The 569,795-nt window shown below is 46.8% G+C and overlaps 11 protein-coding genes across 31 annotated transcripts; 5 read left to right on the top strand and 6 right to left on the bottom strand.

Moving 5' to 3' along the window:
• Positions 1-2,678: 2,678 nt before the first annotated feature.
• On the top strand, positions 2,679-49,894 carry NCOA6 (nuclear receptor coactivator 6). 6 transcript variants are annotated; one of them, XM_074920529.1, is made up of 16 exons: positions 2,679-2,802; positions 9,973-10,075; positions 15,465-15,617; positions 15,721-15,995; positions 19,018-19,173; positions 19,732-19,854; positions 21,274-21,402; positions 23,085-23,900; positions 26,764-26,910; positions 27,866-28,985; positions 35,669-35,790; positions 36,687-39,671; positions 41,276-41,344; positions 43,270-43,306; positions 45,936-46,084; positions 49,256-49,893. In XM_074920529.1, the coding sequence occupies exons 4-16, from the start codon at positions 15,740-15,742 to the stop codon at positions 49,300-49,302; spliced, it is 6,156 nt and encodes a 2,051-aa protein (XP_074776630.1). In that variant the 5' UTR covers positions 2,679-2,802; positions 9,973-10,075; positions 15,465-15,617; positions 15,721-15,739; the 3' UTR covers positions 49,303-49,893. The 6 variants fall into 6 exon arrangements, with proteins under 6 accessions (XP_074776630.1, XP_074776631.1, XP_074776633.1 ...); XM_074920530.1 differs by lacking the exon at positions 21,274-21,402 and having other exon boundaries at positions 49,256-49,894; XM_074920532.1 differs by lacking the exon at positions 23,085-23,900 and having other exon boundaries at positions 49,256-49,892.
• Positions 49,895-52,794: 2,900 nt separating this feature from the next.
• TP53INP2 (tumor protein p53 inducible nuclear protein 2) lies at positions 52,795-76,421 on the bottom strand. Of its 2 annotated transcripts, none has more exons than XM_074919857.1 (4): positions 76,286-76,421; positions 66,431-66,769; positions 62,722-63,025; positions 52,795-61,248 (listed from the first exon to the last, which is right to left on the bottom strand). In XM_074919857.1, exons 2-4 carry the CDS (start codon positions 66,552-66,554, stop codon positions 60,996-60,998), a joined length of 681 nt encoding a protein of 226 aa, XP_074775958.1. In that variant the 5' UTR covers positions 66,555-66,769; positions 76,286-76,421; the 3' UTR covers positions 52,795-60,995. The 2 variants fall into 2 exon arrangements, with proteins under 2 accessions (XP_074775958.1, XP_074775959.1); XM_074919858.1 differs by having other exon boundaries at positions 62,722-62,851.
• Positions 76,422-110,385: 33,964 nt separating this feature from the next.
• Positions 110,386-130,413, top strand: PIGU (phosphatidylinositol glycan anchor biosynthesis class U). Of its 3 annotated transcripts, none has more exons than XM_074920015.1 (12): positions 110,386-110,560; positions 112,242-112,306; positions 113,596-113,655; positions 114,600-114,662; positions 116,032-116,141; positions 117,824-117,924; positions 119,826-119,923; positions 122,139-122,293; positions 122,791-122,934; positions 123,756-123,880; positions 125,778-125,920; positions 128,688-130,413. In XM_074920015.1, the coding sequence occupies exons 1-12, from the start codon at positions 110,431-110,433 to the stop codon at positions 128,799-128,801; spliced, it is 1,308 nt and encodes a 435-aa protein (XP_074776116.1). In that variant the 5' UTR covers positions 110,386-110,430; the 3' UTR covers positions 128,802-130,413. The 3 variants fall into 3 exon arrangements, with proteins under 3 accessions (XP_074776116.1, XP_074776117.1, XP_074776118.1); XM_074920016.1 differs by lacking the exon at positions 110,386-110,560 and adding an exon at positions 110,653-111,277; XM_074920017.1 differs by lacking the exons at positions 110,386-110,560; positions 112,242-112,306 and adding an exon at positions 112,384-112,482.
• A 2,732-nt stretch (positions 130,414-133,145) lies between these two features.
• Positions 133,146-136,136, top strand: TLDC2 (TBC/LysM-associated domain containing 2). Its single transcript, XM_074920593.1, is given in 8 exon segments — positions 133,146-133,169; positions 133,172-133,291; positions 133,293-133,331; positions 133,895-134,062; positions 134,604-134,756; positions 134,873-134,968; positions 135,505-135,578; positions 136,001-136,136. Coding segments are annotated over 8 exon segments (810 nt in total).
• Positions 136,137-140,918: 4,782 nt separating this feature from the next.
• Positions 140,919-169,652, bottom strand: SAMHD1 (SAM and HD domain containing deoxynucleoside triphosphate triphosphohydrolase 1). Its single transcript, XM_074920322.1, has 16 exons — positions 169,459-169,652; positions 169,276-169,342; positions 162,264-162,336; positions 160,935-161,095; positions 159,104-159,219; positions 158,412-158,482; positions 157,239-157,394; positions 155,112-155,212; positions 154,895-155,003; positions 154,229-154,320; positions 152,762-152,877; positions 149,717-149,856; positions 146,817-146,906; positions 145,506-145,610; positions 145,011-145,148; positions 140,919-142,925 (listed from the first exon to the last, which is right to left on the bottom strand). Exons 1-16 carry the CDS (start codon positions 169,649-169,651, stop codon positions 142,803-142,805), a joined length of 1,851 nt encoding a protein of 616 aa, XP_074776423.1. The 5' UTR covers position 169,652; the 3' UTR covers positions 140,919-142,802.
• A 6,277-nt stretch (positions 169,653-175,929) lies between these two features.
• On the bottom strand, positions 175,930-202,597 carry RBL1 (RB transcriptional corepressor like 1). 5 transcript variants are annotated; one of them, XM_074920176.1, is made up of 22 exons: positions 202,422-202,597; positions 202,061-202,194; positions 200,899-201,099; positions 199,641-199,705; positions 199,420-199,548; positions 199,142-199,302; positions 198,362-198,411; positions 196,455-196,641; positions 193,801-193,967; positions 191,419-191,531; positions 190,762-190,865; positions 190,068-190,205; positions 188,271-188,435; positions 187,962-188,097; positions 186,087-186,353; positions 184,993-185,165; positions 182,828-183,004; positions 181,309-181,380; positions 181,036-181,124; positions 179,168-179,312; positions 178,574-178,754; positions 175,930-178,266 (listed from the first exon to the last, which is right to left on the bottom strand). In XM_074920176.1, the coding sequence occupies exons 1-22, from the start codon at positions 202,557-202,559 to the stop codon at positions 178,154-178,156; spliced, it is 3,105 nt and encodes a 1,034-aa protein (XP_074776277.1). In that variant the 5' UTR covers positions 202,560-202,597; the 3' UTR covers positions 175,930-178,153. The 5 variants fall into 5 exon arrangements, with proteins under 5 accessions (XP_074776277.1, XP_074776276.1, XP_074776273.1 ...); XM_074920175.1 differs by having other exon boundaries at positions 175,930-178,324; positions 178,590-178,754; XM_074920172.1 differs by having other exon boundaries at positions 175,930-178,324; positions 178,590-178,792; positions 179,164-179,334; positions 181,040-181,124.
• Positions 202,598-205,253: 2,656 nt separating this feature from the next.
• On the bottom strand, positions 205,254-297,563 carry CHD6 (chromodomain helicase DNA binding protein 6). Of its 4 annotated transcripts, none has more exons than XM_074920484.1 (38): positions 297,464-297,563; positions 265,361-265,416; positions 253,772-254,277; positions 249,484-249,622; positions 248,782-248,931; positions 245,913-245,978; positions 245,355-245,413; positions 244,877-244,994; positions 243,343-243,429; positions 242,919-243,068; positions 242,494-242,615; positions 241,634-241,877; positions 241,020-241,196; positions 239,204-239,347; positions 238,171-238,426; positions 237,465-237,675; positions 236,754-236,949; positions 236,051-236,215; positions 235,468-235,647; positions 234,155-234,265; positions 230,632-230,834; positions 230,010-230,209; positions 226,614-226,773; positions 226,117-226,206; positions 225,040-225,143; positions 224,234-224,363; positions 223,888-223,948; positions 223,135-223,192; positions 222,241-222,460; positions 220,008-220,216; positions 217,294-218,859; positions 216,547-216,695; positions 216,069-216,275; positions 214,965-215,411; positions 214,119-214,310; positions 212,225-212,344; positions 211,062-211,166; positions 205,254-209,026 (listed from the first exon to the last, which is right to left on the bottom strand). In XM_074920484.1, exons 2-38 carry the CDS (start codon positions 265,391-265,393, stop codon positions 208,136-208,138), a joined length of 8,226 nt encoding a protein of 2,741 aa, XP_074776585.1. In that variant the 5' UTR covers positions 265,394-265,416; positions 297,464-297,563; the 3' UTR covers positions 205,254-208,135. The 4 variants fall into 4 exon arrangements, with proteins under 4 accessions (XP_074776585.1, XP_074776586.1, XP_074776587.1 ...); XM_074920485.1 differs by having other exon boundaries at positions 205,255-209,026; positions 242,934-243,068; XM_074920486.1 differs by lacking the exon at positions 211,062-211,166 and having other exon boundaries at positions 205,255-209,026; positions 216,078-216,275.
• Positions 297,564-322,501: 24,938 nt separating this feature from the next.
• On the bottom strand, positions 322,502-389,074 carry RALGAPB (Ral GTPase activating protein non-catalytic subunit beta). Of its 4 annotated transcripts, none has more exons than XM_074920086.1 (31): positions 388,945-389,074; positions 381,940-382,152; positions 381,065-381,267; positions 377,000-377,163; positions 376,186-376,372; positions 372,958-373,089; positions 371,629-371,807; positions 368,253-368,401; positions 367,920-368,136; positions 362,871-362,906; positions 360,845-361,046; positions 359,290-359,457; positions 358,117-358,231; positions 357,744-357,891; positions 354,981-355,045; positions 354,649-354,781; positions 352,523-352,656; positions 349,877-350,059; positions 347,106-347,257; positions 345,241-345,428; positions 343,028-343,134; positions 341,257-341,409; positions 340,419-340,628; positions 339,273-339,431; positions 336,337-336,502; positions 333,122-333,244; positions 332,281-332,417; positions 331,396-331,504; positions 329,108-329,186; positions 328,403-328,551; positions 322,502-326,690 (listed from the first exon to the last, which is right to left on the bottom strand). In XM_074920086.1, exons 2-31 carry the CDS (start codon positions 382,120-382,122, stop codon positions 326,497-326,499), a joined length of 4,524 nt encoding a protein of 1,507 aa, XP_074776187.1. In that variant the 5' UTR covers positions 382,123-382,152; positions 388,945-389,074; the 3' UTR covers positions 322,502-326,496. The 4 variants fall into 4 exon arrangements, with proteins under 4 accessions (XP_074776187.1, XP_074776188.1, XP_074776189.1 ...); XM_074920087.1 differs by having other exon boundaries at positions 352,523-352,644; XM_074920088.1 differs by lacking the exon at positions 362,871-362,906.
• Positions 389,075-407,771: 18,697 nt separating this feature from the next.
• On the top strand, positions 407,772-470,739 carry NDRG3 (NDRG family member 3). Of its 2 annotated transcripts, XM_074920495.1 has the most exons (17): positions 407,772-407,883; positions 436,422-436,527; positions 440,621-440,656; positions 456,895-457,000; positions 457,685-457,805; positions 458,332-458,394; positions 458,694-458,754; positions 460,457-460,543; positions 461,108-461,164; positions 462,346-462,449; positions 462,845-462,910; positions 464,538-464,589; positions 465,988-466,035; positions 466,682-466,717; positions 466,805-466,856; positions 468,653-468,691; positions 469,197-470,739. In XM_074920495.1, the coding sequence occupies exons 2-17, from the start codon at positions 436,471-436,473 to the stop codon at positions 469,373-469,375; spliced, it is 1,164 nt and encodes a 387-aa protein (XP_074776596.1). In that variant the 5' UTR covers positions 407,772-407,883; positions 436,422-436,470; the 3' UTR covers positions 469,376-470,739. The 2 variants fall into 2 exon arrangements, with proteins under 2 accessions (XP_074776596.1, XP_074776597.1); XM_074920496.1 differs by lacking the exon at positions 468,653-468,691.
• Positions 470,740-473,858: 3,119 nt separating this feature from the next.
• On the top strand, positions 473,859-476,658 carry SLA2 (Src like adaptor 2). Its single transcript, XM_074920433.1, has 8 exons — positions 473,859-473,924; positions 474,404-474,558; positions 474,664-474,783; positions 474,924-475,010; positions 475,270-475,373; positions 475,977-476,126; positions 476,286-476,412; positions 476,514-476,658. Exons 2-8 carry the CDS (start codon positions 474,497-474,499, stop codon positions 476,656-476,658), a joined length of 795 nt encoding a protein of 264 aa, XP_074776534.1. The 5' UTR covers positions 473,859-473,924; positions 474,404-474,496.
• Positions 476,659-481,270: 4,612 nt separating this feature from the next.
• Positions 481,271-556,545, bottom strand: PHF20 (PHD finger protein 20). Of its 2 annotated transcripts, XM_074919861.1 has the most exons (23): positions 556,436-556,545; positions 554,047-554,093; positions 551,743-551,787; positions 548,763-548,817; positions 547,001-547,129; positions 541,326-541,440; positions 534,464-534,635; positions 534,164-534,248; positions 533,348-533,427; positions 529,164-529,551; positions 528,679-528,786; positions 527,479-527,655; positions 526,006-526,173; positions 516,275-516,553; positions 507,205-507,378; positions 503,812-503,910; positions 501,780-501,941; positions 499,390-499,559; positions 493,922-494,021; positions 490,501-490,696; positions 487,253-487,652; positions 485,655-485,838; positions 481,271-484,040 (listed from the first exon to the last, which is right to left on the bottom strand). In XM_074919861.1, exons 6-23 carry the CDS (start codon positions 541,406-541,408, stop codon positions 483,898-483,900), a joined length of 3,168 nt encoding a protein of 1,055 aa, XP_074775962.1. In that variant the 5' UTR covers positions 541,409-541,440; positions 547,001-547,129; positions 548,763-548,817; positions 551,743-551,787; positions 554,047-554,093; positions 556,436-556,545; the 3' UTR covers positions 481,271-483,897. The 2 variants fall into 2 exon arrangements, with proteins under 2 accessions (XP_074775962.1, XP_074775963.1); XM_074919862.1 differs by lacking the exons at positions 541,326-541,440; positions 547,001-547,129; positions 548,763-548,817; ... (1 more) ...; positions 554,047-554,093; positions 556,436-556,545 and adding an exon at positions 540,359-540,451.
• Positions 556,546-569,795: the final 13,250 nt, after the last annotated feature.

The raw sequence follows: 569,795 nt of genomic DNA, 5'->3' as shown, positions 1-569,795 counted from the left end.
GAGACACGCGGGCGTGTGCAGGCAGCAGGATGCCAGGGTGGGTAATGCTTGAGCTGTCCCATATTTCTTCCTCCTTGCAGTCCTCCACATCATGTTACCCCCTTCTCACCACTGCCCGGTGCCAGTCAGCCTCCTGCCGCATGCATGAGCAGCCACATGCCTTTCACTAACTACAATATGCAGGAGGACAAACCCGCTCTGTGGTCCTCCAGCTGCTGGCCTTAAGCAGAGATGCCTCAGAGGGCCCTCGGTCCTGTCCTGTCACACCAGTGTCCCTTCAGCTATACCTTCCCTTTGCTTCCTTACATTTGCAGCAAAGCAAGGGATTAATTTTTGAGATACCTCAATATTGTGCTTCCAGAAAACTCATGTTTTGAAAAATAGTGTTTTGCTTGCTCTTGTTTGCCATGGTATACAAGATGTGCCCAGTATTAATGTAGGTAACACATACAAAACCAAGCAAACAAAAAACCATGAAGGACATGCAAGACATGCAAGACAAGCACAGCAGGATTGGTGGGAAGTGTGGGGATTCTTTAGAAGCAGCACCATGATCAAACTGTGCCAGAGTGGGAAATGCATCAGCCTTTTGGGGAAGATCAGGCTGGACAAGGAAGAAGTTGAATGCAACTGGGTTGAGAAATGTCTCCTGAAATAGAGGAAGGCATGAAGACATGCAGGGAAGAAGGGTGATTCTTGGGTACTGAAGAAGTCTTCTTTCAGTTTCCTCATGTTTCTAGCCTGTCTCAAAAGACAAGAGTAGAGTAAGGCAAAGCATGGGAAACATTCACACTCATGCAAACGGAAACTCCCTGAGAGACAATCAGGTGTAAGGAACGTTCCTCATTACCACCCCTGTGACTGACACCCCATCTCCTCTTCTGACACCTCTGAGGGTCTCCCGGGGCTGGGGGAAGGGCTTTCGCTCCTTTGTGGCACACTGGAGAGATGCTGGAGGTGGGGTCCCTATCCCAGAAGCTGGGATAAAGACATAAATAGAAAAAGACATGAGCAGAACAATCCTTTAGGAAGGAATTAGTCAATGCCTATCTGCCGGCAGGGAGCTTTAGACATGCAAACATGAAGGAAAAAAGCAATCTGCTTGAAGCTTTCCACACATCAACAATATTTAATTATTGAGATAAGTCATACACTAACCATGATGTTCATTATTGTGGTTTTTTTTTTTTTTTTATGGAATACATTTATACGTTAATTTAAAAAAGATTATTTTTCTGTGTTGCAAGCTATAGTGGTGAATGAGATGTGGGACCATTGTATTAAATAATAAAATAATTAAATAAAGGTTTTACAAAATTAAACCCTATTTTACTCTTTTCACGTCACTCACCCTGCAGTAATCTGCATAAAGACAGTGTCAGGGGGTCTGCAAGGCTGGCTCCAGCTGTGCAGCTCTGCGGGCCTGCACCCACCCCCCCCCCGAAGCCAGAAGAACCTACTCAAGTTACTGATGTTAATCATATGTATTTTTGCAGGACCAAAGTCTTTATTTTTCCCACACAGCGCTTTTGGTTACTTTACTAGCCTGAAATAGTAATTGCCACATGGTTTTTTTGCTCTGCCACCGCCAGGTAGTAGCTTTCTGCTGAAAGCAATGACTGGCAGGGAGAAAAAGAGACATTTCTGCGGTGCCACTTTCTATATTGCTCGGTTCTCGTATTAATAAAGGTTTGTATGAAGGGACAAAGTGGAGGCTGGGTATCCTGCAGGCTGTTTGGGGGGTCACCCCCCACACTGAGGTGTCTTTAGGGAGCGAGCTGGGGACTGCAGGACCGTGGACCTGTTCATTAACCAGAAAAACAGCCTTTTAAATAAAATTCAGCATTGTGGCCTGCGCTGCATCTGTATGGGGTCACTCTCTGGCTTCTTTTCCATCTCCCCAGTGGTAAATCTAAATAAAGTGTAACATTGATATTTATAAAGTCTGAAACCTGCAGATGAAAAGTTCCTCTGAGTGAAGAGCCTCGTTTCCTGGTGGTTTCCAACAGAGGCCTTAATTATTATTTTTTCTTAAACTTCATCCAGGAAATCCCTCTGTAAACACATTTACAGAAGCGGACGCCAACCCCCGGCCCCCCCCGCCCCCCGGGCAGGCACAGGCCTTCTCCCCGCCGCACACGGGCTCCTCCCGCGGGGGCTGCGCGGGACCCCTCGGCCAGGCCGCGCCAAGGGGCTGCCCCCGCCGGCGGGGACCCCTTCCCCGCGCCGCGCTCAGCGGAGGAGCCACGACGTCCCGCGGCGGGAGGGGCCCGTGCTCCGGGGCGGGGGTACGGGGGTACGGCCCTTCCCGCCCCCGCCGGGGACCAGGCGCACCCCGGCGGGGGGTCTGCGGGCGGTGTCCGTGTGTCGGCCCGTGTGTCGGCCCGTGTGTCCGTGTGCCGGTCCGTGTGTCCGTGTGTCCGTGGTGTGCCGGTCCGTGTGTCCGTGCCCCGGCGCAGGGGGGACACACGCTCCGCCTCCCCCGCCCGGCTCCGCGCGCTCGGACGCAGGCGCGCGCGGGCGGCGGGGCGGGCCGGGTCACGTGCCGCGGCGGCGGAGGGAGGCGGCGGCGGAGCGGCGCCGGCCTGCGCTGGGTGTCCCGGGCGTCCCCGGGTCGAGCGCGACACCCCACACCCCCCCCCCTCCCTCCTTCCCCCTTCCCCCCCCCGCCCCGCCCGCCCCCCGGCCCCGCGCGCGCTCCTCTCGCCGAGGCGGCCCCCGCCCTCCTGCGCGCGCTCGCGGCGGCGGTGGCGGAGGCAGCGGCGTCGCCACCGCAGCCGCCACCAGCGGCGGCAGCGCCAGGTGAGGGCGGGGCGGGCCCTCGGCGGGGCCTCTCGGCCGTCGGCGGGGGGCGCGGGGACCCGGCGGCGGCGGCGGGCATGACAAGAGGCGGTGGGGCGGAAGCGGCGCCCCGGCGGTGTCAGGGCCGGCGGCGGCTGGGGCGGGGAGCAGGCCGGGCGCGGGGCGGCGGGCGCGGGCCGCGGGCGGGCGGCGCGGCAGGAAGGGGCAGCGGGGCCTGGCGGGGCGCGGGCCCGGCCCGCCGCCGGCGGAGCGCCCCGTGGGGCCGGGCCGGGATGCCCAGGCCGGGGTTTGCCGGGGGCTGCCGGGGGCTGCCGGCCGCTTCCCCCCCCCGCTCTGCGGGAGCCTGTCAGCGCGCTGCGGGGGGCCGCGGCCTGGGGCCCCCGCGCCGGGTGAGCCCGCTCGGCCGCGGCCTGCAGCCTACCCCTGCCCCGGCCGGGGTGGCCGTTGAACCGGCCCCTTCTCTCCCGGCACTCAAATCTCGACTTTTTTCGCACAACCTGTTAAACCCTGAAATCAGCCCTGCGCCCCCGGTCGCGGCCCGAGACCGAGAGGTGGGCGCTGGGGTCTGCAGCGCTGACCCTTGGCTTTCCCGGCGGAGGAAAAAGCGATTCTGAGCCAGGTGTGGGCAGCAGTCCGGGTGCTGTCAGCCACGGGAACTTCTGTTCGACTTAGGACGTTGTTTCTGATTTTAGTTTCTCAGCCCTGACCTCATGCGGGCGTTGACGTCTTTGTAAGATGTCACCGAGGATGTATTGACGTTTCTTTGAACCCAAGCTTTTGTTTCAATTCCTCGGTAACTAATACAGTTAGACGGGTTTTGTAACTTATTCCCTCCGTTTGGTTTCTGCCTTTCTCTAAATTTCATCTACTTTTAGAACATCTCAGAAAGCACAGGGTTCCACTTCCTTCAGACTTCTTTGGGGAATGGGAAGCAGAGAGCTTTGCTGTCGCTCACCTTGGGGTGGTTTTGAAAGCTGGACGCAAATTGTAGCATTACGAGCTTTGTGTCTTCATAACCCCTCAGCTTCTGGACAGGCACATTTGTGCTCATTCCCCCCAAACCGTTCTCATTCGAATTTTATTAGAGGAAAGACGCTGCCTGTTGTTGGCATTTATAATTGTGCATTGTATTCATTCTGACTGGTTCTTTAGCTAAAATATCCTTTAGTATTTCCCATATGAGAACACGGAACAAATTTAGCATTTCAGAAAAGGAGCAGCTTTGATTTAGCAGCTCTTTTTCAGTCATAGCAAACATTCCCAGCTTTTCTGTGCATCTTGTGGAGAGAGAAACAAAGGTCTCAAGGCACGTATCCAAAATGGCCAGCCTCTGGTCTAAACCTTACAGCAAGACATCAAGGTGTTTGCTAGAAGTTCGTATGCTCTTCAAATATTCACTGAGCCACGTGGTTTCCTTTGAAAATTAACTGGGTTTATCAGGAAATTTGTCACAGTAATACTGTATCCTGACTCTCCTATGAGGAAAAAATATAACAGAGGAGGCTGCACACTGATCTATTGAGAAATGATGTTTTTTGGTATTTTAAACCTACAGAAGGGTATTCTGTTAGGCTTCAGATTTTGGCTGGAAAAACTCCCAGCAGTGCTCTCCAGCAAGCCTGTTTGTTCTATAGGACTTGGAGGGAGGAGTTGTTTACAACAGGCTTCCAACTGAGTAATTTCACACTATTCTAGTAAAAAAATAGGTGCCTCCTTAAAATAAAAAAACCTCTGTGTAGAGAAATCCAGGCCCCCTCTGTGCATCCCTAAACTAAGTGATACCATTTTCACTTTTCAGTGGCTTGAATACTTGAAAATATGGGGGTGTAGAGATGAATTCTGTTGAATGATCGTAATGCCACTCTTTGTTCTGTTTAAGTATGATGCTATCAAAGATTGCGTGCCTTTGTAGTAGATGTTAAATATTTCAAACTGATAACTAAATAGATTTGCAGTGGCAACCGGTTTGCTACTGAAGATATCAAAGAGTTAACGTGTCCGTAACAGTTTGATTGCATTGGGAATAGTGACATTTTATAGGTCACTAGTGTACCTCTGAAGGGCAGAAGGCATGATGGTGGTGTCTGTTTCAAAATCATGCGGTCTCTATTGAGAAATACAAACGCTGTGGCCTAGAGAGAATACGAGTGAGCAGGATGCCTGTTAGCGTGTAGACTGTTGAACAGCAAGACTTAAACCTGTGTATTGTAAAAACTGTGTTCGACCAAACTTGTGCCTTAATGCTGGGCTGGAGCAGAAGTAATGGCAGAGAATGCATAGGATTGGTAGAAGTTAAGGAGCAGAAGTGGAAGAAAAGTCCTAAATGACATGGACCTGAGGTAGGGAAGATGCATCGTCAAACGGTGGTGAGATCTGTTAGCCAGATGACCAACTCATCTTTGCTCTGCTGAAGCCATGGATATTTTGTGTTTTGTCTTGGTGCTGCTATGAACTCTGGAGCCCCCTCCAGAGCAGATCATTGCTTCAGCAGGAACTACCAGTTGCAGCTGACTGAGCATTTCAACCACATAGTTCCTTAGTTTGTATGTGTTGATAGCTGAAGGTTTGGCTCAAGGTAGTGTGTGAAACTCAGTTTGTCTAGTGTCCTGGCTAATTAGAAGGAAGGCAGGAAAGAAGGCTTTTCAGTGATGCTGCTGGAGTTGAAAGTTCATCTAAGCTTTGGATTACACAGAAGGATAGTAGTGGAAGTTTTCCAGTGGTCCAGGAGCCTGGGGTTTTTCTCAGTCCGTTGGGGGTCATTTTCCATCTAGTGTGTGTTCTGTCATTAGTTGATGCTATTAACAAGCATCCCACCTGCACTCCGAATAGCACATCAAAAATTGCTACTACCATAATTAAAAATACAAACAAGAAGTGAATTCTGTCATATATATGTTGCAGTCTTGAGGTTGCGTTACAGTAAATAACCCTTTATTTATTTGGAAAAAAAGAAAGGCGACCGCTGTGTGTCACAGTGTAGCTGGTTTGGGAGCTGGGGCGGAGGGGGGAGGTGCACATGGGACTCCACAGCTCGTGAGAGCCATCATCTTTTTGGAACTGAGAGGACAGTTGCGTGCTTCTCCAGCTTCAGTGAGTAGTCTTGAAGAATAACCTTAAACAGGTGTTTGGATCGGATTTGTATGAAAATTGAAAGATGAATGAAGTGTTGTCTAAATTCATTTGTCTTCGTGTAAACCAGTAACTTGGGGCAGGAAGTTGCTTATACTGAGTTGCATATGTGGGAGCCTGAGCATTAGGTTTGATGTATAAAAGGGACCAATCGAGTTATTTCCACCAAAAGATGCATGCTATTAAATTCTCCACATCCTGTGCATATCAGTTTTATAATTTTTGTTCTTTTAAAAATCAAATGACCTATCAAGACTGTGCAGCTGGTATGAGATGGCGTTTTCTCATCGCGGTTTCTGGGAGTACTTACGGAGACTGAATTAGATGCAAGCCTCTGTTCCGCATACATGTGCGCAGGCACGCTCTCACAAGCCTCCCTCCTTGCTGGATGATACAAAGAAAATGTGAGGAGTTATTTCTGTCTTGCTTCCTGATAAATTGGAAGCTTTAGCGTCTGTAACAAGATCGTTTTTGCCATCAGTGACTGGGGAGCACATGAGAGATGAGATACAAGGCTCAGACTGGTGATTCTGATGGGTCTCTTTCCCAGAGAAGTTGAGGCGTTAGCAGTTGCAGTCTTGGGGTTATGGCTGTAGGAGCTGAACCTCCCAAGACAAAAACATTACCCTTTTTTTTAGCGAGACTCAATTAAGAATAATACTGGACAAGAAATAGTGTCTCATTGTTTGGTTGCAGCATAGGAACGTGTTCCTTCTAAGGCTATTTTGGGGCGCTCTTCCCATCCCAACAAGAATGTGTTGCTGTCTAGTTCTGCAGCATCCTAGTTTTACTGGAAGGTGCAGAGTTGACCAGCGTTTACATGGTTCTTAAAAGCAGTAGTGACAATAAATAACACTTGAAACTTGATTCATCCAAAAGCCCAGAGCAGCACAAAGTAAGTTGCGGGTTTTTATACAACCAAGAAACTCTGAACAATCCTGATTTTAACGAAAGCTGTACCTGCTTCTGTTAATATGAAGATGGGGTTTTTTTGGTCAGGGAAAACAGTCTCTGTGTTACTGAGTGCCTCATATCAAAGGAATACTTTAAGCTGATTTAGCTTAAATCGTTTCTTCATACTTTATAACATTTCATAATTTTAAAAACTTTAGTGAAATTTCCTAGACTTTTATTACCTGTAAAAAGGAAGAATTGTGTAACAGCAAAGAGGTGCAGTTTTCAGTCAAACCTTAGTTCAGAACTGTTTATCACAAGAGTACCTGGACTGGTTATATCGGCGTTTATGAAGCTTAGTGAGAATTTGGTGATAAAGGAGTACCTGGGGGCATGTCAGCCCAGAAGGGCTTGCTAGTGGTTAAACTCAACTCTAAATAAAAAGCTTGTTGCAACATAAACAATAGATAGATTGCTACTTGAAAAAGAATTTTCTCATAGCCTTTGGAAAGCAAGATGAAATACAGTTTCTTGTCAAGATGCATCTGATTTAAACAGCATCTTATTGTACTTGTTTGCTGATTACATCGATGAATCTTTGTGAAAAGTTACATGCTGCAAAGCTCTGTCATAGGATTAATCTGTTAGAAGCTGTGGTGTATTTCTTCCAAATGAGAATATCTTTAACGTGAAATTAATAATTCAGCTAATGAGAGGTGATTGCTCAAATAGTATACTGTATAGACTACAGCTTCCAAGAAAATTGCTGATTCTGAGTTAACTTGTGACTTAGGAAGAAGACTGGCAGCCTTCTTGTGTTGGTATCTCAGCTGCTGAAAGTGGGAATTACTGCGTGGCTAACTTAGCTGCAGTTGAAACTCGTTCTGGAGTTACCATCTTGCTTTTTAAAGCGACCCTGATGATCTCGTCAGTCAAATTCTGTTGAAATTAGTGGATTATTTGAGATGTGCCTGTTGCAGCTTGGCATGAGTTGTGGGGTGTCAACAAACTTTATGAAACTTTAACAAACCAATGTTCCGCTAAACCTGCTGTCAAAATACATCAAGATATCACTGCAAAAGGTCATATGTGTTATAACAAGTTGTAATTTTCTCCTTGTCGGAAACACTTGGGTTTAGGTGTTTTATGCTTGAGGGCTGTGGGAGTGCAGCAGAACAGTGTGAGGAGTGGTGAGTAGTTCTGTATCAGAATGAGTGAATGAAGCCTGCCTTCCTGTAGACTTAGTTGTTTAGTTTTCTTGACATTTGGGAAGGTACAAGCTTTAGCCAGAACTTTCTGTGTAGATGGAACGCTTTGCAGGGCTGCTTTCAGGGATTCCTCGGTGTCCGCTAAGGTATGAGTTCAGTCTCTAGGCATTTCCAAAGTCTCTCTCAGATAACTTACTGTAATGAGAGCTGGAGTTAATGAACCAATGTTGATTAGTTATTTTCTTTAACCAGATTTCATGTGTACAACAGGGATGGAGACAGCAGCAGTTAATTCTCACAGCCTGGGATGCCCATCTTCAGTTTCTTGCTGGAAGCTTGCTAGGGCAGCCTGTCGTTCCCAGTCCTCTCTTCTCTGGAGCAGTTGCGTGTCTGCAGACCATCTCATACCCGTGCTGAGGGAGGGTCACCCTTTCCCTCAGAGGGAGAATTGGAGGAACAAAAAGCCCCTCAGTTCCTTGCAGCAAGGAGTTCAGATGATTTTCCCTCCAGTTCACCACCCTTCAGCCAAATGCCGACTCTTGCCCCTGCCTTGCCAAGGCACGGACAGCTTGAATGGGGGCTGTCAGCTTTGAGGCCTTATTAAAAGCAGATTTTACTAGGCAAGTAAGGACTGTCTCTTCACATGAACTCTTAGCGTGGCTTTGGAGATAACAAGCCAGTTTACGTGACTCAATTTTAGGCCATCTAAAATAATCTGCGAAACATCCTTTAATAAAAAAGGTGAAAAAACAGAGCTAATGCAGTATCTGCTGTAGAACATGGAAAGCTTTTTTAGTTTTGGCTTACACTTAATAAACGATATTAAAATTTTGTATTTCAGATTTTGGTTTTGCTTGTCAGTTTGGTGTCTGGTCATGGTATTTAGGCAAGCTTGCATATAGCTGGAAACAGCAAAGTTACTGCTTATGATTTAACCACTTAGGTCTTCTACTTGGTACTATACCCCTTCTTGAATTACAGTGCTTATTTAGAAATAAGCTGCCACAGGGTGAAAAGTGTCAGATGACTATTAGAAGTGCTACAAGCCATACATGATCTGATTTAATGTGAATACTCTTTCCTTCCCTTTGAGTTGTTGGGCTGGCAGAAGTGCAAAGGCTATGGCACAACACTAAGGCTTTTAAAGCAATTTTACTTTGTTGTCTAGATAGAAGATAGCAAATTTCTGCTTTGTCTTTCTGAGTCTTCTTACCTCTTCTGCTTCTCCAGTTTGTTGCTGGGTAGTCCCCTTCCCCACTGATGAGCAGGCTGGCATATAAGCAGAAAATCTGCTTGAACAGCAGCCCTGGGATGTTAATATAAAGCATTTTGATTTGGGGGGGTGATAGTGTTTTGTTTTTGCTGAAGCCATTAGCTTTGCTGCATTTTCATTATCCTGAGAGGTTTGAGTGCAACCTGATGAGACCGGGAACAGGAGCAGGTTCTGGGGATGGATTCACCTCACTTTGTTGGCTACCTGCAAGAAAAATGTTGTCTGAGGTGGTCATGTGAGCTCATAATGCGTTTTTGGAACAAGCGTAACCTGGGCTGGTTTAGGCACCTGCTCAGGATGAGCTGAAGTGCATCCTAGTTGTGCCAGTTTCTTTTTTCTGAAGATAAACTCTTCTAGATTAAATTCATCTTAAGACTTAAATAAATAGATTATTTTAGATAAAACTTGCAGTCTTTAGAAGAATAAAATTATATTTCCAGGCAAAGGGAGTATTCAGTTTTTTGGCTGTAATGAAAGATTGAATTTTCCAGATCCTCAGGTTTTGCTGTTAATATTTGAATATAGTAACATGTGCTTTTTCCATTACTAAGAAGAGAGTTGGATTTGGTGCAAAGCTGCATACTAAAAATCAAGGTATTCACAGTTGTATTCAGTATTTTATTTACTTGCTTCATTATGTGATGAAACATGGTGCTTTTCTTTCAGGATTACATTTTTGGGAATTGCTGTTTAACCATGTTTGCCAGTCTGGAATTACCTGAAGACCTGTCACCTGCCACAGAATACTGAAGTTGTGGAATTTGTTTTGGTAGGTAAAATAAGCATATGATGCACTTGAATATCTCTCATTCTTACCTATTTTCCTCTGAACTGTCCCACTAATAGGTCCTTGCCTCTAATATCTGTGTGTGTTTGAGGGGCTGGGTTGTCTCCAGAGTGGACTTTTCACTCTGCCATAGAGTCTATGGGCATTTGCCATCAGCTTTGTAGCTGTTCTCAGACTTAGCTCCAAAAGAGAACCGTTGAGACACTTTCATGGTGTTACCCATCTTTAATGCTGAAGTTTGAAGTTCAAAATTACTGGAACTACTCCTAGCTAAGTTTTTTAGAGGAAATTTTACTGCGTGTTTAGTTTTAGGTATTCTTTTGTATTACAACAGCAATTCCTAGCTTTATTTAATCTCCTTGTGTAACAATATGACTCTTATCTAGAATTTAAGTATTTTTTGTGGTTTTTTTGCCAAAACCAGTTATGTCACTTTAATCTTGTATCATAGAATGGTTGTGTATATATATAGTTTTATTCATTGGTCAGATTTAACAAGCTCCAGGATCACTTTGCTGGGCAGCAAAATGGTTGAGACAGCTGTAGGAGTGTAGTACACTGTTAATAAATTTGCAATAAAGACAGTGTTATGATCAGAGTGTTTCTGGATTTTAGAGGTGGTACGCTTTAAAAGTGTGCCTGTGTGAGTGTGTGTGCGTATGTGTTACGTACTAAAAGAAAGGCGTCTTCTCAGCAGTAGTCTGAGAATGCTAAACCTCCATCCCCATCCTGAAAAACTGAATAAATACCTTTACATATTTTCTCACTGGCACCTAAAACACAGGAAGCAAGAAAACATTCAAGTATATTATTTAGGACATGCTTTTTGCTGATTTCCTTTTTTTTTTTTTCCTGTTAAGTTGCTTGAAAATAATTTTTCAATGAAGGCAGAAGCAAGGAGCGTTCTGTATCCTTCAGAAATTATGTTGCTACTACTGGTAGACTTTTTCTTCTCACTCTCAGTTCTGGATTCCCCTGAGAACTTCATTGCAGTCTCAATTCTGGACTGATTTTACTTTGTCTTCCCTGTTGCAGCTTTAAATAATGGTCAGTGTGAGGGTGAAGATCCTGCTCAGTGCTGACTTCTGCCATCTGCTAGTGAAGGCCAGCAGGCCATCCTTCCTTCTGCTCTCACCCTTTTCAAACTTTTGTGTAATTTGGAAGAGTACTTTTCCAGGCATAGAACAGGATTTTAGTACTTTTTATTTAATTGGGCTCCTTGCATATTTGTTTTGAGAGGGTGCATGTTCTGGTGTGACATCAATTGTGAAAGTGTTTATTCTGAGTTGCCTGAAATGTATAAACAGCTTGTAAATCAATAGACTGTGGTAGAAAACCTCAGACAAGTTACCAGACAAAGCCTTGTTTTGGTTTACTTGCTTTGTGTAGTGCAATGGTTAGAAGAAAGCAACACAAGAGGTTTCAAGTTCTGTTTAAGAAACAAACTGACATAACCTTAAATTTGGATCAGTTGAGTGGATTTTAGGATGAGGATACCAAGATACGTTTTTTTCCCCCTTTTTGCTTTTTTAAGCCCTGAGACCAGCAGTTCCATCTGGTGGTGCTGGCACCCCAGAGCCTGCTGGCTTTCCGGTGTTCAGCTGCTCCCCAGTTAGTGACAACTGGCTGTTTCAGATTTTGCTCTAATCCCATCTCTCCCAGGGACTGGATGGGATTTTCTAAGTATTTCCCAATCACGTGGCACTGGGTTTGTCGTGCAGGCTTCCTTTTACTATCAGGGCTGTTGGTGGGGAACAACACATGGCATGACATACTGCCTTCTGGGTTCCCTGTGGTGTGCAGTGGGACCCAGCTGTCCATCAGCCCAGAACCAGGCTGTGGCATCGCTGTTCCCTACATGAATTCTTCCTCTGGAGAATCTCCGTCTTGCACATGTTAGTCAGCCAATTGTTTCATCCATGTGCTAAGGGTACCTGGGAGCTGCAGCCTCCAGCAGCCCGGGGCGTGCCCTGTGTCATTCAGTTTGGACACTCTTCATGGGCTCTCCCCTGCCACCCCCTACCCCTGTACAATAGTGCAGGTGCATTTTGGTTATTAGTCTTTTATCAGTCTGTTTATCCCCACCTCTCTTACTTCAGTTAACATATTTTTAATAATTAGACTATACTGAAGAAGACCAACTTTATAATAAACAAACGTACACTTTTTATGCTGTTTAACCTGTCCCAGGCCAGGTTCATGGGTAGATAGTTGCCATGTGGTAGCACTGGACTTGCTCTGAGTTTCTTGAAACAATTGTGTAATGGGAAATATTAAATTGGAAATTCTAAAACAACAGGGTGCAGTGGCAGGAAGGAGGCCATGCGTGTTCTTTGAGTGGAGAATGATATTAGGAGACCTTTTTGTGCTGCTGTGTGAGCATGAATGCTCAGGTTCACAAAACGTGCTGTGGTTATGCAGATCAATTCAGGTATGGTTCTTACTCATCAAAGATACTCTGTAACCTACTGGGAGTTCATCTCCTTTACAGAAATTGTTGAATGACCAGAGTTTTACCTGTGTGTGCTTACAGGAAGAGCTTTTTGTGTTTATGTGGAAGAGTGTTGAGTGAAGGTACATGCTAATTATGGTCATATGCTGGCTTGCGATTTATGGAAGTCAACCCTATAACCAGGAGATTACAGAATTTGTTAGGACGAGAGATGCAGCTGGGATTCATTTAGTTTGAGATGGACGGCGTGCTGTGCTCTGCCTAAGGAGGAAGATTTTGCAAATCATTACTTCCTCCTGTCATACTTGAGATAAATTATACCTGAATATAGGAATGGACTAAACTGTGTGTGTTTGGAGAGAGAGGGAAGATGGATATAGCAGAGATCCTTGAGGAGCATAACGTGGAAAAAAAAAATATGAAGGGAGCTGTAGCTACATGTTCTTATCCAGAAAGTAAAATTTAAAGCTCAGTCTTGTTGAGGTTTTTTTTCTTAATTTAAGCTTTCCCTGCAGTCCTATGATTTTCTGAGTCAAATAAAGCAAAGGCCTGTGCTGCTTCAGGATTCAGCAAACTGTGTTTTAATACTGTTCGTGAAGGGCTATAAATTCAACAAATCCTGTCAGATTTTGGCACATTGAGGTGAGGTTGGTGAAATCTGGTCTAATCTGCAGCATTTTCCTGAAGTCTTTAAAACCATGGTTTAAGCAATCTAGGAGTCTTCTGTTCTTTCACAGAGAAGAAGATGGATGCTTCAGACACTTCCATTCAAAAAAAGATTTAAAATGTTTGTGTTCTTGCAAAGCAATTTTTATTTCCTTATTGTCGGGGATTGTCAGAAATACTGTGTTTCTCACTGCATGTGGAACACCCCATCCCCCCAAGCAATTATGCTTTTTCATCACATGAGAGCCTGTGTATTGAGCTGAGATATCTCTCCCTGAAAAAGATACTCACGATTTTCGGATAAATAATTTTTATGTAATCTTCAAAATACAGTGCTTATATTTCATAGGATGCTTGCCTCAGTGCACAGCGTGACTGTGCTTTGTCATTATAAAGATTGTTTGTGTAGGCTCCCAGCTCCTTTCTCCCTGAAGTCAGTGTATGTGTCATGAGTGATTTAGGGATACAGAAGGAGAAGGAATTCTCTCCTGGTTGGTGTGAAGCCAGCTCTCGTAAGGACATTCCCTGTCCAAGAAATATGTGTGAAAACCAGTTAAAACAGCTTTTCACAGATGCCTATTAATTCTCATTTTCTGGGCACCTGACTTTAAACTGTGTAGTTTTATCTTAAGGGAGGTGCCAAACACTCAGACCTGTAATTTAGATACAGAGCTGAGCAGCAATACCTCTGGGGAGAAAAACCCAAGATTTAATTGTCTCCATGTTCACCTGCTAATGAATTTTTGTATCTATTCCCCATCTTTAAAATTTCCATAGTAATAATAAGTAGTTTATGAAAGCACTATGAAAATAGATCAGTGACTGTGAAACATTTTTACTTACTTTCTGTTGCAGAACTGCAGAAGAGCTTGTGAGACAAAATTAGCTTTGTTTTTGATCAGAGATTTGAGTCATGTTTGAGAATGAAGGCCTGGTGCTGCAGTATGAAGAAGACAGTAACTAAATGTAAAATAACTAATTATTCATGAATGCCATTTAGCCTGCCTAGCGTGGTATAGGATTGCAAGGGAGAAAAAAAAAACCTATTTTGTAAAATCACAATAAGTGTGTGCATAGAGACCTGACCAAAAGCTGAGGGTATTTTCTGAGTCCTTGTTTTTTCATTTGTAATCGTGTCCCTTCATCAACATTGTGCAAGTGTGCAAACAGCATAGAGGTGAATCTAAGCTTGTCTAACGTAGTTACTTTTTTTTTTTATTAGAAAAGGCTGTTTTCTGGCCAGCATCTGCAGCTCACCTTTAATCTCAGAGTTGTGGTTTTAATTTGTGTTGAGATCTTGAACCTTTGCCAGAACCCCAATCTGTATCCTATTGAAGGGTGCATTGTCCTGAACTAAACGTTTTGGGTGGGTTGTGCTGAATACTGACAGCTTTGGAGTTACGAGGTCTTGACAGTTCTGGCTGTTGAATTGATTTGTTTTTGACAGTGGTGGTCAAGAACAGGTCCCTTTTTTGGTTTTGACATCAGCTTTGGCTGTTGGTGTAGATGGTTTTAATCCTTTAGCAATACTTGCAAAGTGTTGAGTGTGAAAATGGCCTCGCCTGCAGGAGTTAGTGCTGTAGCCCTTGTAATGGCTTGTGTTGGAGCAGAAAAGTGTGGATCTTAACTGAACATTGGTATTGCTCACCGTAGATGTAGGGATAACTTTTCTCATGGGTTGTACTTCTGTACACATAACAGCTTAGATTACTGTCATAATGTCAAGTAAAATTTATTGCAAAGTCTAGACATTTTATAAAGTAAAAGCCATCAGGCATGTGACTTGATTTACTGCGTTCATTCTCACTCAAGCTCAGTAGGGGCATGGTGGGGGAGTTGTGGGCTAGCACAGGAGGAGCAAATTTCAGGTGCATAAGCAGCTAAAAAACCCTAAATCTTTACAAACTTTTAGAAAGAAGGTATAGTATGCCTGAGATTTCCCTGGATGTGAGTAAAATATTTGTCAGATGCTAAGTTTGTCCTGGGAAAAATGTGCTGTGGCTTTTCTACTGCTTTGTTGGACAAAGGAGTGCCTATTGCATCTGCAGTACCTAAAACTAAATTTGGTGGGTTTTCCAATCTTTCTATAACTAAAATATTGCTGTGAGTCGTATAATTTCTTGGCAGTCAGGCACTGCAGAATTGGTACTGGGTGCTTGCTTGTCCTGTGTACGATATGGAGATGAATGTAATTGATTTTTTTTTTTTTTCTTTTTCCTCCTCTACCTTCCTTTCTACCTGACTGTCATTCAGGTCAACTGGAATACTTCTCAAGTCACGTGCAGCAGGTTTCTGTCAGGAAACCACTCTTGTTTGTTGTGGTGGATGAACAGCTTGGATACTGCAATGGCCACTGTTTTCAAAGTCTCACAGTTTGTCTCGCAGACCCTAGCACTGGGTCACCCGGTAGGTTTTTCTGTCAGTGATCTTATGTAACATTGAAAGCAGGTGTTAATGTCTTTACACACGTATTGTTATACTTACTACAATTCATTTTTTCCCTTCTAAGCATCGTCTTAACGTCTGACATGCTCCCGTTGTTGGAAACAATGGTTTTGGATGATCTTCCTAACTTAAAAGATACATATGCCTCCTTGTACTCCTCAGCTATGGAAGACTTAGAGGTGGATTTTGATTCAGGACTGGAGGAAGATGAACTGAAACAGGAGGCTGCTCCTGAGGATTCTACAATCTTTGTAGCTTTTAAAGGAAATATAGGTGACAGAGACTTTGAGCAGAAACTAGATACCATACTGGAGAATGTGCCTGGCCTTTTACACATGGGTAATGTACCTTCTTGTCATTTTTTAACTGTCCTTAAAAATATCCTTATTTACCTAGTCAGGGTACTTGTACAAAGAAATAATTTTTTCGAGTTACTTAGTTTGTAGTAAGATTTGTTGGGTTATTCTTAGTAAATGTGGGAGCTGTTCTTCTCAGAGACACAGAGTACAAGTTTCTGCAATTATTTTATTGTTTAAAACTGATTTCATTAGTGAATTAATTTGCTTCTATTCAGTTCCGGTGTTTTACTTGGTTTTTTTTCTCTTTCATTGCCCTCCATTATACATTGTTGTGTTACATGAAAGTGAAACCAGACTTGTCCACACAGATGTCTTTTACTGCCAAAACCATCCAATTTAAACTACTCCAGTTCATCTGAGAATTGGTTCACTCTTAAGTAACTTTGTCAGTTGAAGCTGTTACTGCCCCTTTACAGCTACATCAACCTACACTACCTTTTTTTTTTTTTTTTTTCTGATGGGGGACATAGAGTGCTTTCACTTACCCCTGTATGCCTATTGAGCTCTTGGGACAGCTGTGTAGCTAGTGAGTGATAAGAGGCTTTTGGGACAATAACATGTTTTACCAGCACATCTAGATCTGGGAAAAAACATCTCTCCACTGTCTGAGGATCTTTGCAAAGGGTCTTCTGATGATAACTTATAGCCGCTCAGTTATTTAGTCTTGCTTTTACAAGTACAGTCTGTCTTAACAGACAGCTCTCCCTTGGTAAGGGTGCAGTGTTCGTGGTGTTTTGGATCAATGATATGCTCCCTCCCCACCACCAGTTTCCCCAGCAGTGCCCCTCATCTGATATTACTTGAACAGTCAGGTTAATGGCTTAATTTCTTGCCATTGGTACAGTTTGCTATAGAAACAGATAAAGCCAGGCAGGTTGCCTTAAGTGCAGTGACAGGAACATACAACCAGAAGAGCCTTAGAGACTACGACCACAGCAGCACTGATCTGACTTGGCATGATGTCATATAACTGCAGTCTAAAAGCCACGTAACTGCCCATACACTCTCTCTCCCCGCCCTTTCTGCTGTTTGTGAACCACGCTTTTCCTGATAACTATAGGTGCCATCCCAGCATGCTGCTCTTCTGTTGCATGGTCTTTTGAAATCATACCATACAATGAAGAATCCACTTTTCTTCTTCAGGCAGGCAGTCTTTGTGTTTAAACAAAACTAATTTTCTAGACTAATGTTCATTGCATTGTTTGTTTTTTCAATAATGTAAAATACCTTTTCAGAAAAACAACCTATAACTTCTGAATAACCAGACTGAATTTCTTTGTCACTTTGTTCTTTTCTTTCCATTTTGTCCAGCTGTAGTCAGTTGGGTCTGGTGTCAGTTGTTGAGGTCCTTGCTGTTGTCTCTCGGGGAGGTAAAAAAGCTGGGCTAAAACAAAAATACTCTGAAGAAATACTACTGGTTTGGGCTGTATCTTATAAACAGTTGAAAGTAGACATAAAACTAATAGATAGTTACTGATGTAAAAGGATATGTGTTAATACCATAGATGAATTGCATAGTTTTTGAATGGAAAGAAATCTGTAGCTCTATGGAGTTGCTTTTGTTATATGGAAGCATCTGCATGCTGGGTTTGTTATAAATATTAATGGCAAGATTAATAAATGTGATTCAGACCACAGCTGAGAAATCAAAAAGCAAATTTTAAAAATCAGTGTCAAATTAATGTGAAAATTATCCATGTGACAAGTTACTTAAACCGATTCACAGCAAAATAGGATATTCAGAGTATCGAGTTAATAAATAACACTGGTTTAGACTTAGGAGATGTAGTGTTTGAAAAACAAGAAACTCTGGTACTAATATCTAGAAATACTGAAACTGATAATGCATTTTTTGTATGTAAAATACTGGAACATTAATAACAGTAAATACAGGACTGTTCAAACCTCCACAAAAGGAGGTTTTTAAACTACTCGTGTCATGTTTCCGCCAAAAATGTGCTTATAGTTAAGAAGAGGATGAATTTAATAATACCATTACTGTAGTAGCAGAAGGGACTTGATGAATTAGTTATGCACAAGTGATTCCTATACAGGAATAAATTATTGGCATTCTTAAATGACATGTTCTTCAGAATCAAAAAGTTAGCGAACTTCTTCTAGTAAATCTGATGTTAGAGTGGAAGAACTGTCTGTTTAAAATTTGGGCCAGTGTTTACTGTTGTCAAAGGGACTTCCTTTTCACAAAGCTAGAAACTAGAAGATTATAAACCTGTATTAGGAATATATTTTTTCATTATCCTTAAATGCATTTTGTAGCAATAATTTAGTTAGGTACCACTTCAGATTAATATATCCAATGTGACCCACCCTACCTTTTTGCTAATTCCCACTTGTTACTTTTAAAACAACTGATCTACATAGAAACACTCATGTAGAATAGGTTTTCAGAAGACCTGCAACTAAATATTTTGCATGACTTTAATATGCTTTTTTGCAGTGGATTGAATATATCTGCTCACAAAAAGTAAATAATATGGTAGAAGTTAATGAAATACTGCTAGGACACTGTTGGCACTGGCCTTCTAAAAGAAAAGATGGTTTTACAAGCACTTGTAGAGCAATTTTTCAAGAATGAGTGTTTCATTCTTGTAGTAGGTTTTTTTTCACACATCTGTCTGGTTGAGTAACAGACCTAGTAAATCTGTTTTAGTGGATATTGTCGTGTCTTTCCAAAGTAGTTTATCCACAGAATGTTTCAATTTTTGAGTAATATTATCAAGTGATTGTGTGGGCTATTGCATTGCTTATCAATTGGGTAGGGTTTATGTTGCTAATTTTTGGAAAATACCCCAAGTATTTTGGCAGTACCTGTCACTGTACTGATACTGATGGAGAAATATCCTGTACCTGCATCTAACCACTGATAATTTTCAAAGCCAAATAATGGTTTCATTTTTTTCAGCTGTGTTTTTTTTACCAAGTTATTTCATCATATGTATTTGAAAACTACCTTTGGACTGACTGACCATTTTTGTTTTAAGAATCCAACAAGTTAAAACTGCAGAAGATAGAGCCTTGGAACAGTGTCCGTGTTACCTTCAATATACCCCGTGAAGCTGCAGAGCGGCTGCGAATACTGGCTCAGAATAATAACCAACAGCTTCGCGACCTGGGAATTCTCTCAGTTCAAATTGAAGGTATTACACACCTAATTTGACTCCAAAGTCATTAAGCTGGAAGTTAAGCATACTCAATAAACAATTCTGTGTACTTGGTTAATGTTGCAAAACTTCTAATTTAGTAATTTGAAGAATGACTTCAGTGAAAAGGTACCTCAAGACTTTTATTCTTTCAAGAATAGGTTTAATAATAAAATGATAGCTGAAAATCCTTGAGCATCAGGAAACCTCCTGAAAAAAATGTGTTTGAGTGTTAGATAGAAAAATGTGCCCTGATTTTTTTCCCCTAATTATTTCATATAAGGCTTTCTTAAAAATAAGTTTTCAGAAGATTTCGCAGTAAAAATATCCATTCTGGACAGTTGTCCAAGAGCACACTTGGGATGAAACCAAAGGCATTTTGTCCTTGCCATGGTGTTTGTTCTTCTTAAAATTGAAGTCGAGAAGATAAGGATAGTACAATGCATAACTGTCCTTCTGAAGTCCATGACATCTTTTAACTGTCCTTTTGAAAATATCTGTATTCTGCTTTTCTGTGTATCATTCAGTTCACCCAAATGGTGCATTACTTTTTAGGGGAAGGTGCTATCAATTTAGCTCTAGCTCAAAACAGAAGTCAAGATGTCCGAATCAATGGGCCCCTGGGGGCAAGCAACTCAGTGCGAATGGAAACAGGGTTTCCCATGCAAGGGGGACAAGGTAATTCCTTTGGTTTTTATTTGTTTAGCTTTATACACTTTGAAATTTGTTACTAAGCTAATAATAAAATTCTACTGATTATAGCAGCTATTGTTTGCAGAATTATAATTGCCATTTTAAATATTGTGTGTTCTTGTTACTGTACTGTCAAACCATGTCCCACATTCTGTAAAGTAAATAGTTGACTGCATTTTGTCCTACAAACATCGGAGTGATTTGGGTGGAGCAGATTGGTTTGTTTGGGGCTTTTTTGAGTGTTTGGTGGTTTGGTGTCTGGGGGTTTGTTGGTTTCTTTTTACACATAAAGACAGTTAAAGCTGTTGAGTCTAGTATAGTGAATTCACTTTGAAATACGCACAAGTGATCACAGTTTTCTGTTTGTCTATGAAAATGAGCCTAAGCCTTTATTCAGTGTACAATAATAAACTATTTTAGGTTAAATCCATTTTAATTATGGAAAGACAGGACACTGTCATTATTAGTTTCTCTATTTTCTCATAAACTTTTGAGATCTTATCATAATTAATTTTCACTGGGAGGTGTGGTTTTACTAAACTCCATTTTAGAGCATTGTATATGCATGATAAGTAATTTTTAACTACAGATTTTATGAAGAATTAAAGTTACTATGTAATTTATTTTAATAGCTGAATCATAAGGCAAAATAAACTAATTAGTATCTTAGTAAATAGGATTTAAAGCAATTAAGAAAACCGGGAGCATTTTTTGTTAGACTTAATGTAAGAGGCATGTGTGGCAGTTGATGAGAAGGAATAGAACATTTCACCTCTGTAGAACCTGATTTAACAGTAGTTAAGTCATTGTGCTTAACAAGGAATCTAAAACATTTAAAGAAAGGTTTACTTTGAAAGTGGCTGCTCTAATCTTCACTGTGATGATCATGAGCTTCCTGCCTGCAGGTCAAGAATATAAATGTGAATAATTTAAATATAACCAACAGGTCAACAATATAAACTGTTTTGCAACACAGCAGCCTGTGGAAGTGAAACATTGACATTTTTTTCTCTTACAACACCTCAGTTACTTTCTAGTATGTGATTTTGCAAAAATCTTACTACATGTATTAAGTTCATGTATTAATCTTGTCACTTCGTGACTTCAGTGGCAAGTCAGGCTCAAATAATTCATGAGTCAGTGGTATTTTCTTCTATAGCTTTTTTGAAGATTTGGTGCTAAAGGAAAAGCTGCAGCATGATGTTAACTTGTTTGTTTTATACCAGGGAATCTAACCTTTCACACACAGATATGTGTCCTCGGGTTATTTTGAACAAACAATTCTAAAAGTCTAAAGAAATGTTTTATTAACAAATACAATTTTTTCTTGTAAAAAGAATAATCTGAAGTTCTTATCTATGTAAAAACTGCAACACTTGATAATTTTTATGTTTATTTTTTAAGGTTTAATAAGAATGAGCAATGCTGCAGCTGTTATGATGTCCCAGAGTGGAAATGTGCCTTCCTCTATGGTGGCAAGTGGTGCTAGTGCTGAGCTGCAGCCAAGAACACCTCGGCCTTCCTCACAGCCAGGTGGTAAAATTTACTCCCAGTAGTGACCTGAAAATGTTCTTGAATTTTCACTCTTCAGCACACGGGCTTGAGTGTGTACTCATACAAGCACTCCAGAATTGTCCTGGAGTATTTCCCCTGCCCTTTCTGGGAGTTAGTCTTTCTGTGCAACCTTCCCTGCTTCCATTAACCTGCTAAAACTTCTCAAATAATTTGGGTGCCTCATAAGTCACTTAACTTGTTTGGTATTTTGATCAAATGCATTGAGCAGTGGCAGTGGTATTTTTGCAGTAGAACTGTTGTGACTGAGCTTTATGTTTAGGTAAAGGTAAGAGAAGGATTGATTGAATGAGGCAGATGTCTCTGGTAGGAAGCAAATGCACCAGACTGAGCACAAGTGCTTTTCAGGAGGGGTAGGTAGACTGGAAGTTTAAGGATTTGAAATCTGGGAGGTGTGTATGTTTAGGGTTTATTCTTCACAGTTCTGCTAATACAAGTTACTTGCATTTTGGGACTACAGAAAAAGAGAGGGGTTTATTACTTGTCCCTCCATAAAATGATGGCAGTACTTGCCAACTTCTGTAGATCTCTGCAGTAATTATTCTGACAGACAGCATTTTTCATAAATATTTTAAATATTCTGGGAAATTAGTTTATGATACTACCTTAATTCCTCATTATGCTATTCTTTTTAACTGGTAGAGGTAATAGCCAAAACAAATGGGTTACACGTACAAATGTGAGGATGAGAGGCTGGAGAGCAGCCCCACGGAAAGAGATCTGGGGGTTTGGGTTGATGTTGAGTAAGAGTCAGCAGTGAGCCCTGGCAGCCAGAAGCCCCAGCCCTGTCCTGGGGTGCATCAAGCACAGCGTCACTGGCCGGTCAAGGGAGGTGTCTGTCCCACTCCACACTGCACGGGCACAGCCCCACCTTGAGCACAGGGAACTGCCAGAGGGTGTCCAGAGGAGGGCGACCAGGATGGTGAAAGGTCTCGAGGGCAAGACTTAGGAGCGGCTGAGGTCACTGGGCTTGTTCAGCCTGGAGAGGAGAAGGCTGAGGGGTGCCCTCATCCCAGTCTACAACTTCCTCGAGGAGGGCAGCGGAGGGGGAGGTGCTGATCTCCTCTCTCTGGTGACCGGCGGTAGGACACGAGGAAATGGAACGAAGCTGCGTCAGGGAAAGTTCAGATGGGACATTAGGAAAAGGTTCTTCCCTGCGAGGGTGGTGGGTCCCTGGAACGATTCCCCAGGGAAGTGGTCACAGCACCGAGCCTGTCAGAGTTCAAGGCATGCCTGGATGATGCTCTCAGTCATGTGGTTTAGTTTTAGGTAGTCCTGCGAGGAGCAGGGAGTTGAGCTCGATTATCCTTATGTGTCACTGCCAACTTGAGATACTCTCTGATTCTGTGATTCTGAGTATTAGCAGGTGTACATTAATCTGTAGCGACAAGCACTGCGGAGCTTTCGTGCTTTATTGTAGAGGTTATAAATTGATAAGACCTGGTTTCTCAGGATTCCCAAACATTTTGAAAACTTTTAGAGCATTGCCTGTTCTGTCTGTTGGAGAAATTGGACCACTGGAACATGAATTTTCATGCAGAGTAAGCAAATGCAAGCAAGCAATTTACCCTTTCTTGTTTTGGGGTCAATTTTGTCTACAGTAGGTTATTTTTTTTTTTTACTTTTCTTTGCTATTTTAATAGATGCAATGGACCCACTCTTATCTGGGCTAAATATCCAGCAGCAAAATCATCCATCTGGATCTTTAGCTCCCCAGCTCCATTCAATGCAGTCAGTTCCTGTAAACAGGCAGATGAACTCAGCCAACTTTCAGCAGCTCCAGCAGCAGACGCAGTTGCAGGCACGTCCTCCCCAGCCACATCAGCAGCCACAGCAGGGTATTCGACCTTCATTTACTTCACCAGCACAGGTTCCAGTTCCCCCTGGCTGGAACCAGCTTCCTTCTGGAGCACTTCAGCCTCCTCCAACCCAGGGAGCATTGGGTACCTTGACAGTAAACCAGGGTTGGAAAAAGGCCCCGTTGCCTGGACAAATGCAGCAGCAACTTCAAGCAAGACCATCTCTAGCAACAGTACAAACTCCTACTCACCCTCCACCTCCATATCCTTTTGGAAGCCAGCAAGCTTCCCAGGCTCACTCAAACTTTCCCCAAATGAGCAATCCTGGCCAGTTTACTGCTCCTCAAATGAAAAGCCTTCAGGGAGGGCCCTCACGGGTTCCTACGCCACTGCAACAACCCCACCTGACCAACAAGTCTCCTGCTTCCTCTCCTTCCTCCTTCCAGCAGGGATCTCCTGCATCATCTCCAACAGTTAACCAGACGCAGCAGCAGATGGGACCAAGGCCTCCCCAGAGTAGCACGCTTCCCCAGGGATTTCAGCAGTCTGTCAGTTCTCCTAGTCGTAATCCTATGGTGCAACAGGGGAATGTACCCCCCAACTTCATGGTGATGCAGCAGCAAAACCAAGGTCCACAAGGTTTACACCCTGGTTTAGGAGGTAAGAAGTACTGAGACCTTCTTTTATTTTTAAGAAGAAAAGAAACATAAAATGGCTAGAACTAATGTTGCTGTTACTTTTGAAAAGGTCCTTTGAAAGACAGATCAAAGGCATAGATTGAGTGTAATCTGTGAGTATAGTGGGCATGCGTGAATTGGCACCAGCATCACTTCATTTCTACCACCTATCTCTGTCCAGCAGTGTCATGGTGATAACCTAAGGGTAGTCTCTGGGCCACTCCAGAAAGAAACTGCTGTATATGGTTGCTGGTTATGACTGCCAGTCGTCCTCTTGACAGTTCTTCTGTTGCCTTTAAGCAAGTTCAGGATATTCAGAGATGGTGTGGGGTTTCTGTTTTGTTTGGGGTTGTTCTTTTTGGGGGGGATTTTTTTTTTTGAGAAAGAGTGTATTAAGAACAAATGAACATTTTCTTTCTCTCTTCAGCTTCCTCTGTCACCATTTACATTTGCTACTACAGAAGTGAGGCATTATTTTGCATCTTCCTTTCTAAGTTGTGGATGTCTCTTCTTGACTCTGTCTTTATTTGTCATCAGTTTCTTCCCATATAAAAGAGAAAAGAGCTATTATTGCAGTGCTGTTGTACTCCCTATTCTAAAATTAAGAGGTCAAGGGATGTTTTAAATTCCCCTTTGGCTGTGTTGTCTTTAGTTTTCTCCTCAGACCTCTGCACTCACATCTTTTACTTACTAGAATTCTTCTCTAACAGAGGAGGAATTTGGTTTGTCAGTCCCAAGATCTCTTTTGTGTCCTTGGTGTTTTTTTTCCCCCTTGAGCTTTTTGAACTTCTGTGCCAGACTTCTGGCACTTCTCTCTGCTCACTCATTTGTTCTTCTTTCTCTTGAATGGCTGCTCTCAGAAACCCATACACAAGCTCTTGCTTAAACCTTTGAAATATTTTCTTTCTGTACTTACAAATTATAAGCCGTATTCTTTGTCCACCTACACACACACACACATATATTAGTTTCTTGCATTCTCACATTGTACATCTGAAGTCTGTCTAAAATCTGTCCTTACAGCTGTAAGGAATGCCCATTTCTTGGTCTGCTGATCTGGACAAGCTTCTTGTTTTTACTCTTTGTACCATGGGTCTCATCCGAATTGTCTCAGTTTCAAGGTTCTCCTCTTCCAGACTGTTCTTGGGATCTGCCAGTGCCCTATAGTTGGTATAATCTTGTCTCCATCTGGAAGCAGTTATTTATTATTTATTACAGTCACATTTCCCTACGGTTTTGCCTCGCCAGCCATATGTCCCCACCAGGAATCATTTTCTCCAGGTAGCATATCTGTGACCTCTAGATAGCACAACCCCTGTATTCTTCTTCCTTTCTAAGTAAGCCTACTACAAACAAATCCCTATTATTTTTTAGTTAAAAATGATACCCAAAAGAAACTATCAAAATACGTTATTTGGACTCACTGTAGACCTGATTGCTAAAATCCGTAATCCTGCAGTGAGCTTTATCCTCAGCTGATTTAAAAAAACGGGATTTTGTTGGTTTCAGCAAAGCTGTGTTGTTCCACTTGCTGAGATTTTTGCCTGGCTTCTGTGTGTGCTCATTCCTTGCTGCAATTTATATGTTAATTAAGTTGTAATTATGGACCTTTCCATTTTTAAACCATCTTACATTGTGTTAACAGTTGTAATTACGGATTTTTCAGTTTTTCAGCCATCTTGCATTTAAAGGTTTGGTGTAAATGAATACATTGAAATGCTTCCCATTTCACCTAAATCGAAATTTGTATTAGATTTGGGACTAGGTCAAGTTTCTCAGTTGAAGCATTCCTACATGTAAAACTTGCCTGAAAGTTTAGCAGAGCTAAAATTAAAGTCTGGTAATGTGACGTTTCAAGAAGTCTGTGTTCCATATTTGCAGATGCACCTTATTGTTTGACCTGTAAACCGTAATCTTGAAATATTGATCACAAACCTAAGACCAGATTAATTAACACAAGCAGTACAATTGCGCATGCGAGAAAGATGTAACTGTAGAAGGAACTAAAGTCAAATTTTGTCTGTCCGTGTATCGTGAGGTCAGAAAAATAGAGGAAAGAATTGCTTCTGGGTCTGTGGCATTGTTGATTTGACAGAGAGTTAAAAAGAAGTGGGTTCTGTTAAATCCATTTATGCTGCTGCTCACATAGGTAGAGGAAAGGTTTTGCTCTCTGTCCTAGGGCAGCAGTGATGTTTTGATATGTCAAAGTGTGGGAGTTGTGCCAGGTAGGGGCCTGATAGAATTACTTGCTTTCACAGTAAGGAATAGCAGGGTTACTTCAGTGAGCAGCCGCTTTGTACTCTGGACCTGCTGCCTCATGAGGTCACTCGGCCCAGTTTGGGTTGAGAAGTTATTCTGAGTGTGCGTACACACTGCAACAGTGAAAGGAGCGCTCAGGAGCATCTACCTGGCGTGTTAGGGTGAGAGTTGTTGAGAGGAGCACATCACTGTAACAAAAATGCAATTGTGTTTGCATACATGGAGTAAGTTAAGGCCTGATTAGAGTTGAGATGCACTAGGCAAGAAAACAGCAAACTGTTACTTTAATTTTTAGTTTCTAAAAAGTCAAACATGGACGTTTCGCCTTCTCTGTGGGGTAAGTTTTTGTACTTAAATTACAGTTTGAACTGGGTCATAGTAGCTTGTTACGGGGAATCATTGCACAGATAAGAACTATAAATGTCTTTAGTGGGTTTTGTATATTGGCAAAAACCTCTTTCTGCCTAAACCTGCAGTGCGCCAGTACAGACTCAAAGGTGTTCTTCCTGTCATGCTCCAATTAGAGATTTTGTCCTTTCTTTGTTCCTGTTTTCCATACTTACTAATAAGAAAATTCTTGTGTTCAGGAATGCCCAAGCGCCTTCCCCCGGGGTTCCCTGCAGGCCAGGCCAACCAGAACTTCATGCAAGGTCAGGTGCCTTCCACGGCTCCAGGAGCACCAGTGAACAGCGGAGCGCCGCAGCTGCAAACTAGCCAAAACGTGCAGCACACAGGTCTGTTTGGAATGTGGTGTTGCTCAGCTTTTTCATTTTTGTGGAAAATTACACCTTTACTTATGTAAGACAGATACCAAAACGTTAAACCCTTGTCATTAATAGGGAGTTAGCTGGCTGGAGCTGCAGGGGCATTCTGTGTGTATTGCTGAATGAGGAAAAGAAGAGCAGGAGGCTGGTCATGTTTTTCAAACAACCCAACTGTTATTGATGAGGACTGTGGTACTAGGATCCAGAAGTGTCTGTTAAGAAATTGTGTGGAAGTAGCACTGAAATTTAGAAGTTAGAGGTAATAAAGATACAACACAAAAGGAACTTTTTGTCCAGGAAAAAACAAACAGCAAAGGAGTGTTATTATCTTAAAAGCAGAAAATAAAATAATCTTGTTCTGCTTTGAAAAGGTTATTTATTAGTTCCTTTGAAAGTTTTGGAAGTCTACTTACAGTTAGTCCTGTAAAAATTAAATCTTTAGTTCACAAATGACTCCATTTAACAGTTCAATTATTAGTCCTTTATCTGGATTGTGGCTACCCTGATAATGTCATTTCATCAGTACTCTGTGTATTTATGTTTTAATCCATTATAAAATAACCTCAAGTTTTGAAGCTTATTTTGGTTCGGAATTATTCTGTTGAGTTAGGTGATATTGTGGAAGATTTTCAAACTTACATACAGATAACAACTGAAATTAAATTTCTGTTACTGTCTTCTGCAGTGGAGTACATGGAAAGTACCAGTCTAAGTGTTTATTTTGAGAAGTATGATGTGCTGTTTTGACAACTAACGTGTATCTGTAGCATCACATCTTGCATCACAGGACTGCAAATATATCAGATATTCCGGTTTGTTGGAAAAGGGAGGAAAACAATTTTGGAGTACTTACTCAACATCAAAAGTTGTGAAAACTCTTACACCACTCCAATCAGATTCTTACTGGCACTTTTGTTTTTTTAAGGTGGCCAGGGATCTGGACCTCCTCAAAATCAGATGCAAGCACCACATGGGCCACCAAATATGATGCAGACCAATCTAATGGGACTTCATGGAAATATGAACAACCAGCAGGCTGGTGCTAGTGGGGTGCCACAAGTTAATATGGGCAACATACAGGGACAGCCTCAGCAAGGACCACAGTCTCAGCTTATGGGAATGCATCAGCAAATTGTATCTTCTCAAGGACAGATGGTAAACATTCAGGCTCAGGGATCGCTGAACCCTCAAAACCAGATGATACTTTCTCGAACTCAGCTCATGCCACAAGGCCAAATGATGGTGACACCACAAAACCAAAATCTTGGTCCTTCTCCCCAAAGGATGACCCCACCCAAACAGATGATCCCTCAGCAGGGACAACAGATGATGTCTACACACAATCAGATGATGGGACCTCAGGGCCAGGTCTTGTTGCAGCAAAACTCGATGATGGAGCAGATGATGACCACTCAGATGCAAGGAAATAAACAGCCTTTTAGTACTCAAAACCAGTCCAATGTTATGACGGGGCCAGCTCAACTGATGAGAGGACCAACCCCAAACATGCAAGGAAACATGGTGCAGTTCACTGGGCAGATGATGGCACAGCAAGGCCCTGTGAATGGTAATCCTTCTCAGGTTATGGGAATTCAAGGGCAAGTTTTAAGACCCACTGGACCTGGTCCTCACATATCTCAGCAACTTGGGGATACTACTGCTACAGCAAATAATGATGTGAACTTGACACAGATGTTACCTGATGTTCCTGTGCAGCAGCCAAACATGGTGCCTTCTCATATGCAAGCAATGCAAGGAAACAACAATGCTTCAGGGAGTCATTTCTCTGGCCATGGGCTGCCTTTCAATACAGGGTTTAGTGGAACACCAAATGGGAATCAGATTTCCTGTGGGCAGAATCCTGTTTTTCCTGTCAATAAAGATGTTACGCTCACAAGTCCACTCTTGGTTAACCTTCTTCAAAGCGATATATCAGCAGGACACTTTGGTGTGAACAACAAACAAAATAATCAGAATGCCAACAAGCCAAAGAAGAAGAAACCTCCGAGGAAGAAGAAAAATAATCAACAACTAGAACAAACAACGTAGGTTTAATATTGCATTGCTTTTATAAGGGGCATGGGGAAGCTCCACAGGCAACTTGTCAATAGTTTTTTCAGCAAGTATGTGAAAGGACCTGTGTTATTTCATATTCTAGCTATTTCTCTCAAGAGTTAAATGATAACCCACTGGCAAGTCTGCCACTGAAAAGTTCATTCATGATTAAAAAAAATCCATGCAAACATCCCAGCTCAGCTATAAACCCAATTATAACAACACCATTCTTTACATTTACTGGGTAGGGGAAGTGCAGAATGTGGCAGATGGTGCCACAGCCCTTGGAAGAGGAGGCTGCTTTTTTTAAGCAGTCTGACAGCCACGATCAAAGGTTGTGAAGTAGTTTCAGAAGAATTAGAAGACCTCGTATAACATGTGTGGTAGAGATTTTGAGGGAGTTTTCTGAATTATATGTATATCCCGACATGTTTCTGTCTGAAACTGAGCTGGATTTCTCTCTTAGTTGAAGCTGCAGCTAGAATTTAGAGGGAGGAGTCTGGTACTTTCTGGGTATGAGGATAAAAAGCCCAAGCAGTGCTGGTCTTTGTGGCATAGGAGAGATTGGGAAGAAAAAAACTCTTGAGAGGGAAGAGGCAAAAAGATAATACTGAGAGATAATGAATGAATGTATGTGTTGAGTGGAAATACGAGATTTCTGAATCTCTTCATTCCTCTTTGACCAGCATATTCTTCATTGGCCAGCTGTTCCCTAACCTTTTGCTCTTGACAGTCTACTAATACCAGCACAGAGTGGTAGACTACTGGTGCTGTACCATTATTCAGCTAAAATGGTAAAGGCAGATATGCTGTATCTGATTATTCTGATGGTGCAGATGAGCCACAGGGGCATGTACTGGAATCCTCCTGATAGAACTTCTGGGGATTGTTTCCAGTTTGCTTTAGAAAAAAATGGAGGAACTTTGCACAGAACTTAGAACACAGGAATATCCAGATTTTAAAGTTAAAAACAAACAAAGTAGCAATGGCATGTTAAGGTACTGGTGTGGCTCTGCTTCCACCAGTCCCACTCCACTGAATAGTTGTTATAAGTCTTTAACCTGAAGTTTATACCTTTTCCCAGAGGCAGAGATCCGGTTCAGTGCAAAGAGTGGATGGCATTCAAGTACTAAGTACTGTTCAATATTTTGGTTTTTTTCCTTGGTTATTCAGTGTGTAGCCCCAACCTGCATTTTCTGCACAATGTCAAGATTCCTTCCTTGAAGGTGGAATTTATTTCCTCATGAACATTTTGGTTCTGACTGAAACTGCTAACATCATCTGTAGCAAGTGGTCTTTTGTGACAATGGTTAATTGGCTTAACTAGTATCAAAGTAAAATGCAGGAGCTGTTATGTGCATTTTACAGCTGCAGAAATGCTGCATAGCCAAGGTAAAGCAAAGCAAGCTAATTTAAGAGGCCTTGAAAAAGGTCTTTTAACTACCTGCTATATAATTATATGTAGTCTTGGTGTGGCCCATCGTCTCAACACTGCTGCAAAACAGGCCATGTGATTTCAGATTAAATCTGAAGGAGTGCACAGTCTCAGGCCAGCTGTGAAAAGTACTCAGCTAGAACCAAGTGGTCAACATGTGGATAGACTACAACTTCAGGGTGCCTTGGAAACCATAACTGAGATACCAGCTCGTCTCTTGCGGTGCCTGTCTCCTTATGCCTCGTCAGCTTCTGAAATGCGTAGGACAGGGCTCATGCGTGCCCAGGCGGGTGGTCACGGATACCACGGCCCATCCTGCTGCGGGGCTGCTGCAAGGACCAGGGCAGGCCTGTAGGTGATTTGTCCCAAGCTTTCTAGCTGTGATAGTCTTTGGCTACGTTGAAGGAGAGGTATGCGGGGGCACGTAGGTGTCTTCATTTTGCCATTCCAGAAATTCTAAGTGCAAGTAATTTGTGAAGGTGGATTGTAACAGTATGTTGCGCGAGGTAGTGTCATGTGGTCTGGTTGTAAAGAATAGCAGCAGCATCACTGTAGGACATGAGTCTTCCTGATTTTGATACATTAGATCCTGCAAAGACCCTCAAATAAATAGCAAGCAGATATTTTCCTGTTGTTCACCCCATATTCAAAGCTATCCAGATGTCTTTCAAACAGTAATGTCTTATTTTTCTTTGTATCAAAAACATTCATGTTGAATAGCCATTATCCAACACCACTTTGTTTAGTACCACTAGGCACTGCTGATCATTTGCAGTAAAGTAAAATGTGCAAACCTTGTGTCACTGTTAGTCATCTGCATCTTTCATGGAAAGTTGGGAGGGTTTTTTGCCCCAGATCAAAGACAAAAATGGTCTTGTATTTCTAGGTAGGAAAACTCTGGTGATATGTGTGAAAAATAAAATGCTTCAATTCTAAATAGATTCCAATAAAATAATAGTAATCACTACTGTAGCAAGCTGTCTTGGCACGGAAATGACAGAGGACTCGGAGGGAGTAGATGAGTTGGCACTCTCTTATGAAAAGAAAAATCCGTTAATCGTTAAATAAAAGCCTTGTTGGTCTTACTGATGATCACCCAGCTTCAGTGTGGCCCAGGAATATCAGTAAATGGCTATATAACGCTCTCCTCAGAGCTTACAAAGTCTCACAAGATTATTTGCTTGGTAAAAAGTTTTCACAATAAAAGAAGCCTAAATTACAGCTTTTCTATGGAGCTGTGACAATTCAAAAGAATTCTTAGCTCTTAAATAAGGCCTTTAATCAGATTTCAGTGTGATTAACAAAGGAAATACCACTTTGTACTTACTCTATCACTTTAATTTTCAGTAAATGTTCTCTTGCCATTGCTACCTGCAGAATTCTGCTTTGGCAGCTGATATGGATTAGTATTTTGTTTCTTAATGGGCTATATATTAATCACTTTATCCTTGCAGGAGCATTAAGAAGGGAGCTATACTTATAAATGTTTTTGAGATTATTCTCCAGCAAAAGGAGGGCAACTGCAATGAAAGCTGGCTGTAATACTTTCCTGCCTTATTCGTTCTTGGCTTCCCTAGCATCATTAGGCAAGCTCAGCATTTTCCTGTCTTGGAATTGCTGATTCTTTTAAATCTGATTTGGATCGCTTTCTTTTACGTCAGAAGCAAATAGGATGCTTTTCATCTTGGCTTCTTCTCTGTCATTCTTCCTCAGAAATTTTAGAATTCAGAGCAGCAGACTTTGTGTGGAAATGCAGCTAGTTTGATAAACATGCTAAAAATGATTCTGATTTTTTTTCCTTAGAAATAATTTCTGAGATGTAATAATATGGTAACAAAAGTACATTAATAATATGGTTTGTAGACTGAGCCATATTGGAATCTAAATAGGATAAGTGAGCTATGCAAGGGTTTTATTCAGCTGACTCTCAAATAGTTTTAAGGGTTTGCTTAATTGAGCAACGCAGCATTGGAACGAAAACCAAGACGTTACGGAAAAGTAGGTTGTTTAAAAGTAATTGCATCTGTCTTCTGAACTTGAAGACTGTAGGTAATGGGATGTAAACTGAGGAAGAAGATGCTAGATGAAATGTGTTTGTAGATAAAGCATGTTAGTTCTATTAAATACATGCACAAACAAACAGTAGTTTATGTTCCCTTGTGCACAGACTGTGAACATCATGTACACTGGTAGAACAGAAATAATACAGTCAGTAAAATGACTGCTCGCATTCAGATTTGCAGTATCTGGTGTGAAGGGTGATGTGCAGATGGTGAATAGCACTGCAGGAGAAAGAAGTTTTCTTCAATCAGATTCAGGGAGCTTTTACTGTGTAGGCCTGGAGGTGACAGTCCCCCTGTACACATGGGGAATGAAGCTCATTTAGCATCAGAGGACAAGTGTCTTTCTATAAAAGCAGAAGTTACTGCAGAGCTTTGTACCATGTCAGCAGGGCTAGTTCTGCTTGCATCTGGAGTGTAATTTTATTTTTGCACATCTTATTTCAGCATCTGCAGCCCTTTTTTGTTTTGTTTTTGTTGTTGTTGAGTTTTGGGGGTTTTTTTGCCTTCTGGACTTCTCTCTCCACTCTGACAAAGGATTTGTATCTGAAGATTCTGCCTGAGAATGCAGCTGGTGGAACAAAGGGTTCATTTATGACAATGCATGCTGTACCTAGTTGTGCAGTTGTTGGTTTGTTTTTTTACGTCCAGAGCAATAGGAAAGAACAAATATGGAATATTTGTCCCTTCACACAAACGTCTTGTTATTTGTATTCAGAACCTGGATTTTTTGATCAGTGATGGTTGCTAAATATGCCCAGTGAATTTCAGCTACATTCAAAATTCAAGTTAGGTTTAAATTTTCCAGCAATTACAGTAGCAGTCCTACAATAACTGCTATTCTTTACTAGCAAATAAAAATCATGTCTGTTGTGAGGTTTGTACAGCTTGCCCGATTAAACCCATCTGGCAGGAGATATTTTCTAAGAATTGATTTTGCACCATGATTGTTTTCTAGGTTAAACCTGTTTGTGCTTTGATGCTCTGCATTGGCTTTTATCTAATCTTTAACTGTAGCATTTTTCATCTTCCACCATTATAAAAAAACATAAGTGGCAAAATTACAAATTTAAGATTGTATTCACAACTTTAGGCAGTTATTCCAGTTCATGTTGCTGGCACCTACATCAAAGGCTGCAGCTCCTCTGGGTGATTTTGCTGCCAGAATTTTTGTTTATTTGTGGTTGCTAATATAATGGTTCTGGAGCATGTGTATGCGTTTTGCCAGTTTTCATCAGATTTATTGGTGGAGGGTACCTACAACTGCATCACAAAAATTGGTGGTGTGCTGGATTAGACAAAAGGTTTAGCTCCAGATGCTTTCCTTGACAATACTCGTCTGCTCAGCAGCAGTGCTTGGAATGATTCTGTGTTTGCCCCATTTCTTACCTTTCTTCTCTCTTGGTTTATGTTTTCCCCAGTTCTGACCTGTGAAAGTTCAGGGACTTTCAAGTCACACACTGGTTTTTGAACATCGGTTAGGTATTTAATAGGACATTAGGACAGGCCTGGGTCTCTCCATCTCAGCTGTACAGATGCCAGAAACTGTTACTCTCATGTAGAATTAGATAAGATAGATCTTTGCCTTTATATACTTCAGATTCATATTTTACTGAAAATTTCTTTTGTCCTTGGCATTTCTGCATGATTCTGCCTCTCTTTGTTGTCAGTGGGCTTATTCTGATGTCTTTTAATGTTAACTCAGAGCTTTTATTACGTAGCTCTCCCTACAGCCTTCATATATTTGTGAAGCCAATAAGCTGTTAAGGTCTTTTCATCTCTCTGTCTTACGTCTTCTGACCACATATAACGATAACTGTAGAAACTTGCTTTTTTTCTGAGTCTGCAAAAGCAGTCTTGATTCAGTGGAAGTATTGGGTGTTGAATCTGAACAATTTTAAATTGTTCTAGAGAGTCTCCTGGAGCATCAAGTACCCTTAGAGAATGACCTGAGGGTACTGGTGGATGAAAAACTGACTGTGAGCCAGCAATGTGCATTCAGCCCAGAAATCCACCCGTGTCCTGGGCTGCACCCAGAGCAGTGTGGGCAGCAGGGAGAGTGGCAGGGGGGAATCTCTCCCTCTGCTCCACTCTTGTGAGACCCCCCTGCAGTGCTGGGTCCAGCTCTGGGGGCATCAACAGCAGAAGGACACGGACCTGCTTGAGTGGGGCCAGAGGAGACCACAAAGGTGCTCGGGGGGCTGGAGCACCCCCTGTGAGGGCAGGCTGAGAGAGTTGGGGGTGTTCAGCTGGAGAAGAGAAGGCTCCGGGAAGAACTTAGAGCGGCCTCCCAGGGCTGAAATGGGCTACAGGAAAGGGGGGAGGGATTCTTGATCAGGGGTGTAGGGGTAGGATGAGGGGTAGTGGTTTTAAACTGACAGAGTAGATTTAAATTAGATACCTTGAAGGAAGAAATTCTTCCCTGTGAGGGTGGTGAGGCCCTGGCACAGGTTGCCCAGAGATGTGGCTACCCCCTCCCCTGAAGGGTTCAAGGCCAGGTTGGATGGGGCTTTGGGCAACCTGGGCTAGTGGAAGGTGTCCCTGCCTGTGGCAGGGAAGTTGACTAGATGATCCTTAAGGTCTTTTCCAATCCAAACCATTTTATGATCACTCACAGAGTCTCAGTATCCCACAAAGATCTGTGCTCTGGCAAGTGACATATCTGAATACGTCAGTGCATTTTTGCTGTGATGTTAACAGAGGTCTCTGATACCCTGATGTAGTCACTTCTGGATATGATCCTGGAAGAAATGGTGTTACTATTAAAATAAATTTCTATGCATCTAACTATGATACTTGTCTACACTGATGTCACAGCAGTATTAGAGGGAAGCCTGTTTAGTTTAAATACATATAACTGTATCATTTGAAATAGTCATTGGCACTCAGTTATAAAACTCAGATTCAGGGTAGAAACAAAAGAAATGTTTAAGTTCAATACAGCACCAGGCAGTTTGTTTCCTTTTAGGCAGTATTTAAGGCACAGGAGTGACTGTCAGCAGACCTGGGCTCTCTGTTCAAATTTGTCATGTTATACCAGAGGTAGTGCATTTGAGTGAGTTACTTGCAGGTCTGTGAAAGGTGCTGGGAGTTACTTACTTGAGTACTTAGCTATGGAAGCAGAAGTCAAAACACTGATGTGAGGGCTGGATCTTAATTGCATTTATTTTTCTTTCAGTTCTTCAGAACCACGTCCAGCTGGCCTGGAGGAGGGTGATCAGTCATCAATGTCCGGAGAACAAGGAATGAATTTAGATAATTCAGGCCCTAAACTTTCAGATTTTGCAAGTAGGCCACCAGGTAGTAGGATTTTTCTTTGGATTATCTGAATGTAATAACTATAAAAGAGCTTTAACTGCTCTTTGTGACAGTTATATTTTATTTGTGTTATCACACATTCAAGTCCAAAGCTTTTTTTCCTCCTACTAACTAATTGGTACCATTATTTGTTTTCTGAATTAGCTTAAAACGAAGTGGCCACATTCACATGTATTACCCTGCAGGTATCAAATTGAGCACTGTAGAATTATTCAGCAGTGACATCACTGATAAAAAATTCTGTATTTCTAGCTGTAGCACAGACCTTAAAAATTTAGCATTAATCGATAGCTTTTTCAGAATTAAGAAATAGAAGTTGCAGTTTGAATTATCCTTTGCATGTAGGGAGTATTAAATCCTAAGTCTGCAGAGGAATTTATATTATAAGTCACACAGATATTTTTTAGCATCGTTTTTGGCCTAGTAATACACAGCAGATTCTACTTTGTACACCAGAAAATGTGTAGCAGGTATGCTAGTCCATGTCCCACAGGGCCTGTCAAACTCTTAAGTTTGTTTTAAGGAGTATTAATTAGTGAAAGTCCAGTTCTGCATTTGTAAGTGAAAGCAAGCCCATGGGACAGTTGCAGAGGCTTTTCAGGTGGCATGAATCTGGAGGAATAGCTAGTAGCTGATGCAGTACACGAAGAGATCTCCAATTAAATGGCATGAAAGCCATTGATACATTAAACAAAAATATTTTTAAGAATTAAGTAAAATCTTTGTCCTTACTTGTAAAGCCTGTTGCATTAATGTGGCTCTCACATTAGATAAATGGGCTCCTGGCTGTACTTCCTATCTGATCCTGCTCATTACGGAAGTTCTGCTTGCTATGATCTTTTTTTGGTTTTGATGAATGTCTCATCGTGTCACCTCAGGTTATCCATCTCAGCCAGTGGAACAAAGACCACTTCAGCAGATGCCACCTCAGCTCATGGCGCATACGCAGCAGGCGCAGGCGCAGCAGCCGCCCCAGCCACCCCCACAGCCCGGCCAGGCACCACCGCAGACACCGCAGCAGCAGCAGCAGCAGATGATGATGATGCTCATGATGCAGCAGGATCCCAAGTCAGTCAGGCTTCCTGTACCACAAGGGGTTCACCCACCCAGAGGGCCCCTGAATCCAGATGCTCAACGAATGCCAATGCAGCAGAGCGGTAACATGCCAGTGATGGTTAACCTCCAAGGTCCTGGATCAGTGCCTCCATCTCCTGATAAACAAAGAATTTCCTTGCCAGGCAATCCTTCTCTGGGAAATAATGCAAGAAAAATGGTTTATCAAGATAATGTACAGAATCCTTCCAGCTCACCCCTCGGAGAGGTTTCATCGGTATCCTCCCTTCCAGAAGCAGGTGGAGCTGAATGCCCCCCAGCATCAGGAGCTCAGAATAATTTGACATCTCATTTAGTAGTTTCACAGAACCAACTAATGATGACAGGACCCAAACCTGGACCATCCCCACTTTCAACTGCCCAAGGTGCAAGTCCCCAGCAGCAGTCTAATTCTCTGCCTAATGCTCTTACACACCATTTTCCAAATGTTGCAACCCCATCACAAACTTCAAGGCCTAAAACCCCAAACAGAGCAAGCCCAAGGCCATACTATCCTCAGACTCCTAATAACCGTCCACCTAGCACAGAACCATCAGAAATTAGCTTATCTCCAGAGAGACTCAATGCTTCTATAGCTGGTCTGTTTCCTCCCCAGATTAATATTCCTTTACCTCCCAGGCCTAATCTCAATAGAGGATTTGATCAGCAGGGTCTTAATCCCACTACTTTGAAGGCCATTGGACAAGCCCCATCAAATCTCACACTTAACAATCAGTCTAGTTTTGCTGCTCCACAGTCACACAAATTGGAAGGTGTGGTCATTAATTCAGGAAAACAAACAAACACTGGAGGAACAAAGAGAGCAAGTCCAAGCAATAGTCGAAGGTCCAGTCCTGGATCCAGTAGGAAAACTACACCGAGCCCAGGCAGGCAGAATTCAAAAGCAGCTAAATTATCATTGACAACTCAGCAGAATCCATCTCTCTTGCAGAATATGGAATTACAAAGAAATATGATGGCAGGTCCCTCTTCTTTACCAACACCTGTAACTACAAGTTTTCAAAATAGTAACATGCTAAGTAACCAGAGTCCTGCAATTTCTGTACCTGCTATGACTGGCATTCCTGAAGACAATAAAGAGAGTCTTAGTGTGCCTCAAGATAATGAGTGTCAAAATGCACAGGGTGTCCAAGGTAGCAAAGACCAGCCCAGTATTGAACTAAAAGGTATCCCTACTCCAGAAATGAAAATGTTGGTTCCAGAAGAACAGTCAAAGAAAGACGGGCCAGCCTTAGACACCACTAAGCTTCCAGTCTTGGAGGAAAGTAAAACCATGGTATCTCCAGCTATGAGGGAAGCACCAACTTCTTTAAGTCAACTTCTTGATAATTCTGGAGCTCCTAATGTAACCATTAAGCCCCCTGGGCTGACTGGTCTTGAAATGTCACCGATAGTCACCACTGGTGAGGAGATGAAGAAGATAGCTGTCATTCCTCCACTGCAAGAATCATCCTCGAGCAAAGAGCCATCTAATTCCCTTAGCTTACCTCAGAACAATGAGCCCTGTTCAAATCCAGGGCACCAGGAGCTAGGAGAAATAAACTCAAACGTTGCACAGAGTGTGCCTCCAGTAATGCAAAGGCCTGTCAGCTCTTCTTCTATTTCAGGTCCTTTACCCCCTAACCAGATAACAGTTTTTGTAACTTCAAACCCTATTACATCTTCTGCTAATACATCAGCACCGTTGCCATCTCACTTGCAACCTGCGTTAGTGTCGACTGTTGTCACAATGCCCAACGTAGGGAGCAAAGTTATGGTTTCTGAGGGACAGTCAGCAGTTCAGTCTAATGCCAGGCCACAGTTCATTACACCTGTTTTTATAAACTCATCATCAATAATTCAGGTTATGAAGGGCTCTCAGTCAAGTACAATTCCAGCAGCCCCAATGACTTCTAACTCTAGTCTGATGCCTCAGTCAGTCGCGGTCGTTGGACCTTTGCACATACCACAGAATATTAAGTTCTCCTCTGGGCCTGCTCCTCCCAGCACATCATCCAGCAGTCCTGTTTCTAGTATTCCCACCAGCAGGTCACTGGTTCTTAATCCCTTGGCACCTCCTATTCAGCTGCCTTCTTCCGCTACAACTTCTTCCAGTGTTCCTTCACATCTTCCTACTCAGCGAGTCAAAGACTTCAGCCCAGAGGAGACTTCTCAAAGTGGTGGGTCGAGTGAGCAGTGCTCTGTTACAGCAACACAGTCTGGACCTGTTGTTTCACCTCTTCTTACGAGTAGTCCAGGATCTGGGAACAGACGTAGTCCTGTTTCGTCAAGTAAGGGAAAAGGAAAAGTAGACAAGATTGGCCAACTCTTGCTTACTAAAGCATGCAAGAAAGTCACTGGCTCCCTTGAGAAAGGGGAAGAGCAGTATGCTTTGGATGGAGAAACAGAAGGTCAGGGACTAGAAACATCAGTCCCGAATAGTTTGGGGCCAGAGCAATCACCAGCAGAACTAGATAATAAAACTGTGACACCTCCAGCACCCAGTCTTATAAAACAGAGCACTTCTGGGCCTGGCAGCTCGAGTGTCAGCACTGCAACTGCTGCTCCTGCCTCCTTGTCTCCAGGCGCACCCACAAGCACTCCTCCCGCAAGTGTACTGTCAGTTGTACCCGCTCCCATAGTCCCCGACCCCGCGCCTGCAGCGCCAAGCACTAATGGTGGTAACCACGGTGGTTTGCCAGCTGAGCAAACCGGGGTTGGTGTGGTGGAGGAGAAAGCAGGAGCACATCAGGAACTGCTACAAAGTGCAGGTAAGTCCAGTGCTACCCTGTGTAAATGGAAGAAATGAGATTGCGTTTGTAAACTTCTTAGGTGCTTTTTGCCATGAACATAACAAAATGTAGACGCTGTAGCCAAGACTGACAACTGCTTTTTTGTTTCTAATATCTGAGTGATACAAAGGCTTGTGCTTCACTAACATTCACGTTTCAGATGTTTTATTTCAGTTTCCATTTACAGTTTAAATGGAGTATTTGTCATGAGCACACGGCGCAGTAATAGAGGAGGGACTTCACTTAACTGTTAGAAGTGGGGAGAAAAAGCAGATGTATCAGTAATGACAAAAGAAGTATTAAGGTGCCTTTGATACTGGTGGATATACTGATACTCTGCTTCAGTCTTGCCAGAGACTCTTTATAACTGATTCCAATTTTTTGACTTAATTATGATATTTTGGGTTAATCCAAATAATACTAGATCCCTCTTTAAATAGCCTTAACCCTCTAGGGAAATAATGAATAACCTCCATAAGAAAAAAACCAAACCCTTTATGTCTAGGAAAAAATTAAAATGCTCATTTTGGAGAAACAGCTGAAAAAGCCATTATAAGTGAATTGCAGCCAATTCAAAAACATGAAGTACCTTCACGTCTGAACTGTGTTCTCCTTTACTATTTTAATTTGAGCATCTGACAACTTTATGACATTGCTGCTATTTCTTGATGCCATTTATAATCCATTGAAAATGGTGTGGAAATAAGCCATCACTCTTGAAGTAAGCTGTCTGAATATCCATTGTGCTTTACATCATAAATATAGATACAGAAGATAAGATCATGGAAGATAAAATCCACAGAAGTCAGTGGAACTGGAACCTGCAGCTTGAATGTGACTTTCCCTGTGGCTGTTAGATGTATGGTGTAGCTGTATGCCACTAGAAAATGAAAACGTTTACTTTGAACTTCACAGAAGGAATTCTGGTTTGTTAGGAGAAAAAATGGAAGTGGATATTCTTTATTTAAACAGGAATATTTAACTTTTTGTCTTCATGTTCTTTGTAAGTTCGTTATCACGTGTAAGAGAAGATTAGAAAGCATTAGCCCAACAACAATTGTTTTTCCATCTCTTTTTTTAACTTGGCAACCTAAGAAATGTTAAGTCACATCACATTATTGCCAAAAGACTTCAAGGGAGCCTCTGGAGTGTATTTTGCACTCTTGCAGTTTAATTGAAAGAGTGAGCACATTGATTCATTACAAATATGCTATTTTTCCCCAGAACTTCTGTTGAAAGGAGCACTGAACTGAGAGAGACTAAACTTTTTTATTTCTAGGACTTTCTTTAATTTCTCAATCTGCTGAAAACCTGTTACCTTTAAAAATACGTTTTATGATATGGTTATTCTAGTTCAAGTAAACTCTCTTGGGATAGTTTTGCCAAAGTTTTTTTAAAACTGGGGAGGTGTGTGTGGTGGTGGGGTAAGTAGAGAGTAGGTTAAAAAAAAAAGCATCTGTGAAATAAAAAAATGCAGTAAACGGGAAGATGCAGCATTTTGTAAAAGCAGCCCAATTGCACAACAGAAAACTCTTGTGACTCTCTTGGAAAATAATGCTTTTTTCCTTCCACTTTTATTCTAGCATCCTCTCAACATTTAACACAGAAAAAAAGTTCAGTTGCAACATCAGAAAGTACTGTTCAAAGAACAGGTAAATCTTACTTTGGAAAAGCAGAATATAGGTGAACTAAACTATGTTATGTTTGTAACTGAAAATACATTTATTTTAATGCATATTTTAATGGTCACTAATATGCTTGGCAGTTTGGGGACTGGGGTTGGGTTTTTTATTATTTCTGCTTTTGGGATTGCTTTTGATTGTTAGACACATTGTTCTTTAGAATTTACTAAAGCCTTGGAGATTCAGTATGGGGTCAAGTAAAACAAATGAAAAAATCACCAAGGCAGTTTTTAGATATTCAGTCATAAGTTGGAGGGACTGGATTTGTACTGATATGTTGTGTTTGAGTTTTGAAGTTTTAAGGGCAAATAGGAGTTTTTCAATTCTGAAAATATTTTCAAAAGCCATGCTGGAAATGTAAGTTTTAGATTTGTAATCCCTTTTTTTTTTTTATGATCAGCTTTTAATGAACCCTTGGCAGCGTTTCAAAGGTGGAGCCCTGGCAGATGACTTTATGTTGTTGCCATCTATTATTATGGTGTTTCACCATTAATTCTGTGCTGTTTTGAAAAGTATTTTCCAAAATGAGTAGGGGAAATGGACAGATGTGGGCTTGCGCATGGAAAGTGCCACTCTCCATCACTTTGCCATCTCTAATGTGATTAGAAGCAGAGCTTTCAGAAAGTAAAAATTGTACTAAATTGCTTTCTTTGACCTTCCAATTAAACAAAGACATCCATGCACCCTGTCAGTTCGCATCCGACTCATTGCCCCAGTGCTGATGTGGCTGCATTAGGGAGTTCCTGCTGGGGGGAAGCGCTGACATTACCAATTTTTACTATTGGATAGTCTCCCAGTTCAAATTTTGGGTAGGAAGAAAAGTAACTCTTTCCTTGTGTCGCATAGTCTATTTTTCTTTTGTTACCAAGACATCTGTTTTTTCCCAGATGGTGCTATGTACACTTACACTGAAGAGTCTGATGTTCCAACAGTACAAATTGTAAGGGGTATTTATCATAAGGGGACAGATATTATCTGTTTTCTTTTTTTTTTTTTTTTTTTTTACACCTTTAATCCTTGTGCACACTCTAGCAAACTTTGGCTATTTAATTGATCGTAAAGGCAGAGCCACAGTGTGCGCCACTGTCCCAGAGCCTGTAGGGTGTTTGAGGGTGAGATGGAGTAACACTATAGGCAACGTGGCAAACGAACAGTGAGCTCATACACCTCATCCCCAAACCAGTGGCAGTGTCTTACGAGAGTTGCTGGTTTTTACGTATAGATACTGCCCCTTAACAAAGGATCTGATGGATATGGGGAGAATTAAAAGATGGACAACAAAAAGATGAGAAATTTTATGAGAGCTGTTTATTGTAGTGAAGACTCAAAAGGAGACCTGATCTGTATGTATAAAATCACTGTGAGAGAGAGAAAAAAGGCAGGTCAGCCTACATCACCTCTTGAGAGTTTTTTTTTCCAATCCAGTAGAAGTATAATTAGGCTTCAGAAAATTGTCTTCCTTTGCATTAGAAGATACTGCTCTGAGAGGTGGTTGGGTTCAGGCAAAATTTTTCATGCATAATAGATCCAGATTAGTATTTTTAAGGTTTAAAGCTAATAAAACCTAGAAGTTTTAGAAGCAGTAAACTGTCTAAAATGGAAGTTTAAAAAGGGAGAGGATTGCAGCTCTTGTCAGGAAGTTTCGCTACAGTTTTCTTCTTCAGAGTTTCTTTTAACTTTTCTCTGCCTTGGCTGGTGCAGGCCATAATCAGGAGGAGCACTTGGCTGATGTGGTGCTTTGGTATGTGAGTTTGCTTTGCTCTGGGAGAAACCATAGATGAGAGAAGTTTATTCTTCAGACCTAATCCATAATGAGAAAAATGTGAGATAGTCATGCCTTGTTGGTGGGTACATACTTCTACAGCAGACTTTAAAATTATCTTTTTCTCTTGTAGAGCTTGAAACAAATGCTCCAGTAGTTGCTGGTCAAAGGTAAGGAGATAGTTTGTGTAGATTCAGAACAGATATAGCTTTCGTGGGAGGAAGTTTCTTCTCTCTTTGCTTCAATTGCACAACTCTTGCTACTGCTTTTCATTTTCCTGTCCATACTCTTTCTGTCCTGCTAAGAAATTGGGCTACTTGAATGTTTCAAAACATTGCTGAAATGCAAAATGTAAAGTAACTATTTCCCAAGGCTGACTTTGTGCTTTGGGCAGTATTTCCTCTTATCCCTTCAGGCCTGAGTGTTTCATGTCCTGGAAGGGTCTTGATGGTTCCACTCTTCGATATTTTCTGAAAACAAATCGAAACTAAAACCTCCAAAGCCTGCAGCCTAGCTGTCATGTAAATTTTTTCTTCCTAAAGTTTGTTCTTTTGCCTTTGTGACTGTTTTTTCCAGACTTCCTCTGTGTTTGCTGACACTTTGCTGAAGCCTGATAGGAAAGCCCTTGTCCCTGTTAAGACATTCAGTAATTAAAAGATCAAATTTGAAATGGTTGTGTTCTGTCAGAAGAAAATAGGGTTTCCAAGATCTATTTCTGTTACTAGATTCAAAACCCACCAGGCTCTTAAATTAAATCTAGGCAGCTGTAATGACAGACCTTCGTAAGGTTTTTGGATAACTGTGCTGCTACAACTGGCTAGGTTTTTGATGCTGCCCTCATCAGTGGAGTGAGTGATCCCCTGAGGCAGGGCAAGAGGTGCAGTTCACTCCCTTGGTTCATCAGGAAATAAGGCACCGTGTCTTTTGTAAGGGAGGTAACACAGTGCACTTTCTCAGATCAGGAATGACTCTGAATTGAATATTTAACTAAAATTACCTTCACATGGATTGGGATCTTTCTAGTTGTATCAAAGATTAACTGAAATTTCATGACAAGTTTTCTTTAGGGTAGAATTTTTCTAAAAAGCTGAAGGTGCGACACTTGGCAGATGAGTGGATTTTCCAAGTGAAGTGTCCTTGGATGACTGTTCTCCAGAGTCATTCAGCACATCAAATTACCAGAAGTGTATTCTTCTGGGCTGATGCTCTTCTGAGCAAGACTGGAAAAGAAGGAAAGTTTTCAGGCAAACTGTGAATCTAGTAATGGCTGGTCCTTGCAGCAGTCAGCTTTGAGCTCCTGGAGTTAAACGCCATACAGACAAACCTTGGAGGAACCTTGCAACCTACTGGAAATATTTTTAGTTGGGCCCTCTTCATTTCCTCCTACAAAAGAAGTGATGTGTTGGTTCCCATGAGACAATCCAAGCTATGAATTAGGCATTAGAATCGGTAAAGATTATCTGTAATAACTGAGCTTCAGCAGATGATGCCTGTTTGCTTACCTCCAGGTATCCTCTGAAGTAGGTGACTGTTATTTCAGCAGCCCAGGTTACTTAGCAGAAAACCAGGTGGTGACCGCTTTGAGGGATTCGGTTTATAGATTGCCCATAGTACTGATTTATGAGGAAATAGATTTCAATATGTATTTTGAGACAATCCACATACTTCCATATTCCCCTCTACTGTGTGTTTCCTTGCTTGAGAATGTTTGTCTCCTTTCATTGACAAACTGTGTTTTATTTTAGATATCTGTTACTTAAAACTATAAGTCTTTGTAGTAGTTTTTCCTCTCAAAGCAGGACTTCCTCTGACACAGTGAACTGGAACCTGTGTAACACACAGGTCTGCTCTGGGTGGTTTTAGTCAGTTCTCTGATTAAGGCAGCCTTTCTTGAAATCTTGAAAGTATCACCCAAAGGGCATGAAATAAGTTTTCTTTCTCATTTTCCATTGTCAGCAGAATAATTTATTTGATTAATTACTTACCTTTGAATTCACAGGAGAGAAGTTTAGCTTAATCTTCAGAAACTGCTTAGTCATCAGAAATTCCCTGGCATTAATGGATTAAGGAGAAAACACCCAAACCTCAGGATGAGTTTACAGGGTTAAGAGTGATAAAATAAAGGAGTTTAATTACAAAATACAGCGCTCCATTTGTTGTCCCAGTGACAAGAAACACAGATTTCCACACTACCTAAAATTACTTTTTTATAGCAGAAAATTTTCTGTTATAAAAAACCAACCAAACAAACAACTTCAAGCCTTAAAGCTTGAAGAAAATTTTAAATAAACCCTAAGCTTTTTTAATATGTGAGGAAATCACTTGGATCAATGGAGTGAGTCTTTCTAGTAAAAACAAAAGCCGGCATACTCACTGAGAGTTTATAATTCCTCCTTGTGTTCATCTGCAATTTCAACTCTGTATTCCCATATCGTAGCAGTCTCTAATGTAACTTGTTTGCTTTTCCTAGACTTCAGTAATGGTGGCACCTGTGGAAAACAGAGCAGACAATTTATAATGCATCTAATTTCTTGGTCTTCTAATGTTGAAAATATTCTCTTTGAGGACTTCTCAATTCTGTATCCTCTGATAATTTTTAATAGAAATGGACTATACTCTGGCTTACTCAGGTCATTCTTCATCTGATAAAACTTCTGGTATCTCTAGCATTTCATATCTTCAGTGCTAATAGTCCGGAACTGGTACCTGTGTCGGTCCATACTCCAGCTTGTCTGAGTTGCATAGAAAAACATAATTCTTCTTACACTTCATCAGAAATATTTTGTCCCACTTTATTAGTAATGAGACAAAAGAGAATTGTGAAAAGTCTAAAACTCCAAGTAGAAGAAATTCAAGAACAGAGGATTCTGCCACTTCACAGGAAACTGTAGAGAATGGGCAGCGCAAGAGGTCCTCCAGACCAGCATCTGCATCCAGCACTGCAAAAGGTAAAATGCACAGCCATCATTTCTCTGGAGAGGGCAGGAACTAACGTACTTCCCCTTTCAATAACTGGCTCATAACGATGGTTTACAGCTTGTCAGTGTTGTGTGCTTTAACTCGAGTTTCAATGATTTAGACACAGGTTGGTGTTGAAGTATTTACCAACATCTGTACTGGCAGTAAATCTTGTATGAATTTCCCATTGTTAAATTTGTGGAACTTGTTTTCTGCAGTACTCATCAACGTAGTGTTCAGCAAGCTTGCCTAGTTGAAGTTGAATTCTCTTGGCAGAAACATATTGCCATTAAAAGGACTGTACTCAAGTAAAAAGTGACACTTTTTTTTTTTTTTCCTGAAGACTGAAAGACACGAGACAAATGCTTAAGTCTTCCCAAGTGCATGGTCAGCTCTTGCGAAGCCAAATGCTGTGGTTCAGGCACGCTCAGAACGCTGCCTGGATGGCAGCCTGCAGCATCGAGGAGTGCTGTGTGCTAGTGCACGGAGCCTCAGCTGTTCTTCCCAAGAATACGTGAAATCCTAAAGTTACAGATATTAACCCACGGCATTAGCAGTTGATGACGTGCCTTATTTCTACACAGGTTATAATCTTTAACAAAGTATGCAGCATTTGTGTGATACACATGGTCATTGCTGGAATGCACAGTCCACAGTGCCATTCTGCATTTCTGAAGCTGTGTCAGCTCCTTATGTTTAAGGGTCAGAAAAATTCTGGTGGACAAAAGTTGTGTGAGAGGGTAGTGAGAGACTGTCAAGAGCCAACATTCGACCAATATTTTAAAGATAACATACAGAGCAAAGAGGTATTAATATAAAATTATTATAAAAGGAAGTCAAGTTGAATTCAGCAACCATTTTCCATACTGAAGATACTAAAGTTTGATGGTAAGAATATTTGCGTTTTAAGAGTTTCAGAGAAGACTTCCAGCTATATGTGATTGTGCAATGACTCTCAAAGATTACATGGAGGGACCTATGTGTTCTGCACTTTTGTGGCTGCTGAATTTAATTAAATTTACTTCTTGTGGCAGGATTGTGCAGAAGAATCTGAGTCTGTATTGTAAAAATAAATTAACTTTCATGATTGTGAAGAAAAGTTTGAAAAATGTGAAGGCAATGTAAAATCGATTTGGTGATACCTTCCTGAGTTTGAGGGGATCTGAAACGTATGACCTGCCCCCCATGCTGTAATGAATAAACCTAAAGATGACAACCAGTGGCACGTCAAATTCTGAAAATGTGGGAACATGAAAGTGCATCAAATTTAAATAATACCAGAACTCACTTAGGGGTTTTGTACTGACTGTATTATTTGTTTACCTCTGTAAGTAAAGTCATTGTTTTTAAAACATGCATCTGAAACTGCCGCAGTATCTAAGAGTTTTGCTTGTAAACATAGGTCCAGCTTACTGTGTAGTACCCTGGGCTTTGATTACCTTATCCCCGTGCAAGCAACTGCCTACTTCCAAGTTGTAGAGAAAATGAGCAAAACAAGACTCTCTTGTGGAAGAGGGCAGGCTGGAGGATTAGTGAGGTAGCTGAAGAAGTGTAATGAGGTTTGCCACTTGTGCCTACTCTGTTATACATTTTTGTTAGTGAAGCATAGCTTAAGAAAGCAATTTGCATGCTCCTGGCCTCCTCCTGGACATCTGTGGTGACGTTATCTGTGTCCTGAGAAACTCGCTAATCCATGTTAAAGAGAACGAGATGCTGGGAGAAACTAGCCTTTGAGATAGAGGCTGATTAAGGTCATTATAAAAATGGTAATTAGGAAAAACTTATATATAGCATGGAGAGAGAAGTAGGCTTTGACCAGCTTGTGTAGGAATTGCCTTTGTGAGCATCAGGAGGGAGGAGGCAGAAGGATAACTAAGGGAAGAGGGCATGCGGCAGGTCAGTCCCCATCCGTGTGGCTGCGGCGTGCGGGTCTTGAGTGGGAGCAGGCGAGGGAGAGCTGGGGATGCTGGTGAGGGGCTGGGGCCTGGGACAGCTGCTGACCGCTGCTGACCCCTGCCCCTTTGTTCTCCCAAACCTCAGCGGCAGCAGGGAGCTACAGCCAGTGCTGCTGCTGGCCATGCTACTTAGAAGTAGCATTCCTGCTCGGAGGGAGCTCTGGTGAGGGGAAGTTAAGATGTTTCACTTCTGAAAACTGGTACTGTATTAGTATTTTCACTTTTTGGAGTACCTTTCCAGCAAGGGCTGTTTCAGCATTTACTGTAGCTTCAAGTGTGTTGAATTTTGAAATGTTGAATTTTTTTTTAATACAACATTTAACAGCTACAGAGTTGTATTGTTGCTTTTCTAGTTTTAGATGTCTTGGAAATTTTTTCCCTTTTGACTCTTAAAACACACACAGCTCTACTAGCTTTTGAAAAATATTGTAAAGAGCCAAAGATACATTGCCAACATTTAAAATCATGTTTTTAAAAAAATCTAAAGATGCAAATACCTTTGGTCCTTACTCTTTTTTTGTTTTGAAATGGAAACTTAGTGCCTTGGTAAGTGCACTGAAAATTTCAGACGCTTTCACTGTAGCTTTTACAAGTGCTTCTGGTTGTTCTCCTGCAGTGCTTTATGTATCTTTCTGCATAAGCTTTACTCTGTGAATCATAATGTACGCTGAACAGACTTGTTTTCTAATGACATGACTTTCCAAGGACTCAAACAACTAGATTCTTAATTTCTGTGGCAGGCTCCAAAATATTTTTTTTTTTTTATAACACCATCTCTGTGATGCTGGGGTCTGATTGATGCAGTTTGTGCCCGATGCTGTACTGCTGTTTCATGGAGACCTCCTTCTGTGGTACGGCCCAGCAAACTGCGGCACGTGGGGAACTAAATGTTAAAGAACGGTTAAAAATATATGACTTTTATTTTTGAGGCCATTATATTAGGACTTCAGAAATGTTAAATTCGCAGCACTCTGCAATAGTGGCCTAACAGAAGCTCGGGGGAAGGTTGTGTTGTGTGGCTGCTGACAGCTGTTGTCAGGGGAAAGGGTCCATTTGTGTTACATCTTGTGAAGAGTCAATCCTGGTTCTGTGAAAATCTTGGTCTTCAGGTGTGATTTTTTTGAAAAATAAAAGGGCAATCTGTGCACCTCTGGTGAATGGCTTACCGACTCCATATCCATGCTTTTTTTCTTCTCTTAATTTCAGAAACGAGTGCCAGTGCAATGCAGTCAAAAAGAAGAAAATCCAAGTAAAATACTGCATGGAAACATGAAACTTGTAAATGAGTGTGAATTTACCAATAGCAATTTTGAGCTGTGATTTTTCTTTTTTAAATAAAATTCTGTACAGTAAGTCATTTTAATATTATACTGTTCCCAATAAATGTTTTTTTTTTCCTAAAAACCAGATAAATAGATATAAAAACTGGGTTATTCTAAAACCCCCCTGGATTTACGAAGTGAAGTCCAGGGTTAGCACATTAGGTTAATGTGTTTGTACGAAATGGAAGGGGAGGGGAAGACAATTGTAAATTTATTTGTTTCCACTTTTCATAAACAAATTAGAATACAGGGTTGTCATTTTTAGGTATTAATGTATTGTGCTGTTGTTTAAGTACTGTATGTGAATAGCAGTAAGGGGGTTTATGAACGAACCCCATCTTGTTTGGAAATGTAAATAATTTTATTATATAGTAGATCTGATGTATTTGTTGTAGAAATGGACCAGTGAAACAAAAAAATAAATTTAAGGGTTTGTATAATGTGGAATCCCTCATGCTCTAAATAAATGTTATTGTCCTATAATTTGGGTTGTATTATTATTAGCAGCAGCAACAGCAGCATTCCAAACAGGAAGATTGAAGGGATTATTTAGAGCTCTAGGCCTGCAAGCTCCTTATATGGAGCTTTAGAAAGGAATTTGTTTAACCACAAATGAATTAACTGATGCAGCTGTTCTTGCAAAGCAAGAAAAAAACAGAAAGGCCCCCCTCCCACCCTGGGGATGTGTGCAGTGAATACCCAGAGAGACCCAGAAGACTGCTCCCGCCACTAAAGCTTCTCAGCAGGAAGACATGGCAGAGAAAAATGCCCTATTAAATGGTTTCAGAACTTTTTGAAACATGGTAGCCTGAAGTCTGTTCTCTGGCTGTCCTGCCCTCAGTGGCCGCGGGCGGGTGTGTGCTGCCGTGGAAAGTAGGTCAGCAGCTTTGTTCTGGGAAGCTCTCACGGTGAGGAGCTGAGACACCATCCTTTGCTTGTTGCTTTGGGCACAGATAGATACTTCTACCGTTTTGCTTTTGGTAGGGAATTTAAAAAATATATTTACACATATCAAAAAGCTGATTAAATTGTCATTAAGTATAAACTGTCACCTTTTATAATGACAGAAATTATCTATTTGTGCACAAGGTAGCAGACACTGAGTGAAGCTCAGTGTCAGAATTTGGGTATCTGTGTCTTTTGCACAGGAAAGGGGGGTGTTGGTATGGGAATGCACCCCAAGAGCCCCTGTTCTCTGCAGCCCCTGCTCTTCCCCAGGCTCACAGTTCTCACCCCCCACCCTGTAAAGTGTATTATGAAGTTGGTTTCTGCAGAAAGTATCTACTCCCTTAGGATTATAGATCCATGCATGCACATTTATATATGCATGGATGTATTTCTATAGGCACCCACACACATGAATACAGGCAATAGGAAACAGTTTCTGAAATGGCCCATTTTTACTACTTCCACCCTCCACCTTGGGTTTCTTAACCCTCGTCTTTAGTTGGCCAGTTCACAAAGTTGGTTTCATTCCACGTACCAGTTTGTGGTAAGGACAAGGCAGGATTGCCCCACACCCGTCAGAAGCCTTTGGTGGGGTGGGAGAGACCCTGTGGTGATGGTGGTGGTGGTTGATGTCTGCCCGAAACACGAGGGGTAAGTATGCGGGTAGCCTGGCGTTCATCCTGCTCTGGGGGTCAGATGGAAAGTTTCGGAGAATGAGGAGCTGGACTAAGTCCACAAAACTGGAAGGCTGTCTTCACAGGCACAGTGCACATACCAACAGAGCAGGGGAGGAGAGGGGATGCACTCAGGTTTGTGGAAAATACTGTATTGGGTGAAGCAGCTGAGCTTGAGGACAGGGTCACCGTTTACAGGGGTGTGGACCTTGGAAAAGGACAAATGCAAGATTCTACACCTGCAAAGGAGCCTAGAAAGGAGCCAAGGACCCTTGTACTGGTGCCCACTGATGTGCTTGGCAGTGACTGGCTGGGGAGCAGCTTTGCAGTCAGAGCCTGTTAGGAGAGCAAGCTAAGCCGGGCTTAAAGCAGTGAGGAGGGCTGCTGTACCAGGCTGTGCTAGCAGAAGCGTAGCCAGTGGGTCAGGGAAGTGATCGTTTCCCTTGTCACTTGTTAGACCACATGTGGAATATTATCACCTGGCTTCCGTCCACCCCCCCACACCCCCTCCCCAAAGAAAGATGTTGATAATGTAGAGGGGACACAATAGAACCAAGGGCTGGGAACACGTGGCCGAAGAGGAGAGATTGAGGGAGATGGGCTTCCTCATCCTTTCGGGTACTGGAGAGGATGGAGCCAGGCTCTTATGGAGGTGGGTGCTGGGAGGAGGGATCACCACCAGAATAAATAGAAAGAAGGTTCTGTCTGGATAGAACAAAAATTCTGCCTGGGGACAGCTGAGTGCCGGACCAGAGCTCAGAGAGGGGGTGGGATCTCTCTTTGGTGATTTTCAAGAATCGGCCGGCCAAAGCCTGGTACAACATGGTCTGAACTTGGTATTTACCCTGCTGTGGGCAGGAGCTTGGACTGAAGACCTGAGGTCTACCCCAGCCTGAATGGCCCTGTGCTTTGTCTCCCACTGCTGAATTTGGTTTTCCCATTAGAAGGTTTATCAAAGCTCACTCTTACCTATTTTTTTCATTCCTGGTATCTAACCTAACAGTTCCCTGAAGTGCTTCTCCCAGCAGCTGGGGGGTTGCAGCCCGTGGCTTTGCTCTGCTGGAGGAGCTGGTGCAGCTGCCGTGCTGCCCGGCTCGGCAGGCCCCGGCCAGCCCTGCCCAAAGCCCGCTCATGCAGCTTGGGCACCTCCTCAATTCAGTGGGCAACCTGTTCCTGTGGCCAAACACCCTTGCAATAAAAAAGTGTTTTCTTACGTCTTCATGGAATTTCTGTCCTTTTTTTACTTCAATTTGTGCCTCTTATCCTGCCCCTGAGCCCAGAAGAGTCCAGCTCTGTCTTCTCCCCTCGTCGGGTCTCTGCACACAGGGAGGGGATCCCCTGAGCCTCCTCCTCCAGGCTGAGCAGTCCCAGCTCTCAGCTTCTCCTCATCTGACGGATGCACCAAGCCCTTAATTATCTCAGAGGCATCTCTCTGCCGCTCAGTATAAGGTGGGTGGTAAGAACATATCAAGCTGTTGTGTATGTGCTTGGAGCAGCAGCTGATGCTGTCGAGATCAGCTGATCTGGGACTCGTCTTTCTCAGGGCAACCAGCATCCGCTTTAGCCCTTGCAATCATCTACTGAGTTTTAGGGTTTGGTAACAGGGAGGGAAAAAAAATCCTCTCAAACAGCTCAGCCTGTACTATCCCCTTCCCTGTGCATCCTTGTCTTCAAAGGGGACTTTTTTCTACTGACATCTCTCATAGTTATAGCACTGACTTTTAAAAACTTACTTTGAAAACCAAAGCTTTTTGAAAACAGGTTTACTTGAATGCTTTAAAGGAATACACATAAAATAGAGCTTAATTTATTTTTTTTTATTATTTCTTGTGGTTTTTCTTTATATTAGATTTTTTTTCAAAAGACAGCATTACAACCTAACAACCAAAAACCAGGTTACATACACACAGGCACACTACATAATGTATTCCAGGCAGTCATGTCCTTCGGTCTGTTGACACACGGCAAATGTTTAAACAACGTCCTACAAGAAGTAGACACCCTTTCCCTACTAACCTGCTTACACTGATTTAACATGTAACACACAAAATGGACGTATTTTGTTAGCTTTGAGTTCCAGACAAGGTTTCAGTCCTACAGCATAGGTGATGTAGAAAAACATGGGGCTTTTTTTTTTTTTTCCTCTTCTTAAAATCCCAGTGTGGAAGTTGTCCCGCTGTTGTAAGGCATTCAGCAGAGCACAGCTGGTGGGAACTGCTGCATGGGCATCTGCTTGGCGGTGTGGGCCCCCGCGACACCCAGCCAGGTCACCCTGGGAGGGGCTGGCTGCAGGGCTGGCGGCTGGGCACGGTAACATTCTCCGGCGCATTTTAGGGAAGGCTTAAGGCAACCTTTTCTGACCAAATAGCACTTTCTTCTCCTTTCTCTTGAAAGGAAACGCTATTGAACGTGCCATCCATCCTGGCCAAGCACTGTTGCTCATTCTGCTGCCACTGCTCGCTCTCCACGCACAAACTGGTGAGGAACTGGGGGTTTAGGCTGGGCTTTTCAAAGCTGCCTAAGAGATTTAACCATCCAAAATGCTAAATAGTTTTTAGATTAAAAAAAAAAAAAAAAAGCAAAATGCCTTTTAGGACATTAATTCTGTCAGGCTTCTCTGAAAATGCCAGCGTCTACTTTTAAAACAACATAGAAACACAGAAATATCGAAAACTGACTCCCCAGTCATCCCTTGCATAGGACTTTTAACTATAGTTCACTGACTTCTTCAAGTTCTGTAGTTGCGTTAAAAAAAAGATGACACACCATGAAAAAGGGTGGAAGGCACATATACAGTCAGTCCAGCGTGGAGATGGATAATGCACGTGGATGAGTTTTGCAAGCAGAATACCTACGGTTGATACATACAAATAAAATATTGCAGTGCTCAGTGGCTCTGTACCGATATATTTATAATACCAGAGAAAATATTACTATTTTACTGTTATGCCTTGTGCTGTTCTCTCATCCCTAGATTTCCCAAAGCATAATATGTCAATATAAAGCTGAGGATAAGATTTCAGGGAGACTTGGACACAGCTGCTCCCAGCTTCCCTGACATGGGTATGTGAGGTGAATGTGAAAGAGTGGAGAAAGTTTGGGCTCCCCTGTGCAACCCGTTTTTAAGCTACACTTACAATTTACTGTGCTGGTTTCCCCCTCCATTTGCAAGGAATAAAATTTTCCCCACACACAGGTGATAAAATACCATCAGAGTGGAAGGCAGGGAGAGCCTCATGGTTATCTGTAACAGAGCCGAAGCCTCACACAGCGTTGTCCTGTCCCAGGACATGCAGTAGCATCCCCCTAACAGAGCTCTGCACTTGCTCTGGGTATGGGACTGGCAAAGCAATGCACCCAGCCAGCCCAGGAGGTATTAGCTCAGAGCAAGTGTAAGGGGGGGACACCTCTGTGTCACCTCTCTGTAAAAAGAATTTTAAAAAGGACTAGACGTAAGAGCCATCCTTGTTATTAAAGGGAGCTGTTCATCTTCGTCACCCTCATCCTTATAAGGAAAGACCTGTGGGTTTAGTTAATGACACAGATCTCTCAAGAAGCAAAAAGAGAGGCTGATGCTGATGCATCAATGAACAGCACGAAACGGGAGACCTCCTGCCCAAGCTGTGTCTGCATGTCCAGAGCTGATGAGTCCCACCACTGGCATCCTGGAGTGGGGCGAAGGAGAAGGCAGCAGCCCCGGCAGGGCTGAGGACACCTCTCACGGAAAGAGGGACTTGCCAACCACACAAAGCCTCTCCCACCACTTCATCCAGCTTCTGCAGCCACAGTCATGCAACCATGGCAGCCACTCTGGTCACGGTACGGGAGAGAACTGAGCCCTTGAGGGTGCTAGGCAACTATTCCTGACTTTTCATTCATTGTATTGAGCAGATCTGAAAGAAATAGGTGGAGATGGAAAGCTCCACCTTGAAGAAGACAAGCCCTGAGGCGATCAACCCAGTTTAAGGCCCTTTAATGTTCCCGGCTGGTCTAACAGTGGAAACACCCTGGGATGGAGAGGCTGCAAGTGTGGTGGGTGTCTGTCCTTGGGATCTGATCCCTGCAAGCAGCCATGCTGAGGAGTTCACCAGACACAGTCCTGTGGTGGGGGAGGACTTGGGGGGAAGCTCTGAGGACTTGGGAGGATGCTGGAGTGCTGGCGTGTCCCTCCCACCACCAGCAGCTATTTCTGACTGCAGGGAGCAAAGAAGGTGCAGCAAACTGGAGGCACATCTGTGCCACCAGTGGAAACGGTGACTGCTGAAAATCCTGAGCGGCCAGAGAGTCACCGTGGCACCAGCTGAACACGGGTGACCTCTTGTTTTAAACCTGGACACTCAGGGAAGACTCGAGGACTGCCATCACCCCATCCCCAGCACAGGGGAGCAGGACTTGGTGCTGCCTTCTGGCAGGCAGCAACAGGCAGATTCTGAGAACCATTTTTCTTGACTTCAGGTGTTTTATCGCTTCTAACTGGATGTTTTCTAATTATGATATGGTTTAATATTTGGGCACTCGTTTGTTTTTCAATAAATTCACTTGAAATTTAATTTCCACTTTATGCAGGGCACTGGAACTGATATTTATCCTCCATGGGAGTGATTGCAAAGCTATGTGTTTCAAGTCTAGAACCTCGCTGGAGTATTTTTTTTTTTTTTTTTTTTGTTCTGACTGGCATGACAAGACATCTAGTGTGGGTTGGTTTTTTTTCTCCCCAGTGAGGCTGGATGGAAGAGGAAAAAGTATCAGTAAGATGTAAATGTAAACCTACCTATTGATTAGAAACATGCCTAAAGGAAGAGTGAAGATTCCCACAGTGGTGATCTTTGGGATGAGCCATGTGTTTATGCTATCCATGATGAAAAAGAAACACTGACTCCCATGGAAAGAATAGTTTTCCTTCCAGATTGAGCTTTTACAGCATTTTTTTGGAAAGCGCATCTGTGAGTGCAAGTTTCAGAGCATTGGGTGACGAGGACTTTTGCCCCACTTTTGTCCCTGGCAGCTCCCCCCAGCCTTGCAGTGCAGGCAGGAACCGAAATTCGGTGAAAGGGCTTTGTTGTGGCTGATGTGGTTGCCAGCAAGGTGCCCTGCATGTGCCATGGCCCCTAGCCTGCCTTTGCAGTGTAGCACGCAGAGCCACGGCAGAGTTGCCCTGGGAGGTGGGCTGTACAGGAGCACATGGGTTTAGACATGTCCTGGTGTGATCTGGTTTTCATCTCAAGAGGTGACACTTCTCCAGGAGGGCTGCCTCTCGTGGTCTTGTCCTGAGGGCTGGGGGAGCCTTGCCACTCGCTTCAGGGGCCTTGCCATCGCACCGGTACGGAGCCAGGCTGTGCTGCCCCGTGCCAGAAGGCGGCAACTGGGATGCCAATCTCTCATTCCTTGCCCGGAGATCCCCTGCACCACAGGCCTTTGAGTGGAATCTGATGCCTCTGCTGCTGCCTGCCCACAGTGTCCCGATGCCCCCAGGCTTGCCCATCCATGCCTGCTCCTCATGCAATGCCAGCGCGGGGCTGGGAAGCTGCTGCTGGGGCCAGAGCATCATCACCCATCCGAGCCCCAGCAGCCATGGCTGCAGCACTGACACGCACCGGGGAATTTTTCCTTTTTTCTTTCATTGCAAGAAAATACAAATATTTCCTCCAACAAATCTGCCTGTCACCTGCATCAGCACTTCTCCACGTGATTGCTTCAACGGTTTCTCCCATCCTGGCTGCCTGCTGATCCCAGGGATGTCGTGGGATCCAGGCCAGCTGTGACTTCACTTCCCAAATCCTCAGGGGCTCAGTGTTTAAATCTGTACCTGATTGTCCACAAACAAGCCTAAGGAAGGACCAGCCACATTCTAGCAGCTGTAAGGTGAATTTTCTGGACATAGGCAAACAAAGAGGGGCTGCTGCTCAGGGATGGTCTCACCGCAAGTGGCCACAGCTCCTTTTCCATGTCGGTTTCGTGTCGGAGCATCAAACCCTGCAGCTCTTCCAAAGCACAGCAGCCTGTGCAGCCTTTCACTGACACGTGCTGCCAAAGGCTCCGGCCACATCCCCGCAGCATCCCTCAGGATCACGCAACCAAAGGCCTCCCAAACCCCACATCTGAACAGAGAAGCATGGAAAAAAACACATTTTTGAAGACCCTGGCATATTTGTTTGTCCCTGAGTCCATACTGTAGTTTCCCCCTATGCAAGTAAAGAAAAGAAAGACTCGTCCTAGGCATTCAAGCAGGACACCTGCCCCCCTACCAGCCAGCACTGTGTTTGCTTCACCTTCCCGTTGGGAACATCGCACAGCTAGTCACAAATTAAAAATACTGGGTCCAAAAAAAAATCTCAACAACAAACCCTTAAAAAACTAAAACCCACACCCCAAAACAACCTACCGAACACCCACGCCATGTTGTGAAGTATCTACACATGCACACGTGCACACAGAAAAAGTTCTCAGTTTCTAAGCACCTTTCATTTGTTTCAAGATTCGTGGAGATTTGTAACCTCAGTTTTCTTGCTCAGTTTTGTAACCTCAAGGGGTGTACTTGCTCTGGCAACACTGGGCAGGAGATTTGGTATCAAGCCGGGTCTTGTGCTTGCTGTTGGGCAGGAGAGGAGCATTGCAGGGCTTCTGCAAAGCACAGTTTGAACACGCCTTTGCCGCAGCGTAAGAAGGGTCGTCACACGGGTGGATCAACAGTCACATCGCAGGAGGTTAGTAGGTGATTATTAGATGTTAATAGATGAGCAAGTGTGCAAACAACGGAGGGGGCATGGCAGGAGCCTGAATATGCTGTGGTAAGTGCGCTCCATTGACACGCAGGATGCTAGGACTCTGGATTAGCCTCTTCATGAAAACATCATTAATAATTTATTGAGCCAAACATATTCTTGATATGAAGTGTGATAATAGTTCTGCTTCATGTCCTGTGCTGGCTGGGCACAGCGTTAATGAAAGATGTCTCAGACTGGCACAGAGAGAAAAAAGGAAAACAGTTTGCATTCACTTCTGAAAACCAGGAAGGAGTAACAGCATCAGCCATTTGAAATGGGTGCTGGGTGCCGGCTGTTGGCAGCCATGACTGCGCTGAGCCCCCGGGGAGCACGGCCAAGGGTTTCTGCCTCGCGATGGATGAGCAGGACGCAGGGGTTTTCAATGAGGGTTTTCTCCTACTGGGGGCTGTTTGCAAGCAGACTGGTGGGCATGGGAAGGCCTGGCTGGCAAGCCATGGCAGGATCCGCCCCAGGACACCATCCCTGGCCAGTTTGCTGCCTCCCCGTCACCCCCAGGGAGCTGCAGAGGGGTGATGCTGTCACAGCCAGCCTCCGATTTCAGGAAGGATGGGCAGCATTGCGGAAGCACGGGAGAATTTACAATGAAGAACAGGCTGGGAGGCAGGACGTTGCTTGGCTTGTCCACTTCTTGATGTATATTTGGGCTAGAGAGAAGATGCTTCCTTTACTGCTGCTGCCCGGTGGCCACAGAGCTTATCACCCAGCGACATGGGCGAGAGAACATGGGGAAGGCAGCGCCTCATCGGACATCCTGAGAGCAGAACACCTGAGAGCTCGGGCTCAGCCCCTGCTTGTCGTCACATGCACCTGTGCCAGCAGCCCTACAGATGCTCCCAGTTCACACCAGGCATCACTTCAGAGGGAAACAAAATTAATGGGAAGCCCAGGAAGCCAAAGGATGTAAACATTCCCCTCCAGTCAAGGAGTTGTCAGCCTCATCACCAAGAGGACACCAGAGATGAAACTGGGTGATCTCCAGTATGATTTTAAGTTTGGTGGCAAGGCCCGAGGAGTGGCAGGAGATGCCAAGGGCCGGGGCGTAACGCCCAGTCCCCCAGCTTGCTCTTTGTTGGCTGATAAACCACCAACCATGAAAAAATCAGCTCCAGTGCCAGCGTGCTTACCAGAAAGGCTGAAAAAGCAGCAGACCAAACCGGTGTGGCGAGTGCAGAATAGGGCCCAGCACCTCAACAGCGCCACGCTCGCCACAGCAGGCACCAGCTGCTGCAGCCAGAGGGGCAGGAGGCATCACATCACTCATGTGATGAGGGCACTGGGTCTCAGGAGGACTTGAAACAAGAAACTGGCCTGGAAGAATTGAAAGGGAAAGGCTGAAAAGAGAGATTTGAAAGCGTTTTTTCATTTTTTCTGTGCTTTTGGGAATGCCATGTCATCGGAGTGAAAGATAAACAGTGCAGGTTAGCATCATCAGCCAGCTCTCCCACGGTCCAGGCTCCCAGGCATAGAGCTGGGGGCTGGTGCTCATAAGAGGGTTAATTTTTTTTTAAAATCTCATTAAAACAATTAATAAATAGCAGCTGTCTGAGGTTAGGCTTACCACAATTCCTTCAACCTAGGTCCCAAGCTGATATTAAGGGATGTAACATGGTGAATGGAAGAAACTCCTGTGAAATCAGCATTCTGGGTGTGCGTGAGAGGGTATTTCTTGTCTCAGAGGGTGGGAATCCAGGCTGTGAGCTGGCCACGAGCAGGATGTGATGGCCAGACCTTCTGGGGGGCACAGGGTGTAAAACCAGTCCCTAAAGGGAGGGAGCTGGGAGGAATCTCCAAATTTCTGCTGGGTTTGGAGCCATCTCAGCTGGTGCTGGAGCCAGTGAAAAGTCTGGACCGTGTCTTTTGAAAGGCAGAATGAGTCCGTCACAGGGAGGGGAGGGATTTGCATTAAGAATCAGCATTGCCCACAACAGAATTTGGCCCTTCACAGGAAAGGATGTAATTTTTCGTGGGGGAAGAAGGCATTCCCATTATAGCTCCACTGCAGCGATCCTCTTGTCCAGCCCTCCTGCTCAGGCTTGCCCCATCCTGTCCCTTTGCAGCCACTCCCAGGTCCATTTTTGCCCTTACTTTGACCTCTTCCCTCCAGCCTCCTCTTCAGCATCCCTTCGCCACCAGCTTTGACGTGCTTTTGCCACCTCAGGGAAGCTCTGCAGGTCTCTGCCTCTGCTCCCCTCCCAGGGATTAACACCGGGCAGCCAACACTCCTTGGCTTAAACGGTGCCTCTTAAAAATATATAGGTATTTGGAGAAATATCTCCACACACACATACATGTACATAGGTGTGGCTTGGGCAGATGAGTGCCTCCAGGAGGAGGGGGCTCGCTCAGATGAGGCAGCAGCTCGGCGGGACCATCAGTCACAGCGATGCTACTGCCGGCCACGGGCTGGCCACCTCCTCCCAGTGCGGTGGCCACGGCTCCGGCGAGGTGCTGGGACAGTGCTTTGTTTCCTGAGATCACTTTTAAAGTCGTCTTTAAAAAAACACCACGAGGCACCGCAAGCTGCCTGGCTGACCCTGCCATGAAGATTTCTACCAGCTCTTGCCCATGGCAAGCCCTTTTGGGATCGGCAGTGGGGTTTTTGTCTTATCATGGTAAAATGTAGTTAAGAAATGAAGGGGGGGGGAGGGTGTTTGCTGGTTTGGGGGTGAGGAAGCATTATTTAGTGTTATTGATGAGATTTTCCTAAAAATCCCAAATCTTGTTGCTTTGTTACCCTTTTCACTTGCGCTTGGTGCCTCTGCTTATGACATCCCAGTCTGGCTATGCCTGGAGTCATGACATTATGAAGAAAGGCACTGATGTCACAGGCTTGTCAGGACAAACAGGCTTCACCGTGGATTTCAGAAACGGGTGATTTCACCAGGAATACCGATTGCCCAGGTGAAGGCTGGCGTGGCTGCGAGAGTGGAGGGGGTGGCACAGCCCTCCGTGCTGGCGGTGCCGGGGGCTGCTGGCCCGGCTGGTGCTGGGGGCCAAGGGCAAGGGGAGCAGCAGAGGGTGGGGGGAGGAAGACGAGGAGTGGGGGGGCCGGGCGTGCAGGCCTGTGGGGGTGAGTGGAGTGAAACCACAGCCTGGCGTCACTGGTGTTCCTTGGGGCCGACGCTCCCCAGGGCGGCTGGTGTCGGGCGGGGTGTGAAGTCTCCTTCCACCGGGGGAGGCGGTGGCAGGGAGCGGCGGCGCGGGTGTCCCGGCGAGGTCAGTAGTTGCAGTGGCGCTGGCAGGGCTGGTGGACGAAGGTCCCGGCATGCTGCTTGGCCCGGCGCAGTGGGCGCTGGCGGGCCCGGTTCTGCCGCTGCAGTGCCTTCTGGCTGAGCCAGGGCTTCTCCGCCAGCTGCTTGGCCCGCTGCACCCGCCGGGCCTGCCCGACCTTCTCCAGGATGGCGGCCTTCACCGAGAGGGACCTGCTGTGGTGTGGCATGTGCCGCTCCAGCCGCGGCTCCGGCACCTCCCTGCAGAGAAAGGAGCCATCAGTGGCTGCTGGCTCCTGGCCCTCACCCACCCTGGCAAGAAGGGGACAGGGGTCTCCAACACCCTCACCATCACACTGTGCCCCCAGGATGGACCCGGCCCCCTCCCACCCTGGTGTCCTGCCGAGGGCTGGGGAGGCTCCAGCACGGGTGGGCTCTAGGTCACCAGGGATAAATCCAGACACCACCAGGAATGGGGCCGTCCCACAGTTTTTCACAGTGGCTAAATGCCTTGCGCCCAGTGGAGGGAAGTCAAGCCCAGCCCCATTTCCATCCTGCTTATGACTCATTTGGTTTCCTGGCCCATTTCTAGCTCCCTTTGGCGCCCTTTCTGCACCCCCCAGCGCTGAGGTTCCTCTGAAGCTCTAGAGATCAATCTGTGGCCCTCAGGGACACTCCACGAAGAGAGAAGTCCTGGAGGACCAGTGTCCCCTAGCCTGGGTGGATGTTCACCCAAAATTTTCCTCCTCCCCTGCTCCAGTGAGAGGCTTATGGGGGAGATGCTGGAGCGCTGGGACCAGGGGGCAGTGGGGACCCCCTGGCATAGTGGGACCCAGGGGCTGGCCAGCAGTGGCAGGGCTGAGTGTGTACATGGTCAGGGCTTTCCCGGTGCTGCAGGGCAGTGGAGGGCAGCCATGGGGAGAGGGCAGAGCGCCCCAGGAGCTGCAGCGAGGCTGTGGCCCTGGGGAAGGAGGACAGGGGGCTTCAGCCCACAGCTCCTGGGGGAGGACAGTGGGGCCATTTGGCGCAGTTCTGTTTAGCCTTCCCCCCCCCCCCCAGCTAAGCTGGACTTTGGGGCAGGGAGCAATGTCTGCATCCATGGCTGGTGGTGTCCTGCTCCCCCATGGCTGCACTGGCCAGTACAGAGCCAGGAGGGTGATCGGGGGACTGCAGCAATCTCCTGCCTGGGGGAGCCGGGAGTCTTGGGGGGTGACCACTGTGCCCAAAGGCCATCTTATCCTGTTGGGTTTGCTTTGCTTGTGCCATATCTGTGCAAAACCCCGTGGTTAAGCTTAGCCTGGCAAACCCCCCTGGATGGGCAGTGGGGTGACAGGTGGCATCGGCACAGGCGGCCACACCAGCAGATTCTGCTTGTGGCAGGGGAGGGGGACGCAGCCCTCTCCCACTGCAACCCACCAGCAAGCTCACGGTCCTGCACCCACACCCATCTCAGCATGGCACTGGGATCCCCTTAGCAGAGTATTTTGGGACACAGAGGCTCCCATCTTTGCACAGCACCAGTTGGGGCACCCCACCAGGTGTGCAGGGTGCTCTCTTGAGGTGGGACGTGGAGACACTGAGGACCCCCCAGCCCCGCTCCACCTGTGAGCAGTGGGAGTGAAATGCTCCCAGCACACACAGTGATTTGGGGTGTTGGGACTGACCGTCCACCCCCGTGCCCCAGCGCGTGGTGAGGCCGGCAGCCCCCAGTGAGCACCCCCGAGCCGCACTCACCCAGCAGCATCATCCTCGGGGCCCTCCCCGTCCACCTCGAGGGTGCTGGTGACGTAGACGGACATGCTGGGGTGCTCGATGAGCAGGTCCTCCATGGGGCTGCTCCCCACGCCGCCGGGGCCAGGCTCCTCTGCAGTAAAACAGGGGGGAGGGGTGACAAACCAACTCTCGTCCATCAAGCAGGGACCGGCCGGAGCCGGGGAAGCGGCCGGCGGCGGCCCGGGGGGTGTCGGGCGGGATCGCGCCGAGCGCCCGGTACCGCCAGCACCCACTCGGCGGGCGGCGCCGGGGCGGGCACGGCTGCCTGGGGGTGGCGGGGGTGCAGAGCCATGCGGGGCGCAGCGGGGACACACACACATACCATGTACAGTGGGGAGGGGAGGGGGGAGAGAAAGGGGCATCGTTAGTGCAAGAGACCCCACACCATCACCACTACAGCCGGGCACAGCGTCGACAGGACCTCGGGGGAGGGCGAGGCCAGCGCTGCCCCGCACCCCCACCAGCACCCCCCGCTCCGGGGCGGCTGCCGGTGCTGTGGGTCTGGCTTTGCTAAGCCAGCGAGCGAGGGAAATGGTTCTGGTTAGGCAGTTTAATCAAAAACTGGGGGAAACCAGCAGAGTTTACCACAGCACTTTTTTTTTTTTTTTTTTTTTTCCCTTCGCAAGATGAAGGAAGAAATTCAGTGGGCAAGAAATGCTGCTTTTGCCTGTTCTGAGGCACCTGAGCCATGCCACGCCGCTCCTGAGGAACGCCAGCCACGCGGCACTTTGCAAACATTGAAACCAAGCACACACAGAGGAAAAAAAAACAGTTCACACCTTTTTTTCTGGAAGAAACCAGGGGAATAAATTCTTCAGCAAAGGTTTTCACTGCGCCTTCAGCTTCAGTCCGTTAGAGGCCAGGTTTTGGGTGGTTGATCCAGGGGCTGGCCCCTACACCCCTCTGTCACCCCAACCTTCCTCTCCTTCCCTTCCTCACCTGGCAAAAGCACTTGAGCTGGTGCTTTTCTGGGCTCCCTGTGCTCAGAATTACTTGTGTTGTGGGAAGGGAGCCTGTGCCTAATGTTGGGCTCATCTGGATACCCAGACCTGTTCCCAGCCTCATCGGGGGACTTGAGGGAACTGGTCTCAGGGGGGATCCAAGTGCAGTATCTGTATGGACACATGTGGCCCTGCAGCTGGGTGAGGGTGCAGGAGAAATCAGAGGTGAATGTGTTCTTGTGGTAGAGAAATACAGCACATGAAGTGAATGGGGCCAGCATTCACCACCCGTATGTCCCCTGCTCCTCCCGCAGACGATGCCTCAGCCCGGGGCTTAGGGCAGGCCACAATTAGCCTTGTGAACATGACAGCGCCTTTCTTCAGGTCAGTGGATATCAAGCTATTAATAGTTGTTGATGTGCCGGGCTGCAGACTGTCAGCCTGGAGACAGCCACTGAGCCTGGCTGGAGCGTTCCCACTCTGCAGCACTCCCGCAATGGTGGGACCACGGGTGTGGGGAGCAGGGGACACTAGACCCATCCATGGCTACCTGTCCCCATCCTTTACCAAGGTGGGTTTTAATGTCACAAGGAATATTTCAGGATCCCCAAATCCCTGAGTGACTTGCAGCTGTATCGCTAAGCACTGGGAAATGCCCTTTGCTCTCTCCCCAAGTGCTGAGCAGAGCCACGCTGGGCCTTGGGGCAAGAGGGGCATCTGAAACGCTCCTGGGAGATCTGGCTAACTCAGGTGCTTTTTGCAACACATGGGTCAAAGATCTGGCTGAGAGGGAATGAATTCAGAGGCTCATTAGGCTGCCCCACTACTGGGAGGGAGCCAGGCTGTGTGAGATGCTTGCTGGCCGCTGCGGCTCAGAGGTGAAGGATGGGGGCTGGAGCCAGCAGGTTTAGTTTTTAAAGTGCTTTGCATAACTCCAGCCTCAAAAATAGGGTTGAAATAAATCAGTCCCTCACTGGCTGAGGAATGCAACAGGAAAAGGCAGCAATAGGGCTGGTGGGATTAGCAGTGGGGTGACAGGTCCCAGGCAAACACACTGCTGAAAGCTGGCTCTGCACCAAGAGCCTGGCTGCTTGATTGGAAAAAAAATGGGAGCCTTTTGTACCAAAGTCATCCTTGGATCCTTGCTGAGCCATTTGCAGTCTCGGACCCAGGGGATCAGGGCATAGTCCAGATCTGGCGAAACTCCTGGCTCCTTCTGACATGTTTTGGGCATGCTACAGCCCTTGCCAGCTGGCCCAGACATGTGGTAGCTGTGTGCCTGTTGCCCCAGGGACCTCCTTGCAATCAGCCCCATCCTGTGTCACTGCTGTGACCCCCCTGGGACAGTCACCAGAGAGCCCAGAGGACAGGGAACCCTCCATGGCCACCCATGCCCACACTACCCATAGCGCTGCCACCAGGCACGGGGCTGTCCCTGTTCCTGATCCCCATCCCAGGCTTATCCACCCTCCGGTCCCCTCTCCAGCTCACCACTCAGGGAAAAAAACCTGAACAAGTGACTTGCATCACGAAAACAAACTCTGCTCAGTGCATGGGGGACAGGCAGGAACAATCTGATGTTTGTAAGAGGAAAGACAAAACCTTCCTCCTAAACCTGCAGCATACATTTGTGGTCCCCTGGGCTGGGGCACCACAACTAAAGAAAGGCTCCACAAGCGGGCCATGGCCATTGAGGATTTCCCGTACAGACAGGCTTGTTTGTCTAAGTCCTCTGCTCAATTTGCAAGCAAAAGGTCATAAAATTATCATTGCAATTGGTTGAGTCATCGAGCCTACAATAGAAACACCAAGGTCTTAACGGAGCTGTGGAAGCTCTCAGCACACAAGGAATTTGATCCGCCTGGTTGGTGTCAAAGGGGACTCTGGGGTGTTGTCACCATCCCTGGGAACAGGGACCCCCTGAGGTCTTTCTGGGTATGTGGACCTTGGACCAAACATCTGTCTGAGTGCTGTTGGCATGGGGACTGGGCATGATTTGGGAAGATAAACCCTTTGGAGATGAGATTTGAAGGACTCAGATGACCCAAAAATGGCCAGATCGCTGGCAGCAGGTCCTGAGATGGGACAAGCAGGCACCACTGTCGCCTGCCCTCGCGTGGCAAAAGCCCCAGCCCCCCACTACTGTCCAAGGGCTGGGGTTTCCCCCAGGGGAACAGGTCCCCAATTTTCTTTCAGCAGGGGCGTCACAGGCAGCGGCCAAGCCCGGCTACTCCTGGCAAAGTGCTGCCCACAGCACAGCTTAGCCAAGGCCACAGCATCGCCACAGCTCACAGGCAAACAGCCTGCGCGGGTTGATGTCCCCCACCCCACCAAGTCCCTGGGGTGCAAGATCACGCCCAAACCCTGGGTGACCTCCCCAGCCTGGTGCCGTGTCAGGGTCCCATCCTGGCACAGAGGCACCTGGAGGCTCCCAGGCAGCAGCAGCCCCGGCTGGAGACACTGCGGCTGCTGCTCCCACACTGGCAGAAAGCTGGGAACCACCACCAGGAGAGGAGAGGGGAAAAGGAGGAGCAGGCTGGGGGCTGCTGTGGTGACCACAGGGCTGGGTGCTATGGGCAGGGCAGGGGGACCAGGGGAAGAGGGATGAAGGGCAGAGCTGACCACACATGGCGGAAGCTCATCTGCTGTCATCTCAAAGGGTGTGCCCTGCCCTGAGAGACAAGGTGCAGCAGAGGTTGTGGAAAACCAGTCCCCCCTGCCTTTCTCACCTGCAAGATCAATTATGAGCCAGCCATCCTCCTCCTCCTCCTCCTCGACGAAGGGTTTGGGCTCCTCTAAGCCTTCCGGTGTGTTGCTGTCACTGAAGAAGAGGCTGGTAAGACGCTGAAACATGGTGGAGAGTGGTCCAGCAGGATGGATGGTGAGTTAGAGCTACTGCTGAGCACCGGCTTCCAGGTGTGGAGACAGAATCAATGGGCACAGAGGAGTAAAAACAGCAATCAGGATCCCAGTGGTGTGGAGATGCTTTGCTGCTAGCAAAATTGTAGCTGAGTTGAATGATGTGTAGTGCAATTCTGAGGTTCTTCACTTGGCTTCAGTGCAAAGGCCTGTAAAAGGGAAAGGAAAAAGAATAAAGTTTGGACTCATTGGCAGCATGGCCTTCCTGCATCCTGGGGGCTCAGATGGGCTGGAGGGGCCAGTGAAAAGGTGGCTCTGGCACTGATCTGTGCTGTGGCCTGTCCCAGCTGCTGGCAACTCCAAGGGCATCACACACCGTGTCTGAAAGCAGCAGTGAAGGGCTCAGTGCCCACGCCCTGCAGCCCCCCACCTGCACCAAGTCCCAAACTGTGTCCCCCTCCTCATCTGCCGGAGCTGGCAGGGGCAGAGACAAGCACAGTCCCAAAGTCAGGCTGGGACCTGCCTCCCCTGGCACTGAACAGGCACTGAGCATGGCTGGTGGCACTGAACTTTGCTGTTAGGGCAGGGCAAAGGGTGCGATGCTGCTGTCCTGTCTGAGGGCTGAGCCACCCTTAAAATCCACCAACAACCCACTGACAGCTACCCCAGCGTGGCCGCCCTCTCCTCCTCAGGCTGGGTCCCACGAAGCCCTTGCTGGCATTTTGCTCAAGCCCTGCCTGTGCAGATACCTGCTCGAGGCTGGTTTAGTTTTGAAATTACTGTTATTGTTGCTGTCTGTGTCTATCTGCAAGGATGCTCTTCTGATGCAGTTGCATTTCATTGCCACCCTCCAGCTCCAAAAGATGACACCATGTCATCACTGCTCCTTTACAAGAACTTTATAAGGAGCCACAGGACAAAGCACTTGGCTATGGGCTGTGTCTCCTCGCCCAGTGCCCAGGCAGGAGCGTACAGGAGCAAGCAGCAGCAGCGTGCCACCACTCTTGCAGCAGGGCAGGGCAATGACAGCGGTGTCCCAGCTCGGGGTGAGGCTGCTCCATCTACACTCATCAGCGTTTTACCCCTGGGGAAACACATTCCCCCCAGCTCAGGGGGAGGTTAGGACTCACTAAGTTTATTAATGACTTCAAAGCTCTCTCTGGGAGAGGCACAGACAGACAGCAGCCACAAGGTGCACTTTATTTGTGTGGAGAAAATGGGTTTTGGTCCAGAGACATTAAAGGGCATTAAAATGCCATCAAGAGCTAGATTTGGGGAGAGAGGACAGCTGTGTGCTGCCTTGCTTGGCACATTGCCGTGGGTGCATTTAGAGGGCAAATTGCCATGGGTGCATTTAGAGGGCAAACCCCCAGTTCATGGTTCTGCCGACCAAGGTGACGCAGAGCCTGCAAACTGGTCCTGGACCCTGGGGAAGCCCCATCTGTTCTCAGCAACACGGGATGAGAAGGGTGTGGGGAGGCACGACGTGTCTGAGCACCGTTCCATACCCACACCAGTCCTCCAACAGCTCACGTTCCAGCTCAGCTGCCCCTGCAGTGGAGTGGCCTCTCCAGCCTCAGCGTTCTGGGAAGGGCAGCTGGTCTGGGTGCTTGCTGAGGTTCTGGGGCTCAGGTCCTGTTTATCCGCTGTGGGACCACTATGCCTTTTGCCTTCTCTTAGGTGCCTCGGGAGGTACTTCTGCTCCACAAGGCAGAAAATAAAAAATCAAGGGGACCCTTTCCCCATGGGTGGGATACCCTGGGCTTTGGGGGCTCACCCTGATCTCTGCCAATCCCAGGTGCAGAAGGGAGTGAGGGAGCATGAAGCAGCCCTGTGACACCCAGCTCTTCCTTCCCAGCATGGCTGGGGCAGCAGCGTGACACTACCTGTCCCTTTGAGCAGCTCTCAAGCCCCTGGTGACTTCAGGTGCCCCGGAGGTGCAGGGCAGACCACGCAGCTGCAACAGTGTCTGGCTCCAGATCCCAGTGTTCGAGGGTCCAGCCCCCCCCAGCACCACGTGCTTCCCACTCCCCCTGAGATAGCAGCCCCCCCCACCCCGTGGTTCACCCCTTCCACTCGCACCCTGCACCCAGATCCATCTGCGGGGAGAGGCTGCAGCTAAACAAGCTGGGCTCCAGCTGGGATGGCACGTTCAGAAGGGGCTTGGTTAAGACTCATGGAGCCTCTCGCCACGATGATCAGCAATGATTGCCTGCTCCGTGTCCTAAGATGGTTCCTGGCTTCCCCTGGAAGCACTGAGAGGAGGGTTTTGGGGCACTGAGACACAACAGAATCATTTCCTCCAACTGCCGTAAGTGCTGCAGGCTCAGCTAAGGCAGCTCTCCCCTCCTAGCCCCCCATCACCACCACAATGGTGGCAAAGCCACAGCCTTTCTGATCCTCCAGTGTGCTCATGATTAAATTATCCAGACACCCCCCTTTCCTGGAGCATTAAAGCGTAATAATAAAAGGTAGGGAAACAACAGGAGGAAGCGCTGATATCCAGCTGGGCAATGAAAGGAAACTGGCCCATCGGGCTCTCTTGTGGGCTTCATGCTGAGCACAGTGGGGATTTCTCTCCCATGGGACCCATGTGTGCATCCATCCTCCCCCAGGCCAGGCTGGCAAAGGGCACCCAGCACAGCCCTGAAGGCTGCAGTACACAGCCCATTCTCACTGCCCGCAGTCTGAAATCCGGCATCTGCCTGGAGCACTTGCCTAGTTAGTAAATATCCTTTAATAGAATATCGATTATTTCATAAATTTATTAAATACCTAATTGCAGCAGAAACCTCATTGCTCCCAGGTACCTGCTGGAGATATCTCAGAGCTTTCTGCTGTTTGCTCTTCCCCAGGTCCCCAGGCAGGAGGGAGCAGGGCAGGAAGCACCCAGCAGGCACAGGGGGCTCCAGTCCCCCAATGCCACCATGGCCCTGGCTGGGTGCAAGGCCAGGAGCAGATTCATGAGATTTTTGAGCTGGGGCAGTTCTGCCTGTGCCATTCCCAGGCTGGCAGAAGTGCTGAGCCAAAGCTGACACCAGCGTCACCACGCAGCTCCTCAGGGTGACACACAAGGGCTGACGGGGGCGAGGGACAGCAGGGTCCCTGTGCATACACCCCACCTCGCTGGGGAGGACACTGGAAATGCTCTTGGCCTGCCGTGGTCAGGGGTCTACATGCAAATTTCAGTCTCTTTTTTCCTCCCCACAACGTTAATGCCACACAACAGCAGAGACCTGGGGACAAGAGCCAGCACACAGAGGACAGGGGGAGTGGTGGCCCCAGTCCAGCTGCAAGGGGAAGGTCACCCAGGAAAGCACCCAAGCAGCTACAGCAGGCCAAGGTCTGAGCCAGGCAGAGGTTTTTCCCTGTTGCCTCAGCAAAGCGAGTCTAGAACAAGCTCGGCACGCACAGTCCTGCCAAAGCTCCTTGCCCGGGTGGCACTGGAGGGCTCTCTCCACTGCAAGCTTGGCTTGGAGAGCCCCCAGCAAGGAGTTCATCTCCAAATGATAAATTACACAGTCAAAACAGAGAGCAGAAAACTTCATTTTGTTTAAATTTGACAGCAGCTTTCAACAGACAGTAAGCAAACCTGATCTCCCCCTCCGCTCCACCCTGGGAGCAGGGCTTATTCCCCCCAGCACCCACCTGCTCAGAGACTAGTACCCCAAAAAAATCACAGGGTGCATCAACAGGAGAGTCAGGACCTGAAGTGTCTGGACTCCAGAGGTGCCTACCCTAACCCGAAGATAACTTTCCTTTCCCAAAGACACAGCAGATAGTCCTAGTTTCAATTGCCCCCTCTCCCAAATTTAACTTAATTTTCCTTATTTCTTAAGGCCCTGGGATGACCACACTAACATCACACACAGCCAACGCCATAATAACTGGCTGTCAGGGGCCATCCTGCTCCAAAGCAAACCCCCGGCACACCGGCAGGGCTGGGGCAAAGGGGAAGGGGCTCTCAGGCAGCTGTGACAGCTCCAGGGGCAGCAGGGAAGAGTTAAAAGCTCCCCCAAGACCAAAATTTGAGATGGATCATTTTAAAGGCTCATTCCCCAGAGAATTTGAATAAGTCACCAGTTATCCCCAGGTCCCTGCCAGGGAGCATGGGGTGGCCCTGAACCACCCACTGCTGCCCGGGTGGGCCACACAGGCAGGTCTGAGCTTGCAGAATGAGCCCCTTGGATAAAACAAGCCCCACAAGCTCCTGCTGCCTGGGGACACTGTGATCCTAAACAGGAGAGATCGATTCACTGGTAAAACCTGTGAGAGCAGCCATGGGTTGGTGGGAGCACGGACAGAGCAGGTGAAGGCAGGGTGCTGCGCAGTGTGTGGGATGGCTGCCCGGGGCTGCTTGGCCAGACCCTGCCTGACCTGGCCAGAGCAAGAGCTGGGCAGAGGGACAGACAGGCCTCATGGGAAGAGAGCAAAGGCTTCCCAAGAGTCAGAGCAGCCCTGCCAGGGCTGGCCCCAGCGGCGCTCAGGGAGCTGTGGGGGAGCTCCTGCCAGCACAGCTGGCAAAGCCTTCGGGATCCAACCTGCAGGGTGGAGGCAGGAGCTAGATCCTGGCAAGCAAGGAACAAAATGAGCTTTAATCCTCATCCTCACTTTATCCTGTCTGCTCTGAAATCCTTTGCAACACTGGGTTAAAGAGGCAGGATCAGGCAGGCTCTTTATCTGAGATGCACCCTCAGCAAGTTTGCGAACGACACCAAGCTGAGGGTGCAGCTGATCCCCCCAGAGGGAAGGGATCCATCCGGAGGGGCCTTGGCAGGCTGGAGAGGTGGGCTCATGTGAACCTCGTGAAGTTCAGCCAGGCCAAGTGCGAGGTCCTGCACCTGGGCTGGGGCAGTGCCCAGTGCCAGCACAGCCTGGGGGGTGGATGGGTTGAGCGCAGGCCAGCGGAGAAGGATTTGGGGATACTGGTGGGTGACAAACTGGATGTAAGCCAGCAACGTGTGCTCACAGCCCAGAAAGCCAACCGTGTCCTGGGCGGCATCACAGGCAGCATGGCCAGCAGGGTGAGGGAGAGGATTCTCCCCTTCTGCTCCACCCTCGTGAGGCCCCACTTGGAGCCCTGTGTCCAGCTCTGGGGTCCCAGTGCAAGACAGACATGGATCTGTTGGAGTGGGTCCAGAGGAGGCCACGGAAATGGTCAGAGGGCTGGAGCACCTCCCCTGTGGAGAAAGGCTGAGAGAGTTTGGATTGTTCAGCCTGGAGAAAGACCCAGGGAGACCTTATTGTGGCCTTTCAGCTATATAAAGAAGGCTTATAAGAAAGACAAAGGCTTTTTATCAGGGCCTGTAGTGCCAGGACAACAGGCAACAGTTTTAAACTGAAAGATGGGAGGATTAGATTGGACATGGAAGAAATAGAAGAAAGTAGACTGGACAGAAGAAATATTTAATGATGAGGGTGGTGATACTGTGGACCAGGCTGTCCAGAGAAGCTGTGGCTGCCCCCTGCCTGGAAGGGTTCAAGGCCAGGTTGGACGGGGCTTTGGGCAACCTGGGCTAGTGGGAGGTGTCCTTGCCCACGGCAGGGGTATGGGGCTAGATGGTCTTTAAAGGTCCGTTCTCACCCAAACCATTATGTGAGTATATGATGTCCCATCCACCCTAGAAGGGAGCAGCTCCTGGCCAATATGATCAGCGCATCATCCAGACCCACCCTGTAAGCCACCAAGAACATCAGCTCTTCAATGTCACCATCATAGAGGGTTGGGGGTGACTTTCTCAGCCCTTTGTGAGGCAAAAAGCTCCTCAAGCAGCTGCTACCAACAGCACCCAGATGGCAAGATGACCACATGCCACCTCAGTCCCTGTGGTTTTCACCAAGCCCTTCTCTGGCTGGAACAGCCCACGGCCATCGGCAGATCAAACTCCAAAGTTTTTCCAGGTTTTTGGAAAGACTCCACTTTCCCTGTGGAAAATATTTGTTCCATTTACACCAGTGGAACTTGGGCCAGCAGCCTGATGGGAACTGCAGTGCGGGAGGAACCCAAATGTGTCCCTGCCAGGAGATCTGAGACACTGCTGCCCCAGTAGTGCCTTGTCACCAGGCAGAGATGGTGGCCACAGAAGCAGTTTGGGCCAAGAGGTGGCTTCTCTGCCCCTCTGGTGACCAGGGGTGGTCAGAGCTCCAGCCCACCCATACCTGCCAGACATCTGTGGAGGAGGTACGGCCAGTGCTGGGGCACAAAGGGACTCTCCATGCACCACGTCCTTGAGGCTGAGCTGCCCCAGAAACCACACGCCCATCCTCTGTCCTCTGCCAGAGCTGGGGTCACCACTGCGGGACAGCTGCCATCCTGCCCAGGCTCCCACAAGCCCCTTTACTTGGCATGTCAACCCCACCCCAGGCCACTGCCAGAACCAATGGACAGCCCACTGGTGACACTTGGGGACAGACGAGTTTCTTAATGAAGTTTATCAGAATCCTTCCAGAAAGTACAACATCCTTTTAAAACTAGCCAGAGGATATTAAATATTAAAAGTTAAAGTACAAGTAAGGAAACCATAATGGATCGAGGGGGTTTTTTCCCCCCTTCAGAAACCTTGACACAATAATTAGTTTTCTGAGTCACTGTCACTGCAAATAACCCCAGGAGCTAAGAATAGGCAAAAGGATCGGCAGCAAAGCCTCAGGATGCGCCAGGAGCTCACCAGGGCGGGAGCCGCAGCTTCACAGGACTGGCAGCTCCCGAAAGTCACAGACTGCAATAACAACAGCAACTCTGCTTGGAAATGGCAACAGGCTCCCTGAAACTTTCCATAAATACTCAGCAGTGGGAGGGATGCTGCTGACAAGCGGCAGAAGCGGTCCTTCCTCAGCAGAGCTAAGAATACCCCGCGCAGTCATCACAGCAGGCGTTGGAGGTATAAATCAGGTGCCTTCCTCCAACCCACTTGGGAAGTGTTATTTTCAACTCATTTTGCCTAAATTAGACAAGGGTTTCACAGGCTGCTCTCGCTGTGCTGTATGTACCAAAATCCTAAGCCTGGTACAGAAACACAAGTGAAGGAGAAGGGAGTGCAGAAGCTGGGCAACCTGGGGGGACGGGGAGGGAGGCTGCTCATCACCCCAAAAACAACCAGTGAAGCACCCCTACACTGTCCTCTATTTATCCCCATCAAGGAAGGGACCAGAGCTGGCAGGGGCTTGCCCAGGACAGTTTGAGAGGGCTGGATTAAAGCATCTGGTCACTCATCAACTGCACTACAGCTCCTGTTCATCCCTTTGCTTCGCCAGCAGCTTTGTTTATGGGTTCACCTTGGGGAGCACTGGCTGCGCAGGCAGAGTTGGGTCCCAATGCCAGCATGGACAGATTGACTCCAACAAACCAGAGGCTGATTCACAGCCAGAGCCTCTTCCACTGCAGAGCAGGGGAGTGGAGACTTAGAAAAATCCCCCCCAAATCTCTTTATCATAAGACTCTTATTACTAATGGCAGAGCAAGCCAGCACCTGGCAGGGCTTTCCTCACCCAGCCCAGGAGCTCAGTGTGGACTGGCATTCCCACGTACTCCTCCATATCCCACCTGAAGGAGAAAGGGGGGTGTTTTTCCTGGAGCTGGTGTCACCAGCTGCGCAGGCTCCCTTGTATAACTGCTGCAGGAAGGGCCTTGCCCCAAGGACAAACCCGACCTTCTGATATTTGATGTCATCGCACAGAGCCTTAGAAAACCTAGCAGTGGCCAGCAGAGTCTGAGCAACCAGGAAACTTCTAGATTTGCCATGAGCTGTCCTATGAAATTTTAGGTTTCCTCTCTGGGATGCATTAGGTGAAACATCTCTGGGAGCGTGTGTATTGAGAGGGGAGCAGCCCCAGTGTTTCACCCTCCATAAATTGTAGGAGCCTGAATACTAACTGCCAAGTTGGACTTTGATATCGCAGGAGCCTGGAGTTCCCCACGAGCTCCTCCTGAGCCTGCCTGGGGCCACATGTGTGCTGGGGCAAGACTTGCCTGTGCAAGGCACACTACGATTAGTGCTAAAAAGCTCTTAGATAAGAGTTCACATTTTTGGATTTTTCCAGTCTTGCCACGAGCAGGTGTTATCAGTTTATTCTTGAACAGAAAAACTTCCATTATGTTTTTCCTTTTGTGTTCAGCCAGATAAGCACCAATTTCATGCAATGGGTTCCTAATGGTGACAGTGAGCTACAGCAGAAAGCTTTTGTCTTTTTTTTTTAAGGGGGTGGGGGGGAATAATAAAAGGAGAAGAAACATTATTTTAGAGCAAAAAAAATTTTTCTTGGCAGTCTTTAGACTAAGCCAGGTGGGAAAGAAGGTACAGCACAGTCCTGTACGAGAGTCCAGCACCTATTTTGGGGATGGTTTCCTACCCCAGCAAAGCCCTGGCCAAATTCATGATGGCACTTGGCAGCTGCCCAGCTCAGCTTTGCTGAGTGGGTGTTGCTGGTCCCAAGAGAGGCACTTTAAGCTTGGGACTCCAGGGTGCCAGTGCATTTGCGCAGGCTCTCTAAGCAGGGCTGGAGCTCCCCTGCACACAAGAGACATAAATGTATATAGATATATGTATTAAGAAATTACAAAAGTAATAATGTCCTTTTTCACATGTTTCTACGGTTGTACTCTATGGAGTCCCAGTTTTTCATCTGATGACCCCCTCAGATGGGAGCAGGTTTAGTGCCCAGAGCCTTCCAGGCTCAGCCAAGCTACTGAGGTCCTGACGCTAGAGGCGTGAAATCCCTAAGAAAGTTGACCTTTTGGGACTTAGCCGTTCCAAAGCAGGTGCACTTACAGCAGTAGTAAGAAAAGTAGCTGTTACGTGTGGTACCCAACGTACTGGTGGGCTCAGTGTCCCGGGGGATGGTGGTGCCACAGTGGTGGCATGGCAGGATGCCACAGCACAGAGCTCAGCCCGGCACTGCCAGCATCCTTCACCCGCTACACATGGGTCCTCCCCGGGCATCACAGTTAAACTCAGTAAAAATATCCAAGCACACACCCAAATCTTAAAAGTACTGGGCTTTACAAAGTAAATCACGATCGAAAGATGAAGGTTTTCAACAGCATCAAGTATTTGATTGGAGGCAGACAAATAGAAAATACAGACTTAGCTATTTCTAGACCGCGTCTATTTCTATATTACACATTCCCTCTTCAGACAGCCCCGTTTTTCACCCAAAAAGCCTCTAATAAACACTGGAAGACACATCCACGCTTGCACCTTGCCCGGGGAAAGCCACAGCAGAGCCCCGCGGGGCAACACCGGCCGAACGGCGGAGGGGGGCGGGGGACACGGGAGGGGCGGCCACGCAGCTCCTGACCCCCCCACGGACCATCGAACCCTCCCCGGGCATCGCGGGGCTACGGCAGCCGGAGGAGAAATTGCGCTCCGCGGGGTCACGGCAGGACAAGGCGCGCCCGGAACGCGGGGGGGTGGGGGGGGAGGGAGCGGGAGGGGCATCTTGTGACGTCTCAAAGTCATATGCAAATGAGGCAACGTCATTAGAGCGGAGCCAATGGGAGCGCGGAGCAGCCTCGAAGCTTAATCCGGTGATGAAGAAACAAACAACAGGCGCGGGGGGGGAAGGGGGTGCCCGACGGCGAGGGGGGCCCTTCGGGGCCCCGTCGCCGTTGGAGAGCCGCCCCCCCCGCGGGAGAGCCCCATGGCCATGATCGCCAGCTCAAGCCCCAGCCCCGCCCGCCGCCCCCCCCGCACCGCACCGCACAACGCCCGGTGCGCGGGACTCACCGTGCCGTCGGGGCGGTGTGAAGGGGAGCGGCGGGAGGCGCCGAGGTACCGCCGGTCCCGGTGCCGCTGTCGCGGTTCTGCCGAGCGCCCGCCGCTCCCCCGCACAAATCGGGCCCTTCCGACAGCTGATCGTGACGTCACAAAGCGACCCGCCCGCCGCCGGGGCAAACGGCCAATGGGAAGCGGCGTCCGGAGGGCGGGGTCGGTAGGGGGCGGGACGGCACCGCCCACGGGGTCCCGCGTTTCGGGGGCTGCGGTGCCCCGAGGGGGCGGGGGGGGTCGGTGCGGAGCCGTTGCCCCGCGCACCCCCGGGGCAGAGCAGCGGGCAGGGGGTCCCGCTCCGCTCCCTGTGACCCGGCGAGACGCGGCGGGCGGTCCGGCGGGGCTGCGAGTCCCCGAGGCGGGGCCAGCCCGGACCCTTCCTTGCCCCGAGGGACGCGGCGGCAGCCCCGCGGGGAGGGGCAGGGCCGCAGCCCCGGGAGGGCGGCGAGAGGCTGGGAAACGCCGGGGTGTGCTGGGGGGGAAGCGGAGCCCCGGAGCCGGGACGCAACGGGAGGGAGGAAACGCCTGAAAAAAGAAAGAAAGGATGAAGAAATGGAGCCCGTGGCGCTGCGGACGGGTCTGGCCGCTATCGGGGCACAGCAGCGCCCCGAGGAAGCGGGGGGAGGCAGGAAGGGTGCGGGCCAGGAGATGCGCTGGACCGGCGGCCAAAGGAAAGGCGGGGGACGGGGGGGCAGAGGCCTGGCGGCTTCCTGGGCTGCGGCCCGGTGCCGGACACCCGTGTCCTGTTGTGCCGGCGAGGCCTCGTTCAGAGAGAAACTTGGGTGGGGCACAAATGAGGGGGCTGGGCCTAAGCGCCCGGCCTTTCCCCGACCCTCGGAAGGAGCTGGGCTCACGGGGACAGCCGCTACCCGCGGCCGGAACCGGGAGCATCCCCTGGGCGTTGCAGCCCCCAAGACACTCAGCAGCACCAGGTTCACCTTCATCCTCATCATGAGCTGACCATGGGACCAAACTCTGGTTTGGCATCATGCTAAGCTTGTCACACGGCAGGAAATTGTCCATATAAAGCGAGAACATTTATTAAAACACTCATTAACAGATCAGTTCAAGTGTCTGAGTCATGCATGGTACAGTTAGGACTCATCCAGCATCACAGGTGAGAATTCCCCATCGCAAATTCACAAGAGGCAGAATTTAATTGAGTCTTATTCAACTCACATTCACAAATTAAATAACATTCAGTCTCCTGTAATTGAAGGATCTTGCAGAAGGGTGTAAACCATCTTGGGAGGAGATCTGCCATCCAGCAGAGCTCTTACCCTGCTTTGCCAGGAGGGGAGCAGAAGCCATGAAGCTTAAAATACTTCTAAGCAGAAAATCCACTCATTTGGAATGTCTGCGGAGGGCATTTCCAGCTGGCAACAGCGGTTTCAATTAATGCCACAAAGAGTTGGAGGTGCCCAGCACCACTGGGCGTAGCAGTGGAGGCATCTGCAGGAGATACCCAGAAATTACGGCATAACTCAAGCTTGACCCCCACTCTGGTCCCTGCCTGAAGACAGCTCATGCTGCCAGTGAGGTTTCATTCTGCTGCTTTTACTAGCATTTGTTTTGCACGGAGTGATTACAACACGGCTCTTACTGGCTGCAGCAGGAGAGCAGAAATTAAGCTTTAATCCTGCTGCTGTACGGGAGTAAGTAGAAATAAATGCATCAGAACAAATCTTGCTAGGGTTAAATTTATCCCAGGGTAAATTGTTCCATTTGCACTGGCATGTCTCTGGACAGGTTAGTTTAATGGGAACACTCTCCCCATTGGGATGGGAAACGCTTCGGTCTCTGCTGCACCCTACCCTGGTCTTTTACTGTGGAAAAAAAGGGAGGCAACCCCCCCTCCAAGGGCAGTTTTAGCTACGGTGATTTACTGCTGGGGGAAAGGTGCTGCAAAAGTGACAAAGCAGAGGAGTGATCTCTGCACCAGCCTGCAGCAGTCTGCAGGGGTTGCTGGTAGCTCCCGGGCCCGGCCCTGGGTGCTGCAGTTGGTGGGCTCAAGACATAGTTGACAGTCGTGTCTGTGTGGCAGCGGGAAATGACTTCAGCCTTGCCAGGACCAGCGGCCAGGAGGCCGTGGCTGCCCAGCCCTTGTGTGCCTACGAGCCTGTGGTGACCGAGCTGCCACCCTGAGCTGGGGTCCATTCAGCCTGCCTCTGGCTGTGCTACAGGGCTAGCCAGGAGAGCCTGCGGGTGTTGGGGGGCCCCCCTCTTTGGTCCCTGTGGACAACACTGTCTGTTGACACTGAATAAGGGGAAGAAAACCCATGTGACTTCTCTGTGGCATCCTGGTTTAGGATGCAGGGACACCATCCTAACAAAGGGAATGAATGACCTGGCTTTGGCTCCTGCATGGCCCTGGCCATCAGGTTGCTGAGGAAAGTCACGCTGCAGTGAGTTGACTCACAAGGCTGGAGATGGCTGTGCCTGGAGAGTGCAAGCGGGCAGCTGACTGCACATCACCTGCCTGCAGGTCATGGAGAGTTAGCTGGGGCCTTGGTATGTTATGGCATGAGTCTACACCAGCAGGCGCCTTGGGCTCTGCTGCTCCCGTGCGTAACCAGTGGCAGTCTGTGTATTTGGGTGACTGTTGAAAATAGGATGGTGATTACGCTGGCTTCTGCCTCACTCAGAAGGTTTTGGGAAGCAGTGCTGATAGCTCCTTGGCAAGGTGCAGGCCCAGAATGTAACACATGTGCTTTGCTTCACCCAACAAATGGCATGCAAATCAATCAGGCTTCTCATTATTTACCTGTCCTTTACAAAAAGAAAAAAAAAAAAAAGATGCTCCCTCCAGCTACCCAAAACTTCTAAAAATTATCAGATCAGGAAATGATAGTATGACTGGATCTTTGCAAAGCCCTCCAAAAACATGTATCCAGCATTTGGGATGGACTGAGCAAGGGTGTCCCAGGGCAGCTGTCTGCTCCAGTTTCCCTGCAGGTCCCCAGGGTCACCTCACTGCATCCTGAGCAGGTGCTGGTCCTGGCATCCCTGGCATGAGTTTTTCCCTAAGCCCGGGAGCACTGGGCCAGTCATTTCTCCTGCTGATGCCAGGGTCATGCAGGTAACTGCTGAGCACCATCAAGAAGCATTTCACATCTGTGGCCCTGTATGTCCTGGGGGTATGGGTCAAAGCAGGCTGAAGTCCTCACAGCTCCTAGGGCCTGCAGGCCACAGTCCGTTTGAGCCATGTGGCTCACTGCCATTTTGTGAGTTTTGTGCTCATCACTTGGGGCTGGGAAGAGCAGTTAATGAAGAAGTATGTGTGCAATGTACAGAGACAGTCATTAAACACACTCTCTGTGTGAAACAATAGAAAACAAGAAAATTAAATGAGCAGAAGGTGCTCTTTCTCCTTCCCCAGAAGGACACCCTATCCCTGCCCACCCCCATTCCACTGCAAGCCCTCAGGGTGCTGACTCCAGGACCTGGGGAAACTCTGACACCTGTCCAGCCCCTGGGAGGTGCCACCAATAACCCACAGCTCTGGTGTTTGGGTGTCTGCCATCCTTCAGCTCCTCAGGCTGCTATTTTCATGCTGCCTGTCCCTTGGGATGGATTTGCCTGGGAGCTCCTGCCTGAAGTTAGTTTTCTGCGTTCTAGATCAAGAAAAGGCAACACACACCGTTTTACATAATTAAAAATCCTGATTGCTCTCCTGTGGCCCTTTGAGCAGTGGCACTGGGAACAGGAGGTGTGCCTGTGGGTGTCAGATCTGCCTCTACTCACTCTTCTCAAAATTCACTTAAACTGGGTAAAACTACCAGCCCCTGAGAAATCTCAGTGGAGTCTTGCTGGGGTTTGGTGACCAGAGGAAGGTCCATCAGTAATGGGCCCAGCATGGTGTCTCCCACCGCCCTGCTCCCCCAGAGATGCCCAAGCCCTGTCTGGCTCAGGTGGGCTCCGTCCCAGGTCCACAGGGCTCCTCTCTGCTGGCACCAGAGGGGTGCTGGCAGGGAAACCCAGATATGTCCAGCCAGACATGCACACAGGTGAAGGGTTCCATGCAGTCCCTGTGGGAGCCAGGACTGTATGGACGTGATGTGGCTCGGGTGCTCATTAAATTGGAGTTGTTACGACCTTTGGTCATTTGTTGCCTGGTGACCAGGACCCCACTGCTCCCAGCATGGGATTTTGCAGCCTCCTCCTGCCCTTACTCTGCTGCCGGCATCAGCTCCCAGCCCCCCATGGGCACAGAGAGCTCTGCCCACCCACCCAGGCCATGCTGGAGAAGAGCTAGGAGGCTCCTAGAGCTCTGTGAGCAGCCAGGCACGCAGGGAACCTATGGTTATTTGAAGGCTGGGGACAGATCCTCCCTTGGGAGGATCCTCATATGCTGTGGGACAGGGATGGCTGTTCTCTGCAGTGGGCAGGAGGTGCTTTGTGCGGCTGGGGCTGGACAAGAGATGCCAGTCTGAGCGAGGTTCAGATGGCATGGGTGCTGATCACACCTACGGGACAACCACAGCCCTCCAGCCCCAGGAAACCTTCACCAACAGACATCCAAGAGGGTGTGGGGGAGGGACGGGGCTGGCTCACCAGCCTTCCCCAGCTTCTCTGCCTGAGGAGCAAGTAGCAGGCAGGATTCCCGCTGCGCTTACATCCCGGCGGAACTGCCCGTCACCAGAGATGGGGATGGTCCATCACATGGAGAGCTGCAGCCCCAGGCCTGGGATTTGCTGGAGGCTCTGAGCGTGGCTTTCCAGCAGTGAAGGAGCACGGAGGAGTTTACCTAGAGCAAATAACCATGAGAGCACTCCGAGAATGACCACAGTCAGGAGATGACCTCACTTGAAAGAAATCTGGGTGTTATATTTACACTTCTCTGACAAAAAAGACCAATTTGCCCAAAGATGAATGTGGTATGGATGTTTTGCATTCATTACAAAAAATGGACTTGCTTCTATATTTAGAATTCGGGTCACCAGCAGCTTTCTGCCAGGAGACACCAAAACATCTTCTGAAAGCAGGGTTGCAAACTGGCTTTCAGCCAGACAGCGGTGTCCTGTTGGGAAGGCTGCCCAGGGAGGCAGATACTCTGAGGGAGTCATCAGGGGAGAAGTTGGCCATCTTCCGCAGCAGCGCCCGGCCGGGATGGGGTGTCCAACCCGGCTGGGGACACTGCAGAGAGCTCATTGCCATGGGCAGCCCTGCATGACCCGAGCCCAGGAGCTCTGACTCAGTGCACCCTTTGACTGACACGTTCTTGTTTTCTACAAGCTTCTTGCTTGGCTTTGGGACAGAAGGAAATAGCAGCTGGTGAGATGAGCCCAGTAATTTGACCCAGGGCGATTTTAGGGTGTGTGTCTCAGCATGGAGTAACCTTGCCGGCCGGGATGCAGCAGCCTGGGTCACTGCTCATGCAACGAGAGGCTGGCACGGGACTGGGCATGGCAGCACCCCGTCACCTCCTGCCACTGCCACCTCTCCGGCAGCCTCAGCACCTCAGCCAGAGTCCGGCGCAGGGAGCAGGCAGCTTTCATGGGCAAGGAGAGCAGGCAGGGGTTTGCCCTCTCCCTGCCTGTGCTACAGAAAAAGGGAGAGGGTAACCCAGCTGCTGCCCCATTACCCACCGCTGGCCATGGCTCATCTCCTCCTTAGTGGTATCTCCATGATGGGGCCCCTCAGACGTGCTTGATACCTAGCTCCCACATTCGCCAGGGGCTGGGAGAAGGAGCCTGCCCACCCTGCTGACCTGCACCCCCCCGCGGCCAGGGCATGGCCAGTCCTTCCTCCTGCAGCATCCGTTCAGTCTTTGCACCCCCCGGGGCTCGCCCTTCCCTGCACAGGCTGTGTTGGTGGTTTCCAGCAGCAGCAGTGGCCTCCCAGGCCCCCCCAGTCTCACCCCAAAAAGGGCTCATGCAACAAGCCATAGGGGTGGGTGTTCTCCATAGGGGTGAGGTGTGCTCCATAGGGGTGAGGTGTTCTCCATAGGGGTGGGTGTTCTCCCTAGGGGTGAGGTGTTCTCCATAGGGGTGGGTGTTCTCCCTAGGGGTGAGGTGTTCTCCATAGGGGTGGGTGTTCTCCCTAGGGGTGGGGTGTTCTCCATAGGGGTGGGTGTTCTCCCTAGGGGTGAGGTGTTCTCCATAGGGGTGGGTGTTCTCCCTAGGGGTGAGGTGTTCTCCATAGGGGTGAGGTGTTCTCCCTAGGGGTGAGGTGTTCTCCATAGGGGTGGGTGTTCTCCATAGGGGTGGGTGTTCTCCCTAGGGGTGAGGTGTTCTCCATAGGGGTGGGTGTTCTCCATAGGGGTGGGTGTTCTCCCTAGGGGTGAGGTGTTCTCCATAGGGGTGGGTGTTCTCCCTAGGGGTGAGGTGTTCTCCATAGGGGTGGGTGTTCTCCATAGGGGTGGGGTGTTCTCCATAGGGGTGGGTGTTCTCCCTAGGGGTGAGGTGTTCTCCATAGGGGTGGGTGTTCTCCATAGGGGTGGGGTGTTCTCCATAGGGGAGGGGTGTTCTCCATAGGGGTGGGTGTTCTCCATAGGGGTGAGGTGTTCTCCATAGGGGTGAGGTGTGCTCCATAGGGGTGGGGTGTTCTCCATAGGGGTGGGGTGTTCTCCATAGGGGTGAGGTGTTCTCCATAGGGGTGAGGTGTGCTCCATAGGGGTGGGTGTTCTCCATAGGGGTGGGGTGTTCTCCATAGGGGTGGGTGTTCTCCATAGGGGTGAGGTGTTCTCCATAGGGGTGGGTGTTCTCCCTAGGGGTGAGGTGTTCTCCATAGGGGTGGGGTGTTCTCCATAGGGGAGGGGTGTTCTCCATAGGGGTGGGTGTTCTCCATAGGGGTGAGGTGTGCTCCATAGGAGTGGGGTGTTCTCCATAGCAATGGGGTATAGTCCCCATAGCAGTGGTGTGTTTTCCACAGGGGTGGTGTGTTCTCTGTAGCAGGTGGGTTGTGATCCATAGGGGTAGGGTGTCCTCCATAGGGGGTGGTGTGTTCTCCACAGGGGTGGGATGTGCTCCATAGGGGTGTGCTCCGCGGGGGCTGGGGTGTTCTCCATGGCTGGGGCACTCAGCATAGGGGGTGGGTGTTCTCCATAGAGGGGAGTGTGTGCTCCACAGGGTGAGCATGCACTGGGGGGCTGCCGAGGGGGCACATCGTGGTGCGGAGGTGAGGAATGGACGCCGCCTCAAGACTTGCTCTTCTTATGGCCCTACTGATGCCAGCCAGCCTGGACAAGGACCCTGGATGCCCTTGGGTGCCTCAGGACTATGGAGTCTCCCCAGACCTCCCCAGATCCCCTGAGTAGCTTCAGCAATGGCCTGGGCTTGCAGCTTTTATAAATAAGGGCAATTGGATTTTCCAGGTGTTGGAACATGCATGTTTCTGGCTCTTCTGCCTGCTCCTGGGTTGGAAGTGACTCCCTTCAGATAGGTGTCATGAGGTAGCCAGTGCTCTGCCCAGTGATGCTTTACCCAGGGTTGCTCCCGGGTTGCTCTCAAGTCCTCAAGCTCAGCCATGTATCCCAAAAGGAGGATGGGCATTTGAATCAGCACTCAGGGCCTCTTTAAGGTCAGGGTTAAATCCTGTTTAAGCTGACCCCAGGCCAGAGAAAGTTCAAGCCTGGCCATGGCTTCATCACCAGAGGTGCTGCAGCCCACTGGGTCAGGGCAGGCCATGCTGGGATGCTGCTGGGGCCCTCTGTGTGTCCAGCCTGGGTGAACCTGGCAACCTGCAAGCTGTCAGCTCTCACACAGAGGGTTTCTGGCTCTTTTGACTTCTGCCACATATATGTCTTGTGCACGATGAGGTCTTGGCTGTCAGTCCTGCTGGAGAACAGCACTGAGCCATGAGGATCCACCCAGGCAGAGGAGGCTCAGCCCTCCCATGGCAAGGGTAAAGAATAATGCTGGGCTGCAGCTGAATAAAAGAGCAACCCCTCGATCACCTGGCCAGGCTGCTCCACAATTCAGTATGGATTTACTTACTACTTGCCTCTTCTAGCTGGAGCCCTTGGAGTGCACATGCTTAAATGTGAACCCCATCTGGGCTGAGGCACACAGCAGTGGTGATCATGGAGGACATACCATGCCAGCAGGACCCTCACATGCTCACAGCCCACAGCAGGCAGAGGCGGCATGTTGGCCTTTACCCTGGATCGGCTTAATTTATTTGTATTAATTTATTTCAAATCACTCCCTTAGAACAAGAGGCAGGAACTTCCTACACTCAAATTCAAGCCAGGAAAATTATAAGAAAGTAAAATGAAGCCTAGGTCTTCCATTTCAGGGGATGGGAAAATTATAGGGGACAAAATTATTCTTCCATGAGTGCCCAGCCTTGCTCGCTTGGCTAAAGTTAGTCAGGGTGGTATGTGCCAGGCAGACTGGCCCTCCTGCACTTTGCTGGTGTCATCCACACATACCCCTTCCCTTTGGTCCCTGTACCTCGTGATACAGGGCCACACCACACCTTCCTCAGCATCTGGTGTCCGCAGGGGACACTGCTGCTGTCCACCCCCATGGTGGCATAGTGACATGGTGATGTGGTCTGGTTCTGGCGCAGAGACAAAGCTGCTCCCTCAGGCTTTCCTCCAGATGCCCATGCTCCCATCCAAACTACACAGTCAAAGCCTCATCACGGGCATCCTCATCCCAGAAGGTCTGAATAAAGTGAGAAAAAGTGAACCCATCACCCTCTCCGGAGGAGTTTTCTGTCCTGCAGTTTGGTTTTGTCCTGATGTGAAGAGAAAGGGCTCCCCAGAGCATCCCAGGAAGGAGATGGGAGCTTTATGTCGGCAGCAGCTGGCTGGAGCAGCTTTGGGATGGTCCCGCTGCTATCAGCTGCCCTGGCCAGGTCACCAGCGCCAACTCCACTGTACTTTCTCTTTAGTGAGTTTTCTGCACTCCAAGGCGTTCGTGCTGGAGTACAATCCCTGGGACAAGGGTGGGTTTATCCAGCTCTCAGGGTGACCCTTAGCCTTAAGTAACAGTCTTGGAGGATCTGTTCCAGGCAGTGCCTCAGCTGTGCTGACAGCTGTTGTTGCAGTGAGTCACCCCAACTCTTTTTACGGTGTCTTCAGACATGCTGGCCAGGAGAGAGGGAGAGGGCAGCCTCCACCACAGTGTCTCAGCCCTCCAACTCCTTTTCCCCAGGGGGTTAGAGGGCAGCCAGGCAGGGGCCTGGTCTCTGCAGCTGCCCCAGGGAAAGAAGGGACCTTGCTGCTGCTGCAGCCCTGAGCTCTGGCCTGGCTCTCCCTGGGGAACAGAGACTGGCTGCCTGAAGTTTTTCCCAAGTGCTACCCATGAGCTGGTCCAGGATGCTGGGAGGGTTCCTGCCCCTCCGGGATCCTCCTGCCTATTTGGCACTTTGGCTCTGAGTCTCTCCCTGGAGACTCCCTTGCTCTCAGGACACTGTTGAGCAGCTCTTTATCTCCTTCTTGAAGCAAGATTGTAAAGCCAGGTGTGAAAAACGATGAGGAGGGACCTGAGGAGCTGATAGAGATTCTGGAACAAGTTCAACAGTTTGCACATGGCATCTCTGCAAAGGAGGGATTTTCCTCCTTGTCAGGCTCCGGTGGCCGTGGTAAAGGCTACGGTCAGACTGACTCAAAACCTTTGGAGGGAGTCTTATGGCACAGATACCAACAGAAGCAGCATGACACTAGGCCAAGAGACCTCCCCCGCCTGCTGCTCACAGAGAAATGGGGTGACAGCGAGGAGCGTGAGGTGGGTGCTGCAGGTGCCCAGCACCACGGGTATGCCCCCCCCTTTGCACAATGCTGGCTCCAGACCACAGGGACCTGGGGGCTGTGCAGCATGTGCAGGGCAGGGAGACCCTGCACTCCCCTCTCAGCTGCCTACAGCAGCACCAAGGCACGCTCCAAGGTGTCACCCAGGCATGAAGCGCAAGAGAGTTCCCAATAAGGGAGGGCAGATATAAATGTCCTGCCTCGTGCAGGTTTCACTATATTGAGGGGAGGAAGGGAACACTAAAGTCTTCTCTTAATCCGCAGTCTGGTTTTGTGCTGAGCCGATAGGAACAGATCCCCTGTTATCACAGCCAGGGTTCCTCCCACGAGTTTTAGTGTCTGTGCAGATGCCTGTGTGCACACATCCTTGCACATACCATGCGCCTAGCACACCCCTACCCTGTCCTCCCCACTACCCACACCAATGACCTGAAAAATATAACACCGCCGAGGTTAAAATTAGCTTCAGGCTATTTTCAGCCAGGTCAGCAACACTGCTTGGTGGCAACACCAGTGGCATGGCCAGCTGAGCCACGGCTGTGGCCCCAGCTCGGAGGAGGAGTACAGCCCCCACGTGGGAGCAGTGTGAAATTTGGGACCACATCTCCAGACAGCCGGGCATGAGACGGGCACCTGGAGAGAGGGGCTGCAAACCTGGCTGCCAACATCCATGCTCCGTTTTCTGTGCTCCTGGGGACGTTCAGAGTTTCTGGTTAGTGCCTTGGGCTGAGCTATGGACACATACATGGGAACATGAGCCATGGCCATGGGCATGGACTGGGGGGGACAGCACATCCACATCAGGGCCATGGTGGAGACACTTCCCACCCACCACTGTCCATCTGGTGCCTGATCAGAGGTGGGTTGATAGGCACTGGGCTGCGGTGCCCATAGGGCCCACAGCATCAGAACTGGGATGAGTGAAGGACATTCAGGGCCAGCAGAAGGGCTGATTCCCGGTCTGGTCATGGCTCTGGTTCTCCTCCTGCTGCACCTCTCCCATGGTCAGACTGTGCGCAGGCACCAAACCACCACCACCTTGCAGCCATGCTGCCGTCTGCATGGCCGGGAGCGAGCCCCCTGCACACAGCCGTGCTTCATGAGCAGCAGACCCCTAAAAGCCTGAGGACAAGTCACCCCCACTTGCCTGCAGTCATGTATTAGCAGAGTTAATGGCCACGTTTGTTTCAGGTGCTGCCAAGCATCTGGTCACGCTGGCAGGGCACCCTTCGGCAGCCCAGCACAGGGCACAGGGCCCAGGTCCCGCTGTGGTTGGGTGCTGGGTGAGCTGGGCTCTGCCAGTGCTGGTTGGGTGCTGCAGGCTGGGACCGAGGTCACCCCCAAGCCAGGCAAGAGGCAGCGGCTCTGCCCTTCCCTGAGACCTGGGCTGACATCAGCTGCGTGCAGCCAGTGTCACAGCGCACAGGCTGATGTGGTGATAAACACTGCAGAGCTCAGTGACAGAGCACTGAAAGCCTTCAAGTACTCTGTGGCATTTCAAAAATCCTCCCCCAGATGACTGATACAGGGCAGAGTCTTGCCATAGGTACCTTGGCACCTAGCTGAAGGACAGTGTCACCCTCCCTGGGAGATGGGAGAGGAGGTGGGATCACAGCGACATTGGAGATGGGACTCCAAATTTGAGGAGAGGACAAGGGGAAAGTTTTTCCTTTGCTCTTTGGGCACCATCCCAAGACCTTTGCACATACAGGAGTTTTAAAATACATACAAGCCTCTGGGTCGCACCCTCTGGGTCCTGGTTGCAGAGAAGCAGAGAGCGTGGTGGGGGACACAGCGGTACGTGGCTCTGCAGTGTCTGCCCTTCCCACATCAGGCTCGGTGTTGGGACTCATCTGGTTTGCACTGCAGGAGCGCTGCTCTGGCTGTGCCCAACCCCTCATCAAAGCCTGGTGACTCTGCTCCTCACAACCTCAGGAACCATAGCTGCTTTTTGAAACTTTAGAGAGCACATAACATAAACATAATGGGGTGAGCACAGCAATCTCTCAAGGAGGTGAAGCTCCCCCAGCACTCGGGTCAATGCCGCTCTGTCCCGTCACAGGAGCAGGCAAGGGGACCCATCACAGCGGCACAGGGCTGCTGGGGACATGTGTGCCTGTCAGTTTACTCCTTGGACAGTGGCCTGCCCAAGCGTGGTACTATCCAAGGAGCTGACCTTAAAAAGACCAAAGCATGGGCTGCTTTGAAGGTTTCTCCTCTCAGGCATTTCCATTGGGTCTTGGCAGGCGCCCTGGTCCTGCTGAACAAGCTGTCCCACCGGGACGGCAGCTCTCACCGAAATCAGCCACAGCAGCCTTATAAGGACCCATCACTGAAACTGCTCTCGGACCCCTCTGATCTTTCCGTGATGCACATGGAGATGAAACCTTCCAAACTCGCCCTGGCACCTTCTCCCCTTCTCCGAAACACACGAAGCCCAGGTTTCTATTCTTCTGAAGGTCTCACTGGAAGGAGAGAGAGGTGACAAAGGCCTATCATGGTTTCCAGAATTAGCTGCTCTATCTAATTGCTTAAAAAAATAACTTTCCCACCTTTTTGTGAATAGTAATAAAAAAGGCAAAAAGTCCATTTGCCTGCCTTCTCTTTAAACCCAAACATTTGGCTATCTGAGGATACCAAAAATGGAAAGGCTTTGAACCTGTGATACAGCTGAAAACAAGAGCAAAAAGAGGCCCTAAGTCAGCACATGGCCCAAAAATAGAACAAGAGGGTTATCTGAAAAATGCACTAAATATAGACAAAAAAGTTTTGACGCCCAGCTGCAGCGCTGGCCAGCCCAGCACATAGCTAAGTGTCACTTGCAGACAGACAGACTTTTAAAAGATCCACCTCCATTCCAGCTTATGTACTCAGAGCGGGTTCATGTCATACCTTGGCTGGATATAGCCCCACGTCACTTCACTCTGCCATGGCTGTCAGGGCACTCAGAGTGGGCCACCGAGATCATTGTCCCTGCAGATGCTCCCAGGGGGAGCATCCTGCCTGCAGAGGAGAGGCAGCGAGCCCGGGATCTGTACAACCCCAGTCACAGGGCAACATGCTCCCCGTGCAAGAGATCTCCATAGCGGATCTGCACTGGGTTTTTGAAGGCATAGGCACTAGATGATCCTGATGGGAGTGGAATCACAGAATCATCAAGGTTGGAAAAGACCTTGAAGTCATCTAGTCCAACCATTAACCTAACATCAACCAGGCTCCACTGCTGTCACTGCAGTGTGACAGCAATTTGCACAAAAATCATCTTCCCTAGCCACCAGATTGTCCAAATCACCCTGAAATTCAGAAATGGCTTTGCTGTTTGTTTAACCCAGAGGGGATGGTACAGGTAGGGGGTCCTTTCATCTGAGGCAGGTCATTCAGCTCTGTTTACAACACAGAGTGGGAAGCTTTCCAGTTTTCCAGCACTTTACATCCCTCTAAAAGCCTAACCCTGCCCTCTGCACTTCACAGTGTGAAACGGTGACTTGCTGCACAAGCTTTTGGGGCAGGGAGGTCCAGGCAGCCCAGCAGCACCCCTCAGTCTGAGCAGGCACTGCTGCCTTCAGCACTTTGCAGCTGAGTTGTCCCCAGTGGGTCTCTGCTTGCCCAGGTTGGGGCTTTAAAGCCATGTCCAGGGTGGGCTTTTTAATCCTGCAGCCTGCCAGACCCCTGCCAACATCCTGGCCTGATAAATACACCTCTTTCTCATCTCCTGGCACACTGAGGTGCAGGAGTGGCCAAGCCATCTGGGCACATAAGTTGCCAAGGAGAACAGGCACGGCTGGGGGGAGAAGAGGTGAACACCAGTGGGCAGGAGGGGAGGAATGGAGTTTCGCCCTTGCAGGCAGTCCCCAGGCACTGGAGGACTGCTCTCCCAGGAGAAGATCTCCAGAGTTCCGGGCAGACATCAAAGCGGATCCAGCAGTTCTGCATGTTTCTGAGATTTGGTGATTTTTACTCATTAAAGATTATAGATTTTTAGGGATTAAAATAAAAGGTCCTCAGAGCATGAGGACTGAGACAAAGGCAGAAGGAAGCTCATAAAACGTGTGTGACAGGGCCAAGCCTTGCTATCTTTTTGAAATGAGATAGGAAAGTCTCTTTGTAAAAGGTCCCAGAACCTTTGAAGTCCTTACGGCTCATTAACTGCAGCCTGAGCCCTGGCAGCCTGGCACCTTCCTCCACCAGTGCCAGCAGCAGATCCAAGCTGCCAGGAAACAGCCTCACCTGCGGCAGGAGGTTCCTCTTTCAGGAACAAAGTCACACTTGGAGCACGAGGCTCCCTTCATCAGCTGATGCTTGCAGATGCACTTTATTCATGGATTTTTAGGTAAATACACACTATGCCACTACATGTGACACAGCCGGCTCAGCACACGGGGAAGAGGCAGCACTCCCCACAGTGTTGCCCTCAGGAGCTAAGATGCTTCCCTGGCATTTCTGCTCCCAGCTCACATCAGCCCTTACTGACCTCCAGCCGCAGCAGCCTGGTTTCAGCCACCAAGGAAGCTGGTTTTGCAACACCAGAAACACAAACACGCCTTCAAGATCTGTGACCAGACCTTCGCCTATGCTCCAGACCTTCTTAATTACTTCTTTCATAAAAATTGTGTCATGGTATGGCACCGATAAGCTCTTACAAACAGTGTCAGGCATTCTCATCCTCACCCATCCTTCACGGGACCATGACACCCCATCATTACAGCTGAGACCAAGAAAAGGCTGGAGAGGCGAGGTCAGCACAGGGAATCATCCCACAGCTGTCTGGGGCACGTTGGTGGCTAAGGAGAACCCACAACACAGAGGAGGAATGGGATAGGGAACTGCTGCAGTCACACGAGTCGGTAACCACAGGGGCTCGTGGCCCCTGTGAGCCTTCTCCCTTCCGCCCCCCAGAGCAGGGTCACCCACTGCTGGAAGTGCAGTTGGAGATGGACCAAGGACAAATCCCAGCACTTTGTGGGATTCAGGGGCTGAGCTGACAGTGCTTCAGCAGGCACAGACAGCTCTGCCCACCCTGCCTGCTAGCTGAGACCTGGGCAGGAAGAGGGACCAAAGACCAGAGCCCAGAGCTCTGCCTCCTCCTTGAGCCATCCACTTCTCAAAGTCATGGGGCCTGATTCAGCCCTACTGAGGGCACCATGACCCCCGTCCAGCAAAGCACATGCACAGCTGGTGTTTGGAGCCAGCGGGGTCGAAGCCAGGTGGCACTGGGAATAACCCGGCACTGCTTCTCTCCTGCGCTGCCACCCAGGCAGCCGCACTAGTGTGGGATTGTGCCTGTGGGCCCAGGGTGAGGTTAACCTTAGGCAAACACTCCCCTGATCAAGGACAGACACCAGTGAGGTTGTTAGGGGCTGATCCATAACAGAGGGAATCAAAGCATGGGTGCAGTGGGAAAAATCACCCCCATATCCTCCACCCCAGCTCCTGTCCCTGCATCAACAACCCCAAGTCCCTGCAATACCCCCCTTGGCAGCTCAGCAGCATCCCTTCCCAGGTGGGCTGCAGACAGGAATTTTATTTCAATAAGCTCTTTCCCTGGTCTCATCCAAATGAAAGCAATGATGCTAGGGCAGAGCAGAATGAGCACATTTAGGAGCACCACTGCTTTTCTGGATACTAACCTCTACACCTCTGAACTATCACACACATAGATAAAAGGTTCCTGCAGAACTGCTGCTCCTACAAACCCCATTTTACCCCAGTTGGATAATTGGGGTGTGTTTATAACTCAGGTTGTTAATAAAAATCCTTTTTACTTCCTGCTCTTCTCCAGCTGAAGGCCACCGGCGAGGTGATGCAAGAGCCAGCTGCGACTGCAGCCAGGGTAGGCACGGTGCTGGTGCCAGCTCCATTCTCCTGCCCCAGGTACACAGGGTGTTGTGCAACGGGAGATTTACTGAACTGGTGTGAAGGTAAAGCTGGAGACAGAGCCAGCTGCCAGGCCTGGCCTCCCCCATGGTGAGGGGAGGATGTAGAAATGTAACAGGGAGGACAGAAATCATGCTTTTGGTTGGGATAAAGTATATCCAATGTGCCCGGTTCATCATCCCAAACACTGCAATGGGGACGGAGACAGAATATTGTGATTCCATCACTGGGGCTGGCATCAGCAGGAACAGTTCAAGAGGCTGCCATTAGAGAGAAGTATTCATGGATGTGTTCCTTTTTAGGAAAATATTTCTAAAGTTAGTGGGATTCCACCAGCTCATGTGCCACCCTATAATCAGGAAGATAGAGGTGGTGTTTTCATCGCCACCTTCAGTGATCTGAAGAAATAAAGCTGGAGCAGAATGAAGATGAATTCATTTGACCAACATGCCAAGGAGGGCAGTGCACTCCCTGCCCTGCTTCCCTGAGGTCTAGTGGCAGCAGCAGTGAATGAGCAGGTCAGTGCCCGAGCCAGGATCCCCCCCGCGCCCACCCACTGCGGGCAAGGTGGGGTGGCACCGCCACGGCGTGGCTGGGGCTGTGCCAGGGGCCACGCAGCAGTGAGGACCGTGTCCAGCAGACCTCCCCGCTGCCTCCTGCCACAGTGAAGGCAGGAAGCTGAGCCAGGGCAGGCCGTGGCCAAAAAACCAGGGAACACCCTGGAGACAAAAACTCAAGAGCCACCTGAGCAATCTGGCCAGGCGAGTAGAGCCAGAGGTGGCCAGAAGCTGGAGAGACAGGTTTGGGAGGGGGACAGCACCTCCTCAGAGCTTCCTCCAAACACTCTGCGCAGCCCAGGCTGGTCCCTCCGTGGCTACATCACCCAGACATGAGGCTATCAAACCCACCAGTGCCTTGCGACTGGCTGTGGGGAGCAGTAAAGCAAGAGGTGCAGTGTGGGGTGATCAAAGTAGGGGACACCCAGGGTCTGTCCTCCAGGTCATGTCACAGCCCTGACCTGCTGTTTGCAGCAGGTAGGAAGAGTATGTCGGTGGGCAAGCAGGAGGACATGTGGGTGCTGGGCTGGTGGGGACAGTGCCTATCTTGTGCTCACCCTCCTTTGGCCCCCTACAAATCACCATGGTTACTTGGCAGACATGGAGTGATCTCTGGAGCATGGTACAATGTGCCTGGCACGTGGGCAGGAGCAGTGCTGGGGTGGCACTGGCACAGTCTGGAACGCCCCCTGCCCCGGGGAGGGCTGCGAGCCCCGGCCCTGTGGGGGCTGATGCTCCACTCCCCCCTGTGTCCTGGAGTCGCTCCCCGTGAGGACAGGAATAGCCATCACGGGTAGAGGCAGGGAGTGGGTGCACCCCAATGGGACAGGGTCCATCCCAGAGGGACATGATGCACCCGAGAAGTACAGGGTGCACCCCAATGGGACAAGGTGCACCTCAAGAGGACAGGGTGCACCCCAGTGCTCCCATCCTTCACCAGGCAGGACACAGAGTGGGGGTTTGGCCAGAGCAGGGCTGGGAGGCAGGGCCGGGCTGGGGCACAGCAGCTCTGGGTGCAGGGATGTCTGGTGTGGCAGCAACGGATGGTTTTCCAAATGTTGGCCAGAAATGCTACATTGCTTCCCCAGAGCTCACAGCTCAGGGGTGGGGAGCCCCCAACATGGTCAGAGACTCCCAACACTCCCTTTCCCCAGCACACAACAGCAGGGGCTTGCCCTCAGTGTCATCAACCTCCTCCTGAGAGGCAACAGCAAAACCTTCTGCCCTGCTGAGCCCCCCAGGCCCTGTGCCCACCACCCAGTCACAGGGTGGGCAGAGTATGTGGCTGTGGTCAGCAGCTCAGGCAACACGTGATGAGCATGAGGGAAGGGTCCCCAGGGTGGCCGGCAGCTGAGTCACACACGACAGGACAGGCTGGGTGTGAACTTCAAATAGCCAGGGCCCATGGGACAAAACAACCTGGGGGTGACTCCTCTCAGAGAGCCAGTCACAAGGCTGAGCACCCAGCAGCCATGCTGAGCATCCGGAACGGTGACAGAGTCACAGGCCAGGCAAGTTATGCATCACAAAGGCTTCATGCATGACCACGAATGGCCCCAGGTTCAGGCCTGGGGAGGCAGGAGGACCAGAAGTCACTGGCTGAGTCACCAGTAGGTCTGAGCACCACGCTCGTCAGCACCAGCCACCAGCTCCCCACCAGCCCTGCTTCCCAAAGTGGGGGAAGCTGCCCCTGCCAACGCTGTCCCAGCTTGACCAAACTTCTGCCCTCTCCCTGGGTATGCCTGTCCCCCTCCTTTTCATCCTGACACCCTCCATCTGTGACAGGAGGCTCCATCCCCGTTGCACTGGTGCCATGGGGAGGCCTTCAGGAATGCCCAGGGATCGGGGGACCTGTGCCCGGGCAGGATCCCCCTCAGCCCTGCAAGAAGCCAGCCCTCAGCACTCGCCTGGCACCAGGAGAGGGAGCTGGGAGGTCTCTGCTCAGAGGGCACACCTCACCCACACTGCTGCCTCCCTGTCCCAGCCCACCCATGTCCCAGCAGGCACACGCAGCCATGGCAGGGCTGGCAGGAAACACTACGGTGCCAGCACCTCCTGACGCTGAGCCAGCACCGTGGGCTATGCTGGGCAAAACAACCCAGGTGGTTCTGGTTTGCTCATGGTCAACACTTTGCACCAGGGCTGGAGGAGGGAAGAGATCTTGTTTTTTAACCCTAAAATCCTGGGACCATCTGAACGAGGCCTTGGGTTGAGGAAGGAACATCCTGAGCTGCATCTGCTGACGGGTAAGAAAACAGAAGCATGTGGCTCTGGCCCTGCCCGAAGGCTCTGGTGGCAGTTGTTACACGAGATGGATGTTTGTCCCTCCAGCAGTTGTGCAGTCACCCGGGGAAGCCTGGCTGATGCAACCCACACCAGCAGGAAGGGAGATCCTGTGCACAGACCACAGTCCCAATGCCCCTGGGATCACCCATCACCGGGAGGAGCTGGGGCCACCGGGGGCTCTGACATGTCAGGGTGCCATGGGCAGAGGTACAGACATCCCAGCCATAGCCTGGCCTGCACACTTTTCTAATTAAAAAATTCAGCATTTTTTCAAGCTGGGGGCAGCCCCTTCAGAAGGGAGGAGGCAATGTGGGCTAAGGAAAAGTTGACTCCTGAGAAGTGTCTTCAAGTGAAGGATTATTTATGTGGGAACATAGTTCTGGAGAGAGTCCTTTGCTCCTCATCCGCAGAGAGGACAGAAACGGGGTGGAGAGTGGGGGTAGCTGCAGCTGTGGGCAGCAGAGTTTTTGTGCAGGTTGGCAGCAAGATGACAGTGCCTGGGGGAGTCTCAAAGAGCCAATGCAGCTCAGGAGTCCGTGTGTCCATGCAGTGCCCCAACTGATGGCCCCAGTAGTTGGACATGCTGCACCCATCTGGGGGTCAGGCTGCTACACCCCCACCACAGAGGCAGCTCTCAGCCCCTGCTCAACTCCTGCAAACCCCAGCTTTTGCACCAAGAGGAATTAATTAATTCAAACGTAAAGCACATGTTTGGTTTGCAGCCTTGTGGAAGGAAAGCAGAACCCACAAGAAGGTGTCACCGTGGGCGAGCGAGCTCCAGCCCCAGCCAGGTGGAACAAGCCTGTCCTCATCATCTCCACTATCCCTGGCACTGTGGTGTATCCCACATGGAAAGCACTGCTGTACCTCAGGTCCTGAGAGAGAACAAAGAAACCCCTATTTTACAGAATCACAGAATCATCTCGGTTGGAAAAGACCTCGAAGCTCCTCCAGTCCAACCATGAACCTCACACTGACCGTTCCCAACTCCACCAGATCCCTCAGCGCTGGGTCAGCCCGACTCTTCAACCCCTCCAGTGATGGGGACTCCCCCCCTGCCCTGGGCAGCCCATTCCAACGCCCAACAGCCCCTTCTGCACAGAAATCCTTCCTCAGAGCCAGCCTGACCCTGCCCTGGGCAGCTTGAGGCCATTCCCTCTTGGCCTGGTGCTGGTTCCTTGGCTCAAGAGACTCATCCCCCCTCTCTGCACCCTCCTGTCAGGGAGTTGTAGAGGGTGATGAGGTCTCCCCTCAGCCTCCTCTTCTCCAGACTAAACCCCCCCAGTTCCCTCAGCTGCTCCCCAGCAGACCTGTGCTCCAGACCCTGCCCCAGCTCCGTTGCCCTTCTCTGGACACGCTCGAGTCATTCAATGGCCTTTTTGGGGTGAGGGGCGCAAAACTGAACCCACCCATTGAGGGGCAGCCTCACCAGTGCCGAGCACAGGGCTCAGATCCCTTCCCTGTACCTGCTGGCCACGCCAGTGCTGACACAAGCCAGGATGCCATTGGCCTTCTTGGCCACCTGGGCACACTGCTGGCTCATTATGACCCCCCCCCAAGTCCCTCTCTGACTGGCAGCTCTCCAGCCATTCCTCCCCAAGCCTGTAGCGCTGCTGGGGGTTGTTGTGGCCCAAGGGCAGCCCCCGGCATTTGCCCTCAGTGAAACTCCCCCAGTTGGGCTCAGCCCATGGCTCCAGCCTGTCCAGGTCTCTCTGCAGCCTCCCTACCCTCGAGCAGATCAACACTCCCACCCAGCTGGGTGTCCTCTGCAAACTGACTGAGGGTGCACTCGATCCCCTTGTCGAGATCATCAATAAAGATGTTAAACAGGAGTGGCCCCAACACCCAGCCCTGGGGGACACCACTCATGACCGGCCACCAACCAGATTTAACTCCGTTCACCACAACTCTCTGGGCCCGGCCATCCAGACAGTTTTTTACCCACCAAAGTGTGTGCCCATCCAAGCCTCGAGCAGCCAGTTTTGCCAGGAGAATGCTGTGGGAAATGGTGTCAAAGGCCTTACTGAAGTCAAGGTAAACAACATCCACAGCCTTTCCCTCACCCAATAAGCAGGTCACCCTGTCACAGAAGGAGATCAGGTTTGTCAAGCAGGACCTGCCTTTCACAAACCCTCTGACTGGGCCTGAGCATCTGGTTGTCCCACACGTGTTGCATGATGGGGTTTAGGTTGAGCTGCTCCATCAGCTTCCCGGGCACCGAAGTCAAGCTGACAGGCCTGTAATTTTCTGGATCATCCTTCCGACCCTCCTTACAGATGGGCGTCACATTGCCAATCTCCAATCAGTTGGGACCTCCCCGGTCAGCCAGGACTGCTGGGAAATGATGGAAAGCAGCTTGGCGAGCACCCCAGCCAGCTCCTTCAGCACCCTCGGGTGTATCCCATCTGGTCCCACAGACCTGTGTGTATCTGTGTGGTGTAGCAGGTCACTGTCTCCTCCTGGATTGAGGGGGAGTCGTTCTCCCAGACTCTGTCTTCTGGCTGAGGAGGCTGGATTCCCTCAGTACAACTGGTCTTGCTGTTAAAAGACTGAGGCAAAGAAGTCATTAAACACCTCAGCCTTCTCCTCATCACTTGTTACCGTGTTTCTTCCTGTGTCTAGCAGGGGATGGAGACTCTCCCTGGTCTTTCTTTTGCTGCTCACATACTTATAGAAACATTTCTTGCTGTCCTTGATTGCTGAAGCCAGATTAACTTCCAGCTGGGCTTTGGACCTCCTGATTTCCACCCTGCACAGCCTCACAGCCTCTCTGTAATCACTGTGAGTGCCTAGCCCTTTCTTCCAAAGGCTGTAAACTCTCCTTTTCTCCCTGAGTTGCAGTCAAAGCTCCCAGTTCAGCCAGGGTGATCTTCTCTGTCGCTGGCTTCTCTTAGAGCACCTGGGGACCACCTGCTCCTGAGCCACTAACACTTCCTTCTTAAAGACGCTTTAGCCTGGCTTTTGTGCACCAAAGCCCAACAGTCACAGAGAGCATCTTGTCAAGAGCCAACCAGACCTGGGGGACCACATCCCTCACACCTGGTAGTGTTTGCTATAGCCAGGCTTTTTGCAGTAATAGGTATGCAAATAAAAAACAATTAGTGGTTTGAAAAGCCCATCTTAAACTGTTTGCTAGTAGGACACATGTACTTGGGCTTCAGAATAAATATATTAGATATATAGAATGAATATACAGAATTAATAACTTCAATATATGGGAGAGATGTACAGTCTATCTTGGCCCATAAAATAAGATGTATTAAGTGTTGTGACAGGCACATAACCAGTGGGAATTTCAGCAAATACATATGAAAGCAGGAGCGGTGGTGTTTGGTAATGCATTTGTTGAAGTGGAAAAAAACAGGCTTTGGGCCCTCTGAGACTTCCTCAAGTCTGAAAAAAAAAAAAAAGAGGTATGTATCTTTAAGGCTAAAAAAATCTGTGAATCAACGATTTAATGTTGAAAATAAGCTGTCTGATGGTTAGGCAGAGATGCCACTCTTTGTAAGAGATCAACATCTCTCCTTGATCTGGTTTCTCCTACAGGAGAGTGATGTCTGCCAGGACAAAGAACTGCTGGGGATCTGGATTTGCTATAAACCTCACCTGATGTGAGGAAACGGGTGGAAACAGCAGTTTCTTCTGGGCAAATGCAGGGGTTTCCCCGGAATAACGTCAGCAGCTTTCCTGTGGCTGCTCAGAAGGAGGGACACAACCAAAAAGTAGGTGTTAGAGCAGGTGGTGGCTACCCGGCAGTGCCTGCCCACACCACCTGTCAGCTGACAGACTGAAACTGAGCTTCTGTAACCCCTGTTTTTAATGCTGGAAAATGTCCCTGAGGGCAGCCTGCCCGCTGTTGCAGACAGACCTCGGCAGTGTCCTGCCTGAGTCGGCGGGGCTTGGCAGCCAGTGGGATCGGCCCCCTGCCCACTGCCTGTCCTGGCGGGCTGAGAAAAGTTCTTTATCTCGTGTAACAGTGGATATGCTCATCATCCACACATGCGTGACGTCTCTCTCGTGAAGGGCTCAGGACACCCTTTGCTCTGGGCATGTCCTCCTGATTCACACCAGGAGGGAAAGCTCCAGGAAGGAGCTGCCATGGCCGAAACCCTGGGGCTCAGGAGGGGCTGGCACCATGTGGGGAGGACATCTGCTATCCTGCACTCTGCACATTTCTCCCTTTCTCCAGCTGAAGCCCCGCTGTGAGATGCAGGTTGCTCCATGCTGAGTGCACCAACAGCTGCTGGCAGGGCTCGGGGCTCTCCTTTTCCAGTAATAGGCATGATTCAGTCACCCTGTTTTGACTGGATGGCCTTTCCTTTCCTATGACACTTTTCCACTCATCTCTCCAGCCTCCCAGAAAATGACACTTGTTTTTAATTACCGGGTCCCAAGCAGAGGGAAGCAGGAACTGAGACTGTGGACCTGAGCTCATGGTCTGAAGATTTGCTTCCAGATGACTTGGGGTAAGCAGCTTCACCTCTCTCTACTATGGTTTGCCATTTGGGAAAGAAAACCAGATCCTTCCTCTTGCCTGTTTCAACAGAATCACTCATCTCGGTTGGAAAAGACCTTGAAGATCATCCAGTCCAACCATTAACCTCGCACTGACCATTCTCAACTCCACCAGATCCCTCAGTGCTATGTAAGCACCTCCAGGGATGGGGACTCACCACAGGAGTGTGTTAGTGCAACCCCTAATAGTGCTAAGGATTACTATATTCATAAAATAACAAAACCTGTATGAAATGCTGGCTCAGACCCTGTAGTGCCCGCTGAGGGGGAATGGTGTTAGTAGGCCATTTGGGTTACCTTCAGTTGTAAGATTTGGCTAGGAAGGGCATGTCATTCCCCCGTGGCTCCTTTCAGAATTAGATACTCAGAATGGTTTGGGCTGGAAGGGACCTCTGAAGGCCATCTAGTTCCAATCCCCCTGCCGTGGGCAGGGACATCTTTCACTAGACCAGGTTGCTCAAAGCACCATCCAACCTGATCTTGAACACTTCCAATGATGGGGCATCAACAGCTTCTCTAGGCAACATGATCCAGTGTCTCACCACTCTCAAGATAACAAAATCCTTATTGCAACAAGAGAAGTGCCTTCCCTGGGGGCCTCTCGTTGCATGTGTGATGTGTCTCTGCCCTGTGGAGCTGCCAGCGGAGCAGAGGGTGGGTGGATGTTACAGCCCTTGCTTCCCTGCACAGAGCAGTGAGACAGGCACAGAGGTGTGGGGGCCCTTCCGATCCCGCCCATGCCCACCCACCTCCAACTCACAGATGATCAGTCCCTGCCACACACATCCAACTGCCCCCTCTGCTGCAGCCTTGTGGCCCCTCCATCAGTTCAACCCAGTGGTTGAACAGGAAAACACAACTGTAGAGTAAATGACGCTTTAATTTTCCTTTAATCTGGTTTTACACATTGCCCTCTTTGTTCCTCATGCTGGACTTACTCCCTGCAATTGCAGCTGAAAGCCCAGGTGGCAATATGGTACTTTCCAGCGATCAGCCCTTAAATTGCCTTTCTATGGGGAACTCCCAGGAACTAAGTGTTTCTTCAGTACAAATTAATATCCACAGAATGGATTAGGAAGAGGAGTACCTAGATGTTATCCATGGTTACCAAATGATGGAAGTGACAAGCCTGCACTTCCTGGGGCTGTTGTTGGTTTTGCTGCATTGGTTTAGACTAGGATCAAGCTGTCCCCAGGTTTGGTTGATGTTTTGTGGAGGAGGTTGCAACTCACCCGACTTTAAAAATTTATGTTGTCATTTAGCCTGTTCCCTCCTGCCCCTTCTAAGGATTAGCTGGAAAAAAATATAAGACTCTTACCTGGTTTCAGCTTAACATTGGCTTTCCAAGTGAACACTCCCTGCTCTAAGAACAGCACTGCTGTCTTGGTACACAGCAGGGACGGACAGAAAACTTGTCACCGGATGAGTTTGCAATTCCATGACTTTAAACCAAGAAATGTGTTCACTATAACTAAAACTGCATACAACAAGGTGGATTCTGTATTCCTGTCACCTTTATTTCCATGGAATACAGAATCTAAATCCATACTTCAGTAGTTTAAAACAGCACTGAGCTTCTACAGTGCAGAAATATTGGCAAGAATCTGCTTCCACATGGCCCTGCAGCCACCTCGATCTGTAACAGCCCAGCTAAAGGGAAACCTCTGTGGCATCTATAGTGTATAGCACTATACAACACGACATTCCTTTTTTCCACATTCCTGGTGAAAGATAAGGGCAAAGACAGGACAAACCCTCAGACACCTCCACTGCAGTGCCCCAGGGCTGGATTGGGTGCAGAATGGCTGATGCCAGGAGAGGGACAGGTCTGTGGGTGGACCTGATGATCCAGGAAAGCTCAGCAGCTAGGAGGGGCTGCTGGGGTACTGGGGTACTCAGCAGGACCAATACACAACCCTCTGCACAAAACCCTCCCCAGGCTGAGGTCCCAGTTGGCAGGGGTGGGTGGTGGGAGGATCATAGGTTGTTTTTTCATCCCTTCACTGGAAACTTCGGTGTGCAAGCTGGTTACTGAGCCTGGAGGAAGTTTAGTCCAGTAACAGCGCCTGAGTGGTGAAGGGTGTGCAGCGTGGGGATTTGTTGCTCAGGGGTGGAGTGGAAATGGGTTCCCAGTGCCTGGGTCCAAGCAGGGCTGCTTATAAGGCTTCTCTGCATCTGTTTTTTGCCTGAAAACCCACACTTGCCTTGAAAACAAATAAATCTAATTAAATGGCTAAGAAAACCCCCCTGCTCTAGCAGTCCCCACAGCACACAAAGGCATGGCACAGTTCAGCAGCTGCCAGCCAAAAAGCAGTTCTGTTTTCTTGAAACACACTGATGTAACACACAAGGAGAAGGAGCACCCATCATGCAAACCAACTGCTTTATCACACTGGCAACAAAGGCTGAAGCAAAAGGAATGAGCCACGTGTGTCAAAACAACAGTGTGTGATACCACCACCAGTGCCTGTCGGCAAGAATTGTGCGAGGGCCGGAGAGGGCTGTGGGACCTGCCTGCGGAAGGCACCGTGCCGAGCAGCAGCACCTCCTGCACCCACGGTCCTGCTCCCAAAGGCAGTGGGTGATCAGCAGTTCCCAGGTGGCTGGAAGGAGCCTGCCCAAGGAGACATGTGCTTTGTTTTCCTCCACTTTTCTTGTCTGGCTCTCACCAGTGGCTCTTCCTCGGCTGGGACAGTGCTGAGATCCTCGCTGCTCTTGGAAAGGTTGGGTAAGGCAGATCCAGTCTGAACTCACAGATCTGTTTTCCTTTGAGACTGTGTTGTCACACTGGCTTCCCATAGAGGAAAACATGGACAATAAAAGAGAGTGTGATATACAGAGCTGCTTTTCATAACCCACTTTGCCTTTCCAGTCTCTCCTTGCTCCAGCTGTTACAGACCTGCCTGGTTTTCTTTTGCTTGAAAAGGAGGAAGGAAATTGAGCTGCCGGCTGTGAATGCTCAGCCTGTGTCTTCAGGATCCTGGATCTGACCCAACCTTTTCATATAATGGATTTGAAACTCAATATTCTACTTGAATCAGAAAAAACCCCATGTGTTTGCTATAAATGAGTGAATCTAGAAGATCCACAAGTCTATTCAGTTGCAAAAATATTGTCCAGAATACTGCAGATCTGGCTGTAAATTTGCTGCCCCATTAGAATTTATATTAGGCTCTCTGATGTATTAAAATTACAGAGATATGCAGAAGCAAAAGTGCTGAATTTACTCAGCAGAGCAAAGACAAAGTGATTGTCCTCAGCAAGGAGAGGGCAGGGGTTCAATAGCACCATGTTTTATTACCCAGGTTAATCTGCCACCAGGATGCAACCGACGTGTTGTGCAAATGTCCAATCCTATTGTCTGGGAAAGCAATTGACAGTTGCAGGGCTTATCTAGATACAACAGTTAGAGCAGCAACCTAAAAAAATGCCGGTGACAGTTAATCATTAAATTTGTGAACCCCAGAGAGCTCTCGAAAGGTCACTTTCTAATCGAGATTGGCTCAGTTGCTGCGGCGCTGCTGGCTCCCAGAGTGAGGGAGCTCTAGTGATGGCAAAGGGCAGGGATTGCACTGACCCCCCCCACTGCTTTGCTGAAAAGCTTTTCCAACACTTCCAACACCCACATTGCTGGCTCCCACAGTCACCAACATCCACAGCAGTCATGCTCCTTTTATTCCTTTTAAATTTTTTTTTTTTTTTTAGATGTTGTATATCTTGAGGCAACTCAGCTCCTTGCTTCTGTCTGAATGGGCAGTTCTAGCCAGAATTCATCTTAAATCTTAAATCTTGAAAGAAAGGTTTTGAGCTGTCTTTGACTAGATTTGCTCTGAATTTCAAGCTCCTGATGGCATGTGGTGGTTGCATTTGGACTAATCCCTCTATATTGAGTGCTTCAGTCAGCCAGAGCTCCAGGTTATTACGGCAATGACATATTAACCAAGCCTTGTTCTAAATACAGCTTTATCAAGACTGGATCACAAAATTCAAGTAGCTTTTATTTTTGTCTACAGTCCGAGAATTTGCTGAGCTTGAGACTGGTCTTTGAAGGACTAATCAGTGAAGGTGGTTCTGATCTGATGACCTGGACTTACATCAGTAACTGGCGGGCAGCTGGAGGTAGAAAAGCTTCATACCACCTTTATTAGCTTCTTAGTCGGTGTCTCCATGCAAAGAAGGTGAGACAGAAATAATTCCATTTCACAGACGGGTTTCTCACTGCTAACCATACTCCCCAAGCCTGGACAGTATTGAAAATGTGTTACTTTTGCCTACTAAAATTCTGCACTAGAGAAGTATCCATCGTTTTTCCTGAATCACAGGGTTCAGTGGGGAATGCTCAGTAGCCCCACTGCTGTTTTAGGAGCTCTGCTCTGCCCCTGCGACCTTCCTCTACACTTCAAGATTGAGGCTGAGGTTAAATGAAGGATTTGAGTGGTGCTATGTAGAATGGGCCCCTGCATAGTGAGACCTTTGCTAGCTAAAGTAGACAAAAGAGATGAGCTTTGTGGACTTAGTACTTTTACACTGGTTGTTTAAAAGAAAATGTTTAATTCCTGGGATTGCTGTGCAAATGTAATGTTTGAATGCCTCTGCTTCAGTCACACAACCTCTGGAGCAGCAGTCACATAGACTGTATCTAGACCAGTTACCCATTGCTAAAGGCCTTGGATGGCTCTGCACAGAACAGAGGATGTGAGACTGCTCCAGACATGCAGCCTGGGAGCCAAGAGCCAGCTGCTCTGGACTGACTCCAACACACTGCTTTCTGTAACGGCTCACATGTAGTCACTTGCCTCTGTGACAGGTCACCGCTGAAGTACATGGTTCTTGGGCAGTTTTCCATGAAAACACCTCTCTAGGAAGTCAGAGCTTCAGTGTCACTGGCCCCAGCCTCACCCGTTAACGTTGCAGACACCACATTGCAACAAACAGCCAAATTTTAAAACTTGCATTCTCTTTCCCAACACCTAACAGTTTCTTTCCGGCTGGACTGTTCCCAAAGCTGAAAAGAGATAGAACTACATATAATTCACCCACACCTTGCTGACAGCAGCAAACCCCCTGCCTGTGATTCCCTGCTGCAGTGGGGATGTTTGTACTCCAGCACGACTGCAGTTGGAAAAGGTGAACTAGGTACTATGGCACGGGTCTGGCAGGGGAAAAGACACTGCTCCTGCTCCTAGCAACACACCCTGGACATGATCAAGTGAGAACAGAAGAGAAATACAGCAGAGGGTAGAGGGGAGTGACCTGGGCAAGGGTTGGTTTGCAAAGAGTCTTGGTAATGCACAGATAGATCCCTTTTCACTTCTTTCCCATTTGATTGTACAGCAGATCCCAGATGGAGGTAAAAAAGTTGGATTAGGTCTAACTGGGAAAAGCTAACAAGCTTCCAGGTGCACAGCAGGTTCTCTGAGTTCCCTCATTCCTCCTGTCAAGGGAATAAGGCAAAGGAAAAAGCACATCTAGTTTTAACAACTGCTTTTCCATCCATCATACCCTGACGGCTTCAATTCTTTCACCTAGTTCCTCACAAATTAAGAAAATCATGTTGTTCTGGAAATCTGTATTGTCAGCTTGGCAGTGAACACATCCCCTGTGTTCCCTCCTGTACTCCTTTCTGCTTCTCCTTTCCTTTAGCCCCACTGGTGGATGTACTTCGACAACAGTGGGGGTCTCTGCACATGGGTGTGTTGCCTTGGTAAGCACAGGACATGTAACAGATCATAAGGCAGGTTGTCGCAAATTGTATGTAGCCCTGAGCTGCTTGGCCAGTGGGTGTTGCAGACTGTTCGAAAACCCTCCGAATGAGTACTGAGAAGAAAAGCACTGCTGAAATACTGGTATAGAAGTACTCCAAACTGTTAAACCAGGGATCTATGAACTCATCATGGCTGAAGTGCTTCTCATTGTATTAAAAAAGACCTAAAACGCCCACTGGTCTGCAAGACCATATTTACCCTCTGGTCCTTCCTCAGACTTGCCAGAAAGGTGCAAAGCAGATGGCTCTGTCAGGCAGCTACTAGGTTGAGAAGTGAAACCAACAACCAAATCTATAAACCTTCACAAATCTAATAACAACAACCATGCCTACAACCCAGCAGGGGATTTTAACCATGGACCTTCTCAGAAGGGTGACAGGTCCATCACAATGTTATTACTGGGAGCTGATCACATGCCCAGGTGGTACAGCCCCGAGTAAGCTGAGTGGAATGATGGCAAAGTCAACGCCAGCTGATAAGACAGCCCATTTTTTAAGATGTTGCTGTCAAAATGAGTAGTTTGTAACACTCTGTTTAGCCAATGCCCAAAAGCTGAACAATGCTGTTTGTTAGACCCTTTAGATTCATCTTGCCTAACTTAAGATTCAGTTCACGGAATTGGCTTGGCCCTTCCCTGCCTAGGAGAGATCTCTGAAGTAAGTTTTTAGCTCTCTGGACAAGCCCATCTCTCACTTGTGTAGATGACAAGCTTACACTAGATGATTAGTTGGTTGAAATTAGCTGGCAGGAATTACAGCTTTCCTCTTCGGGCATTTTTTTTTTTATGTTGCCATTTAAAACTCACTCTGGAAAATGTTCAATGTGGCACCAGAAATATAATCCTTCTGGGGGCTGAGAAAAGCTTATTTTCTTTTTTACAGAGATCTGTCTTTCATGTAAAGGAAGTTCGTGGCATATGAAGCCACTCAGAGAAATCTGAAGTGCAATTTATCTACCCCTCTCTCTGAAGCCAAAGAACAGCTGATAACTCAGACTCCATTTTTGACACAGACTGCTGCTAACCTTCATATAAGACCATAAAGCGGATACTGTCTTCAGTCAGCAGCAGAAAGATTAATATTTCAGCCTGCTAGGAAAATCTGTTTTTTTCCACACTAGTAAATAAAAGGCAAACACCTTTCTCCTAGTGATTTATTTCAATTTTACAGCAGTCTTTACCCAAGAATGCTGAATGAAAGAAGTAATGAGAACTCATGTAGCCCACACAAATTAAATGCATATGAACTGGGAGGTGGGTATTTTTTTATTGGCAAAACCAGAAAGTGGCAGGTGCTCTAGTCAGTTAACTCCAACAGGAGACAACATGGAGAAGAGGCAAAAGCAACTGAAGTGTTTTATAAATAAAGGATCCTGGTATGTAAGATAGACTATGTAGAAGTGGACTTCACAAGAAAACCAAAACCACTGAGGAACAGTAATGACTACATTGCAACTATTGCTGTGTAAGGTCAGCGGTAGGAAAGGCAGAAGTATATTCAGTGTATCACTGAAGTGGCTGACTGTAAGAAAATAAAACATAGTGTGGCCAAAATAAATGGTGGGTGAAAATTATCCCTTTGGGACATGGGGGGTGTGGTGGAATAGATCCTACAGGAAGAGGAAGAATCTCTGAATTATGAACACCATTGCACAGGGCCTCAATGAGATCTCAGAATAATACATATAGTTGTGGCCTCCCAAGTGAAAAAAAAAGATTGAATTAGATTGAAAGAGCTGCCAGGAAGGACTGTAGGGTGCCTAAGGAATCAGAACACCTATTTTTGTACAGTGAAGCTAGAAAAGGAGTGGCTTGTTTACCCAGAAAAATGTCATCATTGCATAATTCCAACAGGGCACACAAAAAGTGCCCAAACCAGCATCTGTTTGCAGGAACAAAGATGAATCATCCCTGAACTGGCTCAGTCTTAAACAGAGTGTTTTATGAAAGTTCTCTGATGCAACATCACCAGGTTGTATTCATGACCTAAATTATCAGTGTGGGTGCCCCATGTAGGCAATTAAATCAATGAAGCGAAGAAGCTTCCAGCAGCAGCTCTCAGTTGCCATTTTGGCTCCACTTTTTTGTTAAGCAACAAAAGCTGGAGGCTTCAGGGTAGGCAGTGAGAGTAAGTCCCCTTCAGAGCTGCATTGGCCGCTGCCTGTGGGAATCACTTCACCGTCCCCCTGCAGTACCACTGCTGGTACCCACAGTAGAAGATATGCAAACATCAGGTGATTAATCTGCTCCCATGCTTCAGTATACCAAGCCCTCTGTGCATGTTAGTACTAGTTCACTTGCACAGCAAAGGAATTTCAGGAAAAAAGGATAGCATGTAAAACCCCCAATGCTGCTAAAACTACCATCAGTTTGGGATAAACACCAGGACACAGGAGATCAGGTTTACGCCTCTGCTGAGAAAACCCAAACTGTTGCATGAACCAAGCAAAACCTTATTTCTCAGAGTTTTCTGGTTTGTATTCTCACAGCTCTTTGCTGCGAGTCTCTGTTCAACTCTCAGTATCAGTCTCTGATAACCCCTGAGATCTGTTCCTTATTGCTTCTATCATCCCTCCCTGCCTCTGCACTGCTGCCTGGGAAAGCGGCCATCTATGCTGTGCTGGCCTTGAGCTACACAGCACTGCTTGGCTGCACAGCACAGGCTGCCTGGTGATCTCAGGCTATGGCCTTTCCCAAACCCACCTCAGTCGGGGTCTCTTTAACCTCTTCCTGATTTTCACAATGTTTGTAGGAACCCCAAGGTTTTTAGAGGTCCCCTCCTGTGTCTCATTTGGCTAAAAGTGGGTTCAAAAGTTACTGCCAGACAAAAGGCAGCACCACACAGTGTGTGTGCTTACCGCAAATCCTTAAAGACCAGGTCTAACCCTCCAAATTAGTGTCAGTCTGTAGACAGATACCAAGATTCTAGCACATAACCCATCAAATTTGCCTTACATATTTGATGCTTGAGGGGGCTGAGCATGTGAACTTAGCTTATGAACTTCACTCCATTGCTAGCCCCAGGATCTCCTACCGGAGAAACATTTGAGCAAACCTCTGCTCCAGAAATAATTATTCCTTTGTTTTTAGTTGGCTTTTGCACTCCAGTTAAACACAGAACAAGTGTAGTGGAATGATTTCACATCTGAATCCTGGTGCCCTTGGAGGTTATCTGAATTTCCCCAGGGCTTCCATTTCCCTGTGCTGCATCAGATGGTGCTGGAAGGCATATGTCACAGATCAGACTAGCAAAATCAGCATCTCGGAGCAGTGCAGCTTTAACCACACAACTGTATTCCAATTATTCGCAAAGTAGGACTCTCAGGCAACTGCTATCAACTACATTAGATCAGAACTATCACTTGGACAGCAATCAGTGCTGGAAAAAATGCATTTCTGATCAGAAAACTCAAGAGAGCACTGCTAACAGCTGCAAAGAAGAAGAATCAGCATTTCTGGCTTCTTATTTACAGATGCCTGCACAAATAAACTAACAAATCCCCTCTGATTAATCAGAGGATGTGTCCTGGGGCCATCAAGTCCCATGACCATGCTAATAGGAAATCAGTTTTACCACCACAACCAACACCTTCATGCCAGCAGCCTGAGAGCAGAAGAGTTGCCACATGATGGACTGAATGTTGAAGCTCCCTTTATTGCTTCAGGACCAGATCTGTTGTCCTGTGGCAGTGGCTAGGACCATGTCTGAAGACAGCCCTGCAAAGGTAGCAGCTGAACAGATATACTGCCTTACCCCAGCAAGGGAGTGAACACAGGAGGACCATCTGAAGCTGGCTTTGTAGCATGAAGGGATTAATACTGTTCTAAGTAGTTATGGTCTTGGTCCAGAGAGTACACGTGATTTACCATCTAAATTCATCAGTCTCTCCAGTCCTGGGGAGAGTATATGCTGTGGCATCTGGGTCTTTAGGGACCACGTGCCAGAGGCATTCAGCTTTTCTCCAGTTCTGCAGGTGGGTGCAAATCTACACTATGGCTCTGAAGGTGCAGAAATCCAATGTAAATGTTGTGACTTGGCCATTATTTAGCTCTTTTAAATGGCAACCCCAGTACAGTCAGTAAATCCCATCAGTTTCTTACATGAAAATAAGCGTTGTCTGCACATACCATATGACATGTGTGTTTTCATCCTGTCCCTCAATATTTTAAGAAACTACCAGGTCTTCCTTCCATTTGTCCCCACTCCAGGGGAAGTGTTGTAAAGGCTGCTTTTGTGAGAGTTTGTGTGAATAGCCTGTATAGGTACCTATGGATGTGGATGGAGAAACAGTTATCAGAAAACAGCAGGAAAGCATTTGCTGTGAAGGTAGCATGTCGCTCCCAAGAACTCAGAAGCTCTGGATACTGATGATATTGTTAAAACCACACAGACAGACGATTTCAGTCCACCAAGAGCCTGCTGAAAACGTACAAGGCCACTAGCACTCATGGCCATCAACAGTTGCGTAACTCTGACCACAGCCAAAAGGGTGGTGGCAGCTATATACAGGGGTGTCTATATACCTGATGAAATAAAGGACAGTCTGGGGGACTTTCCAAAGAGCTGCCCAAAAGTCACTGATCCTCCCCTTCTGAGCGCAGAGCCAGGCTCAGCCTGCCAGCCTCTCTCCACCTGGGCAACCTGGAGAGGGAAGAGGCGAATGCAGGGTGCGAGCAGCTCACGCTGGGGGTGAGAGCTGCTGTCCTGAGGCACCGCACCTCCACCGGCTGCGTAAACGGGCCAAGAGGAACCAGAAGAAACTCAAGAAGGACACGTGCAGCGTCCTGCAGCTGAGCAGGAGGAATCCCTTGCAGCAGTCCTGCCCGTGTTCAGCACCAGGCTGCCACGATGCTGAGGTGCTGGCGCACCAGCTGCGAGGACAGGGCGAGGCGCCGGGGCCTGCGCCCTGCAGGACACAAGATGGCTCCGGGGGCAGCACAGCCGCCCGCGGGCAGGTCAGCGGGGCGAGGGAGCCAGGCTCGCCCCAGGGGCGGGCGGAGAGGGGCGATGGGTGGGAGGCGGAGGGCCCGGACCCGACCGACGGCTGGGACCGGCCCCGTGCACACTCTGCTCGCGCAGGCGGCACCGGCCGGGGGGAGCAAAGCTGACGGGAAGGGGCTGCTCGGGGGGCGGGCAGCGGGACACCCGCCCCGCAGCGCCGCTCTCCCCGCCCGTGTCTCCCCCCCGCAGTCGGGCGCCCCGCCGCTGCCGCCCCGGGCACGCAGCCTCCGCGCTCCGGCGCGGTTGGTCCCTCCGCGCTGGCCGTAGCTCCTGAGCGGTGCCGGGAAGCGGCGGCGCGGCGCCTGCCGGGACATGTAGTGCTGGCGGCCGGGCCGCTGCATTGGCGCCGTGCGCTCCGGCGCGCCCGGGAACTACCGCCGGCGGCGGCCGCTGCCTGCCCGCGAGGATGGCGGCTCCCTTGGTGCTGGTGGTGCTGGTGGCCGTGACGGTCCGGGCCGTGCTCTACCGCTCCAGCCTCGCCACCTTCATCTCCGAGCGGGTCGAGGTGGCGTCCCCGTTAAACGCCTGGAAGCGAGGTGAGGCCCGGCGGGCCCGGCCCGCGGCGCCGCTCCCCCGGCGCGGCAGAATGGGCCGAGGCCCGCGGGGGTGGCGGCCGCCCGGGGCTGGGGACGCCCGGGGCCGGGAGCGCGGCTGCAGGCGGGCAGGGACCTGTCCCGCGCTCGGGGCACGGCCCCGCGGGGAGGGCCGCGCTGCAATCCCGGCGCTGGGGCCGGGCCTCTCCTCTCCCGGGCCAGCGAAAAGCTGCACCGAAACGGTCCGCGGCGGCTGTCCCCGAGGGAAGAGTGAGGGCTCGGCGGCTGCGAGGGGACGGGACGGGGCGGGGCGAGGGGCCGAAGCGGGGCCGCTGGCCTGGGTGCGCTTCCACGGACGGTTGGCGTCAGGCTGGCCGCAGAATGGAAGGGTGACAGAATCTGGCCCGGAAGGTGTAGTTTCCGCAGTCTTGATTGAGTCGCTTTCGTTAGGCTGTAACTACACAAGCACTGTTTCGTGGTGTGAACGCGACTGCGTGGTTCCCAGTTGGTGCAGAGATATTCACCGTTTCATCTTCCTTGTGCAGTTTGTGGCCCCACACCTTGTTACCAACATGATTCAAGTTCTCTTCTGAAGTCCGAGGTGCAGATTAATCAAGGCTTTTCGGTGGCATTCATCTCTGTAGCACCTGAGCCCATTAGGAACCTTAATTTATTTTAAAGACAGCCTTTTGGGAAAAATAATATCCAGTTATTATGCAGGTAAAATTATTTACAGTTTTAAGGTGGAAAATGGTGACCCAGAGTAATTAAGGTCGAAAGCATGAATGACCTGAGGCCTGTGCTCCAGTGTGTAGCACTTCACACATCATAGTTTCAAAATATAGCTCCCAAGAATTCCTTTGCAGCAATGGATACTTTCTAAATCTTACCTTAGAGCATCGAGGTAGGCATCTAGATAGTAAGGAGCACAATTAGGATCACCTTGAAAAGTCTGGGCTGTCATCATGTGAGAACTTCTCAGCAGAGACAGAATCTACTTCTCCAGCATACACCTGGACTGAGAACCTCTTGTTGCCTCCTGCAGTCTCCTGCCTCGTTTACCTCTGAAAAAAAGGGACCCGTGTCCCATAGCTTCTTTCACTGTGTATGCTGCTCAGTCCCCAGGGAACCTTTGTGCTCAGTAAGGTGGAGATCCTCTGGAAAAATGTGTGTACACTGCAGTGCAAGCTGTAATTACATGATTGCAAAGGATCTGAATTAAGGCTGCAAAATGTCAGGAAGTTTCAACAATGGATAAAACTTTTAGCTTTGCTTGGTAATACGTATTCATTTCTGCTCTTTTATTGTGGTTTTGGACCTTTCAGGTCCCTCTGCTTAGTTCAAATTCTGTATTATGTCATGATCTGTCCTCCTACAATTAAGTATTTCTTAAGCATAGATATCATGTATCGCATAGTAGGTGACTTAAAATCAGTATCATACACGTGATTTATATACAGCTAAGTAGAAAACATTTCAGCTGTGAAGTTTTTAGCTGAAACAAATAAATAGACTACAACTGACCGTTCAAGTACTAAAGGAATTTGCATGGTAGAAGTTAGGAAGCAGTCAATTCTATCTAGTTGTTGGCCTTGTGAGATTTTGTGTCACCCATTCAGATGGTGATTCAGTGTTTCTGTTCCCACATTACAGGATTCTAATGCCTGTGTTTTCTGTGTTTCAGTGGTTGAAGGATTAGCTCTGCTGGATTTAGGTGTCTCGCCATATTCTGGAGCTATTTTTCATGAGGTTGGTATGCATGCTTCATTTTAAATGTGACGTTTAAGTGGCATGTTTCTTTGTCTTACTGTTTGTCTTATTGGCAAAGGCTGGGGACTTGTCTTGTCCCAGAGACTTCAGAGAACTTGCAGTCGTGTAGTTGACTGTGCAACAGTTGTATATGCAGTGACTAGCACAATGAGCAGGTAAGAGTTCATCACAGAATAACTTGTTGCTGTGCAAATGATAGACATCGTAATATTTGTTACTGCATAAGGAGAGTCTGAAATAGGGGAAATCTGTAATAAGTAAAATACTCTGTTCACATCCAGATGTCTCTGTCAGCAGAAGCCAGACCAGGGAGGGACAGTGTCATTGTGAGTCTGAACATAATTTTACGGGTTAGCAGCATCTTCGGTTCCTGCATTTGCAGAAATACTAACATTAGCACAAGCATGCAGTACATTTATTCCTCATTTTGAAAACACCTCCTTCCTCCAGCCTTAAGCACCTGTAGGGGTTTGTGCCCTTGGAGTGGTCTTGTTGATACAAAGGTACACTCACACATAGTCGCACCTGGGGGTGAGGCAGATAATTCGTATACCACTGAAACTTGTTTCTCTTCAATAAATTCTCCTTCTTTAAACACTTTTTTTCCAAGACTGTGAATATTTTCCTATGCTTATTGATACTGTCACATTATTTTAAAAGTATTTCAAAATAAATATATTTGCTCGCAGTGAAGACTGAATTTACACCATGTAAATACAGTACTCCCAGATTAAGCTTTTCTGTCATAGGAATAATTCAGAAACATACTCTTCCTCTTACCCTAGAAGGGAAAAACCATGGGAGTAAGAGGATGATAGGACTGTAGTCCTAGTGCTTATTGTTTTTAACATGCTTTTGTTTTATAAAAGACTCACCTAAACAAGAGGCTAAGCAGTGAAACCAGCTTGGTAGTAAATACTTTCAGAAGTACCTGTAAACAACCTGAAAAAAATATTTTCTAAGGCTGATCTTTATATGGTTTCTAGTGTAACTCTACCACTATAGTAGTAGAATTGAAAAGTTGGAATAGAATATAATTTTCAAAGTTGATGGGATCTTTTATAAAGTGTATTGAGAACTTTGCAAGGAGAAAGACCAGTAAGTGTGTCTTGATTAATCACTTTACTCTGAAATAACAGCGTTGTAGAAGAGGCTAAGGAAAATGAGCTTTTGTAGTTTCTCATAGTACTACTTCATTTTTCTCATCGAATTGCCAGTTGTTTATCTGGACAGTGTTTGACATGGGTTTTGCTTCTGCTCTCTTTTAGACCCCACTGATAATATATCTCTTTCACTTCCTGATTGAATACGCAGAATTTGTGTTCATGGTAAGCACTCCTGGAAAGCTCCTCTTGAAAGGTCCCATTCTGTGAAATGCTGAGTATGACTTTCCTTTTATTCCTGCAAGAATCAGGGATCTTCATCCTCCTTGTCGTTCAGATTCCTGCTGAGCTCAGAGTTTAACTAGAAACACAGCTTTGCCTGTGCAAACCCACATTGTACATATTCCCTTTTTTTGAGTTCTTGGCTAGGTAAGTATCCCCACAGAAGGATGGGAAGTTGGCATTTGCTTTCAAATTTCAAAGGTTACCTCTTACAGATCAGGATATTTTGTCCTCCCAGCCTAATCCCGACATTGTTTTTCACTAAAACCCATTGCCAAACCCCAGGCCTGCAAAGAGAGCAAAAACGGGTTAGTCCTCCAAATGTCTCTTGCAAACTATTATCTGAGTTCTGCATAATTCAGAGGGATGGAAATCATACAGCTGGCTGCACATGCCACCTGGTGGAGCCTCCCTCCCCAGATCCCTGCTGGGCCTGTCTCCCCCTGCATCGCTTGTGCTAGTTGTGCAGATGACTGTACTGCTGCCTGGTACGTTTGGGACAGCTTAAGGCACTGTCATGCTGGATTAATGGCCAGGTGGGCTTAGCCAGCTGGGCACCGCCCCAGTGTTGCCTGTGCTTGAATTAGAACACTGATTCTATTACCCTCACATACTTCTTTCCATTAAAAATTTCTTTCCCCTTAATTCCCCATTCTCTTGCTTTGTAAATATTAATATCATTGATACAGCTCACGGCTTCAAGGTTAAGTGGTGATGTGTGAGCACAGTGTACAAATCAGCAATCTAGTGTTTTTAAAGCTTGTTTTTTCTTCTTGTGAGCCAAGTCAGATCAGAATCCTTATTCAGCATTTCAGTGCTGTCCAATATCTTTCTCTCCATTTGTTTATTTTACTTAGAGTCAGTCTGTCTGTGCCTTGGTTTTTTAGATAACTGATGTGCTAACTGCTGTTGCCCTTTACTTGGCCATCCGGGACTTCAACAAAGTTGTGGTAAGCTGGCTTGTTAGTGTTGCCTGGTCCTCGTCTCCCAGCAACTATAATTATCTTGTACCAAAGACAAACACCTGCCTGAGGGTGTAGTATCAACCAGTCCTTGTTGCAGTAGATCTGATCATATCTGGGTGATCAGTAAACATGGGCACTTAACGTGGTAAATGACTGAAGTATTTTAAGTTTTGTTGTAGCTGTAATACAGTATGAAATTAGTGTCTGTAGCTGCCACACTGCACTTGAACAATGATCACAGCGGTAGATACATTGATCTAAAAGGAGTATAGAGAATTTAAGATATTTGTGAGAGTGCAATAGCCAGTGAAATGCAGACAAGTCTAGGGTCACATACTCAAGAGGAGATGTGAGATTTTGGAACATGTACTGAAAACCCACCTTCAGTTGTGGCAGTTGTCAGCAGGCAGAATTTAATTACTGGACTATGGATTTGGCAAGACTTGAGCATGCTTTGCTCACCTCTGCTCCTGCTGCAATCTTCTGTACATTTTGTAGCTAGAGCCTGGAATGTTATAGCTTGAACAGCGTCTGTGTTTGCACACAGCATGAGTTAATACACAGATTGGAAATGTATAAAGGAAGGAATAAAACCTTTGAAGGATGCTGACGTGACATTCTGGTGATCAGGGTGAAAGTCTGACAGCAGATATTACTTGTTCCTTTCGAATTATAAGCACATGTATTTGGAGGTGAGTGATTCCTCCCAGCTCTGTATTATCAGTAGCTCAGAGAACTGCAGATGTGTAAAAACCTGCATGTGAGTTACTTTGCTCGTTGAGAATTTATTACCAGGATCTCTCTCCTTCTGCCTCATCATGACATAATTCAGTAGGTTAATAATTTAGATTTCTCTTTTGTTTCCATAGAGAGCATCATAGAATAAGATAGATTAAAGAGAGAGATTTTGGGTCCCTAAAGGAGATTTGGCATAGAGGTATTCCATCTTCAAAATAACAAAGACTGCATACTTCTGTGACTTGGTTTCTCAGGGGCTTGTATGTTGAACAATGAATTTATAAAGTCAGCTAAAGCCAGACAGGCTTTAGGAAGATTGGACGTATTAAACTCTAGTGTGGTGAATTCACTGGCAGCTGTGTCAAGAGCTAAACACTGGGAATTAAGGAAGTTCAAGTAAGTAGAGATTATCTGCTTTCTTCTGACTTCCACTTCCGTCGTTAAGTGCTTAGGAAAAGAGAGTGGGGGTTTTCTGTTGTTTGTACAACACCTCACATAACATGAGTTTTGCCTCATGTCCGGGGTTCATATATGTCTTACAGTAATGGAAATTCTGAGTAATAAGAAATAATGACTTTCCTCATCTGACAGTCTTTGGTCATTCTCCCTTGTTCAGTTCAAAAAGCAAAAGTTCCTAATAGAACTGGATAAGTATGCACCAGATGTGGCTGAACTCATCCAGACACCCATGGAAATGCACTACATCCCCCTCAAGGTAGCACTATTGTAAGTATTGCTTCTTGTAGGCTGCAGTATGCTGCTTTGGTTCCTCAGCTACCTCTGGGTTTTGTTTGTCTGATTTGGGGCTTCAACATTTGTGGACGGTTACGGTTTTTTTTCCCCCAAAAAAATTCTGAATTTCCTGTTATACATAAAAATCCCCCTAGCCCTGAATACCTAGTTTGAAAGTGAAAAACAGATGCTTTTCCAGATGTTTGTTGCCAAGACATAAATTCACTCAGGCTCTCTAAGACACGCTCAACAGCATAAGGTATTATTCATTAATTTGGTAGCAAGAATGTTGTATCCGCACGGATCACGTTCTCATTTATTTGCCTGTATGCTAATGTTATCAAAATTGATTCTATGCCTCCCAAAAGTCTCAGGTGTCTTTTCAGAAAAGTTAGGAGGATTTTTGAGCAGCTGGACAAAATGTTTGCTGAATATCACAACTTCAAGCATTGCTTATAACAATTCAAAGATATTTGTCTTCTTAAGTTGTCATCTTAATAATGTCATGTCTTGGTGTTCCTCTGTATACTAAACATTTTTTTTATTTTAGCAAACTTCAGCTAAAATAAATAGTATGCAAGCAAGGTACTTAATGTCAAAGAATTATTTTTTCATTGAGATTTTTTTCTTTGACATATATTATTATCTTAATTATTCTGTGTCAGAGAGAGATTAGTTGTTATTTTTTCTTATTTTTGTATGAATTTTGTAAAATGGTAAGAAAGGTAGAGTTGTTAAATTGCAGACTGTTTTGTATTTAACATTGTTGCCCATTACCACAGGAAAGTTGGCTTAAATTGTACCTACCCTGCTGTAGGCTGTCTCTCTGGAAACACAGAAAAAGGCGGACTGGGACTCAAAGAAGTAGGAAAAATGTGAAGAGATAACTAGGAAATCATCAACCCTGTCTACTCACTCTGATGATTGATCTAGTTATTAGCAAAGTTGATTGATACATTATCTTGCTTACTGTATTGGTAATCCTTCCAAATGTTTTTCTGTCCTTTGAATTTAATTAAATGAGATTATTATAATTCTCCTGGCATCCTTACTAACAAAGTGTAGCTGTATTCTGGAAGGTAAAATTATTCAGAGTTTGCTGTCTTTCCACAATTCCAATTAAAATATGCAAGATTTTCATAACTGGAAGGTTTTGTGCTTAGATCATGCCGTGGTGAACATAAATGATTGCTCTGCCATAGCAGGAGTGTGCAGGTGCAGTTGGGTTGGGGGAAACTGCTAATGTCTCAGGATTTGTTTCCATCTTGCTGTCTTCTTGATTGTAATACTTCTTCAGAGCCAGTAGATGCAAGTAGCAGAAAGAGTTTACTTTGGACTCAATAATCCTAGGTCTGACTGAGTAAATGCGCAGTGTTTCTGCAAAGCAAGAAACTGTTTTGGTAGTAATTTTCTAGGATAGAACTTTCATTTTAGACATCTTCCAAACTGTCTTCTTTTCTCCCATGTGCTCCCTGTGGGCACGGTGTCCCAGGCTACAATTCAAAGATCTGGTTTTTGCTCCAGACTGAGAACTGAGTTAATTTGATCATGAGAGGATCCCATCAAGTGTAAATAAACAAAAAGAAATGGGAAAGTGCATCTGTTTTTTCCTTTGAACATCTCTTTAATTAGATGCTCTGTCTTTCCAATGTAACTTGAGCTTTTCTTTTTTTCAGCTATCTGTTAAACCCATACACTGTGATGTCTTGTGTGGCAAAGTCCACCTGCGCCATCAACAATACTGTCATTGCATTCTTCATTTTAGCTACAATAAAAGGTAATGAATGAAGAAAAAATGGTACTTTATGAATTTATAGAAAGACTAGAAAAGTGGCAGAAATTAAATCAAGGTGGAACTTATATGATTGCTACAAAGATCTCTGTGAAACACAGCAGAAATGGGACTGGAACAAAGTTCTACCTGAAATCATAAGATCAAGAGACTTTATAGTCAAATCAAAACTTACTTTCACCTCAGTGTACCTAGAAGTTTTATCTCTAAAAATTGACTCCATTTCCTGGATGACTTAAAATAGTTTTCTGTTTATGAAAATGCATGTCTGTGTGTAGGAGGATGTTATGCTCTGCTGCTCTTATTTTTTTGTACATAAATATGCACTTAAAGTGTTGTAGGCAATTTATTTTCAAAGTGTGTCTTTGAACTTTATTCAAAAGCGAGCAGTTGCCTGCAGCTGTTATTTGGATTTCATTCACAGTTGTAAGTTTGGTTTGAAATTGGCTAATTGAGCTTTGGGGAAGCAGAAACAGTAACCAAAGACTCATACTGGCACAGTTGATTATGACAGAATAGCTGTTTCATTCATTTTGTGCATAATACCAGGTTTCTGTTTCTTTTATGACTCCCCAGTACTAAAGTCTCTTAGCATATGTGATTTGTACTGTCACAGAAGTTTTAGGAGTTCTCTGCTGCATCAGGGGAAAGGTCAGTCTGATCTCTCGTCTCCAGCGGTGCCCAGACCCAGACATCACAAAGAAAGCTGATATAGATTGGTTTTGTTAGTGTTTCCAGAAAAAGGTTTTCCTCCAATTACCAATTAATTGAGGCAGGAGGGGTTTTGGTTTAAAAGCAAATGTGTGGGATCCGTTTAGTTAAACTGTCCAGTCATAGACAAAACTGTAGTGACTGTCCCCTGTGTTTTCTCCCTCATTGGGAGTGTGGCAGCCTCTAGTTTTAAAGTGGGCAAAGAATGGATATCAGATTATGACTGATTTCTGGGTACCAATTGTTTAGATCTTGATAAAATAGAGGATAGGGAGGTTTCTGTCTAGGAGAGTGTAGTTGAAGAATGGAGAAGGTTCATCACCAGGTAATCCTATATTTTCCCCTTTCAGAAGGTGAAAGCAAAAGTTTACTGAGTGGTGTCAGTAGGCTGACAGTGTGATGCACTGAGTCAGGATTCTTGCTGTCTGAGCTGTGTTTTCATAGATGACTTCCATCAAGCAACATAAACCAAAGCTGTAACCAGGCTGCTTACTGCACTGGGTGCATGTATTTTTATTATTTAACCTGGGACCTCTTGGACTTGATTTCTGGTGTTGGTAGTTGGGCAATGTCAGTAGTCAGCACTTAGCTCAACCTGAGACACCTCAGATAAATGCCTTCTTCAGTAAAGGCATTCATATTTTTAAGACCACTTGAAAAAACTGTGCTAATCCTTTCTATGCCTCAGTATTGGTATCTGTAATGTAGGGCTAATGCTACTTCATTCCTTTAGCTGCTCTCTTTCACAGAGCTTTGCTGAGGACCCTGACACATTCTGGTGACGAGGTTATCCAGCATGCTCAGTGTAACAGTTGTTTCATGTGGATATGACTTCAGTGAATGCATTCCCATGCATAAACAGCAGTCTGTACATAGACTGATTTACACCAGTCTCTTTCTGTATGTGAATGGTAGGAGATATAAACCAGTCAGTGGTTCTTGGTTCTTTCTTGTGAGAGAATTACCTTGGTATGAGTCATTCTCTATTCAAAATGTAGTTAAGAAAAGGACACTCGAGGACACATTCTGCTAAAAACACCTTTAAGTGGTGTTTGGATAGTTGCAAAGCCCCTGCAGAGGGTTATGCATTTTTTCCCATTTGGATTTCCTGTCTGTAAGAATGTTTATATTAAATGTTCCTTACAAATGAACTTTTTTTTTTTTTCTCTTTGCAGGTAGTGCCTTCCTCAGTGCTGTGTTCCTGGCCTTAGCAACATACCAGTCACTCTACCCTCTCACATTGTTTGCTCCAGCACTCCTTTACCTTCTACAGGTATATGATTTCTAACTGTTGGTACCTGTCATCTTGTAGCTGTGCAGAGAAGTCATTAGCTATTGAGAGGGTAGTTGGGCAAGTCCTGAGTTTCAGAAAAAGTGACTCTCCTCAAGCCATGGAAAGTTTGAAGCCTTAATGGGGATGCCTGTGCATAGAGAGAAGGGAGAGAAAGTCATCTGCAGAACTGGCTGATGTTTAGGTTGCCTGAAGTAAGTGCTGTTCTTTGTGTTGTGTGAATAGCAGTGAGGATTTTAGACCTGGAGAATTTCCTTTGCACTGACATGGATCAGTGAGCTGTGTTTGAATGAGGAGCTTTATGTCTGAACCACTCAAACTTGGAAAAGCTGATTTGGAGTTTAATGGCAAAAGACATGTGCTTGTGAAAGTGGCTGGTTGTCCTTGGCCTTCATCCCTCCACATTAACTATACCTCTGAATGCCAGCAGGGCTGACCGTGATCGTTCATGGGTACACAGTGCCTCAACAGACAGACACTGCTCTGGGCAGAATAGACCAGCAGTAGGCTGGTAGGCACAGCTGCAGGCAGGGGTAGGGTTTAAAGCTGAGGCAGCTGTTTGACAGTGAGTGGATTCATCCCTGGTTTGACTGCACACTTCCCACTGGTCCCTCTCTTAGCTCTTGTGCTGATGTAAACAGTGTAAGTAAACACTGTAAACAGTAACTTAACTGAGAGTCCAAATTATAATACACTTAATGATCATTTGCTAGTCTTATTCTGATAGGGGAGCAAGGTGAGGCTGTGACCACTAGCCAAAGACTCTTACCCCAATTCACTTGGTGATCGTTTTCATTATTTTGCCATTCTGAAAGTCCTGCTGTTGGGTGTTGCACTAGTCTTTCTTGACTGCTTCTATCCTGTCTCCCTCACGATTTTTATAGCTAATCTTTGTTTCATTAGAGTCTATTCTCAAATCTCTGAGCTTCAAAAGAGAACAGAGAGTAGTTCTAGTCCATTTTCTTTCCCTGACTATCTGACATGAATGTCTTTTTTTTTTTTTTTTTTTTCCCCAGAAATGTTGGTATTATTATTACTCTTTGCAAGACAAGAACTTCTGCAGATTTGGTGTTGCTTTTTCAATTTGATAATTTTTAGGAGCATTTACTTCACATACTTTATATTTTGGTCTCCTTTGTTCTCTTTTAACTTTAGTCAAAATAAAGTGGCAGTCAAGTACAAGCATTATATCCACAAGCAACAAGTGCTTTGATATGTGAATGCCTAATTTGCAACTTGTAGGGGAGATTGTGCTAGTGTGTGTTCTTTTATCCAGATTTATAAATGAACTTTTCTGCATTCTTTGTGTAGAATTAAATAACTTTTCTCCAGCAGTTTCCAATCAGTCCTGCCAAAAATCCTTGGTAAACTTGCTTACATTGTTCCAGCAAGTAGCATTAAACACATTATGAGAAAACAGAGCATGCTTTACACAGACAGAGCCCTCATCAGTTAGAGCTGGCTCTCTGTACATCTGCCAGTGTAAACCCTAGCACCAAATGGAAAGGCTACATCACTGACTGGGAGCTGCAGAACTCTGAGCAATTCCTAAAGGTGTTTGGCCCTGTGTGTATATTAGTCTTTACAAATGCAGTTAGGGAACCTCTTGGAGTGAGATACCCATATGTCGTGTTATGTGAGCAGGGCTTGTGGCTGACCTGTCAGTACATGTGGTAGTGGCAGGACAGCAGCAGTTGTCTTTGAGGAGACAGCCTTTTAGAGGGGCTTCTTTGTGCTTAGGAACCCACTGGATGTCCTCTTTCCCTGATTTCAGCAGAGCATGAGTGCCAGGCCGTGTGGTGGAGACCTGGCATCACAGAGTGGCGGGTCATGGAGCAGGGCTCCGGGTCCCTCAGCGATGTGGGTGCACGCAGCAGTACAGTAGTGCAGACATCTAAGATACAAGTGCAGCTGTGAGGATGTGTGTGTAAATCTTACACTGATCACATGAGACGACTCGCTGCAAGCAGAAATGACCAGCTTAGCTACTGTAGTTCTGGAAATATGTGCAATGTGTATTACTTAATTGGCCAGAGTGAAGAACATCAAGCAAATCGTGCTCGAAAGCTATTTTCAGTGCCATAGTGCCAGTGTTTGCTTTCTTTCATCAATTTAAAATTATGTTCTGAACACTTAAAACTTTATTGGGACTTTCCAACTGATGAGGAATATCTGCCTTCTTGTATTTCATTTTCAGCGTGAATTCATACCAATAAAACTGAAAAGTAAAAGCTTCTGGCTCTACACCATGCAGTATACAGCCCTGTACCTGTGCAGCCTGGTGGTCATCATCTGCCTCTCCTTCTTCCTCCTCAATTCCTGGGATTTTATCCCATCTGTTTACGGGTTTATGTAAGTATAAGGATTTTTACTGTTTTTTTCTGTCTAGCCCCACCATGTTGTTTCTTGTGCATCACACACAGCTGCCCCACTCCCTGTCCTAAGGAGCATGTGATCTGTGATTTTACTGGCAATGCAAGAAAAGAAATGGTGTGTGAAGGAGAGCAGTCATTAGCCAACTTCTGTTAATTAAGTAACAGCAAGAATTAGAGAGGACAGGAAATGTTTTCCACTGAGTTGATTGGAAATGGATTTGATTGTTGAGCTACCATGGCTGTGAAATTTTCATCTCTGGATAAATGTCTGCTTGGGAACAGTTTAAATCCTTCAGGGGCATAGGATGAGTCAATTTTCTCTTGAGGTTTTCACCCCTTTGGTTTCTCTTCCACATATTTAAAATACAGATCCTCCATCCAGTAGCACACAATGGTTGATTAATGTAACAGAAGAAGGGCAGTGAAAAACAACCGTTTAAAAAAGTTACCTTGACTTTTCTTTTCAAATTTCAGCCTTTCTGTTCCAGATCTGACACCCAATATTGGCCTTTTCTGGTACTTCTTTGCAGAGATGTTCGAACACTTTAGTCTTTTCTTCATATGCGTATTTCAAATCAATGTGTTCTTCTACACCATTCCCTTGGCAATAAAGCTAAAGTAAGTATGTTTCTCTGATAGTGTTTTTACTCTCAGTTGTCTGGTGGAAGCTTGTAAGGCTGGTGTCAGATGCCTGGATCTATAAGCCTGAAAAAGATAGGTTTTTCAACAGGGCCTATCCTCCTCATTTCCCGAAGTTTCAATCTCTGTTCCTTTTAAGCAGAGTGAGTTGGGCTCTGCTGTGCAACAGATGTGTTACAGGCATCAAAAGAGAGAGCAGGAATTTAGCCTATAGAGGTGCCTGCTACCTGCCAGCATAAGCCAGTGTAGTCAGAAAGCAAGAACTCTTGGCTGGAACTTCAGGTTCTTTATTGTCAGAAAAAAAGTGAAAACTTGGGGACATTCTTAGCAAACTGCACTGATGTTACCCTTCTTTCTTGTGAAAAAACCCATTAACATGCTTGGATTCTCAGTGAGCTTATCCTGATGACTTGGAATGGGTACAGATACCATGACATACCAGAGGGATAACTATGGGCTGCTCCAAATAACCCTCAGAGAGGAGGTGCTGATGGCTTTTCAGTGAATGACAGAGCCCAGATGACCAACTGTTTAAATGTATGTTGAGTTGAGGCACAAAGTTCCTGTGTGAGAGCAGTGAGCAGATGCGCACCCCCTTACACTGCTGCTCTGCAGAGCAGCTCAGTCTACCCCACCCAGTGGCTCGTTTGGAGAGAAAAGGGGTGCGAGAGCCTCTTTGAGCCTATCCTATAGTACATTTGTGTCCTTGCTGATATTTTCCATTCTATGCTTCTATTTATTTCCAGTTTCCAGAAGCCCTACTGCATCCTCTTATCCTTTGTGTCTTTTCCCTTCTATAGAGAACACCCTGTGTTCTTCATGTTTGTCCAGATCGCAATAATTTCTATCTTCAAGTCCTATCCCACTGTGGGAGACATTGCGCTGTACATGGCCTTCCTTCCAGTCTGGAGCCACCTTTACAGATGTAAGTTCTTTGTGTTTGATTATTGCTTATCTGGAATGGACAAGGGCCTGTCCAATAATTGTCACCACTAAACCAAACTAGGCCCATGTCCGCAGGCTCTTGTGGCCTCCTTGGGGTGTGTGGAAGGAGGCTTGATTTTTCTGGTGATCGCTAATGTGTCTTTAGGACTAGAGCTGAAATTAGTTGAGGGGGGAAGTTTCACTTGTACCTTCCCCTTCACTCCAAGTTGTTCTGAAGATTAACTTTTTTGTAAGAACCTTTTACAGTCCTGCACAAGGGATGTGGCTTATTTAAAGTACATTGATTCTTCGAATGCTTCACTCCCGTTTAAGGCTGTGTAATTTGAACACTGCACCTTGTAGTGGTTAGTTGGTTTGCATCTGCTTGTTTGCTTAGAGCGAAAGTAACTGAATTACTCCAAGCAGTGGTCCATTTTTTTCTTAAATGCTTCATAAAGAACCTCTTTAGCTCTTTAAATCACCAGAGAGCTTCCTGATGATTTTCAAACTCAGTCTCTAGAACCTGCTACACTGGGGATATTTGGAAGTGCTGTGTTTTTCCTGGTGTTTCTTGCCTAAACCAGCTGCATTGACCAACCCCGCCAGGTTGTCTGGGCCTTTTACTGCAGTCTTCTCTGACCCAGGCCAAGTGTGTGGGCAGCTCGCCTGCCTGATGTCAGGACTCAAGAGATTTGAAGACCTGTTAGTTTCTAGGCTATATTAGGCTCTATTAGTTCCAGACTAAAGAAAGCTAAGGCCAAAGCAGCTGTGATGAAATAGGTCAGGAAGCCCCAGGCTAGCTGCGAGCATGCTGCAGCCGTAGCAGATGACGTACTTCTGAGAAACCCCGCTCCAGCATAGATCAGCTGCACGTTCCAAGCAGGCAGATAAGGGCACTGTCACCAGTGAGGGGGGTAGTCATGTGTCATGTGTTCCCACCCCACGGTGAGTGAACAGAAGTTTAAAAAGATAGCTGTGAACAGGTTTGGATGTGACCATGCTCTTGAAATGTCAGATAGCTCCCTTCAGCTGCAGAATGAGTGGGACTCTCGCTTACCTTCAGAGACACTGGCTGATCTATAGACAAGCACAGCAACACAAGAGCTGGGATGAATTATAATACTGCTGCCAAAGGACAAGCATAAATAGTTCACAGAAAACAAAATCTTTTCTGGCCTAACTCTTTTAGACAAATTTGTGCTTGGTTTTTGTCCATCTGACACATACTCACACAGACTAATGGATTCTGGCCACACTTGTACCTCCCAAGGTCCTGTGTTTGTCAACGCATTTGGCCTATACGAGTTTCTTCTTTTATGGTGCTTTCATTTCCTTACCACCTCCTGAGAAAGTATCTCTTTTCCTATGGCCCACAAGTTCATTTTTCTCCTTTGTCATCAGCTTGGCAAGACTAGGGAATGGCATACTCTGCTCTCTGAATCATGATGCTGATGGAAAGGCCCTTCTCCAAACTGCCAGTTACTGTAGTGTAGACACCAACAAGCCAAAGTCCTCCAAGAAAGAGTGTTTGGAAGTAGGACCTAGAAGGAAAGAGCTACACATGAGGATTTGACGCTCAAGCAAAAGAAGAACTATTTATTTTAAAGGGAAATATAGTGGATTTCTTCTAAAATAAATTGATTAATTCTTACTAAAAAGTTAATTCTTCTAAAGAGTTAACTCTGAATTCTTATAATAATTATAATTAATTATTATAAAAATATTGATTAATTATTATAAAATGAAATTATTAAAGCAGGCTGTGAAAGGTTATTGGAGGGAAGTATGCATTGGCAAGCACCTCTCCCCCACCCCACATACCCTAAACACCGTTGCTGGTTGCGTGAGCACGGCTGCTCAGTAAAGCATCATTTTAACAGCTTGGTTTTCTTTTGCAGTCCTCCGGAACATCTTCATCCTCTCATGTGTGCTTGTTGTCTGCTCCCTCCTGTTCCCCGTTCTGTGGCATCTGTGGATTTATGCAGGAAGTGCCAACTCGAATTTTTATTACGCCATCACGTTGGCTTTCAACATAGGGCAGGTTAGTGGTGTGAGGCAAACCGGGCTGCGCTGTGGGTGGGTCACTGCCTCAGGGGTCCTGTCAGCAGCAGTGAATTCTGCAGGATGTGTCTGGCACTTTGCAGCCTCTGTAGTCCTATACAGCAGCCTCCTGCCTCTCCTTGCTCCAGCTGAACTCTGCCTAGTCGTTACCTTCTGGCACACTAATGGGAAAGAGTTCTTGTAGTATTTGAGCTGTAGCTTAACAATCCAGCCAGACTGTACTGCAGGGTTACGCAGTCTGTGACTTGATAGCAGAGGAAAAACATCTCGGTATGGCAGGACTAGGAGCACCCATGAATAGAGAAGGTGAGCTAAGAGGGGAAGTGGAAAAAAACATGGGGCAGCAGCAGTGGGGCCAGACGACAACCAAATGAGAACTGCCTGTACATGGGGTTGTGGCACCAATATTTCTGAGCATTATACCTCACTGAAACATGGTGTTACGGACATGTGCAGGGTCCCAGTCTTGCCAGGGCTTGCTCTCGAGGCCATTCTAGATACATGACTTTTCACTAGCCTTAGGGAGAACAGAGCCTTGCACCCCTGGAGGACTGGATTTGATGTACACGGTTGTTACAACCTTTTCTAAGTCCTTCCTCTACTCTCTGCTGTTATGTGCCTAAGCCCCGGGGCAGTTTCACATGTGGGTGAGCAGAATGTTCATTTCATGTTAAAGTTGCTTTTATTTTGAATGTGCCCCAGCCATTTATGTTTGTCTTCTAAAACTAGAGGAGCAGTTTTGCCAGGGGCTGAAAATCACCTGCTTGTACATCCCCCCACGCCCTTGATAGATGGAGATAAACACCCATTTCTGTACAAGCAGAAAGACTCCATGCAGTGTGGCATGACGGATTAGAGATACACTACTGAGAAGGTCTTAAAGGAAATTGAGAGTGGTTCACTAGCTCTCTAACTACATGTCTTGCTATGGAATGAAAGGAATAGTAAAACTTTAATTAGAGGTGACAGGTGTGGATATTCTAAGAGGATTTTATTTTCTACCTGAGAAAGTCGTAGCAGATCCTGCAAGGTCTTGTGCTATTTGTAAACGCAGGCAAAGCAAAAATCTACTTTCTGATTTCTGTGTGAGACAGAACTAGCCCTCATCCCTACTAACCTCAGCTCTTTCTTTTCCCATTAAGACCTCTTCAGAGAAGTTCAGTTAAAAGTAAAATCAACCATATTGATACAGCATGTTAGTAGTCGGCCATGGTGTTCAGCAAAACAAGCAAAGAGAATAAGTGTGGATGTTTTCACTCTCCCTGGGCAGATCTACCTTTTTGTATCTGTTCTTTGCACTTTGACCTCAGCAGTCTGCATCCCTGTTTCTCTGCCCCTCAGTCTCCATGCAGTCCTCCATATCCTCCCACCTTGCCACTGAACCTTCCCCACAGCAGGTGTATTTAACAGTAACCCAAGCAGGCTCTGGCTGGTGGCCTGACCCCTTCCCTCCATCCCCTTAAGCACTGCAGCACTGCAGGTGAGGCAGTGTGCCGGAACTGTGCATTAAACGGGCGCCTGGACATTAGCACAGTAACTCTGAGCTTGATCTAGCACTTTCCACTCTGTGAGCTGTTTCCAGACAGAGGAGGTCAGCATTCCTGGGGAAGGGTGGCACTACAAGGGGCTAAATCACAAATGGCACTGCTGAGCCTGCTCTTAGAGCAGCCGGGCCTGCCCCCACAGAGAGAGCTTGCCCAAGGTGACTGCTTTAGAGAAACCACTGAGACCCACTCTTGAGTCCTTGGTGCTTTTAGTCAGGGGAGCAGTCACACTGTGACACCTCAGTACAACCAAAGTGGGACTGAGGAGGGGAGGGACCTTGTGATTTCCATGTTGGGTTTCCATGTTCACTGCAGTTTTCTGGAAGTCACTTCAGTTGTGATTTCACACTACAACGTGCCGGTGGCAATACCAGCCTAAGGTCTGCTCATCTCCTGAGAGACTTGGGACAGTGCCAGCGTCTCTGTGCATGGCAGCATGCCCTGACCTGCATCAGGGGAGGATGGGGGGATAGCCAGCTCTGTGCACCACTTAAAGGGAGACAGTGTGCAAATGTACACAGAGTGGGCAATGACAGCACAGGGGCAGGAAGGAGATGCAGAAGTGGTGGGGGTGAAAGAAGTGCTTTTACCTGGTGTTGCTCCCGGACATTGTACTCTGAAGCCACAGCCTTAACATTTCAGCTCTTCACCCCTTAGCCTAGTAAGCATTATTTTATTAAACTGCTGAAGCTTCTGTTTGCTAAAGCTGACCTGGGGAGCTGTGGTATTTCCTCTCCTTCTTACCTTTTCTGAGCAGAAATGGCAGTTGAAAACCGATCACAATTGAAAAGTGCTCAATAGCATTCAGCAGCAGGAGACTTTCAGCATCTGGGTTGAGCTGCGTGATGGTGCTTGCATGGAAGAAGTCCTGTGTGTGGGGCTGAGATGGTCTGTAAAGCTGTGGCACAGACAGACCTGCTGTTGTCATGTATTTTGGCCAGTTTATAAAGCCACTGTCTCCTTAGCAGAGGGGTCTGTGAGAACACAGTGGTTGTGCAACAAGTAGATTAGTTTAAGTCTCCCTTAGCTTAATACTGCAAGTCAGTGGACAAGGAGTGTTCACAGGATCAGTGTCTCCTCTCACAAAGTGTAATGAACAGCCTAAGAACTTCTTAAACCCTTTCAGCATCTGTCACAAACACGTGTCTTTTTATTCCTTGTTCTGAAGCATCACTGATGTGTCTGAACATCTCACTTCTGCAGATCCTGCTCATCTCAGATTATTTCTATGCCTTCCTCCGGCGGGAGTACTACCTCACTCATGGACTCCATTTGACAAGGCAGGATGGGACAGAGGCCATGCTTGTTTTGAAATAAGGATTGTGCCCACCATTCCCTGGGACATGGACCACTCTGAGGAACATGCAAAGCTTGGGGTATGTGGGGTGGGTGGGGAAGGCTCCCTGAATAAGGTCTGACTTTGGGAATGATACCTACTGAAAGAAAGGGCTGAGATTCTTCTGGGAATACCCTCCTGAACCTCTGTGTGCTCAGTGCAGAGACTGTAAGAGCTACAAGTAGAGCTGCAGTGCCTCCGTTGGAGGATCTGCCTTCTTCCCTCAGCTCTGCTTTTCACTGCGACCTCAGCCACCAACTCTGGGCAGTCCAGCAGGAGCTGGAGAGAGTCTCTGAGATAAACCAGGGCTGAATCTCTGGCTCAGAAAGAGCTCAGACCATAAACTACTATCACTGCTTCTTGGAGATGTTTGCTTCTCCTGGAAATTTCCCTTCACTGCTTTGACCAGTAATGCTCCTGCCTGTCACAAGGCAATCTCTGGGTACCTGGTGCCTAAGCTCTGGCTGCAGGTGACATTTCTTGGTTCTACTGTTGTGGGATTTGGAACAATCACATGTGCTCAGGCGCCGTGGGTGCTTGTGAAACCAGTGGCTGACCAAGGATGAATGACCTGTTGGAAGGAGGACGGCTGGTGCTGCTGCCACAGGTAATACATGATCTTGGCACTCAAACACTAGTAAGAACTGGAACTCGAGTGAAAGCAGGAGCAGAGTGGTACTGGGTAGCCACTGTGTCCATTGAAGCAACACAGTAACTTTGATGTCAGGAGCTGCACAGCGGCATTACAGGGTCTCAGGAGAAGGAACACTGCTGTGAAGATCGACTCCTGCTACTCCTTGTTTTGGTGGGGTAGCAAAGCTGGGCAGGGATTACATGTACCATTGTGATTGCTTGGGACAGCAGCCTGGACCTAGAATGACCAAGCTGCCTGCCTGAGCCAGGGATGAGGAGGTGTCAAAATCTCCCCTTTAAAGCTTCGGACCAAATCCAGGAGGATGCTCATCCACCACTGTTGCAGAGTTGGTGGGCTCTGGCTGTTCCACAGCTACTTAACACTACGGGATGTGCACTTCCCCATGTTACCCCCTTGCAAGTAGTGATGGTGTCCTGTGGCTGTGTGTGGGGGGCTCTGCTGGAGCACGGCCCCTTGGTGCCCCCGTGGCTCCCTCTGTGCTCAGACCTGCTCACCCAGGGGCTGCTGCTGCCCCTGTGAATGTGACCCACTGGGGCGAGCCCACCGCTCTGGCTTCCTGCTCTGCTGGTTGCCTGGTGGCACAGAGAAGTTGTAATTGCAGTGTGAAAGCCCTCCCGCTAGTGTCGGGGCAGCAGGCAGCCAGCTTCCCCCCTCATCCCAAGAGAAACCCGAAGGGCTGGGAATGTGACAACATCGAAACCAAACTGCACCTGGTACAGAGCAACTGAGAGACCGATGTGCCCAGGCAGTTGTGTGAACAGCTCTTCTTTCTTTCTGCACAATTAAAACTTTTGCCTTATTGCACTGCTATTAGCGCTTTGGGGGGGGGTTGCTAATCCGAGCCCAGCTCAGCCCCCCACTCCGGCAGCCCTGGGCCTCCAGCCACTGTGGGGGCACGCAGGCAGGGCTGCTCTGCCTGCTGGCTGTGTGGCATGTCAAGGAGCATAATAAACCGTGCAAGTTCTGAACAACTCATGTGCTCAGGGTTTGGGAGGGGCAGTGAAGATAGGGGGGTGACTCGAGCGAGTGGGACCTCTGGGAGGCACCAATAGGCACATGGAGGGGTTGTGAGGGGACTCTAAAGCAAACACTGGGGTCAGGAGGGAAAACAAGTGGCCCTGGGGCATCCCAAAAGGCAAACAAGACATCTCTGGGGCATGCTGAAACCCACTCCAGTTTTAGGCAGTGCAATTCAACCCCACAGCAGTGTGGAAGAAATTAAGAGGGTGAACAGCTGGGGATATCTGTGTGCTTTCCATTTTACAGGCCCCCTATTCCCACAGTGTAGAAAATAATTCAGCCAGCAGGAGGGAGACGATGCTGACAGGGGGTGGCAGGACTGAGCTGGCTCCATCCTCTGTCTCCAGCTGCAGAAATTGCTCCTGTGACTGTGCCCAGGGCCCCACTCTGCCCCCCACCAGCCCCCGTGCTGGCTCCATCCAGCTCTCCCAGGGAGCAGGTCCCAAAGTTGGACTCAAAAATTGGTCCTGAGAAGTAACGGTGCGAGCACTGAGGAGTGGAGGAAGAGCAAGGGGCAGAGTTGTGTGTACAGGTATGAACAGGGCCAGGGCAGGAGCAGGGACAGGGGGTGAGGCAGGGGCAGGGACAGGAATGGGCAAGGGGCAGTGAAGGGATAAAGAAAGGATCATGGCAGGGTCAAGGGAGAAGGGTCAGGGGCAATGCCGGGACAGTGCAGTGGTGATGACAGGGACAGGGGCTGTGTAAAGGACACGGATGGAGGCACTGGCAGGGTATGGAAAGGGCAGGACCAGGGATGGATGTTGAGGCAGCAGCAGGAACTGGGCAGGGGCAGGGATGGGGCAGAGGAAGGGATGGCTGCCCTACGGCAGCTCAGGGTGCCCCACCCTGTCTCCTGAGCAGGGGGTGGGTCCCAGGGGAGGCTTCTGGGGGCTCCTGGCCCATCCAGGGCCCTGCCAGAGGCCAAGTGCCAGCCGTGCTGGGCACCAGGATCCCCTACCCTCCCGCTGCCATCCTGGGGCCACCGCTGCCATCAAGGCCTGGTGGGGACAGTGGAGCTGGCACCCACCCACGGGGGCAGCCAGGGCCAACGGGGCTGCAACAGGCCCTGCCATGGAGGGGAGGAGAAACCCCCGAAATGCCTGCAGTGGGGCCAGGGCCTGGGACAGGTCACTGTGGCTGTTGTGCCACCATGCAGAGCACAGGGAAATGCCTACATTGGCATAAATAGGACATTGTTACGGTTGGGCCCACAGGCTCATGGCCATACTGGGGGGGCATCAGTGGGAAGGGGACACACTGGGGCACTGCAGCCTCTCCCTGGTTTGCAGGAGCTTCTCTATCGGCGTCTGAGGTGGGGGAAAGGGGGCGGGTCTTGGCCAGGGCTTCTCTCTTCTGCAGCCACCAAATCCCTTCTTGGTTTGAGTTCAGAGGGAAACTGAGCTCCACGCAACCACTTGCTCACCTCCCCCACCCCCACCCCCCCTCAGGACTGGGAAGGAGAAAAATGAAGTAAAAGGCCTGAAACTGAGAAAAGGTAGAGAGGGATGATTCACCCTTTATGGTCATGGGCAAAAGACAGACTCCTTAGGGGAAGAAAAAGAACAATTTAACTCAAACACTAACAACAACAGAGAGAGTAGGACAGTGCGAAGCATTGCCACATCTTAAAAACACCTTCCCCCCTACTCTCCTTTCTTCCTGGGCTCAGCTTTGCTCCTGATTTCTCTACTTCCTCCTCCTCCCTAGCAGTGCAGGGGATGGAATGAGGGGGTGAAGTCAGTCCCACAGCTCCTTACCCCTCAGGGTGGGGGAACTCCTTGCATTTCCCTGCCGCAGCGTGGTGTCCCTCTCATGGGACAGTCCTCCGTGAACTTTCTCTGCTGTGAGTCCTTCCCATGGGCTGCGGCTGTTCCCATGCTGCTTTGGCGTGGGTCACCCCCGCGTGCTGCAGCCCTCCCAGTGCTGAAACACAACAGCGGGGGCTGCTTCTTCCTACAGGGTCCCTGGCTGCTTCGGGCACAGCCCCTGCTCCAGCGTGGGGTCCTCCACGGGCTGCAGGTCAGCCTCTGCTCCACCGCAGATTTCCATGGGTGGCAGGGGTGGGACAGCCCTGCCCTCTCACCACCTTCTCCTCCTTCCTTCCACTGCCCTCCGTGTTCACACAGGTGTCCTCCTCACAACTCCCACTCTTGCTCCCAGATTCCACTTAAATACATTGCCACAGAGGCTCAGCCTTGGCCAGAGGTGGGTCCAACTTGTAGCTGGGGGATGTTCAAGAAGCTTCTCACTGGTGTAGCCCCTGTCCTCTGGTACCAACACCCTGCCAGACCCAGAACAAGCCCTCCCAGGGGCCCCAGCTCACCCCACTGCAGGCCACTGGCCCAGGCTGGCTCTGCTAGAGGGGGCACATGCCATCGCGTCCGCCAGGCAGATGTTGGCACTGGCTACACCTATTGCAACAGTCATGTTGCAAAGAGCAACACAAGCACGACCTGCCCGTTGATCCCTAAACAAGGGCTCCCCCGTGGCCTCGGGGGCCCCCCCTTGGCTATCCAGAGCCCCACCCAGGCAGCAGTCAGGGTGCAAAGGAGGTGACAGCCTCCCCGTGCCTGGCTGGAAGGGGACACCTGCCCAGCATCCCAGCACCACACAGGACCTGGCTCTGCAGGGGGACACATCCTGGGCCCCCATGGCCAGGGCAGGCTGCCAGCATCCCCACCCACCCGTGTCATGAGCTGGGTGGCCAGGGAGGGGCCAGTGCAGGTGAACATTAACCCGGGGCGGTGCCGAGAACTCCCCAGCAGTACGGCTCCCAGCACCGCAGCAGCACCCACACGCCATGATGAGGGGGCTCCGTGCCCAATACCACCTCCTGGTAAGTGCAGTGTGTCAGGGTCCCACATGGCAGCATGGGCACGGCCAGACGAACGCAGGCATCCTGGGGAAAGTGGGGGGCTGGGGAGGTGTGGAGGGTGATGGGCCACCCTGAGCATGTGGGTGGCTGAGACACTTGTCACCAGCTGCTGCCGGGACCAAGACACATCCCTGACCCCATGCTCACTGGGGAGCCAGCCCAGCCATGGGCAAGGGGAGGGGGAGGCCAGGCTTTGCCCCTTCTGTGGGGGAAGAGGTTGGGCTGAAGCTAAGGAAGTCTCCCCTGCCTCCTTTTCCTCTTCACCCTTGCCCTTGGGCAGCCCCACACCCTTGAACTTCTGTACATGGTAGTGGCATGGCCCGTCAGGGTGCCAGGGCAGGGCATGGCATAGCCCAGCCAGGCTGGTGGGGCAGCCAGGATCAGTGCTGGAGGCTCAGCCAGGTGCCCATCCCTGCAGTCTTTGGGCTCCTTTGCCCACAGGATGGCAGACACCCCACACAGGGCAGGTCTGGGGACAAGCTCCCTTGGGGCCTGCAGGGATGCTCACCTCCACCTGCCCCCAGCCCGACCAGGACAAGGAGCTGCCCACGGGATGCAGGGAGCCAGTCAGAGAGAGAGAGAGACCACCAGGCTGGGAGGGAGCCCCAGCAGTAGCCCCGGCCCTGGAAGAGCCGTGCAGGCTGATGCTGAGCATGCCGAGCAGTGTCCTGCGGGACGAGCAGATCCAGGAGGTAAGGGACCTTCCTGCCAGCATGGGGACACCACCCTCATGCTCACCTTCCCCCATGCCGTGCAGCCATGGCCACTGTCCCACCAGGAACTCGCCCAGCGCAAGGCCAGATGGGTGACATTCCCCTGTCCCCAGGGAAGGCCACTTCAGCAGTGCCTCTTCAGGGTGCTGGGGGAGGATGCTCAGGGAGACACCTCAGAAGGGTTCTCTTGGGAGAAGCATCCTGGGAGGTTGCTGGGTGGGCCGGGAGCTTGAGACCCCTTAGGAGCATTGCTTGGGGGAGGGGGCGCGCTTGGGGACACCTTTTGGGAGGTTGCTCAGGTGGGAGGACGTCTCTTGAGAAGATGCTTAGAGGGGGAGGGTGCTTGGGGAGACGTCTCAGGAGGATGCTTGGGGGGAGGATTTTTGGGACGACATCTTGGGAGCATGCTGGGCAGGGGGAGGATGCCTGGGGGGCGGTGGGGAGACGAGGGTGCTTGGGGAGATCTGCAAGGATGCTCCGGAGCAGCCTGCCTGCCCCAGCTCAGCCCACTCTGCCCCAGCTGGGCCCCCACCTGCCCCCCCGGCTGACGCAGCAGCCCTGGCACCTGCTGTACTGCACCGGCCGGGACGGCTACAGCCTGCGCAGCCTGTACCAGCGCGGGGCCCGGCCGGGCTCCCCTACGCTGCTGCTCATCAGGGACACAGAGGCACAGGTACGGCCGGGGCCTCCCCAGCCCAGCTGCCCCCGGCAGGCTGAGGAGTGTGTTCTGGTGTTGGGGAGCCCCACCAAGCACCGTGGCATGGGACTCCCCCTCTCTGTTCCCCCCAGGCCTTTGGTGCCTTCTCTGCCAGCACCCTTCAACGCAGCAATGGCTTCTACGGGACGGGGGAGACCTTCCTCTTCTCCTTCTCCCCGGAGCTGAAGGTGGGGGGCTGCAGGCTGCGAGACATGGGTATGGGAGGGCTGGCAATGCCCCTGGGATCCAGCCATCCGAGGGGCTCCCTAAGGTGTTGGGGGGGGGTGAAATGACTGCACTTGACCAGACGTGGGTGAAGCAGCTGGGGGACCCCACCGGCTGTGGTCCCCCAGGTTTGTCCAGGGCTGGGGAAGGAGAAGGCACAATCCAGCCAGCCCTGCGGGGAGTGGGGGGCTCAGGGAAGGGGACCCTGCCCAGCCAGGTGTCACTGGGCACCCTCCACATGCCAGCACAGGCACAGCCCGACATCGCGGGGATGTGGAGGCAGCTCAGCCATGGCTTCCTGTGCCAGCAGGGCTTGTGTATGTCACTGACACTGCTGGTGGCATCAGTGGGTGGCAGCTGTGACCCGGGGGGTGGCCCTGAGCTACTGGCTGGGGCGGGCCATCACCAGGACACTGCCCAGTTGTCCCTCACAGCACAGGGACAGGGTGGGGATGCTGCAGCCCAGCCCATGATACCGCTGACTGCTGTCCCCACACAGGTGTTCAGGTGGACTGGAAGGAACAACTTTTTCCTGAAAGGGGATGTGGACCTGCTGATGATCGGTGGGGGCAGGTAGGAGCCATGATGGCAGTCTCAGCAGCTCACGGGGTCCCCAGCCCCAATAGCTGTAGGAGCATTGATCTGAGCCCAAGCTGCCCTGTGGAGTTGGGTCCAGGCACACGCCAGCGCTTTGAACCCAAAAATACCCGTGGAGGTTGTCCAGCAGCACCAGCCATTTATTTCATCCCCCCCCAACCTTGCTGCTGGCAGGCCTGCCTGCTCCTGTCTGCAGGGCGGCAGCCCCAAGGGTGGCTGCTTGTTCTGTCTTGTCCCCATTTTGCCAGTCCCTTGTGCCTGGCATCCTCAGCAAGGGGGTACCTGGGAGTGGGAACAGGGATGTGGCTGATCTCCCCAGAGGTGGCTGGGGAGATCTCCAGGGACAGAGCGGCAGGAGGGGGGACCCTCGGCTGACTGTGCCATTGGCACCTTCCCAGTGGGCGGTTTGGGCTGTGGCTGGACGGAGACCTGAACCATGGGGGCAGCCACCCCTGTGAGACCTTCGACAACGAGACCCTCTCATGCCGGGAAGAGTTCTGTGTCCAGGACCTGGAAGTGTGGGGCCTGGCCTGACCCCGCCACCCACACTTGGGACAAAGGTGGCATCAGGGGAGGTGATGCTTTGGGACCAATGCCTCATGCACAGCTGGTCCCGGCTGGGACAGGGCACAGCTTCAACTCTGCCTCCCTCCACCCTGTCCCCACCAACATCCCCTTTTCATATACCAGCAGCTGGTGGGGGCAGCGTGATGGGGACAGGCTGCTGTGGCGTGTCAGCCCCCCCCTGTAATGCTGCTGCCACCATGACAGAGTCCCCAGGGTGGCTGCAGGACCATCCCTCACCATGGCACCCAGCACCCTGCCTGGCCAGGACGATGCAGAGCCCCGGGAGGAGGGCGCATGGCAGGGCTGAGCACCACAGGGTCCCCGGATGGAGGAGCCAGTGTCGAGAGCAGCGTGATGCCAGCAGGACCCAGCGAGCCCAGGCAGCCTCTGCCCCACCAGCCACTGCCCCCGGGGATGATGCTGCCAGGGCTGGAAGGCCACACAGTCACCACTCATCAATAACCAGCAGTGCTGCATGCCCGGCCTTGTCCTGCCCTGGAAGCAACACCGGTGCTGTGAGGTTGCAAAGCAAGTGGTGCTGAGCAGGGCAGGAGCCGGGAGAGCACCGGCCATGCTGCAGGAGACTTGTAACTCCCCAAAATGAGGACTGAGAGAAGCAGCCTCGGGGAAGCATAAACAATGTTGAGAGACAAAACTTAGTCTAGATAAGGGAGGAGGGTGGGCAGAGACCCTCTGAGCACTTTTTTGAGGAATGTCTCAAACACTCAAAAATACCCTAAAACAAAACTATAGTCACAGGATGGATAACATGGAGGCTGGGTAATGCAGGCTTTGTGCTCAATGAGCTGATAAGGTTGACCCTTGCTCATCTCTTGTGGGACCCATTGTAGGAGAAAACTCTCCTGGGTAGCACAGGATGAGCTGGAGGAGGGGGCCCTGTGGAGACAGGACGGTTCTGCTCCGGTGCATCTTGTAAAGTTTCAGGGGCCATTCTGTCCCGTGAATGACCTTTGCTTCATTATCCACAAAATGCATATTAAAAGTTGATATCCCTGTGTATGCTAATGAAGATTAACAAGATTAACAAAATCTTATGAAGCACCTTACTCCTCCCCATACCTCTGATACATCAACATGTAGGTGGATCTGGGGGAGGGACCCAAGGAAAGTGTGTAATTGAGGAGGGGCAGGGATAGCAGTAGTGAAGAAGACAGATGCATCCCTGAACCCTCACTGGTGGGACCAACTCAGGAACCTGGACAGGTGATCTCTATCCCCACCTCTGTCTCTCTTCTTCTCTTTTCCCCCTTGTTATCATTAAGTGATGCAAGACCTATCATACTGCTTGCCATAATTTCTTATATACTTATATATTATCGTGTATCTAATTAATACACTGCAGGAAATTAAAGTATGTTTATGTATGGACTTTGAGACTTGTCTCACCGTTGTCCACTCCACTGGGTATTTATGAATGTAAGTCACTTGTCTCCCTCCTCTGAGCAGGACGTGGCAATGCCCTGTCCCCGCCCAGGGCTGTGTGCCCACAGCAAGCTCTGGGGGTCAGCCCGGGGTGCTGCGGGGTCCTGTCCCCCCTCTGGCAGAGTCCACACTCTCTGTCCACCCTGTCACCTCCTGAGGACCAGGGCTTCCTCCTTGGGGGTGTTCAGGCTACGCTGGGCATCTCATCCTGACCTGCTCCCAGTGGGGAGGGGACAACAGATCGGATCGAGACAGAATGACACACACCTCCCCCATGGACCCAGTTTGGGGGATGATACAGCCACTCATCCCACCCCCAGCAGCTGGCACCGGGACTCCCACCTGCCCCAGCAGCTGACCCCACAGGCCAGGGGTGCCTACAGCCTTGCTCTGACTCCAGGTGCTGGCCCCAAACCCACCCCTGCCAGCCTCTCCAGCAGCTGGCACCCAGCCCTTGCAGCACCCAGCCACACAGGCTAAGAAGGGATTTAAGATGAGGACAGAAGATGAGACAGATCATGTGCAAGACTCAGGCAGACAATGCACTGACCAGCCTTGTTTTCACATGCAACCCTTCATACCGCTTTTCTGCCTCTTGCCTCTTCATTCCTCCCTCCTTCACCACTTGCAGAGTCCCACCAACCCCCTCCAATGTCCTAGGCCCCAAGGTTACAGCCCAACCAGCTGCAAAGTCCTGGCTGCATGTAGCTTCTTGAGAGCCCATCAGTTAGCGGGACTGAGGTTTGTCTCCCTTTCAGCTCCCCAGCTGAAAAAATGACCATTCTCCTGCTCCCCACAGCCTTCCCGGGAGTGCCATCACCTCCCTTGTCCCATGACTGTGAGGGTGGGCTTGCTGGGGTGTTCACAGCTCCTCTGACCAGGGCAGCAGACCCCTCCACCCCTGTGCCCTCCTGGGGGGCTCCTGGATGCTCACAGCTGCGTGCCAGGAGCTGTTTGGGGCCCCTGACCTCCTGCGTGCTGGTGCCACGCAGCACTCCGTGTAGGGCCCACGATTCACCCCACCAAAGCTGCTTTTTAAGGTGAAACACCCGCTGCTGCCAGCACAGCCTGCAAGGAACACAAAGCAGAGCCAACAAAGGCACCCCACGCCAGGGCTGTCAGCCTGCAGCCCCCACCTTCAGCTCAGGGAGAAGAGGAGGAACATCTTCAGTGCCCTGTAGAAGCGATCCCTTAGGCAAATGGTGGCAGCAGAGAAGGCACTGAAGGTGCAAGCCATCACCAAACAGACCAGGAAAGGCTCCAATAAAGCTTGCCTGCCCAGGAGGCTGACGGGAACCTCTTCACAGGCCTCTCAGCACTGCCTCACCCCTCACCAACACACGTCCTGTCCTGTGACTTCAAGGCCCATTTCACATTTCTGCCAGTGGCGCTGGGGCAGGATCACAGAATGGTTGAGGCTGGCAGGGACCTCTGGTGATCATCTGGCCCAGCCCTCTGCTCCAGCAGGGCCACCTAGAGCTGGCTGCCCAGGACCGTGTTCAGGCGGCTCTTGAGTATCTCCATGGGTGGAGCCTCCACAACCTCCCTGGGCCGCCTGTGCCAGCGCTCGGCCACCCTCACGGTGCAAAAGTGTTTCCTGATGTTCAGAGGGACCCTCCTGGGTGCCAGTTTGTGCCCACTGCTCCTGTCCCTGGGCACCACTGAGAGGACCCTGGCTCCGTCCTCTCTGCACTCTCCCTCCAGGTCTCTGTACGCGCTGGGGGGAGCCCCCTGAGCCCGCCCTGCTCCGGGCTGAACAGTCCCAGCTCTCAGCCTCTCCCCGTGGTGGATGCTCCAGTCCCTTCATCACCTTCCTGGCCCTTCGCTGGACTCTCTCCAGTATGTCCCTGCCTCTCCTGTACTGGGAGCCCAGCACTGGACCCAACACTGCAGGGGTGGCCTCCCCAGTGCTGAGCAGAGGGGAAGGATCCTCCAGCTGCTGGCAACCCTTTGCCTAAGGCAGCCCAGGACACCACTGGCATACTCTGCTGCAAGAGCACAGTGTTGGCTTGCAGTCAGCTCCTGGGGCCACCAGGAACCCCTGATCCTTTTCAGCCAAGTGGCTTCCCAGGTGGGTGGCCCCGGCCCAGGCTGGTGAATGAGGCAGGATTCTGCACTCCCCTTGCTGAGCCTGATGAGGTTCCTGTCAGCCCATGTCCCCAGCCTGCCCAGGGCCCCTGGGTGCCAGCCCAACCCCGCCCCGCGTGGTGTCACCCGCAAACTTGCTGGGGGCAGACCCTGTCCCATCAGCCAGATCAGTAATGAAGACCACTGGGACCGGAGCCAGCTCTGCCCCCAGAGTACACCACGAGTTACTGGTCTCCAACTAGATTTTGTGCCACTGATCAACCACCCTCAGGGCCCAGCCCTTGAGCCAGTTTTCAGTGCCACCCACCGGTCATCCAGACCATACTTCAACAGCTTGTGGAGACAGACAGCATCTACCCACCGGCTACTGGGCCAGTCATTTCATTGCTGAGGGTGCTCAGGCTGGTCAAGCATGACTTCACTTTTCCTTTTTCCCCTACACAACAGTTTGAGCAGCCCCTGAAGGATGCTGAAGTGAGAGGCCTGAGAGGCTCGGCCATGCCTGGCATGAGGCGTGAGGAGAGGCCGGACCCTCAGCCTTGGCACCACCTCTATGAGCTCCCCTCCCCTTGCCTGGCCCCAGGGCCCTTCACAGCTCAGCTGGCTCCACTGCGGTTCCCATTCACACTGCACTTGAGTAAACATAAATTAAGAAACCATTTCCTCAAGGTGGAAGGTCTGCACTTCTGTGGGAGAATGGCTTGCAGAACAAGGTCATGGGTCTGTGCAGGAGCCGATTACAGCCATCTGATGTAAACAAAGGAAAAAACCAGGGTACAGTTATGCTAACAAGGAAGGAGATTCAGGGCACAGTTATGCTAACAAAGGACAGTTATGCTAACAAAGGGAGAAACTGAGGTACAGAGAGGCCTTGATTGTGATGGTAAACAACCTTTGGGGAAAACAAGCCAGAAGAAGGAGGATGTTGTGACATACTCGAAATACCAGAAAGGGCTGGGATATTATAATGTAACCTTTTAGATGTATCCAATAGATTTACGATTAGTATGCATAATTATAGTGAGTGCTTATATAAGGTGTGATTTCTTGCAATAAAGTGAAGCTTGCTTTATCATTCACATTGAATCGACTGCTTGCTTTCGCTGTCCGCCAGCACACTTCCACAGAGCAGCATTCGTCCTTTAGAAATACATTTGGCTGTAAGACTGTTTTTAATAAAGTTCGCACACTGCAACTCCTTAAAAGAATAGTAAAATAATTGTTTATAAATTTATTCTTAGTCCAGAGAGGCTCAGATTAACATGCTTGAGAAGAAATGCACTCTCTCAGAACTTAACATTAAGTACAAATTTTTGCTTTAACATAAGCAAAAGATATTTCCCAAGTATAAAGTGCACCTTTTGTAACAGATTCAAAACAAACCCAAGCAATAATAACAAAATTACATTATTCTGAACAGTACTTGATTTTATGCAGATAAAGGCCTTCACTCTATGATGTTTCTTGAAGTACAATAAAAGTTCTTCCAAAGCTTTTAAAGAGGTCACAACCTCTTCTAATAGTTACCTGGCACACCTGTAGACCTGAAATACTGTTAAAGGTATGAACAGCAGAGGTTGCACCGCATCCATCACCTTTAGACACATGAGCACAGGTATGTAAGAAAGCAGCAAGTGCAAAACGACTTCTGGTTATGTCAACAAATGAACTCCAATTAAGTTAATGAATACTCATTCTCCTTTCCTCTGCCTACAGCTATCAGTTTCCGTGATAAAATGGGCAAAGGAAACACAATCAGATATGGAGAGTTCTGCATTCTGTCACAGTGACTTCCTGCTCTGTTAGTTTTCAGAAACTAACCTAGTTACTCGTGGCTGGCTGTCAAAACTGAATGCTGAACTTTTCCTTCCCCTTTTCAGATATAAAAACCCAAAGCTCCTTCCAATTTCTGAGCATTACTGAGCCATTTGCTTTGCATTTTCAGTTTTGAGGGCAGGTTTTTTCAAGCTTTTAGGTTTTATTTAATGAAAGCAGCCTTCTTAGACCTGAGTAAAAGATGAGAGGAAAAAGGTCTTCCTCATTCAATTTTGAACTGGACAGACATTTAGCAACACTCACTTCAGTACTGCCAGTAAGTGAAAAATGTAAGAACTCTTATAGTTCTACAAGGGAGAGAAAAATTACTCAGGAACAGCAACTGGAGATCCAGGAGAAACAGGGAAGAGATACACGAGTGGAAGAATTCCTGAAGAGCCTAGTACAGTGTGATGCAAAACAAAGGTGCACTTGGTGCACGGAAGAGCAGAGCCAGTGCAGTGTCCTGCCAGGACTCACCAACCGTGCCAAGAACTGTGCGACGTCCTCCTGCCTGGTAGCTCTGCTTTCCCACAAGCACCCAAACAAATGGACGTTTTGAGCAGTTTTTGCAGTTCAGTGTAATAGTAAAAATATAACATTCAGTGTATCAAAAATACACTATAAAACAATAAAAGGCTGCATGTCACTGCAATGCATTGTTACTTAATAAAAATTGTGGTCACTTATAGAAAGAGGCCTGCATCTTCGTCAGCTTTTCGAATACCAGAAAAGTAATCTTTGGTTATTAAAGATTCCCCTCTCCCCTCATTTTTAAAAATGAAATTTGTTTTGCTGTTTTTGAAGATGCCGTCTACAGTTATTTCAAAGTTCTGTTACCTCACTATATTTCAGAAGCATACTTACTCCTCTCTTCCTCAGGTACTGGAGAAAAAAAATAAAATCCAAAAACCTGAACCAGAAGTTTTTCTGCTAGCTCATGCAATATCACAATCATCTTAAGAAGGGATCAGGACTAGGAGGAACAGTAACATGTCTTCAGCAGTTCTTGTAGTAATGATGAATTGCAACCTTTAAACTTATCTTGCTACACAGTGCCAATACATTCAAAAATAAATGAGAATTGAGTTTGCTCTGCTGTAATAGGTTAATTTTTCTTGAACATGCACTTTAAGTACCTACATTAAAATATAATGTACTGTAAAATCAATTACTGCATTGTTCCATAAATTCTTACAGTCCATACAACTGGCTTTTAGAAGAGTTGCTGCTCAGGTTTCCCCATCCTCTGAAGAAGCAGACTGAATAGTGTCAAAAGGAAAAATGTTACTTATCAAAAGGAAGCCTTTGTCTGCAGCTGGGTTCTGAAGCTGTCCTGTGTTCATCATCTCTCCTGTTATTCCAGCTTTTCTTCATTGGAGTTAGATGAGGGGCAACCACATCACTGTCCTATTATTAAAAGTCAGAAAACATTAATTATAGTACATTCACTTTCGCTTTCTATCCTAAAGCAGGGGAAAAGCAGCTCAGTGTCAGACATAATAGAAAAAATAAGTCCAAGGTCCTAGAAGCATTATAAATCAACAAACATTGAAGGTTGTGCATCCCAGAGATGGAAACTGCTGTAGCAGGGGTAGCATCTAGTGGGGAGAAATAAAATCCCCCACATACCTGAGAAGCCTTCACCACTGGCAGTTCACCTCTTCCTAAATTACTACCGGCAAACCCAGGAAGATCAGCAGGTTTGTATTGTGTGCATTGGTATATCAACTGGAAACATTATAATAAGTGTTTCCTCTGAATTCACCACTGTATCTCATTTATAACTGTTTCACTCTACCAGCTGTAGGTGCTTGGATGTGCCTTTCACTGCCTTAAATTATGCAATGGTGGTAGAGTAACTGGTACGACCTAAGGCAGTGGTGCTCGTCCTTGTCAGATGACGTCAATCTGGTGCTCAGGCACTGCAAACGCAGTCAAAAGAGCAATAAACTCTCTGATCTTAGGAAGAAGCTGGTGAGATGAATGTTGCTATGTTCTGCAACATGCCAGGGCCTGCAAGGTGGGTATGTCTGAACTAGAATATGCTTATGGGATACAACCATACCCTACACACTACAAACAGAGAAAGCTTTTTGCTCGATCCTCTTGTGAAAAGCCCTCCTGCAATTAACTGCTCTCAAAAGAGAAATATGACAGAAGAATGAGCCTTCACCCAAGTTGCTCACGCCTACAGCTGTAGCTCCAGCATGTAAGAGCACTCATCTACTGGGCGGTCTTTCGTTTCAGACGATGTAGCTCTTTCCCCAAATGAGACCTGCAGGTGTCTCTAGCCAGTAAGATGCAAGTTGGGGAGAATAACATGCTTGATGAAAAGGAAAAAAATACACGGTTCACAGAACAAACTCACACTGCATCTCTTAAGCAACTTGAAGATTTTAATATAAGCATTTATTTTACTTTGAGGATTGATCCCAGACAGGGGAAAACATCTCTGAAAAAGTGCAAGGAACTGAAGGAAGCTATTACTTTCCCTTGTATGACTATCAGACAAAAGCAAAAACCAGGGGAGAAATGTAACAGCAGGTTTGCCAGCACATCTACCAAACCTACCGACACTTACAGCCTAGAAACCGCACAGCTCATGCGTGTAGTGCAGTGGCTCCATTAGAAGTTTCTACTGAGAAAAGCTTACTTGATACAACCATAACTGCTTCCCTTCAACAATGGATATACTGGAAGTATCAGCAAATAATAATTTTTTTAGATGAAGGTGCCCACCTTCCTGCAAGGGGGATGTGATGGTGATGCTGTATCACACATCACTTGTTCACAGCCACGATTGTTACAGGCTCCTCCACCACCTTTAGCAGGATGTATGGACTCGGGGTCTGCTTTAGAGTCTCCACTTTAGGGTAGCTCTGACACATTTCCCAACATGAAACAAAACATCAGGTGAGCTGTAACATACCCCCTTCCTTTCTTCCTCACAGCTGGAAACTTGAGCTGACAGAAAAGGGAAACTTGCAAGCACCTCAGACAACAGACTAGTTGCCCAGAGAGTACAGATCTGCAACCTTGTTCCCAAAGATATTTTCCACTCTAACTCAGAGCAAATGGACTGACCGTGAATCTCCTGAGGAGTGAGTTTAACAGCTACTGAACAAGGAAGGAAAAGAGGAAAAGTAATAGGAGAATTGATCTGACCTCTTCCCCAGATTTTTTAATCTCTCAGTGCTGTTTTAAGCCTTTGTATGCAGAAACCTGCATCCATGAACTAGTGAGTGCCTGTGCTGATACTAACTTTGTTATAAAAACATGACTTTTCAAATGACATAAGTCAAATCATTACGAATCCATCCTTATTTCAGTGAAACCAAAGCACACCCAGATGTGAACCACAATAAAACCAGAAGCTAGGTTAGCGAGGAGTGGTTCTGCCAAGGCCTGAATGCCAAGATTTTAGTGAAAGAACAAGCTTATGGACAATGGTGGAGAACTCTAAGAACAAGAAAAATAATGTGAATTTGTTACCTGTGGTTTAGTAAAATCATTCTCTATACACCACTGAATAAAATACTGTTTTGCAGCTGAAACAATATTTGGATCCTGATTTTTGCAATAAACTCGGATAATCTGCTCTGCAAATGTCATGGGTAAAAGCTTTGAAACCTTTGAAATAAAAAAGAAATAAGCTTTAGTATTTCTTGGCATTTAGAGTCCACTGAACTTCATTTTTTTTCATCTGAATACAAACAGAAAGCAGTAAAACACATTCCACTACAATCCATGAGCTTAGCTAAATCAACTGTATTTTTTTAAGACTCTCAGTGTATGTAAGATAAATACTGTTCATACGCAAAAGCTGTCAGGATTCCAGACAACACACACTGAAGACCTGCAAGGACATGGATTCCACAACCTCTCCACAAATCCTGCAAGAACTGCTACGAAGGACTGTAATCACTTCCACTGCAAGCAGTGAAGAAGATGCCCTTCAAAAGTCAGTTGAAGAAAATAAAAGACTACCTGTTCTTTACTGATCTTGACTGCCTTGGAAGGATCAGCCTTGCAATAGAAGAGAACATTATCAATGGGATTCTGTTCTTTCATTCCATAATCCATATTGATAATCTTGCATGTAAAACAAAGAAAATGGCATTTGTTAGTCTTCATCTTTAGTTTTTTCACAATACGTACAAAAGGATACACACTATACTTCTGTAAATGACAGTAATCAAATAGATCAGTAATTAACAAACGATTACTTAATAAAACATTCTGGTATTTGCATTTTATATCTCTCCTTCCACCACCTTCTGGTCTGAAGCTGCCAGGTAGATATTCACATTTACACCAACCAGCTCCCAGTCATGCTCTGAAAAGCTCCAGTTTCAAACAGTGGAAGTGTGCTGGTCCCTTGCCAGCCTGTGCCTCCCCCAGACACACGACCTATGGAGGCAGCAGTAGAGCTTAGTTTTGAACACAAGGCTTAGACAATGTGATTTACATCTGCTTGGTACACCAACAGTTTTGTGATCAGCAGGCAGTGTCCCACTTGCCCATGACTTCAATTTGTGGGACAAGGAAAGCAGAGTCAACTACCTTAAAGCTAAGTAAACTGCTACAATTTTACCCAGCCTGAAGTGATTCTTCAATGCAAGGGAGCTCTAGGAGTGATTTGTGATGCACTCTATGGAAAGCCATTTGTTAGCTGTTCCCAGAATTAACCAAGAACAGGGATTAAGCTATTTGATACTTGCAGACTGCTCAAGCTCCTCCTATCCCAGGCTCTCTCCTTCCCAGCAGTGCTGGCTGGAGACTGAGCTGTGGCAGCACAGTGCTTTATGTAGAAGACAAAACCCAGGAGCGATTGCCATGCGTTAGGTGTGCAGTACCAGAACCTGGAAGCTGCTGTGCCCGTTACCCTCCCACCAGGGCCCATAGTTTACTTGCCCTCATAAGCTGCAGCAGTGGCTCCTCGACTGCCGACTTTAACACCCATATGCTAAAACCCAAAGAAATCCCGCTGCTCCTTTTCAGAGCGAGGGCAGTCAGGGGAGAACACGTGTCAGTGGGAGCAGACGTGCCCCAACGACAGCCCACTGACACTGCCTGAAGCCCCTGTCCCCGGGCCCTCCCAAGCTCAGCCAGCCTCCCAAGAGGGAAGCTTGTTGCTCAGAACCTTGAGCTGAACAGGTAGGATGGTATTTATGAGGCAAACCCGTGGGTTTTCACTTTGCAAATACATTGAAACATATCTCCGATTTTCACTATGATATACAAGGCCCTCTGTGATTGAGAATTTTTTACTTTGAACCTGCTCTGAGAGATATTTACATCAATTATGAAATCTTCAGCCTTTAGCTCCACATCTGGAGGATCCTTTTCTGGCTTGGAATTTGCAATGCTTTTCGCCAGGCTATTATTCTGAAAAAAGACAGTGGCTCAAATTACATTTATGCACTATCAGCACACATATCGACAACAAAATGCATGGCAGAATGTGTCACTAAACTAAAGCTTTCATTTCTTCATAGCTTGACAGACTACCGTTGCAGAAATTTGTTGTACAAATCCTTGTATACCTTAGCTGTAAGTTTTCTACCAATCTTTAGAAACAACTGAGAAGACTGAAATGCTATCAGCCTGTGGAGGAAGAGGTTGAGACTTGATGACGGAAGAATGGGGGGGGGGGGGGTGGCAGAGAGAGGGAGGGTGGGAGTCAGTCCATCCACAACGTTGAAGTGTCCACAAAAGCAGAAAGTACATTCATGCAATTGTTTTGCAACTAAGTTCCCCAAACCTGAATACTAAATGTTTTTACTGAACTTTTTTTTTTTTTTTAAATGAAGGGCTGCAGGATCTCATCCTCTTAATGAAGCTTTTATACCTCTACATTGAAACATATTAAAAAAACTCCCAAGACAGACAAGATCAGTAGTGTCATTGATCAGTAGTGTCATTGATCAGTATAAAAAAAAATAAACCAAACCAAAAAACAGAAGCAGCAACCTCCTAGACAAATTTTGTAGGGGATGGTGGCCTACTTCAAGAGCTGAGACCCACAATCGGGTTTTGTCTGGTTTTGGACCTGAATATTTGGCAGAATATTCCTGCTGATAGCTAGGCTAAAGCCACGCAGAGGAGCACAGCGTGATGGAGAGTAGTTGCTCATGGAAATAGGTAAGTTCTCATTAAAAGGCTGTGGCTGAGCAGGAGACAGAAGGCTGCCTGTTTAGCTTTGTCCAGGGCTGCTATGTTGTGGGGAAGACACAAGATTTCCTGGGAGCAACTGTGACTCACGGCAGAAAACCTTCCAGTGCAGCACAGAGCACCCAGGAGACAGGCCTGGAAGGGAAGGAATTCAGCTAGCAGAATTATTTTTGCTGATGATTTGTCTGTTGCAAAGATGGGGAGACTGCTAAGAAGAGCAGAGAATCACACACATTGCCAAGCTGAGGCATTTGTGTGGTTTGTTGTGACTCAAGAAGCCAAGAAGAGGCTTAGACTGAGAGCAAACCTAGAGGAAAGAATTGCCAGGAGGCAACTGGCAGGAGGCAGCCTGTTTATAAGCTATTCTATTTCTAGTCTGTATCAGGAGGTAAGTATGCCAACTTTCTCCTTTTCTTTGTCACTGTTTCCTTGCTTTTGCTTTTTTAAAGTTACCTCTTCCAGTCTCCACTAACTGGAAACTTAAGTTTTGAATTCAAGAACTCTGTAGCTACTTGGGATGTTCCCCTGGCTCTGGCCAGCTTGAGGATCACAAAACTGGATGGGGCTTTGAGCAACCTGATCTAGTTGAAGATGTCCCGCTCAGTGCAGGGGAGTTGGGCCAGATGACCTTTAAAGGCCCCTTCCAACCCCAACCATTCTATAATTCTAAACGTAACAGCATCATGGTCTCTTAAGGAGCAGAACAGACACAGCTATGTCCTCACTAGCCACTGCTCACCTCCAGCACTTCAGAGGAAGTTAAACCCCCAACAGTCCTGCACACGCAAGTCCTGCACCACAGGAGGAAAAATTCTCCCCCACTACTTCAGCTGAGCATCAGAAGCTGCAAAGTATTATCTGGATATAATTATGGCACCCACAGCGATCCAGACTCCCTCCAGAACAACACACTGGATACCCCAAGACTCAATGCCTCTGGCTGGATTTTTGAAGTGAGGGTTTTTCTTTTCATTACCCAAGCTTCTAAAAGGAATCATTTAAAAGTGGAACTCATGCAATTTACTCTCCTCCCCATCTCCTTATTTGTTAGGCTATCCTGAACTCCTCAGAAGGGCAGAAACTTGACCATCAATATATAACCATTTCATGTTTTCCTTCCTCCTATTTCCTTCTACCTTTTTAAAATACAGAATCTCTTAACAACACTTTTTCTTAGACAAAGAACACAAGCAAACCTTCTCTTCAAACAAAAACATGGAGCAGTAAGACATCTAGTAGTCCTTCTCTAACCTTGTTCTTTATAAGAGCTGAATTATTTTTATTAAGGCTCTCTAGAGACAGCCACTTTAAGAAATTTGCCATGGAAAATTTTAAGCATCATGGCTGAAGTTAATTAAGATAATTAACTGATGATTTGATAACATGGTATAGCACATTACAAGAAAAGCTGAGACATCTGAAGTAACGTCAGCTCTAATATAACATTATTTTGAAGTAAAATAACAGTGGTTAAGCCAATGTCTGATGAGTGCTTTGAAAAGCAGACAGCAGAAAAAAATACACACATGCTCATGACAAGTATAGAATTTAATACCAAGAAATTAGAAATTTATTATTCATTTTGATGTTTGTTCTCAAAGTAAAGCACACAAATTATGATTCAAAGGAAATGTGTTCCTTATTATTCTGAAATTTTAATGAACACAAGATGATATTAATAGCCTTCTTAATCACTGGACTATAACAGCTTTTTATGCAACTTTGTATTTTTCAGTAAACAGTTTTTTTCTGAAAATATTTCTCCAATAATCAACATCTGAATTTCTACCTCTGGCCATTCTTCTGGCTATCTGTACATAAAGCTCTTCCCAGTTTCCTATGTTTCATGACTCAACCACATAAAGACAGGAGGAGAACTTTTCACTCTCTGGAATAGCAGTTAAGCAAAAAAAAACCCAAACAAACAAAACCCACAAAGAAACAGGTTAAAAAAAGATGGTCAGCAATTTAAGAGAACATTTTTACGGGGGCAGAATTCAGAATCTTCCACCAACAGACATTACCTTTACAATTTCCCTCATTGTTTCAGGTTGAGTCTCTCCTAAAAACTTGTATAATTCACGTCGTTCTATTTTATGCAAAATTTCTCGTGCCTCCTTCAGTTCCGGACAACTTGAATGCAGGATTTCCAAGTAGATATTATCTGCCAAAGTTGCATTGATTTTTGTTAAGTATATCACAATCCAGTGTTGCAGCAAAATGCATGTACAGGGACAAAGGTTAAAGCAAAAGAAAAACTGCTGGTTCAGGAAAGACACTTTCAGAGAATGACTGAACACAGAGTCTGACAACTGAGAAGTCACTTATAATATCACCTTGATTATAATCAGATTTGTAACAGCTGTTGATGGAAAAACTAGCTCAATTCTCACCATTGCAACAGTTTTATTGTTTCACTAGAAGTTGCTTCCTCTTCTTGGTCAATCTTGTTCAGCAGAATACCCCGGACCCCAGCACTAACCGGCTCAGGGACAAGGGTGCCTTATCTTGTAAAAAAATAAAGTGCTTCCATTAAACCTTCAAAATGTCTCAGGCTTTGGATGCTAGCAACAAAGTCCTCCCTCCTGTCTCCACATGATAGCGAAGCACACAGTGTGCCTCCCACCACCAATACAAGCCGCAAGACACAGGTTTCTTTTGAAGTGGCTTCAGAGCAAAAAGGTTAATTTTGGCTGCCCTAAAGACTGCTGCTGTCAGGATGCTGCTTGTCTGTCACAACCACGCAGCGGCACTCTGTGTCTATTCACACTCCCTGGCCAGAAATACCCAGGCAGCTTTGACATGTGCTGTGAGCACAGCTCTGCAACACCCCGCCTAGGACCACAACTGGCTTAAGAGGCTCCTAACACATTCCAACAGCAAGCTAAGAGCCACGTACCAGAACAGCTTTAACCGAGGGCTGTTTTTTATGGACAAGGTTGATCAAAGTCAGGAACTCCTCCATGAGGAGCAGACTATATCTCTTCAGACTGAGAGAAGAGATAATGCAGGGGAAATAAGCAGCCCATTGACACATCCATTGTGAAAAGCAGTAGTAACAAGGAGCATTTTGCTGTGTCATCCTTTACTAAAAGTAAGAATTGCTGTCAAATCAGGAGGCAAAAAATTAAAAGTTAATGGTGGTTCTTCACCCATCATAGAAGCAAGCTAGGGAACTTTCTGCTGCAGAACCTCGCAGAGGTTTATCGTTTGCAAAGATCCAAGAGGACAGTTCCACAGAAAAATCACTCATCAAGGACTACTGAAAACAAGCCTACTGTCCTCTCAGAAATGCCCAGGTTGCGACCACTGGAGGCACGGAAGGAAATGCCTTGGTTTAAGGGGAGGAGAACATACTCGTCCTTCATGCTCCACTGTTAAATCTGATGTTGGCATATTCCTTGCATCACTCTCCCTGCTGTTCAGCTCTCCTTGTTGAACAGGACAGCCCCAGAAAGCAGCTCCTTGCTGTGGCAGACTGTAAGACAGGTCAGTTCTGGTCTCGGCCTGAGCTGTGCTCCTCCCCAGGCAGCACAGGTCAGCAGGCGGTTACAACAAGACCCAAGCGGTAACTTTCTAGCACGGCTGAACTTACAGACCAGATAGCCTCCAGGGAACAGATCCTAGACCAGTAAGAACTTAATCTCAGTTCTCACCTTTCTGCCCAGCCTTTCAAGGCCTGCAATTCATGCTAATAGCTACTGACCCTTCTCCTTCCCTGGGCAAGAGGCACACAGCATCAGAGGGATCGCGCAGCTCCTCATCTCAGCACTGTGCAGCCCCTTCACCCACTTGATGCAGCAGGTCTGTGACCAGTCTGGATGTGGCTGTGGCAGATGAAGGATTGCCAGCAAAAGGCCTTTAGCACAACACAGGTTAATGCACGTAGGATCCTCTGAAACAGTGCCCTCAGCCTCTTTCGTCTTGTCCATGGACCAAAGATAGAAGTTCTTAAGCCTCTGTCGGCCAGCCAAGGCTTGGTGATGGAAACTCACAAAGTTGCCTTTCCACTCAGGAAAGACGCCTTGGGAGTCCTTGTGAGCTGTAGCTCAGAGGTGCTGTGAGAGTTACCAGTACTTGGGAGCACTCTTCATCAGGGTCTGCAGCATCCTCTGCCCTGCAGGCACCCATCCACAAACGCCTCAGTGCAGCAGGGTCTGCCCTGCCCACACCTGCCTCCATCCCCCATGCTGACAGAGCTGGTAAGAGCACGCCACAGCACTGAATGCTGGTGTGCCTCATGGTGAACACCAGGAGGAGCAGACAAAGCCAAGATGCCACAATGGTGGGAAGTCCTGGAACTACGTAACAGAGGACACAATACAACTGAAGTCAGTTTCCGTGACTTCAGTAATTTCTCTGTTTCCTCTTCACAGCACTGACCCAGACCTTGAAAAATGGGAAGACATCACAAGTCCCAGCTCCTGTTTGCTTCGCTCCATAACCATGCTGGAGTTCCCCCACATGTCTTCAAGTGGGTTGCTGCTCCATGTCCTTACCCTCCAGAACCATTCTCACAAGCTCTTATCCAAGCAACCAGAAACTTTCAGCAATATACTAAATTGTTCACATATTGTTTTCTTCTGTTACATTTGCAAGCAGGGCAGCAATGTCTCAAGAAAATTAAATCAGTCCCCACTGGAGCCCTCTGAAACCTGCCTTGGGGTTAGTTTCACACTACAACACACACACAGTACTCCTCTACCTGATGTAGCGAGATGTTGTATCACCCAGAGCTGACTTGTCACAAGTGCAACAATCTCAGGGCACAGGCAGGACTTCCTGACAGCACTGCTTGCAATAATCTGAATTTGAATGTGTGCAGAACATAAGAAGTTGGGTCTCAACATAAAAATAATTTAAAGTAGAAGGCCTTGCTCTCCCAGCAAGATATGAGAGCACAGAGATTGAACAGTCTAGCTCTGCCCTACCATCTGTGCACAAAAGCAGCAACTGAGAGTCCGAGTCCTGGGCAAGGGCCCACTGTACCAACAGCTGTAAAAGCAGCATTTTAACAGCTACTCATGTTCTTTTTCTTTAAGAAAAATAAATAATCTGAGCACTCATACCAGTTAGCTTAGTGTAGGCTTCCATGTCTTCCATTGCTGTAGAAATCTGGTACAGTTTTCCTTCAGAGCCTTCAATTTTAAAAAATTTGTCTGCTTTTTGAAAGGCTTCTGTAATCCTAGATTGAGACAAAATTAAGATTTAAGACTAGCATCATTTTGAAACACCTTATTGCTCAAGAGTCAAAAAAGAAATGCATTAGTATGTTATAAATAGAAGACAAAACTGCATCCCAAGCACACAGCAGGCCCTGATCACACTGCAATATGCCCTATCTCTGTGCTGTCATTGCACATTGCAACAGTCTTGCCATTTACTGAAAAGGGGTTCAGATCAGACCTTAACCTTCTTTCAATGAATGAGCAAGTTCACTTTGTTCTGCTTCCGATTATGAGTTTCACATTGCTTAGACGACTGCAGAACCCTGCAAGACAGTGACATGGTCACTCAGCTGCAACAAAGCTGCCTCACAGATGACCAAGTCCTTTCACAGACTTCTTGTTCCAGGAGTTAACCAAGAGAATACAAAGTGTAAAGGTAAAGCATCACAAACACGTGGTATTTTCAGGTGGGAAGAACTGATGTTCTAAAGATTGAGTTCTTCCAGAGTTCCCTGTACCTCACTGTCATTTCCAGCTCATACACTCATTTGGATAGGCTGCTGTAATTATGGTAAGCCAAGAACTAAATTTTTTGGCTGTTTTATTCCTCACACGTAGGTACTGTCAAACCTTAGCATTTTTAGTCTGAGTTTTAGAGGATCACTAAACCAAGAGCTGAAGTTTATGAAATGAAAGCAGTTACAAATCACTCTCATACTCCGCAATCCTCTACATCTCTTTTTTCCAAATGTAGTGGATGGTTACTCAGCTAACGAAAAAATATTTGAGGATTTCTGCTTTTCAAGAAAGGAAAAAGAGTAGTGCTATAGGAAAACTTCTACGGACATCAACAAAAGAGGTACAAATGCAAGTAGGCAGCTGAAGTAGTCCTGAGCAATTCCTGCTATGGCATTCCATAAACACAAAGTCAGGGCTCAACTGAGTCACAGTAAGCCTACTCTTTATTTTACTCTGTTAGTAGCTTTGTTCTGTTAACCAGCCAGTTTGAGTTAAGTGGTCTCTAACTTGTAGATAAAGATATGACTTCAGCTGTCAGCAGTTAAAACAGCATAAGCACACCCTGGTCCTATGCTTCTTCAGGGCTCTAGTAATTCTCCTGTAATGGAATTTCACATGGAAGGATATTGTCATCTTTGTTGTGGTGGGTTTTTTGGGTTGGTTTTTTTTTGTTAATTACAACCTCTATAATACTTTAAGCACTGAGCCTTGCCACAAGAATTGGGTTATATAGCCCAGTGGCTTTTATTCTGTCACACATTATAGATTATCTGAATATTCCAAATGGATATACAGTTTCAAGAACTTAAAAATAAATGGAATGCAAGAAAAGGAAAGTATAATACTTGCATTATTTCAATGATGTTGCCAATCTTATGCTGGTATGCTCGCCGGTGCAGGCAATTCCGTGTGTGGAACATATCATACAAATTTCCAACTTCCTGAATCAAAAAAACCCAATCATCTTTTACTTTGACATTTTCTTAATTGGAAAGCTAAAACAATCAAGGAATCAAATGAGTTGTCTCCTTCCATTTGCAGCACAGAGCAGAATGGTTATTTTTCACAATTTACAGATTTTGAAACAGACTCAGACTGCCGTGGGAGAGCAGAGACTTGACACTGACCCCAGGAAGCCTGGGCAGAGAAGAGGACCTCTTGCCCCTTTAGCAGCCGCTCACCAAAGCCACAGTCACCTCTTGCCCAGAAGATCTGGGGCAGGATCACGCACAGCTGATGGTTTTGTAGAGTCTTCCCTGGAAGGACCCACCATCAGGCTTGCTCTGTCCCTCCCTTAACTCAGTTGCTTCTGAGAACAGCTTTCAGAGCAGCAACTACTTCCTCTCTTAGGCTAAAAAAGCATCCAGCAGGCAACCCCAGCACCCTGGCGCAAGCCAGCACGCAGCCGTAGCGTGCTGCCCGAGGCAGGCTTTGCCATGCCCTGGGTGTTCTCCGTGCTACACCTCGCACACATTTTGCTGCTGAGTGTTCCCTCAGTTCACACACACTGCTTACCTTGTCACGGGTACAGATATGCTTCTGGTTTTTCACTTCACAGACCCGAGTGAATTTAAGTAATCGCTTATAATCAAAATTATTCTGGATTCCTAGGTGATGACAATCCCTGAAAATATTCCACAGAGAGTGTTTAACAATGAGATCATACTTGTACATACAGTAGCACTGTTTCAGTAGGAATTCATAATGAAAACAAAAGCTATAAGATTTGTACCTTGCAAAATAGTCCCACTTGTCAACGTCAATGCCATTTTTTTTGTTAGCTACTATCTCATACAGGAAACTTTTCTCCTTTTGTCGACCACGATAGGGCCACTACCAGGTGAGCCAAGGAAAAAAAAAAAAACAGAAACAATAAGAAATTAAATTGTGCAAACAATGTCAAATCAATTTTTTAAAGGCAGTGAGAATACCCTTTGATTATGCCTGTGATAAACATCCAACACTGCGGCAGTGAAGAACACAAAGACAATAAAAGCTTTCAGAAGCTGTTGGGCATTAGAAATCCAGAACTAGGGTTTAAGCAGCTGACTTCCCAGAATATCAGGAAGAATAACAACCACGTACACAAGTATTTCATTTCCCATTCTACTAAAGCAAAGCCTGCAGCTTTGTAATGCCAAAAAAACCCCACCTAGCAACAAGGAGCGGAAAAGGTTGGAATCATTTTATCCTCAGGGAATTAAATCCACAAACACGTCACTGTCTTGCAGTCTTCTGCAATCAACTATATGACTTTACAGAACAGAGTTTTAAGAATTATTTAGGTGTTTTAAACAAAAATGGTTTAAACAGACAGCTACTTAAACTCCTAACCTACAAGGGATAATTCAGCCATGAGGCAAAAAGGAAATCAGCAACGAAACAATAAGATAGAAGTTGAATATAAGTATTCTTTTTTTAAAAATTTAATGATACTTCAGCTCAACAAAAAATGCCATAAAATGGTCTTGAAATTCTGAAGGCAGACAACACTATATACAACCAGATAAATGGCTTTCATTTTATATGTTAAAATTGATATGAGTAAGAATGCAAATGTGCGTAAGAAGCAGGAATAGAGCACATCATAGATAAAAATACCCTGTGCTGATCCCAAAGAGCTCTGCTACCGCAACAGTGTTCAGGACAGCATTTGTTTGACGCACAAATAACCTGTTGTTCACGTCAGGACCGGAAGGTCTGGGAAGTGATAGCATCGCAGCACAGGTGCCTCATCAGCAGAGAAGCCTGTACTCGGGGAAGACCACCACGGTACAAATGACTGCCAGTAGAAAATCCTGCAGCCTGACACCAGGAAGGTGGCAAGAAGGTGGTCATGTATCATGTATGACACCCCTTTTCCTGTTATCCTGCTGGAAAACAGGTATAGAATGCAAACAAGGGAAAACAGACTTTGGGTAAGAACCTGGCACAAGATGCATGGAAGTGGCAAGCAGCAAGACTTGTGTGCAAATGAGCACAAGGGGGTAAAAATCAACTTGCAGACTGTGTAAATAAATACGCCCTTCCTGTAAGATCTCAGACTGAATTTTATTATGCGAAGTTCCCTATGTTTGTCATGAAAGTGCTGGAGTACACATGGTTGAACTACACACTACTACAGCAGAAAATAATGGGTAAGTGCTAATGTTTGTGGGCAATTTGTTTGGGGCAACATGTAAAGTGAGAAGAGAGGACTTAATTATTTCACAGAGTTGCAAGGATTAATAATAATAATCACATTCTCTTCTTCCTTGTCTCTTGAGGCAGCACATTTCTTCAAGTCTTATCGCTGCCTCTGTGTTTGTTACTGCAATAAATCCAAGCATTTTGCTGCTGTCAAAGCTGATGCTGCCCTGACACTTGGGCCATGCTTTGCATTGCTCATTGCCTCACCTCTTCCCGTTCTCAGGTTTTTTTATCCATTATCAGCTTGTTACCCTAAACTATCTCCAAGTTTTCTTCATATGGCCACCTGAAAACACAACCTCCCATCACCACCACTTTCAGGCATCCAGTAAACAGGCTGTTAGCCTAACCTGGTCATTTAAGGTTTTCATTAAAAATTCAGTTCTACCAATCTAGTTACAGTGAATTCAGTTCATTAAACACATTCTTAAGCTCTTCTCTCATCTGAAGACTTTGAGGTAAGAACTTCTCCGGAAGATGTAAGCACATAACATAGCAAAGCTACCACGTCCTACCAACACTGTAAGAAATAAACACTACACTTATCCAGCATCTCTTGTGCCAGGATCCTCAGAAATTCATGGGGCTAATAATAAATAATATAGCAGAAGCAAAAATGATCTAGTCTTTCAGTAAAATTAATAACCACAGGAGCAGTACACTGACTCACCGACTTCTCACAAGCGGTTTCATCTATAGGCCCTCCTATTTGTTCCTTGATGAAGTTCATATCTTCTTCCAGGACAAGACCATATGACTTCATGACTTCTTCTAGTTTATTGGAAGTGATCAGGTGCTCAAACATTTCAACAGAAGCAGTTTCATGCTGTGAAAAAAACACCTAACTATTACGTTATGAAGTTTAAGCATCTTTCCTGCAGTGTCACAGCTTTCTCCTAAGGCAGCAGCCGCCTGGCAGGGCATCCAGGCACAGTGGTGTGAAAGCTCAGCACTTGGGGGATTTTCTGTTCATTTTCCATCTAACAAAATAATGTCTACAGAGCCCAGAAACACGCTCTTCACCACAGAGATGTTAATTTTGTATTTTAACAAACTGCAGTAAGACAGTTAACAATACTAAAAGACCTAGCAACAAATACTGCTGTGCAGAAGATTAACAAGTTTACTCAGCTGATTTTGCTCAGCAATTATAAGCAGAGAGAGGCCTGAAAGGACTGCATTACATTTCATTCACAGTAAACAACCCCTGAAACTGTTCAAAGTTTCTGAAAGTTTGAACTCTAAACACTGGATTAAATAACCTAGCCTTAAACTAAAATCTTTAACTGGAAATGGAGTTCCCTATCAGTATTTTGCATCTGTAAAAGATATTTTGAAGAAAGCTCACAATACACGGTTTAAGGCACAATTCTGCCTTAAATGATCAGTGCAGTCCTAACAAATTCTGCTTCACTGACAAGACCAAGACATTTCATTTCTCCTCTGTGTCACCCACTGTGACATCTGCACGAGGAGGACATGTGTACACAAACAGAACTCGTGAAAGTACAGGAGTTCAAGAGCATTTGCACTTTCAGGGAAAAGATGCTGGTGACAAATACCTGCCCTCACTCACTCCTACCCACATCTCTTTCTGCTTTGCTAGTAAGGTTGCTTCTGCTCACAGCTGTGCTGAGGGGGCTGACGTTCCTCAGACAGTTAAAGAGAACAAGGAAATCATCACAAAATTAGAAGACAACATTCTGGTTTGTAATTATGCCATCAAAACAATGCAATAAGAAAAGACCAGATGATCACTATTATTCTCACAAGCACTGGCAGCCTAAAGATAAATTATTCTCCCTTTAAAAATTGCAGTTTTCTATTTTAGTATAAAGCCTACCTTCCACTTCAAATCTGGACGAGTAAGTGGAATAAATCTTCCATCAAACATGTGTGAAAATGGCCCATGACCTTAAAAATAAAGATTACACAGATTTAATCTGAGACATGGTTGTCAGTAAAAACATTTTGAGCAAGCTAAGGATGTGGATTCTCTTGTATTTGACTTGATCTTGACATCACCTACGAGGAAGATTCAGCTAGAGTGAGTACACTTTCCTAAGACACCTTAAGTACTACTGCATTTAACACAGCCAGTTCCATTACCTACACTGCAAGCAAGTACTGCAGTAACACTAAGAACGTTAATTACTCTGTGTCAGCTTTGAAGAAAATAAGCAATTATAAAATAATCATAATGATTTTTGAAAAAGCCCTTATTTTTCACTCTGAAATGTTTTGAGACCTGAGGACATCACAGAAGGAAGTGGATGCTTCAGCCACTGAGGACAGAACTCTAAACACCATATGGGAACAAGACAAAAACTAGCTAAGAGTGGAGAGTGGGTACAGATTCATCAAATGCAGTTGCCTCTGCAGAGGTACTCTGGACCAAACAGAAACAGATGAATCCTATCTCAGAACATGGCCATGAAATGACAGCCCAAAACAGCTCTCACATTCTTATGTTGCAGCCAGCTTTTCACCCAGGTTGGCTTTCAGAGACAACAAGACATCTCAAGTGTTGCTTACCCAAATCATGACAAAGGCCAGCAATTTCTACACAGAGGATGTCTCGCTGGGTTATATCCAGTTCTGGCTGTCTCTCCTTCAGTGCACGAACCAGACATCCTGCTAGGTAGCCCACCCTGTTGTGGGGCGAGGGGAAGAAAGTGAATATAGTGCTGTTAAACTGAACAGAAAAAGAGCAGCTCACCTATTCTATTTTGCTCTATTAAGTCACGGCCCTTGTCTGAGAGGCAGCACACAACAAATACTCAAGCCCTAACCTTCAAGAGAATCACAGAAACAAACTATTTCCTGTAGCAGTATTTTGGTCATCAGCAACCCATTAGAAAGTAAAAAAGCATGAGCTGCCATGCCCAAAACAGAGCCAGCAGCACCCTGCAGCACTTCACAACACACAAGCACAGTGTGGCAGCGAGCTCGGCATCGGCGGTGTGCATCCTGCAGCACCACAGCTTACACACACAGCACCCTTTGGACGTCCAGTCCATGCAGCTGCAAAGGCACACAACAGTCACTACAGCATTTTGTTCTTCTTTCAAACAAATTTTAACAATAGCTTAAGACAATTATTTATCTATACAATTATCATCCCATTCATTTCAGATTTGACATTTAATGTCACTGAATGGGACCCTCTCTCTTCACGACACAAAAACAGCAGGAACAAACATACAGCATGTACTACTATAAACTGTTCACAAGCTCTACACCAACTTCCCTTTCTACTTGCCTCAATAGTTCCCCTTGCAGAATGTCTTACAGCAAGACAAGGTTTTATATGATGAGGTAGTATCTTTTATCTGACCAAATTTTACTGGCTTGTGTTTTTTTACTAGACCAATAAGCATACGAAGTTCACTTTTATTTTAACACTAGAAATCTTCAAAATGATATACAAGTTGAGAACAACTGTCCTAAATTTAACTACATAGATTAACTGAACTGTTTAAAAGAAAAGGTTGTTGATACCATTGGAGTTTTCAGGCTCCCACTGTGAAAGCTTTGTTTATATCCCTCACATTTTTGCCTTTTCAGGTGTACCAAATGCAATCAGTTCCAGCTTGTCTCACTGATTTGACCCTTCTGCAATTGCCATTTTCGTCCTCTTAGTGTCAAGGGGCAGGGGCAGAAGCCAGACTTACTCTACAACATTCCAGCATTAAGAAAAGCAACTTTAGGCTGGCCAGATCACCTGAATAAAAATCACTGACTGGTTTAATTTCTCTGCACCTTTAATGCCTTTAAAACAAGCTTAAATCTGTATTAGTCAGCTTCTCTGCAGTGTGAATGACCTAGCAACACTGGGAATCCTCATGTCCATCCTCTGGTTTTGTTTAACTTTTATTACAGCTAACACCCTGTCAATCTGCCATCCATTGCATAAAGCACACATGCAGACACTACAAATGCAAACATTCCAGGTAAAATGGGGTTTAGCTGTACTAGACAATATAAGGGGATTACAACTGTCCAGCAAGTTGTTAATAGCAGCCCAGGTTTATGCTTCAAAACTCAAATTTTGGCCAGGGAGAACAAAAAGCAGTTTCAGGTTTTAATTAACATTATTCTTAGAGGAAAAAGGAGCAAGGGACAAAATCTAACACTGATCCATCTTCTAGGTTTCTTTATCTGTCATTATTGAATGAAGTTCAAGGGAACAGCCCATAATCACACAGGATATCCCAGAACATTTATGAGACCAAAAATGCCAACATAGCAGTTTCCATCAATGCTCAAAGACAAAGATGGCCCTTGGCTGGCACTCCACATTAGTGGAATCAAACTCATCAGTGGAACCAAATGCTAGAGGTGTGCACACAAGACAACACCTTACCCTATAGAGTGTTCAAAGCGGTTGTGAGAGGCTCCTGGAAAAACAAAGTAAGTGCCACCCAGCTGCTTAATGTATCTGAGGCGCTGAAACTGAGGTGTGTCGATGATGCGAACAAGAAGTGGATGTATTTCAATGTGCCCGTGAATTGGATCATTAAAAACCTACAAAAGCCAAACAACAGTGTAATTAACATTTAAAATTTGACTTTGAACAGAACAGGCACCAAGGGAAAGGATATCTAGAATGGTTAGGTATTTGGTGGGAGAGGGTGTTGTTTTCCCCTATAAAACAGCCATATCCTGCCTACCCTCTACCAAGATTTATCCTGGAAAACTACTTAAGTGTGACATCAACAAAGACAAAGCTGCATATTTCAGAGGGCAAGGGAATTAAAGTCAAAATCTCTAAAAATGTTATCAGCACCTGTGTAATTCCAAAACTTAACACCTGAGAAAACCACTGTCTTTATTAATCTGCTGTTCCAGTTAAAGCAGGACACTGCAATACATGTCTGAGATAGTCAGTAAGTATTTAATTTGACACTGTTTTTCAAAATCCAGTGAAATTTTGCAGAGTGGAAATTATGATTCTTACCTTTTTCATAAAACAAAATGCAAAACCCAATATAACTGAAATATGAAAGAAGTACTCCCTGATCATTCCTAAGCACACACATTTTAAGAGAGTAACTACTCTCTTAACTACATCTGAGTTAACTACAGTGACTTACTACAGAAGATAAACACACACATTTAATCCTTGCCTCACAACAGCAGATAAAACTATTTCATCACACACATATCTTGATAAAATACTGAGGCAAATCAGGTTTTCCTGTGTTCTCTCTACTCTCAGCCACTGAGCTGACAGGGCTCTAGCAGATGTGCAGACTACTAAGGAATGCATGCAGCCCTGGCCAGAGTTAAACCAACATAAACCACTGTGAGTGACTGCTGGACACGGCAAACTGTGGAAGTGAGGAGGAGTCTGTTAATCCAAGCCTGGGGCTAAACTAATAAAACAAAAACCAAAGAGAGGCTCCACACAGAGATGTGAAAGGGAGATTTCTCAAAGTGTTTCAAACAGCTCATCTGCTCATTCAGTCTCTCACAACTGTCAGGTGCCCACATAAAGCTCTTAGCTGATAATTTTAACAATTTTTCTGGTTAACGTGGTTTTCCAAAGACCACCCACGATCAAGAAGAGCTTGGAGTTTGCTGCTCTGCAAAGGAAAAGCACCACCACAGCACCAGCTGGCACCACCAAGGCAAAAGGAGGCAGAGATGAGGCCCTGGAAGCAGAGTCCTCCTGACACGGCGCTGGGGCTACCTTCATGACGTCCACGTGCTGCTGTCTCAGGTTGTTCAGGCAGGCCAGCACTCTGAGTCGCTCAGCTGGGAGGCTATAAAGCAAAAAAAGACAACATTGATAGCAAAGTCTGCAAAGCATTTCCCTTTACAGTTTGAAGTACATATGGAATTACTTGTGCAAGTTAGTATTACTGTGATAGTCATTGACTTTTCTATGGAAATAGGTATTTCTGCAGCTTTTTCAGGAAAATATTGAAAGCACTTATCCTTCTAAAGTCAAGTATAGTAGGAAGAGAACAAATAGAAGTTATCTGTAAAGCAGTGCACGTGCTTCTCCCACTTACACAGAACCGAAAATAGAAACACCAGAAAGTACACAATTTTTCAGCCATTTCTTTTCGGGAAAGTCACATTTGGGGATAAGTCCTTTAAATTTATGGGAAAGACAACATGCAGTGCCTGAATAACTGACATTTTTTAAGGCTGAAAAATTCCTCAAACTAAAATTTCAAAGTCCAAAAAAATTATTTCCATAAAAATTCCTTGCAGTTAGTAAAATCTGTATATTAAGAGAAGTTTAATGTTGCCAAGTTAACTTGAATTTTACAGAAATCAGTTTCAACTCCAACAGTAGAACCACCAGAGTTTAAAAGATGCTCTAATTTTGTTGAGAACTTATTCTTCTATTTCATTAAGATATTTTGCTGTCATTTTTGATAAGTTATTAAAGGTCCCCTTCACAATCAACACACACTTTCAATGCAGCTACTCTTTTGCAGCCACAGCAGTCTAAGAGCACAGGCGGGACAAAGTCTGGAGGAAGAGATTACACTCTATTACACCCACTTTTAGTAACTCTGTCTGCAAGTCTTGTCCTTGAGCAAAACAGTTTGCTGAAACAGCAAACACTTTATCACAAGAAAGTTTGATCTGCTCCCTTTTGTATTCTTCAGCAGTTAACCATCCTGAGATCAGTTTTACATCAGGCTTTCAATTTAAACTTTAACAGAAAGCAATACTATAACATGTCAACTATTAGCACAAAGTATTGCTTGATGCACTACATATTTTCATCCAAATCATTTAATAATTCACAATCCATAAAGTATTAAATGCATATGATGTCTGAGCTGCTGGTGAGCAGTTTTTGTCTTAACCACTTGTACCCCTTTCCCTCACAGGGAGCTGTAGCCTCCCCTGCTCACAGACTCTCACAAGACTTTAGCTATCCCCACTTGCAAGCAAGATGAAAAGCACCGGTGGATGATCTGGACCAGCGTGTTACTTCACATCCCAAGCAGCTCAGCCCGTAGGAACCATCACAAACCCCCAGGCGCTTACAAGGGTGCTCCTGGAAGAGCCCACTACAGAAAGCAGCTAACACGGAGGACAAGAGGACCACCTGCACCTGCCCCGCCCTTCCTCTCTCTGGTGTGGTGGAAGAGCCAAGGAACATTTCTGCAGCCAGCAAAACAGGAGCTGGTACACACCTATCCTTACATTCCCAGGAAAAGCCACTGCAACTGCTCTTTGAGGTCTGTCCTGAAGATGGGACCAAGAATATTCAGCTACTACTTACAAGAAACATGTAACCTTTCCGACCAGGGCTATGGCTAGCGCCTCAGCTGGCACCTCCACCACCCCCCTCAGAAACAGTGCAGGGACAAGTTCTCTCTTCAAGACACTTACTTAACAAACAGAACCACACACTTAACCAACCAACCAAAGATGCACTAGAGCATCTTTGCTCCAGCAAACTTGAAAACTCCCAAACTTGATGTACAGAGATGACCCCCACATTCTAAATTACAACTGAGGTCTTCAGTGGCTATCACTTCAAAGCATGCTAGTAATGGAGATCAAACATCACAAGAGTGTTTCTGAATGAGCCGTAATGCTGCAGGATGCACAGCAGCACCACCATATAGTCATGTGGCACACCTCAGGTAACAATTGCCCAAAAAGATACACTGGGTCACGCAAAGTACATGAGGCAGGACTTCATGACATTTTTGAGAAGGTGAGTGTCGTGATCTATCCCAGCCAACAACAGCCACTCACTCACTCCTCCCCAACGCAGTGGGATGGGGAGAATCAGAATAAAAAAAAAGTACAGCTCATAGGTTCAGATAAGAACAGTTTAATAATTGAAATAATAAAAGTAACAATAATGAAAAGGAAGATAACTAAAAGAGAGAGAGAAATAAAAAACAAGACAGACAAGTGATGCACAATGCAATTGCTCACCATTGATCGATGCCCAGACCGATGTCCCCAAGCAGTGATCAGCCTCCCCTGGCTAGCTCCCCCCACTTATACACTGGCCATGACATTCTGTGGTATGGAATAGCCCTTCAGCTAGTTTGGGTCAGCTCTCCTGGCCATGCTCCCTCCCAGCTTCTTGTGGGCCTCCTTGCTGGCAGACCATGGGGAACTGAAAAATCCTTGACTTAGGATAAGCACTACCTAGCAACAGCTAAAACATTTGTGTTATCAACATATTCTCATACTAAATCCAAAAAACAACACTGTACTAGCTACAAGGAAGAAAATTAACTCTATCCCAGCCAAAACTAGGAAACTGAGGCAGTGCAAAGCAGCACCCAGCATCAAGCAAGCACTGTACAGTACAGGGCACAGCCTGCTGGTCTGAAGCACATGATTATACTTTTAAATGCCACAAAAATTCAGGAGCAAGGAGAAAATTAACTGGAAAATAGCCAGGTGCGTAAGGAGGAAGGCGTGTGGGCACCTACCATCTCACAAAATTAGCAATGACTGCAACTACAGGAACAGCAGGAAAAGGACAGCTCTGTACCACTGACAGTACAGCTTTACAAGCACCTCTGCAAACACTGCCCACAAAGAACGTAGCCTGATGTGCTGCTTTGCTCCAGACACTCACCTCCAGCAGGGCTGAATTAAACACAGCTCTGCACTGTACTATCCCTCTGCTGGAGTCCCGCCCGGGACGGATCGGTGTGACACACGGGTGAGAGAGCAGCAAAAGGAATAGTCCCCACCTGACATACCATGTCAGTGACCTGCACGGCTTGACGTCTTGCCCTGCCTCCAGGAACACAACCCTCATTTGGCGTTTGGCCTTCCAATAGGAAAGCACGCTGTCAATGCAGTCCTGGTGTGACTGATCACCTCAGGGACACGCCACAGAGCTCCCTGGCCTTCTTCAGAACAAAAACAGCAGCATGGGATTTTTCACCTGGTGTCCACACAAGAAGACTGCTCCAGCCAAGAGACTACACACCAATCGGGTGTTAGTACTGTCGTTTTCCGGGGCTCTGCAGGCATAGTTCCTCCAACAGCCCAAGCAGCAATACTGCCGGCTGTCTTTGAAAGGGTGAGAGCTGACACTTCCCCATCCACTCCCCTCCACTCCTCCCTGCTTTGCCCACACCCTCCCTCATGCCACTGGTGACAAGGATGAGGAAACCTCTTTCCTGCACCCATTCACACCTAACTACTCCACAGAGATCAGCCAGGCTAAATCCTCACCATCGGTATTTAGCTGCATGCCACACAAAACATCCACTTCCAGGAACATGAGCACAGAAGGGAAACCCACAGCACTGCCTTCAGGCCCCTGTCACCACGAGCTCTCCCCGCTGAACATCCAGAAATGGCAGGAAACTAAATATATGCATTCATTACTGGCTGTCACAGAGAAATGATGGAAGTTACCACAGGACACAGCATGCTGTGGGAAGATGCACTGTGGTGGTTTGACCTTGACTAAATGCCAGGTACCTACCAAGTCGCTCTATCTCTTCCCCCCCTTCCCCTTGTTTTCTCAACAGGGCAAAGAGGGGAAAGAAAATAAGATAGACCAACCCTTGTGAGTAAAGCAAAAGCAGTTTTAATATAAGCAAAGTGAAGCAAAGGTCCGTGTGCAGAAGAAAAAAAGCAAACAGATTTAGTCTCTACTTCCCATGGAGAGATGCTGTGGGGCCTTCTCAGGAGCAGGGCTCCCGTACGCGGAGTGGTTGCCTCGGAGGAACAAGGGTGACCCCACCCCCTTCCTCCTTTCTCCCAGCTTTATACTGAGCAGACGTCACAGGGTCTGGAATGTCCCTTTGGTCGGTTTGGGTCAGCTGTCCTGGCTGTGTCCCCTCCCGAGATCTTGCCCACCCCGTCCCACTGGGGGAAATGTCAGAAAGAGCCTTGGTGCTGTGTAAGCACTGCTCAGCAGCAGCCACCACACCAGGGTGCTGCCAACACCCTGCAGCTCCCAGCATAAACCACAGCACCATGGGGCTGCTGTAGGGGAAAACCGATTCCAGATCAGCCACACCCAGTACATGCACGCAAAGAGATCATTCTTTAGTGCAAAGTTGAGATGTTTTAAAAAAGCAGAAGGCTCTAGCTATTTCTCAACCAACTTACAACATTTTCAGCTTAACAGAAACAAGATGTCTGATCTTGCAGAAGGAAACACCTTATAAAAGAAAACCCAGTAGCATGTCATACCATACCCCCAGCACCATCCATCCACTCTCACAGCCCTTTGACTCCACTGCCTGTACCACACACTTAGAGGGATTCCTGGCTTCCCCATCCTGCTTGCTGACATCCAGCACTAACAGAGCCTGACCTACAATTTTCTGACGACCCAGAGAGCAGCCTGCAGATGTCTAGTGCATCTGAGCGTCCATATGGTCACTTGATGCTCAGACTGCCAGTGAAGTACTAAAAGCAACCAGCCTCCTAGTAGTCCCCAAACAGAAACAATATCTCTGCTTGTTATTTTAATTAGACAATTACCTTATGCTTCAGAAACAAATAAAGCCTTTAGCCGTCTTCCTCATGACACCACACCACTTCTACCTGCACACACTTCAAACAGCTGCACTTAACCCCTTCTTCCAAAAAAACCAAAAATACCTCATTGTCTCCTGTCAACACCTTGCCTCCTCCAAAGCGCAACCCTTCTGCCTTGTCACCCTAAATCACAGCAGCTTTTCTTTCCCTACCAATGGCCACGCCCAGATGCCCACTCTTTCAACTCACCCCTCCCAAGTTCTGTGAGCAGCCGGGATATCTCAGTATAATAGATGGGGCCTTTCATCCACAGCATGGTGTTACCTCTGACAAGTTTTCAGCCAAGGAGCCAACCTGCACACCAAAGCACTCAAACCCCCCAGCAGACAAGCACAGCTCTGCACTTGTGTACAACTGCCAGATAACCACACTCCAATCCGCCTGAGGTTGACTAACCACAACATTAGCAAATAGCTTGAGTGGAACAGTTGGGGTTTTGAGAGAAAATATGGAGGAAACAGCATAAAAGGGTTAGCAAAGGAGGAAAGACAAGACATTTAAAGATTAAAAAGCACCAGGAAGTATGTGGTGAACAAGCAGGCTCACATTCCAGGAAAGGTGAGCAAACCCAATCCCAGTGGGGCAGAGAAAGGGCAGAAGGAGCCCTTCACAGAATCACCTCGATTGGAAAAGACCCTGAAGCTCCTCCAGTCCAACCATTAACCTCACACTGACCGTTCCCAACTCCACCAGATCCCTCAGCGCTGGCTCAGCCCGACTCTTCAACCCCTCCAGGGATGGGGACTCCCCCCCTGCCCTGGGCAGCCCATTCCAACACCCAACAGCCCCTTCTGCACAGAAATCCTTCCTCAGAGCCAGCCTGACCCTGCCCTGGGCAGCTTGAGGCCATTCCCTCTTGGCCTGGCACTTGTTGCTTCGGTCAAGAGACTCATCCCCCCTCTCTCTGCACCCTCCTGTCAGGGAGTTGTAGAGGGCCATGAGGTCTCCCCTCAGCCTCCTCTTCTCCAGACTAAACCCCCCCAGTTCCCTCAGCCGCTCCCCATCAGACCTGTGCTCCAGACCCTGCACCAGCTCCACTGCCCTTCTCTGGACACACTAGAGTAATTCAATGTCCTTCACACAGGTATCGTGACAGGATACATTTATACTCTCTTCTGTTACAGAAGAGTAAGAAAGTATATTCACCACCAGAAAAATTACAAGGTTTTTGGGACCAGTTGTTTCCCTCACTGCTGGGAACAATCTTTTACGTGCTTAAGACAGCATTCAGTTTTTCTGTGCTCATGGCAGGTGACTGCTACCAAGCTGGGACTAAGACTTGGCCAGACTGCCTGTGACCCACAGGCAAGTGCTGTGGCAGCTCATGGTGGCCACTGAACTCCATCACTCACTTACAGGCCTATATTTTGTCAGGGCACAGAACAAAATCTCTTTTTCTGTAACAGTCCACCCTATTGTAGGAGGCGCAACAAAGAGCAAAGTCCCAGCAACTGCTACAAGATTAAAATTTCAATACCTGGGATTTGTCTCAGGGAGACGGGTGAAACCCAGCCTCCACAAAGCAGCACCTACTCGCTATTTTAGAAATTGTTACTACTGCGACTACCAGAATCCGGGCAGCATTAACTTCAGGCTGAGAAAAAAACTTCTCATCAAAACCCCTGGAGTTTACACTGGTGCTCCTACAAGAGATTACTGTGCTACAGGTGGTATTTTCACTAAAGCTTTTTAAATGTATTTTTTCCTTCTCGTGGTTACTGGGCAACTAGGTTCTACATGCTGGATGGCGTTGGCTGTGCTGGTGTCAGCAGGGGAACTGGGAAACTGCTCCCGAGGATCCACATCAGCCATTCCATCACACACACTAGCTCCAATTGTCCTTTCATCCAAGCCCTTTAGCATCTGGGGTGGAAATGGGACAAGGCCATCCTGTTCGGTCAGGAAATGTCTTTCTCTCGGAGGTCGCTACTGCGAGGCGGGGACTCGCCTGCAGCAGCTCCTGTGAGTCCCACACCCCGCAGGGACCTCGCCGCAGTGAAGCCCCTCGCTAAACGTCCTCCCGTCTGCCAGGAGAAACTGCTCCCGAGGGCAGTGGGGCCCCCCGGGGCCGGCCGGAGCCCTATGAGCACCGGGGGCCCACCCTGGAGGGGCGCGGGCCGCCTCACGGGGCCGGGAGCCCGGGCTGCACCCCCCCGCCCTCCCAGCCCGCGGCCTCCCGCGGCGGCGGCTCTCACCAGACGCGGGTGACCTCGAGGGCGCAGGCCGGCAGGTCCAGCAGCATGCTCCCGGTGACTCCGCTCTCTGCGGGGGCAAGCACAGCATCAGCGGCGGAGCCTGCCCGGACCGAGGGGCCGCCCAGACCGAGGGGCCGCCCGGCCCCGGCCCCATCCCCAGGCCCGGCCCCGGCCCGCCGTTACCCCGGAGGCGGCGCAGCAGGCTGGGCTCCCCCACGCCGCAGCGCGAGAGGTGCTGGCAGAGACGCTCCGTGTCCCACAGCCGCGGGTCGCAGCGGTCGCTCTCGGCCGTGGGGCCGCGGGGGCCCTCGGGGGAGCCCCCACGCCGCGGCCGCTTGGCGGGAGCCGCGCCCCAGCCCGCCGCCGGGCTCCCCATCCCGCCGCTCCGCGCAGGCGCCGCGCCCGCTCCGCGGGGGCACCGGCGCCGCCGTGACGTCACCCGGCGCTGCCCCCCGCGCGCCGCCGGCGGGCGGGAACGGCCAGGGCGGCCTGGGCGCGCCCCCCCCTCACCCCCCTCACCCGGCGGCGGGCGGGGAGTCGGGGCCGGGGGGGCCGCTCACCGGGCACAAACTGTGGGGCAGAGGCGCGGACTCGGAGGAACGAGCGCCAGGCCCAGCGGGAATGGCCTCAAGCTGCCCAGGGCAGGGTCAGGCTGGCTCTGAGGAAGGATTTCTGTGCAGAAGGGGCTGTTGGGCGTTGGAATGGGCTGCCCAGGGCAGGGGGGAGTCCCCATCCCTGGAGGGGTTGAAGAGTCGGGCTGAGCCAGCGCTGAGGGATCTGGGGGAGTTGGGAACGGTCAGGGGGAGGGTCATGGTTGGACTGGAGGAGCTTCAAGGGCTTTTCCAACCGAGATGATTCTGTGAATTTGGAAACCGAACTCAGGCAAAATTCGCCGAGAGCCCTGCAGCTTCCAGCGGGCAGCTACCAGGCCTCCCCAGCCACAGGCGCTGACACGGGTCCTGCCCGCAGCCCCCGCCCCAACCCTCCCCCCGTACCCCCCTGCCCGCTCCTGGCACCCTGGGGCACTGCAGCACCCGCAGGTTATCCACGCTGAGAGGGAAGGAAAGGGCTCAACAAATTAGTTTCTAACAATTACCAAGTCTAAACTGTTATGTATGAAAGCTTTGCTTGTGTTTTGCTTCGTATGTTTCTCAAGGACTTCTGACTCCTCAGATGTTTCCTGAGGCCCCTTTGTCTGCTCCTCGGGCTCCTGACAGAAATCACTGGGAGCAGCGTCAAGGCCTTCAGTGGACACTTGGTCACTCCTACAGTGAGATACGGGGGAGTTTGAACAGACACAGAGACCCTATTATAGGAAAACTGATTTTGCTGACTTAGGAGGAAGACACCTGGACTTTACCTCACAGCGCACGCTCCAGAAAGAGGGTCAGCTAGTGACCACTGTGAAGAAGATTGCTTACTTCCTCCCCCGGCCACCAAAGACCCTCAGCCTATTCTTACTCAGCATGCTCAGACTGTGTAAATGAATTCTGGCAACTCATTATCATAAGACACCCCTTTCTCAGAAATCTAATGAATATGTATAATTTGTGTGTGTGTAAACTGATGTCCCATACTAATTCTTGGGAGCCCTTATGGTGGAGAATCGCCAGGGCGACCCCAGTGCTGCCAATAAAAGAATACCTGCTCAACAGTTATGGTGGATTCTGACTGTTCAGTGAATTTCTTGGTTTCAACAGTGGAAGTGTAAAGTAGCTCACAGCAACCCTTGTTGCAGAGGCCACATCTCTCGCATCCAATGTCAGAGGCTGCTTTCTGCAACAAACCCTTTTTCACACAAAGTGCAGATCAGGCCAGTGGAGCCGTGGAACAGGCGGAGCTGCTGGACAGGGACAGGTGATGCTCCCCACGACAGCAGGTCACTGTGAGGGATTCAGACTTAATACCCGGAAACCAGCACTAGCAAGGCCCGTTCATCATCCCAAATCCCAGCTCGGTCACAGCCATCAGCCACCACGAAGGTGCTCTCAAAAGACATGATGCCACAACACTATTGCCCTCAAACAATGCTGCTGAAGACACTCAAACCCAGCTTTTTCAAGTTCTTGTTCCCAAGACATCCCAGGCAGTGAAACCAGATGCACCCCAGCTGCCAGACAGTTGCTCACAGCTATGATGACCCGACACCATGGGCATCACAGCTAGACACACATGCTGCTTTCCAGATACCGTGTCCACAAGCACCATCCCAGCATCCACAACACCAGCTCTGCTGTGAAAGGCCTCTGTGTGCCACAAAGGCCCCAGAAGGGGCCTGAGACTTTGGCTCCCAAATATAGATCCCACAGTGCACAGCTAGCAAAATCCCCACTGCCTTGATCCGCCCTTGACAGCCTTCTCAGGGATGTGCCCGTCACACGTGAAACTCAACCTTGGTGCCCCGATGGACTGGGTATTTGTCCCAGCACAGCTTTTGGGGTGAGCTCACCCAGCTGCTCATGGCTCTCGGTGGCCCCACAGACTGTGGTTGTGCCAGACACCTCCTGCAGCCAGGCTGCTGCTCCGCTGCTGCCACCAGCACCGACAGGGACACCCCAGGAGATCCAAACCCCTGCACCCCCCTGAGCTCCTCCCATGCTTCAACAGTTCTGTGATGCCTGGCACAAGCTGTGCTTAACTGCCATGCTGCACAGGCCCCCCAAGGGGAAGGTTACATGTTACCCCTCAGCAGGATGCAACATGGGTTTACCTGGCAAGGTTTTGGTAGCAGGGGGGTCAGGGGCAGCCTCTGAGCAGGCACCAGAAGTTGCCCCCATGACAGGCAGAGCCAGCTCCAAGACAAACCCACTGCAACACAGCTGCAGCTGGGAGAGAAACAACTGCAGGCACCAAGGTCAGAGAGAAGGAGGGGGAGGAGGTGCCAGAGCAGAGGTTTCCTCTGCAGTCTGTGGGGCAGACGGTGGTGGGGCAGCTGTGCCCTGCAGCCCCTGGGGGGTAACGGTGGAGCAGAGATCTACCTGCAGCCGGGGGCAGATACAAGTAGGTGGAGATGTCCTGAAGGGAGCTGCAGCCCATGACAAACCCACACAGGAGCAAGCTCCTGGCAGGAACTTCAGCCCATGGAGGGGGGGAACCCTTCCATGGAGCAGGGGCAGAGCATGAGGAGGAGGTAGCAGCAGAGATGAAGCATCACAGACTGACCCTAGCCCCCATTCCCTGTCCCCCTGCACCACTTGTGGAGAGAGGAGGTAGAAAAGTCAAATATGAAGTTGGGCCTAGGAAGAAGGGAGGGTGGAGGGAAGATGTTTTTAGTCTTGTTTGTGTCTTCCTATCCTACTCTTTTTAATTGGCAATAAATTAAATTGATCTTCCCCAGTTTTAGTCTTTTGCCCATGAGCAGCCTTCCGTGTCCTTATTTCAAACCATTAGCTTTTTCATTGTATTTTCTCCCCTGTCCTGCTGAGGAGTGAGAGGGTACCTGGGTGGGCACCAGGCATCCAGCCAAGGTCAACCCACCACAACACATTTCTAGGAATTGCTGTCATCACAACTTCCCCACCACAGTTCAGACATGTAGAAAACAAAAAAAGAAAAAGAAAAAAAATCATCATCTTAATAACAAAAAGCTCTTTATAGGTTTTTCTTGAGGTCTCTGTATGGAACAGAGGAGCTTAAGTGTTCCACGTTCTGCTGTCATGCTACAGTAATTTGCTTTTGTAAGCAAATATCCTGCTTTCTCACTTTTCAGCTCTTGTTAGGAAAGTGCACTTGCTGGCTGCCTGTTTCTCATTTGGCTGAGAGTCTCTCCATGCCCTCTGGGGCTTTTCTGAGATTTCCATCAGCACTGCACCCTCATCATCTGAAATGAAACTGGCTGAGAGTTAGTCCCACCCATTTAGAGAAAACACTCTTCTTGGAAGGAACTTCAGGAGACGAGAAGCGGCCGGATCTGTTGAGGAACAGGATCATATAGAATAGCCTTGTACCTCCTCCATTTCCCCTCTCCCACACAGAACACCCAAATGTCACTTGTGCTTGTCCTGTTAAGTAATAATTAATCACCTGTCCATTCCATACCTCTACCCCTGTCAAAAACTGCTTTGTGGAGCTCCAGATCCAGATTGTACCTAAAGAGCTTTTCGTGGAGGGGGGGGGGGAGTTGAAGGACATGCATCCTATCCAATACATCTGGAGCATTCATCAAAAAAATCAAATCAAGAGGGATCTTTCTACATTTGCAGCCTAAAATTAGCAAGAAAAGAATACCTTGAAATGGCAGGACGTCCTCCTTTGCATTGATCAAAACCTGCTGATATTACACCACCAGACAGACACGTGGCACAGCAACAGGGAGGATTACCAGTTTCACCCTCACTAGTAGGAAGAAAAAGAAAGTAAAAGAGAACAGTACAGTAGGCAGGACATTGTTCTGAGCAGCACAAAGCCCCTAGTAACCAAACAAAGCATGTGAAAAGGAGGAAGGGAGGGAAAATATTTAGCTTTGCACTTGTTTGGGTGCAATAGAGGCAGCCTGAAGGTCCCCTCAGCCCCTCCCACTGCTGCACAGGAAACCCAGGTTTGGCTCCAGGGAGCAGCTTGGTGCAGAAACCCAAACTGAATCCAGCAGGGCCCGCTGCGGTGACAAACAAAAAGCAAGGCACACGTTAAAAGTTGCGATGAGGGATTATTCCTGTGGAGGGTCTCGTTTTCATTTTTTCACTTTATAGGCTTCTAGTAGCACTTCTCTGGTTTTGCTGGGCTGGTGATACCATGCTGCAGACTGGCTGCGGGCAGGAGCGCTGCGGAGGAGCTGAGAAGTTGGCAGCGAAGCCGTGGCAACTTCACACCAGTTCCTTCCACAACCTCACCTGCTTGAGCCCTGTATTTACACATTAACTACCGGAAATTCTTGTGACTAAGCTCTTGCAAAGCTGTTTTTCTGTTACTGGGATCCACGATGGATGCCGTGCAAGAGAAGGCAGAGAGGGTGCTTGCAGCAAAGCTACTGCAGTTTAGGGTTACCGTGCCTCAGGTGAAAGGCAGCACGGTTTGGAGAGCACTGTGCACACACAGGGTGACCTGGGCTCCCTTAATGAAAGGTTCCCCATTACTCAGGTGTATTAACCTTCAAGACAAGGTGCCGCTGAGCACCGTGCCCCCCAGCTCTGCCCAGCTTTCTGGCTCAGACAGAGCAGGGCAGCTGCAGGCAGCTTGGGAACCACAAGTGTGCTCTACCTCTGACACACCTGCTGTGTAACACACTTCTGATCACTCGAAGTTGTAAAGTTTAATGTTAATCTGACACCTGTTTTTCAAAAACTACTTGGGCAATGAGTTATGTGCTTCTTGTAAACTTTGGAGATTACAGTAAACTCAGATTCTTTTGCCTTGAAAGAAGCTGAACGTGTCCACACCTGTCTCATCCGAGATACCAGCACTTCTTACACCCTTGCAGTTCCTTCACAGCATCTCCTCTTGTGTCCCCAATTCAGTCCTTACTGCTCCTCAGGTCTCAAGTATCAAATAACAAAAAAACCCCGACCTCCATGGTCACAGGGCAGGAACATTAGAAGAGTATTTCCTGACAGGAAACTCAATAGAAAATCAGTTTCAATTCCCCACACTTAGTGCTTAATTGCACTCTAACCACGATTTTTCTTGAGGCTACATCTCAGTACAACACATGGGATGTGGCAACCTGATATTAACATACCGCTTACGTGTAAAGTGCTAGCAGATTTACTGTTTATTAAACCTTTCTTCCTCTGACTCTCTGGAAAACTGACCTGCAATAAACACAGAAGCTCTGAGTCCACTTCAAGCAGTGTCAGGCAGTGATATTTTCAGTTGGAGAATTAGTGAAAAATCCATCTGGCTGGGAAAAACTGCTGTCCTAGCAGGTAAGATGCAGTTCACAAGACCTGGATACAACAGCCTCAATTCTCACCTCACGCTGCCTTTGACACTTTCCCCTCACTGCCAGTCTGCTCTGCAAAAGGAAGTTTAGAGAAAAGCCAGCTACATTTTCATAGCTATGCCCATCATCACCATGGGTTAGGAACTACAGTTTAACAGTCTTCTAAAATTAAAGCTCTGGTGTCAAAAAAGTCATTACAGCTGAATCTGCACAAATTGGCCTATTTTTTTTTTTCCCCCCACTGCAGCAGACGCACAAGAGCTATTTAAAAAGCTCCGCGTTTACACCAGCTTTATGCTTCTCTGTAGTGACAAAAGCAGAGCTGGTCCAAACCCAAACCCATCCCAAGCTGGTTGTGGATACACTTGCACATGGGAGGAGGGCAGCCAGGACCAGCACCCCACAGCTGGTGGGATCTTAAGAACTGGGAGCCCACAGTGAGTCCAACAGCTGTGACTATGCTGGAGTCACACCTCCCTCTGTGGGCACCCCACCTATCACTGTGGGATCTTCTCCTTTTCAGTGTGTTGTTCGGTTACTTAATATGTATTACCTCCTCCTCCCAGAAACTGCATCTGACTGAAGTGCAAACAGTACAGGAACCTCAGGAAGAAACCTCAGACATCACTTGAAAGATGATGAATTTAAACTGAAAAAATGCTGGAGAAATTTGAGGGAGCATAAAAATGATTAAGGTCTTTGACAATACAGAAAATGCAGACAGAAGGCACCATTTAACGAATTACCACAGAAAGACCATGGAAAAATGCAGAAAACACAGGTTAAAATAATTTTTGTTTATTATAAAATACATATTTACACATGAAGGCACTTTGAAACTGTTACAAATTTTTCATAGGCTACTGTTTCAGCTGTTCAGCAAGTCCAAAAATATTTTTTCTATCATCACCTAAAAAGGTGAAAAAAATCTGAATTGCATCCAGTTGTAGTACATTAATTTTTCTAATGAAAAAACACTACACACTACAACTAATAAGGATTTTAGCACCATCAGTTTTCTACAGTTTCAGAGAGTACAATAACAGTGTGGTGGGCAGATAGGTGAAGAGAGATCTGCACATGATGTTGAAGTAAAACCAAATCAACTAAACGCCTGCCATACAACACTGCTGAAAGACGTACGCTGTTAGGCCTGATCATACGTTTCCCCATCCAGAAAGGCTGCGGTGCTCCATGCAAATAAAGCAGACTGCCAAAAGCTAAACCAAAATTCCCCATTTCTCCCACAAGCCACAGGAGGCTTTTAGGGACTGGAGTATATACACTGAATGGTTGTAGTTGTAACAGCACTGATGAGCAGATCAAGCCAGAAAGGTTGTTTCTCTTGTACTATTTATCTCAAGATCTGAAGACAAATATTAAAATTGAATAAAATTTAAAGGAAGTGAACAGAAGAATCTGCATGAAACCTAGTCCACTGCATGGCCATTTCCTCACACTGCAGCTCTCCATGAAATAAGTGAAAAAATTGAGGATTTTACTAATTATAGAGCTTGTAAACTTTCTACTCACTGCTGAGTAGGGTCCCTGCACATGCACACCTTTAAATACATTTTTCCTCTATCATTGCTGGTCAGATTCATTAGCTGAGACTGCTTGAAATCATCAGTGTTCTTCCCTGGAACTGTGGTACAGTAAATCTTGCAGCATACACTAAACAAACCAAACAATGAAGTGAACAGAGGTCCTTAAACAAGTCCTATGTAATCGTTCTTTTTTTTTTCAGTTCAATATACACAAACTGAAAAATACAGTGCTGAGAAGTTTCTTTATGGCTCTAATCTTAAATGCAATTATGAAATAAGATCAAACTACTGATTTACAGTAATGAATAAACTTGACTTTTCTCCCATTTTAGTAAAAATTCCTACCAAATCCCTCAGTGTTAAAAACTCAGTTACAAGAACTGGATGCTGGCATTTACACATTTCCAAATGAATCTAAGCCTTTAACAGCTATTAAAAACCCCCCATATATACAAACATGCCTTATCTGATGGGCTTACATTCAGTGTAGATACTACACAAGAGGCTAAGATCTTCAGAAAAAAAATAAAATGAAGAGATATGAATTTGTGCATTTGAACAGCTGTAAGATGGCTAAAGCCCCAGCTGTTTTTCAGCTGTAACCAGCCTGTACATCATGGGTACGCTGAAATACGTATGAACAGCTTCCACAGCAGGGCTGCCATCAGACTTTCAACTGGAAAGGAGCAGCTCTCCCATGGCAGCATTCACCAGCTCAGAAAAAGTAATTCAGATTCACTGAACTGTATCTCAGTGCTTTAGCAGATGCCAGTGTCCAATTCAAGTCAGTGCTATTTGTACTTCTTGATTATTGCCTTTGTTGTTGCAAAAGCTCTCTGATCCATGTCATAGCATAAACTTTTACTTAAGTTCTGACAGAAGATGGATCACAGCACAAATCATACAGTTCAAAACTGCTCAGCTCTTCCTGAAGCTAAATGATCAATTTGTTCTTCACTACAGTTACTTCACAGTAAAATAATGCTTAAAAATCCACATTCTTTTAAAAATAAGGCACTTTTAAAGTTTCTACCCCAAATACCAAAAGCTTGAGGCAACTTTACTGACTTCATTCATTTCCTTATCATTCTTGTTCCAAAAATAAAACCAGTATTACTAGAAGCTGAGTTACACTCAGAACTCACAATGCTCTAACTTAGGCTTGAGAACATCCAATATGGCTTTCTACAGATCGTTCTTTTGCTGAAACAGCTCAAACAGAGTAACTTAGAGCACAGTGTGGCCTTTGGGAATGAAGATCACCACCGCCTCTCATTTTCTGGAATTTACTACTTAATCCGTGCTTTTTGCATCCTGCAGAAGTCAGGTAAAAGTTCAATATTAAAGAAACTTGGCAGTTATCTGTATACAAAAGCAGGAAATAAATAGCACATAGAAATAAACAGCTGTATCCAACTCTGTAGCTTTTAGATTCCACAGAAAAGGGGCAGTTTTAATGATTTGCTCTTTCACTGACAACATCCTGGAGACGTTTAAGTAGAACGTCATCATTTTCTTGGCAGAGTCGCTTCGTAGGGGATTCAGTGTCACTATCGATTGTTATTGCTCGCTTCTTACTCCTGTGTTCTCCTTGTTTTATCATATTGTTGATATCCTTCAAACTCTGTAATCAAGATTAAAAATAATCATGAGTTACTATGACTCCATTTCAAACTTGCTCTGGTTTTCAACTATATGAGAACAAAAACTTATTCTGAACCTCCTTGCTGAGCGAGTGATGGATTTTACATGAAGAATTCTACCCTTCACCACAAACCGAGAGGCTAGTTCAATGAAACCTTGCTGCATTAGAACATATCCTAATTAGGAGATTAATTACCCCCCCCCCCCCCCCAACCAGACCCCTTTCAACTTTTTTTGTTTTCTACCTTGGAAGGGCTCCCATTAAATTTATACAGTAGTGCAGTGCGAGGTGTCAGGCAGGCACCGTTCTTGTGAGGTGAAACGTAAACAGAGTGCTGCTGAGAGATCCGCCGAGGAGACACCGGCTGATGCTTAATGTTGGGGAATGGAGACATGGGAGGGGCTTCTACCTGTATGAGAGGGCAAATTTGGATAGAATCAGAAGATACTTAAGAGCAGTACTTAACTGAACTTCACAGAAAGAAAGATTAATACACTTCCAGGCCTTTAGAAGATTTTATCCCTCAGCAGTTACAACAACAGATCAAGCATCCACCAAACTGAAAAATTTTATTTTCCAGATGCATTACACAGACACTCCATAGGCATTTGAGCAAACAGGTGTTGCATTGATAGAGGGAAGTTGAACTGCATCTGCATTTGTCCTCTGGAAAGGCTGTTAAAGCAAGTCCTCATACCATTGCCTATAACTATTTGACTTCTGTAACCACACTAGGTGAATTACAGAACAAGATTATTGACAACAATGCTGATGCAAAACCAACTGTCGCTACTACATAAAGTAAAATTCCAAAATACTTACTACGTGATCCTGGTTTGTTATATCGTACTTCAGAGCAAATGATTTTACTCTTTCTACATAGACTGCATTGTAAAATTTGATAAGATCTCCTCTCTCCTCTGTTCCCGACTTACTGAAGTTCTCTGATGTGGATTGTCTTGAGGAACTGCCAGTTTTCACAGACGAGTCTAACAATAAGAGAGCGCGTCAGATTTCAGAGACAGCATCAGCAAACTGAGCACTTCAGATTCAAACTTACAGTATCCAGCTGACAAGAACTCAGCCATAAATTGGCTAGTTAATGAGGTGAATTAAAGAAATGGGCTTCAAGCAGGATCAGGCTGTGTTCTAGCTGGTTATGAACATTAGGAGAAGCTACAAATCACTGCTAGGAAGTTAGCAGATTTTGGCTAAAAAGGCCCAGGTGAGTCTTTATTCCAAACCTGGAAATAGCTGTAGCAAAAAATTGTAACATAGCTGACCCCTTTTCCCAGGTTTATTTTGGGGAGTGATACAAAGCCATCTGTTGCTCTTAAAACTAATCTTTAAGCAGTCTGATAACTCCCTGCTTTCAACTTGTGTGAGAGTGACCACCTGGCAAAGAATAGCTTGGTACTGAACTCGTGTCTGCTGCAAGGAAGGCATGACACCATTTGTTCAGGCGTATTACGTAACAGTTGTTCAGTGGAAAAAGCTGCAGCCACACAGCAAGTGTATTTCTGTTAATGTTCTCTCTCCCCTAATTGGGCTGGACTGCATACAGCCTTCTGTGCTTCATCCTCCGTACTGTTCACTGCCAAGCAAAACAGGGCAACACAGAGTAAAGCCTCTTGCAATCACTGACACGAGACACACATCAAAAGCTTCAGCTGATGACTGTGCGACTCCTTACTGCAGCTGCCTTGTGTCACAACACAAGCATGTATTCCTGTAAGCTGATGTCAAAAGACCTGGAGTTAACACTAGATAAAGGACACAGTAGTCTGTTAATCCAAGAAAAAGTCTGGCAGAAAAAGCAACTGAAGAACTTTAACCAAGTGCAGTTGTTTGAGAAGACACCAGAGAGCCCAGTGCCACTTCAGATGCTCTACGACATCCAAGAACTGTGGATCTACTGGACAGGATGCTGAACCTACGGGAGATCAGCACTTTCCTGGAGCCCCATGGAACCCTCAAAAGACATTTAAAAATGGCTCTAGTACTTGCTTAAGAAGTTGAATCCTACCCATGGTGGGAATTCACCATACAGAAGAGTCTTCTAAATTTCTGCATGCATCCTGGCTGCAGATCTGCTCTGCTCAGGGGTTCATACATGGGCTCGTGATCTCTTGGTTTCCTGACACGTCACTAAAAACAGGCATGGCACCATTTTCATGCTTTTCTCAAATACTATTCTTATCTCTTTTCTCCTTTAACCCAGAGCAAAGAAAATATCAACCATTTAAAAGAAACCTGAATATAAAAAAATAGTGGTCTCGGAGTCATAATTTTTATTTTCTGAAATATGTTCTCCCTATTTAAGTCTTCAGAACAGGTGATATTAAGGAAAAAACCTGTCATAATATTCCAGGTACTGTTCATTATTTTGTTAACTAGTGTTGCTCTCTAAGAACTGCAATATCACTGACACACTAAGGAAACAAGTAAGCCTTGAACAACCAAATTTTAAAAAATAATATTAAACATTTTTCCAACTAGGAAGCATATTTTCTGCATCTAGCACACAGAAGGGCTACTGACAAGATGGTGGTTTTTCTTTTTCAACAATACATTTTTCTTTAATACATTTAAAAATGTAAAACTTGCTTCACTTCTCCTTATCACTTGACAGTTCAGTTCTTTAAAAGCCCACAAGTACATTTTTAAAAACAGCAGATTACTTGCTTTACCTACCTTCTGTCATCTCCACATCTTTGTTTCCATTTTTGTCCAATAGGACATCGTCAGAAATGCTTCTCAACAAGACACTCCTATAAACCTAAAGGACACCAGGGAAAAACACTCTTGTCAAAGAAAACAAGGAAGTGAGACAACTAGATGAAATCTATCTGAATAAGAATTAATCTAACACTGAAGAGGATTTGACTTTTATCAGCATAAACATTTGAAAAGCCACATCTACCTGAGATTTGTAAGAAGGAAAGGCAATACTATCTACTCACATGGCTATTTGCTTGTGGCTGATTTCTGTAACTTTTCATTATGTCCTGAAAAGTTCTTTCCTCTTTGGTTACCTGGAAAAGAAAAGGCTGTTGAAGACCAAAAGGCAAGCAGCAAGGCTGGTCAGGTCCGTTCTACTCCAATAGCTTCCTCTGAAAAGCTTTTTTGTGAGTATTACTATGAATATATAATTTTAAAACTTAGTTCTGCTGAAGAGAATATGAAAAAATAAGCATTTTTCTTGTTCAGGCATTCCTTGTTTCTTAACTACTAAAGTCTTCTGTTACTTATGATGCTTAGGAATTATTCTTTTTCTGGCTTTTCTTCTAGTGACACTAAAAATTAAAGAAGGGAAATATTAAGTCAAATATGTATTTGTAAATTTGAAAACCAGACCCCTTAACTTTTCTAAACAGAAAGTGAGAAAATCCTGAACAAAATACTAGGCAGGTACATACATACACATATGCAATTTCAGCTTGCTTTTGTACTTCAACACAACCCATTTGTTAAAGGACCTGTTTTTCAGCCATCTGTAATTTTAATAGCAGATGAGCAACCATTTTTCTAGTAGGAGCTATGAGAGAACTTATCAAGGTCTCTGCTTAAATTGCCAGGTCTCACAATGCACTGGAGACAGCACTCAGAAGACTGCATTTAAAAAAAACCCCAACCAAACTAACAACGCCCGCCCCTCAAACAACAGACAAACTGCATGATAAAATACAGAGCACTGACTATTCAATGGTTTTGCTTTTCTAAAGCAATCAGTATTGATGTCAAATGAGTCTAAGCTATGCTGCAGTTAAGAGCACAGGTGGTCACAATTTGAACATCAGTTTCCCTCCACAGATAGTGGTCCTCTTCATTTGTCTTCCTCAAGAAGAAAAGGTAATCCATCCACAGTGTTTCAGAGGAGCCTGGGCTTAGTTTTACTGTCCTGAATTTGCATCTGCATCAGACTTGGTGGCCACTGTAACCATCAGCTCTCAAGTCTGAGTCAAACCTGTATTCCAGTTTCACAATCCAACTTAACACCTTAAGTCAATGCTGGCAAACTGAGTAATCAAGCTCAACTCTTCAACCTGAATCTTCAAATGCAAAGAGGATTTTTTAGAATAGAAACTTTCCATCCATATGTAAGGTTGTGAGCTCCTGTGGATTTTTGCACCTGCATAATTCTGTAACTGTAAAAGCATTTTTAGTTCAGATTACACAGACTGTGAAGATGACAAATAGGACAGAAAACAAATACGGGGCAGAGATCACACACTGCTGACCAGTGCTCACTGTGAATGTGCTTAAGAAGAGAAGAAAAACCCTTTCAACTAATTGGCTGGTTGAACATTTAAGATTATGCAAAACAAGGAAAAATACACTGGGACTTCATCCACATCTTGGAAGGACTTCTCGCTTCCATCCAGTAGTATGACATGAAGAAAGCAAATGGTGAATTGTGAACACCATTTACATTTTTAATTGACGTAAAATTCCCTGACTTTTTTTAAAACTACATGTTACCTTTGCCATGATGTAAAAGGCACAGAGGAGGAGCTGGTCCAAATGTCTGTCCTTCATTAGATCAGCACAATGAACCAACGTGAATTCAAAGCATGTCCATATTTTCCTACGCAAGTCATTGGAAACATCCAGTTTTAAGCACAGATCACGCAAGCGCACACTTGCCAGATGATAAACCTGGAAAAAAGAGACACACAGTAAAGAGTCAAGCCAAACAAGTTTAACCTAGACTGCAATAATGAAAGTCCCCAAAGTAGAGCTGTTCCATTCTTGAATAGCTCGTTTCTGCAAGATTTCCCCCCTCTGCCTAAGACAATGTCTTCAAACACCAAGCTGCCAACTCCGTTCAGATGTTGGATCTCTAATGCTTATAGGAAATCAGCTTAAAAACATGACTATGGCTTCTGTGTCATATCACTCACTCTAGTGGAACACTTCCAACAAGCACAAAGAAGGGACATACTTCAATTAAGTATAATCTTAGATTAGAAAGATGACAGTGTTGTTTTTTCCTTTTTGATTACCAAAAAGCTGTCTCAAAACCATGAAATAACTATCAAGTGCAACATTAGCCTTCTTAATTTCAGAAGTTCTCACTTCATGAATAGTAATCAGGCACATTCTTTTATGTTGGAAAGCAGAAAGAGTTCATTTCCTTTTCATTTGCTCTACTGAACAGGAACAAGAAAGGAAAGCAGGGAGAAAACTCTTATTTTGAATATGATGATCACTAAATAGAATGTCAAAATTTAAAGACAAATTTGAGTGAAGATTTTAGTTCACCTTCATAACTAAGAGGAATATGTTGCCTAGCACATGGTTTGTCAAATACATCACTACAGCTGAAGTATCCCCCAACTGAGAGTAAAGCTTCCAAAATGCAGTCTGATCTCATGCCTGGCAGCTGGCTAATCAATTCTTAATCCATTCTCAGAGAGAGAGACTGTCAATATCAAAATTAAAGAAAAAATTCAAAAATTAAGGAACCAATAATCCCAGGAATTAGTTTCTGTATTAAGGTTTACCTTAAAGATTGTTCATTGTAGAATTTTCTAGGTTAACAATACAGAGACCATAAAAGGGAAAAGCTTCTGAAAATAACAGCAAAAAAGACTAATATTTCATATATTCTTTGCAGGCATTTAGGCAAGTTACCCCTGCCTCCTCTAAAGGCCTTCACACACTCCACATTGGAAATGAAAGCAACTAGAATCAAGTACTCTGAAGTTTCTCTGAAGCACACCCAGTTATTAACTTACCCCTTAAATCCTTTATTATTTTAAGAAGTTCCTTCTTTCTAGAAACTTTTAGATAGTGTGTTACTAATCACTGATTTCTGAGGCCCCATACAAGAACATCGGCACTACTGGGTAGACCTCAGAAAATTGCAGATGAGAATCTCCACATGCAGGATTGAAAGAGCGCAGTTTTGAATGAGCAAGACACAGAAGAATAATCCCTGATAGTTTAATGCTTGCAAATGTGCAAGGCTGTGAAAAGAGACAAGGGCAGTAAAAACTACCAATATTTGTGTTGGTTTAAGCCCTGCTGGGACCAGAGACCACGTTGCCATTGTCCCTCCCCCACCCTCAGCCAGTCAGGCTGGAAGTGAGGCACAAACCCCGGGTTAAAATAAGAAATTTAATACAACAGTGTAATAAACAATCTGAACAACAACAGTAGCAATGATAACAATAAACAGCAAGAACAGTAAACAAGACAAAAGATATACAGAGAAATACCGCAATGGATACAAACAGCCCTGTGCTCCCCGCAACCAAAGCCACAAAGGAAAAAGTTCCCGCGCCCTGACCTGATGTCAGCATGGTATGAATAACCCAGCTGGAGATCCCTTCCCCCTCTCTGCTGGGGAAAACTTAACCCTATCCTAGCTGAACCAGGACAATTTCTTAGGTAGTTATTTATAGAACCTGCTAATTATAAGGAAAAAAACCCATGGCACATCAAGGAGGGGAAGGAGTAAAATTGGATTATTTGAAACACCTGACAACATCTTTTCTCTTCTCCTCCCAGGTGTGTAAGAACTGCTCATGCCAAATAAAAAGTACATGAAGACTGAAAAGTAATGAAAACTGCACAAGGAGAAAAGTTTCAGCATGGCCCTGAATAGAAGTAAAGCATGAGTTCCTAACAAAGACACTTACCTTTCTGTAAAACAGGGCCAAGGATCCCGTCCTCTTTGGTTTGCTTGCTGCTGAGATATGCACTTCTTGCGCTTGATTCACCTGAGGGTGGCAGGGAGCCTCCAGTTTACATGGCTGACCTAAATTCATCGAAATGGGTATCAATGTGATCCCACCCATCTCGTTTGCAATACCTGGAGATGACATACACACCCAGAAATAAATTGTTTGCTCTCCTCATGCTGCAGAGTTAGACTGAATCATAAATTCATTCACAAACATTTCATACTAAAGACATCTCATTCTTCTGCACTGGATGCTAAAAAGACTGTCCCTTCGAGTCTTCAGAAATGATTAAAAGTTACATTTCTGGTAATCCTTAAAAGGAAGGACAAGGATGTGAATGATTATTTCTAAAGCTATCTGAAAGTATAAAGTTTACCAGAAATTACATTTTCTGTAGTCATTGTTCCATTATTTTAGGGGAAGTGGGCATTCCCTTTCTTCTTTTTCTATTATTCTGCAGACCTAACAACAAATTGTATACAGTTCTAATTAGTTTCCTCAGCAGTCAAATTCTCTTGCTGAAAATCTCTTTAAAGATGAAAAGTGGATTTTTTTGTCATCTTTATCTATATATGCAGTTTTTAAATTAAAAAAGGCTATAAACCTCACTTCTCATGTATAATTTCCAGAAATACTCCAGCATCACACAACTTCAGCAAAATAAAAATCCCCCACTGTTTTGCTAATGTCCTTATCAAGAAATTCCAGTGCCCTTTAAGATTGTAACAGACCAAACAGTAGTAAATCATTAATGGAGCCGAGAACCAAAGCATTGTTTAATCTGTGGTGAGGTGTAACTGGAAGAAGCAAGAACTTCACAACTTTGTTTGCAAGGAGGAATCCTCGGGATGCTTGTCAGATATCAGATGTCTCCATGACAGAAGGAGACTTCAGCACAAACTTAAGCTTTTTTTTTTAAATTTATTTATAAAGTGATACATGTTCTTTTAAAAAAAAGTGATACATATTCAAAATGCAGTGTCAGTCTAAGCAGATTTTAAGAGCAAACAAAACATCTAGTAGAGAATAAAAATGAGAAGAATCCATACCATGCAGTGGGATAGTAACCTTCTGCCCCGTTTTTCCCGGTATTGTGGCTGTTGTCATGGTCAGCACTGTTTGGCCAGGAGAAACTGATACATTTTCAGCCGCAATGCTTGATGCTGGAGCAATTGTCAGCTTAGTTCCTTCTGTTAAAATTTTTTCCATCTGCATTTCTTTGGGGCTGTCATCTCCAAAGAGCCTTCTCTTAGCACTTCCAGCTGTAGGAGAGCTGTAGCGCTCATGAACAGAGATTGGTGACAATGGCTGCATGTCTAGTATGCAAAGGAAAATAAAACACACCTTAAGAGAAGAAACTTAACAGGAATAGTTACCCATGAGAGGGGAAAAGGCTAACCTTCCAACTACAAAACCAGAGCACAAGAAATCACTCCTACCTAAGAACCAACCTCACAGTTCACTGTTCCTAGGCCATATGAACAAGGGCTATAGTCTAACTGTCTCCTTTTATTCTGCAGTCATCCCAGTAGCTCAGTTTCCCAATCAGGTACCACATGGAAGACCAGAGTAACCGAGCTAATCCACAGAAACTGAGGGATATGCAGAGTTACAGATAGTCACTGCAGTCTGCTTCACAGCTTAGTACCTGCAAGTGTACTCTGCAGAACACTGACCGCATTCCCTGCATGTACTGTCTTCTGTATGTTCTGGCTTTAAAACCCTCTAAACTAACCCCAGTCAGAAGCCTCCACCCTCATCTACCCCGAGCTCCTCTCAGGCTTTTCTGTGGCTTTCAAAGATTTGCTCCAGTAGCAAGACTGAAGCACACAATACTCATTTACAGGCTTCTGCTCCTCTGGCTTTTTGCATTTCTGTGTAAGTTTGCTAGCCACCTGCAAGGATACCAGTGACAGCAGTCTCCTATTTCCCATAAAGCAGAAGCTTTCTGGATAGCTGGTCAGGTAAGACTGGTCAGAGACCTTACTTCTAACTCTGCCAGGATGGTTTTCTTGTTATCAGGGGCAAATAAACATTTCCAAACCCCACCATTTTCCATCTGAAATTAGCAGAAGCATTTGGTACCACATTCTCATACACGAGAAAGTCTCACACAGCCCTACCCATATATGACACCATCTCCAAGTTGCTTCCCCTTCCATCAAACAACTAACCATAAAACCTACAGCAACTGTATATATCTCTCTCTCTCTCCTAATGAGTATTTAAAAAAACAGTCTCGTAGTGCAGTTTGCCAGACAAATACACAAAAACAAAAACTGCACCAGCAAGAACCTGTGTCTGGAATACAATGAAAGCAGCAATTCCGAATGAGGGAAGTAAAAAAAGCAACAGCAGTGCTGCCACTGCCTCTTCACCTTAACTGTCAAGAGACAGTTCTGTGTGATACCTAAGATTATGCAAAGAGCAAAGGTAGTTCCTCAGAGGAAAGAATACTGCAGACAGTATTGTCTGTATTGTCCTCCCCTCCTGAAAAAAAAATCTCAGTAGGAAGGAGGAATAAATGCAGCTCTGTCATTCCATTTTAAAAAAATAAGTCACTTAAAATCCAAACTCACCGAGAACAAAAAAACCCCACCAACCTGGAAAAATTTGAACAGTAAAGGACAATAAGTGACCAGATGACTGCCCACCTGAGAGTAATGCAACCTTTGGATCAACACAGAGGCAAAACCTGCTCCAGTTCTGAAGTGAAGCATTATCACCAACATCTGCTGCCAGTAAGACACAACAAGGGTTTGACCAGATGCATCTAGACCTTCCCTTCATCAAATGAGAGGCTTCACAACTCTGAACGCTTAATTCAGATTCAAGATTGCTTATTGCAGTTATAAAGAAGTCTAAACCCCCTCTCCTCAAATTCACACATTTGAATCATATCAGAAACTTTGTCTTAAACATACCCCGTCTTAAACTCCCACCAAGATCTGTCCGAACCTCTTTTACCCGAGGATGAATTATAGGAGATATCGGTATCATTGGCAAATGCCCAAGCCCACTTCCTCCATTGCTTGCTTCAAAATTACTGGGAAATATTACCTGAGAAGAAAGAAATGCCAGTGTAAGATAACAAATAGCTCTCCCCCTTCTTTGTGCCAATCTGTTAACAGAAGGTTTCATGCAGTGATTGTCTTGTTTATACAGAAAACTTTTCAAATAACAGTAAGGAAACAAACATGATTTTCCTAAGAAAAGGAAAACGGGTAACATACTTCTTCACAGGTTGGGACCTTGTTTTCTGAGGCCTGGAGGGCATTCCAGAGTGCAGAGTCCCGAGTCCAGGCGAGACTCTCGAGAATTTGTTCCTCAATGCTGTTGAGGTGCTTCACCATGTCTCTGGAAAGTCCTTCCTCAGAGCGAATCAGTACTTCAATTACCTAATGGCAACAAGACATATGCATAAAAGCAAAGTCACATCACTCACGCTTAGCACTATCAAATCGTTATTCATTTCAGGACCCTGTTCAAAACTTCTCAACATATAATGCTCCAGCCTCCCCACATCTTAATCTTCCCTAACCCTCTTCTGATCCCTCTTTTTTTAACCCCTTTCCTAAAGGCAATCCAGGCGTTGAAGATGGACAGCAGATATCCCATCACTGCACAACAACACACACCAGGGATTTTTTTAAGGCCCTTTCACCATCCCTAAGCATGTAAGAATGAAAGCACCAACACACACAGTGCTCACCAAGCATGTACAGCATACCTAGGAAGACAGAAGCAGTTATATCTGCTGAGGCTGGGTACGTGAGAACCCCAGCATTTAAGCTTTCCTTCCTTTCAAACAAGCTGCCCATAACTGTTCTAAAGTTCATTTAAAAAAAGTTATAACCCTTAACATTTACAAATCGTGGCTGAAAGGAGTTGAATGGGCCCTTGGAATATCACAGTCCACCCCTATGCTCCAGTGCAAGATCCACATTATGTTATCTCTGACAGAAGAACATTCAGCCTGTTTTTCTACAGCTCCAGAAATAGAAATGACATAAAACTTCCCTGGAGAACTTACTGATGTGTTACTTACTTATACTACAGAAAATATGCATCCAAAGAACAAAGTTACAAATGACACAAGTGGAAGAATAAATATTGGCTCTCCTGTGAAGTTTGCAATGGCAATTTTTTTCAAGTAAGAGTGCTGCAAGAACATACACTGAATAGCGAAAATTCAAATCAAACAAATCTGTTCCACAAAGTTGGAGCTGCACCAGTGCATCTGGTATTGATATAGGCTACCAACAGCCACAGCAATATCAACAGATTTGTTTCAGTTTCACTACTGCCCTACATCTGAGGATTAAAGAAGGAAGAAGGGAGAACAGAATACAAAACAGCTTTCCCAAAGGGTTTTATTTTTCTGGTTATCATCTAAGCAGAACTACTGTTTTATTCATGACTAACTGCAGTAACCTGTTAGGTATCTAGTAAAAACAGAAGACACACAGAGAGATGGTAAAAGTATCAAACAAGTCAAAGAACAGAAATGACACTGGAGGCAGGGGGGAATAAGAAAAGAGCAAAAGTAGAGAATGCCCAGGAAAAAAGATTCTGTTATATAACACAAAACAGAGAAGAAAATATAATTTAACAAAGCAAGCCTGTGCTAAGCAGTAGTAGCTGAAGGAAAGAATATTGCTATTTTATCATTAATAAGCAGAACTATAGCTTACAGCCAGTAAATATGAATATCATTAAAATATATGCTTGAATGCTTTAGTGCACTAAGTGTATATACATTAAGAACTACAAGTTGATCAACAGCACATTACAGTTAAGTACCATTTACAAAACTGTATTCTTGCTTTAAATTTCAGCTTCAACTCTGGCATTACACATTCCAGGTAATATATTTAAGGACAGCCAGAATTTACAATAGGCATATTATGCATTATCATGGGTCCTCCTCCTACTTGATTACCCAGGAAGAGCATCATCCTGTAAAACCGTCAATCCAGTAACCTGCCATCCACTAGACAAGATCTAGTCCTAAGACAGTAGGTATTTACCTTATAGAAATAGAATGGCCTGAGGTCAAGAACTTCAATGATCCAGGGAAAGGTTCGAGGTGAGCTATATGCGAAAAGCACAATCTCCAAGCAGCATGCCATGAGGGAGCGGTGAAAGACATCTTGTTCCAAGAGAGCCTGAAAAGATTACAGAAAATGTCAGTGATCTGAGGTTTGAGAAATGGAAGTTTGAATTTTGTGGCACTAACACATAGCTTACTGATGGAGAGAAGAGCTACTGCTTTTTTCTGCTTTCCCCAATTTCCTCTTTTTCAGGGGAGTTTAGAATGGTAAAGACTGGAAGTAGACTAACAGTGCCAAAATCATCACATTTTTCATACTATGCTTAAATAAACTGGCCTCCTTATTGTGAATCACAAAGCAGAGCAAATGCATTGCTGTTTAACAAGTACTGATATTGTTAATTGGATAAAGAAGAGGATACAAGTTATCTGTCCATAAAGTTGGGATTCTAAAAGGCAACACAAATTAAGATGGTAGTTATGCCAGAATCATACCATTTTTAATAGCTGTAAAAACTTTTAGGTATCTCCCTTATATTTTCCCTTTTTTAATATTAACAATGTACACAGCCTGCTTTACTGCAGACTGCTCTGTTCTGGAACTGTCTAAAGATAACCCCCCAGGGAGGGTTACAGAAAGCCTTCTCCTTTTTTGCCAGTTCTTTACTTACAGTCAGATCCTTCCCGTGTAGTCTTCGTGTTTCTTGCACCATTATAGTCTCCAAGATTTTATAGTACAAGATCTCTGCCAGTTTTAATCTGTTTACAGCAAAATCTGAAATTTAAAACCAACAGAAATTAAGCCAAATGCTGTTTGCACAAACGGTCTTAAGACTAAATTGACCAGTAGTTGTGCTTTTAGAAAACAGTGCATATGTATAGACTCTGCAAATCAAAAAAGTATGTTCAGAGATCTACTAGTCACAAGAACAGCACAAAATTCTAGAAATGTTTTAAAGCATTATGTATTTTATATTTCCAGTGATGTAATTTTGCAGATGGTTGCAATAATAGTTTTTCCTTTTTGTATTCAGTATCTTTTAAATTTTAAATCTAAGAAGAATGCAAGTTTACATTTGTTGTTGAGAGCTGCTTTAGTTTCAATGCTCTCTTGGTTGATAACCATTTTGAACTGCAACCTTGGTTTTACCCCACAATAAAGTTTTATTCTTTACAGTGTTCTGTTTGACAGCAACAGTCTTCTGTTTGGATATGTTTTGGGTTAAACCCAGCTCCAGTCTATTAAATACTTAGATGATAGCATATGTATGCATTTCATTTGCCCCGGTTTAATATTTTGAAACATCCCCAGCATTTCCCATCCATACCAATATGAGATCCTGGCTGTTCATCTGTTGACTGAGTGTAGCTGCGACAGAATGTCTCACCTATTTCTTTCACCCTGCTCACAATGCTTACCAGAGGGCTGCGTGCACAAGACCTGAAGCGGAAAACAAAGAGAAAGACTTGTTTGTATAAACAAATACCCAGTTTCAAAAAACCCTCAAAACCAAAAAATCCCCACCCAAATCACCCACATAAAGAGAAGCTAGTTGTACTGAGCTTTCCTCATCAGGCAACAACCTGTATTACCATAGAGAACAGAGGAAAACATAAACCATACAGAAATATTTTTTCCTTTTATCCTTTCCTAGCAGAGTTAAGGGAGGCTATGTGGATTTTGGAACAAATGCAGGAAGAAGCAAGAGCTACAGTAACACACTCAGGGGAAAAAAATATATCTGCTAGGAACAAGGTAGTAGGAAGGATGCTACAAGAGGGAACCAAACAACCAAACGCATCCACAAGACCACACAAACCAGGCACGGTTTGAGGGAGTAGAGGAAAGTGTTCAAAGTGAAGAGTCAGCATCTTTCCAAAAATACCTTATTTACTAGCATGGCATAGAGGAACGGATGAACTCCACAGTCACTACCATAAAAAAGGGCCAGAGAATCTCTCTGTCTGGAGATGCTCTCTCTGAATGCTTCCAGATTTTCCAGCAATTCTGTATTAGAGGACAGTGGCTTGTGACTAGTGTCAAATTAGGACATTATTTTTTTTAGAAAAGCTATAGCATTGAAATAAATGAAGGTTTCATTGAACAAAACCTTTTGATTAACTTCAAAGTTAAGTTTTCAAGGTATTTTAATTTGAAAGACAAAATATTTGAGAGCACAGAACATTACACATGGTCCAAAACACAGTTCTTTCCATTTCTCCTAATCAGGCAGTACATAGCCTAGTGCTTGTTGAACTCATATCCAAGATGAGCAAACTACTCAGCATATTTCTTGTCAGAGGTTTACTCAATTCTCTTCCCCATTTTAAGATTTACATCTTTCTTGACAGACTAGTTTATTACTTGAACACACACATTTTTCATTTGAGGTTGCAGACACATTAATATTTTAGTTGTGTAATAAAAATAATATCAAACAGTCCTTAAACAACTGAAGAAATATTCAAAATAAAAATGCATCTTGTTGAGCATCTGTAAACTTTTAAGAACAAGTGCTAGGAAAACTTTCAAAATACATGTGACTCAAAGATGAGAGCTAAAAGTAGTATTTTTCATATATTTATGAAGGTTGCTTAAAAAAACAATACTTTTGCACTTAAATATTAAATGCTAATACTAAATGACCATTCTGATTAATAAAAAATATCTGGAGGCCTGACACCATAATATGGCAAGGACTTAATTTGCATGGATGTTAAGAAAATACCCAACAGCTTTACAGGTATTTACTATTACATTATTGCTTTTTATGAGATATAAAGCAACACTGATCTACCTTCTACTGATAAATTACTTTGTTTATACTCATCTGCTTATGCACCAACATTTGCATGTGCCTTTCACTACAGCCAGCATGCAGTCATGCATCCAGGAGCCAAAACCATAGGTTGAGTTATATAAATCAACAGGGCTTTGTCCTAGAAATGGCTATCATGGAAGACTGGGGTTGTGTTCAGTAGCCACTTATGATTTCCCAGTATCATATAGCAGCTATAAGGGCTGAGTGAGAGGCTCTTGACTGGGAATGCTCTAACTCCTGCCGGGATGCCTGCCCTAGGACAGACATCACGGCTCAGGGAAGAAGCCAATAAGCTGAAGCATGCTCAGAGAAGGGTCACCAGAACAACTAGAGAAGTGGAAAACATGGCTGCTGCTATGCAAGAGAATTAGGGTCACTGCTAGGCTTATATATATGCTGTGAAGTTGGATTAAGATATCCTGAAGCAGTATGAAGGAGAAACAGAGAGCCTTCAGGCTGCTCTTCCCAGCTCTTTAAGGTAAACATTATAGCTTGTTGACTAACATTTCCCTCCTCCCCCAAAACCTCTGCCAAAATAGTTACATCTTTTAACTGAGCCATACTTGTTTACAACTTAAAAAAACCCCCAACCAAACAAAAAGTATTTGGCTTTCCAGCGGACAGTTAAATTTACATTAGCAAAAACTAAAGCTAAATTAATACAATAGTGACAATCTGGAGGGAGTGTGTGTGTATGCTGAGCTATCCTTCTCCAGAAGGCAAGATCATCTAGAAAACAGAAGATCTTGCAGCGAGAAATAATACAGGAACACAAATGAAAATATTCTGCACCAAACAAAAAAAGTCAAATTTAAGCAAGAAGGCAGTCACAAGTATGAAACGATGAGGCTTCATTTGTATGGGAGCAGCTGCAGTGGACATACTTACTCAAAAATAGTTATAAGTTGTTCACTTGGTCCATTTTTCAATCCAGCCACAATGTTCTGCAACCGGCTCACACTTTGTGTTGCTGAAGCAACAGGAGTGATGACAGCTTCTTTTTCTCGTAGGTATCTTCTTCCAGTCAGGGGAGTTGAAGGTGCAAATGACCTCTTCTGCCAAAAGGAGAAAAATAACAAATACAATCAGTCAACTGAACTGTTTCAAAAATCTTTTGAATAAGCACCTCCTGCAAAATCAAAAGACTAAAATGACACCACTGCTATGCTACCCGAATGCTGCCATCAAACCTGTGATCTCAAAACTGACTAAAATACTTAATTTTCTCCCAGGACAAATACAAAATATAACAAATCTTCAGGCACGCTAAAATTAACTCAAAGAGTTTTTTTAAATGAAATATAGGAAGATGAGATTTTAAATCTTAAAACCTGTGAATATTTAAGCTCACTTAAGCATTCAAAATACAGAGCAGGAAAGAGAAAGGATATGCTTCCATTCACAGGTCCTGACTGCAGTAGTTGGGTGACAAAAGGAGTACACGGCACAGCTGCCTAGGAGAGGGTCACAGGAAAATGTTCTTCGGAAAATGCTGTCCTGGTGGACCTAAAGCCTCCCCTTACCCAAAGAATGATGGAGCCCTAAGCAGATGGAACTGTTGACTGCACTTACTATTTTGTACTCTGCTTTCTGGAAGTGATGCAATACAGTATTTGGTTTTTAATTATTACAAGAGACTACATTTTGAAGATAAAAGGCAAATACTGAGGAGAGTTAAGCCTGCACTCTGTATGCACAAATATTGATGAGGTAATTATACTACAGAAACTGAAGTTCAAAACCGGTAAAAATCATTCCAAACCCCTGTCTTTAAATTGCCTAAGAAACACACTTATAATTGGGAGAAAAAGCTAAGCTGTATGATTAATGTAGGAACCTGCTTGATGTTTACACTCAGAGTTGGGGCAAACACCTCCATGTCCAAGTGAAGAACAGTGATGAGTGACATTCCTCAGTAGTTGGTATTGGAACTGGCACTGTTTAACATCTTGGTTGGTGACACGGACAGTGGGATTGAGGCACCCCCAGCAAGTTCGAGCTGTGTGGTGAGGTCACACGCTGGATGTGCCATCCAGAGGGACCTGGACAGGCTGGAGAGGTGGGACGGGCAAACCTCATGGAGATCAACAAGGCCAAGGGCAAGGTCCTGCACATGGGTCAGGGCAATCCCCAGCACAAACACAGGCTGGGGGATGAGTGGATTGAGAGCAGCTCTGAGAAGGACTTGGGGGTGTTAGTGGATGAAAAACTGACTGTGAGCCAGCAATGTGCACTCAGCCCAGAAATCCACCCGTGTCCTGGGCTGCCCCAGAGCAGTGTGGGCAGCAGGGAGAGTGGCAGGGGGGATTCTCCCTCTCTGCTCTGCTCTTGTGAGACCCCCCTGCAGTGCTGGGTCCAGCTCTGGGGCACCAACAGCAGAAGGACACCGACCTGCTCAAGAAGGTCCAGAGGAGCCCACAAAGGTGCTCGGGGGGCTGGAGCACCCCCTGTGAGGACAGGCTGAGAGAGTTGGGGGGTTCAGCCGGAGAAGAGAAGGCTCCGGGGAGACCTTAGAGCGGCCTCCCAGGGCTGAAAGGGGCTACAGGAAAGGGGGGAGGGACTCTTGATCAGGGGTGTAAGGGTAGGATGAGGGGTAACCATTTTAAACTGACAGAGTGTAGATTTTGATTAGACCTAAGGAAGAAATTCTTCCCTGTGAGGGTGGTGAGGCCCTGGCACAGGTTGCCCAGAGCAGCTGTGGCTGCCCCCTCCCTGGAAGGGTTCAAGGCCAGGTTGGACGGGGCTTTGGGCAGCCTGGGCTAGTGGAAGGTGTCCCTGCCCATGGCAGGGGGGTTGGAACTAGATGATCTTTAAGGTTCCTTCTGACCCAAACCATTCTATGATTTACACCAGCACTAGCATCTTGTAGTAAGTATTCTTATTTTTTAACTGACATGTAAATCAGTGTGTGGTTCTTTCACACAGCCAGCACCACTTTTTTCTCCCTTATCCAAGATTAGAAAGTAATCAAGTGTTTTCCCACCTGCCAACTTCATTAAATACATTTTACATTTTTAAACAGTGAAACATGAACTCTGTTTATAGGCTACTTTTTGTAATGAAGGGATAGACTTTGTTGGGTTTTATGCCTTGAATGTTATTTTCCGTAGAACAGTACACAAGTTGACTTTTCCTGTCCTAAAAAAGGAAATATTGGGGGGGGGGGGGGGGGGGGGGGAATCCAGTGTAAAGGTTTTGTGGCATTCTTATGGGGTACAAATGAAGTTTGAACAAAATTGTAAGACCTATATATTTAGGTGTAAGTACTTACTGATTTTTCTCAGGCAAAAGCCAGACTACACACATGAAAGTGCTCTCATCCTGTTTAAGAAACAGTCATTTACTAAATTCCACAGGAAAGACATCATCACCATTTCTCCGCAGGAAGACAGCATCCACTGAAGCCTGCAAATAGCATTCATCATCTTCCCTCAGGAAGAAGTTCAAGAAATTCAAAGTCACCTCAGTGATTCAAATAGTGTACAAGGATGGAAAAACTTGAAGGAGTACTTAAAGTGAGATCAAGATGTTAAATAAATCACCTTTTCAAAATGCTGCTGAAGATGACACTCCACATGAGCTCTTGCTGCTGTTTTCCCTACTGGCATGTCTGCAGGAAATTTTCGAGGAGTGCCAATTTCTTCTTCAGCATCAGCTCCTAGGAAGACTCTCTCATCGAAGTCACCCACTGTCAGAACGTACTCTTCATACTCTTTATTTAGTGCTTTGCTGAAAGAGAAGTGCAGGGTTTATATCAAAGGTTAAACTACTGAAGAAACAAAAAAAGGTGCCAGGGGAGCTAAGGTACAAAACTTAAACCAACCTTTAATGCTTTCAGCAGCAGTACTGCTGGTCAACAAAACTTCACTACCCCAAGCAACCTACCTGCAGTCTTCCCTGCCTTCCTTCATACTTAAACCCCGTCCCGTTCCCTTGATGATCTGCTGCAGGGACCACTCTTCCTCCTAAGCTACCACCAACATTTGGCTCTCAATAAGAAAAGTGCTTCCATCCCAGTTGCAAATAAAACAGTTTGGAAGAACTCAACTGATCAGAGGTTAAATACTTGTATACCCAGAGCACACAGTAACGGTAGTTGCATTAAAGTAGCAACATTTGATTTCTAATTTTGCTGCTTATGTAGCCCATAATTTTCATAACGATACAGAGAAGGGAAGAGCTAGCTGCCTAGATTTATCTAAAGTCACCACTGACATATGATACTAAACAAATCTTTCATTTTCTTTATTCCACCTAACCCAACTGTAAAACAGGAACATTTAATCTCACAAACGCTGCAAAACTTTAAACTTATACTTGGGAAACAGAATGAAACTTTTGGGTAAAAATCAGAAAAAGCTCACATCAGTAAATCCTGCCTGCACATTTTTCATGATACATGAATGCTGTATGAAATAGCTTTTGCCTGCAAAGTGTCTTAGCAATTCAAGCTACCACTCAGACATGTATATTAATGGAATGTAACAAGGTATTCACGATGCAAGTGGTTCTGTGGTCCCACAGGAAACCTGACTATCACAGGTTCACCTTCCCCACGTCTTTTAGAAAAAGTAAAGGTCTGTGAAAATTTTGGACAAAGAAACAGAGAGACTGGCTTCCATGTTTCCTTTAGATGTCAAGCTACTTACAAAAACCAGGGACTACTGTATCATTCCACATGACGGTGACGCTATTCATTTTTAAGCAGAAATATTAAGAGAAGTTCACAACTTCAAATGGATCACAGCAACACCATTTTATATCTAAATCTGTATGTTACCTACATTGTTAAAACAATTGAGTCTTTGCTGAAAATTCTCAAAGCAAACCAACAAGTTAAAAACTCACCTTGAAAAACCAAATTATTAGCTATTTCTGGAAAAGGCAAAAAAATCCTTTGAGGAATCCAGAACAAAGCAGCTGCTGTTCATATTTTGCACTTAAATTAGCTTTCAGAAGTGAATTTAAAAGTTTCTGAAGCAACTATACTTGCCTCCCACAGAAACACTCTACTTTTTTTTGTGGTTTTGCAATTGTTGCTTCTTTTGAGTACTTTGTTGTATTCAGATTTATACACTCAATTGGAGATGGATAAATGCATCTAAAAACTTCCCTATTCAGGTATATTCGAGGTGTGTACAGAAACACATCCATGAACTTCGGGGTCAAGGTTTTGATTTGCATTAGATTACTCAAATGTTACAGTTGCCAGAAAATAAGGGCAAGCACCATAAAACCTGTCCTTAGGGAAGCAGCTGACCCCCGACTTTTGACACATCTCAGATCCAGAAAGCATTTCAGCCAAGTTGCAGCTCTGACTAACAAGTAATTAAAAACCATTAGTTATGGTATGATAAAGGAACAGGAAAGCCTAATATTTAGCATTCAAAGGCTTGTGTTTTAGAAATTAAATAAAACCCCATGATTAAGAACTTAAGCTGTAACTTACTTATTTTCCGTAAAATTGCAAAGATCCAACAGACATTCTCCTTTTAAGATCTAAGGATAAAAAGCAGAAATATATTATATAATAAAATCAAAACTGTTCCAACTCTTAACAGCGAGGGCATGATGGTTTTAGCCAAAAAGGAAATGAGATTTAGGAGCATAACTGGACTTTTTTTTGCCTAGACAAAAGGACTACAATGCCATTAGCAAGACAAACACGCACGGACAAAGTCCAGTTCTTTCCAAGCTCTACACTCATTCTTCAGAAACAGTACTGCTATTTAACATCTGTTCCACCAGCAGGTTAGGGACTGACCTGGTGAACAACTACACAGAAACTTCCACAGAGCTTGGAAAAAATTTTCAGGATCAAAACCAAAAAGAACAATTTGTACACCTTCAACCTCAACCTCTTCCTTCCAAAGCATTTTGCTAAACTTCAAGAAAAGGACCTATGCTGTTGTGACAGCTATCCCATAAAATTATTTCACAAGATTAGTTTTTCAGCTGGAGAAGACATCATTGTCCACAATTCAGTTTCACACTGCCAAGAAAGGAAAGCAAAGATTCTCCACTGATGTAAAAAAGCTAAAACACAGGGGACCTTACAACACATCATTAAAAACTGAGAGTAAATTCTGCTCCTCCTAAAATACATACAAAGAAAACCTGACACAGACCAAGTTCATTTGCCTATTAGCGTGCTTCCTGCAGAATTTAAATGGTCTTGAGATCATTGATCTGAGCACTACCATGCATTCTTAAAACTAGTAAGATGTACCTTCCTATCAAATAGCTTTGAAATGTACGGTTTAAAGTAGTGTTCCTTTATTCCTTTTGCTTCTACTAAAAGCCCATCATGCAGCTCACATAGTGTGGCAATGATGCAGGGAGGATCTTCAGGGGCTTTGATCTCTGTCGTGTGGAAGTCCACTGGTAAGCCTGAGAACAGGGAAGAGGTGGGGGGAGAGAAGAAACAATAACCAACCTTCAATTTCCTTCAAAAAGAAGCAAGAAAACAAAGCGTATTTGATTTTAAATAATCCATCCCCACCTTACCTTTAAACAATGGATTTAGCAAATCTCTTCTGTTTGGACACAAAAGGGCATTTGCAAAAATCAGATCCAAGCAGCACAGAAGCAAATGATAGGAATTTACTAAATCATCTCCAATCATACGGAAATTACCTTTTAAGAGACAGCACATCATGTCAAGCAACACAAAAGAAGTTCATAGCTCAGAACATATACAAATCACACAGCTAAAAGAGCAAGCTTACCCTTAGTGTACACAAAGAGAGTCCAGCAGAAGTTGAAGAGATCTTTAACACCACAAGGCACTCGCCTGTCAACGAGATAAAGGGAGAACTCAGCCTTCAGTTCCGGGAAGCTGAAGCTCGTTTCGTTTCACAGTACAAATTTCATTCACTTTCCTTGCTCAAAATAACAGAGCCATTGCTACCTTAATTACACACTAGGGCACAATCTAAGTTATATGTCTTCACTTCAGCTTTAACTAACCAACAGTCTCCTACCTTGCTCCATGTTTGGAGTAGAGATTATCTAAAACCCCAGAGCTGGAAGACCCCGGAGGGCATTATTCAAGGTAGCCCACAGAGAAGCTAAAACTGCAGTTACACTAATGAACGCTGGGCCAATGAAGGAATGTAAACAGAGAATACTGAAACAGTTTCTCCCAATACGCAGCAATGCCCAGAAAGCCACCTACCATATGTGAAGAGCTGCAGCAACAGAAATACCCTTTCTACCTGCAGACATGGAGCTATGCTGGAGCATTTTACCAGAATGATCATCCCCCACTCATAGCCAGAGGACACACATGAACTGGCAAAACGCCTCGCACAGGCCCAGCTGGCTCCCTCATAACCGAGGTTCCACTCTCTAAAAGCCATCCCAGAGCCGGCCACACAGACGGAGGGAGTGCAGACAAACTCCTTTAATTAAAGGCAGAATTCTGTGCGCAGGTGGAAGATGACACCACCAGTTACTAAGTCTGTCAACAATGAGCATGTCAGCTTAACATTCTTCCATCTGCACATTACCCCTCATGTGGCAACCCCATTAAAAACCCAGAAACGCAGTCTCTGCATTGTACAGAGGGATTGTGCCATGACACCAACTACCTCAGTACTGTGCCAGGACAAAATGCCCTCGGGCTACTGCAGTGATTTCTGCTGAACATTTGAAGTGTTGGTCTCACTGTATCTCGAGTGAATCCACCTCGCTGTACCTCTCCCCCACCACACACAGACATTCTCACTACGGACCAGTTTCTGCACGTTCCAGGGAACTGCACAAACTGCCCCAGACGCAGAGCTCTGCTGACACGAGCTGTACCCTGTGGAGATTAGGGATGTTTCTGTACTAACTGCTTTTCAAAATCGAGACAACAGAGAGGCCCTATCACTTCAGAACTTTACCTGACTTTTCAAATCACAAGTAATGATCTTTATTTTCACAAATCTATATTAGGCATAGCCCTTTCCAGGGAAAAGTCACATTAAATCTCAAAAATACCTCTGTTTCCTGCTTCGCTGTGGTTTAGAAGTTTCTTCGTATGGGTTTTGAAATATATCCAGAAATATTGGTTCAAACTTTTTGAAAATCACCGTTGACACTTCAAAATTTCTTTCCAGCCTCTCCACTCGCTCACGGAATTCCTGTGGTAGATTTGACATGTCCATCCACTTCTTCATTTTGCTAAAAAACTGAATTAAGCTTAAAAGAAAAAAGAAAAGTCGGCTTTATTTTGAGTTTTAACTGTCTTTTGCTTGGATTTTTTAAAAAGCAGAAATGCAACATATTTACTCCTTAATGACTAATTTGATTGATATATAGGTTTACAATTTATTTTGATAGAGTCCCAAATCCTATACACTGTAAGCCTTTCACCTTTTAACAGTCTGCTTTTTCTCCCTGATCCTCTGTAAGGCACAGGTATGGAAACACTAATTTTATCTAATGGCTGCCAGCATAGCTGTGCCAGCCAGGGGAGGGGTGGGAAGGGAAGTGCTGGCACAGCTCTGCGTGTGCCGAGGGGGTGGCAGGAGAGGCAACAAAACCACCAACAAGAGCCTGTACCGATCAAAGTTATCTACACAAGACTCCGTTAACCGTAGGTGCAATTACATGGGTAAACCCCACTCTGGCAGCTCAGCTGCAAACACCTCAGGTGGAAGGAGAAACCCTCCCAGTTCCATCACCTCGGGCAGAGCTGCGGCAGCCAGGGCAGCCCCCGCGGGACCCATACCGATGTCACCGCACAGTTCTGGGCTCCCAGAGGCCGGTCCGACCCCGGGAACCGCCTCCAGTGATCTGGCCTAAATCCCGACTCAGACACGAGTCTTATCTGGATTGCTAACAGCATACCCAGAGGTCTTGTTTGTGTTTCAATTAACTGCAAAAAGAAAAAGGAATAACTGGCGTGGGTGGAACAACAGCCGGTCTGACGTGGGTAGTTTTTCAAAGGCCTGAAGTTGAAAATTATGTATTTGCATCTTATTTCCATTCTTAACAAAAGGCGGCTTACTGCTTTTATACTTTTACCTCGGGACACGCATTCTGCAGCGCTTGGAGCCGTGAGAAAAAGAGCGCGTACCTGAAGGAGCTGGGGGTTAGCAGGCGCTGCGCCGGAGCAGCCGGCAATTAGCCGCGGCAACGAGCAACCGGGAAACTTCACCTGAGTCTGGCGGAGCGCAGGATCCTGGTCAGCGACACGCCGTTCCCCTCCATCAGGCCGCTCCCCACGGTGGGCACCAGGCTCTTGCGGCAGGCGACGTAGAGGGCGCAGGCCAGCCAGTGCAGCGCCTCGCCCTGCGGGCACCGGGAGCCGCCAGCTGCGGGGGGCGGCGGCACCGGCGGCGGCGGGAGCCGAGGGCCGCCCCTCCGCGCTCCCGGCCGCGCGCCTCACGCCTACGGACACGCGGGCAGCGCAGAGGCCGCCCCGGCGCCCCCCCCCCCGCCGCCGCCGCCGCTCCCCGCGGCGAGGGCTCGGCCCGCTCCGCCCCTGATGGGTCCCGGCGCGGCCCGGCCCCCCTCACCTCCAGGCTGTAGGTGCCCCGCAGCGCCGTGAAGTCGCGCAGCGCCTCGGCGGCGCTGGCCGCGTCCAGGTTGAGCTCCTGGCAGAGCCGCTCGATGGCGGCGCCGGGCTCGGCGGGCGGCGGCTCCGGGCGGGACATAGCGGGGCCCGGCCCGGTCCTGCGCCGCGCGCCAAAACGCCTCCGCCGGAAGGGAGCGGCGCCTTCCGCCGGGGGCGGGGCCGCGGCCAGGGGCGGGGCGTGAGGGGCAGGGCGTGAGGGGCGGCCCTGGGCGGGGGCCCGGGGCAGAGCCCCGCCGCCCCCCGCCGCCCCCCTCGGCAGCAGCTCTGACCGGCCTGGGCTTCATTTCTTTTAAAATGTTCCTGTGAAAGCTCAGGGATCGTTCAGCGGGAAGCCACGGGCTGGTCCCTCGCTGAGAACCAGCTCACCTTGGCCCTCCCCAAACTATTCCTGCCTCTAAAGCCGGCCTAGGTACAGCAATGTTTGTAAAAAGATTTGCTGTAAGCGCAAGGAAAACCAACTGCCATGAAAAGCCAGGAAATGCATTTCATTGGTGATAATTAGGCGACGTAGAGTCCTACAGTCGGATTTATAACTTCAGAAACAAAGACGTGCCCTCCCTGGCCTGCCCCGAACGTTGCTCCCTGGGCATCTGTCCCTCTACAAGAGATCGCTGCCCTTTTTCGGGGGGGGGGGGGGGGAAATGAATCATTGTGGGGTTTTCCTTTAAAATTTTTTTTTGTCTTTCTAGATGGTATAGACCGTTCCTGTAAAATGTCTCCTTTTGCTAAAACATACCCAAGTGAAAAGTGCAACAGCCAAACAAATGCTTGGCAGGAGCCACAAGACGAGCAGACGTGCTGCAGAGCATCTGCTACAGCTCCTGCTCCCCTCAGATGCTCGTCTGGTGCTGCTGTTCCTAGAAACCCTCCACAGGGCTGGTGCTGCTCTTGCACAAACCAATCCTTTCAGTGAGACTGGGATAGAAATCCAGGCTAAACCAGTAACATCACATCCCGGCCTAGACCACTGGAAAACCGTGGAGCCACTCCTCAGGTTGAAATTACACGTAGGGCTACTGAGGTGAGACAGGGGAGTGGGACTCATTCTCTACTGGGCTGAAGATCTTGCATTGTTCTATGCTTTTTGAGGCAAAATCTGGATTCTCCAGGAACTAGCGCTGCCTCAGCACCGCACTGATGGCCTCAAGCCACCCCTGGATGCTCCACAAAACTGCAAACACCCCAAAAACTGCAGGAGGTGGCTGAGGATGATGCTCCCGGGCCAGCTGTAAAGGGCACGTTATGCAGATAGCTGGGAAGGGGAACCAGAGGTAAGCTGGATTTCTCTTGCCACTAATTTTCCAGAGCTGCTGCTCTGCTGGGCACTGGGCCAGCTCTTGGCCTGGCAGCACTGCCCGGCGCCCGTGGCTGAGCACTGGGGGCTGCTGGGCACTGGCACACGTGGTGTGAAGCACTCGGGAACCACCTCTTTGGTAAAGTGCTTGATATTGTTTTAAAGTTGTCAAAAGTGATGAGAATTAGTGGCCTTGTGTGACTCAGTCTGTGCTCCACAGCCCTGGAGCTGAAGTGACTCCTGAAGAGATCGGAAATACAAATGCACTGAGAAGTTTAAGTTTTATTCGAGACTAACTGTATGCCATTAGAAGAATTGCCCTCTGCTCACTGCCAGCCAAGATTTTGGACCCAAAATCCCTGCTGAGACACCAGAGCTGCAATGTCTGCCCTTAGGACAGGAAACACTTGCCCAGCCTAGTTCAGTGCTGAGGGAAATCATTAATGACCTTTCTGTGACCATACAATGAAAGATACTGTCTAAATGTTTGATGATACCTTTCTATTCTGGGTCCTATCAGATAAAAATCTGGCAGGGTCAGGAGTGCAGATATGAGCAGCTGCAGGGCGTTTTACTCCCTCATGCTCCAGGAAAGGGCCACCTGTATCCTACAAAACAAAACCCAAAGAGAGAGTTGTGCCTGCCCCATCTTCCACAACCACATCCACTCACTTCTTACCAGAAGGTGAATAAAACACCTCATCAAAGGAGACAGCACACCGCAGCCACCACTGACTTCACAGCACAAATACTCCTCCATGTACCAAGGGGCTGGCTGGCTTCTGCAGATCCTCTGAGCAAATATTCTGCATTGACGATGCTGGGGTGGAAGGCTGAAGTGTGTGGAGCCAGAATTTAAAGGGAGATTTGGGAACCAGAAATTCAGAATTCACACCATTGTTTTGCCTCCTCTACCCCTGTCCAGGCAGCATCTGATGCCTCTTTTGCCCAGTGCTTTCCTGTTTCTCTCCCTCAAATAAACGCAGCAACGAAATGCCAGGACAAGTTGTTTGTGCGAGGGCAGGGGGAGCAAGCAAAACGCTTGGTTTACTCTGTGCCTTTTTTCATGGACCTTAAAGAAATTATTTAGCTTTTCCTGTGCATCTGTTCATTCATCTGAAAAATTAATAACTACTTTTTTAAAGCATGAAATCCTTACATAGAGATTTGTGACAAGCATTTATTTGGCACCTATTAGTGATTCACAAGGCTCAGATGGAGACGCTCAGTATCTCTGTAAGAGGACCCGCACCCCTCTTCTGCTGGGAAGTGCCATGTAAGCATGAAGGGCTATGCCTGGCACGTGAGGTGCTCATGGCTGGTCTCTGGGCTTCCACCCGTCCTCCGGAGGATGCGGGTTGGCAGAGAACCCCTGCACACCATCACCTGCCCTGGACCTTGGGCTGCTCCATTCATCTTGCAGCCACGCTGCGTGTCGAGTTAACCCACACGGCACAGCAGGTTAACCCCCAGGGTGCTGCGTGAAAGAGCTGCTGGCCGCAGCGGGAGGTTTAGCCTGGTAACCTCCTTCCATGGCAGGAAAAGCTGGTGAGCCAGCTCCGAGCAGCCCTTCCCCAGAGTAACACCCATCTCACAGTGCACGAAGAGCAACCCTAATGAAGGGAGAAGTCCACTGCGTTTGACAGCTTCTCCGTGGATTCATGCTGAGAAAAAGGCAAGTAACGTTTATCACTGAGTCAGGTGAATTAAACATTCACATATATTTGCTGAAAAAAATTATATACATCTGTAGCAAGGCTCTGCCAAGTTTGAAAGATAAGCATCATCTAGTCACTAAATTAAAAAAATAAAAATCTGACTTTTAAATCTTTTTCTTTTTATCCATGTTCAAGAGCACAGACAGTTTATTTTGTTAGCACATTTGGTGAAGAATGTATGTTTGTGTGAGTAGCCATGAAAACCGGTGAAAGTTTGGCATTTGTTGTGGATATAATGGAAAATAAGAAGCCACTTACGCCTTACAGTCTAAATAATCCACAGAGTATATCGGGTTGCAAAAGGGTCACAAAGTAGCAGTCAAAGAGAAGCCTAAACACCCAGAGACATAGCATACATGTCTGATAAGGAAGAACAAGGTATAGAGCATGCTGGCTAATTAAATAAATTTCACTTTAAACCCTGTTCCTTACGTGTGTAACCCTGGAAAAACCATCTTGTAACAAGAAATGGACTCTGAAGAGATCTCTGTATCCATTCACAGTAAGGCTTTGAAGATATATGAAGTTTTATAGCATTTGTATTTTAAGGATTTAGGGCAAGTACATGTTCTTCTACTGAATAAAAAGAAAGTTAGTACTTAAAAGGTTCAAAAATATATCAATTGTGATTTTTTTTTTACATAAATAAATTATATTGATTTTGGATTTAACAGCTGAAAAAACCCTTTCTGCTTCCACTGGAGGCAAAACTGAACAAAATGTTAGTTAAATAGAGATAGCAGCATTTCTAAGAAATCTGTCGATAGTGATACAGTATCTATGCTACAAGGATGTTATTAAATAGAACACATTTAATTATCGGGGGGGGGGGGGGGGGGGTGTGTTGCATTACGATTGGTTACATACTTAAAAAAAAAATCATCCAATCCAGTAAACTGGGAATAAATTCCGTGAAAATAGAAACCAAATGCTTTTTAGACCATGGGTAACAGACTTCTTTGAGATGCTAATTTTAACATGTACATAATTTATAATCCCAAATGTATAAAAGACAATGACAAAAAGCATCATAAATAAATAATGCAAACTGAAATAGTTATGTCAAAACATTTGGACCACCTGATAAATTAGCAAAACTGTAACAGAAAATAAGTAAAAAATACAGTAAATTGTGACAACCAAATGTGAAACCGATTACTAGCACGCTCCCAACTCCCTCACCAGCCTGCCTTTTATCTCACTGCTGCACCACCGTGGGTTTATTTCAAGTCTCAAACCATGAGCTGCAAATAAGAACAAGCCCAAGTGAAAGAAAAATTAAATGAGGAGTGAGGGGAAGGAGAAATAAAAGGAGTTGCCTGTGGATGGAGGAGTCTCAGTACCCAGAGCTGCAAGGGGCTGACGACATTAAAACCTGTCCTTTAAAATGCAGACGTCGAAATCATTTGCCATGGGGGGGGGGGGAGGGGGACGGACACACACGACTCAAAAATACTGTTCAACAGCAAACGGAATGGAAAGAAGAAGCCAAGGTCATCTCTTCACAGTCTAACGCTAGAGGAGAAGAAACTCAAGCTCTGAAAGTCTCAACCGTCCTTCTTAGAGGACTCCCCAGACAGGAAAACTGGCTTACAGCCTCTTCCTTGTTTGCTGAAAGGACGTTGCTTCTGGGGTAAGGACTGGAAAATATAAAAACTCAAAAAGCCTCAGTGTTCATATAAAAGCATGAAAATCAGTGTGGCCTGTTCACGGCTGGAAAAAAATACCTTTACAGCATTTCTAATGCCATAGATGAGAACTAACGCCATAGAGGAGAACTGAAGACTAGCAGAATGATGAAGAAACTGGTAGCTACAGGTACAGTAATCCCAAAAAAGTCATGCAAGATGTGCAAAACCTTTCCAGCTCAAGCTGAAAAGTTCTTGTAACTATCGAGGAAAGGGCAACTAAACTCCACTTAACATAAAACCAACTTTGGTTTTAAAAAATACAAAAAGAATGTCTACGTCATATTTTCACTCGCTGCAGTTTGTCTCCAAACCTTTGAGGTGGGGGTGATAAAGAAATGATATCACTACCAGTTATGCTTTTTCCTTTCAAAGAAATGAATATATGCATTTTCAATCATTAGTTATATACTTCTGTCTATACTACTATTCTAGTAACCATGATAAAATAGGGAAATACTTTAAATCAAAAATACACATTAGCACTTACTATAGCTGTGCTTTTTACCCCCAAATACAGGCTTTTTGATTCAGTGCCGCTGTAGACAGAAATACCCTTGTCTGTAGACCAAGCGGTAAAGACTTTTCTTTTGCTCTTGGTTTTTTTGCTGCTTTTTCTTCTGAAAGGAGTGAGCAATTTGGGGGGTGACCGAGTACTGGATTTGCTATTGTCGGCTGGGATGAACGACTGGAAAAACAGAACAAGAATTCGGTGCCTCCCATACTAGCTAGACAACACTGTTTATCTAATAAAGTGGCAAGACCCTGCAACTATTAACATGTAGTATGTCACCAGAGTTTTTTCTGACAGGGAATTAGGTAGATAATATTACTCATGGAAACACAGGTTTATGAAGGCGGAGCGGGGCGGGAGGGTAAGTAACAAAGAGTTTATGGGATAAGAAACTCACAAGCCACAATCTTTTTGTGTTTTTTTTTCAATGAAACAAAAGTTCTAATTGGTATCGCAAGCCGCTTCGCGCTCCTCCTCTGCTGGTCCGTCCTGCTCCTTCTCTGCCGACAAAGGTGGTGTTTGCTCTGTACAGTTTTGTCTGTTTGCAGCTTCTTTTTCTGGCAGCGAGACAGTTTCTGGCTCTAGGTTTGCTGATTCCCCTTTCACTTTCTTTCTCTTCCGTTTCTGGCTTTCCAGGTTGGCTGCCTCCGAGTGTCTGGTTTGCTGGATGCTGGGCAGCGCCATGCCAATGCCAGGGGAAAGGAACATGGAGGGATAGATCAGTCCAGGAGACATCCCTGGGATAAGAAACGGGTTAAAAGCTACAGGACTACTGGTAGTTATTGCGGATTCTGTCTGATTAGAAAATGAACTAGGACCAGGCTTATCTTCCGAGAGAGTTTCTTTTTTCACATCCTGGCTGCTCTGTTTATCCTCAGTAGCTTTCTCTGCGCTGGCTGTACCACTTTTCGTTGTGCTTGTTAACGAAGTCGGAGCAGTCGCAGTACAAGTAGTTGTCATGGGGGCGTTGAGGAGTCCTCCAACACCAAACATCTGTGGTACGGTAGCCATGCTCGGCAGCATCATGGGCAACATACTCAGGGTGCTTTTCACATCCTCGCCAGCAGGCACTGCTGCAAACCCAGCAGGAAACCCAACCAGCCCAGTCAGAGGGATCCCCTGCATGTTTCTCATGTTCTGAAGTCCTACTAGATCCATCCCAGCAATCAGTCCGTTCATGAACAGTGGTCCCATTCCAGAAGAAGAATCTGCTACAATGCCGGGGCCTTTAATGAGTTCGTTTCGGGGCCTTCTCCCCCTCCGTCGAGGCCCCGTGTCTCGGAGCACAGGCTCAGTTAGGATGCGATTGAATTTGCTTTCCGGTAAGTAGCCCTGAAAATGAAACACACACAGTAGAAAACACCTGACAGTTATTACTGCATCAAAGGAAATCTGGCTTTTCTGCGCTCGCATCCGCATCCCAGATGGTGTCAGCACAGAAATATTTGCCTACATGATATGGAATTTGAGAGATAGGCACAACTTTTCCCATGGGATGCTGCCAAATGCAAAACACCCTCGCTCTGTCCTGGCATGATACTGCAGCGTCAAAGTGCACAGGGAGGAAAGGAGGAAGCACATTTTTACCCTGCATTTTCACCCAAGCCCTCAGCATCATCTGTTCACAACACAAGAAGCACTGGGGCAGCTCTGTGGCAGACGCCAACTTGGCTCCCTTCCCAGCTTTAATCGTGGCTTCAGCAACAGGTGAAAAATCATGTCTTTTAGATGTGAAGGGCCAAATTTTCAATGCTCTGCAGGGCAGCAAAGCTGCATGGGATGACACAAGGAGAGTGGACATGGTGTCTGAGGAGCTCCCGGTTAGCGCTTCGCTGAGACGTCAGGAAGGTTCTTCTGAGCATTCAGACATGGACCAAAACCCAGGGCCACAACTGGGCGAGACTGCTTGGTTACACACAGTGGTGCCGGGGGGATCCACAGCACAGTTTAAAACTCCATTTTTCAGCATCCTCATCACAGACATTTAAACATTTCCCCTTGTGGCTCCCTTGAGTTTCAATATTGCTACTCTTTGAACCATTTCCAATAACAGATTTAGGTAGGAAAAGTATTTCCCATAGATGCCTGCAGTGCAGAAACTTAAGTCAAATGACCTGGGCAGTCTGCAGAGCATAGCTACTGCCCAAAGAGGGAGAATCCTCTGCTCTGCTCCCACTGGCATATGGGAGAAGCTGCGTGGGGCCATGACTGCACCTGGGCACCGCAGGGCAGCTGACCCCAGGCTCCCGCCTGCCCCAGCCCTGGAGCAGCCAGATGTCCCTCTGCATGCACGTGCCAGGACAGATGGGCACTCGTCAAAAGCAAAGTGCTGATGGGGCTCGGGCGTGTGAACGCTCACGGGCATGCAGCCGCCCACCCAGGGTGCTTGAGCGGGTGCCTGGGGCAGCGGCCAGGCACACACAGCTATTCCTGCCCGCAAAGAGACCGTCCCCTGCAAATGAAGGTAAGGAAAAGCTGCCAGCCTGCAGGGGTGCACCCACCCAGATGGGGCACTGACCCCAGCCCGGACGTGGAGATGTTTCCTGGGGAGTGGGACAGACCATGCCAAATCTCCAGTGCTAATTAAAAGCAAATTTGAGAGCAGTACAAACCTCTAAGCCAATTGATTCCGCCCTGAGCCCCCTGCAAGGTCGTCACACAACCACTGCAGCCACAAAAACAGGGATCGGGTGAGAGGGACCACAGGGAGCCGTCTGGATAAGGCCAGCCCGCAGGGCAGGGCAGCACGACTGGCAGCGCCCGTGTGCTGGAGGGGAGAGTGCTCCTGCTCCGCAGGCTCTGCCACGCACCGAGGCAGGGACCAGCGTGACAAAGAGGGTGAATAAACACAGCGAGGCTCAGCCCCATCCTGCCCGTCTCCCTGCCAGTGTCTGAGCCTTCAGGCCTGGTGACCTGCAGGGTGTGTAGTGGGCCCAGGGCTGCACAGGCAGAGTTTGCAGGAGCTGATGAGATGCCTCTACTGTGGGTACTTTTGAAAATTTGACCCACAAGAACGTTTTCTGCCCACCTCCTGTCATCCAGCACCTGAGGTGGGTTACTGCTCCTAGGGCGTTTCTCTTGCCCCTGCTATTTCTAAGCACCCCGAGGCTCTCTGGACAGTCAGCCTGAGCTGCTGAGCCCCATTCCCAGAGTGCTGACCCCCTTCTCTCCTTCCCCTGGCCGCACTGCCGAGCCGTGGCACACACCCAACCTCCCTCTCTGCCGTGCAAGCACTCCCACTGCTGCCGGCCCTGCAGCTACTCCCTCCCGCGTGTGCAGCCAGATCCTCACTGGAGAAAGGTTGTGGGAATGGGGAGGGGAAAGAAAAGATGACATGATACGGATTTCTCCAAAAGCTCTAACTTACTGAAAGCTTAACAATGTCAGCCCAGTCAGCTGCAACAGCATACTCCAAGTTTGCATCAAGCCACCTTGGCAATTCCTTCAATGCTGGTGCCGTGGCTCCCCCTAACTATAAAACACAGCAGAAGGATGACCTCTATTGCAGAAAGAGTTATGTAAAATAATACACGAAATATGATTACACTTCCCCTAGCTCCTTGCTTTGGGCTGCAATTTGGCTGGGGCACAGGTTCTTCCCTCGATACACGTCTCTGCAGGAGTCAGTATGTGCCTGCTGCTTCCAGACACACAGTTCAGGGAGAAAAGGCAAGTTCAGCCTCTGTGGCCCGTCCCATCGCCCTCCCCATGAACAAGCGATGGGGACAGAGCTTCCACAAAAGCCATGCTCAGGACTGGACAAACCCACCAATTCACCCAGGTCTCCAAATGGCCATTGTGGGTGTAAAAGAGAGAAACACAGATGTGGCTGAAACAGCCTCTTTCTGCCTCACCCTTTAGTTTTGATTTTAGATGTGATTAATGTCACACCACCTTCCAGCCTAGTGCAGTCCTGGGTGTGTTTAAGAACTGAATTTGGGAGGAAAGTATCTCTGAATGCCCGTTCTCATTCAGAGAGGTGAACATCGGTGCACTGGAAATTAAACTGCAGACAAGTAAATCCATGCTCCTTGCTCACTAAGCAAGAAAAAGTTCTTTGAACCCTCCACTTCCCACATGCCCAGCACATGGATGGGTACTGGTATGCTCTGCCTGCGCCCCATAAGGAGGAAGAGGACAAAGATACCTGCATGGCAATATTACAATTTGTGGCATACTGCAGTGAATTCAAGGGGAACAATCAAATCCAGAATGGGAAGCACTAGCCAGGGCTGTGCTGATGGTGGCTTTAAAGCCAAAGGCTGAATCCCTTTGCCATTGCAGGGTCTGTGTACCCTGGCAAGGGTCAACACTCGGACCTTCCTTACTTCACACAGAGAGTCACTTATTTCGCAGGTCTGTGTCCCCTCAGGCACACACATGTCACAGGATAGTGTAGATCAGTGAAGTGTTCCAGAGTTTTGTCCCATCCATAGGCTTCTCTGGGTTAAATCTCCCTCCAGGTGAGCTCAGGGTCTGCTAAGCATTTCAAGACACCAAGGGCAGAGCACAGAACAGGCCTTCGCTTACCCGCCGTCCGGTACCCTTATGTACCACAGGCACCCGCTCCTCTCCCGTGAGTGAGTTAATGTCCAATTTGCTGGGGTCCTTGCAGCGTTGCCTCCTCTGCTTGGGCTTGTCTGAAAAATTCTGAAGTGCAAACAAGACAACATTAATGGGATTAGATGGCTTAATGAGCCTAGATGGCTACAAGCCCTGCAGGAGAGCAGCGCAGATGAGCTCCTGAGGGACAGAGGGTCCCTGCACACTTGGGTGGGAGCAGTGCGGGTGGCACAAGCTGGTCTCTGCCACACGGCCAGCTCTCAAATGAGAACAACGGATTTTTCTAGGTATAAAGGGGTTTTCAGCATACCCACTTAGACTGCTCCAGACCTTTCTAAATCCTCTCCAATCCTAAACAGTAACCAGCTGTGAATTCAGGTGTGTGCATCTATAAATGGGGTGCTAACTACAACGAGGAAAGACAGAGAGAATGGGTCTATTTGTACCATCTCCTGTCAGCCTGATACAGCTACCTGCTTCTTGCCAGCTTTGTTTCACTCCTATTTTAGCTTTTGCCACCGCAGAGATGCTGCACCATGTTTCTCTGGGATCAGAGCCCTTCAGGACACAACCTACAGAGCTACAGCTGAGATGCTGCATACTCACTGCCTGTACCCAGTCCTGTGCACCCAGTCCCGGTGTCAATGCGCCTGCAGGGATGTAGCATTATAATGCAGGCTCTGAGCTTGGTCTGTCCTTCAACTATTGCTGCTGCAATACCCCAAAACAGCTTTCAATCCATCCTACCTGGAGAGAGGACACCTGCCCTGACGGGAGATCCTGTAGGGCTGGCCCTGGGCACCCTGAGGTTCACCAGCGGCATCGCCAGACCGGGCCAACTCCACTAAGCCCCCAGGGAAGGCAAGGCTGATGGCAAGGAGTGAGAAGGCACTCCCACGCCTGCTCCACCACCTGACTGCTTCTTGCAGTGCTCCTGGGAGTCTGGCCTTGGGCACAGAGCTGCATATATCTCTGGATGTTGAAAAGCAAGGGCCATCCTGCCTGAGCAAACGCTGGGCTCCTCATCTATCATCTCTGTCAAGCTCCAAACACTAACGGCTTGCCTGTACTCCAAGCTCCGGGGAATCCCTGCCTCAGGCACACAATCCTCCAGGACCAAGATGCACATTCTTTTATGTATTACTAAGACATTTCTTCCTACCCTGTTTTACAGCTTGTGCTCTGACTACCACATGGTCTAAATGGTCTAAATAAGCTGCCTACCACATGGTCTAAATAAGCTGAAGCCTGGAGCAAATCAACGTGTGAAACCAAGAGGTAGATGCTCATGAGACGGCAAGAAGAATCAGACTCTGAGCCCCACTCTCTGCCGCTGCTTTCTGATGGCACCCAGGGCCACATAACTGCAGCCTCTGCAGCCTCCAACACAGCCACTTTGGTCCAGTTTTTAAAGAGAAGAGGTTTCCTCTTGTCTGGGAACCTTATTTAATAGAACAGCACTGTCTAAAATGACCCTAGGTGAAAGGGAGCAACACAGGCAGGCCTTGAGCATCCCAAATCCCTTTTCCCATTTCTTTCCCCAATCCTGGCACTTCTGGAAGACACTTGACTAATTGTGCACTGGGCAGACGGAGGCACTGGAGCTGGAGAACGGATCGTGGGGCAGGAGGAGGCAGCTCAGCACCTTGCACTGCTGTGCAGGGAACCATGCCCACCTCCCAGGCATGTGACCAACCTCCCCAACAGCCCCGGTGATCACAAGCCATGGTAGAGGGAAAAAGGCTGCATTTTGAGACACTTTGTGGAAGCCCTGAACTCAAGAGCAACCACAGAAAACCTAACACCAAGGGCAACACAAAAGGCAGACACACACAGATGTGCCACTGAAGACCACCCTTACTGTGCCAAAGCCGGGAACGTCAAGTGTGTAGTCGGACTGCTGACGGAGCCAGTCGAGGAGACTCTTATTTGGGACAGCCTTCTCTGCTTGGCTGCCTGCAGCTGGGACTGGCTGCGGAGTTGAGGTAGCAGCAACCGGCCCATCAGGGAGGGGACTGTTCTGCGGGGGCTGTGGCTGGTCTTCCTGAACATCCTGAGGTGGAGGGAGGAACAGGGAGAGCCCATCAGCACCACGTGGCAATGCATGCACACCCAGAGAAGAAGAACTCTAAAAGGAGGTCTTCTGCTTCCATCAAACAGGTTAATCCATATATTCTGAGGGCCTGTTACTTAAATCACCACCCACCACTGCAGGCATGGAGGGCACAGAGCTGGAGATAATTCTGAACTCACCTGGAAACACCCTAATTACCAGGTGGACCAACTTCTCCCCAGAAAAAAAAGTGGTGTAGAGGACTGGTCTTGCTCCCAGAGCCCCATTCTTCTTTGAGCGGATCCCAGGGCAGAAGAAGAAAGGGTACAGCAAGCTCCTGGCCACAGGTCCAATGCAGTCAAGGACCTTTCCTCATGCCTCTAACCCCAGATACCCCCTGAGGTGGGACAGCTGCTTTTGAGAATGCTTAGCAGGACTCAAATCACTCCAGGCAGAGTGCTGCAATCCAGAGAGAAAACTGCCCTTCCTCCCTGGAGCAGCATCTGCTCCTGCCTGCTCCAGCACAAACCAAGCTATCCTGGAGGAGGCTCCGTGTTGTCACGGGCAGCAGAGCTTGCAGGGGAGAGCTGGACCATGAGAAAACTCATGCTGCCTCCATCTGGACTATGTGAAAGGGGGGAAGCACCAACCCACCTGCAGCCTGGTTGGAAGAGGCCTCTCCTTCAAGAAGATGAGGTCCATCCCTTCTACATTTTTTCTCCTGCCCCGTCTCCTCCTCATGGCAGCATCGTCTCTTCGGAGGCTGCCGTTTACAATTTGTCCCGTGACAGGATGGATTAACCCTGCCTGGAGGATGCCAGACAAGTCCATGCCCAGGGAGCCCTGGAGGGTGTTCACGGTCCCCAGTTTGGGCATGTTTGTGTTCAGGGGGAAAGGAGAGGAGCTCCCTGGGGACCCATCAGAGGCTCTGGACAAGTCCACCGCTGTGTCACGCCAGCCGTTCAGCACAATGGGTGGATGAACATGGGTTGCTGCTAGCTGCTCCAAGCTCCTCTGTTTGGCATCTCTCTCCATGTCAAATTCATAGGGCCTCCGGTGCTTCCGCTCGTCCTTTGCAAAGGCAGGGGTCAGGAAACCTTCCTGTGTGTATCAAAGCCATGGAGAGAGTTATGGCTACTCGTGCACTTCCCAGGTACCACAGCTTTTCAGACCAACACTGAGCTAGTGGCCAGGCTCTTTTGCCTCTCCACAGGAGCCCAGAAGGGTGCCCTTTTCCTGGGCCCATCACATCTCTTTCCCTGTGTGAGAGTGGTGCAGGAGGTGCCCTCACACACACTTTTATCTCCCAAGGTGCTATAACCCTAGGTGCTCTGCCAGCTGCTGGGCAGCAGGGCTGGGGTCCCACGATAGCAGCTTCTGCCTCTGAGCTGTGTCCAACAGCAAGAGATGAGAGAGCTGGTGACTGACGGGGTGTCCTCTCCTGCTCCCTTTCCTTTGGGACACCAGGGCAATGTCACCTTTTCCCCCTGACCATGCTGGGTTCTCCAGTGCTGACTCTGGAAGCAGAGGCTGTGGAGCTGCTGCAGAACAGCCACCTTCCCAGGAGGGAGCAGGACTGGAAGGGCGCTGAGAGCCCTCAGTGGAGGGGACCAAGTGGCTCACACCATGTGTTACACACCACAAATGTCACCAAGAGGTAGTGAAAAGCCAGACCCCGCCTGGGAAACTCCTGAGCACTTTTGGGCAATGCTTCACCCCAGAGGCCCAAGCCTGTCCCTGCCCAAGGGTTCCCCTCACCTTTTGTACCTGTGAGATTAACACTCCGTTATTGAAACTGGGATCAGAGGCTTCTGACTCAGCAAAGCTGTTCCTGCTGCCGGCATTGCTGGCTACTGCTGGAGATGTCAGCAGGCTTTGTGTCTCAAACTGCTGGCTGGAGGAAGGCCACTTGCCTTTCAGGATGGCATGGCAGATGTTGTCAATGCGGTTGATGATCACACGGTCCTGCGAACAGAATTGGATGGTGGCAGGCTGGAACTTGAATGGCTGACTTGTGTATGTAACCTCAGGATTAACGACAAACCCAGCCTGGTGCCCTCAGTATGGCTTTGGGGCAGGTGTGTCCATGGCATGGGTGCTTGGGAAGAGCACCCCAGTTAGAGCACCTGTGGGGAGCTGTGTGTGGAGGACCAGGAGCAGAGCCAGGGCTGTATGAGCCACTGCTGGTCAGGACTACACAGTAACACATGCAATACAAAGTTAGTATTAAACTCACCTTAGGCCACTCAGAGAAGGAGTAAAGCGTCTTCTCCTGCAGCAGCTGGGCTATGGTTGGTGCCCGGGCATCCTGAAGATCATCGATCTCCCCAGGCAGGACAGAAGCACAACTCTTGCTCTCTTCCTCCAAGTACTTCTCTGGACCATCTGAGAAAGCGACAGAGAACAGAACCCATCGCTGCTCTGTTCCTCTCACCCTCTCAAGGCAGGAGCCATTCCTCACACCTTCCCACCCCAGCACCCAGCTGGGTCCCCAAGGGTCTCATTTCCCAATCAGTCACCAAGAAATGCAGCAGTCCTAGCTCACGGCAGGTGGTCCACGCTGCTCAGGAAGGGCCAGCACTCTCCTGGGCTGGGTCTGGGGACTTGTATTGCAGTGGTCCCCATCCCTGACCATCCCCATACCCCAGGCGGGCATGGAGAGCACATGCCTTTCCAGGAGCTGCTCACCAGGCAGTGCCGTGTGCCAGGAAGGGAAGCGTGTCCTGGGTTCCATGGGATGATGGTCATGGCAGAAGGGCCGCTGAGGCTCAGGGCAGGAGGTTCAGGCAAGCCCTGCTGGCAAACACAGCCACCAGCCCTTTGTTCCCCAATCACATCAGCTAGAGGGACCCCAACTCCTGCAGAGGGTAGGTGCTCCAGGGGCTCGGCAGCCCCAAGGCTTTGGCTTTGAAGGGAGGATAGACGGTCCCTCCCACCTCAGCTGGAGGTAACTGTCAACCAGAGGGAGCTCTCAGGACCATACCTTGACTCTGGCTGCTGCTGGCTTTCTCCCCCTTGTCTCTGTTCTCACACTCTTCTCGCTTCAGCCCCTGGGACTTGGGGTGCAGGGCCTCTCTGCAGCCTGCCCGCCCCTCAGCCCCTTGGCCCCAGGCCTCCCCCCTGGCATGGCAGGGCTCTGCCCCTGGGGCCCCCAGCAGAGGTGCAGGCAGGCTGAAAGCCTGGTTCTGTGCTTGGCTCGGTGAGTGCCGCAGGGTGCTCTCCTCGTCCAGGCCACGGTCCTCCCTGCCCTCTGGCCCGGGCTCCCCCAGACCTTCGGGTGTCCCCAGCCCCAGGGACTCTCTCTCGCCATTCACGTCTTCTGGGCAAGTGTCCTCGGGTGTGGGGAGGCCAGAGCTCTGCTCCTCGCCCCCCAGTTCATTAGCCTCAGGGTCACAACCGGCCCTGGTCCTGGGACCACTCAAGCCTTCTACAACATCTGCTGCTGCCTCAGAGTTATCATCATCCTCTTCTTCCTCCTCGTCTTCCTCACTGTGGCTCTGACTTGGCCCTGATTTTGCCTCCATTCCTTTCTCCTGCAGCAGACTGATGAACCTCTGCTCAGGGGGAACCTTTATTTCATAGTTATGAAGACTGGGACTGTAGAGCCCCATGCTTATGACCCCTTCCATGGCACTGTGCTCAGGCAGCACAGGTGCAGGTCTGGTGAGGTCTCCCTTCTGCTGCAAGGCTTCACAGAGCTCTGCTGGGACACTCCGCAAAGGGTTGCTTTCAGGGGTAGAAGGTGAAGGCTCAGCTTCCTCATTCTGACTGTCCATTTGGCCACAGTCCATCTGCAAACCTTCGAGGAAGGGGGTCTCTCTCATGGCATCTGCCTCACAGCTGGATGGATCCTCATCCCCCTCTAGCTTGTCCTCAGAGAGTTTAGCAACGCTGCTCCCAACATCTGTGCAGCTTGGGCTGTCTCGGGCGAGGGAGCTTTGCTCACTGTTACACGCCTTCTCATCGTACATCATGCACACCAACGAGTCTGGCAGAGAGATCTCATCGTAGTTACTGGAAATGATGTCCCGGACTTTAGACATGAACGTTTCACAGTTTGCGTCCGGTGGACTGCCTCCAGCCTGGGACATGGAGTTGTCTACAGTTTCCAGCTTTATCTGGCTCTCAGATTCATTCTCCAGGGATTCGCAAGTCCGGTCTGCCTGGCTGTACAGAGGGGAACTGTAGAGTTTGGAATTAGTCTGGTAAAGGCAGCACAGGGTTTCTGGGCCTGGGAGCCCTGTTCTTTTATGCTGGGCATAGTTCCTGTATGCATCTAAAAAAGACAGCTGGGGGTCATTCATGATGTAGTAGTCAGTGCGATTCAGGCCATGCTTGGCGGTGCCGATCAGCAGGTCCCGATCATGTTTGCCACACTCCCACCACACCGGCAGGTAGAGGCTGGGCCGGCACAGCTTGAGCCGCTCATGGAGCTGTGGACACTTGAGCACCTGCTCGCGCACCTTTCGCAGAAGCTCAATACGGTAGAGGGTTCTGGCAGCACGTTCCTCCGTGATGGGCTCCACGTAGATGTCAGGGTCTGGGGGACCTACAGCAGGGGTAGAAAAGCCAAGGCCCCATTATAGAGATTGATGAGAGTTAACTCAGAAGCAGGGACAAGCAAGGTGAGTTTTAACTCTCGCTCAAACTGCAGGTGAGGTGGGGGGAGTGCTTGTAGCCACCGCTGAGGCTTCTTTTCCCAGCCTCACCACCCTCCATTCATTTGCCACCAAATGGACTGACAGGAGTAAACTGCCTCAACTTTAGAAGCTGGACCAAGAGCGGCACTCAGCTGCAGAGGATTTCGGAGTATTGTCTGAGCTCTGCTCCATCAGTGCCAGCAGTGCTGGAGCTGCCTGGACCTGCTGGCAGAGCAGCTCCCTGGGGTCTGAGCCTCTGGTAGTCCTTTAGCAGGTTCTCAGGGAAGGGAGTCCCTCAACTTGGGCAGCTCTTTTGATGAGAAACACCCACCTAAGGCCTTAACATACACACACATCCAAGGAACTGCGCCTGAGACCAGACCTCTTGACAGGTTTGAGACAAAATCCTTTCTGCTGTTGTTAGAACCCAATTGCTTTGTGCTTAAATAGCCCCCTAAGCAACTTCTGCCATGTCCTGCACAGTGCCAATGCACTAGGGCTCTGCACGGCACACTGAGAAAACAGATGCCCTGTGTGTCAGTCAGGCTTCCTCAGCCTCCTGTAGCGGGTTCAGACTCCCTTTACCCTGTAGCAGAGCTCTGAGGTCAGCTACACCACAGCACGGGTACTGTGTGGCCTCGGTCCAGCTCAAAAAGAAAGCAGCAATACAGATCACCCAAACAACCCCCAGCTCCAGTGTGGAAGACGTGATCTGCTTCTTGGTTTAACTCCCTCAAATCTAGAGGTTGCTGTCTTGGATAAAATTGGTTGCGATTTCATCGGAGAGCTCCATGAGACCTGTCAGAGTAAGGGGTGGTGTCCACAGGGCTGCCCGACCTCCCCATTGTGCAGGGGAGGTGGTACACAAGGAGACAAGGCAGACACAAATGCACGTGGTTTCTGCAAGCCCACAGCCTGCCTGGTGTCTCACTGACTCCGACTGTCCCTGCAGCTCCTCCCTTGCTCTCCTTCTCTACCGGAGCTGTTGAACCATTTCTGGCCTACAGCTACATGAACCTACGGTTACCCCTCCACAGGCCGTGCAATTTCCACTCACCATCCTCCTTCCACAGTGGAAGACCACAGACATTCTTGCACATGGCCACAAAGCTGTAGAAGTACTTCTCCAGGTTCTCATCTGTCTTCTTCTCCAGTCGAGAGATGGCTCGGAACTGGGCCCAGTCAAAGATCTTTTTCTCCTGGTCATAGATAACCCCAAAGGAGGAGACAGTGCGGTAGAAATCTGCCTGCTCCCTCCTGGTCCACCTGTGGGGCGGGTAAGAGACATAACACCACTGAGACATGTTCTGGTCTGAGCATAGGCAAGGCACCAGGCAGAGGGGTTCAGAGAGGACTGTCTAGTTACTGCCCACCAGTTCTGGGGGAGCTGCCAGGAGAAGAACATCTCAAACTCAGATCCTCTACATTATGGTGCATAGTGAGGAGAAATGAAGGCCTTGGGACCTCTGGCTCTCAGCTCACTGTTGAAAAAACACTCTGTTGTTTGAAAAAACACTAAGTGCAGCTCCTGGCTGTGCTGCTGATGGGGTGCAGGCTCCAGCAGCTTCTATTAAGGCACAAACCTGTATCTAACCTACTCGCTTCCTGTCACATCAAGTTGTCTCATCACCTCCACGGAAAGGTCAACTCTCAACTCTCTGTACCAGCAATTAGAAAGAAAGGTCCTGCAGACACAGCTCTCATCCAGCCTCTATCAGAGGGAAACTGGGACTTGGGTTTGTTGCCATAAGGGTCCCTGTAGCAAACACCATCCACCCTGCTGACTCCTGTGGACTCCTGGGTGCCAGGGTTGGGTGTCACACTCCCCCCACCCCTGCCACGGAAGGAAAGCAGCTGGGGGGTGTTCAGTTACAGAACTGCTAGAGCACAACTCTCACTCTGAGCTTTCACCTAGTGGCTATCACCCAAAGGAATGATCCAGGGCAGAGATAGTGAAGAGTGCCCTGGACAAATACAGCCCCGAGCAAACAGAGCACAGAGAAACAGGCCACAGAGAACAGACCAGGGCGCAAATTGCAGGGCAAGCGCCAGAGCAGGTCACGGCAGAGAAAGGTGAGTGCTGTGGGCTGAAGAAAGCTTAAAGTCAAATCTCAGTTCCTCTGAATTGTAGCTCTGACGCAGCACCAGCAAGCAGCTGTGACATGTCAAGGGAGAGCAGACAGGGTGACAGCATCCACACCACTCCCCATCTGACCAAAATACACCTAGACCAGTACTTCTACCCCTGATTGCAGGGGCTGTGAGCCCTCTGCAGTGATATTTCATTCCAAAAAGGACAATGACAAGAAGAAAGTTTAAAAAAATCAGTGATCCAAATCAAGGAGCACGATGGCAAGTTTGCTGAAAGGCCTCAAATTAAAGGCTGGTGGGAAACTGCCTCGGACACTCCTGTAAGGGGTCCCCCCAAGAAAAAGCCCACCAGGCTGCTGTGGTGTCCACTGCACAACTTCTGATGCCCCCACTTTCAAGAAGGGATGGTACATCTGGAAGAAGTCCAGAGGAAGGAGAAGAGGGAAGATGAGTGGCTGGAGCAGCTGCCATACAAAGAGGCCATGGACAGAAAGCAGAGGGCAGATACCAAGTGGTTGTGTGTGTTCCTGCAGCAGGGGCAGGTTCACAGGAGACAAAGGCACGGAGGAGTGCTGAGCACGGAGAGCCCCTGTGGCCTGAGGCTGTGCACTGGGGACTGGCAGCGATGGAAGCAGCATCACCCTGCCACAAACCCTCCCCCGTTTCAGCAGAAAGCCACTCACGGTGCCAGGATGGTCCCACCATCCTGCCACTTACTGGGATGCAAAAGAAACGGGAACACACTGCAGCCAGGATATGCCACCGCTGGGCTCCCGAGGCCAGGGAAGGGAGGCTAACACAGCGGTGTGAGAGCCCCGAGGGTCCGAAAGGCTGCGCACGCGGGCTGTGACAGCGCTCCTCCATCACCTCCACACTGCTCTGCAGCACCCGTTCTGCTGCAGCTGGGGAGCATTCCCTGGCCCAGCAGACGCTGGATTTGACCCTGAAGAGCTGTCCCCTTTTTTCCTTTCATCGAGTCACCATCTGCTACCCACAAACTACAGTGGAGGCTGCTCCCCAGCCAGGCTGGCTGCCAGAGCCACAAGGATCCCTCAGGGCTGGGAGCGGCATGCCCCAGCCAGCAAGGGCCCATGGGCCTGTCACAGGCGCAGCGTGGTGACATCCACTGCGTCAATCCAGGGGCACAAGCACTTCAGTTGGCCTAAATCAGCTCTGGAAAGGACTCTCTGCTGCGTTACCTTTTCTGCATTTCTTTGTTCACCGAGTCCATCTCAGAGGCTCTCCTGAACATCTCGTCCTGCAGCCAGTATCCATGGTTACCAGGCACAAGCATCTCTGCCCGGGGAGGCAGCTCTTTGCGGTTGCACCGCTGGTAGACGGTGACAAGCCTCCGCAGTCTGGCTGTGAGGGCAGATGAGACAGGCCAGCAGGATCTGTCTGAGTCGGAGCCATCCTGGGCTTCAAACATCAGCAAGGACATTAGTATTTAATGCACACTCAAAGCCACAGGTTCCCGCATTCCTCAGGCTGGCTCTGAGAGCTCCCTCCAGCCTTCCTCCTCCCACAGGGGACACCAGGAATCAGTCATGAGTGGGTGTGTCAATGAGTGAGTGTCAATGGCTGTGGTGACCATCCCTGGTTCTCTGCACCCCGAAAGCTGCTGTCTTACAGCCTCACCACGTCTGAACTTCCTTCAGAGAGAGCCCAGAGTAGGCATGAGAGCTCTGGGCTAGGCCACACGTGGGAGAGGACTGCAGCTCGCTGCTTAGGGCAAGGCCAGCCAGCCAGCATCTGCCAGCACTGCCTGCTGCAGAGACCCTGCATACTCATCTCATGCAGGCAACTGCAAGGACAAGGGCAGGCTAATGGCTTCTAGTCACCCCTGGCTGACTTTGGCTGGAAACACTTTCTTAGGACCCTGGCTGCCCTGCCGCAGGGCCCATCCCTGAGTCACACATGGCTCTGCAGAGGAGGGCCCATGACAGGAGCCTTGCCCAGGTTACACTACACAGAGCAGCACATCCCCTCCTCCCACGGGGTGTCCCTCCCACCCAGCAGTGCCTCAGCGCTCCAGCTGCGCCGTGTCAGCCCCCAGGAAGCCATGCGCCACGCGGTGGGAGATACGACCTCACCTGCTGCTGGCTCGTCCCGCTTCTCACCGGCTTCGCCCACCCCAGCAGCCATGATGTCCTGCAGAAGGAAACCATCAGAGTCCTGCACAGAACTCCCCGTACCTGCAGCCCACCCAGCACTGGCAGGGTAGGGGGTTGCAGGACGGGCAGGGCCTCATGTCCTGGGGGCTGCGGTTGCTGGCTGCCCTCAGCACAGGGGATCAGAGCAGCAGGGACAGGGCAGGTGACAGCTCCAAGGGGCAGTGCAGTCCCTTTTGGGCCTAGAGGGGAGGTCCGCCACAGTGACACAGGCTGTAGTGCCATGGTCCAGGACAGTAGCAGGGCAACAGTCTCTGTGCTCAAACAAACCCTTCACCCTCCCATGCTCCCTCTCTCTTCCTCTGCTCCAGGGCCATTTCTTTTGGGATGCCCCCTACTCCTCTGCCAGGGCCCCCTGTGGCTCCTGAAGCCAGAACCTGTAGCTGTCAGCAGCCCTCAATCCCCCTCAGCTCCCCACAAGGTGGATGCTGCCCAGGTCTGCAGGAAACACACAGAGGCAACGGCAGAAGCTGTGCTCCCGTGAGCAGGGATGAGGCAGAGAGCACGGCACAGAGCCTGTGCGCGGCATGGCAAAGCCAGCACAGAGCAGGGTCACTGCCAACGCTGGTTCCCTGGTGCCCCGCACAGCGCAGACGGAGCCAGGCCTGCAGTGCAGGGTGGGAGGGCAGGCCTGGCAGGAGCAGACGTGCATCGATCATCATGAATCCCACTCACCTCTTGCTTTGGCAGCCCCTCCAGCTTTTCTCCACCACTCTCTTCCTTTTCCAAACTGCCCCTGAGGAAGAGAGTGAATTAATCCCTGGTAGCAGAAGCAGCACAGCCCCCTTGGCTGTGCCAGTTGTTGGCAGGAGGGAGCAGAGAATTGGTGCTCATGTCATCCCTCTGCCTTATACTGGGGAGTCAGCTCCCCTCTGTCTTCCCCCTGCCCACTGTGCTCAGATGCATGGTCTGCTTCCTCCTCCCTGCACACAGCTCACCCCATAGCACTGCCCCGCTGCTACCATGGCCCCCAGGAGTGAGCCAGACAGCCTCTGAGAGCTTGACTCCATCCCCTGCCCACCTTTCGGCAGTGTCCTGGGCCCCGTCGCTGACGCCCTGCTCGGCAGAGAGCAGCTTCTCATCCGGCATGCCCACCTTCTCCAGAAAGCACAGCGCCGGGTCCGCCCGCATGGCATTGTACCGCTCGTAACCTGCCAACCGCCACAGGCCATCAGAATGGAGAAAGATGGTACAAAGCCAGGCCTGAGCCTGGTTCAGGTGAACCTCCTGCTCTGTGGGACACAGCTCCCCACCCGGCTCTCACTCTGTGCTGCTGTGAGAGCACTTCTCACCCCCAGAAATTCAGAACACTTTCCCAAAAGCTGCTAATTGCTCTGCAGCCTCTGGGCAGTAGGCAAAGAGGAAGGTCAGCCTTTCCATCCCAGCAGTCAGCCCTGCCCAGCAGGCAGCACAGCACCCACAGAACTGTGACCAGGACCCACGGCAGGTTGCAGCTGGGTCCAAACAGCTCCTGGAAGCCACAGGCGGACTTCAGGACAAGGCTGGGGATGCAGGAAAGGTTCTGTGCCTTTCTCCTCACCCTCACATGGAAAATGTGCACTACTCCTGGCAAACCAGAAGAGTCTGCCATGAGACCAGGCACGGCCACCCTGGGCACTGCCTGCCCCACCACCTGAACGAGCTGGCAGCACCGCAGCTGCCAGTGCCTGGGCAGAGCTGCCTTGGCCCTGGGGGGCTGCAGTGTGTGGCCACAGCCTTGCCCCTCCCACTGACGGGACATTCCCTCCAGGTACCAGAGCTCTGGCCAGGTGCTCCACTTCAGTCCCCCTCACACCCCAGCAGCCGCCGGACAAGATGGGTACACACCGTGCTTGAAGACACCGATGAGCAGGGATTTATCGGCCTCAGCATTCCACCAGTCCACTGGGATCTCCACGTAGTCAATGTCCGGCAGCAGCACGTCCAGCTCCCTGTGGCAGACAACGTATGAACACCCTTCTCCCAGCCTCACTAGACACTGGAGCGCACTGGGCATTGCTGGGCAGGGGCAGGGGGAATCAGGAGCCATCACTCGCTGGCCTGGGGACAGCTAATGAACGCAAGGCTGGCCCGGGGCCCTGCCACACGTGGCTCCCCGGCCTCAGAGAGCTGGAGCCTTGGCTCCACCACAACCCACTGCCTTCCCCAGCCTTTCTCCAGAGGAGCGGAGGCTGCAAAGCCCCTCTCCCCTCCCACCCGAGCAACAGCAGAGGACTGGAGATCTTATCTGATCTGAACAGCATCTCTTGGAGGAAACCACATCAAACCTACCAGCCCAAAAACAATAACAGTGTGTCTGGCGGGGTGGGCTGCAACGTCCCCTCCATACAGACTCATGCCAATGGAGCTGTGCTGGGGAAGGCAGGAGCCCCTACTCTAGGAAATTAAGCCTGCCATATCACCTGGCATTCTCTCTGAAGCACCGAGAGCAGAGTCTTTGCAAGAAGGTCAGGAGCTGGCAGGCTGCAAGCTCAGAGGCATTAACAGAGCCTGGTCAGCCCCCTTGTCCTCAGGGCTGGGAAGGGACTGCAGGCCACAGCGATGGGGCATGCTCTGCTCCGAGGCCTGGCCCTGAGAACCTGGCAGGGTCTCTGTGGGCTCCCACTTTGGATTAAAGGCCAATTTGTCAGGCAGCATGTAGAGACATTTTCCTGCAGGCTGCGGGGTGTCCCCAAGGGTCCTCACCACCCCCCAGGCTGGCACTGCAACCTCAGAGCTGCCTCATCATGGCTGCCACGGCCCCTGCTCAGGCAGAGCTGCCATCTAAGGATCTGACCACAGGGTCTGACTTGCCCGGAGCCATGGTGAGCTCAGATGTGGCTGGGCTGGGTGGCTGTGGCAGGGCTCAAGTGCCACCACCACCTCCCCAAGAAGTAGCGCGGGGGTTCACCATAAGGTCCCTACCTGGCGGGGGTCCCCTCGAAGGCTTTGTCCGCAGCCTCCCCCAGCACTTCAGCCTTCAGGTAGTAGAGCATTCGTACCCGCAGCAGAACCCTGTCTCGGAGCAGCAGAGAGGAACACACGCTAGCACACAGATGCCAGCCTAACGCTTGGCTCAACAGCCCTTGCCAGAGCATTTACAGGGGGCCACTCTGAGGGTCAGCAAGGCCAGGGAAACCCCCCATGTGGGAGGACCCCCCTTCTCAAAGCAGGACAGGCACCAGCCATGTGGTGTCACACCACAGTGCCCAGCGCTGCAACCTGGTGGGGCCCCGAGGCCAAAGGCTTGCTGCTCCGGACCCAGCTCCCATTACCTGGAGGAGCATCTGAGAGCAGTCCAGCAGTTGGAGCACAGTGATACTGCACTGGCCGTGAGCCCTCTGCATCTCCCTCTAATCCCTCCCACGCTAAAGGCCCTCAGCCCACGGTCTCCAGGAGCCAGCGTGTGCTCCCGCTCTCACTTGTTACAGTGCTGTTTGAGGTGCTTCTTGTAGCTGTCATCATGCAGGACGACCTCGGGGTTGCAGGTGGCAAGCCAGTCCGCATTCTTTATCTCAGGAAGCAGCATCTGGTTCTTCGTCTTCTTCCCCTTCCTGCCCCTGGGAACTGGAGCTGACAAGCCTGTAAGAGCAAGTGGCAGACAGTGAGCACCAGGGGCACCACGGGCCAGGCTGGGCACCGCCACAAGGCACCTCTGGTGCCCAGGCAGGGCAGCAGAGCTGGGAGGCTGGAGGAGGCTGTGCAAAGCTCCTCGCTGCAGGTCTGTGAGCCAGGGTGGGGGAAGTACACAGGGTAAACAGAGCATGGGAGCCTCCGTCTCCAGGAAAAGCTTGGGCATCACCACAGAAACTGAATTGCTGTGAGTTCTCAGAGAAACGGTGAGCCCAATGGATCGCTCACTGATGTATAAAAAGCACAGAAAGGACCTTGGTCCTGGGCACGGCTCTTAAGAGCCTTACCTAGATACTACAGCCAACTCTGACATTCACCCTGCGGGGACAACACAGTGATTTGGGACAAGAGTTCAAACAAGCAGCTCCTAAATGATCAAAGACCAGAAAACAATCCTGATGATCTGATCTGTAAGTGTTGCTTCCTTTTCTGTGCATCAGGAGGAGGGCTGCGTGGAAACCAGAGCACTGCAAGGGGCATTTACACTTGGCAAAGATACTGAGGTGAAAAGGAACACAGTCACATCTGGCTGACAAAGATAAAATGAAATCCAGTGGCTGGGGTTGAAAATTAAACACATTTTCCACCTTGAAATAAGATGCGAGTTCACAGCAGTGTAGAAACAACTCCTGGTTGGGTCACTATTGTTTGGAGTCTTCCAAGACGGATGAGCTGCCTTCCCGGGCAGCCACTTCTGAGGCAGGGTCCTGTCTATGGGTTTGAAGGGGAAAGAAGGGCTTCAGCAGTTCCGTCCCATCTGTCCAGTCTTGTGACACCAGGGAAGAAGAAGAGAGCATAGCTATGTCCTCAGCACCTGCATAAAGTCTGCAGCTCCATGACAGGACAAGGGCTCCAGCTCAGGTGGCTGCAGTGAGCACCAGGGCTCCTGTCTCCAGCAGCAAACTGGCCTGACGAAGTCTGGGCAAATGCTGCTTCCTCAGCAGCCTGGTCTCTGCTAGGACAGAAGGCAGGATGGGGCTGGATCTGAGCAGAGCCCTGAGCTGGGCTGCCCGCTGGCTCTGCTTACGCCTCACAGTCACAAGGATATGGGACTGAGAAGGAACAGCCTCAGGATGCACTAGCAAGGGCTGGAGGTTGCTGTTGCTTTCTGCACATCAGGGGCGCCTGGAGCATGTCTCACCTGGCCAGCTCTCCGCAAACACGAGTGGCACCTCAGGCTCCTTGGTGGGCCACAGCGGCAGCTGCCGCGTGGCTGCTCCACACTGGAGGGTTCTGCTGTCCTCCAGCTCCTGAGGTCAGGCTACATGGCTTCATTGTTCCTCTGGCCAAGATCACATGGAGGTTTCACAGGTGGGAAAAGCCATTCTGAAGAGCTGATGGAGAAGTTCCTGGTTGCTTCCTTCTGCTAAACACCCAACTTTAGTGCTGCTCTTGCACTAAATCATTCCTGACCTTCCACTGAAACCGCAGTTTGCTTGTTACCTGGCATTATCTAAATCAAGCCCGTTCGTATCACCCAATTTGTTTCTTACTCTTGCTCTGCTCCCCACAGGGCTCTTGAGTCCCATCCCAGCACTGCTCTGTCAGAGTGGCTCACATTGTTGGAGGTGATTGGAGTAACTTTAGGAAGCCACTGATGGCCACACGCTCGGACCTCACACTGCAAAGCCAGTCGGACACGTCCAGACAGAAGGAAATGGTGATGTCAGGTTTTAAGCACCAAGTAACACGCAGCACACTCCCGGGGCTCAGCAACAGCACCACTCCAGAACAGCCTTCTCTGTGCTCCACCACCTCAAAACAGGAGCCCCAGATTTCAGCCTGGCTTCCTGATGCCAAAATCAGGCTGGAACGTCCCTGTCTCCTCACTACTCACCTTGCGCACAGACCACAAGCGCATAAGCAGCTCACAGCTGTGGGGCTCTGACCACCCCAAGGGAGCCATGGTCTCCCTCAGCCAGCCCTCCCAGCCCCGCAACTCACCTGTCCTGAAAGACGCAGGATGCAGGCGCTGTGCTGCTGCGTCAGTCCTCTGACACGGAACGGGCAGTGACCACATGTCCCAGGCCACAACCCTCCAGTTGATCCAAGGAGCCAGCACCAGCTCTGTCTTCATATCATTAAAGACAAAAGCCACTGTGGCTGCACAACAGTTTCGTGGTGGGGTCTATTTGCTGTGCTGCTCCAGCCCCAAGGGATGCCTACAGAGCAGATGCTGCACTGCAGGCAGGGGGGAATCTGCAGCACTCCACTGCACAGGCAGAGCCAGAGCCAGCGGAGAGCAGGGCTGGGGAAGACTCTAGGTGGCCTCTCTGTGAAGCTGAGGATACACTGGAAACCTCCACCCAACAGAATACAGATGCAATTACAAACTGGACGTGTGGTGTGACATGTGGATCTCACACACACTAGAAAATAAGTGTATGAATCCTCTGAACAGGGAGGGCAGAGCCAAACCTGAGATAAAGGGTCCTGCTAGATGGAGTGAGATAAGGCAGCATCATCTGGGTAGGATTCTGCACTGCAAAAGTTTCAGGAGAAACCAACACCACACCTCCACCCATCAGGGCAGGCACTGCAGACCAGTATGTCTGGGACAAGAACCATGATGAGAGGAGACACAAGCTGGGGTGCACTTCCCCTGCAGCCATGAGCGCCGTGCCTGGTGGGCTCAGCTGTGGGTATCAGGGCCGAGGCTGCCAACAGGCACAGGTAGGGTCCCTGCACAACGATCCACGCTGTGTCCTGCAACACCCTGAGAACAGCCAGGCACATCTACACTCTGAGTGGAATAAGCACTCTCACACCTATCACACCCAATGTGTTCATACAGTCACCAGCGCCCCACGAGCTCATTGCCCGGGGTGTCTCCCCGTGTGGGGGAACCCTGACAGTATTCACAGGCCAGAGAAAACTGAGCAACACCCACTTGAGAATAGGATGGCATCTCTGCTCCCCCCACATGGCTGTCTCTGCGCCAGCCATGGCACTGGGAGCCAGGAAACAGATGCCCCCACCCAGCCAGGCCCTACGCTGTCTCTGAGGGTCAGCGTGGAGGTCAGTCGCACAGCAGCCACCTTCTCTGAGCAGAGAGTCGCGGTGCTCAAGCACAACTGCTCGCTGGCTGCTTCAGTCAGCTCTGCTTTGAACTCTGCAGCCTCAGTCCCACAGGATGGCACAGCGGTGACAGATACAGGTGCAATGGCAGAGAGAACACGCAATACCTGAGTGATTCTGCAGAGCCTGGTTCTGGCCATCCTTTGTCGGTGTGATGAGATCCCAGATAAAACTCTTAATCTTCTCATCCCCCTTGTAGTGTTTGACGCAATAGACCAGCAAGGCCCGACAAATCATCTCCATGTCCTTCTCATTCAGGTGCCACTTGAACCGCCCGTGGGTCAGGATATCTTTCCACCGTCCCCAGCTGGAACAGCAGGAACACAGACAGAGTAAACACCCCTGTGCAACTAGAGACCTCGCTGGCACGTCTCTCCAGGAGCTCACTCAGGGGCACAGCCCTGCCAGCTCCCCTGCACAGGGGACTTGTGCCCCTACATTACGGGAGCAGAGAGCAGGAGAGGTTTGCCCAGGACTCTTCAGTCCTGGGAGGGCGGAGGCCGGAGCAGACTGGAAGCACCGACTGCCAGCTAATGCTTTGCCCCCCTAACTCTCCTTCCATCCCAAATGTTCACTTCAAGCCCAGGTCCCACCAGGGAGGTCACTGCTGGAAGGAGGGGACACTGTAAGCAGGATGGACATGAAGTGGCTGGGGCAGCCAGTGGCCCGTGTGTGCACTAGGGCAGCTGGAGGCTGTGGCTGTGCTCTCTGGGAGGGGGCAAGACTCACCCAAATATGAGCAGGTTCTTCTCCACGCGAAAGCACTCAGCCCGCAGGTACCGCCGCGTCTTCTCGTTGAAGCGCCGTGAGCGCGTGGGTCGCTCATCTGAGTCACTGTCCAGCTCGGAGAATTCCATCAGCTCGTCCTCTTCGAAGGAGTTGTAGTGTTTGGTTTGCTTCCGCACCCGGGGCCTGTCGATGACCAGGCTCTCCTACGAGACAGAGAGAACACGCTCAGCTATGGGCAGAAACATCAAGGCACAGTACATCCTCTTCTCCGCGCTGCCTCCCGCTCTGCTCACGCCTCTGGTTCCTGGCTCACCAGCCCCATGGCTAGACATCACCTTCCCACTGGGATACCTGCTCCAAAGTAACCTGCATGTGGCTCTGTCCACACACACAAGACAATTCCTGGCCAGCACAAAATTCAGCCTGAATGATGTCAGGCTGAAAATCGGGCCCTCTGGGTTCAAACTGCTGACAACCAGCAGCTGATTCAGCTCTGAATCACACTTGGCCCTCCCAGAACTGCCTGTGCTGAGCACTGTTCTGGAGGCGGTGTAATTTCTGTGTTGGGAGGAATAGGTGGGCTGGAAGAGGAAAGGCAGCTTCCAAAAAGGTGCAGGAGGGAGCAATATGAAATTAAATAGCACGTACCTGCCTCCTCTCCTTCCCCCCACCCTGTTGAATAAATCTGTGTCATCTAAATCCGCCTGGATTTCAAGCATGTGGGACACAGACCCCCATATTCTCCCTCTCCCATTCTCCCTGCTAGAGTGGTGAGCTCTGCAGAGCTGCAGGGCCTTCCCCTTGCTGCTGTATAACACCACCTCTCCAGTGTTGCTGCCTTCGATGGAATTTCGGCAGGCCCTGGGGCCACACAAGCCGGGCACAGCACCCTGCACTCGATGGAGGGGCCAGGAGGAGAGGCCCGGTTCGCAGCTGAGCCCACGAGCTCAGCAGAGCAAGCAGAGAGATGGGACGCCCCTGGTCACTCCTGCCTTCCACAGGAGTCACCCACCCTCCCAGCTCCATCTCGGCGCTCAGCTAGAGAGCTCCTTCCGTGGGCAGAGGACAGGGATGCTGCCCCCAGGAGATGTTCCCCAGAGTGTGTGGGGAACGCCCGGCAGCTCTGCTAACCAGGCCCGGAGAAGGCAAGCACCGGCTCACCACAGCTCCAGCTGCCATGTTTGCTCATGGTGGCTGCTGGGAAGGAGCCAGTTTGCCAGTGATGGCAAGAGGGGAGACCCCAGGAGCATCCATTTACAGTCCCCTCACTTGGACATGGCGACAGGCCTGCCAGATCCACCTGGCTTTTACTCCTTGTTCCCATACCTGAGGGCAGGATGCAAACACTGACAGAGGAAGGAGTGGCACAATTCAAACCTGTCCCCACTTGCTCCATCAGGCCAGGAGAACCCTTGGGCAGCTCCCTTCATCCTTGTTCACGTTCAGCTTTTAGAGAGATTTGTTTCCCAAGCAATGCCTGGTTATTGAGCCTGACCCACATGGTCTTCAAACAACCCCCCAAGGCTTGGGTGTGAACATGGTTAGCGTTCAGTTGGGTACAGAAAATATCCAACAGGCAGCATGAGGGAGCATTTGACACTGTAAGAGCAGGGGAAAGTACCAAAGGAGCTGCCCAAGCTGGAGCTCCTCTCACAACACCCCTTACACTGTCAGGGCCAAACCCACCTGGGCCGGATGACCTCCCTTGCACCCTCCTGCTCAGAGATGAGAAGTTGAGCAAGAGGGAGCATTTGCAGACACCATGCAGGGCTGTGCCCACCCCCTGAGGCACTGAGCCCCTGGCAGCCCCTTCCCCAGCCTGCTCTAACCTAGGACAGAGCTCTGAGACTCAAACCAGACCAAGAACCCTCACACAGCCATGCTCTGACAAACCCAGTGCCACAGCCACGATATTCAACCTCCCTGCAACCTGCCTTTGTTTGTGAGCACAAGTGAGGTGGGGAAGTAGCACAGCATCTCAGCCCTCACAGTACTGGTGTGTTCACCAGAAGGAGACACTTCTTTTGCAAAGATGTGCTGCCTTCCAGCCAGCCCTCCCTGCCTGCTCCAGCCCAGGCAGTCCACTGCTCCCACCACAGCATCACAGCCCAGTGCTTGCTCAGCGAGGGCCCCCAGTTCCAGGGGTGTCCTCACATCCACAAAGCTGGTGAGATGCTGGGACATGAGGGTGCCATGGTGCCTGACACAAGCCTCTTGACCAGCAGTCCATCATGCCACCACACCTCCTCAAAATCCTCCCATGCTGCTTCTGGAACCCACACGTTATGAATAAATCACAGCAGAGAAGTGTGGTTATTATGGTTATTACTTTGGCATTAAACAGGACCATGTGACACACGACCAATTACAGGGACCTGCCTGCTCTGACGTTACCTGCTCCCCACCAGCCTCAACTAATTGCAAGTCCACTTTGTTTCTAGGTCACTAAATGGCTGGACTTGCTGTTTGTTGAAGGCTCCCTGAACAGGCCCACAGGTGCTGCGGCCCTGCAAAGGGCCTGGAGGGCCACATGGGGAGAGGAGAGGGAGCCCGGGCCAGTGGGTACAGCTGCCTCTCTGCCCGCTGTGGGGAGAGCTGAGGCACCCTGTGGAGCTTCTCCAGGACAAACACCACCTCCTTAGCCATTGAGACCTGGGGTGGTGGGAGCCAGGGGGCTGCAGTGAAATGAATGTGCCTGTCACTGTGAGCTCCAGCTTGAAGGACTGGAGTATACAAACCCATGTCAGATCACCAGGCCTCCTCCAGAGCTGCCAGGTCAAATGCTCACCTCTGCTCAGTGTGCCAGGGCTCAGTGGACTTGGGTTTGGGCTGGGAAATGGTTACACAGCTTCCCCCAAGCATGGGAAGAGCCTTGCTCACCCCACCAATCCCCAGCCACAGCAAAAGCTGGCACTTGGGCCCCTTTGTGCCCTGCCAGGGCACATGTTAGCTTGGCCCTGGCATGCCTTGAGTTAACAAAAGTCTCTGGGCTTGGTGAGACAGCCAGGGAGCCAGGAGATCAGAGCTGGCACCTGGAGGGCAGCATGGGACTGACCTGGTACTGCTCCACGATGGAGCCCCAGTCTCAGCTGCCCAGGCTGCCAGCACCCAACCTGGCTGGCAGCAGGAGGCACTCCTGCCTGCCTGTGCTGTGGGGAACTCTGGTATAGCTCCGGCTCACACACAGGCAGTCACACCAGTCTGCTGGGTTCACAGGCGCGCCGTTGTGCTGGCTGTTTCACTCTCCTCTTCCCTCACATGCTGCCAGCCCCAACTATTGTCCCTTAACCAGGCTTGGGAGTAGCTGGGAGCATAGACTGAGCACTCTAAAATACCAGGCAGACAGCCCAACATGTGGCTAAAGTAATCAGGGCTTCAGCCAGCACTCATGGGTCAGTCCTCCCTTGCAGTAATTCCTGATGTTCTTCACGAGTCCAGCGCAAGCACACAGCTCCTGCCCAGAGACCAAACCACACAGGGTCAGATCAGCTGTGGGGCGCACGGGCCATGAGCTGGATCCTACCTTTTCGTTCTTGGCGTCTGTATCAAGCTCTGCTATCTTGGCCCACTTTTGCCAGAAGTTGGGGTCATCTAAGGAAATGTCAGTTCTGTTTCCCGATGCTACGAAGCTGGCCTAGGAGTGAAAGAAGAGGAGTGAACAGGATGCAACCCACCATCCAGGTGTGCCCTTCCCCATACAGAGATCCCCAACACATCTGCCTTCAGTGCACAGTCTTGCTGTCATGGGGTGTTACACTCCTTGCTGACACACGCCAGAGGGCTCTTTGTTTGCTTAAGGGAGCTGAACCCCTCTCTTCCGCTGTCTTGCCTGACCTGTTGGAAATGGAGCCTGGGCTATGCCACCTGCAAGAGAAGGGACAGATGGCCTTTGGTGTCCCCAGCAGACATCAGCCATGAGTGTGGCACAGAGCTGGCTCCTTGGGCTCTCTCCTGTGGGGATGTCAGGGCACCAGAGCACCCAGCTCTAGGCACTGTGCAGGCCAGAAGCTGGGTCCCACCACTGCCCTGGGCTTCTCCCTGCAGAGTCAGGTACCACGGCAGCAGAAGACTGAGGCTAGAAACAGAGGTGGGCTCCGCTGAGGGAGGTGCAACTCCTTCCCACACCACCGGCAGTCCAGGTCTCCAACTGCATTTCTGCTCAGCAAAGCACCACACTGAGGCACCACTGGTGTTTGGAAGGGCAAGGGGGGTGATAGACTCCAGATCAAATAAGCTCAACCCATGATCAGCCCAGCTCAGGACTGGATCTCACCCAGGTTTTGAACTCTAGCACCCTTCCCAAGGAGGAGCCTGACCCTGCTCACAACAGCTCTGAGCATGAGGCCATGGAGTGCTGCCTCGGCCAGGAGTCCTCAGCCCATCAGAAGAGCAAGGCCTTCACCCTGCAGTGCCCTGACTGGGACCCAAGAGCAGCTCTGCATCTGTCCACGCCACCGGCCTGGTGACAGAGCACACCCTGGCACTGCCCAGCGCCTGGAGGGCAGACCCTGCTCCGCCTTCTCACCAGCCTGCGCCACCTTCAAAAGGTGAGTGTAAGCTGGCAAGCTGAACCCTCCTGGGCAGCCTCAAGTCACCTGCCCAGGCTGGTGACCATCTCCTCAATTCCTCAATACTCTGCTGACCACCAGTGATATGAGAACACACTGCTGCTGTGCTGGGCACAGTGGGACAGGCAGGAGAGCTTGGCCTCCAGGCAGACATGTCTCCACATGTAAGAGGTCAGAGGCCAGCCCACCATTACTGCCCTGAATGGTCCCAGCGTGTCCCCTACCACCCCAGGGGAGTCCCCATTCCTCCTAAGGGAGCACAACACACCTTGGCAAAGGTGGAGCCCTTCCCCTCAGACTGGATTGTGATGGTCTGTGTCCTGCGCTGGAGGATCTGATCAATGTCTTCCTCACAGAACTTCGATCCTTCATCCTCCTCATCCATGAGAGCACCATAGGCTCCCTTCCGCAGCAGGTCCTCCACCTCCATCTTCGAGAGCTGCTGAACCTGCCCAAAACACGGAGGCATCACCAGTCTGGCCAGCTGCCCTGGGCACTGCACAGCAGGAGGTGGCTTTTCCCTCTGCCCCAGGAGGGCATGCAGAGATGCCCCAAGCCAACCCAGACCTCCTGCTGCTACAGCAAACAGGTCACTTCAAAACACTGCCTCAGAGACTGTCGAGTTTCAGTTCATATCACCCAGACACAAGCACCATGTGTTCCCCAAACCCATGGCAGGGCAGGGACAGCTTGCCAGTCCAAACAGCAGCAACGCCAGTGTGTGGGACTGGGTTTTCCCCCTCCAGAAACTTGCCCAGGTCTCTGCTCCAAAGTGGCAGTGACTTGCAGCAGAAGGAGGAGAGCTCTTCCACAGCACCTCCCACCTAGCCCCACTCTGACAGCCAACCTACCCCGTTGGTGCTGCCCTTGCGGTTGATGTCCTGCAGCACAGCCTTATCCAGACCCAGCTTCAGGCTGGCCTTGTCGAACATCTCCCGCTCATAGGAGTTCCTGGTGATGAGGCGATAGACTTTCACCGCCTTGCTCTGCCCGATCCGGTGGCAGCGAGCTTGAGCCTGGGAGTGCAGAGGGCACGGTGTCAAGCACAGTGAGCCCCATGGGATGGGGACCATGTGGCTTGTGGCACCCTGTGCCAGCACCCCCCACTCACTGACCTGAGCCACAGCCAGCTCCCACCCACCAGAGCACCCTCATCTAGCACCCATGGCTGACCTGGCAGGGCTCTGCCAGCGGGTGCTGGTTAGTGCCAGGCCTGGACAGCTGTGAGGCAGGAACCAGAGACCCCTGCACCCCGGGCAGGGGCACAGGGCTGGGGCTGGATCCTTGGATCTCCACAGAGGTGGGGCACCCAACACTTCACACCCTCCAACACCAGGTAGGGACAAAGTGTGGCTTGGTCTGTGCCCCCCCCCGTGCTTTTAAAGCCACACTATGACCTCCCCGTGCCATGGCTGCTCTGCCTACACCCCTGCTGCTCCCCCAGCACAGCACTCCACTACAGTTGGGTGCTGCTGCCCTTCCCTTCCCAGCTGCCAGGAGTGCTGGAGGCCATCCCGCAGCACCGCTGGTGCCTGGCCTGGCCCAGCCCGTTACCTGGAGGTCATTCTGTGGGTTCCAGTCCGAATCAAAGATGATGCAGGTGTCGGCAGCGGTCAGGTTGATGCCCAGCCCACCCGCCCGCGTGCACAGGAGGAAGACAAAGCGATCCGAGTCAGGCTTGCAGAAGCGGTCGATGGCAGCTTGGCGCAGGTTCCCGCGCACCCGCCCGTCAATGCGCTCATAGGTGTACCTGCTCCGAGAAGGGAAGAGGTGAGAGCAGGGTCACAGCAGGGTCTGAACTGTCAGCAGCTTACAAACTCCTTCTTGCTCCTTCCCCCGGGCTGTGTGTGGGCATGTAGGCAGCCAGGACTTACTGGCAGGACCTGGGCATAGGTGGAGGCTCAAAGCCCACCGGCTTGTGTGCACTGTGGTTGTTCTCAAAAGTCATACCCTTATGATGGTAAAATCATCATGTCCCAAGGCACAGTGCATGGATATGGGGCTCATGGGAACCAGGACCAAGGGAAGGGCCTATTTCCATTTGGTCACTCCTAGGACTGGCCCTGGGCAACACAGGATGGACAGGTCAGAGCTGCCCAGCTTTGGGATCTCTGCACACACCAGCAGTAGCCTGTAACTCGGATCGTTTGGTACAAGGGCACAGAATGACCAAATCCTTATCATGGGCTGTTTCCACTCTGTATCTACAGTGTAGTATGGAGGTGATGTGGAGGACCTGTGGTGAAAGTTGAAGCCTGTACTAACCGCCTCTGAATGAGATAGTCTTCCAGGATGTCGAGGCAGCGCACCATCTGGGAGAAGATGAGCACCTTGTGCCCACCAGCGATCAGCTTGGGAAGCAGCTTATCGATGAGCACCAGCTTCCCGGCCGCCTGGATCATCGCCTGCAGCTGGAAGTCTGGCGCCTCAGGGCTGTGCGTTTTACGGAAGTCTTCCAGGATCTTCTCCTCCGCCCCTGCCAGGTGAGAAGGGACGTGAGCTCTCGGCGAGGCTGGCAGTGTAGCTGCCCCCAGCCTCCCTCCCAGAGCAACAGCAAGCCACCACACCAGGAACAGAAGGCATGCAGTCCATCAGATCTGGGGAGGTTGGCTAGAGATCTCCAGAAGCCCCTCCACTCTTGTGACTCATTCTTCCGGGCTTGCACCAGCTCTTGGCAGAACAAGCCCAGCTGGGATGATAGAGAGGGTCCTGCACCTGAACACCCCCAAACATAGGGAGTCTCACATGACCCTGAGGTGCCCACCCGCAAGCAGCACCTGCTGGGAGCTCGGCTGCCTGTGAAGATAACAAGGCAGATCACTGCATCCCATGCTGGGGTTGGACACACAACCACACCAGCAGCAGGTGGCACAAGGGTCTGAGCTGGCTCCCAAGCTGGGTGAGCTCTGCAGGTAGTGACCAGTGAACGCCGCAGTGAGATCCAACCCCCCATCCTGTGCACAGCCCTCACCGTTGATGAGATACGGGTGATTGCAGCACTTCCGTAGCTCCATCATGGTGTTGATGAGGTTGGGCATATTGTGCTGGTTGGCACCCTTGGAGAGGAAGGAGAAGTTCTTCTCTAGAATGGCCCGGTAGTATTTCTTCTGGATATTGGTCAGCTCCACCTCAATGATGGTCTCCTGCTTAGGTGCGAGATTCTTCTCTACATCATCCTTCAGCCGTCGCAGCATCATGGGCTTCAGGATGGACTGCAGCTTCTTCACCTGCCAGAGCAAGTACAGAGATTCACTGCCCTTCCTGCATGGCAAGCACACAGTGACAACAGCGGAGGGGCCTGCAACGCTAGAGCCTCCCCAGGCTGGAAACCCACTGCAAATGACCCCGAAGCAGCTGCTCTGCTGACAGCCAGTACAATCTCAGTATCTGACTTCCCTGGGGCAGACACATGTGAGTGACCAGCCCTGGGCCATGAACTTCATGCACTTCTGGTGCTAGCAGCCTGCTATAGGAGGAGAGCTGAGAGCTTTGATAGCAGCCGAGATGATGGTTGCTCCATATGCCTGTGTCTGCTCCCTCAGAATGACGATCCCTGGCCAATCTCCACTTAAGCCAGACACTCAAACGGCAGTGAGACAGCCCAGGGGACTGAGCTGCTTTCCATGACCCACGCTCAGGTGGAACTTTGGAGGACAGCTCCCCAGGGGAACCTGACAAGGGCAGCTGACCCACAGACTTGCTGATCTCCTCACTCCCCCTACACTCCTGCTGGTCTCAGGGACAGAGCAGGTGGGAAAGCCAGGCGAGCTGTGCTGCCCAGGCGTGCAAGGGGCAGCAGGGACCCAGGCAGGGAGCAGACCACTGCCCTGGAATGGGCTGGTCTCTCCACAGCAGTGCTGGGAGCTCTGTCACAACTTTGCTTGTCCTGGCATGAGGAGTCCTATTCACTTCCATGAAGCATATGTCTGAGTGCATGCCTGGCTTGGTGACCATGTGTCCCAGTGACCTGTGCTAACAGTCACCAGCATCACTCTTCTAGGTACCTGCTCCTCTGTCTTCAGGTCTCCAAACTCCTCCAGAAAGGCTGTCTCTGAGGGAAACTGCTGTGGCTCCAGGAAATTCAAGAGGCTGAAGAGCTCCTCCACTGAGTTCTGCAGAGGCGTCCCTGTCAGCAGTACCTTGTGCTCCTGGGTAGACACAGAAAACAGGTTGAGGGCCCAGACCCACTAGCTGGGTCCAAGGGGTCCCAAGAGTGCAATGCTCCTTGTCTTTCAGCCTCAGCAGCACTCTGGGTGGCCTGGGGGCACACACACTCCCTGAAGGACTCCCCTGGCCCTGGTGCCAGCCCTCACCCGGGCACTGCCATGCAACACAGTCTCATGGCTCCCAGGTCGCTCCCCAGGACGTGTCCCAGTCCAGCTCTGTGCAGCAACAACAGCCAAAACTGAGAATCCCACACTGCCCCCAGGCTTGCACCCTGCCCTGGCACAAGACCCCCAGGCATGGCTGTGCTGGCACGGATGGGGATGCTGACAGAGCCCAAGCTTCTGTGCACCTGGGGCAGGATGTCTCTCTTCAGGGCTTGGGCAAAACAAGAGGGAACATGGTCCAGAGCCATGTGACACCAAGGGGCATCTGGGACCTGCTGCTAGGGTGAGCATGAACAGGGTGCTCCAAAACCAGCAGCGGAAGGTATGACTGTGTCAGGTGTGCACTGGGAACAAGAAGGAGCTTTTATTAGAGGCTCACCATGCAGGTACATGCGCAATAAAAGGAGAGAGGGGTCCAGACAACCCCACCCAAGACCTGGGCTGTGAGGAAAGGAGTAGATGGCCCCTCAAGGAGAACACACTCACTTCCATGTGCTGACACCACAGGCTCTGGCTTCAGGCACCACTGGGTGCTGCCTCCCAGGCACACCAGCTGCTCTGTCCCAGCAGTGCCAGAGACTGGGGCACTCGCTCAGTGCTCAAGCTAATCCTCCTGCCCAACCTAATGCAGGGAATGTCCCCAAGAGCCACCAGCTATGAAAGAAGGGCAACTGTAAGGTGGGAGAGTCCCACAGGACTTGTACAAAGGAAGGCAATGGTTACAAAGGGGGGCCAGCAGCAACCCTGCTCTACCCCAGGCTGCTCACAACCCAGCAGGGACCTGCTCAAGCCACAAGATCACAGGGAAACAGCAGGGTCTTTGGGAACAGGAGATATAAGACTAATAATTTTCAGAGGCCTGGCCCAGCTACAGATGAGTGTGATGGAAGGTGGGTAGGGCTGGGAGATCCAATAGGCCTGATGGCCCTTGGTCCAGCAAACAGCAGTGCTGCCTTTCCCAGGGCTGGAAAGGAGCTGAATATCCAAATCCATTTCTCAGAGTAGCTCACTGATCCCTTTTTCACTACACACTGTCCTGCACCTCTATCCCTGGCATGGACTGGTCCCAATGTTTGCAGAGCGGTAAGAATCCAGCTTGAATACTGCAGCCCTGTTCATGGCAGGGTACCAGGCACACCACGTCTGGAGGATGCTGAGCACAGGTAAGCAACCGTGTCTGTGTGCTGCAGCGTGCTGCAGCTGAGTGCACACAGATGGGAAGGCACAGGGGGACTTGGCCTGCTGTGGGTTAATATTCCACTTCAGCAAAAAGGAGTTTGTGATGGCTGCAGGGCCCCATCCATCAAAGTGCCCCCCCCGTGACTGGCACTGCTTCAGCAACCCGATGGGTCCTGGATGGTTTTCCCTCTGACAGGGAGCTCTCAGCCCTGGCACTGGCCCTGAGCAGCTGGCAGTGGTACCTGACTGCTAGGCAGGGCCATCCCTGGCCCACCCTGCTCTCACATGAACCTGGGCAGGACATGCTCACCAGGGCCATGAGCTTCAGCCCCTCCAGAAGTTTGCAGTTCCTGTTCTTCAGGCGATGTGCCTCATCAATGACCACGCAGCGCCACTGGATCTTCTTTAGCTCCGGGCAGTCGGCAAGGATCATCTCAAACGTGGTGATAACCACCTGGAACTTGAAGATCCCAGGAAGAGGGTTACCCTAGGGAGACATAAACCATATGCAGCGCTTGACTTCTGCAGGGCAGCAGGACTGTCATACATTCTGCCAACATATCAGTGTTAGCATCTGGCTAGCATCCTAGCTGGGACTTCCCCAGATCCATCTCTCTCAAGCAACAGGCACGTTCCTGCAAGCCTCCTCACTGGCCACCGGCTGTGTCTTTCCAAACCAGACACTGCTTCAGGCCTGGACAAGAACTGAGGCTGGGGCTCTGCTGCATTTTCCCCTTCCTGCATGAGTTGGGCCTGCTCTTCACTCATACACAGTGCACCCTGAGTCCAGGCCAGCAAAGGGGCCTTAAAAGATCACCTTTCCCTCTCCAGATGAACCAAGCTCCACATGAAGCTCAGAGTTTCCCAAGTAAAGGAAGCCAGGGCTGGGGGATGCATCCTGGGAGTGCTGTGTGCGTTAGTCACCTGTGTGTCCCTGTACACCATCTCGTACTGCTGGATCATTTGCCGGCTGATCTGGCTGCCATGGTACACGATGGCATTCATCTCCGTCCAGGTGCGGAACTCCCTCTCCCAGTTGGTGATGGTGGAGAGAGGTGCGATGATAAGGAAGGGGCCATGGATGCCCATCAGGAATATTTCTGAGAGGAAGGTGATTGACTGGATTGTCTTCCCCAGCCCCATCTCGTCAGCTAGGATGCAATTCTTCCTGCAGAGATGGACACGGGCAGGTGAACGTGGCTCCCAGGCAGAAACCACCCTGTCACCAACTCCCTGATGGGACGTCAGGCACATCACCTCCACCCACACCTCTCTGACCCTGCAGCGTGAAGGGTGAGGGGGACATTGGTACACTGATCCAAACCAGTCTGGGTAAGTCAGACCATCCAACTTCTTGCAAGATGATGGACTCAAAGTTAGTGTGAAAGATGCTGTCCTTTGGGTGCATGCTAGCCCATGAAAGATGCATCTGATGGCCAGCTGCAGCAGAGAACATGCATATTCCTGCACTCCTGCCACAGGAATGGGTCACCAGTAGTCTGGTCAACACCAAAAATCAGGTTTATCTTAGACCCACAGCTAAGCCCTACTATCTCCAAGACTCAATAGCATTTACCAGGGAGAAATACTTCTAAAGACTCAGTTGCAAAGCTAAACCAAACCATTTTTCTGGCAGCTGCCTGTCAGGTCCAGCACTGGAAGGTCTCAATGGCTGCTCTGTCAGGGCCCTGTTTGTCAGATCTACCACTCCCATGACTGCACACACCAGGGCCCCATTGCAGCAGGACTCGCCCGGGGAGCACAGCACTCCAGCCCCTCCTCACCTGTTGTACCAGTTGAAGAGCAGCCAGTTCATTCCCTCCAGCTGATACTCCCGCAGCTGGTTGCTGTTCTTATACTCCCGGGACTTCTCCAGTTTCTGCCAGGACTCAGATGCTGGGCGCTCCTAGGAGCAGAGAGCAGGAGCAAGGTCCGTGGAGAGAAGAGGCTAACGCTCAGCAAGGCCAGACCCCGCGTCCAGGGCTGCACATCAGGACAACACTTCAGAACAGTCATTGACAATTGATTCACAGCAAGGTCTTGGCCTCTGGATCCCACCCTCAGCTCCTGCTAACTAACCCATCTGACGGGAGGATATGAGGCTTGCACTGCAGCAGCAGGGACAAGGAGGTCAGCACAGCTGGACCTTGGCAAGACACAGACAGTCCCTGCCTGCCCAGGGCAGCGAGCTGCCAGCCGGGTACGTTACCTCTGGGTACGTTACCATGTGCTTGATCTCTGGGGGGATCTGGAGGGCTTCAAACTCTTTAATCTTCCCTGGGTCGACATCCTCCTCCAGCTCCCAGGTGCTCTCCTCATAGGGCAACGAGCACCACTTCACCAGGTAGTGAGTCACCTCCTGCAGCATGGAGAGACCAGCTCAGAGACAGCGCAGGGCTCAGCCCCAGCATGCAGGCACAGGCTGCAGCTGAGAGCAAGTCACAAAACAGTCACTGACCCTCCATCCACCCCTGTGCCACGGGGCCCCGGGGACAGGGTGCAGGCTGCGCAAGGCTGGGAAGGCCTCAGGGTGCTCAGAGACGACACATGATGCATGCTGTGGGTCTGGACTCCCTGCCAAGCCTCCTCCCCTCCCTCCCTCCACATGGCAAGCAAGCGATGCAGCCACTGACCTCCCCAGTGTCAGGGTCCTTCGTGTGAGCCACCTCCAGAATTCGATCTACCTCCACGTAGTCCGGGTTGAACAAATCCTCATCAGGCTGCAACAGTGAACAGTAAAAGGAGAGTTAAGTTCAAGGTGATTCCAGGGTTAAACAAATGGCAGGCAGGAGTAAACAGCTGCGGGGCATCTGTCTCTAGGATGCTGCTAGCTGTGCACAGCACACCAAGTGCCCTGGATGCAGGTCCCTGACATCTGTCTCTGGGCAGGGAGGATGCAAGAGCCCTGCAGAGGGCAAAGCTCTCGCTTTAGAGCAGCTGTGGACTCCAGGCTGCCTTTGCTGGGAGGCAGGAATGTCCTCCCCAGCCCATCTGGCCCCGAGGTACAGAGCCCTGAGCTGTATGCTCTGGCTTAGGTGCAGCATCCAGAGCTGCGGCTGCCACAGCACAGAGCCACAGATAGCACCCGATGAATTCCACTCCTCTGCAAGGGATGACACCTTGTTCTCTGTCTCTGCCTTTCTCTCTCCCCACCTGCAGCTCAGCAGCTGCCAGCAGCAACCGCTCATGAGGCAAGGGCTCATCCTTCTGCCAGGAACACCCAGGGAGGAGTGGGCTTTAGACTAGCAGTGGTCCTCTGAGAGACACATTGTCTAGGGCTTGGGAAGGAGAAAAAACAGGTTTCTATGTTCACAGCTCCCCAAGCCCCAGTTAGTCACAGGAAAGAGCATTTGCTCCTTGCTATAGTGGTACAGTGCGTTCCAACACATGCTTTTTCTTTGCATCCTGGGAAAGACCCCAAACAGACTTGGGAGTGAGAAATCTGACACACACCCACAGCTTTCCAACTACATCCATGGAGAAATCTTCATAGCCTACTGGCCTGATTTACACTTGTAAGGGGCAGTTTGAGGAGATCCAACAACTATCTCCAGAGCAACAAGATAAATTATAGAACACCTTTCATATTAAACAAGATTAATCTGCTTATAGAGCACAGCAGGCAGGAGCTGCCCTAAACCCAAGTATTTATAGCTCCCTCTCTCCCACAGCATCTCTGCTCTGCCATGAAAGCACCTCCAGCACTGCACGCTGCCCTCCCTCCCATTGAGCAACGCTTCCAGGGTTGGCAAGTGCCTGGCAAGGGACAAGCCCACACCTCTGCCAGTGACACCAGGGGTGTTGAAGGCACTGCCACGGCTCCAGCATCCCCACCTGCTCACCCTCTTGTGCTGTGCCCTGGTTCAAAGCAGCCTGGAAGCTCGAGGTGCCATGCTGCTGCCTGGGCACTGCCAGAGTGTCAGTGAGGGGGCAGAGGCACGGCTCTGGGCAGCACCCCACCATCACTGAGCTATGGCAGAGCTCAGGCAGGGCAGGCACTATGAGCCCTGCCTGCCCACTATCAGCCCTGAATTTTGACCCTGGAGCTGGTCTCCCCTGGGCAGGGAGGTGCCAGAGGCAGAGCTCAGCTCTTGGCCTGCTCAGCCACTGCACTGGGCACAGGTGTGCCAGGGTTGGGCACAGCTGCTGGCTGTGCTCAGCTCTCACCTCTGTAAAAATATGCTTCATCTGAGCCTGCTTGTTCCGGAAGCGTTTTATCTTCTGGGAGATCCTGGGGTCCTTCTCTAGCTCCTCCAGAGTTGCCCACTTACAGTGGAGATAGGAGCTGTAGAGGGAAAAGAAAAAATCAACAAAACGTGACCAAAATGGCATTTGGGCCCAAACCCATCCACCATGCGAGCAGCAGGGATCTCCCTGTGACTCAGAGAACACCCAGCCTATGCCTCGCCATGGGAAACCCCAAACTGGAGGAAGTTGTGGAGCAGATCCAGGCCAAGGCTGAGCTCTGCAGCTGCAGTGGCTTTTCAGCTTCCCACGGTCAGGGCTGGCTCAGGAGGACAGGGCAGCAGGACAGGGATGCTGGGGTTGCAGCTGGGGATGGGATGGAGGTGGGAGCACACAGCCCTCACTCCTGCATGCACAGGGCCCACTGCCACAACACAGAGCACAACAATGCTGCACGTACAAGTTCCTGTACTTGACATAGAATTCCTCCATCTCAAACGCCAGGCCTCCAGAATGAGCCTGAAACCAAAGGAAGGATAGTTAGTGATAGTCAGAGCCTGTGCAGAAACTGGGGGACATCCTCTGTGGCCTGGGCACAGACAGGTGACCCCTGCGTGGTATCCCCTGCCCAGCCACAGGCTCCAGGATGGCCCATGGATGGCTCGGAAGGCCAGGCACTCAGCATGCTGCCTGCCTCAGGGGCTCAACTCTGGGGAACATGATGTCAGACCATCATTGAGCATGGGGCACTCAAACACCTCCTGGGCATCAGCCCGGGCCTGACTCCTCTCCAGAGGCTTTCTGATGCCCATGGCAGGAGAAGCACATCGTTGACCCCCAACTCAGAAAGGTGCCAGTCTGGGAATACCCCAGCAGCACCCTGCAAAGAGTGAGAGAAAGGACTGGCACCACAGCACCGACTGCTGTTATGTCTCATGTCCTTGCCACTCATGACAGCCAGGTCCTGTCTCTCCTCTGCCCAGGCACCTCCAGTCCCACTGACATCGCTGCCACTCACCTCCTTCTGCACCATCCTGGAGGCAAGGATCTTCTCAATGATATTGGCATCATCCTCGGGAGGCTCCTGGGGACAGGAAAGCAGAGCTCTGTTTTCCCACTCATGGCGTGACTTGGCCTCTGGCACCCTCCCAGCGCCCAACACCTGCCTGCTCCTCTCCCAGGCCACCAGCGGTGCAGGCAGCACCGGCACAGCGGGAGCTGGGAGAGCTGCGCCTCAGGGAACCCTCACTGGCTGCAACAGTGCAGGTGCTGCCAGCCCAGCTGCACTCACCTCTGCCTTGCTCCCCAAGCCAGCGAGGCCACAGCACTGCCATGTTTAGCTGCGTGTGTCCTTCCAGCCAGAGAAGGTGGCAAGTCTCCCAGAAAAGAGGAGGGAGCTTGGGCGCTTCCGCTCCAAGACTCGAGGAAGGACGTATGTCAAAACGTGCATATCTTGGAGAGATCTCTGACTTGCCTTGGCGTCTATACAACCCTGTAGTGCTGGGTGGCCCCACAGGCCCCAGCAGAGCAGGGAGCTGGGCTGTTGGGCCCTGCCATAGGCATCGTCCATTGCCACCACCTGCCCCTGGCCAGAGGACACAGGCAACAGCACCTCAGCCCCACAGCTGCCCGTGCAGTCTTCCCAGCACAGTCAAAGTGCGGCCTCCTTCCCTCCACAGGCTTTGGCTCTGCCACAAGGAAATCACCTCATGAGGCTGCAGAGACCTTCCGCTGGTCACCCCCCGGCTCCCACCCCACTCCCTCACACCGAGCACACCAGCTCTGCTGGAGGTGGCCCCAACACTGTCCTGCTTCCAGCTCCGAGAGAGCAGGTACAGGGCAAGGCTCTCCCAGCCGTGTGCTGCGGCAGGACCCGCCCCACCGAACACCAAGGGACAAGAGAGCCAGGCTTGGGCCTGACGACACTGTAGCAGGAGAGGCACAGAAGATTAAAGGGAGAGGACAGACAGCAAAAATGTGGAGCTTGCTTGAGCAACAGAAATATCAGCTCCACCCTGGCTGGGAGATGGTATGGAAGCAGGAGGAAGAGCAAAGTGTTGAGCAGCAAGGAGAAGGACTCTGTTCAGCCCCTTCAGGAGGCAGAGCCTGGTCCAAGGCAAAGCAGACCTGAGAGGTCCCTCTGCAGACTAGAAAGACCCTTCCAAGAAAGGCTGGGGCGGGACAGACAGCCGGGACACCCCACGCCACTCACCCAGCAGGGCATGGGAAAGCCAAGGCTGTGCCCACAGCTGCAGCAACCCCTCCATGCCCCAGCCCTCACTGACCTGCTGCCTCAGCACCCTCCCTGTGGTGTGGGGCAGGATACTGAACCCAGCACCCCAACACAGTGAGCAGGATAAAGAAGACCTGTCTGGGCTCCTTAGCTGCAGTTCTGTGGCCCGAAGGGGGATTTCTGCCCCGTTTGGGAAGGTCTGCCCCATGCCAGGGTAATGTGGCCATGGGGAACATGCAGAGATGCTCCCACTGCAGCCACTGTGCAGCGCCCATTTCCCCAGCGTTGGCATCCACCCTGGTGCTGCTGGGCTCCAGCTTGACCCTGGCCACAAAGGGTTTGTGTGCATACGGCCAGGGACGCAGTGCTGCCATCACAGTTGCCTCCAGTGCCCTGTGGCTGGGAACTCCACACTGACACACAGCCCAGCCAGCTCTCAGGGGTCCATGGCTCATTGCTGGCAGCCTGTGGTCTGCTGGAGGAGCCCTGCACCAACGCAGAGAGCTGCTGAGGAACATGGCCAGGATCTAGTGGGGAAAGCTGCAAGTCCAGGCCATGGGGAGAGCAGCCATGAGGCCCCAGCACTCCCATCTTACCCTGCCGGGTCAGTTCCAACCCTGGGAGCAGCCATGGCCAGGCCCAGTCAAGCCTGCTGGCAGGAGCCAAGAGCAGCCACTCAGCAGAGAGCCTTGCTGCTGTCAGCCACTGGCCTTAAATAACTCATTTAGAGCAAGACAAATTGAGGTGGAAGTCCAGGACTACGAGTAGATCAGGGTGGCAGCATGGACACATGCCAAAGGCAACCGATTCCCACCCTGATGTTTCAAAAATCTCACTTGGAGGGATCATTGCCAGGAGCCCAGCTGGGACAGGGCCCCGGGCAGCAGCTGAAGCAATGCCGGCAGCACCTCCCATGGGTGTGTGACAACCCTTCAGGTGAGGCAGGGAGCATCAGGCCAGGTCTTATGTACTGGCTTAACAACAGAGCTGAGTAATACCCACACCAAAGCCTTATGAAGAGGGGACTTGAAAGGGACAGTATGAAAACAGTTAGTGACCATTATTAATGTCTGGCAGCTTTGCTGGTGACCAGAGAGAGGGAAGGAGCTGCAGGTTCTGACACAGACCAGCAGGAAGGAGCTGCCAGCCAGGAGCCAGTGCCGAACCCGTGGGCAGAGGAGGCAGGGCAGCGAGTGACAATGGCTGGTCCCTGCCACGCTGCCCACATCCCTGCCATGCTGCCTGGCAGATCAGCTGGGCTGGCAGGTGTCAGGCTGGCATCCCTATGCTCCAGGACACTGACGGAGAGCAGCAATGTGGGCAGAAAACGATAACCTGACACCTATGAAGCCCTTGGTTGGCAAAACCAAATTAACAGACTAATTTCATGGACAGGAGTTACAGAGACAGGAGCCAAATGTGGGCATGGGCAGTGGGTGAGTCATGCCTTCAGGGACAGGTCAGCTACTTGACATGTTCCAGAGGCCTTAGTCTCCAAGCAGGACAAGGACAGTTGGACCTGCACACCTCCTGCCCATCCCTTTGTGCACTCACAGTCCCTTCAAAGCCAGCCTGCACCCTTCCAAACAGGCACACTCTCACCCCATCCTTGTGCTGGGAGGCCCCATCACCCCAGTTCCACATCCAGTCCTACCTCTGCCTGCCACGCCAGAGTAGAGGCGGAGAGCGCAGAGGTTCGCCCTGCTCCCAGCACGGCTATTGTCTCACCATCGTCATCCACCACCTTGAAATCCAGGTCCTCGTTGTACTTCCTCCTCTTCACTTGCCGTCCTGAGCGGCGTTTCTGTGTGGGGGATGAAAAAGGTGGTCACAGGGGAGATGGGCAGCCCAAGTACCTCCTCCTTGCTTAAGCCGAAGAGAGAAAGCCCCAGAAGTGCCTGATCTCCAGCCCACCCCTGCCTCAGTGGGACAGAGGTGGTAGGAAGAGCCCATCATAGCGGTACTGAGGTCTCCAGCAATCCCTGACCCACACAGCTCCATCAGCCCCCTCCGCCCAAAGCAGAGGAGCCCTGCAGAGACAAGCACAGCTCCCCAGCCCTGAAGGGCCAACCTGCACCACCATGCTGTGCTGGGAAAGGGGAGCTGCCAGGAGCCATGGAGGAGGGAAACTCAAGGCTGAGGGACAGACAGTGCCCAGGGCAGCAGCGTGCACCCAACCCAGGGCCACCAGCTGCCTTTAAGCAGCCTGGAGAGGTGCCAGTCCTGGGGCTGGGGTCTACCAGCCACACTGCTGAAAATCCTCTCTGATTGCTGCACTCCGGGACCCAGCTCTTCTCCCACTCAGAGGTAGCTGGGATTTCCCCCAGCAGCAGCCAGTCAAGGGCTCTGAACATACCTGGCTGTCAGCCAACTCTGAAGACTCCTCTGGGCTCTGCATGGATGGGCTCAGGAGATCCTGATCCAAATCCAAACTGTCCACTGGTATCTCATTTTTCCTCTTCCCTTTCTTCTTCTTCTCCACAGGGGTGTCCTTGCTGCTAAGACAGACTGACAGTTAGTCCCAGGGATCCCTGGGGAGAGCCAGCAGGCACCCACACAGGGCTCTGCTCCTGCTGGATCACCTAGAGGCAGCTCCATCCAATTCCAGAACACTGGGGTGAAAGGGTCCACCTGCTCCAGCCTGGTGTGGGGCAGAAAGGGGCTGGGGACTCACACCAACTAAAGGAACAGCCCCATCAAGGTTGCAGGAGATGAGGTTCATCTCATGGCAAGTCCTCACTGCTCCTCTGCCATAGGGAGCACGGATGTGTGAGGTCAGGATGCTGTGGAGAGTGGCTCAGGTGTAACAAGAGCTGGGAGGAACCAGGCCAGCCTCTCCCTGCCAAACAGGGTGACCCCTTCCTCGGACCATGAAGTCTCCACAGTGAAGGCAGGTCCTGCACCAGGGCACAGCAGCCTCTGCCCCAGCTGGGAGACTGAGACAGGGACCTATGTCCAGCACAGGCTCCAGGAGGATTTTCCCACCACCAACCCCAGCAGGCCAGGGCAACAAAGGGCCTGCTCTGAGCAGAGCGCTCACAAACACATCCTGTGCCAGTCAGGAATACAGTTCAGCAGCTTCAGAGACAACCCGCATCCTGGCAGCCCAGAGACAAACCTTCTGGCCCAGTCTGAGAAGCACTGGCCATTCTGCCAGACGCTTTCTGTGTGTGCTGCAAAGCCCTGTCAGACCATGGTAAACCTTTACACCAGCATTGAGGCAGAAGCTGCTCCAGCTCGTGATTTGTCTTCCTTGAGCCACAGCACTGAGTCCTCTCCTGAGATGGCAGCCGAGCAGATGCTGGTCCATGCCTTCAGCCAGAGGGAGTTAAACCCCATGATTGCCACAAACATGAGGAGGATGCAGGTCCCAGACTCCTGTCATTGCAGTGGCCCACTATGGTGGTCACCACTGCCTCCAAGGGCCTGCTGGGAGGCTCTGTCGCACCAGACAACTGTCCTCTATGCTCAAGTCATCAAGGGGATTTGGGACCTGCTCCCAGTGAATCCCACCACATTCCTGCAAATGTATACATGCGAAGACACAGCCAAGCCTCCTGGCATGCTCTGGGGTCAGGGCAAGCCAGCCCCCCATGGCACCAGCACCCACCGCAACCTGCCTGTGCAAGGGAACGCACCCAGGAAGCACCAGGGCAAGAAACAACCGCTCCCAACATGCCCATCCATCCTTACCCTCCACAAGGGTAAGATTTCTTAAGGGAAAGATTTCAAAGAGGTGGTGACTGTCCCTGGGCTAAGCAACATCCCCTTCTTCACTCAGAGCCCCAGCATCCATCCCCTCCACATCCCAGACCTGCACAGTAGCAGAGGAACAGTTAGTTTCAAAGCCATGTCAAGGTTTTACCCATTTCATGAGAAAAATTACTGCTTGCCTGAGACCAGCAAAAAACCAAGCAGTTAAAAATCCGTTGTTTAGGCCACAAACACCCTGGACATGCACCTACGCTTCAATTAGAGCCCCTGAAAACGCACTGAGAGCACTGTTTCCACCCAAGAAATAACTCCCAAGATATTGATTTCTAAGTCACAATTAACAACTGCTTCATTCATGAACCAGTAGTTGGCTATGATTAGAAATAATTTAGAAGAAATTATGTCACCATTACCTGCCACTTAGAGGACTCCCAGCAATCATTTCATCTGCACGGAGTGCTCACCCTGCCTGCTGCTCTCCCTCCCCATGCTGCCAGGGGCTCCCTGTCTCTGTCCTGGGCAGTAGGCACAGGGGGACACACAGCCCTGTTCCCTGCAGAGCTTCCACCTTGACACCCATGGGTGCCTCCACCCAGTGGCTGTTCCTCCTGTGGGTGGGTTTGTTGGTGGCTGACCCAGAGGCTGAGGTGACAGTTCGAGAAGAGGCTTAAAGAGGGGCTGTGGAGGTGGGAAAGCTGTAAGGAGGACCCATAGGCTGGACCTTCCAAGCAACAGGGATGGACCTGGGTCCTCCTGGAAGGTGCAGGTGAGCGAGAGGAAGCACCATGGGCTCAGGCTCTACTAGGACAGGGCATCAGGAAAGCACAGAGCTTTGTGGCACTCCCAGACTTCCACACATGGTTTCTTCTGGCTGCATGATGTGTTGTGGAGTTATGTTAATTGGTCTTTTTTGCACAAAGTGACCTCTTCAGCAGGGGTCTGCACACTGGCCCCAGTACCGCAAGCAGATTCCCCTTCAGCCCCCCTCCTGGTAGCCCCAGACCCTGCCGTGCCTTTGCAGGATGGAGCAGGGTCTCAAGTTCTGCAGGTGGGGTTACCCCGCCACAATCCCCATGTGTAGCAGTGACCTGCCCACCCAGGGCCGGGTGCACTGTCACTGCTCTTAGCGCCCTGTGAAGGCACTGCTGGCAGCCAAGGGACCTGCCAGGGTGGCAAAGAGCTCCTGGACAAGAGCCATGAGTGCCCCCAGGAGACCAAGCATTCAGAGTCTGCTCTTCCCCAGGTGTCCCCTGCTTTGACCTGGTGCCAAAGGTCCCACTGCAGGGGTGGACCTCTGTGAACTGCTCATATGGCAGTTTCTTACTGGTAGAGCAGAGGCGTCATTAGGAAAAGCTGCTAGCTGCATCCCTCGTCTCAGGATCCTCCTCAGTGTCCAGTGCTGCCTTTACATGGGCTTCACCCTTTCTTTCCTTCCTGCAATCCCTTTCCTTCCCTCTCCACCTCCAACTCTCCGCTGCAGCCCTCCTTGGGGCCTTGAGGCACCCTTCCTCATCATGCCAGCACTGTCCGCTTCCATCTCCATCTGCTCCAGCTCACCCCATGACGTGGGGGCTTGGCTTCCTCCTGTGCAGAGCCCCAGGCTCGAGGAACACCACAAGTGACAGCGATGCACAGCTCAGGGACCCACCGGGGATACAGCACCCCAGCTCTTGCCCTGCTGAGCTCCCTGCCAGCCTGGTGTGGGAGCTTTGCTGCCCCACACCTTCTGTTCACCACCAGCCCATGCCAGTGTCACTAATGGCTGCCCTGGCACCTGCTCCACAGCCTTGGCCTCTCCAGGATCTGGCTGTCAGCGAGCTCCAAAGGAGCAGGGCTGTGGCAGACCCAGAGCTCAGTTCCCACCCTGCATATATGTCCTGCTGTCAACCACAGTGGGAGGGAGGTGGTCAGATCCCACAGACCCTGGGATGCCCCTTCTGGTGACCATTTTCAGGAAGGTGCCCTTGTAAAACTCTACCAAACTGGTTCTAACAAAAAAAGGTTTTGCTGAAAAATTCCCAGCTGGCTCCTGTACTAATCCCATTTACAGCAGAATTATATTAATCCTATGGATTATTTACAGTACACGAGGAGGGCCCAGCTCCAATCAATAAGCCTGCTTTATACAGGACTCTCCAAAAACACTTATTCTCACCAGTCCATGACAGTAAACCAAATGATGCTGGTGCTGTTGAGAACTGCTCTGCTATCAGAACACATTCCCAATTAAAAATAAATTAGTTAAGAAATCAGAGCTTCTGGCCAATCAGCCTGTTAATTAAAAGGATGAGGAATTACTGGAGGCGGTGGTGTTGGTCTGTGCAGTACAAGTCCTCAGGCCTTCCCCTACTGTTCATCTTGCTGCCAGCACAGCTCTGCAGCTGCGAGAGAGGGACAGGTCCTGTCGCCCAGGAGAGGGAGAGGAGACTGTGTGTGCTCCACCATCCTCCCAAACTCCAGCCGAGGGAAGGCAGGCTGCCAGATCCCGGCCATGCGGGGACCCTCGTGTGCACAGACAGCCCAGGGTCAGGCTCGTTTCACTCACATACCCTCTGTCCGGGCCCCAAGAGGTATGACAGGCCCTCTGCCACACAGCATCTCACCATCCTGGTGAGACACTCCTCTAAGGTCCCTCTGCCCCCAGGACATTAGGCAAAAAGGCCAGGCCAAGGAGAGGCCAAGACTCTTCGGTCCTCTTCTGGATCTGGGGTCTCCCAGGGTCTCATCCCCCAAAGGACACCCACCTGTCTTATCTCTGCATGGCCGGAGAGCTCATCCTGGCCTCCCAACCTGCAATGTCCAGCCTTCAGCACGAGGAGCCCACGCCCCCTGCAGTGTCATAGCCCAGTGTGGCTCTCATGACCCAAGATCCTGAGAGCCCACAGCCCCGTCCACACCAGACACAGAGATGAGGTCACACCACCACCCACCTGCTCTTCTTGGGTCTTGCTCTGGGGGAAGGCTCAGAGCTGCTCTTCTTGTCTTTAGGCTCCCTGGGGCCTTTGGGTTCCCGAGGTTTCCGGGGCTTCTTGGCCACCTCCCTCTGCTTGGGCTCCTTCGGCTTCTTGGGCTCTTTAGCCTTTTTAGGCTCTTTTGGTTCTTTAGGCTCTCTCCTCCTCTTTGGTTTCACCTCCACAGCTGCTTTTTCTCCCCCCTCCTGCTCTCCCAGATCCTTTTTCTTCCGTTTCTTCTTCACGCCTGTGCCCCCGCCCCCACTGTCCTGCATCCCGTTCTGGGTGCTGCTCCGCTTCTGGGGAGCCCCGTCAGGCTCCTCCTCCGGGCACTGGCACTGGCCACCCGTGTCCGTGTCCGTGTCCGTGACCGTCACCTGGTGAGGCACCTTGTCCTGCTCCTCGCTGCTGGCAAAGGGGTCCTGTGCCTTGCACTCCCAGGCATCCGACATTGGGGAGCGGCTCAGCACTTTTAAGCTTGGCGGCTGCAGAAAGAACAGAAAGGCAGCACGTAAAGCAAATGCCACGAACAGCAACAGCAGGAGCTCCGGGGGAACTGCAGCCCCAGGGAGGCTCTGATCGCCTGGGCACAGCGCGAGCAAGGTCCCCCCACACCTGGGGGACTCTGGCTAACGGCCACCATGCACAGATGCAGCTCAGTGGGGAGGATCCCCCTCACCTGCCTGAGGGAGGGTGACAGGTTAGAGGCCTTTCAGGTCCCCACCAGCCCACGTAGGTTCAGAGTGGAGGCAACTGGCCCCTCTGCTGTGTCCCCAAGCACAGTCCTTGTGTGTCTTTGACCACACACTCCACACCCCATTCTGGTGAGTCACATGCCCAGGTCACCTCCTGCCTGTTGCTCGGAACCAGAGATTGTCCCGGCAGGGCAGGGAGAGGGAATTAAGGATGCTTTGCTGCCTCCAGAGGCAAGAAGTAGGCCCCCAGGTCCACTCAGGGCAGAGCTCGGGGCAGCAGAACAGCATTAGACCAACACATTCCCCAGGAGCTGCTGGGTGTCACAGCTCCCTCCAGCCCAGGAGAGCGAAGCTGCTCTTCCTGCTCCAGCTCTTTCTTCACTTCCTGTGAACTTCCCAGCACTGAACACTGAAAGCAATTCAGCCGCCTCCACAGCATGCTCTCCCGTGGCAGGCCCAACCAGAAAGCAGCATGAAAAGGCCAAGCTCTGCTCGAGCAGCAGCAGGAGTGTCTGCAATTAGGAGCTCAAGTTCGTGAGCAGGGGCCCCAGCTCCTCCAGAGCAGCCCAGGCTGGTGGGGCTGGCAGGGGACAGCCCAAGGTGACGATATGATTCATAATGGGAACCAGAAACATTCCTTGCAGCAGCTGCCAGAGGGGGAGAGAGCAAGGGATGCACAAAAGGCTGTGCAGAATCATAGCTGTGTGCAGCAAGTTGGGCTCCACTTCAGTTGCAGTTGGGCTCCACTTCAGTTGCTCTGCCAGTTAGCTCCCATCCCCAGCACACCAGCCTGGCAGCGCCTGGGCCTCCCTGCACCCAGCCAGCCCACTGCACCCTCTCCTCTCTGCCTGTGGTCAGGGGGCCACTGGAGAGACACTGGGGCCACAGCCCGATCCCTCGTGGCACCGTTGAGAGCCCACTGCTGCCCACTGCCCCAGCAGCACAGGCAGTCTGAGGCTGCTCCTCTAGCCCTGCAGCGGAGAGCAAAACTGCAGCCTTCACAGAATGGCAAACTTTTCACCCACAACCACCTGATTAACTCACCCTTTTAATGCACAGCTGTGACCAGGGAGGAGCTGCAGCCATCCTCAGCCTGGCTCACAGCGGTGCTGGGCTGGCAGCTCAGCACCAGACAAAGCCCAGCAGTGTGACCAGAGCTGAAAAGCTGGTCCTGCAGATCCATGAGACAAGGCATGGGATGGGGCCGCTGGTGAGTGGCTGGGGAGGTGCCAGGCAGAGGTGCACTTGTGGGGACAATGGGAGTGCCCCCCCAGCACCCTGCACCCGCAGCTGCCCTGGGCCAGGGGTGCTGGTTCCTTCACAAGCCTCTTCCCTGGTGCTGAGGCACCAGTGCCTCTGCCAGCAATGTCCTGGCCCCACGGACACCCAGCACCATCTGCTCTTCAGATACCCCAGAAGCTGCGGGTGAGAATGTAAATATTTACATCCTACGGGCTGAGGCCTGGGGCCCGTTCAGGGTGATCTAGGTGAAGGGCACTCTGCACACTTGGATTTCTGATTTGGATTAGATGGAAGCATTAAATGACACAGGCTGCAAAAAGGACCCCTGCTGCCCCTGCAGCCACCCGGGAGTGGGGCTGCCAGCACATCTGGCATCAGCTGGGCAGGCTGCACCAGCCTCTCTGCCCACGCGTGGCCACTCCAGTGCTCTGCCCTGGCCCCGGCTGCCAGTCTGCCCTGGCGACCTGGGACAGGGGAGAGCCGCCATCTCGACACACAGACAGGCAAGCAACGTGCACCCAAGCAATTAAGGGGAACCTATTCTGGGCTGAGAGAAAATCAGCACTATAGATGCTGCCACTGAGCCCACAGGCTGAACAACAGGATCAGCCCCAGCCTTTGCATTCCTCAGATCTTGCAAGCTGGGGATCAGCTGGAACAATGTACTGTATTAGCTACAAAGCTCAGAGACCCCCAAGAGCCTGGATCTCCTTTAGCTTCCGTGCTGAACAGCAGCCAAGTGCAGATATTATACAGAAAGCAAATCTTCAGGATCCCTGCACAGCAGGAGGGTGAACTACTTCCCAGCCACAGCTTGTAGCCCTGACTCTTGCAAGGAGCTGCTCCCTTCCAGGCAGACCACTCAGCAAGCAACACGTCTGGATACCGCAATCCTGGTGCCATCTAAGAGCAGGCAATGCCACCTGCCCTGACGGAGAGGGGTTCCCTGGCTCACCCACAGGACTGGGCTGGGAATGGTGCTGAGCACCTGGAGCAGCTCCATCCCCAACAGCCTGTGCCTCGGGGAGCTGAGCCACAATGGCCAGGCATGGCAACGTGGGTCCCTCTTGCTGTGTGCATCAGCATTTCCCAGCAAACCAGCATGGTGCTGAAACTGGCTCATAATCTCCACCACTGCACACCAGCCAAGGGGTCCAAAGCTCCCTGCTACCCCACCTGCTGCCTGCATCTACAGCTCCAACCCAGGCAATGGAGCCAGGCAGGTCCTGCTCGCCACTGGCAAGTCCACTCACTGCCTGCCAGCAGCCTCAGGCCCCACCGCATGCGAGGAGCTGATAAAGCTGTCAGGAGAGCAGGCCTCAAATCATGACCTACTTCGTGGGAACTGCCTCGTGTTGTGTTGTGCTGCTTAGAAAAATCTGAAAGGGCATTTCAGTAATTGCTGATGAAGACATCCCAGCCAGCCACAAGCCCTGATGCAGCAGAAAGTTGAGTGCTTCACAGAAACAACCATGAGCTGTGGGAAGGTTTGTGAAAATGCAAGAAAGCCTTCTGCATCCCCTGCATCACCTCTTGGCTGCCAACAGCCCCTCCAGGCTCTAGGCCAGCCTGTCACGGTGGGAGTACAGACATGTCCTGCCCAGCACACCTCCCAGGCAGCGCTGCAGGCCCTCAGATCTAGCAGGGCCACCACGCTGCCATGGGCATCAGACACCACAGCCCGTGTCCAGGGAGCAGTGCTGGTACCAGTCAGCAGCTCGTGCTTCCAGCTGGAGCAGCCAGAAGCTTCTGGCACAGGTCCTGCCACGAAAGGGCCATCAAACACCAGCCTGTGGGACCGAGCAGCTCATGGCCAGGACTTGCATAGGCAGCAGAAGCACAGAGGGGCAGAAAAACAAGGCTCCTCCACACCACCTGCGGGCAAAGTACTGCCAGCCCCAGAAACCCTTCTGCACCGAAGGCTGCTTGGTTTGTCTTGATGGGAAAAGGCTGCATGTCGTACTCATGCAAGTCCATGGCAAGCTCCTGCCATCCACACAGGACTGTGCTGCTGAGTACAAATCTGCAGTCAGAGCTTGGCACACTGCTGCGAGTCAGGAAATGGGCTTTTCCTACTTCCCCTTGATGAGGTTCAGTTTATCCTGGCTTCTTGTCAACAGGAAAAGGCTGAGAAAGCAACGCCAGCATTATCTGTGCTCCTGCGTGGCTTCAAAGCACACTTGCAGCTTGCTTGTGGCAGCCCGCGCAGCCCTTTGCGGCAGGCAGGAGCACGCTGTACCTGTGCAGCTGCTGCCCCTGTGCTGCAAGGAATCACCACTTCTGCTGCCAAACAGCGAGGGGCTGGAGGGCCTGTGTCACACTGATGCGGATGCAGCACCGCAGGGAGCTCTGCTGCAGTAGCAACCTCCAGGCTGAGTGGCTCAAGACACACGTCTCCACGAGCCATCAGGCTGCCCACGGCTTTGCCTGTGCTGCTGGCCACCGTGTCTGCAGCAACAGTCGGCAGTGACACACCACCACGCTCAGACTCCCTTCACAGGGGAGAAACATATCCAGCGTCAGGAGCCTAAACCTGGCAACTGGTAGCCCCAGGATGCTTGCTGCATCAGGCAGGCAAGGTGAGCTCCCCTTGGTTGCTCTGGACCAGCCAAGGGTGGGTTTAGGCCAGTGCTCTGACCCCGAAGTGGGCCGGAGTGGGGCAGGGCAGGCAGCGTGCTCTGCCTCCCTGTCTGCCCAGGCTGACTGCGGCTCAGGACTGCATCCAGAGCATGGTAGCTAACAGCTGCAGTAACTCACCTGGAACCACGGGTGCCAAAGCACCCGGTGGCACTCAGTACTACAAACTGGTAAGGTATGGGCAAAACCCACTAATTTTGTTTATATCATGCTGCCCTCCTACATAGCTTCTAGTTCTCAAGGTGTATGAAGGAGGATTTCCTTGTCACCCACTCTGTCCCATGCACTGTTTTGCCACTGTCCATCACATCCATCCCCTACAGAGCTCTCTTGGCCCAGCTAAGGTGCAGGTGACAAGTGATGGACGACAGCCCCTAACACCATTTATTAGTGATTCACAACATCTCATCAGGCTCCTTTACAGTTCTAGAGTAAATACTATCAAAGCATGGTGGCTTGGGTCACTTTGCTTCAAAATGTCTTTATCGAACCCTCTAATTTAAGAGCAACTCTCTGATGCATCTGGCATCAGGGATGGTTCTGGGTTGGGAGTCTTCCTGACCAAGCTGTTCTGACAGCACCCCGTTTCCATGAGCACTCACTTGACACCTCAATCGCTTATTTACCCTTTGACTCCTCTTAAAAGCTTTTTAGTCCTGAGATATGTGGGAAAAAAAATTATTAGACTCTGTGTCTTTAGCAAGTGATTCCTAAAAATGTTTTTAGTCCTGCCTAGTTACAGGTTTACTTTTAAATTCCCAGAATGTGTCTTTTTTCTTACTACAACTTTAACTAAAAAGAAACATCATTTTACATTGAACAGCCTCTTCTATATGTCTTCTTACACGCCTGTCTATCCACATAGGTTTGTTATCTCTGGGGTATTTTGCAGGGGGGTGAAGCAGACGATGACTTCCAGGTTTTGGTAGGTGATGTTCATCTCTGAACCTCTGGTACTGTCCCCAAGCAGCCTCCATACGCCCAGTACGCTTTTTATCCTTAGAGCTGTGCTTTTGTGCTGTCTCTAAACTGAAATTTTTTTTGTGACAACTGTAATGATTTTACATTTTCAGAATGTATTTTATGTAACATTTGTACATTTTTTTATTCCCAGAGGAATCTTCTATAAATTACTTTTCATATAGGAAAGCAAGTCCCTCAGCAGCAGCTGGAGCACAAAGTCTTGTCCCATGTGTCTAACTACTGTCAAAGAGAAGGTCGGGGAAAAAAAAAAGTTTAAAACCTCCCCAGAGCGCTGTGAAGGCTAACAGAGAGCACTTATAATTGCATGACCCCATTAGAGGGCAAAGCCAAGGTTAGTGTGAGCCTTAATGGTGTGTTTCCTTAACTTAAAATTTTTAAATTTCATTTATAGCCCCAACTTGACTCGACTTCCCAGTTTTTATTCAGGACTTCGGAGAAAAGCTCCTGTCCCTGGTCCTCCAAGGGCTCCCTCCTCTCTCCCAGACTGCTGAGCCTGCGAGATGCACCAGCCACCCTGGCCCATGAGGCTCACACAGCACCTCTGACCTTCCCCCAAGCTCCACAGCAAAGAGCAGAGCTAGGTTCACAGGGATCTGAAGGAACAGTTTAAAAACTCCACTTGGCCCACATGTAGGGAGCTTAGGAGCAGTGAAGTTCAGCAGCATTTTCCCCACGACTGCCCAGGGCATGCACCAGCCTGGGGCCAGACTGAGGTCCAAGCCAGGTCCAGAACCCATGTCCTCAACCTGCAGGCGCCAGCTACCTGCAAAGGGAACAGCGGAGAAGAGAAACAGCAGGAGGGGAACAGCAAATGTAAAGAGAAATTGGGGAGGGGAAGAGGGAGGGAACTGGGGACAGGTAAAGGGCAGCCAGAATAGGGGGCCAGGATAACACTAGAATGTTATAGACTGAGAGTCCTAAGGAGCAAGTGAGAATGGAGAGTAGGCAGCTTTGGGTGAAGACAAGAGAAAACTGAGCCCAAGCACCCAGGAGAAGTACTGCAGAAGTGGTCAGGCTCAGCTGGATGGGGCAGAAGATCCTGCACCTTGTGCCCAGCCCGGAGTGAACCATAATACACTCCGAGCCCCACGCCCTCCACAGCCTGTGAGACCACATCACCTTCCCTGCCTCTGGCGTTCCTGGGCTCCCACCCCATGGCTGGGCAGCCCAGCACCATCTTCTGCACCATAAAGGTGGCACCAATTATACAGCTTACACGCTTGCTGTGCAATACCTGGAAAGGTGAGAGTAGAGAGAGGCTCCCCTGGACTCAGGTGGCCAGCACTGCTAGGAGGTGCGATGGGGATGAAGCAGACGCTGCATCAGCACTGCAGCGTGTCAGAGCCTCCTTGCCAGCCAGCATCATCCTGATCCATACCCAAACCCTGCAGTGCCACACAAGTTTGTGGGTTGGAAGGGGAAAGAAGGAACAGCCTGATGTCCACTCCACTGCCCATCCTGTGCCCCAGAGCCCTGCCCTGAGCCCGGCAGGCTTGCCTTGCCAAGAGCACAGCGTTCTCAGCAGGGCACAGCTCTGCCACAGCCTCAAGGTCTGAACAGCAGCTCCATCCTGCAAGGAGGCCGGTCCCCTTCTCATGGTCATTGCCAAGAGCAAAGCCAGCTCCCCTGGCTACCAGGCTCAGACGACATCCACACCACCACGCTGGGCAGCGTGACCAGAGCCAGCAGCAGTAACCACACCACATGCCATCTCACATGCAAATGCCAGCAACATTCAACCCCCGTTCGCTGCAGGCTGGGCCAGGCCTTCCAGCAGCCCCGGGGAGAAGCACGATGCCTCCACAGAAGGCCTGCATTTAGCTCTAAGGCACAGCTCAAACCCTGCAGAGATCTGTCCTATATGTGGAGTGTCCATAAGGACCCTGACTGCAGGGGTCATTAAAGGTTTCCATGTTGTTTAGACAGAGGCTGATGTCCGGGGGTTGCCCAGCCTCCCCCCGCAGCGCAGACTGCAGCTACGCCAGCAGCCCACGATGGGGACCATCACGCAGCTCTGTCTCCTCGAGATGGTCAGGCTGCCAGCCACCAGCCCGGTCTCTCTGCACAGCCAGCTGCAGAGCCCCACAACAGTAGCAGAAAAGGCAGCTTCTTCCATACACAGCATTCTAGCAGGCTGTTGGGCCGCCCTCTCCAGCAGCTGCAATCCCCACCAGTGGCGTGCACAGCACGGGCTGTTGTATTCTAGTCGCTGGGTGTCCACACCCCTCATTTCCAGCTCGTAATGCAATGCAGCAGAAGCTAAAAATACACAAGTGCCACCCTCTGTCATGTCTCTGAGCAGGCTCTGCAGTCGCCATGGGGTGTGCGTGACAGAGGTGGGGCCTGGCTCCGTTCCCGAGACACTCCACCAAGACGCAGCCCTCAAGAACTACAGCTGGGAAGCTCCGTCCCGTGACGGAGCCAGCCCTGGCAGCGGGCACATGCGTCCCAACTACCCTTGCACTGGGCACAGAGGGGGCAGAGGGCAATGCTGCTGCCCTGGGCTGGCCAGGCTGTCCTCCCTGCTTCGCCCTGTCAGGCAGGGCAGGAAGGAAGGCAGGGAAAGATTATGGAAAGAGGAGGGCCTGTGCAGCAGCATGCTGCCATGAGTGGCAGCAGGTGAAGAGCCCTTGGGACCACAGGGGAGGGTGAGGACTAGCGTTCCTGGCTGTGGGTGGAGGAGCAGGGCACCCTGGCAGCTCCTCACTCCCCCTGCAGGTGCCCAAACGCTGCTCAGCAGAGCAGAACTCCTCCATGCACCCAGCACTGAGGGTCATGGCACCTGACAGTCTCATCCCATAAAAAAAGCCCAAGATGGGCCAGGAGCCCCTGGGACAGTCACAAGTGCCCTTAGGCTGAGGAACCCCTATTCCCCTGCATGAGCTCCCACCGCTGTCAGGACTCTGCTCCAGCCCTGGGGACATCTAGTAACAGCCCTCTGCAGCGTTTGAGGCAGGTGAGACATCAAAGCTCACATTTCACTTAAACAGACCCATAAAATTCAGGAAAAACCTTCCTTCTATGCAGTGAGTGCTTGAAGCAAAGGCAAACAGAGCTCCCACAGAAATTCCTGGGGGCCTGCGTGTCCTGACGTGTCCCCACTGCGAGGGCTGCACAGCAGCCATGGGCTGTTGTTCCCTTCTGCCTCCCCACACCAGTAGCTGCACACCACTGGGGATCAAGCCATTCCCATCACCTCCAAGCCCACGCCGAAAAGTCGGAAGAGCCCTCCAGGAGAGGGCAGGAGCTAAGGGGTCACAGGGCTTCCCACTCCCTCCCTCTCCAAGAGGCAAGCAATGCTGCTCTGCTCTTATACAGTCTGCAGGATGGGAGCATTTCCATGGCTGTAGAATAAGGAGATTTACAGGCACTGTGGGATAACTGTATTTATTTTAGTTCAGTATTTCTCAGGTTATTCAAGAAGCTTGGCAGAAATAAGCAGGAGTAGAAGACCCTTCAGTACCCTGGGAGGAGCAGGACACAGGAGAGGCAGCCCAGGAAACAATGGTGCTGCTGAAGCCCTCAGAGAAAATCCATCACTTGTCACTGCTCTCTGGAGTAGCTAGGCACCCCTGTCCCACCTCCACCAGCAGACAAGACACTCTGGCATGAAGCCTTGTAAGTCACGAGGGAAGTGACAGGTTTCACGAGTTAGTCACAGCTTGGTGATAAATCTACCAGATTTTCATGCATTACTAAGGAAGAAGAGTCGTGCAAACACAGACCCTGCCTGTGCTAACAACAGCCCCTCATCTGGTGCAACAGTTGGCAGTGCCTGCACACTAAGCCATCCCAATCCGTGCAGGAAGGGCGGCACTGCTGGGGGGGTGCACCAAGGAGGCACAGAGAGGAGCTTCTCCCCAGGATAGCCTGCTGTAAGACCCCAGGTCTCCAGCCCAGGCCTTGTAATCTACTGGCAGCAGACATAGGCAGGACAAGGCACTTGCTCAGGGTAGCCACAGGCTTGGGAAAGGAGGGAGCATATCCGTAACCCATTCCCAATGAAAGCTGACAGCTCTGCTGCCATCTCTCACCAGTATGAAAGGTGCTAGCATTTTGCCAGCCTTTGTACCCAAAAGCCTCAACCTACACCTACATGACAACCAAGATGGAGCTTCTGCAGATGAGAGGCTGGCAGGGAGACACATACAGGAACACATGGCCCTTGACAGCCCACACAAGCATCTCACCTTCTCCAGAGAGACTGCTCAATGGACTTCTGAGGGCAACAGACCTCCTTAGTGCCACGAGGAGTCTGTTTACAAGGTGTGCAAGCTCCTGGGCTTGGGTGTCCAGGGGGACATGGAATGGCACCTCTTGCTAGTTTTGCTCTGCAGAGCATGGCAGGGAGCCACCCACCTTGGGAGCAGCCACCCACTTTACCACATCAATCAGGAACCCAGAGTACCCCCAGGAGCTCTGCTTGGGCAAGCTTTCTTCCAAACACTGAACTCAGAGCAGCATTTCTGACTGCTGCCCAGACCCTTCTGGGGACAGCCCAGCCCAGCCCAGCCCTTTCAGAGCTGGTGACCCCAGGAATGCAGTTGCCCACTTCATGACATGCTGCAAAGACTGTCCTACACTGCCACCAGTTCCAAGAGCTGAGGAGATGAGCAGCTCAACCCCTACCCCTCCTTGCTCACGCTGGCATGCCTTTATCTCCCTCCCAGACTTTATCTGCAGGGGCAGCTACACAAAACACTTTGGCAGCTGAGCCCGCTATAATCTCAAAATGCTGGGGGAAGATGGCTTTGCTGTGCTTAAAAGCCACGTCATTTCAACAATCCCATTTCCAGAGCAGCCAAACCTGCTATATTAGTCCAGTGGAGTGGTAGGAATTTCTTACCTGGGCTGTGCAACCAGAGAAGAAAGACCACTCCTTTGTGCCCCAAAGCTCTCCTACAGGCCTTCCCCCTGCCCCAGCTGTGCTTGTATGCAACACCTGCCATGCTCCCCTCCTCCTCCTCAAGGCTGGGTCTGCTTCTTCACAGCATCTTTAGGACACCCTGATACACTCTCTACTTCCTACAGTATCACTGCTCTGTGCACACACCTTCCTGTCTCTGCAGTGTTTGGTGTGCTGCAAGCTCAGAACAACACACTCACCTTTTCTAAACCCTTCCCTCCCTTTCTCCTCCTCATTAACCTGCCATGACGGCACGATCTGCAGCTGTCCTGAGCAGCACGAAGATGCTGCTTCAGAGCTGGCTAGAAATGGCACCAGCTCGTGCTCTCCAACAGATTTATGCCCTAGCTCAGTGTTCAATTTAATGGTTTCCCATTAAAAGCAGCATAGACACAAATCAGCTCAGGGTGGACCAGTTTGCTTTATATCTCCAGCCATATTTCACCCCAGCAGGCAGAGCGAGTCTCCATGCCTGTAACAGGTCCTTTCCCCTTATCAGAGCGCCAACGGTCAGGTTTTCCTCTGCACACAGTTAATACAAAGACCACTGGCTCATAAATCTCCTCTGAGAGCAGCAGGTAGTTATGATCCGATGCAGCAATTCAGAAATGGCAGCTTGGTGGGATGGGATTATTTCTGAGCAAGGGAAGATTCCCTGGCCAAGCTCTCACAGCCCCACAGATGTGATCTGCCCCAACCTCCCCGCTGGTGTTAGTCCTGGAGCACCATGTTATTAGCAGTAATCACAGCAAACATGCAGTTTTGTAATATACACGTGATGAGATTCAAACAAGAACCAATACTAGGGACTTTGAGGGAAAAGAAGGGTTGTTCCTCCACAGGAAACAGAACTAAATCGAGAGCATTTCAATTAGTGAAGATAAACCCCACCTTGTTCAACTGCCCACAACAGACTCATCCACTCTAGGCTGCAGCTCAGGTCAAATTTCGACGTGCTGAGCTGTGGCCCTGTCTGGAAATGCAAGTCCCTCCCCGCTCCCCCCAGCCCGCTTCCCATCACACATCAACTGCAACAATTCACACACGGGACATGGTCCCCAGGCCTTGCCAGCTGAGTTGCGAGAAGGAGAAAGGGTCACAAACCTGCTTTTCTTTTTTCTGTATTTTCATTATCATCAAATCTGGGATGAATATTATTTCTGCAAGACACAACACAAAAAAAAAATTCACAATAAAGAGACTGGTGAACCTGAGGTACTCCATCCTTCCACATCACCCCTCCAAGAGGCCGGGCCAACCCTGGTGCCACTCAGAGCAACAACATTGCAGGAGTGAAATGCTTTCGGAGACAAGGTTGGAGACATCTGCTCTGCTGGGCCATGGCAAGGAGCCCAACCACACGCCTCCCCGCAGCTCAGTGTGACCTGAACCCCACTGGATAAGACTAACCTCGCAGTCACAGTCCCAGCATGAAGTGGTGCACCTGGGGTTAGGGGAGACACACTCCACCTCCTCAGAACCCCAAACCCACCCCAGACACCCCTGACAGACGTGTCGGATGCTGCCAACCCTGCAGCAGCAGAGGGAAACAGTAAACAAACCAGTCTCTGCCAAGTAGCAACGACAGCAGTAAAGAGATGTGGAGAGGATGCAAGAGCTTGAGCAGGCTGCGAGCCCTACTAGCAAGGAAGACCTGCCAGGGGGACAAGGACAGGGCAAGCTAGAAGGAAGAAGCGCCACGGTGGCAGACACCATCTCCCCAGTGAGCTGCAGCAGCCCCCAAAGAAACTCTGGGACAGGGCTTGTGAGCCGGCTGCCTCCTGGGCCCCACAGCGCAGGAGGATGCTGCACGAGTAGCATCCACCTCACAGCCCCGAGGAGGACAGGGGGGCTGCAGGCAGAGGTGATTCCCAAGCAACCCCCAGACACCAGGCCTGGCCAGAGGAACTGCAGTTGCAAGTCCAGCTCTTAGCAGCACCTCAGTGTCAGAGGCAGAACTGCCTGTGCAACCAGGTCCCCACACAGTCCCCTGATGGAGGAGAGAACTGACGAGGGATCTGTGGTGATGCAGCACCCTGACAGCTCTGTGGGGTGAAGAATGTTCCCCCAGGCTCCCTGCACCACAGCTCAGCACCCTGCACGTGGTGGCTGTTCCGGCTCAGCCAGCAGCACCTTTTAGCTGGTCTCTCCCCAATGGCCACAGCTCCCTGCAGGTGCTGCCCGAGCAGCTGCACCCAAACACAGACACAACACCCAGCACAGCCTCCACGGGCTGCCATGCACCCTCAGAACAGGGCTGGCTGGCGAGCAGACACGCACCTGGCCAGGCCCGATTTCTCTGGGGACTGGGTGTAGGCTGGACACTGCCAGATGCAGAAGAAAGTCAGGTCTCTGCTTCCCTCCTGTCGGTGCTGTGTTGGTAGAAAGGCCAGGAGCAGCCCCACCACACGCAGGGTCAGCATCAGAAATGGCACCAATCCCAGGGGAGGACACTGCTGCAGCTCCCAAGGACAAACATGCTCCCCAGCTGTGACAGTCAAGGGGACACTGTGAGATTACAGCCCCGTGCCCTCCCCACAGCAGCCACAGACGTGGTACATTCAACAGAGCTGCCGGGGTTTGCCCAGAGCCCCCTGCTCCAGGCAACAGATGCTTCCTGGGGAGCCGACCCTCAGCAGCTGTCTGCTCCCATAGTGCCAGCAATGGGCGCCAAAGATCCCAGAAGTATCTGACAAGTGTTTTAGACACAAATCCCACAAACACCTGCCTCCTGTTTCCCTCCTGTACAATGCAAACCCCACTCCACGAGCCACAGCGATACGACAACCTCCTCTGCCACTGCAGCTTCGGACCCGCCTGGCACAAGGGCGCAGCTCACACCACCATCAGTCTGCAGGCGAGGCCCAGCGACTCCCCTGCACCCCCCAGCATGTCTCCCCTCCCCAGCAGGAGCACTCTGCTAGGCCCAGATCTTATCAAAACCCAGTCATTTCTCCCCTGACTCAGCATCTCTCTTCCCAGAGGGGAGAAGATGTGGGTCCTACTGGTAGACCGCACTCAGGCCAGCACAAGAGGGGACCAATTCTACATGCTGACAATGGTCCATGGCTCATGCCCACCACACCAAGGAGAAGGGGCAAAGGCTTCTCACTTTGATCCCAGATACATGGCACAGGCCAGGCCAGCACATCCCATGTATAAATCAAGCTTGGTGGCAGTAAGGGCAAGGCACCCAGTGCCACCAGCCGAGTGAGGAGGAGTTTGATGGCATCTGTGGACAGGACGACACAGAACTTCTTTCTCATGACTAAGCCTGTCAGCCCCTCCTGTACTCCTCCAACGGTGCCCCAGAAGGGCCCGGTGGACAAGGGGCTAAGCCGAGCTGGCAGATATGTGCAGCTGCAGCAGCAGTGCTCTCCAGGAAGGACCACCAGGTGGAAATTTCAGACTGAGTGGCTGCTGCAGCTCAGAACAATCCTGCCAGGCTCCAGCAGAAAGCAGCTCCATCTCAAGGGTTTCTTCAGAGCCAGAAGCGTAGGAGATCTGGGTTCAGTTCAGCTTTCACAGAGACCTCTGGGCTGCAGGAGACTCCAAGGTACTCAGCTTGGCTCCCCCTTGCCAGCAGCACCTGCCAGCCTCAGCCTGCGCCCAGCAGGTCCTGCCAGGGCTCATCCAGTCCCTCTTGGCTCCCATGTCAGGAGATGCTCTTGTCCTGGCTCTGCTTCCCAGCCTTTCACTCACAGATTTTCTTCTGGAGTAACACAGAAGATGGATCCTGGGCCCTCCAGTCCTTGCAGACACTTCCTACTCTCTGTTTTCTTTCCATCATCAAAAGGCTGTGAGCTCCCTCAAGATGCCTCTTCCCCAGAGCCCTGGCAAGCCGTGGAGTCCCCTCTGTGCTCATGGAGCTCTCCCCGTTGCCTCCTCATGCTGAGGACTTGCTTCCTGACACTTAACTAAGTGCCCTGCTTGCCACTTGGCAGATACCAAGGGTTTTTGCAGGCTAGCCCCAGAAGGGAGCTCACACAACTTCCAGGCCTGCGGGCTGAGCCCTGTTCCCCAGCGTTACAGCACTACAGTGCCATCTCCATCAGGCTCCTGCCAACACTGCCACGGTGACAGCACCAGGACAGGATCCAGCAGCACCGTCTTCTCCCACAGCAGGAGAACAGGTAATTGGCAGCTTTCATCCCACCCCTTCAGGAGCCACTGCATCTCACCAGCGTGGCTCTGGGCAGCTCTGGAGCCGCAGGCAGGGCCAAAGCCATCCCAGAGAGAGAACACAAGGGCATCTGTAGCCCTCTGCCCCCACCCCAGCAAAGCCAGGCCCCGACATGCCACACAGGCAGTTTCACTGAGGCTAAAGAGATGTCAGGGAAGGAGAAAGGCTCAGACATTGTCTGCAAGGCAACCATCACTTCTGGCAAGCAAAAGCCAAGATAAATACCTTGCTACAAGTTCCTCAGTGCTGGGCTAGCCCAGGCTGGAAGTCTCTTACCGCATGGCCTACAAAAGCTTGCTCCTATCACTCAGCCCTGGGTTTTCAAGGATTTTTTTTTAATGAAATAAACAAACATCATATGTTGTGCATCACACATTTAGAGCCCTAGGTCCCAGCATGCTCACCACCTTCTGCATGGCGGTAACACAGACAGTTGCCAGCAGCTGAACAAGAGAGCCAAAGGATGCCAGGAAGCTTGGTGCTACAGCAAGCAAGCAGCCCAACCCTGCCACCTCTCCAGAGCCCAGACAAGGGCTGCTGGACCCTCCTGCCATCAGTCTTGGTGGCTCAGTCCCACAGCCCTGGTCTCTGCTCCCATCAGCTGTTTTGGCACCAGCCCGCCTGTTACTTCACAGGCACTGAATTCTCAGTTAGTGTAGGATTCGGAGCACGCAACACAGGGCCAGCAGAATGATGCCTGCAGGCAGGGAAGGGCTATGAGCAAGCTGCACAAGGGAATGAGCTTTAGACCAGCCATGCCTTGCTTCACGAGCCTCATCTCTAGCAGCAGGAAGCCACACACAGGCTCTTCCTGGGGACATCAGGCAGGCAGCTGGTGTACACCACAGGTCCAGTGCTCTCAGGAGTACCTGTACAGAGCAGGGATGTTCCTGGGCTCCCCAGCAGGAAGGAGAGCTGGGATCCTGCTGCCAAAGCAGCCCTCTCTGTGCAGCCTGCCATTCTCCTTCCTGGGACACCTGTGGACCAGGCTGGGGGGCAGGTAGGCTGCCCATTCCTAATACCCATTTTTCTCAGGGAGAGCACAAGGACTCACCTGCACACACATGGCTCATAAACAACTTTTACATGGTTAATCAGGGAAGGACTTTCACAGTTCCCTGAGTGCAGCAAGCTGCAGACCACCCCTGGATTTAGGGTTTTACAAGAGGCACGTCAGAGGCCCAGCCACTGGGCTAGCCAAGCCACAGCCAACAGCACTGGCACACAGCAACGGAGAAGTTCTTGGCCAGCCCTTTGGCACACTCTGAATGAGCACCAGGACAAGAGGGAACAAGGGGACAGGTTAAAGAAAGGACCTGGGAGAGCAGAGCACAGGAGGAAGGTTTTTCTGTGACCAAAGCAGAGCAGTCACTTCCCAGCACACACCTTTGTTTTTACTCAGATTCACACCCACGAGTGAACTGTGGGAGACCCGTGGTCTTCAGTGCCATTTCCATAGCACTGAAGCCAGTGTGTGCATCTGTCCTGATAAAACAAGGCTGGGATACCAGTGAGACACAGAGGAGATAGTTTAACAGAGGTACCTACTCTGACCATGTGCAAAGTCATTCATGTGCAAGGAGAGGCCCAAGAAAGACACTGCAGGTGTCAGGAGAGTGTGCTTCGTCTCCTGTCCACAGGCAGAGCTATCTGCAGTGAGAGGCTGCCCCACGAGGATGGCAGCACCCCAGGGCTCTGCTGCAGCTCCCGGGATGATGTGCCATCCTGGTTTGTAGAAGGCTGTGTTAAACTCTGGCTGGCCAGGGACCAGAGTCACTGCCACCAGTTGTGAATTCAGAAAGCAGGGAACTTAGGGCATTTAACACATCATATTGTTCATAATCCTCTGGAGCAAGCATGCCCTGCCATCACCTCTTAGGGGACAAGCTGGAGAGGAGGAAAGGGACACGTTCATGTCTGCACAGTACTGTGGTCTGCTTCTGCCTGCTGCATCCAGAGCATCTCGCCAGGCCTCAGAGCCAGGAACCTGTCCAGCATCCTGAAGGGAAATATGCCACCTGCTAAGGAGCACCACCACACTGGCATGTGGATATATACACTGAGAACCCCATTTAACTAGCCATTTCCATGCTAATTAAGTATTTGCAGATTAAAGAGAAACTCTAATCTCAAATGAGACTGCCCAATTTTCTGAATGAGCTTATAGTTTTCATATGGAGATCAACATGTTCTCACTAGCACATCATGCAAGGGCTCCAGGCTGCTAGATTCAGCTTTATTGCCACTGTCACAAGTGGGGAGTTTTTATTCTCCATGCTCAAGTCTTTATGCCTTTTTAACCCAAGATAATTGATGCACGTCCCACACTAGCGCTGCCAGCCTGTAACACCCCCAGCACCAGGCTGTCACCAGTGCTTTTGGCTGCCACAGCCATAGGCAAGTCCTCCTTCACGAGGTCATGGCACTTCCTCGGAAAGGCCCAGCACTGCGCACTGCACACAGTGGTGAGCACACCAACATGGCACACCACGCTGGCAGGCTGACCACGCACTTGGGAGCTGTCTTGTCGCATTTCAAGAGACAAGCAAGCAATGCTGAAAGCTGTGTTTTGTCCCTCTACGTGAGCAGACCAACTCGCTGTGGCACAGCCTCTACAAAGCATCTGCTGCTAGCAATGACGTTTTCAGTTACACAATTTGGGGCACATCAGGTTATTACCCTCCTTTCTTGGATTTATTTTTATTGTCTGAAAGCACAAGACATCCCTACACCAGACTGAGTTCACATCATGCCAGTATTTCCTGTCACTCCTGCCTGGGCTCCTCCAGGAGTTGCAGCATCTGTACACAAGCCAAAAAACACTGTCAGAAATTCCACATCTGAGCCACCACCAACCCAAGACCAAGCAGCGACCATGTGCTCTTCCCCTCCTACCAGCCTTCCCACAAGAGTGGCCAAGCTCTCCTCTGCAGCTGGAGGACTGCTTTTCCCAGTTCAGAGGCTGAGGCTCGCTAGCATGCTCCCAGAATTCTTGCGGATGTGCTCCTGCCACGCAGCCCCCAACACCAGTCCTGCAAGCACAAATACACACAAGTGCTCTGTGAAAGCAACCACAGCTAATTGCAGGGAGCGATCACCTATCTCATTTGTACACACAGCTCCATCAGCACACATCCTCACAGAGTAGTTCACCTGGGTTTTCCCTCAGAAATGGGAGAAGATCTTCTCAAGATGATCTTCCAGTGGAGGAGAAAAAGGGGCGTTGAAAATGAGCAAAGAGCAAAGGCAAGGAGAAGCTGCAGTGGCCCAGACTAGCCAACATGAGACACATCTCCAGGACTAAATGAGAAATTCTAACATGTGTTTCAGAAACACACTAGCCAAGTTTGGGGGAGGAGGTCAACATATGAAGGAAAAGTAATAAAGCTCTACAGCAGTAACAGGGATATACCTAAAGGCATGTCTGAGCTACTCCATCTTGGCCCAGATTAGCCACAGCGCTTGCAGGGCACCCGAGCTGGAGTCTGTGAAGCGCAGGGCCTTGGCCATGGTGTGCCCCCAGTACCCATGTAGTACATTGTCTCTGCTAACATGAATGAGTTAAAGGAAAACAACATTTTGAGACCACAGCACTCAGGAGAGGCTGTGTGCTAGGACTGCCTTTCAGCACTATCATGGACAGCCTCCAGCAGCCTCAGGGACTGCCTAGGACAAAGCCATCACAGATGGGCTGCCACTGATGATGCTTTTCAAGACTGTACCTGATGGAAAGACAGACTGCTGTTGCCTACGTCCTGTTACACGCCAGAAGGAGAGGAGGGTCCTGGCACAAAAGCCAAAGCACCTTTCCAAACTTTCCACCATACAACACGTCTCCACACCAGATCATCCAGTTTCTTGCTTGCTCAAAAGCATCTGCTGAAAATCTAGCTCTGAGCAATCAAAATGCACACTTGTCCACTCACCCTCAAGTGCAATGCATGACTGATGCATGGGGAACATAAGCAGAGCACTGAGAACTCCATTTGTATATACAGCTGCTACACCACCATCTGACTAGGAAAGATGCACTCCTGCACCCGGCCTGCAGAGAGCCACCAAGAGAATGAGAAGCACCTGGATGAAGCAGAGCCAGGAGATGTCCTGGAGCAGCAGGTACACCCTTCTGTACATGGTGGGAGCAGTTACCAAGTGTACAGCACTCAAGGAGTAGCTAGATTCATCCCTGAGCACATCAGAAAAGGTACTCCTGCAAACCCCACACACAGGATCCTGGCAAGCAGGACTCACAGCTGGTAGGACTAGCTTGCTCAAGAGAGCAAGTCACACTAGCTCCTCAATGACCCACTCTGCCCAGCTGCCTGCAGTACCTTCCTGTTACTGTTCTGGCACCTCACGGGTCCCTCCCAGCATCCTATGGTAGAGTGCACTTTTGCAAACATGATGGCGAGCTGAGGGTGTTTAGGCCACACTCTGTACAGTCTCCCACAAGCCAGGCAAGGATTCTACAGCCACACAAGCAACACATCCTTCCTGGCTCACAAAAAGCTCTGCAGCATGGAAATGAAGTTGTAGGTGCACAGGCAATACCTTGACAGAATCAAACTACCTCAGAGAGGCAAGTTCACATGGGCTGCAGTTCTCTCCACACCTTCCTCCACTGTTTTAAATCATCACATTCCCTTGAAATTCATTGCCCAAATGACTCCAGCCGGGGTGCGTGTTCCCCCTCCCCAGACACCTCCCAACAGCCAAGCTATCACACTGCTCTTGTCGGGGTGTCCGTATGTCACACAGCATATCCCCACTCCTCTGCGCTTCAGAAATCCTCCTCTTGCAGCTCCCCTCGAGCTCCCGTGAGGGCCAGCACTGAAACAGGAAAGTTGGCGTTCTGCATCTATCTTGCTTCTCTCTTCCTATTATTTTAGATTATATTTATATCCTGTATAGGGGGCTAAAAAGAGCAAGCCTGCAGCCCCACACTGCAAAACCAGGAGGAATGCCGCACGTGGCTGGATCCTGGCACTGCTACTGCTCTGCCTGCCTGGGGCTGTGCTTTGAGGAAGGCTGGCCTGAAGTCAGAGAGGACTGAAGCGGAAAATGATACGGCACTCGCCCTTTCTCCATTCAACCCCCCCAGGAAAATCCACAACAAAACTCTGCTCAGGGTGATCAGCAGTTTCACAGCACATCTGATGCTTGCAAGAGCTGGCATGGCTGAGAGCAAATGGAGGAAATTCAAGAGGCTGGGGAAGGCTCAGAGAAGCCTGTGCCAGACATTTGGCAAGGATGAGCTCCTCTCCAGGTCTGCCTGTCCAGCACAGGGGACACTGGGACCCAGCATGCCACCACACCTCATTTCAGAGCACACTGCCCAGAGGAGGTCCTCAGCCAGTCCCACCAAGAACATCCTCCAGCCTTTTTTCTCCAACCTTGCTGAGCCATGACCCAGCGAGAAAGTATCCCCAGCTCTTTTACTAAGCCTCTGGAGGTGCATCCCTGGCCATGCTGCCTGCCCAGAGCAGGGACCAGACCAGGAGAACATTTCACAGACCCTCTGTGAGTCTGACCTACCCAGAACAGTTACTGCAAGGTCAGGCTGACCCAGCAGACTTTGTTCTCAGGTCCATATGTATCCAAAGAGCTGAACATGCCCTAAATATCACTGTTACCATCCAATCTGAGAAGTCCTCAGGCCAACAGCAGGACTGGGTGACAGGCATCTGTGGCAGAACCCACTGAGTGCCCCAGTGCCCCTACAGGTACCCGCCTGCAGCATCTCCTGCACAGTCATTGCCATAGCGTGTGAGGCCCGTAGAGCAACCCTGCAACACTACTGCAACTGCAAGGCTGTAGGAAGTGTTGCAAGCCACAGTGCTGGAAGCAAGAAATCTAGAAAAAAAAACTGCCACAGGACACCAAGGAATTCCTAGTATGTGGTTTTCAAAAATAGTCACAATGCTAGCTTGCCGGCAACTGGTAAACAGCGTTAGAACAAGCAGCTCTTCAGGGTCCCCCTTTACCCTCCAAAACCATCTCAGACACATCCCATAGCAGTCTCAAAGTCACAAACCAAAGAAGTCCCCCAGTTTAATGGGATAAGCATATTTTTGGACTGGTTTCAAAACTTTAAAGACAACGAAGTCTCAAACAGTGTTCTCTAATATTCATTTCATTTACATATGGCATATCTAGTGGTCTGTAACCACAGCAAGCAGCATTGTTCTGCTGCTTCAGCCTGTCTGGGAGGATGCTACAACACAGATCTCCTAGCCTTCAGGCTAAGAGCAACCAGGAGGAAAATCCTGATGCAGTGGCTAGGGGTGCACAGAGCTCCCAGGCAGATACTAACCATGTATCAGCCCCCCTAACCTAGCTTCCAAAACTGACGGTGTTTAATATTACCTACCACAGAAGAATAATTTCTAATACCTATCACCTTGTGTGACAGCGACAGCAAGCTTTGTGTGAAGTTTGCTCGTACATCCAGCTCATTTTGGGAATGGCAGGTCTTCAGGCAGCACAGATGAGCCTGCACACGTGGGAACGTGCCCCACAGGGGAGACCCCGACCATGGGAAGCCCAGCACGGAGGGCTGCTAACGGGGCACCGCTGGAGCAGTTGACTCGCTGGGTGACAGCTCACAGTCTGGGCTGCTGCGTGTGCTCCTTCCAGAAGCCAGTCTGGATTCCGGGGGTGTGCAGCGCCCAAGCCAGGACCCTGCCCGGGCCAGCTGTTAGCTCTGAGAATAGCTCAGATCAGCTGCAGAAGATCAAATAATTGCCCCAGGGATGGGAAGCACCAACTATTTTCAGCTTTCTGGGATCACTGCTGGGCTAGGGAAGAGCAGCTGTTGGGCAGGCAGTGCTAGCCACCCAGCCCAGCAGGAGGAAGAGCTTGCCGCTTGTCACCCCGTTTCAAGGTCTTGTTTTTCACAAGAAAAGGGTTTCAAAGAGGGTTTATGCCTCAGATTTGCTTTTTTGAAACAATTTTCCACAATCAGAGGCTGCAGTTTCCCACAAGGAAAATATAAAATATGCAGGTTTTCCACCAGAGGCACAATCCTGACACCTCTGACCCACGCTTCCCAGAGCAGCAGAGAGCGACCCCCCCAGGCCACTGCACCCCAGCCCTGGCACGGGGGCACGCACCACTGCTGACCATGCTCTGAGCGGGCTCAGCGCTTGTACCCCTCATCACAGGCACTCAGCAACCTGCTGTTGGCTCCTCTTCCATGTAATCTTTGCAGGTCACCTTTAAAAGCCACATGAGAGCCCTAAAACTACTCTACAGGCTGCAAAATTAGTTGCACCCATAAAGATGTTCTTTACAGCAGCATGCGATGCCAACTCCAGAGCACTACTGCTGCCCCCCCCCACACACCACAGACCAGCACCTCTCTCCCCCTCTCCAGGAGCCTGGGGTCTGGGATGCTCACAGGCCTTGGCTGCATTTCAACCACACCACCTCCCATCTCAAGAAGATATTTAAAGGACACCACCAGTGGAAGTACTCAAAGCCCTGAAAATGCTACAACGAAAGTTGCACAAGCACTATTAATTGAACTTCTGTAGGCAGCTGTTCCACAGGAAAAGCTTTGCCCACCAATGCTGCATGCTAGCAGCAATGCCAGAATCCAAATCCAAAGCTTGGATCCAAAACTGGGAAGGAGCAGCCTGTCTGTGCTAGCGTCTGCATCCTTCATCACCCCACAGACAGGAGAAGGCACGGCTGCTGTGTCATCCCCTGAGAGCGAATGAGAAGAAAGGGGGAAAAGGGAAGTGAGCTAATTGTTGCACAATCCCTGTCCAACCACTTGACTTTGAAATAGCAGTTTCCTGACAAAAAAAAAAAAAAAAAAAATTCCAGAGATTTGCACATAAAATTTTAAGGTACCAGGAAAGGAATCCCAGCTAACCTCAACTCTGCCCTGGGAAACGGGACCCCTGGATGCAGAGGCCAGTCGGGGAGTGGAGTTGTAAAAGCACTGCCAAAGCAAAGTGGGAGCTGCCAAAACACCTGGCCTGGAAAAAGACACATCTGGCAGCCCTTGTCCGGAGTTCATATGTAAAATTAAGGTTAGGGTTGAGAGAAAGACAAAAGCTGCAGTTTGAAAAGGGCTTGAAAGGGCTCACTAGAAGAAAGTAGGGGCTTCTAAAAGACCTGGGCTTGCAGAAACCTTCCACAGGGATGACCTTGACCAATGTTCAGCCATAAGATTAGGCTTGGGATAATGGTGAGACAAACAAAGTTCAGAGCTGCAGGCTGGAGTAGGGCTGGAAAGGGGCTGCAAAAGTACCTGGCAGCTGTCAAGAGACCTGGGCTGGGAGAAATCACTGGGCCAGGTAATCAGTAGGAGACTTCTCTAGAGATTCCCAGGAAAATCAGGGTTATGGCTAAGAAAAAGAAAACTCAGAGCTGCAGCAGCAGTGGAGTGAGGGAGGACTCACCTGAGCAAAGTGGGGGCTGCAAGAGGCCTCACCTGGGAAAAAGTCTTCATTGGGGAAATGGCTGAGGGCCTTGGCTAATGCTCAGCTGGAAAACTAGGGTTAGGGTTCAGAGAAAGAGAAAGTTTAGAGCCCACGTGGGGCTGGAAAGGGACTGCCAAAAGGAAGAGGGGCTGCCAAGAGGTCTGGTCTGGGAAATGGCTCAGAGGCCTTCTCTACAGCTCAGCTGGAAAACAGCTCCTAGGGTCAGGGTCTGGACTGAAAGGTTACAGTCACAGTGGGGCGGGGCTGGAAAGGAGCTGCCAAGAGATTGGAATGGGAGACACCTTCCGCCAGGAAATGGTTGGGGGGCTTTTCCTTACAGTCCACCAGGCAAATGAGCGTTTGGGTTGAGAAGCAGAAAGCCTGGTGTTACTGCTGCAGCGAAGCTGGAAGGGTGCTGTCAAAGGTAAGTGAGGGCTGTCAAGAGTCCTGGACTGAGAGAAAGCTTTGGTGTGAGCAATGGGTTAGGGCCCTTCCCTACAGCTCTTCACAAAAAAAATAAAGAGTTATGGCTGAGTGAAAGAGAGCTCAGCCTAGGCGGGGACTTCAACAGCCAAGCAGGGACTACCAAGAGAGCTAGGCTGGGTCAAAGTTTTCATCTCGGCAATAGCTGTGGGGCCTTTTCTATTGTTCCACAGGAAAATGAGAGCTACAGCCAGGGTTAGGGTTAGGGCTGAGAGAGAGCGAGCCTAGAGCTGCAGTTGGACTGTGGCTAGAAAGGGGCTGCCAAAGCCAAGTGCGGGCTGCCAAGAGACCTGGGCTGGCAGAACTCCTTCATCTGGGTTTCCATGTCTCAGGCTCAGATGGAAAGTGAGAACTAGGGGTAAGGCTGACAGCAAAAGCCTAGGATTTCAGTTGGAACAGGGTTAGAAGTGGGCTGCCAAAGATTATTTCAGGTTGCCAAGAGACCTTGGCTGAGAATCATCTTTTGTACAGCAGGTCTTGTCAAAAGGTTCAGCTATAAAATTAGGGTTAGGGTAATGCTTACAGAAAAAGAAAGCCTAGAGATGCAATTGGAACAGAGATGGAAATGGGCTGCCAAAGCAAAGCAGAGGCCTGCAAAGACACTGGGGCTTAGAGAGAAACCTCTGTATAGAAAATGGCTCAGCAGCCTTCTCCACAGCTTCCCCCAAAAAAGAAGAGTCAGGGTTGAGAGAAAGCCTGGAGCTGCAGACAGAGTGGGGCTGGAGAGAGGCTGACAAAATGAAACGGTCAGGAGACCTGAGCTACAAGTCTCTAGCCTGCAACATGGCTTCAGTGCCATGTCCACCTATTCCCAAGAAAAGGAAGGCTAGGGATAGGACTGAAGGATAAAAGCTGCTGTTGGAATGGGGCTGGAAGGCAGCTGCCAAGACACTTGGAATGGGAGAAATTTTTAACCATGCAATGCCTGGGGGCCCTTGTCTAAATCTCAGCAGGAGGATGAGGACTAGGTCTGAGAGAAAGACAATTTCTCCATTTAAGGTCACAAGTGACAGTCATGGTAACAGGCTTCTGCCCTCCTTCATTCAGGTGCAAAGGGAACAGAGCACAGTGACAAACAGCATTTTTTTAAAATCAAATGTTTGGTTTCAGAAGCTGATGCTTTGCCGAGGCTGGCTAATTTCTACAAGGACAGGTAAAAGATCAATTTCTGCCCTTTTCTGTAACCCCTTCCTCAAAAACATCCGTTCTTGTTGAAATCTTACAAAAAAGCTAGCCTGAGGCACTGCAGATTTGCACTGCAAAACAGCAAGAGCTAGACAAGGATTATTCCGACTGCACAGAGGAGCTTCATCCCAGAGAGCACCAACACCACCTAAAATTGAATTACATTAAAACGTAATGCAGGAATGAGCTGTAATTAGACTGGCCCACAACTCTGACCGTCTCCACAGCCAAGGAGTTGAAAACACATCATGTGTTAACAAGCAGAAAAGGACTGTGCCCACAGGTTATGTATTCCAAGAGCAAGCAATAGAATGAGACTGCACCATCCAAGTTGCTCTTGGTTGACATCCTACTTGCCTTTTAGGAGACTGCTGGTGGGCTCTCACATCTAAAACACCAGTTGATTTTGCAGTGCATCCCCCAAAAAATGCTGGGCTAACAGAAGTTCACTAATCACCAAGATACCTGGCAAAACAGCATCCTTCATGTAACATAACACATAAACAAGTGAGGATCAGCCAAACAGGGTCAGTTCTCAGGGTCCCAACGGGACAAGCACTTTGGTGGAATGTTGCAGGGGGATGAAGCTTTGGTTGTTCTGGGCCCCTCACTACAAGAAAGATTTCAAGATGCTGGAGCGCATCCAAAGAAGAGCAACAGAGCTGGCGAAGGGTCTAGAACACAAGTGCTATCAGGAGCAGCTGAGGGAACCAGAGTTGTTTAGTCTGGAGAAAAGGAGTCTGAGGGGAGACCTTATCACTCTCTACAACTATCTAAAAGGAGGTTGTAACAAGGTGAGTGTTGGTCTCTTTTCCCAAGTAACAAGTGACAGGAGGAGAGGAAACTGCGTCAAGTTGTGCCAGGGGAGATTTTGATTGGATATTAGGAAAAATTTCTTCACGGAAAGTGTTTTCAAGCATTGGAACAGGCTGCCCAGGGAAGTGGTTGAGTCACCATCCCCAGAGGTACCTAAAAGGCATGTAGATGTGGTGTTTAGGGACATGGCTTAGTGGTGGGCTTGGCAGCGTTAGGTTTACGGTTGGACTCGATCTTAAGGGTCTTTTCCATCCTAAATGATTCTATGGTTCACAAAAACTGGGAACAGTCCTCAAAACTAGTAAGGCACATGGCACAGCTGCCCCTTTGTTTCCCTTGGGGACACATCCAGCCTTGCCTCAGCCCTTCCTTCTCCCCAACTCCTGCACATGCACTCCCAAGACACCCACACAACCACCACCAAGGACAGGCCCCACTGATGACTTTAGACACTCGAAGTACAATCTCCGAGTGCAGGCTGGCATTCCCCCATTGTGTACTTTCACTGAGATCCTTCACTTCAAGTGTTCTGTGACCCAACAGGAACAGATGATCCCACAGCAACTCGGTCATGGACATACAAAGGCACTTCAGAAAGAAAGTTTCATTCATAGCCTTTATCCAAAGAGCAACTTTCATTTCCTGCAGGGAAATCACATCTGCAACGTGGCAAGGAAGGTGGAAGTCAGCAGCTCTGAACACAGTCCTGATTATGCTTTGCCTTTGCTTCCCAACTCCGTTCCCCTGGCTACCATCTTCAAGCCCTGCCCTCCCCTCTCTCCTCCGACCACCAGTGCACACAAGTCCCTGGCCCATGGCACAGCTGTACCTGCTGCAGCAGTGGCCCAGCAGCTTCCCCGAGGCCAGCTCAGCCCCAGCCTGCAAGTGGCACCCACGCTGCCGTGGGGCAGGCGTGAACACAGCCCTGACTGTTCCCTCCAGGTCCTGTCCACAGGCTTGTCACCAACAGTCAAAGGGCTACAAACTCAGCCTCAGCATCTGCATAAACTGATGGCATTTGCCCAAGAAAGCTCCTTATTCAGCATGGCAGTGCAGATGAGGATTTTTTTACTTTATTAGAGCACATCACTGCAGTACGGTGCCATGTTCAGCCGCCTGCGAGAGGCAGGTGGCTTCCTTCTTCAAAGGGGAAAAAGAACAGATTTTATCTGTAGGAATACACTGCAGCCAAGAAACTGTGCAGTTAAAACAAAAATCAACACCCAACCGTCAGGTCCTTAGAGACTGTCGATCCTCTTCAGAAGGATGAGCAAAAGGGGCATGTGGCTTTCTCCAAGGGAAGCACAAAGCACAACAGGAGCTGCGATTCAAAGAGCAAGCACTGCTTGCAAGCCATCTCTTGAAGGGCAAGGAGCACCCTCAGGTGCATGTGGACATGTCCACCTACGTGCCAGAAACACTGGTGATGATACACTCTGGAAACCTCTGCTTTTCTTTTCACTTTCTAAGTAAAAATTCTGCATCGAAGCCCCTCCAAGGCTGCCACAGCAAAGAGCAGAAACAGGCAGCAGCGTTGGATTACAGCCACAGGCACCATGAACAGTCACTTGTAAGTTGATTTCTGCCACTACACGATAAATTTCAATTCTGATTTTCAGACCACAGCTGTGGCAAACATTCAGTGACACAAGCAAATCACTCAGCACCCTGCACATGCACGTCACATCTCAATGAAGTGATAAAAATCCAAAGAGACTGGATTTGCTTCTCAGCAGGTCTCTTGAGATACTCAGGTGCCAGGCCAGAGCAAGAGCCCCTGACACCTGCTCTTGAAGCAAAGCAATCTGGGTCCAGCAGGAGCACCGTCTGCCTTGCACCATGGCTGAGGTGAGGAGCCCCTCCAGCAACTACTTTCAGTCCAAGGTAACCAACGGCACACTGCCAACCAGAAGCCCACAGCAACACTGCAGGCTCACAACACTATCTTAAATCACTCTGTAAACACAAGTTGGGGTCCATGCTTCAGCTGCCCAGCCTCATCAAGATCTAAAAGCCAGCATTTAGAGATTAGCAGTTTACCCTGCCACTTCTCCTACAGGGCAGACTGGAAGATGAACTCATTCTGTGGTTTATCAAAGACATTGAAGTGGGATAGGAGCCCCACACTGCAGGCTGGAGGCCCCTCTGCTTATTACAAACCAGACAAGTACTCTAGAACAGTATACCCAGCTCCGCACATGCTCGCTCACACCTAAACTAGTTGGCAGTGGCCCCACTGGAGATGCATGCTTGCAGGCTGACCTCGTCTGCCAGCCGTGCTCCCACGGCCCAAGGGTCCCCTTCCCAGGCACAGCACAGCTGGCTCAGGTGCCAGCGAGGTGCCAAGGTCATGGTCTCACTGCAAGCAGCTCCTTTATGATAAAGGCATCAAGTGTCCAACCTCCACCTGTCAGCAGTGACGCTTCCTTCCAAATGAGGGGTGCAAGCCCCACTCACCTCATCAAAATCATGTGGCCTTTCTCTCTCCTCCCACCTACAGTCTGATTACAGAAAGGGTCCCAAACCAGCACAGCACTTCGCATGCACCCCCAGAGGACAAGCAGGAAGGCAGGAAGATAAAGAGAGAACTGCACAGCCATGCCATGAAATTACTGATTTTCAGACAAGCAGTGCTTCAGGAAGTACTGCATCACCTCAGTGTCCGAACACAGCTTGAAGGAAAAGAGATTAGTCAGGAGCGCTGGGCCCAAACCTGCTGCCCAGGCCTGCAGGCCAGCAGCAAGCCAGGCTCATGGACTGCAGCTAGCCCAGGTGGAGCTGAGGAGGCTCAGCACACCCTTGCTGCTCTGGTACCAGAGATGTGCTAACCTGCCCTGAGACAAGGCTGGCAGAGGTCAAAAGTACAGATTAATGAGAAGATTCAGATCTCTAGAGCAGGAGCCAGTGCTCCCAGCAGCACAGGGCTGTAGCCAGCTCCCACAGCCACAGCACAAGGGCCCTGGCTCAGCCTTTTCCAAACACAAGGCAGCAACAAAGGGCAACAGGCAACAGGGCAACCAAGAGCTTTCAGAAGATTGTCTCATAAGCAGAGGGTCCTGATCTTTCTTCTGCCCCTGACCACCAACCCCTGTGTCAGTGTCAGCAGCTGTCCTTGTGTGTACACAGCATTTTGGGGTGGTGGGGACATCCCCACTGACTCACACAAGCTGCAGAAGCAGCTCTTCGGGTGGAAGAGGTGCTGCTCCAGCCCTGGCAGCCTGAGAGGGGCTCTGCTCCCCACCACCTGCTGTCATCGTGGCAGCAGTCCTTGGCTCAAACACTGAAAAGCTCATGCCTGACAACAAAGCTTACAGCCTTGAGAAAAAGGGAGAGTAGTCAGTAGCCATTCCGTAGCATGCAGGGATGACACTGAGCCACGTCATTTTTGTATCAGGGTCAGGCATCACATGAAACCTTTCAGGCCTTTGCAGAGCTGTGGCATTAATACCACCATTCCAGCAGGAACTCCCAGAGTCCTGGTACTTGGCACTGGTCAGAGGCACAGAACAGCACCAGCATCTCACAGCATGCCCCATCCCACAGCCTCTTGCAACAGCACACTGACCACACTTAGTGTGCTGGGCCAAGCTGGATTAGTGTGCTGGGGGTAAGGGACCAGCCTTGGCAAGCAAGCATGAATCATTCCCAAAGAAGCAAGGGTGCCCGAGTCTGCCTGAAGACAGATAGGGGAAGTAAGTACTGGCAATTGCTTGCCAAGAGGTTTGCTGCATTGCTCTGCTACTCCTGCCCCAATCACTAGGAGCACTATGGAGCAGCAGATGAGAGGCCAGGACTGATGGGCTCTGGTAGGCCCTCTCAGGCAAGGGGGAGAAGAGGTCCCCGGGCCTCTACCGTCAGTAGCTTGGCTGTTGGCAAGGCAGACAGCAAGCCCAAAGGCAACCACACACGGGCCAGGCATCAGTCGCTCTCCCTAGCTGATGCATCCACACCACAAGTGAGCAGCAGGAAAGGACCCATGGGCTAGGACAGACTTAGAGCAGAACTCAGAGCCTGCACTGTCCTTCACCAGCTTGGCTCAATCGACACCCTTCTCCAAGCACCAAACAGCAGAGAGACATCTGCAGTCCCCTGGTGCTGTTTGGTTCTTGCTACCTTATCAATTCCTGTTTCCAGGCAGGGCTGCACAGACACGTCTCAGCCGGCAGAGCTACTGGAGCTTGAAGCCTGAGTATCTGTGGTGCAATCCAGAGGGACTCAGGCAACTACATTCCTGTGGGCTGCGCGGCAAAGGGACTCTGCAGCGACATCGCCCTGCCACTGGATTTAAAGAGGTGCTTCTGCTCGCTCAGGGAGATGCAGGAGGGGAGACGAGGAGTGACAAGACAACTGCCTGCAACACACTGAAGGGACAGAGCTACAGCAGGGGGAAAGAGAAATACTGCGCAAGAGTGACACTTCTCTCCCTGGCTCCTCCCAGCCAGCTCTCAGCAAGCTGAATTAGGGAGGGCTGCATGGCCCAGCAAAGCCTCCTCCACTGGGCAAAACAGCAACCCAGCCAGCTGCTCCTCCACAACAAGCTCAATCACCCCAGCGCTTCTCTGTGGGATACTCTCTGAAGGAGGTATCCAGCCCCTGTCAGAAGCCACCCGTCTGCAGACTGTCACGCAAGCAGCCTGGCAGCCCAGCGCCCGGCTCTCTCCCCACAGCCGGCTGCAGCAGGATTTGTTTATGTGTCTGCAGCTGCTCCGCGCATTCGCCATGGGAATCCAGGCTGAAACTCCAGCCGCGTCGAGCGGAGAAGCGGCCTCCCCGCCTCCCCTCTGCGCAGCCTCGCAGCTCGGCGAGCATGCGGAGCCCGGCAGGCAGAGTGCTGCGGGGGGCACGAGGCCCTGGAAACGGGCCTGCCGGAGCGGTGAGCCGCATTCCCAGCCCTCCGCAGCGCCTCCCCCACATCCTGCCTCCAGCCCTCCGCTGGGGGTAGAGAATGCAAATCTTGGGTTGTAATTTTTCCAAGTTAAAAATAACCCAGTAGTTTAGTAAGAGAGAAGCAGCAGCAGCGAGGCTGGGGGCTGGGAAGCCTGTGAGCTTGCTGCGAGGCAGCCACGGCATACATTTTTCCTTCCCAAGCAGAGGCAATGGAGATGCACCCTCCCAGCTCTGCGCACACATCTACGGGAAGCAAGACCCCTTCGGCATCCCAACTGCAGAGGCTTCGCTGAACAGCCAAATGCTCTTCTTTTCAGAGCTGCTCTAATACTTCCTCAGTGCTCTCTGGCCCTGGCGGGAAGGGGGCACAGGTCCCGCTCCCCTGAGCAGGACACACAGAAGGAAGCGAGGGGAGAAAGGAATGTACAGAAAGGTCTGAATAAACCCAAATCAGGAAGCAAACCCCCCTCAGGTAGGTGCACGTGTTCAGGGCATGCTGGGCAGAGCATCACACCAACGGCCAGCCCCAGGGGAGTCACAGTTGTGCTCCAAGCAATTTTCTGTTCTTGAAATATTCTGATCTTTAAAAAAAGAAGGGAGGCAGCAGGGGTGGAATTAACTGTGTTCTCTGTGGGGTCAGGGGAGCAGAGAGATCTGCTGATAAGGACAGCCAGTGCATGTGGCAATCCTGCCAGCCAAGCCTTCCCAGTACACCCAACTCTACCGCCCCACAGGGGAACAGGCAACAAGACTTTGAGGGGCAGGCAAGAAATAGCCACAACCTCCTCACCACCTGCTCCACTAGACAAGGAATACAGAGATGCTGCACAGTGTTCCCCCTCCAAAAAGCCTGCTTAGCATCAACACTTCTGCTCCCAAGTCCTCCCAGACAAGCTCTCAGCCCTAAAGCAACAGCCACGTCAGACTCTGGGGACAGTGCCTCTGCCTGTGCACAGAGGATGCTCTGTTGGCATCCAACAAGAAAGAGAGCACACATAGGCTGGATGCAGGCCCTGGTAATGCAGCTTCAGTCAGCTGCACTTCATGACTCTTGTGACAAGTTCACGTGGCAAAAACAGCAATAGCTCCTTTTTGGAGAGTTTTCAAATGCAGCTCCTAACCCAAGACTGTAACCACAATGACCTTCAGCCGTTATTTCAAAGCTGCAAAGGGCTGAGGACGGAGGGCTCACTTAGACTCCAGTGAGCACAAGCAGCAAGCAGGGACCCACAGCACAAGGGAAAGAGAAAGCCACAGAACAGCTGGAAACACCTTCAGTTTTGTTCAGCGAAGGCACATCATGAAATGCAAAGCCATGCCTGGCCAGCCAGCATGCACATGAAGACACCACACCCCAGCTTGTTGCTAAAGAGAGGGAAACCAGGTCTGAGCTCACCCTAAAATGTATTTCTCTCATCACCTTCATGGACAGCTCAAAATGGGGACATACCGCTCCCAAGCAGCACTGGGAGTTGGGAGGTGGCCGTCCGCAGAGTGGGGATGTACCCAGCATTAGCTGCACCCGCTTCCTCACTGCAGGGATGCTGCCAGCATTAGCTGTGTACCCTTTCCCACACCATCACCCTGCTGCCCTGGTGTGCAGGAGCTGCCAGGAGCGAGACAGGTTTCTTAAGCCTCCTTCTGTTGTCTTCTGATCAGCAGGCAGAGTCTCCCTCCAAACAGTTGCTCATAAGCCCCAGGCAGTGGATTTTAATCCTCAACATCAGCAAGGTAAAAACCAGAGGAAAAACAGAACAAATCTCTACAGCTCAGTACCTATACAGACAAGGAAGAGAGAAGGGAGGTAGGCCAAGCCTGCCCAGCCTTGTAGCTGGCACCCAGCAGGCCGGGCTCCCACAGGCAGCAGGCCCAAGACCACACTCATGGGTGCCAAGGACCGGGATTTCACGGGTGAGGGTGCACTGGTGTGTGTGTGAACATATGCAGCACCCCTGCACATTCAGGGGATCTGCAGCAGCTCCCTGCAGGGCAGCAACCCAGCAGCACAATTCACATGCCCTGTCAAAAGCATCACCAGCTCAAGCTCCTGCCACATCAGCAAAGCCCATCACACTGATGTGGCATTTTCCAGACCTCTGCTCCCCATTAAACACAAACACCCTCCAGTGTGGCATTCAACCCAGGCCACCATACAGGCCAAATTAACTGCCCTGTTTGCCGAATCTTAACAAGACATTTCTCCATCATCGGTGCCAAGTTTTCCTTCCACTTATTCACCAGCCCCAGCATGTTGACCAGCACACCAACAAGGAAGGACACGAATGGGGTGTCCAGGGAAGACTGTGCCAGTGGCCATAAAGCCTTCTCACTTCTCTCATCACACTCCCAGCACTTGACTTCCTACTCTAAAAAAAGGGGAAAACACAGTATCTGTATCTATGTGCTGCAGAAGAGTCCTGAGCTGCACTTGGCCAATAAAGCCTACGGCAGACTGCCACTTCCAGAGTTTCCTGCACAGCTCTCCTACCCTCTAGTACCCCACTGCGGGCAGGAGGCAGGCAGCTTACACACTCTCTCCTTGCCTGCTAGGAGCCAGAAGCACACTCCTCATAATGGCGGTTCAACACAGCTCCAGGGCCAGCTTGCCAGCAACCAAAAAGATGCCTAGTGGGCAATTCCTCAGCATGGGACTGTACACCCGATCTGCTCTGGAGCCTCATGTACCAAGGGCAGTATGTGCTAAGGCTGTCAAGGAGGCTATGCAGTGCCTTGGGTCAGAGTGACAGCACAACCCTAGCTACGTTTCTGATGAAAGTGGGCAAAGTACCTCTGAGGACACACTCTTGGTGCTAGAAGCAGGCTCTCTTCCCTGAAGTGCCCAGCGTTATCCCTGGGCAGAGATGGGATCATGGACTCAGCTCCTGCTGGCTTCCTGGACCAGTGGTCATGAGGAGCCAGACTTCCCAGTAGCATAAGAAAAGCCTCTTCCAAATTACCAGGCCCACAGGACTGCAGAGGTTATTGCCAGCTGCTTCAGAGGCTTCTTGCAACAGGGCAAACTACCCAGCTGCTCTCCAGCTATCAGAAGGGACATAGATTTCAGCAGAATCCAGTACCTTGTGCCCGCCACACATTCTCCTGCTGCCTTTTATTTCTCACACACTGGGAACTTCACTTAGCTGCCCAAGTCCATCCTCAAGGTCATAAGCCCTGTAAAGATGCCACCAGGCACATAATTTAGCCCACAGCACCTTTATTAGAATGAAAGGTGTACAAAAGCTCGCTCAACTGGTAGACCTTGACAGCTAGCCAATTCAAAGAACCTTTTATAAGGTTACTGCTTGAGAGCTACACACTGAAGAGCACCGAGCTCAAGCTATCCCAAGGCAGACGGCCAAAAAATGAGATGGCATTCCTGAAAGCACAGATCTTCCCCTCTTGCTGTTGTTAATATCCTGCACAGCAAACTCAAGCTGTCAGAAAATGGTTTTGCCACACTGCAGACAGCTCCTCAAAGGCAGAGTCCTTTGTGCCTCTATTTTCCAACTGTAAAATGGGGATAAAAATCAGCCTTCACAGAAGGGCTGCTGAGAGGATGAACAAGCGCTTCCAACGCACCTCAAGACTTGGCTGTAGACACATATGAAGAGCACAGGTGACCCAGAGCAGACTTCCTGCTGGGATGGCACAGCAACACCGGCCCCAGCTCCAAATGGAGACAGAGGCCCCACTACAGAGTCCAGCCCTGCTGAGAATCATTCCTTCAGGTGTCTCCATCAGTCCTCTCCAGTTGAAACTCCCTGCCATTGACCTCCACAATGGATTGCCCTTACCACTGCCAGCCATCCAGGTGGTGTCCCCACCCCCGTTGGCTGCTGTTACCTCCCAGCTTTAAGTTATTCTCTATTGCCCTCTTGCCATAATCACAGTAAAGTAAAAGGGTGAACCAGGCTTTGTGCCCTCCTGCCAACCTGCCCCTGCTTCATCTAGTGAACAGCCATGGGAACATGTCCCAGGAAACACATCCAAGACAGGGGCTAAATGAAACGTGGCCAAGCCACCAGAAGCTGAGCCACAAGAGTACAGTCAGCATTTTAAGCATGTCCAGGGCCTCACAAAGCAGGATGGACACTACTGCTTTGCCAAATGCTTTATCTGTGTATGGCAGTGGAGCAGGGAGGGGTGCACAGTGCAGGAAGCCAGCTCAGGGCCAGCCTTGCTTTGCCCACCCTGTTCACATCTCATGCCACAGTTCTTGAGTACAGGTACTGAAGGCTGATCCCAAGCTACATTTTGGCACGTGACGAGTGAGCAGCTCTTCTTTAGGCTAGGCAGCACTGCCATCCTGGTCCTAGGAGTCTGAGAACCCCGGTGACAAAGGAAGCTCAGCTCAGTCTGTGTTCTCTCATACACAGTGAAGGTTGGAAGGGGAGTAGAAGGGACCTCCAAGAGCAAAAGGCCATTTTGCTACACTGCTCACTCCCGAAGTACAGGACATCACCACCAGCTTACAGAGGTCACTTGCTTGATGCTGACCTGTTGGAGAGCAGCTCCTGCACATGCAAAGGTTGCACCTGCCCTGTGAGGACTGTGAACCCAAGCCACTCCACCCCAAGAAAGGGCAGAAAGGTTGGCTGGCAAGATCCCTGACTAGCAGTGCCCGTCCCTGAGGGAGCCAAGCTGTTCCTCACCACCCAGGAAGGTAACATCCCAAACAACCACAGCCTGAGAGTTTACTGTATGCTATGGTAAGGTCCCACGGCTCATAGCATCCTGTATATCCTAAAAGAAACTAGCAAACCTTGGCCCAAAATAGCAACACACAGAAATCTGCTGTTCTCCAGGCCTGAGAACTTGTGTCCTGAAACATCAGGCTTGTTTCCCAAACATCTAAACAACAGTGAGAAAAAGCAAAACATAGCAAACTCTCTCCTGATGCAGCACAGAGCAAAAGGACCCTTCACAAGCAGCACTGCTACCCCACAGTGCGTGCACCTCCACTTCAACTTCTCTGCCCTGCAATGACAATAACTCCCTGATGTTTACCTCCAAAGGCTTCCCAGTTGTTTTGAATTTAACTTTCTGGGATATAAGTTCTCCACAATCTCAACTGAAGCTACCCTGAAGAACAGTCTCCACAGTTAAGATGCTACCTGTAAGGAGACATTCCTCTCAATCATCTCAATGTTTCCTTGCATTTGTGTATTTTACATCATTCCAAGAAACACTTCAGCATGGGAGAGAGAAGTGCCAAAAAGAAATTCCTTGATTCTTCACATGCAAATGCCTTGAGCTCAGCAACACCAGGTTTAGTTCCCTCTCCAGCTACAGGCAATTCTTTAATACACTCGATTGGCCTTTTTAAACAGTGAGCACCCACAGTCCTGCCTGGACACACTGCAAGTAAAATGCTACCAGAAGCACACATGGAGCCACAGCCCCTTCTTGTCTCAGCTCATGAAGGCCTTCACTCAGAGGCCAGCTCAGGGAGCAGTGGAGAGAGCACCAGCCTCACCAGGCTGGAGGTCCACACTTGCACAGGGAGGGAGCACAGCCCTCCTGTCAGAGCACACCCAAGCTGCAATCCCTAACGCTGGCTGCACAGCACCATCTTTGCAGAGTCTCTTTTTTTCTAAGCAGAGGTGGGATCTCAGAGCACATCAAGCCACCTCAAACAGCACACAGGTAGAACTGCTATGGGTCTCTCCTGAAGTTACGCTGCAGTCATTCAGGGCACAGACACAGAATACACCCACCATGTCCAGGACCCTTCTGGCCAACCAGCACTATCTTCATGGGGTCAGCTAGCCAGCGGGCAAGCACATGGCATCACCTGCACCAAACTACCAAGAGACTCTTGTCCCTGTTTGCCTGGTAGGCCTACAGACATCAGTCTCCTTTGACATGTAGCAACACGAAAGTCAGCACGCAAACTCTAGACAAAACAGCAGAGCATGGGTCCCACAGACCCATGTCCTAGTCCACTCTTACTGCATATACCTGTCAGAAGTCCATGCCAACATGGTTTCCACATCACCTCTCTCTCCATACCTGGACAAGCCACTCATCTTCTGGCCCCTTCCTTCAGGAGGCGTCTCTGGAGGAACTAACATGCAACAAAGTCCAGAAATTGACTTCTGCTCTGTGTCAGACATCTTGCTCTCCCAGCTCATGGTGGCAGAAAGAGCAGGAGGTAGAGCTGCATCAAGGAGAGGGTTTAGGAACACGGTCCAGAATTCATCAGTCACTCAGCAGAGCGGCCAGTGGAGAGCCTGTCTAGAAACCAGAGAGCAGCATCCACAGATAACCACATCCCCACACAGTGTACTGTGCCCTGTCAGATGTGGGCACAGCTGTACCTATTCAAATACACATGGCCTGCAAGTCTGTGGAGTCACACCTTGCTACAGGGCTCCTGGAGACGCCACTTCTGCTGAAATCACAACTACTAAAGCTTCAAAGAGCCTGTGCCCATAGCGACAGACTCCTTCCTTTGCCTCCTGGATTGAGGACCCTGGTCCTTGCTCTCAAAGCACAATGTGGGACTGGCCCAACTCCAAAACAGTGATGTTATTCTCAGACAGAAATTCTCACCCTCCAGAGCAAGGAGGTGGAGCAGTCACTGTGACTGGCCCACAAATCTGTAACCACTTCTCTGAAGAAATCAGGGTAACCACAAACCTCAGCACCTTCACAGTAAGCCCAAGCCTTGCTTCAGTCAGCCTCCCCACAACATCACCACACAGCAAACAAACAGAGCACAGTCTCTGCTGTCTGCCGTGGAGCAGAGAAACCTGCTTTTATGTATGCACAGAACTGCATGCCGGGAAAAGCTCAGATACCCTGGTGAGGGGCACCCTACGGGGACTGAGACAGATCACTGAGAAACAGGGCTTCGCTTGCCCTAAAGCAACCAGCAGAGCAGCATACAAATAAGTGCAGTATGCTGTGCATTCCCACAGCCCACTGCTCTCCTTCCCAGGCTAAGCAAGCACAGGGTACAGCAAGGATGCACCATGCACATATATAGAAGTCATCAAGAGAGAACAGTGCTCTCTTCTCTGATCCTCAACTAACTGATACCTAACACTTAAGCTTCAATTTATCTTAAGTATGTTTTAAGTTCAACCACAGCAGATGAAACATTTAGGGTTAAAGGCGCTCTGTGCACAAGACCTAGAGAACTCAAGGCAACAGCTCACACAAAAATAGCAGCTTTCACAGCACGTCTATAGCAAAGCACTAATGTTTATTCCTGTATCTAGGACTAACTTTAATTCTGCCTCGATGCACATATATAACAAGGCATTAATGTTTCTTAAAGAACCAATACTTCACCTCCCTATACATCAAAAAAGTGAAGGTCCCCTATAACTTTGCATCACCCTTGTTCCTGCATGTACCACACTAGCACATTGCTAATGCTGGAATTCCCCTTCAAAGGTAGCCATTGAGCGTAAGTTAAAGCACAAAATGAAAACCAGAATGCACATAAAACAACTTTACCTTCATGACTTCTGAAGAGAGGTTTAACAACTGGAAGTTTTTTGAAGGAAACTCAACTATGTCCAAATAACAAATGTCTATTTGTAGTGCAATACAGAGGGACCAAAATTCTCAGCAGTGGCTGCTAATGTGGAGGGCCTGGTAGCTGAAATCCTTCAATTAGCTAAAGTTCTGATTCTGCCTTCAAAGAAATGTGAATGAGATATGTCCTACGGAGTTCTAGCAACCCTCAGAGCAGTGACTGCTGCAGTTCCTATCCCCCAGCCACAGGGACATCGTGGCTGCACTTCCCCCACCAGGCATCTGCCCAGGCTTTTGGCCTGGGGTCCCTCACAGCACACTCCCGCCCCTCCCACTTCTGTTCCCATGCAAGAGCTCCCAGGCTGCAATTTAAACACATGCTTTAGGACCACTTAAGATATTGAACGAAACAACCTGGCCCCTCCACTGCCTACCTGTCCCTCCATCACAATAACATGCACATTCATAGGGACGTACAGTCAGTTCATGGAGCTGGGTTAACATCAGCCTGGACCCAGCTATTGCCTCCTTTTACTCTAATGCAAAGCAGGGCTCCACAGATCCCACACTTCTGTGGAAACGTTTAGGAACAAATATTCTGCAAATTGACACTGACAAGCATAACTTTCTCCTGCTTTTGGCAGGGTCACCCCAAAAGGAAGCAGTGAGTTACCTGCATTTCAACCAGACTTCCAACAACAACTGACAAATGGCAGACAGAGCCAGACAAGTATTAGAAAGCTTCACCTGAAGAGATCTAATCTCTCCAGTTAAAACACAATTAAAAAAGCAACAACAACAAACAAAAACCCAAACCACCCCAAAACAACCAACTAGATAACACTACCCATACTAGTGCAACATTAGGGCTGCATAAAGGGCAAAGGCAGAACTGCTGTACCTCCTAGGATAGATGTTAATACCGTCAGACTGCTCCTGAGCAGCATACCTCACAGAGAAACCAGGGCTGGAAAACACAACGTGCACCCCATGACCAAGCCAACATCTCATCGTCATGATAACACCCACACTCCTTGATCCACACCCAACGCACCTCTGCAAGCACATTTCCAGCACCCAGATGTAAAACACACTTCTCACTTTCTTTTCTAGACTGAAAAGAGTGTTTTGCTCTGGTAGAGCAGGATTTATACTCGCTACAGGCTGGGAATCCCCTAGAGGCAACACGCTGCAGTAAGGAAGCAGCATGCACCCCTTAACCTCAAGGCAGCATTTCTTCCGCAGGGGAAAGGCCTTACACAAAGGATGGGTCAAGTGCTCCACTGACCTCCTCAGTGCCAACACGACCACAGCCCCCAGCTCCTTTCGGAAAACTGAGCCCACGGACAGCATAGGGCAGGAGCCCTACACCCAGGCACCAAATTCTCCGAGCTTTTAGCTGACTCCAGGAGGAGCTGAGTGTCCTCAGGCATTCCCTAGAGCACAGCCACCACCTTTCCCCAGATTATCTGTTAGGGACCTGCCTCAAACATTAAAGTCTGGCCACAGCGTCCCAGGTATCTTCTACTTCCTAGGCTGACTGGACACATCCAACATAACAATGCTAAAAAATAATAGCCACATATTGGCAGATTGCTAGGCTGCATACCAGATTTTCCCATATAAGGGAAAGTTGAAGGCATTGTCCTATCACATGGAAAACATATTGCACCAGCCCAAGATATTAGAAAGGAAAATCAGAGTCTCCTCATACCACAAGCTGACACCCACAGCACCACGTCTTTCCCCTTTTGTTGATGGTCTGGTCAGCTTTCCCCAGCTCTGTGATTTCCACCAGGGGCTGGTGTCTGAGGATCACTGGAGGCTGACTGGGACAGGCACTGCCCAGCACAGCATTTGCAGCACGCTGGTACACAGGGAGAATCCACTTTCGTAGAGGATTTTGGTCCCACCACCGCCACACAGGCAGTGACACGGCCACCATTCCTGGGGTGAAGTGTAACTCCGTTTTCATGGGGTTTTTAGCATGCTGAGAACCCACCATACAAACCTGGCATACTGTCACCAACACTCTGCCCACAGCAAACACTGCTACTCAACTACATATAGACCATTCATCTGCTCTCCCCTTTACTCAGCTTGCTGGTCCCCAGCAGCAGCTCTGCCTCTGCTTTTACAGCCCAGGGCAAATTCACCAACAACAGAGGCTGACTTCACTGTCCCAAGCAGGAAACTGGAGATGAGAGAGGAGAAATGCTTTCACTGCTAATTCCAGGAACAATGAAAACAAGCCCTCTTGGCTGCCCTGAAGCCCAGTCAGACATCTAACTACTGTGCTTACCAGCATCTCTTTAAGACAATTTCAGAGAAGCCTCCTTACACATGCCTGCTTTCCAGACCCAATGCACCAAGTCCACATTCCTGCACCAAGGGTTCATTCATAGCACAAGGCTGATCAACCCTCTCCTCTCCTTTGCAAGGGCAAGCTTCTCCTGCAGGCTGATGTGCACGCTCTTACCCGAAACAGGCCAGGACAACAGAGCTTCATGCAAAAAACAAAGGCCTGCTCTGGTGGTCAAGCTCTCAGCCTTGCCATCTCACAAAAACAAGTTCACTTGCTTGTGCAAACCCTTCTTGAACTAACACAAACCATTAAAGTGAAACACTATATTATCCACCTGTAAAAGTTTGTCTTTGGAGAAGGTCTTGAGAAAATATTAAAGAACTCTCAAGGAAGACTAAATCTTAAAAATTACTGAGATTACACTTCAGGGGTGGGAAGTCAGAGATTTGTTTCCTGTTAAAGAAATACGGTAAAGCGCAGTCAGGAAAACCAGATATTCCTCTGAGAGCCTCCACCAAGCCACTAGAAATCAACACACTTAAAAATACCCACAGCACTGACCATTGGGGCTAACACTGGCATACCCAGGGCCAGCTGCTCAAAGACCAGCAGCTTAGATGGAACCACTCTCCCCTAATGCCAACACATAGGACAACAGAGGGAAAGGTAAACTCAAGCCATTAGAACAGTATAGGCTACCAGAGCAGACAGCAGTACTCGGAACAAGGTAATAAGGGACCTTGACTGCACCTTCTGCAAGAGATGTGCATTATTCACACGCTGCAAGCACTGAAAAACAGCACAAGAGCTGCCTTAGTTTCAGAGATCACACAGGCTAGTTTTTAACACATCCATACTAGCCTGCAGCAAGGGCCTGCAACTGCCTTCTCAGCAACAGGGCAATCAATGTTTCTGCTTGGAGGAATGAGACAATAGGCAGAAATAAACAACCATGGCTACGGGATGGGCTTCAAACTTCACAAAAGTGAAAATAAACCAAAACCAGTCTTTCTCCAAGTCCTCTCATTGACTGTGCCTTTTATTTCAGGAATAAAACCACATACTTTCAGTTCTGCTGTACAGGGTACACGCAGACATTTTGATAGGATGCAACTCTACTAGTTATCATGCTTTAGAGCTTGAAGCGCTCAAGGGGCAACATTCAATCAGCTTCACCCCAGCACTGCTGCGCGTTTCCCATCTTTGCAGTGAAGGCAACTCAGCAGTATGTCCAATGCTCCTGAAGGACCTGCAAGTTTAGGCAGCCGTACCAATTTGGAGATGGGCAGAATTAGCTTTCCAAAAGCAAACAGACAGACAACAACATTAAGCTTTGTAGTGCAAGAGAAATCAATTTTCCACTAAACAAGTGGGAAAGGAACCCAGGAGCAGCCCTGAACAAAGCCAACACAGTTGGAAGTCAGAAGCCTTGACCTATTTACCCCAGGAAGAATTTACTTCCAGCGCAAAAATATGCTGTTATTGTTTCATACTTCAACACTTGGACTAAAATAACAATTTCTCTGCAAAACAGCACAGCAGAGCTCCCGCATGAGTGAGGTAAACAAAGGGTGAGGAGGGGTAAGGCGGCACCTATTCTTATGCCATCACCTGAAGGGCCCAAAAGCAACAGCAACACTTCATGGCAGGGAAAATACTTGCAGAGCTCAGTGTTCCCTCTCCTCTGACAACACCCTAATCCAAGTGACCCCACACCAGTTAAAAAGATACAGGCAGCACCAGCCACCAAATATCGGTAGCTCTGCAAGTGAAGGGGTCAGGGGTAAACATCCAACAAGTAAAACCACATCTGCCTGCTCACAAGGTGCCCTCTGCCAGGGAGGCCAGTGACTGCTGAGGGGTGCTGGAGACTCTTGCACAGACCTACAGGACACTTTGCAAAACCACAACGAACCATCTTCACTCCTCTACCCTCATTCTCCAACCCCAAAAGCATTTGCTGCATTTCCCAAGCAGGAGGTAAACAACAAAAAAGCCTGAGGTTTTGGCTAAAAGCATCCAAATCTACTGAAGAAATAAACCAAGCACTTTTCATTGCAAAAATACTGAAAAGTTCTACCACATTAAAGGCCAGCAGCAGAGCAAGCAGAAACAGCTCCCCGTGTGCTGAGGCAGTCTGCCGGGCCTCCAGTCCCTGACTTTACTGCGAGTTTAGCGTAGTTGTCAGGAAGGCAAATCAATAAACAGAGAAAACGTTAGCGGCTCCGAGACGGGTGTGCACATTAGGCAGCAATACTAACAGAAGACTTCACTTCATCTTTCTATATTGTTTGCATGCGTTTCTGTCACAGCGTTTACCCTACAAGCCTCATTGATCAAGGCTAAAATCTACCTCAATCCCCAGAAAAAGTCACTGGTAAGAACGGGGAGAATCCCACCAGGCAGCCACCAAAACACAACGGACGCAAGGCTGCGCGGGGCGACTACGGCGAGATGACTGCAGCGCAAACGAGACGCGACTCCAACGTGACTGCGATGCCTCTGTTGTGACATGGCTGCAATGTCACAACAGATCCACGTCTGCTCCGCGCGCAAGGGGCGAAGCGGGCCGAATCCGCCGATGACGGGGACGAGCCCGTCGCCCGGAGCGGGGGAAACGGCCCTTTAACCGCATCCCACCCCCCTCCCTTCTCAGCGCCCCGGGTGCCCTTGCTCGGCAGGCGCCGGGCAGCAGGAAAACCGTGCCCCGGGGCCCCCAGCCTGCCAAGGGACCCGCTTCTCCCCCGCCCACAAAGTTTAAAGACTTAATTATCGATTTGCTTGAGCACTGCGGCCGGAATGACGGCGGAAAGCTGCGCCCCGCGGGCAGGCTCCCGGCACCCCGCATCCCACCCGGCGCTGCGGTCGCGCAGCTCGGTGCAGGGCCGGGGGCCGCGCTCCCCCCTTCCCGGACGGGAGGTGCCATAGCGCAGCGCCGATGGGGAGCCCGCCACGCCTCCGCCCCCGGCCCCCCGCACGCCCCGAGGCCGCCGCGGCTGCGGGGGGGCGGGTAGGGGGGGGTCGGGCCCCGAGCTGCCGGCCCGGCGACGACTAGGCCCGGTCCTCCCGCACCCCGCAGGCCGGGGGGCCAGCGGCAAGTAGGGCCGGCGAGAGGAGGCCGCGGCGGCGCCCCCCCCCCCGCCGCGCTGCCGCCGGCCCCGCGCCCCGGGGGGCGGGGGAGGGCCGCGAGGAGGAACCGGCGGGGGCGCCGCCGCCCCTCCCCCGCGGCCGGCCCGTCCCCGCGGCCGGAGCCATGATAGGGCCGGCGGCCGCCCCGGCCCCGCCGCCCGCCCGCCCCGCGGCCCGCGCCGCCGCCGCCGAGTTCATTCATAGCGCCGCCCCGGCGCGGCCCCATCGCGGCCCCCCACCCCGCCGCCGCCCCCGGCCGCGCCGGGCGGGTGAACCCAAAAGTTCGGGGCAGAACTTACCTAAAATGGCTCCTCGGCCGCCCAAATACAAACAGCTATTATTTGGTGAAGTTTAGCCCAGCACCCTGCAAGGACACCCTAACCTCGCCCGGGCACGCCCCCGCCCCGCGCCCATTGGCTGCCCGCCGCCGCGCGCCGGCGCCCATTGGCAGGCTGAGCCGTCAGCCGTGCGGCGCCCGCGCCAAGCTTGGCTGCAGCGCGCCCGCCGCTCGCTCCATTGTGCTCCTGTTTGCACCGATGAAAGCGCGGCGTCGATTGGCCGCGCCGCCGCCCCCGCGCACCGCCCTCCGCGTCCGCCGCTCGTTCCCCGGATGTGAACCGGCCCGCCGGGGCCTGCGGCCGGCGCCGCCTAACGCGGGGCCTGCGGGAGCGGCTGCGCGTGCCCTCGGCCCCGCGCCTCGCTCCGCTCGGGCGCTGGCGCCGACGGTCGCCTGAGGCCTCGAGAGGTGCGAAGGCGCCGGGAGAGCGCGGGAGCGGAGCCGGGAGGCCGCCGGCCGGCGAGGAGGGAATGCAGCTGCCCGGAGGGGGCTTCCAGGGGACGCCCTGGGGGCAGACGCGGGTCCCGGGAGGGCCTCGGCAGGGAGCGACCCGGCCGGGTCCGGCTCCGCCGCTGGCTGACCACGAGACGGGCCTGCCGAGGGGTTGAAATTCCTCCCAACCACACCTCCTCGGAGTGCCGGCAGCAGCCACGGCCTCTCCAGCTCAGCGGGCCAGCAGCAGCCTTGCCGCGGTGGCCAGCAGTATCGGTACTGCCCTTGCTGCGGGAGAAGGCTCGAGCAGATCGGGGAGAGGAGCGGGGCTGGCAGTGCTGAGTCGCTCCATCCTCCCGGCTGATGCAGAGTTTCTCTGGGCAAGTGAGCTCGGGCACCGAAAGGAAACTGCTAGAGCTGATTATCTCTGCTGAGACTGGGGGCTGCTTGATGGAGCGCGGTGCAGCCGTCCCACTTGCCAGGTCCCGGGGGGATGCTGGTACAGCCCAGCGCTGCCCCCTTGGAACTCCTGGCTTGTCCAGCTCCGGGTGGCCCTGGTGGTGTCCTGTGCCCTCTGGCTGGCACACTGCCTCTGCGCCTCCCGGCTTTCCCCAGGTGCTGTCCTCGTGGACAACTCTTCGCTGGTGATGAAGGGCTCCTGGGCAGGGAGCAGGCAGCACCCCTGGGCAGTGCTGGTGTGCTTGAGGTACCTGTCACTGCACACGTGTAGGTGAAACACAGCGGACACAGCCGAGGGACGTATCTGTCATGGAGCTACACCTACCCCATTCTACACCTCTTCCAGGTCCCCTGTGTAGCCAGTGTACCACTGTGCTCTCCCCAGTGAGGCAGGACCTTCTTCTCTGCAGCATTACCTTTATTCTTTCTCATTTGCTCCAACCCACATCTTCTCCCTCCATCTTTTCTCCTCCCTGAGACTGGCTCCTTGCCCATGGATGGCACTGGTGGACACTGCTGAGATCTCACATACATGTAGACCTTTGTCTCTCCTGCCCCCAGATTCAGATGCTTTTTCTCAAGGTCAACATGTCTGAAGTATTCCTCTCCAGTGCCTTCCACTTTCCCTAGCTCTGCTTGCCCCTTCTCTAGCCACCAGGCATGCTTGTACCTGATCTTTTTGTTTCACCTTGCACTGGTCAACCTCTGGCCAACCAACAGCATCCTTTGCTATATCCTCCCTCTGTCTCCAGAGCAGCACCTTGGCCTTTGTATGAAGAATGTCTGTAAAGGTGGAATTAATTGGTACTTTATGACCAGAAAACCAGCACAACTTATTTTCAGATAAACCACTTTTTGGTCAGTTGGTCTCAAAAGAACACCTAAGGGTGGTTAAGTGACTCATTGCTGTACATGTAAAATAGACAAGCCAGTTGTTAGGAAACAGTAAAGCAAGACTGTTTTGCCAATTATCAGGCCTAGCATAAAGGACACAGCCAGCATAAAGATGAACCAATAACCAAACTGTATTTGATACAAAAGGGTCAGTACATGGGTGAGTGCTGAGGGTACAAACAAGTCAGTCAGATTATACATAACTGACATCAATCCCACTGACCCCAACAACGACACCGCACAACCAACAATGGTGGAATAAATGGTGACATGCAGTCTACCATAGAAGGGACAGGAGACAACTGAGTCAACAAGCCAAACACGTAAGACCAAGGAAGCCACATACTGAATCTCTACACAGCCCACGTTTACAAAGGCCAGACCTGACTGGAGCCCAGTCCCAGGGAGGCGGGAGGTCCTTCCCCAACAGGGAACTCTGCACAGGGCGTCCCCCTCACACACAGACACTGCCCCTCCTGCAAGGGGTCCCAGCTGTTATCCCTAAGGGGGACACCTGACCTTGGGTTACTTAATGCAGACCCCTGGGGCTCCTTTACCCAATGGCTCTGTCTGCCAGGCCGGCTGCACCCTGGAGGGAAGCCTAAAGGCAAACTCACCCCCCTTTGGGAAGGGCTGTGGGAATCACCCACATGTCAACCTTAATTTGGTGCTTGGGGTTGAAACCCCAGAATTTCAAAGACACAAACAAATCTCCTCCTGAATGAGAATTCATCTGGCAAATATCATTTTAACACCTACATTAAAGAATTGCAATGTGGTGAGGAGGGACGACAGGAGGTTTTGTTATAGCGTTTTGTAGACATCCCTTCCCAGCACCACATTGGTGACCATCGCGAGATGAGATCAGCCATGGTTCTGCCTACCTGAGCCTTAACATCCTCCAAGAATAAAGATTCCCCCACCCTTCTGGTGACCTGTGCCAAGGCTGCACCCTCCCCCCAAGGAAAGGGTTTTCCTAACATCCCACCTGAACCTTTCAGGACTCACTTTGTGGTTATTGCTCCTTAACATATCACCAGGCACTGCCAATAAGTGTTTGGCTCCATCATCCTTCCAGTGCCTGTAAACGGCTGTTAGATCAGCCCCCTAGGTACCTCTTCACCAGAAGAAATTGGCCCAGCCACTTCACCTGCATTCAGGGGCCCTGTGCCCATCTTGGTCATCTGTCACTGATGCCTCTGTGGCTTCTCAATTTTGTGGGCCCCAGAATTGGACAATTGGACATAGTAAAGACAAAATGTATGATTTTATAATGGAAACATTTACTAATCCAGGCTTAGTCCAGGCCACATCTGTTTTATTATTTATGGGGTGGGATTGCTGTGTTTTGGACCAGGTGACCTAGAGAACTGTCCCAGTGTCGGTATTTCATTGTGTTAGTGACACCAAACGGGACTGAGTGCTGCACCCAAACTGAGACCATTCCCACCTGGTCCTCTCACAAGGCCAGCCTGAGCTCTGTTGTTGGGTGGCCCCAGCACTCTTTGATACCCGTACTGGAACCCTTCTCAGCCTCTCTGGAAAGCTGGATTAAGCTCAGCTATTCCCAAATCCTCCTAGGTGCAGGATGTAACCCCTGTGAGTGCAGGATGCTCAACTGAACTGAGCTAGGGTCAAGCATCACCTGGAGCACGACCTGGCTGCCATAGCCATCGTTGTGCACAATCTTTGTGATCCCTGCTTCTGATCTGATTCGGAGAAAAAAAAAAAAAAAAAAAAAAAGACGTTTTGGCCTCTATAAAGAGGGATTGTGACAGTCTTCCTGGGCAAACTTCTCTGGACTCAGGTCCCCCCCATGGAGACCTGCCTCCTCCTGGGGAACATGGCCACCTCTGCACCAGGATGCAGGGAGAGGCCATCATTACCTGTGATGTGCTGGGTGGAGGCTACTGTGCTGTCCACCGCATGCATGAGCATCCACCTGGTTTACAGATGTGCCCCATGCTGAAGGAGAAACGTGTTACTGTTACATACTTACCTTGAAATCAGTGTTAATTGGAATCACAAAAAGCAAAATACAAATGAAGGACAGCTTCTAGACAAATGAACCCGTCTGCCTTGCTTTACAAATAGATCATCCACTCATAGCATCTCAGCTAGGCAACAGTGAGAAATGCAAAAGAAAGCAATGAAAAAATTAAAGAAATAATACACTTCATTGAATTTAACAGAACATTGATGGGAAAGGCAGAGGCTGATCTGCAGCCGACTCTCCTGCTGGGACATCGGTTCTTTGGGTGCCTGTGACTTTCTCCCGGGCAGTGTCCCTGAAGCAGGAGAAGCAGCATCATTTGGGGCCTGATGGTACCCAGGATGTACTCCTGCTTACAGAGAGGTCCCGAGAGCTCCCAAGGTCTGCAGCGAGCTGGGCACAGGCTCCTGGGCTGTGTCCTAAGGGTGGTGGTTATGACTGGCATCATGCTCGCTGTGTGACTGGGGCAGTGACACCAGCACCCACAGCTGCACAACTGCCTGCGGGCCACCATGCACAGCTCTGCGCCTGTGTGTGTGAAGAGCAGCAAGGTCTGAGCTTGCCACCAGGGATGGAGACCTCCAACATCACATGCCCTTCTTGCAAATATCACCAATTTATCCAAGATGCAGATTTTGCAGCAGAAGGTGCAGCCTCCCCACCCAGGAGCACCCGGGCTGAGCAGCAGCACAGTGCCAAGCCATGCCTGCAGGCTAGTACCAACCACGCTGCTTCTCCTGGACGGGAGCCCTGGAGATTTCCAATACCTGCTTAATATTCCGTGGCCGTACAGATTATCCAGGCACACCTCAGTGCCGCAGCGTTCAGCTGGGCGGGTGCGTGTGCCCAGGCCAGCACACTGCAGGCCTGTGCAGCTCTCATGCTGCCACCACAGGGACAGGCACTGGCTGCCGCGGGGATGGCTCTGGCAGCAGGAAGGAAGGAGTCTCCTGAGGCTGAATAAATGTCAAGTGTTTCCAGGCTAAACTTGTCCTCTTGCAGAGAGGGATGTTCCAGTGCTGCCTGCAAGAACTGTGCCTGCCTGGGTGCTGCTGAGCCCGGGTGCTGAGGCTTCTGCCTGTCTCATGGGCAGGGTCAGGCAGAGCAAATGTGGTTTCCCTCTAGCTGGATGTGTCACCCCACAATACAGGCTCAGGGAGATAAAGATTTTTCTCCATGGTGGCAGTCCTCACACCAGGAACAGGGCAGCCACTCCACAGTTTTTGGAAGCAGTCTGAAGAGGTCATTAAAAGAGCAATTAACTGCGATTAGCCATGGAGGGTTTTTTGGTACAGGGACGCTGGGCTTCATCCACCTCAGTAAATTGGTCTCAACTGCTGATGTAGCAGCCATTTGCTTGTTGTGGCCACCTGTACATTTGCACATCTCAGAGGGGTCCTTCACTTGCCTGTTTCTGGGGAGGTTGGTGTGTCTCCAATGGTTACCTGTGGCCTCCTTACAAACTGGTGGCTTTGCTGGGGGCTCTGAAGCTTTTATGCACAGAATAGTCTTTCTGGGCTGTTGCAGACATTTTTCCCAGCACAAGGTGAGTGAAGGATCCCTCAGCTCCTTTCTACTGTGCATCCTCCCATGCCAAAGGCTTGGCGACACAGCACTGGGTCCAGGCTCAGGTCTTGTCACTGCCAAGCTGCTCTGTCTGACCTCCACCCAGGCTCTCAGGATGGAGGTTGGCAGGAACTGAGGACCAGGATCTCATGTTTCCCACCACTCTTTGATGATCTGTTTGTAAAGCAAGGCAGAGGGGTTCATTTGTCTAGTTCTCCAGAAGCTGTCCTGCAAATTTTATAGTGGACACACAATATTGTTTCCAAGTCTGGACCTTAGCCTGAGATATGTAAACCCCAATCAGATGCACATCAGCAGACAGTTCTGGTTTTACTTCATCCTTTTTCTCTAGAAGCAGATTTCAAGACAGATTGCTCATGCTGATACAAACCTGGGCAAAACGACTGGGGTTATTGCACTGAAGTCATTGGCATGAATGGACCATGTTCTGGCCATAACAAGGGGTCACAGCCAGCCTGAGCGTGCTGCACCTGGCAGTCAGGACAGCTCCAGCATCTTTCAAGCATCCTGTCCCCACAGGTGTGACTGGAGAGCGCCAGTCTGTCACTTCAGACCAGAGTTTGAGTGTGACAGGGCTGCTGGGCTGCTCAGCCTCTGCTCTTTTACCTCCAATGGTTCAGATGTTGACAGAAGGCTTGATTTGAGCCATGGGGTTTGTACCCTTAATCCAGTACATGAGCTCTGTGTCTGTGAACCAGGTACTGTGCAGAACCACCTCAGGGGGCCTGACACCCACTTGGTCTCTGGTCTGGGGTTCAGAGGGACGTTTGAGGAGCAATTGCCAGAGACCATATAAAATCACATCTTTTAGATGTGTCTGTCTCTCCCCTAGAACAACCCCCCTTAAGTTGATTCAGAATGTCACAAAAGTGATTTTGATTTTGCAGAGATTTGCACTGCCTGAAGCAAAGATCAGTTGCTTTGGGAAATGCTTTGGATAAACCCATCTCTGCCTGCATCAACCATCTCATGCCCTAGAGGGGAATGTTCTCTAACACTGAGCATCCAAAGGCTGGAGCTGTGGGAAAGGTGCTCCAAAGTTGTTCTCTGGCGCCAGAGACGGGGGGTGACATCCATGGGACCGTGGCCCAGTGCCAGGTGCAGGGACAACTGCCTTGGACCCAGCACCCAGCGAGGCTTGCCCAGGGCTCTGCAGACAGGCTGCAGGAAGATTTACCAGCACTCCCTGTGCATGAGCCCATCGGCTTCTTACGTGCCAGTGCTGTTACATCCCCAGAGCAGATGCATACTTGATGCTTTTGCTGGTGGCCCTCCCTGTGCACAAGTCCATCGGCTGGATTCACAGCTGCAGCAGCTGGGGAGCAGGGGCCGTGTCAGAGACAGGAGCCAGGGAGCAGAGGTGGAGGTAGTAGAGCCACACTGGCAGTAAAAGCATCAGTTATGTTTACAAAGGTCTTCTGGGAGGATTTTGCTTGGGAGCACTCGATAGTGGGCAGTGACACCCAAGCAACCTGGGCAAGGGGTACATGCAAGTCCAGCCACCGGGTCCCACTGGGGACGGGGGTGTCGGCCCAGCCCCTGCTGTGCTGCAAAGTGGGTGAGAAGCAGAGCTCAGCAGCCGAGTGCCTCTGGTGGGGCAGCAAACAAGAAGGGGGCTGGAGCTGCCCCCTAAAACTGCCGGCTACATGCAGGGCAAGCAGGCAGGGAACCCCCTTTCTGCTGGCTGTGGCCATGGTCAGGTCCCAGCCAGATCTGTTGCAGCAGGGAGGAGAGGGAGTTACTGTAATGCAGCACAAATCCTTCACTTCTCTCCTTCCCTTCCCAGCTGTTGAAGCACACCTATGCCCCTGCGAAATACAGAGCCTGAAGGCAGCCGGAGGGGGAAGGAAGGCTTTTAAAGACCCTGCAGCCTGTAAGCATGCATGAGTAATTAGCCAGTCTTACCTTCAAGGCAGAATTCCGAGTCTTAAGGACGGGTGTGGTAGGTCGGGTTAAAGCAGGCTGCCTTTCCAGTGCAAGGCCTGAAGGGCAGCTCTGAGCCCAGGTGAGATGCTTGGGCACCTCTGCTCAGACCCATGGGCACCTCAGGACCCCAACTCCAGGAGTGACCCTGGGCTGACCCTTGGTGAAACTCCGGTATGTCAGGCACCCTTCACTGGAGCTGACAGCAGGGAGGCGATGGGCTCCTCTGGGAGCAGCTGAAGTGGTGGCCAAACCGTGTGGGGGACTGGAGCTGCCCCAGACCAGGTGCCTCTCAGCCCTGGCTTTGCTTATTGCCTGCAGGGTTACCCTGCCTGCGCTCCCTGTACCCAGGCTGCTGCAGGAGCAGACCCCAGCCTACGCGGGGCACTCCAGCGATCTCACAGACTGGTGTTTCCTCAGCCTTAGTCTGGGGAGCCTGTAAGGCAGCTTCTGCTGGAAACTCCCTGTTCAAGGACAAAGGTTTCCTTGGATGTGGTTATTTAAAGAAATTCCCCTGCCCTCAGGAGCCTCTGTCAGATAAATTACATGATTGCTGTTGTAAATTTTCCTGTGGGATTATTTGGGATTATTAAGTGTTTTTCTGGGTTTTGCTGCTGCAGATGATTGATGGCAGAGGAGATGGGGTGCTCCTAGGAATTGGGAATTTCCTGGCCAGTCACCTTTGCCATGGCAGTTCCCTGGCGCTGAGCTGTGGTTCGTGGGGCTGTTGCTTGCCCTGGCCCTGCCATGAGCCCTCTGCTTTGTTGTTGCTGTAAACCTGGGGACTGTCCAACACTACCCCCTGCTCGTGTGCAGATGTACGTTTGTAATGGATCACGCAGCGAGGACCTGGGAGCCTCCTCCCCGACAGGGCTCCACACACCCCAAGGCAGGCTGTCCCACGAGGCTGTCCCTGGGACGCAGTATCACAGTCCACCTTATCCCACAGGCATGTACAGGGCATGAATTCACTCAAAACTTCGTGTCTATGGAGAATTTACCCTTCATCTTTTACAATTGCTCTTCTGCTGCTGCAATCCCAGGCTGGGAAGAAAAGGACTGCCACCCTTGCTATGCAGACCCCACGCAGCCAGTGATGGTGACAGGAGCTGTCATCTGGTCAAACCCAACCCTAGGGCCACCCTGTGGACAGCAGCTTTAGCTTGGAGGAGAAAGATTTGCCAGCAGCAGTTTCCCAATGCTCCCCAGGATTTACTTTCTGCTCAAGTTTTGTGCCTCCTATTGCTTCAGAGCTGCCAGCTCACAGGTGCTTCTAATCACTCCTCCAATTAACGAGAGTGAAAGGTGCTTAACATGCTGCTCATCATTAACCGGGTCCCTGAACATCCATCACCCGCCTCCGGCGTGAGCTCTGCTCATCCTGTGCATGCAGCTAAAGCAGAGCCACCGGCTATGACTGCCCCTGGATGGAGACAACAGAAATAATTTCACAAATTCAAACTGCGCAGCCCTCAGCTCTTTAAACACTGTTTCTCCCCTGGCACATTTTCCTCTCACTGAATCCAACTAATTTTGCTTCCAGGCAGGTTTCCTCACTAGGGTCCTCTTCCCCCAGGCTCCTGTTGAGCACCCTGTTGGCATGACGTGGGGTCTGCTGCCCACAGGACCTTCGCCTGCTTTGCTTTACCCCAGAAGTTCATTCCTGTGACTTCTCCAGCCCTGATTTCACTGTCAGTTCACAAGGGAAGCTGTTTTGATCCCTGTGTGGGATGGTGCTGGTGTTGCCCCTGTGGTCCCTACAGACCTTTTCATCCCTTTGGGTCTCTAGGGGTTATTCTCAGGGCTTACCTTTCTTTCTTTGCAGGCCATGAAGCCAGCCAGGCCCATGTTTTAAGGGTTTTTCATAGGTTACCCAGAAATGGTAAAATCCTAGAAACAAGGGAACCTTTGGGACTAGCTAATGCTAATGCCAGCTAGTGCCAGGCTGCCTGGGACATGGCTCTCCCAGAAACCTCAGCAATGGAAACTCCAGACCCTCCCCCATGCAACCGGGAATTTTTTTCCCAGTGCCTATCTTGAATTTCCCTGTAATAATTTAAGCCTGTTTCTCCTTGCATTATCTGGCATGGGCAGATTAATCCTTTCCTCATTTCAGGAGTCATTTACATTCCTGCAGACTGCTGCTGCTGCCCCCTCCGCTCTCTCCTACCAATTAAGCAGTCCCATGTCTCGCCCATTTTTCTTGCTGGTCATGTTTTCCAGGTCTCTGACATCCTTCCCTGGATCCTCTCCAACTGGCCCGAAGGGCAATGTCCAGACATAGCTGCCTCCCTGGTGCCGTGGAGAAAGGCAGAGCCGTCTCCAGCATCTCCGAAGCACTCTTGATTACGCATCCCGGCATCACGTTTGCTCCTTTCATGCTGTTAGCCCCCTGTTCTGCTGTGATTTATTAGAATGTCAGGTTCTTCCCCCCAGAATTAGTCACCTTCTTTTTACTTCCCATTTCTTGTTTATACAATGGCCTGGTTTTGCTGGGATGCTGCTAGTGTTGTGGTGTCCTGCGCCCGAAGTCTGTTTATCTAATTTGTCATGGATGGAGAGTTTGGGGTTAGGAATCTACCTTTCAACATAATTTCCACTCTTCCTATCTTCCTATTTTGTCTGCAAGTCCTGTATCTGTTATCTCACCTGCTGGCAGCTGCCGCCCAGAGGTGGTTACCCAAGCTGGGACCAGCACTGATTTTATAGCAGGGTTAGACTGAATATGATCTGCAACTTGCTTCTAAGATTCTTTTACGAACCTGTGTCAAAAGCCTTACAAACATAAAGATATACACACTGCTTTTACCATTCTTCTGTGAAAGGAGAAAATCAGATTGGGTTTGCCAGGGTTTGCCCATGAGAAGTTGGCAGCTGCTCCTCCGTGTGCTGTCCTGCGGTGTTCTGGGGCTGCTTCGCCGCTTCTCCTGGTCTTCACCAAAGCTGTGCTGAGTGCTATGCGGGTTTCTTTTATTTTTAAAGAGCTGTACACCATTGCTCTTCTGCTGTCCCAGCCCCCTGATTTTGGCTAAACCCCTCCTGCCTTGGGCTCTCCTGCTGCCAGCTCTGCCTGCATCTGCAGAGAGGGCTGCCAGGCCTGGCCTGCCTGCACCGCGTGGTCTCTCCAGGTCACCCAGCCCTGTTCCTGCCAGAGTCGTTGCCCTTTCACTGGTGCTAATTGCACACCCCAGCTGATACAGGCTGATGCACTGAGGCAGTGAATGCCCCCAGCACCGCAGCATCCCCAGTCAAGGGCTTCCCCTTCCCACCCTGCACCATCAGGCCTGCCTTTACCTGTCCCCTTCCTCCCCACACATGCTCGTTGCCTTGCTCACTGAATCCTTCTTTTCCCTTTGAATGTAAATGCATCAGCTTGGAACACAAAATCAAGGCATCCAAACCTGTTGCCTGCTTCCCAGCCGCTCCTCAGCCACCTGGCCCAAGGCTTGCCATATGGAGAGAGCGCAGGATGCTCTCCCTCTTGCCACAGCCTCTGTCGTGGCCTTTGGCATGGTGCCCCCCAGCCAGGCCTGTGAGATGTGGATGCCAGAAATGGCCAATAATGGGGGGTAGGAGAGGGCTGGAGCAGGGGACACTTGGGGTGTCCAGGGGCAGGACAAGACTCAGCAGGCTCAGGGAGCTTGAAATAAGGACAGACTTGTCCCATGGGGGTGGTCAGCCCCTGGCCCAGGGCTCACAAAGGTTTGGGCTCTCTCTTTGTGAAGATTATTTGAACTGTACCTGAACAAAGGTACACCCTGGTCTAACTGGCCCTGCTCAGAGCAGTATGTTGGTCTGGACATTCCTGGACATCCCTTTTCTCGATCCCAGGCTCTGGCTCTTTCCCTCCACAGGACAAGGAGCTCCTTTCATGTCCCAGCTGCATTCATCCCACACGCCCTGGAGGTTAGAGGCAAAGCCAGAGCCTTTATCTTCTACTCACCTCTTCCCCCAAAAACTCATTTTTAATACCTTGGGAATGTTTGCTGTCTGTTTCTGCTGTCCAGGTTCCATGCTGGCCACCTGGGTAGGGACATTCTCCATCCTGGGCTTTTGTGAGCCTGACAACCGCTCACCAAGAGCCCCTTGGCGTGCAGCACAGCCGCCACAGCAGGATGGCAGCCAGGTTCTCCCTGATTGCAAACAAAATGTATCCAGCCTTAATATACAGAGCAACACATTCCTCCTTAATCCCCTGCCTGTCTTTCCAGAACAAGCTGCATCCTTCCATATTAATATTCCAGTCATGTGGCTGAGCCCACCAAGCCTTTGTTATGCCAATTAAATCATAATCTTGATCACGTGTTAAGAGTTCCAGCTCCTTTTGTTTGTCCCTCCTGAGCACCCTGATGAGGCAGGCGTGCAGTGGGCTGAACCCCTGCCCTCGTCTGTGCCCAAGGGCTGCTCTGGACATGCCACCTCCCGGGTCACCTGCGGTTCCTTCGAGCTGTGGACATGGGGCTGCCAACCCATCCGTGCGCCAGAGATGGTGCCGCTCCAGTCCCAGGGGAGATGGGCAGCACTGGGGCTGGCGGCGCTGTCACCCCTTCTCCTTCCTTCGCTGGTGCCAGGAGCTGGAGTGAAGGTGGCAAGGGGGGAAAGCAGAAGGAGGGTGAGAACTGGCACCCAAGCTGGGCTGTGAACATCATCTGGCTCCACCAAGCAGCCCCAGCGCTGCTGGAGGTGGCTGGGCAGGGGTGATGCTGCCTGGGGACGCCTGTCCCCATGCGGGTGTCACAGCAAGGGGACACTGTGAGGGACAGGACCCCCGGGCCCCTTTGTGCCGGCTGTGATGGTGCAAGAAGGGGCTCTGTGTGTGTGTGCATGTGTGTATACGTCTGTGTGACAGGAGCGTCCATCTCGGTCTGCAGCAGATTGGAGCAGTGAAAAGCCAGTCTTGGGTTGTTTTAAGTATCTGGTGTAAATTCAAGCTCTGAACATGATTCCCCAGGGCAAAAGCCCTCTCCCAGAGCTTCGTACTTCATCATCAACACCAAACAGGAAAAATGAGCCCCCGCCAGCCCTGCCTGAAGCAGCCTCAAGTGGTGGGATGCTCCCTGCCTGCACCACACCAGCGTGTCCTGTGGATTTAAGGCAGGGCCCCACTCAGAGCGGCCGAACCGTCATTACCCAGAGGCAAGCAACCTCGCAGCAGAGCCCAGGGAAATCAATAGTGTGAAGGAAAATTAACTCATTAAACAGCCATCAATGCAAATGCGAAGCACACTGACCTCCTCCCGCTGCACCTGGACGACGGTTCGCTGGGCCCGGGCAGGGTGAACCCAGGCGGTGCTGGGCTCCAGCACCCGCGCGGGCGCTGGACATCCCAGGCTGGCGGTGGGTGAGCGGAGCAGCTTCTGGGAGCTGCCGGGCTGGAGCAGCCCAGGCCGGGGGCCGCGTTCGGCCGTGCGCAGCGGCCAGGCAGCAGGAGCGGGATGTGCCCCCTTAGCAGGGGCAGCACCTTCCCACGGCAGGGACATCCCCCCCACTGCCAACACCTCCCTTTTGTCGCAGCACCTCGCAGAGAATCGAAAAGCCATTGGGACACGCTGGCCCTCCCGGAGAGGAGCCCCGTCCCCCAAGCACCACCTTGGGCCAGGCTGTTACCACAACTTTCCAGGGAGGTTTTTTTGCCGTGCAGCCCCCGGAGACAGGAGCTGGGTGTGAGCCGGTGGCGTGGCCTGGACGCAGGGGACCAGCAGCGTCCAGGGCTGCAGGAGCAGGGCCGGAGCTGGGCTCTTTGCTCTGTAGTGGGGGGACAAGTGTCAATGGGACAAGGGGGGCTCAGGCTGGGGTTGGAGGTCCCGTGAGTCACCCTGAGATCCTCTGAGCCAGCCTCTCTGCTGAAGACGAACAGGGAAGGAAATAGTAAGGGAGTTTTTTAAGGTCTCATATTTTAGGGCAGCAATGCTGTGCTGGGTCTGAATGCTGTGTGATGGGGTTTTCTCTCTGAAAGCAAAACTAATTTTCATTTTCCCTGATGCAATAAAATAATTTACTCCTTTTGGAGGAGACGTCATAGCAATTCTTAGGGAATTAAAGCAATTTGATTCCTTATCATTTTGTTACAAACCCTGGTGAACCAGCATAATAATTTAGCGGAAATTAATGGCACTGAACATTTCCAGTTCTCCATGTGGGCAGAGGGTTGAGCTGTAAATCGCCTGCTGCGTGCCCCTCGCCTGCCTAAATGCTGCTTTTCAAGCAGCTGCCTGTCCCCAAGGTGGGGTGAGGGGCTGGTTTGCTGCCTGCGGTCACTGGTGTCTGGCCTGGAGTGGGATCTCACGGGTCTCACCACAGACAGTGCCCCGGGACTGCACCCTTGGGCCTCTCAGGCACCCCACAGCTCCCTGGCACTGTGGTCCTGGGGCATCTGCTGTGTGGTACTGAGGGGGAAACTGAGTCAGGAAGCTGCTAGGCTGTCTCCTCCAGCCTGACAGACCTGTTGAGGGGCTGAGGCTGCTGGCAGCATCTCCCTCTTGCTCCTAGACAGGGCTCTGCAGTGGGAGGCTTGGAAAAATGATCCCCCTCCCATCCCCATGGCGTGCTCTGCCCTGGGGGCACGTGGCCGAGGGCACGGCTGTGCCCAGGGCTCGTTACCTACCAGCTGCCGAAGAGAGCAAAACCCAGAGCCAGGAGGGTGTCACTTAACACCATTTAACTACTGAGCCCGGTGCTGGCATGAAGGGCCTCACTCACCCCATTTTGTCCCTGTTGGGGGACTTCTCAGAGGGGGGCAGCACTGCAGTGCCATCACTGGCAGCACCATCCTGGAGGAGGGAGGGCAGGAGGACAGGGTTTATTTGGGCCCTAAGCAGATACTTCATGGGGGAAAAGGAAAACAGGGACAGGACGAGGCAATAGCAAACAAGAAAAACTTCAGACACATATTTCTGGGGTAAAAGTGTGGATTTCTGGTAGGACTGGTCAGGCAGGTTGGAGGGGATAGGGGCATGAGGAGCAGCCACCTCCAGCAAGTTTCTGGCAAGGGCAAACTCCAGGGGAGTGGGAGTGTGTGTGTGTGGGGGTGTGTCTGGGGGTGCGAGTGTGCTTTGGGGAGCCTCTGATACCCTTTCAGGCTGAGGGACACTGAAGGATGATGCAAACATCAGCCCAAGATTGCAGCACAGCAGAACACCATGTGACACCATTCGGGGAGGTGGCTGTGCTCCCCTGCATCTCTGGTGTCCCCAGCTGTCACCCTGCCCCATCACTCACCAAAGGTCACCCCATGTTCCCTGTCCCCCCAGTCCTGGGTGATCCTGGCTCCTGCAGCTGTGGAGGAGGGGGCTGGTGTGTGGCACCCAGTGAGCCAAAATGAGCTCCCCAGCTGGTGCCCCCCCTCCAGACACTGATGGCTGTAGGCAGTGTCTGCCCGTGGGCTGGGGCTCGTGCATCTCAGAAGCTGCAGACACTGCTGCCCCTGCTCCAGCCCTGCGGCACCATCCCCTGTGCACCATCCTTGTGTAGTGATGATCGACGGCAGCTCTGAGATGGCAGCCCTATTGCCTCTGAGCTGCCCTGAGGAGCCCTGTGCAGGAGGAGGTGCATGGCTGGACTGGCTGCACCTCTGCTCTCCCACGCCAGGGCTCAAAGGGCCAGGGCATGATGGTCTCCTCATCCCCCCCGTTCTCTGTCTTCCTGGAGGGGAGATATTCCTAGAGAAATACCTGAGTTGGGAGCAGAGGTGTCTCCATCGGGCAGTGAGTCGATCTTTGCTAAGCCTGGAGTCTTTCTGCACCTCCCATTGCAGCCTGCTCCTCAGGGTGCTCCTTCAGGCTCCCCAGGGTTCAGCCTGGACCAATATCTTGGAGATGTCCTCTGCTCCAACACCGGCGTGGTGCCCTCATTCCTGCCATGAAACACCTCCCCGTGTTTGTAAAACCACAGTTTGGGGTTCATAGCTGGAAACACAGCCAAACATCCTAAAAATGCTTCAGTGAAAGCAGATTTGGTCCAGGGGTGCCCACCAGCAGCAGTGTGTCCCCCGGAGTGGGGCCTCATCCTGCGGCAGGGCTGTGCTAGGGCGTCCCCGCTCCCATGGCCTCACGGGGCTGCACAGCCCTGGTGGAGTCACTTGCTCTTGGAATTAGAGGCAGTAATTAGGGTGCTCCTCTTCACCCTGTGCTGTGGGAGACTGGAGCTGGGGCTGCTGCTCAAAGGCAGCACAGGCAGCGCAGGCAGCTCATGGCCTCTGTGTTGCCTCCCCCTTTCACCCCACCATCCCCAGACACTCTGCTGGTGCAGGAGGAGGTGGCACTGTGGTGCTGTGGCTCCTGGTCCTGAGCTGCCTGAGCCCTTCCTGCCCTGCTGCCAGCTTGTGCCTGACCCCCAGCGTTTCCAGAGGAGATTTTGCTCCAGCTGAAAGGTCATGGGTAGGGTCAAATAAAAACCTAGCTAGTTCTTCCCCTGCCTGTCTGCCAGCAGGTCTGGGGCTCCCTTTGCTCCCCACCATGGGCAGGCTGGTGCTGCCCATGGCCTTGGCCTTGGCTTCCTGCTGCAGAGCTGGGCTGGGGACATGCAGCTTCCTCAGATCTTCCCCGCAGAGGCAGTTGGGGCATCCCCACCCGCCATGTGCCAAAGGGGATGTCAGCACAGAGCAGCTCCCCGGGAGACCCAGCACCACCCAGCACCCAACAGTTCTCATCCACAGGGTGCTGGGGCAGCCCAGCGCCAGCCACCCCCTGCGTCCCCCCTGGCCCCTGCAGCCATCCCTGCCGAGGGGAGCCCGAGCGCGGCAGCACTCGGCTCCGGCCTCTGCTCTCACGGCGATCAATGGCCGTAAATACTGCTGAGCTTCCGAACGACTAAGCGACTGCTTAGGAAGTGAATTACTGATTAATTACACAAAATTGTGTAGAAATTTATGTTCAGAGTGCTAGTGGGTCTGGTGTGAGGTGAATTCCTAACAACGTGATTCTTCCTGGGAAAGGGAGCTGCTGCCATGCTGGGGCTTGTGCCAGTGCTGGGACACAAATCAGCACAGTTTTGCTGCAACAGTTTTCTGCAGAATAAAGATGGGGCTGTGGGTTGCAAATGGCCACTCCAGGGTGTCCCCATGTCCCTGGTGTCCCCAGCCTCACCAGGAACATGCAGAGGACAGATGTGCATGATGGCTCTGGAACAAATAACTAATCCCATCCTTAGGGCAAACCAGTCTGTAATTATTGTTGGTGTTTCAGAAACAGAAGCACCAGCTCTTGCCATGATGGATGTGAAATTTAAGGCAGAAAATCTCTAGTATTACCAATGGAAAAGGCTGTGGGCAATGTGCACTCACAGTCCAGAAAGCCACCCATGTCCTGGGCTGCACCCAGAGCAGTGTGGGCAGCAGGGAGAGTGGCAGGGGGGAATCTCTCCCTCTGCTCCACTCTTGTGAGACCCCCCTGCAGTGCTGGGTCCAGCTCTGGGGGCACCAACAGCAGAAGGACATGGACCTGCTTGAGTGGGGCCAGAGGAGACCACAAAGGTGCTCAGGGGGCTGGAGCACCCCCTGTGAGGGCAGGCTGAGAGAGTTGGGGGGTTCAGCTGGAGAAGAGAAGGCTCCGGGGAGACCTTACTGCAATAACTTTCAATATTTAAAGGGGGTTTGTAAGAAAGATGGGGACAGACTTTTTAAGAGGGCCTGTAGTGATAGGACAAGGGGTAATGGTTTTAAACCAAAAGAGAGTAGATTTAAACTAGATATAAGGAAGAAACTTTTTACGATGAGGACGGTGAAACACTGGAGCAGGTTGCCCAGAGACCTGGTAGATGCCCCGTCCCTGGAAACATTCAGGGTCAGGCTGGACGGGGCTCTGAGCAACCTGAAGATTGAAGTTGAAGGTGTCCCTGCTCATTGCAGGGGGTTTGGACAAGATGACCTGTAAAGGTGCCTTCCACCCCAAACCATTCTGTCATTCCTTGGCTCTACAAGCACCATTAGTAGGTAGGGCTGGAGCAGGGGCTGTGCAGGGAAGGCTGGGTCCTCCCTGTCCCTCCTGGAGACTGAAGCCAAGGGACAAACTCCAGCCCATCCTGCCCAGGACCTGCAGCCCTGCACTCCTGATGGCTACTTTGAAACCACAGTTGGAAAACTCTGCTCCATGCCTCTGATTTCCCCCTCCCAGTGAGGTGCTGAGCTTTCCCTTGCAGTTTTTTGGTTAAACCTCCCTTGTCACTATCCCACCTCATTCCTTTTGTGCTTCATCCCAGGAAGACGTCCCACGGCAGTGGGGCTGGGCAGGGTCCATCTCCACATGGGTGACCCAGAGGTTGGGGGGAATCTGTACAGCTGGAAGGACATATGTGGGGTGCACGTCTGGGTTGACCCCACTCGGACATGCTCAGCCCCAGCATGGAAACTCTGGGTCTGGGGCAGGACAGGAGCTGGAGAAGTACCAGTCACTTGTCCTAGCCACCACCCTTCTCCTTGCCCAGCTGCTACCACCAGAAAATAAGGAGCTTTCCTTGGCGCGGAGCTATCTGGGGTTTATTAACCACAACCATGGTGAACAGGGACCTAGACACATCCTTTTGGCTGTCCCAGTGTACTGGGTCTGGCTGATCTGGAATTGTTTTTCCCCTACAGCAGCCCCATGGTGCTGTGGTTTGTGCTGGGAGCTGCAGGGTGTTGGCAGCACCCTGGTGTGGTGGCTGCTGCTGAGCAGTGCTCACACAGCACCAAGGCTCTTTCTGACATTTCCCCAGTGGGACGGGGTGGGCAAGATCTCGGGAGGGGACACAGCCAGGACAGCTGACCCAAACCGACCAAAGGGACATTCCAGACCCTGTGACGTCTGCTCAGTATAAAGCTGGGAGAAAGGAGGAAGGGGGTGGGGTCACCCTTGTTCCTCCGAGGCAACCACTCCGCGTACGGGAGCCCTGCTCCTGAGAAGGCCCCACAGCATCTCTCCATGGGAAGTAGAGAATAAATCTGTTTGCTTTTGCTTCCACGCGCGGACCTTTGCTTCATTTTGCTTATATTAAAACTGCTTTTGTTTCACCCACAAGGGTTAGTTTATCTTTCCCCTCTTTGCCCTGTTGAGAAAACAAGGGGAAGGGGGGGGGGGGGGGGGAAGTGATAGAGCGACTTGGTGGATACCTGGCATTTAGCCAGAGTCAAACCATCACACCCAGGCAATTCCACCAGACACAGGCAGCAGGAGCAGGGCTCTGCCCACTGCAAGAGGCAAGTGATAGAGCTCCCATGGAGCTCTGCCCCAAAAGAGGCTCCTGAAGAACATGGGAGCTTCAGAGAGACAGTTTTCAAGCTGTGCATAGAACTGAGGGTAGCTGTGGGGATGGCAGAGGCTGGAGGCTGTGGCAGCAGCAGTGGGGGCTTGCGGTGTTCTTGCACCCATGGGGCTTGGCACTTGCTGGTCACACTGCAGGGCTTTTCCCGGGGGGGGCTGGTGGCTGGCACAGCCAACATCTGCTCCTGCTCGCTTGGGTGCCACGGTGCCAGAACTGCCCAGGCAGGGGTTCAGCAGCTGCCAGGGGCACTGCAATGCCCGCCAGCCCTCCCACTGTCACACTGACCACAGCACTGGCACTGGTGCCATGTTGCGATGGTGAGGGTCTCTGAGGGCCCCGGGGGCTCAGGCTTAGGGAGTGATGAGGCCCTTTGGGCTGGACAGAGCCTCAGGAGAAGGTTAGTCCCGGCTCCTGCCCAAAGCTAGTTCACCTGTGGGGTCAGAGCAGGCTGCACATCTCCCAGGATGAAGCCTGTGACGCTGAGGGCATGTCCCCAAGGGGGACAAATATTCAGACTAGAGGTTTTGGAGTAGCTCTGTCTGGGAGCGTGGCGCTCACCAGGCTTAGCAGAGGCCACATGGGCAGCAGGCCCTGCCTGCCTGCTCTTCCGGGCAGAAAACTGGCTGCTGTGCACCAAGCAGGCAGCCACGCGGGGCTGGGCTGCTGCCCGCTCCCCAGCACACGCCACCACCCCGTCCTGCCTGGCAAGCCCAGAGCTGCACCCACTCCCCCCAGAAGCTCCAATCTAAACCATACTGGGGCAGTGCCCAGTGACCAACTCTGCAGTGCCCCAGCCCCGCTCCTCCGTCCAGCCACCTCCAGGGCCCCAGATGCCCCATCCAAGCTTGGTCCATCCCCTTCCCACAGCTGGCACCGCCGCCAGCTCCTCCTGCAGAACAGTCTCTTTGCCATTTAAACCTTGTGGCCCTGGGCAGGTTTATCACCAGGGTTTACTTTCTCTGGGCGTAGCGCCGCTGCCAGCCGTGTTTCAGTGCTGGTGCATGAGTGAGGGGTCGCGTCAGAGCTGAGGACAGTGTGGGCTGTGCCTGCGGTGGCCAAGTGACACTCATGGCACCCTGTGGTGCTGCCTTCACCACGTCTCGAGCACAGACCCCATTTGGACCAGTAAGCCAGAGGAAGCATCCCTATGACCAGTCCCCAAGTCCTGTTCATCCCTCTGGGTTGTTAAAGGACTGTGAAAAGCCACCTACCCAGAGAGCTGTTTTCCCCACCCTAAATTCCCCACTGCTATAAATCATAGCTGTTTTTTATGAGCAAAATACTCATAAAGTGCATAAAATACTCAAAGTACATCCCCTGCTCCATCCTGCCCGTGCCAGGGAAGGGATCCGGGTGCCAGGCTGAGGCCAGGAGCATCAACCCTGCAACGCTGCCAGCTCTGAGCTCCAGGAGCCGCCTGCGGGCACACAAGCACGTCTCAGGCTCCCCAGACCCAGCGGCCTCTGCCCCCTGCCAACGCCAGGCTCGGCACGACCGGCAGCACCGTGGCCAGATTTGCTCCAGGGCAAGGCTGGCAGCTAGGAGCAGGCAGCAGAGCGGGTGGGACGCTGCCAGCCCCAGGGTGAGTGGTGGCTCTGCCGAAAGCTGCTTCTCAAAGGCAGGTGACATTTTCCCAACTGTTGGCTGGAGGACCCAGCCCCAGACACGTGGGGAGGGGTCGGACAGAGTGGATGGTACAAAATAAAACTGGGGGCACAAGGCCCAGAAGGTGCTCCACCGGGGTGCTGGGGGGCAGCGGGGATATCTCGGCATCCCACGCCAGCTCCTGCCGAGCAGGCGGCTCTTGGGGCAGGAACCCTCTGATGGAAGCAGGGGGACACGAGGCTCTGCACCGCGCTGACGCCGCTGCCCCGCCGTGCTGGTGGCCGCGTGGCTGGTGTTGGCTGGGAAGGGTTTCACAGAGCACTGTGCACGGGGCACCCTGTGCCCACCCAGCGGCCCCCAGGCTCCTGCAAGGTGCCAGGAGTTGCTCTGGGACGACTGGGCCAGAGCCTGGGGTCGTGGGGCACATCCTGAGCGAGGAGGGACCACAGGGAAGAGGAGTCTGGGGAGGGAAGCACCTGTGTGCCACCCCCTGCCCCTGGGAGCCCCCAGCCTTCAGCAGGAACCCTCAGTGGTCCTGGCTCTCTTGCCATCTCTGACACCCTCCCGCCTGATGGCCATCACCACCGTTAAAATAAATTGACAAAATAAACTTAATTTGGACCGTAACTATGTTTGCTTAATCTGAAAGGAAGAGTCCTGCAGTCAATAAGCAGCAAGTCCCCAAGGGCTCTTGCTGCCGAGGAAGAATCGAGCCATTGCTATGCTAACAAGTGTATTAGCTAATGAAAACAGTATTTAAAATAATCACAATATTTCTTTATTTGCATGTAAAGATGACATAATAAAAGATAATTAGCAGCATGTGAAGCAGTTCTACTACTCAATTTTCTCAGTTTAGCTAATTAATTATCTAAGTAAAATGCATCATTATGGCTAATTTTAGAAAATCTAGCAGCTGCAAGGTCATAGTGGGAACGATTTCAATTTGTAATTGGAAGAAACATGAAAGTGAGTCAGATAATCTTTTATTAGATAATAATAATAATGAATCACACGGGCATGTATATTAAGTACTTTAAGAGGCAGAAAATGCACTGAATCATTTAATAATGTCATCAAATGCGCTTCCATCATGGGCTGTTGGGGGACCGTGGGGACACTCATCCCTTGTCCTGTCTGAAAGGACACGTGTCTCGGCGCCAGCTCAGGGACGCCTCTGCCGGGGCCTGAGTGCCACGGGGGGGCTGCTCCGGGCACCCCAGCCCCCACCCCCAGCCCTGCCTGCGCTGCTCCAGGGTCGGGACAGCAGGGCAGCGGGGCAGCCCCGTACCCCCAGCCCCTCTGGGACAGCCCTGCTGCCGGGGCTCTGCCCTGCAGCAGGGACCAGCTTTACCACCCAGAAGCACCATTTCCCCCGCCGCTGGTGAAGGTGGTACTGCGATGCACTGCGCCTCCTCCTGTCCCACCAACACTGGCTCTGGGGACAGTCCGGTGAGCCTTTCTGCCTGCTGCTGGGATGAACTGGCCCATCACCACCGTTCCCAGTAAAACCTTTGTAAGAAAACCTGGCATGAGCCCCAGAGCCGTGGTGCATCATCCCTGCCCATCACACCTCCATCTGGTTTAAAGGCAGAGCTGGGCCCCCATGTGCACAGCAGGTGTTTTTGACACAACACATATAATAAAGCAGAAAATACTACTGCTCTTGCAGGAAGCAGAAAGCAGGTTTAAACCTTGTGTGCACCCCAGTGAGCCTCCACCCAGTTCCCTCAGCCACTGCCATGCCATGGGTGCTGCCCACTGCTTCTGGAGCAGCACTGGGGTTGAGGGTTTTCCGCCAGAGCAGCATGCAGAGCCACGCTGTCACCCCAGCTGCAAGCCAGGGCTGAACCCTCCTGGATGCTCCTGGTTGCCGTGGCGACATGCTGCCCTCCTCCATGATGGGGCCTGTTGTCACGGTGATGACCCAACCCACAGCCAATGTGGCTGGTAGACACCCCACCCAGTGTCACTGGCACAGCCCAGGGACACACCATCAGCATCTGCCTGGCCTGGGGACACCCCATCAGCACCCACAGCCCAGGGACACCCGTGGCACCTGCACTGCCTGGGGGACACGCCATCAACACCCACCACCAAAGCGGGTGCATTGGAGGATGCCTGCAGCCGTGGCTCAGCCAAGCTCCACCTTCAGCCTCTTGACAGACGCATGTTCACTGCCAGCAGCCAAATAATATTTTCTCGGCTTAAAGCAGTAACTAAATTACATTTCACCCTGGAAAACTATTTGTAATGTAATTTGGCTCCATTTGTGGTCAGAATTAGCCATGCTGCGGCAAGAAAAACGGGTGTATTGGGTGTCAGTGTGTGGTGTTTCCCCTGCTTCTGCTTGGCAAGTTTATAGGAATTGAGCTGAGGAAGAGGATGGTGGAGGGCACTGGGGACAAGAAGTCTCTTCTGCATCCTCCTCCACTCGCCCGGGCTGGGCAGGACACGGGGTAGGGGATGGCTGCAGGGTACTGCTGGCTGCTGCACATCCCATGGAGGAGCTCCCTTCAATTAACAGCAAATTGGAAATTAATTATATTTTTTGCCCATGGCAGAGGGTGAGACTGTCCCTGCGCTGCTCTGCACTGCAGCCACTCCTGCCTCCATCCCGGGGTTTGTTACTTCTGTCTTCACAGCAATGACCTGTGTGGTGCCTCCAAAGCGTTGCCCTGGTGCACTACAGCAGTTTCATGACTCTAGTTACTGCCTCAGCACCAAACACTTTTGGGATATGGGAGGAGCTTTAATTAAAAAAATGGCCACCCAAAGAGCTACTTGGTGCTGCTCCCAGCCAGGCTCTCGTCTCCCGAGGAAGCCGGGTGGCGGTGCAGCCACTTGAGTTGCCTGGGCTTGCGTGAAGCTGAACTCTGGTCCCCACCACACACTGACACAGCCGCCCCTGCACATAAAACACCTCCCGTTGCCATGGGCTCTGCTGATGAAAAGGCACTTTGAACCCCAGGACCTTAAGTGAGCTATCCAGCCTCCCTAAGCAGCGCAGCAGCAGCTGATCCCTCCCCTGCACCCTTCCTCTGAAGGGCCCTGGGCTGGCAGGGTGCCCTCTGCCCCCCAACCAGCCCCTATTCCTGCTGGGAGCTCCCCCTAAGCACCCCAAGCCACCCTTTGGGGCTGCCATGCAGGATGGGGCAGAGGCATTGGGGGTGCCACCCCACTCCCGCCAGCAGCGCCGGGGCGGCGTGTGGGCAGAGCTGCGGCAGCTCCCAGCAGGAGGGTTTGGAGGCTGCTGGAACTCCGGGTCAGGCGCCAAAGCCACAAGCAGCCCCACACTTGCTGACACAGCTCAGGGTGGGGAGATGCATCTACCGCCCAGCCCAAGGCTATCAGCAGATTTATCAATAAAACTGGGGAAAAAAAGAGGGGGGCTGGCAGTAGCTTTGGGGGACAAGCGCTCATGCAGGATGAGCCCCAGGTGCAGCACGGGGCAGGAGGGATTTGGGCCATGGAGGGACCTGCCACCTGACCACCAGCACAGCCAAGTGCAAGTTCATTTACTCAGGAACTAAGAGCTTGTCCACTTTGGGCTGGAAACCTGTGTTATGAGAACCAGAGCAAAGGAAAGGATTTTTGAGGAGCAGTCGATGGCTGAGGAGCAGCTCCCTGCACAGCAGCAGCACGGCCTGCACTCCACAAAATGAAAGCTGGGGAAAAGCCGCTGGGAAAGCAACGGGAAGAAGCCTGTAGTGAGTGAGAAGCCCGCAGGAGCAGGTGGGATGCACGGCAAGGACAGCCAGTATTTCCCAGTCCCTGGGAAAGGGCTCGACTGCTCTGCCCAGTGCCTTTTGCTTCCTCTGTAGGGAAGGAGAGAGGACCAGGCCTCCAAAACTAACCCCAGAAATCCCTCTCTGCTACCGGCCCCATGCTTTGGGACTGCGAAGGAAGATATTTAACTACGTATCACTCGTTTCTGATTCTTCACAGATCAGTGTGGGACCTGCCCTAACCTTCCCTGGAAGCAACGTGGGAAGGGGCTTGGACAGGAGGCACCTGCTGAAGCCAGCAGAGGGGGAGGGGGCAGGAAAACCATCACTCACAAGGCCCTGTGCAAGGGTTCTGCAACAGTCAAGTTCAGTGTTTTCCTTCCAGTCCTCAGGTAAGTCGATGTGGACAGCTCACCAAAGGCTGATGTCCCAAAGGCAGCATCTCGTGTTGAGAGCTGCTGTGAAGGTGAAGGGTCCCCCATCAGTGCAGGTAACTGCCAGGTTACCACCACCTGCTGCCTCCAAAGCAAAGCACCGAGACACACAGAGGGTCCTGCCAGACCAAACCCCACAGCCCCAACCCAGGGAACCCACAGTGAGAGCTGGCACCTTCGGCTCACTGCTCTGACACCCCCCCTCTACTGCTGCTTCCCTGGAGCTTTCCGAGCTCCCCAGGGCTGGCGGGGTTGGTGCATCACCTGCACCGGCCCCAGGACGCTCCTGCACTGCTGCCCAGCTCTTCTAATCCACACAGTTGAGAAGTCAAACTCTTTATCCTCGGTCTGCACAGAAGTAAGAGTGTCTCCCCACCGGCGGGGCTCTGGCCGGATGGAGCCGCCTCCCGTCACGGGGCCCAGCAGAGCCGGCGCAGCGGGTCCTGCACAGCGGAGAGGGAACAGCAGAACCGTGGCACTGCAGGAGCATCAGGTCTCCCTGTAAAAGCTGCTTCCATATTTTCATTCCCTACGCCGTTGAGATGCAACGTGATTTCCTTAAATATAAGCTGGTGCACTGTTACCATAGCTGCTGTGTAGCAGGAGGTGCACAATTTTACTACCGCTATTTCCCTGGGAAACCGCTATTGGCTGATAATTTCAGCCAAAGGCATTGGAAAAATATTAGAAATTAACAACTGCAAAGTTACTAGATAAGAATCTTTAAAATTTATTGGACTAATTGTGTTACATTCAATATTTGATGTGTTTCATCTGGACAAAGAATTGGCATAAATACAAACAAGCCTTTGTGTGCCTTCCCTAAACAAGTAAGAGGTAAAGTACTAGAGACAAGGGAACATAGTTCACATCTTCGTATTTACATTTTGCCTTTACTTTACAACTTAGCGCCAGGAATATTTACAGTAAAATACAATAAGAACAAAAAGATCATGTCTTGGCAACATACAGGAATTCATACAAATTGTGTATGAGTTGAAGCATGTGGTATCTGGCATTCTGATCTCTAATTGCTCTTGCTAAAATTCATGTGGAAAAAGGTCTGTGTTTGCCTTCAAAGACATGGCTCCATTACACAACCATCAAATCACACCGAATTGTTAGATTGAAATTTAGTTCTCTCGCCTCTCAGGGCACACAGAACCTTGCAGGAAAGGAACGCAGTCCCCTCCGGAGAGCCCTGCACATGGTGCCAGCCCAGCAGCGCGGGGCTGCTCTGCCCTGTGGCCTCACCACACGTCGCTATCCACAGAGACATCTTAAGTTCCACAGGCACCATCCTCCCCACCTCCTGTTTGCTCTAAGGTTGTAATGCCTTTTTAAAAGTACCTTTAAGAAAAATGCTTTTTGTTAAAAGAGAGGCTTTATTAAGGTACTAAAATTTCTGTAATTTCAACACTGTGTTTAACAAGGTGACAATGGTCCCCCCTCTTTCTGCACCATTAAAGGGATGTCATCATTTAGAGCAGAATTATGAACCCAAACAGAGAGGTCTTATGGAGAAAGTCTCAGTTTAGTTATTATGCAACATTCGCAGCTGAGCTTTTGCAGCAGTGTGTTACCTGTTGAGCCCAGAGTAACGCCAGGCTGCGCACAGACAGTCAGCACTCGCAACCCCGATGGACAGGAACGTAAACCCAAGGCACGCGAGCTGTCAAGCTGAAAACTCAATACAGCCGTTTGTGATGAAAAAAGGTCTGGATTCTTGACTAGCATTCTCACAATCGCAACTGAAATAAATCTTGTTTGCTCTAACCCTTTTGGGGGAAAAAAGCTGAAGGCTGTATCCTTCGGTACATCAGAGCCATCAGAGCTTGGCCACTGACTTGGACAAGAATTTAATTCCCATATTGGTGTTTTACATTTTATTATGAAGTTTGAGACCTCTCCGTGCTCAGGGGAAGAAGGGACACTCCTTGAAGACACCTTCCACTGGCACAGGTCTGCCAGGGGCACTTGCTGCTGCAACCAGCATCCAAACCAAGTGGGATGGCAACACATTTCCGTAATCACAACATTTTTATACTAAACCGAGACTTTCTTGAAGGTTCACCTTTCCAGATAGCAAAATCCGAGCCTTAGGGCCAGGTCACACCACTGGTGTGCAACACGTTAACCAGTCAGTTTTACAAACCAAACTAAGCACGTTATAAACACCCACACCCCCAGCAGTGGGAGCAGCAGCAACAACGTCTGCAAAAGTTACCTTCTTTCAAGACTTCTGGGAAGTTGCATTGTATTCACAGCTGCTACTGCTCAGTTGGGTGCCATACCCATGTTTTAGATGAACATGGACATACACCCAGGACTATTCTTCAGCCAGGCACAGGCATTTTTAGAAAGTAAATTTTCAGGCAGTCCATTTGGCTATCTTGGACTTTGCAGAAAAGATCCAGGGTTTCCCCAAATGCATCTTTATGTTACTGACTGCACCCGAGTGCTCACTGAAGGCAGTATCTTTTGCTGCTCATGACTATCTGAACCAACGACTTCGCATATAACATACGCTCAGCTACAGTATGTGGGTTTTGCTGTTACGTTACTGAAGATGTGCAGACATTTGATTGCTCAGTATGTTTGTTACACATGCATTGGTCATGCCTTTTAAATCAGTGGACTAAAGTGTGTTTGGCCATTAATTAGATCCAATAGGTACATACAAAATGTGGGTAAATTTAGTGTCCATGCATTAAATTGATGCTGGCAAGAGTTTGGCCGAGGAATGAAGCTGTCCAGGTTTCCCAACATACCCAAACGCTGCCTTACAGCTCCTCCTGCCATCTGCAACCTGGGTGCCACACAGCGTGGGCCAGCCGTCATGCTTACTTCTACTGGAGTTGTCTTTACGTGGTTTCATTTTTCCACTTGTGATTCATCTGGATCAAAATCCAGAGCTCCTGGGTTGAGAGGCTAGTGTGCTTGTCCCCTGCAACTGGCACGTCACCCAAAACCCCTTTGGTTAACATCCTGAAAGTCTTTTCACACATATTTTGAGGGGCCTGTAGTTCCATTAATTCTTTGTGAAAAACCACAAGACAAGACAGGAGCAGGGTATGTCCTTGGCAAGTAAGTTGTAACAAAACAATTAAGACTGTTTCAGGCCAGAACTGTTGCAAGAAGTAACTCAAATATCAAAATTAAATGACTAATAGGTATTACTGCAAGGCATATTAAAAAACTAATAAAACCACTTCTGGAATAACATGAGGAGGTCCCCAAATTCCTGCACACACTCATAACTCTTACATTACCTGCTTACTGGTAGGAAAAGGACACGTGCTGCTGCCAGTGATCACAAACTGCATCTACCCGGGAGCGCCAGTGATGATTCATTACTGCAACACAAGTTAAGATTGTGCTGGGAGCCTGAGAGCACTCCCAAGGCTGCCAGCGCCCACTGCAGCTTTTATATTCCCAATATTAAATTTGTAGTTGTAAACATCTTTTCCCAGCACATCCTTCAAGTCCTGAACACATGAAATCCAGTCTGAAAATGAAAACTTCTGACCTAGGTGAAAGGGAACCACCACTGCTGAGCATGAGAAAGCACAGTGGATTCAAAACAATTTTAAGTTATAATTCCAAAGGGGCTTTCATGAAATGGCAAGTTAATGGGAAGAAAGAAGAATTTTTGAATTTTCTTTCTGAGTCGTTTTAGTCTGTTTAACAGGAGCTTCTGAAAAGTGTTGTAGAAGCTGTGAAAACTGCCTATGCTATAAATAACAGGCAGGAGGCAGCCCCAGAATCTCAGATTTCAATCCAATGGAAGGAAAGCAAGTGATGTTTACGCTTTTTATGGAAATGGTGAGTAGGTGATACAGATACTTCAAAATAAATTAAGTAGCTGCATAAAAAAAAATATATATTTAAAAAAAAAAAATCAAGCTACTAAAATTAAACGTGACATTTTGCAACAGACCTGAAAGTCATAACCTTGTTTTTATATAACCAAGAGCTCTTATCTAGTAACAGATTATGTTGGAAAGTCAAGTAATTTCAGGTGTTGTTTGTTGTCAGCATGACAAATCTCATGTGTAGGTGGACTCACTCCCAAACACAGAGGGAACTGTAAAATGCAGCATCTTGGCTATGAATTACATGACCTGATGTTTCCTAGCCATCTTCCTCCTCTTGCTTTTGGTACACAAATTGGTTACAAGCAGTGAAGGATCTTCTGTTGAGCTCTGAAGGGGGGCTGGAAATGTCTTTCTTGCAGGGGTAGTTAATGCTCTGGAACAGGCTCTCTCCTCAAAGAAGAGATCCTGCTCCCTTTCTCATTTAACACGTGGGTGTAGCGAGATGTCTGAAGGCAGGTTTGTTTGTATTTTGTTTTCCATCCTTATATGCAGAGATGGCTTCATTTTGATTGTTTTCCCTCTCACAGAATGAGACACTTACAGTTCCTAATTAGCCTGGAATAGATGATTGCGTGAAGAGATTATGTTGCTAGCATCCAGGAAGACTGGAATTAAGTCATCTTTTGAGGGTAGGTAAATTAAGTCAATATCCCAAACTGCAATGTTTTGGATTCATCTCTCATTCCTCCCACATGGTATCTGCTGACTTGTGCTAGAATATGATTTCCTGAATTCTGGAGTGCTGACGAAAATTGTTGTTATTATTTAACTGTTTTCATTACTGTAGCCACCAAGCTCTGATCTAATTGTCCTGGAAGGATAATGACCTAAGGGTTGCAGTTCTTGAGCCCAACCTCCTGGAAAAGTGAGGTATAAAATTCTGGCTCCAGCTGCCTGTTCCGGTATTTATTGACAATGTCTGCTATTTTCTGTTTTCGGCGGACATGTGGGGGGTTGTACGAATCATTTTCCAGCCTCTTTCTCCGACAGATATTTATTACCGTTTGCCTCACTAAAAAACCTGAAAAAGAAACAGTATTTGAATCAAATTTAAACAAATTCAAGGCTATGTCCCTTTGCTGGCTTTACAATTAAAGACAATTTTGGGTTCTGTCCCATCTAGAAACCCATCTAGTCAATGAGTAGTTGATAACAGACAGTAGTTGATGACAGATAACCATGGTCCCCAGGCTTGTAATGACATTTTACTGTGAAAATTGAATAAGAAAGGGATTAAATAAGTGGTACCCTAAGATGGCTGGAGGAGGATGAAGGTTTCTCTATTTTGCCAGAGCCAAGCAACTGCCCACAACAGCACCCTCAGGACCAAGAGGGGAAAGAATCCAGGCAGCTAATATGAGAATTGCAGTGCTCCAGCCCCTGGCCATGCTGCACCAGGATATGCAGAGCTTGGCAGGCCCCCAGTAACATCAAGGGAGCTTTCAGAATGAGAACAGTATCATCAGTACTTTTTTTCCCAAGCAGGAATTGCAGAGCTTTCCCCTTGGAACAGGGGATGATGAAAGACTTGATAGCTAGTGCTGGAAACAGCTTTCTCTTCCTCTTGCTGCTCTGCCATTGTTACCTCTCTGTAACTCATACTGCTGCTTATGGGAGGGAGAAGAGGTTTGGGAACAAGCAGTAATATTTCGTCAAAGCTGGCAGTGGACTTTATCCTATTTTATTCTGAAATGAAGTTCACATGTGTCTAATAACATGTCTGTTAACCCCTTTGCTGATTCACAAGCACTCTCTTACAGGCAGAAACAGCGTCCTCCTTATTTAAAGGACTTGATTCCTAACTGCACAAAACCCACATCTGTTGATCTTAGAGACAAGACAAATTTCATTATATTAATAGTCATGATGCAGCTGAAAAATCAGCCCAACTCTTGGAAAACACGCCTGATTCCTTTTCAGTACAAGCCACTGTCATCAGGTGAATTCACAAATGTTATTTAAAGGCCCAGTCTGGCTTCGATTTCCCAACCAGTGAATTAAGCAAGCAAAAACCAGAACCTGAAAGTCACCCCCAACAGACACCTACAATATTAGTTTTATGGTTATGCACAAGTACCCTACTGTTTATTCCTTTTTCTCTGTCTTGTGGAATGCTCTCACCGGAGTGAGATTCCCAGTTACTGAAGCTATAGCTGCTCAGATACCAAGACCAACCCATGAATCCATTCAGGAACACAGCACAAGGCAGATGGCACACACAGACCCATTAACATGTCTGCATAGCAGGTTAGGTATTTTTATTGAACACATTAGAAAAATTCTTAAATGCTGTGGCTTTTAATCGCCATCCAGCTTCTAAAACAGAAGGAACAAACCCAGCATGCCAGCATCATCCAGAAATTCAGCAGTACCTTCTGGCAGTCAGCTAGCACCAGCACCTTGGATCTTGATGCTAAATGTTAGGGCCACATTTCTGATCTCTCTTCTCTAAAGAACAGGCATTTACCTTTTCCCTCCACCATTACAACCCTTCACTCCTCTCCTACCACAGGTGCAGTGGAGCCCTGCTTTGCTGTCAGCTAAGTGCTGACCACCTGCTCCCTCTGCTGTTCCCACTACCACTGTTGCTGCAAAAAGCATGCTTTTATTTTGCTCTGCCATGCCCAATACTTTTTCCAATGAAAGATTCCAGACAATGTATTTTGCAGATATATTATTATTATTAAAACAAAAATATCAAAACACAAGTGCTCCTAAAAGTCTTTAGCTTACCAAGAGCTCTCCTACTGACTATCATTCCATCCACCAGTGGGATAACCATATTGAATTTCCCAGTTGCTCCTTGTAGTTTTATCCTGAATAAGCCAGTGTTTAAAGGATGGATGAAGATCACAGGAACTTCCTTCTCAGGAACAGTAGATCTTAAGGAAAAAACCACAACTGTTAAAATAGTTTTATAGCACTGTTTCAATTAATCTATACATAACAAATGACCACTTTAAGTGTTAAAAGAATGTTAAAAAACTCTTGTGACTAAACCAGTGGGACTCCTGTGCATCCTCTAGACTTTAGAAGGGTTATATCAGCTGTGCTGTTTCTGTGATCTTCTTTCACCACAGATTGAGAGTCCTGCAGACAGGGCTTTAAGCCTCACAACATGCATGCAGCATTAATCACCTCACAAGGGAGTAAATCAGGAGGGAGGCCAATCATAGACTTAAGATAAAAGCTACACGCTTTCTGCTCCTTAATCTATGTTTAAACTGCAGTGGTGATATGAAAAGCTCTTTCATTTCTTCAACAAAAAAAATCCACTGAAAAAAACTCATCTGTCTTTTTAACATGACTGCCTAGAGTTTCCAGGGTTGTCTGTGAAAGCTGAAGAATGCAAATAGTCTCAGTTGTGACTTGTAAAGTGCAGCCTAAACTGTTGTCCACAAGAATCAAGAAAAATAATGAAAATAAAAGCAGTCTTACCTTAAGGAAGTGCTACTATTGGCTGTAGTTTCCACGCCAGTGCTAGTCTCAGACACCAGATCAGGGAGGGGGAAGTTTTCTGTAAGAGGAGGATGAACCAAATAAAAGTTTATCTAACTCAGTTTTTGGGGTTTTGTTTTTGTACAAAGAAAGATTATTTATCATCAGTCAAAACCACACAATCCTCAATCATTTATACTATGGATGTTCTTGATAGTAATACAAAGCCTTTGTTTTTAAGCTTCATGGAGCATACAGACACAGCTCAGCCATCCTGTGCTCAACAGATTAGGTAACACATGCTCCAGACCCTCAATTCTCTCAATCCCAAAGGTCAAAATCTCTACAGGAACAGCGAAAGCAGGAAGGAGGTGAAGTATTTCAACCATAAAAAGAGCTTTCAAATTATTATCCAACAATATCTTCACCTATACACAAGTAATCAGCCTCAAAAACAGTGCTGGAGGTTTCAAACAACAACCACCACTCACATCTGGGTTCCCTTCAGCCCTGCTCCAACAAACACAGCATCAATTGTTCCTCAAATCCAAGCTCTGTAGATCCTCGACATAGCCTACAACTCTGCTGCCATGCACTTGGTAACGAGTGAGTGGATAACAGAGGTGCAGAAGGAGTTACTGAGAACTCTGATCCCTGGAAGGGGATGTGGCACTTCCTGTTACCTTGTTTAGGGAGGCACCGAGAGAGATGTTGAGTCATTCACAGAAGTACAGTTCAGACAGGATGGTGCCACTGCCCCTTCCACCAGGAAGAGTATAAAGCCTGCAAACACCTTCTGCCATCAGAGCTGGGGTGCTAAGAGTACACAAAAACTGCAGCTAGCAGGAGAGCGCGGAGGGCTGTGGGAGTACTCTGAGATAGAGCCAGGGGGAGGGCAGGCAGTTGGCACAGGGGCATGAGCCTAGACTACAAAGTGCCGGCAAAGATACAGCAGAAGCATAAGACAAAAGCCAAGAACATAAGGAGCACAAGGCAAAGCCTCTGGGCTAAGAGCCACTGTCAAGAGCCCTGCCCCCACCAATCCAACTGCCATGCTTACTGAGCCTCACAAACTCATTTTTTCAGCTTCTGGTCCAGAGTTCTGGGAGATTCCTACAGCTGCTGAAAGAAGCAGCCAAGCAGAAACAAGTACGTGTAGCACAGTTCTGCCTCTGCAGCGAGCTGGCTCTAGCTGCCACCCAAGAAAGAAGTGAGTCAGGGGCACCAGTTTCAGAACTGAAGCAGCTGAGGAACACCCTCTGGGCCACTGTCTGGATAAGGAAATGATGCTGTAGAACCTGATGTCTGCCTCCCGATCCCAGATAAGTTCTGAGAGATGTGCTGTGGACAAAACTGTTGTCTTGAGAATTTACACCTACACTTTACAGGAAACTTCCTCTTGATTGCTCCCATTCTCTTGGTTGCTTTCCTCTGGGAGGACCTAGGGCTTAATTAAGGCCCACCCTTACTGCCAGACTGGGAACCAGGATTAGAAATCAAAGCTAACATATAGTATTGGTTACCGGCCAGTGTTACAGACTCTGCCGGGCTGGGCCAGTACAGAGAGGCTCTTGCACAGCACTACACTCAGGCCATGACTTAGAACCACCACACGAGAAGCTCTTGGGAACAAGGACTCCTCAAGTCTAGCAGCCAGCTGCTCACCATTGTTCATGCCATGGCTGTAATAGGATGGGCAAAGCTGGGTCTCTCCCAGGTCAGCCAGTGCCCAGAGTCAGAGAGGAAATACCAAACTAAGAAACATTAAGTTTTATGAGGAGCATGATCCTCTTGAACCGAGGTGCAGAAATCTGGGCTGCATAGCATGAAACAGGCACCCCAAGCAGAGAATAAATGATCCCTCCTACAAGACAGAACACAACAGAACGTTTGAAAGGTACCATCAAACTGTGAAGGATGATGATCCCTTCAGCACAGAAGCAGCAGGTGTCATAATTTTTTTTAAAGGAAGAACAACAGATCCACTCTGAGGAGACAGCAGCTGAGGGTAACTCAGAAACAGGGGTGCACACTTGTCTTGTGTGTTAAGCTTAAGAAGGTGGTACATGATGGCATTTCACATGTACTGTCAGAGATAAAATAATCTCCAGACCTACATGACACTGATTTATGTACACCACTCAAATATCTAAGAACTGTTTTAGAATCTTAAGTGTCAGTTACAGATGTTAATATGGATTTAGCATTTTATAGAGGAACGGAACAGAGTTTTTCCTCTAGTTCCTGCCCTGTTGTTACTTTAGCAAACGATAAAGTCTTCTACGCACCTATATCATCATAACGTTCCACCCAGACCACGTACACTTTGGTTTCAGGTCCCATTGGTGGAATAGTCCGGCCCTGAGGCACCCTCTTGGATCTGGAAGTAGGACTGAGCTGTTTTGAACAAAAGGGAAGAGCAGCATTTGCAAACATCATGAGTCCAGTAATGCATCCAACAAGCATTTCCACAGTTGCTCCTTAGACAGGTACAACCTCTGCCAACTACTGACACGGGGCAGTTGCAGCAGAAATACCCACTGAGAAACAGTAATCTAGGTCTCCACAATATTTATATTCAATATAAATTAATACATTCAATCTTAAAATACTGTTTCAAGTTCTTCTTAATGTTCTCAAAGATCTTAAATCAGTAACAAAATATACCTTTGGAAGTTAATGTTATACAAGAAGTAAGCAGTTGTAAAGCCTTTGCTAACTGTTACAGCAGTTCATGGTTTTCTGCTTTGCTACCATACAAAAGCAGCTTCACATCTGATACATTTCAGACACAACTGACATATTTTAAACTGGGTAGATATGAAAAGTGTTCATGTGTATCCGTCCTAAATTTCCAAGCATTGATTTGAATCTGAATTACTTTGTAAATACTGCATATAGTCTTTCTTGCAGGCATTTCAAGATTTCAGTATGCATTAGTACTTAGCATGTTTAAGTTTATATTTAATAAATGTACTCTTGCAATGTCTTATTTGCAGGTGCAAATTCTGGCAGGACCAAAGCAGATGTTGAAGACTAATGGCTAGGAACAAGTACCTCCAAATGCTAGAAAACCAAATCATATATTATCAAAAAATGATGTAGCATTGCCAGTGTGCTTCTTGCAAAAGAAAAAAAAAACAAACCATTTTTCAATGCAAGTTTTGCCTTACCCGCTGGGAGGGATTAAGATTGTCTGTATGACTGGGGAAGAGTTCAAGTGTCAGAGATGGCTGCTTCAATATTCCTGGCAGCAGATCCATGTTGGAGTCGCTCTCTTGGTCAGAGACGTTGCTTTCCAGTGAATCAGCTGTAAGCCAGAAGAAGAAAGGTGGGTTTTGTCTTTTCTGCCAAAAAAATTAAGCTGTCATCATATGTAACATTTTGAAATTAAAAAAGGTTTTAAGGTTTTTGAAACTAAACATATACAGATTTATGGTCAAGTCAATATAGCACTCAGAGCAGGAGAAGATTCAGCAGTGGACAACTGCCAGTTATTCCAGAAAGAGACTGCAGTTAAAGCACTCCCTATCGATTTAACAGCGTCCTGTCCATTTCCTATGGAATACAGCTGCCTCTACTTCCTATAGCTATCAGCCCTTTTATTCCAGGGAACATTTGCACACTGGTTTTTAGTGTGAAAAAGATGTCGTGAAAGCTGTTGCTCACCTACGTAGCAATTGTGCATGTGCCATCAAGATGGGAGAGGAAAAACAAAAGCATCACCAGTTGATGGTGAACCATATGCCCAGCTTATGGCACCCACGGCAACAGCAACACTGCTGTGCAAGCCTGAACATATATTGAGCCTTAGACTGAGAAAAAGGGGCACAGAGCATCTACCATCTTACAAAGGAGTCTGATGCTTAGGATGCTGTAACAGTCAGCAGCTTTCTGACAAGGATCTTGCTAGACACACACTACTAGTTTGCTTGTTTAGGTTCTGCTTCTGAAAAATCTCTCAAAAAGATGTTGTTTTAGTTTTTGTAAACAGCATGTACAAAATGATCTTACTTAGGGACTCCACTGGTGATGGGACAACAAAAGCTATTTCTGTCAGGGCATCCGCATAATACAGCACCTTCTTCTGCCCATTGAAGATACTTGCCCCAACATCTTCTGAAATAATTAGATCATCTGAAACGGACATAAAAGGGAAGTTTAGTCAAAAGGATGCTTTACCTCTTTGTACACTGCCCCAGGATAAGACTTTCAACTATAAGGTGCAATCAAGGAGAAGCAGTCATGCAAATCTCATTTTAAAATGAGAAGACTTCAGAGTCAAATCTCATGGCTCACAAACATTCTCAGATAAACTTTTGTTATCTTGAACGAAATGGCATTTTGGTTGGGAGAGGATTTATTCTGAACATGTTTCCATGGAACTGCATACCCTATTTCCCTTGGAATGAGTAGTCTAGTAAGCATGTCTGCCACATGAATTCATCTAGTAGCTATTTCTAACCATTCCCTCTAGCAGGCATCATTCAGTTAGTCATTGCATTTCCAAAAGACTGTAACATTTATAACTTCAGTCTGATACTATTCCAGAATTTAAGCCAGTTTCTACAGACTCTCCTCTAGGTCTGTTCTTCTGCCAAGGAGAGTTAGAAAAAGGCTCTTTTGAATCAAACCCAATGCAAGAAGGCTCCTTGTTCTCAGCCCCCATTTATTACCTCATCACAGCTGGCCAGTACATCAGGTCTTCACAGTACAGAGAGAAAACAGCTCTTTGGTCAAGCCATGCTGTAAGTAAATTACAATACCCCCCGCCTTTTCCTTCCCCATACTGCCTCCAGAAAGACTAGCAAGGACTTTAAGCTGAATTATTTCTCCGATCCAGCTTGCAGAAGGGTTCCTGGGATAGCTGCCTCAGCAAAACCAACAGAGCAGTGAAATGCAGCACACAGAGGTGGACAGACACACGCAGGAGCCTCAGGGCCATGCTTCACCATCAGGGAAGCAGCATTCCTGTCTCTCCAGTTCATAGCTCTCTGGAGCAGCATCACAACCTGAACCCAACTGTTTCAGAATTACTTTGCTTTTGGGGTTGTGCAGGGAAACAAAACTAAAGCATATGCCTGTGAAGTTAATCATGGCTCACTGGAAGCTATTCTAGAATCACAGAATTGTTTAGGTTGGAAAAGGCTCTTAAGATCATCAAGTCAAACCCTTAACCCAACACTGCCAACCCCACCACTAAGTCATGTCCCTAAGCACCATATCGACATGGCTTTTAAATACCTCCAGGGATGGTGACTCAACCACTTCCCTGGGCAGCCTGTTCCAAGGCTTGACAATCCTTTCCATCAAGAAACTTTTCCTAATATTCAATTTAAACCTCCCCTGGCACAACTTTGAGGCCATTTCCTCTTATCCCATCACTTGTTACTTGGGAGAAGAGACCAACACTCACCTCTCTGCACCCTCCTGTCAGGGAGTTGTAGAGGGCCATGAGGTCTCCCCTCAATCTCCTCTTCTCCAGACTAAACCCCCCCAGTCCCCTCAGCTGCTCCTCATGAGACCTGTGCTCTAAACCCTTCACCAGCCCTGTTGCTCTTCTTTGGACAAGCTCCAGCACCTCAATGTCTTTCTTGTTGTGAGGTGCCCAAAACTGAACACAGTACTCGAGGTGCAGCCTCACCAGTACACCTGTACTCATGAGTACAGGGGGATAATCACTTCACTAGTCCTGCCGGCCACACTAGTTCTGATATAAGGCAGGACGCTAGATGGGTTTTTAATCATCAGCCATCCACAAAGAGAAAATACATTTAATGAAATAAAATAGCTTTAGTGACAGCAAAGATTGGAGAATACAAAGCAAGCAGTCTTTACAAGTTGGGCCAAGTCTCCTTTAAATCTACCATTTTTGGTTTTCAGCCATTGCTTGCTAAAAGTACGACCCCACTCACGGATTTCCAACAGCAGGACCAGATTAGAAGTAGCCCACTCTACCTCCCATCCCTGAATGCTTTTTCTGTTACTTCTTCCCCCAGTTTGCTAAACTAATTCAACTATTCGGCAGTCTGATCTAATCCAAATGGCTGAAAAAAATGCAAGCCAATGGCTTAAAAAGTCCACATCAAAATAGGTTACCTTGCTAATTCAGGGCACTGCCTTCTGCACAGCCATACTGACAAAGCCAACCGCAAAGGGAAGGGAGAGGGCTCTGCCTCTGAGTAAAGCACAGTCTGACCCTGTCCTCAAAGGGAAATGAAACCAAGACCTGGCCATTCCGTAACCTCTCCTGACTTGATCAGAGAAAGCCACGCCTCTGTTCTCTTAATCTCTCCCCAACATTTCAAGCCTTCTACCATTTGTAGTTTTATTCTACAATAGAACTGTCCAGTTATGGGTGAAGAGCATTTCTAAGGCACAGTGAAGGGAAAGCAGAGCACGGATGTTGTTAAGCAACTGCAGCAGTAATGGTGTTGCACCTGATGCAAATGCCAGGTCAAAGACATTGAACACGTTGGACCACCCTGTTCGATGCCTTTGTGTGGCCCACAGCAGAAGGCTGAGGTTCTGAAGATCACCAGGAAAAGATCTGGCCCTTGGGGTAGCAACCACGTACTGCACTGAAACCAAAGCAGACACTATCAGAAGTCCAAGTAACCCCATTAAGTTGTTCAAGGCAGAAAACTAACCCAACCTCTAGTTCACCACCCTGGGATAGCAATTCTCTACCCTGAGGATCATTTTCGTTGACAGAATAGGAAGAGGATGGTATATGACAAGCCCAGAGGAAGAATTGTTCTAGCAGAAAAAAGCAGAGTAAATTAAGCAGGACAGAAGAGCTGTGTGTGGGCTCCAACCACCATGATCTACAAACAGCAGCTTTGTTTTCATTACTTCCCACCAAGCATAATTACAATTCTAACTTGTTAGTCAACATCTCATTTTAATCTACTTACAGAACACTAAAAATTGCACAGTATTTCAAGTCTATTTGCCAATATGCAGCACAATCTGAATCTGATTTCACCTGAATACTGGTTATGGATAATATATTAAAGACGTACCAAGTCTGCTAAAAATACAGCAGAGAGGCTCTATTTTTGCTATACAGTAGAAGAGGCTACTTCCTCCCCACAACATACAGACATTAGTTCTCCTCACTATGACTTGAAGCTTAATCTAATATTTACACATTTCTTTCTAGTAAACATCTGCATTTATAAAAAAAGGCATTTTAATTTAACATCACACTATTTACTGTGTCTCACCTTGTTCAGTTCCTTCTTCGTCACTGCAGTTATTGATTGACCAGCTTGTTGAGACATGGCCAGTCCACCCAGGGTGCTTCCCCACATCAACGGACCAGCCAAGAGACAACAAGAACTCCAGGAAGTGTGGCTGGACAATTCTGGAAGACTCCATGTTCTTCAGGATCTGAAACAACCAGCAGCACAGTGGTTAAGTACATGAGACTCCAGAAAGCAGCTCTCTTCCTCCTCACTTTAATTAAAAATTTGTGTCACCAACATGGTTTTGATCAAATATAGCTATTCAGCAAGCCTGGAACCCCAGACTTTCTACATGGATACTACTCTCTGCTGCTCAACATCCTCCCATTCTGCTTGGCAATGTTCCATTCGATCAAACTTGTCTTTCTGCCATCATTGCCAAAGCCTGTAAAGCAGTTTAACTGCTGGAAACCACAATTTTCAGATTTATCCACTCAAGGATAAACCACAGAACCGTTCAAGGCAGAATCTGCATTAGCACCAAACATACATACCATGAGAATTTTCTGGACAATTTTCATTACTAAACCAAGGGGAAATTTTAGGAGAAAGTTATTTTATACTACTCACCTGTATATGACATACAGTATCTTAGAAGGCAGGCCTCTCCATACATTAAATTATGAAACAGATTTTTCAGGATTGAGGATGCGCTTTAATAGACGTCACACTGTACTGTTCACTTTAAACCTTAATCTTACTTCTTTAAGATCTGGGATGTTTCCACATCCAAAGGCAATTTTTATCCCGTTGTGACCAAGTGAAAGTTGAGACCTTCACCAAACAGCACACAAGCAAACAAGGATGATTTGTGATTTGGTCTAACAGAACCATTAGGATTTGTGGAACAGACAACACTGTGTAATGCATCCATCCTTTCTAGGCCATGTGAGAATTTGTTTTGTGGCAGGAGCATCTTTGATTTTGGCTTGAGCAGGGGCAGTACACTGGGACACAGCCTCCAGCAGAGCAGAAACTGCAGGGACAGGGATAGGCACTGGAAGAAAAGCTTCCAGACTGGCAGCTCCTTGTATCCACACGGTCCTGGCACCCCATCCTAATGCCTCATACAATATTCAGCAGTGACTAGACACACTGAATGGAAATATTACTATTATTCTCATTATGGAGCACACTGAAATCATAGCTATGCTTCAGAATGAATTAAGTGCAGTTTAGAAGAAATTTCAGAAAATAGACAAGCTCAGGCTTTATACAACTATCTGGCTTCATATCCGAGCCCATTAAAAAAATTTACAGTAATGCAAGGACAAGAGAGTATTTTCAAAGGACATCTAAAGATGTGAAGTATAATGATGTAAAAAGTGTGTAGGCAGTTTCATTACTCTGTATAAATAAATGCCATAAGACCCTTTTCAATTGCAAAAGCCTACCAGCACAGAGAAATACTTGGGCCTAATGGAAATAACCAGCAGGCTAGATGCCACTATTCTGGGCTGTGCAGCATCAGATAAAACACAGCTGACACCACTCCTTGTGAAAGGACAGTGGATCACCTCTCAGAACAGAATGGAGTCCTGAGCTGAAGAACTGGCATGAACTCACACATGTGGAGATGGCTGAGCAGGACAGGGCAGCCAGTCCTACTCAAAGAAGAAACCATGTCACAACTTGGCTTTAATCTCCTCATCTCTTGATTGTTAATACTGAAAATGAAACAGGACAGAAGTCACAGGTTTTTGCAAAGACGGGAGCAGTATCAGTATCTCACTCAGCTCAGGTCCATGGAGATGAGTATGTTATTAACTTGGCTGCCACTGTGACTTTGCACAACCTGAAAGGCTTTGGAATCACAGCAAGATGTCTGGGGATCTTAAAGCATTAGTGGCATCTTTATACTGTGTCTGAGTATGTCCAGAATCATCCAAATACAAGAAATACTTAGATTTACACTGCAAAACCCATGTTAATTTCGTTTCCGAAGGCTGGCAAATTCTGCAGGACTAAGTAATCTCATCTGTCTAAATCCATAAACGCATATAACCATCAGGTGGGAAAAAAAGCTTTCTGTTAGCTCAGCAAGAGCACATTTCAGCTGTAAGGCAAACCTTGCATATCTTGTTTTGTAGATGACTCTGGAGGTGGAAAGACTGTACTGGCTACTCTGAACTTCAACTTGAAAACACATTAACAGCACAATCCTGGTTTGAAGAATTAGTGCATTCCACACAGAAGTAGAAGGTGTTAATGTTCTGTCAACTGTATGTGCACAGTAACATGAGGAGATGGCAAAGTAATTTATTATGGAAGCTACACTTCTACTCTTTACTATGAGAATTATGAATGGAATGAGAAGGTACTATAGAAGCAACCTTTTCTAATGAACCCATAAACTGTCTTAGTGAGTTTCTAGGTCACAGTCTAAAAAAGTCACAATTTAGATTTTCCCAAATTAACCCGATTAACCTAACTGCATTTGAATGTAAATAGTATAATGCAAAGACTTACAAAGCAATAACACTTTTACTTGCAGAAAATTTTTCATTCCTTTAACATGTGTTTAACATTAGAATCAAACTAGACTACCTGGATACTGCACATTGCTGGAACAAGCTACAACCCCTCCTGCAAGCTAAGCCAACAAAACAACCTTCGAACCCTACAAATAAGGATAATAAGGACAGAACAGATAACAAAAACATTAATAGTATTCTAATATATAATATATATTGAAAAGATGTTACAACAATTCTAAATGTGGGTATTGTACTTCAACCTACAGATGAAGAAAAGTACACAGTGACTTGTTAGAGCTCACATTGTAAACAAACACAAAGCCCAGAACTCCCAGTTCAGATACTCCACTCCAGTCATCAGCACTGATACTTTATTCACTTGAGGATTACTAGAAACAAGACAATATAGGCTAGTTGGCACTCTACACTTTCACTTACCTCCTGGCTTGTTTTCTGGCCTGCCTTCATGTAGAAAATGAAAACAGTATCAAAAGGACGACAGGGTAGTAAATCCAAGTAGCCAAGGTCATCAAAAAACCCAGGAAGAGCAGAGTCAAGTGCAATCAGGTGAGGAGGTAGACGACTGTTAGCAGGTTCCTATCCAACAGACAGAGTTCAACAGCTTAGAGAAACATCTTTCCTAACTGAAAAGGTCTTTATGGCTTCAATAATAATCCATTAAAATATAAAAAGACAATTTTCCTTTTCTCTTAAGAGCAAAATCATACACAATTTTCTGATGCAAAATAATCTTGTTACTGTAAATGAGTAACAGCAAGCATAACAATATGACAGTTGGTTGCATTCTACTCTCAATAAATAAAGGCGATATTTTGCCAGCAAGTTGGACATAACATTTTCATCAAAAAAACCTGCTAGCTACCCCAACAAAAGGAGCCAATACTTTTAAAATATCACAACTGTACACAGTCACATGTGTAGTTTCATATATATTAACTTATATAGCAATAATATAAGTATTAAGCACTTTTAGACATCATTTTTACAAAAGCTGCATTGGCTACTTTTGTTGACAGTCTTCCAGAAGGAAATGCAACAAATAAAAGAGAGAATCCACAGGTAAGACGCAAAATCTCAAATTAAGAATATGGATCATCTCTATGCTGTTATCATTTTAACTTCAAAAAGAAAACTCTACAAACTACAGGTACTCCCAAGTGTTTATATATGGTTAAACTACTTCAGCACAATCATCTCTGGAGCAGAACTTCTAAGGTTGTCATATTTCAGAAACTCTTAAAGTAGCACCCCAAAACCTAATTCAAGCTGAGGGAATGGTTTCAAGTATGAACATGTGAATGTGATAGCTTATGTACCCACTGCAAAAATAAAGACACAGCAACCTACTCAGAACATGTTCAACTTGAGGCATGGCCTTTCACAACCATGCTCTCAATCCTGGAAGACTGCAATTCATCACTTCATTTGATTGGACTACAGCTTAACAGTAGTTGGAATTACACCAAGGATCTTACACTAACAAAACTTAGTTTTCTCCTTTTGCCAAGTCAGACCATATAGGTACCGAGGACATTTGCACAACACTAAGAAGTATAAGGTCACCTTCAAAGCCTCTAGTGAGAGAAACCCAAAGTGAGAGAGGAACAGGCGTGCTGTCTGGAACTCCTGTGCTGGTGGTGGGGGCTTACACTCCGTGATCGGATCAGGAAAGCTCTTCTTCCGCCACTCCTCTTCACTTTTCTGGTCTATGGAAGTCTCAAAGATAATCTGCTGGGCCATGCCATTCCTCAGCTTCTCATGTCGCTCTTCGAGCTGAAAAACATTACGTGAAATGGTGATTCCACCAAGACCACAAAGATCCACTACAACAACAGCCTCATCATTTAGAAAAGCAGTAAGTCACAGGTACAGCAGCAGCTGCAAGTCCACCACCAGGATGTTTACTAAAGCACTATCAACAAGACACTGCAATGTTACAGAGTGAACACCCCAACACCCTGTTTGCATGGGAGAGCTGTTGCAAATTTAGGTATCCAGAATCAGCTACAGCTTCTCCCTTCTAAGCAAACAGAAACTAAAACACATTTGGCACTGTGAAACTTCAAAGTATTTGACACATACAGCCCCTTTCTCCAGGTCTCAAAAAAGCCCCTTCCATTTCTCCAGAAGCAGCAACAAAATGCAAGTCATTGCTTCCTAGTAATACCGGGATATTGGGATCTGTAATCAAACATGCTGAGCAGTGCCTCCCAAAGACTCACATCCAAGGCATTCTCATCTTCCTGGAGCACTGCACAAATACCATTAGCTTGCAGAGGTTATTATTCCATTAATATGAAATGAGTCAAGGTGAAGAGTAAAACAGTAAGACATTAGTATATGAATCATAAACAGAAAAAAAAAAAACAAGAACAAAATTAAGGCAGAGACCAACACTTACTTCCTCATTCACAATTTCATGTAAATCAGGAATGCTCAAGTCAGCTTTCACAAATGGGATCTTGTCCACTTCTTCAGGAAAAGGGCGGTGCTTCACACTGTATTTCAATCCAACATCATTTTTAGGAGCTGGTCGAGGTTCTGGTACAAAAGTCTGACATAAAAGGGGGATATTTTGGATAGTGGCAAGGGATAGTGGCAAGGCATTGTGCCACTAGACAATACTTTATTATAATAGCTGGAAAACATTCCCTCCCTCCTCACCACCAGAAGTACACCAATCCATTAGTGAGAGGTATCATTAAAAAAACATTGAAGTACTTTAAGCTAATAGACTTGTATTAAAACTGTGGCCGTACATTTTAAGAGACACAGATCTGCCCATTCTGGTGGCTGCGTTACTGGAACCTATAAACCCTGCTCACCATCTAACCTCTAAGCAGCTGCAAATCCCAATAAAATTGGCAAGTTTACATGGCAACACCTTATTTTCAGCCCATTCTAACTATACTGAGCGAAAGCTACCCACTGTTTGAGAAGCCTCCATTTTAACCCTGCTGACTATGATGATCGCAAGGAATCAAGCTGAGAAGTCCTGGACGAGAACAGCAGCAATGCTGTGGGTCAGGAGTGAGAGGCACTGCCAGAATATCAAAGGGGCTTGCATGTATCATAATGCAATTGTGACCTTGTTACTACATTGTACTCTAAATCATTAGTAATTCCTTCAAAACTTGATGTTACCAGTGAAAGCAACAAAAGATGTAGGTGCAGGTTTGCAGGTGTATAAGGTCCAAGCAAGCAAGACCTTTAATTACATTTTGAGCGCTGCTTTATAAATTTATTTACTACCAATTACACTTCAAAAGGGAAAAAGCATTAACATTAAAGTTATAGAATGCCTTTAAGTTGGAAAAATTCCCTCAAAACTGGTAAGAAGGTCAGCAGCAGGACATGACTACTTAGGTGTGGGAGGTACCACACTTGGACTGACACTATTTAGCAAAACAGCTCAGCTTCAGTGATAGCACAGCTCCAAAGGCATCATAGAGATGGTCTTCCCAGAGCCTGCTTTGCAGAGATCATCTACATGTGAACATCACAGCCCTCGTTTCAGCTACATTATTATTTCCTTTACTTGACTGAAGGACATGTGAAGAATTCAAAGATTTAAGAGAAATTCAAAACCAGACAAATTTTGGTAACAGATGGCCATACTCCACTAGGTAACTCCAATAAGAAGTTTTACTGTAAAATGAGATTGAGGTATTTCTCCTCCACTAGTCCTCTCCAGAGCCATTTCAGAGCTCACCTGAATTATTGTTTTTACAGCAGGTTTACAGCCATCTTTGGGCCTTACAACTTGAATAACTGTTCTCTCTGAAGCATCTCATTCTGCACCTCCAGACTTTGCTCCCTCTGCTGCAAGGGCTTTGCCTGGCATCCTAAAATCAGCACCAACACTCATGCCTACACACTAAATACACTGTCCATTGTCCCATCACCTCAGAAGATGTTTTCAGAAAAAACACAAGGAGACTGCCCCCTCCCCTTAAACAAGTCTAGAAGGCAACAGTAATTTCACAGCCTGTATTTAATATTAATCACAAGTCATAAAGAGTCACCAGAGATGTGTCACATTACCTACAGCTAAAGGCCCCGTGGCTCAGCCTTAATGTATAATCACCAGCTCTGTGGGGCTGTCTCACATTAGTGGAATTTCTGCTGAACATCTCTAAGTTAAAGATTTCTTTATGGGCTTTGATAGAGACCTTTTGATTTGCTTTAGCTCCTCTTGGTAAAAGACAGAGTTGCTGGGCCCATGCAAATCTTCCAGATGTCCCACGGATCAAAACCGTGACAGAAGGGAAAGAGTCATCTGCAAAGCAAATGCGTTAAGAAAACAGTACATCATCACAAAGTGCAAGCAGTTCACTGTGCAATAATTTAACCAGAAAGAAACGCAGGCATGATGACAGAGGTTTTGTTTTCAAGGTTAACTCCTCCCTGACCCTGAACACAATTCTTAGTGAGAAGCAAGCAATCCCTCTGCACCAAAGAAGTACTAGTCTACTTTGTGGTCTGTCAAGTAGTTGCCAGTTCAGTTTCATCATTAAAAGTAACTTTCATTCAAATTCATGCAAATCACTGTTTCTCCTTGAATTATCTCCAGGAAATGAAATCAGATTGTCCAGCCACTGCCTGTTTAGGTAAGACATATGGAGACACCGTTTTCATGATCCTTCCATGACCTTCTGTAAAGGTCCCACACAAATAGCACCAATAAGAACAGTGGAAGGACAGGAGATAATGGCCAAATTATGACAAGGGCAGACTTCACAACATGGACAATTTTTCACCACAAGGAATAAGGAAACAGAGAAGCTGTCCTCAGAGGTCTTCAAGAACAATGTCAGGTTGCATTGCCCTGGTCTGAATTCAGTATTGACCTTAAGAGCAGGAGGTTAGACTGCAGATTCCTGAGATGCCTTTCAGAGTGATGGTTTTAACATTAGAGGGATTTCAGTCTTCCTTCAAGACTTCCTTCAAGCCCATCTACACTAGCCACTTTAGAAGAGGGATCATCATACCTTTACAGCTAATCTTTTTAGTATTATTTATTCCTTTGTACACATAAACCACAAACTGACACTATCAGGTAACTAGCAGGTATATATTATATATTCCTTCTCCACTATTTAATGGGAAATAGAGTGCAACATAGATACATAAGCACACACAGACAAACAAACCAGCTCCCCATCGTCACTCACTTCAGTAACCTGCCTCAAAAGTGATCTAACAGACTTGTGCATTACTGCAATTAATCTTGTAATTTGAAGGGGATTTGTAAGCAAGTTATGCACAGCAAGAAAAGATTATCTAATTTGAGATTCTAATATCTTTACAGGATTCCTCAGTAATGCATTTAGCAGAGGCACGATGAGAATTGCTCCGCCGTTCTAGTGTGCTCTAACCCATTCTAGTCAGGAACATGCTTGCTCAGACTGTGGGTGGACGTGCCGCAGTGGCTACCAGCATCACCACTTTCTGCAAGACCTATTTAGTGATTCTCAATGAGTTTGAAGCTCTCTGGAACACTCAACAACTTCTCTTAGTCAGTTCACAAAGTTCTGTGCAATTTCTGTTTTCAAGACTAGTATCCAGACTCCACCCTGTCCATATCTGTGACAGAGCAGCAGATCTAACATACATTGTCTTAAATTGAGGTAGCATGTAAGAGAATTTTCATCTGTTCTGTTAGGTCATACATGAAGACTTACAGGGGGATCAGTTACTCAGTTCAAAGCATCATGTAATTTAATACCAGATTTTTAAAATATAAATTCTTGTTGGTCAAAGTATATGAGGCTGAAAGAAATTAGCTTCAGCTGTGAAAGCCAATACCCTGTGATAGTTCTCCCTTACAGTAGGTGTCATTGATACAACAGGATGGTACACAGGGAAGTTATAACAGCTCCTAAGCAGCTAAAACATTTGAGCTGAAAGCAGCCACAGAAACATTGAGTAACAAGAGACCCAAAGCAAGCAAAAGCAACTGTGCAAGCATAAAGGTGTCACATCAACCATTTTTTGAATACGTATCCCTGTCAAGGGATATACTATATCAAGTACAGGAATACTCTGTGTTTTCTTTTTTTTTTTTATGAACAAGGATGTTTTCATGTAACACTATTGCTTTTATCCATCAGCAATAATTTAGATGGCAGTCGGCTGCAAGTATCTGATTTAACTGCGTGAAAGACACAACTGCATGAACAATTTAGATGGGCCATGTTTGACCATCTGTGGCATTAAAGTTACTCCCACCACTTCATTTCAGAACAACACTCTGCTCAATCACACACCCACAGAACAGGTAAGTTCCTCAAATCTAAGAGACACCTGATGAAGAGCCTTTTTTTGCAGCTCCATACAGAGAGTTTTGACCAGAGGAAGAAGGAAATGGGAACTATGAACTTACTCTGTTCATTCCCTAGAGGCTGCTCCAACATCGCCAGGATGACACTATTATCCAAAACAAAGTAACGGAAGCTATGCTTGTTTATGGTAGGTAGACGAGAATATTTAATTAATGTGGTTTCATTCACCAAGCTGCAAGGAGAGGCAGGGCCACTAGGAGAAGGAAATGCTCCAAGTAACTGCATAATACTGCAAGTGAGAAAAAAGTTCAATTATGACAGATTAAGAAGATGAACTGTTCCACGCAAGCACAGACCTTCACTCGTATTCTTCATTTCTATCTTGATGTAGCACTTACCCTATCAGGGCAAGCCTGCCCTCTCCCATTAGCTTGTTTTAAAACAGAACCCATAACTCCAGAAAAACATGCATGAAAACCTACAAGGAAGGATACTCTGCCTACAGAATGAGGTTTCTTTATAATCTCAGCTATAAAGACATTAAGATATGCTTTAAAGTGCAAAAATCTGTACCCATCCACAGTTTTTTTAATGTTCATTTTTTTAAGATTATGGATGATTGGAGATAATAATCCATACTTTAGCTGACTCATATCAACAAACAAGACAGACATGGTAGATGCACTAGTTACGATTGTCTTGTCTTTCTTCAAGTACAGGTTATATTAACTTAAAATCCTTTAAGAAAGACCCAGCATCATGCAAGCATAACTACCATAGATGGTAACATTCCCTGGGAGAAAGCCTCTAGTTGTGGTCCAACAGTGCCTATCTCCTTGGAGCCACAGTCACAGGAGGCTCCTAGAAGTACCAATTAAAATCATCTGAAGTTGTGCGGGATCTACCTAATACTATTAGAAACTGAACATTTCTACGGCAGGAACCAATAATGAGAGCTGTCCAGTGTCAGACTGAAGATCATAATCAACTCAGGACTTTACTCTTAACACCACCACTCAGACCAAAAGTAAGTTTACTGAAGTCCTCCCCACACACTTTTCCACTTCACTCTGAGAACAGAGTTTCATCTCTCTAAATGAAAAACAGTTTTAGGCAACAAATGTTTGTCTGCAAGTTCCAATGAGCACTTGTTTTGACCTTGGAAGTTACACAGATGTTTTTACTAACAGGAAAGTTTATAACAATCTTAGTGTGAAGCAGAGTAAAAAAAATAAAGCAGCTACTGCCTTTTGTAAAACATATTTAACCTAGCCATCCTCAGTCCACCCTGTCTAGCATCATGCTGTTCATCCAGTAGAATAGTGCTTTTCAGCTTCTCTGGAAAAAAAGCCCTCAATTTTCCTCTCTGTGCTTCCCCTGCAACCCACACACTAACTGTTATTGCATTTCCAGCAGAACCTCTCAAATATATTAAGCGAGCCCAACACTGTGGGCAGACTGACATCCCATCCTGCACCAGCTTACACCTGTTGCACGTGCCATTCCCTGTTGTGTTACACATGAGATAGTGTTTATCGGTTTCCCAATCCAGTGTGGGGAATGCTTACCTTATCAGGCTGAGGATAAGGAGAAGGGGGAATGGAAAGACAGGGTCAACAAGTGGGAGGTAGAGGGAACTGCTATCTGTGGAGAGGACTGGCCAAGAACAGAACACCAGGGGCTGCAGGGGGACTTGAGTTTTGCTCTCCAAGGAAGAGAACGGGCAGGAGGGAAGCACAGAAACCACGGGCATCTTTTTTCTGTTGAACATCTATAATGGGAGGAGGAAACCAGCTAAGGCAGAGCACAGGACAACCCTGCCCAAAGGGCAAAACAGAAGGAACTTCTGGCTGGCTTTTCAAATGCTCTTACTACATCACACAGATCTCACCAGCTGGGAACTCCCAATTAAAACTCTCAGACAAGGCAATGCTAAACAGTAAACACGCTCTGACAAATTACATACCATGTTAATGTAGCTTCAGCAGCATCCTTCACTCTCATGGATGCAGGGTTTGGCTCTTTATCTCCTTTGTACTTGACCTCTTGTTCACTGTTTTTGGATTTACTTCCTGAAATGCCCAGCTCCACAATCTCCAGTACCTCTTTTAAACAATCCTAAAACACAAGAGGAACCACCTTAAAGCAGAAGCACTACATTAAATGTTTCCAAGACTTCAGTGAAACAGTGATATACCATCAATTAAAATACAGTACTGCTGCGAATATGAGCTCAGAAATAAAGGCAGAAGATTATTCTAACAGTGTTGGAGAAGATCGCATTTGCTATAGGAATGATACATTCTCCATCTATAAGTGTCTACTTATGTTTGTATTCTAATGGTAGAAAGTGGTCTGAATGAACATATAAACACAATATATTCAATTGCATATGTAACAAATTACCAAGAGGACTCTAAGACTGCAATTGAAAAATGTATTTGAAGAGATAATAAATGCATTTCTGAGACTGCAGAACTTTTAGTCAAGTTATAACATTAAGAATGAACTCAGCTGGAAGACTGCAAGAAAACCTTTCCTGAGTCTTTCAACTGCCAACAGCTTTCATTAAGTAAAATATATCATGGTATCTAATTCATCAAGAGAATAGTAACAACATACAAGTACACAGCAAAGCTTCAACAAATCTACAGTAGAGACCAGTGCTCAGCAGAACTGCAGGCATGACTCACAAATGTTGCTCATTACAAAATCATCTGCTGAAGATATTTGCATTGCTACAACAAAGGTTCAAGCGTCATGGCTTGAGCTATAGAATAACAAGGAAAGTGATCTCAAATAAGTAACTGGATAAAATCTGAACACAAGTAAGCAGTCAGTTTTTACCACCCAAGACCAGGCAGGCTTCTAGGTCTTGGTTGGTGCCCTTACTTATAATCACAATTGATGTAGGGGAAAAAAAAAAAAAGAAGAGATTAAGATTAAAGCTTTCTGACTGAGCAAAATTAACCAGTGTCAAGATGCAGAGACCAGCCATGAACAAATACAGGAGTTTACAGTGTTGGTTAGTAAAATAACAGGTGAAATTCAAAGCAAATATAAGGTGAGGCACCTGGAAAATTGCAATTCTAATACTTACAAACGCAATGAAAGTACCCATCTTGACTACCATCACTCAGGAATAAGCCACTAAGTGTCCAGTATATACTGCACACAGTCTGTAACACTATCTTGATACACAGTGATAACGAAAAAAAAAAAAAGAACCCAATGAAAGGAAATTAAATGAAGGAGAAGTGATTGTCGCCCTGCGCTTGGCACTGGTGAGGCTGCACCTCGAGTACTGTGTTCAGTTTTGGGCACCTCACTACAAGACATTGAGGTGCTGGAGCTAGTCCAGAGAAGAGCAACAGAGCTGGTGAAGGGTTTAGAGCACAAGTCTCATGAGGAGCAGCTGAGGGGACTGGGGGGGTTTAGTCTGGAGAAGAGGAGATTGAGGGGAGACCTCATGGCCCTCTACAACTCCCTGACAGGAGGGTGCAGAGAGGTGAGTGTTGGTCTCTTCTCCCAAGTAACAAGTGATGGGATAAGAGGAAATGGCCTCAAAGTTGTGCCAGGGGAGGTTTAAATTGAATATTAGGAAAAGTTTCTTGATGGAAAGGGTTGTCAAGCCTTGGAACAGGCTGCCCAGGGAAGTGGTTGAGTCACCATCCCTGGAGGTATTCAGCAGACCTGTAGACTGTGGTGCTTAACGACATGGCAGTGTCAGGTTTACAGTTGGATTTGATGATCTTAAAGGTCTTCTCCAACCTAAACGATTCTATGATTTTATGAAATAAAGAATTACACAACTGAATAAACCCATGCTGTGCCACCTCCAGGGAAACCATCTTGTCCTAGTCACCTACTAACATGCCAGTAGCCTAAAGTGCACGCAGAAAGCATCTTTAAATAAAGGCCTGCTTGTGGGTTTTCAACTTTTATTTTAAAAAATTATATATGCTTTAGAACTCATAAACAAAAATATATATGAAATATATGTTCTATATAGAACTCTATTAAAATATTACATAATAAATACTAATACAGATTTTATATAGAAATATAGTAAGATCACCGAGCTGTCTCTGCAGGGAGATTATCAGTGAAAATATACAAATTTTTAAATTACTTTTTCATAAACCTCAGGACAGAAGGCTGTTGAAAACACTCATCTTTCACTGCCTGCTCTTTTCAAGCTTCCCAAGCAAATTCCATCTTGGACTGAGCTATGCCTTGCTTGGTTTCTAGAACACAGTTTTCTTGGGGAAACAAATTATGATTATCAAAACATTAGCATCAAAGGAATTCCATTAAGTCTGGAAGATGGTTTAGTCAGGTAAGTGCTGAGAAATGTTAAGAGACATGGCTTTTAGTGAAGTTTATCTGCAGCAGGTAGCTATGCGATATAGACACCATTGATTCCATATTTCTCTTTTCAGTTTCTGTTTTTTCAGGCCTTCATTCTTCTCTCTTTTTCCAGTTTCACAAAGCAAGAGGAAACATCAAGACATTCTTAGAAATATGAAAGGAACTTTTAAAGCCAAAAAACGTTCTTGGTGAATAAAGAGCAGAAATCAAAATTCAGAACTATTTTGCATAAAAGCTAGTTTTGAAATTCCTAGTATACTTTTGAAAGCTAAGAAAACCACATAATTTTAAAGTAGCAAGAACAGGTTGGACACAAAAGGCATTACAAGTGGGAGTGCTCAAAATATACAGACCAGAGACTCTTACCTTCTCATCCAGCATATCAGGGTGCTCAGTGAGCCAGACACAGAGGCACTGGAAAGCTGCAACTATCATGGAGTGAAGGTCACGGGAGTGGAGTGGGGCTGGGCGGCTGCACTGGTACACGATGTAGCTGCACACTGAACTAATGGCTCTCTTCCGATCAGAAGAATCGACTGCCACTTTCACCTGGGTAAAGCAAGCAGGAGAGGATGACAATTCCTCCACAAAAAACTTTCAGAGAAGAAATAGTTTTTAAAAGCATTTTTAAATGCAGTTTTAAGAAACGGGAATAAATGGTTGAGCTCTTCTAGGATTACAGCTTAAAAGCTGTAGGTAGAAGTATTTAACAGTAATTTCAGAATACTTGAAGAAATGGTGCACTGAAGTGCCACCACATTGCATGGCTTGGTTTCCAAGAGCAAGAGTGGTACCAATATGGTTTGATAAGAAACTAATTGCAAGATGAATAAATTAATATTTGAAACTTATTTTCAGCAAATACCTCTCTCCTTCAGCTATAGCAACCCACCCTGTACCTCAGAGCCCACTCACTGCTAAGTCTCCTTTCCACAGGGCTTCCTTCTGCTCACACAACTTTCCCCTAAGTGTATTGTCAGCACAGTAAGTTTCACCAGTGAAAAAGGGACAGAAAACCCATCCTCAGGTAAGCAGACTGGCAAACAACTCATAACCCCTCCCCCAAAACTCACTGCAAAAACCCCTCAGCTTCTCTCCCAACTCAGGGCTTCAGGGAACAAGGCTCTGGACCAGAGGGTTAATGAAGAGCCTTGTACACTGACACATGAGGATCTACATTACAGAACTGAATTTCTTTTTTTTTGTTCTTTCCAACCTGTGACGTGGCACAGGAACAGTCAGTTAAAGCTGGAATTTTCTACTCTGTAGCATTTGACCACAGCAAATAAAGCTTTAGTCATTGAAATGCACTCTTATCGAAGCAGGGAGGTGGATGGTCTTGCTGGTGACATCACCAGAGCCAGGCAGCTGCACTCCACAAAGGGAGAGATGACAATTCAGAGAGACCTAGGATTAAGACAGCATTTCCTGCAGAAGCATAACATCTACAGAAATAGAGCCCTCAAGATGAGCTTATGAAAAGTAGGTTGGTGAACCCACACTTTTAAGGGAAACAGGATTTTTGAATTTGCCACATCTGATGAATAACCTGGTGCTGAACAGACACAAGACAGGACAGTCCCTAACCTGAAATGGTCTTTGGGAATTGTCACATCCAAAGGCACAAGCAGAACCACTCCTCCACTCTGCAGTTCTGCAGTAAGAGGTAATTTCTTTCTACCCTCTTTGTTACAAAGGGGAGAGAGATATCCAAGATACCCCAGAGGAAGAATTACTTCAGTTGCAGGAGAATTACACAAAGTTATTAAATATTAACCTGGGCAGGCATTTTAAAAGATAATATATTTTCATATTTCCATCTCATTGCAAGCCAAGGAAAAAAAACCCAACTGGCTTAACCACACAAGCTGCAGAAACCCCAGGTTCTGTATGATGTTCTGTAAGACCCAATAACCATACATTAATTCACTGCAGAACACTTTCAAATGCGTCCTTCAGCTCATGCTCCTGCAGTAATAAAGTAAGCACCAGTCCAACATGGCTCAGTGCTGACTCCACACTAAAAAAATGCCTGAGACACATATTTCAAAGAGATCTGTCAAGTTCCTGGGGGAATGTGACAGAAGATGATGAATTGTCACACGAGGTCATTGTGGCTGCTGTAAACCCACTGAACTTTTGCTTAACAAGTATCATGAAGTCCAGCTTGGGGACAAGAGCCCTCAATCAGAAAAGGGCATTTTACTTCTCAACAAAAAAGCCCTTCCAGCTAGTGCCTTTAATTCAGTTCTTTGCTGCTGAATCAAGGAACTGTGTGCAGATAAAGCTCTGAATAAAGTGACACCTTCACATCAGAAATATGCTACCATTCTCTAAGCTCAGAAAACTATTTCCAAGATGATATGGAAGAGGAAAAGCAAGTACAACACTTACAAAGAGGGCAATGAAGTTGTTTAATACTCTGGCATATTTGCAATCTACCAACTCACAGCAACAAAACCTCTTGTTTCTAAGTCTGGTTACACGAGAACAGACAGACCAGCCACCCAACCAAGCAAAGGTATGATAAATGGTTCACAGTGAGGTTGAAAACTAATGCTGCAAGCCCCTACCACTTGCCACTGAAGTTCAGTGGCAAGTTTTTCCTCAACTGTACAGCCTAATATGGCAGATGCATACCCTGTAGTGTAAAAAACCAAAACCAGACACACACGGGAATCCATAAGAAAGGTTAGGAGCCATCCAGCTAGCTCAGCAAAACCGGCCAGAATCATGTAGTAGAGACACGTGTATCTGAATAAGCCACCCTGAGCTTCACTGTCAGCCAACAGGCATTTACAGGGCACGCATCATCAGAGCCTCAGAGCATTTACTTTAGGAGAATTACAAAAGGAGAACTGTTGTTTGTTTTTTTTTTTTCTTCTGTCCAGACAAAACATTTGCTGACAAACTCAGACACAGACGTCTGTTTGGTTGGCAAGACATTCACCTGAACAGGACTATAACCACTCTTTGAGAGGAGGCCAGAGCACACAGAACTTCACCTCTCACCTTTGCCAGTCCAGACAGAAGCTCCAGTGCAGCCAGAGAGATACTCATGTCCTGCCTCCACTGTGAGTTCAGTCTCTGGGTTACCAGGTGAATACTGCGTATAAGTAGTCCAGCAGCTGTATCTGTATTAAGAGCTAGGATATAACCCCAATACCACATACCACAGGGAGGGAAAATAACTAAGCATTAGTGACAAGCAAAGCACAGGCACAAGCCAAAGCAGCCACAATACACACATAAAATAAAACTATAAACAACCCAGAACCTAGAAATTGGTTTGGTCACTGTTGCACACGTTAACTCCCTTGTATACACCACCAGGCATTATACAAATATATTGAGAGTAGCTTATCTCCATTTTTTTTAAAAGACATTTTGGATAATCCCAGCACTCTGCTGCATTTCAGCAGCAGAACAGCTAGCTTAAGATTTAGCTGTTGTTGGCTGTTGTACTTAAATTGCTGTGATGTCTTGTAGTCTCCAAATTTTAGGCATTATTAATGTATATTAGACATTAGTACTTGTATATTTAGGTATCAGTAACAAACTAATATAGTGAATGTAACTTCAGGTATCTATGCCAAAAGTTACCCATTCTTTCAATATCTAGTGTTACTTAAATTTGTACTAGTTAGAGAAATTTAGATAATGAAAGAATCAGGCCTGAAGAAAAAAAAAAAATATTTCTAGACATTTAATTTCCCTGAACCACTATCTCAAAATTAAAAATAGAAAACGTTTTCCATATAGTTGCTCTTATTTCAAAATATTAGGAACATAAATACTATACAAACTTGTTAAAACTGAAGTAAGCAAATTAATTTCAGAAACAAAACCTGCTAAATGACTAGTTAAAGAGGCATGAGAACTACGACAGCTAAGGTATATCCTTCCCAAAACTTAAATCATCATATTTAACACTCAGGGGCTAACTACAATGTTACACTAGTAGCAGATTAAAGTGTTTGCCACAGGCAAACAGTAAAAATAGACTATTCTATTTTCAATTTTCTCTTGTTTGAAGCATCCAGCAAAAACATAGACATTCTTTTTGTTTCTTACAACCTTACCTTCTGTGCACAGGAAATTTTAAAAACGCAAGAAAATGAATATATTACAAAATTATCCTTCAAGTTATGACATGGTTTAAACACTCAAATCAAATATTTGAAACATTTTTTTAAACCTAGAAATGGATATTATTACAAGCATTTCCCAGTAAAAACCCATACAAACTAAACACCCAATTCGAATGATGTGCTGAAAACTAGCACTGTAATAATTTCAAACAAACAAATCCTGTAGGGAAAAGCACCAAGATGTTTATATGAATCCCTAGGATATACTAAAGTCTTTCCTGCTAATCTCCCTCCTCTCCTGAAGTTATAGAAATAGAGAAAAAAAAATTATTTTGGTTGGCAAGAGAAAGATTTGTCAGCCTAAACTACAACATAAAGGTGATCTGTTCTCATATTTACTTGGTCAACATCAGTTAAACAAATGAAGACCAAAGGAGCAAATGAAATTCCAGGATCTTGACATTCAGCCAGCTTACCAAACAGATTTAGAAGAACATGGATTTTATTACAAAGACTCAAAAACGCACAGTACAGGACATAGCAAACTAAAGTTAATTACTAAATTCTTTTGTTATGACAAATGACACATCACAAGCATTCTGCTTACTTGCTCTATATACACAGGAATCCTTCAAATGCTCTTCAACTATAGTTTAAGAAAAGGTGCTGCAAAAGTCAGGTAAGCATTTGGAATGCTACCAAAATGAATCAAGCAATTGATTTACACTTGATATACATTTACCCCATTGTTGTTCATGAAAACAAAGTGCCCTGAAAACATAAGGTAAAGCAAAGCAGTTTGCAAACACCTTTTTCATAAGTTTTTACATTCTTATTTTTAAAATGTTAAGAGAGTCCTTTAGTAGGGTAAAGAACAACCACCAACAGGGCACATATCAGCACAAACTGGCAATAAACAGAGGGGCTATCCACCCTGGGTTCAAAACACCCATGCGCATTAATGTATTAGCCAGAACTAGAAACAGAAAAAAACCCAAAACACATCATCCTGGCATATGACAGTTTTTACAAAAGAGCTATCCTTACCATAATCCCTCAGAAGGGCTTGTGCTGGTCTCTCACTATCTGGTGTTGTGGGCTCCATACTGCCTCCACTTGCAGTGCTAATGCCACTGTTAGTACGACTGTGGCTTTTGAAGAGGTTATTTTCACCACCATTCTGCAAATTGAAAGTCAGTTTTGAGCCATGAGAAGATTTTTCTGAGTAGAGTTCCCCACACCAGAGGATGCTCTCACATACAATAGAGAAAAAAAAGATGATCAAACCTCAAGATTCTAACTGAGCACCTTATAACAGCAGATAAAATGAGTAATTAATTCTTTCTGAAGTGGTTACTTCATAAGCAGAAAATACTTACCGTTTCCATCTGACAGCCAATGGCTTCTAAGAGTGCTGAATCTTGAACAATATTTAACATTGCACCTGAAGAATCAGATATAAGAAGTTAACTAAAGACCACAGTAGAAAATTCACTGCTAAAATTTACAAAGAAGCATTGAAGGTCTAATATACAGGATTGCTATCCTGTTTTATAATAACTCTTATAAAAGAGTTTTATAAAACAGAGGATTTGCTTCAGGCTTAGCCATTTGAAACTGATGAGAGCTGAGACAGAGAGTGCCTTCAGCTATTTTAAAAATGCTTTGAACATAGGTTTTTCAAATTCCTCAGTTCAGAAGGATTTTGGTTTCACAGAAGGGCTGGAATCATTCTTTGTCTCCCCATCAGATTGTGCTCATCTAAAAACTCAGCTTATATTTAAGGATATCTAGTGATTCTGTGAATAAAATAACAGTATTTGTTAGATAACTGTAAGAGCTAAAATGAACTGCATAGCTGGCATCCAAAGCCACCTCAAAGATTATATGCTGGCCTTGGCTATGTTCTTGCCTAGCACAAAGAGGCCCCCTTACCCAGTTTGGCCATTACAAGCCAAAAGGCAGCTGGTGACTGGAAAATAAAAACATGTTTTCAAGTCTTAATGAACTACCAGTACACACAGTAACCTGCTGGAAGATAAAGCGAGTAACATCTAGTCCATTCAGCAACCCCTAAGACATCAGTGCAACAGGCCACACTTGTTCTCATAATGGTCAGTGACATGAACCCCCAAACCACTGTAACACAAGGAGTTTTATTTTTATAAAGATATTTCTGCCCCGGCCCCACAAACAAACAAACAAAAATAATCAAGGCTAATATTTGCACCATTGATAATCTGTGGGTTTGCACAGCAAATTAAAATTGCTTTCATTTCAATTTGGCTAAAACATAAAACCAATTTCCTAAATCAGGAGGCCAGTTCACAATCTGAAGTGGGATACACTGAAATTCTCTCTACTTGGAAGTCATCCCCAGCCTCTCACTTTCTGTGCTTTGTTTTCCATCAGTGCCCAAAATACCGTATTGAAAAAACTGAAGCGCTAAGTGCAGGGGTAGCCAATCCTACCGCATCCAAACTAGCCAGCAGGTAGTTATCTCTTCCATTTTGGGAGAGATAACTACACACAAGTGTAAGACACTCACATTAAAACTGATGCATCTGGGTGCCTTAGGCAAACAAGCATGAACAGTCTGTACCTGCTTGGCAGCACCACCCCTAGGTGATGAGGAAAGCGGCAGTAAGGACAGACCTGTAACAGGCTAACACTGACACACTCACCGGTATCCATCTTAATTTTCTGCCCCCCATCCCCACCCCCAGCAATGAATGGTTAGGAAAACACTGCTTACTATATGAAGAGAAATGCACCACTCACTGTCATTTAGTGAGCAGCTAGAAACAAACATTGCTTTTGTTGAGACGCTGGTGCATGCGTGAGAATCTCTGGTTAAACTGGAGATTCACAAATACTCTCCAACCAAATCCAGGAGGAAATAACTTCACATACGGAAACAGGGGTTTAACAACAGGAATACAGGAGACAGACTGCTATAGACTATCATGGAAATAGTAATGGCAGAGGAAATATTCAAGGCAGAGCATCCACCCAGCCAGATACAACCATCAACTGGCAGCGGAGGGGTATGGAAACACATAGGTAGGATTTAACAGAGCATCACCCTGCGGTTCTGGGGGTGGTGCAACCCTCAGTGCGCCAACATGCTGTGGGTCTCGCCTGGAGGATCACTTTGAACCGGTAAGTATCCTCATCCTTTCATCAGCACTGGATGCAAATCATTCCTTCACACTACTCTCCTCTACTCTTCCACTAGTAAAGTAACTATTTCAACCACTGCAAAGAAACTTTCCCAAAGTCTTTGCAGACTGGATTTGTTTCCCTTCACTTCATTGCTCATGCCATTTTCTCACCCCCCCTATCAATCAGGTAGGCTCTCTGTCTCCCAGAACAAGGCAGACCCCAGCACAGTGCAAATCTGATTCCTTTTAGAACAGGCAAAAGTAAAGTGGTATTGTAATTACTGAAGAACACAATCATCATGTGGAAAAAGGCACTTCTAAAGAGAGAAACATAAGGGGTGGGCAGGAGAACAAAAGGTAGGTACCTTTTTTATTTGTCTGAAAACATATTTAACTTGACAGATTATGCACTATTCAAGTTTCCAGCTTCTATTTACTTTCTGAATATTCCGAATAATGTTAAAACTCTCATTACCTCAAAGAACAGTTTGTTGCTGCACTACAATCCATCTCCTGCCTATTTCAGAGCTTTTGTTTGAGGATTTACACAGTGCTAAACATCATCTGTAGTTTGCCAGTGCTGGACCACCAGTCACCCAGTATTTTAATTTGTTTCTAGGCTTAATCATGCCAAAATCTAAAATGTTCCCTGTAACCATTAGTAAAGAATCCTTAAAACGGTATTTTTTTCTTATTTCCATTCCTAGTTACGACTGTTCTGGCTAGAATGTATTTTACTTCTGCTTCTATTTTTCAAGTACTATTCCACATTTGTAAAAAGAGAGATTACTTTAACAAAAACATGAGGCTTTTCAAGATGTTTTCATAGAATGAGGGAGATTATACTGATGACAACCTGCCAAGAATTTAATCTTTTTTCTTACAGAGCAACACATTACTAGTAAGCCATGTTATTCCAGGACAGATTATGACAGACACTACTATAACACAGTTAATAAATAAAAAAGTTGAAATAACCTAGTATCATTTGAGTGTTGTTAGGATCAGTTTCCGTTTGCAAAGCTCCTATAAGTATATTCACAAGCCTCAGCTTCAAGGAAAGGAAGGTTACTGGCTTATCATACGTTGAGCTGTCATCATTGCTGAATTTCCCTTCCAGGACAACCTGAGGGAAAAATGCATATATTTCAGTATCAATTACAGATCACACCACCATGGTATTGGTTTCCAAAGTCAATATCCACAGCACACATTGCTGCTGACAACTTGTACAGTCTTACTGTTACAGACTTACTAACCAGAACACCAGATACAACCCACAAGGCATCCAAATCCCACTCCAGCCAGGAAAACAAAATGGAAACGCAAAACAAAGTAGTAATGTTACTACCTCAGACTTTATTGTTCCAAAATGATGAGGGAGAGGCAACAAAGACAGCAGGATGTTAATCGAAGCTCTTCTTAGCTCGGTGGGGTTTACATAGATTTTAAACTTTGAGAGTTCTCTGCAAATCAAAGCATAAGAGTTAATCAATGTCTCACAGGAAATTGACACCAATTTAATTAAGTTGAAGTTAAATATACAGTCACCCAGTGGTCTTAAATAATCTGCAGTATACAATGTAGCTGTTTCTCTCTAGGCTCGGGATTTTTTTTTTTTTTTTTTTTTAAACAGCAGTAATAACACAGTGAATTCATGTAGGAACTATCACTTGCTAAGGATTCTGTACCCCATATAAAAGCAATGAGCTGATGAAAGCATTATTCACATACTGAATCTCCAAAGCAGGACACTTCAGTCATGAGCCTCTACTGGCTCGTAACAACTCAAACCCACTCAAAATTACCAAAGATCCATAGAATATGTTCATGCACATATTGCATAAAACACAAGCTGCTTCGCACATAGATCAACTTTTTAAGTAGCCACCAGCAAATTCTTCTACTTATAAGACCTATCCAAAAGAAGCAGTGGCTCAGATTTAAGTCCAGAAGATAAATAACATGTTATGTATAACTTCAAAATGAAATGCAGTACCAAGACATAAAACATATGTTGACGAAGGCATGCACAGAGTATTAACTTAGCAAAACATTCAGAAATCTATAAAGCTCTGACATATCTTCTGGTTTAAGAACCTACTCCAATTTCACCAGCCTAAATTATTGATTTTTCTATTTAAATGATGTCTAAGATTACTTTCAATGAATGCACTGAAGCAACAGCCACTAATGAATATCCTGTGCAATTTTACTGAAAAATCTGTAGGCTTTCAATATATTTGAGCTAAATCACTCCTTTTCCTCTATTCTTACAGGTACTGCTTTCCATCAATGAATATGTAGATAATTCACATATTTCATTTAAAATAAGTACTAATTTTGGTTTAAAGAAAATTGCATTAAATAAAGTGCCACTATTATCACCATCAAATACATACACATTATGAGGCTCACATTACAAAATTCCTTCAGTGAAAACTACTCAGGAATGAACAGAAACACCAGAAGATAAACACCTCCCCACATTTCTGATGATGTTCATACAGAAATAGCAATTTACCTGTCAGGTAAAATAGTCTCAAGAGCCGAAATGAAATAGGGAACCACGACATCAATCCCTTTCAGGTCACAGCAGAACAAAGGAGGGGAGTTTAGTATAACACTGGCAAGAACAGGGTGGCAAACGAAATCTGCTATCTGCAAACCCTGAATTAAAAGCATGTAAAATCTGACAAAAAAAGATAAGATTAAATTATTTGCAGATAAAAAGCATCAGCATCCCACATGAACAAGAATGTACAGCAACTATTTGATCTTTTATATATAAAAGAGGAAAGTTCAAAATCAGAGATAGGAAATGTTTATACGAGCATCCCCCCAAGTTACTTTAGTACAGGCAATTGCACCTAATGAGCTTAAACACCCCCACCCCCCCCTCCCAAATCACAAGTATTTCATGTGAAAAAGCAGTGCACCACAGTTATACTGAAGCCTCTGATGTTGCAACACAGACAGGGAGTTGTGCAAATAAAGCCCAGATAGTTGCTAACAGTGCCTGGACCCCCACCACTCCCTGCCCTGTGTAAGGATGGGAGCGAGACCTTGATTTTAACTCAACACAAGAAAATTACTGCGAAATCTTGCAGGGGGCAGGACAGGACAGGACACACTTATCAGCAATATGGAAAATGAGACCAAACATAGCTATCATAGCTAGCTCAAGTGAAAAAGCAGGGGGCGGGAACCTAGCTGGCCATCATCCTAAAGCAGTTAGTTTATTTTGCAGTTTGTTAGAAAATACTTATATTCCCTTTATTTTATTTTTTAAAGGCTTGCAAACACAGAGGAATCTATACACTATCTATACACAGAACACTACAACATACAAGAAAAAACAGCTCAGTCTTCTAGGAAATTTTGGTGCCATCTGGGACAATTGTGAACAGTTTGAAAAAGTCATGATTTAAAGTTGATTCTCTGCCTCTAGCCTCTGCTATTTCACTTTCTAACAAAAATCTGAAAAAAGTGCACTACGATAGTTGCCTTATTTTATTAGAAACAAAGCTGAAAACGGGTAGTTCAGAACACGGCTGTTTTAAATACTAGAATATTAGTGCATTTCTATATTTAAAGGTGAAAAAAACCAATCCCACAAACACATTCCATCCCAGTGTTGCAGTGTTTGACAGCATAACACCCTTTATGGTCTAATAAAGTGTACAAAGTCTTATTACGTCTGCACACTCATTTATTCCATCAGAACAATATTCAGTGAGAAATTATAAAACACACCAAGAATAAAAGAGTAAGGATGTCATTTAAGTTCATCAACTAAAGTATCAAGAAGACAACATTCATTCCAGCTGGGAGGCACCGTAAGGGACTTCCCTTCAATTGGAACCTGAAGAAATCACAATGAAAACCAGAATCATGAGAAGATGAAAAGAAATCACTACTCAGTCTAGCCAGAGATCCCCACCTACAGCATCTGAAGGCTAACCAGGTTTTTTTGGATTGGCAACACAGGATTCGGACAATAACAGAATGCTATTCACTGTGAATTAATTTGTACTGTAAGGTTATACCAACAAAGTGACTGGAAGATAGGTTAGTACCGGGATAGGTAAGCTGGTAATATTTCCTCCCCAGTCTTCTTGCTACAAAATATCCTACACAGTGTCCCGCATGCCTCTGCCCTTCCTGCTTCATAGTTGTCTGGGAATTCACTTGCATCAAACATGGGGTTGGAAGCCATTGTGTCTGTGGACATTTGTGATCCTTTCCGGCGAAACTCCACGCTAGCTTGAGTTGCTATAGCTGGGAAGAGAAAAAAAAAACAACGGTGTTTCACTGTGTTTGTTAACATATATAATAGGCTCATGGGATCCTGGACACAAAGATCAAGTCAAATTTAGTAGTTATCATGAAGCTGTTAGTTCACTATATTTGAGTCAGTGCCTCGGTTTAGAAAGTATTTGTGGGTGTAACTAACTTTTTTCTTTATAAGGGTGATAACAACTGATCTTCATATTCTAGAGCCTGTCCCAACTTCCTGCTGGGAAGAGCACGCTTATATCCAGTATTAGCTTCCTATCCTCTTTGGAGGACAAGGATCTTCCCTCACTTAGTTCTCATCTCCAAATAAAATTAAGTACCACCTTGCCTTCCTTAAAATACCAAAAAACATTTAGATGGTGCCATTACTGTGACTTCCAAGCAAGTGCTACATTTTAAGCCGGCCAATCTCTTACATTGCTCTGAACACCGAGCTGCTTTGATCCAATTTTATTGTATAAACATAATTATGTTAAAAAACCAGTAACAAAACACATCCCACACCCCCACCCCCCACCCCCAAACCCACAGGAAAAACCAAAACCAAAACAAAATTCTAAGGACCCAGATCAGAAAGAGAAGTTTGCTGTAACTCACTCTCCTGATTTGGTCCCTCTCTCGTCACATGACTACTGAAATTGCCAAATATCTTCGAGGTTGGACAGCCTCCGGACAGCAGCTACCAGGGAGGCTGGCCCTCTCCTCCTCCCTATCCCACAATATGCTCCACAGAAGTCTCTCGGGAGCCCACTGTTACTCAAACAGGATGTGGTTCTGCCAAGCTTTGTGCTCCCTCCCTGCAGGACACTTCTGCTAGTCCAAGCCAATTAAATTCATGTCTTTCTAGACAGATTTCTGGTCCCCCTTTCAGTACCACATGCATACAATGCAGGAAGCTACTCATTTGTTGGCATCATCCTTTCTTCCAGTATGGCAACCAAAATAATATATTGCTCTCAATGAATTTTTTTTTTTTTCCCTGTGGACAACTTCACTCAAATTACTAAGGGCAGAAAGAGTACATTCCTTCTTATTTTCAGTTAAGACTGTATTGAGTTTCAAAACTTTTATAAGCTACAAAATCAAACAATAGATAATGTGTGCTCCTAATGGAATCGCGCCAATGTAGTTCTACCAGTACCAGAGAACTTCCCCTCTCTCAAGTCTGGGATGCTGGGGAACATCAGGTTCACAATCAGTCTGGCAAGCAAAGGCCCATTAACACTTCCAACAGTTGGAATATCTGTTAATTTACAGATAGGTGGTGGGTTTTGTTTTATTTTTTAAAGGAAATGTCCTAATGACAAGTGTCTGCCCTTAATTTTTTGTCTTTTAAGTTCATCATTCAACCTACTGTTACCTTACAAATTTTCATGACATAAGTAGCAAATAAGCACAAATCTTTATGCATCTTCCCATGAGCCATTTTTTTTTCCTAAATAAGCTATCCAGCAATATATTGTAGTTGGAAAAAAACACTACATGCACAATGCATACAAATCAAACACTAGGTCTGTAAAATAAGCTTTAAGTAAAAAAAAACATGGTTAGTGCAAAGTCCTGAAACTCATGACATGATCACAGACTAAAAGTACAGAAAAGATGGGACTGATTCAGGCAGATTAATTTGCTTTTGCCAACAATCCTCCCCATTCAAAAACACACACAAAAAGATTACTTGTCTTTTTCAAGTAAAAGTGCAAAAGCTACAAGAGACAATGAGAATGAATTTACAAATAAAATATGGGATTATGGAAAAAGAAAAGCATGACCGCAATTAAGGAAAAGCTACTGGTTCCTACTTACAAGATTTATAAGAAAGAAGAATTTGGATAAAAGATGCTGCAAGATAATAGAAATAAAATGGAAACAAATCAAAGGACAGCAGTAGTTATAAAATACTTTTAAGATGGTGAAATCGTAATATAAGTTAAGAAGCTTTTAGCTTTTTTTAAAAAATAGATTAAAAGCTTTATGATATAGCAAGCTCGTTAAACACATAGGAAATTGGCATTCAGGTCCAAAATTATGGTTTTGAAAGTATCATGCAAAACAATGAACAAAAAGTTACAAAATACTAGTAAGACTTAGAGCTGTTCATATCAATGTACATCAGTTCTTTAAAGGGATATATATTAACCCTTCCCAGCTCAAGTATGTCTCCCTGTGTTGCACTGTATATGGAGTATACACTAGGCTATCCTACAGCTTCTGTGACTTGGGGTACATTTTGTAAGGGGAAGGTTACTTACCTGCAGAGTCTCCTCACAGCAATACTTCTTCCAAACCATGAGTTCCTGATGGTATTACAGCTCCATCTTCCCTAATCCAAGTTGCTAACAACCAGTATACCCAGGCATGCCTTCCCTGACCACCAGCTCAATCAACAATCTTCCAAAGCAGAAATAAAAGGCATAACACTACCACAAACATCAACATCTCAAAACCAATCTCCAGAGAAAGAAGAGAGAAAAGACTCCAGTAGCCGGTTACCATGAGATAACGCCATCACCTTGTACAAGCTGCTGCTCTGAATGTGCAGAGTGAGATCAAGACTCATCACCAAGCCCCTCAGCACCACTCAAGATGCCCTTAAGGCTTCTTACAGTTTGTTATAGATCCCCAGAAACATGCTTTGGGACATTAATGACAGTTGGGCCAGAAAAAGTGAGGATAAAACTGTATCCCAAGACTCCCTGGCTGCCAACAGCACCTAGGTGATACCACCAGCCCACCTAGAGGACTCCTTTGGCTGCTATAAAACACAGAGCTGGCAGGTTTGTGAGTGATTTTAAATACAAGGATTAAGAACGAGACCATCAGATTGGAAAATTCAGTGGCTGAAATGCTGGTACAGGGTATTCACAGGTTTCTCCCAGTTCTCCCAAGCTGAGGACAGGAACTTGCAGCAGCACACGCTGTATGGCCCAGCTTGTGTAACTGAAACACATCCTGCCAGTGAAGTGCTGGATGTACTCAGCACATGTACACACCCCCCAGAGAGGTCATATTCAGAGTTAACTTCATAAGGGCTTCACAGTGAATTTCTCATGAAGGCGTTTTCTCAAGTACCAATCATAGGGAGCTATTTATGCCACACTAACAGCTAAATAAATACCATGCAACCATCTAATTCTAAAGACTACACCAGCAGAATGCAGCTCCTTTCAAACAGATCATTTTTTCTCTCTTGCCACAATACAAAGTAATGTGCATTAGCTATAATGCTATAAAGCCATAAAGCTTCACCATCAGCAAAACGCCTGATACAGGACACTCAAAGCACAAAAGCATTACACTAATGATGGCAAGATTGCTGATTTGCTTCAGAAACCAAACACAAGACTATCTTGAAGGACAGGGTTCGAAGACCAAACAGGAAGACTGCTCTCCAGTGACAAACTCTACCAGTACTCAGCCATAAACAGATGACCTCCAGCCAGTCTTGTGGGAGAGAACAATTCTCTCTCCTCCCATGAAGAGACAGACAAAACTACAGCATCCTCAAACATGAAATACCTACGATCATCCTGAATCATGCAAGAAGGTTACCAACAGAGATGACAAAACAGGGGGGCAGCAGTGACAGAGCCAGAGAAGAGCTGAGGCTGGAAGGAACCTCTGGAGATTACATAGTCAGCCTCACCCCAGCCACAGCAGGGTCAAGTAGAGCAAGTTCAGCTACCCTTCCACTTATTCAAATATTTTTCGTCTCAGAACCTACAAAAAGCTGCACATTTTTCCCACCAGTCATTTTTAATCTACTTCCTTTCTGGAGGTTAAAGAGTTTAAGTAGTAAGATAAGTGAGGTTACAGGACAAGGAGAAAAGAAAGGATAAATAGGTACTCATTCACATCAGCCTCGATCAGCTGCTTTTTACTTCCTAAAGCTCATCAAAAACACTTGCGTTGTAAGATGGGAGAAGGACAACATGTCAGTCCATGTGGACTAGCAGCATTCATTTAGCTGAAGTAAACTAACTGAACTAAATTCTGACCTAGAACTTAAGACCACAGCTCATCCACGGGGTTCCCCATTAAGCACTCACATTTAGCTCACCAATACCTCTTTAGGAATCATGTCCTATGGGTTCACATTGCGAATGTGTCACATGACAGAAGAGGAATAAGAAACATGCACTAGAAAATGCAGTGTTCTAGAAAGGTGTCCCAGGGTGAGGATCTCTCTGCAGGACTAAGGAGCAATCTGTACCAAGACATTTTACCTCTTTCTTTTTCAAGGTGGTCCTCGGTCCTCCAGTCATCAACAAAACAGATAAATCATATCAGAGAGCTATGACAGAAGAAATTCTTAACTGCATAGCACTGAAACAAACTGAACATTAGAAGGGTTTAACGCTGGTGAGATCTTATACAGCTGCAGTCTCAGATCTAAAAGAGAAATGGTGTGTGGGCCAGTGGTAGACAATACTACATAGCAAAGCTGATTTTAAGTGCAGGCACTTCCCAATCATAAAATATTTAAAGCATCCGTAAAAACAACAGTGCTTCCTGAAGTTAATGCAAAGATTATCAACAGCAGTGTCAAACATGGTAAGAATATTCAAGCTAGTGGCAAAATCATTACTGTACCAGGTGCCAGAGGACAGCAGATGGACCATGATATACAGGTATAGCCAACCTACAGCCAAAAAGATTTATTTTTGTCCTCTTTCCTAACGATAGGGATTGTGGCAGCTAACTGTCCCTTCTCTGCTGCCTTCTTTCTTCAAGCCACATCTATACTGGCTAGCACGAGCAGAGGCAGGTGGATGAGCACAACATGCATATCTGATTATTACTGATGGGCCCCAGAGTATACAATCCTCCTGGCCTACCTCATTAGCCCAGCACAACACCTCCTGCTCTACACTGCAAGGAGGAAAAGACTCCACCTCGAAGGATCAGGCTTCACAGATAAGACTCCCAAGAACAGAAGCTCTTCAATTTCCACTTAGACCTGATTTAAAAGACACTGACACTTCAAGTCAACAGGAACTGCAGGAGCCTAGCCCTTTACAAGTCTTGCTACATTTTCCCTCCTAAAACAGAAGCTGAGCAAAAGAATTTATCCAAAAGGATAAATCAGGCAATCAGACTCTGGTGTTACTCTATGCAGTTTCAGCAGCATGGGTCCATCTTCAGTTTGTTCTCCTTTTGACAGCCTGCCACAACATTGCTGTGACCAGCCCTTCACACAGCACTCATGGTATCCTGGAAGGGCAGCAAACACTTAACTAAATTCCGTAAGTTAATTCTCCCTTCCAAATCACTAGAAAAGCAGGACATAACACAGCCAGTTTCTGGGTCTCCACCAACATAATTCTCTTGGATCCACTGCTGTTAATAAATGGCAGAACATGTGACATGCAAAGACTTGTCTCATTGTGGACAGCTCTGAAGAGCATGGAGGAAGAACAGAATCAAACAATTTCCAAATAGTTGTTTCTAGTTTTCAGGAAGCTATTAAGTCCCTCTGTAAGGCTTGCAATACCACAATTTTCTGACTACTGTTAGGCGACTTAAGGCATAGCGTATATGAGCAGAAGGCCGTGGAACCCCTTCAAGGAAGTCCATGACTTTGATTTTGGATGAGTATATACTTCTGCTAGAATCACACCACCTGTTTACAGCTCACACTGTTGCATAAGCAACATCTCAGATTACATCTTTTTCAGGTTAAGCACTTAATTAAATTGTTCAAGATACAGATTATGTCAAAATTAAAACGATTCAATCAATCTGCAAAGCATTAAATACAGGAATACGTTAGCTGCACATGCAGTTGAACACACCTTCAAATTATGCCTTACTTCTTCCTAAGCTCAGCTCTTTCTCTAGTAATGCGTCATGGACCTTTTACAAAGGGACTCCAACCTCTTACCACAGAAATCCACAACTGTACACTTTCAAAAAACCATGTGCTGCATACCAAAAAATACCTTTAAAAGATCCCAAATCCTAAATCCATCGCCTCCACACAGGAATTTGTGACACAACAAACAAGGAAGATCATCACTTTAATTGCTGCTGTCAAGTCCAACTATAAACCAAACTCCCTACAACAAACCTCTTGCTCCTATTTTTACTTAGGCCAATGATCTCCCAATAGACCGATCTCTTGGAAGAGTTTAGCAGACATTCAAAATACTACATGAAGAACAGAAACAAATGCAAGGAGAAAGTATTCTTTTCTGAATATTATCACCAAAAGGGAGAAGAGTGCGAAAGTGCTTCTCTGAGCAGAGGACTAATTGTGCTATCATGTCTCAAAACATCTAATCTCTGAAGCTGAGCAATGTATAGGAGAGAAAATAAATTTATCAGTTAAGGACTGAAGACAACCAAGGTATTAAGCCATATATGGAAACACATAGCAACCATCACTGAAAGGCAGCAACTTCACTTGCTATTTTAAAGACTTCTGTTTTCATAACACTCTCCAAAAACAAGAAGTACCACTTCATGCAGTATCTGCAGTGATTTTTGACAATTTTTCAAACATTAAAGAGGCACTATAAACAGTGGCTGTTACTCAGACATCCTAAGATGAAATCTGCTTGAATAAGTGGACTCATCACATTGTTTCCTTCAGTTAATAAAATTTTCCCCACTAGCATAATTGGGACTGCAATGCTTGTTAGAGCAAGGGAGTATTTAATAGTAAAAAGTGATTTTTTAAAAAATTATTTTTAAACCCCCAAACACCTGCTCAACTAGTAACAGGTGCTGGCTCAGCTGGGAGGGGTTAACCGCAATAGATTTTTTTTTTTGATTATGCATATATCAATCTTGCAGGTAGGAAATGTCAAGGAAACAAGGAAAAGCGTACATGCATTTTTCAGTAATATTTACCAGTCATGCTGCTGTCTCTGTTTATTCCATTATGAAGTTTACAGTGAACAAATGCTGCATCAAATAACCACGATCCAAAGAGGTTCAAGATGCTGTTAACCTTTGGCCTGCGAGGAGCCGGCAGTGGCCGTGGCTCAGAACTTGTCTGGTTTGGGCTAGAGAGTGGAGAAGTAGAGGAGGGTTGGTGCTGCACTTTTGAAGTATGTGCAGTAGTTACCTAATTGAACAGAAGAACAGGTCAGCTCCTAGAAGTAAGGAAATTATCTAAACACTTTAATCTAAATTACTTTATCAAAAGGGTCAGCTACTTAAAATCTGAATATGAAATCTTACAGTGCTGGTTTTCATTGTTGCTTTATTCACAGTCACTGCCCGATGCCTTCGGTTATGGGGTGGAGTGGTGTTGATCGCAGTGTTCTGGGGCATGCTCAGCCTATTTACCGGCGTGGGTGGTGCGCTATCTGACCGGGGTCGTGAAATGCCTGTAGATCAAGAAATAAAGCAAGCTTTCAGCAAGAATTCCATAGGCTCCTACATGGCAGCCCAGTTAGTAAGCATCTGGCCTTCTGTAAATAGACTAGCTTTCCCCCCTGCCCCCCAGAACAGCAGTAGTAAGAAAAACATCTTTCCCCTTTTCCTATTAGCAGAAATAAATGCACAAGCAAAAGAAAACCCTGCAAATGATTAAAAAACACCTTAAGAATGTGGGAAATGGCACATGGGAGGACAAAGTCTAGAAGCAGGCAGAGGAAAAGGGGTAAGGTTCATTTACCAAAGCCAATTTAACAGCTCACTCCTGCCAAAATTCAGATGCCTCTCACCTTTGCAGTTTTTTCCCAACCATACCTCCCACGTCCCATTCTGAGACATCTCTAAGATGTCTGACCCTTCAAAGCCACTAAAGATTTAGCTCACTAAATTACGATGAAACCCATCCACTACGCAGTTTTATGCTGGTTTTGTGAGCTGAGTCAGCTTGCTGAACAGTCAAATACTAAGTCAGTACAAGAGATGCAAGCAGAGCAAGCTCTAGTTTTTCTGGCAGCAGCAGGAGATTAGATCAGCCTTTACCCAGTTTCAGGGAAATACTTGTGGTGTATAAAGCCACTCTTCCCAGTCAGATTCAGAAGCAACTAGCCCTTTGCAAAATCTGAAGTGACAAACACTTCTTCCCATTTCAATGAATACCACCACTCTCACACTCCACCCCAAAAATTATGGTGGAATTGCAGTGTGCGTGAAGATTTGACACAGATTGTTTCGACCATGTTAATTAAACCATTCAAATACTTTTTGTAACACATTATAGAACAACTAACTCCTGCTAAAACATTAGTGTTACACCCCATAAAGGGGGCAGAATATGCATTACAAAATGTACTGGTTTGGTATGCTCTTTGAAAAGAGGATGCAGTACTTTGCCGAACGCACACATCGTGTAGGTAATATCAGGGAGGGCCAGAAAAAAACCCTTGTGCTTTGGCACTTAGAGAAGAAGGCAATGAGATCTCCCATCAACTGTAGCAGAAGGGGTCTTACTACAGCTCTAACATCTGACTGAGCACACTCTCACATCCACACCTACAGCCTGAATTTAATTTCACCAAGAGCTCTCCTGTGCACAAGTGCATCGTAGTCCAGGTGGGCTATCATCACCCTAGGCGTTTCATCTCGCTACACGAGATCTTCAGAAGTCTCAAGTCTCTGATACGACTTCCTATCAAAAGCTCATGTAGACAGCAGCGCTCCTGGCATGATTACAGAAGAGTCTGAGCTGCCAGGGTCCCCAGAAGCGCCCCACGGCTGGCCAGTGTGGAAGATCTCAAACCCAGATACCACCACACACAACCCCCACCACATCCAGACAAGAAGCTGTCTATGTGATCACTGTCACCCCAGTGGGAACAGAGTCTCAGGCAGCCAGATACAAAAAACAAAAAAGCCTGCCACACCTTTAGTGAGTTACAAGTCTCAGCTAAGAACCTCAGGCTATTTTTAAGGTCCAAGAGGAATTCACTGCAATAGCTATGCCAGCAGAGGCACACGCACTGCGCAAAGCTAAGAGATGCTCAGCTTCCTCCTCTGCCTCTACTGCAAGATGCCCCCCTCACAAGTCTTACATTACAAACTATCTTCTTCACTGCAAATTTATTACTAACCACACTTTCACAAAAACCTTGGATATAATAAGTATAGTATGTAACGAGGAAAAACGTAACAGCTTTAAAAAAGAAAGTTTAATTCATTTTACGTAGCCAGTAGAAGACTTCAAAGAAACACCTTCCACCAATGCTCAGTCAGACTCTTTTTTAAGTTATTGTTTCAGCACAGACTGCCAAATCCTATTATCACAGGTAGGAAAATAGAGTTTGACAGAGTAACACAAGGAGCCTGTTTTCATAAGGTTAAGCCATATGTTGCCTATATATAATCCCTCTTTAATAAATTATGATCTTATTTAACAGACTACCGAATATTTTAAATCTCACATCTGGTATTAGTAAAAAGCAATCATTAAAATTCCTTAAAATTGGTGGCAAGACATCTAGAAGAACACATCGGACACAGCATGTTTCAAGATTCAATAACTTAATAACTTCTCTTAATAGCGTAAGAGAAATGGCCATTTGCTCTTTTAAATCACTTTTTAAACAAAGCTGTTTCTACAAAAGTGAAATCTATAGTGACAAAAACTTTTTTGCAGGGAGGAATTCAGTACTGATAAAAACTTTTCCTTGCAATATTTTTACAGGAACACAGAATGTATTTCTAGGATCTTATAATTCAGTGAGACAGGAGGATCTTAAGGACTTGAAAGAACTAAACCATCCAGGATTTCCCCAAGAGACAAACAACATGTAAAAAGCTGATAGTCTAGTTCCAGAGCAGATTTTTTTTCTAAACACAGTTTATGTATCTGCTCAAGTCTTCTGCAGTCTCACATCAGCTCACACTTCTGGCAGATGACAACATTTGTTTGCATACATTTAAGCAAAAAAACCAGTAGGAGACAGGCAGCTCTTCAGAGCTTACAATAGCACGTTTTCTCTGAAGAATTCTTAATAAGCCTGGAGCATACTAAGAATAACACTTTAGATTTTAGGTGCCATGAAGTGTTACTTAAAACTTAGCAACCAGTGCTTACATTTACCTTTCAGCTAAATTTGAGCTACTCCATTACCAGCAGACACAAAGAACCCCAGCTTTTTTTCTCAGCAGTACTAATCACCTGCTAATCATAAACTAAGTGAAACTGGAACTTGTAGTATAAAGATCTGAAGATGACAATCAAAATTCAGTACCTTATAAAAAACAGGCATTGCATACAGCTGCTGCCACAAAGTTTATAAACAAAGTGGGCAGTGCTCACAACATGCTAAAGCATAACACTTGCACTGTTGATTAGACAAAAAGAGAAAGAAACCTTGTTTGAGGAAGAGATGGCTGGTTTTATTTTAGACTTCAGATCTATTTAATTGTTTTGCATTTGAAATAAGGCCATCTACAACTTTGGGCATTCAAATATTATTATTGTGTGTACAGATAGTAATTTAAAAGTGACCTGATGTCCCTTGCCTATCAATTCCAGGATATACTTACGAATGATAAATTGTTATGGCTTTATTTATGGAGAAGACAGATTTAGAGAGTATAAAATAATTATTAAGTTACTATTCCTAGCTATCCACAGGTAAGACAAAAGCATTACCTAGGAATGCATCCACCAAACAGCTGATCCCACGCATGGCACGAAAGAATATTTGAGGCAGATGTTTAAGGCAGGGGTACTGATTGAGTTCTTGAGTCATCCCACTCACATTCAGAAACTGCTCCTGAAATTTGGGGGTAGAACTAATAATGGCTGGGTTACTCAAATCCACAGGATTACTGCACACAAAAAGAGAAAAAAACATTTTAGTTTAAGAACAGCTGTTAGGACTTTAAAAATACTTAAAGATACAATAGTTTAAGGCATTTAAACCACATTACAAAACAGCATCTAATACCAGTATGATTTTAGCTGTCACTCCATCACAGGAAGTCATTTTTCACTTCCTGCGTTGGAGGTACTTAACTGTCTTCATTTCAAACATCCCCCAAATACAGTGACTAATTTTATTAAGATCCAATGAACCAGAGCATACGCTTCATAGAATAACGCCACCATTGCAGTAATATTAATTACTTACAAGGTCTTTCAAACTCAGTTTAAGAGGTCCTTACATTGTTAAAATTATTCTCAAAAGGTAAGCAATGAATTGCTAGCAAACAGTGACAAGAAGGTGAGCAGGTTGTAAAAGTTTGAGCTATTTTTCCTGACGGATACAAAACCTGTAACAGCAATTCCAGATTTGAAGAGAACAGTGCTTGTGACGTTATCACAAATGAAAAAAGATTTTTTTAGTTAGTTAAAAAGTAGATTTTAAATCTACTTTTAAGTCTAAAATTTATCTAGCTTTAATTAGTAAATAATGTTTTATATGAAAAGTTTAATATTTTGGCCATTCAGAATATTATTGCAATGCTGTTTCCAAGAACCTTTAAAACCAACCATGCCACTTGGTTCTGTTGTGTGTTTAAGGAAGGAGTAAGAGTAAGGACGTTAAAATTAATTGTATAACTTTCTTCACAAAACCAAATACATTAATTTTTAAAATAATCTTTTGTAGGTTAAATTTAACCTGGAGAATAAGTGGTAGCAGTATACATCTCTTGCAGCTATCATTCTGCTTCTCCTGTTTGCTCTCTCAGAGAAACAAAATTATATTCTTTTTCAGATCCTTCAAACTGCCAAATAGCTAAAAACTTGTTAATTAAATGAACCAGTTTACATTCTCAAAGAGCCAAAGAATTCAAAGTTGAACAACCCACTCATAACCTTGGTCTGAACTGATGCAGGGCACTGGTATCACAAATTGCTTACACTTTTTTCTATTTAGATGCTTAATCTTAGCAATCTCTAGAAAAAAATTTTCTTACGTCATGCAAATTTATAGAAATGATGCAAGAATATGAACAACAGCTGTAATTGCAATACCTCAGCATATGTAAAAAGCGAAACCAAGTTTGTGCAATGCACTCATTATCCATTTCAGGAGGAATCAGACCAGCATCTTCATCGGGAATTTTAAATGGAGGAAATGAAGGTCCATATGTAAAACGCAGCAATCTAGAAAGCAAGACAGACAGATCTGTCATTCAGTTAATACTCCTCAAAAATTTAAGTCATTTGAGCCTCAAAGGAACCAGCAGTTGACAGGTAAGCCCACAAGCAACGTCAGAACATTCCAAGTTTTCCTAGAGATCCCCATTTTATACAATTTAGTCCTCTTACAGCTTTGAAGGGTACACACCTTGGAGCCTGTCCAAAGGTCCAACCAAATCAAAGAGCTGTTAAGGCAACCCCACAGCAGCTCTACTGTCTGTGCGGGGGGTCATTACCACAGGCACATACATAACTGACCAGATGTTACTTAAGAAGGGGGGGCGGGGGAGGGGGAAAAAGGAGGAGGAATTTAAGCCCTTATCCCTCAAGGCTCTTTAGCTAAAGTGTCCAATGACACCAGCAAGCCACATTAGGTTACAGGTCTCAATTCAGAGTTACTGATGACTTACAATTTATGCCAGCACACTGAGCAACACTCAATGCCATCCCACAAGCAGCACAGGATTTACAATCCAGAGTAGCAAGCTCTTCAAAAAAGATGCACTACATTTTGCAGAAGCAGCAAGCTGAAGAACAGTGAAGAGCAAACCCACAGAGGGCTTCAGTGCAATATCATGAGGATAATGACTTGGATAAATGGGGATCTTTCTCTAGAAGTGCTATGACTACCCAACCAACAAGCTTCACTGGGCCACTGCTGTCTGATCTGGCCTCTCCTCCATCCCCAGCTTTGCAAATTTACAGATCAGTTTCTCCGATCAACATAAGCCTGGTGTTCTCTAAAAGGATGGAAGAGATCATTCACACCTTCTCAACACCCTAGCCCACCCAGAAATCAGTTTCCATCTTTCCTTCAGCTAAACTCACTTTTACCAACATTTCTTGCTTATCATACCCTTATTTCTAAGCTTAGAGTTGCTGGTAATGGACAAGAAATGTCCCATTAATTGCCTGCTTAAAGCTGTATAGTTTTACGGGGATAAAGTCATCACAACTAGGAAAATGGGGCGGATAGCTGAAGTCTACAGCTGACTCCTGAACTGAATTACCATCTTCCACTTCCCCCAGCGCTGGGCACTACTTGCAGCCACCTAATGCAAAATACGTTCCACGTGTGTTTGGAATCACAGTCTGTCATAGTAACTAGCTCAGATAGAAAAGCAAATGAGCTTTAGGACATGAGGCCTTCTTCAGGTGCAAGCCACAAATACACACACCTGCACCAGGCAGTAACTGCTTTCAATATATCACACTGATGCCCCAGCACCCATCTACATTTAGTGCCCCAGAGGCATCACCCCACAGTAGGTTTTTGCTGAGGAACTACCTAGCTCTGACAAACCTAGAAGAGTCTGGGTACACCCCATGCAAAGTCATGCCCCACATCTCTGTTCTGCAGTACTCTGCACTACTTCACAGTTCTGCCCTTATGAGTTGCAAGCAATCAGTTTTTCAAAGAGCATAGCCAAATCTTAACTGAAATTTGGGACATTTTCAAGAATGACTGAAAACAGAAATAAATTGTAATAAAATAGACTTATAGCACTCTAGATGTGTAAACATAGTATCTATTGGTACAGCAACACAAGACCCTAGCTTTGTCCTGCTATGAAGTCATAGCCATGGATACAGATGAACACTTCATATGTGTACAGATTTCCAAATATAATTTTCCGTAGAGTTTTAAGTTGAGAAGTTTACTCTCAGCTTATTGCTAATAACCCCATTCAGACAACCATTTACTAAAACAACTGTTTGAAGCTGGAGCTTCATTTAAGTATTAAAAATGCAGCTTAAAACACCACTGAACTTAAAGTTAGCCTCAGGAGTTCAGCTTTTTATGTATTAGGTGTAAACCAACATTAATGAACAGCACACTAAAACATTACAGTAAACCTGTGGATTACTATGCATTAACAGAACTAAGACTGTTAGTCAACAGTGGAAGATAAAGTGTGGGCATAGTGCATGGAGCAGAACACCAACGCATGTTTTGAGACAGCTGTTCTTTTCAGATCAGTGAATCATGAAATATTTTCTGTTATGCAATGCTACATCTAATAAGATAAAAATAGCTAAAAAAAATAGTTTGGGAAACATGGAAAACTTGTATGGCAGCTTTATTTTCCACAGGTTTCACAAGTAGCTGCATAACATAGAAAAATCCATCCATGCTTGGAATTTTGACAGGTAATTCAAAATCAAAAGTTCTTGCAGTTAAAATAAACCCTTATAGAAAAGCATACTATTGAATTTCTCACAGTGCAGCAATTTTAATACATTTTTGAACTTTCACATAAATTATTATTGATGGCTCAAGAGAGCAGGGAGGAAGAGACCCAGACTCCTGCTCCTCAATATTAAATTCAGTTCTTTCATTCAAGAGGCTGGGATTTATCCCACAAAGACTTCACACCATAGACCCCCACATCAAGGGTACTGACTCTCCCTTTGCTGTTCAGGGCCTTCTACTACAGCCTCTACCACTAACCTCTCTCACAGCCCACAGATCCTGCCATGCCCAGCAAGGCTTGGCAGAGCTCTCCTCCAGCACCCTGGAGGAGAGAGCCAGCGCTCAGAGGAGAGCGTCCAGCCACCCCGGCTCATCATGTCCCTGCTGCAAGGGCACAAGCGCCAGGCAGCAACAGCACGGCTTCTGCTGCACAGGGCCGGAGAGGCAGAGTCCCAGAGTCACCTCAAATACAGACACATGCAGTAGTAACAAGCACCTAACAATTTTGGTGGTGACCAGCGTTAAACATACAGGCTATAATATTATTACACTACTACTCATGATTCATTCTTCACAAGACATGATGAAGAGTCACAGTGATGGAGATTAATATACACATGCTGTAAAATGCCAAATATCAGAGAGATGCTAAGATTATAACAGAGACAATCCAATTCAGATCCTCACTTGCACAACAGACACACACAAACAGTAAAAGCCAAGGATACTAGCAAGATGTCTCACTTTGTTTAGCTTGTTCACTTTTGGATTGCTGTGCATTCCACAAATAAGCAACTCCAGAGAAAACATATATAACGCTGATCATCCACATACATACAGGTTTATTTCCACGGGATTACTCCTACCTGGAAGTAAGGGCACAGATGACCTTGCTCCACTGCTCAACAACTGCAGGGTGATGTCGCCAGTTGGCCACCATCTCTTTGGCAGTTTTCCAGTAAGGTGGTGTTGGAAAGCACCGTGTACAAGCTAGTAACCACACCTCAAACAACACACCAATTAATTTTTCAGCCAGATTCTCAGCAATGCCACCTTATAACAGAAACAAAGCATGCCTTCAGTAAGTATTCAATTAAGTAATTTCAAATATATCCCCAAGAAGATTTCAGTTTAAGTGTGTAAAGATATCTTAAATTCATTTTTTTTCTGTTTCATCCCTGATTGCTTCCTACAGCCAATTAACTTTTTTTACAAGACTAAACATAATATATAAAGCCCAGCCACTTACATGTGTCACTAAGGCACACTGGGAATTCACTAATTTTAGGCTGTCTTCTATTGCACTCTATCTATATTGATGCCTTTTTTAAAATGAAAAAATGGTATAAACTGATAGTATGTTCCAGTAGGCAGGCCATACTGCAAGACACATAGAGAGCAAATAGGGAGCAACATTGTATGAAACCCTTCACCATGAACTGTTCCTGTACTGAGTCACTGTTCTGCAAAAATATATTTAGGAGAACTCAGCTCCAAATCATTCATTTTTTTCTAACAATGCTTTATTTTGGAGTATTGTAGCAGAATTAAGAGTGAGCCATTGTGCTCTGGTGGCTGCTAGGAGCTTTTAACAGGTTTCCTCCCATCCCCCTGGCAGCTCAACATCAAGCAGAGCCAAAGGTTTTTCCAGTAATTGAATCAAATGGATTGAACACAAACCTTGCACAGTTGGAGCTGCTAGAAGAGTGTCATTGATCTGAAGAAGAAACAATAACAAAACCTCCCAGGTTTCTCTTGCCATAATTGTTGATTCACGAGCCAGTTTCTGGACAGCTTTCAAAACCTGCAAACACAATCTAATCTGGCTAGATCCTGGGTCTGGCCTGTAAGAGAAGAAACAATACTTGAGTCTCTAAACGAGAACTATGAAGAGATGCATACAATAATCTGAACTTTGAGCAGTTACAAGAGGAAGCATCAATATTATTAAACAACGGCCAAGAACATGAGCTAATATGCTTCTATGCACCCTGTGTCTCGAAGCACCCTAACTCTGCCTTAGCAAGATGTACCGTAACATTCTTCTCTACATGGCACAGAACTCACCACCATAAACACTAACTGGAGGAAGCAAAACCCATTATCCCAAATGAATTTATCTTAAACCAAACAACGAGAATGTAGTTGAGACATCGCTAATTGTTACATATGTAATTCAGAAGAAGAGTGGCAATTTAGGAGAAAATATTGTTAGCAAACTAATTTAAATTTTTCCTAGTTCTCCTTTTGCTTCCAAACGTAGATCCAACTCTTACCTGAAATTCTTTGGGTTTAGGAAAAAAAAATATCTAGAAGAGGGTCATTAAATAGGAAAATCAGACTAAAGGAAGAGGGGCTGAGTAAGGAAGGGAACAAGCTGATGTTATCCAGGTTTTCCCTATAGTAACAACCAGTTCCACACTGTCACTGCTGAGCCGCTCAACATCCAGTGCTGCAGAAGAAGCACAAAGCAGCAAGCTCTCTTCCCAGGAGTTAGTTTGGACAAGACAAATCTCTTGGGGAGGGGATGCAGGGGGAGAGTTCTCGGATTTTCCTTCTGTGCTTCCAATAAGAGTATGAGACACTGAAACTTCATCTGACAGCAGTAACTATCACTAGTGCTTAAGTAATCCGCAAGGCTTCCTAAATATTGTAGGGTTGCTAGAGATGCAAAGCCTGGGGGTTGCCTGGGGACTGCTCAAATACATCAAGAAAATAAGTGTTCATTTCATCACTGATAGAAGGTCAATGCTGGGAGGAAGAATGCAAGCACCCTCTCTAGTCAGTCCAGCAGACTGAGGAAAGGCAACTTGATTCACCCATCTTTCACTGTTCTTATTTTTCACCACCACACTATTTCAAGGACTGTGCATGTAAACATTTGATTCAACCAAACACTCTAACTAGACTGATTTATACACCTGCTTTATATTCGATGTATACATGTTCCCAAGATGCTATTTATGTTAAACTGCTCACTTAAGGCTGCTATATTTCACACCTCAACTACAGATCCTCCTCAGGACCAGAAACTCTCACAACTCTGGGCCACCAGTTTTAAGGCAGACAAACCAACTGCTAATCGTTTCCAGGAAACCAGGATGAGGAAGGAAGCTATTTTAATCACAACCATCCATAGGACATAAGCTTATAATAAAGGCTTAGTATTTTCCACACAAGAACAGAAGATTTTTCTAGAGAATAGTTCAATGCAGGTTGCTACAAGAGCTCCTGAATAAGTATTCTACATGAGCCCATCAGCACCAGTAACCTGCACCAATTGGTTAGAAACAGAAATTATTCTCCTCTTCCCCTCCACATGCACGTAAGAATATGAACCTTTGCTTTCACTCAAGCAAGATGCACACAACCCAGTGCTGCATTTAATTTCCACTACAGAATGTCTTCCTGTTGCTGGCATGAATTCTGAACACAGCTCCCTGGAGGACAAAACTTGAACTGTAAGGTTTTTCTTGAAAACAGAGCAGGGACTTGAACATCAAATGTTGAGAGCAGCAGCCATGAAAAAACAGTGTTTCAGATACATCTCAGAGGGTTTTGAATGAGAAACAAGAGAATAGTTATACTGTGGGACAGGAGAGAGGGAAGTGTTTAAAATAATGATTTTCCAGCCCTCCCTGTCTCTGGATGTTAATTATTTTGTTCCACAGCCATCACGTGCAGTCCACCACCCTGCATCGAGCTCCAACAATGAAGCTGGGAGAGAAGGGTGGAATGGAAGCTTGTGCCAACAGCACGTTAGGAACAGGACTACTGAACTGCCTGCTGCCAGGGCTCCTGGTGTCAGAGCAGTCAGGGGATCATAGCAAGAACCACTTAACTGACTAGCAAAGAATCCATTTTCTACTGTGCCAATGGAATAAAGGTTCCCAGGCAGTAGGTTCTATACTTCATGTATTAAAGCTCAGAGACAACCTTCTGTGGAAGTCTAATCCAGCAGCATGCTTTCCTCAAATTTGTGTTGTTGCCCTGACCATCCTTCAATGGGAATTAAAGTGCCTTTTTCACTACAAGTTAAGAGCAGTGACAAGGTTAGGTGGTTAGGTCAGAGAGGGACCGGGGGGGGTGGGTGGTGTGTGTGTGTGTGTGATTGACAGCCGGCTGAACAGGAGCCAGCAGTGTGCCCAGGTGGCCAAGAAGGCCAATGGCATCCTGGCTTGTGTCAGCACTGGCATGGCCAGCAGGGACAGGGAAGGGATCTTACTCCTGTACTCAGCACTGGTGAGGCTGCCCCTCGATGGGTGGGTTCAGTTTTGGGCCCCTCACCCCAAAAAGGCCATTGAATGGAATGACTCGAGCGTGTCCAGAGAAGGGCAACGGAGCTGGGGCAGGGTCTGGAGCACAGGTCTGATGGGGAGCGGCTGAGGGAACTGGGGGGGTTTAGTCTGGAGAAGAGGAGGCTGAGGGGAGTCCTCATCACCCTCTACAGCTCCCTGAATGGAGGGTGCAGAGAGGGGGGATGAGTCTCTTGAACCAAGGAACCAGCGCCAGGCCCAGAGGGAATGGCCTCAAGCTGCGCCAGGGCAGGGTCAGGCTGGCTCTGAGGAAGGATTTCTTTGCAGAACAGGTTGTTGGGCGTTGGAATGGGCTGCCCAAGGCAGGGGAAGGAGTCCCCATCCCTAGAGCGGTTTAAGAGTAGAGTTGACCTAGTGCCAAGGGATCTGGTGTAGCTGGGAATGGTCAGTGCTAGTTAATGGTTGGACTGGATAATCTTCAAGGTCCTTCCCAACCTAGATGATTCTGTGATTCTATAGACTTTGAAGCAATCAATAAATGGCAATGAACTCCTCATCTGAATTTGTATAGGTTATTATTCAAAGCTCTTTACTAACAAAGCCTTCAGGTAAAGTTAATGATCCAAGCACAGCAGAGCACTCTGAAGGCCACTTGCAATGATACTTTATTAATACCGATAAAAGCAGATGATCGGGTACTTACAGACATATACTAAACATTGAGCTGAAGTCATTTCAGGTAGCTAATATTTAAAGTACTGTTTCACAGGGCACCATTAAATAATCTATTACTTAACCAACACGTGTATTCAACAGTAGCAGGTAAACTTGTCAAACTATAAACAAAGTCTGATGTTTGAGCACTCTGACAATATAACTTTGTCCAAGACCTAGAAGCATGTGTATCTCGATATTATCATCCAAAGACGTCTCGTGCAACATCAGGTTGTCAGATAGCAAGCACTTCTTCACAGGATTCTTTCAAAACTACTAGTGAAAGAAAGGGGCATAATTATGCTGACTGTAACAGACCACAAGATGAAGTCACAGAGCAGCCACTTACTGCAAGATCCTCCAGCACATCAGAAATGGTCAAGTCTTAGGTAAAAAAAGCATAGGATTGCCATGATGTGCTCTTAGATTATCTGCTTTGCACAATACCAAGCACATGGTTACACAGTGATGCTATTTAACCTTGCCCCCTGCTGCCAGTCACCTAATAGAGACAGTTCTTGAAGCTCTCAGAACAGTAAACACTCAAGTCTGTGAACCATCTGTAATTCTAATTACCTCAACACAGCAACAACTCGATTTGCTACTGAAAATTACAAAACAGGTTTGTAGAGGCACCTTCCTCCTAACTTTGCAACAACAGCAGTCTTATTTTAATCAAGAGCCTCCACATCTCCTCAGGCCTCTTTGACAGGTTACCTGCTGACTACAGCTTCAAATTCCCAAGCTTCCCTTATGTCCCAGCCTTAACACTCACCTCGGTACAAAGAGGTTTTGGAGATGTCTGAGAATGTTTTGAACATAAAGGTTTGGTTCCTTAATAACTGGTAAAGGAATGGAGTCCTTAGGTAATACAAGAGCCATAATCCAATCTGTATATACGTCCACACAGTATTTCACAGTATCGCCATCCAGAGGGAGGGTCAGTCCATAACAAACCACCTCCATAGTCCATTTTACCTAACCAAACACAAAGCAAAAGTTATTAAAAGTAAATATTAGCAACTAAACAATGGTCAGAGCACATTGGCTCTACTTCAACAAAATAACAGTAGTTATGTGGTATGAGCAATTCTACTTAACATATACTGCAAGAAAAAGAAAACACCAAGTCATTAATTTGTGTATCATGACATTACAAAGATTATGGATAAATGGCAAATCACTCTAAATCTGAATTTCTGTAGTCTAACCTGTAGAGAGAACTCTTCAGAAGACACAATAGCTGACATAATGGAAGATTTTAAAATTCTAGTAAATACTTGTACTATACAAAGACTTTTTTTTAGAGTCACATACTGCTGCTTCAAAAGTGAATATAATTAGAAAGACTTTATGGTGTTACCTGCTAAATCCCTTGGTTGGTGGTTTTGTTTTTTTTTTTTTTCACTTTAGCCTGAACTTCCTGATACAGTAGCTCAGATCATAACCCATTAATAACTGTTTAAGTACACTGTTGCTACAAACTAACTGTTAATAGAAGTCTTATGTAGATTACTAATCTAAAAATATAGCACACTTCATAAAACTTGGACTATTAAAGAGAGAAAAATAAAAGAGGATATAAAAAAAAATCATTAAGCTGCCACTCTCGTGTGAAGGAAACTATGATCTCTAAGGAAATGCACTTACTTCTTTGTCTGTTTTTAGTAGACTCTCACTTCCAACGGATGATGTAATTAAAGCTTGTCCAAGAGGACGCACCACTGCATTTGCCACTTCTCTCCCCACGTTTTCAGGATAGCTGTGAAGTACACTGGTATTACCCTGATCATTTTGAATGACAAGATGCAAGGATCTCCACTCTGAGTACATAGTGCCTCTATGCCACAACCCAAATAACACCTGGGAGGCAAGGAAATAAAAAAAGATATAGTTAGGAGAAATGTCTACGACATGAGTTATCAAAATCGGGGCTGTTTGCCATGATACAGACCCTTGTAAATTCAAGACGCACATGTCCATGTCATATTTGAAGACCTGGAAGAGATCCCAACAGCAGGTTTTCAACCTTAATATGTTTGGTTTTGGGTTGTTTGGTTTTTTGTGGGTTTTTTTTGTTTGTTTGGGTTTTTTTGTTTGTTTTTTTTACTACAGCTGCAAGCTTGGGTTTTTTTGAAAAGAAAGATTACAGTAAGTTTCAGTTAGGCTAACAGCCCATTTGAGACACTTAAACTTGAAAGTGACTTGACCTCACACAACTTCTCCTTGAGCCATCCTTGCAAGAAAGATGCTCTCATACAACATCTTTGGCTAACTATACAACAGTCCCACAAGTATTTTTACATTCATAAAGTATATTATAGCATGCACTACTTAAAACTGGTAGTTGAAGAATGTGACTGACTGATGATGAAGAGTGCACTATATCTGAAGTGATTTCAGGACTGACTGAGCCTTGGTGGATCACCTAACTTAAATCCCATATCACTTTATAGTTTCATGATAATATCACATACCGGTACCAAACCCAAGGCATTAGTGCATGCCCTAATGCATTTCAAATCCTTGTAAAATCAACACACACAGAGTCACTCCCTAATCTAGATTTGTCCCAAAGATTCAAGATAGAAAAGCCACTAGAAAATCTGCCTGGTAGCGCTCTCAGAACTAGGCAGGAGAAACAGAGTTCTCCTTTCAACAACACTCCCAGCTCAACTGCAGTTGTGCATTTTCCCTTACTGCAGATTGAGCCAGCTCAGGGAGCCAAGCTGACAGAGAACTAACCAGGTTTTTGCAGGTTGGTTTGTTGGGGTTTTTTTCCGGGGTCAGGGGGTGGCACTGTTGTGAAACAATTGGGAGCAGCAGATTAGAAACCGGAAAATTGAAGCTGCGCTTCCACAGTCCCTCTCAGCCAGCGTTTGCCCAGAAGCAGGGTAGGGTAGGGTATGCCTTTCTGCCCCGAGAGCTGCGGATCGTGCTGCACCATCAGCACATACCCAAACACCTACCTGCTGTGCAGAGCCAGCAGCCCCAGGCAGCAGGTCCTGCCTCTCCAGGCAATGCCAGGCAGCTCAGGGAGATCTGCCAGGTGCTGCCACTGTTGATCTACACATCAAAATATTCGGAAAGCTAAGCCAGCACAAACATTTTTTCTGCTGAGACAGTTTTTAGCTGGATCAAGATCTGATCTAACTCAGGTGAGATGAACTTCTGTGCCAACACAAAGGAGCAGCAAGGACACATGGCCGGGAGAGGTGGCAGGAGCATCCCTTCTGGCTTTAACAGCCTTTCGTACCCACTTACAGCAACGTTAAAAAGGTGCTTAGGCAGGTGGTACCATGGCAGCCTAAGCCACCAGAATGGGGACTGCCCTATCTCCCTCTTTCCTCCACGCCCACCAACAGTCAGTGTTTTATCAGTTATCTGAGCCAGTGGACCACGTGAACAATAAAATAAAGAAAACAGGATTGGCACGGGAGAAAAGCAAGGAGTGTGCACCAGGCACAGCTTAGATCAGCTCAAGATGTCACAAACAGCACCCTGAGGACCGTTTGCCAATTACACATAGCTGGCACATTTTGGAAGCCAGTTAGTTACACAGGGAATGTTTTGAACACCTCCCTTAGACATTCCTTGGCCCAAAACCAAACAAGAAGCCAGTCCTGGAAATACACCCTCTTAGGGACAAGCCACCATTTGAACAGGTCTGTCTATTTAGCTGACTCCCCAAGTATTTACTTATACCCAAAACCTACACAGAAAGCCCAATGACTCCCTTCAAGGGAGGAGGGAAGGTGAGGCAGCAAGATCTTGGTTTTCCAAACTACATCCTTCTGGTTTGAGGCAGGAATCACATGTGCCCATCTGACAGCAAATTAATCAGAGCAGCCACAGCCTCCAGGAAGCATATCCTCCACATCCTTTAGGCATTTTCTCCCCTCTGGGGGCCATGGCAGGGGGAATGCCCATGCCACTTCAGTCAAAACTCTCAGGCTTAGAGGAAAACAATTCCAAGACACATTCCTGTGACACAGAGAAATCACAACAAAAAACAAACAAAAACCAAAACAAAAAACCCAAAATTAACATGACCCACAATCCTTGGTGATGGCTTCAGTCACTGCTTAGCTTCATTATATACGCTTCCCTACTCCTTTCTTTTCCTTTCATACCCTATACCTCCAGGGCCTCTTCATCTTCCTCTTTCTGTCCACCTGAACAATGCCTTAGTCTCCAGCTTGTGTCTGGAGTGGAAGAAGGAGGAACAGAATTGGAATATCATCTACTTTGTAAGATTTCCCCTTCTTCTCTCATGTCCACGGCACCACATCTACCCCCGGAGCAGGGTGTTCCTTCCCTCTGCTCCCCAGCTTTGCTGCTCACCACAAGAGAAAGGCGAAGGCACTCTCCATCCCTCCCACTTGATACTCAAGTTCATTACAGAAGCATGTAACACCATTTGAGGAGTGTTGGTTTAAATAAACTGATTTAAACTGATAAAGCAGCATGTACTTTCCATCGCCACACTGCAGCTGAAGGACTGGCAGCTCACAGCTCATGGCAGGAACTTATCAGCGCACTGATAACTGCAAGCACATTCACTGTGGCTGCCCTTATACCAGAACAGGGTTCCCAGAAGCAGGAAAGTGTTGCACAGCACAAGCAAATTGTATGCAGTGCCTGTGTAGGAGCTTTCTCGTCGAAAAGACAAAAGCCAGAAAGGACAAGGATTCCCAAATCCTGCTGCATTTTGGAAACCCCTCATTGCACTAGGGCAAGGCAACAGTAGGACACAATCACCCGCCTTCGTGCAGCTCCCTGCCATGCTGAAACAAAGATGCAAAGCTCTTTTGGTTGAACTTCCCACACTCCTGAGAGGAGCAGCATTTGTAACAGATACAGGATAGATATAACAAGCCATATTTAAGAGAGGTTTAACAGCAAAACAGGTTAAAACCTCTAGTGCCACACTGTTCAGCTGCTAAACCTCTCAAACATGACCTGTCACACAAACCTAATTATCAAATTTTTATCTTATTAATGTCCAAGACTTCCTACGGTCTTGCCATAAAAGAAACATTCTGTTAGTCTTACCAACGTACAAAGAATACTGAAACATTAATTGCTTCAGATTTAAAACCCTTTTGAGGTGGGATTTCCTAGGGTATCGACCCCCTACATTTTGCAGTAAGAATTTTTTATTTGCAAGGCCTAGAAATTACTTTTCATTTAAGACTCCAACTGCCATTTGAATTGGAAATTTCTGCCATCTGTTAGGATTGGAGTATAGCTCAACCCATCTACTATGCAGCTTCTTATAACTGGACATAAATTTTAAAAAGGCTGGGAAGTCTCCCCACACAATTTTATCTGTTAAAATATTGTTTCAATAGATTCAACATACTGACAGTTCTATAACTTGTTTTAGACAAAAGACACCTAATGCTTCATAGAAGCAGGACTCACTCCCACAGAAGAGACTGTATTTATCACAAATTACTTAAACAGCAAATCGGAAAAACAATGTGACTGCCACACCACACAAACAGCATCTTGATTTTTATTTTTGTTTTTGCAATGCTTCTGCATTTTGGCTTCAAAAAACCACTTTTACTGTCCCAAATAACATCTCCTAGGTTTCACGCGGCTGAATATTCGTCTTTTACATTAACATATGTCTTACTGAGGTTCAAATCACTAAGGACTCTCAGAATGACAGGCAACCTAATTAAGGGGAGAGGTGGGAAGAAGAGTAAGTAAAATCCTGAAGTTTACCAAGCAGTTTTATACACTCAGTTTTGGAAAAGGGTCATGTTTATGCTCCCAGAGGCTGCACTAAATAAAACATCCCCAGATTCTCACAGACCAATCTAGAAAGAAATTATCAGCATTAATATTAGCAGAACAACTGAGAGATGTGCAGTTAAAATATTTACCATCTACTATGAAACTGAGTGCAATCCCGATATTCCTTAGTGTGGTAAATAATTCAGGTTTCAATATATTCCCTCTAGATCCATTTCAGCTTATGAATTTTAGTAGCTATCACCATATAAACCACTGAAAAGGGATGTTTCAGCATTTTAGACCAAAGATCCTCAATTTATAAACCCTGTAGAAGTTGGTGAACATGAAAGAACTTACTAATGAGCCCATAAAACTCCAAAAATAAATATATTTAAGTTCTATTTCTAGTGTCCAAAGACTTAATATGAACAGCTACATCCAAAATATTCAAACTCCTGGATCAGTAAAGTTCAACAATGAGAATTACCTAACTAAACAAACCCACATTCTGCAGTCACTTTGAATGAATATGCAAGTGCTCAGAGCCTAAAGCAGAGGTGGATTTCTTGGATTATGTGCAGGGGAGAGGTCAGGGAACCAATACTGGTGTGCAAAGCAGTTCTTCAGAAAATCTGTGCTGAGAGTTGGGAGCAAACATGAACAGCAGCTCCATACATAAGATTAAATATTTGCCTACAGTGCAAAAAGAATGCAAGCACAAAGATAAGTTTTCCCAAAATGAACACTGCTTGGGTTTTACCAGAACCAAAAAAGCAGAGCTGAGGCAATTATTATTAATATAGTAGATGTAAAGACCATCAGCAGAGATGCTTAAGGAAGGCTGAAGACCTAATAGAACCTAAACCAGAGAAGAATCAGTATAAAGGGTCTACACCATAGAGTTCTGGGATATTAGATATACCTTATAACTATTTCACAGAAAACAAGTAATCCCCCTCTCTACCACAACCCATACTACACCAGCAGTACTGACATCTGCTCTCTCGAGGCCACAGTTATTGCCAGAAAGTCATCTTGCCACAACCTGTCTTCCCTGGATCATGGACTAAAGAGGTTTATGAGCAACTTTTCAAGCCAGTTGAGGCCTGTGATGTCCGGAGCATGAACATGCCCACTTGCCTCACCTTGACACTGCTGCCCTCTGCCCTCCAAGTGTCTGCTAGAGAGTGTCTTAGATCTTGGCAAGACTAACTCAGCACCTCTCATGTTACGCCCACCAGGACAGAAGCAGCACAGACCCCTCTAGGCAGCTCACCCTTAGAGCCCATCCAACAGGCAGGCTCTGCCCTAGGCACACACTACCTGCAAAGGACAACAGGCAGAGCAGATGGCAGGCACAAAAATAAAAAAGGCAAGAGTCAAAGAGAAGACTCATATGAGAGAAACACTAGCAGAAAGTTAGTGTTTTGTTAAGTCAGTATTTTGTTAATGAATAAACAGAAATGCATGCCTGAATTAGTATTAAATGGAAAAAAAAAAAAAAAAGTCTAGATTCAAGGCAGGAAGAGATCAGACACAGAAAAAACAGGAACGTGTCATCCTCTCCCAGGCCATTCAGACACAGTGCTACTGACTAGAAGAGAATCACAGCTCTCCTTGCTCAGGGAAGATGAACTAGTCTGATTTTATCAGCTAACTATAGCAGATGTTAATATGTGAATCTGACACAGGGAACTCTCAAACGTAAGGTGCCATTTAAGCCCAGGGCTTGAGTCTCCCTCTCCCCAGCACTCCTGCTCACTAACTGCAGACCCCATCACCACTCTGGTTCCTGAGATCACCACTGGACACCAACCTTCCCAAAGTAGGAAACAGGATCCTGCCACAAAGGCAGCTGCCTAAAAACTGCATTCTGTAATATCTGAAGATTAATAGAGACATAAAAAGCAAAAATATCAGTCAATTTTTCATGTTTGGGCTATTACTCTGCTTTCAAGCTTCATTACTCAGACACCAGCACTTCTTATCATTAAAAGCAAGACTGAGAAAGTTATCTTCCAGGCAGATCATCTGAGAATTTAAGGAGTTTTCACACCCTTTACTTATGCCACAAACCACATAATGAGCTCCACCACAAAACAGTGCATTTCCCTCACCCAGACTGAGGATAATTTTTACTCAACAGTTTATTTTACATTTGCACTTCTTCCTCAGTCCAGTTTCTTGTGCAACTCTACAAACTGCTGAACCAGGAAGGGATTTCCTGAAACCAATTGTCCCTTAACCCAGGCAACAAGCCTTGCTGGGGTTTTGCTGCTGTTCACTGCTTTCCAAAAAAAATCAGATCTACTGTCCGCAGGCCCTGAAGATCAGATGAGACAAAAAATAAGCAAAAGAAAGCAGCATCACGGCGAAGTCCGGGAAGCCTGCACCCAGGGACAGAAGGCACCATCATATTATTTGTAAGTAGGTCTGCATGGAAACGGCGACGAAAACTTTTCTCATGACCGTGCTCCTGCCTGTGGGGGCCGGCACACGGCGGGAAGGAAGCTCACCACGCATGGGTGACACCCCACGCCTCGATTCGGGAACACGAAACGCGGCTCAAAACCGGCCCCCGGAGCTGGGGGGAGAGCACAAGCCGGGAGTGACCTCGGGGCCGCGGGCTAGTGCAAAGGGGTCGCCGGAGGCCCGCTCCCGCCCACCCTGCGGCGGCTCCACGACACCGGCCCCAGGCGACCACCGAGACACCCAGGGGCAAGCGGCGCCCCCCGCCCGCTCCGGCCCGGCCCCACCGTGCCCGCAGGCCAGGCCCCGTGGCGGGCAGCGCAGAGGTCAGCGCGGCAGAGGTTCCCAGGCGGCGCCCCGCCGCCACAGGCCCCGCCAGCGGCAGGAGCGGGCCGGGGCGCGGGCAGCACCGCCGCGGGAGGGCCCGGACCGCCCTACCTGCGCCGAAGAGCCCGGCGGGCATGTCGGGGCAGGGCCGGCCGCTCCGCCCTCAGGCCGCCGGCTCCATGGTGCCCGCGGCAGCCGAGGCGACACAGCGGAGACGCCACTCCGCGCTGCCCTGCTCCGCTCGGCCCCGCGCCCGCCGCCGCTTCCGGCAGCGCCACAAAACGCGCGGCGAGTGGCCGGGCCCCGCGGCGCTCTGCGCATGCGCACGGGCACCCGCAGCAGGTCCCCAGCGCGGCCACGCGCCCCCTTCCGCCGGCGGCGCCGAATAAGTCGCGGGGAGGCAACGTGCGCATGCGCAGACCCGCCCCCACGCGCACTTCCTGTTAAAGGAGCCGCGCGCACCTCACCCGCCCCGCGGCCCTGCCGGGGTTTTGCCGGCCCCCGCGCGGGCCCGGGGAGCGGCTGTCGTCCCGCGGGACGGGGCCGGGGCCGGGCCTCAGCCAGGCTGAGCGCTCCGGGGCGGCCGGGGGAGCTTCTGTGGGGCGGTGGTGTCCGCCCTGGCCCTAGCCCTAGCCCTCGCCCTGCCCGCGGGCACCGCTGCCGGCCGAGTCCACCTGCGGCGGAGCCGTGGCTGGGGAGGTGGCAACGAGCGGCGCCAGCTCGCTCTCCCCCTGCTGCGGGCCGTGCCTCTCTTTCCGAGCCTGCTTTATTCCCGGCCCGCTCTCTTCTGCTGCCCTTCCCCGCCCTCGGTATTGGTAAAAGTTCTCTGCAGGCTCTGAAAGTCCCGGGTCTCCTGTCCCGGGTTACCCGTATGGGAACACAAAAGGCAGCGCGGGGCGCTGCGGAAGCGGCCCCACGGCCCGGCACCGCTTCGCGGGAGGTGGCGGTAGAGACCGCGAGGGACGAGGCCCTGGCGATGGGCCGCAGGGCAGCAGCATGATGGGGAGCGGCTGCCTGTCCCCCGCGGGGCCACCTCGTGTTCGCCTCGGCGGCAATATTCCCTGGTCGCTGGGGAGGTCAGCCCCGGCTTACAGATCGCTCACCGGCTGCTTCGCAGGGGCCGCGTCTCCAGGCCCCTTCTGCAGCGTTTACCTGCCCTGCTCCTTGTGCAGTGCAGCAGGAAAATGTCAGCCCAAACAAACAGCAGACTGCGAAGATACTTTTGACCCATTCTCTTGCCACCCACTGAAGGAACACCATGTATCACAGCACAGACTGTACCCCTGTCCTACACACCCTGTGCATGGGAGGCTGCTGACAGCAAGGGGTGAGAGTTTTACACTAAAGATTTACTCAGTGCTTTTAGTTTAAATATGTTCCACCTGTTTGTTCTGCCCCTGAGCAGGGTGAGGGACCCTTACAGGACACAACCCCTCATAGTACCATGAATCTCTGGTGCGTAATAAAAATAAGTCCTCTGGAGAGGTGTTAGTGAGGCTGCTGGGGTGGAATGTGCAGCAAGAACTGAGAAGGCTGAGTAGAAAGGGAGTTTGATGCACAAGTGGAGGCTGAGAGTGCCAACAACCACACATGCAGAGACATGATGCAATAAACCCATGCAGAGCTGGCTCACAGATTCCCCTGGCCCCCAAAACAAAGTCTGCTTGCTGAGCCATCTTCCTCTCAACCCCTTGCCTGCTGTATCAGAGGTGCAAACAGGCCTTCAAGTCTCCTACATGGAGCTTGACAGTGGCAAAGGAAGGGATCTCAGAGTTTATCTGCAGCAGCCCGTGGCTAGCCACCTTTCTGCTCTTTTCCTTTGCGCTCACTACTACTACTTTCAAAACCACTGAGAATGGCCTCAGGGCTGCCTGCTGCTGCCTGTGCACTTCCTCCCCACCAGTGGAGTCTCACTGTCTTATCACAGGGTTCATGCACCTTACCATTGTCATGTTACCTGTATTTATGTATAAAAAAGTTATGATCACCGTCTCTTCCTTCCCCGTCCACGCAGGGTTCCCTCTCCAAAGCCAATCCACAGCTGGACTGCTCCTGGAGAACACCAGAAGATCCCCATCCCTGGTGCCCACACCCTGACAGGAGACCATTGGGCATGGTGGGGCCGGTGACCCACGCGAGTGCTGACCCGAGGGGTGCAGGCTGGGCTCTGCGTGCCACGGGGAGCTCAGTCTTCAGGCCTGTGCCTGGCTGCACACACCCCCTGGCCACAGGATGGGCTTCCCCAGCTAATGGCACCCGAGGAGCCTGTAGGCAGCTCCCACTCGGCACCTGGTGACAGCACCATCAGCCTGTCCTTGATTTTATCTTGAAGTGAAGCAGCTAAGTAGCCTTTTGCTTAACTGCAGAAATTATGGAGTTGTTTGAGGAAAACCCTATAAAAACCCTAAAGACCATGATGTTGGGGAACCTTCCCCTGTGCCCTGTGCTGTGCCCTGGCTGGAGGTCCATGCAATGTGGTATGACTCAGGGTTCCCAGCATCCGAAGGGTCATAAGGTTATACTTTTTCTTCTTTCTGCTGCTATCTCTAGGTCTTTTAATTTAGAGGTATCTAAATCAATACCTCACAGAGTCTGAGCACCTTTCTTGCTGGGATCCCTAACAAGCATCAGCCCCTGCACTTTATATGTGATGTTGCCAGCAGGATCCTGGCCAGGAGTGACTTTCTGGAAAAAGAGCAGTGGGGAAAAGAGTGCTGGTGTGCCCAGGTGGCCCTACATGCAGCCCTGGGTAGCCGTTGCATGGGCTTTGGCCTTGCTGGCCATCCCAAGAAGCTGGGAGAAGGAGTTACCCGTGACTCCTACCAAAATATTCCCTTGTCTCCAAAAAGAAGTGGCTGGGAAAGGAAGGGCTCAGCTGGAGTGGCATGGTAAGCGGTGGTTGCAGGCCTGCTTGCAGCAGATGTGGGAGCATTGCCTTCTCACGCGGAGGCAAGTGCAGGCACAGCAGTGCTGGGGGCCCTGCAGCAGCAGGTGGCAGGGTGATGGGGGTGCAGGGAGCCCCCCACAAGCAGAACTGCTGAGGCCAAAACCACTCACCACAGGACTGAGTGGTGGGATGAGTGCCTCTGGACCCTGGGTGCTGAGGAGTGGGCAGAAGGGCTGGAGGATGAGTACGGAAGCAGCATCACAGAATCACAGAATCATTCAGGTTGGAAAAGACCCTTGGGATCATCAAGTCCAACTATCAGCCCGACTCTCCAGCTTCTAGTTTTAACTATTTCCTTTCAATGGTTGAGAAGTTTTGGTCTTTATCAGGGTAGGTGCACCTGCCACATGACCCCAAAAGAGAGGCATCCCTCAACAGGCCAGGCGAGGCAGACAGCTCTTTAGTCTTCTCTGTATCCACGACAGCTACACCGAAGGCCCACCAGTACCCTCCCCTGAGGTAATCTATGCCAAGGACACGTGGGGTCTCTGGGCTGGTCACCGTAGGTTGCTTTTGCCACTTGTCCCTTGTTAAGTTCATTTCAACCTCCAGTACAGACAACTGTTGGGCTTCCCCAGCTCCTTTCCTTCAGTTGTTATTGCTGAGCATGATGTTATATAGAGGGGAATATCCCTTCAGGCAGTTTGGGTCATCTGGCCTGGCTGTGTCCTCTCCCAACTGCCTGCCCATTTCCAGTCTTCTAGCCCTTGGCAAGGAAAACCCATTCCTGAAGAAACTGTGACATGTAAGCACATAGGCACATAGAATCAGTGCACTTCATCTTGGAAGAATAATCAGCCACCATCACCACGTCCTTCAGCATATGCAGTATGTAAAATAATTTGGTTTATCTCATGCAGAACCCCTGTGCAGAGCCTCACCCAGGTTTCACAGACAGCTTTTGCTTGCTGTGTGCTGCGTATGAGCAAATGTGAAGTGCTGGATACCCCTGCCCTCTGCCCACTTCAAATCTCCTTGGCTACTGGAGCACAGAGGGCTGCTTGGTGGAGTTTACACCATGACCAAGTTGTGGGGCATACGACTAGGAGTGGAGCTCGACGGCTAGCAAGGGTGCAAGGCTACACCAAGAGGGAGAGGGGGTAATCGGTGATTGGACTGTGCATATTAAAAAAAAAAAGATGTAGGATGATAAGAACAAGTGAATATTATGTACAGCTGAACCTCTGAAATGATAGCTCTAAATTCCTTTTGCGTGGACCACACATTTTAAAATACAACCACCAGGTACATGGGAATCTAGTCCATGTTAACTGTTTCCTTTCTCAGGTGAAGGCAGAAATATACTGAGATTCCAGGGGCACTGGAATACAAAAAGAGCTGCACACAAACCAATTGCTGTAAAACACTTAGCATTAGCTGGCATCATGGTTATAACTGTTGAAGGATCAGGAACTACTGCATGTGGTACAGTTATCTATTTATTCATTGCTCGTAAGTCTTGGACAAGTCTATAAACTGGTTTTCCATTCAGGCCTAGTTTAGTCCTTTCAACAGGCAAGATAGGAGTATTACAGGGATACTCACAAGGAATTAAAATCCCTTTTTGCAGAAAATCTTATATTATTAGTCTTATACCTTCCCTTGCTTCCTGAGATAATGGGTATTGTTTTAAGGAGGGAGGTTTGTCTCCCCTCATTTCTTTCTGTACTGGATTAGCTGACTTTAATAACTCAACATTTTTAGGACTCTGGGTCCATCTTCTTAGGGCCCCCTGCTCATGTCCCTTCTCACGATTGTTATCTGGCAGTCTAGGCTCAGCAATAACCCTTCCATCACACAGACATCAACAGCTTTATAAGATAAGATCACAATTATCACCAACTGGGATGGCTGACTGCGTTATTCCTATAGGCCACGCTGGTTTTTGTAGTACACTTCCAGTTCATGAGTGTCCTGATAACGCTGGTGTGAGAGCAGCTGGCAATTGTGCATATCGCACTTGACCCAGCGTATGTCATGCAGCCCTTATGTGGGGCCCCTAACACTGCCCTCCGTGGACTAAGAACAGGTGGTTTCCTTAATAGCACTCTGTGGTCCACAAGAAATTTAGAAGATAATGTGCAGTCGCTGATAGAAACTGAGCAGCAACCTGATGTTGCACAACAGCAACATTTTGTTGTTGGTGTAGATGTCTACAATGTGATGCTTCAAAAGAACAAGTGTTACATCAGAATGAACACCACATCCACCCCACCAGGCGAGTAGTTGGTACTGCTGCTGCCTGATGTTGTGACATCTTCTGTGGGTTTAGCTCCAACCTGTTCTCACACCCAACAATTTTTTCACTTGTTGCTACTCTTGTATTGCTAGTTGTGGTAATGAGTGCTGTATCCTTAAGGAAGGTCAGCCAAATGTGGATCAAGGGGTGGACTGTAGTGGCCCTAACCAGAAGACCATTGTAGATGGAGGAGTCAGTGATCCACCGGACGGCTGACCTGCGGTAGGAGCAGCCTGTGCCACCCCCTGCCCACAGGATGGGCTTCCTCAGCTAATGGCACTGGAGGAGCCTGTAAGGAGCTCCCACTTGGCACCTGGCAATGACACCACCGGCCTGTTCTTGGTTTTATCTTGAAGTCAGACAGTGTGTTTTCATTAAACAGCCTTTTGCTTAACTGCAGAAATGATGAATGGAATTGTTTACTTTGAGGAAAACCCTGTAAGACCCTAAAGACCACAGTGGCAGGGGCATAAGACTGTCTCTGCAATCCTCTTTTTCCTTTTCGCATTCGCTCCAGTAAAAGGGTATTTTAATGGATTCCTGACAGAGCCGGAGCACCTTTCTTCCCAAGACTGTACTGAGCACCTGCACCAGGGCAGGGAGCACAAGCCTGGGGCGGGCGGTAGAGGATGATGGCCATGTGAGCATGCAGGGTGGGCTACACTGGAGCAGTTACATGACCTGCTATATAGAGAGATATTTTTATATACAAACCAATCTCTACATATGCAAAGCTGTACAAATATGTATATTATACAGATACACTTCTATCTATTTTTTAATTTGCAGAATGTAAATATATATATAAAAGTGTATCCATTAAAAGATTGTTTAATAGGAAGTGAACTTAATAATTAAAGTTTAACTGCAAACAAAGAAAATGAAACAAGAAATAAAGGCAAGCTGAGGGACCACGGCCTGCAGGTCTGCTGGGCAGTCCTGATGCTATGGGTGCAAACAACCTGCATGTGGCCGGGACTGGAGGCCAGGCCTGTGGGCTGGCTGAGAAATGCCTGCCTGAGCCCAGCCATGCAAAGGAGAGACCAAGTGTGTGTCTGGCCAGGAGGCTCCCACAAATGACTCCAAGACAGCTGGGTGTCCAGCCGCTGTTGCTGAGGCAGCCTTTGGTGTTTGTGCTATGCAAAACACAGGCATGCCACCCACAGAAATGGAAAGCCAGAACTAAACACCAAATTCCCAGGAGCACATGCTGTGTGGCGAGAATAACCCCAAAGGGATCCCAGGAAAAAAACACGTGTGCTGGGAGAAAAGAGGGCTGGGCCAAGATATTAGAAACAGAAAGCTGGGGTTGGTATCAGGTGGGGGTTTCCTTTGCCCACAGCTGTCGGTTGAGCTTAAAACCACTTGTGATCACTCTTTTGCAGTACTGCCTGTGTTTTCTTATCCTTTAGCCAATGAGGATTTTATGGTGTGCTTTCAAAACACAAACCTGGCTGACCAGGTAGAAGACAGCAGCACTCAGCAAACAGTCTTCATACATGTTTGGAATCAAGCTCTTAAAGAAAGGATAATGTCAGCAAAAGGCCACTGGCATCCAAAGAACAAAAAGAAGAGGTTTGTTTTAAATTTAAGGCCTTTTTGCATGCTAGAGAATGTCATCCATCCACCAAGTGGGCTATTAACTCTGGTCTACTAGATACATTCTCCAAGAAGTCCTGTTGTGGTTTACGTTCATGTAGTGGTAACTGGGATGAGACATTATTTAAACTCAACTGCCAGTGGGGAAGTAAAAATGCAGTTTTCAACTTTTTCTCTGAAAAGCTCCTTTCAGAATTTATGGCTCACTTTCAATTCTCATCTGAGATGGTTTGGTCTGGACTCACTCATTTCTGCCCATCCAGTGGCTTGCTAGCCAGAGCTGCAGGCAGAGGGGCATCACCCCTTGCACCCCACCTCAGCGCCCTCGTGCCTCTCCCCAGCAGCACAGCCAGGGCACCTCAGGGCGCTATCGCCCGTCGCCCTTGCAGAGGTGGGTGAGCAGAGCTGCCAGGAAGCAGCAGCCCAGTCAGCACGAGGGGACAGAGCTCAGCCCTGGCCTTGCTGCTCCCCAGCCTGGCGCTCTGCTCTCTCTCCTGGGACACAGAGGATCCTTGTCTCCACTTGTTGGGGACCTCCAGACTCTCTGCTTCAACAGTGAAGTACTTTCCCCTCTATAAAATCATCGTGACTCATCACTATTTTACCGTATTTTTTCCATATCTCTGTCAGTTACATTCTTTGGTATAGCTTCCATACATTTGCCTGATAGAGGCACTAAACTCAGTGGTCTGTAGTTCCCCAAATCCCTTTTAAAAAGTGGAATTGCATTTATCATGTCCCATGCCTCTCATATCAAGGACATTTCATTTTATGGTTACATAAGCAGGTAGATGACTAATTTCTTGTTTAGTCTACAACACAGGAGCGAATATGATCTAGTGCTAGCAATTTCATCTTGTGAGCAATTTGTCTTAAGATTTCTTCTACTTACTTCAGTTTGAAACAGATTTTCTGGCTGACTCATACCCCATAAAGAAAAATCTCAGCCAGGGAATAGCCCAAAGCTGTTCTGTAGTAAACAGCAATTCAAAGGCTTCAGCTGGCTTCTTGAAAACCTTTCAGATTTTCTCTCGGTGTGAACCTCTGTGCATCTGGATAGTGAACAGACAGAGGTGGGGGTCATCTTGACCTTGAGTTTCATGGAGAAGTGCTGCTCCTCCCAGGGCCTGCCTCTCCCCCTGCCCCCTCCTGGCACCCAGCTGGGCAGAAAGCCTGGGAGCATCATCCTGCTCTGTATGCCCAGGAAGCAACCGATGCCCACAGCTGTCTGCTTCAGAGCCAGCTCCAAACCCTGTGAGGAACAGGGCTGCTTCTGCCCAGCTTGATTAGACACGAGGTTTGTCACTCAGGTGTTCTGTAGACAAGCAAGTGCTGTGCTCTCACTGAGCAGTACACTGACATCTGAGCTTCAGGAGCTCAAATATAAGCTAGAGCTCTGTTTCATAAGCATTTAATCAGTTCCTTATTACACTGCACCATGCATTTTCTTATAAGCTGTCTTCTATCATTCATATTTTAATTTGCTAATTATTTTACACACATTGAGCATTTTTCCAGTCCAAAGCTCCAGTCCAGACTACATAGTCTCCAGGACTATGCATTCAGTTAATTCTCTATCCATATTATATCAGTTCACTATATATCATACATACAATGCAAATAAGTAGTATATAATTAATGTCATATATAACATACCTATAATCATAACGATTCATGTAAGTACAGGTACATATATATGTATAGCTTTAATCTGGATATTTTTACTACTTCCTCAGCTTGCTTTTCTGCATCGAGACAAGACCCCAGGTGTTTTGTGAAGATTTTCTTCCATTCTTTATTGTAACTCTAGTGTGTTGTCTCACTTAAGAGCTTTTTCAGAAAAAAATGTGAAAAAATGCTGCCTATCAGTTACATTCTCACATTTCCCATTACTTGCACTGCACACCTCTGCTACGTAGCTACACTTTCAGGCATGCTTAGCATTCATTGCTTTAATTTCCATTAATACTTATTAAGAAGTGAACACAGAGAAAGTAAATACGAAACAAGTAAACACTTACTGAAGAAAAGACATGGTTTTATAAAAGAAAAGGGAATTTGATGTGGTCTATTTTCTAGGTTGGAAGAGATGGAGCCACCCTTTTTTACCCTCAAAGAGCGGGCACTCCCAGGTGCTGTGCAGGGCACAGCTTGGGCAGAAGCAGGGGTTTGTGTGTGGGACTGGACTTGAAAGAATCAGACAGGATGTGATTACTGCTCCATTGTTGTTGTTAGAAGGGGACGTGCTGGAAACTTGTAGGCCATAAACCTTGGGAAGCCTGATAAGGGGAATAGAGAAGTGCTGATACGGTGGAGAATTACTGACCTGTGAGTCATACAGAGCAGGAAAGAAGAAACTTAGAGTCTCTGCAGAGCAGCTTAGTTGTAAACAGTTCAATTGCTAAAGTTTAATTAGCTACCAATCAGCGAGCACCGATAAGAATTTTGAAGCATAACAACCAACCAGTTTAAAACACGCATCTTCTGATTTCTTCTGATTTTTTCATATAAATGTTTTCTGCAATAAACTGACTGACTCTCTGCTTGCATCAAGCTGTGTCCTGTCTCTCAGTCACTGCAAATTAGTGACCCCGACATGATTACATGGTCCAGGAACCGCCTGTCTGCACGGCTTGCTGCGAGTCCCACAGAATGTTGAATGAGCTGCTGAAAGGAAGCGGGAGCTGGCCGGCCTAAAATTCCCTCCAGAGTAGAGAGGTGAGCTTGGGAAACATGGGGAATCAAGCGTCTTCCCCAGAAAGAGACGTATATGAGCTTATGAAAGCTCTTCTTAAAAAGTACGGGAAAGTTATCTCTGGGCATGACCTTAAAGCCGTGCTTAAATGGGTGCAAATGAAGATAGCCGATGTAACCACTTCTAGTATCTTTACGCGGGAACTTTGGGATGATGTGTGGGTGAAGTTGTGGGACTCTGCCACATCAGGGAATGTAGAAGCACAGCGTATGCTTCCATAGTGGAGGATCATTTTTGAAACCCTAAAAGCTTAAGAAAAGAGTAATGATGGCGACGTAAAAGTGAAAGGGAATTCCCCCACAGTCCCTTCTCTGCCTTTGGAAAGTCAAAGTTGCTGAGGACCCCCAGAGGTTGGCGCCGCAAGCTATCCTCTGGAGGATGACCCTTTGATCTGGGGCCGGTAGACCCCAAGAAGGAGCCAGACCTAAGGGGAGGGCTCCAAGCACTTCTTCTCAGGTTTGCGGGTCATGGTAATCAAGCTGTTGCTGCATTAACCATAGAGCATCTTACCGGCACGGGTCAGCACACTGATCCGGTAGCTCAGGCATGGGATATCTCTTGGGAGGCTCTTGAAGCAGTCCAGGAAGAAACAAAAAAGGTTTTTTTCAAGGTCCCTGACACACAAAAGCCGCAGAAAGCTTTTACAACTATTACTCAAGAACCCCGAGAGCCTTATACGCAATTTATTGATAGATTAAAACAGGCTCTGGAGCATCAGATAGACAATGCGGAAGCACGAGAAATTTTTTTGTTGAGATTGGCTGTTGAAAATGCTAATGTGGGTTGTAAGAAGCTCTTGAAATCCCTCCCTAATCCGAATCCTGCACTGATTGAAATGGTGGAAGCTTGCAATAGAATTGGCACTGTGGATCATAAATTTGAGGCCATGGCTGCTGCCTTTGCAGCCATGCGTGGTCTGTCAGGCTTGGGGAATTGCTACCGTTGTGGCAAACCAGGGCATTTAAAAAGAACAACCTGACTATGAATGCGGGGGCTAGGCATCAAACCCCCGGAATTTGCCCTAGATGCTGAAAAGGGCGTCGTTATGCTAATCAATGTCGGTCTAAGTATGATTTTCAGGGCCAACTGATATAGGGAAACCGGTCGCGGAGCACGGGGCAGCAATGTGTGCAGACACAAGTACCGCAGCTGACTTTCCAACCCCCACGGAGGGAAGCAGCAGCGTCTTGAGTCTTCGTCCAGCAACAGACGGGAGTGCCGGATTGGACCTGGCAACCGCCCATACAGTAACGTTATTTGATTGCTCAGTTCACTTGCTGTCGACAAATATTTCAGGACCCTTACCCCCCAATACACAAGCGCTGTTGTTAGGAAGATCGTCTACCACATTATCAGGGCTTTTTGTGTTACCAGGGGTCACTGACTCTGATAGTACTGATGAAATTAAAATTATGGCATGGACCCCGTTTCCTCCCTGCACAATACCTAAAGGTAGTCGTGTAGTGCAATTAATATTGATTCCGGTGGGGATGAACTCCCCCATTCCTAATCAATCTCCTAAAAGGCAGGGAGGGTTTGGGTCTACAGGAAACCCACAAATCCTATGGGTGCAATCTATTTCTCAGGAGCAACCTGTATTTCAATGTACCCTTATCCACAGAGGGCAGCAAGTAGTACTAAATGGAATTATTGACACTGGAGCAGATGTCATGGTAATATCTCAGGCTAAGTGGCCTCCACAGTGGCCTCTGGCTAATGCTTCCCAAGCATTGGCTGGAATTGGAGGGACTGGTAACAGCCACCGAAGTGTGGAATTATTCCAAATCCAAGGTCCAGAGGGGCATATAGCCTCTGTTAAACCTTTCCTGTTACCCGTTCCTTTGATTCTGTGGGGGCATGATGTGCTGTCCCAGTGGGGAATGTCCATTTGGACCCATTTTTAGAAGGGGCCATTGAAGCACGCAACACCCTTAAATTGACATGGAAAACCAATACTCCTGTTTGGGTAGATCAATGGCCCCTACCACTGGAAAAGCTTCGCGCCCTCCAAGAATTAGTTATGAAGCAGTTAACAAAAGGGCATATTGTGCCTTCTACTAGTCCTTGGAACTTGCCTATTTTTGTTACTAAAAAACAAACCGGCAGGTGGTGCTTGCTCCACGACCTCAGAAAAATTAATGACACTATGGAAGACATGGGAGCCCTCCAACCAGGACTCCCATCCCCCACTATGATTCCTTGGAACTGATATTGACCTTAAAGATTGCTTTTTTAATATCCCACTACACTCTGATGATGCTCCTAAATTTGCTTTTTCAGTTCCAAGCGTCAACATGCAAGCCCTGCTGCAAAGCTACCAGTGGGTTGTGCTGCCACAAGGAATGAAGAACAGTCCTACAATTTGTCAGTGGTATGTAGCTAAGGTACTTAGTCCAGTTAGGACTGCGATGCCCAGTGTCTTGTTGTACCATTATATGGATGACAACTTAGTGGCCGCACAACATCACAAGGTCATGGAGGAAGCTGTAGCCCTTGTTACGGCTGCTGTTAATTGGGCAGGCCTCTGTATCGCGCTGGAAAAAATTCAAAAAATACCACCATTTAAGTACTTATGTTGGCGCATCAGGGCTGTCCTGGTTCAGCTAGGATAGGGTTAGGTTTCCCCAGCAGAGAGAGAGGGGGAAGGGATCTCCAGCCGGGTTATTCACACCATGCTGGCGTCAGGTCCAGGGGCGGAACCTTTTCACCGGGCTCTTTGGTGGGCTCGGTGGCGGGAATCCTTTGTCCGTAAACCGGCTACCGGTATTTCTCTGTATATCCTTTGTCTTGTTCACTGTTATTGCTGTTTATTGTTGTTATCATTGCCACTGTTGTTGTTCAGATTGTTCTGTCACTCTGTTGTATTAAATTCCTTGTTATTTTACCCCGGGGTCTGTGCCTAACTTCCAGCCCGACCGGCCGCGGGTGGGGGAGGGGCAACAGCCACGTGCTCTCCGATCCCGGCAGGGCTTAAACCTGCACAGCTTCAGGGCTCAAACTATAGTGCCTCTATCCTTACAGATACAGACAGACATTAGAAACCTGCATGATGTACAGAAACTGTTGGGAACCATTAATTGGGTCTGACCGCTGTTGGGAATTTCTAATGCGGACTGAAGTCCTTTATTTGAACTGCTCAGAGGAGATACTGACTTGCGCTCTCCCCGCAGTCTTGGCTCTGAGGCTGTTGACTCTTTGCAAAAGGATGACACAGTGATCACCAGCAGGCAAGTTCACCGGTGGGCCTCTGAATTACCCTTTTATCTAATTATTTTAAACCCCACTCAACAGCCTCACGCACTGATTTTTCAGTGGGACCCCCAGAAGCCAGATCCACTGTTAATTATTGAATGGATTTTCTTGCCAAATCAATCTACAAAAAACATTTTGACACAGCATGAGATGTTTGCTTCTCTGATAATTAAAGCCAGACAATGCTTACTAACATTATCAGGGGTAGACTTTACTTGTATCTGCCTACGTGTGACAAACATTTATTTACAGTGGCTTTATCAGCAATCAGACGCTTTTAGTCTGGCATTGGCAGACTATATGGGTCAACTTAAATCCCACCCACCTCCACATAAGCTGCTTAACACCAATGTTCGCTTGATATCCAGGGCAAAGAAAAGTGATCAGCCGTTACAAGCCCTTACTGTATTTACGGACGGGTCTGGTGAATCACATAAATCAGTCATCTTGTGGTGGGACAACCAACATGGATGATGGGACTCGGACATAGAGACCGTTCCTGGTTCTCCCCAGATAGTGGAACTGACTGCAGTTGTTCGAGTTTTTCGGAGGTGGTCCACACCACTTAACCTTATTACTGACTCAGCTTATGTTGCAGGAATTGTTGAGCAAGCTGAAGCATCTGTATTACGTGATATCTCAGATTCTGAACTGTTTGTTTTATTACAATAACTTATTTTTCTCTTGGATTCTTGCCCTCTGCTTGCATCAAGCTGTGTCCTGTCTCTCAATCGCGGCATTTGTGTTGAAAGTGAGCAGAGTCTTTCACAGTCAGTGGAGCTGCTGAGCAGGTGTATGCCCCTTCAGGCCTGGTCTGTGCCCCTCAACCGTAAACCATCCAGCCTACACAAGGCAGCTTTCTGCCTTGAGAAAACAGAGCAGCCAACCTCACTGTCACCCTTTCTTGCACAGCAAGTGGTGCTGCCCCACTTCGACTTCTCAGTAAATCGTCAATACCGTGGTGCAGTGATGATGTGGAACATGTTTTTCAGCATGCCAATGAAATAAGAGGAGTGCTCCTTTCAACTCTTCTGTTTCATGAAAGCCCCAGAAAGACACAAGTGAATCATTGGCTGTGATACAAAGAAACAAGGTTTGTGGAGAGCAGCTTTGCTACCCTGCCCTCAGAGCACTGCCGTACTGCTCTGTCTTACAGCCCTTTGCCGGAGCTGGCCTGAGCCAAGGGCGCTTCTTGCTGCTGACACACCATGCAGTGAGCTTACCTGGCTCAAGCAGTTCACTGCTTTGGAAACATGTGCCCTTACATCAGGTCCTTTTGCACAACTTACCTTAGGGGCTTGACATTCTCTGTGTATCTCTGGCTTCACAGCCTAGCATCCTTCTTATTTCCTATCTGTGACTGGAGATGAGCAATCATGACTCCTGTAACCTGGGAGGATGTGTGGGAAGTCCAGCCAGCAGGAGAGCCCCATCACGGTGAGGCAAAGCCCCAGGCTCTAGCTGCTGCTGCTGGGACAGCTCTGCCCTCTGGATCCAGACAGATTTGCATTCTACATAAAATCAGAAAGGTGTGGGAAATCACACTGGCCCAGCAGATTTGAATGAACCCAATGAAGCATCTGTATGTAGGGAGCATAGTTATGTTTGTACCCCACTGTTCCCCTGCCTACTGTAGTAGAAGACAGAGGTGCCTGCTAAGGGCCAGCCCCAGGCTCTTCCCTGATCACTGCTGTCCCTTCCTGGCATTTGGTGGAAACAAGCCATCCATCACCTGGCACAGCCCTCAATGATTCAGATTAATCTTCTGCAGGAAAAATAACTAAATAAGCTCCCTTTACCTCGCACTGCAGCTGCATACGCTCCATGCTTCTCTCTGTGCTGTCACATAAGCTGTCAGAGGGAGAAATGTTAGATTTTGAACTACTTGCAGAATCAGACCACTCACAGCAGCCTTCTAGCTCAGTTAGATGCTTTGATCAGGAGTCTGTTTTGTCAAAGCTTGTATCTCTGGCAGACACACTCTCCTTGGAGAGAGCTGAATGTAAATATGCAGAGAAGATGTTCTAACATCTCTGACTGCAACAAAAAACAACAGTATGGGGAAAAACCTAACTTGGATTAGGCAAAAGAGAGGTTGACAGAGGTAGACTGAATTCTAGCTGTTATTTTCCAAATACAGCTTTCCTCTGAATGCAAACACTCCAAGCATTTAATGTGTACATTGTACAAGGGATAGATGAGGGTTAAGTTGGCTTAAGACAGTTTTATCAGTTTGTAGTGAACAATTAATTTCTCTATAAAGCTTGAAAAATAATTAATTGAATTTAAATATATCAATACTGTCTTAGTATTTTGAACTACAGTCCTGGATGGGTAGAGCAGTTGCTTCACTCCTAGGTCAACACGTGTAAGCTGTGGATTTTGGCAAGAAAGAACATTCAGCCAAAACTTTGTGAAGGATTTAGGCTGATGTGGGGAAGTGAGCAGTTATGCCCTGCTTGTTCAGAAATAAACAACGACCCATGTTCTCCTGGTGTGAAGTCAGCTGGCCCATCCAGGGCTCATTTGAAAGCTGCCTCAGAAGCCCCATCCCCCTTGGAGCCTTAGCCCAGAACCACGCTGTGCCAGGGCACAAGGCATCCTCGCTGACATGTGGCTGAATGACCACAAAAGCATCGAGCACAAAACCCCAACCCCTGCCTTTACAGCCACAGCCCCCTGCTTCCCAGCCCTCACTTATGCCCACAATAGGGTGATCCACAACAGCATACGATTCTGTAAGTAATTTCCATCAGGAGTTCTTTTTATTAGTGTCTTCTCTGAGAAAAAAATAGGAAGTAACACTCTCTTCTGTGAGGATTGCAGAAAAAAAGACACAGGTCAGCCAGAAACACATGGTGAAGAGGTGGTGTTAGCCTAGTTAGGGCAAATGCTGCTGTCTTTTGCAGAGTCCTGGTCTATTATACTGCAGCACATGAACAGATGGAATAATCCATGTTGACAACAGTAAACACAGCATGGGGACAGCCACACCAGAGAGCCTAAAAACAACTTCCTGGGCTGGAGGACTGTTGCAATGATTGTACAGTCTTGTGGCAGGAAATTCCCCTCTGTTCAACAGCCAGTCTGGTTTACATAATAGCTAAAAATTTAAGCAGTGGTACTGACTGTTTCTGCCTATAGTGCCTGCACAGGTCCACACTTACTCCTCTTTCTTCCCCCCTTGTTCTTGGTAGCCCAGGCAAGCACAAAGGTATCATGAAATGCTGCAGTTATGCCTGAGCCTGCGCAAGAAGAGGCAGACAGCACTAGACATGTTACTCTTTAAATGCTTTGAAATGAAAAAGTATCTATATGAAACAAAAGCAAAAAAGAAAAAGAATGACTCAAAATAAGGTTGGTGGGCTATAATATACATTGAAGGGGTCTGCCCAAGAGACAAGCTACTTAATGGCCAAGGTGAGAGACACAGCTGGAGGCAGGTTCACCCCGCACCATCACTCAGAGAGGGAGGGAGGGCAGGCCCAGAGCTGAACTGGAATGGGTCCTGGGCCCATGGTGGGGGTGTGGGTGGGGTCCTGGGTGAGGCTAATCAAGGCTACTCAGGCCTCTGTCACTGCACTGAAGTCTGTCACAGGGCCATCGGAGCCAGCTGGTGGGGTTGGCTGGTGCCCAGTGATCATTTACTGCACATTTCTCACATCTTAAAAGGGATTGTAAAGAAAATCACTGTCCTGTAGGCAAGGTACAGTGGGTGCAGCTGGTATTGTCTACCTGAAGTGCTCCAAGACTTGCTGGAGGGCACCTGAGCTCCCCAGGAGAGAAGTGCAAGAGGAGAATCTGCCAGTTCTGGGTGCAAGGAGCACGGAGTAGATATCAGACCCATGCATAGGGTAATCCCATACACAGATTTTTGGGAGATACTGCCAGTGACCTCAGTACACTAATAGGCCTTAAAGACTTCAACCAGCCTCACTTGGGGCTTCTACCCACACACATCCTATCCAGGGGGCCCAGGAGTCACATTTAAGCTCAGACATGGGCCTTTAATTTCTGTCTGAGCTGTTAGAAGCATTCTCTAGCTTTATCTTGGCTTTACCTGATACAAACTGATCCTGATCCACAGACTGACTTCCCAGCTTGCCCCAGTACTTGCCCAGCAATCACTGGGCCACATCTGATCCTGATTAGCCTCAGCAGACCTGACCCCAACCTGCAGATTGACTTGGACCTGTCATATCACCATGAACTTGCCTGAAGATCTGGACACTCAACTGAACCTGGCTACCATCTTTAGGTCTGCTCTGCGCAACTTGCTTGGTTATGATGGGATGGTGCTCTGGCTGGCAAGACCCCTGTCTTGGCCAGTTCCCCCATCCCTCAGGGAGCAACCAGCCCTCGCTGTTCTCTGGTAGGTACACACGTCACCTCGGATCTCATTTTCTTGTTGGCAGCTCTTTAAAAGAAAAGGAAGGTGTCTTGGTTGAACTAGGAAACTTAGAGGAGGGATGGTCACCAAACTCCCTGAATTTCGGTATATAACCCTGGTAAATCCAGACTATTGTGCACTATAAATGAATGGGTGTGTTGGGAGGAGGGGTGGTAAAATGGAGCGCTGCTTGCCTCCAGGCTTGAGTGAGTGTGTAACGCTGCTTAACTCTGTGGTGCTGAACTGAATCTGCCTCTTGGGAAGCAGACTTGGCATTCAATACTGTAACCTACTGACATGAATCACCCAGATCTGCAGGGTGGTCTCTGAAGACTTGAGACCTGGGCAAGAATTGCGTTCGCTCCAGCACCAGGAGCCTGAGAGACAACCAATGTACTCCACCTTGCTACCAACACCTGGGAAGCATCATGTGGCTAACAAGGCCAAAGAGCTGGGCTTGTCCGCCAGCTTACAGGGGTGTTATTCACCTGAAGTGCCTCCATCTGTGTTTCCTATATTGCCCTCCCCAGGTCTCAGTGGTGGGAGGTCAGACTGCAGCTACTTGTGGCCGCAGGAGTGGAGGTTTCCCTAGTAGAGCAGCTTCTCCCAATGTCCCCTTAAAGTGGGAAACCACTGGCAAATGTGAGGGCCCTGGCCTGATGTTAAGGTAGCTGGATGGGGTGGGAGAATCTACCCGTGAATTGCTAGACACAAAAGGGAAATGGGGAAAGGTGATAAATAGCGGCTGGTGCTGAGGGAGGTGGCAGGATTTCACAGGCAGTTCAGGGGGTGACGTGAGGAAGGGCTGAGGGGTAAGGAGGGGAGCACTGGGCACTCAGCGATGCTCTATAAGGCTGGGATGACCCCAGTGGCAGTGCGGTCCAGTGCTCTTCCTTTTCTACTAGGAGCACACTTGGGAATGGTTTACCTGCCTGTGTCTCGACTCTGCGTCTTCTCCTCCGTTACCAGCAGTACGTAGGACCACTGGGTGGCACCAGAAACCAGAATACGGGTTAAGTTTGGGTAATACCTTGTTTTTCAATGATTGGGGCAGGGCCATACCAAGGGTAAGGTGGGAGGCGGTAGGGATGCCACGCTGTCCTGAGAACCAAGTATTCCCACCTGGAGACGCTCCTAAAGAGGGGGGAAAAAAGGGGCGCAGGAGGTCGAGGGTAGCACAGGGGGCTGGAGATGGTGGGTGTCGCACAGAGCCTGCTGCCCGTTTGGGACGGCCACCCTCAGGGAAGGAGCATGGCCTGGGGTCAGGCAGGGCACAGGAACTGAGGGATAACCCGGGCCTCGGCGAGGGCTCCCCCAACACTCACGCGTTGCCAGAACCTCCAGTGGGGAAAGGAACAAGCAAATTTATTTGCCCTACCAAGAATTTAGTCTTACTTCTGGAGGAAACAAACCAAACCAAAAGCCAAGAGGTGATTCAGGCTTTGGAGCAGCTCCAAGGCCTGCAGCAGACTCACTCCCTTCGCTTGCAATTCGCCCGTCTCCGGCCTCGGTAATCCCCGAGTCCCCGCGCCCGGGGTGAGCTGCTGCTCAGGGCTGTCCGCGGCCTAGCAGCGCCGAGAAGCCGCCTCCTCTCTGCGAGGCGGCGGGGTGGAACCGGGCCCGGCCGGGCCGCGCACCTGTGGGGAGGCCGGCGGCGCCATCTCCCGCCGGGCCGCGGTGGGGCGGCCGGGGCCCACCCCCCCGGGCGGGAGGCTGCGGGCGAGGCCCAGCCCCAAGATGGCGGCGCTCCCGCCGCTCCGTTTGTAGTCCCGACCCCCGCGGGCCCCCGCGCATGTGCGGGCCGGCGGCGCAGGCGCAGAGCGCCCCGTGCCGCGGCGGCCGGAGCTGCGGAGGTACCTGCCGCCCAGGTGAGCCCCGCCGCCGCCCGCGGGCCCGCCCGCCGCCCGGGACGCCCCGGGACGGCCCCGCGGCCGGCCTCGCGCGTCCCCCGCGGCTCACGGGCGCCGCCGCAGCGGCACCGAGGCGCTTGGCTGCGGCGCGGCAGTAGGTGCCGTACGGCGGCTCCGCGGGAGCCGGTGCGGCGGGCGAGGAGCCGGGGTCAGCGGCTTGCGGCGGCCGCGCCCGGGAGCACCCTCTGTCGCGCCGAGCCCCGCTCCCGGGCGCGGCCGCCGCTCTCCCCGGACCCAGGGCTCTGCCGGCGCATGGCTCCGCCGGGAGGGTCACCGGAGCGGGCCGGGGCTGCTCCCCGGGCGGGTCTCGCTGAGGCGGCCGCAGCCCGCAGGGGCCTGGGCGGTCTCTGCTGAGGCGGCCCCCGCCGAGAGGCCGCCGCTGAGGGAAGGCTCCGCTCCTCTGCTGTTATGAGACGCCGGAGGAAAGTACCGCTCCCTCCCGAAGCTGGGTTTAGGAAATAATCTCTCGTCATACCGGGCTTCGTTGGGGAAAAGGAGAAGCGCTTCGAAACTGCCCCAGGTTTTATTGTGGAGATGATTTTTTCATGTAAATAACGGCCTAGCGTGCTCTTTGCTTGCTCTTATCTGTAGCTTTTCTTTCTGGTATGCAGATCTCAAAATTCTCAGTTGCGTTATTTACTTTGGACGGCGAAAACAGGGTGTTTTTCTTTAATTTGGTACATTCTTGTCAGTGTGTGAATGGGAAGGGAATAGCCTGTAAAAATTTTTTTGTTGACTTGCGTCATCACTTTAGGTCAATGTCCGTTTCTTTTTTTATATTTAATGTAAGCCACAGGGAGTAATTCAAAACATTGTAGCAAAGTCAGATGCTTTTACTGGCTTAAAAATCTTCGTTATAATGTCTGGTGCAGAAAATGCGGCGTTACAAAACAGACGATGCAGCGCAGCGCTGTCCCCGGCTCCCCGGGAGGTGCTGGGGGTGCCCGTCAGCTGGCTCGGGGGCACTTGCCTTGGGGTGTCGCGTTGCCGATTGAGAGCCTGGGCTCTGATCTGGTTTTTGGTTCCTCTCGAGTCCAAGGAGTTGAACTGGTGCGTGATCAAGCTGCGATACTCTGCGGTCACAGCACGTAAATCACAGTCAAAGTTTGTAGGAGAACTGGAACAACTCGGTCACGCGCGGGTTTGCTCTGGAGAAGAGGAAGGGTCTGGTAGAGTGTCAGGGGGTTGCATCTGGGAAGCCCAGAAGAGTTTTTTTGCTTGAATACTGAGTTGATGAGAAGATGGGGGCAGAGAAGAACCTGCTTCTGCTTCCTTTGTCAGGCACAGTCCCGGGTCTCCTGTGTTCAGATAGGTGGGCTTGAGGGCTCATTACTTCAGCATCTGCCTTTCCTTTTCTCTAGAAGCAAGAGGACAACAGTCCTTCCAATTCTGAAGCCTGTCAGACTGTTTAGCACCAGTGTATCAATTTATGGTGAAAAGTAAAAATATAAAGTCTTAAGAGCTGAGTTTAGTATCAGCGTGGAGCTTTTCTAGCACAATAATTTACTTGGACAAGGGGAGCAGAGCTTATCAGATGTGTCTCGCTGAGTTGGGGGCAGACTCCTGAAGAAGCAAGGCAATCACTGGGATTCATTTGGGTTATTGGCCATTAGACTGGGATTGTGGAGAGGGCTCAGGACTGGCAGTGACTGTTCCAATTTCATTTGTTTGTTTTGGGATTTTGAAGCTTGGCTTGGCGTGGCACACCGAGGCACTGAAATGTGTCTTAAGGGCAGAAACTTAGTGTGGGTTATACTTGGTTTGGATTGAGACGTGTGCAAACCTAGGAGCTGGAAATGTTATAAAATGAAAATTAATTGCTGGAAGCAACATTGTTGGAGTCTGTAATTATATTCGTAGCTACTCATTTTGTATCTAAGGTTAAAAACTAATTGAAATTAACAAACCTATTTAGTTTGCGTCTTTCCAATCTAGATCACCTTCAGAAATCCTCCAGTACTTCTGTTTGCAGCTCATATTTCACATTGGTTATATGTGACGGGATGTTTAGTGTTTTTCATTGGAAAGAGTAAGTGTAGTGGTACATTTAGATTTCGGAGGCTTTATTTTGTATAACATATATTTTGGTTCCTTAAAGATATACTAGGAAATTTTCTTAAAGTTTCTTGTAGGACAGTTTTCTTAAACATTCCTCTGTTGCATGCTCAAGGTAAATGTTATAGAAAAATAGTAATATATATAGCTGTGGTATTTTCAGTAAGAAGCTCAAAAAATTATGATCATGCCATAGTCTAAGCACAAAACTAAACTAAAAAATAAATAGGAGAAAGCAAATGAGGTTTAAAATTGGGGGTGGTGGTGGTGGTGGTGGTGTTTTTCATGTGTAACAGAATAGGGATTTTAATTTTTAGTTATTTAATTGTCATTCTCACAAATAATAGCTCAGCTAGATTGCTGCCACTGTTTCTTCCTGGAAAAAGGTAAAGCCAAACACTGAGTGAGTTCTATTTCTGTAGGCAGTGCTGACACTGTAACCCTCCATTATGAGGGTTTATCTTGTGCTCATCATTTGTCAGCTGTGTCTTGGATATAAGTAAATACGCCTCTGCTGCTTATGACTCTAAAGCCTAGTGTTGGACAGTTGTGCAGTACTGGTCAAGACTATTTGTGTCCATAATTATTACAGCCTGGTTTGATCTGTGATAGTTAAAAGGACAGAGGAGTGTTTTGTTACTGTTTCTCTGTGTAATGTTGAAGAAAATGTTCCTGATATGTGTCTTGATGCATCTCAAGGGTCTCATTTTCATATGAACGTGGTTTGGGAGGAATAATAAAATTCTGTATTGCTTTCCGCTGGAAATTCTCAGTATTCTGGCCAGATCAGGTCAGTTATTAAGAAAAACAGTTTTAATATGGTCCTGACATGGGAAAGACTGGGTGACTGGGCCTTCTATTGTGCAGATCAGAGTCGATGAGATCTTAATAATCTCACTTGGTCCTCAGTTCTGTCCTCGTAAATTCTGAATTGTAAGTGGTACTTGCTGGGATTTTAATAATATGTTCTTATTGAACATTTACCTTTTTCTATCTGGTCATATTCCCCTGGCTCCTGTAACTGATGTGGCACCATTTAATGTAGTAATCAGATTGATGCTGTGGGAAGCACAGGAAGGAATAGCTTTGTTTTCATTTGGCTGTTGTCCTTGCCAGACTTGGATGCATTTCTGTATTTATGAGTTTTAGTTTGCTGAAGGGGTGTTCCTTATTGCATAGTATAAATACAGCAGAGGTTATAAATGCAATGTTTCATTTTAAGATAACCTTTACTATTCAGTCTGTATAAGCAGACTCTCTTCATAATTACCAGCTGGATTAAAAATGTGAAACTGGCCCTTTTTTTTTTCCCCCCCATAAGAGATGGAATTGTGGCTTTTCTCTGCGTATTCGAACAGAGGATATAGGTAATCTGCTGCTTCTTTTTAATCTGTATTTTGGTGATGAAGCTGTGTGTTACATCTTAAACTGATCTAATCACTGGTTGCATGCAAAAGGGCTGGTCCTATTCTTGTGCTGTTTTGTACCACCTCTAGCATTTACCGGATGTTTTCCTGAAAGAGTTCAGTTCGCCAAATAAGCAGGGCACTAATCCAGCCCCTCTGTTCCCGTCTCCCCAGAAGATCAGCTTTTGCCAGGTAAGCAAGCTGAGTGAGTTCAGAGAAGGGCTGAGGAGTACCAGACAGGTAATTGATTTTTGCGGTGTAAGAACAGCCGTAGAATCACGTGGAAATGTCTAGTCCACTGTGACCAAAAAGAGAAGAGTGTAAGGTCAGGGGAAATTTTATAAACCTTTATCTGATAGCCCTCTTGACAGCTGTAGGATGTCAAGAGGTAGATGTTTACATTTATTTTGTTAATGGTTAATGTATTTTTCTTCTGTGAACTTGCTTCTGTCTCCAGTCCATTTAAATGTATAGCACTGACATATCCCAGGGGAGAGGTTCCAGAGCACAAAATAATGTTGTAGGTGCTAACTACCTCTGCTTGTTTTCTTTTGAACTTAACAGCTGCTAGCTTTTATTAATTTCTCTTAGCTTTTGTATTGTTTGGAAACAGCAAACAACTGATCACTATTTACCTTCTCCATGCAACTGATGATTTTATGGGCTTCTGTCCTATGTCACTGCAGTAATCTATGTTTCCAGGCAGAAGAACCCTAGCCTAATTGATTTTTCCTCATTATTCATCTTTTCAAACCTTGTTTCCTTTTAAAAAACATTTCCCCCTTCTATGATGCCTTCTTGAAGTGAAGGAACAGGCACTGCATCCAGGGTTTAAGCTGCGTTCTATAGCTTTATATGGTGGTTTAATTGCTAATAATTTCCTAACATTAGGTTTATATTTTTATATGTTGAATCGCTGTGAGCTGATGCTTTTATCAGTCTGTCATGACTCCAGCAAGACTTTCTGAATGTTAATGAACATTTTGGAGCACTATATGTGAAATTAGGATCATTTTTCTTCAGACTGCTACATTATTTGCATTGAATTTCATCAGTTATTTTAATTCCTGATTATTCAGTCTCCTAGCGTTTTTCTGCAGGTCTTCAGTCAGCCCTTATCTTTACTATCAGAATAGCTTATATCCTCAGGAGACTTTCACTCGACTCCTTTCCCCTTTTGCCAATTGTTTAGGATAGAGTGTATGGCAGAGCACTGCAAAAGGCTCCCGGGCAGTCTCCCTTCCTGTGAAAATTGACCGTTTATGCCTGCTCCGTGCTGTCTGCTTTCAGCTGTTTTCTGTCCAGGCGAGGTCTTGCCCATTTATCCTCTAGCTGCAGAGCCGCCGAAGTTCCGTGGCTATCTGACTGTTACCTTGTCTTGCAGTGTTGCCACTGCTAGAAGCACGCACCCGTGAATGCCCCTGCTAGCGGAGATGCTCTGCTCGTCCGCACAGCCCTGCCTGCTGCTCCAGCACGCCTGCTGCTCTGCAGTCAATCCAGGCTGGAAACAGATCTGACTGGAAAGAAACCCAACAAATTATAAATTAATGCTGATTTAGTGTTGCTGTACTGATAGTATACAAATGTGTGGATTTAATTAGAATCTATTCAGCTAGCTAAGTGCATATTTCTGTTGCTGCTGCTGATTGAAATTGTGACCTTACAGGCTCGACTGTAGTCTAGACTGAAGGCAGTGTAAGTGTCTGTGCACAGACTTGCACTTTTTATTTCAAATTGGCATGAATTTGATGCTGTAGTTAGATTAGTATGATTTGGTGTATGAATTGCACCTAGATAATAATTTGATCAATTTATGACTGCCTCTTGGATGCTTTCACTGTGCTGATGCAGAAAAACAACCTGACTGTGGGTTAGTATCTGGAATACCTTAAACAAAGAAGTGAATAAGGAGGGGGTTTTAGTGCACTTATGTAAATTGATATGGATCTAGTATTACTTTTTATCCTGTATATGGACTTCATTCTATTTTATTACAAACAATTGCATCATAAATATTTCAAAAATATGTAACTGGAAATTCACAAATTTTGCTACTGATGCACTTGTGTTTTGTAAATGATAGAATTATTTGGGATTTGTGTACATTTGCATTTCCTAAATGTAAAGGATATAGGTATTTAAATTTCTGCTCGCTAAATTGGCTTTTCAGGTGTGTTCTTGAAAATTCATATCCCGATTCACCAGTTCTGTTGTCATACATAATAACAGTTTTCTGCTGAGGGTTTTCTGGGTTGTCCTTGTGTGGAGAACTGAAGTTAGATGTGACTGTTTGTAATGGTTTCTTTTGGCTGTGATAGGTTTGAAATGGATGGCTTGGCCAATTAGGCATGGGGTTTTTTTCAGCTTGTGTAGGTGTGTCTACCTTTGCATAGGCAGAAAGAAAAACTTGATTTGCATAAATATAGGGTTATATGACTTGGATTGCTGTACTTCCTTCCAGAAGAGGAAGGCTTGTATGTGGTTTTGTGCTTTGTTTTGCAGATGGTAGAAGATGGGGCTTGGGGAGTGGTTTATGTTTGCTTTTCTGTGCTGCCAGTTCAGGTGCTGCATCGTTTGTCTCTTCCGTGGCTAGAGAATTAATCCAACAGTGTTGTAAGTGTCAAACAAGCACATGCTCAGCAGCTGATGAAGAGGTGTTTTTAACCATTTTATAGTACTCTATCTTTGCTGTTTTGCTCATGTAGTTCATTCGGACATGGTTTTCATCAAAGAAACGGTCCTTGTTACAAATTCAATTTCTTTTTTCCTTCAGCTTGGATGAAAAAGTTACTAAATACATTTCTTATGGTCCTCAGGAAATCCAGGCATTTTACAATGCAATTGAGCTTTATCCATGGGCTGACAAGAGAGAAAGGCACAGGGCTTGGTGAAAATCTGGACATGGATTAGCTCAGCCACAAAATTATACCTTCCTGATATTTTTAAGATAAGTACTTAATTGGAAACATACGTGATTTTAAATAAAAGTCAGTAAGAGAGCTTGTATGTATGGTTTTGGTTACGTCAAGCAGTAAATGGGTGGAACAGCCAGCAGGTACTCCATCCAATTCATGTTTGGCTAATAAATAACTTGGCAGGTCAGCTGGCAGTGAGTGTCCTCTTAGTTCCAGCCCCACAAAGGTGAACATGGTTGTGGTGGTGTGAGATGTAGGTGCATGGGGAGTCTGGGAATACCTTGGAGTTGGGATCTGAACTATGGGGCCACAGGTCTGCTGGCTTCTGGTTTGCAGCAGGGACATTGCTGAAGAATAATATACCTCCTTTTAAAGCATTTTACACAGTGTAATATAAAGCCAATGCTATAGCTGCTGTTATGGTGTTGGAAGAAGCAGAAGGAAGGAGGAGTTATTTAGAAGATTGTCTGTCAAGATGTCTCCTTGGTGAGACCTTGTGCTTACCTGTGTCAGTCTGCGAATGCCGGGTTGTAACATCATCTCCCCGGCCCTGCTGCATTTGTCACATCGTAGTGTTTGGTGCCATGCTCATTCATACTTCTGTGCCATATAATCGAATGATTATGACTGAGGAGTCAGCAGAGTTGACAGTCATCTAGTACCGTCAGCTATAACTTCTCAGTTACTAGCTCATCACCATGAAGATTTCTATACAAATGTTACATTGCAAAAAGAGCTGGAATTTTCCACCAGAGTGAATACAAAAGCACAGAGGAGGGTGTAGCTTTGTCTGTACAAATGAGTTAATGAAGAAGTTCAGATTGTTTCTGCTTCCAATAAAATGTTAATTTGGGGTTTTTGAGAGCTTAGTGTAATTTTTTTTTTCCCCAGTGGCATATAAAAAAAAAAAAATCAAACCAAAAAAACCTCTGTCCCCAGGGAGGAGTGGAGTTGTAGTGACTCAGTTGTTCTGACTTTGCAGGAACTTTCCAGTATGTGGGGTCTTGCTGTAAGAGAGTGAAGATTTAAAAATTTTTTCTGACCCACACTGAGCAGAACCACTACACCAGCTGGGTGGTACCCAGATGTTTTTTGTCTTTTGGACAGTTAATTTGTGCATATGTAACTGGTTTTATATGTCTTAGAGCTCATGGCTGCTCGGCTCCTGGTCTCGGTCATGGGGCTGACCACATGAAGAAGCAGGAGCTGAGGCAACTTGGTTGTGATTCCAAGGAATCACAAAGTTTTTTCAAACTTCAACTAAAATGCCACAAACAAGACAAAGTCTTAAGTCCTGCTGCCCATCAAGCTTCAGGAAACACCCATCACACATGTGATCTCTCTTGCTCACAAAAGCTCTCTCTGACCTCTGCAGCAACATTCTAAATGTTAGAAAATACAAAGCGTTGCCATTTCTTCTGATTTCTACACCCAAAGGGTTGTTTATCTGCAATTGCTGAGTGTGATGCTTGCAGTTGGAGAATGCTCCTTAAAAAGGGAGCTACTGGGGCTTAAAGCCATGTTGATTTTGTGGTTCTTTAGCTCAGATTATTCGTTGTATTTGACTATACGCTTGTCTGGATGTATTGTATGTGATGAGAGGGTAAGTGTCCGTACTGCTCTGTGCGAGGAACTGCTGACTAATTTTTCTGTGGCTGTGCTTTAATGGAGGGAGCTGTCTCGGATGTGGGATTCTTGCTCAGAGGTGTTACTTGTCTTAAGTACTTACTCTTTATCTATATATGGACTTTATTAGGAACAACTACATCATAAATATTTCAAAAATACCTAACTGGAAATTAACAAATCTTGCTACTGATGCCCTTGTATTTTGTAAATGCTAGAATTATGCACTTATGCAGCACTCCCTGTCACTCAGCCACTTTCCAGGTTTCCACACCAAACCTGCATGGAGGTCGGAGACCATTGCTGATATGGTTTCCTGGAGAGTATCCTGGTTCTTTAGAACTTCTGGGGTGGTGTGCTGGAGACCATAGGTGGTGGTGGTGTGGGATAAGAAACATCATTCCACCCCTCACCCCCCAAAAAAGCCACCTTACTTTTTGGAATCATACTTCGGGTGGTGAATGGAAGATTTGTTCTTTAATAAATATCACCTGACTGGGTATGGATGCATGCAGCCTTTCTGGCCCCTCTCCAGCCTGAGTCAGTCATACCAAGACAGTGATGGAGACTTCTTGCACCCTTCTTACCAAATGTTTTTTACTGTTTTTTTTTTTTTTTTTTTCCCCTTTGTTTCCTGTTTATGCATGTTGAATATGAATTGGTACATTTTGTGCCATGTGTACTGCCACACTGTCTTCATGAATTCTTTGCAGATGCATAGGAATGTTGACAATGATTCTCAAACTTTGGCTAGACAGTTGCTGTTATAGAGGATTATTGCCTTCATAAGAAATCCTGTACCTGGGTATTTCAGCAGTCCTTTGAAATATGGAAAGCAACAGCTTCAGTGCCAGGGCTGACTGGCCATGTGTGTACTGCAGAAGCTTCACTAGTGTAAATGAGACCATCAAGCCCTTCTGACAGTGATTCAGCTGTAAGAAATGGCTTTTATTGTTATGCCTGGTAGTAGTTGCCTAAATGAAGTGTTTTCAGGGGTCATTCTAGGCTGCTATAATATGTATGCCGCTGCTCTCACCTGCATGAAAATGTCTTTAAAACAATTTACAGAGCTCACCAGTTGGTTTCACAGGAGGGGGGGTCTGTGCCTGTTCCACATGAATGCATTCCGGTTTTGGCGGTGATTTTAGGTGTTAGAAAATGATATTTTCTCACTGATCACAGTTTTTTTTGGCAGTGCAGTGACCCCTAAAGGCTTAGAAGTCTGTCATCCTGCTTTTTTTTATTAACTGTGATATCCCAAACAGAGCAGAATTCCTGGAGGACGCTTAAACCTTGATAGTGAAGAATGGATGGGTATCTGTAATGCTGCGAGGCGGAGCAGAAGATGCCTTTGGAAGGGACAGTAACTGTGTGCTCATGTTGCTTGTGGCTGAGCTGCAAACAGCATCCTCGGCTCTGCTGCCAGTACCTTTTTGCCATGCTTCCAGCAGAAACAGTGTGCACGGTGATGCTGAAGCACAGAGGCCAAGCTGCTCTTCTCATCTATCCCGAGAAGCTGGTTTGGTCTGGAAAAAAAATAATCTTTTTTTTCCTCGTTTAAAAAATGTTTTATTGAGGTTGCATAACATGCATAAGACAGCCTTCAAACGCCAGCTTTTAAAATTGCATTGCACTGGATTTCTCAGGCAGATGAAGGACACATTCACGGAGCAGTAGATATTTTTTTTGTTGTTGAGGGTGGTGATAGAAGGATAGTGGTGGTTGTTCCTTTGGCATTTCACAAGATAACTGCTTCCCCCCTTCCCCCCCCTTTAATTGCTTCAATCTTTAATAAAGATACCAGTTTCTTAACAATGAATGCGATAAGACAGCCAGAGAAGCTTGTGCTCTCTCTTGCAAAAGGAAAAATTAAGAAATAGAATATAGTTCTTCCTGTGTTATAATAACCTTTGAAGAAATGCATAGTAGAATAGGAGTATGAATTTAAGAGTTTACATAAAGGCAGGAGAAATACTGTCAGTACTTCATAAAATAAGAACTGTTTAGGTAGAAATATTATTCAGCCTTTTAGAGAGGTCTCTAGAATATAAATCTTTGTCCTTTCAGTGATTGATAGGTAACAGTTGTTGGGGAAAAAGATTGAAATGGCTTGAAACATATGCACCAGAAAGCTTAATTTGTGACCTAAACATTAATTGCCTGAACTGAGAAGTGTTATAATGCAGGTATCTTGCTTTTCTGTGGTTTGATTTCTTTGATGTGATGTATTAATGTTTTCTCAGATCTCTAGCCTTCAAACATCATTCTGGGCTTTGGACTGATTATGAACATGGCACTTATGCTGCTATTTTTATTATGTCTCCTCGTTAAAATGAACTGCTTATGTAGAAACCATCATCAGCCACCTTGTTGGCCTAAAAATGATCTAAGTGAATACAGTCTTATTATTGCCAAAGCTCTCAGTAAGGAAAGGCTCACAGAGTTTAAATCCTGATCTTGAAACATTTTCTTTAGTGAAGTCTGAAGTATTTTTATCTTCTCATAAATCACCAGACTCACATCTTCTTTTGCATTTTTAGAGAACCCCAGGTCTTCCCAGCAGCAGTGACTCCACATTGCTTTTCAGAGTCTGGGGCCTTAGCTTTCAAGACTGGAACTCACCTTTCCATAAATCAAGTGACTTGTTTGGCACCCTTGACCTCTGCATCGCTGCAGCATGGTTCAAGCATCTGTATGAATAAAGGTGCAGGGAGCAGAGGTGTGGTGTTCCCAGGGTCTGGGTGGGAGCTCTGGTGCCTCTGAACCCCTGAGTGCAGTTGCAGCAGGAGGGACATCTCTCCTTTATTTGGCCAGACAAGGACTGCAGTGATTTCTGTGCAGCTCTTAAAAAATTTCATACCTTTTTTACTGGCACACCTGTATACTCATCATTTTTAAGAGATGAGCGGTCTCATCTCAAAAATGACAGCTGCCGCTTCTTCCTCTCAGCAGCTTGACACAATTTGGTGATTGCCATCACCACTGGCCTATTAAGGAGCTTGGTTGAGCAATGCTGTGCTCTTCTCTTTTGTGTAGTGGCTAGATGAAGAGCAACAAATTCTATTACTGGTGGTTGGGTAATAAAAGGTAGAAAACAGCTTTCAATCTGTCTGCAGGGCAGCAGTGGTGAGGGGAGCGTCTCTGTTTTACTCCAGATTGGTTTCAGAGTTATTGCAGGGGAGGTAGCCTTGGAGCTCTTGCCTATTTCCCTGCTTCTCTCCTGATTATAGGTTCATTTGAAGGAAAACCAAGACATTTAAACTCTACCCGAGATGAATATTTAACAGGAGGAGCATGTCAGGTGCCGGTGTGTCTGACTGCAATGGAAAGAGTTGGTCCCTTCATTAGACAGAAAGTTATTCAGTGCTGACTCAAAAGATCCCAAGAGAAACAGCAGCACTCAGTCCCAGCGTGAGTGGCTTGGTGAAGTAATTGTATAGAGAAATTCATTATCGTGCGCTAGGCAGGAGGGTCAGACAGATGAATGAAACAGATCTTTTCTGACTTTACTGTGTTGAATAATACCAACATAAGAAGCATTGAAGGGTCCAAGAAAACCAAGAGTACAGCCAAAAAATAGGTTAGGATGAACTACTGAAACTAAACTGGATCAACAAGTTGTTTTGAAAAGAAATGAATGCCTGAGCCTGTCATGATTCCCACTGTATCGTCCCGCTGATTGAAGCTCTTGAACAAGTAGAGTAGTATAGGACTTACCCACTGCTGTAGTGGATGGACACTTTTCTCTTTGCAGCTACCAGGCACTAATCTAGTGTAGCTCATACACAAATGCAGAGAAAGTATATAGAAGGGCCAATTAAAAAAAAAAAAAAGAGGTCAATTTGAGGTCAAGGGGGAAGAATATGAGCAGCTTAGATTTAAAATGATGTATTAAAAAACTCCCAGTTCTGGGGGTGGTGGGGGAAACAGGGCATTATGTAAAATGTTGCCTGCACATTTATGAAGGTATGTGGCAGTATTATGGCACGTTTCTAAAGAGAATCTCTGATACATCTCCCTGAGGAAGTGTGAAAAATGTTCCTATAGAGCAGTAAAATCTTAGATATAATCTACACTGGAGCTCATTATCAGCATAATTATTCTGGCAAATTGTTCCAGTAAAAAAGACTAGAGAAGAGAGAGAAAGGTGATGAGAGAAAAGGTGTGGAATGAGAAGAAATATGAGATGTTCAACAGTTTAGGACTTTGCACCTTGGAAAGGAACTACTTGGAGAACAAAAGAAGGTACTAAAGATTTATGAAAGCATGACTGGCACAGAAGGTGAGTAAAATTAACTGGCATTTCTGAGAATGTGAGGACGGTTGGGACATCCAGTAAAAATTTACCTGTAAAGTGGACAGAAGGAAGATTTATTTTATACAGTGTTTTCAGTGTTAGCCATTGCCAGCAAAAGATGCAAAGGCCAAAACTACAGAGATGTCAAAGTTAGAAAATTAAATGGAAGAGGAGTGACAGTGTGTGTTTGATAAAAAAATAATTCTTCTATTTAGTATGATAAATTTAACTTTGGGGAAACATGGAAAAATCCTATGGCACTGAGGGATAAAATAGCATTTAAAATTCAGTGTAGTGAAGTAACACATCTGGAGAACAGCCCACACTGTACGTGTACAGCGAGTCATATATGGAATTTGGGGGTTATAACCGGCAGTTCTATCAAAATAATACCTCAGTGTTTGGAAAAGAAAATTGAAACTTAGATGCTCATGAAAAAATAATAGTGATAAAACTAGGAAACATACTGTGGTGTAAAACCATAGTGCACCTGCGTTGTGAATGCTTCATTTGTACTGGTCTCACTGCTTTTAAAGCCCCAGTGAAACTGGGAGAGATCCGGAAAAGATCAACAAAAATGATCAAAGGTGTGAATTGAGTTCTTTGTAAAGACTGATAAATAGATAAAAACTTTTCAGTCTCCAAAAGCTATCTTTGAAGAGGATATGATGGAAGCATATAAAGTCTGAGCAGCATGGAGCATATATGAACCCATTATTCTCCAATAAAAGGACTAACACCACCAAATGAAAGTAGTGGGTGGCCGGCTCCAAACAAAGTGAGATATTTTATAAAGTGGGAGCAGGACCTCCTTTCTCTTCAGAAGTTTTAATCTGTTGGAGCAATTCCCTGGAATTAGGGTGATTTATTCTGCAGTTAACACTTCATCAGAATGTTGTTCCTAGGGCTTTGAAAGCTTAGCTCTAGAGCTCTGCTCATAAGAGAAATCCTTTCAGATGTTGGGGTAAGGATAGGCTGAAACAACCCCCCTGGTCATGCAACTTCTCAAGGAAGTGTTTTGGTGGGAACACCTGGTAAATTCAAATACAGTTCGTACAGATCACGATGTGCAGCTTAGCCTTGTGGCTGGTGTTCTGGAGTATTAAAATTTCTGTGACAGCAAGAGCTAATGTATCATCATTGTCTGACAGCATGTTGGGATGGTGGCATATTCTTAGAGTTGTGCTAGGTAGTTCCAGCTTCAGCTACTACAGAAATAATACAACATAAAATACCAACCAGTGGCAGTAGTGTTATTTTGGGATTACTCCATAGAATGTAAAAAAAAGGACAGACAAGGAGAAGGTTTGGGCTTCGTGGACACTGGATATGGTTCCAAAGTACAAGTGCTATTTATTTGCAATTTATTACCTGTGGTTTGTTGTGTTCACATATTCATTGATAAAATCAGTTTCTTGCCACTTTAGGGTGATTAAGAGCGCCTTGCTGAACATTACTTAATTGTAAAGAGAGATATTGCTTACTTAAACTCATAGGCTGCTCAATGCTCTGAGTTGTGTTTCAGTTTAACCTGCCTCTGACCTGGGGAAGGGCTTCTGGTCACAAAAGCTTGTCATTATTTCCATGTAGTTAAGATATTACCTCAGTCTGCAAATCTTTGAGACATTTGGAGGTTGAAAGAGTGGGGAGAGGAGCAGTAAGGTCTGTTGGTGTTGCCTAGGTGACCCCTCCATTGCAGCCTCTGTGTGCTGAGCTGCGGTGTGAGCTTGTGGCCTTGGGACCTTGCTCCTGCAGAGAGGCTGACATCTGCCCGGGGACACCCTGCTTCTGAGCGGGGCATGGCTGTGCCAAGACTGAACCAAGCTCTTGAGATGGTGAGGGAATATTCTGTGGTAAGGTAGGTTATTATAATTTTACTTTTAAAGTATTATATAAGATCCAGAGTAATTGGGTTACTGGGGCTTGACAGATAACTGATTGTGTTATGCTCTGTGAGTGCTCTTAGACCTCTGCACCAGTCAGCTAAAACTCATTAGCTTAAATTGCTGTGGAGGAGGCTCAAAAGAAAATCCACGCTTTGGTTCCATGATGGTGGCTTAAATTAATATGATATTCTTTACAATTGTGTTAGGCACCTGTTGGTACCACAGTTCACCTGACTAATACTGGCTTAATTACATCTTATGGTACAACTACCTTCTTCAGAACATTTTAAATCTCTTTTGAAGTTTTCTTTAGAATTCATGACTGTAATATTGCAATATTGGACATGAGGTAGGTAAATATATCTGCTGTTTTCCAGAAGGATAAGGCAATGAAGCTTGAAGAGGGAGGGGGGAAAAAAGTAATATTGGAGTGAATAAAATCAATCCAGAACTAACTAGGACTCTCATTTTATTTCTGAGATGGCTGCATCAGCAGTGTCTTTAAATCCGCTTAAAGGTTAATACAGGAGAAATGGGCGTGTAATGTTACAGGAAGGTAATACTTAAACCAGGTAAAATATTTGATAATTTCTCTCCAGGTGAGTGTTGGCAAGCCAGCCTGTCTTTAGAGAAGGTATTATCAACAGGCTTGTAGGGTCAGGGGTAGTGTTCTAAGGCCTGCTGTTTGCTAAGGACATTGCATTGGGAAGGTCCTTCTCTGGACAGCACATGCTGACCTCTGGAAAGTTGTGGCTGCTCAGAGCTGTTGAAATGGGCTGGCTTTGATTTAGCCTCCAGGCTTGGGTTACTTTATATAGAATAGTTTTGGTTTGTCATGTTGGGATGAAAGAGTATTCTGTGTATAACAGGTAAAGATGTTAATAATTTTTGCAACTATCAAGGAAGGAGAGAGGCACCTAACTAGGTTTCATGGGTAAGGCTGCATTACCAGTTTTTCTGCAGCACAGAGTCTGAGAATAAATAACCTCTGTGTTTGGAAAGAATAAGTGTTTCAGTGCACTGGGGAAGAAGCTTCTACAGGACCTGAGAGAGACTGACACTTGTTTAAAGTATATGTGGATGTACAAGCAAAGTTTTTTGCTCATTCTTTTTGCTCTTTCTTTTGCTGTTTCCTAGGCTCTTGAACAGTGTCAGACTCTCACAACGCACAGATCCTCTACAGCTCTTCACATGTTCTTATTCTGGAAAGTATTGAATATTTTTCAGGGATAGGGATCAATTTAGTATTAAACCTGCTATTTTTACATATTAACATCTGCCCTGAAAAATCTTCTAGGAGATGAATTTCTGCTCCATCTATGCCATTAATGTGAAGTATCTGACTTGATTCCCTTATTCATTATTCAATAGTTTTAGAAAGGGAATTTTTAAATAGTTCTGATGTGTGGCTGTAACAGTCACAACTTCTGGATTTTCATTTTTCTTTTTATTCTGGTCTGATATGTTCAGGTTTAAAATCTCATTGTTTATACATCTATCTTCCACTTGCAGCAAGGGAAATTCCACTGGATAAAAGCAAACAATTTTTACAGTGGGGGTGGTGTGTCATGCTGAAATCTGTACTTAGAGATTTTCAAATCTGTAAGGCCCTGAGAAACTGGATCCAGCTTTGTAATTACTCCTGCTTGGAGTAGGAGGTTGTGCTAGATGACCTCCAGAGATCCCTTCCAGCCTGCCTTGTTCTGTGATTACATTCAGATCCTGCAAATGGAAACCTTGCAATGTCTCCTTGTACCATCATCACCTACAAAAGAGGCTGTGAACGGACTTCTGACTTCTTAGTACTTCTTACTCAAGGAATTAGTTTTAGACTTTGATGTTAGTTAGCTTTATCCTTCACCGTTGCCTTGGTGTGGTATGCCCACCTTGTCTCATCCTGGTTTCTAGGGAATGAAATCAGGAGTTAATCTGTTGTAACCAAGTCTTTCTAAATGTGAAGGGGTGAAATGTGAAGCGCACGTGAGCTTCACTCAGAACTAGAGTATTGAAACTAAAGTGCTTGTGTTGAGATCTTTAGCTGCTTTTGAAAGAAGTAAAACCTTTGTGCTTTAACATCTTCAGGGCTTTGTTTACGATAACTGCATGTCCTAGTTGAATGTCTGTGATATCATGGATTTCTACTGTAGGGTACGTGATGTGAAGTTCTCTTAAGCTTGTGAATGGTTTTGCTGTATCCCAAGTATACAAAACTGAATTTCACTTAATAGGAATCACTTAACTTACCCTATTTCTTAATGGAAACTAAACTCCGAGTTGGTCTACACCATGTACTTTGGCTTTGGGGAAGTTTGGGTGAGGAATAAAAGAAAAGATTACTTTTTCCTGAGAGATAATGCAGCAAAAACTATGCAGATCCAACTTACCTTTGTAAAAACTGTTCTCTTCTTGGCATAAGTTGTTTGTCCAGTTCACTCACTGGATAGCTTCAGCTTCTACCTTTGACCACACAGATTTTAATGTGAATCAGTGTGGGGCTGAATGAGGAAAGGGAGGGGGGGAAAGATGGAGAAAAAGAGAAACGAAAGTTCTTTCTTGCCTGAAATGGCAATGTGATTTGGAGGGACAAGATCTCACCAGGGCAGAGGTGACGCACCTTCAAGAGGATCTGTTTTGTCAGACTTTGGCTGATTGCAGGCATTAATAGCCAGGGCTGAAGGAATATCTAAACTCGCAAGCATCCAGCAGCAAAAGCAGCCACTGGAATCTGTGGAGAGCAAACCGGGTTTGGGTGGCACCTAGTAATTAGGTCAGAGATTCCTCCCTGGGCCTTTTGTGAAAAACTTAAAATTTGAGAAGGCATATTTGGTACAGAGTGCCATTCTCCTTTGGCCTGCAACTACTTTCAGTAAGGCATTCCTAAATTGACAGAAAACATCACTTTCCTTCTGAAGATATTTTGGGTATCTACTTTATATGTAGTTTTATAATTAACTTCAAACATTCTAATGAATAGTGATTTGAAGTAAGTTACTGATGACCAGGAACCAGACCCCAGAGATTTCCCTGAGGCTGTGCTGAGATTGTTAAACACTGCTCCGTGGGCCTGTCAAGGGCAACAAATTACTTGAGCAGACACGAGTGGCAGTGATCAAGAGAGCTCAGGTCTATCATCAGAAAGAGCTCCTTTTTTTTTTATTTTGGGTAAAGTGCCGCTTGGTCATGAGAGCTTGTGAAACAGCAGCTGTTGGCTCCCCTGTGCCCCCTCCTACGCTCCTCAGGGACCCAGGCTGCTCAGAGCTGTGCAGCTGTGTCTGAGACAGACTCTGAGCCCATTCTGCTGCTGAAACCTCAGGAGCCACTGATGTCCTTCCTGAAATAGTTAAGGCATTTTGCAGGAAAATAATTTTTCTTTGTTGTCTGATTGTCTGACCAACACTGAGGAACCCCCCCCGAATGCATTATTTCTAGGCAGCTTTTATCTAGATTCAAGCATCCCGTTTATCCTCAAACTTGCAGAATTTAGCCAAAGATCAGGATATCTCATGATATCCCAGGCATGATTCTGAATGGGGCATGATTCTGCTCGTGGACGGAGTGTTTAAGTAATCTGTGTTGCTGATGGATGGGTTTTACTGGCAAGGAAGGGAGAACAGGTGTCTGTTTTGGGGCTCTTGTCCTCCTTTTGATACAGCTGATGGTGAAATTAATCTCTCTCACCTCTGCATTTCACCATAAGGTAACTTAATCTGGTGGTAGAGAGGGACTCAGCTGTCTAAAACCTGCCATCTTGCTGTATATGGTTGGGGGGGTTACAGAGCAGTGCCTCCCTGCTCAGGAGATGCTATTTCACAATTGAAGAGTAACTGGCCAAATCCATGCTCAGGTCAAAACCAATTTGGGCCGGTGGGCAGGTATTTCTGTAGGCTGTGCCAAGGAGCTTCTCTGCTACTTGCTTGTTTCATTGTGTAGAGAAGTGCAGGGTAAGGGCTTCATGCAGAGCTTGTTAGATAAGGACAGGCAGGAGAGAGACACTGTTTGGCCCACCCAGCAGTGCATCTGGTCATCCAATTCTCCACCAGTGGCAGTGGAGGGAACATGTTTAGGGAGGAGCTGTGAGCTGGGCAGCTTTCTGCTGCTCTTCCCCATTGCTCTCCCAGGATCTACAAAGGTTGGGCTATGGATACTGGAGAATATATCCATTTTACTATTTTTTCCCTGTCTAGTATCTGTTTATGGGCCTGTTCTGAATGTGTCAAATCATTTTTTACCTCCAAAGCCAGGTTCTCCTGAATGGTGGGTTGTGTCCCCCTCTCCTTTCTCCTCACTCCCACCATCCCGCTAGCTGCATTGCTCCTGTGTGCCTTAGGAAAAACATCCCCCACACCCAAGTTTTACAAATACAGCAGGACTAAAAATGTAGTTTTTAAATTAATCTCTACAATGAATTTTAACTTTCAGGCATTTTCACATGTACTGAAACGACCATGTTTTTGTGGATGCTCTAACTCCTGTGCTCTGTCTGCACTGTGAAACATGCTGGTGTGGGATTTCCCTGGCAGCTTTGGAAGTGATGGCTGATGCCAAGCATTCGCTGGGTGCCTGCGATGGCTCTGCCACTCTGCAGTGCCACTTGTACATCAGGTGGTCAGGTGATCTCATCCACTCTGTAGCTGGCTTTCTCGGTTGTGACATGTTTGAATAACACAGTTAGCAAGTTAAACAAGTAACACAAACTATCAGTTTGAGCATCGTTTGTCAAAGGACTATTTGAATTCTTTCTTTCTTTTAGTCCTCTTAGTTTCCCATTTGCTTTGGTTTGTTGTGCTTTATGGGATTTCCTGTTTTACTCATCTGGACAAAGTTCCCATTCCTTTTAAATTCCAGTTGTTCCCAGGATAGCCTCCTTAAGCGTCCTATTGAGTCATGCGAGCTTTGTATATAAAGTGGCTCTGTCTTTATGCCTCCATAGTGGCATACAGATTACCTGGGTTTCCCATACAGCACTTTTAACATTCTCCAGGGTCCTTGTAGGATTCCTTCTTTTTGTTGCTTTTTTTATTTTTTTGTTTGTTTTGACAAGTTGCCTTATTTTTTATATAGTTCCTTCTCTTGAAATTGCATGTTTATGAGTCAGATTTGGTGGCTTTCTGTCACACTACAGCATTTAGACTAATTTTATTATGTTTTCTACTGAAAAGCAGAACTTCCGTTAGTATCCTTCAAAAGGTCACTCCAGTGTAACCTATTCTACAGGATAGTGCTTCCTAAAAGAGCAACTGTAAAGGACCCTGCTTCAGATTACCTATTTTATCAAAAGGCTTCTATCTATTTCAGAAACTTATAACATGAATGCCCATGCTGATGTGTGCTAGATGTTAATTTATAGCCCTGGTTGCTTGTGTGGAGGGAGAACCATGAAGACTAGTGAGTTAATTAATTTAATGGTGCATTTGCCTACTCTGTATGTTGTACATGAACGTCAGCTTAGACTGCAGGATGTGGAGCTGACTCCAGTGCTCGTTACATGTTCAGTCCTCATTACATGAGCCAATCAAGATGTTCATGTGATTGTCTGGTAGGATCATTCAGTTCACTAAAACAGCAGAAAGCTACCCCGGCAAAAAGTCAGCATTAAATCTGCTCACGTTGTAGTCAAGTATGCAGAAACTCCCTAAGGCAAGGTTTGGGTCATGGCTGCAAGGGGATGGAGGAGCAGAGAAGAGAGCTGGAGGGTCTGATGTTCCTTTTCAGAGGCTGAGGTGAAACTTCAGTTCCTCCGTATCCTGAAATAATACCCTACAACAAGGCAACTCAGACAAGCAAACTGAGATCTGTCTTATATTCTGTATACTCTTTATATAAATTGATTAGATTTAGCATATCTTGAAGCTAAGTGCAGGCCCCAGTGTATCATCTGGCAGTGTCATGAGCACGTACTTTATCTGCTCAGTGATTCAAATGAAGAGCTAACACTGCCAAAAAACCCAGTTTCTTTAATCAAATCTCGAAGCAAGGTCTTTATACTAAACAGATTTGGGAAAAAGGTGGTACAGAGGAGCTGAAGGAGCCTTTTCACCAGTCAGTTCACTGATCCAGGTGAAAACTAGTCCTGGAAAAAACAATTGAGGAGGCAGTAAGCAGATCTGTCTTGCCACATTACAGCATAATCATCAACCTGGTGCAAGGGAAGAAGAGGAAAGAATTTCTGGCTGGCATAGGGGGCATCCCTTTTGGCAGCAACCCACAATTACATTGAATGAATAATGAAATTACATCTTGAAATGATTCTGAGTTGCCCTGTATCTGTTACTGGGTTTAGCTGTGTGAGTTGCCTCTCCTGTGCTGGCCAGCTGCCTGAGAAGAGGCATAAAATTCAGCCTGACACACAAAAGGATGTTTTCTGTTTGGAAGCTAATTCACAGACTGGAAGTGGTGGAAGGGACAGCAGTACAGTGGTTGTGATGGTTTTGAGGTAATGGCACTGATACTTGAGAAGAGATTGTCCTTCAGATGATGCAGAATGGGCAACAAGCCAAACTAAAAGAGCTTGTTCTGGCAAGCTCCAAAGGACAGTGTTACATGGGTAAGGGAAAGACGCATTTAATTAACGAGGAAGAAGGGGAACAAAAGCATATAAGAAAAATCTAATTTTAGCAATTTGTTTTTCATACAATATATATGTGTTCTTAAAATTTACATCAGTTCTGTGAATGCTGCTTTTGCAAGCGGTCTGCAGTTAGAGCAAATGAAAATAGTGAAACTGCATCTTGAGAGTTAAATCTGTCTTCTGTGTACATCTGTATTCTTATATTCAATAGATGTAATTATTTAATACTAAACAATATGTATTTGCTGTGATAAAATTTAAAAGGTCTCTCCCGTGTCTGGTGGATAACTTGGAATTGGAGATGTTGAAATGTTTGATCAGCTTTTGCAAGTATGCTATTTTCTGATGGCCCAAATCCATTTATTCAAGTTTGAATGAAGTAAGAAGAAAAGTTTGGTTTTGCTCTGCTAAGACATTAGTAGAAGTGGTTTAGATGTGTGTATATATATGTATATATACATCACAATGAAAGGGTGTTAGTAACCTGAATGAGCTGATACTAGAAGCAGTTGTGTCATCTTAGTTGCTGAAGAGCAGAATATATTTGTTCTCCCTGAGCTTTGCACATGTCTGTGATGATTTCTGTACCCACTTTAAGCTAGGTTTATCCAGGCTACACTATATTACACTGCACATGCAAAAAAATACGAACAAAACTACTTGGCGCAATTCCTTTACCACTGATTGTACGTTACTACGTCAGGTTTAGGTTGAACACAAGTTTACCATGTCTTTATTTTTAAAATGAAAGTGACTCTACAAATTTGTCTTGTGCATTTGATCTTTATGTTTTTCTTCCATCCCAATAGCACTTCACACAAATGAGTTAGAAAAGATCAATCACAATTGCATTACAAACTATGAAAACTGACGTCTGACTAAATGTTTGTTTAGCTATACCATACTTAAAAGTTGATTCCTCCCACACAGCAAGAAGGCTCAGTTGGGCTAAAGGTTATATTTATCAATTCAATTTAAAGTTTGGTAGTCAGTGAAAATGCAACTTTTTCAATAAGATAAAATGCAAAATCAGCATTAAATTTCAGTAAATTGAAATGTGCTGCTTGATGATAAAAATCATTGTTAAAATCTCATTTAAACAGATTTCTAATCCATCTTGCTCTGGAACACTTTATTTTGCTCAATGGGATACATATTTTTATTTGATTAACTTTTTTCACTTTAAATGTAAAAATACACAGTCAATTAGCAGCAAACATAGTTAAAGCAGAAACAAGCTTGGAAATCAAACTGCAGAGGGAACTGAAGGATCTGGTGGAAAGCATTCAGATTTAATCATAAGCTGGTTACGAGCAAGTTGCTGTTGAGGAGACCAGTTTCCCCATTTGGCATGTGTCAGATCAAGGATGTGTGCTTGCAGAGCAGTTGTGTTCTGTACACATATTGCATGTGTGTGGTGAGAGCTTGAAGGTGTTGTCATGGGGTGGGTGGAGGAGATGGCATGGGGAGAAGCTGTGGTGAATGCAGTGGCGGTAGGCAGTGCTGATGAAGAGCTATGAATGTTTTGACTGGGGCAAATGTCCAACTGAAGTCTTCAAGAGCCCCCACTCATGCCTGGGTGGGACCTCCTGAACCACAGGGGTTGTGGAAGCAGGTGGCTCAGCAGAGGGGCAAGCGTCTTTGAACAGAGCCATTTCCACATCTCCTTCACCATAAACTGGTAAAAATGGCTCTGTGGTTTAGTTTGAGCTGTGTGAGTTGCTGATGCTTGATAATGCAGGTACTGCTTTAGAGTGGTGCCACTGAGCAAGAAAGGGACATGAAAAAATCATGGAATAACATGATCAATAATAATAGCCATTGCTTATTTCATTTGCAGTGGGGAGAACAGCTTATTAATGCAAGTGCTGCAAAACTATTTGAAAGAGATACTGTGACCAGAAAAAGCTCTTTTGAAGACAATAATTTGTGTTGTTTTCATAGGGGAAATTTCTTATTCCAGTTTTTATCCTGGGTGTATCCCCACTCTAAAACTTCTTGGACTGTACAGGGAGTTCTGCATTGTTCAGTGCTTTCATGGGCACTGGTCTGGGTAACCCAAAATAATTTGAAGACTTTTATGTTATTCTTGCTTAATCAGCCCTATAGTTGATGCCTTTTAATTCACATGGTGACTAGGGATGATGTCCTGCTGGCTGAGCTCAGTTACACACATGGCAGTGTGACGCTCCTTGTAACTAGAATTGGATTCCTTATCCAAAATTAATGGAAGGCTGGGCATGGACCTCTTCCTTACAAAGCCATTGTTAAATGTAGGTCTTGTTTAAACTCCTCAGGAAGTATATTTAGCAGCTGGCATTTCTGTCCTGGGTGTAACCCAGATTTAAAGGAGATAAAAGCATGCTGTGTGAGGAAGCTGCTGTCACTCGTGTGCAGTAGCTGGCACTGTGCTGGTTAAGCAGAACGTAATTTCTCTCTGCAGGCTCGCAGTTTGTCTTGGAGGTGGAGCGCCATGTGGTGCATTCCCAAAAATATATGAGCTGGAACGCAAAGCGAGTAACCTAGGAAAATATTTTGAAAGTGAATTTGGACCCTTTGCCTGTTTTGCTGGAAGTTTATTGTGTTAGCCAGCATTTCAGTACAGAAAACAGAGTAGCTGATGCAGGTGGTTTGGAAGCACAGTGTTATCAGGAGGCTTACAAAGCACTGAGGAGCAATGTAACAGGAATGCCCAAGGGTCTCAAAGGCTGTAGATGAAACTTAGTTAAAATAGGATCCATATGCCAAGATTGTGGTCTCCCCAGCCAGACCAAGGAGCCTTGTCAGGCATCTTGTCTTCCAGCGTGTGTGTGAGAGAGAAGCAAAGGAGGTGCAGGAAGCAAGAATCCCCTTATGTAGAGAGGAAGAAGTTGTAGTTTAAAGCTACACCACACAGGTGACTGAATAAATACTTGAGCTGCAAACCTGAGGACAGTGGATAGTGTACTTGGTTCTCGCACTGGCTGGAAATTCTGAGTTTGTTCCTGTTGGGATTCTAGAGGACTTTCTGCGAGAGAATGGACATATGAGCAATCCTGCGTGAGAACAAGACTGATGAGAGCCTCAGCCGAGCGCGAATGCGATAAGGATGTGACCCTGAATGAGGGGGGAGAAACTCGAGGAGACAAACAACCCCCGGCAGGGGTTGGGACGGAAGAGGAAGTTCCACAGGGCAGGCAGCCTGGCACGGCCGATGTGGCACTTTTTATCCAATCGTAAGAAGGTTTAAAGCGCGGGCTAGGTTAACTGTCCAGTCTTGAGGACTTGTACTGCATGTTACTCACGTGTGCGGGAGAACATTATAAAAGGGCTGAATTAGTTGTAATACACGGGCACGGCTTGATCACATTGGTCGTGTGCGTGCTCAGCTCTCCCGCATGTTCCCATCTTCCTTTGCACACCCTGGAGCAGCATTTCTTCTTTCCATCTTGTAAGAAGCAGATAGCTATGTCAGAGAGCAGTTCTTGGAAACCTAACCCAGGTTGTCTTTGTAGTCAGTCCCTAGAGAGGCTTCTTCAGCTGGCCTCTGCTGGCTTCCAAACAATGGAGCATATATTTAAGTATATTTAATGCTATATTTGTAGCATAGCTTGATAACTGTCATGTAATTTTGCCTCAGTGTAGTTGACATGCAAAGCAGGAGTATAATGGGCTATAGAGTTAACAAATTAGAAGCTGTAGTCATGTAGAGATAAATGAAGAAGAGTTTTCAGCCTCTGAATACAAGATTTTGTTGCACTGAGTTCTTAAATGGCATAGAGAGGTTGCACCTCCGTAACAAAACACAATATTCAAGGAGGTGCCCAGAGGGTTGGATTCAGGGTTCAGCTCTTGAAGCTTGTGGCTCTGTGGGTGTAGGTCTGTAGTACTCATGCTCTTGACTTGCTGAATTTACCTTAAACACTTTTTTTTCCATATATTGAAATTATGTAAATTGAGAGCACCCTTATCTTGAAGTAAGAAGGCAAGCACATATTTCAGATCTTCTAGGCAAATGATTTCTTTCTGAGGCCCAACTGCCTTGTTTTTTTGCAGCCCTCTGTGTCCTACCCTGATTTCTAGTCTTCGTGCTAATGATTCACCAAATGTTTCTGCTCGATTCTTACTGGTTTTCAAAGAGCATAGAGTCTATTCAACCTTCGGGAAGCCCTTGGAAAGGGATGGATGGTTTAAATTGGGGTATTTGCATGCATTTATAGTCATACAAATGGAGGCACGAGGAATACTTGCAAAGCAGGTGGTACTGGGACATTTATAGAAAAATACATAATCTATGCAGGGATCGTTCCAGGCAAACCTTTTGCTTTGCCTGTAGCCTGTCTTCTACGGAGCTCTTCTCTGTGCTGTGAATATTTGTGCTGCTTTGTTGTGGTATTTTAAACTTGTTTTCAGCTTATGAAATGACATATTAGTCTCTTTTAAATAATAGGAATAGTGGAGGGAGAGAATTGATTGTTTCCTGGGCAGACACATCTGCAGATCTTTTTACAAGGAGTCAATGTGGTTGGAGCAGCGGCTAGCCCAGCTCACCAATACCCCACTTCCCTTTGCCTCTGTGTTCAGAGATGTGCTTTACCAGGTCTGTCTGCTACAAAGCATTCTCTTTTGAGAAATTTTTGTGGCCTTTTTTTGGCAAATGTGTCCCTTTACTATATTTCAAACTGAAAGCTGTGTTGCTGTTAGCATAGCAGGGTGCTTGGGTGAAGTTGTGGTGAATAATCATGTAGAGGGAGTCAGACCTCGTGCTGTAATAAGAAGTCACCCAGATTTGGTCCAGGGCATTCAGCTTGCTAAGACTTTGAGAAGAGGAAAGTGTGTGCATCTGCCTACAGAATATCCTCTGAATGGATTGAAATGAAGTCCCGAGGCTGTGAGCCATTTTCTGGAGAGTTCACAGGTGAGTGGATTGGGAAGAGCTGGTTCAGCAGACTAAAAACAGCTGCTTGCAAGCGGTGATGGGGAACCCCTGTACCTTTTCCTTGGAAAAACCTTTGAAAAGCTTTTGAGTTTCTAAGAAAGCAGAAAAAAAAAAAATCAGATTTGCTGGATGAGCAGATTAGAATCAAAATGTTTAGAAAAGAAATCCACCATCTGGCCATTTGTGGATGTACAGGTTTAATCTTTCTGTCTGATTTTGCTCTCAGTTCAGCAATTTTCAGAGGCTTCCTGGCTCATCTCAACATTTGGTCCCCTTTGGCCCCCCCCTCGGAGGTCCTGCAGTGGCTCCTGCAGCCTGCGTGAGGGGCTGCTCCCAGGCTGACTGTGCTGCAGACTGCATGCAGAGCATGTCTCCTACTCCTCCTGTGTGCCCTCCTACAGAGGTTTTCCCAGCTACGTGAGCCCACTTGGTGTTAAGGAAGGTGGTTTCTTCTCTTTAAAGGAAGTTTCACCTAATTCTGTGTCCAGCAGCCAAAACAGCAGCTTTTCTTGTGGCTGCCCAGCTTGCTATAAAAAAGGAACACACAGTGCAGGTATAATATAGCAGTTTGATGCCTTAGCTCCCAGAGACCCTCCTTCCCCTAAACAGTATTTGAAGAATAGTGGACCAGGAAGGTAAGTACTAGATTAATTTTAGAGTGATATTGTTTATTGTGTGCACTGTAGTTGGATCTAGAGACAAAGTATGAAATCGAGGTTGATGAGATAAAAGCATTTGATAATCCTTGCTTTGAACACCTACTTTTTTTTTTTTATTACTTTTGTATAACAAATGATTAACAAAGTAATGTATGGGATTTACAAAATGTCTCCCTCTCTCTCGACTTTCCACACTTCACTGACTGGCATGCTTATATCAGCAGCAAACAATGTCCTGGGGCAGGTTTATGCAGGATGCATCCTAGGGCTTTCTGGAAGTTACTGATCTTTATATAGCTCAGGGTAAACTATGAGGAGTGTCTGCAGAGCTTTAGCAAAAGTATCTTTGAACAATCTAATGCCGAGCAGTTGCTACTCTGAGTTGTTCTTTGGTCAGTCAAAGTTTGGTAGAGAGTGGTTATTAGACGCCCTGCTTCACTGTAGACTCTGGTTTAGGCAAAAATGCTAGGTGTGAGCCTAAGACTCGTGAACCACAAAACAAGTGTAACTTACCACTCCCTTGTGTATAAAAACCGGCAGAGAGAGGTGGCCAGTGTGTGCACAGTTTTTTTAATCCCTTTGGGTAGAGTGGATGACTTCTTGTTCTTGTGGGTGACAGGTAACTAGCTCTTCCTCTGGGGCTTACAGAGCATTATATAATGACCTTTACTGAATAAAAATTCTTCATGGGGTAAGGAGGATGTTACCTACAAATTAACTGGTTTCTTGGAACTCTCACAACTGATGTGTTTTACAGCAAGAAAATAGGGGGGGGGGGGGGAAGATTCAAGTTTCCCAAAGCAAAGGAGCTAAAAGAGAAGGAGTTGCTATGGCTGATTTTCAGAGGGAAAAGACATTGTGATTTGTTTTGTGCCAGGCTGGCTTCAGCCACACCAATGTTTGTCCTGGTATAGAGGGGTGATGAGAATGCACAGCTTTGCACAGCATTTGGGGTGAGGGGAACCCCTCCTTCCAGGGGCAGTACATGTTTGTGTGGAATTAAGGTGGCTGGAGAAGCACAGTTGCAGTATTCTTTTTCTACTTTTTTTTTCTCTTCCATGGTTAGCAGCAACATATTATCTTGGACAAAGAATTTGATTTGTGACAGTATTTGAGTCTTTTTCTAGCATGCTCAGCTAACGCCCAGGAAGCCCACCACATGCCTATTCCTGTCCCTACTTATGTCCATGACTTCTTTTATTTAATCTACAGTAATATGTATAGTTTTCCTGAACAACCAAATAATCTGCACCATCAGGCATCATCGTCTCCTATTGCCGGAGCTGTCTTCATGTTGCTGCAACTGCCTGCTCTAGAAATTCTCCTCTCTAGAAACACAGGTAGAGCCTCTGGCTCTAAAATAAGTTAAGTTAATGGTAAACTCTGTCATATTTTATCTTCATCCTCGTTGCTGTATTTATACTAGAAGATTCTTATCTGACTCTGTGGCAGTAATGACTTCCTACAGACATATTGGCAACCTCATATACTGTTGATTAAGGTTTTTTTCTTTCCTTTGGTGACTCTGCACCCACTTGATGGAGAATGATTGTTTGGGCTGCACAGTTAACAGTGTTACCCTGCACATGTTCAACTGGAACAGGACTATCGGGGACTATTTTTATATCCCACCTCATAAAACAAAGGCTGCCTTGGGTTCCAGGCTGTCATGTTCTGCCAGCAAGGTACTTTGATCTCCACACTTCTGTGTCCCATGTGCAAATGCAGCATTGGCTGCATGACTTGTGAATTACAGGGACAGCTTTGTCTTTACTGGCTGGATGCTGTGGCGAGGGTGTCAGGCGCGGCGATGAGATGTCAGTATTCCTGCATATTGAACACAGTTTTTCACTCTGCTGATCCCGTCATTTCCAGTTCATTTTTAGGCAGAATATGGCTCAAGTACCAGCAATGCATGGAAGTGAATCCAGACTTTCTCAATAGAAGGGCCTGAGCTTTCAGGGACAGTTTTCAGTGGGCAAGGCCATGTGTAGGGTAGGGACACAGCGCAAGCGTGGGTTTTGCCTTCTGTGGTTACAGGTTGCACCGAGAACCAGCTTGTTTCAGGCTTCAGTTTAAGCATATACAAGTCTAATGAAAGACCTTGAAGCTTTCTTTAGCTAGCATCTCTTGTAATACTGTTCTAACAATATGCCTTTGTTTCAGAATCACCCATTTGCTGCTCTGAGGATTAATTGGCTCCATTTAGAGCACCATGGACGAACTGCAGGATGTTCAGTTGACAGAGATCAAACCACTCCTGAATGATAAGGTAATGCTAGCTGCTCCTTCGCTCTCACAGGTGTACGCTGGCTGACTCTGTGTCTGGCAAGGAGCTGCGATTGCCAGAATCTGTTTATAGCTTGAAGTAAACTGAAGTACTATAAATGCTTCCCCACTCTGATAATCTTCCACCACATACTCTTACAAAGTCTCAGGGAAAGGCAAACCACCACACTTCAGGAAAGCTGGGAGTCCCAGCCAAACAGTTTGTCATGCCTGTACTGAGGATATACAAAGGCAGGGCAGGAATTGGAAAGGTGATACCATTCTTGACCTGGTAGAGCCATAGAACCTCTAGTAAGTTCCTGCTTGTTAGAGAAATGTTGGATTGTATTCCTTTTGGTTTGTTTGGGTTTTTTTTACTTTTCTGTTTAAAATCTTTTGTCTTAAATTATCCTTTTATGTTTTGACCCATAAAACACTCCTGTCTCCCTGGATTTAGTAAAGGAGAGCCATTTCCTTTTAATATCTGTAGAGCCTAGCTAGAGCAGTCCAGATTCATGCAATACCAAAACTTTGGAAAGTCACTCTATTGCAGCAGCCGTTTAAGGCTTTCACTTCTGTGGTCTAGAGGAGAGCCATCTGGGCTTTAGGAAAGCCCTGGCCTCACTGGATTCTGCCACAAACTGTTGCTCTGAGTGTCGAAGTCATTATGGGCCATCTCAACAAGATCTAGAATCTTTCATCTTGCAATTTGTCATTATGAATAATGCAGTTTGGTCACTTTCCATACCTCACAGACAAGTTTGGTATGTGAAGCAGTTCCCAATGCTTTGCTGTTTAATAGCTGACATCAAGAACTAGCTTGTGTTGCCAAAGAGATATGATACTTTGTCCACTTACTGTGTGTTTATGGAAGACTGCGCTGTCTAGTGCAGACTCCCACACTAACTGGATGAAATCTCTGAAATTCTGCTATGTTCTAGTCTATGCTGCTTAGTTTTTGCTCTTTTCTTTAGTGTGATAGCCTATCTGTTTAGAATCTGTGAAATCTAAAAATTCAGTTGAAATCTGCAGTCCAGCTGCCTGTTCTTACAGTCTAATGTTGACTATTAGGCTTCCACCATAGCTTAAAATTAATTTTTAAAATGTTTCCAGGGAGGGTGAGCCCTGGAAGAATAAAATCGGTGTAGACCAGCAGATAAAAATACAGAAAGGCCTTGAAAACAGTTTATGATTTCAAAATGAGAGATAAACATTTACAGAAGGCAAGCTTCTTAAATGCAGTGCCCCAGATCTTGCTTATGATTCTCTTAGGATTTTCTCTGTTTGGATTCAAGAGAGTAGATTTCTCTTGCTTCAGTGAGCTGACTTAAGTAGGAGGTATCGAAGCATGCCAAAATAAGGTGTTTTCATTTGATAAGTTTTCAGGCTCTCTCTCAAGTATTGCCTGATCAGTCCCATCAGGTCCTTGCCCTGGTATCATCTACACAGCCACTTATAGCTTACCTTATAGCTGGGACAGTTCTGGTTTAAATGCAGAGTGCTCGCCTGAACAGCCCAGTGGTGCTAACCAGCATACAGAAGGACACAATGCAAAGTGATATTTGGTTTCCTTGACCCAGTTTTGAAGTTATAGGAAGTATATTCTATCTTAGTCGGAAAAAATATGAAGAGTGGCTCCAGAACCATCCTTAGCATAACATGGGAAGAGAAGTGTGCTGTGGTTCTCCTTTTTACACTTTGTTAAACAAAAAAATGCCTCAGGGAGTTACCATCTCTGAGGTCTGGTCCTTATTAATGCTTTCAAGCTTGAAATAATACACGTGCCCTTTAGACATAGTGTATGGAGCGTATGGGTGTGGTGCCATAATGTGCTGTTCCGTGCAGCGTATCAGAGTCCAAAAAATATTGAGTAGGCAGTTCACTAAGATTCTTACTGACCAACCCACTTTAGATGTAGGAGTTTGAGCCAGCGTGGATTAAGGGCTGGAAATAGTACAGTAAAACTCTTTAAGGTGCTAATGGGTGAGGGCTCATGAACTCTTCAGATACAAAGGCTGCTGTACAGAGAGAAGGAGCTCTGGTGTCTTAAACTCTAAAACTGGTGGAATTGTCTGGGAAATTAAAATGGGTCATACTTCGTTCACTTGTCTGAACTGTAGGGTACTGGGGACCACTGAGTCCTGGCTTTGTTTTGTCTCATCTAAGTCAGCAAAAAATGGCAAGCCTGACTCTTAAAGAATACAAACACTTTTATGTTAAGCCTAATAGGAAGTGTAGAGAAGTAAAATACATTAGATTATATATGTTCAGGCTCACTAAAATGCAGTGACTTTATGCTGAGAAAGAAAAACAACTTCAAGTGTTCCCATTTAGTTGAAGGAGAGAGAAAAACCTGACCAGAAAACTTAAGTCAGTGAGACTTTATTATTCTGTCTGGTCCATACTCTGGCACCTTTGACTCCGATTAATGTAGCATCAGTGAAAAGTTACTGAAATGTGACAGCTTAATTCTGGAGATTGAGTGGGCAGCCCTTAGGCTGGATTGGGATATTTGCCTTTGAGGTGCAGCCATCACAACTTCAGAAGCCTGAAGAACTTGCCTTAATCTTAAACTTTCTTAAGACAATTAACAAATTAATGGTTTAAGGTCAGATTTTTGTGTGTTAAAATCAAATATCCAAGAGCAGGGCATATCAGCACTAATGCTACTTGTGCATCGTGGTATACCCTGACAATAAACAACACAATTGCAGACCATTCTTGTGTTGTGTCATTTCCTCCCCATTCCCTGCTCAGGGAATCTTGTTCTATTTTTAGTACAAATTCAGATCAGCCTTTTCTTTACTTAGCATGCTTCATCCAAGTCCACTGCTGGATACAGAAGTTTCTCATTTCTTCACAGGCTTTGTTATAGTCCTTAATCGCTGTGGCATTGGATGACTGAACTGACCTTCTTTACGACCTGGTAGATGAGAGGGCTCTGTCTGCATTTAACAGAGCAGGGAAAGAGGCATAGACAGAGTTGTCAGGAACCTCAACTAACTCAAACTGAAATGAGAGGGGGCTGCTTTTTTATTTTCTATTCCTGCGTCCTGAGGATTTGGTGCGTTGTGCCACATCATGTTCAAAACAGACACAGTTCAATATTTAACATCAGGGGCATTCTTAAAACAGATTTGCAGATACCTCAAATACCTCAGACTGAAGAACATGGGTAGTAACCTGTGTTCTTACTAGTGTGGCAAAGCTCTGGGGGCGGGAACAGGGCCATTTGTTTACACATGGAGAGGAGTTAGGGTGCTCAGCCAGAAGAAATATTCAGGGTGTTTCTGTTGTGCATGTGTGGTCCTAGTTGTATTTTTAGCACTAAGGTGCTATGTCTAAAACATACAAGCTAGAATGCTGTCTCGGATGATTTGCTCAGCCTTTTGCAGCATTTGACAGCACTCGGTAACATAACCTACTCTGTGGGCAGAGACAGAGTCTTAGGAAGCACGTGGACATACAGACAAGTTACTGCAGACCTTCGAACCTGCAGTACACGGATGTGTGCTGTGCTTACTGTGCCTGCCTGTATGCATGGAGTCACCCTCTGGGAAAAGTCCGTTGTGAATTGCTGAGCCCAGGTACCACGTGCTCTAGTTTCAGTAGCTTACAGGTCACTGCATTTGCTGTGGAACGCTGCAGTTACTGCAGAGTAACTGACTGCATAGCTTGGTTTTTTGCACTCATTACATGAGACCCTAGTGGTAGTCCTTTCAGGAGTCTTACATTCAAATTGGTAATGGGCACTAGGACCAGACAAAACCCAACCTCATAACCAGCCTGACTGTGCATCTGTCCCTGCTCAAATGCTCTCAGCCCTCAGCTGTGTCCACAGGTGCACTCCTTAGCTGACAGCCTTGGGACAGCCCCTGGCAGCCTTGCTGACTAGTAATGGGCAGAACTCGCATGGAGTTTTCTTGTATGGGTCTCACATTTTGCTGCTGTCCTGACTGTAGTGAGGGTAGACTGTGCTGAAGCAAGGGTCTCTGAGGGGAACTCTCACAATGTTGCTGGGGATGTTTTGGGGTACTATGCTGAATTCTTTTTATTTCTTTTTTTATTATTTTTTTCTTTCTGTTTTTTATTAACAGAATGCGGCTCGCAACTTCCAGGACTTCGACTGTCAGGTAAGACATGTGCAGGAGACAGGAAACGGTGGGCAGACTCCCCATGGCCCATCGGTAATGCTGAGGGATGAAAAAGCTTTGTATCTTAATTTTTGCTCTTGTTAAGGTTTAATCCATAAGAACTTGAATATGTCTAGTTGGCAGAAATGCCCTTCACCCTTTCATGCAGAGCACAGTGTTCTGAGCTCTGAGGTGCAGACCTGCGCTGTTTTGCTGAGGCTCCACGACATCTCGCAGGATGGCTGGTCTCCTGAAAAGCAGTTTCTTGGAAACATGCAATATGCTGAACAGCTGCAGCTCTGTCGCATCCCATCTGGCTCACTGGCTAGGAAAGGAGGAGCTTGCATGCTCTTCTATTTGTGTTGAGCGGAGACTCGAGTCATCAAGCTGCCCCAGATACAGTGCCCCTGCTTTGCTGGGCCTGGGTCATGACAAAGCTGTGGTCATTTTCTGGGCTCACCTGCTAGAGCAGTGTAGAGATGAGCTGATTGCTCTGGTTGCTATAGGAATAATCCTTGTAGAGGAGGGATTGCACCACCACAAGCATCCAAGACAGAGAGGACACACGCTTTGTTTGGCGGAGCGCAGCACTGTGAGTGCAGGGTGGGTTTTGTGCTGTAAAATAAGCAGGCTCATTTACCATGCCGGATTACCTTGCTGACTTCCTCCTTGGCATATTGCTATGCGGCCAGCAGCTTTTCTTGTCTTCAGCTGTAGGAGGCTGCTGTGTCTGTAGTGCTCTGCTTAGCACAGGACAGGCTTTTATTGCTGTATTACAGCAGTTGTGCAGCTAGGGGGTAGAGCTGTCAACAACACACCATAGCTTTTATTAAAAGTCTGTTGATGTAGATGATTCCAGAAAACCTTATGCAAGCCTGTGCAGAACAGGAATATAATAAATACAGTCCCAAGAATATAGTTTGTATTTGTTCTGTCTCTTGATTTCTGGGCAGGCACGTGTCACTGTACTGCTTTAGCTTGATTCATTGTGAGATTTAGTATTATCTTAAAACCTGTAAGTATAAAAATTACTAGTCTTAGCATGTAACTTTAGTGACTAGTTTAAGAAGTGGCAACAGTGTTAGTCAATGATTTTTCTGTTTTAGTAAAGGTAGACAATGGGTTTAAAACACTTCCCTGTACTGTCTTGTCTCCATCTGTCTTTCTGCATCTTCTCCATCTCTCCTAGAGGTACAGTGTGCTCCCATGTGAGATGGGTAATGGGAAAAAATAGGTGCAGTGCTTTTGAGTAAGAGTATTAGGTAGTACAGACACTGATTACTGAGGCCTGTCTGCCATGACTGGAAGAAATATACAGTGCCTGAGTGTCTCAGTGTATTGGCCTCCACTGCACATTCTCTAATGACCCAGCAAAGCTCTTGGTTTGCCCGTGCCCTGCCCGTCTGTGAACAGTATGGTCTTGGGAGCCAGAGCAGAGTGGGAAGGTAGGAAGAAGTCCCTGTAACAGAGCTGTGCATCACTACTGCCTCTTTGCTCTAACGCTTTCCTTCAACAAGCAAAGCCTCTTTGCACCCTTCTTTTAAAAAATGCCCCAAATCTGAAGCTGTGTGAACCCCAAAGAAACATGGTGCTGCAATCACCCTGTGCACTCAGCATCTCCTCCTGGGGTCTGGGCTCCCTGTCTGCCCCGGGGCTGAGCTGTGGCAATCCCTGCCCAGCAGCCAGGGAGTGGGGCTGGCAGGAGCGCTGGGCCAGGAAAGGACGAGCTTGTGCTTCTCTGTGCTTTGATTTAGATCAGCAGTGAGCTGGTGGCCATGGCAACAGTTGGGCAGGAGACAAGATGTTCCTTCCGGGAGTCTTCTTGGTAATTCATTTAGGATATTTTTTTAGCAAGAAGTTAACAGTGTCTCTTGTGTCAATGTCCCAGTCTCACCTTTCTCCAGTGTCTCCCTGCAGGGTGTGGTTTCAGGGCACACCTGGCTTGGCCTGCTGTCCTGCCTGGAAAGTACTTCCAAGGGCTGGATTAAGTCTCTGAAATCTGTTAGAGAGGATAGATGGTGTGCCAGGTCCTTGGACTTTCTGCCTCAGTTGCTAATACCAGGAATGGCACTTAAAACTTGAGGCTGAGCTTTTGTGTTGTCCTGTGAAAAATTACTGCTGCTTTTTAATCTGGCAGAGCATGTCCAGCTGCCACATTCAGGCCTCTGCAAAACTGGTGTGACTACTTACAAGTGTTTGTGAAGGGGGAATTCAAAGTGAAGAAGTTTTCTAGGGCTTTCAGAGAAAGTTAGATCCTGTTGTGTAAAGAGAGACTTAAAAGCACTTAGGTTGAGGTGGGGGTTTAATTTGTCCAGAATTTCACAGGGAGGAAGAGCCTTGGGGAGGATCTCAGTTTTACAAGAACAGTCACAAACTGGCTGTGAATTCATGAAGAATAAGATGGTTTCCAGTGCAGTGAAGTTCTCGATCAGCTTCCAGTAGCAGTAACATCTGCAAGGGGCCTGGTGGGTTTTAAGACAAAATTTAGGGGGTTTGTGGGGTGGATTATATTATTTTATACAGTGTACTGTTTGCAGTATGAGACCATGGAATCAGTGATTTAAGATCTGCATTTCAAACCTCTTTATTTTTCTAATAGCCCCCAAAAAGCTGTTTTATATGGAGATAAAGCTGTGGCTTTGCATGGGGCTGACTGCGTCCTGGGCTGTGTTTGCAAGGCTGCAGCTAGCAGGGCTGACCTCAGTCAGCACTGGTGGCAACCCTGATGACATTGCAGGTCCAGTTTGAGCTCCCCAGTACAAGACAATGACATACTGGAGTGAGTCCTGCATTATTTCAACCTGTGTTATTCTGTGCCCTCGGCCATGAGGTGATTTGCTGTAAATCCATCCAGCTCCTTCCAGGACTGACCGATGCCCCTGCAGAGCTCTGCCTTGGATAAAGCTGGCCTCGGTGTTTGTTCATCCTGCGGTGCCTCTAGACTTCCTTCTGTCTGGAAGCTGGAGATTCAAAATATTTTCTGCAGTTGCTTGTGACTGGGAGAAGTGTTTAGTTTAATCCTAGCTCATGAGCTTGTCATTAGCACTGTCATTGACTCTGTGAGTTGTGTTGTGCCAGGCACATAGGTTAGGCATGTTGTTTTCTGTAAAGCTTTGGCATGTGTTACTTTTCAAGGTAACCTGTATATTTAAGGTTTCTAAGATCTATCTTTCTTTTGCAAAAAACGGGAAATGCCGTTATGAATTTCTATTAATTTCCCGGTGTGTTTGGTTTTAGTTTTGAATAACTTGCCAGGATTAGATCTGATCAAAGTCAACAGAGAAAGCATCCTATTGCTTCAGAAATTTGTTACTCTGAGTTAATGTGGTGTGAAGAAGCTTTTAGCTTTTCTGATACAGCTGACTTTCATATACAGGTGCCCTGCTTTTCTTAAACTGTTTATCTACAAGCAACCACAGTTAACCCTGACAAGTAACAGATTGCCTGGACATCAGTTGAAACAACCCCCACGTAATCTGGTAATTGCTTGCAATAGAGATAAAGAGGAGAGCTAGCATGCTGTCTTAGGGGTCTTTATCAATATGAATCTAGGTTATTCTCAGAAATAAAATGTATTAACCTAAATCTGAGACCTACATTTTACTTGAAAGCTCTGTGAACCCTAATGAAATCTAGGCTTGGCTTCTTCTAATGTTTGCAGGCAGATGGTGGATTAAACGGTCTGGGTTGCTGCTGGGCAGATGTATTAACCTGCACAGTTAATAGAGCTGTGCTTGGGCTTTTATTATTATCTGTAGACTCTCTTCAGCTGCTTTGAGAAGTAGGTGTTCTGTGTTAGCCTAAATCTCTCCCCTTCTTCTAGGTGATTTGCTTTAAATACCAATGAAAGAATATGCTGATACATTTGTAAAACTATCCAAATAAATCTGCATTATGTTTCAGTCTGACATAAACTCGCATTGGATCTGATCTGTAGCTAGTACTTCCTCTTTGCTGCCTCCTACCCATGTGAAGGGAGAGAAGTGTTCTGCTCTCCAGCACACACCATGCAGGAGAGGATGTGGGGTGTGGAGATGGGTCTGGGATTTTGCAGACTATTTGCAGAAAGCTCACAAGGTATGGAAGAGGTGGGAAGAAGGAAGTCCAGGACATGCAGAGTTCAGCTGAAACAGAAAAGACAAGACACACATAAACCCACGGAGGAAAGAAGTTAAAGCTTCCCCGTACAACAACTTGCTGTGCATTCCTGGAATTAACTGAAAAGGTATAGTTTCTCAGTGTTATCTGTGTCCAGAGTAAAACACAGCAAAATATTTGAAGAGTTAACAACAGACTTCCATGAGGAATTTTTTGCCGCTCTTTTCACGAAAGTGTAACTTTTCAATAAGCCCATGTTTTTACTGATTCCATTTTGGAGAAGTTCTTCCACAAATAACATTTGTTTGAAACTTTTTAATCTGAATCTTTAAGTTTGCTCATTCTTGCCCAACCTCTTTGCTTTATTTTTGCTTGCTGTGCAGTAGGAGATGGTATTCTGCTATTGAGAAGTTATTGAAATATCCCATCATGTGTCAGGATGTCACAGACGTTGAATCAAAATTGTGTTCATTGTTTAATTAAATCATTAAAGCTGGTTTGTGGTTGCTACACATTGGCATTGAATACAAGATGTTTTAAAGTATCTTTGTAATGAAATAACCTGAAACGTTAGCACTTTGAGGAAGGGTTTGCTTTCTCTACATGAGTAATGGGGGAGCTGTTCTCACCAGCATTGAAATGTTTTGTCTAGGATATTGAGGACCATTGTTCTTCTGATTTGTACAATGAGTTCTTTTGTTATCTTGTTCAAAGTGCTAGACTGAAATTAGTTCCAACACAGAAGATGTTTTGATCTAGAAATTAAGATTTTTTTAATGCCTGCTAAATTAGGAGCTGTCCCTAATCTTATTAAAACTAGTATCACCACTAAAGTACTGTTTTTTTACTTCTGCTGACATCACAGCAACAAATACTGTAAAGCTAAAAATGATTAAAATGGAATTTTATTTTGGAATATGTTTTTAATTATTTTTATTTCTTGGGAAGCTTTTCCTCTGATTCCTTCCATCAGTGGCTTTCCAGCTAAAAACTCTTGTTTTCTGTAAAACTGCAGCGTTGAGTTCTGGAAAGCTTTTGCTATCTGGACGTGGACTGAAACATGATTTTTATTTTTAAATGTATGAGCATAATCTTTCCATGGGATTTACTTAAACATTATTTTTCCTTTCTGTATGCTTGTAACAACAGTGTGCTAAAGAGGCTGATTATGCAGATGTGGTATTTGAAATTCCTGTGCTTTTTTTTGTTCTTGTCAGAGAGTTCTTATAGCACAGCAAATGTATGCACTTCAGGTTGGGAAAGGGATTTGCCTTCTTCCTGCCTTCAGAAAAATGAATGGTGCCTTTCCACTAACAGTGACTGATCTGTTTCCATACGTTACACAACAGCTATTAATGGTATTTCAGAGCAGCTAATGAGTAATTGCAATACTAGTGATAACTCAGTGCAGTTAGACTCAGTTCTAGTTCCCAGGGACACTGAAAGTTTGGAGATGCAGAACATGGCCCTTCTTTCTCTTCTGCAGGAGATTTTAAGATGCCCATTGGGCTTCAGCAAGATACTGAAATGTAGTTCAGCACATCATGCCAGCAGGTGGACTGGCCTTGACTGGGAACGTGGCCCCTGACTTATCTTCCAGGTTGCCTTTAGGGGTTAAGATGATCTGGCATCTAGGAGTCATGCAAAATATTTTTAGACTTGCCTGTGCACATTTAGATCTTCCTTGTGTAGTATTCAGGTTTACAAGGGCTGTCTGTCTGCAGGTTGTGGCATCTTGAGCCCACTGTCCAGGAGATGGAAGAATGTTTGAGGCATCAACCTGTTATATTTGCAGCCCGTGGGGAAGCCTACAACCTGATACTCAAAATAGTGGTGCAGAGTGCTGGAAAAAAGCAACGCACTGACAGACTTGGGCAGATGAGAATTGATCTGCAAGTGGTTTAATTCACCCTGAACTATGACAGATTTAGGCCTGTCCGGTTTCTTGCATTAGTTGGGAAAGGGAGGGATTTGCCCTCGGAGCAGGAGTAAGAAGCACCACATATTCCTAAACCTGTGGCTGGGTGCCTTGCTTATGACATTGGACACTTGACTGGAATGCAAGAAAGTTGTGGCTTTAACTGCTTCTTGTAACACATGGGCAGAGCAGGAGATGGAGAAGTACATCTTGCTCTGTCTCCGACATGCAGGTGTTACCATTGATTGCTTATTGGTCTCAATATTGTGTGGTTCTAAGAGTTTGTGGTATCTGATTTGGGAGCACAAACACAACCTGTCAGCTCTACTTCTGTTGTAGGTTACTTGACTTCAGTTCATTTGACTGCAGAGCCAGCATCTGTTCTCTGGCAGAATCTCTGTTTTGGACGTGATTTGCCATTTCTCTCTGGCTGACACAGAGTGTGAGAAGGGCTTACAGATAGGCACAGGGTCTGTCCTTCAGCACCATGTGCCTTTGGAACAGGTACCCTTGTTTGTAAAGATGGCAATAGGCTGGGGATAGCCCAGCAGCACCTTTGTCTCCTGATGCTTTTGCATTTGTATAACCAGATTACATACTCCATTCTTCTGCTGCTCTTGATTCTCACCCAGCATTTCTCTAATTTAAGACTTAATCCAATTACACAAAGCAGTAGAAACCATTGCCTGCTTGCATAGATGATACTGTGTTTTCTATTAATAAATTTCTGCTCTGTATAGAAATGAATAATTTAGTTCAAGATGTTGCTTTAAATCTGATTTAGGCATGCTTCCCACACAGCCGTCTCCTTCAGCTCTACTATTTCCAAAATAATTTTGCACAAAGAGGAGGTGGTAAGCACTTACCTACCAACTGCATTAAGGTCAGTGGTAAAGTAATGATAAGAGTTACCAGATGGTGATGTTTTACAGTCTTACAATATTTTTTTCTTAGCTTATAGTTATAGTTTGTGTTGTTGTTTTAGTAACATGTAGAAATTTGAGGGCAGCCGTTGAAAAAGGAAGACAATGGAATCCATAATTTCTGCATGGTTAATAGCTGTGATAGGTTGCCCAAGGAGCGTGCTGCAATTGTTTTCCACCTTTGCCGAGATGGCAAAGATGATGTAAAGTAAACAATAGCTGTAGCTACAGTATCACTGAAAAAGGGGAAGAACTGACCCGAGTAATCTGTGTCTTCTCCACCTCACAGCAGAGCAGCAGTGGCAGTTTCCTTTGATTTAGGTGAACCAGGGCCTGAGTGTCCTTATGCTGAAAGGTTTTTTGGGATGTTTCTACCAGTCTACTAGTACAGACATTGAATGAGCTTGAGCAGAATGTGAGCAACCGATACCTCACTGCTCTGTGTTCTGCCGGATTTGAATATTAAAATAAATTGAAGGGATTTCACAGATGTGTTCTTTGTCGGTCTCAAAATTAAATCAATTCTCAGTTTTTCCAGGGAATTAATTTTTAGCTTTGAGCAGCTTCATGTAGGGAGTAAAACTCCTTCTGGTAATGCCAAAAAAGAATCTTAATAAATTAGTCGTGAAAAGCACTGCTAATATGAATTTTCATCACTAATCATTCCCACTGTGAAACTTAAGACTTTAATAACTTAAAACTTAAGCTCTGCATCACACTGTGACCTGAAGCTGATGGAGCGTGGCTGGAATTTGCACCGCTGCAGTCTGCCACTTGGGTACCTCTGTTTGCTGCCTGGGAGTCTCTGGTGCTCAAGGCTTTAGCCCCCCTGGAGCTGCTGCTGGATGCCGTGTTCCTTCACTCAGAAATGTTTATTCTTAATATGGGAAATTTTCTATGGCACCTGTCAGTGGCACTGTCGTTGCTTCCCTTTCTGGCCAAAGGCAGAGGGTGGCAGAGATTATTCCCCCACTTGAACCTTCTGCCACCTGGGCATGCACCCACTTCTTCCCATAATCAGATTCACAGTAAGTTTAGACCTTGACAGTCATAGCTCTGTGTGTATGTGTGTTCCTCATCAGTTTAAGAATCATTCAAAGATGTTAAGGCCAAATAGGATGATGTCTCAGTCTAGTTTGATCTTCTGCAAATCCCCAGCAAGGAATACCTGCTAGCAGTTCCTGCTTGTGTTTAATCTCAAATGTTTTAAAGCTGATGTTGGGTTGTGTCTTATCACCTTCTGGTGTCTGAGCCTTTATGGTTCACCCACATTTCATTTTCTAGAGTGTAGGGCTCTGACTAAGAGCAGTGGTTCTCAGGAGCTGGGACTATAAAGCATGTAGCAAAAATCACAGGGAGTTCAGAGATGGTCGGTAGCATTGGTGGCCTTTCTGCCCAACCCCTACCTGAAAGTGTATCTTAACAGTATAGCTAAGGCAAGTCAGTGCCTCTGCCACCGTGTGTGCACTCACAGTGCTTACCTTCCATCCGAATGAGAAGATCCTATGGCTGCAGGGTCAGTTGCTGTGGTGTCTGGATGTAGTGGGTCAGCAAACCCAGCCCTGTGCTCCCACTTGCAGGTCCCATGAGACCATCAGCTCACTGGACATGGGGCAGGGCAGAGGGACAAGAGAAGCACTCTTTAAAGGCGCTTCTTCATCAGGACAGCCAATCTGTAACAAGAAGTTGCACCCAAAATCTCATTTTTGTTTTGTTTCTGCCAGTGGTTATTGTATCCTTGTGTGAGATCACAGAAGAGAGTTGAGGTCCCTCTTGGTGGACACTGACGGTGGAACACTAATACTTGGATACGGTGTACAGGAAGGAGAGGGTAGATGCTGGTGGTGGTAGAGGATGCAGATGGGTGGTAAAGGAAACTTGTTCATCTAATCTAGTTCTAACTGATGTCAGTGAATACCTTAGATTCCCCTTAGACAGAAATCCCAGGCCTAAATAAGAAGCTTATGTTTTGTCCGTAATTGTGTGAGTGCCCAAGATGGTGATCAGAGAAGCTACAAGGCTAGGAGTTCAGGACAAGGGTAGAAAGCTTCAGATGTGTCTGTGGGACATGACATCGATACTTCATTTTAGCTGCAAACTTCTATGGAGCAACAGGTTATGGAGCCCCAGGGAGGAGAAGCCATCATTGACGTGATTCTGAGGACAGAGAAATGTGTTCAAATAGTGTCTTCAAAGAGCTGCTCTGTGATGAAAACTGTAATGTGCTCCTGCTCAACATCCTTGGGGGTAAAAATGACCAAACCGTAGAAAACTTCACTGGTTTTGCACTTGAAGTTCAGAACAAGAACTGGACAGAAATGGAGAAGTTTATTGAAAACCACAGAATCACAGAATCAGCTAGGTTGGAAAGGACCTTGAAGGTCATCCAGTCCAACCATTGACCTAACACTGACAGTTCCCAACTCCACTAGATCCCTCAGTGCTATGTGGACCTGACTCTTCAACCCCTCCAGGGGTGGGGACTCCACCACTGCCCTGGGCAGCCCATTCCAATGCCCAACAACCTATTCTGGAAAGAAATACTTCCTGACATCTAGTCTAAACCTTCCCTTGCACAGCTTGAGGCCATTCCCTCTTGTCCTATCACTTGTTACTTGGTTCAAGAGACTCATCCCCCCTCTCTGCACCCTCCTTTCAGGGAGCTGTAGAGGGCCAGGAGGTCTCCCCTCAGCCTCCTCTTCTCCAGACTAAACCCCTCCAGTTCCCTCAGCCGCTCTTCCTATGACATGTGCTCCAGACCCTGCCCCAGCTTCATTAATAAGCTAAACAGAGAGCAGATGCCCACCATCCATCAGAGAAGACGTGAGAAATGGTGCAGGGAAGCCAGCATGACTAAGCAGAAGGGCGTGGAGGCAATTGAAAACAAAGCATTTTTCAAAAAGCTGGAGAAAATGGAAAAGGTTACAAACTCTAGCAGATTAAATATATGAACAGAACAAAGCAGGCAAAAGGGGATTTGGGGAAATGACTTGCAAAGGGGAAAAAAGTAACAGTCGTCTTTCAGACCTATCAGAAATGGAACCATGTGAGGGAGTTTGGAGAGTGCTACTGACTTCTCGGGCTCTGAAAGGATGACTCAGGGATAGCAGAAATACTAATTAAATTTTTTTCTGTATGCAAGCTTGCCACAAAGTAGCTTAGAGAGGTTACAACAGTGTTGCAATGCTCTTTGTGGGAAGTCAGCAGAGACCCTGCCTTAAACCACACTGCCTGTTGCAGAGGCTGCAAAAAAGATAAAATACACCTTTTATAGCAAGTTGCCAGGACTGGATGTGTTAACCTAGGAGACTGAAATGAGTTTAATCCTTCAATAGTTGAGTTGTTCAGTGAGAGATTATGCTCCTCTGTTGAAGCTGCTGTGGTGCCCGAGGACTGCAGTGCTTCACCTGTAACAGTTTAAAACAGATCCCAGAGGAGTGCTGGGTGTACACTGGCCAGCTGTGCTAGACAGACTGATAAAACTAGCACGGAGTGCAGTAGATGAATTATACGGATCAATATTGGGAAAGTGTCAGCGTAGTTTTTGTAAAGGGAAAAAGTCCTGCTCTGCAGAGCTGTTGAAATTCTTTGAAGGAGTCAATATCCATATAAATAAAGGCAATTCAGTTGATGCAGCCTACTTGGATTTCTGAAAGTCAAGACCCCTTACCAAAGGGGGGCCAAGACCCCTAAGTCTTAAGGGCCTTAAGTGGCCATAGGATCAGAGGAGATGTCATTTCATGGATGAAAATTGGTTAAAAAAGAAAAAAAGCCCCAGCAATTATTTTCACAGTTGTTTTGAGATCACTAGAAGAGCACCTTAGACATCTGTGTTGGAACCTGTGCTTCTTAAATGGTCTGAAAAAGGTGATGGAAGGTGCAATGGCAAACTTTATCTGCCTTTGGGCAAATGAAGGGTGATGCACAATGAGTAAGACCATCCCACAGTGGAATATAGAAGGGCAGGCTCAGGGCTGATGATAACCCAGAGGCATAAGACCTTAGCAAGGCAGAAGATGAGTGAAAATGTCAGCTCGGGCCACATGCCTTTCAACAAAGAAAATCAGTTCTTGCTTATCAGGAACAGAGAACAAAGCATCTCATTGTGCTACTGTATAAATCCACAGCAAGCCCACGTGTGTTTGATGTACTGCCAGCCCCCTTGTCTCAGAAAGGACAGAGCACGATGGGGCTGCTTTGGAGAGCAACAATATGGTCAGAAAAAAGCTGCTGTACCAGGACTGGCCGGATAGTCCAGAGCACATCAGCCAAGAAAGGGGCACATGAAGAGGAATTGCAACTGCCTGTTAGGTCACCACTGCTGGGGGCCACGGAAGTGGGATCAGTTGTTCTCCATCTTCCAAACCGAGGGATCTCATGTAAAACCAGCAGATGCAAGGTGGGGAATGAAGTGGTTCTTGACTGTGCACAGGGTTAAGCTTTGGCTTTTTTGGTCAAAGAGTGAGGCAAAAGCCAAAGGCATAGATAGCAGGGGGTGACTGCCCAATTCTCAGAAGAGAAAGTCAAAGTGAAGACCACACCTCCAGTTCAAGAAGTCTCTTTTGACCTACAGATTGTTGGAGGTTGGGAAAATTAAGGGAAACTGTTACAAGATGCAGGTGTTTGAGGAACTATCACTACACACTTGCTCTATTTTATTTTTCCACAAGCACATGCTCTTGAAGTCAGACTAGGAGGCTAGCTTGACCTTTGGTCTGACCAGCTATAACTGCTCTCCATACATTCTGATCCTCCTCCATCACTGCTCTTCTCATCCGTGCCCTGAGGGAACTGCTGGGTTTTGAAGCCATGGTTCCCAGCTTATTTCAGTTGATCAGGGTAGCTGCCTTTACAGGGCTAGCGTCTCTGCTCCGTCTCCCCAGCAGCACGCTGGTTCAGCATGTGTGTGTCACAAGCTTTGTGCCTGTGGGCAGCGAGAGCAGGCTTCCCTGAGCGAGGCTGCCTCTGCTGCTGGGTTCCCGTTTACAACAGGTTATCTGTAGCTGCTGTTTATTTTTTTACTTACTGTACAAATAAGGCAGTAAATAAAATCTTTTCAGAGAAACCTCTGATAAAGTTTCCAGTGCCAAAGTGAAAATTAAATTTTATCAAGCCTTTCTAAACACAACTGCAGATCATCATCTTCTCTTGCATTCATCTCCCTTATTTTGCAGACCACACATTTGTTAAACTCTAGCTGTCTCCTGGCCACATCTTTACCACCTGCCTTCTCCTATCATCGCTTCCCTGCACTAGGGACTGGATCAGTGTTCAGACCATAGCTGGAGTTAGTGGCAAAGTAACAATTCTCGAATCTCCGTTCAAGTTACACTGCTGCGGTCTGTCAAAGCTGGCCTGAACAGAGGCAAGAAAGAAAGTGTGCCAGTGTCCAAGAAGTAAAGATGATGAGTGTCTGATACTTTCCAGTGCTGCATTTCTACATGAGCAGTGGGCAAACACCAGGAGGGAATATGCAGAACTGCAGGTGGGCAGTGGTTATGGAGACAGTGTGACATGGGCAGGACATGTCACTGGGTGGCTGGCAGGGAAGGTGCACCTACGAGAAGGACGTGAATAAAGAATGTTTGGCAAAGGCAGAGGGTGCAGCCTGCAAAGCTGCTGTTCTCCTGCTGAGTACGCTGGCACCCATTGTAACTGGATTATTCTGCTCCATGTTTGGAAGAACGATAAAACAGTAATGATGTAATTAAATAATAACCTTTTTTTTTGGCCAATTCAAGGTAGCAGTTTTGTCTTACAAGTGTAGAGAGCATCACTGCCATCTTAAGCGTGATACCTAAGCTCTACATTAAGCACCTGCCTCATGCTTGTCCTTTGGCTTTGGTGTGTGGGCGAGCGCTGCTTTGGAGGAAAGCAGGTGACAGGGAGGTCATGTGTGCTATAATTGTGTGATGCCTGAAAATGTTCTTTGCAATTGTAGGTTAAGATTAAAGCCCTAAAGCTGCAGGGCAAAGTTTCAGAGAAAGTAAAGTTCACTGGAAAAATGGAGATAGAATTACCTGTAGGGAAGCTAGGGGCAAAAGTCTTATCTCTCCAGGTAATCTTGAAAAGGAGATCAGCATGATGTTGCAATGTGTAGCTTAAAAAGTGAATGGAATGTAGAAGCCCCTTATTTCACATGTAGTGATTGCTACTTGCTTTGTAGAGCTTGGAAAAAGCCTTAAAAAAGTAAAAGGCTTTAACCAGAGGAAGCAGAAGAAGGAAGCTGTTTCCCAGAAGGAGGATTTACACCTTTCCTGGGAACTGGCAAGAGAAAAAAGAAATAACCTTAAGCACTCCTAGTCTAAGGCTTTATCACTGTACAGGGCAGAGTAAGAAGTTTGCATATTTAGCATCTTAAATTTTTTAAAGTGCTGCTCACTGAGATTTGTTAAAGATGGGATTTCTTAAGTTGCTTCTATCTTCAGTGGATGTTCCCTCTATTTGAATCTCTAATATGATTGAAGGAGTAGTGAGGTGAGTACTCTTGAAATTAGGCTGGTGCTGTGAAAAACCTCTTCTTGACAGACTCATTTCCCCAAATCGCAGTTTACACAATCTGCAAAGTCAAAGTAAGTAGGAGGGAAAGATAGGAAAGAGGGAAAGATTTTTAGCTCAGGGAAACTCTTTTTCTTCCATACTAGAGAGCTAAGACCCAAGCTCAACTTCAGAAAACAAAAATGCAGGGTGTTGTAGTATCATATTCAAAGACATTGAGGTGCTTGAACAGAGGCTCTGAAGAGAGGTGGGTGTTTCTGTTTCTAGTACCCTGTCCAGTACTCTGCCTATTGGAAGCATGTGTGACCTTAGCAGTAGGTCTGAATGCAATTCCAGTAAAGACACTATTGCTGACTTTGAAAAATATCCCCAGCTCTGTTGTTAAATTCTGTGCTTTTCTCACTGTTGGCTTAGTTTGGGTTTTGTGCTTCTGTGTGATAGTTGACCTTTTGCTGATGCTTATAAACCCCTCCTAGTTCTCCAGATGTGCATGAGACATGAGTCAGTTTAACTGGCCTTGTGCTCAGGGCAGGGGTATTTCTTGTACAACCCCATGCACTCCCCTCAGGCTCTGAGCCAGAATCAGCATTTGCGAGACCTCTCTGTGAGTCTCTTAACTCACTGACCTGGCAGAAATCTAATAAAGTAAGATTAAAAAGAAAAAAAAAAAAAAGGCAGCTGGGTAGTTTCTTGCCAGGTCAGTGAGTTAAAGCTGTTTATGGAAGAGACCAATAGCTGCCAAAGCTGGCAGAGGCACCTGCTTTTAATGGCAGTGAACCATTTCATTAGCTCAGATGCACAGGGAATTACAGCCAGGGGTTGCAAGTTCCGGCTGCTTTGGCACTCACTGGGCTCTTCCGTGAGTGTGCTGCACTTTGCTGGTTTCAGCCACCTGCACTGCCAGTGGCCACCCTTGGCATCATCCAAAAGTTGCCACTTTTGTTAAAGGACTCGTTATCACCTGCAAACCTGGAGAACACTGAAGTGAGAGCCACTGCTATGGCTGCACAACATGTCCCTCTGGAGGACAAAACAGCACTTTGCCCAGTTTAGCAGAACAGCCCAGAGAGCCAAGAAGATGGGCAAGGGGCAGAGCCTGGTGGTTTTCTGGAGGTTCAGGAGATGGAGGCTATGTCCCGGGCTTCCTTGTGCACCCTGGCTGTACGGGCAGGCAGTCCTGCTGCGTGGACGCAGAGTCGCTTTGCACACATGGACTAGTCATTTCCTACCTTGGCCCCCAGGCCCCTCCTAAGGAAAAGGGAGCCAGATGAGCATCAGGCTGGACAACCTCACTGCCTTATTCTCTTGCTGCCTCTAGTGCAGGCAGGTCACTGCTGCTGTGTAGGTACCCCAGCTTCTCCACGTGCACAGTGCAACAGCTGCGTGCAAGTAAAACCCAGCCCCTTTCTGAGGACGAGGGCTGTCAGAGGTGTGTTTTTATCCTTGAAAGCCAAATTAGAGAAGGCCTCAGGCTACCTTGTATGATTTGCCTGTGACAGCTTGCTCCTTTTGCTACTCTTCTGGGGGAAGGGGAGAGCCTTTGGAGAACCCCAAAAAGAAGTACGGGTGTGGGGAGGAGGATCTCTCACTGCAAGAACTAAACCAGTCTGGCTCACAGCCAGCCCTTGGGGTGCCCATAAAGGAGGGCCAAGGTGAATTTCTGATGTGCTGCAAGCCAGCTACTCTCACCTGTCCTGTATTTGGTTTTATCACTTTCAGATTATTGGAAATGTTGGTTAAAAAAAAATATTACATACTTCAGGTAAACTAGAAAAAAATGTTTTTGAGGTTGTAATGTCCTGTCTTCAGGCTGAACCATGAGGCTATTCCCTAAGCAGATATTTTAATATCAGGAAAATAATTGGTGCTTTTTACAGTGTCTGTAAGTCAGAGCATGTCTCTCCCTTGATTTCTGTAGATAACAAAAAGGACTTATAGATGACATTGTGTACCCAGCCTTACTGCCATCTCCACAGCTTTTCCAAAGTGCATAGTTATCCCAGATCAGCGTTTGTCTAAATGTGTTTGCAGCTGTTTTAGTTAAGCTCAGACAACTTCATGGGCACTTCTGTGTTTGTCATCGTGAGGTTGTGGTTTCTGTTTCTGCACTGGACAAGTATTGGAGCAGTACCCAGAGGCCTTGTGGTTCTCTTGTTCTCTTATGCAAAGCACAGTGCAAAAAGCCCTCAATATTTTGCTTGGGAAAAGGCACATAGATTTGTTGGCAAATCATCTGTGAAACAGGTCATGAAACTGCTCCACCTGATACCTAGCTGGAAACCAGCATAACCTCCTCTATCTGTGACAGCTGCTGGAAGAGTCTGAGGGTGTTTTACTGTCACGTTAGCAAAGCTGGTAGCAGGGAAGAAAAAGCGTTCGGTTAAAGCAGAGTGCTCAGCCACCCCTCTCAGAGGGAGAAGGATCCCAGCTGGGGAGCGAGGGCTTGGCTGTGGGCGTGGAGCTGCATTCATGATGCTACGAACCCCTAGAGACAGATGGACACATGACACCCAGCTTCTGCTGCCCTGCAGCAGCATCACTAAAGGCCAATGTAATGAGATCTTGGTCACAGGAAGACACAGTCCCAAACTCTTCACACACCTGTACAGAAGCAACGTGCTTTTGGCAGTGGTTGAGGAGAGAGATTTGACAGGGCTGCAAGAGCTGTACTGAGCCACCAGCTGTGGATAGGAGAGCGATGTTCAAGTGTGGATGAGGCCCTTGCTGCCCTCCCTCGGTTAGGGTTCCCTGGAGTGCAGGCAGTGCATGTAACACTGAGGCTCCTTCTTCTCTCTCTGCAGGAACATGACATTGAGACAGCTTTTGGAGTGGTCCATGTCACCATGCGGGGCACACCCAAGGGGAGCAGACCTGTCATCCTCACATACCATGACATTGGCCTCAACCGTAAGCCCTTGTATTCCCAGGACCCTGAAAAAGTAGTTGTTCATGGTATTTGCTTTTGGTGTGGGGACCAGTAGGACTGGCCTGGAACTGAGATGAGACAGGCCATTCCAGGGTAAAAAGATAAAGGTCTGCAGGAGAGAGAGCATGTGGCACACCCTGTCTGTTCCAGCAGCCCTTGAAAGGTAGTGCCAGGGTGCAAATAGGTCCACCCACCACACTAGAGTGCTTTCTAGCTGACTTCTTGCACTGTGTGATAAAGCTGCCACAAGGCATCTGTTCCCTGGATGCTGGGCAGGTGAGCAGATTCCCTCTGCAAGGCTGCAGAAGTAGTGTAGTGTTTCTAGCGGGCTCAGTTGCTCTTTCCATATGTCTTCCCACCCAACATGTACTGTTAATGTTCACACAGGTGCTCCTCAGTATGTACTGTGAGTACCAAAGTGCTGCAAGCCCTGTTTTCCTGGGCACGCATGCTGGCGTGTCACTTGTCTGCCTGCCCTCCCGTCGTGGACTGGCTGCGGCGTTGCAGTCAGTGAGGCACAGCAGCGTGTGTCACCCAGCACCCACCACCCCTCAGACTCAGCAGGGAGGTTGGGCTCATGCAGGTGTGTGCCGTGGTGTTTGGAGGGTGGATCGCAATAAAACTTAAGGAAATGTCTCATTTCTTTTTTGTTGTTGTTGTTGTAGACAAATCGTGTTTTAACACGTTCTTTAACTTCGAAGACATGCAGGAGATCACTCAGCATTTTGCTGTGTGCCATGTGGATGCACCAGGCCAGCAGGAAGGAGCCCCCCCATTCCCATCTGGGTAAGAGCTCTGCAGAGACCCTTGTTGTTCCAGATGTGGTCTGGACTGCAGTCTGGACTGGGGTGATACCCAGTTTAAGCCAGCTGGGACTGCCAGGCTGAGTGTAGTGGGCGGCAGCTTTTATGAGCAGAGGAAATGGGAAGATGAGGAGGCTTCCTAGGGAGCATTGAGGGAACTCTGTTATTACTGATGCGTGGGTAAAGCCCTCACTAGTGGTGAGTGCTGGTTCCAGTTTTCTGACTTGAGCATAAGCCCAGCACACTGCAGTCTAGCTGGCATTCCTTGCTTCATCTGTCCATCCTCCCACAGAAGTCTGACTGCCCAAAAACCCACAGCTTGGTGTTAGTCTTGCTCTGAGGGATGAGATCCATGCAGTTGGCTGCAATATACAGTATCATTGCAAAATATTCACCTATGCACATGCCTGTCAGATATTCCTTGTCTCTCCTGGCTTGGGTAGAACTGGAAGGTAACCTCTGTTGAGCTGTATTTGGAGGTGATTTGATTTCAGTCTCTTGGTTTTCAGGTACCAGTATCCCAGTATGGATGAACTGGCTGAAATGCTGCCCGCTGTTCTGACGCACCTGAAGTAAGTCTCTGAAAGGAAATGGGGTGAGCCAGCTGGATACAGTCGTTCCAGCACCTACCCCTGTCTCTGCTTGCAACATCTGATTTGTTCACCAAGTTGTTCCAAGAGGCCTGAGCATCTCCTATCCTGTGTAGCACTGTCTGGTTCTGTGTCATTTATGGCTGCTGTGTCATTGTTGGAACGTTTTGTAAATGAACCATAAGTGGACAGATGCAGAGAAGGGAAAGGCTTTGCCTCTAGCGATGCTTTGACTGTGAGCTTAAGTTAGCCTTGCTGATTGTGAAATCCCTGTGTTTCAGCCTGAAAAGCTTCATTGGGATTGGACTGGGAGCTGGTGCTTATGTCCTCAGCAGGTGTGCAGTAAGTATCTCTTCATTTCCTTGGGACTTACACGAGCTGTGGTCTTCCACTGATCAAACAGACCATTTGTGGGGCAAGGGCAGAGTAGCAGCCAGTAATTACAGTAGGCCTACAGGGAGCCTTGTGAGAGCTACTTCACATCTGGATGGTTAAATTGGAGCAGCCAAGGTTACTCTGAAGCTATGCCAGACGTGCCCATCCTGGTTGCTAGGAATATCCAGCCTCGTCTTCACAAAGACTGGCTGCATTACCATATGCTGTATCCAGTGTTTGTGACACCAAATAATTGATTTGGTGATGTGTGGTGAACCAGTACTGATGAAGAATGTGCTTTTTCACTGGAAGGAAGTAGATTTTGCACTCTGTGGTTTGACAAGAGAGTACTAGCTTAATTTTGGTATGTACTTCTACATTTCTCTCTATTGGAGCGTTTATAAGCATGTGAAATCAGTGGACAAAGTTTAGCAGCCCAGAAATTTGCCTGAGTCTTTCGGAGATAGTGTTAAAACCCCCCAAAAACCTGACATTCTCAGAAAAGTTTGCTTCATGTTGTTCAGTGCAGAGTTGCTGACGGTTTAGGCCGGTATTGCTTCAAAGCCACTTCACTGTGCAGTTGCCCCTCCTACAGAAAGTTCCCTTTCCTCCAGTCAGGGTTGAGCCTGGGGCGGTGCGAGGCACTGGTGATTGCTCTGCTCCTTGCCTTGCATAGTTTGCAGTCTTGCTAAAGAGAAGATCGCACAAATAAGCCTTTGTCCTCAGCTCAGTGAAGACCCAGAAAGCCCTTGCCATGCTACCTGGATTGCAGACAGTTTCCTGCTGGGAACAGTTGTTTCCTCCTGCGTAACGTGCTAATCTGTACAATGGAGCAGAAGAGCTGGAGTAAAATTTCAGCCTTGGAGCAAACCTAGAGATCAAAGTTGTGTTTGATTGTCAGATTGCTGGGTTTGTGTTTGCAAGCAGTTCTCAAAGTATTCTGTACCTGTGCTCCCCACACACACCCCCCAAGGTAAACTGCAGGGTGGTGGTGGTGGTGGTGCCAGGCTGGGGCAGGGGAAGGGGTGTCTGTGTGGGGGGGCAGTGTGGGCTGCCCTTTCCTGAGCTGGGGGTCCCTGAGGCTGGGACGTCCCAGGCCTCTGCTCAGGCTGCAGGTGTTTGTGGGGCCTCAGCACCAACTCCTGTGTCATTTGCCAAATCTTGCCGTTTCCCCTCTTCCTTGAGGAGTGGAAGGAGGTGCTGTCCAGGCACAGGAGTTTGTCCCGGTCCTTCCTGGAGGTGCCAGACTGGAGCAGAGTCGCTGCTCACAGCTCTGTAGTACATGAGAGCCTGGGCAGGAGCTGTGGCTGCACCAGATGCGTGGGGCACCAGGAGACATTGCTGAGGTCTGCCCAGGCTGAGGTGCTGCGTGAGCAGTCAAGCCCTCAGTGCCGACAACTGAACAAGGTCTGGCTAGGAGCCAGCTTTGGGCCAGGCTGTGAAAAGGCCACTGGCTGCCCAGCACAGAAGGAGCTCCCCATTTAGTCTTCATTTTACTGTCTATTCGTGTTGCAAGAAGCTTCCCAGCTGCTGTGCCTGCCCTTTAACAGTCAGTGGTAGTAATGGTTGGACTAGACAATCTTCAAGGTCGTTTCCAAACTTGATGATTCTGTGACCAATGTGTGGGCTGAATCATCCTTCTGAGTATGCCTGTGCTCTCCCCCTACAGCTCAGCCACCCAGACCTGGTGGAGGGACTTGTTCTTATTAATGTTGATCCATGTGCAAAGGGCTGGATTGACTGGGCAGCATCCAAGGTGAGATTCTCCTTCCCCTGCACATCTCCTCTCCACAGTGCTTAATGAACAGTGTGTAGAGTAAGAATAAAAAGGACACAGTATGGGAATTTGTCACTTTATGGCAAAAACTGCACAGTCTCATTTCTGTCCTTACTGTGTTCTCAGTCTGGGTGTAGTACAGCCTCCACCATAGGACCAAGGGTGGGTGTGATCATATGTAATTGAGAAATCTTGGTAAACTGCTTGAAGATGAGTGGATGTTGAACACTCATTTTTCCCCTGATTTGGTACCCATGCTTGCAGGCTTCATTTCGCTGAGGTTGAATGGATCTTTTAATTATTCTGTTATTCTGGCCACTTGCTGTTACTCAGGGTTCCAAGTTTCAGGTGTGTTGGGTGTGCACAGGCTTCTCTGGAGCCGTGCATGCCCATCCCAAGCTTCAGGTGTTTGTTTCTTATATTGCTTGAATAGTTTCTTTGTTTGGTTTTTTTTTTTTTACTCTGAAGAGCTGCTTTGAAATTTGTAATGAAACTGTGTTTTCCAGTTACTCTCCCTCCTCCTCATTCATGGTCACTCTTCAGTTTTCAGGCTGGACAACCAACATAGTGGATATTGTCTTAGCGCATCATTTTGGTCATGTAAGTACCCAGCAGGTATTAACGTTGCCCATGCAAGTGTATATGGAGCTATAACTGCTGTTACCCTCCCTGAAATAGCTCTGATCCATCAAATAATGGTTGCCACAGACAGCACTATCTTCTCTGTGTGGCAGGCTCTCATCAGGGCTTTGCATACTGCAGGGACCATGCCCATCCTCACGCTTGTCCATACTGTCTCCAGACATGTTAAGGAAGTAGTGTCCCACACACTAGTGCTGGAACTCCTGTCTTTGTGGTGTCCAGGGAACTGTCTGCAGAAGCAAGTGGCAGCCAGCATGGAAGCATTTGGGCTGTGGGTAGAGATCAGCTGGGAGTTGGCAGTGGGATATTGCATGTCTCCAGATGTTGAACTGCTGCATTCTGCTCTTCATCATCCCCTTCAGTTTCAGCACATGCAAACCAACCCCTCCTGAAAACTTTGGATACAGCAATGCCTTCTGTCTGAGATTTGCTGGCTCCCAACCAGCAAGCTTACTGGGCAGCTGAAAGGGCCCATGCCTCATGCACACTGCATATGCCATGCAGCAGATCAGTCCCTGACCTGAAGCCCTCCTGCAACAGCACACATCAGCACTGGGAGGGGTCACGTAGCTTCCTCCTGCTTCGAGCACGTGCTGTTCTCTCCCCGCTTTCAGGCCCCTTCATTATATGTAGTGCGTCCTTGCTTTCCCTTTTCTCTCTGTCTCTCTCTAGCTCTCATTGGAACGCAGTTTCTTCATAGAACTGGGTGTTAGGATTAAAGTTTCCTTTGGTCCCAGTCTTGGGGACTTACCCATAAAGCTTTGCTTCTTTAATATGAAGGATAAGCAGAAGACTTCCCTAAAGCAGGGTGGTTTGTATCTGTGTAAGCATTTCTGAGGCTTGGGAGCTAACTTATCCCATCTCAAGATACCTTTGTACTCCTGCTGCAGCATGTGCACTGCCATTTGTGAGGGTGTAGTCACACTACCAAAGGATGGCACATTAACAGTCACGTCACAGAAACACTCCATGTAGCCGAGGCACTAATGCCATCGGGAGTCGCTGCTCTCTGTGTTTTTGTTCACAAGGGAACGATGTGTATGGAGACAGTTTAACGCTTCAGTATGTTTATGAGTATCATTTCTTTGCTTGTGAAAAAATGAACTTCCCTGTCTTTCAATTTTTCTGCTTTTGTACAGGAGGAACTGCAGGCAAATCTAGATTTGATCCAAACATACAGGCTTCATATCGCACAGGACATTAACCAAGATAACCTTCAGCTCTTCCTCACCTCATACAATAGGTACAGGATACCTTTTTGTCTGCTAGATTGCTCCCATAGTTTTCCTCCTTGGTAGATTCGCTGCCATATAGCCTCTACTGGCTATTACGTCATATGAACCTTTGTCCTAAGCCTAGACTTCAGCCATTATCCTGAGCCAGCTCAGCCCTCATGCTTGGATGACCCGTTCACACCTCAGTAGATGATCTCTCTAGGCACACAGCAGGCTTGCCCTGAGAGCAGCGATCCTGCCTTATAGCAGTGACTGCTGGGGCTCCTGCTCATGGCATGACACAGGGAGTTGTAACCTGTTGCCTGGGTGCTGGAGCCAGCACTCCTGGTTGGAGTTTGTATGCTCCACAATAATGAGTTTACCCTGCTGATTTGATGGAGAATTGTTCTGTTTTGTCTTCCAGTCGTAGAGACCTGGAAATTGAGAGACCAGTTCTTGGCATCAATGAAAATACTGCAAAAACACTCAAGTAAGTTGCTGTGAATCAGCCAGTCTCAGTTACTGTGCAGTCCCTTCAGCAGAAAAGCTGCTTCTCAGCAAGCCCAAGCTGAGAAAGCAGTTCAAGACAGTCCCAGATTGTGGTGCAGTGCTGTCAGCTGGAATGGGGCAGAGGGGGCTAGAAGCCCTTCCATTGAGAACACACAGATTCTCCAGAAGGCAGGGTCAGAGGACTAAGTGCATCCACCCAGCAGTCACTGTACTTGCTGAGCTGTTTAGTTTGGTTGTTTTGCATGAAAATTTATGGAAGCGGGTTTTTGTTTGTTGTCACTAACTGCTTTCCCCCACCTTGCTGAAGAAAGTCACCTGCACAGTTCTCCCAGAGACAGCAGTGGGTTTTGAATGCAGTGGTGGTTCCCCACCTTGGCAGTGACTGACACAAAAAAAATCTGGGAGGGGATAGTCCGTACAGGATACAGCTGAGAAGGGACAGACCCTGGAGAACCAGTGGTAATCAGCACAAGGGAAGTAGAAGTAAATTTTCAGATTCCAAGTGAAAAAGTAAAAGGGGCAAATTATCTCCAACGTGTAGTGCCCAGGAGGACTGCGAATTGCAGTGCTGAGGCAGGATGCCTGGGCTGGGCTAGAGGCTGCTGCATGGGCTCTGCTCTTTGCTCCTTGGAAACTGTGTAGAATTCTGCTCCTGCCAGTCCCAGGAATGCTTTAGGCTTCTGCAGCCAAACTCTCTAGATCCTGGCTGACCTAAAAGGTGTGGATTTCCTTGCCTGGTCTCCAAGCAAAGCCAGTCATGCTGCTCTCTGTCATGCAGGCAGCTGTAAGGCACAGAACACTGTCAGTCCGTTCAAGTGACTGACAGGGATCTGCAGACCCTTAAAATATATCTTGTGGAAGTATGGATCTCTGTGCCAGCACACTTGCAGGTAGATCCTCTGTCTCCTTAGAGGTGGTACTCCACTGGCTCTGAGGTCTGTGGCTCACAGCCTCTCTAGTCTAATTTTTGTCACCTACTCAAGACCTAAAAGTGGGGCTGCTAGCCACCCCTTTCTTATCTTGATCTGTAAATGAATAGTGTACATTCACAGCCATTTGGTCAGTGACCTCCCATGTTTGTTTTACATGTTGAATGCTAATTATTCTTCTAGAATTACAATACCTATAAAAATGGATATGAATGCACAGATTTGCCAACAAAGGCTTTTATCTCATGACATTTTTTAATATATTCCCCAACATCTTTTGTGTTTCTTTCTAAAATCCAAACCAAAATACAGTACTGAGCAGTAGCCAGTCTCAGATGCATAAAACTCTGTTGGATGTGGTTATTCTTAAATTTGTAGCAGATGCTCATTTCAGAGAGCGTGCTCCCTTTTGCAGCCTGGGGTGGTGTTTCTCCCAGCCATAGGCATGTCTTTTGACATGTGTGCAACAGTAGTGGCAGTTGGTGTGTGTGGTGGGGACAATGTGGGTGCATGTGCAAGCCCTGGAGGATGTTTTGGTGCAACAAAATGCTGGGGTGTGGTGACAGGTAGGATTTTGCTGAGCATTATTTCATGAGGCTGTTGGTTCACAGAGCTCAACCTGCTCAGAAATCCATTAGATACACTGTGAGTAACATCTCTGTTTCGGGTTTTGACCAGGTGCCCTGCCTTGCTAGTGGTTGGTGACAACTCACCTGCCGTGGAAGCAGTGGTACGTATACCTGAACTCCTTTTTCTCATGACATTAGCCCCACAAATCACTTAGCAAACCTGCCTCACCCAGCAGTTCTTTAACCTTGCCCAGAACTGGGCACAGAAAGTGGCTCTTTGCCCCAAGCTCTTTTCTAGTCCCCCAGCTATTGAGACCTGTCAGCCACTAATAGGAGAGCCAAGGGCTGGGAGACTTAACGGCCCTTCAGGGCTGCTCTGAGGTGAGGATGGCAGGATCTGAATAAGAGTCCTTGTGCCCCAGCATGTTGCTCGACAGGTGATGCAGAGGACCCCTTTCAGGAACTTGGGTCTTTCCCCAGACTCGCCCAGGCTGCTGCCCTGGAGTTCAGTTCAAGTCATGATTTTCTGTTCTCTTGCACTTGTACTGAGGCTGCCTGGGGTTTAAAAATAAGCAGTGTGACTCCAGTTCCCGTGGAGGGGAGTCACACAGAGCTCTGCAAAAGCACTGCATCACAGGGGAGTCAACACTTAGAACCATCTCCTTCCTGTTGTTCTCTGCAGACACCTATAACCCACTTCCCGCCCAGCACAGTTCTAAGTGGGCCACGACACAGTGTGGTGTGGTTGTGGATGTTGCTCCTCCCCTTCAGCCAGCGGCTGTGGGTAGACCAGGGGTTTATGAACAGAAGCAGTTGTCTTAAGAAACCTGGAAGAGTGTAGGAGTCTCCTAAAGCAGTAGCTTGGACCCAGAAGCTGTGCCTGGAGAACTGCTGCAGTGCTTTTTCTGGTGATGGCCTGTTGTCTTTTCATCAGTCTGGTCTGGAAGTCTGAGACATTCTGCAAGTTTCAACTTTGCTAGATACTATCCCTGAGGATTCTCATTGCTCCCTATCCACAGCTGGGAGATGGGACAGGGTCTTGCGGGTCTTGGCTTGCCTATCTGGCTGCCCAGGTTCCCAGCTTATAGTAATCTCCCCTGCTGGTGTTGCTTTTCCTATAGGGCACCCACCTATTTCCTTTTTGCAGCATCCTTGCAGAGGAGAGGTGGCTTTGGCCTCCTTGTCTGGCCTGGGGATTGAGTGATCTCCTTCCCTCCCAGTCTTGCTGTCAGAGCCCAGAAGGTGCTCTAAGGTTTCATGGTGCATCCCTAAAACCAGGGGATGACTTCCCTTGAAGTCATGGCCGCATCTTGGAACAGAGACATTCTGTCACCACAAGGTCCCCTCAGATGGGAACACCTGCCGGTCGTCCCCCCATCCTTCATTCATTGTTCTCTTCCTACGCACTCTCTGCTTTCTTGTTTAGTCCTTCTTGGCCCCAGAGAAGCTCTCATTGCCTAAGACAGCCACTGCCTCTGGTGCAGCTGCCCCACATTTTACGTCTGACTGTTCATGTTTTCAGTGTGATATCATGTCCCACTTTCCTCCTTTTGTTTTAGGTTGAATGCAATTCACGTCTTGACCCAACCAAAACTACCCTTCTGAAGGTGAGTGACACTCCAGAATCATTCCAGCCTGCACAAAGACATTATTTTTTGCTGAGGCCAGTTCCACTTAGCTTTTTGCCTTCCATACATTTAGCTTTAAGAAATTTGTGGACAGTTACTCAGGTCTGTGTTCTCTGCTGCGTGGAGCCAGACTTGGGAGAGAAGAGTTTGTCAGGGGGTCCCTGAATCGATGTGTCATTGCCACTTCTCTGTTATCTTCAACTGGCAAGGAAGACCTGCTGAAAGTTAGCAGACGTGCCCTGCCTCCTCCCTGCTCTCTGCCAGCAACAAGATCACTTTTTCTAGCTTTATACCTGTCCTTCCCGTTGTGTGGCTCTGCAGCGTGCCAGACATGTGAAGTGCCAGGTTTGGGAACAGTGGCAGGAGGAGCTGGGATGGTGGGGGGTTACTCCTGGGCTTCTAGAGCCTCTCAGTGGCCTGAGATCACTTGGTAATGCAGCCTCCAAGGTGCTGGGTTCCTTCAGCAACAGGCCCCTGGAAGACATATCTCCAGGCCTGCTTCAGCTCTAGAGGCGAGGGGCTGAAGTGTGCCCGTGCTGCCGGAGGGGCGGGCAGTGCTGGCCTGGTTCTGGGGTCCTCCTGGGTGGGAAGGACGGTTCAACCTCCCTCTTATTTCCTGTTGCAGATGGCCGACTGCGGGGGCCTGCCCCAGGTGGTTCAGGTGAGAAATGCCTCAGCTCTCCCATGGCATTTGGGTTGGGCAGAGCCCCTTGCTCTGCTCCCACTAAGCTGAACTTTGTTTCCACAGCCCGGCAAGCTGACTGAAGCCTTCAAGTACTTTGTGCAGGGAATGGGCTACAGTAAGTGGCAAACATCATTTTGTCGTTTGGAGCAGGGTTGTTGTGAGGGGAATTCAGCCTTTCTGGTCCATTTGGCATCTGTGTCCCCACCCATGAGTTAGTGTGGTTGCCAGGAGATCCATCCACGCTGTAAACCAGCTGGTGTGCTAACAAGCCTTAGCAGACCCATGTTGTTCCCTGACATGTGTTTAACCTGTACTGCAGCTGGAGTGGTGACCCCTTTTGGTTGCTGGTGTTGGTAAAACCTTGTAAGTCCATCTTTGTGCCAGTCCAGAAAAGCGTGCTCCTGAGAACAGTAAATCTTCTGAAATGTTTTGTGTACACCTTCTCCAGGGGGATAGGAGTTAGCAGCACAGCCTCACCAATTGTGATTGGTGCATGAGAGCTCTTTCTTTTCTCTTCAGACATACATATTTATTTCAGACTCTCACCAGGGAAAAGTGATATCTCAGAATGAAACCCAGAGAGCTGGGTAACTTCTCAGACACGCAGGGAGCTCAGCTGTGCTTTGATCCAGTGCCCTGCCCTATGGCTTCCTCCTTGTGCTTAGAGACAGAGACATTGTGTCCTGAGTGTGTCAGGCTGACAGCTGTTCAGCTCCTCACCCTTGGTACTTCAGAGACTGGGGGAACTTCGGGAGGAGGGCTTCTCAGGGCAGTAAAGCAACTCTGTCTCCATTGCAAACACCTTGGCACAGCTCTGTTGCCTGTCAGGGGCCAGGGCTAGGAGTCCCCTTCTGTGGATGATGAACCTTCAAAAGCTGGAATTATGGGAGGGGTTGGTTCATGTGGCTGATTAATGACTGAGCATGGCCACTCTGCCAGCTGTGACACTCCCAATGCTCTCCACATGGCCAGAAGTTCTTTGCCAACTCATGGGTGTCAGGGCTTAGAAGAAGCTGTCCTTTTCCTTAGAGCTGTGTGTAGTTGACATGAACGTAGTAGGACAATTGTGTTCTCCAAGGCTGGCCAGAAAATCCTGGTCCCCCAGAGGAGGGTGCCATGTGAGAAGGCTCGACCTCACAGCCTGAGAGCCATTTCAACATTCACATCTCTTGTGTTCCTGGTGTTAGTAAAGTCAGCAAGTGTTGTCATCAGAGCAAGGACTTTCAGCAGCACTTTGGGGGTGAAGTCTCTTGCAAATAGGATTTGCAGTACTGGGGAGGAAAAGGGGTAATTTTCTACTTCCAGAATTAGTAGCTAGTCCCAGAATGGTTTTCCCATTTTTGGTGGGCAAGACTGTGTTGGCACTGCTGAGCTCAGCCGCAAGGGCTCCTGTCTTGGGGAGAACAAGAGAGAAACAGATCAGTAGCTTGCCATTTCTAGACATGCACAAGCCAGTTACTCAACAGCTATTCTTGTGCCTTCTGCATGTGGCTTGCAGGAGGCTTGTAGCGGAAATCTGATGCTATCAACTCAAGGAAAGACAAATTTCTGTTCTGTATCTGGAGTTACAGAGTATATCCCAGTTTCCCTGCCACAGGAAAATGGCATCTCCGTTGAGCAGCTGTGGTGTGTGCAGGGGGGAGGTAGGGTCGCCAGATACGGTGCAATTTTCAGCTAAAGGCATTGAAGAGATCTGGCCCTGATGGATTTTTGAGTCAGCCTGGTATCTCCCTGAGATGCTCATTAGCACCTGTTTTCACAAACATTGGGAGCTTTCAGCGCAGTGTGTGAGCTGGGAGTGGAAGGGAAAATGGCTGGGGATCCCAGGAGCAGTGCAGCTGCCAGTCACACACCACAACTAATTGGCTCTTTCCTGTATTCATCCCTTTCCGTGTCTGATGTTGTTTCCAGTCCCTTATGTGCAGCTCAGCCACCTAAGCACTGAGTCAGGTACCTTCAATTGTGCATCTGCCTCGGCCCAAGTCTGTGTACGGAGTTGAATGGTTCTTCGGGTGCATTGCTCTGTCTCGGCATGTCCTGCTGCGAGCTGGGCTGATCCATTGTACAATGTGTATGCTATGGTTTTTCACCTTTCGTTTGTATTTTGTTGATTGTTGCATGACTTCAGCTCTGTGGTTTTCTAGACTGATGAGACTGACTTTCAAAAGGTCCTCTGTACAACAGCTGCCTTGGTTTGCACAGGCGCTTACCATGACTGCACTTGCAAATGATCAGTTACTCTTCTGGCATTTGCTCACCTTGGACCTTTTGAAATTGGGCCTTAAACATTGTGCTTTAGACGTGCAAAGACTTAATTTTGGCAGTGAAGAGTGAGTTTTCTTCCTGAGGGTATAGCTCTTTTTGTGCTTACCCAGTGACACATACCTGAGTGACTGTGGTACTTGCTCTAGGAACTTCTTCCTTTCCTAAGTCCCACACTTGTTCTCTCTTGCAGTGCCAGCAGCTAGTATGACCAGGCTGATGCGCTCCCGTACTCACTCCTCCTCTAGCGTGGGCTCTGGCGAGAGCGGCCGCAGCCGGTCTCATACTAGCAACTATGGTGAAGGAAGTGCTGGAACCCCAGAAGGAATTGACCTCCAGGATGCACCTCAAACCATGGAAGTATCCTGTTAGGCAGGAGCCCCTCTTCTGGATTCAGAAAACTCCACTCGCCCGCACTGAACCCACTCAGAATCTAGCATTTCATCCAACATGGCATTAACTGTTCTCTCTAACTTGTGCATGCCCATCTGAGCTGCCACCTCCTTGGTAGTCTGTACTTGGCATTACTTTGGTCCTTTCTGTATGCCCTTGGCATCAGAGCCTCTTTAAACTCGTTAACATTCCGCAGTCTTAGTAAGTCATGTTACTGTACATGCTGATACCATCTCCTGTCTGTGCTGTATATCAATCCAGATGACAGCCGTTGTCTCCCCTGTTCATTTAAATATAATTTCTGTGGCTTTGTGAGGTTTAGAATTGCTTTCTAGTTGTGCTTCTGCTAAAGGACCCTTGTGGTGCAGTTGGTATGGCATCTGTGGGACGTGGGAAAGCAAGGCCGTGATGATGTGAAGCTCCAGGCGCTGGAGCGGGCAGGACTCTGGCAGATCTGTGTTGGAGCACAGAACCCACCAGAAGGTCTTTGTGTTCTCTTGGCATGCCAGGCAGCCATGGGGAAGACAAAGAGAAATACTGTCTTGGTCTCATCTCTGTATGTGTGTTAAGAAGGAGCAGAGTGATTTCATACCTGAGCCTCCTGAAAGGGCAAAGCAATTAACAAGTAAATTTAACTAACCAAGGTGCACTATTAACCAAGTACAAGGGATTAAACTGCAGCAGCCCTGGCTTCCAGCCCGCCTCTGCTGACCTTCTGCCTCTCCTGGAGAAGGGCCAGATGCAGTTACACCTAGTCACTGTTCTACCCTGGCACAGGTGGATCTTTCACATCAAGTAGGTTGTAAAACAGGCAGCAATGCCCTTGCCAGGTGGAGACCCAGGAATCTCCTGCACTGCCAGCTCTGCCTCCCACTGCTGCCCGCCCCAGGCAGGGTGTCTGCACAGGGTATTAAGTGAGGCTCAGGAAACACCAGTGAAAGTAAATGGTGGCCAGCACGTGCACGTCATGTGAGTCAGGTCCCAAGTGTGAGCAGTGAATGCCTCTGTGCAGGTACTGTTCACTGTCTGTGGAATTCGCAGTTCTGCTGCCTTTTTACATCTGGCTGGGTCACAGAAGGCAGGAGGCAAATGCCTGCTGCATGCCAGGGTCTAGCTGCTAATGGGAGAAAAGGGATGAGTGGTCCGGCTACTACAGGTCTTGATAGATGAGCAAAACATCCTTTCTTAACTGTTGAGCAGCCCTGACTCGCTGGGAGCCAGCTCCTCTGAGGGTCACACTCATGTTCTGCTCCATTTCAGGTAGGGAATGGGACTGGGAGACTCCGCCTGAGGGGCACTTTGTACCAGTTATTAAATAAAGCTATAACTGAGGTTCATTGTTACCCTGCGTGCTCGTGTTTCTCTTGGCATGATGCAACACCCAGGCTGGTTTTGTCGGTTTTGGTGCCTCCTACTGCGAGAGGCAAACCCTCTCCTGTGGAAGCTGGCAGAGGCCAGCTGGTGCGAGAGGTGGCAGTGTGTTGGGTGGCCCCATGGCCCCTGGAAGGGCTGTCTGAAGGGGCTGCAGGGCGGGTGCTGCCAGAATGAAGAAACTTCCTGCTCTGACAGTGGAGACTAAATGACAGGGTTGCTGCTGAACAGGCACGTTGCCAAGAGCTGCCTCCAGACAGAGGTGAGGGCTCGGAGCTGCCTTCCCCGTGAGCAGTGCTCCCCACCAGCATGCCTCACAGATGTGACACCAAGCTCACTGTAGAGCCTGCGCGAGGCGGCTGTGGTGGGTGGAGGAGGCAGAGGGCGTTTGGGAGGCAGTGGGAGGGCTGCCCACGCCTCTGCCCCCTGCCTGGGCCCAAGGGCAAGCGGAGCGACGCAGCAGCCAGTCCTTAACACAACTGCTTCCCCATCTTCTGCTTCTCAGATACAGGCTTTGCTCTCAAGTTTCCGGTGTCTGTCATCTTCACTCGCACCGAGAGCTGCCTGGGACTGAAGAGGCGTTAAACTGCTGGTCACATATTAGTCCCAGTCTTGCTGTCATGCCCCTGGGTGGGCTCCTGCAGCCTCCTGCTTCGACTTTCTGAAGACTCTGGGGGAGGTCGCTGCAGGAAGTGAGACAAAGTGTTTTCATGAATCACAAACTGAACAGAAGGTGAGAAATGGGAGAAATTGGCCAGTTGTATTAATGAGTGAGTAGTGAGTGATGAATGGTAAGTCTGAGTCTGTAGAAGAGAGACCGGGCTACCAGCTACCCCATGAAGTTCATTGCTGGTACATGCAAGTGCTGGATGCAAAGCAGACATATGCAAGAGAAGAGTAGATGTACACACACCACTGTGGTTTAATGCCATCTAACTACACTGAGAAATTATTCTTCCTTGAGTTCCCTTATGAAAATACAGCAACAGACCAAAGGAAAGGCAAACACAATATTAAAATGACAGTGAAATGAGTTAGAGGAAATAATACCCCAGCAGGGGTTGGTGCGAGCTCACCGAGTACTGTTTATGATGACGTAGAGCAAGGGAGCTCAGAGCTAGAGGCTGCCTGTGGACAAGGAACCCAGGAGAGTGAATAGATGAAATTTTAGCAATTTGGACGGGGGGTGGTTAAGAGGAGAGATTTGTTGCCATGGTGGTTCATGGGCATAAGCAAGGCGAGATTTGTAGTGAGGGTTGTCAGGTATTTTATTACCCCATGGATAACTGGAAAATGTAAACTTGTTTTTACATAAGTGCTTTTCCTGGTAAAAATCTAAAAATCAAAGCTAAATATGAGTTGAGAAATGAGTTTAATAAAGGACAGAATGTTTATTTGGGTGACTTGAGCTATGCCAAGCAAATCCGGGAGTAGAGCTTGAGCTTGGCATGGCCTGGGATCCTGCAGCACACTGGTCCTGCTGGCTGCCTGTGGGGGCTGGGGGTGCACGGGTGTGTGTGTCCACACCAGGAGGGGCAGCACTGCGCTTTGTAAGCCCCTGTAAAATACCATCCTGGACCCTGTTCTTCCGGCTGGAGGGGGGGATGCCTGGGGAGGGGGCTCAGCCAGGGGTGGGCAGGCAGATGGAGCTGGTGCTTTCCAGCTCTCCCACACCCTTAGGACTGAATTCCTAATTGCTCAAAATCTTGGAATGAGCTCATTCAGCAGCATTCCCAGCCCAAGATCCTGAATCTTTGCACTAGTAAAAGTGTGCTCCCTTTTCCTCAGCAGCAGGGGCTGAGTCTCACTGAGCTCAGCTCTGCTGAAGGCTCCTGGATGCAGCCTGGGGCCAGAAAAGCCCATGGGAGTTTCAGGTGTGGCAGCCTTGGGTGCTGCATTCCCATCCCTGGGGTGAGATAAAGCCCCTTTGCTCAGCCCCACTGCCTGGCTTAGGAGAGGGACCCTTTTTTTTCACCAGCACTAAACCAAGAAGGTGCTGGGCTTGGGGGAGCTGAGCTGCAGCTGGGACAGGTTGTGGCACCCCAAGGTTGTCCACACCGTCCCTGGGGACCCAGTGGGGCTTCACCACCAGTTCCAGGAGTGAATGACTCTGTTCCCAAACATAATCATCCCCTTGCACACCAGCAGGGTCTGGTGGTCTCGGGGGGGGGGGCGGCCTGAACCCCAACAGCCAAGTAGGGCCCCAGCAGCCGCCTGCTTACGTACAAGCCCCTTTCCGTGCGCATCGCACACCGCCGCAGTGGTTTGTGACTGACCAGAAGGTTTAAAGAGCATCACAGAAATAGCAGCAGGATGTTGAGCCGGAGCCCTGTGGCAGGGTCACAGCAGGAAGCGGGGAGGGGGGAGCACCCACAGCAGGGGGGTGCAGTGGCGATGCCAACAGCAAAGCCCAACCAAGGACTTGCCCCGTGGGGGGTGGGGGGTGCTGGTGGCTACTGCTGGCTGGGGCTGAGGATGCGGCTGGCACAGAGGTGGAGCTGGGGCTGCTCCCACACAGCGCGGGTGGGATCCCACCCAGGGCACCACGACCAGCGCCGGGCTGCGGCCCAAGGGCAGCGCGTGGCCCTGGTGAGCAGCGCAGGAGCTGCTGAACCAAGGAGGGACCCTCGGAGCCCCACCGTGGGTCACCCCGGCTGGGGCCAGCCTCACCCGCCAAGGCCTGGTGGCAGCACCGCACCCATGCCCGTGGGCCCGTCCCTCCCTCTCACCCCAGATCCCGGGTGGTGACCATCGTGCCTTGAGTGCCCTCAGGGATTTTAATTTTTTTTTTAGCCCTTGCGCCCCATTCCGAGCGCCCCTGCAGGGCACAGGTGAGCGACCTGTCGGCTGAATGAAAGAGCAGCACCCCGCTCGGGTACACCCGCACGTCACAGGAAACAGCAGCAGCAGCCCCGGCGCCTCCCAGCCCGCGCCGGCAGCGCTGCCAGGAGCAGCCCTGGCTCCAGCACCAGAAAATACCCGGCCCCAGAGCAGCAGGGTGAGGCCGGACTAAAGGGGCCTTGCAAGGGCGTGGGGTACCCAGCACTGTGCCGGGGGACCCTCTGCCACCTGGGTGCCCTGAGGACCCACCATCTCCCCACGGGGCAGAGTCCAGCCCTGATGGCTCCTGCATCATGAGGAGACCAGAGAGGGTCAGGTAAGGGGGGGAGGGGGGGTGTTGCCCCTGCTCAGTGTAGCAGCGGGGGGGGGGGGCAGGGGGAGGCTCAGCCCAGGGCACCTCTGGGTCACACACAGCTTTGGCTGCACCTCTCCACGGCTGAGGAACCAAAACACGTGGAGGGGTGTCCCCACAGCCCAGCGCTCCCCATGGGGACTGGGGTTGGCACAGGGTGCCCCCCCCACCAGGGTACACTGGGCTGGGGCAGGACGGCAGCACTCAGAGGGTGCTGCCCACCACGGGGCTGAGGCTGCCCCACCCCGGGAGGGCCCCCCAGCTCACCCCAGCTGAGGTCACAGGTCCCAGACACCCTCCAAGGCAGGGGAGGTGGTTTCCTTGAAGGGCTGCCAGGGGAGCCGCCCGCCAGCCCCAGCCCAGCTCCTCACCTCGGCCTTTCTCGGGAGCCGCCGTGCTGGCGTCCCATCCCCACCCGGCCCATCCGCATCCGGCCATCACAGGGCTCGCGGCTCTGCAGGGGCCCCGACCCCTCTCCTGCCCTCCCCACGGCAGCAGCCGAGGCCCAGGGCTGGGGCATGCGCTGACCCCGGGCGATGGGGAGCCTGCCCAGCCGCAAGAAGCCGCTCAGTGCCCCACCGGTGGCTGCTGGCACCACGCAGCCCCCGCAGGCAGGTAAGGGCCTGGCAGCTGCCAGCTGGGTCAGCATGCCTGGTGTGCACTGTCCTCTCCCCCCAGGTGGGGCCGGGTGCTGCCAGGGCAGTTCTGAGCCCCTCACCTTCCCCGCAGCCCCCAGCGGTGCCCTGGCCCTCTGCGACTTCCCCTCCGGCCCAGGGGCGGCCGCTGTCCTGCGGATGGGGGAGCAGCTCCGCATCCTCTCTGAGTAAGTCCCTGCACCAAGCAGGGGCTCCCCACCAGGGTGCAGCCCACAGAGTTGTGTGGTGGTGACACCCGTCCTGGGGGCCCCCTCCCCGTGCCGAGCAGCCTCAGCCTCTCAGGGTGGCTCATCCCCCTTCCCCGCAGGGACGGGGAGTGGTGGCTGGTGGCATCCGAGGTGTCTGGCAAGGAGTGCCACGTCCCCAGCAGCTGTGTGGCCAAGGTCAGGCACAGGTAAATGCTGAAATCAGATCGTCTGTCCCAGAGTGGCCCCAGTGCACACAGCCCCAGCCCAGCCCCCATGCTGGGACACTGTGCCCTGTTTCCCTCCCCGGGCTCAGGGAGGGACCCTGCTGTGCCAGGGCAGCCCCCGGACCCGCCCTGCTGCACCCCAAGCTGCCCCCTCAGCTCTGGCTGGGGCAGAACACGCCCTGGGGTGTTGGGGTCCCTGCGCAGCCGTGTGAGGCTCTGCTGGTGCCTGCTGCCTGCACAGGTGGCTCTACGAGGGCGTCAGCAGGCAGAAGGCAGAGGAGCTGCTGCTCGGGCCAGGCAACCGCAGCGGGTCCTTCCTGATACGGGAGAGCCAGACCAGGCGAGGTGAGAGCCCTCCCGTGCCCCCTCCCAGCTGTGCCCACGGGGCTGGCAAGGGCGCGTGGGGCCCAGCGGGGCTGATGCTCCATCGCTCACACCTGGTGGCAACTGCCTGCCCCATGTGGCAGTTTCCTGATGCTGCTGCTCCTGCTTTGTGCTGAGCCTCTGCCTCAGGGCCTCAAAAAAACCACCAGCAGGCTTCCTGCAGCTTTGGGTTAAGCAGAGAAGTGAAAAGGGGCCCCTCACAACGAGGTACCCAGGGACCCTGCTGGGTGCCCCTGCGCATGCAGCTGATGCACTGGCAGGGTCCCAGGGTACAGAGGGGGCTGTGGGGGGGCCGTCCCTGCACAGCCCCTGCGAGTGGAGATGTGGGAACGAGCCGCAGCAGCTGCTGCTGCTGCTGAGGGACACAGTCGGCACCTACCCCAGGACTGCCCCTGTCCCTGCCCTCCCCCAGCACCCCCCTTTGAAAGGGCTCAGGGGCTGGCACAAGGATGCCCCATGGTGGGGGGGTGCTGCTGCCCACCCCAGTGTGGGAGAGCCTAGGGGGGGGCTGGTGGCAGCGGGGGTTCCCACAGCAGCCTGGCCGCGTGCCCCTCGCCCCGGCAGGCTGCTACTCGCTGTCGGTGCGGCGCAGCGAGCGCGGCTCCTGGGACTCCGTGACTCACTACCGCATCCACCGCCTGGAGAACGGCTGGCTCTACATCTCCCCCCGCCTCACCTTCCCCAGCCTGCACGCCCTGGTGGACCACTACTCTGGTAATGCCACGCCGGCCCCCCAGGCTTGGTGGGAGAGGCCCTGCACCCTGGGGGGAGCGAGGGGGGAAGGGCGGCAGCCAGGCCCACGCCGGCCCAGGTGCCCCTAGGGCTGGGGTGCAGGTGGGGGGACCCCGCCAATGCTGCCTCCCCCCTGCCCAGACCTGGGCGAGGGGCTGTGCTGCCTCCTCAGGGAGCCCTGCTCCACACAAGGGGGAAAGGGGGCCCCAGGCCCTGCCCTGCCCGTTGTCCTGAATAAGCCATCACTCAACTGGGACAAGATCGACAGGTAGTGACAGGGGGGAAGGGTCCAGGACTGCCCTCCCTGCCCCTCACAGACACTGGAGGGGTTGGGGGCTGCCCCCCTGACCACCCTTCCCCCCGGCACAGTTCCCTCCTGCTCTCGGAGGCCACAGCCGCAGCAGAGGACTCTCCCATCAGCCTGGGCCTGCGGGAAGCTGTCAGCTCCTACCTCCTGCTGACAGAGGCCACCCCTGAGCAGGGCCACCCCAAGAAGGGGCCGAAGACCAGCTGAGGGCAGGGGACCCTTGGCCACAGCCCGGGGGCAGACCAGGCCCTCGGGTCAGCGCTGGCCTGGTTTCAGCTCCGACGGCCTGTTGGTGCCGGGGGGCTGCCGGCCTGGGCACGGGGCTGGCACCAGTGCCCGAGGAAGAGGCAGCCTGGAGCTTTGGGAGGGGATGTCGGAGCAGCCGGAGCCTCACCCCGCGCCCGCGAGAGGAGAAGCAGAGGCTGGGCAGAGCAGCCTCCGAGGCTGCAGCAGGGCCCTGCCCCATCTGCGCTCCCCCAGCAGCACTGAGAGGGATGCAAATACCCACCGAGCCTGGCCCAGGTGGGGGAACAGCCCAACCCCCCCAGACACAGAAAGTTTGTTCAAAAACTTTTTTGCAGCAGCCACAGCCCACAGCAGCTGATTTTTAAGCCTTTTAACATATGTACTGTCTTTAAGGTCCATAAAACAGGATCCTACTGGACACACAGAATAACCATGTACAATATATTCATTAAAGGGCATCTTGTTCACAGCTGAGGGTTTGTGAATGAATCATGAAATGCCAGCTGCAACCCGGGCAGGCTTCCACCCACCACAGCCTGGGGGGGTTCCAGCACCCCCAGCCCTGCCGCCAGCTTTCCCCAGCCTGGGGTGAGCTGACAGATTAGTTCTGGTCCTCAAGCCAATTCACTTGGGATAAATTAATGACCCCTAGAGGTTTAAACATGTTTAACATCACAACTGCACTTCTAGGAGCAACAAGGAAAGAAACTGGTCCCTGCCAGGACAAGATGATCTAAAAATGCAGAACGCAAATATTCCTGGACAACCCTGATCTAAGCTACATCTCTGGGCTGAAGGGGGCCTTAAGAGCAGCAGAAATGCCTCAGAGCAGCAGCACAGCTGAGCCTTTGCTTTCAACAGCAAAGCAGGGCCTGGGCAGGCACCCGGAGCTTTCTCTGCAGCAAGGACTGGTGCAGAAGCAGTTTTGCTGCTCGGTGACATCTCTTCCTTCCTTTCCTCTGTGCCGAGAGGCCGGTGCAGCAGGACCCCCCTTATCTGCAGGTTTCCTGCCTCCGACAAGCTCAAGTCTCTTCATTTTCATGTCTAACAAACTTGCTCTTGCAAACCCACCGTCACTCTCTCATTTCCTTTCACAGCAGCCTGGAGCTTCACACACTTGCTCAGCCCTCAGCATCGAGCCCAGGTGTACTTTCAGCACAACACAAATCTGGGTTTATCCCTCAACCTTGACCTTGCCCTGCAGTCAGCTTACAGCACTGCTGTCACCCCTGGGGCCACCAAGACAGCTCAGAGCATTTTGCTTGCTTCATTTTTGCCGTTAACCCACATTATGTGAACAAAAGCCAGCTCTTGGGCCTCCTTCCTCCACCTCCAACCTGAATCCAGGGTGTTCGATGCTTTTACACCAGTGATGGTTCTACCCCAGACTGGAGGGCAGTCACAGTCAAGAAACTTCCTCCTAGTGACTGGCAAGATGGAAAATACCTCATCGGAAAGCCTATTCAATCCTTCCCCGAGGTCAGCAGCCTCTGAGCCCTTCTCCTTCCCAGCCCCAACAGTTTTTTTCTGGGCACACTTCATTGATGCTGGGAAACACGTTCTCCAGAGGAGAGGCTGCTGCAGGGGGGAGCCCAGGGGCCTGGGGTGCTGCCACCCCCGCTGCCTGCCTCCCCCCATTCAACACTGCAGCCCCGGTTAATGTCACAGGCACAAAGCCAGATGCCAGACCAAGATTTTAACAGCTGGCAGAAACAGAGAGCAGATCCTGCCACCACCTCCTCCCTGCAGCAGCTCTCACCCCAGAGGGCAGAGGGGAGAGGCAGGGGCTGCAGAGCTGCTGCCCCTGGCAGCCAGCACAGGCTGTGAAGGGACAGAACAATCCCTGAGGAGGCCCACGGCTGCCAGAGCAGGAGGGGACCTGCCTGCTGCCAGGGGTGGGCAGCCATAGAGACCCAGCAGGGACAGGACCTGCTGCCTGTCCCCCCCAGGGCTGCTCCAAGTGCCCAGGACTCATGGGAAGAGGAGCTTCTCGGCTGTGGCCACCTGGGCCAGATCAGCCACACTGCAGGCAGCACTGACCTCCTCCCAGAGCTGTCACCGACTGCAGAGGAAGTGGCAAGTACTTGGTGACTTCCAGATGGGCAACCTTGCCCTACAAGCTCTGCTCCCTCACCCACCTGAAACCCAACTGAGCTTCTCTTTCACAAGAGCAGCTACCAAGCATGTGCTGGGATCAAAGGCACTTCTGAAAGTATTTGGAGGAACTGCAAAATAGTCAAAGCATCTCCAGTAGCCTTGGATGTCTATTGGGAGCACACTGCCATTTTGGGAGCCTAGACTCAGTGTAGTGTTCAGCAAACCACACTCCAGGTGACACTGCAGGGTAAGGAAACCCACCACTTCACCAGCAGGCCCCTCCCCCTGCATCCCTCACAGCATATGTACTCAATCTGCATAACTTAAAGCCACCAGTCTGAAAGCTCAGGAGGTACACACACCTCCTGAGCCCAATGCACCCCAACATCCCTAAACAGTGGGAAATGGGGCACACTGTCCTTAACACCTTGGTGAGGAGTGTTAACCAACAAGACTCTGTGGCATCATTCAGCCTTTACTGACAAAAGCCTTGATGGTAACACGAGCCCCACCCGCAGTAACAAACACCCTGCAGGCAGAACACAAGGAATTTCAGCTTTTCTGTTGTTCTCAGTTTTGTTGTGCATGTATGTTCCAATAGGAAAAAATGTGGTATTTGCTGTTTTTAACTATATACCTATTTAAACATAGGCCTTTTTTGGGTATCTCTGGCAGGTATTAACCAGACAAGAGCTGTACGCAGTATTTTCCCCTTCACAAGAGAGTTGATATGCAAATTCTGAAGGATTAGTATGAATATAGGAAATACTCTTCGAAACAACGATAATAGCTTGATGTGCTCAACAATGCCACAGGGAAAAACAGACCAAGTACCAGTCACAAACACAATGTGATGCTGCAGCAGCTCGGGTGCTACTCTGGCATCAAATGGAGCATGAATGAGACTCACGGTCTGGACGATGATCAGCAGTAGATTGTGTGATTAGAGACGGTATTTTGGTCAAGTAACAGTAAGAACATTACAATGGTTATGTCAGATTTCTTAGGCTGAGGAACTTCAAGGTGAATCTACCCTAATGAAGGCTGACAGATGACTTAGCAACTGCCACCTGATGTGAGAGTCTGCCTCTACAAAAATCTTAAGATCAAGCAAGCAAAATAGGAGCTTGGACAAGCTCACATCAGAGGGCACACATTTCTCTCTGATGGTTAGTCACAGCACACATTTCAGTAAGCTATTTCAAATTCAGACCACATCTCCAAAACCTGATTTTGACATTTAAGTGATCAGCAAAACCTACATGATTTGACTGAACCACAAAACACATGCCTGGATCTGCCATCAGTGGCAGAATTTTTTCCAGGCCTCAGAAGCCAGGCTCTGGCAGAGTGATGCACCGTCTAGCCTTAAAATCCAGAGTTTTACAGGAATCTTGTGTTTGAGAATGAAATCAGGAAGGCCAATTTGGTAGGAAAAAGGAATAAACTGGTTTTCCTCCTACTGGGGCAATTGTGAGAGGAAGAGATGCATCTGAAGGCACACTGATGCCTGCCCCTGCCTTCAGGCACACCCTGTACCAGGTACTTTCCCTTCCAGTATTTCCCAGCTTCTCTGCTTCCCATGCGTTTTCTCTCTAAGGGTTGTTCAAATACATTAAAAGGTCCCTCCTTTGCATGAACATTAAAGCAGTACGCCCTTCACACAGGAAACATGCAGCTTCTATCCCAAGCTTGCTGCTGCTGCCCAGAAGTATGACAACAGCTTTCAGGAAAATGTCACAGGCGCAGCACGCACACTGGCATTCCCTGCCAGCACAACCCTCCCCAACCTGCCTGAAACTCACCCGCTAGCCCAGTGCTACAGGACAAAACACACTTCCACCTGGTAACTGTACAGAAGTTAGGTATTTTTCTCCATACAGTTTGCACTGTACAGCTGACAGCACTTGTCCTTATTCACCTAGTCTTAGGAACCATTCAGGGAAGCCACACCTCCAGGTCTCCTGGGACAAGCACCCTGCCTTCACACTGGTTTCCCAGCACAGAAGTCTCATACAACACTTTCAGCTGCTCCTGTGCTGTTCTGGTTAGAGCAGCTTCCTACCTGCAAGGCTCATCTTTTGTGAAATGAATCAGAGGGATGAGCCACCTGCCTCTCTCTCATCAGCACTGCCCCGTGCTCAGCAGCAGCTGCCCTGGTAGGCTGTTCATAGAAACAGCAACAAAAATAATGTCAGATTACATATATTAGGTACTAATATATTGGGATTTGGGAATAAAGTGTACAAGCTCCTCACTAAAACAATATCCAACATAAACCAACACGTAACAGTTTATCTATTAAAAATATTTATATGAGACAGATCTGGAAAACAATCGTTTCCATACTTTGGGAACAGTTAAGATCCATATTCCTGTTAAACTACAGTACCTGCATTTCAATGCTATCTGAACAAAAAAGTCCAAAATTATTTTATTTAATAATGATCAATTGAAACAAAGACTTTACTAAGACTTAACCAACAAAAACCTATTTATTTATTTATTCCAAACACCAAGATACAGAAGTTTTCAAGTTTTGCAAATATTGCTCCAAAGCAAAATTCTATATACAGCGCCCTCAGATCTAATAGTGCATAAACAAAGACAAATATACTTATGTATCCACAGTGCAATGTTTGCTCATTTCATCAAGGCTCCATGTTGCATTCACTTACCAGTGATTTAAAGAAATAAAAAAGTGACCTTCCAGACTGAACAGTTGGTCCAGACTACGAAATAACAATGTGGAAACTTGCAAAAACAGGGACAAAAATGAATCCAGGCAGAGCACAATTAAGAATCTTTCATGAACATGAGAGATGCTACTCTATTTCAAATAAATATTTTCAGTCTTTATCTGCAAGGGCTTCTCTAGCTTTACTAAAGGAAAACATGTATTTGCCATTTGATTTACCCATTAGGACCACCTTTTCTTCCAATTCTTAAGTACTGTCCTGAGCAAAAATAAACTGTCAAAATACAAATGTACAACGAACACACAAAAAGCAATTGCTTGGGAAGGAGAATTTGTACTCTGGAGTGAAAAGTCTGCTCAGGGATTTAACTGCTTTCAAACAGTAAGCGCAGCTGACTTGTTAACAATGCAGCTATATTCTTCTCAAGATGCCCAGTCAGAGTGCTTGCTTTACAGATTTCAACCAGGGAACACCTTTCTGGTCGATCTCACCTGAAAAAACCACAAAACCTTCACAGTTGTCTGGTATGCTCCTTCTGATGCTGTTCTGGCTGTCTGGTTACTGTTCTAGAGCTACACATGAAGGCAGCTGTCATTAACAGGATGAGACAAGGTATAAGCACTGCTCATCCTCAGAGAGCAAAGTGATTCTTAAACATCACGTAAGCTTATTCCAAGTGTGGTACAGAAAAATAAGTTTAATTTTCTGCTGTACATATGTTGCATTCACCAACTAGTACTATAAAACTGTGAAACAAAATCATTCCCTCAAATGAGTCTTGGCACAAAAGCCTTAGTTACTACCTAGCATAGCCTAATTTGTTTTCTGGAGGGAAACAGAACATTCACTGTGTGTAGATACCATTAACTCCTGCAATAATACTGGATATTTCAAGCTTACATTATTCTTTGCAGTATATAAACATTACAGATTCATATCCAAAATTAATAATTTCTACAGCTATGGGCCTTTCAATTACAACTGTGCTTAAACTTTACCCTTTGGTGGCACCATCACACACAATAAAATCAAGGTAACAAATCTAGCTTTTCAAGGACACCCTCTCACTGCAAAAACAGCTTACCGTTTTCCACAGTGAACTTAGTAACATTTGGGAAGGAAAACTAAAAGTCACAACCATTATTTATGGAGTTATGATCCGCAGCTGAAAGACTTTTAATGTCTCAAATACTTACAATACACCAATGTTTCAAAAAGTACTGAATAATGTGACTTGAACACAAGCAGCATTTTCACCTCTCCCTCAAGAAGTAATACAAACTGGAAAATTAAAACTTAAGGTATAAAAAGGGACTCTGAACATACACCATTTAAGATAATAACCCACTCACTGTCCGCAAGGACAGTACCTCATGCATAGATCTTGAGGCTTTATTTACACAAATATAAAATAAACTGATTCCCAAAACCACACATTCATAGAGTAAGTCTTTACAATGAACATGTTCATAGTATTGAAAAGTCTGCATTTCAAAAAATAACCGGAATGACAATTATTAACAAATGGGTAGAAAACTACATAACATCCGTTACAGACCTTGTTGAAGTCTGGAACTCCGAGCACATCCCCAGTCTTTCCATGGCTGTATCTCATACTGCCACAGCACGGGTGTCCCACTAGCACTGCTTCCGGAGGCACAGTATGGCCATTTTTAAGAGCTCAAGAATGCACATGAACACAACGTTAATGGGTTTCCCCAGTACCAAGTCATGTGATAGTGACAGGATAAATATGGAAAACAATCATTTATTCTGAAAGTAAGTGCAATCCACCTGTGACCTTCTGCTACATTATTTAACATAATAGAAGTGGGGTTTAGGCCACTGTTACTTGCAAACCTCCACATAACACTTTATAGTTAAGAGCTGGACATTCATACTTACTAATTCTGAAAACTGTTATAACATTTCCTAATGATTAAATACCGTGTGCTATTATGCATAAACCAGAAGGAATAAAACATGACACAAGTTACTTAAACTATACAAACTTATTTACAACCTCTGTCAACTAAACATTTTTGGCTCTTAGAACTCTGTTCTTCAGTGGCACAATTTTTAGTCAATTTAATTATGAAAGAGTCTACCATTTCTACGAGCAACTTGTAAGGAGTGAAAATTTAAGTACAATTTATCAATCAACACCCAACCTCTGAAGACAACAGTATGACCCCTTCCATATTGTTATAATTGTCTAATAAACCTGAAATTATGATGATAAAATAACCTTTTCGCTGTTCTTTGAACAGTGCTTCTTCACAAATCCCTGAAGTCAATCTGCATCACATGCAACCAGCATGCTAATTTCATTTAAATATACAGAGCTGTTCACATCAGATGCTCCAACTTTGCACTCAATAACAGTCTCCAACATCTTCTAGTCTCACGTTGAGCAGCAAAGTGCAATCTGTTGCACTTTGCCTAGGTCCGTTATAAGCTGCTTTATACAATGTTTGAGTTGTGGGAGTCGAGCTAGTGGTTCTGGTGGTTCCAGCTCTCCTGTATAATCCAGCCAACTCTCCAAAACTGTGAAGAAAAACAAAGCTGTCACCATTCCAGTTCTGAGCAAACAGATCACCTAAAGTTCTAAAACAGGAAAATTTTAAGTCTTTTGTGAATCTTGAGAGCGTGGTGGACAGTATTTTTAACACATGTTTTTTGAGAAATCAGAAAATCAGGCTCCTCACACCAATCTTTGCAGATAGTTTTTGATACATGACAAAATAATTGGCGGGGGAAGGAGAGAAGAAAAGCAAACGTTACTAAGAGAAAGCAGGGAAGGAAAACTCAGGACTGGATATTGTGAAACCTGGTGCTAAGCTTCCTCTCTCTGTATCAATTCCAGAGCAAGGACACTGCAGTACAGGAAGTTTATACCATCAGAATATCTTTAAGATCAACATTAGATGCGGTTGAAGATCCTAAAAGGATGGGACTATGCCAATGAAAGAAGTCTGTTGTCAATACAGAATACAAGTGGCCAAGACTGGGTAACAGAAAGCAGGGATGAAGTCTAAAAGCACCACCAGCAGACTAGTGCACAATGAAAATTAACTCCTGCTCTAAAACTTCTCAGCAGGAAACAAGAACCAGAAGTGCTACTGACCAAAAGACAACAACTCAGGTGACAATGCAATACAACCACAAGAAAGGTGGTCAGATTGGCCTACAATGAGTTCCGGGTCAGGACAGCATCATGGAAGGAGACTGAAACCTTGCAGATACACAACACCTGCCACGAGGAGCAGCAGAGCCACTACCACTGACTGATCAATAGGCCAGTTGAACCTAAGGGCTGGACAACTGGTGGGCATCACCCAACCACCGACACATCCAGACTGGAAATAAGAGAAGTCCTGATCAGAGCAGCAATGCTCTGAGCAGCCCTCCAGCTCAGCAGCAGATACGAAAAGCCTGACTTTAATGAACCAGAGCTTCTTCATTTATTAAAAGGGCATTATGATTACAGACCTGATTGATCTTCATCACCTGAAATACTCTTTTAGTTCTTCAACTTTTCAGTATACCTTACTGCACTATAAAGAGAGGAGTCTTACTTTGGCAAAGGTTAGATTCCCAACACTCTTTCAAGAAAAGCTTCTGTTGTGACCACTGTACAGCCAATGGTCAGACTTGAAGATGTTAAGAAAATGAACTATCTTGGATTGTTTAATGCAACACAGGAAGGGTTTATAAGTTTTCCATTACTAGGAAAACAAATTTCAAGAGATATTTAAGTAAGGAATTTGGAAGAGACAGGAAAAGATGAGAGTCTTGTGCAAAGAGGCCACCTAGAACAGGTTAAAACAGCCCACAAGGCCCCGAGGAACTGGGAGTTCAAATACACAGAGCTATGGAAAACAACAAAAACCTGAAAGCAAGAGACATGGAAAATATTCCACCACATCATCTGATGCAAGTATTTAGAGGTGATCTAATGAACCTTTTCTATAAAATTCTGCTCAATTTTCATTTGATCTTTAGTATCTGCCCCCCAACACCAGCAGCATTTCTATTCTCTATTAGTAAATGCAGTGCATCTGACAAAGCAATACTGATCTCTTTGTAGAAAATCAAGTTAACATGTTTTGAACCAGTAGTTCAGTTACAGTTATTTTTTGAAATGGAAACATTACCTACCATCTAGCTCCTTCTCAATGAAATCCATTCTATGTATGACTTCATCTTGCAGAGATTCCACGTGAGCTAAAAGATTAAGCTGCCACTGCAGCTGTGAGTTCACAACTCCTTCTTTGTCTTTTTCCAGCAATTTCATTTCAATAGCTTCCTCTGGAGAGACTTTCTTAGAGACAGACTCTCTTACCTAGCAGAAACACACACATTAGTATTTGTTACAGTGAAACAGAATTGGTGAGCCCGACTGCCTGGGTCCTTACAGTTACCCAAGAGAAACGCTCAATGAATCTTACACTAGTGGAGGATAGAGACACATGGAGAAGGGACCATACACAGATATTAAGGCAGTTTCGGCAAGACAATATAAATACAGACATACTTTTGTAGGTGCATTGCTAAGCCCTATTCTTTGCACTTCACAAGCCTCTGGTTATCAGAAGATAACATATATACACACAGCTAGCTCCCTGTCAACTTCCAGCTGGAATATACTGCACCTAATCTGTACATCCTAGGGGACACTAAATCTATGCTATTTTTAACATAACAGTAATCAGCTACAGAGAAAATGATTTTGCAGTGAGAAGGGATTTTTCCTAAAGGAATCTAATTTCAATTCTACTAAAACTTTCAGCGCAGCATCTAGAAAAACACATCACCACTTATAAAACTTGACTTCACTGTCAGCAGTGTTACTTCTACTCCCCTACTTTTTTCATCATTCTGCTGAAATGACAGGATTTAGAAAAAGGCACCTTAAAAAAAATCGGAGAACTGAAATATATGCATTCTGGGAAACATAAAGCAATCTCAATGTTAGAGAAGTTAAAAAACATAAATTACCGCTTACATATGCATGAAATAAAAGCTAAACAACCTTTTAATGTAAAAAAGGGAGGTCAGTATTTCCCAGAGGCTAACATGTGTCAGACCTTACTTCATATGACTTGGAACTAATTGAAACAAAAGTTTTGCATTTGCATGTAGAAAGGCAGGCCTCAGACCTGAAAATGAGAACCAAGAGTTGAAAAGATAAAACTAGAGTGCTCCAGTAGAAAGAAGATACAGGACTAGTCAGTGATCATTCTTAAAAATCAGTTGAGGCCAATACTTCTTTTTCCCACCATGAAATGCTCCTGAAGAACCTGGAATTAATTTAGTTACTGTAACTATAAAAAGAAACATGGGAACAAGATGGAAATAACTAAAAGCTGGAGTACCAGTGTATTTGGTAGCGTCATACATGCTTGCTCTGTTCTCTCTCTATCCCATTGCTGGTGTTTATTTTTACATTTAACATACAAAGAGCAATAAACTGAGAGTAGACCATAACGCATGTTCCAGACTGTGCAGGTGATTTAAGGTTCCTATGTCCTCTTCAAACATTAAAATTATTATTTGAAATGGAGGAGTTGATCATGCCTATCATTTTAATACGTATGGGCAAATTAAATTTAACAGTATAGGAAAAAACTAAACACAAATAAATAAACTAAATACTATCAAAAAAGAGTTGAGTTTTACACTTTATCAGGCAAAACCTTTATGCAGAGAAAGTGATTTTAATACAAATACCTTAGAGTATTATTTAACACAAATACCTTAGAGTAATTGTGTTTGGATTCATTTTCCATCTTGCATATTTCTCGGTCCAGATTCCAGCCAAATCTCTCTGACAGAGCATCGTCCCCATTTTCCCTTATTCTATTCACTCCATCATCCATGGCTGAACCTCTTGTTTCCACAACCAGTCTCTGCTCTATTGCAGGGTAGTAGGCCCGAGGCTTCTGGTAACAGTGTTCACTTGTAATGTAAGATTCCTCCACAGAAGGAATGGTTGAGGGTTTCTCAACTGTCCCATTCCAAGTTCTATAACTTGCTGTCTCCCCTTTGCAACAGTTTTCCTCAATGTGAATGATGTGTTTTGTATGAATTTTTTCATCAACCGTAATGTGCTTCCATGGATGGCACCAAAGCTTTAGGTCAGGATGTTCTTTATTTCTGTTCAAACATAAAAAAAAGTAAAACACCCAAATTTAAATGTCAAAGTGACTGAGCAAACTATCCTATTACATAAAGAAATTAAGTAAGAATATGTGAACTATTACGTGATTTAGTCATCATAAATCAGTAAAAAAATATCCAAATAGTCTGAAATAATATCATTTCACTGACCTCAACTTTCTATCTTCCTACAATGTTCTGTTAGGTTCACTATTTTCATTACTATAACACGGTCTATAAGCCAAGTGTTGGCATTAAGAAAAAAAATTGAAGAGTAAGTTTCAAATAGGTAAATACAACCTTTCATCAATGTTGCCCTTGAAGGGCCAAGAGTTTTGCTTCAGTATTTTCAATTTATTAGCAGCATAAACTCATTTTCACTGGGATATTTTAGTAAGGTAAGTCAAGTACACTGAAGCTAAACTAAGATTTTAACAATTTTAAACACCAGTAAAACAAAAAGACCCCCTCAAACCACTCAGTGTGAAACTTTAGCCTGTAGTTCCAAAAACAACCTTCAAAAATTAAATCCACTTTTATAACAACAACAATTGGGGACTTGGGGGTGGTGGTGATGTAGAACTTACTGCCTTTAAAACTAATTTTCCTTTAAATCACAAGATGCTGGGCAAACTCTACTGCCTGGTACACCAACATGATGTAGTCCCTCACCTACTTCTTATAAAAATGATCATTTTAACTGTTTTCAAATTGACTAATACATTATTTATTCCAGCAGCAGGGACAACTATAGGTATGAGATTCTTACGTGGATATAACAAACGAACAAAAAATTTATAGTGAGCATTGTTACTGATACTATTCTTCCACATGTCTGTCAGACATTACTACAGCAGTAAAAAGGAGAGCAAAGCAGAATCACTCTGCTTATTTTCAAGAGTAGGCAGCTTATCTGCTACAGGCTGCAAGAATTCAGCCAAAACAAATCCTGACCCTAAAGCACCTGCATTCAGCTGCACAGAAACAAGGGTGTCTGCCCCAAAGCCCCACTCTGTGCTTCCTTGCAAACAAAGGCACACGGGCTTTCTCCATTAAGCTGATCCAGCTTTTCCAGCTGTTTACCAAACCACTCAACAAAACATGACCATTTTATTTCCAGAGTAATTGCTTTCTAATCCATTCTACAGTAGCTAAGGTTTCTTCGGTGTCTATCAAAGAAAACTACAGTTAGTACAATGGCCAAGGACTTGCTCAGACCACTTTATACAAGCACCTCTACCTCCAGTGACTACACCTATGATACCCTCGGTGAGCCATCCTGAAGGCATGCCTAGAAATTGAAAGCCAACTGTTCACTAACCAAAGCTTTCTACTCCAACTCCACTGATAATGCTACACCTAAAGGCACTATTTTGATCAGAAAAAAGCAAGGGATAACTTTACAGGAGACAGCAAATTGATACACCAGCTACATAAGGATGAAAATTTGAATGCTTAGTACTTGAGCAACCTTTTACCTATTGCCTTCTGAAGGCTGGCTCTCCCTGCCATTGTCTGACATTGTCAATGTCACCTCTGATCCTTCGCTACCTCCTTGAAATACTCAGCAACCCTCTCCTAATAATTTCAGGCAGCTGGGAAATCAACTCCTCTCCCCTAGATGGTAGATCTGCATCAACAATATAATAACTCTTTTAATTCAGCATTTTAAAAAATACTTTCAGATTTATGTAGCCATAAAGAAAACAGGGGCTATAGCTTTTAACAAGATGGTCCTAACAGGACCACACCTCATCTTTAATTAAAGCAGGTCATCACACCAACTTCAAGATGGGTGAGAAAAGGAACAAAGTCTGTTACAAGCATCACATACTTGCCCAGGGCTCCACACCTTGGTACTCTGCAAATCTCAATTTACAATTGGAAAGTTACAATCTAGAGTCCTGCTATTTAAGAAAAGTCCTGAGGAGTGGTCTTACAATATTTATGTTCTACCCTCTCCAAAGAGAAGAGAGATTACTTACAGATCTGACTAAAGGATACAATAATGGAAACACAAAACTTTGTTAAAATTGCTATTCTTTTGCTCTAAGCATTATTCCACTGTTAAAGCATTTCAAGTACTGGCCATACTGCATTACCACAGATTAAGTTTAGGGAAAAAGTTCTAAAGAACACCAGAAACACTAAAAGCTTTGCTTTCCAAAATAGCTGCTGCTGTGATATTTATTAACTAATAAAATATAAATATGGAATTCAATCAATTTAAAACTGCTGGATTTGAGTTAGAAAGATTTTTTCAGTCATCAGAACCCAAGGATGACTTTAAACAGGAAAAGATGCAAAAAATTTAATTTGTACAGTGATTACAGAATATGTTTGTTTTTTCACCTATATCTATAATAATTTTAGCATGGAAACTAATTGCTATAGGTTGTTGAAGGTGCAACTGGTCCCAGTACAACAGAGCAACACATGATGCTGAACAAAAAGATTTGATTTCTGCTGGAAAAGCAATGATTTAGAATTACTGGAATGGAGAAAGCAAGTGTTAAAAGAATGCTGTCATAGGTTATATTGCCTATCCTCCTCCTGTTGCTTACATCTATTTAGATGCTTCAGGAGAAGCTATTGTTACTAGTTTCCTCCTGTTTCCTCCACACTTTCCCAACCCTTCTATACACAGTGAATTTACACTCCTCCACACAATTAAATAGTTTTTAAGCAGCCAAATCCTTTTCCAAGATCACATTAGCAATTCAAACTATGTTGTTATATATCCACAAAGAAGTAAAAAATAAGTCTGAAATTCTGGTTATTTTTCTACTATTTGAAATCTAATTCACATTGAGAACATGCCAACTGATACTTAAATACTGCTTACTGTAATATGCTCATCTTCAGCTGCAGTCCATGCAGTACTTCTATCACTCTCTGTACATCGCCAAGAAGTTGGTGAGTGGCTACTATCTTCTTGGCATTCTGGTGGGAATAATTTTCTTCCAAAAATGCTAAGCCATGCATGTGACCATTACTTAACCACTCCTTCTCATACCAGTACTTTAAGCTGGACCTCTGACCTAAAGCAACAGTAATGAGTGTGTTAAAATGAAGCATTAACTACTGTATGTTAACATTACTGGTAGTTAATTCTGATTATCTCAAAGTCTTGCAAGAGCTTATTTGTTCTTACCAATAATACCAATAAAGATTCTATAACAACAGACAAAACCCTGAAGACTTGAAGAACCTGTAAAGTGGGAAGTGTGATGATAACCTCAGTCAAAAACCCCTGCCCCACTGTAAAAGCATTCAGACCCCAAATTCCATCAAAGGACATCCACAAAAAGTAACTGCAGCTGAGGCACAGAGCAAAGTGTATTTTTAGCAGGGTATCACACTGTCTAGTAACCATGGTTATAACTAAAGCTATAGTTTGAATATAGCTCACTGCAGATAGAAAAATGCAGCAAAAGGCTGTGAACTTCTCTTCTTCAGAGGTCTCATTTTTAAGCATCATACATGTATTAGCACAGTCAGTGAAAAGTAGATTTTAAAGAATCAATTATAAGGTTCTGGTGGAGAACTTGTCTAAGTCAGGCTATTAATAATGCTAATTCTAGCTTAAGAGGTCAGAACAGCTGAAATGAAATTACATTAAATGGGATAAATATTTCAGTAAAAGTAACTTAAGCAGCCAAACAATACAGTATTAGCAGGAAAGAGTGGAACTTGAGATGCTTCTTAAATTACAAAAATACAAACAAAAAAAATCCAAGCCAAAAACCCAACAAAAGCCCACACACATCCTGTAAAATGTGTTGTTACAACAGATGTTCTCAGAAGACAGCTCAGCACCCTGGGAAACACCACATGATTCACTGGCCTATAAACAGACCAGTCAGTGAACCTACAAAGTCAGATATAATATTGAAACACAGACTTAGAACAACATTCACCAATAAGTCTCCAATATAAGCAGGCTAATATTGACTAGAATTTTCAGCAGTTAAGAAGCAGCTAAAGAAGAAAGTTACTAGGCAGCAGAGTAAGCACAAGGGAATTCACTCCACACATCTAGGTAGCATCGCTGCCCATGCTGTTGGCTTTGGCACAATGAAGCAAAGCAACTCTTTGGAAGCCATAGAGAGAAACGAGCAGAACAGGTGTTTATTTATGTGCTTTTGGATGGTAGTTATAGAATGGCAGCAAAATGGTTTCTATATCATGCCCTACAAGAATATCCACGGATATAAAGGACAGTTTCAAACTTAAATTCAATACTAATGCTATGTCTGGGTAAAAGAGTAAAAGCAAATGAGTGTGCCTGTAAGCACACACAGCTACCAGGCTATATAGGACAATAATCCATGTTTTGAGGTAAAAACTCTCCAACAGCAACCAGCACAAGGAAGAACAAATTTTCAAGGCTGTAACAGCTGAGCTTTTCAGGCAGATATGCTGTATCAAGCAAGAGATCTTCTAGGTATGGCCAGAGGCACTTTGGAGACATTTCTGGCATACCTGCATTTATTTTTGTGTTAGACAAGCTACCATCTGTGACAGAAAATGAAGCTCAGTCCCCAAGAATAAAATAATGAATTTAGAACTCTATGGTCATCTCAACAACACTGAGATTATCCAACTGAAGCCCCTCCATGGCATTGTCTACTTAGCTGTGTACTCGGAGACAAAAGGTTCTCTCTACGTGTGTAAGCTCAGGAGAAGACACAAGAGAATATCCAACAATGTACACTTTTATGGCTTGAATGAATCTGTCACATAAGCATCCTGATAATGTTTAAGCAAGGGTAAATGTTAACAATAACCTAGAAATCCCGCTTGACTCAAAAATGTCTAAAATGACAGTAGGTACACTTTTTAGGCATAATTACGCTAAACTTGCTTTTATTTCCAATAATGTGTTTCATGCTGTTACAAGTACCCGCACTGAACTGTGGAAAGCTCCTAGGCAAGAATTTGCTGAATGGCTATGCCTGGTTTTAAAAGGAACTTCTTTGCAGATTCATAAAGCCTATTCAGCTCCTTTCAAGCCAACAGCAGAGTCACCAAAATTGAGAAGTCACTTTTGTGGTCAAAAAATTGGATATTTTTCCCTTTCAAAGACAGAGGCAAAAATTAAGCCCAAGTTAAAAAAAAAAGTTTCAGAGTGTTCAAAGCAATGGTTAAGAAGCAATTAAACCAATTAAACAAAGAGTTAGCTGTAATAAGTTTTTACCTAAAAGTATTCTGGTGAAGTTTCTTACCAAATACAAATAGTTCAAGTGTGATTACACAACTTCAGTTTGCATTTAAACTTACAAGAGCTCAACTAAGTCAAATTAACACAAATCAAAGCAAAATAGCGGGTTAAAATCCTGGAAGCAAGATACTGTAAAAAAGAAGTTAAACTATTTTACTACTTACGTAGCCAAATGTTAAGCACAGCATATCTTCCTTGCTATGAGTACAATCATCACTAGTATATGAACTACACAAATCAATGAGTTAAGCTACAAAATAGTTGGTAGTTATAAACAGCCCCCCCCAAAACAGAGACAATAATCCAAATATGCCTATAAACCAAAAAAAGTCTTGTGATTAGGCAGACATCCCATTTTCTTATACTTTATGAAGATGGACTTAAGCCCCAACCTTTATCAGTTTCCCCATTCAGCGAGGCTTTATAGTTCACAGAGTAGGAAGTAAAAAAACCCCCACGTAAGTAATTTTACCTGCTGCATAAAATGGACTAAGACATTTTGAAATATATAGTTAAGGGTAGAGAACACATTGCTTTATCAACTCTGAATGCATTACTCAAGATAAAAACAAGTATAAATTATCTTAGGTAATGCAGTCAGATGGGTAAGATCCATGGCTGTTGAGAACCAGGTAAGCCTCTTGCTGACTTTTTTTAAAGAATGTGTAAGCCTGGTCTTGTTGGGGGAAAGCTGCAGTCACATCCGTAAGATGTACCCATGGGGAGTCTTTGCTTAAGTTTCCTGAGTGCTTCTAAATTTGTTTTCCATAGCCAGACAGTACAATCCTTATTACTGGCAAAATGTGTGTGACAGATGGTCACCACAGTTAAAACATTCATTTCCATTTCTGTCCAGTTCTAATTCCACAATATTGACTCATATACTTTCACACAAATTAAATTTTCTGTATCTATAACTGAACTCAATTATCTATGACAGACATAGCCAGGGAAGAAAAAAAGTTTAATCTTGGCAATATATATATAAACTAATAAAGTTACTACATATATAAGAAGGTTCTGTAACCTTAAATTTCTGTACCTGGAGGATCTTGGCAAATATAGCAGGTATATTTCTCAGGTACATTATCTTCCAGTAAACCCATACAGACTCCATGCTGCCAGCACAGACACTCTTCACACTGTTTAAAGTCAAGAAGTGCACATCAACAGAAATGAAACCTAAAGGATCTCAGGAAGATTACCTCAATTAAGAGGCACATCATCTACATATTTTAAGACAAAAAGGTGTGCTAATACTCATCCCCCTCTTCCAGCTACAAGCAAATACATTAAAGAATCAGAATAAAATTGGAACACTTCCCACACATTTTTCACATGGATTTCTGGAGAATGACAAACAATTACAAAGTAGAAGCAGATATCCTGAAAGGTGCAAAAACATTGTCTTTGGAGATGAAAATCTTTCACAAGATACATGCACACATAATCAGGACAGTAAACAGTATGCAATCAAGCTTTCTTTAGCAAAATATATCAAGTTTTCTAAATTAAAACGTTTCCCTCAAACAGTACATCACATTCAATTATAAAATCCAAGGGATATTTGTCACATAGTAGTCCTATTATGCTTTACTGATACTTGTATCTAAAATATTTTATCTATTTCAAAGGTAGCTCTACTAATATAAAACTAAAGTGCAGATGCATTTGTACTAGCTTTAAAAGATTCTGAAATCCTTCACAGTGTGAGCAATCACATTGGCAAAGACGGAATATAATTTGGCCCTACTTCAGCGCAGTTACGCTATTTAAAATGCACTGTACTTGAAGCCATACAGTTTTAGAACAGTAAAAAACTATATTCACATGTTCTGTTCTAGTCACTCCCCCTCACCCTCCAACAAGCAGACAACTTCAACTGTAGCCCAAAGACCACTGAAACATGGGACAAGTTGACTGACAAATTGAAACTGTGGTTCACTTCAGAACTACTATTTTCACAAGCACTGATACAATAAATAGATCACAACCTTCCATTTCTCAGAGCACAAGCCAAAAGCTTAATACAGAGATCTCATCAATATTGTCAAAGGTTTTCAAAATGAGTGAAGCCAAACACAAACAGTAACTGCAAGCTATCTTAGATTCTGCTCTTCACTGACCTAATGCCAGCTTAATAAACACCTCACCTGTGTTGAACACCACTTATACCTCTCACCAATGCCCTTATCTGCTGCCTTTCCTCAACCTAGGAGAGACAGAAAGGGACCACCAGTTTTTGAATACATCATTGTATTAAAGTGGTCCAGGTGTGTAGCAAATAGAAGCACTGGGAATGGAGAATGCAAAAAGGTTAGAAACAGGTTTCTGAAAGATGAGACTAACAATGTTTCACCTTACATGGGTCCTAAATCAATAAGGAGATGTTTTCAAAAAAGGCCAAGACACCACTCCCCCTTCACAAAGCTGATTAGTAGGAGCCAGAAAAAGGTGTCCTAAAATGAAGAAAACTGATTAATAAAAATAGACTATGTGCTAAAAATAAGAAGGGAGCTCCTGGACCTAGTTACACTTGCATCCTATAAATCATGCCATATGGCACAGACCTACTCAGTGATTTTCCAGGCAAAATTGCCTAGAACTCTAACAAAGCATCCTAACCTTTTTTATTTTAGTCAACTGAAATGTACGTATCCATCCCATCAGGGCACAGGTCCTTCCTTTTACCTGCATGTTCTACCTCACATCTTGGCTACCGGCTACTGCTCTGATCCATGCTACACAGAAGCTACTCCCTGTACAGGCAGTAGTAGGGGGATTCAAAGCAAGCCAAATAGAAAAGGAAAAAATGCAGAGTTATACATTAATATTTAAATCAAAGTTCAAGTGCAAAGAAATAAGTGAACCCATTGGACAAGTATTTAAGGCAGCTTTTCATCTACCAGAACAAAAATATCCCAAAGCCATTTACATCCATCATCTCCAAGGCCACCAAATCCAGATCCAGGATTCTTTACATCACACACTTTGACTATTTTACAATTCACCAACTTTTAGGTATAAAAACTAAAAAGGAAGGACATTTTGTCTGGACTTTTTTAGGCCCAAGCCTTACGCTAAAAAGGGAGTGCTGTGCCTTCAGATGTAACACATTTGCCTTGCGCTAACCTACGACTTTATGAAGGCTCCATAAGTGAAACCTAGTAACCCCCCTGCAAAGTTACAGAGACTGAAATGAAACAGCACTAATACCAATGATACATTATTTTTTATACTTTTTTTCAGTTTTAACTTCTACTGAGGTTGGTACTTACATTAAATGCAAAACTGCATCTCTGTATCCCAGTGTAATGAATGGTATTCTTTATGCACAAATTGCTTGAGACAATTTAAGGAAAGTTCAAGACAGAGGGAGAGTTTTTTGCAAAATCTCTAAGCTGAATCTTTTTGCGGTTTTATTATTGAAGACCTAAATGGAACAAACTCTCAGTTTAAGTTTCATTAAACGTTAACAGTTCCCAGTCTTTCAGGGAAAATAAAGGTGCTGCTTGTGTTTAACATTTTTTTCCTCATTATTTCTAAATTTGTCACAAGCACCGAAATGAGCACAGTTCAAAGAGAAAATGACTTACCATTCTCCATCTTGTAAGAGGGCACCATACTTGTGTTCTGGGAGGAACAAACCTCCAGTCACACACATGGAGAAACTACCCTGGCTCCTAATTTTGATACTAAGTCAAGGCAGATTGGCACACAGGTACATGCTCAAGCAAGTACTCCCAACTGTCAGTGTATTTCAGTTGTATCTCATCAGAGTAATAAGCAGGGGCAGAATAAACACCCCAATGGAGACAAGTGCAGAGGATGACAGTATTCTAAAAACCCCATACACTGAGCAAAATAACATCTCTTCAGGAAGAGAGTACAAGTCTAAAATGCAAGTTCTTTAGGCTAGAGGCTTCCAAACTCAAGCCTGAGTAGGAAACAGAGAAGAAATAATTCATTCTTACAAAGTTATGACAACTACACAGGATTCTCACCCTATAAAGTCAAAAGGGAAGCCTCAATCTCAGCAGTACACCTCTGGAAAGGTTCCCCTTGTCATAATTCCACAGCTGTATAACACAGCATCTTTGCTTTGTATTAATGCTCTGTGAAGAGCTAACTCAGACACTTCTACATCAACAAAACAAGACCAGACTGTTTAAAATATTTCACCAAAACTTACAGACAAAGGGGTGGGGAGCACAGCATATGGTATCTTAAGCAAACCATCTGCCTAACCAATGCCCCCAAAATCTCGTTACTAGTTCCTTGCTCCCCAATTCCTATTGCTACAATCCCTGTAATGAATGCAGGTGCTCACCACACTGCTGATCGGCATCTCTTTTGAAGAAAGAATAATCTGCTCTCCTAGACAATTCTTTTATAACACAGCTAGTGTTTAAAACTTTGCGATACACTAAAAAAACCCCAAACCAGTTCAACCTAGAAAACCAATCTCAGAAGCAGCCCACAAAACCTTACATGAAAGCTATCCACAGACTATGTCCTGAGCTAGCTGACTGTTCTCTGCATTCTGCAATCACAGACTAGTGTTGAGCCTACTTTTGCCAGAAAATTATACTCCTGACTATCTTAGTGTTTTTCATTGAGCCATCTCTTCAGAGATGTAGACAGCCCTATTTATCTAATTTTGACCACTGCCCATTACTGCACCATTTCCTACAAATGAACAAGGGATGTTTTGCTCTGCATTGTCAAGATCCAACACTAATTCAAAGATTTGCATCAAAATGAATCAGTAACCAAGAGAAAAAGTGTCATACTTTCCAGGGCAAATCTCCATTAATAGTATGGAAGGCCACAGAAAACTACCCAGTCAAGTTAGCTGTTAGACTTGACCGTTGAGGACAAGAAAAAAAAAATCAAACTTAGCTGTGTTAGCTAGCCCTATTAAAAAATTTCCAAATTAGGTTGCTGATGTTCAGAGCAAAAAAAAATGTGCTTCTACCATTCTGCTGCAGAAGCCAAGAATTCTTCACACTGCAACTTAAACCATGCACCCCCTCTTCTCCTTAACAGGTTTCTGCCTCCATTCAAGCAATAAAGTCCACCAAAAAATCATCAGCAGCTATGAGGTAGGTATAAATCAGCCTCTGTCTTTCCTCCTAGTTCCAAAGAGCAAAAAAGAAATGCAGTTCACAGTAACATGTCAGGAACTATCCCAGTAAGAGGTCCCATAAAGTGGGATTCAAACCGCACAAAAATTAGAAACAATGCCTGGGGAAGTGAATTCAAAAGCTGCAGATGGGGGTGAACTTCATGTGCCAGAAAAATGTTTCTGAAGTCAGTGTCATGCCATATCCTTTCACAAATAAAACAACCTCCTCAAAAGAATGCAGTAATTACCTTAAAATCTGCAATGAGCACAGCTGCCAAGCTATACTATTGTCACTTTGAACTGAGGTCCCGCAACAAACAAAAAGTTATCTAGAGAGAAAGGGTGGGAGCCTCCTAAAAACAGAAAACACACCCCTCATTTATTCAGAAGGGAAACTATGAAAAGCTCATGATCTTGGTTCAAGAGCACCACACGCTTCAGCTGAAGCATATGCTTCTTCTAAGATTTAGGGGCAACTACCAAAAGGGACCAGGCAGCTCATGTAAGCAGCAGTGGCAAAATGAACTAGAGCAAAACAATGTTGAAGAAGTTTTTTCTTTGATACATTTGACTTCACTATTTAAAATGAATAGGAACTGGGTGGAATGGCTCAGAGCAGCTATGTGGGGAATGGTTTCCTGATAATTTACAATCATCTTGAAAAGTAAAGAGCCAGGGCAGTTCCAAAGAGGCTTTCATCAACAGCTTTAAGCAGGAGAGAAAATAGACACTGCTCTGGCTGGAAATAGTTTTCTGTAAAGTTGGTTTAAAAAGAGTACATATAGGGAGAACAGACAGATGGCCTTTCACAGATTAGGAACTTAGAATTTACAAACTACAGAAGAAGCTGCAGAATGGACGAATGCAGCTCTGCTTCAAAACAGAAGACCCAAGTAATGATTTTTTTTTTGTTCATCCTATCTAGAAGATTGTATGTTTTAAGTCAATCTTCTTGCCAGGGCAAAGAAGTGGAAAGGTACCACCATCTCACGGCCATGTTCTTGAACATGCTCAGAACTAAAGGGAATAAAAAAAAACAGCTAAAAAGCCACTGTTTTAAAGTATGTATTCTCTAAACCTAGGAAGTGTTCTAATTTTTACAAAAATCTAAGTCTACAAGTGGCAAACCAATCATTAATGGTTTGCATAGAACTGCCCCTCTTCCCCCACTTTCCTTTGACTAAAAAACCCAAACTGTATCAAAAAGCAGTTTTCTATCATAGCAGCTGCTCACCCTGTCACTTTACCTTAAAAAAACTTTGATTTCAGAGGACAATAGTTTTTCACATACAGAACACAGCTGTGCATATTTCTACAACAGCTTTTCCACTGACACCTTCCACCTTATTCACTGAAATGTGCATTCACCCTCCACTTCATACCTGAATCATGAAGTCATTTTCTTCTTTTACTTCACAAACACACCGAACAATTTCAAAATCACTTTCTTCAGCTTCTTCATCAGGGTTCGTGGTTACATCAACATCCTGACTGCAGTCATCATCGCTCCAAAGCAAGCTATCCATAGATGACTCACTCAGGCTGTCATCCTCTGCACAAGAAGTAGTTAGACAATATCCTGAGTAATTACCAAAAGGTCAAGTAACTCTCAAGATTTCATCCTGAGTATGCTGACATATATTTCTAAAAGCATGAGTGTACTGTGTAATTTAAGGAACATCACAATGTTATCACACTGTTTATTGAAGGTTACTACACAATGAAGTTTTATATTCTCATTAACACCTCCTTCAAAATATTCCAACTTACCAGGTTCTGTCATTAGAATTGCACTCTCAGCATACAGTGCCTCAAACCAAAGGCACAAAGTCTATTTAGACAAGTAAGTATAATAAACAAAACCAGACTTATAAATTCAAATAGGATTCATACTAGTTTCTGCAATTTAAACATGGTAGTTTAAGTGCAGAGGTAAGAGGGTCTGTCTTATGAACCATTTGATCCCACAGAGTAATGTCTCTATTAGAGAAACATTTGGAGTCCATCACAGAATTTATTCCTGCTTCAGAAATCATAATTTTCATTTAGTGTTCTCTTGAGGACACATTTATCAATTCAGGGCCAGTGCACTGCACAAGGTATTCTTTAAGAATGCTCCCACACTCCTTAAAGCATTAACACATCTATGTGGACTGAATAAAAGAAAATCTTTATTGAACAACATGCTCAATTGAGATGCTTATCTCCATAATATTAATGCAATGTCTACACCTTCCTTGGGGACAGAATGGGAGGGTCAGAGGGAGAAGACAAGGATTTTAATTATTTGGGAAATATTCTAATGAGGTGGAAGAGAGTGGAAAGCAAAAATTTTAGTCACTCTTATGCAGACTGTGGTCTCTCACCTCTATTGGGTGGAACTATTTTGATCACTTAGACCCTAAAACAAAACTGTAGAAATACAACCCACCAATCTGGTATAAACTAGATCTTTTGGAGAAACATCTGTTCTCAAATTTAAGGGGCTGAGAACCCAATGCATTGGTTAAGTTTCATGTTTAAAAGTTTTATTCCACCTCTGAGATGGGACACTCTTTCCTGAAGTACTGTGGCAGCAACAGGCTAAGCACGCTGCACTTTCATTGGACACAAGAGCTATCCTATTCCTTACAACACATCCAGTTTATCTAGGCACTGCTCTTATTGTTAGTACAAGTTCTGCAGTTGCAAAAAGCAGCAAAGCAATTGTGAAAAGGACAGAACAATTTCCAGTACTTTTCGCCTCCTGCAATGAGCTGAACTGATGAAAATAATTCTGAGCAACTGATGGCCAAGTTACTAAACTGCAAGGAAGTTCTATGGTCGATATGCTTCAAAACCACAACTAATCACTTACATAACATGTTTTAAAACATTATCACCATCTGCACTTCAGTGCATTTTTAATGTTTCTTCTTTTCCCTATATAATGGAATTAAGTTAATTTTATACTTTGCCTAATACCAAAAAATAAAACTGTTGTGTCAAAACAACTAAACAGTCACCAACAGTGTTATCTGTACAATAAGGAATTTAAGGTTCCTGTACGTAATCAAGCTGTCATACATCTCTCATTTACTTCAAATTTGTGAGCTTTAAGAATAACAGAAAGAACAAAATGTTTATCTCCTTTTTATTGTAGACTTATGACAGTAAATAGCAAGATGGACCAAGATATGAAAAATCATGAAAGCTGGAACATAACAGCCACATTTTCATGAGCTCTTATGAAGTACTATGAAGACCCTAACAATTTGCTACTCAAGATTTTCTCATTATGAAGCTCAGAAAGACATTATAACCATGTATCTTACTGTATCCATACAGCTACACATAACCACATCCAGTGGTGTCTCAAACACAGCACACATACTGTATTAAAGTTGCATAACCTCTGCCTTTAACTCCGTATGAGTTACTACTTTGTAGAAACCTTTGGAAATACAGAAAATTTAACTACTGAACATTGTTATTATAGAGTTAATAAGGTGCTGCAAAAAGGTGCAAAATGAGTTTATGTTGGGAAAGAAGTACAACAGTTTTAAAGCCTCTGTAAAGCTAAAGTCAAAGCACAAAGCAGCAACATTAAGCTCTGTCAAATGAACGGAGTTCCACTTCTTCAGGCAGGGAAAAGGAAACACAGAGAGTTCTGCCTACGAATACCTAGATTTACATCACGAGTAGCCGTAGCAGCTTTTGTGTATATTAGTGCAGTTCACACATTTACAGGTAATGAAAACAGAAGCAGCAAATCACAGTAGAGTCATCTTACCATTTGTTTTTGTTTTTCCTCTGTGCTGTCCAGAATCAGAGCAGTGCAGCAGTGTGCTTGGGTAGGCAGATGATTTATTTGAAGAAATACATTTTGTGACAACTGATTTTTCAGGAGAAAGCTCCTGTGAAATATCTGTGTTCTCTTCACTGCCAGGGTATTCTGAAAAATTGTGAGGAGTGTTACTATTAGAAGTCTGTGCTCAAGAAAAGTTGACAGAGAAAAAGCCAGGACCATGCGGGCCCATAGCAGGCATGTGTAATTAATTCACTGAGACAGACCATTTCCACTTCAATATGCTAGGACTCTAGGACTTCACTATGCTGCTGAAACCTATGCAAGGTTTCTAGAGGCAAGAAAGTTATGACCTGAACCAGAAAAATCTTATGCAGCCCAGTCATTCTTCACTGCTGATATGAGAAAGGCTGAAATGACCAGTTACTTTAACTGTTCTTCAGGGTGAATACATCTACAAATGCTCTTGCATTACAGGCACTTCTACACAAGCACTGTTATCTGAAGACCTCTCCCTCACATCCCACTATTATTCACACAGGTTACACACATTTCCTAATCTCACAGACTACAAAGTGGACAGAAGGAATCTCTTATTTTCCTAGGATATGCATGGAACAGGATGCTTGGGTGGAAATTAAAAGCCCCAATTAGGAATGTGTGGAGAAAACACTTAGACCAGTTCCTGGACTTTACTGAGGCTGTCCACAGTTATAAGCAGTACTCTCCAACCACTTAGCTGGAGAAAACCTCCAAAGTTCCCAGACTGAAGAACCACAAGAGCAACATCAATAAAAGGCAAGCAACATTTTAAAACTCAAGGGTAGATGGACGGACAAGTAGTTTGTGGGTACTATTTATGCAACTATTACATAAATTTACAAATTATACTTTGCATATTATCATTATATTGGAGGGCACCATATAATCTGAAACTCTGAAATGTTTCAGTCGAATTTTGAGTCAGTCTGCCTGTGTTCTTTCTTCTCCTCTACTCTCTCACGACAGCGTGCCCTCTTTCTTCATGGCAGTAATCAAAAAGGTAAGATATTTTCTTTCTCATGTCAGAAACTCCTCATAAGGAGCTCTGATTTAACACATTATGCATGCCAGATTGAAATACACTGCACTAATGATCCTAGACATCCATCAATGACAGAGAAAGTTGTCATGCTTAATCTGTAAACATTTCACTAGAGAAATCTTTCGGAATGAATTGTGATTTTCAGAAGTGAACAAATCCAATCACCAGTAACACCTGGGCCTACATATGAAGTTGAAAGTGTAAAATGGCCCAAGGAAAACTTTCCCAAGCCTCTGTAGATGAAATCAACAGAGAAGACATGCTCCTATTTACAGCCTGATTAATGTAGGTGAAACAACGTATTATGACACACAACAGAGGGGCACAGCATAAGTACAGACTTTAAATCAGGCTTTTACTTCATCTCTCCAGGAAAAGAGACATTTATCCTTTAGGAAAAACATTTAGGATGTGACAGGTTTAATAAAGATCACTGTCACAGCTTCTTAAATTCCATACTAAATGAAGATGTAAGAAACAATAAGATTAACAGCAGAAAAAGAGGACTCATCAGCATTTCCAAATTCCATCATTCATACAGGAGCCCCAAAACTCCTGTAACTGAGGACATCTGGTACCTGGGGGTACTCGGTAACAAATCAAGGGGATCTGCACCTTCTTGAGCTGGGTAAAACTTGCATACAAGTACACTTGCTAATGAGAAGCCAGACTAAGAGTGACTTACCCTTTTTGTAGTTAGATTTATTCTCTACCCTTACAAGCACCTATATAATCCACCTTAATGATGCACCTCAACCAGAAAATATATTAAATTGCGATTGCCAAGATAATTTTAACTGCTCAAAATAAGAAGTAACAGATTAATGAAGAAAGCAGTCTTATCTGCACTGTCTGTTCTTAAGAGCATGGAACTGGGTAACAGGCAAAACAAAAATTATGAAGTTGTTTTCCTCTACAGAAGAAAAGTTTTACCAGGCTTAGTTCTCTTTTTCTTTTTTTTCTTTTTCTTTGACTTGGACCTTCCATAGTCTTTGGATTTTCTTTCTTTGTTCTTCTCATGGTCTTTAACAGCTGAAATTAGACAACACTCCAACTTAATTTTTAAGATCTATACACACTTATCCTACTTATTTTCTTAAAGACCTCCACTGTTTCTTTGGTTAATCAGGGCAAGTTCACTGCAAAAAACCAAGAAAAATTACTTGTAGGAATTCCCAGCTCTCATAATTGGAATGGTCTGTTTTAAGTCCTAATTTGATTTTCCCACAAAAATATTACAATAGCATGTGGGAGAAATCAACTGTACACTAATGCCCATTTACATATTTACTTACATATTTCAGAGATTACTCAAAAAGAAAATACTGGGAGATTTGTTACATCCGTTTTCTGAATTATTATGGCTGAACATTTCAGTAGCATTACGACAGAAGCCTGATAGGAAAAAACCTGCAGCCCCCCCAAACTCTAGTATAGTTCCTCAGTCAAATATTTTGTTTTTATTGAAACTGAAGTAACAACTGGTTCAGTTGGCTTTAATTGCTATTCTCTCACCATCTGCTCTCCATCGTATTTTCATAGAAAATTAAAAACACCGTAATTTTTGAATGATTGGGTGATATCCTTCAATCAAGTCCACCACAAAGCATGCTTCCAGAGTACTTGCCATGAAGTATAACCCCTCTGCAAGGTAACGTGCACAAACCCTTGCCTTCTATATCCTAGTGTTTGTTTACATCACCTGTCTTCCAGATTTAAGTCTCTGCAGCAGAATTTCTAGATGCTTATACAGCTCCTTCAGTAAATTATTCTGACTCAGCTGAGACTACAGGTACAATCATAAAATCTATTATGGAAGGATGCCTTGCAGCTGAAAAGGGCTTTGCTCTCGAGTCCTTAACTAAGCAACTCGCCATCCTATTTAGAAACCTGTTTCAATTTCTGATTATCAATATCATAATAAACACCTGAAGACACTCTCTACCATAAGAAATCTTCTCCTGCACAAAACATTTAAGAATCCTAGCTGGTCTATAATCACTCATGAAGCAAACCAGCAATACCAGTGCATTATGTTAACCTCTTTCGTACATGCTAATAGTAAACTCCCCAATTCACAATCTAAGGCTACGAGTTTATGGTACACAGCTCACTGAGAAACTGGAAGTCTCAGTCACATTTTACCAGCTGTGATGAGCATGCATGAGACATGCTTATTAGCTCCTGCTCATGAGTCTTCAGCACTGTATCTCCTCATTCTCTTAGTCCTTGAGTATTTCTTGTTACTTTGCCTCTTACGTTCCTCTCGGCATGCTGTGAGCGATGGCTGCTAAAACTGTGTGTTGCCAGCAGCCACATTAACTGCTGACACTAAGAGCAGCCTGCCATACCAACTGCATGTCCTCTTCAAAGGCAGTATGACTGGCAGCACAAAAGAAACTTCATCCGCCCTCTGTTACCACTTCTTGAGGGGGATAAAAAAAACCCAAACAGAAAGGAAAAGGAGGTTCATATTGAAGTCTCAGCACAGAGCTTCCACCTTCCTTCTTACTTTCCTCTGTCCTCATCCAGTGGTCAGGATCCTCTGGGTACCATTTCCTTCTCCTGCTCACAGGGATGCAGGTTCTGCCATTTTACTCTTCCAAAAGGGCAAAGAGAATAACTGAGGGCAACACAGGTAAGAAAATTTTGCATCTTTTCATTTGAGAGTTGGAATTTGCATGGTCAGATCATCCAATTTGTTTTAAGATCTGAGAGCACAGAGTATGCTACTTTAGTCACTATCAACATATCTGTGATAAATATGCCAAAAAATTGTCACTTTGTTCTACACTTTTTCCCCTTGAGCTTGCCTGTATGTCTTTTAAAACTCTGAAAAAATCCAAGCATTTGCAAATTTCTGTGTACAGCTATCTTAACTGCACAACACAGTTAATGCAAGTTTTCCTAAGAGAAAAATCTGCAAAGAATGAGTATTATAAAAGGAACCTTCCGAAAATACTGTACTGAAGAATCTTTTTGTCTCAAGTTTTTCCTTGTAAGCACTCTGAAGTCTAATGAATTCTCACTGAAAACAGACCAGATACGGATGTTACCTAGATTAGGAGCATCCTCAGATTCACATGACCAAAAAGAAAGGTAAACTGCCTTGTATAATCCTAAAAATTTATTACAACATACTTAAAAAGGATTTTCTGGCAAAAACATAAAGTGACCTAAGCCCTCTCAATTTCCATGAATGGCAGAGACACTAGTGAGGACCAGGATGAGTACTCAGTCACACTCTCCACCACCACTGAAAATTTATCTAATCTCCATATGCCATACTCTCAAGTACAAAACGTCCCTCTGTGTCAGCCCAATGAAGAGATCTCAGTCAGATCTTCCTGCAAGGGAAGGCAGCAGAGGATACCAAAGAATAAACGGAGGTGATAAGTACAATGACCTACAGACCAATATAGTGACAAGCAAGTAAGGTTATCTTCTCAAGACTATCTCCAGAACAAAGGTCACCTGCTGCAAGTAGAATAGTCTAAGCACAGATTTTGTTGGTTTCCTCATCACTGTGACTCAAATTCTCACCACATATCTGAAGTGGTGATGTAGTAAATATGGAAGTATGCTGGGAATTATTTATATATTTTATATATATAACTATTTAAATATATGTATTATTTTTATATATACATGTATGTGTATGTATAGATACAGACACTCCACCCCCTGTATGGCTGCTACCAACTCATACTATAGTAGATTCCAGAATAAACAGGGTTTACACTATACCACCGAACAAAGTCATGAACTAAAGCTGCTCAGAGATGTTTAGTAGCAAGTGTTGACTACCAGAAGTCCTGAAAGGCTATTAAAAAAACAACAAAAGAAAAAACTAGGTTGCCCTGCCCCTCTCCCCCCCCCCCCTTTTTTTTTTTTGCGCTTTATTAAGCTTAGGTATCTCAACAAGTTCAGGATTACTTAAAATACTTCATGCTTTGGACAACCAAGAGTTTAACAGAATCAAGACACAAGTGTCAAACAAAAGCAAAAATAAGCAAGAATCTTTTAAAATGCCCTTAAATACTTCAGTACTTTGTATACCTTAAAAATATTATATGCTGACTGGGAGAATAAACCCCAATGCACATAGCAAGAAAACTTAAAAAATACCCTATATTGAATCTTCATTTGAAACTATCACAAAGAAAAAGTGATAAAACACCACTTACATTTTACACTGTACATTCATGAAAAACTAAACTCTCTAAAAGGTATACAGAATACTTTCTATCAATATTCAGTTCCTTACAATGCTTAAAACATTTCCCAGACTTTTCCAAGTTTAACTTTTTCATGTTAAAGGCGTACCATTTTCAACTCTTTCTTGAGGTTTCCGCAGTGATCTCGCTATGTGGTTCTTGGTTTGTGCTCTAACAGAATGTCGGTGACTATTTAATGCACTTACAGGAGATGAAGTTCTTCTCTTTTCTATTTTTTCATCTTTATATGGGGTACTCCTTAGGGCTATGTGTAGAGGAGCATCTACAAAGAGAATAAAGACGAAGTCCAAGCTTTAAATGGTTTCAAAATGTCAGTCTACTTGACTAGCAGCAGTTCTGGTAGTCCACGTTTCTGGTCAGACACACTGCTCAGCTCAGTCCTAGAACTTGACCACCGAAAAGCTTTTGAACAGAAGTTGAATTAAAGGATAAAACCTGTAATGCTTTTGTGGGTTGGTTTGGATATTAAATTTTTTTCCCCCCCAAAAAAAGAACAATGGATGCAAATGCATTGCCCAAAGCTCTACACTTCCAGAAATACTGGGTCTTTGAAGAAAGATGGAAAAAGAAACAGTTCAGTTTGGCAGAGATATGGGTCAGGTAATTTTAATTATTAGTTTAAGAGAAAAGAGGCCCTGTTGATTTAATTAGAGGAACCACAGCCTGTTCTCAAAACTGTGCTTTGTAATGATGCAAACAGAAGTGTCATAGAGAAGCTCTGCACATCTAAGGAAGGACAGTATTTTAAATACATACTAGAGTGTTTTGAGCGAGATGCAAGAACTCAAGGTCACTACCTAAAATCATGAGATAAGGACACTGCTTCATCTGAGATTCCGTTTACTATTTGAGTCAAGTCAAATAGTTCCCATCTTCCTAACTACTGTTAGCAAATCCTAGTGGAAGACTCCTGGACATGGAAAAAGGGAAGTGAAGCTGATAAAAGCTATGACTACATGGCATGTAACTGAACGAGATAAGTACATCGCCATTTTGGAGTACAACATCAAGTAACTTGGTTAATATGACCCAGTATGTGACACCGTACTGGCTTCCATCAGGAATGTCCAATTCTATGATCATAAGCATCTCAGAAGTTCAGTGGATACTAAAGACAACTTCCTTCTTGTCTCAAGACTTACGTACCAGCCGGATTTTCACTTGGACGCCTCTAAGTAAGTAATTGTGAGCAGTACCTGAAAAGGACTGAAAACAGAAGGAAGAGTCCAAGAGAGCATACTTAGGAGAAAAAATGGTATCAAGTACTCTGCTCTGATCAACATTTCAAGTTGAAGCTATAACAAGTCACATTAAAACATGTCACTACAGAACTTCAGAATCAAGTGGATCTCTTCAGAAAGTCCAAGATCCAGAAATCTGAAGGCCATCAGATGACTTTTTCCCTGGTCCTCTCACTCCGAAGTTGCATTAAAACTTAAAGGAAAAAAAGAATTAGTACATAACTATTTGTGTAACCAAATTATCTTCTAATCACCTGCCATAGTGCTTCACAGCAGCCACAACAGAAGACAGAAATTAGACCAAATCCCAGTTTTCCACACAAGACTATCTCATAAAGGTACCTTTTGTCCAGACAGGCAACTCACTGTCGCCTTTCCCTGGGTGCTGATTTATCTCAAGAGCTGCAAGACGCTAGAAAGTAGCAAGTTTTGTCCATGAAGAATTATCAAAACCAGAACATATTCCTTGATAAGATACTGCAGTATGTGTATAGCATATCATTTTTAACAGGACTAACTTCTCTTGTGGGGAGAAGTACACAGAGGGGGTGTTTTGTTTTTTGAATACAGATCTATTTTTGTAGGACTTATTGCTAACAGAATTTGCTCATATGAACTTCCATGATTACTGGGTTGAACAAGACTTCATCAGTTCAGAGAGACAAACCTTCTCCCATGGCACATGGTAGCTAAAAAATAAGATTAAGGTACTTCATAATCTGCCTGGGAACACCAGTGTCCTAACAAACTTTCTGAAATGCAAACTGTAGCAGTACAGGGTGAGAAGTCATGTAAACAAGCCTCTCTTGAGCTTTCCTGATTCTCTACCTATCTGCATTAAGTTTCAAAAACCTTTACAGAACACCAAAATCACAATATAAAAATCTATTAGATTTTAGATTATACAAACCAGACAACCTTCATTTAGGCCTCCTAACTTTCCCCTCTCCCAACACCTCAATTCAAGTTCATGAATTAACACCTGAATAACCCCACAGTCACTTTAATCCCAACACTCTTTCAGAAAGCACAGGGCATCTGAGCTTCATGTGGGTTGAGATCTGTTCACACAGACTCTTGGAAGAAAACCATATTTTCTATCTGTTGGTGTTTCTAGATTTGCAAGACTGAAGTTTAAGGAGTTTTACTTAAGACACATAGATGTTAATACATTTCTCTAAGATTTTTTAGCCACTGGTAAACACTGTACTGGGGGAGCTCAAGTATATTCTATTATACATCAGATGTATTTTTCTTCAGTAACTGACAAAAAAATAGTTGTCAACAAATACGTTAAGTTTTGAAACACCTTTTGTTCAGCTGATGGAAATCACAGAATCATTCAGGTTGGAAAAGCCCCTCGGGATCATCGAGTCCAACCCTCAGCCCGACTCTACAAAGTTCTCCCCTACCCCACATCCCCCACAGCTCATCCCAACGGCCCTGAAACCCCCCCAGGGATGGGGACTCCCCCCTCCCTGGGCAGCCTGTTCCACTCTGACCACTCTGGGAAAACTCTTTTCCTAATGTCCAGTCTGAATCTCCTCTGTTGCAGTTTAAATGTTTAGAGGGTCTGTAAGATCTTTGAGCACTCAGAAATATGCTTTAGGAGTTGACACTAAATTTGAGAAGATGATGAGATTAAAAAAAGCTGGAAAGTTATCCTAAATTTTTGGGAAAGTAAATGTTAAAACTTGTTTTGTGAAGACCCAAACTTGTAAGCCTTCCATACTTAGTGCCCTGTTTCCTCTCAATACAACATTTTCAAGTATAATTCAGACAAGCCAATTTATAAAATCGCCCCCAAAAGAACAAAGAGCAATTACTTACCATAAAAACCACAACCAAGAACCTGTATTCAGGTACATACTTTTAAAACTTGCATGTTTCCCAGGTTCTGACTTAGCACCAGCTGCAAAGTGTGCCATGTGCTTTCATCCTCACAACTCCCTGAGCCAACATTCACTCTCCAGAAGGCTTCCCACTCCTCTGCCTCCTCCCAATCACAGGAACTCCTGACTTGCAGTTTCAAGAAAGGCCAACACAGGGTGCACAATACACCATATTTACATGGACAACACCTTCAACTCTTGTTAGCACTATAACTAACTTTTCCTGCAAGTCATTTGTCCGTGTAAGCACTCTACTGAGGCTACCAGGCAACAGAATGACAGTACTATGAGCCTGTAGTGAAGAGCAGGACTATGCTGATAGAGACTCCTATAATGAAGTGCATAGGAGACTCCTGTGCATTTCCTTAATCTGTCTATGCAGGTCCCATGAGGACCCTGCACTTGACTTAAGAGATATCCTGTGGTGGCATCTCAGCTACAGCTTCCACACATTCCTGATGGTGACCAACTCAAAAATCAAAACAGGCATTAATACCCTTTAATACCTCTATGATCCAGAGTATTATTAATCATCACTAGAATTACATGATTCCTGACAAATTCTTGACCACAAAAGCCCTCCTGACATCCAGGGCAGTGAACAGTTTCACTGTTCCTGAACAGTGATGATGTAATTAAACAATAGCAGATTAATTTCTAGGTCAGATGATGCTAAATAGCACTAACAGAAGCAGGAGATACGTTCATAAAAAACTTAAGAGGCTTGCTGATTAACTGTCCCTGGCCTTCTTCCTTAGAGTTCTTCCAGGCCTCTCTAAACCCGGGAGAAGTATCCTCTTCCATATAAAGAGCTGATCCTGAAGCAGTGAAGGATCTTAAAAACTAACAGATACAAACCTGAGATACAAAACCACCTCAACCATGCAGAAACCACAAGGAAGAGCCTTAAGAGAATTTATACCTAAGCATGTCAAGACTCAGTGACAGACAAGGCGATAGCTTTCTGTCCAATGGAACACAAAAGATGTCAGACCCCAGTTAAGATAATTCAGCCTTCACAGGAAGAAAAGAGACTGATTTCCCAAGTGTTGTGAATTAGGCAATATTCACCATCCACAGCTGTGAGATCATTTGCTGAAAATATCCACTGCTATTTTCAAGAACTGAAAGACCACGTATCATCTTGACTTACAGCTGAAGTATTTCACACAGCCATCCTCCACAAACTAACTGCAGTATTCTCAAGATAAGCCACAAAGACAATCAGCAATTCTGCAAAACACTGAGGGTGTTAATGCAATCTTCACCTACTCCAGTGAGAAACCCTGTTTGTAGGTCACCTACTGCGTAGCAAAGGGGCATCCATCAGCCAATACTCAGAGGAAACAGGAAAGCCCCCAAAGGATCACCCTGAAAACCCCTAAGCCACATGCCAAAGGTTCACATGTTAGCAGCTATCAGTTGACAACTGGTTGCCTTCAATGTCCAGTCTGTCAAAGCAAGTCTGACAATCTGTTTCCTATACATGCACAGCTAGGATCTCATCAGAAAGCAACATGAGTAAAGACAAGACCCCTTTTCTCTTTACATGTATTTCTGGCATTAAGACACTTATGCATTAACATGACATACTAACTGTAAGTAGGCAGAATTTTCTAACAGCAAGGTCATGTAGAAAAATTTAAACATACTGACAAAATACATGTTTTTTCTTTGAGTAAGAACTTTCAAGTATGGACTCCTCAATAGGGACAGATTTTCTACAGTCTCTGTAGAAAATCGCAGGTCTGTTGCTTTTTTTTCCTCATGGCAGGGAGAACAGCAGAGCCAAGACTTGTCAGACTGAGGTTGCCATTATATACCCACATACCAAAGCTGCAGCCTAACACTGCACAGCATTTTTAGTCTCAAAATCAGGTTTAACTTCCATTAGAACAAAACTCCTCAGCGGAACTGAAGTATGTCCTAGGAGCATAAGGGTATCAACTGATGAAGTTGATGCAATTTAGCACTACTAAGTGGTTATTAATAGCATTAGGAGTACACCAATCACCTTTGTAAAGGTTTCAATATGTGTGTGCAAGGAAATGCCATCAACTCTCCTACTTGTTCATATCTACCAACATTAGAATTTCCTGACAAATCTTCACTACCTATCCATTCATTATAGAGCTTCCCCAAGGGCTGATGTGAGGTGCATCTCAGCTGTGCAAGCTCTAAAGCCTGGCACAAGTTGGATTTCAGATTTCAGGAAAACTGTCCCAACGCAAGGGCATGAACTAAATTCTGTTAGCCTCCAAATGAAAAGGTTTTGCTAAAAAGTGAAAGCCAGCAATTCAGAAAGACTCAAAGTCAAGATGATCAAATACTGAAATTATGAGTTGCAGGTGTAAAGAATTAAATGAAGCTATTCCATGCCTCATGCCCTTGGCGTGGTCTACATCACAAAACAAGCAGCTTCTGCTGGCACCTTCAGAGGAAGTTGTTTGTAGGGCACAAGTCACAGTATGGGGTGACACCAACAGTAAACTAAGTGCTTGTGCAGAGAAAGAGAAGAGGCCACAAAAAAGCCTATCCTAACATTAATACATATGAACATGGCATGTGTTTCTACTCCTTTTTTATTACAGCAACCAGCAAGTAACTAAGTGCCAAAAATTTTAACAGCTATTACACCACATTCGATTTCCAAGTGATAAATTTGATAGAACATCTTGATTTGAACTGTCAAAAACTTAAGCAACTCTTTCCCGCAAGACAGACTTTGAGAAGCCATCTGCAACCTATGCTCATAAAGCTTGTTTTAAGATTATGCATCCACACAGATTTCTGCAGGTCTTGATTCTCCTCTTTAACAGAAGAGCTGCAGGTGGCTCTATAATGCAATCTAAGAGCCGAGGGCTGAAATGCCTGCACCTCCTATATCCCAGGGGACACAAAATCAACTGCTTTATTCTCTGCAAGGACAGTCCTTTCAGTAAAGGCCAAGTAGCAGCATGGAGGCAAGTATTATAACATGGGACTGGGGAAAGAGCTATTTCATCATAATGATCTTGTAATATTTCCTAATAAATTAAAGAAGTATTGCCTGAATGCATCCAGTAGCTATTTAAGTCTGTGTCATTCCATTCAGACTACTAAGGTGTATCTAAAATACAAGGTAGGCAATGGTAACTCCTTCCCCTCTGTTCAGTGAAAAGCCACTACAGAATTTAGAGATGTCTGCCAAATTTGCCACTGCAATGGTAAGAGCCTTCCTAGAGAAAAGGGAGAAACGGGACAAATCAGTTCTACATTAACCTTTCCAGCTCACTCAAGTTTTGAAGTCAATGCCGAGTGCCACAATTTACATTTTAGAGGTTGAAATTTCAGAGTCTCCACTGCAGTGCAAAGGAATTCTATTTAAATGTTCCTTCCTGCATCTCACAACATGGTCATCGAAAACCACTTACATCGATCTTTCTACGTGTCAAAATTCTAATTTTGAGCACTACAAGGACAAAGTTTTGTTATTGTTCTGAATACTGTATAGTTTTCCTAGAACTTCAGGAACAAAGTATTTTCACTTTAAATCTAGCCAGCAGTCCACCCCTACTATTTATTTATTTTCATTTAATGTGTAGCAGAAACAGTAAGGAGTCCCAGAATTCCAAAATCAAATTTATGAGATAAGGACTTAAGTGTGATAAAGCTTCTGAAGCAAGAGTATCTCCAAGCTTATGGAATAACAGGACTCATAATTTCTAAAGTCTTATCTGTTAGAAATTGTCACCTCTTCTTAAGCATCAAAACCTAAATATAACAACGAAAATTACATTTGTACCAAAAGATAAAATGATTTAAATACATCCACTCTGAACAGGAGAATTTTCGCACACAAAAGGATTGTAAAGATGTGAGGCAAATCCACCATGTACCTTACTTCATTATGTATTCAAAAGCCTTTGCTCTCATTCAGCAGCACGTCCTGAGAAGCCTTTTTAAAAGTTGGCATAAAAGTGTTCAGCAGACATGGAGAAAGCCTTGCTTAGCAGGCTGTCTTCCTATATATACTTCATTAAGAACAGAAGAGATGCTTGCAAAAAGAACAGAACACAGAATGCAAGAGTATGAGCTCATAAACCTCATTAACTCTACTTCAGAATGTGTGGTACACTCACAGCAAAAATTAGAAGAAGAACTAAGAACACGATGAGTTAAAAAAAAATGGCACTAAATATCAGGCATATGATGTAACTGATATATAATGACATTACTTTTCCTCATCAAGAAAAACCTTACTGTAGCTCCACAATAGCAGGCTTTGACAGTGAAGGGGACTTGAAAACTTTACTATCTACCTTCCACATTGATGCACTACTCAACAGCTTTCAGCACACCTGGGGCTATTCGCAGGGATATGCTATGAAGCACATCTTAGATACAATCCATCCACAACTGGGGAATGAAATGGAGGAGGGCTTAAAATAAGCAAATAGGGTTACAACTCAACACCATAACAAATTACCTGCCAGTGCAGCCAAGATGATGACATCAAACCAACAGTGTGCACTTGGGGGAAAGGATAAATGAAAGGATCAAGATATTGAGTCAGTAGTCAGTTCATCCAAGGCATTACAGGAAAACAACTTTTCAAACCAAAATAATTATCCCGTTACAAAAAGCAGAACAGAAGTCGGTTTATGGAAAAGCACACAACATGTCAGAAGCCTATTCTGATCACTGTGCAGTTTGGCAGCCACTCTTCACAAAGCACTTGTCTCAGTTGTGCATGTCAAGACAATACTGCAGTTTTATTTAAGCTGCATGCTTAATGTATAATACCCACAGACTGGCACTTCCTAATGCATTTAAGGAAAAAAAAAATCTTCCTCTACCTAATCAAATTCTATACCTTTGCATAAAGTTACAGAAATGTTTGGAGTATAGAAGTTTACATGCAGTAACAGTATGTTAAGTTACACTTATCTTGTTAGGAATAGGCAGTAGCACATCAAATGAAAAAAAAAAGTTTGCTGGGCACATGAGGAAAAGCAGACACAAAGCAAAGTGAGGCTAAATATATTCTGCTGTCAGTCAGTGAACAAGACTTTGCAAGACTTTGAAATTCTTAAACAGAATATTAATGAAAAATCAAATGCAAAGGCAAACACCAGGGAATACAGCAAAGAGAAGGCCGGTTTTTAAAATACAGGCTCAATCAGAAGACAAGAAAGATGACAATTTTTATGAATCTGCAGTACAAAGAGAAGTCAGACCACAAGAATGAAGTCTGGATAGGTTAATAACAACACTGCAGTTCACAACTAGACCTAGATGGCCACTCTGATGTTACGCAAGACACTAGGAAGAAAGCACTTCAGAAAATGAGACAGTGAAGCAGAAGTTAATGTGATTCTGAAGACTGCAACAGTTATCATTAAGCACTGATTTTTTTCCAAACCATTAAGTTTTTATCCCTTTCCACTACCCATGAGTTGAGTAAAGATCTGTTTCACATACAGCTGTAGTACTTAAATGCAATTGCTAAGACTTTTCTTCCCCACAGGTCCAGCAATGAGAACAGTAAATACTGCAGAAACTGGTAATGGATTTCTAGCCAAGTAGTCTTGAAGTCAGACCATGAAATGCAAAGACTAAGCAAGAAACAGGAAAGAACTGGAATTACCCAGACTGTTTCCTTAATACAGAAAAGGACAAAAGTCTTTGAAAAATACTGTTTAGATATTTGTCAAACCAGAGGAAAAAAAAAAGAAGTCAGAAAGTCAGGGAATGGTAGTTTTGAAAAAAGCACAGAGTTGTAATACTCAACTGAGTTGTTACAAAGAATGAAGAGAAGCTGCATAGCCTGTTCATTACAGAATGATATGTATTTCTAGATGAGGAAATTTCTTCAGTTTTATCTTCACTAAAACGTAACATTCACACATATTATGCCTCTTCTCCAAAAAGAAATATGCTAAGATGGAGTCCTAAAGAGACTCTTTCAACCCAGAACATCTATTTCTGCTTTCCTGCCTGCTGCTGTTAAAAAAAAAAAGGAAGAGATCAGCAACATACTTACACAATGAACCAGCTGTGGTCCGTCCTCTTTTTGACCTTTCTTGATTAGCTTTTTCAGAAGCCAAAGAAGCTCTGGTTTGAATATTTCTTTTTACAGGGTTTTGCTGTGATTCTGCAGCCTTCTCCACTCCATGAAAGTATTTCATGTGATAATGCAATAGCTTGGCTTTGCGGAAGGATTTTGAACAGTCCAAGAACTTGCATCTAAACTTGTGATCTTGATCAACAGTTGCAGCTTTTTTTGATGCAAGAAAATCTGCTCTCCTACAAGGTTTTGTTACTGTAAGAACAAAACAGATAAATTCCCCCATGCATTTGCTATATTTATCAAATGGTTTCCTAAACTTAAAACAAAAAAGAGTTAAGAAATGGGCATGCATGCAAACATTAGCTATGAAATGCTAAAAAAAAATAATTCATTTTAATGCTGCTATCTGCCTTTCAGATCAATAGCTTTTAAAGGAATACTCTGCTCCACTGTGCTCTTAAAAATTGGTTGTCATGACAACAGTGTTTTTATGAATGAGTTATTGTCAGAAAACAACATTTTGCTTCCATGAGTCCCTTGCCCAACAGCTATTATCACTGTATGTAGTGCTACCATAGAGATGAGACTGAATTACAAAGATTGTGTATTTTATCAGAACACTGAAGATTATGTCTTATCAAGTATTTATTTCATTTTATTTAATTTTTTTACAACTGTTCATAGTGAAGGCACTTCCAAGGAAAACAGTTCTGCTACTTTGCTTACAACTACTATTTTGCTACCTGCTTTCTGATGCCTTGTCTTACCAAAGTCTGGTTACTTCCAAGAAAAATGGAAGCAGTTACCTCGGAGATACTTTTTGCAAGTAAAATTGAATTTTCTTTCAATTTTCAAGCAGTAATGAAAGAATGAAACTAAGCAAAAGGAAAACTGCTTACATCTGTTAAAAAATGTCCTGTATGAGCTATAGTCAGTTTCTCAAAAAAAAGCAAGGAATGTCTTCAGACTCGTATGGAAGAATGTTTTAAGGCATCTGTTTTAAAGCACTGCTGTGCAACCTAGTGCTACACCTTAACTTAGCCTGGTAAATTACCAGTTCTTCCAGAATTTCAGAGACTTTTAATTCATGTTTTTGCTAAAATATATACAAAAGAAACATTCTGAACTAAGAGTAAATCAGATTACTGTCACCAGTATCTGTACCCAATACAACAGAGGAGAGAAAGAAATTTAGAAACACACAGATGTAAAGAGATCCAGGCAATTATCCACCACAGCACACAGCATCAAAAAAATCCCTCACCAACTAGAGGACAAGGGAAAGGAGATGTCATTTTTACAAAACAGCTTCCAAATACAGTTTTTCTATTTGTTTTGCCAGTACTATTATTTCCATATTTACAAGTATTTTCAAACTTGGAGGATTACAAAAGAAGAGTTTAAAGCTAAGACCCAGATCTAACAAGTGATACAAAACTGAAGGTATGCAGCACATGAATGAGCATTAGGACATTATATGAGAAGTAGCTGAAAACAAGAAACAAAAAAGGGCCCAGAAACATTACAAACAAGAATAAGCACAGAAAGAATAAGACTTTCCACAAGTGCACATATGCAGGAACACACTGAACAGGAGTGTTAAGAGGTAGTGTCAACGTGATCTTAGTGTAAGAACGCAGGACAATTTGTTCAGAAAATTTCAGCATGTGGCAACAAAAATGGTGAGTGTTAATGAGCTGCAAACTTAAAGGTTATGTCCTAGTGAAGACAAGCATCCTAGATAGCCGTATCCGAAGCACACTCAGTTTTTAAGTATCATGTTATGACAAAAACAAAAGTTGAAGTCAATTCATAGAAAGGGAAAAAAGTAATGGTTACTATGGAGGCTGCAGTACATGGAAGGATTTAAGAAGTCATACGCACAGATTGGTTAAAAAATATTGAGTTAATTTTGAGAAGAAAATAGTAAAAACAAAGACCGCTTTTGGGTGTTTCACAAAGACAACAAGGTGAAAGACATTTTGGCATAGCCATACTAAGAACATGTTGATGGGGATGCTGCTTCAAACTATTATGGTAATAAAATTGCAACAGTCAGACAACTGGATCACACTTGCAGAATGATAAAGTTTGCCAATGCCAAAAATCAAAATAGACTGCACATCATCGAAAGTTGCATTCATAAAGTATGAAAAATTATTTCAGGAACCATCAGTGCAATGGCCTGGGGGTTTAGCGAAAGCAAGGTTCTCTTGACTGTAAAGCTAAAAACGAGCATTCAGGAGAATGAAAGAGAACTTGTTTCTATTTAATAATTAACATGAAGATGGGAAAACTTAACTGCGGCAGAAGAGGGTAATGGGGTCCAAAGACAAGTGAAACTATTATACCATCACAAAACTGTCATGATGAGGCCCTGTATCCAAGCTCAGAGCAATTCCCCTCCATTCAGATGGACAAATTCTGGAAAAGATACAGGGAACGGCTTCTAACTGATCAGCTACAAATTAGAAGAGGAGCACAGGATCACATTAGCTGAAGTTTAGAAACAGAGGTAACAAAGACAGGGGAAGGGGAAGGAAAGCAGACAAAAACTTACTGCAACATGCAGGAAAAAAAAAATCTATTCAGAGCAATAAACACACAGACAATCCCACAGTTTGAAACAAACCTTAAATTACTACCATCACCACCACCACCAAATTGGGGTAATTTTCTTTCTTTACGAGTAACACAATAGAACACCCTGCTGCCAGGGCACAGTAGGAACCTGATGCTCAATTCCACCACCCAGGAGAGCCTCTGAAGAGCCTGTGCTCCCAGCAAACACTTGAAAACCATATCATTACAACAACATCTAAAGGGAAAACTTCAATCCTTACACATATACACAATTTTTGCCCACAATGCATGGTACTAAAACTGGTTTCTATGGAAAGAAAGTTTTGCGGTATTAGCTTCAGATTTTCAGACACTTGCCTTTTCAGAGGGGCTTGGTGGGTATTTTCTCAGAGTAGAGAGTAAAGTTAATGATAGACCTACCGCCTGTCATTTCTTCCATGTTTATAAACAAAATTAGAACTCCTTCACCCCACATTCAATTAACCATTACAGTATTAAGCACAGGGACTCAAGGGCAAACAACAGTGTCTCCTTGAACTTTCACTACAGAGGGAAAAAAAAACAAACCTTCTGCATTCAAGTGAGCAACCTCTCTCACTTCTCATTGTGCTGCATTACCCAAGGTTCAAGCTATGGCCACATTTACAGTAAAATGTCACTATGTGAAGCTTGAGTCCACAAGAGCTTTTTTCCACCACCACCAATTCTGTTTGAACTGACTCCTGCTGGGGCAGGAATGCCTGGCAGCAGCACAGCACCTTGACTGAAGGTTTGCCATCCTGAGGCATCTTCTGAAACGCACTGGTAAGCTATCCCAGAAAGCCAGCAGCGCATGTAACACTCAGCATTTTCCCCCAACTAAAGCTGGCCTTGCTGCAGTTTCTAGCCATTAGATCTTCACACACAATTGCCTGTTAAACTGATGAGACTTCTAGTCTCTATTTCCAGGTCTCCACAGAAACATTAAGCGAAGATCAAGTTATTCCTTCACCTGCTGTTAAACTAAATACAATCTCTCCAAACCCTACGTTCTCTGGTGCTTCCACATGTGTATCATTTTCAAGATTATTTGTTTGTTACCATCACCTTTCTTGAGCTGACACTTTTTACACTGTGCTTTGGATCACTTCACATCGTTGGGCTAGCTTCCTCATTAATTACCTATTTCTTTGTTCTTATTTCTTCTGAAATCTTGTGGTGTTTTCCTTGAGCTCACCAAAAGTGCTCCTGTTCATCATTTTAGCATCCAAATTATGTTTCTTCTTTTATTTTCAAAACCCTATGTCTTCCAAGATCTCAGTTGTGAAACAAAGAACATTTTGCCTAATTGCTCTTCACGAACTACTTTAGGTAAGGACAGCATCCAAGCATTTCCAGTGCATCCAGAACTCACTCCAGTAGATGCCTGCTGTAATAAATACATACGGCATCAATAATCACAGATTGTTACATATTTACAAAGTTGTGATTTGAGCCTGAAACACTACTTTTCATTGCAAGAACTACTCAAGACAGTATTTCATATGATCCTCCGCTCACCATTTTCTCCCTGTGCTGAAACTAAATTTGTAACAAAACCAGGGAAGTCTATACCACACAAAAAGCTTGTAAGCACACAGTGCACCTCTCTGCAAGCCTCAACACACCTTTAGAGGGGGCTAGCAGCTGAGTGGATGTAGAGGACCTGGACTTTGAGGTGTAACTGAAACACTGTCCAGATCGTGGCATCTGGCTGTAAAAAACTGAGTGAGCATGGCAAGATGGACTTTTTTTTTATATATATATATATACACAAACCATACTGTTAGGCTTAAAATGACAACTTTTACACTACCTTGAAGGAATCAAAGCCTACCTACTTAAACTGCAGCATAAACAGCTGTTCTCTCAAATTGGATGCAAAGATTCTATACTTCTCCTTAACTGAAACCCAAAGCTAAGTGACAAATTTAGAAAAACACATGGCAAGTGTAAGGCAAATGGAATCCTTGATGCATGTCTATGCAAATAAAACTAGTAGTATTAAGAGTTCCGGGAATTAAAACTACAAACACAATAGCAGATCTGTGCAAAGGCATCTCACCTTTAAAGGCAAATGGGTTTGTAAGAGTAAAGCCACATAAACAGCTGTAGAGTGCTTCTGTTTTCAGATATATGAAACAGAGCTTTAACTGGCTACAAAAATGTGCCAGACTGTCACCTGCTTTTTTTGAAAGACAACTTGATTTAGATAAATCTTAATCACCAATTCTGATCCCTAAACATTGGAGGAGCCAGAAACCAGCAGAACAGGACTTTTACCCTCTAGTACATGTAATTAATCAGAATTTTGCTGAAAATTTTAAAAAAGAAACTTAAGTTTTGACAAGCAATGCTATATTGTCCTTAAAGAATACGTTAGACATACACTTTTTAACTCCAAATGGTATTTGCTGTTACAAACATCTGCAATTATTATAAATCTTGATTCATCTACCCACCACTGACTGGAAAAAACATTCTTTAAAAAAGAACCCTTTTGTCCTTAAAAATTCCTGATGCTCAAATGCTATAAAAAACATGTTCTTCCTATACATCATGCAAGTTAAAACTCACCGATGCCGAAACAACGCTAACAAAACACACACTGAAGAAAAATGAAGGTTATTAGTTTTATTATGTTTTGTAGTGTTTTCCTACAGGAAGGTAATTAGTTTGCATCAAGTGACTAGAATTAAAGCCTGCAGACAAATAAAAGGGTTAGTACTGGGTTACAGTGCTGCACTCCAAGTATGAAAAGTTACCTTTGACCTTAGCTCCCATGATTTATTTCATGGGAATCTTGTACAGAAGAAATAACCCTTTTTTCCACACACACCACCTACTCTGACAATATACTTCTCCCCTTTCCAAACCCCAAACGCCTTAATACACATGGCAGTCTGACAACTTAACTGCTCAACATACAGTTATTAGTATTTGGAGAGATGTTTATCTGTTCCCTTGATAATTAACCACAAAGTTAAGCCACCTTTGAGACTCCAACACCAGTTAATTTTAGGACAGCATGCTCAGACTCTTCAACAGCCCCCCAAAGAGCAAGAAGCCACTGGTGGCTGTTTCCAGATCCCATGATGTGAGGCCTGTCCGGTGCTGCACACACCTGCTGCTCCCAGGTGGAAGCCCAAGCCCTACTGTTGCCCCATCAGGCAGCTCATCACACGTAAGTGTACAGGCACAATCCCACAAGCAAGACAGAAGCACATACAGGAAAACACAGATCCAACTTTAACTACAGGAGATTTATCCACAATAGGATCTATGGATTTTAAAACTCTTGTATCAACAAACCACTTGTTAATAAAATTTTTAATGTTGGTTAAGTGCACTTCTAACATTAAATGAGATGTGGGTTTTCAGAAACCACCACAGAGCTGAACTTCAGGTCAGAATTCAATATGAGTGCATATTCCCGAATTTACTTTGATCCAGCTCACTCGAGTACTGACAGAAGTACCAGTGTCAAGAGTGCAGAAGCTACACCACAGGCTCTGGGAAGGCCAGTGACAAAGTCACATTCCCACAGCTTTACTGCTTGTATCCAATTCAGTAAACTCAGGAGGAGGCCACATCCCACACACCCCATCAGTGGGACTGCCACCACACAAGCAGGTATTACACATTCAGCTGGAGTTCTCCCCAGTTTAAACCCAAATTACAAATGCTCAGCAATAAATATATTAGGGAGTCAGAGGGAAGTGGTAATAATGGCAAAAGGTATCCAAAGGGATCACAGGTTTTTTGAACTCTGATCGTTCGTCACGCACCAGCGTTACACTGGTGTCCTGCCCCATCTACCTGCCACCAACATTACACTCCCCAAATGCCAAAAAAGCAGAACTGAGAAATACTACCTTATAAATTTCAAATGCACAAGTGCATTCCTCTCCCTGCTTCCTCCCTTACAGCATCTCACCCCCACAGGTATTATACAAGTTCATGGGGTTAAAATAAGGCAACTGTACACTGCATCTGCAATCTCAAGCAGAACGTAAATATGCAAATAGAGAAAAAAAAAAATCAGCTGGTATTTTAGTTTCAACTTAAATCCTTAAATCTGTCAATCATTTCTCTAAAGTTTTTTCACAGAAGAAAAGATTTGCCCATCAGCAAATACACAGAGAAGTAATGTTTTTATATAACCAAGGTTGTTTTGCCCATTTGTTCTTTCATAATCAGTAGAAATGATTTGTTTGCTGTAACCCCAACACATACTGCTGAGTACATACTAGCTCTGACTATATTATAGCCCTGAACTCAGATCCCCAAATTCTTTTAAAAAGAAGCCTTCTCTGAAGACAATACAGATACAACACTCCCGTTCACACACACATCAGTAAAAATTTAACACACCTTTGATTTCACAGTTACTTGAAACAAGACATTGTGAAACACCCTGAAAAGCTTTGCATCCTGAGTGAGTACTTGTGTAAGAAAATAGATGCCCCTGCAGGAGGCATTTGTTATTAGTATTTGGCCACTAACCCCCGAAGCGTGATTACACATGTCATGGTATCAAGTAAAATATTCTTTATTTTTGAGAATATTCTGTGACTGCTTCTGGATTATTTTTCAATGGTAATGGCAGCAGACGTCTTCTTAATACTGCATTAATTGTTTGGAAGAACAGATGTAACATTAACACAGCTTTTCCATTCTGTTAATACAGTGTGTTCTTTCAAGAAGCCAAGATTAACCGTTCCCCAAATTCTCAGACCTTATAAAACAAAGTTGTAGTTTTGTCAATCTGTAGTTCAATGGAGTACCTCCAAAGCATTATACAAAAGATAAGTGTCATCTTAAAAATGCTGCCCTTCAAACTGAAAATTTGCAGGGATTTACAAAATAAAAGGCTAAACAGTTGTCAGCTAGAACACACACTTTCAGAAAAACAAGAACACGAACGTTAAAAAGCATTTTAGCATACTGTTTTCCTACATAAAGCATTTCCAAAAGGTGACTGTGTCCCCTGTAGTAGAGAGGTATGCCATACATTCTGTTCTAGTAAATAGTTTTCCAGAGGCTGAGAAGTATTTTCAGACATACTCAAAATTACTTCCCTTTTCAAAACTGCTGTGACCTGCTGTCTCTTAGCGAGCTGTCTCTAAGGCTCAAGTCCTACACACTTCACCTCACAGCAATTCAGTTCAGCGTACCTGTGCACCTTCTCATAAGTGTCTGCACTCTTACTGTTAAGAACTCTAGGGACATCTTCCAGAGATCCAATGAAGGAAGAAGAAAAAAAAAAAAATGCTTCTTTGCTGCTCTAGTAGACAGCCCCTCCCTGCCATCCACAAAAGCTTTTCCAGGGTGAAAACTTGCAAACAGGTCATGGCTGTTCATGTTAACAAAAGTACATTCAAGGATACCTGTTCAGTTTCAAGGACACCGTGGAGCAGAAGAACTTCAAATTCCAAAGAAAAGCACTACAAAGCACAGCACTAGCTGTTAACATTGCCAGTGCAACTTGTAATGGACAGGGTACCAGTTCAGCCACCGCAGAGAGCAGAATAAATACTACAGCAGTACTTGACAAGTTCAGTCATGACCAGCTGTCAGCACATGACTTTAAGGAAACTAGCGATGTTACACTGCAATTCAGAGGAAGTATTCAACTTAAACTTTAAAGTGTACATTAAATTGGTTGTACCTGCTGTAGGAGGGGGAGGAACAAATTCATAGCCACTGGAAGGAGCAACACTTTTTACATCCTTCCTTTAATTCAGAGATTCACAGGCAGACTGTCAATAGCTCATGTATACAGAGAGCAGTGGCATTTCCTTAGTATTGGAGAGATTAATGTTCTGTTGAGGCACAACCAAACTGGTTTTGCTTTCATGACCCAAAACAAGCTACTACCCATCAGTTTAAAAAAAAAAAGCCACATACAAAACAAAAAGACCCTATAAAAAAAAAAAAACAAACCCAGGAGTACTTTACAGACTGAAAAGGACACAGGAGCCTGACGAGCAAAAAACAATCTGCAGCCTCTCCGCATCTTCTGAATTCACTGCCAGGATGTAGGGAAGGAAAAGCATGGCCCCAACACACATCAACTGAAAGGACTCTGGATATGCCATACTTAGAATACAGGTGAATGTATCATCAGCCTGGTTCGGAAGGAGAGCAAGATCTAATTTTTTAAATAGCAGATGACCATTTGCACATCAAACCTGAGCAAAGGGAAAGAGGCAAATTCCTTCCTGCACTGAAGGTGCACATCAGCAGAAAAGGGAGAGGACATTTGTAAAGTTACACAAGAGTGGGTGCAAGCAGAAGGGCAAATTTGGAATAACCAACAAACAAGATGAAAGCAAGCACATACATATTACTCTAGTGAAGCTGAGCAACTGCAAATCCCTCTAAATGCTCTGTTCCACTTAATTTTAAGCTTCTTTGATAGAGCATAAACTAGGGAATTTGTAATTCAAGTTTCCCCAGTTAGCTGCAGATATGACTATTAAAGTTATGCAAAATAATCACAGGACAGCACTGTTTTGGCACAGTCTACTATCTGTATAGGAAATTTTAATTTGAAAAAGCAAGGTAAGTACAGTCCTCAGCTAAGAGAAAATAGAACATATGCATTATTGAGACACTGAAATGTTTGAACTATTTCATAATTTGCACTAAAACCTCTAAATAGTCTAGGGCTTAAATATAACAGGATAAGGATATAGAAATGCATAATCAGGATTCCCAAACATCAGTGTTACCACACACCTGCAGCACAAAAATTACAAAAGAACCTGATCTTTTGTTAGTCCTGCTTAACCCAGAATTACAAACATTAAATTATAACCTGAAAACAAACATTTGTTAATTTCACCATTCATATCCTAAAGATATCACACCCAGTCATTTAAAAATTATTATTTCCACTTTTTGGAAGGTCGCTGTCAACCTCCAAAGCATAAGATCAAAACTGCGTCAGTGAGGAATAAAAAATATCCATTTTCCCCCATGGTTGGCAGTGCAAGAACACACAATTTTTGCTAGTGACACTTGTACAAGCACAAAACACCTGGCAGCAGCTGCCTTAAGAAACACACCGATATTAAATATGAAATCAAAATTTGAACCTGTAGCAGCAGAAGGTTCTTGAGTTCTGACAGTATCAGAGGAAGTCTCTTCAACTTTTTCTTCCTGTAAACTGGCATCCGTACTAAGTGCTGTGCTGTGAGATGTGTTTCCAGGAGATCCTTGTTCAGCGAAACTTTGGTCAGATTCAACAGGAATTTCTAACTGGACTAGAATGGAGGCAAAAATTTTCACTGAGTAAAATGCACACAAAAGCATATTCCAGACACTGATCACAGAATCACTGGATACCAGGTTGGAAAGGACCTCAAGGATCATCTGGTCCAACCTTTCTTGGCAAAAGCACAACTGAGACAAGATGGCCCAACATCCTGTCCAGCTGAATCCAGGTGAAAAGCGAAAAGAATCTCCAGCTGAAAAGTGTCCAATGTTGGGGAATCCACCAGTTCCCTGAGAGATTATTCCAATGACTGACTGCTTCATAGTGAAAAATTTTCTTGTGTCCAATCGGAATCTCCCCAGGAGTAACTTGCACCCATCACCTCTTCTCTTTACCATGTGACTCCTTGTAAAAGGGGAGTCTCCATCACCTTTATAGACACCCTTTAAATACTGGAACAGGGTGATAAGGCCTGGCCTAAGCCTTCTCTTCTCAAGGCTGAATAAATCCAGTTCTTTCAGCCTTTTCCCATATGGCAGGCTGCCCGGTCACTTGACCATCTTTGTGGCCCTTCTCTGGAACCTCTCCAGCCTGTCTACATCTTTTTTGTATAGCATGTTTTCATCACATTACAAAGTGGAGACAAATATCCATCTATGCTTAGACTGCTTACTGTTGTATTAACACAAAATTAGTTTTTTGCAAACACAGCTGTAGCAACCCTCTAGAGCTGCCTGGAAACACACAGGCTGATAACTCTTTATAAAAGCTTAAAATGGGACAGGTCTCCTCAAACCATTATCAGAGATCCCCCTGAAAGGGAAAGGCAATAAAACACCTGGCAGAAAAAGGGAGCATTATCTCCACCAGCCTAAGTATAAAAGCATCCTGGTTGATGTTTTTAGTCTTCAACAAGAGAACTGTAAGCTTAGCATTTGGGTTACTTCTTCAATTGGGGTGTTAAAACTCATTTTCACAAGCATAACCTGCATCTCATAAAAAAAACCAAACAAAAAAACCCCAGCAACAACATTTCCTTTAGGTTACTTTACAACCTATGGAGCCCCCCTTTTGCAAGGCCAGTTACTCAAGCCAGTTATCCCTCTACTGGAAAAGCTCCTACCATACAAGGGCAGCAGTGTTACTGATGGAGAAGGGATCAAAAGCAAAAGGCAATCAAGGAAAGTTTTTAACCTTTCTCAGCTGCCCTGAGTTTTCTCTACACTGCTGATGAAATGAGGTTTTAATTGCAGATAGAGATCCTGCACGTTATGCAAGTGAAAATACAATGCCTCTAACAACTAGATGACTGCCATGCCACTATAAATTCAGAGTATACCAGGAAGCTGCTTACCCTTCTCAGATTCCTTTTGGTTAGATACCGCATCTTTCAAAGGCTGAATTTCCGTTGAAGTTGTAACATGATCTGTATTTAAAATCTCATGACTAATACTAGATGAGAGCCTTGATGATCGTCTCCTGATCTGGTCTCTTTCAGGGTTGTCTGAAGAGCTCTTCAATTTTTCCTGAGCTGGAATAGACAAATTTAATGGTACCATGCAGTTACAGGATTACTAAATAGCTCACAAGCAAACTTGAACGATCTCCCCTCCCAGTGACAGTCTGAAAGTGTGTTTTTTAAGGACAGAGGTTAATAACAAAAGCTAAACAATCCTGGTGAGTAGACCTCTCAGTAAAAGCTACAGTCTTAACAGTAGTTACAAATAAGCATAAAAAAGAGCAAATGCCTATCTTATAAATGTCTCAGCTGCTTCTTTTAGTAATAGGTTTGAACTAGGAATACAAATCAATATCTTACTCCTAAAACATTGCTTTAAAACAGCAATCATTCCACAGACATAAGTAATACCAGAAGATAAGATATATAATTAAGATATATAATTGATAAGACAATTCAGACACACAAACAGCTTGCACCCTAAGCTGTATAACACGTGCTCACTGAAGTTTTAAGACTTGGTGACCCTAAGGAAGGGAAAGACAGCCTTCTTCAGGTTTTCATCTCCTCGTTCATACTACTACAGAGATAATTTTCTTTCCTCAACAACACACTCAAGTTCAACATCACTACACAGTATATCAAGATAAAGTAGAATCTATTAGAATGAGTGACATGAATATTTATCTAATATTAAAAAGGTTCTTTGCTAAGCAGTGTGGTAGATCCTCCATGTAGTAACTAAAGTGTTTCTATAGCTAGAAAAAGGTTTTTATAACCTTCTGTGTATTGGAGACAACATAATCACTGTCTCCCCTGTGTCTATGAACTTCTGCATCAAGACTCAAAGCTTGTGGCTCCTTTACCCAAACTCAACTTCCAAGATTTAAGAGGGAATTTCAGCATGATGATGCTATGTGTTAATGGCCAACTTAAAAAAAACCCAACACCGAAGAAAAACACTGTGCTGCATTTCAGCCATCTCATGTTTCACAGTTCAAAGTTAGTATTACAGACTTGTTTTCCCCTCCACTTAAGCTTCAAGAACTTTTAAGTACAAACACTCTTAAGAGTTGAATACCAAAAAACACTCACACAAGTTTTTTTCAATCCTGGGACGCTTTGATGGAATTTCACCTCCTTTAGGTATTTTCCGACGTCTTAACTCCAAAGTTATGGGCTGCAGCGTCTGAGAACCTGGCTCTACATATGTAGATAGAGAACAAAAATTGACTGGATATGAAGCTGCAAAACTATTTAAAACAAATTCCCCAGCCTCACAACTTAAAATACTGGACTTGCATAGATAGTTTTACCTGTCTTTCCAAAATCTAAGTATTATCATTTAAACCTACTGCAGACATGTTTTGTAATATACAAAGATTACTTGTCTAAATCTAATCTTTGATCAAACCACTGAAGCTCCAAACTTGACCAACAAGTATGCTCCCAGCTGTCCTAACCAAGCCTGAATAAAGCTCCTAGAGACTTAGGCTGTGAAAAAACAAGGTACTTATTTCTGAAGGGAAGTTTAGAACGGTTCTGATACATGGCCTAAACATTTAAGTTTAACTACATACCTGCTGGAGGTGTTATCGGTGGTCTTCCACGTTTTCGTTTAGTTTCTTTTGAGTTTTCTTGTGGACTCTTTACATTGTCATTCTCAGGCTTCTTCTCAATTTGTGTATCTACTGAATATTCCATATCATTCTCTGATATATTCTCTTTATCTTCTTTTCCATTCTTAGATATATTCTTTTCTGAGACCTTGCCTTTTTCTGAGATGACTATCAATTTTCCTTCCTTATCAGGTTGCTTAACTCTCTTTTCAGTCTTCAATGTCTTTTCATCCTTGTCTTTCTTTGCATTACCTGTTGCTTTCCTCTGTTCTTTAAATTTTTCCCGCTTTTCAGGAGATGACGGAATTTCATTACCTCTTTCCTTAGGACTAGCATTACCCACAGTATTCTAGAATAAGAGAATAACATTACAAAATTAATTTATTGCAATCTCAAAGTCCTCCCCCCAGCTTTGTATTTAGGAGACTTGCATCCTTGTCCAATTTTTCAAAGGATAAAAGCATATATTCTATTGCAACCCACAGATTAAAAAACTTAGAGGCACTTGCTGCATGGGCCCTTAAACAGTTCTACAACAGGACAGTGCAACAGATTCACTCTTTCCACAACAGAGTGAGGGGTAAGAGATGGGGATTGTTCACCCTGGAGAAGAGAAGGCTCCAGGGAGACCTTATAGTGGCCTTCCAGTTCTTAAAGGGGCTACAGGAAAGATGGCGAGGGACCACCATGGAGGGTAGTGATAGGATGAGGGGTAATGGTTTTAAACTGAAAGAGCATAGATTTAGATTAGACATAAGAAAGACATTCTTCACAGAGTGTGGTAAGAAACTGGCACAGGTTGCCCAGAGCAGCTGTGGCTGCCCCCTCCCTGGAAGGGTTCAAGGCCAGGTTGGACGGGGCTTTGGGCAACCTGGGCTGGTGGAAGGTGTCCCTGCCCATGGCAGGGGGGTTGGAACTAGATGATCTTTAGGGTTCCTTCCATCCCAAACCATTCTGTGATTTGCTGTTTCTTCATTTTCATGTGCAGGTTAGGTCCATACTAGCTTGTGCAGTACTACTCAAAGCCTACTTGGGACACTTAAGAAAGGGTGGGAGTCAAGAACACAGAAAAGAGCAAACAGCTCAGTCACTTGGATGCAAAAAACTGTTTCCCTTTCACAAAAGTGTCTCATTCAAAACAGACCAGTATTTGGCTTGCAATTATCACTGCTACTGAATCTTGCTAAGTCTTCTAAGTAAAGAAAAGACTGCAATCACCAATTTCATCAGGAATCACATGACGTTAAAATTTACACACTTAAATTGAAAAACAAAACTTTTAAACTCTTTCTGTCATCTGTGTTCAGCATGAGAGGACATGAAAAAATCCTTAACAGTCCCTGGCCATCAAGTTTCTGATACAATATTCAACTGTAATCTCATTTCCCCATAGTTCTTATATAACAACACCAAGCCACAAAGAACACTCCTATATCAGCAGGTCACTGCTACTCAATATCCTTTCCGTTTTGTGATCAGGTTTTGTACTATCACCACCTGGGGGGTATTCTGATTTTTTTCCCCCCTTCCAATGATCCTGCTAGAGGCTGCCCCAGAACTTCTCAGCTCTGATGAAAAGAAGCCTTCTAACTTTGCACCTGGATTAATAATTTACATTTGGTCATGCATCAACACTGCCTTTACGTGAACTAACTTCCCTCTTCCTGTTGCTTAATAACTTGAAGCACTGAAGAGCAACCATACTCCCTTCCAGCCATAGTTCTGCAAGGCACAACAAGCTTAAACTCTGAACAAGGATCACAGGACAAGAAAGGCTAAATACCTCTTGATACATCTTCAGTGAAAGAAATGTGAACAGCTGATTTGAGTTATAGAAAATTCAGAGAATACACTTAAGACTATCTCCTTGTACTGCACTACTTCTTGCCTCTTCCCACCTCAATCTTCTTATGTGTATGTGGCTTACATGAACTGATACCTTTTAAAGATTCCACTTTCAGACCACAGTCTTAAGACATAATCTTGATGCAACAAAACGGTGAATGTGCAATCTACTCTACCCTCTATAATATTATTTCAACCACACTTGGCACAGAGGTGATAAAAATAAAATCACTTTAGTGACATCAAATTGCTGTATATTTCATGAAAACAGCTAGGGAAAGTGGAGGAAAGCCTTTCACCTTCTTAGATGTCTGAGCACCACTTTTACCAGTCATCACAAAAATCTGTCTTCTATAAATCCCTAAAATGCCACAGCTATGGGAGAAGCTTCAGTGGAGACTCAAACAATATTAAAGGAAACTCAAAAAGTGACCCTCAGACATTAGGTTTCATCAGTTGTGCTGCTCATACAACCATTCAATATGAATCAAGTATGTGGTACTGGAACACACATGAATCATCTTCATCAAACTATTCTCAAGAAACTGAATCAGCAATACAGTATGACTGAATTTCTCTTGATGTTACTGAACTCTTAAAAGCTATGTCCCTGTATAAGCACATTCACACTATGCAGGTCATTAGTATTTTACCATTGCTGTTCAATATAGCATGTTATGCCCTCCACATGGGGATAGAGTAACACTGTCATTAAAGAAAAGCTGACCAGCTTACATTGCTCCCTTCAGAAATCAGGTGGGTTTGGGTTGTTTTGGTTTTAGAACAGCTAAGATATCAGCTATGATATCGTTGTGGCTACAGCCTCTCCTACTGATGAACAGGAACAAGACACTGTCTCATCTGCCAGCATGCTGCTCCATTAGGTGCTGTACCCGAATCCACACTTTACATTCACACTGAATCCTGATCTCTTGCAGTGGCTCAAGTATTTTTTTAATAATTTTATTTCTGATTGTGTAAACAGAGCTCACTAGGAAATTCTCCCCTTATTCTTTTTTATCCTGAAGAACAGAACAAAATGTTCTAGTGCAATTTATCTCTTGAGTTAAGAGAAAGAAATCTTCCTGGCCAGTGGTGAAATGGAAAAGCTTAAAACTCCTTTCAAAATCCACCCAAAGCTATACAGAAACATGAAACTCCCTAAAGGGTAGAGTAGTGACAAAATATTTTACCTTTCTTATGAAGATTGTTCAACTTCATGTATTTAAGGTTAAATATGATAGAAATATTTCCCATGGCAATGAAGATTCTTTGTGTAGTTCCCTTGTGAGTATTAGTCAACCCTCAACCAGGCGTAATTATTACCATTTGAAAGCTATTAAGAGCACTTTGTGGCAAATCTGAAATCGCTTTCCCTTCCTGCCTGGCAGATATACAAATCTGGAGACCCCCAAGGAATGGCATGCCTCTTCACAACAGTGACAGATCTAAATTGTACCCATTCATACAGTTCTGTTGGGGGGAAAGATTCAATTTCTTTGCTCAAACTTTATCTAGAAAACTGAAAGCAGAAGGCATGACTAAACACAGGCTTAGAGCTACCAAACAGGAACATGTGGCAAGATCTCAAACTTAAAACCATTCCTGTAATGAAAATTATTCTGAAGCAAGTAATTTTAGAAGTACCTGCTACACTAGAACTTGTCAGCCTTTGCTACAGAGCAACTATATGTGAAAACTAAAGTACAAAGCAGCACTTCCTCCTCCTCACCATGACCAGGACAAAAATCCTCTCAGAATGGCTCACTACTACCTTCTATCACAAGCTCAAGGTTGAACCCACAGCTCTGAGGAGGTGAAGGGTTGGTAGAACAGCCAAACCACCTTTTCAAAGTTGTGAGGTGAAAGATTACTAGACAGCTTCCTTAAAAGTCTCAAGACAATCAAGCTTATGTCCACACCATAGTTTGCACCCCTTAATTTTCAAGCTGCATGTATTTAAACTAATCTCAAGCAGGTGAAACAACCACAATGTGTTTCAATAACCAACCACGAGCTTTAGTATGTACACTTTGAATCTTCCAATGACTTTCAGAAAAAAATGTTTTATTTATAAGCCTACACCTTTTTTAGTTCAAGAGGTGCATTCGTGAGAACGTGAGACTAAAAGCTTTGCAAATCATACCATGAAGATTTGCAGAACCTCTTCATTTTAATGGATTTTATTTCAGATGTATGTTAGCAATAGAGATGTTTCATTCATGTTTTATAATTCACCAAATCTAGCTACTTGAACTGTCAGTTTTAGAATACACTAGTAGCACAAACATAGTACTTACGTGATCTTTGGAAAAAGCTTTGACATGAATGTTTTTGACAGTCTGAACTACACCATCATAAAATTTCACAGTGTATGTACCTAAAATTTGAAAATAAAGTGTAAGAATTTAAAGATCAGAAGTTATTTAACAGAGAATTTGCTAACAGCTCCAGTACTCTAGCTGTATATTTAGCTCTGGATAAAAGCTGCCTTATGTAGAAACTTCAACAGCAGAGGTATTATCACAGGCCAGGTAAGAGAGAAACAGTGAAGTTACTAATTATGGTAAGCATAAAGGTGCATGCCTAAGCTTAGCTCCTTAGATATACTTTAGTCACAAAACCCCAAAATGTTTTTGGTGGAATACTCCAACAGATAATTAGACAGAATTTTTCTCATTGATCTTACAACATACAGCCAATCTAAAGAAAGCACAGCACAAGAACAAGTCCTTCATGGTCCTTACCGATATTCAAAAAGCAGAAGCATGACTGTGCTTTTTTTTCCCTCCTATTTATAAAGGGTTTTTGCAGCTCTGACACTAGTTTTATTGCTGTTACATGCATCTCTTGACAATAAACCTAAGAATAAACAACTTTTCCCAAATATATACTATAAGCAATTACTGACTGAATATCCCTGCAGAAAGCTCTTATCTCATGAAAAGGATAAGAGGTTAGGTTAAAATTGATGGCAGACTAAAACATATGATCGAAAAAACCTTCCACAGTTGTCTTCTGTCTGTCATACTATCTCTCTGCCTAAGCAAAAAGGTTAGAAAACAATTAGAAATGCATTACTAACAAGAATGACAAAACCAAAAGTGATTCCTTACCATCTTTGTTAACAGAAGTAACTTTGGCTGGATAGAAGCGACAATCGGACCAGCAAGCCAATACCTGATCATTTATATGAAATCCCTACAAGACAGTAGTTAGAAGTGTTTTAATCTGAGAATTACTGAAATATAAAACTTCACTATAACACCAAAACAACTAGTTTTCCCCTATTTAAAATAAATCATAAAACTTACACAGCGTGCAACACAGCAACAGTGAAGAATTTTAATGGTCATAATTCATACAACTGCACATTACATTGTTACATACTCAAGTGTCCTCTATTTTCTACTTACTGCACAACCTTCTTCCTCATGTAATCCTTCTTTTCTTAACTGTATTTTCTCTAAGGGACGCAAATAAGGACTGTCCCAACAAAACCATTCATCATATCTATGGTTCCAGCGTTTGAAATGGATAAGTACTTTTCCTTCTTCATAATCAATCTCTTCAATGTGAGCTGGATACCTGGGGTCAAAAGGTAATTAAAATATTTCAATTAAGAATAAAAGTAAGCTCTCTCAGATGCTTAACTACAGTACAAAACATTACACAAAATGAACCTTCTACATGATAAAAAGCAAAATATCTGAAGATCTGCTTGATCAAGTGTGATGGGGAGCCAAGTAACTACACCTAACAATCTTTAGTTTCTGCAATCTTATTTCATGTATCAGTAGTATAAGCAATAAAGATGCTACAGAATTACTAAGAGCTCAGCACAGGATGAATCCCAAAACTGAACAGCAAAGGCAAACACTGGCTGCAGAACAGGAGACAACTAAGGAGTTCTTAGTCTGGGGTAGAAAAAAATAGAACTAGAGATCAAGAAGTCAGAGAAACCTTCCCTACACCTAGAAATTTCACATATTCACAAAACAGATAGCTTCAGCGCTCTCTAATCAAGAGTAACACCCGGAGGTTAATACACTCACTTCTCTCCGAGATAAACATCAACAGGCATCAGGAACCATCTTCCCAGTGTAACAGCAAAAGCCTAGCAGGCACACGAAACTTAAATTTTAGATTCTCTAAATTAAATTTCATCTGCAAAGTCCTGGGACTTTCAAATAAAAATCTCTCAGTATATTAAAAGGATGAGATGAGTCAAATTTAGTGGTTTCTAATCAGGAAGACCATATGAACTATGCATTTCTTTAATTGCATTGGTAATCTGTAACTTCAGCAAGTATTTCAGAATCATAGCATATATCACTATCCCAAGTATTGTTTTTCTCTCCATGATAAAAGCACCAGGAGAAGAGCTTCACTTCTTTCTGTTTTCAGTTATTTGTGGAAAAAAGGCAAGGCCCCACTGAATTCCTGAACAAAGGGCTGAAGAAAAAACCCAAATCCACAAGTATTCTTTACCAGATAAATCACAATTTAAAAGATAAAACAAGTGGTAGAAAGAAATGGTATCTCAAAAGAATCAAGCCTAATGCTAAAACATAAAACTCAGACATGTCAAAATTAAGACTTAAATGCAACACCATCATTATACAATCCTACAAAGAAGAAAAGCTACCTACAACTAAAATTCTTCAGCAGATCTGAGACACGACCAGTTATGACTTGTTCAAAAAGAGCTATAAATAGGCCACGCTAGTCTGTGGTTGCAGTGTAAGTCTCTAAGGCCTTGCCTAACACTCAATGTCACATGCCTCAAGCTAGCTCATCCCAAGATATTCTCAAAGCACACACAGTAAAGGCTGTGGAGGAGAGGAAGACAAACAGGAGATACTTAGAGATATTTCTGGTTACCAGATTCCTAGGAAGGAAGTAACTTCCTTTGTGTGACAGTCAGCATGTTTCATGTTTAGGTACACAGCCTTTCCACATGTAACAACATAGTTCTATTAAACACAGTTTCTTCTTCGGTATCTCAGCAACTGGCTATCATTAAGTACAGGTGATGACAAAAATCAGTATCCAGTTCCTTACAGAGCGCAGCAAACACAGGGGTAGGAATTCTCAGGTCTTCTCAACCAGAGACTAGCCAGAAGGACACTTCTGCCATCAGGACTGGAATGGGCCTAGGGCTTGTCCAGATCCTCACTGATCAAGAGGGAAGCTGACAGAATGACAGAGCACTGACTCAACATTAAACTAAAAATCCAGTCCATGCAGATAACCACCTCTGGTAAACATAATCCATTAACTTTCTCCCACTAGGGAGACCAGTCCAAGGGGCAAGAGCCAACTAACTCAATGATGCAAGACTGTTCCCTGTTTCATACCCAGTAAAAGGAGGAACCTTCTCCACCAGAAAACCATCATCCCAGAACCATGCACCAGTACCATCTGCACCTATCCCACCTCACCTTCTAAAGACTCACTGATGGGAAGAGATGCCGATTTATCATCAAGAAAAACATACCTGACAATGAGATCAAATTTCTGCCTGGTTGAGAGCCAGTGTGGGTTAACTGGAGCCCTCAGCCAGCTCCTGGGTAACATGCTGCAAAATCTGAACAAATCTTCTCTTTCTGAAGCAACCAACATCAGCAAACTTATGTTCAGTGCTCTTGACTGGAACAGTAAACCTATTGGAAGCTGTGCTACATCTACCCACAAACTATGACAGCCCCCTCCCTGATAGCACCTTCCTTTCAGATACAAAACACAGCACTGGCCATTTCAAAACAAAGAAGAAAGGTTCATAGGTTCTCAACAGTTCAGAGTAGTGCACATTGACAGTGGAAGCTTCCTTCCTCCAACATTTGTACCTGTTGTGGTTTAAACCCAACTGGCAACTAAGCACCACAAAGCCACTCGCTCACTCCTCTCCCCACTCCCAGTGGGATGGGGAAAAGAATTGGAAAGGAAAACAAAAGTAGAACTCATGGGTTGAGATAAGAACAATTTAATAATTGAAATAAAATAATAATGAAGATAACAAAAAGAGTGAAATAAAACCCAAGACAGACAAGTGACACACAGTGCACCTGCCCACCACCATGACCAATGCTCAGCCAGTCCCTGAGCAGCAATCCACTCCTCCTGGCCAGCCCCCCCTCCCCAGTTTATATACTGGACATAACATCATATCGTATGGAATATTCCTTTCGCCAGTTTGGGTCAGCTGTCCTGGCTGTGTCCCCTCCCAACTTTTCATGTCCTGCCAGCAAGGAAGGGCATGAAAAGCTGAAAAATCCTTGACTTAGTATAAACAGTACTTAGCAACAACTAAAACCATCTGTGTTTTATCAAGATTATTCTCATACTAAATTCAAAATGTAACACTGTACCAGCTACTAGGAAGAAAATTAACTCTATCGCAGCTGAAACCAGGACGGTACCCTAGCCTTCAATACACTGAGCAACCATGCCCCATCAGGAGGCACAAGTCCTCACAGATCTATGCGTAAGAGGAATAATACAGCATATCCATACACATGCACCAAAAAGCCTGTGAACATGTCAAAAGGTAGAGGTAACATAAAAGAAATTCAGACTTGATTATCAAGAAAACATACTATGGGAGGATATACAAAATGGAAGTCCAACAGCTGAAGCCTGGCTAAGGCCTGAGAAAGAATATAAACACCAGTGTTCAAGGATGATCCAACACATCCTCCTCCAAACCAGAGGAAGCATTTAAGTGACTCCAAGGATTTTCAAGACAGCTAACTGATCCTGTAAGAAATCCCCAACTGGTACTGATTTATCTAACAGACTGTGAAAAACAAGCTGAAATCAGACACAACTTCTTGCAACACATTGGGAGGCCAAAACAAGTTTTCCAGCTCAATTCAAAAGGAATAATGACCTCGTGCCTCTCAAGGCCACAACACACTGTCTAAACAGTAAGGGAAAACCTCCAGGATGCCCAAACTGCTGGCATTAGTTTTGATATGAACCCAAGTAACAGTCAAAAGCTCAAACGGCAAAACTCTCAACAGAGAGGGGTTAGCAATCACTGGCAACTTCAGACTACTGCAGTCAGAGCACAGCTAACAACATGAAAATGGGGTTTTTGTAGACACAAGTGTAAAACCATCCTCTTCTGGGAAGAGGTAAATATATGGAAATTCAGAATCAGAGTGCTGACTGAAGGAGTTCCTATTTCTCAGTCCTGGATTAGTTTGTGTCCCTTCTCCTTTCCTAGATAACCAAATTGGAATTGCTGTAAACCCCCTCTCTCTTGGGGAACAAAGGGACAAATGTACTGCAGCCAAAGCAATGTTGAAAGGAAGCATCTAGGAGAACCAGTACTATGAAAGACAACAGCTCTGAGGTTCCATCTTTTCAGTACTGAGACAAAGTCCCAACAGCATAAGCAATTAAACTCATGGAACTGACAATCTAAACCTTAAGAGGGTAGCACAACACTGTAAGAATACTTGTTTTCAATACTCAAGAGCCTCAACCAGAATCAAGAGTCTGTTCATACCCATTTTACACAACAGACAGAAGAACTTGAAGAGGTGTCATTATAATTATGAGACAAGAGGTATCATCATTTGCCCACTGCAGGCATCCAGTGCAGAGTCATATGACCTCTTCTCATTAAGAGATGATGTCTGCAGCTAGCCAGCACTGAACAGTTTAAAAGCTCCAATACAAGAAGTTTCAAGACCTCAATTCAGCTGGGACAGTGTGTGCATCTACATCACTACATAGCCTCTCTGGGATCTCTCCATTTAGGAGTGCACTACTGGAACAGTCCCACTCCATTCCCTCAACTCCAGCACCGTATACCAAAAGACCTATCAGCATGCATAGAGGCACTGCCTGATGGCCAGAGCTCTCCCCCTTTACTGCTCTGAGGCCCACAAACACTGTCACAAGCCTTTCATGACAGCTCTGACACACAACTTCTTCCTAAGAAGGCTTCCTAAGAACTAAGTCAAGCACCAAAAGTACTCACTGTACTCCCTGGAGTTTGAGTCTAGGAGGTGACAGACAACTGCACCAGGAATTGAAATGCACTTCCAATACGCAATTCCAGATAGAAAAAAGCAACCTTTGGTAAGACCTCTAAAGAAGCAAAATTCACTTTGTACTCTGGCAAGAAGCAGACTCTGCATTGACTACTCAGCTGGCGCAATTTTTTTTTTTCCCTCTTCAATAGGATTGGCATCATATCCCAACAGCCTGGAAGTCCTGAAGTAGCATTTCAGGGCCCAAGCCACTGCCATGAAAGGCAGATAAATGGGGCTCCAAGACTAAATACTTTCCAAAGCACTACTGCTCTTTGAGAAGCAATGCAGGCCCATGAATTGACTGGTGTGTTTGGTACTGAGCACAGAAATCAAAGCCAGCCCTCTGATCAAACAAGAGACTTCTGCCTGTGTTTAAGTGCCAACACAGCAATAAGAGCACATATAAGAAAAGCTTGGACCTCTGAAGGTCTAGTACTGGGAAAAGCAAGTATCAGCAAATAGAAAGTTCTACATACACATAAAAGGACTGCACTGTAACCACACCACAGAGTGGTCCTGTTCACACAGCAGCAGGTGAAAGTAGCAGGAGAAAAGAGAAGTCCTCCACAAATCCACACCCACAGAGGTGTATAAGCCTTACTAAGAGAAAATAAGTCCCCAGCTCTCACAAATTTTGGTTCAAACCCTGAAAACAGAAATAAACACATACCACCAGTCAAGGTAACATGGAGTTTCTGAACCAGGTTTCAAAAGCTTAGTAAGCAAAAGAAAACTTTCAGAACTGGAGAGTTAACAACATAGTTGTGAGATCAAAGAGTTGCAAAACACTGTGCACAGGACAGGTCTTTTAAGATCAAGTGTTTTTAAAAACCGAACAACATGGCTTGGATTTGGACATGCAGCATATCCAAAATTCAAATTTAAGCCAAGAGATATATGGCAAGTATAGCAGGTGTTGAATTCTGCCCCCCAAAGTTCTCCCATGTAAGAGCTATGTACACCTTTACTTTGTTGATGTCCAAACATGTCAGAAGGGTAAGTCATGCCTTGCTCAAACTCTATACTGAACTGCATCTTTAATAAGCCTACATTACAGACATGTAGGCATGACTTTTGCCGTATAAACAAAGCTCAAGAATACAAAAGAGATGCATGCAGATTCAGATCAAAGCCCTACCTATGCAACTCTTGGTTACAGAGGAAAGCCAACATAACATACAAGTATGATTTAATGTTCGTACTTCACGTTCTTTCTATAAAGAGCTATGTTTACTCATTTTTGCAATTCCAATCCCCTTGTACCTGAAAAGTAGAGAAATACTCTGCATGCAAACAAGACGTTTTGGTACAAGTCCCCTGTGTCTAAGGCAGCGCTCCATCCTTCTGGGATGTCCACATGGTTTTCAACACTTGCTTCCGCACCCTTAACCTGCTGGCAGGCTTCAGAGCCTAAGGTACAATCATGTTTAACCCACAGACTCTTAGATAAAAGTCAACTATACCTGATTTCAGGAAAGAAGAAAAATATCTTAATGAGCTAAAAAACCCAAATTAATTCCTGTATTTAAGAAGTCTTTGACTTTTTGTTGTATGACTCATCCACTGAGCATTATTAAACGCTAATTTTTGAGTTGACTTCCTAAAATGAACAGAGAAGGCTCAAAGTTAACCCATGTAACTTTTAAGCCCTTTTTCCCCTTTCTACTGCAGTGGTTAGTCAAGAAAAGCATTCTTCCTCACAACTGAAGTCTGCAAGACAGGCTCTAGAGGAAACTTCTTAGTGTGGAATATGTTTCTCCATCCAGTTCTTTAGTTCTAAAGCTGACCACCCTCAAATGAGCACAGGCCATTACAATTTCTATCAGACTTTAAAGCCGATGAATTCACAACAGCAGTGAGAAACAAGTAGTGAGGAACTACCTTGGGTATTCTGTACTGCAAAGGATTTATCCCTCCACAATTCCTGCTCTGCAATCTATGTATAGCACAGAACTTAAATTGTGAATTCAGGAGTACCAAAGTCTGAAGTACCAGTAGATTTCGGAGTAGTTCTATTTCCCAGACACAGATAGCACCAGTACACTTCTTTTTAAGGGCCAGCACAACACATCAGCATCTATCGCCCATTTCAACCACTGGTATATAAATTTATAAATTAACTTCTTTCCTACAAACCAATGACCAGGACACTAAATATTGTACCAATACAAAATGCTTAAGATATTAAAGACTTAGAGTTAAGATAATATGAATGGTTTTAAAAAAATACCAGTTTTTTAATCTGTCACGGGCTTCCAACTGGGCTCCCACCTCAAAGTTGATCCCTCTTCTATTCGGAGGATGTTTTGTCATTTTGTAATATCAACACTGCTGATTTTATTCCCCTGAAAAATGCAATTAAATATCAATCACTAATCAAGACATACACAAAATAAGCTTATGCACCATAATCCCCAAAAGCTAAATGTTAAGGGACCTCTGTATTTTTGGTTTGCAGAAAGTAATGGGGACAATTATCTCTTAAACAAGGCTTCTCAAGTGGCAGTGTGCAGAATCATTCCAAAAAATGTGTTCAAAATGGTAGCTACTGGACCATGAAAGATTGTACTGATGGACAAAGATTGAGCTTCAAGTTCCAGGTCAATTAAGAACTCTGCAACCCAATATTTATTCACAACTGAGATAGAAGTTTCATAATATTCTCTCCCCCCTCCCGGTTTTGATGAAAACAAGGAATCCAGTAAACAGGAAGTCAGCAAAAACAAGCACAATAACAAGCTTTCAATAGCTACCATGTGAAAGACTCAAGAACACTATGTCACCTCATCACTACAAATGCAGAGTTCAAAGATTATAGAAATACGTCATTTATTTAACCAGTTTTAGAAGACTGTCTATACTGCTTTGTGCATTTGCACTGCTTTGTTCCCACTTCACCATTTTAACCAGAAAACAAAAATAGTCTTCATTAAGACATGTTTCCAACAGATAATACAAAGGTTTTAGAAATCTGGCCAAAGCAGTTTCTCTACAGGTATGTTTAGTGGAAAGCCTGATCAGGAGCTATTTTCCCATATTTTTGTCAGCCGTTTCCCACAAGATTCAAATTATGATCCACTCCTGTAGTCTTCAAGCTCACAAGACCAAAAGATACAGTAAGCTTTTATTCAATGCTGTCTTCCTTAAAGTAAGGCTGTATCTTATTCAACTCGAGGTCTATAAAATGGATACAAGTGAAATTAAAAACCTTCTAGTCTTACCCTACAAAAATAAGGAGATATGCACTGGCAAGAGAAATAATCAGCAGCATTTTGGTTCACACAATGCATAAACAGCAATGATATCAACTGAGCTGCATCTCAAAGTATTAACGTTATTTTATGAAGAACTACTCTAAGTTCAAGTGTGGTTCAGAAATCAAAGATCTTTAGAAAAGTCATAAAGCTTCTATTGCAAGGAAAAGCTGCTCCATCAACACACTTTTTAAGCCAGGCCATTTGCCAAGGGCTGGTCATGGAGGCACTCCCACCACCTTAAGTATCATAAGCACACTGCAGAGAAACCTCTACCAGAGCATGATGTGCTGTCTTCCTCTAAATCACTGCTTTTAGACATCTTCACTACTGTTAAAGCAGCCTGCAATGATATGGGAAAAAAAGCGCTATTGTCTGTAAGCTCAATTCACAACACGGTGGTTCACACCAAAAGAAAAAAATATTTTGGCCACCTAGGAACTGAAAAATACTGCAAGTTTCTTTTTTTAGAGTTTCTGATAACAAACTGAGTTCACCTAGCATGGATCTTAATTGATCCAGGAATGTCTTCTAATACGGCTAGATGTTGGGGCAGGGGAAGATTTACCTACCACCTCCATGACTTTTAATAGGGAAAGGAGAAGGGGAAGAAAATTAAGGAAAAGTTAGGATAGTTGAGGTTTTACATTCTGATTAAAAATAAACAGTAAGAATTTAAAAAAAAATATCTGGAAATCAAAGCAGCAAGTGCAAAGCTACATTTCTTTTTTAAACAGTTTATCCACCCACACCTCAAGCATCCACTATTTTCTCTGCAGATTTACATCATTAAAATACTACTTTCTCATACTAGCAATAAAATTTCATGCCTCCAACTGTGGAACAGACACACATTTTGCCTAACACTTGTAGGAGAAATTACAGCTGCAAGACATCCTAGTAACTTCTCTCTTTTGTGTTGGGTCTGTATGTGTGGCAGGGGTTTCTGGCAGCATGGGAGAGGCTACAACAGTGGCCCCCTGTGAGAAGCTTCCTAAAGGTTCCCTGCCCTGGCTCCAAGTCAGACCTGCCTCTGGCCAAGGCCAAACCAAATAGCAATGCTAGCTGCACCCCTGTGTAACGTATTTAGGAAGGGGAATCTGGGAGGATAAGTTGCGAGAAGGACACCTACCTGAACACCAAGGTCAGTGGAAGAAAGAAGGAGGAAAGGGGAAGGTTTGCCAGTGCAGAGACTCCCCTGCAGCCCATGGTGAGAGGCAGGCTGTGCCCCTGTGGCCCATGGAGGTCACCAGTGGAGCAGAGACCAACTTGCAGTCCGTGGAGGGCCCCACGCCGGAGCAGGCGGCTGTGCTCAAAGGCAGCCGGGGCTCTGTGGGAAGATGGCCTTGCTGCTGTCATCTGGCTCTGGGAGGACTGCAACATGTGGGGTGGACCCACACCAGAGCAACTCAGACCACAGGAAGGACTCATGTTGGAGAAAGTTCGTGGAGTTCTGTCTCCCACGAAAGGGACACCACGCTGGAGCAGGGGAAGAGTGTGAGAAGCACTCCCCCTGAGGAGGAAGGGGCAGCAGGACTCACCCTGCCCCCCCATTCCCTGCCCCATGCTGCTACGGGGAGAAGGTAGAGAAATCGGGAGCAAAGCTGAGCCCAGGAAGAAGGGAGAGGTTGGGGAAAAGGTTTTTTTAAGATGTGGTAATGCTTCACACTGTCCTACTCTGTTAAGCGTTGTTGTTGTTAGTGTTTGAGTTAAACTGATGTTCTTTTTCTTCCCCTAGAGTCTGTCTTTTGCTCATGTCAATAACAGGTGATTCATCTCTCCCTGCCCCTACCTCAACTCCAGAGCCTTTGCTTTATTTTTTTTCCTTCCCATTCCTGAGGAGAAAGGGGTGAGCAAGCCGCTGCGTGGTGCGCAGTTACCCTCCTGACTCAAACCACAACACTTTTCACTAAGTAGGAACATGGAAAGAAAACGTACTCCCGAAAGTACTAAAAGCATTACTGAAGCTCTGTGCAGTGGTCCCCTTCATAACAGCTGCAATCCTGAAGAATGAAAGTCATCTCAGCTCACCTACACAAGGCTGAAGAGGAACAACACATTTCCTGACTTCAGTAACGCTATCTCATGCAAAAGGGCTTCTATAAATAAAGATCAATTTTGGTGAGGAAGGTCTTAACTGTAGTTTGTCAAATATTAAAAAACGCTATGAGTATCACAACTAAAGGGAAGCCTCAAAAAACAGCAGAAGACATTTAACCATGTTTACAGAGACTGTGGATTCTGTGAAAAATCTGAACTCTGTCCACTTTATAACCAGAGTCAGCTAGACACCAGCATTTGTCAGAGCAGACACATACTGCACTTCACTAACTTGGCCAAGCTTGTTAGAAGGCAGCTGTTCAGAAAGTTGAAAGAAAGTAGAAGTTTTATGGGCAAAAATCTCGCATCACTGCCCCCTCTCTCGACACCAGCCTTCCTCTCCCCTTCCAGATTATGAAATTCGGGCTGCTTTGGGTTGGTTCTCTCTTACACCCTGCAACTGGATTTAACTAGATCCAGCAGTCCCTACACTCAGCATGCCTCGCAAAGCAGGCTGTCTTTTACATTTGCAGCTAATTCCAGAATCAGCTTCCTCAAGCAGATACATACTTGGTAGAACGTTATGTGAGATAAATTACTCAGTAGAGGATCTTAACAATTTTACCCTGAAACACACACCCTTAGAGCAAGACTGAACCCATACCAATACGACCTTCACTGGAAGCTATCCCATAACTCTTCACAAGCAAGGCCAATAGGCAACACTAAGCCCATCATCGCTTCACCAGCATGACCTTGACCACATGGAGAACTTAGTTTCTCAGAAAACAGTGAACACAGGGGCTTGGCTCTGCTTTGAAATTTTGTTTCAGCATCTGTCCTTTCCTGCAAGGATTACTTAAAAACCTTGAACTACATCAAACAAGACTGTTAACAAGTAACTCCAGACTAACCAGACATACAACTACGAATTGGAAATAAGAACACTTCACCAGAACATGTCTCCTAAAATTTTCTTCAGCAGAAAATGAATTTGTACTAACTTGGTAACTAAACCAAGACACAAGCAGGCTTTTCACTTTGGTAACTCTAAGAATCCATTTTTCTCAAGCATGCAAGACCACAATTAAAACAAGGAGTAGTTACTAGGCCTACCCCCAAAGCTGTAAGGCTTTTGTCCAAAACTTCTTATTTCGCTATGAGGATTAGACGTGTTTCAGGAACACATAATGCAGGATTTAGACATCACTGCTTCCAACAGAAAATATTTCTAAATCTGCATCACAAAGTACACGTTTCTGTTGTTTAAATGGGAGAGCCTTTTCTTCCCCAGAGAAGTCACCATGAAGTAACTTAGCTTTTAAAGACTATTCAGCTGTTCAAATACTTAAAGGTACCAATCAGGAAGGCACTTTGTATCAGGTCAATGCAGACGAAAATACACCTACATTAGTATTGATCCCTTCAGGGATCATGATTTTTCTGCTCTGCTAACAGTGCAGGTCCTGCACACTTGCACATGTAGCCATTCTTATTCTCTCCAGTTTTAAGCTCGGTCAGTTCTGAGCCCCAAACCTGGAATATCACTAAGTTCCAACAGAAGAGGTTTCTCTGCAAACTGCAGAAATCTTTCATATTACCATACAGAGCAAAACCAAGCAGTTATGGCAAACTTTCACTAATAACAGCCTCTATTGTTTTCTCTCTGGAAACTGCAGAATCACTGCAGCCTTTTTCAAAGCCTTACCTACCTTTGCAAACACTTTTCCAAACCACTTGTAAGTATGATTAAACTATTCCTTAAGTACTATCACATCAAAACCTCTGCCTTTAAATGAGTCACACTTCCAAACTTAGTGCTGTCTCAATTCAGTACTTCATAACCAGCTCAGAAGAAAGGTAATTCACTCCCACAATTCAACCTCTTATCTCCTTCATTCTTTAGTGTATCTGTGACAAACACAAGGATTCCCCGCCCCCATCAGAGCACAATAGAGAAAAAGAGAAACTCCATGAAAAACCATAGATCTCTGCCTGGATAAAGGAGCACAGCAAACTGACAGTTTGCATAAACACAAATTTTCAATGTAAAGTACTGTTGGGTTTTATTCTGGGTGGTAAGCTTGCTGTCCGATTTCTACAAGTCATTCCACATCACTGGTGATTCAGTAGGACTACAGGGTAGGACAGGTGGTGAGTTAATAAAAAGCACTGGCAAAGCCAGGGAGTAAAAGCAACTAGCAAGAGACTGTCCTGTGTTCACTGGAGATGCAGCACAGGTGTAACTGAACTGGGACACTAAAGGCAGCCCCAAGATTTGACCTGCAGTTCCTATACAAGCAACAAGACACAGGCTTGGTTTGTTTCCTCTGTGTATAGCAGTATAAACAGTTTCTATGCCAAAACAGGTTTACAGTTGATTCCACAAAGCCTAAGCTCACTCTATCATTCACCCCAGCACCACAGTGTTCCAAAACTAAGTATATCTATGTGCTCATTTTGAAACTGCCAAGGACTAAGTCCAAGCACATTTTGCACATAAGGTTTTTACTGCTCTGCAGTAGTTAGCTTTGACCTTTTACTGATACCATCTGCATACATGATACCAAGCCTTGCACCTTCATCAGTGGTAAAACAATGAAAGCCTCACCCAGTTCACCCCCTACAATATGCACGCCCCCATCAGGAATGGTCAATCCAGAGAAGTCCATGGTCCCCACCACAATCAGAAGACCTTGCAAGTGGATGACCACAACCATGCTGTGCTGAAACCACACACCTGCAGATGAGAAAAGGTAATGGCTGTATCAGACTGCAAAACAGTATTTACAGACACCATTTATATTACACAATCCTAATGGCATCTTATGAGGACTCAGTACAACTATCACAAACATTTAAACACCACTTTTAAAAATTGTTTTGGTGCTGACTTGGACAGCTGATTACAACAGACTTTTACTGCCTGCAGACAAAAAATTCTGCCTACAGCAGCTTTGCTACCATGAAGTATGTCTCACTGTATTTTATCCTACATATAAAGTAAATGAAATAAACCCCCACACCTGTTAAAGTATTAACCCAGAAATGGTTTCTGTACTAGCTATTTATCTCAGGACCCCTACGCTCCTGCCCTGTGTTTTGTTTATACATACCACTTCATAGCCAGATGAGTAAGTTTTAGAACATAACCTTTAAGTTTCAGAAGATGTCCTTAGCACAGTTATTTCAGAACACAATGACTCGGATCTTCAGTCTATTTTTTTTAATACAACAGGAGCAGAAACAGGAAAGATTTGAACTGGACATGAAGACCATTAGACACTGCAACAATTCCAAGGAATACTGCATCACATACCTTCTTCTAGCCAAAAGACACATTTCAAACAAGACACGGGACTACATGCAGTTCTTACTTGCATGTAGGATCCTCAACTAGATCTTAAGCAGCACTCACTTCTTCCTTCAAAAGTTTCCCAGATTCATTCAACAACTACACAGGCAAACTGACTGAGCAACACAACACTGAAATTGGATCCTGAACTGATACTTACGATTTGCATAACAAGAATACTGTACAGCTAATTCCTCAACACTGAAACATTCCCTCAAAGCATAAGACTCAGTATTTTTATTTCAGACTCCTATTTTTCCTCTAGTTTATACAAGTAGACTAACAAAACTGACACCAGTAAAAATCTGTATTTGCTCTACTCTTCAGGCGGAAACCAAGACCTACTCAAACTACTCAGTAATAAAAGTGTAAAGGTGTCAGTAAACCTAAGTTACTCTCCCCAGATCAAGATCCTCACACTCTCCCCTAAGATTACAGGACACAGAGAATGTCATTTTCATCCTCATCCCATGTAACAGTGCTGTCAATTCAAGTTGGTGGTGAGACTGGGACAGACCAACATGGGAGCAGTAGTTATAAACATGGGCAGTTCAACAGAACAGAAAATTTTTTTTTCTATAATAAAACCTATTTGAATTACCAAGTGCAATTAAAGAAATAAATACTCATTACTGAAAAGAATTCTTTTCAATCATTTGATCATCTCTCATTTACCTGTTCTGGTTTCCCTTTTCCTGTAACACACTAAAGGTAAAAAAGACGAACACTCTTACAACACTGAACAAGCAAAAAGATTTGGAAAATGGATTTAAGTCACAAGAAATAGAGCAGGTTTTTCCTAAATAAAGTAATATTCAAAAAAAATCTACTTCAATGAAACTGCCATTTTTTCCTCCAACTGAAAATGTACAGTCTTTAAGAATATAAGGGTTTAATTTAGAGAAATATTATACACAGTGCTTCTGCAAGAATTAATAAAACCCCAAGTTTTAGAGCAAAACTTCAAAAGCTAAAAAAGCTACAGTTAACAAAACCAAGGATCCATACTTATACTCACCAAGAAGAAACTCGTTGCTTATATGGCTGCAAACATTCCAAACACTGCTGTATAACTATAGGAAAGGAAAAACATAAGTCATGTGAATTCTGAGACTAAAAGTAGTTTAGGGTTCAAAAACATATTTCCTCTACAGCCAACAATATCCCAATCATACAACAGCACCTCCAGAACATCCATTTAATCTGAGAATATTTCCATACAGAGGGTCAGCAGGCTACTAATTAGAGAGAAACTTAGAGATCCCAACAGAGACATGGACACTCCCTCTGCATATTGACATGAAATTTCTCCATAGTTTATTTATCCTTTGTCAAACAGAAGCCACTAGTAACTTTATCACTACTCCTACTTTGTTGTACCAGGTATTTCAGAACAAAGCCATTAACTAAACAAGTGGACAGTGTAAATATCATACTTGTATACGCAAGTACTCAAAACTCAAGGTACTGCCTGCAGACATTTAAAGAATGTATCACTGACATGTTAAATGCACCATATGGACCAAGTTGCTCTTAAAGGAAATTAGAGCCCACAGTCAATTTTATCTTGTACATTAACAATGTATGATTTTTAGGTGAAATGACAGGCTGAAGACACAGCACAGATTATCACGAGTTCACCATCTCTTCCAATGGATTGCTAAATAGGAAAAAAGTTCCTACTGAGTGTCCCCACCCCCCTTATCTCATTCACCTTTTTTTTTTTGCTTTCCCTTTCTCAGTTATTCCAAGCTGCAGAAATTCTTAACTGCTCTCCCCACTTTTCTATCTAACTGCTATTTGGCAGATAAGACTTTGAAGCAAATTTATCTGAAGATACTTAAATGCAACCAATCTGCCCCAAGTCTAACACCCTCTTTTCCTCCCAGGAGTTTAATGAGAGCTACTAGTGAGAAACCCCCACAAATATCACCGCATCAATTATACTCCTATCACCCAAACAGTCTTTGGCTCTGAAGACCACAGCTAAAAAAGAGAAGGCTTCATTTCTGAAATACCAACCACGAAAAGCAACACATAAACAAAATTTAAACTGCCAAATCTGAGTCAAAGGGTCAAAATGCCTGAGTGTTCTAGATTTGGAAGTACATCAAAATTCTTTTGCAAAACAATTACAGCAGACTGAGATTCACACAACTGAAGTCATCAGTTCTGATGCAACTAATATACAATTCCTACTCATACCGGGGGACCTCTGCTGCCAACACCATGGTGGTTAACAAACTTTAGTAAGTCATCTTCCAGTACAGGTTATTTAAAAAAAAAAAAAAAAAACAACAAAACCCTAGGTCAGATACAAGCCTTCAACAAGCTCAAACTACAGATACACTCCTATTTAACAAGCATGGCTTTTCAAGATGTATCATGATTAAGACAGGTGCTTTCTGAATATTTAAAAATACCCAGAGACAGAAAAAACCCTTCTTGTATTTAGAAGTAATTCTAACTACCACGAAAGAAGCAGCCTAACAAATCAGAGAAAGAACTTGTATAAAACACTTCTTTCATTGTAAAAGCTTCTAGCAACTTAAGACTTCAACATCTCTATTGTTTTAGATCTTAGTTAAGAAATAATAAATGTAGCATGAAGGATATTTTAAGATGCAAATTAATATATCAGCAAGAATTCTTTCAAGGATAATGAGACTTCAAATGTTTAACAACTAAAAAGACCTGCAGACAGCTCAAGCAAGCTGCATTGTTTCTTATGAAAGAACAGTCTCCAAGTCACGAGCATTCACCACATCAACCCATGTATGCCTAGCCATGTGAACAAACACAAGCCAAAATGACCAAACGCAGTCCACTTCTGTCCACGAAGACACCCTCAGTTGGATAAACATTCATCATATGACAGAGGGATCCGTTTTGGTCATACAAGAAATAAACTAAAGGAGTTTCTCCAGAACAGTTTCTTCATCCACAAATCCAATTCATGTCAACACATGCAAGGCTTCTGCCAACTGCAGGAGGAGTAGCAGAAACAAGCTACAGCCACTTGAATTGTTCCGAGCAGCCTAATTCAGCCCACAGGTTGGGCACCCCAGTGCAATTTCTCCTGTTTTTCTACCTGAATTGAAGCTGTATGAAACCACTTCACAATGCTGAATAAACTGAGTGTAGCTGTCCTCAAAAACCTGCCTAGTGGGTACCTATGGGCTCACAGTGCCTTTGTCAAATGAAAATGACACAGGGAAAAGGAAAAAAGTGGACTGATTCTGATTGCCATTCTATAATTCCCCAGAAGCAAAAATCCCCAAAATCCCACAGAACTCCTTCGACAAACTTACTGACAGCAGGACTATATTTAAGCATTTGGTTTAGGATGGTCTTCCAGCAGCCTACAGTTGAACACACTAAACCACCCTGGACAAGTTATTAACTGTCAGAGAGTGGCCTTGCACAACAGGTGAAGAAAGGAACAACACGTGGGCTCAAAACCTCATGACAATTTCATGATTTTGCAAAGACAACATGTTTCTTCTTAAAACAACATACCTTTAAGAAATGGGCAAGGTCCAAGAACATGACTTCCACTTGCCTACACACTGCCTGCTTGGCTACACCACCTAGATTACAGTCTAACACCATTCTGCACTTGATGCCAATGATTTAAAGCCAGTACAACATCGAAGTATTAAGTGGATCTGAAATTTTAACACCTACATTCCTGCTGAAAGTAATACCTTGGTATTCTAGCAAAGACCACGTCTGAGATAGAAATTTAATACTTAAGGCTACGTGTTGGTCAATAAGCTGACCAATTAATTGCTCAGTTTTGACCATACATCCTGCCCCTGGTTTTGAGGTTGCTCTGGGTGTTCCAGCAGCACACTGTACACTTACAGCAGATTGCTGAGCCTAAGATTTTTCTTACCAGTGAGTATCAACATATACTTTAGCTATCGGAGGAAAATATTATGACCAAAAATAGAAGGAGCCAGTAGGAAAACACAAAAATGAACTGGTAACAGTACCTGCAGCAGTAACTGGACTTGAACTTCTGACTTTTAGAAGTCTACCTGTAAAAACATCCATAAAAACAAATCTTGAGAAACATTTTCCACAGATAATTTATAGCACCTGCAGTATTGTCCACTAAAAGTATTTTCCCTCAGGGTATGGTTTCCAGCCAGCCAGCAGTGTTCTGACACTTAGATATCACATTCACCGTTTCATAATTCAATTCCTTCCTGACTGGACAGGACCGAATCTACTCTACTTGCTGATAAAGAAGAGAGTATTTTCATGACAGTGAAATAAAGGTAAATCTGCAAGTTACACTACCATGAGCTCTGATGAACTACATCTTCATTTAAGATAAGGCATTAAGCAGACAAATCATCTATGTATGTGCCACACTGCAGGGAAGATGTGACTCCCCCAAGTTATTACAAGAAGGAAAAAAAAGGGGTGCAGCACTGTTTTGCTGATTAAGGACACCAATTAAACTCGGACACCAGAGTGAAAAGAGCAGGCGTATTTTACTGGAGATAACCAAATAATGTAACAGTGTAATACAGAAAACATACAGTAAGAAAAAGCAGAATAGTGTACTTAAAGCAACAAACAGGAGAATACAGGGTAATGCATCAAATTATTACTACCAGAGATAGAGAAAATAGTGATTAAGAAAGATCCATCACCACTTGCCCATGTTATCATCATCCAGATCTGCAGTTGCTGGGCAGCCCCGGTTACAGCAAGGATTTGCAAAGCCTGTCCCAGACAGTGGGAAATCCTACACAGTGTGTCCACCCATAGGTGAGGCGTCCAAAGTCGCTGTGAGCAGGTCCAGCCTTATATACCAGAGATCGGCAGCCAGAATAGCTGGCACCTTTGTTTTGAGCAGAAAATTTCTGTTTTCATTCTCCTGTTGGATTCTACCCAAAGCCCGGCCAGGGCTCGGGGGGTTGGGGGCGGCGAGACCAAGAGAGTTTCTAACAAGGCCAAATACATGGGTTCTCAGCCTTGAACAAAGGAAGCTGGATACATTCTCTCAGCATTTCGTCCTCACTAGTGATTATATTCTAGGCCACATCTTTCACTAGTGAGTTTACATACTTTGTTAATGATTACATACTAAGTTAGCAGCTTCGGCTTGGGGCCTGTTGTTCAGGCTGCAGTACTTCAATGCTTTAGCACTTTTTACATCACCATAAGTGGGTTGTTATAACTTAGTACAATACCTACTAGCACAATGGCTATCAGTTATAAAATATACAGGATTCATCTATAGGTCAACTCTGGCTTGGGCCTGTTGTGCAAGCCTTAGCACTTCAAGCACTGCTGCTTGTAGACCTGTCCCCCAGCTCAGAGATGAAAGGAGAGCAGGAAAAACAAAAACAAACAGAGAAGTATCAGTGCATCTTTTTGCAAGACTGATGACAGCAATACTGAGAAGACAGAACTGCAATCTAGGCAAAGGACTAATATAAAAACAGGAGATCACATAAAAAAGCAGTTAGCAACTTGCATTATACTAAAGAAGCAATAAGTGGTATACTTGCAACCTTTGCTACCTTAACAGAAGCCTTTAGGCTTTAAGCCTTCACTTTTAAGACTAACTAAGAACCCTAACATCAAATCCTATCAATGACACTGTGTCACTGATGCACAGGCTAAGGATGCTCAGGTCTAGATCTGGAGCACTAGAGGTCTTCAGGACAGTTTCCTGACTCAAGCACTCTGTGAACAAGAGGATATTCTCCATTTCCTTGGGAAAGAAGTGATGAGTATAAGTAGCAGAAGAAGGAGCCCATTTTAAAATTAATATTTTAACATCAGCAACAAGATCAGGTGCTAACTTCATATGGAAAATATACCCTACCCCACACTAAGCAGTAGTGCTTCCCTTCTTTCTTTTAATACAGACTATCCAGCTAAAGATGCAGATGGAGGAAGTTATATATTTTTAAGCAATTTCAGGAACCTGAAATGGAGTTCTTAATAAGGCAGACTGCAGGTGGCTATACTGAAACAAGGCCAGCTGAAAGTTCTCAAGCCCAGCAAAACCACATAAAAGCATGTCAACAAACTAAGAAGCCTCAAAAAGAAGCAATTATATTCCAACATGCATTATTTTCTGCCACACACATCTGCAGTCACTCAGCACAGACACATTAAACATTCACATACACGGACTTAAGTCTGGCATTTCTATCCACAGAAAAACTGAAAAGCCACCAGTTCCAAAAGGTTTTTTGAAATATATAAGCCATGTAGCTATTGGCATTTTGACAGCAAAGATAAACAAAGAGCTCCAAGTCATTATTTCTTACCTGAAAAAAGTCTTTTCCTACAAGGAGCACAAGTAGTCAAAATAAACCTGTAGGTAAGCAAGAAACAGAAGTATGAAAATGATAAGGAATAAACTGAAGCAAAAAAGAAATGAGTAGACTTCTTTAACTGTTGAATGAACAAGCACTTCACAAGACTTCTCAGTATGATGCACCATTAAGTCCAAAGTATATGCAACTTTTTTTTCCTCTTAAATTTTAAGAAAGACCACTGCACCCATGCCATTAGGCAACCATCAAGAACACAGTTTAAATACTGACGACAACCACTTGTGGGGCTGAACACTAAATCCTCCCCCCCCCGCCCCCCGTGTACATTCTTTAGCTCAGCTCACAACACTGTTGCACAAGTGCTCACATCTGCACAGGACAGGGCCATATGGGCAGAAAAGAGGAGACAAGTGGCAGGACAGCTTTTCTACAGCAGCAGTGTCACCTCCTGTCAAGGCCTGACAAATTACAGCTACACACAATACCGAGCTTCTAGAGACACAGTTAAAAATAAAATATGCAGTTATGGAGAATTTGTCATCCCCTACAATTAAATTAGGAATTGCACCCTCCTCTCCTGACCAAGGGGGAGAATTTAGGTCAATATCACTGCCTAGGTTATCCAGGAACTACAAGAGCAAAAGAAAGCGCTTCAGAGAACTTGTCTAATTAAAGGTAAGAATTAATTACATGCTTCCTGCATTTCAGTCAAGGCAGCACTGTTATAAACAATTACTATTCCAGCTTCATTCCCAACGTGACCTTAATTAATTACTCTGGATTACAGGCAAGCAGACTTTACTCTCAGACTGCTCAAGTAAAATTTTATTTCCATTCAGGAGACAACAACGAACTTGTCAGTAAGAATGCAAACTGAACTCTTCCACGAACTGACTTTGGTCAGTTGAGTATTCATCTAAGCCACCTTCAATTCCAGAACTACTAAACAAGTCACACAAAAATTAAATGGAGAATTATACTATGAGTGATCTTCCCTGCTGGCCTTCTGACTTGGCTTTTTTTGGAAACTGGTCATGTGAAATCACAGAAAACTACATGAACTCAGGTCAAAAGCATCTGCTATAGAGATGCTCAGTTACAAGCTTCTATACAAATACCTACAAAAGGTTACTTGAAACCATTAGTATCATTTTTAACATTCGGTTTTATTCTCCTACTGCAAACAACACCAAATTCTGCACACAGAAAGAAGATAGTTATTTTATCCAGCTTGGACGCAACATTCAAATATCCCTCCTGATCTATTTTCAAGCATTTAAGCTAGAAACAATAGCCTGAGATCACAGAAACACCTCTGGTACCACAAAGATTTTCACTGTTTCTCAAAATTGTACAGACAACCTGCTCCAACTACCCAAGCCCTGCTATGGCTAGTTTGACATCCATGCCAAGCCAACCAGCACAGTAATCCATCTTGGTGGCAATAAGTCATATTCTAAACTAGGTCTGTCAGGAAAAAGAATATGGTGCAATTCTGTGCGTTAAACAGGTGTGACACAAAGAAGCTTTCAGGTTACTGTAAGGCTCCACAGTTATTTCTGTTCCATAAAGACACCCCAAAGGGACAAAATGCAGCAAGATGAACATGGGGTCAAGACCGCACGGGACACAAAAAGGCCAGAAGGTTCCAGCTGAAGCCGAACCGCCTACGGGAATCAACCCCGGCAACGAGGCACACCGTGCGGGGCAGGTACCTGCCCCACGCGAGGTTCCTCCCCGCTTCGTCCCCCGGCGGCCGGGCGAGGCGCAGCCGCCGGGCCCCGATGAGCCTCCCCGGGACGAGCCCCACCGGCACCGGCCCCGAGCCGCCTCCTCCCGCGCCGGGAGGGCGAGGCGCCGACAGCGGGACCGCGCCCGCGCCTCCCGCCAGGACCCGCTCCCGGCCGCACGACCCCCACACCGCCGCGGCACCGCCCGCGCCCGCCCAGCCCCGGCCGCCGCCGGCAGAGCCCCCGCGCTCCGGCTCCGGCCACGGCCCCGCCACGGGCTCGGGCTCCGGCCCCGGCGCCGCCGCAAGGTCACTCGGCCGCCCCCGCCGGCCGGGCCCTCGGCGCCTGCGCTCGGCCCGCACATACTCACCGGGCCGCCGGGCGCGGGAGAAAAGGAGGGAGGGAGCGGGCGGGCGAGCGCCAGCCCGCGGCCCCCGGCCTCACGCACCAGCCCGCGGCGAGGCGGAAGCGGCCCCCGCTCGGCGCCCCGGGCCCGCAGCGCAGGAGGCGCCGCCCGGCCCGGCCCTTTGTGCGCGGGGACGCGTGCCAGCCGCGCCGCGCCCGGCCTCCCTCCCCGCGCCTCGCCGCGGGCCCGCAGCGCGGGGCAGGGCAGGCGGCCCGGCACCCCCCGGGCGCCGCCGCGCTCTTACCGAGGGATCTGCACGGGAGAAAGAGTTAGAACGGAGCCGAACCGCCGCGGGCCCCGCTCCGCGCCGAGCCCAGCGCCACCGACCGCGCAGCGACACAAAATGGCCGCCTGGATGCGGCGCCGCCGGCGAGGGGGCGGGGCCTAGTAGCCCCACCCCCCGGCGGCCGGGCGCGAGCTCTCCTCGCGTGGTGGCGGCGGCGGCGCGCGCAGGGGGCGGGATTCGCCATGGCGGGCCGGGGCGCTCCCGGCACCCCCGGCACGGCCCCGCCCGCACCCCGCGGAGAACGAACAGCCCCGCGGAGAATAGCCCCGCGGAGAACGAACAGCCCCGCGGAGAACAGAACAGCCCCGCGGAGAACAGCCCCGCGGAGAACAGCACAGCCCCGCGGAGAACAGAACAGCCCCGCGGAGAACAGCCCCGCGGAGAACAGCACAGCCCCGCGGAGAACAGAACAGCCCCGCGGAGAACAGCACAGCCCCGCGGAGAACAGAACAGCCCCGCGGAGAACAGCCCCGCGGAGAACAGCACAGCCCCGCGGAGAACAGAACAGCCCCGCGGAGAACAGCACAGCCCCGCGGAGAACAGAACAGCCCCGCGGAGAACGAACAGCCCCGCGGAGAACAGCCCCGCGGCCGGGCCGGGCCGGGCCGCGCTTCGCGCAGATCCCGCCGCGGAGCGCTCTGCGTGCGGCAGCGTGAGGCGTTTCGGGGCCGAAACCACGCAGGGTGACACTGTCACCGAAACCCGGAACAAAGAACTTGCCGACACCAGCGTGATGCAGATAAGCAGACATTCCTTTATTGACGGCCGGTGCGCGAGTGAGAGCTCTCGCTAACAGCACACACCAAGCACCAAAACCATACATCTGATACAGGATTCAGCCATGCATATTCATACATAAACACTAAACCAATATATTCTCTTCCCATTTCTGATTCTGAGCAGTAGAACCCAGAAATAGCCAGAAATGGCTCTGGGGTGTAATGTGGGCCGGGGGTCCATGAGTCGGTGGTCACGATCTCCCCCGGCCGGAATTACCTTTTCCCTAATTTCACTGTTTCTTGGCAAGTACTTACAAGTTGCTACAGTTGACTTTCCCCAATTCCCATTAATTCTGGATTCTGACATCTCTATGCATTCTTCTAGGTCATAAAATACTCCTATAAGTAAACACTGTATCTGCTGCAACCAAATTATCTTAAACCTTAAGCCTGTTATCTTGGGTTCTAAACGTTCCTACCAGGTGATTTTGACCAATTCTTTCAGCCTTGGTACAGAGCTGTACAGAGGATTTAGTAGTAGCATTTGGTTGCTGGTTAAATGTGCAAAATACAATAAATGTAAACATACCATTTCTACTAAAATATTTCTCATAATTCTATAATCATATTAGAATCAAACACAATTTGTTCTAATTAATGGCAAATCAGTCACATTTCCCCCCTTTGAAAGTGTTGAAAATTTCAATACTTTCACATTATTCTACACAGCATTTATTTATTGCTGTCTTAGAATCTATTATTTGCTTCAGCATATTTTGGTGGCAGACTGTATTCTGGTGGAATAATAGGAACCTCTCTCGATCATTTGATTGACTGCAATTTTACTGGTCAATTGTTTCTTTAAACAGGCATATAGCAGCATGATCATCAAAAAGACAATTAGTAACAGAAACAGAGTTTTAATTATAGACTGTAACCACAAGCTCAAATTCCATCCTAATCCATTAAAAATTTTACCCAGCCAATCTTCAGACATACCCTTTTGAAACATCTCAGTATCTTTCTCAAGTCTGCTTAACAAATTCAGGTCCTGTTCTACATCCTGGGTGACGTTTGAAATACGAATACAGCAATGATCTAACCTGTCTTTGAAGTACCCACACACTCCATGCTCCTTTAGCAGAAGCATATCTAGTGCCATTCTGTTCTGAAGTGTCATTAGAGAAGTTGCTTGTAAGTGAATGTTTAGTTCTTTAAATCCTTTTGTGGTGACGTTCGCTAATTTTTCTACTTGTCCAGTTAGCTGATAAAGCCATTCTCTGTTTCTATATGAGGCCATTGGGCTGTTTAGGAAAGACTCTAAAGCCCAAACAACCCTCACTCCTGTTGAGGGTTCATTCCAGTGGTCAGTTTCTGGTTTTGATCTTTTGGTTCTTTGTAATTTCAGATCTTCTAAGGATCCTTTAAATGGGGACTTTTTCCAAATTGGGCACAACATTGGCATGCCTAAAGTAATTTGTTTTACCTTTCCATCTAGTGGTAAGCATGTTGTCCAGGTTCCATCACTTAATGCCCAAACTAAATGTCCTGGACTCTGAATAGTAGATTTTCTGCAGCTGAACAAGGTTCCCCTCCTGGGTGTGAATGTGCTGGTTAAATTAAGATTATTATAAAACCCTTGACAAAAACAACCAAATTTTAAAGCAGCTGCCAGAGGAGGAATTCTCTGAATTATTGTCTGCACTGCTGCAATCATACACCTTCTCACATCTCCACCATGACATCAGTTTGCTTTCCTTTTCTGAGGAATTTCCATTCACTGAGGGAAGGACTGCAAACACTTTTCCATCCCAGGTAAAACAGCAAGGGGTCCTAGCCATGTACTGAAACGGAGAGAATATGGACACAGACCATATAGAATCCCATTGTTCTTCCTTTTTGTGTAATTTGACCAGTTTTGTTACACTTCCATTCCTTGATACTTCTGCTCTCATTGGTTTCGATCTCTACATCATATGAGCACCATCGCAGCAACCCTCGTTCCGGACCTGGCCCTTTGGAAAAAGAGACTGGTGTGAAATGATGATTCAATAATTTCATACAATCTGTTTCTCTGCCCATCGATTTCCATTGTTTTCTGATAATTTCTACTTGTTCAGACCATTGAGTCACTGGCCTTTGTTCACAATAAATGGTCTTGTTTTTATGTTCCAGGTTGGACAGATTCATAGTTAAGATTCCCCAAGGAATAGACAAGTGGTAGACAAGCAGTAATCTGCATGACATTCTGTAAATTGGCAAATCCTTTGATCAATCCTAGGATCAAATTTTCTCCAGGTATTTCTTTGGGAATGTTAATCAGTTGTTCTGTTTCTATTTGTCTTTTGCTTCTAGCCACCAGGTCAGCCCAGGACCCCATCAGTATCACCTTCCAGGCTGATATAAAGAGAACAATCGCAAACTGACGTGAAAAATTGGACATGTTTCAGGGTCAGTTTTAAAGTTTCTGGATCTTGGTTAAAAATCTTCCATGGAGTAGGTGCCTTCTTCACCTGAGTATAATGTATCCAAGCATCTGATTCTGCAATCTTGATAACCATAAAGGTGGTTAACAGTATCTGAAAAGGTCCCTTCCAGCATTCCTGCAGAGGTTCAGAAGTCCACGTCTTCATATAGACATAATCTCCTGGTTGAAAGTTGTGCACCGGATTTTCCAGGGATAAAGGTCTATTCCACACTCCGAATTGCAGTCAAAGTTTTTCCTAAGGAAAGCAAATAGTTATACACATCTTGTTTCCCTTTCACACACATGTTTGGATTTGGTTCTGGGGACTCATAAGGTTTCACATACAATAATTCATAAGGACTGACTGGGGGTCCACTCTTTGGTTGTATTCTAATCCGTAGCAATGCCAATGGAAGTGCTTGAGGCCATTTTAAAATTAGTGTCTTGACAGATTTTACTTATTTGTCTTTTTAGGGTCCGATTCATTCTTTCTACTTTCCCACTAGATTGTGGCCTCCATAGCGCTTGTAAATCCCAAGTGATACCCAGAACTTTGCTAACCTTTTGGACTACTTCAGCAACAAAGTGGGGACCCCTGTCAGAAGAAACTCCAATAGGAACTCCAAACCTTGGAATTATTTCTCATAGTAACCACTTTACTACTACTTTTACTTGTGTGGTACAACAGGGAAAAGTTTCTGGCCACCCTGTAAGAATATCAACCCCCACCAGAATGTATCAGTACCCATTTTGTCTAGGTAATGCTGAGAAATCTACCTGCCAATAATCTCCAGGTTCTATACCAGATCTCAACCTACCCATTTGGACTCTTTTCTTAATCACTGGATTATTTTTCAAACATACTTCACATTTTGCAGTTATTTTAGCTAATCCTAACATTTTAACTGATACCGCTTGTTTTTGTAAATAAGTTACTAAGGCTTCTGCTCCCCAGTGACATTCCTGATGTCTTGTTTGAATTATTTCTCTCATCAAAAAGGGTGGAATCACTACTTGTCCATTATAGTTACCCACCATCCAGCTAAATTTTCTTAGCATTTAGCAATTGGCCCAACTTGTCATCCTCCTCTGAATATTTTGGCTTTTCCCTCGGAAGGGTTACTGGTTTGGAGGTAATTAATGCCATCTGTAACGCTCATTCCTTTGCTACTTTTCTTGCCATTCTGTCAGGCAAATTATTTCCAGCAATTTCCTTTGTATTTCCAACATAATATGCTTTACAGTACATGATTGCTACCTGATCTGGTTTGTGAACTTCTCATAATAATTGTAAAATTTCATTGGTGCTTAATATTTGATCCCTGAGAGGACAATAATCCCCTTCCTTTCCACAAAGCTCCATGGTCATGTACTACCCCAAAAGCATACTTTGAATCTGTCCAAATATTTACTTTCTTCTTTTCACTTAGTTCTAAGGCTTGAATCAAAGCAATAAGTTCTGCTTTCTGAGCTGATGTGTTACTTGTCAATGCCTTTGCTTCTATAACTGTGGTGTCTGTTGTTACCACATATCCAGCGTACCGAACTCCTTGCTCCATAAAGCTGCTGCCATCTGTATACAATTCCCAGTCTATGGTACATCCTTCAAATCTTCTCGACTGGAATAAACATACTTGATGGTGGCCAAGCAGTCATGCTCCAGTTGTCCTTCCTCCCGTGTGAAACTTAAAAACAATGCGGAATTCACCAGGTTAGTCATTTTCAGAATCACGTCATCCCGTTCAGTCAATACTACATGGTACTTCATCATTCGGCTTGGAGATAGCCAATGTTCCCCCTTCTGTTCTAAAACAGTTATCACCATGTGTGGGACACAGACTGTTATTGTTCTTCCCAAGTCAATTTCCGAGCTTCTTGTATGAGCATTACTGGTGCAGCCACAGCTCGAAGGCAGTTTGGCCACCCTTTACTCACTGGGTCCAATTGTTTGGAAAAGGCTCTGACTGGTCACTTCCAGCTTCCCATCCTCTGAGTCAGCTCGCCTAGTGCAAGGCATTGTCTGTCATGAACAAACAGCTGAAAATCTTTAGTTAAATCCAGAAGTCCTAAAGCAGGTGCAGACATTAAAGCACGTTTCAATTCCATAAAAGTCCATTGTTGCTGTGGGCCCCACACAAAAGGAGAGTTCTTTGCGGCCTCATACAGACGTTTAGCTGTTAGACCATAATTCATGATCCAGAGGCAACACCACCCTGTCATTCCTAAGAACACTCTGAGTTCATTAATATTTTTCAGCCCAGGTATAGCACAAATGGCTTCTTTACGATCTTTTCCTAACTGCCGCTACCCTTCTGAAATCTCAAAGCCCAAATATATCAGTCTGGCAGGATATTTGGGCTTTCTTCCTGGATACCTTGTACCCATTCAGTCCCAGAAAATTCAAAAGGTCAATAGTTACCTGTATGCAGGTAAATCTTTCTTCCGTAGCAATCAGTATGGCATCCACATACTGTAAAAGTAAATGTCCCAGCCTTGGTTTGTCCTGTTTCCAAATTTCAAGCTCCTTTGCCAGCCGGTTTCCAAAAATTGTTGGACTATTTTTAAATCCTTGGGGTAGTCTTGTCCATGTCAACTGCATCTTTTGCCCAGTTTGTGGGTTTTCCCACTCAAAAGCAAACAATTTTCTGCTTTCCTTCTCCAGAACTCTACAAAAGAAAGCATCTTGCAAATCAAGCACCGTAAATCACTGAGTCTCTTTTAATGCTGTCAACAATGCACAAGGATTTGCTACTACGGGATAGATGTCCTTGACTATTTGATTCACTGCTCTCAAGTCTTGCACTAACCTGTATTCACCCAAGGGCTTCCTAACTGGTAAAATAGGAGATTAGATTCACATTCCTCCAAAATTTTATATTCCAAAAATTTATCAATTAATTTCTTCAGCTCCTGTCTGACTTCTGGTTTGATTAGCTATTGTTTATTTTTTACTGTTCCTGCATCTTCCTTTAAATCTATTTTTACAGGCGCCACTAATTTTGATTTGCCAGGAATATCTGTTTCCCATACGGTAGGGATTACTGCAGGGTCCACCTCTGGTGGAATCTCTTGCTTCTTCACCTTTTCTTGTATCATCAAGATTTCTCCTAGTTTTGACTCAGGTATTTTCAAGAAAAGTTCTCCTTCTTCAAAAACAATTTGTGCATTTAATTTAGATAACAAATCCCTTCTTAACAAGGGTATTGGTCATTCTGGTACATACAAGAATTCATGTGTAATTATTTTATTTCCAAATTTCAAATCCAGGGGTTATAGGAATGGCCTGTTTTCTTCTTTCCCTGTTGCTCCTATTATTGCTGGGTTTGTTCCAATTTTTCCTTTACAAATATTTAGTACCGAAAATGTCACTCCTGTATCTACTAGAAATTTAGCTTCTTTTTCTCCCAGCTTAATTACAACCAGAGGCTCAGCTGTGTTCCCCTCCGGTCCCCTTCATTCATCTAAGACCATCATTCTAGCTGTCACCTGCAGAACACTCCCATTTTTAGGACAATCTCTTTTCCAGTGTCCTTCCTCCCTGCACAAAGCACACCGATTCATTCCTAAGGTGGTGTTAAAATTCCAATTTCCAAGAGTCATAAATCCTCTCCTTCCACTGACTCCTCGTCCTCTTCCTCTATCGCGTCCTCTGCCTGCTGTCCCTGTCATTACAGCCAACAATCTATTTTTACCGGTTTTCCTTTCCTCTTTTCTCTGTTATTATATGCTTTCCATGCTGCTTCCGCATTTTATTCAGGCTTCTAGAATCCTCTCCCTCTAGCTTCTGAAGTTTCTTTCTTATATCTGGTGCCGACTGTCCCAGTAAAATCAGAGCTGATTGTCTCTGAGCTGATTCTGTCTCTACTCTGAAATCAGTGTATTTTCTGGCAGCTTCCTTCAGTCTTTCCAGAAACGCAGAGGGAGATTCATTCTTATCTTGTCTCACCTCATATCATTTCGACCAATCCAGAGATTTAGGCATGGCATGTTTAAATCCATATAAAATCCATTTTTGATACCCACTCAATCTTTCTCTGTACTACACAAGATTTGGATCTCACTGCGGATCCCCAGACAGAAAATCCTGCTCTAATGTTCCACCCACTGTCCCACTCATTACAGCCACTTCTGCCTGCACTTTGCCAGTCTTTAATACCATCTGCTTTTCTGTGTCATCCAGTAAATTATCCAGGATCACCTGTAAATCACTCCAGTCTGGGTTCTTTGTTCTAATTATAGTATCTACCACTCTGTTTACTCTTTCAGGATCTTCTCTATATATCCCTGCTGCCTGCTTCCAAGCCATCAAGTCCATGACTGAAAAAGGCACTTTCACATACACTGGCCCATCATTACCAACTCCTTGCTCAGGGGAGCTATTGTTTGCTCCTGCTGTCGGGTCCTTCAAGAAATAGGAGTATGAATTACAACCTCAGAGGTTCCCTCCTCCACATCCTCTATTCCACTGCTTTCTGGTTCCTCCACCTGTTCTCTATTCTCTCGACCCTGATTCCTTTCTCTCCTAGGAGAGGTTATTATCTAACTCTGGTCCTTCATTCTTTGGGGGCAGCTATTTCCTTTAAGCACCTTTTTCCAATATCACATGCTGGACAACATTTTTTCACCTTCTTATTAACAGAAGTCATGGCCATTACCAAATTGTCTCTACTAGCTTACATTCATCCTGCCAATCCATTCTCCGTCTCAAGTAAAAGAATAAATCTACATATGGTACTTCATTTCCCTTTCCTCCTACAGAACAGCATTAACTGCAGAATGGTGTTATAACTCAGTGTCCCATTCATGGGCCATCTTTCCTGATAGTCCAGTATATACAGAGGACTCCAGTAATTACAATATTCAGTCATTTGACTCTTTCGTAAGTCATCATGTAAATCTCCCCAATGTGCTAATGGAGAAGTTTTTGGAATCTTACCATTTGCAGCCAGATTACCCATACTTTTACTTTTGAACAAATGAGATAACTTAGAAGCCATTTTTAAACCACTCCACAGTATAATATTTAATCACTTGAATCTTTCACTTGGTCCTTCTCCCCTGCCCCCCTCGTGGGGTAACAGAACCGTGAATCCAAACTCCACACTCGCTTCATACTTATTTGTACATCTCAGGCTCACGCACACCCACAATTATTATTTTAAACACAGGAGTACAACACACCACTACACAACCATTAATCTTAACCCAAAATTCCACAGAACAGATACAAATTTCTGTAACACAAATCTCAATCATAACAGTGAAAACACTATAGCATATAGGATTACATTACTCCGCATTACAAACTGTCCAGCCCTGCAGTAGCTTTTGCTTATGTCTTGCGGGCAGATGCCTTGGCTTCCCCTTCCACTAGGATGCTTTAGTCCAACCTTGCGCATCTGACTGGTAGACTTCCACTGTTACGCTAAAGAAGTGTCTTACCAAAATCCAGGGAACATCGTGAAGAGCTTTACGGATCGGGGATCGATGGGTATCCCTGAGAAATCCTTGGTGCTGGCTGGAACTGATCAGGTCCCCGACTCCTCCGGCCTCTCTCAGCGAGGTCCCATCTGGGTTGCCAGAAACTGTCATCGAAAATTCAGAATAAAGAACTGGACTGGGTGTGGCTGATCTGGAATTGTTTTTCCCCTACAGCAGCCCCATGGTGCTGTGGTTTATGCTGGGAGCTGGCAGGGTGTTGGCAGCACCCTGGTGCTGTGGCTGCTGCTGAGCAGTGCTCACACAGCACCAAGGCTCTTTCTGACATTTCCCCAGTGGGACGGGGTGGGCAAGATCTCGGGAGGGGACACAGCCAGGACAGCTGACCCCAGCTGACCAAAGGGACATTCCAGACCCTGTGACGTCTGCTCAGTATAAAGCTGGGAGAAAGGAGGAAGGGGGTGGGGTCACCCTTGGTTTTGCCAATTATCAGGCCTAGCATAAAGGACACAGCCAGCATAAAGAAGAACCAATAACCAAACTGTATTTGATACAAAAGGGTCAGTACATGGGTGAGCGCTGGGGGTACAAACAAGTCAGTCAGATTATACATAACTGACATCAATCCCACTGACTCCAACAACGACCGCACGACCAACAATGGTGGAATAAATGGTGAAATGCAGTCTCCCATAGAAGGGACAGGAGACAACCGAGTCAACAAACCAAACACGTAAGACCAAGGAAGCCACATACTGAATCTCTACACAGCCCACATTTACAAAGGCCAGACCTGACTGGAGCCCAGTCCCAGGGAGGCGGGAGGTCCTTCCCCAACAGGGAACTCTGCACAGGGCATCCCCCTCACACACAGACACTGCCCCTCCTGCAAGGGGTCCCAGCTTTTATCCCTAAGGGGGACACCTGACCTTGGGTTACTTAATGCAGACCCCTGGGGCTCCTTTACCCAATGGCTCTGTCTGCCAGGCCGGCTGCACCCTGGAGGGAAGCCTAAAGGCAAACTCACCCCCCTTTGTGAAGGGCTGTGGGAATCACCCACATGTCAACCTTAATTTGGGGCTTGGGGTTGAAACCCCAGCATTTCATCCTCCAAGGCAACCACTCCGCATATGGGAGCCCTGCTTCCTGAGAAGGCCCAACAGCGCCTCTCCATGGGAAGTAGAGAATAAATCTCGGGTTTTTTGCTTGTGTGCGTGGACCTTTGCTTCATTTTGCTTATATTAAAACTGCTTTTGCTTTACCCACAAGGGTTGGTCTATCTTATTTTCTTTCCCCGCTTTGCCCTGTTGAGAAAACAAAGGGAAAGCGGGGGAAGAGATAGAGCGACTTGGTGGGTACCTGGCATTTAGTCAAGGTCAAACCATCACAAGAACTTATCAACACCAATGTGATGCAGATAAGCAGACATTCCTTTATTGATGGCTGGTGCTCGGGTGAGAGCTCTCACAACACACCAAGCACTAAAATCATACATCTGATACATAAATCATTCATGCATATTCATTAAGTATTCAAACATAAACGTATGATTTCCTAGAAATCATTAACATATTCTCCTCCCATTTCTGATTCTGAGCAGTAGAACCCAGAAATATCCAGAAATGGCTCTGGGGTGTAATGTGGGCCGGGGGTCCATGAGTCGGTGGTCACGATCTCCCCCGGCCGGAATTACCTTTGCCCCAATTTCACTGTTTCTTGGCAAGTACTTACAAGTTGCTACAGTCGACTTTCCCCAGTTCCCATTAATTCTGGATTCTGACATCTCTATGCATTCTTCTAGGTCATAAAATACTCCTATAAGTAAACACTGTATCTGCTGCAACCAAATTATCTTCAATCTTAAGCCTGTTATCTTGGGTTCTAAACGTTCCTACCAGGTGATTTTGACCAATTCTTTCAGCCTTGGTACAGAGCTGTACAGAGGATTTAGTAGTAGCATTTGGTTGCTGGTTAAATGTGCAAAATACAATAAATGTAAACATATCATTTCAACTAAAATATTTCTCATAATTCTATAATCATATTAGAATCAAACACAATTAGTTCTAATTAATGGAAAATCAGTAACAACACCTCGGGTCCTCCGTGAGCCTGGGTGGCCAGGCTGGGGCACTGCTCCCACACACAGCCCTCGGACCCTCTCAGCAGCCACCTGCTGGGCTTTGTCCCCTCCGATGTCCCTTCTCCTGGGGAGCCCCAACTCGGACTTACCACAGGGGAGGGGTTCACATCCTTCAGCTGGCTTGTTGCCCTCTAGTACAGCCAGAGAACTGGATGTTCTCTAAACACGGAATTGAGAACTGGACAGGGACAAATAATGTTTAGGGATTTTTGTAGTTCTATGCTATAGGTTAAAGCCAAAACCAGACTGACACAGAAGAATAAAAATCTTTGCAGGCTGAAGTTCTTATGTCAAATATTACAGTGTTTGTCACTGTGGGTGGATAAACTCCTTGTTCAGGTGGTTTTCCTGTGATAATCGATCGTTTTCTGCTTAAAGGCCACAGACAAGTGGATGGTTGTTGCCTGCCAGGTTTTGGGATGAAAGGAGTAACTGCTGTGACCAAGGTGTCTGCAGAAGCAGGACTAGAGCTGCAGGTGCTGCCAGGCTCCAGGGGAGGGCACAACACATCCCTGAGTCAAAGTGCTTTTCTCTCCTCCTGTTTTCCTCCTCCCAAAGAGCCACAGGAACTGCTGTCACTGCACAAATCTGGCTGCTCCCACGACATCAGGCTCAGCCCAGTGCCACAACCAGCACAGGACCCAGAGAGTGCAAAGGATGGTTTAAAGCAGAGTGGTCCCCATTGCTGTACAGCAACTTGCGTGTTAACGCTTCTCTGACAGAGCCTGTGAGCTGTGTGCTGGGAATTTGTGGAAGCAGAGTGGCTTACTAAAAACACCATAACAGGAAAAAAATGTGGCAGAAAATGTAGTTATCGGTTTGGATTTATTTTTTGACCTGGAAATCTCACGTGGGGTTTTAATGTTGCAGGTTTCTAGAAGCAAGAGAAAAAATGCAGAAAGAATTAAAACGGAGAGCAGCTAAAAAAACCCCTCCAAAGTTCTGAGGGAAATAGATTTTATTTTTTTTCTTGTACCAAAATGTCAGCATAGTGTTTGTGTATTTTGAGAGCACTGTATGTCATTCAGGATTTTTCATCATTTAAAAAAACCCACAGAATCTTAGCGCATCTGCCATGAGATGGCACATGTCAGAAACCACTTCCTTCTCCACAGAAATGGGTCTTTCTAGATCCCACCGGTTTTGAGATGTGGGAAATAATACTTTTTTCTGCTGTTCCCACTGAGAGCACACGGCTTTTGGCAGTCCGGGGATGTGTCTGTGTCAGTTTGTGATGTTCGGGAGTGTGGCCAGGACGCGGGGTCAGTATGGGTGTCAGCACCCCTGGTTGACGGTGTGGGAGCCCTCAGCGGTGTGCACACCCACCCACGGAGCAGCAGCCCTTCGCGGGTGCCCTCCCTGCTGCCAGCCCCTACACACCCGTGCTGCCCCTGCCTGTTCTCTGCCATGGCTCAGACAGAGCCTGACCCTGCCAAGAGCTTCTGCTCGGCTCAGCTGGATCCGTTGGGATCCAGTGTTTCCCCACATTTCAAGGAAACCAATAAATATGGACAAATTAAGCTTTGTAGCCTGGGAAGGGTCTGTCTGCTCTCTCTGGAAACCAATTTATGGTCTCAGCTGCAAAGCACGAGCAGTGTCATGAACCCCATGTGGCTTGCTGTTGGGGAGTGACAGGAGTGGAATGTTGTGCTGGGGCAGACGAGCTGGAGCTGAGCTGGCAGCCGGACAGGCAGGGCACTGCCTTAGCCAGCACGGTGCAGGCCAGCGGTAAGTGGGAGCAAAACAGGTCCCGTGACTGAGCGGCCTGATGCAAGTCGCACAGCACTGGGGCAGGGCTGAGGTCCAGGGAGGGGGTCAGTCCTGGGGTTGGGGGCAGAGTCCAGACTAGTACAGGAATGGCTGACCTGGCTCGGGCAGAGACCCAGGGGTCTGTGATTAGGTGACAATGCTGAAGAAGAGGGAGGAAGCTCCCAGTGAGGTGTCCCCCAGCCCTTTCCCTTCAAGGGCAGCTCTGCGGCTCTGCCACTGAAGAGCTGGCTTGGGCATGGCTGTCACACTGCAGGCACCTCCCTCACCTGCTGGAGGGCTGAGCTCGCTGGCTGCCCTCCCCGCATCTCAACAGGGAAAATCAGGCAGGTGGCACGGGCTGTGCTCGGACAATGCGTCTTGTGTTGACTGGAAAAGGAGGCCAGGCCAGCTCTAATGAGCAGCCGGCGAGGCCACCCGCTGCGCTTGGCTGCAGTAATCCCCCGCAGGAGACTCTCCCCTCCTCCTTCACCAGCCCCCCGGGTGGCCGAGGTGGCTGTTGGCTAGGGGTGGCTCTGTGCCCGTGGGGGTTTCTCTTCACCTGCTCCAGGGCCTCTGCCAGCCCCAGCAGGAGCCCCCGGCTGCCCCCGCACAGCCCACGCGGGGCCACCATGGCCTGTGCCACGGCAGCTGCCAGGTCCGCTGCCAGAGATGCCATGTGGTGGCAGGTCACCGGCCATAGTCCCTGCCCTCCACAGCCAAGTGTGTGCAGCAGTCCAGGGATGAGCTCTGTGTCCCGCTCTCCCCACCGTGCCCCACCCTGCTCGTACCCTGCCAGAGCTT

The sequence above is a fragment of the Athene noctua genome, chromosome 16 (genome assembly GCF_965140245.1).
Source record: "Athene noctua chromosome 16, bAthNoc1.hap1.1, whole genome shotgun sequence".
Classification (NCBI taxonomy): Eukaryota; Metazoa; Chordata; class Aves; order Strigiformes; family Strigidae; genus Athene; species Athene noctua.
Note: the sequence above shows the minus strand (reverse complement) of the source record. Positions and strands in the feature narration are given on the sequence as shown.

Excerpts from the sequence above, each read along its gene's own strand:
- RALGAPB (XM_074920086.1), bottom strand. The coding sequence starts at position 382,122 with ATGTACTCAGAGTGGAGATCCTTGCATCTTGTCATTCAAAATGATCAG. Across the intron at positions 376,373-376,999 it reads AGCAGCTCCAACTGTGCAAG|GTGGCATTGCTGAGAATCTG; the intron begins GTTTGTGTTCAA and ends TTCTGTTATAAG. Across the intron at positions 336,503-339,272 it reads GCCAGAAAACAAGCCAGGAG|ATCCTGAAGAACATGGAGTC; the intron begins GTAAGTGAAAGT and ends TGGTTGTTTCAG.
- NCOA6 (XM_074920529.1), top strand. The coding sequence starts at position 15,740 with ATGCTCCCGTTGTTGGAAACAATGGTTTTGGATGATCTTCCTAACTTA. Across the intron at positions 19,855-21,273 it reads TCCCATGCAAGGGGGACAAG|GTTTAATAAGAATGAGCAAT; the intron begins GTAATTCCTTTG and ends TTATTTTTTAAG. Across the intron at positions 35,791-36,686 it reads TTTTGCAAGTAGGCCACCAG|GTTATCCATCTCAGCCAGTG; the intron begins GTAGTAGGATTT and ends GTGTCACCTCAG.
- CHD6 (XM_074920484.1), bottom strand. The coding sequence starts at position 265,393 with ATGATAATGAAAATACAGAAAAAAGAAAAGCAG. Across the intron at positions 245,979-248,781 it reads CTCTGGCGTGGCAGGCAGAG|GAGCCTCCCGAGGATGATGC; the intron begins GTAGGACTGGAT and ends TCCTGTCCCCAG. Across the intron at positions 212,345-214,118 it reads ACGTTCCCGGCTTTGGCACA|AATTTTTCAGACAAGCCCAA; the intron begins GTAAGGGTGGTC and ends TTTGCACTTCAG.
- SLA2 (XM_074920433.1), top strand. The coding sequence starts at position 474,497 with ATGGGGAGCCTGCCCAGCCGCAAGAAGCCGCTCAGTGCCCCACCGGTG. Across the intron at positions 474,784-474,923 it reads CAGCTCCGCATCCTCTCTGA|GGACGGGGAGTGGTGGCTGG; the intron begins GTAAGTCCCTGC and ends CCTTCCCCGCAG. Across the intron at positions 475,374-475,976 it reads GGAGAGCCAGACCAGGCGAG|GCTGCTACTCGCTGTCGGTG; the intron begins GTGAGAGCCCTC and ends TCGCCCCGGCAG.
- TP53INP2 (XM_074919857.1), bottom strand. The coding sequence starts at position 66,554 with ATGTTTCAGCGTCTTACCAGCCTCTTCTTCAGTGACAGCAACACACCG. Across the intron at positions 63,026-66,430 it reads GCTCATAATTGATCTTGCAG|GCAGCCGTGCCCGCCCCGGC; the intron begins GTGAGAAAGGCA and ends CGCCACCCCCAG. Across the intron at positions 61,249-62,721 it reads CCCGAGGATGATGCTGCTGG|GGAGGTGCCGGAGCCGCGGC; the intron begins GTGAGTGCGGCT and ends CTTTCTCTGCAG.
- RBL1 (XM_074920172.1), bottom strand. The coding sequence starts at position 202,559 with ATGTCCCGCCCGGAGCCGCCGCCCGCCGAGCCCGGCGCCGCCATCGAG. Across the intron at positions 196,642-198,361 it reads TGCAATTTTACGGAAAATAA|CAAAGCACTAAATAAAGAGT; the intron begins GTAAGTTACAGC and ends CTTCTCTTTCAG. Across the intron at positions 190,866-191,418 it reads ACAGCCAGGATCTCATATTG|ATTTTGCTGTAAACAGATTA; the intron begins GTATGGATGGGA and ends TTTAAATTTCAG.
- PIGU (XM_074920015.1), top strand. The coding sequence starts at position 110,431 with ATGGCGGCTCCCTTGGTGCTGGTGGTGCTGGTGGCCGTGACGGTCCGG. Across the intron at positions 112,307-113,595 it reads CTGGAGCTATTTTTCATGAG|ACCCCACTGATAATATATCT; the intron begins GTTGGTATGCAT and ends GCTCTCTTTTAG. Across the intron at positions 117,925-119,825 it reads CATTTTAGCTACAATAAAAG|GTAGTGCCTTCCTCAGTGCT; the intron begins GTAATGAATGAA and ends TTCTCTTTGCAG.
- PHF20 (XM_074919861.1), bottom strand. The coding sequence starts at position 541,408 with ATGACAAAACATCCTCCGAATAGAAGAGGGATCAACTTTGAGGTGGGA. Across the intron at positions 487,653-490,500 it reads CTGAAGATGAGCATATTACA|AAATAAAGAACATCCTGACC; the intron begins GTAAGCAGTATT and ends ATGTTTGAACAG. Across the intron at positions 484,041-485,654 it reads CATTGAGAAGGAGCTAGATG|TTTTGGAGAGTTGGCTGGAT; the intron begins GTAGGTAATGTT and ends TTTTCTTCACAG.
- NDRG3 (XM_074920495.1), top strand. The coding sequence starts at position 436,471 with ATGGACGAACTGCAGGATGTTCAGTTGACAGAGATCAAACCACTCCTG. Across the intron at positions 457,001-457,684 it reads CCATGACATTGGCCTCAACC|ACAAATCGTGTTTTAACACG; the intron begins GTAAGCCCTTGT and ends TTGTTGTTGTAG. Across the intron at positions 461,165-462,345 it reads TAGCGCATCATTTTGGTCAT|GAGGAACTGCAGGCAAATCT; the intron begins GTAAGTACCCAG and ends GCTTTTGTACAG.
- SAMHD1 (XM_074920322.1), bottom strand. The coding sequence starts at position 169,651 with ATGGGGAGCCCGGCGGCGGGCTGGGGCGCGGCTCCCGCCAAGCGGCCG. Across the intron at positions 154,321-154,894 it reads ATATCTGTACCCGTGACAAG|GAAGTTGGAAATTTGTATGA; the intron begins GTAAGCAGTGTG and ends TTTTTGATTCAG. Across the intron at positions 146,907-149,716 it reads CAATGAGGGAAATTGTAAAG|AATAATAGCCTGGCGAAAAG; the intron begins GTAATGTCTGTT and ends GTCTTTTTTCAG.